We start from the raw sequence: 413,827 nt of genomic DNA, 5'->3' as shown, positions 1-413,827 counted from the left end.
TATGTAAAATGTATTATAATGCATAATTTTGCTTATGATGAGAATTCAAATACCCATCAGAAGCCAGAGGAGAATGATCAAATTTTGTAATTTTTTTATACATATATATATATATATAATATGTAATAATAAATATATAGTCCATAGTCAATCCATAGTCAAAATAGTCCATAGTCCAATCCATAGTCAAAATTAAACTTAAATTTCTAACTGTATGTTCTTTTTCATTTTTAATGGGGATTGTCTCTTATTTGAAAGTACGTGGAATTAAATCCACAGCCCCGTAGTCAAGTTGTTTTTCCCGCCTTTTCTACACGTACAGTTATAGAATGTTCTGGAAATATTTAAAGTGAACTGGATTGGCTGATGAGGCTGACGTCATTTCTTGGAAGCTCCGCCTTTCCAGATGCTATAAAAGGACTCGCAAAGGAATATCGGAGGCTTTTTCTTAAATGTCACGATGCAGTAAACTTCATACAAAAAGTTATTAATAATTCTTTTTTTATTTACTATATCTGATTTTGTAACTGCTATTTCTCCTGACCAATAATAAATGGATCCTGTTTTTTAAATTTATCGTCTGATAATTTAAGCTACAACTACATCTATGATTCTTCACCGATCTATTTATTCTGGACAAAAGCTGGTACATCACATATATATATCCCCGCCCCCACTGATTTTCAAAACTAATGCTTGAACTTCTTGATTTTTATTCACAATTTTTGTACAGCCTAAATGTATACAAATAATCATCATTTAAACATGTCAAGTGTGTGTATATATATATATATATATATACACATACATACACATACATACACACACACATAGCTTAGCCACATAATGACATAAAGAGTCTTAATAGATATTGTTCTTGCCGAAGATAGCTCGAACTTATTTAATGATACTTAACTTCAGTAAGTGGACTGTGATATTAACAATAACAATTTTATTTTAACAAAAACAACATTATTGAATACTAGCACACGCATGTGCTTATAGTTACCTATGTAACTTAGCTAAGAGCGAGCAACCATATGCTCTTACATCAAGTCAGAAATTATTCATACTAATAAAGCAAAAACGAAATAACTTTAGGGTTACACTAAAGCCAAACTCTGCTTGGCGTGAAACAATGCTGCCAAGCAATACTCTTTCAGACACCAAACATCCCGCCCGGCGTTGAAATATTAATTTCAATACAATAAATAAAATTCAAAAAAGTGTTCATACAATACAAAATGAAACAATGTAAATTAATGCACATATTATAATACAAGTAATTACAATGTGAAAAGAACAAATATGATGAATTACAATTCAAACCTTCAAATAAACATAAAAAATTCTTACATTATTTCTCAATTGGCAGTACAGCAATTTTAATAACTGCTCGTTTATAAATACCATTTTTGGTTTTGACAGAGACAACTCGCACAAGGTTGTCCTTCCCATAAAACACATCTACAAGTCTCCCTAACAACCATTTGCAGGTAGGAAGATTTTCTTCCTTAATCACTACCATATCCCCTATTTTAATATTTTGTTTAGCAATCATCCATTTATTTCTTTGAATCAAAGTGCTCAAGTAATTATTAGTTCAGTTCTTCCATATATTTTGTACCATTTTTGTAGTTTTTTGCCATAAACTAAGTCTGTTATTATCTACTTCTGTTAAATTAGGTTCAATTATTGAATTGATCAGTCGACCTATAAGGAAATGACCAGGGGTCAAAACATTTAAATCATCAATATTAGAAGTTAACGGTGTAAGAGGGCGAGAATTTAAGATTCCCTCTACTTGAACTGTTACTGTCAAAAATTCTTCTTAGGTTAATACTGAATTTCCTACTGTTCGTTTAAAATGAAATTTAAAGGATTTTACTCCTGCTTCAGATAGACCATTAAAATTTGGTGCTCTTGGGGGTATAAACTTCCATTGTATACTTCCTCAGCTAGAAAAGTAGCTAAAGTTCCATTTTGCTTTAGAAAAATACTCATTAATTTTTTTATTTCTGAATTTGCACTAACAAAGTTTTTTGCATTGTCACTAAATATTTTTTTTGGTTTACCTCGTCGGGCAAAGAACCTCTTCAGACAAGCAATGAATGCTTCTGAGGTTAAGTCATTGACAATCTCTAGATGAATTGCTTTTGTCACCATACAAACAAAAATACAAACATATATCTTATGATAGTTACCCTTGCGTTGCCCTTTGTACTTTATCAAAAATGGGCCGCAGTAATCAATAGCACAACAATTAAATGTAAAGTTAATATTAATTCTCTCTTTAGGTAATTCTCCCATTAGTTGTTGAGAAATTATTGGTTTTGCCTTATAAAGCAAATTATGCAGCTTTGGACTATCTTTCTAGCTATATTCCTGCCATTAATGGGCCAATAAATTTGTCTAATAGAATTTAATAGTGATTGTGGACCATTATGAAAATCCTTTTCATGAAAATAAGTAAATATAAGTTCAGTTAACTTATTCTTGGCAGGCAAAATAATGGGATGTCTTTGACTATAACTTAAATTAGAATTCTTTATCCTACCACCTACCCTTAACAGACCTTTTTCATCTAAGAAGGGATCAAAATATTTTAACTTACTCCTTGATGTTATCTGTAGACCTTTCTGCAACAAAGAAATTTCTTCTGCAAAATACCTACCTTGGATATATTTAAGGAGTGTATTCCTTGACAGCTCCATTTCATCTATATTAATACTACCTGTTCGTTTCTCACTTGTGTTCCTAAAGTTGTAGATAAATCTGAAAAGTAAACTAAGAATTCGTATTAGTTTCAAGAAATCATTAGTTATTTTTAGGAAGTCATCAAAGAATGAATGAGTTTTTAAAGTCAACAAGGAAGTCGTAACTGGTTTCAGTTCTAAAGAATAAAGCTCATCACTAAGTCCATTTTTATCTTGAAAATTGTCCTTGTTTAAAAAATCAGGACCTTTCCACCACAGCTTGTTAGATCCAAGAGTTGTAGCATCTTATCCTCTGGAAATGATGTCGGCTGGGTTCATTTCTGAAGACACATGTCCCCACTGATAGTTAGAAGTAAGTTGTTGAATTTGTGAGACTCTATTACTCACAAAGGTTTTCAAAAGATGCGGTGATGTATTGATCCAGGCTAAAGCAATGCTTGAATTTGACCAGAGCTTAACGTCATCAATTTTGAGTTTCAAAGCTTCTAAAACCTTTTGCATAAGTTTGGACAGGAGTAGACATGCTGATAGTTCTAATCTAGGAATAGTCATAGTCTTGATTGGTGCTACACGAGATTTGCTACAAAGAAGTTTACTACAATATTCACCAGGGCTTGTAATGCTTTGAAGATATATCACTGCCCCAAATGCCTTCTCGGAGGCATCTGCAAATCCCTGTAAAATGAGCATTGAAAAGGTCTCCTTTAAAATGCAACGAGGTACTTGTATATTTTCTATACTCTGAAGAGTTTTAATAAGCACATTCCATTCATTGGCAAGAGGTGGTGGTAACTGTTCCGCCCAGTCTAGCTTAAGCAACCAAAGTGCTTGCATGAATATTTTTGCCTTGCTAATAATAGGACCGAGTAGGCCTAAAGGATCATATAATCTCGCTATTTGAGATAAAACATCTCTCTTCGTAACATCAGGCTTTTCATTAACAGTAACTTTATATTGCAATGTATCCTTATTATTATTCCACAACATACCTAACGTCTTCACAGTTGTATTACTATTACGATCAAATGAAAAATTCTGTAAATCAGAGTTCTGAGAATCAAAACTAGTACACCACTTGTGTAGCTTCATTCCTCCTCTTTGGACTTAACTTAGCTAAGAGCGAGCAACCATATGCTCTTACATCAAGTCAGAAATCATTCATACTAATAAAGCAAAAATGAAATAACTTTAGGGTTACACTAAAGCCAAACTCTGCTTGGCGTGAAACAATGCTGCCAAGCAATACTCTTTCAGACACCGAACAGATATTACTTTCACAGCATGTTTCAAAACATATTTTAGAGTTATACAAATTTTTACTGTAAATTTTGGATCAGCCTGTAAATTCTTGAGTCTGGTGATGCAGTTGTTTTGATATGGTTGTTGGTATGAAATCTTTTCAAAAATATCACCTAGACCTGAAATTTTATTTTATTGCATAGTTATAAATGAAAATTTTATAAAAATGAGTGGAAGTGAAAGCAGATTATGTTGTATAAAATGAATGGATTTTATTTGTTTGTTTCTATTATAAATTTATTTATCTTCATGAGAATATTGTTTATTAAATATCTATCTCTGTTGAGGTATAGTATGCTTATTTTAAATTTACATCTAACTTTTTTAGTAAACTTTGAAAATATTCTTCTCCTCCTCAAATAATTTTTATGTCTTTCATGTTTTAAAACAACAGCATTTTGTAATGTCTTCTGCCATTGTTAAAATTGCATTAAGATTATTTTGAGATTATCAGGTTTAAAAACATCTAATATAAATAATCTAATATAAACATGTTTATATTGCTGTCATTGGAATTAAGTGCATAATTTGTGGCAGAGCTCAGTGATACTACATGCAGTTAATTTTAATGATATGTGAATAAAGAAAATTAATATTTTTTTCATAAATTAATGATGTTACTATTACTGCATGTTAAAAAAAAACTTGACTGCAATTGTATATTTGCTCAAACTAATTAATTCCCATTTTGTTCAAGGGAAGAAAAAAGTCAGTATGTTTCAGTCCCTTATAAATACCAGAAGTAAAAACATGCTTTCAGGTGTAGACATTTGATGTCCAAAAAAGTAGACAAAACTTACTTGGTAAATTCACTTATCATTCTGAATTATAATTTGCTTATTTATATTTTAATTAATGATATGTACTATAAATAATTAATTAAAAGAAGTATTCTAACAATTTTTAGAATCATGAACTGCACAAATCCATTTAAATTATATTATTAAAGGACATAATATGAAAATTTTGATACCATTACTCAGTTACCAAAGGCAGTAAATTTCATTACTAAATGAAATCCTTCTATATATTATATAGGAAGTCAGTAGAGAATCTGAAAAACTGTATTACCTTTCTACAGAACTAGCATATTTTCTAAAGATATCTATTAGGTATAAAAGTAAAAAATCAAATTCTTAATGTGGTAAGTAATATGATGCATATAAAAAAAAATCTTGAACATAAGGATTTTATTCTTGCAACGCTAAGCAATGAAAACGCTTTGTATAAACATAACATTTAACATTTACAATTTAAGCAAATTAATCTTTTTTAGTATTGCTGTATACAAGTTTCAAAAAATCTTTTTCTGTGGTCTCTGAATTAATATATGAGATTTCCAAAAATCATTTAATACAAGCAATGAACTGTGTATGTGTACCATTCTGTAGGCGCATGGAAAACGTGATTAACATTTAAGATAATAAACATGCTTATGGCATTGAGGAAATCAGGTATCACAGAAATTTTCATTGCCGGTTTTACTATGGAATGTATGGTACAGCTAAACCAAGACTAAGAGAGAGAACAATGAAATGGAGAAAGAAGCGTGCATTATACTATAAATATATGTGGGACTACTAAAATATTTAAGTGCTTAGGGGCTCTAAAGGTCTTGATCTGGACCTGAATCCATAAAGTGAGGCAGTGTGTGAGTCTGCAACACATTCTTAATTAGGGTATTCAGCAACAAAAGGATTAAAAGTTCTTTGATGAACTTTGACAAATTTGTGCATAAAATAATCCAGTTTTAATTATATGAAAATAAACATTTTCAATCCAACCTAAACTGCACTAATGCAAAATTTGTCTATATTCGTATGATCAAAATATGCTAAAAGATAATTTTAGTGCATAACAAGCATTCTTTTAAGAATATTTCATACAAAAATGTAAGTATTTCAGCATCTGCTGATTTTTTAGAGTATTTGTTGTTCATCATTCGATGATTTCTAAGAGTATTTTTCATACTAATAGTTAAAAAAGGATTTTGAATAGTAATAATATATGTAAATTTTAATACAAAATCTAAATGTATGTATATGTAAATTTGCCAGCAATTGTAAATTCCATGTTTATAAGTGTTATTCACTAAATTATGCTTTCATAAACTTAAGTTACCAGCATAAGTACATTTTGTTACATCTTTGAAAGCTATGTAACATATAAATGACAAAGTTCAAGGAAAGGTTAATAATGACTTCAAAAATTGTGAATTAAAATGGAATTTGTTCTATTTATACAGTTTAAGAATACAGCCTGAGTATGAATAAAATAATTGTTAAAAAATAGTAAGAAGATTGCTACATTTACTGAGTAATTAAAAAAAGAGAAATAGATGACTGAAAAAAGTTTTGAGGCATGACCCCTGTGCAGGAGAAGATGGCTGTTCTTGGTTTATTTGACTATAGCAAAGCGCACTCGAAGACTATCTGCCCTTGTGGAAAGCTTTCAGGAAACTGGCTCATATTCACATTACACTTTGGGAAGACTATGGAAATGTCCATGCAGCCAGCCTGTTCACCTGGAATCGAACTGCTAGTGTTCGACTTTACCACTCGCTGGTAGGCCTTATCAGAGTGATGAAGAATGCTGCTATTTTTTGTTGTGATAGCATTATAACGGATTACAGTTTGAGAAGGAGATATGTTTTAATGATCAAATGTGGAATAAATCAGGCATCTCACTCACAGATCTGATAAACAAATCCATGGTTAAATATAGATGACACTAGTCAATATTGGCTTTCATTTTATTTCCCAATATTTCAATGGTCTAGTTATATGTAATTTTTATGTTTTCTGTTAAAATGTGAATAAAGTTAAATTTCCATAGAATTCCTAAGGCAATTTAAGTTTAGACAGCAGGGAAAAAAAAATATGGAGAAAATTAGCATCATTAAAGAGAATACCTGAATGGAATAATGATACGAATTCATAATAAATATTTTATTATTTAATAAGTTTTTTGGAAATATTGTATATAAATTGATTATAAGATTTTAAGTTAGGTTTCTTAGAAATTTAGCATACTTTTACAATCGGTTCAAATGTGTGACCTTTTTGGTATAGACCTTTTTGGTCTATATTTCCCATTTAGACCAAAATCTTTGACAGAGAGCTATGGATTGCCTCTCCTATGTGGCTTCATTTTTCAAATAAAAGTTTTCTGATTTGTTTATTACACGTTTTGGCGTATCTCTGATAGAAATGGAATTTTGAGTAAAAATAGGGTTTATCACATTTTTTCTCAGAAAAATCACCTTAATTTATTGCTTAAATTTTATCGGTATGAAAGGAATTGTAAAAGAGTTTTATAGGACAGAGATTAATTTTGTTAGTAATTTGAATCAATAGTAAAAATTCAGCAGTTTCAATTGTGAAAACAGGTAACATTTTAGTTTGTTAAGAAAGAAATTTAAATTTTTAATGTGATTAAAAATGAAGATGTAAAATGATAGAGAAAAGAAAGACCCCTTTGGCCCTTGACCACTAAGACAAAAGGTATGTAGGACAATTATGTAAGTATTTCTTCAGCATCTCAATTTTCCATCATTCCTTCTGAGAAAGGACAGTTCAATATGCAGTTCTTAAAAGTTTTTTTAGGACTGTTTAGAATGCAATGATGTATTATTGGAACTTTGAAACTTTTATAATATTTTGGTCGAAATATTTTCAATTATTTACCTGATAATCCCTTAATTAAAATGTCTAATTTTCATAGTTTCAAAAGTTAATATTTTTTCTTGGCTTTGTTTAACCATAACGGCATCTCATTATGTAATTTAAATATAGTGAGCATTTTACTGGGCAAAATGTTTTTTGAAATAAATAAAAAAAGTGGGATTTAAACATAAGAAAGAGGATTTAGAATTTATGCCAAAAGGAGTTTTATACAAAGAAAGGGCTCAATATTAATTATTGTAATTTAGTGATGAACTGGTACATGTTTGAATTACAAATGGACTTTTTGAATAACGAATATAATAGTAAATTTGTAAGTACCCTTTATTCGTATTATACATGAAGAAAATATGAAAACCCAATGCAGCCAATCCTTTTGCTAGGTACAGAATCTAGGTCGAACTATGAATATTTAGCAGCCTTATCGACTAAAAGTATTTGTAGTACCACAGATAAAGTGTTGCATTAATTACAAATTATTAACAGTAGTTAAGAGCAAACAAAAAAATTATATTAAAAGTTCATTTAAGAATATAAAAACTAATTTTGTAATGGATATGGCTTAATAAAAAATATATAAATCACGTACCTTAAGGCATCTGCTTCAGAATTCACAGTAGCATTACATTCATATTTGACAGTTTAGTAAAACAGTGAAAATGTATTCATTCCAGTTATCTATGAATAATTCCTTGCATAATACGAGGGTTGGGGTGAAAGTCATGGCAACTGTTTTTTTCCTTGTAGATATGTGAATGGATCACTAAATGTATATGTGTCGTGTGGAAGTTTTGCAAGCATAGTGTGTATGAAGAACAACAGATGGCTCTGTGGTAGCAAGGGCTCTGAAATCGGTCAGTTGGTGATTGTCGTGCGAGATGGAAGTAACCTGTGTTGAGCAGCGAGCCTGTAGGACACTTATTAACTTTCAATACTGAATGCTGTTTTTAGCCCAGATAAAGGTCTAGACACACATAACTTTTTCTACATCTTCCATAATTATTTTGCACATGTGTGAAATATCTGTCGCCAAAAAGCTCAAAGCTGATGTCGAAGTTCGAACAGGTTTGACGGTCACATTATGTCTATGGAGCCTTTCCTTCTTTACATAGACTTTCTTTGACTCAGCTGACACGTGTCGGTATTGGTGCTACTCTGTATAAACGTGTCGGTATCAATGCTTCAAACTGTTTTTTAAAAAAAAAAATACCCTGGAAAATATGACTACAGGAAACAAGAGATTAAGCTATACAATTCAGTATAAACTAGGAGTGTTAAACTATGCCAAAGTGCATGGAAACAGAGCAGCAGCAAGGCATTTTGGGTCGACTGTGATTTCGGTCCACCATCAACCGAAAAAAATTATACGTACTTGGCGACTGCAGAAAGATCAACTAAAGACTGCTAAAAAACAAAAATATAACCTTCGATGGCCAGCTCCATCTTGAACTTGAAAATGCCGTAAAAATGTGGGTGATAGATAAGAGGAATCTGGGATAAGTGTTTCAACCAAGTTGTTGCATTTAATGATTGTTTGTTTGGCTTTTACGAAACATGAGAACTAAAAGAAACCACATTTTAAGTTATTATGGTACCGCGCTTTCGCGCTGATTTTTCAAACTTTTTTCCTTGTTAGTGGCCTTCTAAATAAGGGTGCGTCTTATATGCCGTCAGATACAGTACTCTACTGACCTTTTGCCCTGTAACTTTGATCTCATTTCCATGATTAAGGAACCAATACGAGGTAGGCAGTTTGCAACACGAGAGGACATTGCTAATGCTATGCGCCAACAGATGACCCGATTCACACATGGTGCGGTAAATACCGAGGCTGATGGTATTCAGCACCTCCCACATTGTTGGTAGCATGTGGTGACAATAGCAGGGGACTACATTGAGGGTCTTTAGGCCCAGGTTTGTCATGTCAACTTTATGTGTATTGTGTTGTTATTCTTTTGCACGGTGAAGGCCATATCGCCCTGTATACTACTGTAATAAATTCGTGTGTTACGATATTTCAGTGCTGTTCATTGTCCACGTATGTAGTTAAGACCTTGTCCTTTCGTCTGTATATGTCACACTTTCCAACTGGACTGGTATCTTCAAGAAAAAAAATAGTTGCCATGACTTTTGCCCCAACCTACGCAAGGAGAAGTGAAAGTTAGAAAACAAATTTAAAATTTGCTTTGAATGTTTTGTGTCAGGTTTCTAATATACTATAAAACTCATCAAATTTTGATAAATTATTTGCTGTAAACTTAGTGTATGGATAGACACCGAAATCATTTTGTAAGTAAAACTTCATTTATGGAAATAGAGATTTCTGCCTTATTTAAATTTTAGAGACATTAGGTATTTTTTGGAAGCAGGAAAGATGAAAAATTAGCAACGCTTTCGCCAAGAATCGAATTGCGAATCTCTCAATTACGCAGTCAGTATGCAGACCACTACACCATGAAGGCATGCCAAGAAGATGGGAGAAATACCTTATATATACTCTCCCTCTTAAAGGGCGACTGGGGGTTTTTAGAGGACCCAATCGCCAAATCCCAGGTGAGGAGAATCATCTTCCAACATCCTTTTAGTTCGGGCGGCACTGTAGAGACATTAGGTATTTTTGGAAGCAGGCATGAGAGATTGAAAATTAGCAACACCTTCGCCGGGAATCGAACCGCGGACCTCTGGAATACGCGCCCAGCATACAGACCACCACACCTTGAAGGCACGTCAAGAGGGCGGGGAATAACTTATATACTCCCCCTTTTAAAGGGCAACTGGGGTTTTTAGGGGACCCAATCATTAAATCCTGGGTTAGGAGAATCATCATCCAACACCCTTTTAGTTCGGGCACCACTGTAGAGATATTAGGTTATTTCGAAGCAAGCAAGATGAAAAATATGCAACGCCTTCGCCGGAAATCGAACCACGGACCACTCAATTATGAGCTGAGCATGCAGACCACTACACCACGAAGTCTCATTAAGAAGGCAGGAGAAATACCTTATAAAAATAAAACATAAGATGAAAAAAAAATTCCTTTGCAAAAAGAATTTTGTTAGTTATAACTTTCTAATGATTAATTGCAATTTTAGATAAAGTTGTTAAACTGTCAGCTCAGTCGGATAATCGATGCGAAATACAAGAATTTACATAATCCATGCATGTTTTCTGATGTAAACAAGAAAAACAAAAAGTTAATTTGATTGCAAATGTATCAGCAACTTTGAAGTATATGCAAATAAATATTTCAATAATAATACACTACATTAACATATTGATTGAAGAAACAAATTTTATTATTAAAGTTATATTTAGCTTTTTCTTCATGTACAGTAGTACTTTTTATTATTATTGCTATCATTACACATGAATTGGATCATGAATCTTTGAAAGTATTTCATTCTAGATAAATCTCTACTTCTGGGTATATATCCTGCTTTCTTTTAAAATTAATTTTGAATATATATGGTTAGTATATAAAGAATTTATCCCTTCTTTTCCGATTCTAGGTTCAAACTTTAAATACATTATTTCTAAGGATTATTACTGTGCAAAGCAAATTAGAATAGGTGCTTAAGAACAACATTTGCTGAGATTTTCCTGGTGTGCAAAATGAAGAATCACCACAAAAAAAGTCGTTGAAGGACAGAAAAGTTTTTTAAAAAATTTTAAATTTCAATTTTCTCTTTTATGATTGCCATGTCATATATATAACAGGGTAGTGAATCAGTTTTTGAGAAAACCTTTGTATGGTGATGTAGCTGAAAACAGTAACCCTATAAAAGGCCACTGGGCAAAGTGCACAGGAAAAAGGCCCACAAAAATAATCCCACTGTGATAATTGCCCACAAGACAGACACACATGCTGATGGAAGCATACATAGATAAAAGCTCGTTATTAGCCCACACTGATAAAAGCCAACATAAAATAAGGGTACATGGCTTTTATCAGTATTTATGATTGTAATTATAATAAATGGAGTATTGGGTCTGATTTTTGATGTCTCAAAAATGTCTGTTTATATATTTATCACTATTTTATTTGTATATTTATTATGTTTAAAATGCACTTTCTGGTTAAGTGGTTAACTATTATGTTTCGATGATAAATCTGAAAATTGTATTAATATATAATTTTTTATTTATTTTGTGTTGTGTGCGAGAGAGCATATATTCCTTTCTATCGTTACGAAACATTAGGAGGCTTGTCTGAAGCTTTGTGTCTGCATCTTATTGCAAACTAAACTCGCACCAGTTCATTGCAAGTATCGTTCCTCAGTTCACATCCAGGCATGTATAAGTGTTACCTGTTTTGGGGAACTTTTGATAGTCTGTGAAGTGAAAGTGTCACAATGTCTGAAGTCACGATGGAAATGAAACTAGATGTAAAGTGCATGTATGAATAGTTAAAAGAAAGAAAAAATATGAAAGGTGGTAAATGCAAATAAGTGAGTGAGGTGCTTTATATGTAGTTCAGGCAACAAAGGGAACATGGAAGAGAAAGTCCTAAAATTTTTATGATGAATTTCAAGGAGAGACTGAATTTACTGGTTGGCTCAACAGATGGAAAAAGCGGTACGCCATCAGGTAGTTAAGTGTTTGTGCGAAAAAAACTATCTGCTAACTTGGAAAATGCTGCAGTATTCAAGGATAGTTTCTACAAACTAATTGAAAAGGAGGGTATATCTGGAAATCAAATTTATAATTGTGATGAGACCAGTCTGAATTTTCAAATGCTACTTGCGAAAATGTTGGTATCCAGGGAAGAAAATTTGGGACCTGGCTACAAAAAAAGCAAGGAGAGAGTCACAAACTTGGTAGCCATAAGTTCAACCTAGCGCTTATAGCCAAATAAAAAAAAAAAATCCCAGGACATTTAAAAATGTAAAAAGGTACACTAATGGGACCGAAAGCAACATCAGCAGTTTGTTCCATCGGTGGAAATTTTTTAAAATAAAAAAATCTGCCAAGGAAGGCGATTGTCGTTATAGACATTGCCTCATCCCATCCTGATGCAGAACAGTTATGAAACGAAGGTATAAGAGCAGTGTTTCTCCCTCGTAACTTTAGTGTGTCAGCCGATGGACCAGGCGTTTTGGAAGCATTGAAGAAAAAAAAACAAACGCAAACTTCTTTCATCTCTTGTCCTAGCAATGAAGGAAGGGTGTGATATGATTGAGAAACTGGAGAAAATAGATATGTTGAATGTTGTTGGATGGATAGAACTCACTCTTGGAGTGAAATCGAACAGATAACCCTCATTCATTCCTGGAGAAAGCAGAGAAAAGACAGAAAATTATGTTCTTGTCTTGTCCATATTATATGGAATAATGGTTGCTGGAGCCTACTCCAGAGATGTTAGACTTCTTTTTTCCACCCCTAATTTTGATTGAGAGCACCGCGGGGGAGGGGGATCCAGGGGTCTCTTCCTCAAAACCTTCCTCTTCCACCAATCCAGACGACAGAACACATATTTAGAGTGCCACACCGATGCTATACATTTACAAACATCCATATCTTCTCCGGGATTCAAACCTGGGCCCTTCGGTACCGTAGAAGCTCCTCTAACCACTATAGTGTCTGGACGATGATAGAAAATTAAGAAATAGTTGACTGACAAGAAAATTCCAGGCTGCGAAGAAGGAAAGGTTGAAAAATGGATGAGACGAGATGGAAATTGTGAAATTTTAGGACATGCATAAATAGCTACACTGGTGAAAGACATGTGTTTAAAAATGAAGATGAATCAGAAAACGAAGAGACTGAAGACAAAGAAAAGCTCCTTTGCATGGAAGAGCAAAGTGCATCTGGCATGGATGTTTTGTTTCTCCTTCATCTACGGAATGAAGCTGCATGACAACGAAATGAGTGTGAGAGACAATCTACAATCACACGATATTTTTCTACCGAGAACTACTAATAATTGTTCTTCATTTTTTCATCTAAGTTTTTTTTAACTCAATTATCTTAGGGTATTTATTCTTTTTATGACTGCTATTGTGCTACAAATGTGTATTCTGTAAAACTCGACAGTCTCTCAGTCTACATTATGTCAAATTTGTGGCACTCAACTGTATTTGGATTGAACTCATGGGTCTGTTATGGTAACTGTAATTTCAGATTGCATATAACATTGAATTATAAGCAGTTCTAACACTTCTTAAAGTTTAAAGCACACTGTTATTCATATATTTATTACAAAAGTACTGGAAATTTTAAATTAATGATTTTTAATGCTTCAAACATTAATATACTTATTACTGCTTGAGTACTCATTATAAATATGGAATTTGTACTTGACTAGTAATTAAAAAATTATTTGTGTTATGTAATACTAATTAAATCTCAGGAAGTTTTGCTTCTTTTTTAGAATTATTACAATATTGTAATGCTTCAAAGTTTCTTAAGTAAATTATTTTCAGTTATAACTAATCTCGGAATCATTTACTAAATCAAAGCTGAAAAACTGTTTAGATGAGATATATTTTGCACTTTGAGGATAATTTTATTCTAAAAACATTGCCCCGTTTTTTAAATTGCTTTACTTAAAAAACAGCTATTTCAATAAAGGTTTACCTTTATTGCTTACCTTAAATGCATACATGTATTTGCAAAAATGCATTAGTGACTTACCTCAAATTATAGAAATCCTAGAAAGAAATCCAGTGCTGGCTATAAAAGCTAATATTTTCAACTAATTTCCTAACACTGGTCATATATGAAATGTGGGAACAAAAATGGTAAACATTATTAGTTGTGAGTTTCCAATGAAACCGGAATGATCATTAACACTGAAGTGTAAGCTGGTAAACATTAGTTGTACTATAAACAAATTTAGCCCCAGGAAATGAGAAAATAATTTTGTGCAACCTTAGTTTCTTGGAAACTATCTCTTTCGGCATAATAATTCAAAGACCAAGTGCTGTGTGCTGGATGTACAATAGTAAATGATACTTTCACATAAGCTTATAATCCATCTTTATTTCTCTTTAAAGTAAAAGAATTTTTGCGAATAAAGCTTAATTACTTTCATACATTTTTATACAGGCTTCCAACTTGACTTTAAATTAATAAAAATAAAGGGAATGCTTCTTTTAGTTAATGTAACAAAATTCTTGTTTTATATTGTTATTCAAGAACTAAGAGACTTAAAAAAACTCCATTAAAACTATAAAAATAATTTATTATGTTCTTTGATTAAATAACATCCCTCCCATTTTTTTTTCATATTGAACTAATGCATAATTAGTCTTATCCATATGACATTAAAAATAGCTTTTAAGAAACTTCACAATATTTTTCATTTTCACACAAAAATAAATAGATGAAGATAATAAAATAAAATTTTTGAATTTATCATCAAAATATATAGCTAACCACTTAAGCAGAAAGGAAAAAAGCTCATTTTCAACTTAATAAAATATTAAAAAGAGACATATTTTTGAGACATCAAAAATCAGATTCAAATACTTCATTTATTCCAATTGCAATCATAAACTTAAATAAAAGCCATCTGTCATTTTATTCATGTAAGCTTTTATCAGTGGGGGTACTTTTATCTATGTGCGTATTTGTTGCGTGGGCAATTTTCACAGTGGAGTTATTTTTGTGGGCTTTCGTCCACTGGCCTTTTATCGGGGAACCTTTGGAAAACAGTATATTTAATTAATTTTTAGTTTAATTTAAAAGTTATTTTGAAAGTAATTCAATAGTATATAATTTTGGGTACATTTCTGTTATCGGAACTGGATTCAGAAATAGGTGTATGTATGCATGCGTAGGCACCTAACTTTGTTTAGAATAAATGTTTTGATGTATTTATTTAATAAAAATACATCAAAACATTTATTTAATAAAAATTTATTAAATATTGAATTTATTAAATAAATTCAAATATTATTTATTTAATAAAAATACATCAAAACATTTCATCTAAACAAAGTTAGGTGCCTACGCATGCCTTCTTTTATTCTTCAAAAAATTTTCTGATCATTTCTCCCTTTCTTTCTACTGTGTTTTTTCCTTGTAGTACTTATATTACTTGGTATACTTCTGTTATTGGGACTGGATTCCAACAGTTAACTACCTAAAATCCACCTAACTGAAATCCACGTTGCCTCTTAAAATATAAACATTCAATTTATAGGTTCCGGAAACCACAGCATGGCAAACGAAATATCGAAGAAAAAATACCTACCGAATAATAATGACTCATAATGGAAATACCAAATTATTGACATACTGGTAAAAGTTCCCCCCTCCAATCTGTATCGAGGTAAAAAATAAATCAGAGTTTCTGAAAAAAATTCTTTCAGGTGACCATTCTATTTCACTTTGTGATTAAAAAAAAGAATTCACCATCAAAGACTGCATTTATTTGTTAGTAAAATTATGGAATTCCGTTTCCCATCTTCTCTGTTTATTGAAACTGAGAGTGATGACAGTAAATTTTCTGGTTTTAGGGTCAGTGCAGCAAGGGTTAAAGCATGAGAATTGCTTTAATATTCAAAAGAAAGAATAAATGAGGAGGCTTTGCAAGAAGAAGATATCGTTGAGCGTCTGATGAGTTCAAAAGAGCCAATCAGATGACTGATGATGAAATCATTGGCTCTGTTTTAAACTCATCACAAAAAGAAAATGATTCCGACACCAACACAGATTGTAAATTTGATAGGAGTGAGAAAATATCTTTTAATGAGTGTTTGAAGCATGGTGAAAAATACCTGTAATTTTTAAAACCTAAGTCACAGAGCAAGAGATTATGACTCTATAAAATTTACAAAAAACTTACTCTGGAGCACCCTAAAGTTTTAAAACAAACCTCTACATACTACAAAAACCATGTTTCTTTGGAAAAGTCATAAACAAGTTTGTAAATGCTCTTCAAAGCCACCAACAAGTTAGTGGCTTTTTAGTGGGGATGCAAATAATCAGAAAGGATACAATAAAGAGTGTGAATGCCCACAAAGATGTGATCATTTATGAACCATTTTATCAAGAACCTCACAAATAAAATAATTCATTTTAGAAGTATGAAACAGAGAGTGAATAAATAAATCAGAGCATGCATTCACATGTACATCACTATTGCATGAAGCTGTGATGCAATTCAAATCCAAAAGGAGAGTAATAAGTACTCTTCTGTTATTAGGACCGTATTCAGAAATGTATGGATGGATGCATATATATAAAGTAGAAGTCCAGAAATTCACGATACTTGGGACTAAAAGTTGTGTGGATTTCAGGACAGGAAAGATAAATCATAATATCATTTTCATTTACCAGAAAAATGTTTGAAACATGTAAAACAAAATTATATATTTTATGCTTTATTAATGTCCCTTATTTTTATGTTCTTAATGCTATTAAATATACCTGTAATCACTAATGTAAATGAATACTATAATATATATATATTAATGCATATAATAATTTAATTAAATATATCTAATATGCCTTATTTGTTTTGCACTTTTAGTCTGAATATTATGATTTATCTTTCCTTCCCGAAATCTGCAAAACCCTGAAATCCACAATCTCTAGTCGCAAGCATTGTGGATTTCTGGACTTCTACTTTATATATATATATATACACATGCATCCATACATACATTTCTGAATATGGTCTTAATAACAGAAGAGTACCTATTACTCTCCTTTTGGGTTTGAATTGCATCACAGCTCCATGCATTAGTGATGTACATGTGAATGCATGCTTTGCTTTATTTATTCACTCTCTGTTTCATGCTTCTAAAATTGAATTATTTTATTTGTGAGGTTCTTGATAAAATGATTTGTAAACGATCACATCTTTGTGGGCATTCACACTCTTTATTGTATCCTTTCTGATTATTTGCATCCCCACTAAAAAGCCACTAACTTGTAGGTTGCTTTGGAGAGCATTTACAAACTTGTTGATGACTTTTCCAAAGAAACATGGTTCTTGTAGTATGTAGTTATTATCAAATGTATGCTTTATACATTGAAATGGCATATAAATTATGTAATTATTATACATAATTAATATTTGATAAAATATTAAATATATATATTTAATTCCCCATTCCTCTTAATTTGCACCTTAAGTAAAATTACATATAGAATAAAAGAGAAACACACCAATGTTACAATCAAAATCGCAATAACAACCTTGTATTTCACATACATTTATTAAAACAATCGATTTTGAGGGCAGCTACAGGTCGCACCTCATCAGGAGAATGAAACTACTAGAAAGGACCTGTAGCTGCCCTCGAAATCGATTGAGTGTTTTGATAAATGTACGCGAAATACAAGGTTGTTATTGCAATTTTGACAATTACATATTTTAATTTTAGATACAAGTATCACTTTCTAACTTTAAATAGTGAAATAATAATATTTGTTCTTTTCTGTACATACATTGCAGTATTATATATCTGATCATACAATTATCATTATTTACAAACGTTTTCATTATATAATACTTTCTCAAACTATTTTGTGTTCAGAAGAGAAAATAAAGTTATGAGAAAATTACAATTTGTGAAACATGGAATGACACATGTATGAATTTTTCCTTTATCTTCTTGCTAGGCAACACACACAAAAAAAGTGTTTCAATTAGTAAATGATCACAGCTGTAACTTCATTCACTTGCAATTTTAGTGGAATTATATACATAATTTTACTTAACAAAAAATGACATACTTATTTGTCATATCTTTTCACACGTAAAAATTTTTTATTTAAAATTGTCTGCTGGTTAGAATACCCAATACTTTATTTCACTATATTTTTTTTATTTAATTTTTATTTTAAAATATAAAATGTAATTAATACTTATACAGATCTAGTTACTACTACATGTAATTAATAATTCACAGATAAATTTTGTCTTATATATAATACAAAATATGCAAATAAAAGTTTGCATATTTCTTAAAGTAGCATTCATCTATAATTTCTTTGCTAAATTACTTCTGGTAATTGCTCTATATAAACACGTAGTGCAATGACAACAATTCAGATCTTCAAAAGATCATTACAAAATGTAAAAGTTCAAAATTATTTCATTTCACAGTCACAAATGAATTATATTAGCAGTGTTACTTATACTGTTAACTGTATCAATTACAGATTCAGTTTTTCTTGTCATATGAAGAGTATAATGTTTCTGTAAATCAGTAAGAGATGGAAATAGATCTTTACACATCATACACTGATGTGTTTTATCACTGCGATGAGAGAGAATATGTTGCCTTAGATTACTTATATGAGTAAATCTTTTACTACAAAAGTCACATACATGTGGTCTTTGTCCAGAGTGAGTAAGACTGTGTTGTCGTAAGTTGCTTAAATGAGTAAAACTTTTCCCACACTCATGACAAGCATGAGGACGTTCGCCAGTATGTGTAAGTATATGCTGTCGTAAATTACTCACATGTGTAAATCCTTTGCCACAATCACTGCATACATGAGGTTTCTCTCCACTGTGAATTAAAACATGCTGCCTAAGATTACTTATGTGCGTGAAAGCTTTTTTACAAATTGGACAGATATGAGGCTTTTCTCCAGTATGAGTCAACCTGTGCTGCCGTAGATTTCCAACGTGAGCAAATGTTTTATTACATACTGTACAAATATGAGGTTTCATTTTAAGTTATCAAAAAGCAATCATGCTGTGTAGAGAATTTTATTTGTAAATATCCAGTCTTGAATAATCAGTACCTGAAAAGAGATGAAATTATGAAGTCAGGTGGGAAAAAAATTAAAACTACAGTACAAAGTCTGTAATCCGGGCATCCATTATCCAGAATGATCTATAATCTGGACCTCAAAGCCACAATTTTTTTTTTTTTGGTATGCTTTACGCATGTGCGTTTAGCACAAAAAAAAAAAAAAAAAAAAAAAAAGCAGCTTAAACTACTTGCATTGAAAGAAATGTTTAATAAAATAAACAAATATTAAGCTTTTTTTTTTCTAAATTTTGATACCCTTTAGATCATAATTGCTCTTTATTTCATAAATTAAGGTTTCATATTTTTAACTGTATAATTTCTGCATGCCATCTCACCAGATTTAAATTGAGGATCTATAATCCGAAAAAACTCTTAATCCGGAATCACCGAAGTCCCGACGAGTCCGGATAACGGACTTTGTACTGTATTTTGTAAGAGAAAAATTAATTAAATAATGTTAAAAATTATCATAAGAAATGAAATATTTATAAATCACATAATGTGTGGTAGAGAAAATAGTAAGCCTTCCTCTGTTGTAGCTTTTCTTGCAACTTTCTTCCCTTCTCTTGGTAAAATACATGACAGTCCGGGAATCTCAGTGAGGAGAAAAATCACTCTTAATGGCACACTTGCTGTCTTTCATTGAGTATTATATTCTCTATTCTTAGATTATGAAAGTGAAGAAGGGATTTTTCTTTTTTTGGTTACTTTAATTTTATTTTTATATTTACTTACTGACTGAACTGATGGTCCAGATATTAGGTCATTCTGGATACTGGACCTCCAGATTTCAGACTTTATGCTGTACTTTCATTTGAGTTGGTTTGATTACTGGACTTCATTTGGATAACTTTCTATGTGAGCACAGATCAAGCTAAATTTTAAAAATATAAAAAATAAATTTATTGATTTTAATACTGGGAAAGGAACAGCAATATTTACAGATTAGCAAACAATTAATATAAGAATAATTAAAAACATATATTTGTCTGAAATGTAGAATTCCAAAACAAGGTGACATTACTATGTGCCTTGAGAAAATATTTACTTTATTTTAAGAGATGCAAGAAAAGCTACATAATTCAGAAATCATATAACTGATGAATTTTTTATTAAGTATTAATGAGATAATACTTCATATAAATGTGAACAGTAAAATTTTGCATTATTATTCCTTGAAGAATAATATCTCATAAGATATAATGAAAATTTTAGCATAAATAAGACTTGGGGTGAGAGGAAGATTTTTTTTATATATATCAATAGTAAACATAGTGTGAAAATAAATGCAAATAGAAATTGGAGAATTCTACAAATGTAGAGTTAAGCTATTGATATTATCTGTTGAACTTCTATAGTAATGAGCCCTTTTACTAAGTATGAATAACCAATAAGAAGAAAGATTATTACATCAACATAATTGTTTGATTTTATAACTTGAAATAAATAAGGATATTTCTGAATATTTCTGAAACATTATGCAGCTGGTACACAATTTAAAACCTCTTCTGAAGATGCATTCAGCAATAAAAAGCTAAACTATATTCAGATATATTCTTTTTTTTTTTTTTTTTTTTTAAGGTAAAGGATAAAGAAAGATAATAACACCAAAAAAGAAAAACTATTTAAAAATGTGTAACACACAAAGACTACATTTTTCTTGATTTAGTAAACTAATCTGCTGTAAGAAAGAACTAATATGTGTAATATGAAAGTGCCAAAAGGTATGAATTAAAAATTCTATATAAATACTGAATAATTCCTTATTAAAGTGACCGGCTAATCTTTGGAATATGGTAACAGGTAGTTTGGCGACATTTTGGTAAGGCGATAAAGGTTACTAGCTAGGACTTTAGAAGTGTACATGGATAAAGTCAAGAGTGTGCACAATGCCATTTTTTTGCAATTCTGGGATGTTTTTTTAAGTAAAAATAGGTCGACGTGTACATGGATTCCGTGTATGTGTAATTCTTAAAAATGCGGTAAGCAGTTTGCGATTCTGCACTTTCTCCCAATTTCTACCTAATTTTGGTCATGATTAAGCACTTTTGTTCCATAAAAGTTCTAGCATAAGCGTAATTCGGCTAGCAGATTGTTGGGGAAAAAAATGTTGAGTAAAAAAAAAATTTTTTTAAATTGCCTTTACTTCGTAAAAACAAAATGGCGTCCAAACAAAAACTAGCAGGTTGCTGTAGCAGGGTTGGTCGCCAAATTTTCGCCAAAAAATCGCCAAGTTACCATAATCCAAAGATTAACCAAGTGACCATTGTACTTCATAAACTAAAGTACAGATTTCAAATATTATTTATATAGTGGCTGCTTTAACAAAGAAAATACTGTTTTGGGCAATGAATTGAAGCTTGGCTTGGAATATTAAAACATACTGCAGATATTTAATCATCTCTACTTTTTCATTTGCTTTTATTTATTTTTTAAGTCTGCTAAATTCCATAACACTATTGCGGCTGTAATGTTTAAAAAAAAAAATGAAACTGCAACTATTCAAATTAGGGGGAAAAAAATGAAACTGCAACTATTCAAATTAGCAAAAAAAATGAAACTGCAACTATTCAAATTAGGGAAAAAAATGAAACTGCAACTATTCAAATTAGAATGATAAAAAAGTGCTTTTACACCGTATTTTTTAAATGACAGACAATTTCAATTTAAAGCTTTAGAAATAATGTATTACTACTCTCCAAATAAATAAATAATTGGATATCTTTGAATTATCTGAATATTTAAAATTTCATTGAATCCATCCTTTCAAAATTTGTTATATATGTATCTTCTATCATTTTTGAGAATATGTAATTGAAATTCTTGTTTAGTGCTATAACACCTAGAAGAAACAAAACGATCTGATTTACAAACTAAATTACTGAGCATGTATTGATGAACAACTGTTTATGTATATATTTCATTAGTCGCAGGCAGTCTCATTCTGATAAAAATTATATCCTTATATTAAGCTTACCACCGAATATAAAAGAAAAAAATTAGAATTTCATTTGACTGTGATGACTGTTTACTACTTAATTATGAAGTAATAAGATTAAGATTTATGTAATAAAAAAGTTATAAGAAAACAACGCAGCACTGGTATACAAAGATAGTGTACAAAATTTACTAATCAGAATTGAATAATGATTTAAGTGGTTCTATATCGTAAACAAACATTGAAATTTTAAGGAATTCACAGTTAAAAATGTTAAAAATACACAAAGAATTTGTCAAAAAAGCGTATGTGTATTTCTACTGATATTTATCCTGCTTCTATTTTCAGGAAATGCCATATAACTTAAATTTTAATCACATCTGAAATATATTTTACTAAGAATGTTCACTTACAAAGTATATGAAACCTTTAAAATGCGCAGCTTTAATTGAAATATTATACAGCAATCAACAATAACAAGCCACCAACTTTCTATTCAATACTGTATGGATTTCAAATCCCATTTAATTAATTACATGCTACCATGGGCACATCAATGTGCAGTAACTTGCTGTTCGTAGATTAAGACACAACAGTTGTAGGGAGAAATGTAAAATAAATAGGGAATTCTCGTGTCTGTGTACGTAGACAGGACTTAGAAGAGAAGGGCTAGCTCATAGAGCTTTTCCCCCAGAAAGTGAGAAGTGATGAAGAAGAAGCAGAAAGTGAGAAGTGATGACGTAGTCATGATGACACTGAGCGCGCAGATGCAATTCACAGCTTGAAAATCAGCGATTTTGAACCAGCGTTTGAAATAAGCTGTGTGTGAAAGATAGCTATAATTTGGAAGAGACAATGTTACTGCTTTATGCATTTTAGACTGAAACATTAAAAAATTTAATAATACTTACTCAATTTTAAAATAATAGATAAAATGTGCTACTCTTTTAACATAAAAAAAGTTCCGTGGTTTTTTTTTTTTTTTTTTTTTCAATTTTTATTTGCAGGTTTTTCATTTAATGAACGTTTATTTCTAATCATTTCTTTATCTGCATGTGAGCTTAGAGAATTTTTATACTGCTTCTAAGATAATTATAATAGCAGTTATTTAAATTTACACAAAAAACAATTTTACATTGACATAGTTTTAAACATATATGACATATATGTAGAGTTTGACTTAATTCACAGCATGAGAGCACGAAGTAATATTTAAATGGTTTATTTAATAGGAAGAAATAAAAGTAATTAAGAAAAGTATATAAAGATGAAGTTAACGGTATGCATGATTAACATAATGATGTAGTCCTTTTACACCTAAAGGCATAACATCAAAAGCACAATCTAAGTTCATAAACTCTTGAAGATGTGTGAGCCGTCTGCTCACGTCTGCCCTCCGCTCTCGACCAGGTCTCAGCGCTGTCTGGGATGATTCTTACTGAGCTGGGTGATACTATACTGATGACGTCATAATCCTGGTATTCTAATTCAGCATTGGACGTTGATGACTCCCACAGCTTCGGCCAGCCCGAAGAGGCATCGTCCTCGATGTCTGTTGAATGGACATTACTATCATGTACCTGCAAAGATAATAAAAAAACAAAAAAGAAAAAAAAAGAGTATCAGGTATAGGTATAGAGTATAGGCTTTGAGCTGATACAAACATCAAATCAATTTGACCATGGCTTCATATGGTCAGCCGCAGTAGATGTCAAATTTGGTCCTTCATGGCATCCTACTTTCTCGACTTCATATCTGTCATTTGGTCTTACAGCTATGATTTTATACGGTCCATGAAACTTAGGTCGTAGTTTCAAACCAGTCCCATATTGAGTTCTCTGAATGGCTACCAAGTCGCCAATCTTGTATAGTTTCGGTTTCTTACGTTTCTTGTTGAATTGTTTACGATTCTCTTCTTGAATCCTCAAAATGTTGTTTTTCGCATCTTCTCTCATTTCATCACGTTCTTGCATCAATTGTTTTAGATATTCTTCATTCAATATCTCACTAATTCTCAAATCTTTGCTCTTCATTTTCGTGCCTATGAGAAGCTCAAACGGTGAATATTTCGTACTTCTCGTAGTTGTACTGTTGATTATTCTCTGAACATCTGGAACATACTTAAACCATTTCGTTGAATCTTCATGTGATAATTTTGACAAAACAGGAATCAAAATTCTATGAATTCGCTCAATTTGTCCGTTACCTCTTGGAATACCGGTAGTAATTTTGACATGTTTTATTCCTTCTTCAGTACAATAAGCTGAAAATTCTTTCGATGTAAAGGCACTACCTCGATCTGAAATGATTCTGGCTGGATTTCCAAATACAGTCTGTTGTTGCTTCAATTTTGAAATAACTTCTTGCGTAGTCGGTGATTTCACTGGATAGAACCAAGTAAATTTCGTAAAAGTGTCGACAACAGTGAGAATGTGTTGGTATCTCTTGTTCGTCGATGGAAGAGGTCCAATAAAGTCGATATGATACGTACTCAAGGGAACGTTTTCTTTCGGTACAGGATGAAGAAATCCTTCTGCTTTTCCATGCTTCTTGTTGTACAGTATACATTCTATACAGTTAGCAATTACTTTCTCAAATTTACATTTCAGTCTGGGAATATAGAATTCTTGCTCTACGGCATTCACAGTTTTATCTACAGCAAAGTGACCTTTTTTATGTACCTTCTGCATGATTTCATTCTGTAAGGATTCTGGCACTACTAGAAGATATTTACCATTTTCAAATTTGTACAAAATATCATTTCTCACGAAGAATCCATTTTCTTCTCCCTTCTCAACTAAATTCTTGATCAGTTTCACATGTTCATCTTCATTCTGTTGTTGTGCTAACCGAATCTTCTCAGTTACATCGGATGTGTATGATGTTAAAATTAAATCATTTCTACTTGGAGCATCAGCATGTTTCATTTGGCTTCCTGAACGATGTACAATTTCGTAATCGAATTCTTCAATAAACATTGCCCATCTTGCAATTTTAGGAGTTAAATCTTTCTTATCTAAAGTTTTCTGAAAAGCGCTACAGTCAGTTACAATTTTGAATTTAGTCCCTAACAAATAGTTTCGAAATTTCTTCAGAGCTTCTATTACTGCAAGGGCTTCTAATTCGTAACTACAGAGTTTCTCTTGCTGCGGTGAAGTCTTCTTACTCATACACTTGATTGGGTGATAATTACCATCATCAGACAATTGGAGTAATACCGCACCAAAGCCTTGACTACTAGCATCAGTATGAAGTTCTAATGGATATCCTTGCCTAAATATGTGTAGAACAGGTGCTTGAGAGAGAATTTCTTTTAATCTGCAAAAAGCTTCCTGTTGTTCGGAATCGAACTTAAAACCAATACCTTTTCTAAGCAAGTCGCTAAGAGGTTTAGCTATTTTAGCATACTGAGGAATGAATTTACGAAAATATCCCGTTAGTCCTAAAAAACTTTGTAGTTGTTTACAGTTACGCGGTTGTGGAAAGTTTCGAACAGCAACAGTTTTGGAAGGTGATGGTCGAATAGTTCCGTTTTCAATTACATGTCCCAAAAATTCAGTTTTACGTTTTAAGAATTGGCACTTTTTGAAATTTATTTGTAATCCATACTCCGAAGCAGTTTTGAGTACTCTTTCTAATTTGTCTAAACATTCAACTTCATCATTAGCCGGTATGACTATATCATCCATATAAATAATTAGTACACCTTCATTTAACAAGTCACGAAATACTGAATAAATATACCTTTGAAAGACATTTGGACTAATACATAAACCAAAAGGAGCTTTAAGAAATTCGTAGATACCATTATGTGTTACAAATGCGGTATATTTGGTGCAATTTTTGTCTATGTCTACATGTAAAAAGCCATTTTTCAAATCTAGTGTCGTGAAAACTTTTGACTGTTCCAAGCGATCAAGTACTTCCGGAATTAAAGGCAGTGGAAATTTGTCTTTAATAATCTTCTTATTTAATTTCCGATAGTCAACGCATAAACGTTTCGAATTATCACGCTTGTTACACAAAACAATAGGCGCCGAATAATTAGAATTGCTAGGCTTTATTATGCCCTCTTTTAACCATTCCTTAATTTGATCGTCAACAACTTTTTGTTCTGCAAAAGACATGTATCTTCTATTTTGACAGAGAGGAATATCATCACATAAATTTATTTGCATCTTGAAGTAAGATTGTCTATTTTTCCGAGGCTGGTACGAATTAATTAAATTACACATTCTTTCTTTATGTTCTGCATTCGAAATATGCGATAAATCAATCTCGTTGACAGAAATAGCATTCACCAGATGTGAAAGGTAATTAAACGTCGCGCTACTTCCGCTTTCGGGACTTTTGTTTACATTAACTTTTGACTTTTTTAAGACGCCAGACGATTGCGAAGGATCATAAACATTCTTCAATGACATAGCAATATTCAAATTTCCCATAACGCAACGAACGTTAGAATTTCGATATGACTCAGCAGTTATCAAGTTTACATTACTTTTATTCCGATGAGAAATTATTTGAAGGCCATTCTCGGTAAAAGAGAAGTTAAACTGACTCAATACATCCAAACCTAATACAATTTGATTACATAATGACTTAACAACATAAATTTTCGTACGAAGTAAAAAACTATCAATTGAAATATCAGAAATGAAAAAGCCGATGGGGTACGTTTGCTTTGATTCAATTCCGTTTAATGTGATATCGCTACAATTCAAATTAGGAGAACCAATCTGCTTGTGTAACTCTACGCTGCATATCGTTACATCTGAACCAGTGTCAACTAAACTATCAACTAAATGATTATTTATTTCTACAGTCTTCATAATTCTATCCTTGTCGGAAATTCGTTGTAATAAAGCTGCTTGTTGTGTCTCGGGGGTCTGCTCTGGACAGTTCGTTAAATAATGCCCGAACTTCTTACATTTTATACATTTTACACCCTTTGATTTGTTTACACAATGCTTAGAATAATGCCCAAATTCCTGGCAATTAATACATTTGACCTTATTAACGTTAGATTGATTTCGGTAAGATGACGAAAGCTTACTTCTATCTTTAACTTGAGTGTCTACTTTCGGTTTCGGATTTTTAAACTTATCATTGTCCGATCTCATTTTATCATAAATTTTAAGCCTTTGTTTAAATTCAGATATTGTTTCGCAAGCATATAGTATAGTTTTCCTAACCACCGAATCGGGAATACCATCAATAACATATTTAATTAATGAAGCATCTTCAATGTTACCTCGCGAAAAATACTCATCTAAAGATTCATTAGGCATTAATTTACGCTTACATAACATTTCATGCAATTCAGCAGAAAAGCTTTACCATATTCAGATTTCAAAAGATTTTTTAACTTACCAATCATTAACTTTAGGTTCACTCTGAATAAATAGTTTCGCTTTACCTTTTAATGATCTTTTAGCAAAAACAAATTTATGCAAATCACTCAATTTCAAAGAATTTATAACGTCTTCAAATTCATCAATCCATTTATCAACATTTTCATATGCATTACCAGAAAAAGGATTAACAATACTTTCAATATCAGAAAAACTAAGATGAGGTTTAAAATGATCTTGAATTGGAAGCTGCATACTGTTGTTTACTTGAGACTCATTAAAACCAGGATTGTCTCTTTGGTTATCATCAAGCATTACTTCAGAAATTTTATTAATAGTTTCATCTTCAATATTACTATTTTGTTCATGCAAAATATTTTCAAATAATACAGATAAATCACATAGGAAAGAGACAATTCGGGTTACTACTTCCGATTTCAAACCCTCTGAATTTATGCACAATACATTGCAAACTTTAATTAACTCATTCAAAGTAAAACTATTCTGCACTGCATCTATTTTCTTATTATATTCTTCAGAATCTGGTTTAAATATAAAGCCAGAAAATTCACGTAATCGTTTCCGGTTATTTCGATCTCCATCAGTATTAAAAATAAGCTTATGCAAACTTTTGATTTCAGAACTTTTACGGTTCTTTAAAGCTGCTTCCAATTCTGGAATTTCTACTAACTTCATATTGGAAAGAATGTTTTGTACTCACCCGACAGATGATCGTCGTCAATTGGGTAATCCACACTTTATACGAGTAATCCAATAAATCGGTAGTTCACTCAGTAGTTCAATGCACAGTTCAGAACACAGTTCATAATGTCACTCACACATTTTCCAAGTTCGAGCCGCACGGTTGGTCGCCATATTTTTTTTTTTTTTGTAAAGTTTGACTTAATTCACAGCATGAGAGCACGAAGTAATATTTAAATGGTTTATTTAATAGGAAGAAATAAAAGTAATTAAGAAAAGTATATAAAGATGAAGTTAACGGTATGCATGATTAACATAATGATGTAGTCCTTTTACACCTAAAGGCATAACATCAAAAGCACAATCTAAGTTCATAAACTCTTGAAGACGTGTGAGCCGTCTGCTCACGTCTGCCCTCCGCTCTCGACCAGGTCTCAGCGCTGTCTGGGATGATTCTTACTGCCCTGGGTGATACTATACTGATGACGTCATAATCCTGGTATTCTAATTCAGCATTGGACGTTGATGACTCCCACATATATGGCAACATTTCTGCTAACCTACGTTTGATTTTTTGCCTAATTGTAAATTTTACATTGTTATAATTCTCTTCCGATTCAATACACTAATTTTTTTTAATAATTTTGTAATTTATACTTATATCTATATTACAATTAAATAAATGTATGTAAGATTGTTACCTTAATTTTGACAAAATAGCTTTACTCAGAGTACCTAATACAGTTATTTAATTTTTCAAAAGTGTGAGTAAAGGAAGCAAGACTTTTTATGCCAATTACTTTAATGTTTTATACTATTATATTTTATCTAGAATGCTAATTTAGAACAAAATTTAATCAATAATTAGTTACAAAGGATACAATAAGAATAACTTTAACAAGCACTTAACGAAATTAGTTTGTTAAATACTTGTTATTCTTGTTGGTACTATTCATAATACCGAAGATATTATCGATTAACTCATAGAAGTCAGATGCTTTTTGATTTCCTGTGGGGTGGAGTATACCTTTTGCGGTACTTTTTGAAAATAATGTTTTCTCTGGAGCGACTTTTTGTCTCTCGTTTCCCTTGACTATTAACTAATTCGTTTTTAGTTTGTGACATAATTTGATTTCTTCTCAATCTCTATTTAAAACCTCTTTAATAATAACAAAATTTAAAACAGTTCCATCTTCTAAAACAAATCCTTTACCTAAAACGTGGTTTCTCAGTAATTTGAGGCAGAGCGCGAAATGAGACCTCTGATTAAAACAAACTGCACATTTTGAAAAGAACCGAGAACTTGGTCCAGTTTAGAGTCATAGCAGAGTTTTCAATCTATATGCACTTCGTCGAAACTGAGAGCGCATATTTTTTCTACAGAATACAAATATTCGCCTCTTTCCTTCTTTAGAGTAAGAACATCACTTTGAATTCTTGAACTACACTAAAATTTAACGCACCATTTCTTTAATTTGCTAATACTAGGTAAAGATATTCCAGTTTTTCCTTAATTTTTTTCTTTCCAAAAATCATAGCTTTAAGATGACAGAGCTCTTATGACAATGCAACGTGAAATATCTTCACTAGTCCACCTGATTTTTTCCTTCTTTTTCAGTAATACATTAATCTGCGTCTTTATAAAAATAGGCTTTAGACATTTTTTTCAAATTCTCCGATTTGTGCTTCCCCCCCCAAAAAAAATTTCGCTATTTGAGATTTTAATTTCTGATACCAATTTCTGTCTAGATGTCGTCCACCTTCTTTGCCGCTGAACAAACATTCTAAAATTTTTCTTTTCTCTATTTTTCAATACTTTAATACAATTTTCTAAGGATATTATTTTGTTCTTCAAATTATCAATGCATTCTTGTTTATCCTTAAACTTAGGGAATTCAGGAATATCTACATTTTCATTTGTGAGTTTTATTTCAAAATCATTAAAATTTGATTTACTATTGTCATCATCAATTTCGATTTATTATTGTCATCATAATTTACTTTCGGCACAGCATTCCATTTCAACAGTTTCTTTTTGTGGCTATCCAAACAAGCGAATTTTCATATCATATTCATAAACACTGCATAGAAAATGTTCGCTGCAGATTTTTCCGCTCTTCGCATTAATAGAATCTTGTCTTTGACATTTGTGTATCCATTCTTTCGTCAAAAGCAAAACCTCATTTGGATCCTTTGGTCCCATGAAACAAAATATCTCATCCTTTCGTACTTCTGTAAGTGCTACGGCAAGTTACTACAGTGCAAAAAGCCATATTACGTAAATGGTACTTTACAATATAGAATTTAAAATAAAAACTGACTAAAATTACATATATATAAATTATTTTAAATATATACATTATTAGAAAACAGATATATATATGATTAAAATTAATTTGGGATATGTAACCTCTAGAAAATCGTCTCGCAGCTGAATGAAACTACAGTTTTAAACGCGGGAAATCAGAACAGGTGGCATCACAGTGACGTCAGATTACTGCCTGTTAATTTTCCCCATTAGGCTCGCGTCGGCGAGGAGTCGAACAAAGAAATGAGCTAGCCCTTTCTATTTATCCCTGGTACGTAGATGGATCTAAGGCTCCACAGATTAATCTTAAGGCCCGTCCACACGACTACGCTCGAAACGTAGCCAAAGAATATCTAAGGAGATCCTTAGAGACTCTTTGACGTAGCACACACACACACAAATCGTATTTTATTCTCGAGTGTCAAGATGTTGAAACATCTTTTTACTCGACTTCTGATAAGGATCGGGTGGGGAAGAATGAGTAGGGTGAAAGGAGTGTGGGAGACGGAAAAAAGAGAGTGAGGTCCGCACTAGCGGCGGCGAAAAAAGGGGGGTGGTAAGTTCAGTGTCGTTATAAGATGTGGCCGCGTGTGGTAAACCGCAGAGTCAGTTTACACACACACAGATCGTATTTTATTCTCGAGTGTCAAGATGTAGGAACATCTTTTTACTCGACTTCTGATAAGGAACGGGTGGGGGAGAAAGAGTAGGGTGAAAGGAGTGTGGGAGGCGAAAAAAGAGAGTGAGGTGGTCCGCACTGGCAAGTTCAGTGTCGTTATAAGATGTAGCCGCGGGTGGTAAACCGCAGAGTCAGTTTAGCGTGAATGAGTCAATTAAGGTCGTAATTCTTATGTGGGTAGGATGTCACTTGGGTACCGATGTTTTTCTCTGGGACGCGGGGAGTGTCTGAGAGTGCTAATAAGGATATTACTGTGGGTTTGTATTGAATAAAAGAAGTTGACCGCTAATCGTTTAATATACTCTTGAATAAGTTCGATTCGAAGGTCTCTGTGAATATAGATGTTTGGAATATACCAAGGAGCATTGATAATTTCTCGTAGAATTTTATTTTGTAGAATTTGTAATTGTTTAATATTGGTTTTAGCTGCATGTTCCCAGATCGGTGCTGCATAAAGGAGGGCTGGGCGCAGTATGGAGCGATATAGAATTAATTTGTTTGTAGTAGATAAATTGCTTTTTCTACCAAGAAGAGGTCGCATAGTAGCTGTGGTGATTTTAAATTTTTGTACTACGGACCGGAAGTGGGTTCTGAAGGTAAGATTTTGGTCAAGGGTGACTCCAAGGTATTTGGTTTCCTTAATCCAGTCTATTTCTTCGTCAAATATTTCAGGGGGTGGAGGATAGTATTTCATGTTTCCTTTACGGAAAATTATTGTCTTAGTTTTATCAGTGTTAATTTTAATCCTCCAAAGGGTAAGCCATTTTTCCTGTTTTATGAGATAGTTTTGGAGTTGGTTTCTTACGGCGATAACTGTGCAGGCTTTAGTAAGTATGGCGGTGTCATCGGTGAATTTTTATGTTCTATTACGATTTCTATTGTGTTACTTTTGAAAGTGGTGCTGGGATTAGGAATTTGAGAGTATTTTATGCTCCTTTTAGCAAATGTGATGATGCCACCGACTCTTTCTGTCTCACGATGCGTACGGTAGGTGTTATAATTAGCAAAAAGTACTTTGAGTGCTGGTTTAAGATGAGTCTCTTGTATGAGTATTACGTCAAGTTCAATTTCAATAATGAGTTTGGATAATTCATCTTTTTTATGGTAAAGACCGTTTGCGTTCCAAGAGAGGATTTTTATGTTGCACCTATTCTTGAATTGATTATAATTAAAGATGATTTCCTATTTTTTCAATGATTTCGACTACTGCGATTATTTTATCAAGAGGTGATTTCTTGGTTTTAATGTTTTTGAGTCTTGTATCACTATTGTCCAGATTGTTTTTAGCGAAGAGAAGTCAAAGAGGTCTGACAGGGAGGATTCTGCGGTGCTGGTAATTTCTTCTGTTGGATTTTCGTTTTGATTTGAGGTTTGAGCGAGATTTTCGTTACTGTTTGATGTCAGCGGAGGAAAGTCTTGTCTTCTGTTAGTCCAGGGATTGATTGCTGATGGAGGGCTGGGTTGGAACTGAACTTGTTTGTTTTTTGGTCTGGCCGGCCAATTTGAGAAATTGGCTGGGTGAGGACCTTTGCAGTGATAACATATGGCTGGCTGGTCACGACTATAGGTGCATTCTATAGGTTTATGATTGCCACCGCAACGGACGCATACCCATTCTCTGGTGCAGAGCAGGGAACTGTGAAAAAATCCCTGGCATTTATAGCTTTGTGGAGGGCCAGGTTCCTTGCGTAATGATTCTATTGATACGTTCGTATAACCTATGCGTTTGATTTTGAATACTTCCTTATTTTCTTCTGATTTTGGTATATGTACTAAGAAAAGCGGCATTGGTTTATTTTCTTTTCTGTTTCTTAGTAGTGTAATAAAGTTAACCTTGAATCCTTTGTCAAGAAAATCTTGAGTGATGGTTTGGTGAGGGGTAAGCCTCTTATTATGACTTTTAAAACTTTATCTTCGGGCAATAAGTAGGTGTGGGCTTTAAGCTTTGTTTCTTCAACTATTTTGCGAATGAATCGATGTGAGTCAGAGTCTGCAGGCTGTATTTCAAAGCGGCTTCCTTTTAAGGTGCCAGTTGTCTCTTTTCCGGTTTGCTTGTTTTTTCAGAATTCATTCGCTTTTGGTACGTCATCTACGACAAAAATGGGCACTTTATCAATTCTGCTTGATTTTGGACTGGAGTTTAGTTTTCTATTTGCAGGAATGGTGTCACTTTTGTTTGGTTGGTCTTTTCGGGTGGTAGTGAGCTGAGTGGCTGATTCATCTTCGTTGTCCAAATGCATGCCGTCTATTTGGTTCTCTAATTGTTTATATCGATTGCTGGTTTTGAGGGAAGGCTCTTCATCGGAGTCAGAATCTGTTTGTCTATGGCGCAATTTTCTTTTTCTTTGTTCTTTGAAACCACTAGTGGATTGAAGTATGTCGCAGATGTTTTTAATCTCTTCAAATTGTTTAGCGAGCTTTTCGTTAGAGGTTTGTAATTCATTTATTTTTGCATTTGCCATCTCGTTTTCCTGCATACGCAGTTTATTAATGCCTTTTACAAGGATAAAGTTTAGTTCTTTTTGATCACTAGCGGACATAATCACATTTGGGTCGTTACGGATATCTTGGATATATTCCACCAAGGATCTGGTAGTTTTGACGTCATTGGATAAAGTAATTTTGTGACTTAATATTTGGAGAACGTTGCGTTCATCATTGAGATGTTTCATGTGAGGATTTTCTGAGTTTGGAGGGGAATTTTCCATGTTTGTGTTATTATTAGTTACAGTTATGTTTGTTGTGTCATATTGATTAATCATGTGAGGCAAATGGGTTGGAAAAAAGGCCTAACTAGAGGCCGTACCCGAAGGTACCCTTATGAGCACGGTGAATAAAGAAAATCAGAAGAAATAATTAAATACGACCTGTTTTATCCAACGAAGGGTGCAGCAGTGGATTTAAGGCGACGCTTCTGCGAGCCGAAAGCCAAAGAAAAAACAACCCAGAGCCCGTGAGGCGAGGTCGATGAACTCGGTACAGTAGCGGGGTGGTAGCAACGCAAGGAAACGGAGAGCGAAGCGATAAGACGTCTATTTCGAACGCTGTCCCACGTCGGAATGGCGCTTCGACGTAGCTGACTAACGCGATTTTATGTTACCATTTCTTAGCGCTGATTCCCGTTGCGTGAATGAAGTTCAGGTTTTTGTGAGCGCCTGGGTAAGAAACCCTTATCCCAGTCGAATAAATGGATCTGTTTCCGAATGTTATCGATCGTGAAGTGAAAGTAGAAGTGATAAGCATAAGGTGGAGGAATTGAAGAATGGTATAAGTTTCTTTTTCATTTTTTTTTTGTAGAAGAGTCCTGAGGTGCAAATCAATTCTGGAAATTATAATAAGGAATAATGGCAATGGGAACGGCAATTTAGGTTGAATGCTTCCGGAGAGTGACGATTGGAGAAACGAGCAGGTAGCAGTGGTGGCGGAGGGAGGCTCCATTCCATTCCATTTACCGCTGTTATACTGGACCTAGCCGGCGTGAATTTGCAGGCTTTTTGCCAGCCACTGTAGAATTTTACATCGTGGGGAAGAAATTTTTCTTCTTCGAACAATAATAAATACTAATTCAAATACTAGATGAGTTAACAAACATTAATAAGATACAAAGATAATTTCAAGTAGCTAAAAAACACCATAATTCCAGATGAGAGTACCGATAATTGAGTCTTGATAAAATATGAAAAAATATTTACAATATTTACATGGAGAATAAAACTCCAGTAGTTGACCATGTCATGTGATGGCCGAGCGACCTTGCCATTTGCTAGGGCAGAAAACGTATAAGAACATTTTTTTAAATGGAGGCTGAATGAGTTGAAGTCAGGAAAGCATGGAATTTGGCCACGAGAAGAGCGTTGATTGGGGTGCGATAGTCACGTGTGCTAGGGGGAGGGAGGGGCTAAGGCTCTTTTCAGTCCATACGAAATTTTGAGGGAAGGCCAAATGGTAGTGGGGGGAGGGGTTAAGAACTGAGGAAAGACTGCTGGACTTAGAAAAATAATTTGAGTTTTTAGGTAATTTCTAACTTTCATTTTGTTTGAAGAAGAAAAATTTCCTAAGCATTAGTTTGAAACCACATAAGGACAAAAATCTAAATGAATATGCATATGTAGTTCAGTTAAATGACAGTGCATTTATAATTATTCTTAAACTTTTTTTTTATTTCTTTTTATTTTTATTTATTTTTTTTTACTTTTTAATTATTAATTAGTGATAGTTTCTTAGTAAGGCACCTGGCCTCCTTCTGTTGCAGTGGTCATTAACATTACTGTAATGAGGGAATGGTAGGATTGTTAACTTTAATAATGTTTGCATGAAATCGCTTTGCGATTTTAATCATAGTCTCAACTAATTGAGGTGTGTTTATTTCACTATGCAAGGCTTCGTTTCTTATGTAATACGTGCTGTTGGTGATTTGTCTTAATCTGATGTTTTGAAGTCGTTGAAGTCTTATCAATGTAGTATTACAGACATAGCTCCAGACTGGGCAGGCATAAGTAATTATTGGAACCAGCATGGCTTTATAAATGAGTATTTTTTTATCTAGTGCTAAAATGCTGTTTCGAGCGATTAGGGGTGAAGTGTTATTTTACTAACTCGAAACTTAATTATGTGTTTAGTGTGGGGCTTATATGTGAGTCTCTGATCAAGTACTACGCCTAGATATTTAACTTCCTTGGCCCAGGGGATGGGAGTATTATAAAACACAAGATTTCCTTCAATTTTTCTTTTCTTAGAAAACTTGATAGCAACAGTTTTATTGACGTTGACTTTAATTTTCCACTGGGAGATCCAGGGACGTTACCAGCGAAAAAGCGTCCAAACGAGTACGCTTGCGAAGAGTGCGTTTAACCAATAGAATTATTTTGCGCAAAAATCACGTGGCGCTTTAATATAGCGTCAATGGAGCTGTATTTCGTTACTTCGCTGTGCTTCTATTTGTTTGCGGCAAGTTGTCCGAATCAGGTGATTTTTTGATAGCTGAAACTTTACTTCATTAAGCAGAGGCAAAACCGCAAAAAAATGACGAGAATGGTTCCGAAAGATTTAGTTAGAGCGACCTGTTCAAAGAGATTTTTTTTTCTTTACCGCCTCGAAATGAATATCCGGAATTATTAAATTCCTACTATTAGCTCACACTCTCCGTATACCTTATTCAAATTTTCAGTCGTTAATAAAATACTTTTTTTTCATCCACTCAAGTTCAAATACAAATTTTTAAACTTGTAGTGGATGACACTTGATGTTAATACAGCTTTTTCACATATTAAAATTTTTATAATTTTAAATTTAAAAAAACTCTTTGTATTTTTATTTATTTACTTTTTTTGTATTTTTTAAATTTTTCTTTGCGGACCTAAGTAGAAATTGACTTTTTTTTGTATATTACTTGTTTTTTAATTACGTCAGGATAAGTATCGACCAGTTTGGCAGACTTGCAGATTCTATATTTTATGAAAATTAGGATTTATAAAATTGGTTTGGAATACAGTATATAAAGAGAATTAAATTACTTAATTCTCTTTATATACACCATCCACCATATAATAAAACCAACTTCATATTTTTTTAACTCCCCCTCCCTTGGTCTTTTGTTTTTCTTTTTATTTATTTTTGAATTTAGAATGAGGTTCAAACTTTGGACAGTTTATGGGAAATTATGTGCATGATAAAATATGCAATAAAGTAAAAATAAAGAGAGAATTTATATATATGATAAAGAGATGCAGATATATTATTACTTAAGGGTTTCTATTTGCAATGCACATTTTTAAACTAAATTAAAAACAATGATAATAATTCATAAAATGAGAAATGAAAACAATTATAATAATAAATAATAATAAGAATATAATGATTCATGATTAATTATAAGAACCTCGTTTCAGAATGTGGAAAGCTAACTGTCTACGGATAAGGTTTGAACTCCCCACCTTTCCAATTGCAAAGCAGCGCGCTGACCACTCAGCTATCTGTGACAGCAATGTTTGTGTAAAATAATGTAACAAGTAGAAGTCACTGCAAAGGTAATTTAATTAAACTTCAATAAATGATTGCTGTATGACACAAGTTGTAACTTTCCTCCAAAATTTCGTAATTGTATTTTATTGAATATTCTTTCACAGTCAACTGCTTTATTTTAGAAGTTGTTATATTGCTGAAGTTAGTTTTTGGTGTATTTAATATTGGGATATTTATGGAGCTTTTTATTACACATGATATAGCCAATATTTATAATAATTAAGGAGAATTTTGTAAGGCAGAAACTTTGATTTCGTAGAAACTGTAATTTATTTAGGTTCCTATTAATTACGGTGTTATAAACAGGTGAAGCATGTGGATATACTGGTCGGATCATTGCTTTATAAATATACAGTTTTCCCCAATGAGAATTTTAAATTTATACCAATATATACGGTTTGAGAAATCTGAAGATGGCTTCAACAATGCTGATTATTTTATTGCTGTATACATTTATGATATTTCTAAGCAAAAACTCATCTCTATGTAGATCTGACGCCATATTGAAACGGGTAAGCAAGAAGGTTTTCTGGTTATGACACGTGATAAGAACTCGGTCGGCTATTGGCTATTCGCGCGCGTCGCAGGCGAAAAAGCTGAACAGGAGCGAACTCAGTTTTATGTCTTCTGCGTCACGCGAATTTACGCCAGCATCTCGATTCTACCTTCAGATTCATTTCATTCAACACGAATCTCGATTTTGAGGAGAATTTTATTCTCTGATTTAGTTGCGAGCACATAAAAGGTTGCTCACCGGTCTTAAGTGACCAAAGAGTTGTAAAAAGGCCTTAGTGCGTTTTACTGAGTATCAACTGCATGGCAAGAAATTTCTTGATTCGGGATGTCGACACCTTACTTAGGTTAGGGCTAGCTCTTCGAAGTTAAGGAGTTATGGATAAAGTAGCAACGTTTTTAGATTTGAAATCAGCTGAGAGCACTATTTGTCAGTTAGGAAATGATAAAGATTCTGCACGCGCACTTAAGCAACTGCTAGAGAAAGAGCACGCAAAGCTTTTTGCTATAACTGATAAAGATGAGGATACGATTGCTAGAATAAACCTTTTAGAAATTTCACTGCTTAAAATAAATACGCTGATAGCAAATGAAAAAATGGAAAATTTAACTGTAAATTCTGATAAACCGAAAAAGCAAGTCACCAGAGCTGCAAGCACTAAATCGCGGAAAAAGGAAAATGAAACTGATGAGGAAGGTTATATTCCGCCGAGAATAACGCATAAGCGCACTCGGTCGAACACTGATTATGAAGCCCCAGCGCAAAAGAATAAGTTTGAAAATCTTAACCCAGATGACCAAATGGACCAAGACAATATAAGCACAAGTGATTTTGTTCAACCAAAAATGACTGCAGGACATATTCCCCTATAGTCTTTGATGATTTTAATGAAAACTGGGAAAAGCTCAAAGAGGAAATTGAGGCGAAAGGAATTAAAAACGTTAAGGGTAATATGACCGGAGATACCCTCAAAATTAAAGTGTTCGATTCGGACGACTACAGAGTCGTCACGAAAATGCTAAAAGAATGTGGAATTCCTTTCCACACTTTTCAGATAAACTCCGAAAAGCCCATAAAGGTTCTTATCAGGAAGCTCCCCAGAAATACTAACACTGAATTAGTCCTAAATGAGATAAAGGATCAAGGGATCCCTATTGAGAAAATTCGACAGCTCAAAAGCTATAAAGACGGAAATGTGACTCCGCTTCCACTATTTGTGGCTGAATGCAAGAGAAACTCTCTAGGTAAGCAGATTTACCAAATTAAAACTTTGAGAGGCGTTTGTACGTATTGAGACTTACAAACCTAGACCGGGGCCCGTGCAATGCCATAAGTGTCAACGCTATGGTCTCACACGGCCCCTGTGTAATTATAAAGCGCGCTGCTTGAAATGCGGTGAATTTCACGAAACGCATACATGTAAATTAACTAAAGAACAAAAGCCTGCGATTTGTACCCTTTGCGGTGGACCGCACGTTTCTTCTTATAAGGGGTGTTCTCAGCATCCAGAAAATATACAAAAAAGCATTGAAAATCGTAAAAAACTGAAGGAAGCTAAAGCGAAACGTTTCGAGCTCAAAAATGAATTTCCTGCGCTACCCAGCGTTAACCCTAATGCCAAAGTGTCGGCTTGGATCAAACAGTTTGAAGACCCTCCCACTTTCTTTGGATTAAAACGCAAATCCAAAAAGCGAAGGAACCGTTTAATGAATTTAAAAAGGCTAAATTATATTAGCTAAATTGGAAGTAGGCATGAAAGCCTTCGAATATTTTACTAGTCTAGACTATGAATTTTAATGCGTCACAAAATATAAATACAGTGATCGCAGACGCAGAACTTTAACGCAAGCTTTATGAAAATTGCTTACTTCAATGCTAATGGCATAAAACGTAAACTCCGAGTTAATGACAAGATCAAACTTCCAACATATGCTATCGCCAGAAATGAAAGAAGGCACAATAGTGGTGGCGGTACCGCAATTTTAATCAGGAATCACATCAAGCATTCAGTTTTCCACCTCCCTGCTACTAGCTTTATTTATTATTATGTTCAATAAAGAACATACAGCTGTTTTAGTGTATAGCACCACAAATGAGGCCTATCTCTTCATAGCAGTTTACAACCCTCCCAATAGACTTCTTCAAGTACAGCATCTCAATATTTTGACATCCCCGAATTACCCCACGATCATTGCGGGTGATCTGAATGCTAAATTTCATATATGGCACACTAGGAAGGATAACCGGAATGGAAGAATTCTAAATAATTATCTGCTTAGGAACGATGTGAGACTAGTTGCCCCTTACTTACCTACTCACATCCATAATAATGGAGTGGGAGATATCTTGGACATTGTCTTACTCAAGAACATTAGTACAACTCCACTACTTGAAGTACACGAAGAATTGTCATCGGACCACTTCCCGCTCACATTTGATTTTTATGGAATTTATCCGCCTTTAAAAAACATCTCTTATAAAGTAAATTGGAACTCCTTCCCAGAGAAGCTCAGAGATTACCCCTGTAATTGCAGCTTTAACCATTGTGGTGACATCGAAAATCAAATCTACCTTTTTACTCACAAAATGCAGAATGCCATTAAAAAGGCTTCCTCGCCGAGGAATTTTGAAAGTCATCTCGCCCTTCCGACAAGAATTAATGACATTATTAAGCGGAGAAACCGCATTAGAAAGCAGTGTCAATTATCCCGTAATCGCAGAGATAAGAGACTTGTTAATTATCTTAACAGGGAAATCAAACACGAAATTCAGGATTTCCGCTCTGAAAATGGAATTCTTTGCTGGAAAATATTGACTTGCAGCTAGGGACGGTCTGGAGAATCGCACGGTCTCTTCGAACCACAAGGACCAATAGCATTATTCCAATTCATCACATGGGTAACATACACCATTCTGAGACTGAAATTGAGAACTTAATGGGCAGAAGATTTAAATAAAGTTTTCCAGCCCCACCCAGAAGATGATACCGAGCATGAAAGAGAAATTCAATACTCAGTTACCTCGCTTAAATGCAGCACTCCATCTAACTGCTTCGATCTCACCACCCCCTGAGAAGTTCGACAGATTATCAAAAATTCAGGATTTCCTCTCTGAAAAATGGAATTCTTTGCTGGAAAATATTGACTTGCAGCCAGGGACGGTCTGACGAAGTTCGCAAGGCCAGAGGTTTTGATGAAATCAATAATGACGCCCTCAAGGCCCTGCGAAGAAAGTGTATTGTGCTTCTCGTGAAAATCTTTAATGCCTGCATACGACAGAGATATTTTCCCCAGCAATGGAAGCACAGCATCATCATTACAATTCTGAAGCCGGGTAAAGACCCGAAATTAATAACTAGTTACAGGCGGATTAGTCTGCTTCCTGCTTTGGGAAAGGTTTTTGAAAGAGTTCTAAAAATCAGACTTACCAATCACCTTGAGAGACTTGACCTCATCGACAGCTCGCAATTTGGATTTCGAAGCGGTCATTCCACTACGCATCAAATTTTAAATCTGGTTGAATATATTGCAGGCAACTTTCAAAAAACGAAGGCAGTCGCTGCGTGCTTCCTCGATTTCGAAAAGGCATTCGATCGAGTGTGGCACGCAGGACTTATTCATAAGCTCAGCAATTTCCTGCTCCTGGTCAGCTTTATTCAACTTATGATCTCGTATCTTTACGTAGAACATTCCAAGTAAAGTGTGGAAGTTCAATTTCCATGAAAAAGATAATTTACAGTGGTGTCCCGCAAGGAGCAGCCCTCTCTCCTTGTCTTTTCAATATATTTATAAATGACCTCCCAAATCCCTTGGATTCCAAGATTCTAAAATACGCCGATGACACGGTCGTACTTACAGATTCTGTCAGCCCACCTCTTGCAATGGAAAAACTGCAATTCAAAGTAAATATCGTTACGAAATGGTGCGAGGATTGGAAAATCAATTTAAATTCTAGTAAATGCTGTGTTGTGCTTTACAGACGGTACAGGCAGAATGTAATTGTTAACACGGATATCAAAATTAAAAACGATACAGTTCCGATGGATGACTCCTATAAGTATTTAGGAGTTATTATAGATAGCAAGCTCACCTTTAAATACCATGTTACAGCCGTAGCGGAAAAAGCGAATGCTGCGTTCTGTGATGTTATACGCATGGGCGACAGCCAACAAGACTGAGCGTGCTAAACTAGACATAATACAAAATAAAATACTGAGAGTGATTGTGAACTCACCGTGGTTTCTGAATGTGAAGGCCTTGCATGAACAAACTTTGATCACTTCACATAATTTCTTTGAAAGCCTTAGAACCTCTTCCTACGCTTCTATTAGAAGCCTGTGCGATTATGACCCTACTGTTGAATATGTGGTCAAAACGCCCCGCACCATACATCACAACCCGTCTTGGTAGTTGTATTTATATAAATAGTTTTCAGCTTTTTTCTGTGTTTTATAATTACGACTTTTGTTATTTTTGAATGCAACATTAGCCACCACGACCAGGAATGCCAGTCCCAAGTTCTGAAAGTTTTTACGGATCCGGGTGACAGATGTACCTAAAGTACATCTCTTTTATTTTACTACAGTGATTGGCCTTTGGCAACTCAACTTTTGGTAATAACTCTGTGTAGTTGAAACCAAGTGCGAGCGAAAGCAATTGGAATTGGAATTGGCGAGCTATCTCAGATATTGTCGGCCAGCTAAGTCGGCCGAGAAAATCGCTATGTGTAGACGGGCCTTAAGGCTTAGATGGATCCAAACAGAGGGAAAGATCCCCTGTCTAACGAAGCCAGATATAACAACATTGCTGTGGAGGCATGGCAGTTTTCTTATTTGCTATGTTGTTGGCAAGGGGAAGGTTCACGGACTACTTTATACTCCGTGACTCTGTGATTCAATTCAAACCGTGAATCTTCGCTGCCGTGTTACTCCAACTGCTGTAACTCGGGCAATTAGAGAAAATCGACTCAGTAGCGAACATATCCTTGAGACTTGTAATTTTAGCACCCGCACGTACACTGACAGGATCAGCATTTCTTCGTTTTTCTATGGTTCGCGTTAGGCCATGCTCCACTAGAATATGATGTAAAAGATCGCTTTTTCTTTTAAAAGCTCGTGAACATGGGGTGCAATTTATAACATGAGAAGCTTCATGGTGTCTCAAAGCATCATCACTGGTGAACCTCTTTGAGCAACTACTGCATTTAAAAACAACTTCGTGTGTTTTCATATGTCTTCTTAAATCTCTTTGGCGTGTAAAAACTTCTAAACAATCAGTACATCTTTTAAGATGGAAAGCTTCATGACGTTCCAAATGATCACGTTCACTAAATTTCTTAGGATATTTACCACATTTGTAGTTTCTTTCATGAGATTTCAGGTATCTATTCAAGTCACCTGTTTTCGGGAAAACTTGTAAACATATCGCACAAGTAAAATTTCGAAGATGAATCGTTTCTTAAGTTATCAATGCGAGTGAATCGCTTGGAACACATACTGCATTGGAAAGGTGTTTTTTCATCATGAATTTTCATATGCATATTTAAATCGCTTTGTCGAACGAATGATATTTCACATTCTACACAATGAAAGGATTTCTCTCCCGAATGGATCTTTAGGTGACGAGTCAAATTATGCTTTAGACCAGTGATTCCCAACCGGTGGTTCGCGAACCCCTGGAGGTTCGCAGTGTTTGCAGAGGGGGATCGCGAAAATAATATTTTAATGGCGGATTTTTTAAAACGCCATTAAAATCGAAAGAAAAAAAACACAAAAATTAGAGAATACACCCACTGTAAAACAGATTGTTCGCTGCCTGTTTGTTAAGAAATCTATAATAAATTTTAATGTTTTCATTTCTTTTTTCCTTATTTGTTTTTCAAAATTACTTCATCAATATCAATTTATATCAACAATTTTATACATTATAATTTATTCCTCTTATTCAAGTAATCAAATACTATTCTCTTTTTATTACAAACATTTATTTATATTTAAAGCATTTTTTCAATGTGATTAGTATCATGTTCTGCTTTATATTTAAAATCATTGCAGCAGTTTTCCCTTGTAGGGTTTACATTTATTTTAACTAACATTTATTTTAAGTTTAAACTATCTTTCCTGTCAAGCCTTACTTTCCCCTGGAACTGCCAATGCCAGAATATGTAAATTTGAGTAGAACGCGGAAGCATTCAAATTATCAGCGGAAGTAGTATGATTTAAATAGAAGGAAACAAGTTCGGAGAGAGAGTTATTCTTACTTCGCGAGCGCGGAGGTAGAAATCGAGAATTAAAGAACCCCGCGTTGCTGCCTATGTGCTTGGCGGGAAGTAGTTGCAATTGTTCCAGTGAGCTTCAAGTCTGCTGAATTAGCGGCGGTATTTGTAAAACGCGGTGAGTTAGTTATTTTAGAGAGCCTCGTAGTTAGAATCTTGTCTTTATTTTCTTTTCAGGTTATTATTTTATTTTGACTGCCTAGTTGGCAAAGTTTGTAAGCGTCAAGAGGACGCAATTGTAAATTAGTACGTTGAATAAAAAGGGACTTAAACCCTTTATAAGACTCTGTGGTTTATACAAGCTTTCACAGTCACCCTTGGTTGCGTGCAAGTTGTAGGCGCGCAACGTTATATTGGCGCCCGAACACTTATAGAACTGAAATGGCCGAAAACTGGATGGAAGCCGCTGGACAACACCAAGAAATGACAACTCAGTTAGAAGGATTTGGATACCTGGTCCAGACTTTGAGAGCATCAATCAAGTCAAACGTCTATTTCGACGGAAAAAATTCGGTGTCCGTATTTCTCGAAGGTATAGAAAACCACTTTCAGCTCTACCCTGTGCCTGAAAGACAAAAAGTTGCCATCGCCACATCAGCACTAAGAGGACAGGCCGCGCTATGGTGGAAAATATAGGCAAATTTCTTCTAGGTGAATTTGGAAGCCCGACGTATACTTTTGAAAATTTCAAAAAATCGTTAGTAAAGGCCTTCCCCATAGTGAAAGATCGCGCACGGCTGGAAGCCGAACTATATAGTTTCTATCAACGGGATAAAGCAGAATTGACGGGCTTTATTTTACGAAAAATCAAGCTAACGGATATGCTGTATGGCAAGAAACCCGATGAGGAGATCATTGAAATAATATTACCAAGATTGTTACCCGCTGTCCAAGACTACTTTGAAATTAGAAACCCAAGAACATTGCAGGAACTCTTCGAATTGGCGGTGAAGTTTCAAAATCGCAGAATCGCGGAAAGAGCGAGAGGGGAAACATATTCTCAACATACCCGAAGGAAGGAGGAAACCAGAAATGGAAATCGCTCATATGGGGGAAAGAAATATCAAGCTAACGCATCGAAACTCGAAGGTCAAGGCCCAAAAAGAAAATTTGAAAATAAGCATCCGCGTACCCAGAAGACACAGATTGAAAGGAAAGCTTTAAACGACTAGAGGGGCCTGTGAAAGGGAGGGTCCAGACCACGGAAGTTTTAGAAAAACCCTCAAATAGACATCTAAATACAGTCATCGTAAAAAACTCACAGCTACCAATTATACAAGTCCTGGTTGGCGATGTACCAGTAGAAGCCCTCATCGATACAGGGGCAGAAGGAAATTTCATGAGTGAAAAGTTCTTCAAAAAGAATTTTTATAGGATACGACTCTTTAAAACCAGAAATACGGAAATTATAGCGGCGCAAGGAAAAACATGTCACTGCATCGGGAAAGTATCGTTAAACATACAGGTAAAAGAGGAAAATCTCAAAGTATTAATTTTTGTGGTGAAACACCTCCAACACTCTCTTATTTTAGGTATGGACTTTTTAAGGGCCGCAAGGGCCAAATTAAATTTTCAAGATAGTTCCGTGGTGCTGGAGATGGACCAGAGGGTGGTGGAACCGGTGGAGACACCTGAATTGGACCTTAGCCATTTGAATGACCAGGAAAGTAAAGCAATACAGCAAGTGGTGAGTAATTTTTCTCATTTGTTTTCAGAAAAACCGGGAAACTGTCAGATCGTGACTCACAAGATTCAATTAAATGCCGAAAAACCTTGTAGGACTAAACCTTACCGCTATGACAAACAAAAAGACGTAATCATCGAAGAACATATTCAGGAGATGTTAAAGAATAAAATAATAACGCCCATAAATAGTGAATACGCGAGTCCAGTCGTACTATGTAGGAAAAAGAACGAGTTTCCTCCTTCGGATAAAAGGGCTTGGAGGTTTGCTATCGATTATAGAAAACTAAATAGCATAACTAAATTCCCAGTTTACCCTTTGCCGGTTATAGACGAGATCATTAGACAGATCAAATCGACGAGATATATGTCTACTTTGGACTTAACGTCTGGCTACTATCAAATAGCTATGAGACCCGAAGATATACATAAAACCGCGTTTATAAAAAAATCGGGCACTTATGCATTTTTACGCATGCCTTTTGGGTTGTGTGGGGCCCCATCAACATTCCAGAGAGCTATGGACATTGTTCTAAAGCCTGTCCTAGGAAAATCAACTTTAATTTATCTAGATGATATAATTATAACGAGTAGTACGTTGGAACAACACATTAGTGACCTCGAACAAGTTTTTAAATTATTAAAAGAGGCCGGTCTTACAATTAACGCCTCAAAATGCAAGTTCGCAACTAAAGAACTTAAATATCTCGGTTATAAAATTTCGCAAAAGGGTATAGAAACGCAAGATTCAAAAATAAAAGCTATTAAGAATTTCCCACCGCCCAACACCGCCAAGAAACTTTCGTCTTTCCTTGGACTATGTTCTTACTATCGATCTTTCATAAAAGATTTCGCTAATATTGTTGAACCACTCTTAGTAATCAAAAGAAAAAAGAGTAAATTTACGTGGACAGCTGAAGCTAACACAGCTTTTGAAAGATTAAAAGAAGCGCTTATTAATGCCCCTGTTTTAAAATTCCCTGAGGGGGACGAAAACCTGGAAATTGCGGCAGATGCATCAGACTATGCGGTGGGTGCGGTTTTTATGCAAAATAACCATCCGCTGGCATTTTTTAGTAAAACATTGAATCAAACACAAAGGAATTATACTGCTACAGAAAGAGAAACATTAGCCGTATTAATGGCTGTACACAAATTTCGAGTTTATTTCGGCAAATCGCCAGTAACAGTCTTTTCGGATCATGCGGCTGTTGGTAGACTTTACTCGGGAAAAAACCTAACGCCCAGGTTAATAAGATGGGCTTTAAAACTCCAAGAATATAATATCACAATAAAATATAAACCGGGTAAGGAAAACAATGTAGCTGACGCACTTTCTCGTATAAAACTGGACGATGAAGGTAATGAAATTAAATGCGCTGTGTTGACTTCAAAAATTTTAGATTCTAGAGATACGGTTATTACTGAACTGAAAGCTGATCCTGAATTTGGAAATATCTATGCTTATTTGAAAGACCCCGAAAGCTTTGAGCACACAGATATCGATGCGATAAGAAATAGAGCAAAAAACTATGAAATAATAGATAATTTATTATTCTATACGAAAACAACAAACGAAAATCTTGAGTATAAGCCAGTCATCCCAGCCTCGCTTCGATTAAGCATTTTGAGGGAGTTGCACGAAAAAAAAACAGCGGGCCACATCGGGGTCAGAAAGACTTTAAAAAGGGTACGCGAGGCGGTATATTTCCCGCAATTATACAAAATAGTAACGGCGTATGTCAGGTCCTGCAATCAATGTCAGTTAATTAATGATATTAATTACAGCCCGGCCGGGTACTTAAATAGCATTCGCGCTACATTTCCGAATGAAATTTTAGGCATAGATCTCTTTGGTCCCTTCCCCCAGAGCGAGTTAAATAAAAATCGTTTTCTTTTAGTAATAGTAGATCATTTTTCAAAATGGATAGAAATTGTTCCACTTAAACGCGCGTCAGCCAAAACAGTCGCAGATGCATTCTTACACAGATACATTTTAAAATACGGTGCACCGATAAAAGTCATTAGCGATAACGGAAAACAATTCATTAGTCAAATATTTGAAAACATATGCAATGGACTTGATATACGCCATATCAAAATGGTTCCGTATAGACCACAGGCTAACATAGCAGAAAGAGTTAATAAAAACATTGTAAAAATAATTCGCAGTTACGTTAGCACACATCACAAGCGCTGGGATGGCTACATAAATGAATTAGCTTATGCTTTAAGAACGGCACATCATGATACTACGGGAAAAACTCCAGCAGAATTATTTTTAGGCAGAAAGTTAATTACGCCTTTAGATAAATTATTCTTTGTGCAACAAAGAGAGCAGGAATTTAGACAAAAGGACGTGCAAAAGCTAATTGATCAGGCGCTTAAAACCTCGGATACGGCAAGAAATAGGCAGAAACTTTATTATGATAGAAAACGCCGTGAAGCAGATTTTAAAGTTGGGGATAAAGTATTGAAACGGAAATTTTCTTTATCAAGTGCCCCAGACAATTTTATGGCAAAGCTAGCTCCAAAGTTTGAAGGCCCCTATGTAATTCAGGAAATCAAAGGAGTAGTCTTATATCTTAAAAACGAGAGAGGGGAAATCTGTAAAGCAAGTCCCGACCAGGTGAAAAAATACTATAATCCAAATGATTTTGAAATCCTTAAAAGTTTCTTGCAGGACTCAAGTCTAAACGAAATAGAAGGGCCAGAGACTGCAACAACTATTCCACCACCCAAGAAACGGAGAACTGAAGAGAGACCTAGCACTTCTACAACCCGGACGTCGGTATCAAAAAGAAAAAATGAGTTTCAAACTCCGGCGTTTAAGAAAAACAAAAATACAGATGAACCGGGTAAAGAAACCGTGGTAAAGACGAAAACACCACCTACAAAAGATGGCAGGAGAAATTACACATCAAGGAGAACGCGCACACGGCCACAGAGTCAGGTGCCAGCAAGGCCGCCGTTCCGGAAACTGAAACGCCAACAGGAGGCACAGAAGTACGAGGAACAGAAGAAATTCAAGGACTCCAGACCGGAGGACGTCAAGACCAGCCGTCCCAGGCAGAAACGCAAAGGACAACAACCAGACGATTACTCCGTCAAGAGGCCAGCATGTAGAGGACGCAAAAGAAAGAACAACGGGGACGACACTCGGCGATCAATAAGGAGAAGATTGACATCCATGACACCTCTAACTTGGGATCAATTTTGTCAAAAACGGATGACGGAGTTTCAAGCATCGAAAACTCAAAGATAAGTTAAAACCTTCTATAATTTTTTTTTTCTCTTTTGTTCCGAAATGTTATGCATAAGTACGAAGTTCTATGTTTTGACGAAAGTCAATATGTCTCGGTTGAGACTTAGTTTTGTTTTACTTTATTTAGCTAAGGCAAAAGTATTATTTTCTTTAAGTGTAAAAGCTAAAAACAAGCATTTTCTGTTGGTCGAAAGACTAATTCTGTTATGTTAAAGCCAAAATTTGGCCGGAGATAAAAATAACTTCGTATTCTTGTACTAATAAGAATTTTAGTTCCAGTGCCGCCAGCTTGGCGAAGAATGAGTAAAGTAAAAATTTATTTTCTCTTATTCATTTTATGGTAAATTGTAAAAAGCATATGTATTAAACTTTTGTAAATGTATGTAAATATTTGCATGTTATGTAAAAGTAGAATTTAGTCTAGAAGCATAAAATTGTAGATGCTACAAGTCAATGCTTAAAAGCAATGAAGTCAAAATTTAAGTATTAAACTGTAAAGTCATGCTTTAGAGCGAAAGCCTGCATGTTTAAAGATGAATGAGGGGGAAGTTAGAATGAATGTGTTTTGTAGGGTTCTCCACCTACATTTGAATTTTTAAGAATATTAAAGTAGCTCATTGAGTTGTAGAATGTCGAGTAAGGTGTGTCTATTTGGTTGTTGAATTCTAACAAATCATGGTGGTTAGGGGAAGTGTTGTAAGACTAAAACACGAATATTCCCGTTTGACACCACACATGGTGGAGAGCCAGGGTAAAGTTAAATTAATGCTTGAAAAATTGAATGAATGTGAAGTAAGAAATAACTAAGAAAAACGAAACGTTAAAAACAAAAATTTATTGTGTCAAGAAAGTGTAAATTAGAATGTATGTAGAAAGATACTGATACTTATTCTTTCCAGATTCTGGAAGGAAAGACCAAGATTGATTGATGAAGTCCAGGAAAAGTTGCTGTAAGAAGAAAACTTTGTAACGACTAACAGAATTTTAATTGTTACATAAGATTTTTTTTCTGTAAACGAGGCTTTCGCCAGTTAGTTCAGAATTAGATAAACTTACAACAGGTCGTTTGTAGGACCTGCTTCCAAGTTTTCCAAATTCTGGCAGCGGCAAATGTAGGGTTTATATTTATTTTAACTAACATTTATTTTAAGTTTAAACTATCTTTCCTGTCAAGCCTTACTTTCCCCTGGAACTGCCAATGCCAGAATATGTAAATTTGAGTAGAACGCGCAAGCATTCAAATTATCAGCGGAAGTAGTATGATTTAAATAGAAGGAAACAAGTTCGGAGAGAGAGTTATTCTTACTTCGCGAGCGCGGAGGTAGAAATCGAGAATTAAAGAACCCCGCGTTGCTGCCTATGTGCTTGGCGGGAAGTAGTTGCAATTGTTCCAGTGAGCTTCAAGTCTGCTGAATTAGCGGCGGTATTTGTAAAACGCGGTGAGTTAGTTATTTTAGAGAGCCTCGTAGTTAGAATCTTGTCTTTATTTTCTTTTCAGGTTATTATTTTATTTTGACTGCCTAGTTGGCAAAGTTTGTAAGCGTCAAGAGGACGCAATTGTAAATTAGTACGTTGAATAAAAAGGGACTTAAACCCTTTATAAGACTCTGTGGTTTATACAAGCTTTCACAGTCACCCTTGGTTGTTTGCAAGTTGTAGGCGCGCAACGTTATACCCTTCTATGTAATATTTTTTTACAATACAATTGGAAATAAATATCAAATTAAGGCAGTTTACTACAGATTTTAGAATTAGATACTTGTTCACAACCGGGAACTGGGAGAGTATTAACTGTCTATTTAGTCTGTCTGTCTGTCTGTCGATGTTCATACATAGGCTTAGCATGTGTAAAGCTTGAGTGATAGTGATATGTGACTGTCAAGTTCTCTTGTAAATGATTTAATAATTATTAATTTAATTATTATTATAGCTTATTTTTATTATGGATCGATGGTTGAAAACGGGTCGTTTACAAACGAGACAGGATAATCGAGATGATAGTACTGAAAGCTGTAATGAGGTACCGTTTCACCAGACGAAAAACAAAGGAAACGAGGAAAGAAAGCGAAAATATGGCAGCGACTATCTACAATTGGATTTTCATTTTACTGGGGATGAGTCGGAACCTAAACCGCTTTGTGTTATATGTAACGAAATTCTTGCCAAAAGCAGTTTAAACCATCACTTCTTCGTAGACATATTTAAGCAAAACATCCGACACACAAAGATAAACTTCTTGAATACTTCAAAAGAAAATTAGCAGATATAAAAAAGTGTAGCCTTTCTTCTTTCTTGACTTCAAACGAAGATAGTAAAATGGCTCTTGAAGCATCATTTCGAGTAAGTTATAGAATTGCAAGATCTGGACAAGCGCATACAATAGCAGAAAATTTAATTTGACCATGTGCGAAAGATATCGCCAAATGTATGCTTGGGGAAAAGGCAGCAAAGAAAATTGAGCTAGTTCCCTTATCAAACAACACGGTGTCGCGTAGAATTAATGACTTGGCTAATTATGTGGAGAACGAACTTCTAAAAAGAATGGAATTGAATTATTTTGCAATTCAACTTGACGAATCGACGGATGTAACAAATGCCGCAGTCTTGCTTGTCTTCGTTAGATACTTTTTTACGAATATTCTTCAAGAAGATGTACTATTTGCAAAACCTTTGAAAACCTACACAACCGGAGAAGCGATTTTCGATATGATCAATGGGTATTTTGAAAAGAATGGAATAAGGTGGTCTTATTGTGTGGGTGTGTGTACAGATGGTGCAAAATCAATGACAGGAAAATTTTCTGGTTTTGTGGCACGGGTGAAGAAGATCAACGAGAAAATTCAATGGACTCATTGTTGTATTCATAGACAAGCTTTAGTATGTAAGCGTATTCCTGCAGAGTTATCTACTACTTTAAGTGATGCTGTGAAAATTGTGAACTTTATAAAATCGCGTGCTACAAATTGCCGTCTATTCCGTACGCTTTGTGAGGATTTTGGAAGTTTCCACGTTTCTTTACTACTTCACACAGAAGTTAGATGGCTTTCCAGTGGTAAAGTTTTGACGCGTTTGTTTGAATTGAAGTCTGAAGTTCAAGCATTTTTTATTGATCATCCGTTTTATTTGTCTTCTTGTATATCCGATGATCTTTGGCTGCAAAAGCTTGCGTATTTAGCTAACATTTTTTTTTCTTTTTTTTTTTGTAAACTGAATGAATTAAATATGTCTTTACAAGGCGAGGGTGTTACCATTTTCAGTGTACATGACAGAATTGAGGCTATGTTGAAAAAGAACAATTTTTGGATTAAATGCCTGCAGATGAATGAGTATGGATGTTTCGATGCTGTCAGCACTTTTTTATCAGAAAATTCAATTAAACTTGACGAAAACATTAAAAGGAGTATATGTGAACATCTGAACTATCTTCGATTAACTTTTGATGACTATTTTCCCAACAGATGCAGTATATCCATCTCAGACAACTGGATACGTAATCCATTTTAAGGAAATGTAAGTTCAGAAACCTCTCTAAATATACTGGAAAAAGAAAAACTCATAGAGTTATCTTATGGCAGTTCTCTAGAAGCAATTTTTAAAGATCAATCTTTAATTGACTTTTGGCTCATTATACAAAATTAATATCCTGTTCTGTCAAAAAAAAAAGGCATTGAAGTTCTATTACCATTTTGCACAATATATCTACGCGAGAAAGGATTTTCAACATATACTTATCTGAAAGATAAATACATAAACAGGTTAAATGCAGAACCTGATCTAAGACTGAAATTGTCAGATATTGAGCATAACTTTTAATTGCTTTGTTCTATCAAACAGCCACAAATACCCCATTAAGAGTTTTTCCAAATGTAAAACATAAGAACCAGTTTGTTAAATTTATCTTGTTTTCAACTTTTATAGCCATCATTTTAGTCTTATTAATGTTTTATTTAAATGTTTCGCGATTAATATAATCAATTATTCTGCAATATGAAAAATATATATTCTATCGAATTTTATTGCTTTTTTTTTTTTTTTTTTTTTTTTTTTTTTTTTTTTTTTTTGCCTGTCATTAACGACTACATATTAGGTTCGTCAAATTTTGCTTCGCGAGGAAAAAAAGGTTGGGAAACACTGCTTTAGACCAAAAACTTTATCACAAATAGGACATACCTGAGAGAAAAAGAGCAAAGACTCATAATTAGTAGAATAACTTAGTACATATGTACATACACTTATCTGATACACAAACACTCGCATAACAAAAATGAAATTCATCCGAATATTGCTTATATGTATGCACTTCTTAGGCTGTAATGGCTGAATTCACCATAAATCTTAAACATTAACACCATAAAATTTTCGTTTTAAGTCATTTTTCACAAATTTAGTTTCACTAAGTACATCATGTCCCAATAACATAAACATTATATTGTAAGGATCTTAAGTTTTACTAACGTTTATTTTATTTTAAATCTTTACTATCACTTCTTATTTTCTACTTCCGGCCAGAATTATAAGCGTTAAGGTTTTTATGCAAAGTTTGTCTGGCGAATGCCAAGTATTTAAGTTGTGGCATTTTGCCAAGCGAGAGAGAGGAAGCAGTGAGTCGAAGCAGGCCGCTTACCTTAGAAGTTACGTAGTTGCTGGTTGCCTTCCAGGCCAGAGGTTTTAATCCTCTTGATAAATTGTAAACGTATTGTAGTGTTCACAGTTCTCTGTTCTACATACGGCTTCCTGTTATTATAAGGCCAATCTTCCACGTGTATTATTTTAAAGTTAAATTAGAGTTTAGTTCTATTTTTTTATATTTTTACGTTAGACCCCAAGTAGCGGGTCTGTGTATTCCGAAGTACGGAAGTTATTGTAAATAGAGAAAAATAAAGGGTTTTATATACCCTTCATGTGTATCCTGTCTACTTCCAACAATTAGTGAACATAGCTTTAGTAAGCTCTCTGTTCCGAGTCAGGTCCTTGCATGTTCCCGAAGAAGGTAAGAAGGAACATTGATCCTGATAGTGGCGCCCAACGAAGAAGAATAACCATGGCCGAGTTTCAAGAAGAACCTGTGCTGCCTGCAGAAGCGGCTCAGAATCCAGAAATGCCAGCTGCCGCCCTGGAAGGATTTGGTTACGTCGTCCAGACCATGCGCGCTTCGATGAAACCAGAAGCAACATTTAATGGAAACTCACCGGTAACCAGTTTTTTGGAAAAATTGGATGACCACTTCATGCTCTACCCCGTGCACGAGTTTCAAAAAGTTACCTTAGCTACCAGCGCTTTGAGGGGCCAAGCGCTTAACTGGTTCAAATGTATAGGCAGAAGTCTCTTGGGTCAAGCAGGAAGTCCCACCTATACTTACGAGAATTTCAAGACTGCCCTACTAAAAGCCTTCCCTGTTGTAAGGGATCGTGCGAAATTAGAAACGGAACTTTTCAGTATATATCAGCAAAGACTCGAAAATCTCTTAAGCTTTATTTTAAGAAAAATTCACGTCTTCAAACTCTTGTATGGAAACCGTCCGGATCCTGAAATAATTCAAGTGATTTTGCCCAGGTTACTGCCCTAAGTGCAAGACTTTATTGAATTAAGAAATCCGACTACACTGTAAAAGTTATTTGAGCTAGCAATCCAGTTTGAAAGTAGAAGAACGGCGGACGTCGAAAGAAGACGCCAATATCAACAGCGAAACCAATTTGGTGCGCCAAGACTACAGCAAACTCAAGCACACGGCTACGGAAGCAAAGCGAATCGGTGGGCAAGGAAACCCGAGCATTCAAAAACAGCCGGCGAACGTCGACAGTTCAATAGCAACCCAGGAAAAAAGTCTCAAGGCCAGTGGAAAAAGAAGGAAAGCACGGAAATGAAAAATAATTTAAACTAAAACGGATTTCTGCTGACGAGAGGGTGCGGAAATCCGAAGGTCACGAAAAGCCCTCTTCCTACAAGTTAAATACAGTAATGGTGAAAAATTTGACTCTTCCGAAGATTGAAGTGTTGGTGAATAATATCCCAGCCACCGCACTCCTGGATACAGGCGCGCAGTGTTCCTGTGTGGCAGAAGATTTTTTTAGGAAGTATATTCGCAAATACCGCATATATAATTCGGATAATACGACAGTGTTAGCGGCGCAAGGAGAAAGATGTAAGTGCATAGGTAAATTACCACTATACATCCGTATCAAGGACGAACAAGTAAAGGTGATGTTTTTTATAGTAAAGAATCTGAAAGCACATATAATCTTAGGAATAGATTTTCTTTCAGACGCACAAGCAACACTGGATTTTAATGAAGCGTCCCTTAAGCTGACAATGAAACCAGTTCGTGCAGAAAAGGCTGAACCGCCGATGTTAAAACTTGACCACCTCCCTAATGACGAGCAAGGAAGAATCCGACAAGTGGTAAGTGAATTTGCTTCGTTATTTAGTGATATTCCAGGATTTACTCAGGTTACTAACCATAGTATTGACACCGGAGATTCAATGCCAGTTCGTCAAAAACCATACCGGTATGATAAGAATAAGGAAAAAATTATAGAATGGCATATTACCGATATGCTACGTAAAAAGATAATAACGCCCATCTCAAGTAAATATGCTAGCCCGGTGGTTTTATGTAAGAAAAATAATGACTATCCTTTGGCGCATCCAAAAAGGTGGAGATTCGCTATTGATTACCGTAAATTAAACTCCATAACTAAATATCCGGTATATCCGTTACCGATCATTGAAGAAATTTTAAGGAACATAAAATCAACCAAATTTATGACGACTTTAGACTTAACGACTGGTTATTTTCAATTAGGGGTTAGGCCTGAGGACGTGCCTAAGACTGCTTTTATAACCAAGTCTGGCACTTATGCATTTTTGCGTATGCCGTTTGGCCTTTCAGGGGCCCCGGCAACATTTCAGCGATGCATGGTTAAGACCTGTTCTTGGAAAGTCCACATTTATCTATTAGACGATATCATTATTACTAGTGATAATCTTGATCAACATGTACAGGATTTAAGACAGGTGTTTTCTTTATTAAATGAGGCCGGTCTAAAAGTTAATGTCGAAAAGTGCAAATTTGCAGCCCCTGAATTAAAATATTTAGGTTACAAGATATCTCAGAAAGGAATAGAGACAGACGAATCAAAAATAATCGCTGTACAAAAGTATCCGACTCCAAACACGGCAAAGAAGCTCTCTTCTTTTCTAGGACTTTGTTCATATTATAGGTCCTTTATAAAAGATTTTGCAGCTATCGCTGAGCCATTGTTAAAATTAAAAAGGAAAAAGGCAAGATTCTCGTGGACGGCCGAAGCCAATAGTGCTTTCGAAAAATTAAAACAAGCATTAACGCAAGCCCCTGTGTTGAAATTTCCTGAAAAGGATGAGAATTTAGAAATTTCAGCGAATGCTTCGGATTATGCGGTAGGAGCGGTACTTTTGCAAAATCAGCAGCCCGTGGCATTTTTTAGCCGAACTTTAAATCAAACACAAAGAAACTATTCCGCGACCGAGAGAGAGGCACTTGCAGTTCTGTTAGCAGTGCAAAAGTTCCGAGTCTATTTTGGAAAGGCGCCAATAACAGTGTACTCTGATCATGCGGCGGTAACTAGATTGTACTCAGGAAAAAATTTATCCCCAAGGTTAATAAGATGGGCACTCAAGCTGCAAGAATATAATCTGGTAATCAAGCATACCCCCGGAAAGGAAAATATCGTAGCAGATGCCCTATCAAGAATTAAAATAGATGAACAAGGTAATACCGTAAAGGTGGCAATGCTCACAGCATGTACAATAAATTCCCGAGAAACTGTAATAACCGAACTGGGTAAGGATCCTGAGTTTGGAAGCATTTATGAGTATTTAAAGGATCCTGAAAATTTTAGCCACCAAGATATTGTGGCGATAAGAAATAAGGCGGCCCATTACGAACTAATAGATGGTCTATTATTCTATACAAAAACTACGAATTCCAACAACGAATTTCGACCTGTTATCCCAGCTAGTCTTAGATTAAATATCCTGCAGGAGCTCCATGACAGCTCTTTAGCTTCTCATGCTGGTATTCGAAAAGCTATCCAACGCGTACGCGAGGCAGTCTACTTTCCTGAACTGCAAAAGTTAACAAGGGCGTATGTCCAGTCCTGCCCAACATGTCAAGCAGTTAATTATATTAATTTCCGCCCGGCCGGCTTTCTAAATAGTATTAAATCCGAATTTCCAAATGAAATAATTGGCATCGATTTATTGGGCCCTTTCCCAAAAAGACAGTTAAATAAAAGTCACTATCTCCTTGTTATGGTTGATCATTTTAGTAAATGGACCGAAATTGTTCCCTTAAAACGAGCCTCCGCGAAATTAGTTACTGATTCTATTTTAAATAAATATATTTTAAAATACGGGGCGCCCCTAAAAGTTATATCGGATAATAGTCCTCAATTTGTAAGTAATATATTTGAAGACATGTGCCAAAAACTGGGCATACGTCATTTAAAAATGGTCCCGTATCGGCCGCCATCAAATATAGCGGAACGGGTCAATAGAAATATAGTGAAAATTATCCGTAGTTATGTTAAAAATTTTCATAAAAGCTGGGATAACTATGTCAATGAATTTGCTTTCGCCCTTAGGACCGCAAAACATGATACAACGGGCAAAACTCCTGCTGAGTTATTTCTAGGCAGAAAGATTATAACGCCGTTAGATAAATTATTTTATGTGCAACAAAGAGCCCCAGAATTTAAAATGGGTGATATAGAAAAACTAATTAAGGAAGCAAAGAAGAATACTGAAGTAGCACAGAGAAAACTAAAATTATATTACGACTTGAAACGACGGGGAGTAAATTAAAAAGTAGGGGATGAAGTTTTAAAAATTAAGCATTCACTTTCTTCAGCACCAGAAGATAAGACTGCCAAATTTTTTCCACGATTTGAAGGACCATATGTTATAGAAAAAATAACTCACGCTGTAGTAGTGTTAAAAGCCAGAAATGGTGAAACCTGCTCCGCAAACATTGATCAAATCAAACCCTACTTTGATCGTAATAAAATGCAAATATTTTCAGATCTTTTGCAGGATCCGGCACGGCAGACACCGCAGGCACAAGCTCCAGAGGTGGAAAAACGACAAGTACAAGGGCAAGCCATTAAGAGGCAGGAGCAAGTGAAAAGAAAATTTCCCCGCGGAAAAATTGAAGGTAGGAAGAAAAAGAAGCCGTTCCACCGTCCAGAAAAGAGAGTTCACGAACACCCCCAGAATGAAGAAGGGAGAAGGACGACGGATGTGAAGAGAACCAGGAGAAATGACGGCAACTATAACCCGGCTCTAAAACGGAAGATCTACTCATCCGACAGGACTCTCCGCAGCAAATGTCGCCGAATTGCGGAAGGGCCATCAATGGCGGAGGAAAAGTTACAAGGAAAATTTGAACGGCCAGCAACGAGGTCCAAGCAGGAACACGAAAGAAGTTTCCCGGTTCCGCCAAGACCAGCTGCCATCAAACGGCCAAGACCACAAGCAGAGGAGAAAAAGAAGGTATTCAAAGGTGACCGAACTGGTGAAAAAAGGAAGCTTCCAGAGGAAGGCACTGAAGGGCGAGCCCGTACAAGAAGGAGGATAAATCAAACAACTGTCTGCAATACCTTTAAGGAATGGGCCCAGAAAAGGATGTCCGAATATCACAAAGATAAGTAAAATTTTATGTTACTTTGCAAACTTAAGTTAATCTTTCATTCTTACTGCAAGTGGCAGATTTCAAGAAGTTTTACCTCATGCGAGGTCTACCTTTATCGCCAAAAGGGCGAGAAATGAGTTGTTACCGATTTTGGTATAATGTTTTTCAATTACTCGCGCGTAAAACTAAAGTTGATGTATAATAGCGTTGTGTAAAGACTTAAATATTGTAAAAAGTTATTGTATAAATTTTATTTAAAACATTCTAGCAAGAAAGAAGTTTTAGTCTGAAAGACTTTTTGAAATGTAGTATTTCAATGTAGAAAGAATTGGCACTTGCTTTGAAAAGAATAGAAGTTAACAATGTACTACTAATGTATGTTTTCAAATGTGTAAAATTAACGACATGTTGATATGTTCTTATATACAATGTGAACTGTTATTTTAAATGTTAAGAAATACCGTGATATGGTAAAAGTGAATGTTAATTTTTTTTTATTCGTGTGACTGTAAAAAGACTAAATCATGGTGAATATGTGTTAAAGGTTGAATGATGTAGTTAGGCTCTCTGACGCTACACTTCAGAGTTAGACACTTTCAGAATAGTACCTCAGGGTTTAGAGTTGAAATTAGGGTGTGTTACGAGGTCTTGTTATGTTGAATTTTAACACGTTAGTGTTTTGATTGTAGGAGGAAGTGTGGAACACGTAGACAGAAACACATTCGTGTTTGGTGTTCTTTTACAACACATGTCGGAGAGCACGGGGAGAGATAATTAAAATAGTCATGAATGAAATAAGAATGTTAAGAGAAATATAATTATACATGTTACTTGCCATTTCATTGTGTAACATTTCATTAACCCATTAACGGTTTGGCCCGGATTTTCTCGTTCTTTTATGCAGGTCTCTTAACGGTTCGTTACGGATTATTGTTAGTTTAAATGTTTCCTCGAAAACGGACAGTCCCGTGTTTTTGTATTATCGAAAAAACACGCTAAAAAGGACTAACCCGTATTTTTGTATGTCTTCCAACCCCCAATGCCTAAGGGGACAAGGGTCCATGCAGTTCTGACGACAATGGGTAATGGCTGTCATTAGCGTGAGGAGAAATCTTCTTGATGTTTTGGGATAAAGGCCTTACACTGACTCTAAAGAAACAAATTTATTACCAGTTACAAAGTGATGCATATATTAAGGGATTTAAGAATTTCCGTTTTAAAGCAGTTATTGAATAAAAAATAGAATTTTTTACAAAATGAACGTTTACCTATAAGAGCATTAATGAATTAAAACGAGAAAAATAAAAGTAATAAATGCAAACATAAAAATCTGAAAATGCAAATCTTTCAGATTTTACATTAGGCCCAAAGGGCGTTTTTTTAACGGTTTGTGGGTTACCTTTATTTTTAAATATCATGTTCTTCGCACTTAAACCATAAAACTTCAGTTAAACAGCAATACCGCAAAATAAATTTTAAATGAGCATATCTTTAGAATTTCCGATACACAGTCTCGCCCGTTGAAGATAATTTATTATATTATTATTTTCATATAGTGTTGCCTTTGCTCGCTTTAAAATCGTTGAGTTTTCTTAATTAAAAATTCATTGAAGTTTTACGAAATACGAAACATATAATAAAACAAATTCCAAATCTCGGCTTCGAGATGCCCATATTCGGGTGGAAATGTACGTTATTCAAAATTGGATGGGTCTAGGTACCGTTGTTTTATCACAATGCGAGAAACATACATATATTTATGCAGATTATTCATTATTTAATTTCAAGGCAGATAGCCTCGAGTGCTTTGCCGTAATCTAATAAACCAAAACCATTATTTAATTTCTTTAAGTATAATACAGGGCTGTAATATGTGGTAGCAACAGTTTGAAAAGTGAACTGACATAGTTTTCAACGGAAAATGAAAAAATGAAGTTAATAGACTTTCTCGGCTAACGCCCTTTGTTTTAAAAATAATGTATCGTGTAATTTAATGGGAATACGAGATTAAATAATTCTCTTTAAGAAATTTATCTACAAATTTATATCACGAATAACAAAAACGTGAGGCTGTCTTGATAAATTTATAAATATTATGCATCTGACAATGCGATTCAATTATTTGATTTCGTAATTTAAGAACCTATGATTCTTCTTATAAAACTGTACAGGAATTTAGCAAAGAAGCTATTAAGTAATCTCTTATTACCATTAATCTATGCGATAAATTATTATTATTATTATTACTATTGGTTCAGTCTTTTACTTCCAAATATCCTTTTAACTCAAATAATCAAAAAGATATATAAATTTTAAACAAAATTCGCCCCAGAATCAGAAATTAGGTTACGAATTTCATGCAAATTTTATTTCAAAAGCTATTTTACGCTCTGTAAAATGATGCAAACTTAAAAATTTTTATTATTAGTTTATTCTTAAATGGAAATATGCGCAAAAAATTTCTTCGACATTAAAATTTAAAAACTCTAAATCGAATTATTATCATCCGTAAACGGTGTGTGTACAAAATTTGAATTCAATAGCTTATCGATAAGTAGTTCGAAAATCGACGACGAGCTTTTGATTAAACACCGTGAATGAACTGAATACAATTTTTGGAACAGCTCTATTTTTAAGCACTTTGGAAAGATCGGTAAGTTGTTGATATAGCATAACCGTTATTTTTATAACATTCTTGGCATTATGAAACGTGTAAGTGACATTCATAAGCGATTCCCGACAGTTCTGTTCATTTGTCAAAGTGGCTGCTTTTGAAAATACTGTGAAGCTCACTCGATGTGCTCCACTATCTATGATATTCATTAAAGATATTTAATTATGTTTTATTTCTATACAGAAATACTGGTAAAATTAAGAGTAAAATTAATAAGAATACTGGTAATATTTACTTATTTGAGTTATATAACTACTTATACTGTCTCAAGAAATTTTGAGTTATTTTGTAAAAATAATCTTTTCTTTAAAATTCCTTTTTCCCCTACCCCCTATGCTTCATAACTTTATTACTATTCTGATGAATGGAAGGTTTGTAGAGACATTAATTTTTTTTAACAGCAAGAGACATGAGAAATGAGCAATGCCTTATCCGGGACGCGAACCACGGACTTCTCGAATGCGCGCCGAGCGTACTGAGACCACGAAGGCATGCTAAAAGGGCGGGAGAAAATACCTTATATACTCCCCCTTTTAAAGGGCGACTGGGGATTAGGAGACCGAATTGCCAAATCCTTGTGGCGGAGAATCATCATCCACCACCTTTTTGGGTTTGGGTGCCACTATAGAAACATTAGGTTATTTCGAAGCAGAACATGTGAAATAGGAGCAATGCCTTCGCCGGGACTCGAACCACCAACCTCTCGAATACACGCCGTGCGTGCTGACCATTACACCACGAAGGTATGCTAAGAAGGCGGGATCATCATTCATATAACATTAGCAAAATAATTTACTAAATAATTCTTAGATGTAATAGTATTCTTGTTTATCTTTTGTTATATGACTAAAAATAAATAAAAAAGCGGCTGGTATTCAATATTTATTTTTATTTAATTACAAATACTTGGCTATTGGTACTTAAGACATAGTCTTTCCATATTATCACTTTTCTATTCGGCCTTGAAATTATGTTAACGACCTAATAGAATTCGGAAAATCCTATGATTGCATAAAACTGCGGGAGGTGCTAATAATGACAAATTTTAAATGAAAATAGAAATTTATTTAAATAAATTTATTTAAATTCTGTTTGTGCGTGTCTGCTTTATGCATTTAATCTATCAAATGCAGAAAAGTGAGAAAAATCCATCCAACACAGAGAAATAATTCTTCTAGTCTGTGCTAAGACTGTATCAAATTCATTTAAACTTCCGTTTAAATTCGAAATGCGATCTCTCAAATCAACGAAGGAATACATTTTTGGCTTTAAATTCCACATTAGCAGCAACTGTATAATAGCTAAACGTACCCAAAATATTTGTAGAAAACCGCCAAAATTCTAGAAATTGCTATAAAATCCCGAAAAATATTAGGAAGATTATTGCTTGCCATTTCCATGCGTTTACGAGGATAAGCTCGACTGTTAACGAACAACTTGTGGAAAAAATTCAACGCTAAAATATAAATACGTATGCCAAATTTTCCAAAAATTCCTGATAAAAATTGTACTCTCATCGTAAATATATATGGACTTATAATGTGATGAAAACAGTCGGTAAAAGAATGGATTAAAATTTAATTTCCAAAAATAAATTGGCCTACTAAAACTAAATAAAATAGATTAGTAAATAGTAAAAAATTGTGTAACAAAATAAATAATGATCTTTCTTAAAATACTTCCCAATTAAACATGTCGAATAATTGAAAATTTACAAGCTTGGAAGCTAAAATTCTAAAAAGATTTCGGAAAATTCGGCCGTCACATGTTAAAAGGAACAAGTCTACAGGCTACTAGTACAAAGAAAGAGGAGGGAGACGAAACAAAACGCAAGCCATTCAATACCGGGGAGGCAATTTTATGGCTTATCCATCACACTAAGGGGAAGCAAACATACTGCCTTAGGCTGGGCCATCTTAGAGAGATTTCAGAAAACGAAAGAGATTTTTTTGGAGGGGTTTGTTGTCTGACAACGCGGCCGTTTTCATAGCATTTCGTTCCGAGAGGCGGGCTCGTTGATGGGTTAAACTAGTTTTCCTTCTAGATCTCTGGAAGGAACCAGATTTGAATAAGAGCTCCTGTTTGGATGCAGTACAGATGAAAAAAAATTGTGTATCCTGGGAGCTGCTATTGTAAAAACAAATTTCTTTCTTTTAAATTTCTAGTTTCTAGCGAAAAATATTTGTAAAAGATTGGCCTCGCGTTAGATTCTAGAGCTAAAAGTTTTCAACAAGGTCGTTTTAGACCTCAGTTTCAAACTAATTAACTCTGGCGGGAAGTATGTAAGGATCTTAAGTTTTACTAACGTTTATTTTATTTTAAATCTTTACTATCACTTCTTATTTTCTACTTCCGGCCAGAATTATAAGCGTTAAGGTTTTTATGCAAAGTTTGTCTGGCGAATGCCAAGTATTTAAGTTGTGGCATTTTGCCAAGCGAGAGAGAGGAAGCAGTGAGTCGAAGCAGGCCGCTTACCTTAGAAGTTATGCAGTTGCTGGTTGCCTTCCAGGCCAGAGGTTTTAATCCTCTTGATAAATTGTAAACGTATTGTAGTGTTCACAGTTCTCTGTTCTACATACGGCTTCCTGTTATTATAAGGCCAATCTTCCACGTGTATTATTTTAAAGTTAAATTAGAGTTTAGTTCTATTTTTTTATATTTTTACGTTAGACCCCAAGTAGCGGGTCTGTGTATTCCGAAGTACGGAAGTTATTGTAAATAGAGAAAAATAAAGGGTTTTATATACCCTTCTTGTGTATCCTGTCTACTTCCCACAATTAGTGAACATAGCTTTAGTAAGCTCTCTGTTCCGAGTCAGGTCCTTGCATGTTCCCGAAGAAGGTAAGAAGGAACATTGATCCTGATAATATGTGTAATAAACCTTAAACATATTAAAATATATATTTCATAAAGCATAGTAAAACTGAAGTATTGGCCATTTTAAACATAAAAATGGACTAAGAACATATAGTGAATTTGAAAGCAAGAAAACAACGCGCAATCTTAAAACTAGTTTACAAGTTACTCTAATATTGATTTTGGAAGATATGAATTTACATGTGCTATACTACGGATCTATAAATCTCTTAAATGACCAATCATATAATATGGATCAAAAGTCAGTATTGTTTAATCAATCAAATGTCAAGAATCAAGGTAGTTAATTTACGGAGTGCGCTAGGCTAGGCCTTTAACTCCACATCATCAGAGATAAAGTAATTGCATCAAAAGAGGGGTTCATCTAATAAGGGAAAATTTTGAAGCCTAATTATAAGAAAAAGCTTTTCAGATATTGCCTTCCGTATGAGAAAAAGGTAAAACTCATAGAAAGTCAAAGTCTTTAAATTAAATTTCGTGTTTAAAAAGGGCCAGGATTAAATTTTGAGAGAGGAGTCAACATTCAAAAAATTTTGAAAAGAAGAAAAAGTGCAATACATTTCCTTGATTCTCGATATCAATAGTAAAATAAAACCCTCAGGACAAGCAATCCGGAGAGTTGGGCAAAAAGGGCTGGGGGGAAACCCTTTGGGCGGGTTCTAGCAGCAGTTCAGAGTGATAAAGCTGATGGAGAAGAAGAACATTTTGGTCTCTATTTAGTACGACGTTTAAAGGCCTGGTAAGAGCGCCCCTTAGAGGGATCGAAAGCAACCCGTTTAGCAGATGGAAAAGAAGCTTTTAAGAAGCTATTGAGAAATTAAATGCAGTCGCGTGCGGCTGCAGAGACAAGTTGTCCCTTGTTAAAGAGACGTTAGAAGACTTCTTAAAGAGTTAAAGAACAGGGTTTCGCCGGTCAATGCCCTTACGCATTGTTAACGCGGGGGCGGTTGGGATTTAGGAACGAGAGGTAAGCATCCACTTGGGCGTCTGTATTCCAATACCGGCGCCGTTTAAAAGGTAATTCAGCATAATCAGGTTGTAAGATTGCTCTGGGTCGCTTTTTAGAAGAGGCAACCACAGGATCATATACCGGCAGGGTATGTAATACTGGATTTCCAACAAGATGGATGTTTTTGAAAAAATTTTCCGAAAGTCGCTGTATAAAGCGATTAATGGGCATAATTTTGAGGTCGTTATGAATGTCATCGTTCCTTATGAACCATGGAGCGTTTAATATCTACCGTAAAAGTTTTGATTGAAAAATTTGGACGTGTTTACGGTTAGTCAGAGCAGCTGATCCCCAGATGCGACTCGCCTAAGTGAGAATAGGCCTTATGATAGATTTATAAAGCAAGATCTTGTTGTCAAGTGACAGATTGCTATTTTTAGCAAAAACGGGGCGCAGGTTGGCTTTGACAGCTTTCGCATTTGCAATAATTTTTTAAATGTGAAGTTGCCAAGTTAATTTTGAACACCAAGGTATTTGTAAGCAGTAACCCAGGGAATAGGTTCACCGAAGAAAATTAAATTATCTAAACGGGGGATGTTTCTTCGGATGAATAAAGCGGCAGCACATTTAGCGACACTAATTTTGATTTTATACAATCCGAGCCAGAGTTCTAAGGCTGAAAGGTAACTCTGTAATGTAGAGATTACCGTGAGGTGCCTTAGGCACGTCGTTAATATAGATATTGAAGAGCAGAGGTGAAACAAGACTGCCCTGAGGACACCCAGCAAAGATCGGGCGGGGAGAGGAGAGTTCGTGGTTAACTCGTACGCGGAAGTTTCGTCCGGCTAAGTACGATCTAATAATTTTAATAATATTATAAGGTATTTCTCCTACTTCCTAGCGAGCCTTCGTGGTGTAGTGGTTCTGCACACTGAGCCGGTATTTCAGAGGTCCGTGGTTCGATTCCCGGCGAAGGCGGTTGCATATTTTTCATCTTTTCTGCTTCCAATTAACCTAATGACTCTACAATATGAGCCGGAAACCCAAGTCGCATGAGCTTGTAAATAAGTCCGTCATGTCAGACCCTGTCAAAGGTTTCAGCTATGTCAAGATAGACAATTCCAGTATTCTCTCGCTTACGAAAGCCTTCATGAATGAATTCCACTACACGAAGTAACTGGTGTATCGTGGAGTGTTTAGGTCGGAAGCCGAATTGTTCCGGGATGATTAAGTTTTGATCTCGACAGAATTCATTCAGGCGATTAAGTAAGACATATTCATATACTTTTGAGAGTGAGGAAATCAGACTAATTGGTCTGTAGTTGACGGGTAAGTTTAGATATTGCCCCGGTTTTGGAATGGGGACGGCCGTTGCAATTTTAAAATGGTCGGGGAAGTAACTTCTCCTTAGCATAAAATTAATAAGGACCGTAATCCAGACAATAAACATTACAGGGAAATTTTTAATCATGCGATTAGAGATAGAATCTATGCCTGGAGCCTTGTTGGGTTTCAGTCTATTGATGTATTCCATCACCTCTTTAGGATCAGTGGGCCTAAGTTCAGGCATGAAAGGTTGTGTTATAAAACTCTTCAACACGTGAGTGTATTCGCCCTTGAGTAACCGGGCGGTTACAATAGGCGTCGGTATAAGAAGTGAATTGAGTAGCAAGGCTGTCGGCTAAGACTTCTGCTTTTTCAGTGTCTGTGTAAGCCATCTGTGCGTCATCGGCCGTTTGAAGGGGCGGAATGTGTCTGGATTGTTTGCGCATTCGAGCTGCAGCACGCCAAATCGAATTGTCTTCAGTCGTTAAGGACTCAATGTAGTGTTTCCACTCCTTCTGTTTGAAGAGACGTGTTTCAGTCCTTATCTCGTTCTGTATTTTGCGAAATTGGGCGCGGATATTGGGATCACGCGACCTTTGCCAAAGGTTTCGCAAAACGTTCCGCTGCTTAATTTTGGATTTAGTCTCAAGTGGGAGTCTGACACCCGGATAGAAAATTGGTTTTGAAGCCGCAGCTCTCGCTTCTTTGAGAATGGACTCCAAATTTAGTAAACACCTGTCAAAATCCGAATTGCTGGTAATTTTGATAGGGGGTAGCAGTACGTTCCAAGATAAATCTAAAGTCGTCCCTATTTGTAGAGACTTGCTCCTGTAATTTTGAGTAACGATTTTGGATATCTAGGGTGATCAAAACTGGATAGTGATCAGTCAAGGTCTTGAATCACTTTTATTTCGTGCCTAAAATTGAGATTATAAAAGGCAGCTAGATCAAGAACTGCAGGGGACCCTCTAACAGGGTAGTAAGTTGGGAGGGTAGGAGCTATGATCTGTATATGGTTTCTCTGGCACTATGAATTTAGACTAATGCCATACCTGTTCCTGTTAGGGCAAAACCATGCGGTATGACGTCAATTTAGGTTACCAACAATAATTAGGTGATTTGATAATGATAAAAGTTTATCAAAATCACTGATAGGAAAAGTACCTCTTTCACGTGCAGTTGATAGTGGAGGCAGGTACGCCGAGATGACTGTTAGTGGGGGAGAATTTAGGAGGAAAATTTTTATAATTGTCGCTTCCAAAATACTTAAATCAGGAGGGGTATCATGTGATGCTTAATCGAATGCTTCCCGTAGATACAGGTGCCACCACCTGCACGCCTGGCTAATGACACCCTGTCAGTCGAGTACATGTCATAATTCCTAATTTTGGGAGTTCTCCGTGGGGTAAGATGGGTCTCTTGGACTAATAACACGTCAAGATCGTGCTCTACAATAAAATCTTTGACCTCATCGATCTTATTGATGAGGCCGCTTGCATTCCATGTGCACATGGTAAGTTCTCTGTTGGTAATAGAACTTTGTCTTAAACAGTTGAATTTAAGGCCGTTGTAAAAGGTTACAGCTCTGAAAAAACTTAAGAGACGGGTCTAAAACAGCCGAGAAATCCTAATTTGAAAGCAAAATATAGCTTTCATAAATTAGAAAGGCCCTCGTAAGAGCGTCTGCCTGCCTAAGCTTTGGCAGGGCCCTTTGGAAGGCTTGTAGTAGAATATGCCTATCTACCGCAGGATCGCGGGAGATTTCAATTAAGCATTTTAAAGTAGAGGATAAAACATCCTCGGAGTCTCCACTTTCTACTTGAGTAACTGGGGAAGATATTTGAGGCACATTCGCCATAGCCGCCGGATTTGGACCCTGATTTTTGGGTCGGGGCTCTGTAGGTCCTTTACATAAGGTCGTTGCATAAGACAGCGAGCTTGTGCTTTTAGGGGCAGTCACAGTGGCTGGTTGTACAGCTTTTGCTGGGGTGTTTGTAGTTCCCTGAGGGGGATGCAGGAGCAACTGCCCTAGGAACATTCTTTTTTGAGCTCGTTTTGTTATTACCTGGGTAACGCGGACAAGATTTAAAGGACGCTTGGGGACTACCTCCACAGTTGCAGCAGCAAGCAGGTTGATCGTTACTTAATGTGCAATCTTTTGCCCAGTGCAGGTCAGCGCATCTCACACAACGGATGTTAAGGGTGCAAGTTTCAGAGGAATGAAAAAATCCTTGGCACCTAAAGCATTGAGTAGGGCCTTTACGGCCTCTGTAAGCCTCAAATTTGACCTCAGACCCCACATATCGGTGACGCTGTACAGTTGGTCTATGAAGGGATGAGGTCGGACTTGTATGTAAACAAGTGGCATAGGATGTCTAGTGCGCTGTTTAGTCAACCGGGCGCACCAGTGCACTTGGAAACCCCATGATTCCACTTCATTTTTGACGTCCTCGATTTCAGTTTCTTTAGGGAGGCCTCATAACAATTTTGATAGGCCTGTCCTGCTTTAGATTAAAAGTCTTGAATTGGATGCCGGCCTGCCGCCTCCATTGTGTAACTTCCCTAAATTCTAGTTCTGTTTGAACAAATAATTTAAGAAAAGGTCTAGTGAGAATGCACTTGATATTAGGGGCAATTTCTAACAGGAAAGTCATCTTCGTTCTCCACTGTTTGCTGCTCTTAACGTGAATAGCCGAAATGGAGGTTTGCTGTGGAGGGAGGGGGGAGCGCTCTGTGACTGCGCCGAACTAGTTTCTCCTCCGGAAGTTCCCTCGTTAGCAAGGGGGGTGATCGTAGAGCTTCCCTTGGTGGGACTGTGACCGCTGTCTAAGAGGGTTTCTTTAATTCTCTCATATTTGTTTTTAGAGGCAATATTTTTTTATTCTGTAGTTACATGAGTAGGGTTACTATCATCAATTGTAATGATTTCTGGAGTTTTCCCCTGTTTGCGTGATGCGAGGGTAATAAGGCCCTCCAAATCTACGCTCGCAGTCTTTCTTTTTCTGCTGGAGGCAGTAATGGTATCTTGAGCCGAAGGAGTCGAAACTGGTCTATCCGCTTGCATCTTTACGCTATGCGTGCGAGAAACAGGTTTCAAGCAACGAGATAGTATACTGGTAGAGAGCGTTCCGGTTCCAACATTAGTGTCACGTGACTGCTGCGCAAATTCCGAAAGTCCGGAATTACTTTACATTGCTTTCTATGGGACGAAAGACTGCTGCTCTGCTTGGTCATATAAAATTTAAGTAAAAATGGTTATTCGCTGCAGCGCCTACGGATGTAAAGAAAGTTTCGTGAAAGGAGGACTTGTAACCTTTCATAGGTAAGTTAAAACTGCATGATTTATTATTTTATTTTCAGTATTTTTGTCATTTTACTATCTCTGTTGAATTGGTTGGAAAGTTTCAGCCATATTGTATAAGAAAATTGCCGCCGTATATGACATTTTCAGCATGTATTATTAGCATCAAAATGTATTAAATACTGTGACACTATTTACTGGAATCACCCTTTACAAATAATTGAATTTTATATGTTTTTTCCGTGTATTCCGTTGAAATAGAAAGCTGCGCCAATTGGCGTTAACCTTTTTCCGCCAAGTCGTACGCGTTTTGATTTCATAAACAATTACTGCCTGCGATAAAAAAGAAAAATGCTATTATTAGCATTAAATTATTGAGAAAAGATTGTGCGATATATTTACTTTGTTAAAAAAAAAAAAAAAGCTGAAGATCTTGATTCATGCAACATTGAACATAAACAGTTAAACAGCATTATTTTAAAAATCAGATTACTTTTATAAAGCTCTATGCTTTATCATTATTTTCTATAAAATCAATTAAAATAAAAATAATCTGGATTATAATTCTGTCTCATCTACGATGCTGTTAGAAATTTATTATAATTGAAAAAATGTGATGTGAAAAACTTACCATATTTTAAATAGTATTTAAAAAAAAAAAAAAAAAGGAGAGTGAGAGAATTTTTAACTGTAATATCGTTTTGATCCTAATAATATAATCTCAAGTAATATAGAATAATAAACTAGTAATATAATCTCAAGAAAAGAGAGGCAATCAATGGCATAAATACATATAATACAATGTGATTTTCTTTTTCTCTTTAGGATGCAATGCATTAAAATTAAACGAGATTTTTTTACCTTCTCAAATATTATAATAGTAGTGCAATTAATTTTTTAACGTTATTCAAAATTAAAGTTTCCATCTCAATTTTTTTATTATTTATTTTAGATTTTCTTCCTAAAATTATTTAACCTAAACATCTTAAACAATGGTGCAAATAATTTAAAGCGATTATTAAAAATATAGATAAAATATTCAGGAAAAAAGGGGTTAAGTTATATCTAAATATAATTGTAAAAAATCGAACAACCTAATTCGAGGCCGTTGTCTGCTGACTGCTATCAGACGGAAATAAAAAGCACTACCTGCCATAACAAAAGCGGGCCAAACTGGCGATGAACAGCCTAAGCTATCACTCCCCAAGAGCACCAAGAGCATTAGTCACGTGGTATATGTTGGAGACACCCTAGCAGACGTCTACCTGTTATATGAAGTCGTTGGTTTCAAGTTGTCTTTGAGTTTCTCCTTACAGAGAAGAGCTTCTTTATCGGTGGCCATTTTGGCAATTTTCTCGCTATCTAATTATTGCTGGAATTCTTGTAAGGTGGCAGGGAGTTGAAATATCTGTACATTAAGTCGGTTTGCGATGTCGTTGATCTTATTAAAGTGTCTTACCCGGTAGGTTTAGTTGTTGGTATCCAGAAGCACCCAGGGGAGGTCCAGTCCGTTTTAGAATCATTTTCTGCTGTTGATTGGCTTCAAACTGAGTTTTGAATCCATAAAATTCAATAATAAGATGAGTTCGTTCGTCTTGGGTATTATCATCAGATAGATTGCTCTCTGTACACGATTGCATATTTGGAGTATCCAAAGGTAAAGCATTTGTTTGCGAAGAATCACAAAATTCCATGGATGAAGGCTGTGTCGGCGGGATCTCGCAAAGCGAGCGACCGTCCTCATCCGCGTCCATACTTGGAATCCCAATCAAATGTTTTTTATTTACTAATACATATGAAACATTCTAGAACATTCATTATCATGTGATTTCTTCCTTCTGTAATTATCTTATCAGATCTATTTCGATAACATTATGTTTTCTGGATGACGTCAATTACCTTAGCAAAATTACTCAGTTAAGGTTAAACAAGCAGACTACTTACTAAGATAATAAACACATAATTAGGCAAAGAATGGTCTATCATTTAGAATTATACATATACATGTTATTAATCGCTAAGAACTCAAATGAAAGTTTAACATGTTTAACACGTTTTATAGCTTTTAACACTGTTTAAAAATAGAAAAGCACTCCCAAATGTTTATACAAAATCACATTACCCGATATAGTTTTCAAAACTTTAACCCAATTCCTGTTAGTAGGTTTATCAACAACAGATTGTTTTAACCAATGAGGAAAGGTATTTTAATGTTTTCCTAAATTTACCACATTTATCCAGTTCCCATATTCATAAAAATAAGCAATATTGAAAACAATAAGAGTAGAAACATCACTATTTCAGAATTTAGGAAGAGATATTCAATAATAAGAGCGAAAATGTACTGAACTTCATGCAAGATTTTTTCATTTCATACCAAACATTTCACTCTTTCGTAGATTATTAAAATATATCCCACTCTTTTTCAAAGAATATATACCATTTCGCATTAATTAGAGAGTGCCATGCGTGGTTAATTGCAGGTTTTTACTGAATGATACTAACACTTTCAAGAAAAAATCAAATATTTTCCATCCTTTATGAAAATTTCTGAATTATAACGACATGTCATAAAAGTTTGAAGACTTCATGTGCTACGAAGCAGCTTAAAAAATATAAAAATATTTTCAAAATATCAGTTCCCATAGAAAATTTTAAGATATTCTCATATAAAATTATATTACTTTAGTCGAACTTGAAAACAAGTTAACCAACCAGATTTATCACAATTTGATACATTTCAACCACTTTTCTGAAACTGGGATATATGCATTACGTAACATCAGAGGCGTAGCTAAGGTTTAGACAACTGAAGATTTTGCGCCCCTTTCTGTGTGGCACGAATGGAAAACACTTCATTCTAAAATTTCGTACCATCAATTTGGCGCCCCCTGGATGTTGCGCCCAGGGACAGATGTTACCCTCTTCCCCAAATTCAGAATGTTAATTTTGAGGTCGTCAAATATTTTTTTTAAAGCAGCCAAAGTATGTAATTATATCTTATATTATATCTTATATATATATATTTTATATGTTACTAGGCGTGAATATTGATCGGCCTTAACGCCAAAAAGGGGAGAAACAGCTTGTTATGGTAAACCACGTTATGGTTGTCATCCAATGACGTACTTCCTCTAGGAGGACAGCGTGATACTTTTCCCCTGCTAAGGGATTATCCGTAGCAGCAGATGAGGTTACGTATTCGGAAAATATTAGTACGCTTGCTGTTTGCTTATCAAGCAAAGAGTATTAAATTAGAAATAGCACGTAATTGAATAAAATATAAAATATTGATAATATAGGTAAAAATAAGTGTCTTGTACCTGTAAATATTTATTTAAAAGCAAACGTTTTTTGGCAACACTTTGCTTTGTGCAGTTACGTTTTAACGAGGATGTCAACAAATTGGCGATATTAAAGAGCATTTCATGTGAATTATTACCTGTTTATCTCAAAAATTAGAATGCCACCTTCAAGTGGTTCCGAAGAAAGTTCAAGCCCTCGTAAATTGAGCCCATTTGTATTTTGGGCTCAAACGCAAAACAAGATTTCACTTCGTATCAGTCTGCATGATGTTTCGGTAAACTATTAATATAATTGTTATATTATGTGAGAAATGCACGTAGTACCAGGTTTTAACCTGAATATTTGATAGGTAATAATCTGAGGTGAGAGGTGGGTTTCATCTGAGAAAAATTTTATTAAAATTTGTTCTCTTACCATCGTAAGTCGTGATTTTCACGTAAACAAACGATATGGGTATTGATGTTATTTGCATGCTTTTAATGCGTAAAAATTTCAGTTCGGTCGTTTCTTAATGATCGATGTTATACAGTAAATTTATATTTTGTACTGTTTCTGTTGACTCTCAAATCGCTATTTTTCATATCCCGAGGAAAATATTAATGCGTACAAATAAATCCTTCTGAAAAGTGATTTTTATAAGAAATGAAACAGTACTGCTGCTTAAAAATAGTTCAGAAAATTTAGCAGAAGAAATTTGTTTTCCGATCCGGCACAGCTTTAGTATTAGTCCTTTTTGGCAAGAAATTTGTTTGGCAACATTTTGGAGCGATAAATGAAAAATTATGATAACCTTGGTAACCCTAAATACTGAGCTTCAAACGTGCCGCCATTTCTGTCCACGTAACGAATTTGATAGGTATCAGAGCTTTGATGGCAGGAAAGATAAATTGTGTGTTTTTCTTAAAGTTACTTTTGTGTTAGGAAAGCACAACATTTAAATTTTTTTTAAAAAAGCCAAATTTTTGATAATTAAAACTGGTGCTTTTAATATTACATCACATGAGTCTTAACATTTTTTCATATGTCAACTCTGCATATTCTTATAAACTCCACCCCCCCAAGGAAAAAAAAAACACATTTTCAGTAGCATGAGGTAAACTCTTGGTGTTTTCTTTCCTAAGGAGATCAAAATTACCATGGTCTAAAAATACTTATTTACCTCATATTAGAACTAAAGGGATGTGTAATTGCATGAATTCATAGGTTCAAATCAAGACCAAAATCAGGTTTCATTATTGCTTTTATAACATTTTCATAATTTGTCTGACTATAAAAAATATAATGTTGCTTAGATTATGGAATATATTGCTTATAATTTAGAGTTCTCAAATTTTGTAAATCTTACAACCTAACAGCTGTATGTGAATAACCTTCACTGAGTATTATTACTTTTATTAATAGTATGTTGACATAACAGTTGACTTTTTATTTTAAATTTTATGCAAATTTTCTACATTACTTAAACATTTTATCTAACATAAATCTGAATTTTTTGTAATAAAAACTCTATAATAAAAGTAAGAGTACAATTTATATATAAAAATTTGACTACATGGGAAGCACTTAGATACTGATTTCAGTGTCTTTAAATGTTATTATCATAAAGTTTAGATATATTCTTATTAAGTTAAGATATACTTTTATTCTATAATAAAGTTTAGATGTACAGAACAGAAGGCACACTTTGTGCTTATGACTCAGTCAACCACTTGTGACATGATAACAATTAAGTTCAAATATAAAATTTAAATTCAAATAAATTTGTAGCCCAAAGGCTGCACAAATCAATTTAATGCAAAGTTGGTTAAAAACTTAACTGGCATGGAATTCAACTATCAGCAATTATAATGCAAGGCTGAAGATTACAAATCTTTTCTTATCTACCAACCTATTAATGTGGCCTCAAAATGCAAAACACGGTTTGTTTTACAAAATAAAAACTTCATTTGGATTCTGGTGAGAAAACGGATGGAGGATTTGACAGTAAAGATCCCAAGCATAAAATAACTCTGGTTACAAAATAAAGGAACGTTACAATATACTTTGTTCCCTGATTAATTATTCAGTACATGAAATAGTGTAATGCATTTTTGTATTTAGTTTATTTAAATGCTTTCCAAAACTGACAGGATTTTGCAAATATATTGACCATATTTTTTGACCTATAGATGCAACACTTCTTCTCTTCAGAAGTAAGATTTAGAATAAAGAAATAAGAAAATAAGAGAGAATTATGAATAGAAAATAAATACATATGCTGGCTAGCAGAAGAAGGATGCCTTCATAAAGTACTTTTTAAGAGAAACTGGCTCAGATTCACATTACATCTATGGAAAACTACTAAAACTCCCATATAGCCAGCCTGAACTACCACTGTTCAGTGGCTATCACTCCACCACTAGTGGATTCCAATGACTGTTCGAATTTTTCACAGAAATTATCATTTACGATGATTGTTGTATTATTACCATTGGTACAAAATTTACTCATTATGATAATTTAATTTTAGCTTTTAAATTGTAATCATAAATTACTTGTAATAAATTGAGGGATTAAAAAATAAGCACTTCTTAATATTTTTACCATTTACAAAATTTAATCATAAAAAATATTTCTAACACTGGTACAAAACTTGCCCATTATAATTGAATTTGTTTTCCTTCAGTTTGAAATATTTTTTTATTTTCTTTTAATAACAGCATCTAAGAAACTAAAGTAACATATACTAGTTTGAAATGCATTTTTTAACCTTTTGTAAATTTCATTATTCATAAACATAAAAATTAACCTTTTGTAAATTTCATTATTCATAAACATAAAAATTAACCTTTTGTAAATTTCATTATTCATAAACATAAAAATTAACCTTTTGTAAATGTAAAATATTAGCTAAGTACTAATATAAAAAAATATAAATATGAACTAACTACTTAAAATATTAATGTTTAATACATTATATTTTGTAATTAAAAATATTAACATTTTGTAAATTTCATTACTCATAACATAATAATTGTCATAAATTCATTTACAGTAGTGTTTCAAGAATTTATCATAGCAGTACTTGAAATATTGAAAATTAGAGAAAGACTGTTTATTCTGATTAAGAGCTTATTTTTTAGGATTGTTATTTAGTCTAGATCGGGTTTTGTTGACAATCCGCCATTTTTTTCCGATCTTCAAAACCGGGTCTACCTTGGCGACCGAAGTTTGTCGCCAAATAAAAAAATCGCCAAAAGGACCAATACTAAAGCTGTTCCAAAGATCCAAAATATATATTGAGTATATTAATTTAGCTTAAAGTATTAAATTAATTAAAATTTAGGAAAACTTTTTTAAGAATTTGCACTGAATACTAGGTCCATCTTCTAATAATAATATTTTAATTTACTGAACTTCATTGTACTTATTATTGTCAATAGTCGGAATCCTATAATGATAACAAAATGCGCCATCAGTATCGTAAATTAGACCTTAAATTTAAAAAAAATATGCTGGTCCTCTCAATGCTATTCTGTAGAATCGGACATGTTAAAAAAACTGCAGTATTATATGTAAATAATATAAATATTGAAATTTAAATTTATAATAAGTGAAGGAAAAAATAAAGTAGAAAACCAGGCATAACATCAGAAATTGAGAAAAAATAATTTTTACCATTCTGTCTATTTAATGAAATTACAGGTTGTGTTTATTATAGCTGTTTCCTTTGTATTTATTAAGGATGAAATTTAGTGTTCATTTTTTTAGAACACAGAGTTTTAAGCTCAAGTTGTTTGTTGATTATAAATAAATAAATAAAAAGTTTATTTATTTGTAACTTGAATATTTCTGTTTGGAGCTAAAATTTTGCTATTTATGATTGTTTATATATCTACTTTTAGATTGCATAAGGTTTTTGTATCAGGATGGAAAAAAATCGCCAGAAAAAGCAACTTCTTCCAATATGGAAAGAATTTTTTTTTTATTAAATTTTACGTTTTATTCATATACTTGATTATTTAATTTGCAAGTAATATTATAAAATTTTAAATTTTAACAATTTGACTTAATTTCTGTAATTTGTTTAATTAAAATTGAAATTTATTTAAATTTATAAAATTTTGTTTAATTTTTCATTCTCTGAGAAAAAATTAGACTTGTAGTTTGAAATATTTATTTATTGTATATCTATATGTATATATAAAATAAACAAACATTTTATGTATGCAGAAAGATTAAATGTTTATTTGTTTAAATTAATATGGAAAGGTATTGTATATTAGGTTAAATGAGATAAAACAAATTAAATTATATTTGAAACTACTCTCCTATATGCCCTTGGCTGGCAACTCGCCAAACATTTTTGGGGAGAAACTCTATGCCGCCATATTACTACCTAAAATTTTTACATTTCAAACTTCAAGCCTAAAATGTCTGCAAAAATGCGATTTTCGCGCATGCAAAAACCACATTTTGAACACACAATTTAAGCTAAAAATCCGAAACAAAAATTTTAGTTAACAAAAACATAAATTTTCTAACCAAAAATATTTGACAAGTGTCCATGTACACAGCGATATGTTTTAACTTAAAAAAACATTACAGAATAGCACAATCTATGTAGGGAAGGAATCAACGAACTATGCACACCTAGCTCAAATAAATTAACAACAATAAATTTCAAAGAATACCATGTACATTTGTTTAAACTTAAAAAAACATATATTTAAATATTGTGCTTTACATTTATGATATATAATTGAAAAATGTTTTGTGTTTAGGCTTATATATTACTTTAGAGATGCAGTGTCAAGAAGAAACTTTTATTTGAATTATAAGAAAAATTTGTCACAATAGTAATAAAAAGTTCAAAGCTACTGAAAAGCTTAAAATTAAATGCTATGAATCCCTTCTCAATATTTAGTTTACAGAAATACAGAAGCATGGTTCAGAGTACATCAAGCCTTAAGTCTGGAGAACTTATTAAAAACAATATTTAAGGTAAACCTTAGAAGAAAAGTAAGCTGAGTTAGAGAAAGAGGATGTAGTATCCTTAATTAGTAAAGCATTTAAAATAGTGATAAATCTCTACTCTCGTCCTTCCATTTCCTCACCCCGTAAAAAAATCTATTCAAGTTTATTATTCTGATTAAACATTAGGTTATTTGAACATGTCAAGGTACACAAAGGCTCTCTGCTTAAGAGAAAAGATGACTCCCTAGAGGATTCTGTAGATGTTTTGATTAAAATTTGTAGCTAATTTTGCAGTTGTATAATTTAGGATTTGTTATTTTTAAATTTTTATTTATTATTTTTTGCTTGTTTGTTTCATTGTGATATGATCTGCTATAATTAAATTTAAGGGACTTTATGAAAGTTCCATGTATTTACTGAAAACATCTTTGCTATTGCTTCTCATTCTAAAATAATACTTGATGTATAGTATGTTGAATAAAATAATGTTCATGTTTATTATCATTTCATTAGGGAAGTACATTACCTGGGATGAAAACCTATTTCCTGCTTTGAGTTATATCTAGAAACATTCCAGTTTTATATGTATATTATCTGTTTAGTTTGATTTTAAAATCAGATTAAAAACTATTTTTTTCTCTTTTTTAAGACTCCTGTAATTAATACAACTAAGGATGGTATGGAATTTTTTGCCCATGGTGTTGGAGCAAATGAAGGACGAAATGAATATTACTTCAAATTCGTGTTTTTTAAGCATGTCAATCCTGTAAGTATAACTGAAATTTTTATTAGCATTTTTAATTTATATTCTTGGGTGGAAAATCAATTGTTATGAAACAATCTAGCTGAATTTGCCATTAATAAATTGATAAATTCAAAAACGTTGCTTTTCATGTTAATTTGTCCTGTAGTGCTGTGTCGATAATTCCAACTAACTTGTCAATCAACATTTTTTCAATTTCAATAACCTCTCTGTCACTTTCTTCGCTATCGGGAGCGGTATTTTTTGGATTTAGAACTATATTACAGATTTCAATGTCCGTTAATTGATTGATGATTGGCGCGCTGTCATCGCATTTCAAAACTTCTGTTATATCATCTTCATCACTGCTTCTCCACATTTCTTTATAAAATCCATTAATTGTAAAATTTCACTTGTTGTGTGCGACATCCGAAAGCCTTCAAATTGGCAGCTATTATCTTCATCATCCTCATCATGAAGTTCAGATTTTAGTTTTCATAAAATTGTAATTATAACAGCCTACCAAAAAATAATAAGCTGGATCAAATCAGAAAGTTAAGGAACCGTGCAATGTGCTATAATAACTGAAATTTTTGGAATCAGTGAGGTGTAATTTTAGCCTAGCTTAACAGCATTCTCTATACATTATTGGATTTATAGCATGAGACTGGCGACAAAAGACAAAATGTTCCGTTAAATTTTGTCTTGCTTCTATCTCACCCTGAGACAGTTAAGCCTGAATTGTATTAATTTAGTTGTTTATTATATTTAAGTCTAATTCTTGCAAATGCTTAAGGCTTATCTGAGTCCTGAGTAAATAAATTCCCACATATACTTAAGCTTACTAAGGGACAGCGCTAGATATTTTGCCGACTGATACAGTCTCTGCAGGTCTTAAATTCTTCTACCAGGCTCCTCCCTAAGTTCTAAATTTTCCCCGCCCTTTAGTTTTGGGTCCCAATGCTTTCCCTAAATTCTAAAAATTTTATCATCCCTTAATTTTGTTACTCAGTGCTTCTCTTAATTCCAAAAATTTTGTCTTCCCTAAATTCTGCCACCTTGTGCAGTCATGCGAGCTCTGGCTCTGGTTCTGGGTTTATGTGAATAAAAAATCAGTTAACAGCATTAAATGTAATCTTTTGGTATATAAGCATTATTAACCCGCGAGCACATGCGGTGGGTATGTCATACCCATGTGCATTTTTCTTTTTGTATATTTCTCGCCCATTATTTCATAAAAGGTCGAAACTTGGTGTAGCTGAGTTCAAGGTCACATACTTAAATGGGGGAAATTCCTGAGGTGGCAAGTGCAACGGTTTTTTAGGAACAGCATTGTTCGGGCATGTCATACCCGTGCGTGTGCTCGAGTTTCTCAGTGAGTCACTTCGCACTTCTCGTTTTCAAGCTTTTAGTATAGGTTTTTCTTGAGTTGTAAGCATGGCGCCGTATATTCCTTACGATGAAGAGATGAAAAGATTGAGAAATCTCCTTGAAACAGTTTCTTCTGATGAGGATTCATTTAGTGAAGAAGAGGAAGATGTTGATGATGAAGAATATAATAGTAATCACACTCATAGAGAGTAGTGATTCAGATACAGAAACAGAAAATGAAACTCTAGAATGTAGCAATGAGTTTTTATGTTGGAAAAAATGGAACAAAAATAAATTCCGGACTAATGTTAGAATTGGCGCCAAAAATATTATAACTAAACTCCCTGGAAATACAAAGTATTCTAAAGACTTCTCAACACCTTTAGATTCCTTGTCATTGCTTATCGATGAAGATATGTTAAAACATGTAGTTGACGATACAAATATTTATATTGATTCCATACGAGAAAATTTTACTCGTAAACGGGAAGAGTACTTTTCTCAAAGCCTTAGGGATGCAGCTAATAGAAAATGTTCAAAATGAACGACGGCGAGCATCTGTGGTTCCTGATTCTGGACAAACACTGACCACCGATGAACATGTTAACAATAAACTGTCCCCCAAAAAACCGAAAATGACTTACAAGAGGTGTACAGAGTGCTCCAAGAAAAAAGATAGAAAGACTAGATTCATTTGTGAAAATTGTAGCAAAAGTATATGTATAGAACATATGACCTCATTTTGTAAACAATATTCAAGAAGTAAGTAAATAATTTTTCCTCTCCTTATTGTTTCCTATTTTGTCTTAAATGAAGTATTAACTTGGTTTTACATTTAATTTCTTTTAAAAAACGATTAATTTTTTTTACAAATTTTTAATTACAATTTTTTTATTCGGGTATGACATACCCGGCTCGTGTTCGTCGGATCGGTGCATGTGCTCGCAGGTTAACAAAATTTATTTTTAGCCTATGAAAAGAAATTTTTAGTTCAAAGGAGCTTTGTCCCTGAAGAACTATTGTTTTCGTTATGCAGTTTTGCTTTTCAAACTGTTGCCCCAAATGTTAGAGTCCTGCGTTATATTTAAAGAAATTGGCTCTACTCTCATATGCACCCTGAGATCGCCAAATGTGGCAATATGTGTTTTGCGCTGGTTTTTGGTGCAATTGCGTGTTGTATGGCAACCCTTTTCACATTGAAAATTCTTTTGCTGGAGTGGTTTAATTGCTTGTTGGTTCGTGTTGTGCATGTTTTGAAATGGCTTTTGTTGCAATGATAGACATGGTGGCAAGATTTCAGTCGCATATTTTAGATTCTGTGGAAATTAAATTTAGTATTAAAAGGTATGATGCTGGAGTTGTTAACGAGTCTTTTGTTCATGGGTGTGTTTATGAGGATCGAAGTGTATTTTTTGAATTTCTGTGGGAGTCCGAAATGTGGAGCTGCTGTGAGAACTCGGACGAAGAAGGGCGTTTTTGATAGTTCTTTTGTGGATTTGCAGTTAAATGCTTGCTAGTAAAGTATGTGGCTGTCAGCGGAGTTTAAGATTTGGATTGTGGTTTTCGTGTAGTAAGTTAACTTTGGAGGAATTTTTTATTGTTGCTTTCGAAATTTTGAATCACAGAAAGACATGTCATATAGCAAAATTGTGGCACTTTTGTTCACAGACGTTGTGTGACTGGCGAAATTTTATTAACAAATGCATTATGGTAAGTGCATTTGATTTTACTGTTTTTATTTTGTAAAATGTTATGTTCATTGTTTTTTTTACTGTGAATTTATGTTGTTATTGTTGTTTTTTTGAATTGTTTGTAATTTTAGTTATTTTAGTTTATTTTGTTGATTTTTGCACAATGCCTAGATTGTGCAATTCATAGATGTTCTTTTAAGTTTAAACAGGATGCTGTGTACGTGGTATTCTTTGAAATTTATTGTTGTTATGTTAACCCTTTGCGGCACAGTGTGTCCGGTCTGGACACACCTAAAAACTTCCTTCTGTGCACACAGAAAAATTGAATGAAAAGGATGGAAGCACTTCCGCAGAGAACCCGGTAAATGTAAACATCGCCAACTTTGGTGATAATAGTTCAAACCTGGTAACCCAGAGTATTTATCCTATTCGCTTGTTCGAAGTTTGCAACTATTCCTCTTGCGTTCAAATTTTGTTGAAGTATCACTGTCATTGTTTGCATTTGCAGATTTATATTATTCTTCTCTTATTTATTATTATTTTTTCTGAATATTTTAACAACGAATAGATAGAAATATTTTCATAGACAGATGCCGGTTCTTGGTTTCGGGATGAAAGGAAGAAAATACGGTGGGAGGGGTGAATGCTAATTTGTAACATGGCTGTTCACGTTGTGTTCTTAATTATTAATAGCTGTAAGAATCATGAGGTTTCCAACCTCTAAAATAATTTGTTTTCGTAGGCCGCAAAAATGTGCATGTGCATTTTAAATAATTAAGTAATGCTTTTATTTTTATTATTGGTTATTGTCATCTAAAATTATGAGAATAAAACAATTTTTACGGCATAAAATTTTAACGAGATAATATATTGTTAACGCTTTTCTAACAATAACCTTTCAGAGGATGGCAGGTGTGACATAAATAGATGATTAAATTGAAAGAAAAAATTTTACTGATTATATAAGATGACAGAATAGTTTGATGTATCGCCATAGTCATCAAAATTAGCAAACCACTGCTATTAGCAAACCACTGCTGGTGTAAGGAATATATTATTTTCTGAGTTAACTGTAATTTAAGACAATTTTTTTTTGTATATCACGTTTAACCAGTTAATTTCAGTATATTAATACTAATTTATGTTTTTTAAATGAATTTTTATTTCCGTTATAAATGCTTCTGTGCTAACTTGAATTTAATACAAATTTATTTTCGTATATCATGTTTAACCGGTTAGATTTACATCTACATGCTTATTATCTGTGAATTTTTACTACCATATGCTTAATATATTGTTTTGTCTGCTAACTTGAATTTACATGCACTAAAAGTCAGGTTTACAGCTCGGCTCATCGTCGATGAACCGCGAGCTTGGCGAGTGAAAATGCAACGGCGCCAACGGGTTCTCTGCGAATGAAAACCCAAAAGGATTTATAGGTTACTCTGAACCTTCTTTATTTATAGTAAATGGCAGCTCAACACAAACCGGTCCGTATATTTTAGCCATGTTTAGTTTTTTAAGACCCTCATTTTTCAAAGAAATCTTCCAGATTTTTTTAGGGTATAAAAGGAATTGTTTAAAAAAAAATTTCTATGTTATTTTTTTTTTTTTTTTTTGGCTGTATGCTAATCTCTTTATTCTATATTAGTTTTAAATTTTTCCCGTGAAATCTTGCTTAAAATCAAACGGCGAACCCTGGGTGGTGTGCCCAGACCGGGCTCATGGATAATCTAGGACAACTGAGAGTCTGTATTCTTTGTTTCTCCGCATCTTATCAGTCAGTTCCTTGACAACAGTGCTCGTTTATGCACTCTTTTCGAAGCTATTTAACCAGTGTGCCACTTTGGGTACTCCCTCAATTAAAACGATAAGTGCTATCTTCACAAAATTTTACTTGTGTACTCCTCTAGACTTAATTAGACTGCCTACCTTTTTTTTTTTTTTTTTTTAATCAAAACTCCGACTTTAAAAGGTAGCGTGCCGGAAAGGGTTAATTTATTAAAGCAATCTGTGCGTAGTTCGTAGATTTGTTCATTACCTACATAGTGCAATTCACAGATGTTTCTTTAAGTTAAAACATATCGCTGTGTACATGGATTCTTGTCAAATATTTTTGGTTAGAAACTTTACGTTTTTGCTACCTAAATTTTTTGTTTTTGTTTCGGATTTTTAGCTTAAATTGTGTGTTTAGAACGTGGTTTTTGCATGAGCGAAAACCACGTTTTTGGAGACATTTTAGGCTTAAAGTTCGAAATGTAAAGAAAAAATTTAGATGGTAATATGGCAGTGTGGAGTTTCTCGCCAAAAAAATTGTGTGTTCAAAACGTGGTTTTTGCATGTGCGAAAACCACGTTTTTGGAGACATTTTAGGCTTAAAGTTCGAAATATAGACAAAAAATTTAGGTAGTAATATGGCAGCATGGTTGGCGAGAAATTTGGCGACCTGAAGACGTATATGAGAGTAGTTCCAAGAAATTAAATAATGAAAAATCTGCATAAATGTATGTATATTTCTCGCATTGTGATAAAACAATGGTACACAGAACCATTGAATTTTGAATGATGTAATCTTCCTATGAATATAGTCATATGGAAGACCAAATTTGAAACTTGGAATTTGTTTTATTATCGATCTCATATTTTGTAAAATTTTAACAAATTTTTGATCAATAAACTCAAGGATTTCAAAGCGAGCAATGGCAACCTTGTACAGAGAAAACATTTTTATCTCCAGTGCACGAGACTGTGTATGGGAAATTCTAAGATATCTTAATTTTAAAATTATTTTGTGATATTGCTTTTGAACTGAATTTGATGGTTTAAGTAAGAAGAACATGATATTTAATAAATAAAGGTAACACACAAAACTTTAAAAAAATGCCCCTTTGGACATAATTTAAATCTGAAACCTTTCAGATTTTTTGTTAATTTTTTTCTCGCCAACATTAAGCCTGCTATATATATATATATATAGATAGATAGATAGATAAGTTGCCATGTGTTGAGAAACATATGCTGAGGACAGCAAAATATAATAAATAATGATTTGCCAGGTTGGTGTCAGGGATATAAAATATTAGTAGTTGTAAAATCAACTATGCTTCCATATAGAATGTTTTGGTTTGAGATTTGTGCCAAGCAGATACACAGCTATGGAGCAAATTATTGATTTGACATATTTATGCTAAAATGATTGTTTCTTCAATAACGAGGTATTTTATTTAGTGCCGAAGTACAATTAAGAATCGGATTCTCCACATCTTTTATTAAGCGTGCAGGATGGGGAATTAAATGTGCATGTGTAAAGCATACCCCCCCCAAAAAAAAAGAATTGTTGGTGGCTGTAAGGTCTGAATTTTTAGAGCATTTCAAATATCGGACTTCCAGATTTCAGACTTTGTACTGTCATTGCATATTATTGCAGCCATTATAATAAAAGTTTCCAAATTTTTAAATTGAGCTAGAATCTGACAACCTTGCTGATAACAATCCTTCAGTTAAGCAACAGCACCATTTTCATATATGTTCTTCTAGTATTTGAAGTTCCTTTGCTTATAAACAAATCATGATATTTTTTGCCTTAATCTCAATTTAAAAATATTCCTGGAATTAGCTAGCAGAAAATCAAAGTAAAATATTTGGAGGAATACAGTGTTTTGCTGCAAAATCTTTAAAGGAAACAGTTGTTTTGAATGTTATTAACACTGTTGTTAATTGCAGTAACCACTTTAACTCTACCCAAACAAAGAAGAAATAACAACCAGCTTATAAGCAGATTTATTTATTAATTTTCAAATAAATGCCTGATTCTTATGTAAAATATGCATGCAATAATATTTGTGCATGTAATAAGTAAATTTTTGCAATTTGATTGAATGTTGACTTGTACCATCATTCTTTTTCATCTGTAAAAATCACCAAATTTCACCAAGCTGGTTGTAAGACTAAATTTTATATAGATGTTATATAATATTTTTTTAAATATTACCAAATTGCACTTTTATGTATTGATTTTTGTTAAAATGTGAGAAAGCTCATGAACTAGATAATGGAGCTTAGGGAAACCTTGAAACAACTAATTTGCTTTCTTATGCATACTGTATATATTGTATAAAATTTCTCTTCATTGCTAGTGCTTTTTTCTAAAAGAGCTATTCTATTGCCAAGCCTTTTTCCCGTTGAATGGAATAACATGTAAGATATGAAAGAAAATGGTTGATTTAATTTGGCAATAGCTCTTTTTAATGCTAGTTTATTTGACTGTGCCCTCTTCAAAGTATCTGTGCAGTGATCGACAGTGCTGTAGTGTTCTTGCCCAGTTGCCATTCAAAACTGAAACAAAGGAGCAGAGCTTATAAATACCTCCGCTGCTTAATATGCCTTTTTTTCTTCCCTGGTGTTGTTTCACAAGCGTGTAATTAATTGCTTCTCTGCTTTCATCTGTTGTTTAAAGATGTGATATGCATATACAGTCAAAAGTCGTTAATCCGGACTCGTCGGGACTTCGGCGATTCCGGATTATAGATTTTTCCGGATTATAGATCATCAGTTTAAATCTGGTAAGATGGCATGCAAAAATTATAAAATTAAAAATATGAAACCGTAATTTATGAAATAAAGAACAATTATGATCTAAAGGGTATCAAAATTTACAAAAAAAAAAAAAAAAAAAAAAAAAAAAAAAGCTTAATATTTATTTGTTTACTTTATTAAACATTTCTTTCAATGTAAGTTGTTTAAGTTGCTTAGTCTTTTATGTGATAATACATTCTCTTTAATTCTATAAACAGACATAATTTCTTGTTTAGTTACAAAGTTCCGCTGTTCAAGTCCTATAATTGCTGTGTCAAGAATACCGACTAATTTGTCAGTCGAAATTTTTTTGTTTTCAATAATCTCTGTCACTTTCTTCGCTATCGGAAGTGAATTATAATGATGAGGAATTTGATTTAAATCATATGAAATACGGAGTACATCGAGATGAAATACTACATTTAGTAAGGAATTATAAGCCAAATAAAATAAAAACATCTGCCCTGAAGATAAGGATAGTGCTGACAGATCGACTTCCAATTCATTGCGCACCACGGCGTTAATGATAAACAAAGTTTAGATAAACAAACGTTAAAGTTTAGATAAACAAAGGATATGCCTTTATCTATTTTTTGCAGCAATTCCACTTTTTGTTTAATGGACTTCGAAACATAATTTCGCTTAGTAGATCCTTTACATATTAGTAAATATATATCAGAAATTCTATTTGACATAATCAAAAGTTCAAGCTTACTTTTATAAAATTGCTCTAATAGTCTGCAAAAAATAATAAGCCGAATCCAATTCGAAGATTAAGGAACAACGCAATCTGCAACATTAACTGAATTAGATAATTTTAGCTTAGCTTATACCGTCCATTATATATTAAACGCGCATTCGTAAATGTATTTTGCGCACACGCATATTCGCCGCCATAAAGCGCAGAAAGTTTGTAGCTTTGAGGTCCGGATTATAGATCATTCCAGATTATGGGTGTCCGAATTAACGACTTTTGACTGTATAAAATTGTAGGCATTTGTAGCACCCATTGTGTAAGCCCAAAAGAGATGTCTTAAAGCAGTGGTTTCCAAACTGTGTGCAGCAGCCCCCCAGGGAGCCATTGCCTCTTTTTTCACAGGGGTGCTGGAAAATATTGTAAAAGCTTCATAATTAATTGAACCGAAAAATTTGGTGTAACTAAATAAAACCAAAGTGAGAAGCTAAAATTATCTAGATTTTTTATGTGGTTTGTTTTACTTGACCTTGTATAAAATTAAAGTTGCCAGCAAAAAATAGTCTTGTGAACACGAGACAGCAATGCTGCACCTTCTTGATCGTGCCATATGGTCATGCTATACTTCACAGCAATCTGTCCTGAGAATACGTACAAGGCTAGAATGATATTTTGATGGCTCATTCCATAAAAAGAAACCATGAACTTTTCTTTGTATTGTTGCTAAAGTTAAGTTCATCATGTTGTTTCATTTAGGTTTACATGTACTGACTTTCAAAGGTTGTTCTTTCCCTCTATTTTCTTTCCAGGTGAATTTCATGAGACTTATGATGTCACAGAAACGTCAGTCAAATCAGTAGCAAAAGTAACAATTTCATTACTGGATGTGTTAGAAAAATACTCCCATAATTTGACAAAAACGTTCATAATGATAATTGTGGAACTGCATAGTGGTTTTAACTTTATGAGATTTTAAAATTATACATAAATGTCAAAGATGAAGCAGATGCCATAGAAGTTGCTTTCTTCCCAATCATGAATGAATGAATGCTTTAATTACTTTTCTCATCGAGAGTGGGTTGAGGTCATGGTTGCATTTTTCCAATGTTGCCAGATGTCTTCCTATTGATCATTGAATAACTGACATGTTATTAGCAAATTTTTAAATAAAAAGCCCATGTAATCTCTTGTTTTACACATTTTCACATTTTATTTTTCATTCTGCTCTCGTTGCTCAACAATACTCATATTTCATAGCATAAATTTTACAATATGACATCTTGAATAGAACTATATTCTGCAGCCGATGTATAACACTTTCTACTATATCCAGGGTTCTCAGCATTGCTGGCTTGATTCAGTTAACCCTTTGAGTACTGAATTATTTGAAGATTTTTGCCCATGGGATGGATTTAATTTGTCGCTGTATGTATTACTTTTACAAAGTACTTTTACAAAGTAATACATTTTATTTGGAAAATATTTATATTGGTGATGTAAATATATTTTTGAAACAGCATTTTAGTTACAACACTGATTGCAGTGGACGAGTGAGACTTGTCCACTGTAACTTCACCCAAGTAAGCATATGACGAGTCTTGCTCTTCAAATCGCTCATCATTTATAATCTAAATCTGATGAAATTAAACTCAGCTCTTCATATAAATGAACAGTGATATAAATTAGTTCTTGTTTGTTGTCTTTGATACATAGTTTTGTGATTTTTAGCTTTTGTGTTTTTTATAATGTCCTGATTTTTGAACAGTAGTAAACAAATAGTGCAGATAAAGAAAGTATATCTTCCACAAGTGGCATGACTGTGAAGAAACGAAAATATCGTAAATATGATGACAGTTATTTAGAGTTTGATTTTATGTCAACAGAAATGAATGGCGAAGAGAGACCGCTATGTGTATTGTGTGTGAAAGTTTTGGCAGTCGAGTGTAGGCTTCAAAATAAATTGAAGTGCCATTTAAAAGCTAATCACCAGAGCATGGTTGGCAAACATCGTGATTTTTTTGCCAGAAAGTTAAAACAACTGGAAAAAAAAAAAAATGCATTTTTAAGACTGCACCAATACCAAACAATGTGTTGCTAGCAGCTTACAAGGTGGCTTACAGAATCATTAAATGTAAGAAGCCTCATACCACTGAGGACTTTTTCTACCAGATGCTGGTAGAAAAAGTCCTCAGTGAACATCATGGTTAGTGAGTCTTCTGGGAAGCTGCTTTTAAGTGCCTTTGCCCAATAACACAATTCGTGATGGAGGATATCAAGGATCAGTTTATTAAAAAATTAATTTGGATTGCAGCTTCATGATGCTATGGATAATAATAAGAATTCTCATTTGATATGCTAAATGTGGTTTATAGATGGTAATATTATTAAAGAAGAACTTCTGTATTTTAAAAGTATCACTGCAGGAGCGAAGGCTCAGGATCTGTTTGAGATTCTTGATGCATTTATATATGAAAATAATTTGAATTGGCCTAAGTGCTTTGGTGTCTGTATTGATGGAACTCACTCCATATCTGGTTGTGAGGTAGGATTACAGGCACTTATTCGAGGCAAATCTCTCAAATGCACTGTGGACCCATTGCACTCTTTAATAGTGAAAGCACTGAGTCCTGCACTGAATCAGGTGTTAGAATGTATAGTGAATGTGGGAAATTTTATAAAATCTCATCTATTGAAATTAATGTTTTTTAAAAAACTGTGAGGATATGGAAGCTTAACACTCTTCATTATACTATAACACTGCATAGTGGCTGTCTCGTGTTAATGCTTTATCACATAATTTTAAATTGCTTCAAGAAATTTTTATTTTTCTTAAAGAGAAAGGATATAAAAGATATAGAAGATTTTGCTGATGCCAATTTTTTAATAAAACTTGCATATTTACATGACATTTTTGAAAAGCTGAATTCTCTCAATCTCTCTCTGCAGGGAAAAAACATTCATCTTTTGAAGTCAATGGAAAAAATATCAGCTTTTATTAAAAAAACTCGATATGTGGAGCAGAAAATTGAATGAAGATACATGCAAAGATTATTTTTTAATATAGCAGCAATTTTTGACGTCAAATGAACGTGATCTTTCACAAGGTATAAAAACCATGTTTTAAGGCTACTTATCACAGCTAATTAACCAGTTTAAAAAATATTTTCAAAATGAAAACTTCGATAATTTTGCATGGATTTAAGATCCATTTATCATTAGTGCTCCATTGGAATTTACTTCTGTGGAAAAAGGTATAATCTTATCGAGTTATGTTGTGACAGCAGTTTGAAAGCAAAATTTGGGAGTATGGAATAGACAGAATTTTGGATTTTAATAAAAGATGAGTAGCCCCTTCTAAGTGATAAGGCTCAGCAGATTTTAATTCCATTTTTGACATTGTATTTGTGTAAAGCTTGGTTTTGGGCCGTTACTGTAATAAAGAGTAATTATAGACCAAAAGGTCAATGTGGGGAAAGGAAATGAGAATGGCTGTGTCCAGTTAATACAATGTAAATAAACTGGGAAAATGTGCAGTGATCTGTAGGACAATCCATCATATTAATTATTAATTTAATGTTAATAACGTAAAAAATGTTAAATAATGAATACATGAATACATGAAGATACATGAATTTTATTTATTTTTATCTCTTATTTACGATTAGTCATACTTAAGTTAGGGTGCCATGAAAAAACTTTAATTGTAAAAGGTGCCATGACTCAAAAACGTTTGGGAAGCACTGTCTTAAGTTATGTCCAAGATATTATTCATTAAACAAATAAAGTGATATTCTGACTATAAAACTAGTTGTGCCTTCCGAAGTTCCAGTAATCTAATACGTAACCAACATGTCTGCCACATTTATCATTATTGCGACCATGACTAAAATGTTAATAGGTATCTTCTCTCATCCACAACTGAATCATATATGGTATATATATATATATAAATCAGATTTATAATTTAATTTATTAATAGCTTCTTAATTTCTCATTTTTAATTTGGGTATTTAGTTTTTCTCTTCTAAAAATAACAACATTTCTGGACTGCGCCATTTCTAGATTAATCTGTGCCACAAAGGCTTGCATAATGCTTATGGCATGATTAATTGGGAACCTAAATTCTGAGAATTGAAGCTGTTCTAACATAAATCAAATCTTTCTCTTAACAGAGTGCCATATTGGATAAATGCATACTCTTAGCTTCACTGTCTGTGCTGCTTGGATGCCACTGTGCTCTCTTTTATCACAATAATATTAAAAAATGTAAATGTTTTGAAAATAGGCATGATTAGAGTGCCAAGTAAACTGGCTGTAAATATGAATTTAAATAAAAATGAAATTGAAATCACCTCGCCTGCCAAGTTTCTTAGTTATTATGAATTCTACGTTCTAAGTATCAAGTATCTACACTATCGGTATTTCTGCATTACTACTATCTGTTGAAGAAAAAATATCATCTATAATAAGCAACTGCAAATTTTTTTTTTTAAAACTGTATTTAAAAATAAACCTCTTCAAACATATAAAGATCTTAATTATGGTTAACTTTAGCAAAAGTCTTTGAGAAAAGTGCTTGAGGAAATAAGGAAACATTTTTGAATAAAATGTGTACAAAATTTGAAAAGATTGAATAATATAATATAATTGAGACCAAGAACATGAAAGTAAGCTTTACCTAGTATTTTAGCTGAGTCTTAAGTGAATGTGGTAGAATTTGAGAATCTTTATCTCATGTTAGCAACCTATGAGCAGAAATTTTTTATCATGAAATTTTAAATGGCAGCATTCTGCTGAAATATTCTAGTAACAGGTGTCCATGCCTTATCTGGGATTTAATTTGTATATATAAGAATACAGCAGTACTTAAAAATTTAACTTTCGACACTAAAGGAACTATTATGCAACAAAACTCGTACAATATAATCAAGGTGATCACATTTCAGTAAAGGAATTCAAATTTAACAGAACATGTAAATAATCTGGATGATCAACAATAACAAATTATGTCAAGGTGCCAGATTTGTTAACTTTTTCTTTAATTCCAAATTTAACTACAAATCATCAAAGTTTACTTATCTTGTACATATCCATGGATTGGCCATTATCATCACTTGGTTTCAAAGATCCATATGCATTTCAAACAGATGTTCTTCCACGTAGTTCAGGTTTTCTGGCCCATCGATTTTTATAACATGTTCCTTGTTATAACTTAAGAAAAGAAGACATCTCGAGGCCAATAGTTAAGATAATAAGGTATGATAGACATCTTTTATTAGCAAAACTGCTCACAAATATAAAAAAAAGAGATTTTTTGCTACATTGCTTATGAATTGTCCATTTCTAACAGAATGTTTATTTGGTCACACAGGGCATAGCAATAAAGAAAGTTTTTTGGGTGAATCACACATCACATAACCAAGGGTAGAGATGATCTGTTTGAATAATGAGTCACGGCATGTGTTACACATTAAAATATTTTTAAAAATTACACTACACAAGAAAAAAAGGGACACTTTTATATTTCCCGTTCTACTGGGCCGATTAACGAAATTCTACTTGTGTTTTCATGTCTCGAAAGCGCGACTTAGAATATCTATTAGATTTTTATATAGCATCATTTTAACATGGATATTTTGACACAAAATAGGACTTTTTCTGAAATTACATGCCAATTTTTTTTTCCATATTTCGATTCTACGACTTAAATTTTACCTAAATATTAAATTTTGTAAAATTTGGTGCGAAATTTACAGAGAAATCTAAACATTTATCTTGGCAATTTTTTTTCAGTTTGCACCAAGAATAATTCACTTGGCAAACTTCATAATTCACAGCAACCTATTTTCATCTCAATTTATTTCATAGTACACGAGTGAAAAAAAAGGTCATGTTCATTACTTTCAAATAATTTTAACGAAGTGCATAAACCACATTGGGTGTTGTTATCACTTATATACCAAATTTCAAAACATGCCAATATGTAAATTCACGTATATCTTAGGAAATTTTGGATAAAGAACTCTAATTTTTTGCAGGTGTGCCTAGAAATGCATCTACTTTAAGATGATGTTCAAAATTTTATAGGTACAAAAATTTCAGAGTATAAAAATAATACAAAATATTTTTTAAAAAATTTTCAAAATACAAATTTTCAAAATAAGTCAAAAAATGTGCGAATTATATTTGGATTAAGCCTAAATTTCGAATTCTTAAAAAGGAATCAAGTAAGTTTAATAAAAAAAGAGATATTAATAAATATATATCAGATTCAATTAACATTGAGGAGCTAAAATTTTGAGAGCTAATTTTTTTGAAAACTACTCATGCGACTTTTACAATCAGTTTGGCATCTGTGGTATAATATTTAATATTGTTGGCAGCACTAAAATTATATTACATTCAATGGCAACAGTCATTGTTAGTTTAAATATTGTTCTTACAATGTAACAATTGTTTTATGTGCAATTTTAGTTGATTAAAGTTTCATTTGAGCTTCTCTAGGAAAGTTATTTATTCTATTTATAACAATTTAATCATTTGGAACATTTGGCAACAGCGCTTTGCTCGTTGATTCTTCTCAGAGTTGGCGAATAATCAGGTACTCATAATAATAATTGTTTAATTGACATAAAATACCCTACTAATTAAAAGAAAGACGGACTGTGAGAATGAAGGAGCTTTTTTGCAGTTTGAGGCAAGCTCATCTTTACTGGGGGGGGGATTGGCTAAAAGAGGGAAGAGTAAAATAAATTATGTGTTGCAATTAAAACTTTTTTGGCATCACATTATGTCAAAATTCATCTCAATTATTGTGTCAATTATTTATGAGTACTTTTCTTCTGTTATCGGGACCGGATTCAGAAAGGTATGTATATATATAATGTATGTATATGTACGTGTGTACACGCATACATACATATGTACGTATACACATGCATACATGAACAAAATAATCCACGCATAAATGCGTATGGAACAGCTTCAGTATAGCCAGTGATCTAGGAGGCAATGGTATAGCCCACCTTCAAAGTTTGGCGAATTTTTTTTTTTTTTTTTTGGCGCCAGAGCACATGAAATACGTTGTTTTGAAAAATGGTTGCCATCCAGATTTTCGACGAAACTCCGTGTTTCAAAAAATGGTGGCCATCTTGATTTCACCAGAAATCTTGGATAATAGAAATAAATTTACGACTATTATACACGATTTTAAGAGAAAGAAATATTAAGAAATGATTAATAAAAATGATTAAGGTTAAAAGGAGGTAATTTTAAAAAAATACCGGAAACCTTTAGCTATTTCACCTTTAATAAATAATTTGGTAAAAGCGTAGAAGCTGCATCAACAAAGTTGAGAAGGCGGAGCTGTGTGATGTCCATAAACGGGCGGGAATAAGCTTTGACGTCACAATGTATTCTCCATGCTACGCAAAACTTCTATTTTCTCTTGGAAAAAAAAAAAAAAAAAAGTGAATTGTTTATTATTGTAAATTAACATCAAATTCTTTACTTTACATTTCTGACATTTAAGCTTAGGCGTAACTGAAAATAAGTATAATAAATTGTTTATATTTAAAATTACTATGATACAGTAAGCTAATTCTACCAATTTCTAAAACGATAAAGAACGTGGCATTCTCTCATAATTGTATTTCATACAGCTTCAGTATTTTTCAAAGATTTTTAAGCTTCAGCATTTATACAAATTTAAAAAGATTTTTTTAAAAATTTAAATTAATACTCTGGAACATATCAATTGTATCATATTTACAAATTAACGTTTTGCTGCATAACGACATAAACCCTTATATACCAGTAACTAGTCAATTTTCATTATTTTTTACAAATTTTAAACTTCACATTAATGAAAAACAGGTTCTTAAATTCCTAAATCACATCATATTCTCTGTAGGCAGGCATACTAGAATTCTACACATTAATAAATAAAAAAATCTAATTTCTCATAATGAAAGAAAATATTATAAGAAAATACTACAAATTTGGAACACTAAGCAATGCTTCACAAACACACACACATATTATCAAAGAACTCATATTATCAAATGCAATTATGATAGCAAACACTACGTATAATAATAATGAGGTAAAAGTTACTTTTAGGGTCAAAGTTTACAGGTTTGCTACTGTTGAGTAGATCGTCGGCCTATCGATATATGTCGTAAGTCGGAAAGTATTATAAACATATCAAAACCAAAAAATTAAAAATACAATTTAAATGAAAAATGTTGTCTTAAATATAATTCACAATTAAAACAATGATACAAATTTAAAATACACAAACAATATGTTAAACATTGCATATAAAATACATTACGTTACAGCTCGGCATCACACATTATCTCGTTTTCCCTTGTACACAATGATCCGTATTCGCTCGAAAAACATCAAAGAATTGCACAAACTCGGTGTTCATCTACACATCCATCTATTTTCACCTTAAAAATATCAGAGAATTGCACAGCCTCGGCATTGCGCACTACATTGGCTTTGCTCATGTACACATCGATCTATTTTCACTTAAAAAAAAATCCGAGAATAGCACAAACTAGGCACCTCGCATCGCGCTGTACACTGGCTCTGCCCATGTACACATCGATCTATTTTCACTTAAAAAAACATCCGAGAATTGCACAAACTAGGCACCACACACAACCTCGGCATTGCGCACTACATTGGCTTTGCCCATGCACACATCGATCTATTTTCACTTGAAAAAAATCCGAGAATTGCACAAACTAGGCACCGCGCACAACCTCGGCATTGTGCACTACATTGGCTTTGCCCATGTACACATAGATCTATTTTCACTTAAAAAAACATCCGAGAATTGCACAAACTAGGCACCGCGCACAGCCTCGGCATTGCGCACTACATTGGCTCTCACCATGTACACATCGATCTATTTTCACTTAAAAAAATCTGAGAATTGCAAAACTAGGCACCTCGGCATTGCGCTTTACATTGGCTTTGCCCATGTATATAGCGATCTCTTTTCACTTAAAAATCAGACATTGAATAAACTCTGCATTGCTCATATAATAAAAAATCTGCTTTAACTTAAAAGAAATCGAAGAATTGCAAAAACTCGCGCATAAGCAACTCCATTGATTCGCGTTGTAAAGAAAAAAATGTTTCTAGAAAAATTGAGCTTACTACAGGCAAACCAAGATCCTAGCCTAATTGATTTCTCAGCCCTACACTTCTTGCATCTTCAAGTGCTACCATTCGATGACTTTTCTGACTAACTAACCAGCATGGTATCTTACATTTTTCACAACAAACGTTATCCTTCAATAATCGACAATCCATCAAAAAGCCTCTAAAAAGTTTATACTCTCTTGTTAATTCTTACATAAAATATCTGTTCCCAAAATTTACGCTTGTCTGAAAACTCCCACCTTAAATTTTCCTTTATAATCTCCTGATACTTAATTACAAGATAGAAACAAGACTATGTGTTTAGTTATAGGATCTGTGCAAATAAATATTAATGCCATGCTCTTATTTCAATTGAAATGGAAATTAGTTCTATATTTATGTGAATAAAAAGTAGTTTTATTTCTTAATTTTATGAAGAGAAAGCCTCCCCCCAAAAAAATCAGTAAATGGAGATTTGGCCTACGGAAACATGACCAGTTATCTATGTAAGGCATGGTCCCATTTGGTCTAGGTATATGATGTATGATGTTCTATGTATATTGTGCTCGAATTCTCAAATTACTTAGCTGCAAACTTTTATGATTGATTTAATTTTCATCATTTTCTTTATAGCATATTGTATGTTTGTTAGTTCATATATGTGGTAGAGGGAGGTTAAAAAAGTCTATAATTTCACAGATTTTTCTAGGTATGCGTTTAATTTCACATCCTTTGAAGCCTTAATTAATCAATGCCTTTCATCACAGTTGCTGTCAATCTCAATGTTTTATTCAGGAGATTAGTTAGATTCTGTCACAGAAAAATATATACATTACAAAGTCCGTAATCCGGACATCCATTATCCGGAATGATTTGTAATCCGGACCTCAAAACAACAGTTTTAGAGCAAGCAATAACTAAATGCAAAAATATCACCTCCAAAGTAGCCAAAAAAATATATACAAAATAGTATTCACGGTATCTGAGCATCAAACAATTGCCAATAACAGTGTTACGAATTGTGTATTTAGATATTAATTTTAGTAGAATTCTAATTTAAAATGTTCTATTTCCCCCATCAACGCAGCGTGAGACAAATATTAAGAGAAATCTATACCGGAAAAGTAAGAATACAGGACACGTGTATTAAACTTTGAGTAAACGGATATCTCGGTAATTTGTATTGAAATTGAATAAATGTAACTGACTACTATATTAGCTGTAACCGTAATTCCATCCTCTTGCTTACATTGCGTTTGGCGAATAGTATGGGTTACCAGATCATATCATTTATGGCCGCTCTTGGCGATATTTTTTTGTTTAAAATTCCGGATGGGCTATACTGAAGATGTGCCATGCATATTTACCATGGACCTTGTAAGAGATACCATGGAGGTAGGAAGTAAGATGGAGTCGCCCTAAGCAAGTTTCTCTGTACCCTGCTCTGAAGCACCGGCGATCCCTACGTGGTGACCAAAACATTGTGTCATTTACCATTGAGTTCTATGGGATTTGACGCGTTCGGGTGTAAATATTTTGTAATTACGTCGCAAATACACGTATAAATGTATATATTTTCTTTTTCTACAACACTTCAGAGTCCTAAGTACGTGAAAACAACATTTCATTCTGAACGGAATTAAATGCTATACTTTTCACAGGACAGTTTTCTCAGAATGGTTTAATTTGAATGAAATATTTTCACAAGTTTTCGTTAATTACATTAGAAAAAAAAATTAAGGTAATTCGATTTTATTCGGTTAAGGTACAAAAATTAAGATCAAAGTTTATTGTATTATTAATATTAAAATTATGCATTATTTCTTTTCTATTTATAGAGCATCTTCCTAAAATACTTTCTTAAATATGACATGATTTTTTCGCTTCTTTTAATTCGAAAAATGTAAGTCAATTTATAATTAATGCTCTATTCGGTTCATTTTAAATTAGAGAATTATTAGGAATTAGCGAAATACTTTAAATAAGTATTTCGCTAATTCCTAATAATTAAATAGGTATTAAATAGTACTTGACTTTCTCTGAACATTTCTGAAAGGGAATAAAATAAGTTTTTTTTTTTTTTTTTTAAGTATTCTTTAAAACTTGTAACTGAGTTATTATAAAATGTAAGGGGAATAATTCTTTTAATTATACTTATCAGATTTTTTTTTTACCCTTCATTTCAATAATACATATTCCAAAACTCTTTATTACGTTCTTAAGTGCGCATCTCATAGCATTTGCTTTACAATACCTTTTAACAGATTGCTTTCCAATACGAACAATTCTTGCTTAAATAGTTTTATAACGTATTTGTCAACAGGATTTCAATTTATGTTTAATATTAAGGTTATTATATATTTAGATAATATTTATAATCATTATAAATTAGATACGTTTAATCATTAGATTTCTTCACAGTTGTTTATAAGTGAATAAATTCATTTCAAATACATTTATAAATAATTTAATGAATATTTAAGTATTTTGTCAAAGGCAGATACATGCTTTTTGCAAGCGCATGCATAAATACCCATACATATTTCCTATTTATCATTTTCGGCATGTGCAAATCTTTAATTTCTGTGCATTCACTATATTTTTCGTGTAAAGTAATTTACACTAATTTAGCATACACCCGAAAGTTTTACATAAAAAATATATATGAATATAATTTGAATGAAAATTATAAGTATTATTTTTAATACCCACTCAAAGGTCAGTTTTTCTTCAAAATTCCTCCACGATGGCATCTCTCTCTTTAGGCAGATAGCCCTTGCATGCGTTACTCTATTTAATAAAAACTTAATCTGACCTATGTGCCTAATTACAAATATTTTAACATACATAATTTTATATTTACATTTAGCCATCAAGTTTCAAACTTTTCAAATCTTCTAGAAAATAAATTTTGGCAGATCTCTTTTAGCAATTTTCTTAAAATCTATATTTTTGTAGTGCAACAGCTTAGAATTTTATAAAACAAATTCATAATCAAAATCGCTGTTGTTAGTTATCGAAAAATAACCAAGATGTGATTTTTGCGTAAATGTCAGTAAACTATACAAATTGCTATTATCCATTACACTATGAATGTTTCTTTCATGCGAGAGTGTCCCTTTTTCGATTTCTATGGAACTATCGTGTGTCGAAATACTATCAGAATCTTGTCAAGCGAGCTTCTGAATGTAAACAAAGAACACCCCGTCTGGTGACCCAAGCTTCAAAGCAGTGCTTCACTTCTAGCGCGGAATGGCCCCTCCTCCCTTTCCTACCTCCATGAGAGATACACTAATCCAGTGGGCGGGGTGCATGTCACCCACATGTCCGCAAGAAAGAGTAGGGACTATTTGGTTTACTTTAACATTGAAACCTACGGCATTTTTATCGTATAATTGTTTTTAATTATTAAATGGGATGCGTTGTATAAGTGATGAGGTTATGAAAGTCACAGTTTTTTCAAATAAGATTTAATATATCTCTTTAACGCACTTTTTATTGTATTTTACACATTCTTTTCACGCTTAATTCTTGTATAAACATCTTTACTTTGGAAAAACAGTAAAAACTCTAAACACAAAATTTATGAACTTACTTTTGAGTACAAATAAAGTAAAATTAAATAAGAATGATAGTACATGAAGCTTTGAAACAAATAAAGCAAAATTAAACAAGATTAAAAATTTTACAAGAATTTTTAGGCACTGGTTTTTAAAATTATTATAACATTAAAAGACAATCATTTATTTGATCATATCGTCATAAATTATTAACATCATAAGATGATTATTTATTTAATAAATCATAAAATTCACAGCATAAACTTTTCTCAGTGTAATGAAAATAAATAAATAAATAAATAAAATCTGGAAGCACTCAGATTTTATGTTACGCTCAAAGGGACGTTTTTCAACGCTTTGTGTGTTTCCTCTATTTATTGAATATCATATTCTTCGGAGTAAACCACACAAAATTCAATTCAACAGCAGTATGATAAAATATTTGAAAACAGCATATCTTTAGAATTTCCATGCTAGAGATAAAAATGTTATTTTCCATATAGTGTTGCCATTGCTTGCTTTGAGCTCATTAAGTTTCTTAATCAAAAATTCGTTAAAGTTTTACAAAATATGAAATAGATTAAAACAAATTCGAAATTTGGCTGTATCGGGTAGGGGATTACGTTATTCAAAATTTGATAGCTCTAGATACCGTCATTTTTTCACAGTGCAAGAAACATACATTCAGATTATTCATTATTAAATTTCTTTAAATATAATACAAGGTGATAATATTTGGCGGCAACAATTTGCAAAGTGAAACGGACGTTTGTAATAAAACAGCGCAAAATGCCGTTTCAAAACTAATAGCCTTTCTGGGCTACCACCCCTTTGGACTAATAAATGAAATTCACAGTAAATAAAAAAATCTTATGCAGAACTAGAATTAAATTTAAAAAAATAATCACTATAAAATGTTAGCACAATCAATTATTACAGTTTACAATTTTGACATTAGTATTAAATGTATAAAAATTATTAAGGTGTTAAAAGTGTTTATCACTACGATGTATTGTGAAATATAATTGAAATAAAACTCCTTTATAAAAAATATGCTATAGTACAGTGGCGTAGCAAGCATAACTGGCACCCGGGGCAAAATACCTTTGTGGCGCCCCCCACAAAAAACTTTCAGTAATATAATATATTATATAGTATATGTTCATAATAAGAAAATAATGCAAATAATAATAAAATGCGGAATCTGCCATAAAATACTCAAAAAATATATTAAGAATAGTCACTACCTAACTACACTAGGCTTGGATTCGGATATGCATCTGTGTCAGCGGAAAAATCAGACATACGATGATCTAGAATTAGTTAAAAAGGTGTTATTTATTTTAGATATTTATAGAAGTGTTTTTAAAAAGTACAGTTTTTAAACAATTAAAAGTTTAATATACATTATAGATAAAGAGATATGCGGGAACTTGCCTACTACAACTCAACTCTGCCAGTGTGGTAACCCATAGCAACCAAAAACAAAATAATATTTATTCTATTCAATTGTTATAATTATTTAACGATCTGTCTCAAAAAATTATACTTCCATAATTGGTGACCTGTATTTATTACGAATAGCAACCTTCAATGTTGCACGAATATGGAGTTTATATGTCAAAATTCTGAGCAGCAGTGAGTTATCCAGTGTGATGAGATGCAAGTAAGACATTTCACCTGTAATTTCAAGCGTTGTGCCACATTCCGGTAAGTCAACATATACATCTGTCATAATTTCTATGTATCGTCTGCTGCGTTTGAGCCTCCAGTGTCTCTGATTTCAAGTACCAAGAAACTGTGTTACTATATACGTATTGATTATTTTTCTATACATATTATTATTGTGCATATTCTATACATATTATTATTGTGCATATTTGATTGATCTAAAGTGGTTGACAACGATGCTGCTTCACAATTGGCGCGAGTGGCAGTTAAGCCATCGTCCTTTTGTTGCCGAGACCCATCGTTATGGTTCATTCAATTTGATGCACATTGAGTCACATTACTGCCGATGAAATGAATTTTATACAGCGATCGCCGCATTAAGAGGTTATCACATATGGCTACAGTCTCTGCTAGACGGGACTTTTCTGAGAAACGAGATTCTGGTAGCACTGGTTTAAATGGGAGGATTCCTAGAAAAAAGATCCCCGCTGGAAGCGAAGTCCCGCCTAGCTACAGAAAACTGTTGCAGCTACGCGGGATTTTTTTCAAACCTCACCGAAAATGTCTCGGCTGGACCTCAGTCCCGGGTACAGATAACCAATCAGACGAAAGTTCTGCTTCTGAAGGATCACATGATCCCAATTTGAGCGATAATCGATTACTGTTTGGCGTTCAATGTCTTTGTAGTATGCGAGAATGGTAATCTAGCTACGTGTATTTCCTGGAATTATGCGGGTTCTGAGAATTGTCCTTTCGACGTCAAGTCCCACGTTGCCGAAACATAATGGGATCAGGCCCTTAGAATCAGAGGTACTGCAATCAGCTCGTGAAATAATTTTGAAGCCACCGGCGACAAACAAATACAAATCTTAAAAAAAAAAAAAAAAAAAAAAAAAAAAAAAAAAAAAAAAATTCTGTTTATGAAGAATCCGACACAGAATTAAAATCAAGCAGTTGTTGCACGATTTGCAGTGGGGTGATATGAGACCTTCTCAATTGGTGTCTAAAATGTCAGACTCAGCCGCCGGTAACCTAACGGATAACATTCTTAAAACATTATAGATGAATAGACTCCCATCTAACATGCAAACCATTTTAGCGACCAGTAGCGAGCCACTTAAAAATCTTCCTGAAATAGCTGATGAAATTCACGAGCTGGCCATTCCAGCGCAAATACACGCAGTGCAGGCTCCTGGTCCAGGTATTGTGGCATTACTGCTCAAATTAGTGATTTGTCCAAACAGGTTGTTCAGTTAGTAGCCATCCAAGCTGAACCTTTTCAGCGCAACCGCTCCACATCACGTGGTCGAAATACACATCGTAGCCCACTGAGGAAACATTATAAAAGCCCTCCTCCGGGTATTTGTTTTTACCACCACAAATTTGGAAACAAGGTAAACAAATGCCGCTCACTGCGTCATTATAACGACCAGGGAAATGAGAAGGGCCGTTGCTCGAAGTTGTGAACGGCTGGAATTTTGCACGCGTTTTCGTCATCGAAAAGAATTCGGGCTTAAGTATTCTTGTAGACACCGGCGCTGATGTCTCTGTCGTTACACCACATTTTCACGAACAAAAGTGCCTTACCAAGTTACAACTTTATGTAGCAAATGGAACTCCTATTCAAACTTTTGGTGAATGCCTGATATCTGTTCATTTAGGATTGCGCCACAACTTCCAATGGCCGTTCATTATTGCTACTGTTTTAAGTCCTATTATTTTTTAAAAAATTTTCTTTGCTTGTCGATCTTAAGAATCGCTGTTTGATAGATTTCACAACCAGCTTAACTTATCCGGGAGTGATTTGCAATAGTTAAGATTTGAGCATTAAACTGATTTTGGGTAACTCCCCATGGCATCAACTTCTCAGAGAATTCCCTACAAACACGCGCCCAGTTATGCGTATTTCCGAACCCAAGCACGATGTACTACATTATATTGAAACTACCGGACCTCCAATTGCCGCTAAACCAAGACGCTTACCTCCGGACAAGCTTAAAGCCGCCAAAGAGGAATTTCAATACATGATGGAACAAAGAATTTGCCGTCCTTCAAAAAGTTCATGAGCCAGTCCACTACATCTAGTTCGGAAAAGAAATGGTAAGTGATTATCGCTGGTTACATGCAATTATCGTTGGTTACATGCAGCTACAATTCCTGATCGTTACCCAGTCCCGCACATTCAAGACTGTATGCAAGTTTTAGAGGGAAAAGCTATTTTTACAACCCTTGATCTTGAGCGGGCGTATCTCCAAGTGCCTGTTAACCCAGCTGATATTCCAAAAACTGCAGTTATTACGCCTTTCGGACTATTTGAGTTTTTGGTCATGACTTTTGGCTTATGCAATGCTGCTCAAACGTTCCAACGATTTATGAATCAGGTGTGAAACGGCCTCGACTTTTGTGTACCTTATTTTGATGACATCTTAATCACCTCCTCTTTAGAGCAGGAAGACCTATCTCATTTGAGAACAGTTTTTGAACGTTTTCAAAGGTACGGTGTCAGTCTTAATTCTTCCAAATGGGGTTTTGCCCAACCAAGAGTATCCTTTCTTGGTCATGAAATTTCAGCTGATGGCATTCGACCCCTTCCAGAGAGTCACCGCTATCCGCGATATGCCCGAACCATCTACAGTGAAGGACAAGAAGATTTCTTGCTATGCTCAATTTTTATCGACGTTTCTTACCTCATGCAGCAACCATACAAGCACCTCTAAATTCTTTTTTGGTTGGAAGCAAGAAAAACGATAAACGTGTTATAACCTGGACCACAGAATCTCGCGAAGCGTTTCAAAAATGCAAAAATGATTTAATTTCGGCAACAAATTTGCAGTATCCTTCCGCATCAAAACCATTATCACTCTACGTTTATAAGGTATTTCTTCTGCTTTCTTAGCATGCCTTCGGGGTGTAGTGGTTCTGCGCGCTGGGCTGGTACTCCAGAGGTTCACGGTTCGATTCCCGGCGAAGGCGGTTGCAAATTTTTCAATCTCTCTTTCTTCCAAATATCCTAATGTGTCTACAGTTGCACTCGAACTAAAAGGGGTGTTGGATGAGGATTCTCCACACCCAGGATTTGCCGATTGGGTCCCCTAAAAACCCCAGTCCCCTTTAAAAAGGAGAGTATATAAGGCATTTCTCCCACTTTCCTAGCGTGCCTTCGTGGTGTAGTGGTTCTGCATGCTGGGCCGGTATTCCAGAGGTCCGCTGTTCGATTCCCTGCGAAGGTGTTGCATTTTTTTCGTCTCTTCTGCTTCCAAAAAAATAACCTAATGTCTCTACACGTTGACGCATCAACAACAGGTATAGGAGCAGTTTTACAACAGAAAGATCAAGAATTATGAAGACCACTTACATATTTTTCTAAAAAACTCTCATCAGCGCAAATAAGATACAGCACTTACAATCGCAAATTATTAGGAATTTATGAACCTGTTAAATATTTTTGACATATGCTATAGGGACACGTTTTCATGATCTTCACAGATCACAAACCCTTAACTTATGCTTTTCAACAGTGTTCGGATAAAGCTTCTCGTCAAATGAGACACCTAGACTTCATAGAGCAATTTTCAACAGATATCCGTTATATTGAGGGTTCGCAGAATATTGTAGCAGACACCTTGTCTCGTATTGAAGAACTAGCCGTTCCTTCGCCAATAAACTTTGCTGCCATTGCGGACGAACAACACCGGAATTCAGAACTACAAACCCTCTTGAAAAGCAATTCTTCCACCGATCTCAACTTGCAGCCTATGCAGCTGTCATCTGGAAAATCATTTTATTGTGATGTTCAGGATTTAAGATTTTGACCTTATGTTCCCTCCGGGTTTCGCCATGCTATTTTTAGTCAGTTACATCGTCTGTCACATCTTGGCATCAAGGCTTCGAGGAAACTGATACAGCAATGTTTCGTATGGCCTAGCATGCAAAAGAACATAGCCAAGTGGACACTTTCGTGCCAAAGATAAAAAATTGTCAAAGTTCGAAAAGTGCCAAAGATGGAAAATTGTCAGACACATCACCAGCCAACTTAATTTTTTTTTAAATTTGCCCTCATCTCGCTTCAATCATGTGCACGTTGACTGGGTCGGGCACTTATATTTATTAATAATAATATAATACATGAAATACAATTAATTACTATCTATACATTTTTCTTACCTTGGATGAAGCAAATTTATCATTTACTTCACCAAAGTCGATCCTTTCAAATTTTTCTCTTTCCACACTTTAAAGTGCTAGATGACTTAAGGGATCGTGTCCCATCGTTGATTGTGAATATGTGAAAATTTATTTTAATTTGCTGAACGAACGTTCGTAGTTACCATTTGATAATGAAATAGTAAGTAGTATTTGAAGTGCGACTCTTAGGTTTGGAAAAACATTTTCTCTGTAGATCTGTAGTGCAATTTTAGGTTCCGTTTCCTTTCTACTGCGGAGTAACGTCATGCAGTCACATTCCCTGCTCAAAACAATTAGGGGATATTGTGAATTCGATATGAAATAACCATATAATCGATAACCTTTTTGAACAAAAGGGAATAGAAGAGCTTATAAAGGTAAATTATAACGTTTACAAAGTTGGGAATATGCAAATTTAGTCTGACGTCGAAAACTATGCGTTTTAGATAAGGAGTAAGGAGTGACCTGCAGTATTCCTGTTGTAATAAGAGATTAAAAACAATTGACATGCGTTGAATGCTTCGTAGCAGTGAATATACGATGTCTCAGCAAGATGACTTAGTTGAATCCGTAGCCAGGAAGGCCATCAGTCATTTACAGGAGAGTCAAACGCAATTCATTGTAGCGGAAGCATTAGAATTTTCCCAAAATGTCACTTCCAGATTACGGAATCGGATTTTGGAAACTGGATATGTTTGAGAAATTCGGGAGAAGGTCGTGTTATTGTTTTAAAATAAAAAGCGGGAGGTATACATGCATTTCGTTTAAAAAAATACAAATATATCTCTAATTTGGAGAAATATAGTGATCAGAAAGAACGTTTTGGTTGATGTACTGCAAACATTTTATTACACATTTTATCAGGCAAATCAAGAAAATAATTAATTATATTACAATAGTTATTAATTTTAAATATATTTTCCGGAAATTGATCAAAATAAAAACTGAAATTTTCCGGAAAATCTTCTTTGGAGACCATTTGGCACTCCACTACAAGCGGCGCCCGGGGCATCATGCCCCCCTCGCTACGTCACTACTATAATATTCACCTATAATCTTTAAAAAAGCAGCAGAATTTTACGCAAAAACTTTCAAAAATTCATTTTTAGGTATTTTAGTATTTTTTACTTATTTACACCAATAAAAATTATAAGAGAAAATCTTTGTTTGAATTTTTCTATTAGTTCAGATTTAAAATATAATTTTCTAAAAGAAGTAGTTACAAATTTCCTTACTGCATAGGAAAAGCTAAACAAAGCCTGAAAGCATGCAACAGCTTTATAATTATTTGGAACATTATTTATGCTTGATACATATGCTAAATTTTTAAAAATCAACCTCAGTTTAAAAAATAAAAATATCTAAAAATTTTAATTTGTGAAATGAGGTGCTACAACCAACTTTTTCTTGACAATTATACACACTGCAATAACCAACCATTGTAAGTTTCTGCAAGTCGTCCCTACTCCTCCGGATGTGGTCAAGGTGACAGCCGGGAATGCACCAGAAATGGGAGAAAAGCCATTTGGATTGGTCTATTTCTTTAAAAGTCCATGGTATTTACAAACATTTCTGAATCCGGTCATGATAACAGAAGAGTACCTTTTTGTTTTTGTGTTAGATGTGTACATCTTTTATTGTCTAAACAGATATGTAGAATTCAAAACGGCTCATAAATAATCTGTATAGCCTGGATTTCTAGAATAAAATATTTAGAATAATAAGAGAGACTAGATTATAAGAGAGTAAAATGCATTAATTTATTTTAGATATTTTTAATTCTATTTTGTTACAGAATGTTCACGTATCTACAAAACAAATGGGAATTGAAATTATGATTGATAAAGAAGAGTCAGAATGGTGGCCAAGATTAACAATAGATACCTTCAAACCTGCTTGGCTAAAGTTAGATTTTGATAAATTAAAAACTGATGAGGATGAGGATGAGGATGCAGATTTTGATGTGAGTAACAAATATATGTGATTTAGTAATGAATTTCACTAAAATTTTTTAAAATTTATGATAGTTTTATTGCATTTAATTAAAACCTTTTAAAGTTCTGATTTTTTTTGACCAAATGAATTTTATTATTAAGACACTAACAACTTAATTTCACTTTTAAACGGAAAAAAAAAGATTACTTCCTTTATGCAGTTTTCTAATATAAATTGATGTTGTTTTCAGTTGAAAAATTATAAAAAATTAATGTTATATTAAGAAATGTTTAAACTGAGAAACTGTATCAAAAACGTAATTCAGTTTAGTATTAAAACAGGAATAAAGTAGTGTTCCTTCCCTTCCTCCAAAAAAAGTGTGGTCTATTTGTTTCACAATTTCAGTAAAATTTTTTATCACTATTTCAGCTAATAGCCATTTTGAAATATTTTAGCATGCATTTTTTTTTTTTTGTCTGTTCCAAAGTCAAGTTATTTGGTACTTTGTTGTAATGCCTCCTACCATATTTGGCTATTTTCGATTTACGCTAAGATCTTGGCTATAATTTTGCTAAGCTTGTGAAGCACGAATATAAAAATAAAATAAACACAATATATAATGATAAAAATACTGACATGTCATTTCCTAAAAATATTTTTAAGAATGCTTATTACAGTCAATAGTCTTTAATCCGGACATCCATAATCCGGAATGATCCGTACCTCAAAGCTACAAACTTTATGCGCATAATCTTGGCAGTGGAGATAAAGGGCAAAGCATGTTTTGCTTCCCTTAAATAAAGCTAAGACACGCATGCGCATAATCTTGGCAGTGGAGATAAAGTCAAAGCATGTTTTGCTTCCCTTAAATAAAGCTAAGACAAATCTAAATAAAATTCATGCTTTATTCCGTAAATTAAAATATTACATTTAAAATCATTTGAGTGAAAGAAAACTAGCATTATGCTAACTCATAACAAGCGAACAAAACATTCGCCGATACCGGCGTACATATATATAATACTCGGCCAACCTGCCGATCTTGACGTCATCGGCCAATCAGTGGCAAACATGTTAGCTTACCTCCGATTGACCTCATCAAAATTTGCATGTGGAAAACTAAAGCCAACACATAATACCTTTACGCATAATACGTTTACGCATGTGCGTTTAATGTATAACTGACGGTATAAGCTAAAATTATCTAATTATCTATTTCAATTAATGTTGCAGATTGCGTTGTTCCTTAATCTTCGAATTGGATCTTTTATTATTTTTTGCAGACTGTTAGAGTAATTTTATAAAAGTAAGCTTGAACTTTTGATTATGTCAAAAAGAATTTCCAATTCTGGAGCTGCCAAAGGATCTGCAAAGCGAAAGCATCTTTCGATGTCCATCAAACAAAAAGTGGAATTGCTGCAAAAAGTGGATAAAGGCATGTCCCGTGTTTCTCTGACCATTCCGAAATCTGTTTATCAATTTCACGCTGCTTGGCGGGGTGGGGAGGACGTTGTGGCGCGCAATGAACTGGAAGTTGATCTGTCAGCACTATCCTTATGTTCAGGGCAGATGTTTTTATTTTATTCGACTTATAATTCCTTACTAAATGTAGTGTTTAATCTCGATGTACTCCGTCTTTGACATGATTTAAATCAAATTCCTCGTTATTATAAATATCACGAATACACATCAATTAGTTTTCTGATTCCAATTTTCTAATTTCGACTATGCATAATGTATGCTTTACGTATGCGCACGTTGAAAGAAATGTTTAATAAAGTAAACAAATAAATATTAAGCTTTTTTTTTTTGTAAATTTTGATATCCTTTAGATCATAATTGCTCTTTATTTCATAAATTACGGTGTCATATTTTTAATTTTATAATTTCTGCATGCCATCTTACCAGATTTAAATTGATGACCTATAATCTGTAAAAACCGATAATCCGGAATCGCCGAAGTCCCGACGAGTTCGGATTAAAGACTTTTGACTGTATTATTATTTCATCAGATGTAATTGTTCCAGTCAACTGCAGCACTTTCACATATATTAAGCCGTTTGCTCATCATTGAATGGGTGTCAACTCCTCTGCCCAAGAATACATAAATCTAATAGTAGTGACGAATGATATTCTTGAACCGCTGAACCAATTTCAAACATGGAGGCCCTTCTTCTTCTTGCAATTTTTAAAATAGTACCTCCAAACGGTTTTGTCGTTTAACATAATGTTTCATGTTTTGGGTCATTTTCGCATGTCCATTCATGAGGTAAAAGACCTCTTTCTTGAAAAAATGATATGGCTTCCACCTAATTACTTGGTAAATTAAAGATTGTTAACATCATATTCACAGAAAAAAAAAAAAAAAAAAAAAGAGAGAGAGAGAGAGAGCAATGAATATGTACTGCTGGCCACCGTAAATGCAATACCCTGAAGGAAGCATGCAAATAACATGAAATTTACAACATGCATTAGCGGAGGTGAGATATGCAAATGATTAGAATTTCAGCGCAGACGCCTGTGGTGCCACTTCAAAGCGCTATTTAAGGCTTGGAGTTTTCGACGATTTCAAGTTCGGCAATTGTGTTTTTCTTGTGGCTTTTTCAAAAAAAAAAAAAAAGATCAATTATGCCTCATAGTAAACAGCGATCATCGTTTGATCAAGTATCCGAGTTCGACAAAGAAAGGATAGTGGCCTACTGAGAGTGGGGATTATCTTTCAGGGAAATCGGTAGTTGTGTTGGATGAAACCAAACAACTGTAATGCGGATATGCGGCTGTTGGATGCAGGAGGGTACGATGAACCGATGTGTTTGATCGCATCCACCTCAGTGCACCACTTCACGTGATGACAGGAACATTGTGCGCATGGCAGTGACGGATTGCTCAGTCACATTACGAACCGTAGCACAGCACATTCAGTCTGTAACGCATCATCCAGTGTCTGCTCATACCATTCGACGCCGTTTACAGCAGAGTGGTCTGTCCGCAAGACGTCCATTGCTTCGTCTACCCTTGACGCAGAACCACGGACGTCTCCGCCGCCAATGGTGCGATGAAAGAAGAATGTGGATGGCAGAATGGAATGAAATTGTCTTTACTGACGAGTCACGCTTCTGTCTGCAACACCACGGTCGGATTCGAGTCTGAATACACCGTGGAGAGAGGATGCTCAACAGCTGCATTATGCACCGCCACACTGGTCCTTCACCGGGTATTATGGTTTGGGGCGGTATTGGATATCACTCTCGCACTCCTCTAATATGCATTGCCGGTACTTTAAACAACCAGCGCTACATCTCTGAGGTGTTGGAGCTAGTTGTCCTTCCTTATCTTCAGGGCATGCCCACAGCTATATTTCAACAGGATAATGTGCGACCACACGTGGCACACATTGTCCAAGGGTTCTTCGTCAATCGGCAGATTGAATTGCTTCCCTTGCCGGCGCGCTCTCCGGATCTTTCGCCGATAGAAAACATGTGGTCCATGGTTGCTGAACGATTGACCCAGATTTCATCCCAAGCTGGCACACCAGATCAACTTTGGTAACGTGTGGAAGCTGCTTGGTCTGCTGTACCTCAAGAACACATCCAAAGTCTCTTTGAATCAATGCCGAGGCGTGTGGCAGTGGAGATCTCCAACAATAGTGGCTACTTTGGCTACTGATTCTGGAAAGAACCACACTTCATAGAAGTCTATAAATTTAATCATTTGATACTTGGTCAACATGTTATCTACTAAATAAATTTTGTTGTCATATCTCTTGTCTTTCTTGATGTTGCAATTTGGGTGGCCAGCAGTGTATTTTTAAATAAAGAATACAAATTTGAGAATCTCATAAAAATGTACACGTGCAGAGAGAATTAAACAGTATTTAATAAATATTATATAACTTTTACTAGCTAAAATATATGTTCATTAATACACATTGAAAGAAAGAAATTTCTTAGTAATTAGCTGTAATAATTATAGAATAATAAATTATTATTAGTTATTTTATTAATTATAATAATAATAAATTTGTAGAGTCCAGTGAATGCAGTTCTGTCTGTATACTGGAGTAGCAAGAAACTACACGGGGGAAGGGTTCAAGTACCCTTTATTAACTCTTTAAAATTTACAATGCGTCAACTCGACGCTAAAAAACTGCGTCTCTGCTTGGGCGGTGACTGAAAGTCAGATAATTGAAACTAAAAGTTGAAATATTAACAAGTGATGAAACTAGCCTACGAGGTTCAGGGATATCCCGAACGTAAACCCCCTTTGAAGCTAGTGGCAGCAGATAAATGTAATTAAGCCACTTGAAACAGCTATAATCAAACATACCTACGGCAGAGACGGCAGTTAAAGCCTAACTCTCTCCTAGCAAAACTCGGCTTTTAACTATTTCCTTCAAAATAGAAAATTTGCATTTGTTCATGCGCTACAACATTTAACTATTCTGGCGCTGACAATTAGGGGAATGAAGGCTTATAGGAAAGTTTCAAATAAAACTTTAAATTATTAGTTAAAATAAATATAAATCCCTACAAATTAAATAATTATTATATTTCCTTTTGATTTTGTGCTAAAATTTTATTCATTATTCTATATCCTTATTTTAGGAAAAAAAAAAAAAAAAGAATGACAAACTCTTCTATAAAAATCAGGGTATTGACAAAGGCCATTTTAAATCAGGATAGGATCTGGGGATATCCCACTGAAATGGGCTGGAAACCTGTTGTCCCTTTTTTTTAATTACAAAAAGAACTCTTCCAGTAAAGAATATAATTCTATTATTTTTAAACAATGAACTATGCGTTGTTCACATAAAATTCATATATTATAAAATGTTCAACATTTTTGGTTTCCAAGGTTGCATACTAGTGCGAATCTTCACATTTATTTCTGCAAATATGAAGCAAAACATCATGAGAAGATCACCCGATGACACAGGGACTTTTCGGTAGTAAATTCCTTTTTTCGATGAAGAGCAAATTCTCATGTGACCCCTGTCACCCTACACAGCCCATAATTTACATCCCTTCTGAATGATTGCCAGGCAAACTTGCATTTGCTATGGTTCAACTATATTATGAATTTCTCAGTTCTGTACATGCTTTGATTATGAAACAAGACAGTGAGTATGAAATACAATTTTACCTTTGATTTAGATGCAGTAGAATTATCTACACCTCAATTTTAATACTATAGAATTACCAAGTTTTTGGCATATTTTGTACCATTAGTGCAAGAATGTACTTTGCATTAATGACAGGATATGAATATAATGTTAGGTGGCCAGTCTTTACCTTAAAAAATGAGAATGGGAATTTCTAATATCTGACTTTTCGCATGGAAGCAATATTTATCATTGGGGTAATCCATGTCCATGCTGTCTATGTTTTCAAATTTTGTTCACATAGTTGTCTTAATTACATATGCTGATACCTCAATGCCTAATCATGTTTTTTTTTTCCTTATTGCTAGCTAACTTTATCCAAGAAGAATATTATTGTGCCAATTCCATAGACAATATTAATCAATGCATAAAGCATTCCATATTCAACAAGTTCTCGCACTCTTGAACCCTTTAATGTAGCTTGTAAGAAATACTGATATTTATCGTCCGTCGCGATTTCATTATCGTTGTGTATCTTCTCAAATTGTGCCCAAAATGACAACCATTCTTTGAAATCACGGCCGAATAACTTAAATTCTATTTTAGGAAGCTTAAACTTCCGTTTCAATGAATCATTAACTATTTGAGAATTAGATGGATTTGTATCAATAACAGTAGAGTTTTGGTTTGACAAGTGAATCCGTTTTTTCGCTCTCAATTTCCACAACAGAATTCTTTCGCAATATTCTTCTGTAGTTTGAATCTCTTCATCGAATTCTTCTGGTTTCAAAGTACTTTCGATTTCAGAATCAGCTGAACTTATCGTTCAAGAATTCTAAGTCTTCTTCTAACAAATTTATATCAACAGAAGACTTATCTAGTTTAAATTCTATTTTCTTAAGAATTCTGGTAATGGACGTTCTCAAACCACCTCTCTTTTTCTTTAGTAATATCTTCTACTGACATGTTTACTGAATCAAACATATAAAATCTTAAACAGGGTTCGTAGCGGTCCTTACAAGTGCTTATAAGTCCTTATATTTGAAAATAAAATATAAAGGCCCTTATAAGTGCTTACTTTTTCTTTAAAGCCCTTATTTTTTGTTTTTAGCGCTTTTTTAATGAACGCGCATCCCCCCCCGTACCAAAGCCCAAACTAAATAAACAACTTTTCTTCCGTATATGGAACGTCAAATGGTGAATCATACTCCCGGAAATAGCTTTTCCCCCTTTCTCTGCATTAACGTAACCTATTGTGCTTGCGAGAGTACAGACAGGTGCATGTCGTTCTATTGGTCAAAGAATTGCGAAAACCGTAGAAAATTCCGGTACATTCGGTATTTTTTTCCTCCCACCCAAATACTACACACGTTTGAATTTCTATCAAGATTTTAATAATTTGCATTCTCGTTCCGCGTGGTCAGTTCATATTCGTATTTATTATGATCGTTATGTTTATATTATGAGCCTATGTATGAATATTTATAATAATACATTGTAGTTGCAGCAGCTGCTGAAGTGTACATAAACTTCCAAAAATGGGTGTATTTTTACACAGATTAGCTTTCTAAGGAATAGTATTCAGAATGGCTTAAATAAAAGGAAAGTAATCGAATAGTCAGAATAATTTCTTTTCTTTTTCTTTCTTTCTTCTTTTTTTTTTTTTTTTTTTTTTTCGCCATTACCAATACATTATACAGTACGGAGGTTGGGAGGTTCTCCCCTTTCTCCGCAAAATATCTAATATTGAAGCAGCGGACCTTTTTTCCAATCTGGATTGAATAGAACTGGGCGGAGAAATTCTCCTTTTTTCATTTTTATTTTTACTAAGCGAACTTGTCCATCTTTAGAAGGATAGAGTTCAACCACCTTAGCCAGACGCCATTCAATTTTCTTGACATTATCACTAGAAACCAGAACAATATCACCAATTTGGATGTGTTTCTGATTTTTATGAGATTTCGATGATTGGCGTAAATTCCTAAATATTCAGTACGAAACCGTTTTCTTAAATCTTGTTTCACACGTTGAGGGTAAACGTCTTTTATTTAACAACGACGAATCCAGAACATCAAGATCTGGGATTCCTGTTTCTTTAACATCATGCAAGAGCATAGAAGGGGTAAGTGGAGTTAAATCATCAACTTCTCCCGAAATATAGGTTAATTGTCTCTGATTAATCACACCTTCAATGTCACAAATAATGGTGTTCATTTCTTCTAAATTAAGTGAGCTTCTACCTAGAACCTTTCGTAGAATTCCTTTGATTATACCTATCAGACATTCTCACCACCCACCCCACCATGGGGCAGACAGGGGATTAAATTTCCAAATGATCTTTTGAGATCCGCTGTATTGGGAAATGACGTCCGAATCAATTTTCTTCAGCAAATTCTCAGCTCCTGAAAAATTAGAACCATTGTCATAGTAAAAGATGGAAGGTTGACACTATCGAGCTATGAAACATCTAAGCGTTTGCAAGAAATGGTCTGTCGATAAAGATGTAGTCAACTCCAGATGTATAACTTGGTAAATGGCACAGGTAAATATAACAATCCAAGCTTTCTGGCCATTTCTTAGGATTAATGGGCCTGTCTTCCTGCATTTAAGAACCCAAAAATCTTCTCTTAAGTTGCTCATTAGGGTTTGAACACCTGCATGGTTGAGCAGCATGTGTCTGATGATTTTTTCTGTAATTGGATGATTACAGGGTAGTATTATTGGATATCGGAAATTTCTTGTATCTTTTCTCATTAAGATTCGAGTCTTAACTTTCAAAATACCATTAGAATTAGCGTAACACTGTATCGTTTTCAAGTGTTTATCATTCAGTCCTGTAAATGATTCCTTCTGTACAACTTTTAACAAGGTGATCTCTGCCTTATTTATTTCTTCTAGTGTCAAGATTCCAGAAATTCGATTAGACTTTTCAACCTTACACTTGGTAAAAAATTGATATACCCATACAGTGACTCTTAAGTAGTTGGTTGTACGAAGAGAATCTATCATAATATTTTTCTTGTTGTGACATTTTGTGATTAACTGTGCTAACAATAGTCTTTCTTTTTTCTAAATTTATTATATTAAAATCAGGAACTACGTTAGAATTTGGCCATTCTTCCATTGGTTTTCTCAGTCACGATGGTCCTTCCCACCATCGAGATTTTCGTAATGTTTCTGCATCGCATCCCGGGATGGAAGATCTGCTGGATTCATTGGACCTGGGACACGATGCCAGTCTTCAGAACTTGTCATAGAACGAATCTTTTGTACTCGATTAAAAACGAAGGGAGCCCAATTTTCTTTTGCCTTAATCCAATACAAAGTGTTTGCCAAGTCAGCCCAGAAAAACTTCCCCACATTTTCCATTTTTAGGTCATTAGTCACACTTTGAGCTAATCTAGCTCCAATGTTGCAGGAGAGAAGTTCCATTCTTGGAATAGAAATAGATTTCATCGGTGCTACTCTACACCGTGCCTGAACAAGTTGACAGGTCGTTGAAGTTTCGGTCTCACTTCGTAAGAAAACACAGGTAGCATAAGCTGTCTTATTTGCGTCACAGAATACTTGCAATGTTAGGCTTTTTGGTACTTCAGAATTGGGAATAAGACATCGAGGAATTTCTATTTCTTTCAGCTTAGAAAGTTCCCGTCTTCACTTCTCAAACTTCTTTGCAGTGGTGGTAGGAAGTTCAGTATTCCATGATACTTTAAATTTCCAGCATTCTTGTAGGAGAGCTTTTGGTCCCAAAGTAACAGGACAGGTGAAGCCAAAGGGATCAAAGATTTTATGTATGATTGACAGGATTTTTCTCTTTGTCACAGCTATATCGTCTTCGACATTTTCTCATAAATCTACCATCAAAAAGTTCTTTAAGTTCCACTCAAGCCCTAGAACTGGAATATTCTTTTCATTTTTTGGCAAAGGGTCTTCAGAGTCTTGATTATTATAACTGTGCTCCCACCCTCGAAGTTCGAATTTGGCGGTGCTAAGAACCAGGTTGGATTCCTCAATAAATTTCTCAAGTTCTTCGGGATTTTCCACACTGGTAACACATTTATCCATGTAAAAGGATTCCAACAGCTTGGTGGCTGTTTTTTCAAAATGGTGAGGAGCATTCTGTAAATGAAATCGAATGGTTGCTCCCAAAAGATACGGGGAACATGAAAGTCCGAACACAACCTGTCTATGCTGGAAAACTTTAGGTTTGGCAGGATCACCAACCTCCCACCATAAAAACTTTAGATATGGTTGATCACTCTCACTCAGTTCAATTTGCAGGAAGGCTCTACAAATGTCCGCAACAACGCCTATTTTCTTTAATCTAAATCAATTCCTGATGGCAGGAATGGACGGTGTTGGGGCCCTTTTCCAGGCAGTCGTTAATAGAAGGTGAGTTCTTTTCTCTGGCCAATCCATCAAAAACCGGTCTCACCCTTGTAGTGGAATTTTCTTTCACTACAGCCCTGTGAGGTAAGAAGTGTTCACTTTCTTCATTACAGGAATTCTTAACTTCTTCAGTAATGCCTTCTTGAAGCCACTCTCTAAACACTTCTTTGTATGCTTCTAAGTTTCCATTCCTCTTCAGTGATTCAACGCAGCCCTTTAGCCTTCGTTCTGCAACATTTTTGCAAGTGGGCAAAGGAGAATGGCCTCGTAGCCACAGGAGACTTACAACGCACCTTCCATCAACATCTAATTTTACACTTCTGTTAAAATGTTCTTCAGCTACCATCTCAAGCTCTTACCGATTAGTGTCCATCCAAGCCGCGTTTCCATCAAGACTAGACTTGAGTCTAACTGTTTTATGTTTCTGGTATACGGTTTACCTGCGATATCAGCACCTGCAAGTCTATGAATCTCGTCGGGAAAGAATTGATACAACATAGCTACTTTATCATTCAAATCAGACAGGAAAATTTTATATTTCTTAATTTCAATCATAAATTTACCACGTGGTATTTTTGGGACTTCAGAACAAATTTTTTCTTGATTCAACACCTTGAAATTACATTGATAATTATCTGAAAAGTCACTAATGCGAATCAAATATCTCTTATGTGTTTCCGTAGTTTCTATACCGCCGAACAAACTATGCGTTAAAATTTCTTCACCAATACATTCCTATCTTATTTCCATTATTGCAAAATTTGACAAGTAAGATTTACTGCTGCCCGAGTCAATTAGTACCCGTATGTATTTCGTTTTATTCTTATTCCTAAGACGAACAATAAGTGTTTGCAAAAGAATTTTAAGAGTAGCTGTTTTGTTAGATAGAGCGAAGCCCTTACTTTTGATTTGTTTCTCCTCAACCTGGAGCGATTAGTATGAATTTTCGGGATTACATTTTTCAGTACACATTAATTTAAAATGACTCTTATTGCAAATCTCGCATGGTGGTACTTTCCTTTTACAAAATCGAGAAATATGCTTTCTTACTGCTAAACATCTGAAATAAGCGCCCCTTATCAACAACATTTGCTTTTTCTCTTCATAAGGCAAATTATCAGCACACCTACACTGGCTACTCATATGTGCTTTGTTATAAAGTACACAACTTTCCTTTTTAATATCCGAAGAGTTACATAACTCTGCAGCTGGAGTAAATCTTTCTCATCATGCTGACGCGGGTGAAATAGTTATTCTTTCGATTTCACAGTTAAATCTGGTCCGTGCTAGATGCACTTTCTCTTCGCTTTCACTCTCATGACATAACAATTTCATCAAGTTATCTAACTTATCAACAGTTTCTTCTTTAGATGCTAGGGATATGGAATTCAAATGTCTTTCCTAAACTCTCAATATGCTGACAGGCAAACAAGATTCAATCAACAAATACAATATTGAAGAATAATTTGTGCTGGAAACACCTAAAATATTTAAACACCTTAAATAAGTTTCAATCTTATTGTAAAGTTTAAAAAGAGGCATTTTAGGGCCTTTACCGATTGCATTATTCATCATCAATGAAAGAACTTCTCTAATATACATTTCGATTAACATGTAAGTTCGGCCAGATCTTGCCTTTAAACATCATATTACGTCTTCATGACTATCAGCTGCGGCCGGAAATGATTCAACAAGTTCTCGCACACTTGAACCTTTTAATGTAGCACGCATAGGCGGAAGCTTGTAAGAAATACTGATATTTATCGTCCTTCGCGATTTCATTATCGTTGTGTATCTTCTCAAATTGTGCCCAAAATGGCAACCATTCTTTGAAATCACCGCCGAATAACTTAAATTCTATTTTAGGAAGCTTAAACTTCCGTTTCAATGAATCATTAACTATTTGAGAATTAGATAGATTTGTATCAATAACAGTAAAGTTTTGGTTTGACAAGTGAATCCATTTTTTCGCTCTCAATTCAGCAACAGAACAGAACAGAATTCTTTCGCAATATTCTTCTGTAGTTTGAATCTCTTCATCGAATTCTTCTGGTTTCAAAGTACTTTCGATTTCAGAATCAGCTGAACTTATCGTTCAAGAATTTTAAGTCTTCTTCTAACAAATTTATATTAACAGAAGACTTATCTAGTTAAAATTCTATTTTCTTAAGAATTCTGGTAATGGACATTCTCAAACCACCTCTCTTTTTCTTTAGTAATATCTTCTACTGACATGTTTACTGAATCAAACATATAAAATCTTAAAGAATTCAGTAAGTGCTTTTTAAATTCAAAATACATAAATTCATTAATCACAATCTTCAATTAATTCGCTTTCGTCTCGGCACGGGATGCCAAATTAATGTTACGTCAATTCAATAGATAATATTAATTCATAAAGCATTCCAACAGTAGATAAGCAAAATAGCACTTACCTGAATCATCAGGTTCTTCATTCAGGTATATCCAAAAAATACGCACAGGTTCAGGTTTTTAAATCTCTACACAAGTTATAAAAGAGAGGTTATCTTTACATTAGTTATAAAAGAGAAGTTATTACAAGATATCAAAAACTACACATCCATTTCCTAAGGCATTCATAAACAAACTAAACTAAAAATAGAACACTGATTGCATCATAAATTGTTGAGCGCGCGCGCGGTAAAAAAACTTACGTAATCATTCCAATCGTTATGCGCACGCATAGGCGGAAGTATCATGTATCCCAACAAATGTACTTTCAGTTTTGCTTTTCTAGTCTTTTTAAAAAATAATCTTATATTTTTTTAATAATAAATGGAAATAATATATTTTCTTTTTTCTCTATTCTGTATTTCAAAAGTTTTTGAGTATTTATTGTGTGGAACTCAATTGACTAAATATTACTGCTTATTAAATAATACTGGTATTTACCTATTATCCTATCGATCATAAAAGTATTGCCAAGCAGCACAATTTAGCACCAGCATGGATATGTGATTTTTTTCCCTTATTGCTAGCTAACTTTATCTAAGAAGAATATACTTTCAGTTTTGCTTTTTTAGTCTTTTTAAAAAATAATCTTAAATATTTTTTTAATAATAAATGGAAATAATATATTTTCTTTTCCTCTATTCCATATTTCAAAAGTTTTTGAGTATTTATTGTGTGGAACTCAATTGACTAAATATTACTGCTTATTAAATAATATTGGTATTTACCTATTATCCTATCGATCATGAAATTATTGCCAAACAGCACAATTTAGCACCTGCATGGAATATGCATGATGTAGCAACAAACTAGTAATAGCTGTGCTTCTGTTTGATGTAATTCTGATTGATTCTTGATAAGGTATGCTTTTTTTTTATGAACAAGGATCTAAATTAACTGTTATAGATGCATTCCCCACTTGCAGTTTTTGGGGAAAAAAAGATTTGAGATATGCCTGTTACAGAATAGCAAGCAGTGAATTATTTTCAAAGTTACAGGATACTATCATTAAAAAAAGTGGGTATTAATGGACATGATATGGTCGGCTTAATATGGACAACAAAACAATGATAGATTCAAAACAATTAATTACCTGCAGGAAGTTTGTATTCTAGTGTTCTAAACAGAGTTTTCAATAAAATTGGAGGGTCTAACAAAATAGTAGAAATCGTTGAAAGCCTCTACATAGCATAAAAATGAAGCTGATTAAGTACTTATTGTGTATAGCCAGCTTTCTCAATCAACAGCCTGATATATAAGTACTATATCATTTGATCAAGCGTTTTGAACAGTCAGTTTTTCTTTGGTATAAAGGGAAGTAAGAAGTATGTTTACTTTCCAAGAAATAAAGTATTTAATTAGTGTGAAAAAATTATGGGTGGAAGGAATAGAAACTATGAAAATTACCTTTGGTGAATTAATACAAATGGTTTATTTATAGTAATACTTGTCTCTAGTTTTATTGGGTCACTTAAAAATTCTGCGTGCTTTTTTAGTACACATTTGAACAAAAATTTTCTTTACTGAAAATCAGTTTTAATCAAGTACTTATTGACCATTATTATCTGACCTTTTGCCATTTTTTGGGTAGTTTCATGATTCCATCGGTATAGAACTTCTGTGGTTTATCGTCAAAAAACTTGGTCAAGTGATTTTCAGCAGTGCTTCGGTCGGCCAGTTTTTCACCATCAAGAGAGTTTTGCAGAGACTGAAACAAATGGTAGTCAAACAGAGCAAGGTCCGGGCTATACGGCGGATGCATTAAAACTTAACAACCAAGCTCCGTCAATTTGTTCCGAGTCATCAAAGATGTGTGTGGTCGTGCATTGTCATGATGGAGCACAACATCCTTTCTGTTGGCCAATTCTGGTCGCTCTTTCTGGTTTGCTTCGTTCAAACAGTCACGTTGTGCACAGTACAGGGCCAAATTGATGGTTTCGCCAAGTTGCAGCAGCTTATAATGGACAATTCCTTTCCAATACCACCAAACACTCAAGATAACCTTATTTAATGACAATCCAGGCTTTAAAGTCGTTTGTGGAAGGTCACTGGCCTTTGACCATGATCGCTTGCGTTTGATATTCTCGTATTTCTTCCATTTTTCATTGCCTATAATAATTCGCTCCAAAAATGGTTCGATTTTGTTGCCTTTCAGCACCATTTCACTGATGGCAATTCGGTCAATCAAATTTCTTTGCGTTGTAGCACCCTAACATCTAGCTGACAGCTTGTGTGCCAGTCTTGCTCTACCAGTTGCAAAATTTTATCGACTTTTTGTATGACTGGCTGACCAGAGCAAGGTGCATCTTTGACATCGAAATTTCCGCAACAGAATCGAGCAAACCACTCCTGGGTCCGTCATTTACTCACAACATTCTCACCATACACTTCACAAATTTTTCTGCATGTTTTTGTAGCGTTTTTACCTTTTTTATAGTAAAAAACCATCACACAGCATATTTCTTCAGATATTTCACTCAGTTTCAAATTCATATAACTTTTTACACGAGCAATGAATTAAAAAACTATCTTCACAAACAATGGAAGCTGAATATCACCTTTTAAGCATATGTTCGTTTGAGACAATTGGGTGAGTGTTGCCGGATATATAGGCATCAACACCATGTAGTGGCAAAAAAGCACAGAAACTTTTTATATGACCCAATAATTAGATGTCTTATAGCTTTTAACATCAAAATATTATATTGAAAACCTTTTTAAGTGGTTAGTGCTTATTTCCTGCCTGCTATGCTAAGCTTAAGTTTGATGAATATCTAATTTAATTTGAAGAGATTTTATTTTGTATATAAATAAATCATTTTAGGCCCATTATAGTCCTGAACAAACATTATCAAGAATTAATCATCGAAGGAAAAGGTATCAAAAAAGGGGTAAGATTATTTCTTTTCATTATAAGATTAACTTTTAACATATAGCAGTTTATTTTAATATGTATGTTACATACAATCCATTATTTTTATTCCCTTTTAAATTTTATTATTTTTAGTTCAGGACTTCAGGAAGATATATTTATTTCTGTACAATCTGTTCCAGTTTATTGGCTACTTGTATGTTTTAATTGTGCTGAACATTCATTATGCAAAAGAGGGTCCAGGTAATCGTATAATTCTTTCTTTTTCATGTGTTTAATATTTTAACATTTCAGTGTAAGGGAAAATTTGTAAAAAATTCTTTAAAGCATTTTGAAGCATTTTCTGTTTCTTTTAATGCATTTTTATGAATGCTTAGTGTCTACACTTGGCATTATTAAACATTTTATTCTTTATTTAGCATTCATGGAGAAAGCGTACTCAGTTGTCCATTCTGCATTTAGCTTCTGTCAGTTTTTCCAGATATTAGAAGTGATTCATCCATTATTGGGTTATACATCTGGCAGTACACTGCCACCATTTTTACAAGTGAGTATCACTGAAATAGAATATTTAGAGTCAATATTTTTGAAATAAAAATTGCATGACTCTGTCTGATATGAATACGATAGTCAGCACTGGGACTTCATGCATTATTTAAATTTCTTTTTTAGGTTGGTTTGTCATAAAAATTTGATTTGTGCAATAGAATATATCATAATGAAGAGGATAACAAATTCTATTAGTGATTTGATTTATATTTATTCATTTCCTCTCTATTGTTATTAAAATTAATAAATTTAAGATCAAATGCAAATTAGTGACTGATTCATACTGTATGATGTACTGACTTACAGGTACATTTTAATGCCAAAATAAGTAATGTCAAGTGCGTAAATAATTTATTGAACTGGTATTTAAACTTTTGGTTAGTCTAAGCCAAATAATAAAAGTAATATTTGGTTTTTAACGAATGGAACTATCATGCTAGCAGATTACAACCATCATTTACTTCCAATTCTGTTGCAAAATGTCAGCTACAGATAGTCACCAAATCATGTGTACAGGATTAGGTACTAATGTTGTATCATATGACACTGTGAAGGTTTGGTCCCAAAAGTTCAAAAACAAGGACTATGACATTCAACAAACAGAGCACTCTGGCCGACCTACTGATGTTGATGAAGCCTGCCTGCGAGAACGTGTGAAAGAAGTTCAGTATGCAGCCACTCGAGAGCCTGCTAAAGGGTTAGACGTTAGTGCTATGTCCATTAATCATGCTATTCATCGCATAAACTTGACATATAAGTTCAATCACCAAGTGCCACATGAGCTGACTCAAGCAGATAAGTACAGATGTAATGCGCTAATCTGCTCGAATATGAACACAAGGACAAAATTCTGGACCGGGTCATCACTTGTGATGAAAAGTGGATTTACATCAAACACAGGCTGAAAAGGGGTTGGTCTGCACCTTGTGAGGCTGTCAACAGCATCACAAAGTGCAATTTGACTAGCAAAATATGATTTGTGCTGGTGGGATTATTGCTGTAGTATTATCAACAGAGAGTGTCCAGAAAAAGGTAAAACCCTTCACAGTAAGGTCTACAGCGAGATGCTAGTCCCTCTTAATGCTGCTATCAAGGAAAAAATGTTGAACCGAGTTCTGACACTAAAAGGTAACGTTCCATCAAGATAATGCAAGACCACATGTGTCTGCATTCACCAGTTGACTCTGTATGGACTTGAAGAGGATCTTTTGCCACACCCACCATATAGCCCGAACATAGCTTCTTTCGACTTCTACCTTTTGTCACTTTTGCAGCTACATCTTGCTGGTGCTATCTTTCATTCCGCACAGTACACCTGAAATGAAGTCGATCTGTTTTTGAATTTGCGGCCACCTAGTTTCTGGGCCGAGGGGTTTGGAAAACTTTTAAAACATTGCCAGAAATTCATAGATTTGGGTGGTGATTACTACCTGCACTAAAAGTACTACTTTCGTGTTTTTTTTTTTTTCCTAATTTTATTAAGAAAATTTTCATTTCAACCAGATGTGATTCCTTTTTCACAGTATTGCGGGAAGAGAAAAAGTTTGTTCAGGTTTATAATTACTTTAATAAAATCTGAAAGATTTCATATTTTACATTACGCCTAAAAGGGCATTTTTTTAAATGTTTTGTGTGCACCTTTGTTTATTAAATATCATGTTCTTCACACTTAAACCGTAAAATTTTGTTCAACTGCAATATCGTAAAATAATTATAAAATGACCATATCTTAGAATTTCCAATACATAGTCTCGCGCATTAGAGATAAAAATGTTTTCCCCCGTACAGTGTTGCCATTGCTCGCTTTGAAATCGGTGTATTTGTTAATCAAAAATTCGTTAAACTTTTACAAAATATAAAATGGATAATAAAACAAATTCCAAATTTGGGCTTCCAGATGCCCATATTCGGGTGAAAACGTACATTTTTCAAAATTTGATGGCTCTAGCTACCATTGTTTTATCACAGTGCAAGAAACACATACGTATACATTTATGCAGATTCTTCATTATTTAATTTCTTTAAATATATTACAAGGTTCTAGTATTTGGTGGCAACAATTTGGAAAGTGAATCAACGTTTATAGTGAATCAATGCAAAGAGCCAAAACAAAATTAATACTCCTGGGCAAATTGCCCACTTAGACTATAAAAATGAATAATGCTACACAAGATTTGTTAGACACATGTATTTATGTATTATATGCACATATTTAAATTAGAGAAAAAGTTTTTAAATAAAGAACAGATTTTCAAATGTAGTAAAAGTAAATAACCTTAGATAATCAAAACTGTCATTAGTGTGCTGAATTACTGCACATTCAAAGGTTATATGTGAAATGGTGTGTATTTGTGATAATTTTAAGTAAGAGACTGGATGAATTATTCTGGTATGCAAAACTTAAGCAACAGGTGTTCTTTTTGCTGTAACTCCACAAGAAATCATCTGAGAGATATGAAATTCAGAAATGAGAGACATCATTTTGTATTTAAACAATGATGAAAGCATAGTTGTGCAAAAATAAATACAAAGCATACATTATGGAATCAAACAAATTTACTTTAGACTTTATTGAACTCATAATATTGTTACACATGATTTCCTGTACAAGAGGAAGAACAACAAGCAGATTTTCCTTCGTATGGGATTTGCCCTCCCCTTACTGCAGTGGTTGCTTCGCACCGTCTCTTCATACTCAGCACCAGATTGTCCAACAGATCTTGAGGTAAGAGTGCCCATTCCGTAATCAGCATCTGTTTCAGTTGTTGGGTGTTTCTCGGAGAATGTAATCGTGCCGCAAGGTGTCTTCCACACATGTTCTATGGGATTTAAATCAGGGGAGTATGCTGGCCATTCCATTCAAGTGATATCTTCACCTTCTAGTATCTTCTGAACAGCAGCAGTTCAATGTGGCCGTGCATTGTCATCCATAAAAACAAAGTCTGCTCCAATGGCACTTCGGAACAGACGAACATGGGGAAGGATCACCTCCTGACAATAGCGATCTCTGGTTACAGAACCTCTGTCAAACATGTGAAGCTCTGTCTGCTTGTTCAGCATAATGCATCCCCAGACAGGAACTCCAGGACCACCGTAATGGTCATTTTCTGTGATGTTACTGGGACGAAACCGTGTCACGACCTCTCTCCATATCAACTGGCATTGAGAAACGTTTGTGGCACTAAAACAACGTCTCATCCGTAAAGAGGATACAACTCCATTGATGAGATGTCCAGTTTTTGTGCTCCTTGCACCACTCTAAATGGTGTTGCTGATGGCCAAATTTTAAGGGAATGGGCAGCGTTCAAGATGGCGGGTGAATAGGCCACCTTTTGCGAAGACATCTGAACACAGTAAACCGCAACACTTATCGCCCCGTTACTGTACACAGTTGTGAGCTATGGTGCTTGCTGACTGGTTTTGGGCTCTTTTCGTCTGCAGGACTATGTATCGATCACCCTCAGAAATGTTTTCCTGGGACCACCACCACCAACCTTTCTAACACCTGTACTTATGGTTTGGAAGGATTTCCAAGCGCACAAAACGACACTTTTGGTGATTTTAAACTCTTTAGCTACACTGGCCACACCATGGCCCTCCTCCAGCTTTCTGATCATTAGGTGATTTCTTCCAGCCATATTTCGTGAAAGAACTCACTTGCAGCGAATGTCTTTATTTGCGTCTCTGTTCTTCCTTTTATTGTAGTCTTGAGCTGAGTGCACCGACCGCACGTGTTTTGTGTACCTTCATGTCGCTTGTGACGCTATGTTCCTGCGATTTACACACACATGACTTTTCTACTGAATTGTGTGTTTATTGCACTGATCACAAGCACCTCTTTGCAATTTCATGGCTATCTGATTAAAATTTATATTGTTGCTCAAGTTTTGCACACCAGTGTAGAAGATCCAGGTTTCGTACGGTCCTTAAGAGTCCTTAAGTATTTTGGAATCGATTTTTGGTCCTTAAAAGTCCTTGATTTCGGCCAAAATCGGCAGAAGGTCCTTAATTTTAATTATCGGAAATAGCTGTCTGTTTTTTACGACTGCCATTTTGGAGGAATATTTTTGGTAATTCAACTGACAGATATGGTTATCTTTTGAATGGGTTATAATTCGTTTCTATTTCTAACATAAATCGTGGGATTTTCGAATTTTATAGTAAAAGAAGTGCAGCATAAGCATTTTGAAATGATTTCATTTTTTCTAATGAAGAGCTCTCAAACAACTTTTGGGTTTTCGGGATGTGAATTCTTTTATTAAACGGCTCTGAATTCGGCGACTTATCAGCTATTTGGCGATTTTAAGATCAGTTTCTGTAGAAAATTTTTAATTTCGAGATCTGGGAATTTTTCAACATTTTTTTAAAACATTGTAACATGGATAATTTTCATTAAAATAGTGGTAAAATATTGAAATTATGTTTAAAAAATAACATTAAAATAAAGCGTTTTTAATTTTTGCTGTCATATTATAAAGTTCCATTTTGGCCACTTATTATACAATATTTTGAATCTGCAAACTAAGCAAGGTATACGAAACAATTAACGAAACAGTTTTAGCAAAAGCAAAATAGCTATGTAAATAATTTAAAATATCTTTTTAAATTTTTTCATGGTAAGAATTTTTCCAATGTAATTGTCTCAGAGTATTCAGTTTTCTCTATAAAATTAATTTTACACCTTTTCCCTCTGATATTTTTTCTCAAAATATTTCTGGCTTTTTACTGTTACAGAATTTTTCTTTAGGATTTTAGACATTGCAGCTTAGAAAGTTTAGAAGGATTTGAAGGCAAAATTTATAGACCCAAGATTCTAGAAAATTACAGAAAAATGTCTCCATGCTATTAACACGTAACAAATGTATTTTGCAGAAAGTTTACGATGTATTTCTTACTTTTTGGAGAAGGTCTGGAAGAACAAAGAAAACATAATATTTAAATGCTTTAGTTCTGATACTAGAATCTTTTTCTTAACACGTTTATCTTCCCTTTATTTTCTTTAATTTTCGCTAGACACAGACATGGAAAATATCAAAAATGCTTTTATTCTTATCAGAAGGATAGGCATTATAGAAAGAAATTTTTTTCTTAGTAAGGAAATTGAAAACTGACAATTTAAATGATTCATATTATATGTCTGAATGCATCATACACAGGGCTGGCGCTAGGCATTTTCCCACCTGTTGAAATCTCTGCAGATCCTAAATTCTGCTTCCAATGCCTGCTCTAAATTCTAAAAGTTTTGCCATTTCTAGATTTTGTTGCTTGGTGTGTCACTAAATTCTAAAAATTCTGCCACACCTTCTCTGTAACCAGCCCTTACCATATATATTTCATATTGCTTCTGAATGTTCATATTACTAAAGATATAAAATTAGCAGGTTTTTCTATGCTTTCTAAATTTAGTGTTTTTAGAATAATAGAAATCTTTAATTTAAATTCTAAAAGGAAAAGGAAACATGCTGAAGAAAGATTCTTCAAAGATATGTACTGCTATTAGTATGTACAGTTATTATTATGTAAATTGCCCAGTTGTTTATAATTTCAGCCATTACTATGATTTCCCGTTTCTGTTTTCTCACCAGGTTGCAGTTCGCTTAGATAGTTTTTAAACTGAGGTATATGGAGTGTAAGACAGAGTGTGTTTCTGTTCTCCACATACTTGCTGCATTAGTTCCTGTCCAAAATGAGACATAAAAAAGTCAACATAGAACTAACTATTAATTTAGAAGTAAAACAACAGTCTTAATAAATCTAACCGTTAGTAAAACGTAAATAAAATGTCACTTATCTTCTTTCTAATATGTTCAACTATTATAAGTGTAAAATATTTAATGCTACTTGATAAATTTCATAAAGTTTTATTTTATTCTATAACTTATTAATAATTATGCTAATTAAGTTATGTTTAATAGTAATGCATCCTACTTTTATGTTTAGGACGGCATTACAAAAGTGAAATTCAGGCACAGGTAGTATTTTTAATTGAATTTGTTCAGTTCTCATTTGCTCATTCCGTGTGCAGAAAAGCGTACGAACCCTGAAGATTGCAACATATATCTAGAAAAAGAATGATATGCTTATTTGCATCATAACTCCTTAGAGAGACTCTAGTGCGTAGATTTACAAAATGAAATAAGGAGAACAACTTTGACGAAAAGAACACGTTAATTTATTCGTGAACATTCGTGCAGTACACATCCTTGGGTGCATGATGCACTCCACAATTTTTGTATACAGCAGTTTACATCTTAACAGTGAACAAAGTGGAGTGCTGTGAAGCGCATTTTGCAAGCAACAAGCAAAGTGGGGAAAAAAGATGCGCAGTTAGTTGCAGTGATATTTTAAACGTTTTCTTTAGTCTGATTGGCTTAGATTTCATCACATTGCAGGCATGATTACTTAAATGGATTAATTTTGAAAGATGTACCTTAGAAAAAGTTATTACTATTTTTAGTGAGGGGAAGTATCCAAATTAAAAAGGGGCTCTTGCTAATTTATAATGCATAGATACATATTTTTTATATGTAAGATATAACACATGAAGGAAAACTGCTAACAAAACTGCTAGCTTTATTGACAATAATTCCTAATTTAAATTAAAATACAGTACCCTTCAAAGGCTCTGTACTGTGTTCTTTGCACCATTAGTTCTCCAGTAATCCACAATGCGGTTGTTGGTGCTTGAACTTATATAGAAACTTTAAATACTGATTAATATTGTTTTATTTGTTATCTATTGACTTGAAATAGAATGGCAACAAAAAGATTATTTTTGATTTAAAATGTGGATTGACGTTATTTGATGAAACGGAGTTGTAAAAATAAAGATTAATTTGGAGTCAGAGCCAATAATTGGTGACTTGGACTTTCGATTTTAAAGTAAATGTGTCTGAAAACTGGGTTTAATCCAAGTATCCAGTGCACAAGGAATTTGGTTACTTTTGGCGACTTTATGATGAGCAGTAAACGCGACATATACGGTGAGTAGTTAAACAGGTCATTTTGGTGTTGGCGATAATTTTCAAAATCGCGCCAAGGCTGCACAGTATACAGTCAAAAGTCGTTAATTAGGACACCCATAATCCGGAATGATCTATAATCCGGACCTCAAAGCTACAAACTTTCTGTGCATGCGTCGCGTTGACGCATGCGCGTAAGACCTTTACCGCTGCGAATTTGCGTGTGCGCGTGCGCAAAATACGTTTACGAATGCGCGTTTAATGTATAACGGACGGGATAAGCTAAGCTAAAATTATCTAATTATCTATTTCAGTTAATGTTGCAGATTGCGTTGTTCCTTAATCTTCGAGTTGGATCCGGATTATTATTTTTTGCAGACTGTTAGAGCAATTTTATAAAAGTAAGCTTGAACTTTCGATGATGTCAAATAGAATTTCCGATATATATTTACTAATATGTAAAGGATATACAAAGCGAAAGTATCTTTCGGAGTCCATTAAACAAAAAGTGGAATTGCTGCAAAAAATGGATAAAGGCATATCCTTTGCTTATTTAAACTTTAACGTTTGTTTATCTAAACTTTAACGTTTGTTTATCTAAACTTTGTTTATCATTAACGCCGCGGCGGCCTGCAATGAATTGGAAGTTGATCTGTCAGCACTATCCTTATCTTAAGGGCAGATGTTTTATTTTATTTGGCTTATAATTGCTTACTCAATGTAGTATTTCATCTCGATGTACTCCGTCTTTGATATGATTTAAATCAAATGCCTCGTCATTGTAATTCGCTTCCGATAGCGAAGAAAGTGACAAAGGTTATTGAAAACGAAAAAATTTCGATTGACAAATTAGTCGGTATTCTCGACACAGCAATTATAGGACTTGAACAGCGGAATATTTTAACTGAACAAGAAATTATGTCTGTTTATAGAATTAAAGAGAATGTATTATTACATAAAAAACGAAGCAACTTAAACAACTTACATTGAAAGAAATGTTTAATAAAGTAAACAAATAAATATTAAGCTTTTTTTTTTTTTGTAAATTTTGATACTCTTTAGATCATAATTGTTCTTTATTTCGTAAATTACGGTTTCATATTTTTAATTTTATAATTTCTGCATGCCATTTTACCAGATTTAAACTGATGATCTATAATCCGGAAAAATCGATAATCCGGAATCGCCGAAGTCCCGACGAGTCCGGATTAACGACTTTTGACTGTACTAGGATTTTACCTAAAACGGTTACGGATCCTGCACATGAACTGAGCAAGGTAAGTGTCAAAATTCCTCCATTTTGGATGAATCGCCCAGAAATTCGTAAATTGAGGCTCAGTTTAAGATAAATGGAATTATTTCGGAGGTAACGAAATTTGGTTGAAATGCGGTTTAGCTCACTGCTTGGCAATTGTTTTTCAATGGGCAATAAACGCGCCAACATGGCTAACCCGATGTTTTGAACTGTGTTGTTATTCTGTTGCCACTAAATGTTATCGCCCTGTGTTACATTTAAAGAAATTAAATATTGAAAAATCTGCATAAATGTTTCTCGCTTTGTGATAAAACAACGGTACCTGGAGTCATTAAATTTTGAATAGCGTACGTTTCCAACCTAATATAGGCATCTAGAAGCCTAAACTTGGAATTTTTTTTATTATCTGATTCATATTTTGTAAAACTTGAACGAATTTTTGATTAACAAACTGAAAGATTTCAAAGCGAGCAACGGCAGCACAGTATGGAAGGGGGAAAACATTTTTTTGTGCAGAGTGCAAAACTGTGTATCGGAAATTTAAAGCTATGCTCATTTTAAAATTATTTTGCGATATTGCTGTTGAACTGAATTTTATGGTTTAAGTGTAAAGAACATGGTATTTGATAAAGAAAGGTAACACACAAAACGTTAAAAAAACGCCCTAGTAAATGTATTTAAAATAATTAGTAAATGTATTTAAAGTAAATTAGTAAATGTATTTAAGGGATGATTAAGATGGGGGGGGGCAAAAGGGTTTTCCCTTGAGATAAATTCAATATACATATATAAAACCCCTAAAAAAGACTACATTTTTCCTGAAAAGGGTAAGTGAAAAACATTTTCTTGTATGTTTCGTTTTAAACTTGCTTATTTTTAATATTTTGTATTTCTTTTTGGCTCAATCCTAGAAGATTGGAAAAGCTGAGGTTGTGCAATTCTCTGATGTTTTTTAAGTAAAAATAGATCGATGTGTACATGGGTAAAGCCAATGCACTGCGCAATGCCGAGGTAGTGCAATTCTCTGATGTTTTTTTATGTGAAAATAGATCGATGTGTACATGGGCAAAACCATTCCAGTGCGCAATGCCGAGGTTGTGCTGGATGCCGACTGTGTGCAATTCTCTGATGTTTTTTAAGTGAAAATAGATCGATGTGTACATGGGCAAAGCCAATGTAGTGCACAATGCCGAGGTTGTGCGCGGTGCCTAGTTTGTGCAATTCTCGGATTTTTTTTAAGTGAAAATAGATCGATGTGTACATGGGCAAAGCCAATGCAGAACGCAATGCCGATGTTGTGCGCGATGCCGAGTTTGTGTAATTCTCTGATGTTTTTTAAGCGAAAATAGACCGATGTGCACATGGGAAAAGCCAATGTAGCGCGCAATGCCGAGTTTGTGCATTTCTGTAATGTTTTCTAAGTAAAAATAGATCGATTTGCTCATGGACAAAGCCAAGGCAGTGCGCAATGCCAAGTTTGTGCAATTCTCTGATTTTTTTTAGTGAGAATAGATGGATGTGTGCATCGACACGAAGTTTTTACAACTCTTTGAAGTTTTTTGAGCGAATACAGGTCGTTGGGCACATGGACACAGCGAGGCTGTATGTTATGCCGAGCTGTAATGTAACATATTTTATATGAAATGTTTAACGTGTCATTTGTGTATTTTAAATTTGCATTGTTGTTTTAATTGCAAGTTATACTTTAGAAATCTTTTTATTGTATTTTTAATTGTTTGCTTTTGATATGTTGATAATGCTTTCCGAAAAATATTGATAATCCGACGATCAACTTAATAGTAGCAAAATTGTTAACTTTATAAATAACTTATACTTTTTTTTATTTTAATATGTAGTATTTGCTATCGCAATTGCACTTGATAATATGAGTTCATTGATAATATGTGTATGTGTGTGTGTAAAGCATTGCTTAGTGTTCCAAATTTGTAGTGTTTATTTTCTTTCATGCAATCCCGAGGTTGTGTGCGATGCCGATTTCACTGTGAGAAATTAGATTTTTTTTTTTTATTTGTAATAGAATGTATAGAATTCTAGTATGACTAGAGAATATGACATGATTTAAGAATTTAAGAAACAGTGATATGAAAGCTGTGTAGGATGTTGATCTGCAATAAAAATATTTATTATTTTTATATTAATGTAAAGTTTAAAATTTTTGGAAAATAATGAAGATTGTTTACTTACTAGTACCTAAGGGATCGTGTCGTTACATAGCAACAAGGTAATTTGTAAAAATGATAAAATTAAAATGTTCGATAATGTGAATTTAAATTTGTTGGCAACTACTCAGATAAAAGAAAAAAAAAAGAGAGAAATAGTTATTGATTCGAGCATATTGGCAACCGAGAGAAACCAGACAAAAACCGTAGAACTAGCATTTTTTTTAGAACTTTTTGAATCGGCTGTAATCGGATATTGTTCTTTAAATGATTATCTTATCCTTTTAAACTAAAAATGTACTAAATAATATACTGACTATCAATAAGTATTTGGGGACACCTATGCAAATGACGATATCTGCGGTCCAAAGGTATGTCACTGACTACGCCGGTATATATCGTGTAGGAAACAGCATTGGCTTTAGTTGCATGCAAGATGCCTCGCAGTTCGGAGCTCTCTGATTTCGAAAAAGGTATAATTATCGGGTATCACAAATGTGGCCGATTCTTAAGGGACATATCTAGCGATCTGAAGTACCCCAAATCGACAGTGACCCATGTGATTAAGAAGTGGAAGGTGAGCGGTGATTGTCGGAATGTGCCCCGAGTCGGCAGACCAACGAAACTGGGAGATAGAAACCGACGAGTGCTGTCCAGAGAAATTCGGAAGAACCACACCCAACCGATGGTCCTCATCCGCGAGGAGTTTCAACAGGCATCCAGGAGTATTGTTTCAATGAATACCATCCGTAAGGAAGCACATCTGCTTTGTTTTCATGGTCGTGCTGCTGCCCATAAGCCTTTGATCACAAAGTCCAACCGTGCTGCTTGGTTAATGTGGTGCAAAGCACATCGAAATTGGACCGTAGATCAGTGGAAACAGGTTCTTCGGAGTAATGAATTAAGGTTCACCCTTTACCGTTCGGATGGCAGGGTCTGGGTCTGGCATCTTCTAGGTATCTCTGGCGAATTCCTTCTAGGTATGACACAATCAGTATATTTGTCACTTCTGTTACCTCTCCGGTCAAGATGTCAGAGTCAATTGTTCTTCTCTCATGATACCACCGAAATTATTACATATATACAGCAAAGATCCATTACATTATGACCACCCTCCATCTATAACAATGGCATCTCACCGGAACAAACACACTGCACGTGCACGGCTGAGGGAGTATATAAAGCAGCTATGCATTGTCTTTCCAAACATTATGCAATTAGCAACATAATGGGAAAAGCAGCTGATTTATCAGACTTTGATAAAGGTCAGATCGTTATGGCTTGGCAACTGGAAACATCAGTATTAGAAATGGCACGTTTAGTGAGCTGTTCACGTGCAGTTGTTGTAAGCACATATCGAAAGTGATGTATGGATGGTGAAATGACAAGTTGCTAGCCAGCAGTGCGTTGTTGACAATGCATTGATTCCAGTGGTGACTGTTTCTAAACACACTGTGCAGCGTACATTGCTGTGTATGAGCCTATGCAGCCGAAGGCCGAAGTATGTCCCTGCACTGGTGGCATGTCATTGCCAGCTGTGTGTACAGTGGGCCAAGAAACATCAGAATTGGATATTAGAAGAATGGAAGAAAGTTGCATGGTCTAATGAATCGTGTTTTCTGGTCCATCACATCGACGGGTGTGTGCTAATAAACTGATTTCCAGATGAACCATGGCTCCCAGATGCACAGTTGGATGGATACAAGCCAGTAGCGGGTGTATTACGTTGTGTGTAATGTTTTCATGGAGGACATTAGGACCCATAATTCTCATAGAACAATCTCTGACGTCTGTCGTTACATGAACATTGTTGCAGACCAGGTTCACCCATTCATGACAAAAGTATTTCCGATGGGGGATGGTATTTACCAACAGATTATGCACCATGTCATAAAAGTCAAACATTCAGGGAGTGATTCGAGGAACATTCCAGCGACTTTCAAGCCATGTATTGGCTTCCAAATTCACCTGACATTAATTAAATAGAGTTGTGGTCCAACCTGGAAAACCAAATTCGTGCTGTCATGCTACCTTCTCACAATATGCTTGAATTGCAGGACCAGTTGATGAGTGCTTGGTACCAGATACCTCAGACCACCTATCAGCACCTTATCTAATCCATGCTATGCCAGGTGCTGGCAGTTTTGAGGGCTAAAGGTAGTCCTACATGTTATTAACAGAGTGATCATAATGTAATCGCCCTTCAGTATATGTATAGTATATATATATATATAGTATATTCTGTTATATTATTATTTTGGATATGAATGTAGTATTTTATTGCTAATCTGTTTCACAAAGCAGAATTTTGCTAACTCAGATGAAATTTAAGGCCTTTGGTACTTGACGGTGATTACCTCTTGAAAGTACATTGCATAGAAACAGAAGTTTGACAGTGTATGAGGAGCTAGGTATTGTAAGTTTCCAGGTTTGTTTGACAGGCTATTTCAGTTCTTAATTTTATGTACGGTATGGATATATGCTTCCTAAATTATTTATATTTTTTATTTTGTTAAGATTTAGGTCAGTTTCCTCATTTGATTTCATAAATATGCAGTCATCATTTTTGCTTTCAAATAATTTTTTGCCATACTATATATGCAGAAGCAAGAAAGGTGTCTTTTGTAAAACATTTTAAATATGTTAAAATGCCTTAAAATAAATGGTGAGAGTTCTGAGTCTTTTATTATGAACTACATTCTCTCTCTCTCTCTTTTTTTTTTTTTTAAGAAATATTTGTATTCATTACATATGGTGTTCTTTTCCTGTATTGAAGTAAAAAAAAAAAAAAAAAAAATTATTTAGATGTTAGTTCAAAAATTTCATTTTCATTTGCCAACTAAATATGTCATTGTTCTTTTATTTGCCTAATGAATTCTTGGCTATTTTTATATGAAAAATTTTCAACTTTCCTAAAAATAGTCTAATAAAAAATTAGCTATGTTTTCAAACTTGTAAAATATTAAATTATGTTATGCATAGAATTAATAAAAATTGTTCATTTGTTCAGTATTGGCTGATGTACCTATTTTAAACATCTCTTTGTTTAAAATCAAATTAGAACATTTAACTGTTTGTCTTTTTGAATTTATTTCAGGTTTTTGGACGTATGTTCATGCTGGTTGGGATGATACATTCTGAACCTCGAATACAATCAAAACCAGTTATTTTTTATCTACTGTCTATCTATGCACTCAGTGAAGTTATTCGGTAAATCTAAGAACATAGAATTTGTCAAGTATTACATATTCAAGTTAGAAAATACTTTTAGAAAATTTTTAAACAAAATATTTTTTGTACCAAATTAGATTACACTCATCTATGGAATCTTTTATAACAATAATGTCTTAATATCAAACCTTGTTTTGATCAAAGTGCTTACACATTTTATTGCTTTTTACACAGTACTTTTAGAAAATTTTTAACAATATTTTTTTTTTACATTATCAGACTACATTCATCTTTGGAATCTTATAACAATAGTGTCTTAACCTTTTTCCGGGAGCTGGGACATATATGTCCCGCACATTCACTACTTTAAATGTGTCTCAAGAAATTTCAGTAAACTATGAAGATTTAAAATTTACTCCTTAATATGGATTAGGAAGTGCAATACCCTGTTGATTTGTTTTTCTGTTCCTTTCAGTTAAAATAAGTGACTAAACGGCCAAAATACATTCGAAATTGGACCCTATAGCCCACGGAAAAAGGTTAATGTCAAGCCTTGTTTGTGCATGCAAATGTTATTGCTTTTTTCACATATTTGAAGGTTTATTCATAAACCTTTTAGTTGATGAAAAACAACTGAATGTTATCTTAGTTATTAAGATATTTTTAAAATTTAGATACAGATTTCTTTTAAAAATTCAGATTTCAAAAGTCTGTGTTGATGTAATATATTTTCTTTTTCTCAGTTTTTGTAATCATTGTGAATACTTTATATTTTTGAAGCCAAGTCTTATGCAAAATCTTTTAGAAATTCTGTGAAATGTATAGATACGGTGGAATATACCAGATATATTTAATGCAGTTAATAATTTAGGCATATAATACATAAAATATTAAAATCCAGTTCAGTTCAGTTGAAATTGGCATGGGCAGCATATAGTGACAACTGTTACTTTTACTGCATGTCTTGAAAATTGCCCTAAGGCATTGGTAAATATTTAGTAATAAAGGTAATAACCACCACACGAACAGGCAAAGCTAGATCATGTACTTAAAGTACATATGTGGGAATTTTGAAGGAGCATCTGGTAGTGAAGTAAATTACTTCTGAGCAGAGCCGTTCGAGCGAGTATCATCACAGAGTTGGAGAAAGGTGATTCGCCGAGGAATGATTGGAAGATTACTCTCCAAAGAACTGACCACGCAAGCTGCTGCTGGAAAACAGGATAGCCTGTAAAATGGAAAGTTAGTTACATTAAAGTTCAAAACAGATAAATCAGCAGATCCTTCTGTAATAGCAATTTACTCTTCATCTTCCATGAACTTCATTAACACCATTGCTGCACTGAAACCTGCTGTAGTTTTTGCTGCTCATCTCTTTTCTATATGTGATATGATACTGCTCAGGAAATTATTAATCTTCGGTTCTTGTAGCCAGTTAACAGCTTCTTTGAACTCTTTCGGAGGAGGTTTTTCTTGATTTTCTTGCTGTACAGGAGATTTGGATGAGTATTATTTTCTTCAGTTTCTATCAGTTTAGGAAGGTCTGCAGTGGTTGGAACTGGAACGGCAGGTTTTTGCAGAATTTTCTTCTTGCTTTCTAGTCTTTTCTCAATTGCTGAGCATCCTCGATAGGAACAGACATGTTGCTCAGAGCAGAACAGGCACTCTGGCTTTTCATGTGGTTTGAGGGGGCAAAGTTGGTTTTTGCCATACTTGCAGCGTTGCTCTGGGTTTACAAAGATGCTGTGAATGTACAAATTCCTGGATCATCCTTTTCCTCAGGATAAAACTTTCAATTCTCACATTAGTGTTAAACATATTCTTTAGCTGATGAATTGCTTGCCCTTCCTTCGTTTTCTCTAGTTCCAGTAGAAAAATGGGTAACTTCTCAAAGTTATTTTTCCGTCTCCTGGTGAACTGCTTTACTTTAATGATGGGGTAGTTTCTTCTTTGTAGATCCAATTTAATAGAGTCTTCCAACATTGTTTCCAGCAGTTTCTTTAATACTACTTTTACTGGCTTTTCACTCTGGAGTTGAAACGAATGATATGGAATTTTCCTGTCTTGCAGCAGTTTCATGGCCTTTCTATAATCATCAATGGTTTTTTACATTTACATACAATGATTTAGATTTCATATCAGCTTCAAATTCATGACTACAAGCATTGATTAAAATTTTGTGCACTTGGATCCAATCAATGGCATTCTGTTGAAATACAATTGGTGGTGGCGTTTCTTCTTTGTTAGCTCTGCCTGCTTCAGCATTTTCATCAGATTTCAAAGTTTCAAATATATTATTTTCCTGTGGAATTTTCATCTTCTCTTGATTTTCCATAACTTTTTTTTTTTTTTTTTTTTTGGTATGATTCTTATTTCCTTATCATCTGCCGGATGATTATTCGTCTCCATAGTCAATTTTTTCTGTTCGTGCCGTTCATACATACTAGACATTATCAGTTGTTCCTTAAAGTCTTGAACTTGCTTTGCTATTTCTGCTCTAGATGAAATCTCTTGCTGAAAATATCTTCATTCATATTGGGAGCAATTATATGCTCCCAATATAAATTCTATTCTATTCTCCCAATATATATTCTTATATGCAAGCATATAATTGAGTATATTAAAATTTGTTAAATTTTCAGATTTTAAGGTATTTACTCTTCCCAGACATGCTTCATATTCAGATGGAAGAGAAACACACTAGTGTAAGAATTAAATTAAGTTCTTCATATTGTTTGCTTGGAATTTATGTTATTCCATGCAAATATATTTTTATTTGCTCAGTTACATTCGCTTTTTTATAGCATTTCAGTATTTCCTGTTTAATTTTCTTCCATAATTATTCACTTTCATTTCTGATATTTTTTATATTGTTATTGAAATTTTTATGTGAAATGAATCAATGAAATAAAAATATATCAAATTTTAGTAAATTTAAGAAAACACTGAACTGTTTTACTCTTATCTTCAAGAAATAGTTTTTTTTTCTTTTCCGCTAAGTGTATAATAAACTAAATTAATTGTTGTTTCACAATGTATAGTATTACTAAAGAATCCTCTTGAGTTATTTAGTTGTTGAATTATATGGAACTGATTATCATAAGTAGGATTAACTGCCTTATTAAATTTTATGTATTTTTTAAAAATATTGACTGTTTTTAATGTATATTTAATTTTGAAACTTCATTAAATTTTAGGTATCCATATTATATGTTACGAGTGTATAATGTAAATGTTAGTTTCATAACCTGGCTGCGCTACACTATCTGGATACCTCTATATCCCCTTGGATTCCTTTGCGAAGGTATAGGTACTTTTCGTTGCCTACTTTGAGTATTTGTATTATTAATAATCTTTTTAAAAATTAAAATTGTGTATCTTTTTTGAAGATTAATTTTTTTTTTGTTCTTTTTACAAATTTTCATTCTTTGTTTAAGATGCTGCTCAGGCATTGAGAATCATAAATAGGTAAAAAGAATAGCATAAGTTGCAGTATTATGAGAGCTGCTCATTTTAAGTATAAACAACAAAGTTTATTAATTTCAGAGATAATTAAAGTAATCAGTTAGGTTAATGTTTAAAAAGACTTAACATATCACAGCATAACATTGTTCCGTTAGACATAATAATAATTCATCCTTTTAAGGCTTTGGTGCATGCTGATGGAAAAGTTTGAAATGGTACACAAGTTCATCTGAGCTTGCCAGTTTTATGCTCCTTTGCTGAATGCTGCATTGAGTTTCATTACTCAACATTCTGAATTCCATTGCTCCTGCTTTTCATAAAATTTAAACTAACTGTAACTGATTTTTGCAAAACTGAAATTTTACTTTCGGAATTAGTTTAGTTATGATACTCTCAGTTATTTGTTCTCTTGAAAGATAAGATAATTTTATAATAATTTTGTCATACAGGTCATATGTATAATTTAATTTTTAGTGCGTTTCGTTTCCGAACTGTATTTTTCAGATTCAACAATTTTACAGATGCAATAAGTTTTATTGTTGAATGATTACCTTCAAAGACATTTATGGGTAAAGTTTGAGGTAGATCAATCTTCCAGTAAGTTTTAATAACCACAGTAATGCTTTGTGTAGCCTGTGATAGTGCAACATATTCAGCTTCTGCTGAGAATAATGGAACACTCATTTCTTTTCTTGAAGACTATGATATACTTTGATGTGACTACCCAATAAAATAACATTTCCTGATGTAGATATTCTGTCATGCACCTATTGACATATTATCGACATCTGCGTAGACTACAAGATTTGGTTTTACACTTGAAGAAATGCATAGAGAAAGTTTTCTTTCCCACTTGTGCTTAACTGTCTAATAACTTGTTTCATTGTATCTCAGTCTTTTTGATGTGGATCGTTATATCTTCTGTTAAGTATGTGAGTTAAAGCTGTAGTAGCTGGGCATGTATAGACAATGTATATAAAAGACATCCAACAGGTTAGAAATATTTATCATTTAAAAGGGAAAAAAATTCTTGTTTTCCTAGGCTATAATAATTTTTCTTTAATGGGCTTTATTTCCTCAAGTTGGCTTATTTTATTTTTCTGAGATAAAAGATTCCACCTTCTTTTTTTATTTATTTTTAATCCTAAGAATTGTTAGCTTTATCCAAATGCATTATTTGATAGTGTTTCTTTAAAATATTGATTACTTCAAGAACTAATGTTGTTTCTTTAGCACTCATTATAATATTATCAACATACCCAATTATATTAATTCTTCTATCACAATCCCGTTTGTTTGTTTGAGGCCACAAATTGATTTCTTTAACTTGCAAGCTTTATTTCTTTTTTCTGGTTTTAAAAATGCATCTGGTTGTTCCATGTATATTAGTTCATTTAATTTTTTATGCAAAAACTTTGTTTTAATATCTAGTTGGTGGATATTTGCACTGTTATATGCGAGCCATGCTAAGAAAACAAATTGTGGTGTATTTCACTACTTAAGAAAAATTTTCATCATAATCATTTCTATCTTTTTAGATAAATCCTGTGGTAACTAATCTTGATTGTATTTTATCTTCTTGCCCCTTTCATTATATTTGATTTTCAGCTCTCATTTGCTTCCTGCTATATGTTTTCGTGGTGATAAATCTGGAAGGTGATAAGTATTAATCTCTTTTGAAGAGTTTATTTCTTCCTCCATCATCTTGATCCAAACCAACCTTCTTATTTTGGCAAGTTTAAAATTTCTTCAAAGCCTATGGATCTCATATTTTGAAATATTGTTGATGCTTTGGTTTCACATATGTAGAAAATCTATTTAGTGGATCACCTTTAATTGTTCTACTAAAAACTCATCTGTGTACATTTTTTTAAAGATCATTTACCCAGTTCTTCAGTTGTTTCTAAAGCTGCTGTCAGATCATCACCAAGCAATGTTTCTTCATTACCTTCTTCACCATTCTGGAGGTATTGGATGAAATAATTTTGAATCTTTAGTATTGTTTCATGCATATCTATGAGATGTGGACGTGTTTTTTGAAAATTTAATTGCTTGCTATTATTTTTCACCTCTATACATTTAACTGCTGCATTTCTTCTGGTTTTGCTTTGTTTACATAAAAAATGTGCTTTATAGCCAAATACTTGTGTAAGTGATTTAATTTCGCTTTCCTAGTGTTCCGCAATGTATATGTTGTTTTTTCTATAATTTTACTTGATAACTCATTTTGAAGATATATAGCTGTAACTGCTGCACCAGCCTATAAGCTTTTCAGTATGTTTGAACTTGTTAGCATAACCTTTGTCATATCTATTAATGAATTATTAAAGTTTGATGAGAATAGCCAAGTTTCTTTAGGTACTTTTCATTGAATTCATTACAGTACTCCATACTGTTTTCAGATCTTAGAACTTTTATTTTCTTTCTAAATTTGTTTTTGATGCAGCATATACTTCTACTTTATCCAATACTAGAGTTGTTATAAAAGCTATAAATAACAAAGCAACCTTTATTTATATGTGATTGAACTGAAAGTAAATTAATCTCTAGCTGTGGTATATACAGTACTTTTTCTGATTTTATTTGATCATTTAAAGTTCAAAATAGCCTTCAACCAATACCATGAGAAATTTATTTAGTGACAGTTACTGTGTGCTTATTTAACTTGGAGGGGGGGGGAGTTATCATCACTTATCATATGAGTTGAAGATACAGAATCATTAATCCATTCTTGTGTGTTTGATTTATATATTTTTAGAATTTACTTTAACTGAACTTGCAAATTTTCAGTTGCTAGCTGTTCTTACCATGATTATATTTGATGTTTTCTACTGTTTGTGTATTTGTTACTTGGAATATACTTTTATGATTTTGAACATAATTTCCCATGTCTCTTTTATTTGCATCTGTTTTTAAAGAAATCCCAGTGTTTCATTTTTAGCAATCACTTGTAAAATGGATATTTGTATTATAAATAGAGGAATATCTTTTAACATTAAATTGTGATTTGATTTCACTTTTTATCCCTTCAAGGATTATGGATGTAAATTTCGGCATAGAAGGATGGTTTTACATTTTGTTATACACAAAAATTTGTGTCCAACCCAAGTTCTGCTATGCTGCCTCAACGTGGGGGGGGGCGTCACTGGGCGGAACGGGCAAAGTACATTGGGAGCATAGCTCTTGGTAGGACCACCCTAGGCGTGAAGGCCATTCCAACATGCCCAGCTAAAGCATAGCAGGCGAAGATCCTTTAGGGGATTACCGTCTTGGTGATTGAATGTCATCCTGGAGCCCCAGTGATCTCTCCTCCTTTCCTCTTCACTGCAACTTTTCTTGTTTTCCTTCTTCCCATGTGGTTTCCTCTTCTGAGGTTCAGGTTCATCATAAGAAACTGGAACAGCCTTGTCCCTATTTTTTTGAGTGGAGAGAAAACTGCCCACATGTTTTCCGTGCGTGGAGATCCGTGTCATTGGAAAGGAGAGTCCTGGTAGTTGAGGTACAAGGGACTGTCCCCAACACACTGCTTTGGCCTCTGATTCAGTTAAATGGGAGGCACCTTGTCGTCCTCAAAGGTGTCAACCAGCTGGTCACTAGTCCTTGTGTCAGTGGTTTGGGGACAAGCTTTGGGACTTCAGTTTGCATATAGGTCAGGCTAGCCCTGGCATAGGAATCTGGGTCCCCTTGTTGGGCTCCATGGTGGGTGGGGCGGTTGGACCTGAATCATTTTTCATTTAAATATGAATGCTATGATACCTTCCTGCTCCAACAGTGTACCCGATACTCCTATTGTGACCAAAAGACTAAGAAGTGACACTGTCTCAGATGTTTTTTGTCCACGTTTCTTAATTATAACCAGCTCTGAAGAATTGAAAAAAATGTCATCCTTTCTAATAAACAAACATCTTTTGTCTTCTGTAGTAGAACTGAAAAATATTAAGAGACTTCGGTCTGGAGATCTTTTGATAGAAACTGTGTCTGGAAAGCAGTCTAATCATCTTTTGAAACTAACTAAATTAGGACAAGTAAACATTGAAGTTAAGCCACATAACACTCTGAACTCGTCCTGAGGAGTAATCTCTGAAATAAGCTTACTATCAGTAACTGAAAAGAAATTTGTTAAAGAGCTGGCAGATCAAATTGTGTGTGGTGCTCGTAGGATCAAAATATGGGAAGACGGTCAACTCATTTCCACTAAACATGTCATACTTACTTTTAAGTCTCCTAACCTGCCTAAAAACATCAAAGTTGGATACCTAAACTGTTCAGTTAGGCTGTCTATACCGAATCCAATGCATAGCTTCAAATGTCAGCGCTGTGGACATGGAAAGACAACTTGTTGTGGTAGCCTCATGTGCGCTCAATATTCCATCGTAGGCCATGCCAGTGAAGGCTGCTCTGCTGCTCCCTCATGTATAAATTGTAAAGGCGAGCACCCAGCTTTTTCAAGATCATGTCTGAAATGGCAGACAGAAAAAAAAAAAAAAAAAAAAAAATTCAAAACATTTAAGTTACACAAAAGATATCATTTGCAGAAGCCAAAAGACTTGTTCTCTCTAATCAGCCAAGATCTAATAAATCTTATGCATCCGGAACAAAATCATTCAGATCAATATCACCGCAAACCACAATAACAGCACAGAAAAAAGAACTAGCAATGACAGAAGATCCTAGAAACCCAAAATCAGGGAATCTATGTTGAAAGTAATATGCCAGTAACTGCATCCAAAGGAAAACAGGATGCCCAACAGAACAAACATAGAGATGTTATCAAAGAGAAAAATATCAAACCTCCAGTCAAAGTTCTATTGCAAGCAAGTGCAGGACGCCTAGACGACTTGGACCAAATGGATGTTGAAAAAGGATTATCCCCTCAAAAGCCTTTTGCCTTGAAAGTAAAAAAAAACAGCACCGCCAAAACAAGCATCCATAATGGGTACATTTATTTTGTGGAATTGCCGGGGTTTCCGTCAAAACCTTTATAATATCAAGGATTTAATACACATTTATCAGCCTGTCTGCTTTGCACTTCAGGAGACCTTGTTATAACCAAGCAGACATGCTCAGATACAGATATATACCACAGTAAGAAAGGACAACTCATGTGGGGATCGTGCCGTGGTGGTGTGGGCCTTATTGTCTCCCACAATCACCCATACACTGCTCTCCCTTTGAGGACCTTCCTTCAAGCTGTGGCAGTTCAGATTAATCTACGCTTTTCAATCTCAGTATGCACTATTTATGTACCACCACATGAGCATGTTGATCAGCGAGAGTTAGACAGAACAATTGAGCAACTCTCAGAACCTTTTTTGCTTTTAGGTGACTTCAATGCACATAGTACATTATGGGGAAGTAGGGACACTAATTCAAGGGGCTGGCAGATTGAACAATTAATGGAAGATCATTCTATTTGTCTCCTTAATAATGGAGAATACACATACTTTCATCAGCTGACTAGAACATTTCATACAATTGATTTGTTTTTTTGTTCTCCATCTCTACTACCTTTTTGCTCTTTCAGTGTAGGAGAGAATCTCTATGATAGTGACCATTTCTCAGTCATTATAATTATTACAGGAAAGTCAGTGATCTCAAAGACAACCACACTTATTTTACGATAAAGCTGATTGGGATCATTTTGCATCTTGTGCTGAGCTGACTGAAGAAATGGTTAACGATCTGGACATTAATACAGCAGTAAAAGTGATCTCTGATACTATAGTACAAGCAGCTGAACTCTGTATTCTGAAGTTCTTGACAAAGTTCCCTAAACCCTGGTGGAACAGTGATTGTCATAAAACTTTGAGAGAGCAAAAGAAAGCGTGGCATATCTTCCGCCAATATCCAACACTGGCAAATTTTCTGGCCTTTAAAAAAGCTAAGGCAAATGCAAGAAAAGTGAGGTGGCCAAAGAAAGTCAAAGAAAGTCATGAGCAGCCCACATGTCCACTATTACCTCCTCAATGTCTAGCAAACAGGTTTGGGAAAGAGTCCGCAAAGCCTCTGGACTATATAATGATTATTCATTTTATGTTCTAGAAAAAGAGGGAAAGTTGATAAGCACTAGAGAAGAAATAGCTGATGCTTTAGGTGATACATTTGCTGCTGCATCTGGCAGTAGCAATTACTCAGAAGAGTTTATGTCCACAAAAGATGTGCTTGGAAAGGATTCAGATCGACTTTTTCCATCCTAATGCAGAATCTTCTAATAAAGATCTCACCATATTTGAATTAAGAAGTGTAATATCTCACACTGATAGGACCTGCCCTGGTTCTGATGGCATAACTTAATTGATGATAAATCATCTGCCCTATGAATCTCTAGTAGTCCTCCTACCTCTTTATAATAAAATATAGAAGGAACATATTCTTCCAACTGCCTGGTGCAGGGCCTTTGTAATCCCTATAGCAAAACCTGGCAAGTACCCGAAACATCCTTTAAATTACCGCTCCATCGCGCTCACTAGCTGCCTTTGCAAGGTTATGGAAAAAATGGTAAATCACCGTCTCACCTACTATTTGAAAATTAATCATTTCCTATCGCCTTACCAAAGTGGTTTCTGTAAGGGAAGATCTTCACTTGACAATGCCAGTTTTGAATGAAGATGGTAATTTACCCATCTTCATTCAAAACTTTCTGAAGAACCGCACTTTCCAAGTTAAGATTGGTTAGTTGCTTTCTCAAGTATTTGTACCACAAGAAGGTGTACCTCAAGGTTCAGTGTCACTCTTTTCAGCCTAAAAAACTAATTCCATTTTAAGAGAACTTCACCCCACAGTGCATGATTCCCTGTATGTTGATGATTTGATGATCTATTGTCATGGTCAAGATATGAGATACATTGAGAGACAACTACAAATTGCTTTAAACAGAATCATAAAGTGGTCCAACAACAATGGTTTTAAATTTTCTAGCCAGAAGACTGTCTGCATGCATTTCTGTCGCAAAAGAAATCTACATCCTGGTCCAGAGCTGTATCTTGATGGCTCTTTGATCTGCATTGAGCCAGAAGTAAAATTCTTAGGGGTTATATTTGACAGAAAGTTCACTTTCCTTCTGCATATCTTAAATCTAAAGAAAAATTGTGCTAAAGCTCTCAACATACTGAAAGTCCGGGCCAATACTTCATGGGGAGAAGAACGTTGTTCTGTGCTCTGCATTTATAGCGCTTTAATCTGTTCCAAACTTGAATATGGCTGTGTTATCTATGCATTAGCAAGACCTAATGTGCTACTGAAATTGGATCCAGTCCACCATCAAGCGCTACGGATTTGCTGTAGGGGTTTCAGAACATCTCCAGTCCAAAGTTTATATGTCATCTCTTTTGAACCATCTCTGGAATTTACATGCAAGCAGTTGTCCATTAATCTTCATTATACAGTCAAAAGTCGTTAATTTGGACACTCATAATCCGGACCTCAAAGCTACAAACTTTCTGCGCATGCGTCGCGTTGACGCATGCGCGTAAGACCTTTACCGCTGCTAATTTGCGTGTGCGCAAAATACGTTTACGAATGCGCGTTTAATGTATAACGGACGGGATAAGCTAAGCTAAAATTATTTCAGTTAATGTTGCAGATTGCGTTGTTCCTTAATCTTCGAATTGGATTCGGATTATTATTTTTTGCAGACTGTTAGAGCAATTTTATAAAAGTAAGCTTGAACTTTCGATTATGTCAAATAGAATTTCCGATATATATTTACTAATATGTAAAGGATATACAAAGCGAAAGTAAGCTTGAACTTTCGATTATGTCAAATAGAATTTCCGATATATATTTACTAATATGTAAAGGATATACAAAGCGAAAGTATCTTTCGGAGTCCATTAAACAAAAAGTGGAATTGCTGCAAAAAATGGATAAAGTTTATCTAAACTTTAACGTTTGTTTAATCTAAACTTTGTTTATCTTTAACGCGGCGGCGGCGTGCATTGAATTGGAAGTTTATCTGTCAGCACTATCCTTATCTTAAGGGCAGATGTTTTTATTTTATTTGGCTTATAATTGCTTACTCAATGTAGTATTTCATCTCGTCTTTGATATGATTTAAATCAAATGCCTCGTCATTATAATTCGCTTCCGATAGCGAAGAAAGTGACAGAGGTTATTGAAAACGAAAAAATTTCGATTGACAAATTAGTCGGTATTCTCGACACAGCAATTATATCACTTGAACAGCGGAACTTTGTAACTGAACAAGAAATTATGTCTGTTTATGGAATTAAAGAGAATGTATTATAACATAAAAAACGAAGCAACTTAAACAACTTACATTGAAAGAAATGTTTAATAAAGTAAACAAATAAATATTAAGCTTTTTTTTTTGTAAATTTTGATACCCTTTAAATCATAATTGTTCTTTATTTCGTAAATTACGGTTTCATATTTTTAATTTTATAATTTCTGCATGCCATTTTACCAGTTTTAAACTGATGATCTATAATCCGGAATCGCCGAAGTCCCGACGAGTCCGAATTAACGACTTTTGAATGTAGTAATGTTACAAGCCGAACATCCTGTCCGACTCATGACATTTGATCAGTACTGGGGTATCTACCAAGCACGTTGTTCATGTATCCCACCTTTTGATCTTCACATTCACTCACTGATTGAAGAATTCAAGCTAAAAGATCTGCATTCCCAAAACTTTATTTTTTTCGGTGTTGTTCTCTGGCAAGAAGTGAATATTCACCTACTGAACATTTTTAGAGAACATAAGAAGAGTAGTACCAATGATGTCTAATATCAACAAATTTTCCTAAAGCATAGAAGCAGTCATTCTAACTAACTATAAAGCAATTTTTCTGATGGCTCAAAGAATTATAATCATGTCGGGGCAGCTTTTGTTTGTGATAAAGAAATCAAGAGTAGTAAACTTCATAAGGCTGCATCTGTCTTTACTGCAGAAACTTTGCCATTTTGAATTCCTTAATCTTTATCTCTAAGCAGAATAGCAGAAAGTTCATCATCTACTTTGACTCTCTGAGTGCTCTTGAATCAATAACTACAAATACTAGCCACCCTTTGGTCTTAGAAATTTTAAAGGCACACCTCCATTTGTGAAACACAGGTTATTCTATTGCGCACTGCTGGGTCGCAGCAAAATCTGATATTACCTCTGAAAATGATGTCCCTTTTACAGACATACGGAATTACATTAGAACAAAGATCTTGTCCAAGTGGCAAGAACTCTGGGAATGCCCGACACTGAACAAATTAAGTCAGGTAAAACCCAATTTGGAGTAATGTGAGTCAAGAGGGAATCGAAAGGAGGATGTACTGCTGACTCGCCTACGAATTGGTCACTGCAGACTGACACATCAGTATCTCTTGAAAAGAGATAATGAGTGTATTTATGGCCCTTGCAACGTTCCCGTTTCAGTCAATCACATTTTAACCTGCTGTCCTACTCTTAGTCAGAAACGTGAATGTCATTTTCACTCAACGAATGTTAACAGATCTCATTGGAAAAAACCCTCACATCAACCTCATAAGATTTTTAAAAGACATCTTTTTTTTACTATAAGATTTGAAGTTTTTTCTTTTTATCCTTAAGATTTGAAGTTTTTTCTTTTTATCCTGCTCTACATGTTGCTAGAGCATTTCTCAAAGTCGTTTCTCCATGCCTTTATCAGCATTGCAGGTTCATTTCAACAATTCATCTGATACAGTGTGCTTGTGCATTTTGAATTTTATTCACCATTCGTTTGGTGCATAATAACCTTCAAGGTTTTGTGCCATTAAAAGTCAACCAACCAAAAATTTCTGCCCTCTACTGGTGGATCCAATTTCAGATTGATTGTATATTGAAAGACAAAGAGTCAAGGTACTAAGTGAAAGGGTCATTTTGGAATTATTAAGAAAATACCACTTTACTGATATTTCGGAGATTTTTAGGCTTTCAGGGCCAAGCCTATAATGCTCAGATGTTTGAAGCAGTTGAATCACACTTATGAATTTCCACAGTTTCAGCATGTCTACAATAGTCATCCACTAATTTGTTAATTGCTGTTAACGTATTGTAATAATTTGGGAAAAAATAGTAAAATTGCTTTCTAGTTACTATAAAAGCCTGACTATCTATGAATGCTCAAGTAAACCGAATATTTTAGAAAAATTTTTGCCCCAAAGAATTTAGTAAGTGAAAGATTTGTAATGCCACATTGTCACCAAACAGTGTGACTTAGTGCCAATAATGGATAAGATTAATGTCATAACACAATCATAAAATGTTTATTTTGGTTTAATGCAAATTCGATTAATTCCTAATAAGCCAATTTACTTTTTGTGAAGATGGACATAAGTTCTGTTTTCTACTCACATTTTGAAAAAATGATTAATATTTTAGACTGCATGAAGTATTTTCAAAGTTACAGGGTTTGGGCTTCAATGAAAGCCACCATATACGAATTTGAAAACAGTTAAACGATGCCTATGTAATGTGAAAATTTATAAGTGATTAAAATTTTTTATGTACTATTTCCATAATTTGTGTCTCTTTATTATCTAACTAAATAAAGGATCATCTGCTCATTTAACTTCTGCCGGAATGATTGCCGACATCTCCCCTAGCTTTCATATTTGGTGGGAATTCATAATTAAAGTGTTTTACTTTCATGTTTAAGGACTATGAAATATGCCGTCCTTGATGTCTGAAATGCATTTTTTTTTTCAAAATCGTATATAATTTTAAATTTAGTCTTAATATTCAAGTTGATAGCAAATGAGATGCTTCTTTTTAAAACTTTGGAGCAGACAATTTCCCTAGTGATTTCGCTTTTCTAATGTAAATTTCTTATATATATGCAGAATTTGGCATTTCTTGAGCATTCTGGATAGTCAAGATTTTACTGTCTTTTCCTTAATTTTTTCACCTATACTATGCAGTTTTTCAGCCAGCACTAATATTGCATTAATGTGTTTTTGAATTTTTAAACTTTCAATTTAACAGAATATACTTTTCTAAGGGGAAACAATTTATCTGTTAAATTTACATGTTCATTAACTGATCTTAATTTTTTCAACACTTCTTTTTTTCAGCAAATTTACTATGCAAAACATATATGATTTATGACTGAAATATTTAAGGATATTAAAATTCTTGCTTTGTGATCTTTACTGAACTAAGTATCACTAACTGTTTTGCCTCCTCCCAAATACCATAGTATCTAATCTTTTTTTTAAATTAAGTTTAAAGTTTTAAACATTTTAAACATTTATTTAAGTTTTAAACGTCCATGTGAAATAGTTTTCATCTGTTAATTTTTTATGTAAATTGATCCTTTTAAAATAGACATAATCACTTATTAGTATACTTTTAGACTTTGTAACTAGTAACTTCAGTAAGAGAAAAAAGATATTTTATACTTTATGCACTTGGAATTCTTTTAGAATAGATTATAAAATTTATAATTTTTATGAGAAGATTTTTTAAACTTCATTCTCATAATACTAGATATGCATGCATTTACTACATTAGTAAATCATCGAGATTTGTAATCCCGAGTGTTGATTTGGGGGGGGGGGGAAAGATGATGACAACAAAGAACAGAACTGGTTGCAAGGAACAATTCTGTATTTATTATTAAGAAATATTGCTCCGAATGAGTATAAGATAGTTGATAATTTCAAAAACAGTAAAAGTAATCAACAAGGTAATTATTTATACACTTACATATAGTAACTAACAGTTAGATTATTATTCTCTTTTATTTTGTGGCTAAATTTATGTAATTTTATTAGATTTTCAGTAGTAAGATATGTAATTATATAATACATATTATAATTGAATAAATATCTTAAAATAATGATTTACAGCACACTCCCGATTATCCACGGAATTGGGTGGCGCGGCCACCACTGATAACAAAAGTCACAGATAATCCGAAAAAAGCTAAAAATGGGTATAGCAAAAGAGAAAACAGTCATTCCAACTTTGAAAAATCGTTTTATGTACAATAAAACGTAAAATAAACAGCAGGAAATGTTTAACTAACGCTTAATATTTTGGTATATCACTCAAAACTAACGTAAAATGCATTTTGTTAATGATAATAGAAAAGTGCTTTGTATACTTACGAGAGGCGTCAAGGATACACAGAAAAATTAATACGTATGTACTGTTTTAATACTGTAATGCATTACGTAATTACAAAAGCATAACTGTAAAACTACACCTTTTTGAAGAAATCAGTCATTTGTGTTTGCTTCTTTTGGAAGCATTTTCTCTTGATCCGAGATTGCATTTTTCGTAGCATAAGTTTCTCAGCCAACTTCGCGTCGTCTTGTTCTACCAAATAGCTCAGCAGTCCGTCGACTTGCTGCAAAGCCCCTTCGTGAGTCTTCCGCATCTGCACAGTGGGCTCTTCTTCGCCTTCACTTTGCTGTCCTTCATTCTCGGTCTCTGCCTTGCTTTTTTCCCAATTTCGTCATCTGTCAAGCGTTCGAAGCCAGGTTCATTGACGTCACACTCCAACCACTTGTTAATGTTTTCAGCATCGACGTTCTCACCACCCGGAACTGTTTTCACCATATCGGCAAGAGTTGCGTGGCCATGTGTACATCTTCATCCTCTTCTTCACAACTCAAAGGGGTTAGGTTGTTGCTGTCTTCAACATTAGGCATGAGTTTTCTCCATGATTTTATGAGGGTTGACGGTTTCACTGAGTCCCATGCAGATGGAATGTCGTAGATGCTGCCAAGATTGTGTAGTGTTTCCAAATTCTTTCAGATCATAACCTTCTTCAATTTTGGTCATTAGCAGCTTGGTTGGGTATGTTCTCTTCATTGTCGCAATGACTCCTTGGTCCATGGGTTGGATTAGCGCAGTAATGTTTGGAGGGAGAAACTTTGCAAAAATTTGTCCATCAGAAAACTTTAGCACGCTTGTTGCTGGGTGAGAAGATGCGTTTTTGATCAATAGCACAGCTTTTTCAAGCAGGTTTTTCGATTTAAGATGTGTACACACTTGAAGAACAAAGATTTTTTGAACATTCTTGAAAAATGTTTCGGTTCATCCATCCTTTTTTTTTTGGTTGAAATAATCAACTGGCAAATTTTCGATCCTTGTGCCTTTGAAAGATTTTTTTTTTTTTTTTACTTGCCAATGACAACACGTCTAAGTTTATGTCCACCGGTAGCGTTACTGCAAGACATGATAGTGATCCTTTCCTTGCTGCTTTTATGACCCACCGCTTTACTTTCACTTACAAATGCTAAAGGACAAGTGGGAAGACATTTCCACAAAAGTCCCGATTCGTCGGCATTGTAAATTTGTTCAAAAGATAGCTCCTCTTTTAAAACAAATTCTTCAAATTCATGGTGGAAATCGTCGGCTGCTTGTTGGTCACCACTAAGTTTCTCCCCATGAAGTTCAAATTCTCGAATTCCATGTCGCTTCTTAAAACGAGTCAACCAGCCAGAAGACGCATCAAAATTTCCTTTCAGGCCTAACAACTCAAAAAAGGTTTTTGCCTTCGCCGCAATGATAGGACCATTTAGACGAGTACCCTCTTTTCGAACTTGAGCTGACCACTCTGTCAATGCCGTGTCTAGCTCATCAAAGGCCCTTCACAGTTTTTCGCATTTTCATTGCGGAAGCACTGTCCGACATTGATGCAAAGTTCACCAATTTGTCTTTTTGCTTTAGAATGTCACGCACTGTTGTTTCCGATATTCCGTAATCCAATTCCATCTGCTGCCTTGTAGCGCCGTTTGCTACTTTGGAAATTAATTCTAGTTTTTGCCTGATCGTCAGCACAACCTTCTTTCGTTTTCTTGACATTTTAAATCAGTAACGAAAAACACAAAACCAAAAAGCACAAACACTGAACACAATAAAAGATAAGAAATAAACTCCGACCGGTTCACAAACACTTTCAGGCTTAAACTAACAATGGCGAGTGGGAGGAAGTGGATGTGTCAGTAAGACGAGAGAGGGCGGTGGAGCGGGCACTGCAAGGGTGAGTAAGAAATTACTTACTCATTAGAGGGGAAGTTTCCGAGAAGGCCTGGGATATTTTTGCCATAAATAACCACGAGGTTAGCAAATTGAACGTTTCGCTCAGTTTTGTGAACATTTTTATTTTCTTTGCTTTACGCTTGAAAAAAAAAAAAAAAAAAAACTTTGTGCGGCAGGCACGGATAAACCACCCGCAGATAATCGGGAGTCTACTGTACATTCTAGATAGCTGTTTGTAAAAAAATAATTTAAAATTTCTTTTTTAATTTGTAGGTATTATAATTCTTCGGAACATTCCTTATTTTGAAGAATCAAAAAGATTTAGCGTTTTTCTTCCAAATAAATGGAACATTTCATTTTACTTTCCAACTGTTATGAGGCTATACTTATTATTTGGCTTATTTCCACGTAAGTATTATATTTTTAAAATATGTAATGGTAATAATTTAAAATTACTCAATCTTCCAGTGATCAGGTAGATTCGTGAAACTATACCAGGGTGCTAGTGTATTTTTTAAATATTTCATTTGCTAGTATAGATTTTATTTAATATTATTAAACATGTCTAAAATTAACACTGGATTTTTATTTTGTATTATGAGCTCTTTTTTGCAAAAGGGGTCATTTAGAGACTCCATGTACTTGTTCATGTTTTACTTGATCATTAAAAAGTTAATGTATTAGTTTCATTGAATGATGCTTTTTCTGTGAAGAGGTGAGTGGCTACATGAGATGGTGCACTAATGTGTACCTATAATATTTTGCTACCAGTATTAAAACTTCAATGCCTATTTTTATACATGCTGAAATTTAATTAACATCTTATTAATTACCTTATAAACTTTACCTTTTTTGGGGGGCTAGACTGATATTAATTATTGTTCATACTGCTTTGTTTAACATATCTTAGCTCCCCCCCCCCCACAATATGCTTTAACAACCTTGTGCAAAGATAGTTTTAACCTTTTTCGGCACGCTACCTTTTAAATTTGGAATTTCAACAAACACAACCAAAAAAAAAAAAAAAAAAAAAAAAGAGGGTAGGGAGTCTGATCAGGCCTAGAAGAGTACACAGGTAAAATTTTTAGGAAAGGAAAATTTAGGTGTGCCCAGAACAAATGGTTACCCTAAATACTATATGCTACCCTAAATACTACATTAATACTATGGTTACATTGTTCATACAGAACAGTGGGCGCAAACTTTAGAAGCTTCTGAGCTAATGTACTGTTTTTAAATCCTACTATGAGCTACCAACCAAAAGAACTACAAACTTACAAACAAACCTTACATTTTTAGTAAATACGAAGTCAATTTTAATTAAACTGTATATAACAAAAAGGAACTGAAACTGAATTGTACATAAGAAAACTGATGTATAATTAGTAAATAACAAATGTAATAACATATTTTTTTATCAGACTTATTAACTTTAGTGAGAATGATAGAATACTTTTTTGTCAACAACAAGTTTTTAATGTTGGGAGAGTAGGTAGTGGCTGCCATTCGAATACAGTTCTCCAGTGTTCATTGGTGATGTCTGCGAGAAAAGCAAAATCCTGCTGCCAAACCAGATATTATTGTTCATGGAAGGATTTGCCTCATTCAAAAATTCTAAAGCAGGAAGCAACTCTTTAAAATGTTTAAAACTCTGCCTCTGCTCAATCAACGAACCTCTGTATGAAGCACTAGATCACCATACTGACAGTCCAGTTCATCTATCAGTGCTCTGAACAAACTTCTCTGAATTGTTTGTACTCTAACTTTGTTCACTATTTTTATGACTATTTTCATTACATTGTTCATACCTAAAAACTTTCCTGCGACTCCTGGTATATTGCACAATGGTAAGACAGAACTTTCAGAAAGCTGTTGTCTTTATGACACTTGGTTATCCCTTCTCTCTGCCTACAGTTGCAAGAGATCCATCAGTTGCAAAGTCTACAAACTTATTTATAGAAATATTTTCAGAGTTTATAAGATCTTTAACTGCTAAAAATATGGCCTGTCTTCTAATGCATTCTGTTAATGGTATATTCTTCATCAGCTTCTTTCTTAATTTCTTTTTCCAAAATATTTCTGCCTTTTTGCCATTACAGAATTGGTAGGGACAATGTTTCTTTAGGATTTTAGACACTGCAGCTTGAAAAGTTTAGAAGGATTTGAAGGCAAGATTTATAGACCCATGATTCTAGAAGATTTCAGAAATATGTGACAAAATGAAAAATGTCTCCATGGTATTAACATGTAATGGATGTATTTTACAAAATGTTTGCAATTAATTTCTTACTTTTTGGAAAACATCTGGAAGAACAATGGAAACATAATATTTGAATGTTTTACTTCTGATACAAGAATCTTTTATCTTAACACGTTTATCTTCCCTTTGTTTGCTCTACTTTTCACTAGACACAAGCATGGAAAACATCAAAAATGCTTCTAATCTTATCACATGGACAGGCATTATAGAAAGGAATTTTTTTATTAATAAAGGGTTTGAAAACTTATGCCTTAACCACTTGCGATATGACTAAACTTCACGGTTGCGGTGCCGTGCGCTACGATATAACAAGCGGTAAAGTGTCTCAATTACGCTGCTCCGCATCTGCGAGTGCAATCCAAAGCTGTAACTCGAGAAATAAACAATCTCGTTGTTAGGTGATGTGTGCACCACGTTATTTTCATTTTTTTGATAAATGCCTGTCGACAAGGGTGTTCACGTTGCTCGCGGTTTGAGACAAAATTTTAGCGCAAGTGGTTAATGCATCATACACAGAGCTGGCGCTAGGCATTTTCCTACCTGATGCAATCTCAGGGGATCCTAAATTCTGCTTTTTAGTGCCTTTCTAAATTCTAAAAGTTTTGCCATTTCTAGATTTTGTTGCTCGGTGTGTCACTAAATTCTAAAATTTCTGCCACACCAGCTCTGTAACCAGCCCTTACCATATATATTTCATATTTCTTCTGAATGTTCATATTTCAAACAAACAAACAAAAAATAGCAGCTTTCTCTATACATTCTAAATGCTTTTATTTATTTTCCTTTTTTAGACTAACAGAAATCTTTAATTAAATCCAAAACTTATAAAACTAAAAGGAAGCGTGAAGAAGAAAGAAACTGAATATACCGTGACAAATTCAAAAGGGAAGAGGTAGCGTAAATAAATTTATTTGGGTTCTTTCTAGGCTATATGCAAAAAAAATAAAAATAAATAAACTTATAAAGTATTGTTCTCACAGTAGGGTGAGGGGAAAAGAAATATAACCAGTTCCAGAAGGTGTGAATAAAGTTCCTGTTTAGAACTCAACCAAGATGAAAGTTCTTGTTTGAAAATAGTTCAAGCTGAGGGTTGGTTCAAGATAAAACTATTTAGAGTTAATCTCTAAGCCGGTGGTTGTAGGACTGAACTGTGTACAAGCAGGATGCTCTTCGTAAGGTAGCGGCGAACTCGGCTACCTCGCTGTAAATCTCTGGGCAGAGATATTAATATCGCTCTATGTAGAGTGAAGCAAAAATTTGCTCGTGGCGCAGCTGGAAAAACCGAGAGACAATTTCTCTCTCTATTTACTGCAACTAACTCTCACTCGCTCTCCTCTCTGGAACTCAGTTCCATGATTTTGTTCACGTTGTCCTGGGTGTGTCGGAAAAACTTCCAGGATCCTTGTTTGTCCATAATTAAGAAGCACCTCTTGATTGGCAAGAGCACTTTGATTAACAACTGGATATGAACTTTCTGGTTCCAACTGGGGACTCAAACCGGGTGGCCTGAGACACTGAACCTATAAACTGATGAAAGGGAACGGGACAATGTTTCCCTTCGAAAAACTATAAGAGGAACAAAAACCTAGATTGTTTTGTGACTGCTAGTCACTTCCTCTTTCCGAGAATTCGTTTAAGAAATACTTTGTCCGTGGAAACTTTCGAGGTGGTCATTCTTTTTCTCAGAACTTCGTGGTGGTCGATAAAATAGCTTAAGATATTACAGCTATATTCCTTCCCCTTTGGAAAGAACTTTTCTCGAGTTTAAACGAGAGAAAAGTTCACCTCACTTCTGCACTAGTTCATAAAAACAACACACAGGAGTAAATATTTCTGTCCTCTAAATAATATCCTCAAGCACGTTTATACAAGAACATTGTTGTATTCAATAATAATAATGTCACTAATAGATAGTTCACATATATGTCAATTGGGCATTACCCTTAGAGGCGAGAACTTAATAAATTCAATACATATATGTATACACACATTACAATTTGCTTAACAGGAAACAAAAACAACCTGTATATTAGTCTGGTATAATATTTACACATTATAAAAAATACATATCAATAAACGAATGAGAAACAATCATACCCTAGCATAGAGTGTTTCCTCTAGACGACTCAGCCCTTCGACATTTATTTATTTAGCCTCCCTGAGCGATAAACAACCTCAAAGTTACAAGGCTGCAACTGTACTATAAAGCTAAGTAACACAATAAATCTTACATAATTCTAAAAGGATCAACACACAATTAACAAATACAAAGTACTACAATAAACAAAACAAACAAAAAATGATTGTACTCAAAACAAGTTCTCGGCTCCTATTGGGACCTCATTCAGATAAAATCTCAATTTATTTGGTGCGTTTTCGCACTTCTGAGCCTTTATTATGTCTGTGAGTTTTCCACTTATGTTTCAATATTTTGTTCCTATCTTCCAAACTACTTTGCCAGTTGTCTGTTTGATTTTGATGTTCAGCTTTCGATTTCAGAACAGCACATTGTGAATGAAAACGCTCTGGGGGTCTTCCTGCACTCCTTTCCTTCCAAGTTCTTTCTTCCGGAATTCCAGACAAAAATTCGTCCTGGTGGACCATCGTCTAAAAGTTTAGCTTTCTTTGTAATCTAACCCATGCACTTCGTGGGTTAATGGCCGCTTTTGTTATCTTGATTTGTCCACTTCTTGACTGTTGTCTGAACGGTGAGGACACTTTACCCTTTCTTTGCTTCGGGTCTTAGCTGACTCAACGGGGAAACTTCCCTTTTTCATCTGCACGGACTCCCTGACTTTCATCTCCCTTCTTTTGTTTGGGTTAACAGCTGCATCTTGTCTGGGCGTCTTCGCTTGTACTGTATTATCTTTACCAAAGATCTTTATACTACGGTCAATCAACTGAGCTGTTCGATTACCCAATAAACAGTATTCCTGATTGAGGTCTTGGCTAATTACTGCTGCTTTGGTAATTACTTTCCCAAAATTCTCTCCTTCGAGTTCTACTTGTGCAAGAGGCAACCGGACTGGTTGCTGGTCCAAAGGTTGCTTGATCAAGACAGTTTCCTTTAACAACATTTCCGATGTTACATGATCTCTTCCTATTAAGTCAATAAAGGATCCAGTATCTCTAAACATCTTAATCTTTCGAGCGTTGACTTTCACAGCACTAATATATGGGTGCTTAAGGTACCCAAAATATCCCAAATTATTTATGACTTCGATGGATTCCGTCGTAGCTTTTAATCGTGGGCACTCACATCGGAGGTGATTCTCCAAGTTGCATTCATAGCATCTAGGTGCTCTCTGTTTTTTGAAGACATTTGACTTCCATCTCTCGGCAGTCTTCTCTTCTACACCCTCCTCACCGCGACATATTCGATATGTAGGTTCACCCTTCTTCCTTTCCTTAGTGTCTATTTCAGTGCTTTTAACAAAACCTGTTGGTTTTTTATGGACCTACGTACTTCTTTATATTCATCTAATTTTCTGACTAATTCAGAGGAAGATATTATATTCGGCCAGTCATCCACGAAATGTTCACAAATTTCGCGGTTTACACGATGCTTTATTTGGTCTGTCAACATTAAGTCTTTTAGTGAATCAAAATCTCGCACTTCCGCTTATCCAGATAATTCCTCAGCTCGAAGGCAAAATCTTTATATCGAGTACCTGCACGCCGCTGGTGCTGAACAAATTTAACCCAAAAAGCCTCTGGGCTCAACTTGAAACATTGTAAAAGAATTTTTTAAAGTTTTCTCAGAACTTCGTGGTGGTAGATAAAATTGCTTAAGACTTTACAACACAAAGAAAATTATTTTCAAAGATATGTAGAGTTATTATTATGTAAATTGCGCAGTGGTTTATGATTTCAGCCTTTATTATAATTTCCCATTTCTTTAATTTCAAGTCTTCCCAGACGTATTATAGTTACTGAGCGAGCTTAAATTAAAATTAAATTGTATAGTCTTTGACCACTAGTCCACATTTTTGGTTTGAATTTGACTGTTTTTGTTTAATTACATCACCATGAGCTGTAATTGATTTTGTTAGCATCAGAACATGCCTTTATGTTCTACGTTCTTTTTAAATAGGAGGCTTATTTAAACCTTTGTCTGATATTGTAGTTACTTTCACACATAGAAATAATTTGCTTCACATCTGTCAGGGGATTTTGGACTATTTAACGTTTACCAGATCAAGTAAACCCTCATATGTACATTGTGGAGAGTTTGACAAATTAGTAGATAAGGCATGCAAAAACTAGTGAGAACATTGGTGTGTATTAAGACAAATTTTTGATTGTTAGAAAAGATGCTTAAATAGAAGGAAATCAATATAAATTAGCCAAAATAACTGGGAAGACTTGAAATTAAAACGCATAAATATTTTGTTGAGTGCTGTTGTTACAAAACATACATGTTTTGTAAAAACAACACTCAACAAATAAGTGAGGTACAAATGTTTTGTAGCTTTTAATGTGTAATTATCCTAATATCGTTTAAGAATCAGTGTCATAAATTACATGTATTTTAAACCGTGATATTTTATTAGATTGCGATTTTAATTGGGCTTTTTTAACAAATATTGTTAAAGTAAAATTTAATAGTGGTCATGTAAATCTACAATGACTAAGGTTATCTAACTACCTAATTTAATTATAACCAACTGCATAGCCTTAAAAATTATCTCTGCATATTAAAGCGAGTTATTGAATTTCATTAATCTTTACTGTGGTCACAAGATAAAACACAAAAATGTAAAAATTTATGTAAAACTTATTCTTTCTATTTAGTGATACTTAAAATAATACAAAACAACCTATCACCTCTGGTGCTGTAGTGGCTTATTGGAACCTTAAAGTATATTAACTGGGTTACAACCTCTGGAACTCTACACGAAGTTAGGACACTAACTGCATCAGAGAGCCTGACTAACTTTCAAATGTTATCTAGGCAAGCAGTAGTGATGGCAACATCTGGTCTTTTGTTATGAATCATGCCGATTATGATCTTCTCATTTTAACCTGTGCTGCTTGACATAAAATCTACCTGCTCTTTACTAAACCTCTGGACTGTGCAAGTATGTGGCAAAATGAGACATTAAAAAAAACGGTACTTTTCCGTTTCATTGGTGCAAATCTCGCGAAGCAGACTTTACTGGCACATAAAAAATGTTAACAAACGTTAGTTCTAAGAGTTTTTTATTTTGAAGGCATAGACATTTTAATATAGTTAAAAATTTTGTGAAAAGCCAATAAAGATAATAAATTTGTAAAAAGACTAAGTATTTATTATGCTTTCATGGTTCAACAAGCTGATTCGCCGGTTCCTATTGTGACCCCAAGTGATCTCATCTCACGTAAACTACAAAAATCTAATTCTCTCAGTAATTATCTATGTTAATTTCAAGTTAAATCTTAATTTGGAATACAAGTTTTAATGCAAGAATTATTTCAATTCGTACGAATAGCCTACTCAGAAATTATGTAAAACCGCACTGCTTTACTTCCCTAGTGTATTCTCATTAGAATTAATAAATTTAACATTTGACTTTGCCTTTTCTATATTTTCGTCTTCGAAAGAGCGGTGTGATAGCATTCTAACTGACTTAATTACCGCGAATGACCTTAGGGCATAAAATTCTATGTAATCGTATGCCAGTATTGAAAGAACCAATCAATCTGATAAGAAATGGATGCGACTTGTTTTGAAAATGAGGCATAAAAGGTTACCAGCGAGGATATTCCGTTTGGCATCACTTATACCATTATTGGCGACTTTAATCGCCTATGCCGGCAAAACAGAAAAGTGCCCATAAAACTAACTGTTTGTAAAACATAAATAAAATGTCACTTGTCTTCTTTCAAAATATGTCCAACTAATATGAGTGTAAACTATTTAATGCTACTTGATAAATTTCATAAAGTTTATTTTATTCTCAAACTTATTAATAATTATGTTAATTCATGTTTATTAATAATGCATCTTACGGATCTATTTTATTTTTAGGATGGTATTACAAAAGTGAAGTTTAGGCATAAATATTAATTTTAATTGAATTTATTCAGTTCCCATTTGCTCATAGATCCTTAATTTTTTTCATTAATGGTCCTTAAAAGCACTTAATTTCCATGTGTAGGAACCCTGTCTTCATATGGTTCCTTAGTCTGTGCAATAATATTTGAAAATCTTAATCGGCTTCTTTATTCTTGTTTAAGTTTTTTAAAAAGTTGATTGTTGAACATTAAGCTTCAATTTTAGCTGCCTTCCCTTCCTTCCCATCTGATATACTTGCACAGTAAACACACACATTTGTCCTTTACCTGTGTAAAGAAATAATCGGTATCCTATCCTGAATGGAAGTGATACTTTTTTAAAATTTTTGTTTGAACACGTCATTATTAGAGCAGACCTAGCTTAGCACTAATACGTAAATCAAATTATGCAAGTTAGCGAATGTCTAATATACACATGAAAAACATAACATGCATAACCTTACACATATACAGTCAACTATGAGATAAGGCTGTAAATGACATATGCATGGGACAAAAAGCAGTTATTCTCAAAAGTGTCAGAATCAAGGTTAGCCAACTGGAGCATTAACACGATCTACGGAAAATGTCTCCGCTAGCTACTAGCAGCTCGCAGTCAAGAATTTGGCGATAACTGCTATAGAACATTCCTTTAAATGACAAACATGAAGCTGCAGTTTCTATCCAATAATAAATTAGGATTTCAAAACTTTTAACCAATGAGTAAAAATTAAAGCAGAATCATAACATTATTATCCTTAATTTAGCATCAACATTAGTCTATGCATTCTTTTTATGTCTGCCTGTCCTGCTAGCATGTACTCTGTTCAGCTGATCATCTATGGAAGATTCAAAATTTTCATTGTATGTTTGTGTAAGATAAAATCCTAATTATAATTTGTAACAACTGGCAAAGTTTTAGTTTTGTTAATTCCCCTTTCTATCCTAAAAGGAAAGAATTGTTCTTCAGTGCATCATTCTGATATTAATTATTATAATCTATTGTATGATTCTTATATAATGCTAATGATGCATTCATTTTCACCTTACGTAACAGCAAAAGTGAAATTCTTCTAGCCAATAATGTTAAATTTCAAAACCAAAATCTTAATGAATCGATAAAGTAGAAACATTATTTCACTATACAGAATCTTGCATCCATATTGTATTTCTGTCGCTTGCATGCTGCCAACATCATGCCTTCCACTCCTTCTCTGTTGCCACTTTTATAAATAGAGTGGAACCTCAAGATACGAGCACCTCTATACATGAGAAATTCGAGATACGAGGAAAGTATAAGTGAAAAATTTGTCTCTACATACAAGCAGTGAGGCAAGCTGTTGGTATGCGTGGAGCCATTTCCCAATCCAGCTCAACTTGAGAAAGCCCCTCGTCAGATCACTCAGTGTTCTTTGATCTACGTGTTTGGGAGTTAATTGTTTATTACATTTAATGTGAAAATAATTATTTCACGATGCCTCCCAAGAAGATTGTTGTCTCAGATAGTGCTGCAAAGAAAAATAAGGAAGCCATGGTCATTGAAATTAAGAAAGAAATCATAGATAAACATAAGCGTGGTGTAAGAGTGATGGAATTGGCAAAGACTTACGGCCTTTCGACATTAAAGGAAGACATTACAAAACTTGATGTAGGTAAAGAAGTTACGGTTGATCTTTGGATTATGGTAACTTGGCGATTTTTTGGCGAAAATTTGGCGACCAACTCTGCTACAGCAACCCCCTATTTTTTTTCGCCACCATTTTGTCTTCACGAAGTAAAGAAATGTTTCTTTTCTTTTTATTTAACACTTTTTCCAACAATCTGCTAGCCCAATTACACTTATGCTAGAAATTTTATGGAACAAAACTGCTTAATCATGACAAATATTAACTGCAAAATTGGGAAAAAGTGCAGAATCGCAAACTCCTTGCCGCGTTTTTCAAAATCGCACATACACAGTAACCATGTACACGTCGACTTATTTTTACTTAAAAAAACATCCCAGAATTGCACAAAAATGGCATTGCGCACACTCTTGACTTTATCCATCTACACTGCTATTTTCTCATAAATTACAAAAATTTGCACGAAAATGCAGGAAAATTTTGTGAATCTTTAAACTCGGTAAAAAGCACATATATGAAATTACCTGATCGCGAAAAAGTATATACCCTATCCAAGGATGAACATTTCCATGTATAATATAAATAAAATATCCAAAAACTTTTACCTCTAAATTATCTATTATAAACGTCACCAACGAATTTATAACAAAACATTAAAAATGATTACAAATACTTAGTGTCAAATACTTAAATTCTTTCCATGCACATTTACACTCAAACGTATTCCAAAATATTACAAACATACAACTCTCAAAATCACGATCATTAAATTAAAATATAATTAAATTAAAAAACACTACTTAAAATATAAATAAGCACATACATTAAATTAATAAAAATTAGCTTACAATCCTAATTACTTTAAACTAAATCATTGCTAATAACAATTTTCCAATAATACCTTATTAATTTATTTACTCCTTACATTTAGAACAATGCATAAAAATAATATCCTCAAATAATTAAAAATACTAACTTAACTAATCTTCTACAGAATCTTGAGTGCATGGCGGATCACAAAATGTCCATTTTCACCAGGTTTCTTGCACCGCCATTCAAACTATCTGTAATATCCTTCCTTTCACACAATCTCATTTCATTCCCACATATTGGACATTCATACTTATCCGCAATTAAGCAATTCTTTTCAATTACACATAAACGTAATAAAAATTTCGGATTTACTTTATATACGGCCATGGGATCCAAATATTAAACAACACTGTTTCACAGAACATAGAATGAAACTACTGCTATAAAATACAGCAGATATTTTTACAAATATACCTCCTTTTCCGATTAAAGAACAGTGATCCGTCCATTAATGTCACATGACATATCTCATGATCTCTCATTTCCCTCACACAAAATAATGCGTAATCGGAACTGAGTACTTCTTACATTATTTCCAAAGTCCTAGGTAGTAACCTTTATCGCCTCCAAAATGTCGCCAAACTACCTGTTACCATATTTCAAAAATCAGCCGAAGTTACTGTTACTTCCAAGCACCGTACAAAACTCCTAGAAGATCTGTTAGTGTGGATTAACGAGAAGCAGTTAAGGTCCGTGTTGGAAGCTATCATAAAGGTAAACTTCGGTTATATTATTTACCAGTGTTATTTATCAGAAGAATTGATTTTTTACGTTGATATTTTTGGGAATGCGGAATGGATTAACTGGATTTCCGTTATTTTTAACAGGGAAGTTTGTTTTTAGATACTAGAAATTCGCTATACGAGCTCAGTGCTGGAACGAATTGAACTCGTATATCGAGGTGGTGTTATTCAGTAAAACATTCAATAAAAATTATGCGTTGAAAGCATTACATGTAGCATTTACACCATCATCTCTAAAAATTATATTTTGTTATTTATATATAAGCATGAAACCTACCAAATGACCATTTTGGGAACTGATTAAGTTGATCACTATCCTTTGATAGCTTGTAAAAATAATATTTTAATAGAAGTAACTGATTGTTAACAGAAAGCAGCTGACTGGCATTTGTTGCAAGACAAAATTGTTTGCATGGTGAAGAGTTGCTATAATGTCCCCAGATTCATTTAGTTTGTTTTTATGAAATATTTCTTATAATTAAGCTGTAGTTGATGGAATAAATGAGTAACAGTAGGCCTACATATGATTCAAAATGTTCCTGCCATTAATGTTTATAAGCTGCATAGTTGTTGAAAATTGCAGTAGTATCTTGATCTTTTTTGAAAGGTATATGCTGGCAGACTGCATGTGGTTCCCAACTTTATGTAGCTTGCAAAGCCATGTCAGTTATGAATTTGTTGCAAATACAATGTTAAAACATTTAAAGATTTTAATTATTAGAAATCTGAATTTTCATTATTATTATTATTAAAAACAAGTGTGAATAAAGCATCAGAAAATCCATAAATGGAGCTAACTAATTTGCAGTGTAATATAAATCTTATTCAAAGATTTGCAAGTACAGATTTTATTAACTTTTATTCGTACTTGTCAAAAATAATCCGTTACGAATTTTTGCATTAGGAAAAAATCTCTTGTTTGGGAATGCATTCATACATGAACAGCTTCTTTTCACAGTTGAAAATTAAAGGGGGGGGGGGAGAAGAATTTTTTTTTTTTTTTTTTTTTTTTTTTTTTTTTTTTTTTTTTTCCCCTAAAAAGTTAAAGGTTTTCATAATTCCTTTTAGGTTAACTTAAAGTAAGTTATTTTTTTTATCAATTAAACGTGTTAGAATGATTTTAATTTCTTAAACATCACTCTAAAAATGTAATACTTAGCTGTCAGTATATTTGAGTTACAAAGTGTAGCCAACAAAAATGTCTTGCAGGTACCAGATTTTAGATTTCAGTGAATTTTTTACCCTTTGTGATATTATTGTTTTTGAATGTTTTGAAAAATACTTGGTAAGTGAAATTTAAAATTTATTTAACATACTTTTTTATTTTGTTGATACATTTTTTTTTTTTTTTTTTTTTAATTCTGCCCTGTCAGGTGTTTTTAGATTGTGCATGTGAGCAATTTGAGTTTCGAGACCACTGCTCTTTTGTATTATACTTTAATGTTATATAAATTAATGGAAATCTTAAACCATGTAAGTGAATGAAAAACAGAATTCATTTTACATAGCTGGAGTTTTGAATGATTGAGTTTTACTGCATTAACAAAACATCAAAGAAGATGTCTAATAGTATGACAACTGTATTCATTATGTCATAATAATTTTGTATCCTGTTTATAAAATGAACTGTACATGCATCAAATGCATAAATGTACAAATTTATGAACACTAGAATTAAAAATCAAAAACCATTTTCTATACAAAATACACACATTGGTAATGCAGTGGCAGTATGATTGCTTTATAGCAATATGATAAATGCAAAGAATACACTGCTTTTCAGCGCAGTTCCTCCAGTTGTGGAACCGATGATAATAAAAAACCTAATTTTCTAGAATAAAGCATTGATCATGCTGAAACCTAATAAGAACAATATCATCCACTTTATAAAGCTCTTGATAAATCTAACTTAGACTTTTTAGGTCATTGCAATTATGCAATGAGTAGCAGCATCCCCAAGCAAAGACTTAGGAAGTTCTTTTCACGAATCTATCTGTGATTCGAGATTTCTCAAAATATTCTGCTGTGGTGAAACTCTCCTTTCGATTAGCCTACAGGTTTATTTGCATTAGTTTGACTAGCTGATTCCTTTGCGTGCATTTTATGCTCTTCTTTACAACCAATGATGGCTACTCATTTGGACATGTGTTCTGCTATAATTCATTTCAATTACATCGTCCAAAAACATTGGAAAGCCTGATAACCAAATGGTCAACTGACTGGTATTTGGAAAAAAAAGCTAAAGTCATAAAAATATGATTTTATGAAGTATAAAGACACTGAAATTGTATTTTTTTATAAGTTAAGATTGATAGGCGGCTATAATATGTATTTCTTACACATGCATAAAAGGAACAATGTAAAAAAAATGGGCAGTTCTATATCTCCCATTCTACTGGGCCGACTGACGAAATTCAAGCCGCTTTTTTTATGCCTCAAAATATAGAAAAAATTGGTATGCTATTTCAGAAAAAGTCCGATTTTGTGTCAAAATACCTATATTAGAACAATGCTATATATAAATCTAGTATATATCCCAAGTCGTACTTTTGAGACATAGAAAATGCAAATTGGATTTTGTCAGTCGGCCCAGTAGAACGTGAGATATAGAATTGTCATCTTCCCCCCCGGCACTGTACATATAGTTTGGATGGAACAGTAATGAAAAGTTGACTAATATGAGTTGACTTCCCAAGCAATAATTCTAGCAAAGATGAATGATTGTAATGTTTATAAAATCAAGTAAATGTTTTGACTATTTGTTTAAAAAGTGTTCAAGCATGTCCTTATCATTGCTGACCAAAAATGCCTCTTTGATCTCGTCAGTGCCTCCCAATGAATTACAGCACCTATATTGAAGAACCAAGATATTTATAAGTATCAATTCTATTGAGCTCTCAACGTCCAAGCCATAGGTTTGTGAAGTTATAATGCTTGAAATTTAGATGCTAATGATCATAAGCAATAGAAAAGAGAATCGGTTTTTGAATTTTCAGAAAAGCTGAGTGAACATTTTTGGTTTGTGTGATAGTAAATTGAAGTTCATATGCATTCTGCTAGCATATTAAATATAACTAGGGAAGGGGGGAACAGACAACTTGCTAACATTTTCTGTCTTAAATTTTAATATTCATGAGTTAATTTGTAAAATAATATGAACTGAACTAGAGTTGTAAGATTCGGTTTAAGGAGAGAAATGTTTTCATGAATAAATTGGTGAAGAAAATAGGCTTGTATTCACATAACACACAGGGAAAAACCACGAAAATTCCCATCTAGTCAGCCTGGGAATTTTATTTTGGGCTAATTACCAGTATTCAATGCAATTATTTGCTTGGTTACAGATGAGCTGTAAAATAATGCAATTATATGTGCATTTTACATGTGGTATGTAAAAAAATGTGACTATAATTTAAAGTTATTATTAATATTTGTTATATAATGTTAGTTAATATTTCTTTAGAAAGCTAAGAATGTATGCATTCTTAATTCTAAAGAATCATGCATATTAATTTATTGATTAAGGTTAATTTTTTTTATTTTCAAAGAATACAATACATATTCCATTAGTCAGTAATTAATAACATACAATTATTTCATTTTTAGTTTTGTATTTCATGATGACATACATGTATCGGCAGAGAGTGAAAATATTGGGGAAAGAAAGGACTGAGAAGATCGACTAGTGATACATCATATAATTATTGACAAGTGGACATCTTCTTACAGTTCATTTTAAAATAACTATTTACAATTTTTATATATTTATGAAGTAATTAGTTATTGTTTTTTATATATTTTTCCCATGATTACAAATAAACTAGTCATGTACGTACCTTAATTTTCTTATAAAATTTCTTTTTATACTGATCGTCAGTACTTCCTTAATGTATCTTTTGTGTTCATATGAAGTTTTTACATTTTATTATTTTCAAATATACATTATTTAAAACATATAAATAAAAATGTTGGAAAACAAACTTATTTACCATGAAAATGCACAATGAAATATTAAATACATGATACATATACAAATCAGCATGGAGTTAGACTAGCCATTAAATGCTCCAACTTATTCATAAAATTTCTGCCTTCCATTTTTTCCCATAATACTTCCCTAAAACTTCCAGCTAAGTTTTGCCACTTTCTGTCACGAACCAAGGTACTGGGATAGAAGTCTGGCTGTTGAGGAGAATATGAAACACTTACATGCACACCTGTTTTCGGCCCACATCTTACAGCTATTACCCTGTAAAGGAATATAAATCTTAGGATTTTTAAAAACATAATATCAAAATGTTTTATGGAAATAGGTTTAAAGTAATATTATAGTCAGAGATTTAATGGACTAGAAATAAAATACTGAAACATTCATGATAATAATCAGAGCATTAATTTTTATCTAAACGTCCATATTTCATTAATGGTGAAATAGTTAGTTGAAGGGTTGATTGAAAAGTAAAAACTGAAATCATATAGAACCTAAATGAAACATTTTTGTGTTTGATATTGGTTTTAAATTGTTTATTTCATTTCCTCTGGTATTTAAGGTAGTTGTTGCTTTTTTCTATTATAAAATTTCTTGTAATCAAATGCTCTTTCTTTAAATACTTACCTTTTTATTACTTCTGTATTTGTTGATAAAAGAGAGCTTTAAGTGTCCAAAAGTTTGAGATCTTTCTTGCTTTGACTAACGTTACAGTTATTTTAATATCATTAGCAGTACCCCTTCGAGCATTACAGTTTTAGACTTGAAATTTCAAAGTTCCTAAATTGTTATCAGTAAGTGGTTTGGTTTATTTGATCATGACAAAGCACTGAAAGGTTATCTGTCGCAGATATGCATTCGGAGGACTTTCTAAACGAAACTGGCTAGTATACATGTTATACATGGAGAGAAAATGCGAAAACGTCCATGCAGCCAACCCTTTCGCCAATATTCAAACTAACAGTATTTAACAAATTTACCACTCGCTGCTGGTAGGCCCATGAATTAAAAGTATTTTCTTGAGGATATTTATAAAATAGCCCTCTCAATTTGTACTTTTTGACTCCTTTCCTTCCAATATATATCCAACTTATCAGCAAACGATCAATTTTCTATTTTCCATGCTGTCAAAATTTGCAGTTTACTCTTAAAAAACATATTTTCGTTTACATAAATTCTTTTATTCTAAGTACAATGACATAACTTCTAAAACCTCAGCTTTAGGGGCTTCATTTTAGTGCTGTCTTTTTTTACTATACCTTTTCAACTGATAAATATTTTAAAATGTTACTGTTTTTTTTTTGTCAAAAAATTAAACAAAATTTATTATATTAAATATATAAATTTTGTTTAATTTTTTGACATAAATATTTAAATATATATATATTTAATGGATATGCAAATTTTAGTCATTTGCAAATGAATATATAATTAGAAAAATGCAGAAGTATTTCTTTGATTAGACATAAATTAAAATTTCTACAAAACTGAAATAAGTAATGAAATATCTCATATAAATTCAATTAACATTATAAAAATAAAATCTGACCTCACTAAAAAAGTGCTAATGTGACTAAATTGAAACAGGTAATGAAATATGTGATATAAATTCAATTAACATTATAAAAATAAAACCTGAGCCCACTAAAAAAGTGCTAATGTGATTTTTACAAAACTTATGGCATCATCTGTGGGAAATAATCTATATATTATTTCAGAAAAATCTTCAATTTTAAGAATATGGAGTTTCTCCAAAAAGAACTTTCCTGTGTTTCTTATACATAATATTGAAGCAACATATAACTTAAAGGGTATTGTATCAAAATTTTTAATTTGAAATATGCTGCATATGATTAAAAATATGAATAAGATCATTTTAAAATACCTGTCACCAGTTGGAGATGCCATTAATACAGATGATGCATTTCCTATGGGTTCTACAACTCCTACACCTAAGTTATTGCATGTTGACAATACCTTCCATCCCATTAACTTGGCAAGTGCCTGTGCTGCATTTACTTGATGTTGTGACACCTAATTACATAAAAATTCAAAACTTCTATTAACTAAACTATCTTAATTATACAGTATTGTACAAAATTATATAATGAAAAACATTCATATTGAATTAAATATATATGCACAATATATGAAAAATCATAGCTATAAGCCTACTAAACACGACTTTAGTCATAAAAAGTGTTGATGTCGAAGTGTAAAACACATTTAACTGCCAGCATTTAATAGGTATAAGAATAAGTCTGGCCTTTTTTTAAAAAACATTCAAAAACTGGGCATTTATTGTGAAAGAATGTTACTTTATGTTTTATTCAAAATATTTTCTACAACTTTTCCTATTTTTCTGGCAGCATATAGATATTGCATTGGAAGAGTGGTTCATCTTTTGAAACTATACACAAATCAACCCAACTTTTGGCATCTTCATGTGATGTGAAGCAATGTTTAGAAAGGTCATACATCATTAATTGGAACAAGTAGCAATCAGAAGGAGCAATGTCTGGTGAATATAGTGGGTGGGGTAAAACTTCCCATTTGAATGTTTTTAAGTAGGTTTTGACGAGCACCACGACGTGTGGACGAACATTATCACACAGGAGAATAATTTTGTCATACCTGGAGTAGTAATGGGTGCGTTTTCCTTGAGCACTCGTCTCAATCTAATCAGTTGTGTTTGGGAAAGAGCCTTAGTAATGGTTTCATTTCGTTTGAGCAAGTCATAATACATGACACTAAGCTCATCCTACCATATACACAACACAATTTTTTTCCATGATTTCTTTGCTGTCGATGTTGAAGCATGACCAGGTGGTCCTCATGATTTTACTTCTTTGGGGCATCATAGTGGATCTATTTTCCATCACCAGTGACTATGCAAAAAAACCCTTTTGTTTATGCCTGGCAAGCTTCACATGTAAAATGTACCGTTCAATGTTTTTCGGCTTCAGTTCATATGGAACCCAATTTCTTGCTTTGGAATCATTCCTTCTGATTTTAACCAATGTGAAGTTGTTTGTTCAATCATTCTTAATGTAAGTGCATGTTTTACTTTCGTTTGGATCCAATAATGCTTCCAATTTCACATCTTCGTACACGTTTGGCCTTCTGCTATGTTCTTTGTCTTTGACATCAAATTCACCATTCAAACTTTTGAAACCACTCACAACTACTCTGGCTTAAGGCAGTCGTACTATATGCTTCTATAAGTAATCGATGCACCTTAGCTGCAGATTTCTTCAAATTAAAGAAGTAAATTAAAAGTTCTCACAAATGAAGCTTATTCGGCTCAAAACTCAACATTTTCAAATGGAAAAATATATGATGCTGATATAAAATTGCTAATATTTCAAGGTTATGTTTGCAGATGTCAAATCTTATGATATGACATTTTACATCAGACAATTTTAACCATAACTTACTGCTGGTGCCATCTTTTGTCAAACAGCAGAGACTTATTTGTACTCCCTTTATTTCTTATATTATGTATCTTCCAAAATGTATGTTGGTGCTGTATGCTAATTTTCAAGCTAATAAATAAAAAATAAGTTCTGTGTACTGCAGTGATCTATTTTTAGAAGAGATAGTGGCTACTAGGCAGTAGGGAAAACAAATATATTAGTGATTAATAATATACCTTGAAGCTTACCGAATAACACTGCAAAAATGTGTAGCTGTAACTCATATATTGGGAAAAACAAATAAATACTATGTTCTTTGTCGACTTTGTCTTTGTTGCAATTTGTATTTAATGAAGCAATTAAATGATTTCGTGTTAGTAATGTGGGGAAAAATTGCTTATTCCTTTTTATGCAGAAATAATAGTAAATTAACAGTTTTTTAAAATATTTTTTATCACTTTTATTGTAATTTTTCAACAGTGTGCATGTTCTATCATACTTTTTTTTAATACTTCAAAGGAAATACCTTTATATAACAGTGTAAAAACTACTATGACTTATTTCAACTTCAGTTTATTTGTGTTAAGAAATGGTTGACAATTACAATAATCATGGAAGGAGACAAATTTGGAAATTAAGAGTATAATGTTTGAAGAAAATATTCACATACAGAAATTCATATTAGAAGTCCTGAAAAAAATGTCTAACTAAGAAATTCTAGTGGCCACCTTTAGAATATACAAACAGAAGTAATAAGCTCTGTTATTACAAATTTTATATAAAATTTTATGATATACCTGGCACATCAGAAGATATCTAAGTTCTTGAGCTTCGTATGATAATGCCATTGTGCGTCCATCTCTACAAATTGCTTTTAGGCTTTTCTCTTCAACATGTATCACAAGTGGAGTCCTAACACAATGAGAATTATATTAAAAATATATTATATACACATTAGTAATATTACACATATTGAAAATTAATTGAATGGTAACATACTTTGCAAGAAATTTTTGCCATATAATCTCTGTCTAACTTTATTATGTTCATAATATTAAATAAAGTTTAATATTATAAACTTCTAGTTATATTATATACTTCTAGTTTTCATAAAAGCATTTTTATAGAAATTCCAATTTTCCATTTTATTATAATTTTCATACATTAATAATTTGGCCAAATCTCATTTTTATTTATTAAATTTTACAGATTAAGATTTTACTTTATAATACAGATTTTTCAAACTCAAACTTGTCAGTTGTAAATGTCTTATATAAAATGATAAAAATTTCCTGCATTGAAAATTTCACTTTATTTAAATTTTATATGTTTTATATTCAGAATTCTTATACAGAGTCATTTATTTTTTCACATTAAGGTATTAGCATCAGTTTGTAAAATGTTAAAGAATCTTAATGAATATGTATGTAAAGGTAGAACACTTCAGAAATGAGGAAGAAATTCAAAATTGAAACATTAAGTGACATATACATTATCTACATTCCACTATTTATATGAAGCATTGCTAATAGAATGGCTAATGTATGAGAACTGAAGGCAAAAATCATCATTTGCAATGACAACCACTTTTTTAAATATTATTTATTCTTCATAGTTTTCTTAAAAAATAATAAATAAAAGTAACTTATTCATTTGTTAATCCTAACATTTCATGCTTATATATAATATGTTAAAAAAGTTTAAAATGATGAAATCTTCTCACAAGAAAATGCAATCAAAATTATTCTTGTATGCATCATCATCTGAGTATCCTGCCTTTTGAGCAATGCTGATCTACTTGGTTAACATCAAAATTTGCAAAAAATAACTTTTTTATGAATGCTGATAAAGAGCATTTTTTGAAACTTGACAGAAATTATTTTTTAAATCTAAACTAAGTGAAATTATTATTTATTCAATATACATGATGCTGAAATAATTTGTGTTTTGAAAATCTTAATGCCAAATACCATCCTATTAGTTGAAAATAAATTTAAGTATAGCAAAAATAAAGCAGAACAGAATACATGACTTTTTGTTTATTTTTATTTTATTTTATTTTATTTATTTATTTATTTATTTATTTTTTTGTTTCAAAGAAAACAGGAAGGAAAGGAAAAGAAAAAACAGCTGCGCCTATAACAGAACTCAAACTAAAGATTCTTCACATACTTCGATGCGATTTGTAACAAGCAATGAAGTAGTAATAACATGTTTATTACTGAGTTAAAAAGCAAGTGAATCAAAGCTCAAATAATTTTTATTATCTTAAAAACTGATTGCTTCACTTTTTCATTTTAAGATCATTTATAATTGAAACTTTCATCTAAATTGATTAGTCAATTTATTAATTTTTTAGAATATTTCATAGATTTGTTACAAATTTTGAAAGTAGGTTTTGTGGAAATGATTCACAAGATGCAGAGTCATTATTTTAGATTCCCTCTTTAAACAAGCAAGTTCAGTAACTGGTTTTATGAAGTAATGTGATTTTGCTGCAGTACTAGACGCATATATTAGAAACTTATCCGATTATCTTATTTTAACAAGTGAAATATTGTCATAGATTATTATCACCAATAAACATATACACTTATTGTCATAAAAATTTGTGCACCAAGAATAATTGTTTGATCACAAAATTTGGCATGATGGTATGTGTCAAGCAGGTATGCATATGGTTAGAAATACAGCATGGCACTGCATTGCATAATGTCACCAAAGGACAATCAACTTCGTTCACTCTGACACCTAAAAAAGGTATGCAGATGCATTCTGTGTGTATTTAATCTATTGCAGAAAAACGTTTTTCCATTAGAAATGCCGTTTATACAACTATCAAAGACAATATGATTAGCTGCCAGAGTTTGAGAAGTGAAAAATCATTGGGATGATGGAAGGCATGTGGTCAACTTGGTGAACAAGCCCATTCTGACTTTATTATTAAGGAAATGTTAGGACCAATGGATGAACACAGCAGCCAGGTCACAACACCCTTAGCACACTAGCAGCCAAGTGGATCATCATATCATCCAATTTACAACACTAGATCATTGCTTGCCACTTAGACACAGGCGGCACTTATATGGACTTAGTATGGGCGCCACTGTTTGACAGTACTATCGTGAGTCTCCTGACTGAAGAACATTTGGTATCACAGTGATTATTACCTGTGCTGCCAATGACATCTGCCCACCATTGCCTCCATTTGAAGTGGTTTTGTGCTCAATAGGATTGAATTGCAACTGAACAGAACCATGTCATTCTTAGTAGTGAATAGAGATTCAATTTAGGCAGTGATGGCAATCATGTGTATGGAGAGTTGCAGATGCTCCAACAGATGGTGAGCTACTGTTGTAAACAACACATATTTACCTCTAATATTGATCCATGGCACCACAATAGCCCAATGGTACATTTGTGACATCCTTCAGCTACATGTGTTGCCGGTTATGGTTGAGGTCCTAGGAGCATATTTTTAATAGAACATTGCTTGCCCAGTAACGGTGTCACACGAATGCCTGTGTAACATTATATTTTTCCCTGCCCTGTCTGATCCTTAAGGAAAGGACCCGTCCCTGTCCTATCTGATTTATCATTGATGAAACATGGCTTAGATCAGTTGACATGACACGTTGGACAGCCTATGAATTTGGTCTAACTAGAGGTATGCAGTAATTATGAAATGAGGTGACACTAAAATCATATGAGATCTGTATGCCTCATGCCCATCTGTATTGCATCATAGATTCATGTTAGAGGTTGCCCAAGAAGGTACTAAAATTTCCACTGATTTGTAGTTTTTTCCTGCAATAAGTGATACTTTTGCTTTGATTTTGCGATCATTTATATGAACACTGCATTCACACAGACAAAATTTTGTTTCATTCTGACAACTCTTTCTTGGTGTGCAAATTTTTATAGCAATAAGTATACATCTTCATTTTATGCTATGAAACCAGTAAAATTTCTGAGCACTCCTAAAAAATTTTCAACTTAATATTATATGGATAATCTAATAAGAATCTTTAACACTTTACAACATCTCAAATGATTCATGCTTCCCTCCCCCTCCCTAAAAAAACCTTTAATGGACACAGCAAAAATCTCAGATGATTAGAGTTCATATTCATAATTAAAAGATCTCCCCCTTAAAATGAAATTATGTTAAAAAAATTATCAGCTTATTATGGTGAAATAATCTAGTATTTTACTTTGCAAAAATTCTCAGCACAAAAAATAGCTTGCATGAAATGTCACCCATGGACTAAACATCAAACACTTTTTTGATTGGCTACAGTTATTAAAACAACCTATCATATTTAGCTTTTTTCCCAAGCATAGCATGAAAGAAATTGTTTGTATTTGGTTTAATTATCTATAATCTTTAGTAGCAGATATTATCATCCACTAAAAAGTTATGAAATAATGATAATTTGCCCTCTATGGTAAATAAGAATTTGATTCCCCCCAATAAACAAAATTTCCTTCTTTTAAGATTATTTTTTGTGTAAACAATATCAAATATATGACCTTTTAATTTTGCAAGTTTTTTTTTTTTTTTTTAATGGTAACAAATTTATGGGATATTATTTTTACATATGAAGAAAACTTAAACAATTTCCTGGGAGCTCACCTATCCTGCCATGAATCTAATTGCAGAAAAAACTTAATTACATAAAATTCTACTTAAAATTAGAATTACATAAAATTCTACTTAAAATTAGCATTAATATTTGCAGTGTGCTTTATCAACTACAAGAAAATAGAATACAGCTCTTTAAGGTAGAATTCTGCCTAATTTTAAAGTGCAGTTTGGAATGCTTATATCTATTATATGCCTAACAAATGGTGCTTCATGGTTTCTTTTATCTCCTGAATAGAGATTTTAAATCTAATTATATAGAAATATTTTGCACTCTCTTGAAAGGGGGGAAGAAAAAGAAGATTTCAAACATTATAAGGTATTTCTCCCGCCTTTGTGGTGTAATGGTCAGCATGCTTGATGTGTATTCGAGAGGTTCGAGTCTCGGCAAGGACATTACTCATTTTTCATCTCTCCTGCTTTCAAAAAATAACTAATGTCTCTACAGTGGCGCCCGAACTAGAAAAAGGTTATGGATGACGATTCTCCAACACCAGGATTTAGCGACTGGGTCCCCTAATCCCCAGTCACTCTTAAAAAGTGGAAGTATATAAGGTATTTCTCCCGCCTTTTTAGCATGCCTTCATGGTGTAATGGTTAGCACTTTCAGCACGTATTCGAGAGGGCTGAGATAAAAGTCCCGGCTAGGGCATTGCTCCTTTTCATCTCTCCTGCTTTCAAAAAATACCTAATGTCTCTACAATGGTGCCTGAACTAAAAAAGGTGATGGATGATAATTCTCCACCACCAGGATTTGGCAAGTGAGTCCCCTAATCCCCAGTCACCCTTTAAATGGGGCATTCTATAATGTATTTCTCCCGCCTTCTTAGCATGCCTTCGTGGTATAATGGTCAGCATTTTCGGCAATTATTCGAGAGGTCGGATGTTCGAGCCCGGCGAGGGCATTGCTCATTTTTCAAGCCTCCTGCTTCAAAATAATCATAATGACTCTACAACATTTTCTGTTACATATACTAATTTTATTCTAGTCTTTTTTTCATACCACTATATTTGTGCATAAAGTTTTACAGTGGATGGACAAAAATATGGAAACACCTTGTGAAATGCATGTTTGAAAAGAAAGATTGATTTTAGTGAAATATGTAGGTGGCGCTGGCGTTTTTGACTACTGACGCCACCTATACAACTTCGTAAATATGCTAAACAGTTCAGTTGTTGTCAGAGTACTGTTATGTGAGGTTGTCATTGCATTATGTCAGAGACTTCGAACGTGGGCAAATTGTTGGAGCACGTATGGTAGGTGCTTCCGTAGGCAAGGTAGCCGAGGTGTTTAGTGTTTCAAGAGGTACTGTATCGAAGATTTATTCCGCATATTTGAAAAGCGGAAAAACATCATCTGCTAAATCACAGCGTGGACGAAAGTGTGTCCTGAGTGATCGTGACAGACGATCATTAAGGGCAATTGTGACGAAAAATAAGAAGACCACAGCTGCAAAAGTTACTGCTGAAATGAATGTTGTGTTACCGAACCCTGTGAGTACCAAAACAATTAGAAGGGAGCTTCATAAACAGGGAATTGCTGGCCGTGCTGCAATTGAGAAGCCACTCATCAGGGATGCTAATGCCCGTAACAGGAAAAGGTGGTGTTTAAGTCATAAAGCCTGGACTATAGAGAAGTGGAAGCGAGTAATATGGTCTGACGAGTCTTCTTTCACATAGTTTCCCACTTCTGGCCGAGTTTACGTCTGGAGAACGCCATCTCAAGCCTATAATACAGACTGCTTGTTGCCAAGAGTGAAACATGGCGGGGGTTCTGTTATGGTTTGGGCAGCCATATCGTGGTTCTCTGCTAGCCCCATGATAACTGTGTCAGGTCACATGACTGCCAAGACTTATGCGAACATTTTGGCCGATCAAGTTCATTCCATGGTACAAACTTTGTTCCCCGATGGTGATGGTGTCTTCCAAGACGACAAAGCCCTGTTCACACAGCTCACATTGTCCAGGACTGGTTTTCTGAGCACGAGGATGAGTTGTCCCACCTCCCCTGGCCACCACAGTCACCAGACCTGAATATTATCGAACCTTTGTGGTCTACATTGGAACGGAAAGTGCGTTCTCGTTATCCACCGCCAACATCGTTATCTGAACTTGCCACCGTTGTGCAGGAAGAATGGTATAATATTCCCTTGGCAAACATACAGGAACTGTATTAATCCATTCCGAGAAGACTGCAAGCTGTTTTGGATGCCAACGGGTTTCCTACAGCATATTAAGCAAAGAAACATGTTTTTTTAAAGGTGTTTCCATATTTTTGTCCAACCCCTGTATTTAACCCTCTGAGTGGCACAGAATTCTAGATTTGTTATGAAGACCAATATTTAAACAATATTTATTAATTGAATTCGTATAATTACTTATTTTAGCCTGTATTTTCATCAATTTACATTAAGATGATATTTACATTATTAAAAAAAGCAAAATATCTTAAATTATATATGCAAAATAGCAAAACTTCTGATGACCGGATAAAGCCGGTCATAACGCTCAGAGGGTTAATGTAATACCATGAAAAAAATTTATATTATTGGACAAATGCAATTATTACAAGCATTGTATATAAAAAAAAGTATAAATTTTACCTGCAGATTGTTTCATATCCATGTGTCATTATGTTTATTTTAACACTACTTAATGTAGGACTATTCAAACATGCCCAATGTGCAACTATTAATGGATCTTTTATTTCACAAGCAAAGGTGTCAATCATATACATAGTTCTGTAAAGAAAGTTAAAGAATTGACTTTAAAAAACAATGTGCACTTCAAATCTATGCAAATGCGTTATAAAGTTTTTAATAATACAAGAAAAAATTTTACTTCTTATAGCAAAACTCAGCATTAAAGAAACATATAAATACAGCTATAAGCTGTAAATTATGAAATTTTTTATTATGTATAAGAATGAATTAATTGAATTTTTGAGCAATGTATGAAAAGTAAAGCTTTTTTCATTTGTATGGAGCTAGTCTAAACCACACATTTCATTGATAAAATAAAATTCTTTACTATTATAGAATTAAAGTCCATTATAACAAACTTCAGAAACTGAAAATCTGAGTTAATTAAAAAAAATGGGTTATCTCACAAAAAGATGTAAAAATTGGCTGAAAGCTTTAATTTAGAAAAATTATATTAATTTTAATTATGACTTGTTACATCAAATTACTGAATTTGTTTCATGTTCTTTTTCAGTTTTTTACCATTATTTTACACAATAAATTACTGAGCACAGAAGTTGTTCCTTATCAAATTACACAACTACTTCTAAAATAAAAATTATTCCATTTATAAAAACATGAAAACACTAAAAAATTGATGACAAAACTATTGAAAACTTTTACCTTTAACTTATTGTAAGTTCTGAGTAAAAAAAATAATCTTTAACGTTTTGCGATATGATAAAGACTATGGAAAACCTTTATTTGTATTTTTATCCCAAAACTGAAAAAATGCATCACTTTTGGTTTTACAGTGAATAAAAACTTATGACACACATCAAAGCTCTGACATCCACTGTGTAAGAGATTATTTTTGTTTAAAAATTGAAAAAGATGCATCACTTTTGGTTCGGCAGTGAAGAAAATTGCACACATCATAGTTGGCATCCACTGTGTTAGGAAGTTCATCTTTTGCATGCTGTTTTTCTTCAACACTTTTATCATTAGAAAAAGAGTCTTGAACATCAGCATTTTTCACTTTAACTCCTATACTTGATATATATACTGCACTGATATTGATATCTTCAGTACTTGAAAGTTCATGTGCTTGCCAAAGCATATTTGGAAAAGTTGTCTGTATCACATAAAACTGGAATGCCATTTTTTCTAACCACTTAGCAATAGGGAAATCCACGCTTTCACTATCTTCCCTTTAACAGCCTTTATTAGACAAACAAACATATCAAAACCAAGTTTGAATGCTTAATTTTGTAACAAGTGGTCAAGACTTTTCTAGCACAAGCATTGCATCAAAAAATGAAATATTATAATCTACTTAATTGCCATACTTCTTCAAAACAAGCTGCTTCACTAAGCCCACTCCACACTCCTGGCCAAGCCCTGGTCCATAAGCTGCAGCATCAAAATTGCATATTTTGGGGGGAAAAAATCTTAATTCATTCTAAGTTTTCAACACTAGTGTAAGCAATACAGTTTGTCAATCAAGAGCAAAAGTTTCCATTTTTTGGCTGAATGTTCATCTCACTTTTGTAATTCTTCAAATAGTTCTGATCTCACACATGCTGTACAATTAAGCTTTATGGTTTAGTTTATTAGATTACGGCAAAGCACTTGAGGGCTATTTGCCTTAAAGAAGGGATGCCTTCGTGGAGGACTTTTTAAGAGAAACTGGCTCGTATACGCGTTACACATGGGGAAAACCACGAAAACACCCATGCAGCCAGCCTGTTCGTGGGATTCGAACCTCGGAACGAACTACCAGTCAGTGCCGGATTTAGCATTTTTCCTAGGCGGGGCGAAAACTTAAAATTGCCGCCCTTACCCATCTTTCTTTAAGTTTCTGTAACAAATTTTAGTTTTTTAAATAAACATTGAAATAGGTAGTTTTCGAGATAAAATGTAAAATCCATTTTATAGTAAGAAATTCTTTATGTGCCATTTTTGTTCTAAAAGAAATATACATAAAAAATGGTTTTACTTATGGCAAAGCATAAGAGAGCTAAGAGGGAAGATATCTTTGCTGAGGTCTTTTTAAGAGTAATTGGCTCACATGCAAGTTACGCATGAGGGAAACGGTGGAAGCACCCAAGCAGCCAACTAATTCGCTTGATTATATCCCCATATCAGACTTTACATCTCAGCCACTAGTGGCCAAACAAACATACCAAAAGTTACATAATTAAAAACCCGTGCGAACCCTCTTAATGCAGTTACTTCTCCAGTGCACTGAAATAATCAAATTTACATTTTCTCTGAAATGGGAATTTTTTCAATATTTGCAACAATACCTACTCACACTAATAAATGATGTTAATAGAAAACGATTCAGCACTAAATGCTAAAATAGTTCAGCACAGTACAAAAATGGAAGTCAGACATTACTAAATAATAAAAAAATTCATTTAAACAAATATAAGCAAATTACAAATCACTAATAGAATGGATTGAATAATTTTTAACTAATTTCTCGATGCTAACAGTAATTTTAACCTAGCACGTTAAATATTCATTTCACAATAATGTCTTCATGTAGCCTACTCAAGAACTCTACTATCGTCCTCACAAAGCCCGATAACCAGGGGTGTTTGTGGAACCCCAAAAAATCCCCTGAAACTTTTACGGACTTACTACCGACATTTTGGAGTTTCGAGAAGGGGGGGGGAGAGAAATGAAAAATTACAATTATGAAGTATTGAATGACCTAATTATAAAAGTTCAATAAATTACTTTTTTTTGCAAAATTAATAACCATAAATTTTCAAACATATAACTACTACATTTTATGTAAATATTTTAAATTACCTGAATTAATTCTTTAAAAAAAATTATCTAATTTCTGCTGCTTTTTTTTTTTATTTTCTGATGTTTGTGGGCTTGTCTGTCTTTTGTGGTGAACTTCATAATTGCAGGAAGGTTGACTTTTATTTTCCTCATTTACAGTTGAAGAAATTTCCTTAAGAACTGCACATGCAGAGGTTGAAGCAGTTTGCTTTTCTGCTAATGTAGAAGGTTTTTCAGAGACTTTTATAGGTGACTCATCTGAAATACATGTTTTTAAGTCCTCTTGATATGTTTTCCAACTTCTGTTCATATTCAGTAAGAGATCTTTGTGAATTGGATCAGTCATTGGATTTTTTGAGCCATATTTTTCACATGAGGTTTCTTTAGAAGCCATTAAATCATATTTAATAGTCTGCACTGCATCTAGGGAATTAATCTTAAGAGAGGTTCTATAGTCAGTGACAAGTGTATCCATTAAGTTGAATGCACTTTCCACTAATGAGCCATGGAAGCAGCTAAGGCAGGCTTTGACCAATTTAGCCAATGTAGGATACTTATAATCATTTGTGAAATCATCTTTTAAATTAAAAACTTTAGACCAATATTTATCAATTGTACACTTGACTTGATTTCCACTTTCATTAGATGTGTAGAGCATTTCTTTGGTGATATCAATATCACTCTGGTATAACCTTATTTCAGCTTCTACTTTTGACTTTTCATTATCACTAAAAATATGGGACATAAAAGATGATAATTTTTCAAAAGCTAATATTGTACTGGTTTTATCTCTTAGCTCTGGATCTAATGCTGCAAAACTAATTAGATATGAATTTTTAAGCGGTAATTTCTGTTTCATATGCTGTGCTGTATTAGTATAAGCTTTCATCAGAGAAATTTGGAATTCTTTTTCTATTGGATGATTTTTTGATAATTTCTTCAGGAGAGTGGAAGCTTCTGCACCAGTAAATATTACTTTGCTAGGTAGATGGAATTCTGGATTTGTGACATCAACCTTTAATAAATCATTATAAGATGTGCACTCTATATTTTCTGGCTTCATAAAAAAAAAGAGAAAAATTTTGCCATCAATTTATAAATACTGGAATGTATTAAATGAAGCATTGGTTTTTATTGTTTCAAATAATTTAATATATGTGTTGAACTCTGGTAATACTGCTGAAAATAATGCCATATGCAATAAAGTTTTGTTTTGCATAACAAATAACCCATTTAGTATTCTTTTTTTCCGAGCTAAAGCATCCTTTGTGAGTTGTTGGGAATGCAAGCAAGAATACACCCTTTCAACAATTTTTTCCTAAGCTGCAGAAATATTTCTTTTATTGTATACAGTTTCAACATAAGAAAAATAATTCCCTTTATCAGTTTTATCCAAGTAGTGAAAATAAAATGCAATAAGAGCATCCCACAGATCTTTGATTCTTTCTAAAACACATAAAATGTACACCCACCTATGGTCTGGTCTCTTCAAGGGCTTAAGTTTTTTAATAGCAAGGGATTCACGGATTTTGAAAAAGTTTTCTCTTTTACTGCAGCTTTTCATATCAAAATAGATGTCATCAAACAAATCTTCTAAGTATCTATCAAAACATGAAGCAATTTTTTTTGGCACAGTTATTAGCTGTGTGACATGTGTCACCATCAATATCTAATAAGTGGGGTGCTTTGTTTGATCGTAGTCTGGTTTCAACACCCTTTTTTTTTCCACGCATGGTGTTACATGAGTCCATTAATACATTAATTAAGTTTGCCCATGGAATATTATTATCTTCAATAGTATTAACAACTGCTTTAAAAACAGCTTCTGAATTGCAAGATTCCATCTTTAGAGATGCAAAATGAACTTCATTTTGATTGTTGTCAGAAAACTGCACCAATATTGCCAGTATACTTTCTTGAACATTGCTAGTACTTTCATCCAAATTTAGAGAAAATGGAGTCGCCTTTAAAGTTTTAATGATATTTTCCTTAATAGTTTTTGCGAGCCCATATATCATCTTATAACATGCAGTAGTCCTGACATTTCCAACGAGTTTAGTGCCGTCTGATCGCGGCTCAACTGTTTGCAGAGTTCAATTAAATTGGGAGCTACATTGAAAGAAAGAGAATTCTCGGCGATAAACGAAGTTATTAATACCTCTTTGGCGTGCTTTTCTTGTCACTATATCCAATGGCCGAGCATCAGTCTCCAGTAAGTCATCAGTATTTTTTGAATTAGCATAATTACTTAAAGTCATTGAATGTCTAATGCACTTTGAATATTTTATGTGCGTCACAGTTTTAGAATGATTTGTGAAAGCCTTGAATCCTTCTCCACCATACTTCAGCAGTGAGTTACAAAAAACACAATATGCTTGTCCAGCAACATTTATTTTCTAGCACCATGTGCCGATGGTATCCCCATTACCATCTCTCCGTTCAATCCAATTCCACCTAAATGCATTCCAGACACCTTCTTCTAATTGTATAATATCACTATTTATATCGAGAAATTTCATAACGAAAAATTTACACGTGCATCAATAAATGAAATGAAAATTTTACACAGCGGAGAAAAAAAAGTTGAGAAGCGATCAATGACAAATAGCTAATACAGCGAAAAATCTCCCTTCTCTACTTATTGGCGCCACGCCAGGAGAGATAAGACCTTGAACCCAGAGTCACGTGATCGCACATCTGGTCGAATGAAGTCTCTCCCTTTTTTTTCTGCCGCGCCTACTTGCCGAAAAGAATCCAGAAGAGAATGTCCCAGAACCGGGGGAATGAGTCATAACTCGCAATAAGGAAAGAACAAAAAAGAAGTTTTTTCGCCCCCTTTCACGCATTATCACTGCCTTTGGAGAAAGAAAGGAAAAGTTTTCACCACACACACTGACCTTGCATTTTCTGCTTTCAAAGCAAACAAAATTACCCAGATCAAAATGAATAATTCATTATTATTCCTACTTCCTTTTGAACGACGATCCCCGGAATTTCAGAGTATCGAAGTTCAAAATCCCCGGAATTCCAGGGTTTCCCCAGAGCACAAACACCCCTGGATAACATAATAAATATTTACATATTCACGCAAAAGACTATTTTTGTACTGTAATAATCATTTTCTCTGAAATATGCAATTCTGCAATATTTGCAACAATAACTAGCCAGACCATGGAGGTAAGAAAGAAAGGAGGGACTAACCCTGCACTGTGAGTGAAGCATTGCTCCAAAGGCTTCAGTCTCCAGATGGAGTGATTTTTGTTTACATTTAGAACTCCCTTGACAGTGCACTGATAGTATTTTGACACACAATACTTCCATACAAATCGAAAAACGGGACACTTCCGCATAAAAGAAACATTCATTGTGCGATGGATAATAGCAATTTGTATAGTTATGCTTATACAAAATGTTATGTTTAAAGAAGATTTTAGCAAAAATGTTACGTTTAAAGAATGAAAATTACCTTGCGGTACCTTTAAAATTATATACGTCTTTCGATACCCTTGATTATGCACTTGTAATAATAATAATAATAATAATAATAATAATCTTTAGTTACAAACAATAGATTCCATAACTTAGGACAATAGATAAGCTGATTAATTACGAAACTAACTTTCATTAGCTATACATAACAACAATATGGGCTACTGCTGAAAGGAAAAGGTTAGTATTTGTACTTCTTTTCATAATTCTTATTTCAAATAATAATTTTAAGTTCTTACCTAATGCTCTTAAAATAGTATGGAATTAAAATTTTACTCTGCAAGCCTTTTGTTCTGAAAATAAATCTATAGCATCGTCATAATTTACTTGATGTGCTGTTTGATTTTCTTTTGCGAGACTTGATAAACGCTCCTGGCTCATCAATGATCTCAGATAGTTTTTAATAAGTTTTAATTTGCTAAAACTTCGCTTACAGCTTGTGGATGTAGTTGGAAGCATAGAGTAAATCCACAGGGCAATACAAATATTGTGAAAGTCATCCTGAAAATCATAGGTGTAGATCTGTTGCAAGAGATAAAAAGCTCTAGCCTTTTTTATGTCGTCGAATAAGACTGGGGCTTGTTCTTTAAAAACGGAAAGTTCCTGACAAAACTCAAATGCGTTTAGAGATCTCGCTCATATTTTCGTGCAAGATCTGCTTCATTCTTTTGCAGTTCTTCAGTTGACATACTCAATATTTCATGACCACTGAGAAATGGAAATTTGAATTTAGTGTAATAGCCCTATTTACCCTATTAGTTAATAGCCCTATTAGTTATTTTTTAATTTCTGATAAGATTCGATGAAATACAATTTTCATTGCATTAGAAAGTAGCTGAACACGATGAAGTGTTCGTGAATCGTCCTCGCACAATTCATCAAATTCCTTTTTGCGTTTTAGAATTTGTTTATTTGTCAGAATAGGTTAAACCTCAATTTTTTCCAGCTGCTGCTTTAAATTCTTCTATCCAATATTCCGTAGGAATTTCTCTCATTTTTTGAAAAGTTTCGGTCAGACCTTCCATTGATGCGACGGAACATACAAGAATAATATCTTCCATTTGAATTTCAGTATTTATTTGATTGATTTCTCGAAGAATATTAGCTCAAATTGTCAGGCTGATAATAAATTCAAAATTTAAATAAATTTACAACATGTAGCAGATGTCCTGCTTCGTACTTTGATAGATAATTAATTTTGAAATAGTAATATAGTACTTTGAAGGATAATTAATTTCTTTCAAGAATTTTACTACTTCTGGTAAATTCGTTAGAAGGGCTTTGACAGCCACATAGTTTGACAACCATCTCGTCTGGCTGCTTCCTTTTGAGTTGGTTTTTGGACATCTTTTCATAATATCCCATCGAATAGTGAATCCAACAAAAAAGCTAAATATCTTCTGGATAATTCCAAAGAAGTTAACTGCTTTGTAATTCTGCCTTGTCGGCAAGACAAGGCAGAATGCACACAGACAAGATTCAGAGTGAGCCAAACATCGCACATAGTCGGCCTGCTTATTCATTTCTGTAATCCTGGCTTGTACTCCAGGATCTAATATGGCCGTTAGATCCATTATCCTCAGATTGACCACGACATTGTCGATATCCAAACCATCAAGTGTCAGTTTTTCCACAATCTGTTGAGAAATACATTCTCCTGTCTTTCCTCCAATTTCTATGAAATCAATAAAGCTCTCCTTTATTCAACACACATTTTTTATGTATTGAATCACCTGGCTCATTTGTTCTGTATGCGACACATCTGGAATGCAACTGAACATTACTGTATAATATTTGGCTTCTTTAATATCATTTAAATTGCTATTGGGAACTGTTTTTGTCATTCTTGTCAGTAATTTCATTTTCAATTATCTTTGTTAAATATGATACTTGTCCCTTCTTTAGGTATTCTAACTGGCACTTAAGAGTTATGTTTGGCTAGCAGAGTCATTAAATTCAAAAAAATTGCCTTGACTAGGCCGAGGACACTTTGTGAGCTGACTGCCAGGGGTTTCATCAGACCCACGTAAAAAAAGACAGTTTGTTGAAAGATACAATACAGCATCCATACTCACTTGTAGGATCTTTTTTCCATTTTTCTTTCTCTGTGTGAATTAGTCTCTTAATGTCATGATGCCTTGACACTATTTCATTTCTTGTAGTGGAATTTTCCACTTAATCATGGACTCTCTGTGGGATTTCAGATATTTTGTGCTCAGTTTATCTTTCTGCAGCTTTTTTTCAATTAGTGAATCATGTAGTACACAATGCTGATGTAACGGCAGTGGCATGTTTCTGATAAATCTCACAAGGGTGTACAAAAATTGTATTTTTAGTTTTAGAATATATAATCCAAGATCTTTTAAGCCTTTCATTGTATGCTAACATTCTGTGCCACAATGAAGATGTCAAATGTCTTCCATCACGTTCAGTGTACCTAAGGTCTACGTTGTCCGGATATTTTTCACCTAATAATACAGCTTGACTGTAAAAAAGATCATTGCTGATCGTTCATTTTTTCTGTGATTGGCCATTACCTGGGTCTAACAAATCAAAAGATTTTAAGTCTTCGTTCTGCTGCCCACACTCACCTAAATGAGAAAATACTTTATATCCTAATTTCATGTGCTCCTGATGTTAGTTTGGGTTCTATGAAAAAAGTTGTTCTCTCAGTTGCTGAAATGAAGTCTGTTTGAGGATGACAGATGAAGATTCTTCATCTTAGTCATGCAAATTGCAAGAAATATCAATATCGTTTAGAATCTCGGCACCATCGGAAGTTGCGGTAGGGTCTGACGGTTCGTCTTTTCCGTGAAGCCATTTTTTATTTTAGCTGCAATTTGTTTTCTCTGTTCAGTCCTATCTTTTGCTCTGGTTCTATATTCTGCCCCTGAGAGTTTTTTCCTAGACCATCTCATGATTTCTTGCACCCTAAATAATATACAGTATAACTTGCTTTAATATGAATAGCTAAAAATTGACTTAATTTCATTCAACAGTATTAGGGCCGCGTCGCGGACGCGCGCGCTAACTAAGCGGTTGCGTCTCGCTAAATATAGTGAGGAATACTAGAACAAGGCATATTTAAAAAAAAAAAAAAAAAAAAAAAAATCAAATTAAAAAAAACTTTAAAAACTATAAAAAATAAATAAATCCATTTTTAAAACCTAAGTTGCTGAACTGGCTGCAAAAAATCAAATCAATCAATCATTTATGTTGTAAATTCTCGACATACATTAATTTTAATTATTTCATTGGTCCAAGGTTAATTTGTATTAAGAAAGAGTTACAATTTACAATGCTTCTCCATTTATTTCGCAAGAGGCATTGGTATAAAAGCAAGGTGTCTCTATGCTATCGTTCTATTTTTCATTTGAATATTCCTGCCAGAAGAGAGGACAACAGAAGAACTCTAGGCAAAGAAGTTGAAGAGAAAGATATTAATCACGTTAATAATCACGTTATACACCCTTGTGAGATTCTTTGCTTTAGGCGTCACTTACAGGGACCAAAGACCAAGGCGTTTACGTGTTCGGCTGTACTTAGCTTACTTTTAAAACTGTTTGCTCCATTAAAAGGTTTTGAATAATTAATTATAAATATTCTTAAAAGAGGTTTTAAACCTGGCTTTAAAACTACTAATGTTGCATCAAAATTTGACATTCCAAATACAATTCAGCGCCACTCTTCAATTTGCCGCCCGGGGCACAGACCCCGGCTTGCCCCCCCTCTAGATCCGGGACTGCTACCCATAGAGCTGTAATGTACTAGAGAGAGAAACGGCAACCCTGAAGGGGAACAGGAATGCGAACCAAGTGACGTTTGGAACATTTCCCACATCTTATTTCCCGCGAATCTTCCTTACCATTACAGTTCTATGGAGAATTTGTGAGAAGCAAGTGTTTTGCGTGTAAGCGCATTGTTTCGGACTTCAAAAATGATACTTTCGTGCTCCGCATATGGATGTAATTCCAGATATGTGAAAGATGGAGGAGTAACATTTCACAACTGAGCTTTTTCTAATGTTTTAAAACCTAATTTTATAAAATATAGAGGTTTTTTTATCCACTCTACTTGCCTTTTTCTAATAAAAAATAGATTTTCTAATTTTATATAATATATGCATACTTGAAATAACATTTAAATAAAAGTATCTTAATATATATGTATGTTTCTAATAACTGTTTTCTGAAAAAAATGTTAAAATTTTAGTAATACAATATAATTTTAATTAGTCTAGTATTCTGCTTTGGCGACATTTTTTATACGCCAACAGACTGCTTTGAATACGTTTGTTTATATATTCTTTGTATGCGTTTGCTCATGCGGACATGTGCGAAGTAGTAATGTATGTATTTAATACTTGGTAATGTTGATGTAACACTGTGTAAGAACTGCATAAAATTATGTTTTTTTGGGGGGATATGAATGACTTTATTTTATCCCCTTTTCTTGCATCCAAATATAACAAATTTGTTTACCTTCAATCACGTATTTTCTTCCTTATATCATGTTTCTGGCATTTATTCAAATATTAAGAATTTGTTAAGTATTAAGAAAATAGCAATTATATAGCAGTTAAATTTCAAAACTTTAATAGTTTTAAGTTTCTTTTTAAAAATAATGAACATTATTTAAATTTTACCTTCTAAAATTATTTAAAATAAGTATGACTACATTGTGCAACGTGCATAATATATATATATATATATATATATATGCTAGTAAAAGGAAGTCTTAATTTACCACCTTTTTGTTTCATAATTTAATTATTTACCACTCTCTCTCTTCCTTTTAACTTATATCTGCTATATTGACATTCATTTTTAGTTCACTTTATTTAATATCTTTCTCACTTTGATTTGCCTACTCTGTAGTTCTCTGTAATACACCGTATTAAATTTCCTTTTCGTATTAATATTAAATTTCCTTTTTGTACTATTTTCTGTTTTCACTCATTCTTTTTATGTTATCTATTTTTTTTATTTTTTATTCTGTCCTAAGTACTAAAAACCTTCTTTTTTATTTATTTATTTTACTTATTTATTTTTTAGTTTGCTGTTAGTATATTATTTATTATTTAGTTTGTTCTCTCCAGTTTTTTTTTTATTTTATTTAAAATTTTGTAGACGCCGATGGACATATTGCAAAATATTATTCTACAGCATGAAAATTATTTAAATTTAAAAAATTAAAATTTAAAATAAAGTTAAATTTTAAAATAGAGTGTCCAATTTTAGGGAAATTATTAATTTTGGCTGGTGTTTATCGATCTAACCTCTTCTGCAAATTCAACGGCAGCCTCTGCGAAATGACGTCTTTCCAAGTTCGCATTTCGAACTGAGAGAAAAGAGAGGAAAAAATCGCCAGCCATGGCGATAGTACGCCAAAGTCTGGATTCAGTTCCATTTCATGCCCAAACTCCTGCAGCTCATTCCTGTGCCACTTTTTCACCCGGTTTTGAATGGCGATGCTCCGTCTAGTATATAACAGGTCTATGCTGCTACCAGTGTTCAGCAAAATTACTGCTCGGCCGCTGGTGGGCTCCATTAAGCTTTATGGGAAACAGGAAAAAGTTTTTTTATTTATTTTTTAAAAGCATTTTAGCTTTTGAGATTTTTTAATCACCAAATGCTCTAATCCATATATGCCGCACATGCAAGAACTGCATTTTGCATTTATACCAATTTTCTGCTACTACACCTTTGGCAATTGAATTTTAAACATTTGGTTAGGCATCATCTTACAAAATAGATCAGCTTCATCAGCACTAAATATTTTCCCCCTTTGTACTAGTGAGAGATATCATCCCAAGCATTTTTTTCCCTATTTTTTGACATCTAATTTTGAAATAATCCCAGATTATCTGGGAATTTTTTTTTTTCCTTGAACCTATCCAACCAGCCATTATAACACAAAAGGCAGTTACCAAATTAACTGGTCTTTATCTGAAGTTGCAGCTCTTTGAATAGTGAACCATTTCAGCAATGCTTATTCAACATCCTTAAGCTTAGCCTTTCTCAACTTTTCTCTCATATCCAAATTTTTCCATGAGCAAAAATTATTGAGTCTTCATTTTTTCTCATGGTACTAACAAATTAATGGGTAAAAATTTTTCCACATGCTATTAATTGTAGATTTAGATACAACCTGCAAATATCAATTTGACTACATCCATTCTGTACTCTTTTTAAACAACATTCATATTATGTTCAATCCAGAATGCTTTACATTTAACCCTTTGCGGTCGTATGTCCACTCTCAGCCACCAAAGCCTTTTTATCGTTCCGGTCGTATGTCTGCTCTCAGCCACCACAGCAAGGAACTATGTGAATCGTATACGGTATGCATTCATGCATCAGTTTACACTTTTCCTATATGAACCTCAATGCCTAAAGAACCTATTCACAAACCAATACGGTGCTCCATCGATTGAAGATAACGTAATCTAATCTAAACAAAAGTTGTGACCCAGAGCTTGCCATGCAAGACGAAGTGGCGAGTCAGTTGTCTTGTAATGAAATCGACAACGTTTGACGATACCTTGTAGAATTCCAAAGAATCTTTCATAAATCGTATTTAACAGTAATTAGACATTCTCTCTTCTTAAAATATTCCAAAATAATTCCCCAAAATTCAGCTAGAAGAGAGAACAGGACACCCATGCCACATTTTATAATTGTCTGAAAATTGGTGGCACTGATAGGTGATTTTCGTGACAGAGCAGATTCAAAACCAGGAAAACCATCAACCTCCGATAAGGAAGAAAGACTTAATGGAAAACTGCATATATTGCGGCATTGTGAAAATGTAAAAAGTAAAGATTGTAGTGTATGTTCAAACAGAAAGATTGAGTGTGGAAAGCACCAAACCAATTATTTTTGCGATACATGCACTCGAAAACCTGGCCTGCATGTTGGAGAGTGTTTTGAAAAATATCACAAGAAGAAGAATTATAAAACATAATTTTTATACAAAAACATATCACTAGATTAGTGTATTGAATAAAGATATATCTAAAGTTCACAAAAGAATTACTAAATCTTGTTTATCCATCATAAACTTGCGTGTTATGTATCCCTGTTCTATCGACAGAAATTAATTCTGACCAGTATGATACCCATCTCCAAATTTAATCCGATAACAAAGGGTTAAAACACATCATACAGATTACTTTTTGACACAGATATTTTTCATTAATACAGAGTAGTTTCACTCTTAGGAAAAAGGAGGGAAAGGAACACAACACAATCTTTAATCTATCTGATTCATTTGCCCCAGTATGGTTGCAAAAAAAAAAAAAGGTGAAGTAGTCTTTAAAAAGAATAACCTAAATCTTGCAAAAAAACCTAAAGAATGCAAAACTGTCCATTGAGAAGAATGATTTTGAAGAGAATTTTAAATACTCAAAACAAATGATAAGGATAACAAATTTTCATTACCTGAAAGATGAAGTTAAACTAACAACAATGTAAAGGTTTTTCTGCTATCCTCATATCAAAGGATCTCAATCTTAATATCCTAAACATATATGATTTTAAGAATTAGTTATTTTTCTGTAGGAATATTAAACAAACTGGGGCAGGAGAGGCATATTACACATTCAAAATTTTCAGCTGAAGATATCCATAAAGTTGTTATGTTCAAATTTCATAAATTTGGAGTTTTGCTATAGCCCTCTAAAATAACATTATGTATGCAGGAAACTGGAAGGGATCAAAATGCATATTCATTATATGCAACGATTCTTTATAAACTACATTCACTATAGCAGGGTTTGAATGTAAAAAGGGAAAAAAGTATGATATATAAAAGAAATAAAATTTATAACAAAAATAGAGAAGAGGTTATAAAACATTTTTAATATTCATTTATAAAATATAACACATCAGTTCAATAAAAAATATTTATGTATTAATACAACAGTAAGGAAATATGATTTCATGTTAACAAAAATACAGATATTCAAGTTATTAACCTTATATTTAAACTTATGTATTTATGCTTCTGTAAAAAAACTGATATATTTTATTTATATAAACTATCTGTATACAGACATACACTGGATCATCCAGAAAGTTCTGCAGTTTTTTAATGATAAATACAAATAAAGCCATCCCAAAACATCATTCATTGAATCACATAAATTCTATCTCGTTCTATAATTCTGCAATCTTCTAACATCTGGAAATTTGTTTTAGAATGAAATTTTCCATATTAAAAGAAATTTATAATAAATCTAATGACTTTTTTCATTAAGTTTATTTTAAAAAGGTTATTGTTCTGTTTGACAGTCTTCAAATTCTGAAGTGACCTAAAGAATGAAAATTCAAGGAGCAAGGTCTGGTGAATATGGACATAATACAAAACATCCAACCATACACAATAATTTGTCTGACATTCACTGAAATGTGGGGTGACCACTGTCACAGTGGAAGACACTACCTTCATATTTGCTTTTCTGGGCACTTTGCTTCAATTTCTGCTTTTACAACTGCTATTTTGGAAATGCATTTTTCTGAATTTATTGCCTGATTTAGCAGCAATAATACATAATATACAATTTCTTTATACTCCTAGCGTACACAAAGCATTATTTTTTGGGGATGATGATCCCCTCTGAATGTTACTTAATAAAGCTCATTTGGCTTACCCCATGACTTTTTTTCTTGTAACATTATTGTATGGTAACCATTTCTCATCTTCAGTCATGAAACATTTTAAAAGAGGAGCTTCTTTATTTTGTTTTAGCAAACAATTACATAATTAAGACACAATATCACGCCAAACAAATACTAATTCAGAAGTCAAACAACAAAAATCAGCGTTATATTTTCAAATTTTCACAGGACTAGTTTCGATGGTTTTACCGAACCACCATCGTCAGCTGCAAAAGCGCAAATGAACAAGATAGGATATAATGATCAGATAAGATAAGAAAGCCTGGACAGAAAATAAGCTAGTGGCACCATCTGTTGATGAAACCAAAACTAAAACATAATTTCTTTAAGGGCCGAAGGCAAAGATGGATTGGATTTAGGGTCGTTAACTAGAAGTTAGGGTCGTTAATCAGAAAGATTTTTTTGAATGTGAAATGCCTTTAGAAAATCTAGTTCTCCAATGGAAGATGTTTTTTGAATAATTTTGGCAGCAGAAAAATTGAAAGTGTGATTTTTGGACCAACAATGTTGGCCAACAGAAGACTTCTGTGTTTTGCTTTTTTCTAACATATGCCTCATGTTCCATGATGTGAAATTTTAAGGCTCTCTTAGTTTGACCAATGCAAACTAAACTACACTGGCAGAAAAAAGGAAACACAGAAGTCTGCTGTTGCCCAACATTGTTGTTCCGAAAATCACGTTTTTTCAATTTTTCTGCTGCCAAAATTATTCAAAAAACATCTTCCATTGGAGAATTGGATTTTCTAGAGGCATTTCACATTCAAAAAAATCTTTCTGTTCTAGTTATCGATCCTAATTCTAATCCATCTTTGTCTTCGGCCATTAAAGAAATTATGTTTTAGTTCTAGTTTCATCAACAGACGGCGCCACTAGCTTATTTTCTGTCCAGGCTTTCTTATCTTATCTGATCATTATATCCTATCTCATTCATTTGCGCTTTTGCAGCTAACGATGGTAGTTCGATAAAACCATCGAAACTAGTCCTTTGAAAATATAACACTGATTTTTGTTGTTTAACTTCTGAATTAGTAAACAATTCCATGTTGAAATCTAATCAAGCATATTCTGCTGTATTAAAGTATGGGATATTCATATATTATAGCAATTTACATATCCATTCTTCTTCAAATGATGATGTAATGTACTTTTCAGAACATTTAGTTCTGTCAGATAGCTCTTGAAGTGTTAACATGGATTTTCAGAGATTCTATCTTTTAAGAAGTCCTTGCTTACAGGTTGCATAGAATGGGCATCATCTTTGAGGGTGAAATTTCCATGCTTTAAAAGCACCTTTGAACTGTGTCATCAGGGAAAGCATTTTGCCCATATACAGGACAAATTTAACAAGCAATTTGACTAAAAAGTTTTCTTTTAAAATAAAAGAGCGTAATAAGCCAAAAATGAACTTTTGGTTTCTCCATTCTTAACCCTGCACTGAAGAAAAATTATGCCACAACACATACTAGAATTTATGTAATGTGAGCAGAAAAGACCATATTTAAACATCTGTTTCAGTTTCAATCAAGATCATTCTTTATCAGCAGTAACAAAATAATTAGAAAAAAACATGTTTTGATTTGAAAAACCACAGACATTCCAGATAACCCAATACATAAACATATAAATAACTTAGGTATGTGAATGAGAAATACACCTATGTAAAATTTAAAACTAGGCAAAAAAAAGCAACCTTAGATTAACATAGGTTTTAAACAAAGCTCATTGGCAAGAACCTTTTTGCTTTAAAAAAGATGGAATCTATGTCTCTTGAAATCAATGAGTTTTGTTCAAAATCTATACTAACCTATAATAGATTCTCTTTGCCTAATTTTATATATTTTTATACATATGAATTTAAAAACAATAAAAGATAAAGATTAAAATATGATAATGTTACAAATTGATGAAATGACTGAAAATAAGAACACAAAACAAGTACATTAATATAAAACCCAAAGATATGCCTGCAAAATAGACTTTTGAAAAATTTTGGATTCCTATTTCAAAACATAAAACACTTGATAAAAAACATATTAAGAAATAAAGTCTTTTTTAATGTATTTTATTTATATTTTTTAAATTTTCAGAAAGCAATTAAATGTGTAACTATAAAGCATACAAAATAAAATAATAAATAAAGCAGATATTTTGAGCAAAAATACTACTATTCATGTAATAAATATAAAAGTTCCAAACCTCAGTCTTAAAACCACATGTCGTGTCTGCTTTATAATTTGCTCAAGAAGACTTTCACTGGTGGAGGGGAAAAAAAGCCTTTATTCATACATTTTTTATAACAAATCAAAACAACAAAATTAAATATAGCATAGATATTTAAGAAGATCTTTATGAATATGTAGCTACAGGTTTCTAGAGTACATAATGATGTACAATGTTATACAATTTCATATGGTGTATAACATATAACACTGAATAATATGGCGTCACCCAATAATATTAAGTGCTATATGTTTGTAGAGAATTCCTTATAACTGGGCCAGATTAATAGGACCATTTTCTCAATGATTTCAAGTAAATTCTTCATAATTATACAGGACCTTAAGTAAATGCACATGACAAAACACACCTCTCAAAAATAAGCAAGAAAATCAAGGCATAAGTTCTATGCAGCCTTCATTTTATTTAAATTCTACAAGGGTTTGTACACAGTTCTGCACATGAAAATTCAGTATTTTTAAGGACAATCATGAAAAAAATTCAGGACTTATTAAGCAAACAGGAACTGAACAAACTAAAGTAATTATCTACAGCTGAACTTCACTTTTGATTTTTTTACCAATAAAATAAATCTGTAATTAAATAGGATGCAATATTATTCAACATATACTAATATTTACCTTAATTATTAAACAAATTCAAGAATAAAATTAACTTCATAATTTTTTCAAATAATTACAATTAAATTATAAAATTTCTTTAAATATTTATATTTTACACTTATAATAGTCTCACACACTTTAAAGAAAATTAGTGGCTGTCTATTTAAATTTTACTAACCGTTACCTTCATATTGATTCTTTTTTATATGCCTTATTTCGTCATGTATACTCATTAGTTCAGAGCTACACTGCAAGGGGGGAGGGTTCAGTTCTATATTTCCCGTTCTACTGGGCTGACTGATGAAATTCAACTTGTGTTTTAGTATAACTATATATTAAAAGCTACAAAAAAATTATGTTTTGTAGTTATATTAATATACAACAAAAACAAACAACAAAATGTTTATGCATCTTTTTAACTTGAAAATTTCCCAGACATTTCAGCTAATTTACATAAATTTTCTTCTCTTTTACATCTTTTCTAAGTTTATTTGCTTCAATAAACACATCAATGTTCCCTCTAGTCTTTGCTTCATCTCCTAATTTGCTAGTATTTTAACTGTGTACACCTTTTACACACACAAAAAAAAAAAGGGGGCAGTTCATTATCCCCTGTTTACTGGACCGATTGTTGAAATTTAGCCTGTGTTTTCCATGTCTCGAAAGCGCGACTTAAGACATATATTAGATCTATATATAACATCATTCTAGCATGGATTCTATGATTCAAATTAGGCCTAAATATTAAATTTTGTAAAATTTGGTGCAAAATTTACAGAGAAATTCAAAAATTTATCTTGGTGTAATTTTTTCAGTTTGCGCCTATTTACTTGGCGAACTTCTTAATTTATAGCAACCTATTTTCTTTTCTTTTTTCATTGTAGATTAACGGAAAAAAAGTTCTTTTAAATAATTTTAACAAAGTGCGTAAAACACATTCGACGTCATTATCGCTAGAAAAAAAAAAAAAAAAAAAAAGATGAAAAATTTCAAAACGCTGCAGTATGTAAATTCATGTATATCTTAGAGAATTTTGAATAAAAAAACTCTAATTTTTTACAAGTATGCCTAGATATACATCTGCTTTAAGATGATGTTAAAAATTTTATAGGTTTAGAATACAAGAATTTTTCAAAAAATTTATAAAATATATTTAAAAATAGAAATTTTAAAAATAAATCATAAAAAATGTGCAAATTATATTTGGATTAAGCTTAAATTTTGAGAAAGAAATAGAAGAAAAAATCAAGTAAGTTTATAGAGACATTAGGTTATTTCAAAGCATGAGACATGAAAAATGAATATTGCCCTCGCCGAGACTTGAACCATGGACCTCTCGAATTTGTGTCAAGCATGCTGACCACTACACTATAAAGGGATGCTAAGAAGGCGGGAGAAATACCTTATGTACACAGGCGTAAATAAGGGTATGCAAGGAATGCCGACGCATAGGGGCCCGAAGGCTTAGGGGACCCTTAAATGTCCTTCCAAACTACATTTACATGTTTAAACTTAAAAGATGGACTCCATTACACATATATAGAAGCTTTAATTTATTTTCCCTTGATGAGTTCGGAATTAGAATTTCAATAAAAGAAGATTAATTATTATTTTTATATTTTTTCCCCTTTGCTTTTCATTTTTATTTTTAGAATTTGTACTACTATAAATTCTTATTTTAATATTGATATGTTTTGATTTTGTGTTAAACCCCTGTTACACAATTGTTAATATTAATATAGTTGAGGAATAGCCTTGATTTGACTCCAATTTACCTTTACCTTTAGAATCTTTAAGTATATGTAGATAAAAGAATTCATTTTCTTTTAAGTTTTTAAGGGCCTCCTACCTATATGGTGCAATAACGCAATTTTTTGTATGACGCAGATAGTAGACCCCTGGAAGCACCTGAAACAGCTAAATTCAAGTGTTTGCAAAAGTTAAAATTTCAGTATTTGACTATGAAATAATAACTTCATGACCTACTCCAGTTTAGGGATAGCAGTGAGCGGAAAATAGGAAAAGTTTCTTTGTATTCCTTAGTCTCAAACCTGAAAATTATTGAAGGCGACCCCCTAAAGGAAAGGTTTCTCCTTTTTTGCAATCCCAAATCAAAAAGCGGTGGAAGTGGAAATTAATTGTAACTATTTATTATAAAGTACTTATTTTATATATTAATTTGTTTCTGTATAATTCACATTATGATCGAATAATCAGTAGACATATTTTCTAAGTATATATCAAAGAAGTAACTAGGCAGGATTCTGGTACTTTGGAATGAACTTTGCAAGTTAAGAGAAATCGTGGTTTATTATTTGTAGTTCTTAATTTTCATAATATGTCATTCTGGTAGCATTTATATTGAATCTCTTACTAGCTTTTCCATTAAACGCAAGTCCAAAAATTAGTCCTACTATTCAATTTGAAATTGAATTTATTAATGTGAATGATTCTTAGAATTTAATATAACATGTATTTCGTTGGTTCACTATAAACGGCGTATAACTTTTCAGATTGTTGCCACCAAATAACCTCACCCTGTATTATTTTTAAAGAAATTAAACAAGGAAGAATCTGCATGTTTTAATGTATAGTTCTCACAATGTAAAAAAACGATGGTACTTGCAACCTGTGCAGTCACAATAAGGGGCAAGGTAAGGGACAGAAACATTTTGGATTTAGAAGCACGATTAACATTACAAAATGGCAAAGTTAAAGGCAGATCGATTTTTTTTCCCTCTCTATTTTACACAAATAAACTGGAGGGGGGAATCATTCGTAAGTATTAATTGCTAACTCCAGAATACATGCTTTTCTTTTTTAAGGACACAAAATCATTGATGTAAGTTGAGCAGTTGTGGCATGAAAGGATTTTGCCCACCCACATGTCGAAATGCTGTTCTAGTCCAGGAAACACAAAGAAATTACGGCACTACATTTGGAAAGGAGAGATTTCCTGTTCGGCTTAGAGATCTTTGAATGAATTCAAGGTCCAAAAAAAAGGGGGTAAGTTTTACGACAGGCTATGAACACACAGATGCTAAAACATTAAGTGACCAACTATTTCAGTTAATTTCCGGCGTAAATTTCATGAAATTTTTTTCATTAAATTTATCGAAATTCGTTACTTTTTCACTCATGGGAGTAGGAAATGGAATGAATGAATATTTTTGCTTGAAATAATGAGTAAATAAATATTTATTCAATTTTTCATATCAAAATTTTCAAAATATTCTCACATTTGCAGATAAAATGCAGGTTAGGAATTCTTTAAAATCCCTAATCGAGAATAAAATCTGAAAGCACAGAACTTGTTTGAGGATTTGCTTGATTTGGTTTAGAAAAGAGAAGAGAGTTGTAGTGTTTCTTAACCTGTAAATTACACATCTATCAAAAATTCACACTTATCTGTAAAAGATAACTCTGAAGACATTAAATTTGTTTTGAAAGTAATAGTATATTAATCTCTCTTCGTTTGAAAAAAATATAACAAATTACAATTTTTTTTTAAGAATGAGAAACATTTCGGCGTATAATTGAGTAATGTGCAATAATTTGTATTTAAACAGAATTGAATTGAATTATTATATAATAATAAAGCACTCGAGGACTATTTGCCTAAGGGGGAAAACACCTTAATGGAGTACTTTCTAATCGTTATTTGAAATGAAATTTTACAATTTATTTTACTTTTGCTTTTAATTTACTTTCCACAGCATTCAGTACGTGAAATCATCAATAATAGTATAATAATGAAAATAAAAAATGGCATCGCACAACTAAAAGTATATACTACCTTATAAATTTCGATAAATTAATTACTGAAAATATTAAACGTATCAATGGCAGTGTTGCCTTAATAGTTTTAAGTTGCATTTTAACATCTGAAAGAATGCGAATTACATTGCTATTTTCACTACATAAACGAATGGAATATTTCAGAAAAGAATGCTCCCCCTTTATTGCAGTATTTCAATAATTTTTGCAAATTAAAAAATTTCATTAACATGTTTTAATAGTAAATGATGTGATTTTCACTCATAAAATCCCTTTGTACATTATTCTCCTTCATTTCGGCATCACTGCTTAACTTTTCTAAGACATAAATAGCTTCCGTTAATATATGTTCCCATACATTATATTTATTTTTTATATTTTTGTCATTAATAAATTAATGATTATGATAAAAAAATTGATACTGTTTAATTTATAAGCAATGTAAGGACTGGAAATCTGAGGTCATTAATTTCTGAGACATAAATAGCTTTCTACGACGCAAATAAAACATAACAATAATCATAAATATTAATGCTCCTAAAATATATTTGATTTTCCTAACTGATTTTTGTTTTCTGATCCACCTGGGGTACAACAAACTTTTTTTCATAAATGAAGTTTTGCGCATTTCTCTACGAAGTACGCAAAACTTGTTTCATACAATTTTATTTTTACTACTTATGAAGAAACTTTATACTTGTTTCCTAAACAAGTATTTATGTGTACTACTTTTAGAATCCATGTGACAGAGTGTGAGTACTCATCTTCAAATATACATTAGTATCAATAAGCTTAACTTTAAATTATTAAACATTTCTGGGACCTTGAAACTTGGAAGGGAATCGTCATATTTTGCTACAGTGGGTATTTAAATTTAGATAAATTCTCATACCATAAGTATTTTGTGTTTAATTTTAAAATTTCCATTTCGTATAACACAATCATTTTCAAAGTTCTTTGGATACATATCAATAAAATTTGTTTCTACCTGTTTATGATTTCATCGTAAACTTGCGAAGAATTTCCTAAAAATATTCAAATATCCATAATTTTTACGGTTAAATATTTAATAACTATACATTAACTGAAATGCATTTATAGTACAGAGGAAATGTAGAAAGATATTGCAGGTGATGTATTATGTATCATTGGAATATGACAATAATAATAGTACAATTTGACTGAAGGGGAAAAAAGAAAAAACCCAGATGTTTCAGCGTTTTAATTGAAAAATGGACGATGGACATCTTTACAGTAAAGTCTTGGATGAAAGTTTTACTGTGACTCGACTTGGGGAGACACTGGAAATTTATAGTGGAGGCTGGGTCCCTTTCTTCATTAAACAGCTGCATTGAAGTGTGAAACGCTACCCCTCAAGTATACTTGTAAATTGGCTGATGACTCAGAACAGTTAACTGAACTTAAACTTGCTCTTATTCTAATGCCATTTCTCTAGTCTATGGCGAGAACTTTAAAATTAAATTTCAAAGTGATCTCAAATATAATTCATTATAAAGGTAAAACTAAATTCTTATAATTTAAAACTTTCTAAAAATTTAATTCAGCTAAACTTTTAATCCATTTATCTGAAAAATCCAAAATTATCACAATGCAAATGTCTACTAATATTAATAGCGTATTGTTATATTAACATGGAATATTTTTATGATAAATATGAAATATAAATATAATCTATGCTTCCATACATTAAGAAAAATAAAAATTCAAGAAAATAAAAATCAGAAAATTAAAAACAAAATTTTTTAAACACTTCCTGCGCTATAGTGCAAGATCGATCAACCAATCAATTGGCTCGACAATCGAAAATCAATCGACTTGAATGGAGCTCATCAACATCTAAAAAGCGTTTCTATTAATATGCAAGATATGAGAAACAAGTTTGAAGACATTATGAAAGAAGCTGCGTTTATTGCAAATAAATGGGACAGAGAAACTAAATTTGAAACATAAAAGAGAAATAAAGAACCTAAAACATTGTCATTGTTAACAAATACGGAAATTATTAATAATGTTTCAAAAATACAGAAAACATATAAAGAAGACTTGCACTGAAAGTACAACTTTTATTATTTATAAATACTTTCAGAACAGAAATCCAAAATTTGAAATCCTTTAAGGATTTAGCTAAATTAGCAATGGAAAAATATTTTGACATGACAAGCAGTTATTCGGGAGTGTGCAATTCAGTTACATTGTATTTATCATTACCTGTAACCACAGCCACGAGTGAGAGGTCATTTTTACTACTGAAACTAATAAAAACATATTTAAGAAACAGTATGACACAAGATCGGTTGTCAAACCTTTCATTATTGAGCATTGAAGCTGAGAAAATGGACGTCCAAGTATTGATAAATAATTTTGCGGAAATGAAGGTTAGGAGATGCAAATTTTAAAAGAAGGATTTTTTTCTTTACAATGAATTTTGGCCACCAATATTTTCATTACACTTATTGAGGGAGGAAAAAATTAGAGAAGAAGAGCAGTACGGATGGAGGAAAATTAAAAGGAAACAGTAAAACACTTTAGCATTCATATATTTTATAAAAATCATGTATTCGAGTAGTTTAGTGTATCAAAAGGTTTTTTAAAAAGACAGAAAAAACTTTACCATACATATTTTCTACAAAAATTGTATGTTCAAATAGTTTTCTTTATTTATGATAAATATGTTTTATATTTAACAAATGTATCACTTACATTATAAAAGTTCTTATTTATTACTTGTATATTATTGCATAAATCATGTTCGTAAGCTGAGTAAATCACAGAGTACTTACTATACATTAATGTAATAGCTTTTCTGTACGTTTATCAATTATCTTGTCTGTCATTTTATAATACTTGTATAACTGCACTGGTTATCATGAATTAAGAAAAAATCACAAAAATAGCGATAACTCCCTCAAAAATAAGCCAAACTGTGTAAAATTTGAATATGTTGCCAAGTAAGTGTAGCTGAGTAAAACTGCGATATGCAAATTAGAGGCGCAGCTTTCGGAATACGTCATCTGCAAGACACATAAAAGTCCATGTTTGAGAGCAAGCCCACATATTTCACTGTGACAGTGACATCAGAAATCTGAGATAGCCAATTCGTAACAATGACCTCCAGACATCATTTGCCTGCAGAACTGCGATGGAGAGCCACTGGGAGACTAGAGGCAGGATAAAGTCAAACAGAAGTGGCCAAATGGATAAATGTGAGTCCTTCTGTGGTTCATAGACTTTGGAGGCAATTTCAAACCACAGATTCGACATCTAGGAGGTTCAGCCAAGGATGGCCAACTGCTACGATGAGAGCCAATGACCGATATTTGACATTATGTGCACGCAGGAATAGAACCACTAATCCGACTGTTCTTAGATCCTCCTTTGCTGCAGCCACCGGAAGGTTTGTGTCAACGTCAACTGTACGTAGAAGGCTTCACGAAGGTGGTTTGTATGCGAGGAGACCAGGCATTTGTGTGCCGCTCACGTCACGCCATAGGAGAGACCGTTTTCAGTGGGCACAACAGCATGTCCACTGGATGCCTGATCAATTGAGGGCGGCTCTCTTTACGTACGAGTCCAGGTTTAGTCTAGAAAGCGATAGTAGACGTTATTTGATATGGAGAAAACCTAGAACCCGTTATCATCCGTCAAACATCTGTGAAAGAGATGCATACGGACGGAGCAGTGTCTGTGTTTGGGGGTGGCATCTATTGGTATGGACGCACAGACCTCCATGTCTTTCCAAGGGGAACCGTGAATGCTCAGATTTATAGAGATGACATCCTTGATGTTTATGTGCGCCCATATGCCGGGACAATAGGTGATGCTTTCCTGTTACAGAACGAGAATGTGAGACCACACAGGGCTCGCATCGTAGATGATTATCTTCAACAGGAAACAGTTATGCGCATGGAGTGGCCAGCTCGATCCCCGGACTTGAATCCTATTGAGCACATTTGGGATGCTTTAGGGAGACGTCTAGCTGCTCTCAATGCGCCCCCTCAGACCCTTGTCACGCTTGTAACTGCTTTGCAAGAACAATAGCTCTCGCTTCCTAAGGAACTGATAGACCGCATAATTGAAAGCATCACACATCGCTGTATGTGATGCTTCTAGAGGCAATCATATTCCATACTGAAGGTACTTTTCCTATAGCAAACCGACACCTTCGATTTGTTCATTTTATACATCTGATAATTTCTATACTACCATATTTGTCTGGTAATTTCTTTTCATGTTATTTAAATATTATTATGTTTTATGTTTATTTGATACCTTACTTTGTATTGTATATTGTGGGTAAGTTTCATTAAATTCTACATGTAACTTTTTTCAGTAATCGTGATTTTTTCTTAATTTATGATAACCAGTGTAATTACTTATAAGTTTGCTAACTTAAGCAAAAAAAAAAAAAAAAAAAAAAAAAACTTAGATAGGCGCAGATTTTATATAAAAATTTAAAACATTAGTATGTAAAAGTTCTTGGATTTTATATGAAAATCTCCGCAAATCTAGGCTTTATTCCTTTTCTTAATGCTATACATCAACATGTTCCCTTTTTTATATAGACTTATTCATTAATTATCAGTATGCATTTCAGTGAAAGGAGAAAAAAATCTGTCTCTCGCACTCACACAAAAAATCTTAAGTAACTGAATTAAAATCATCTGACATTAAATACCCAGACTAAAGCAAATTTTCATTTCACGAGTTGGTCAAGGAAAATTATTTTCCTTTTTATTCTTTCTTCATGTTATGTACCTTTCAACTGGTTCCCTAAGAATGTGCTTTTATTTTTTAATAATTAATCCAGATGTGATAAAAATCATCATGAATGCATTGGCTCCTAGAATCCTTTATTTTTTTTAAACTTTTCGGATTATCCCCCCCCTCTCTCTAAATTTTTTATTTTTAAGCACATTAAATTTATTGGGAAGGGCCCAGGAAAATTTGTTGCATAGGGGCCCAAGAGTTCTAGTTATGCCACTGCTTATGTACTCCCTCTTTTAAAGGGCGACTGGAGGTTAGGGGACCCATCACCAAATCCTGTTGGTGCAGAATCATCATCCACCACCGTTTTTTAGTTCGGGCGAAACTGTAGGGACATTAGGTTATTTTGAAGGAGGAGACAAGAAAAATGAGCAATGCCCTCGCCGGAACTCGAATTACGGACCTCTCAAATTCACCTCGAGCCTGCTGACCATTACACCACGAAAGCATGCTAAGAATGCAGAAGAAATACCTTATTAGCTTAATAAAAAAAGAGATATTGATAAATATATATCAAATTCAATTAACATTAAGGAGCTAAAATTTTGAGAGCTAATTTTTTAAAAACTACTCGTGCAATTTTTACAAAACTTGGCAGTTTGGCACAATTTGAGTCATAGAATCGAAATATAGAAATATAAAAAAAAAGAGGTATGTTATATCAGAAAAAGTATGGTTTTGTATCAAAATACTGACGTTATAACAATGATATATATAAGCCTAAGATATATCCTAAATCGCGCTTTCAAGACATGAAAAACTCAAGTTAAATTTCGACAATTGGTCCAGTAGAATTTACAACTGTCCCTCCCTTTTTTTTTTTTTTTTTTTTTTTTTTTTTTTGTGCAAGGTGTATCTTTGAAGAATAATAATTTTCTGTTTCTTTCTAAAATCAATTTCTTTTCAATTAATTTCCTCTTGATTTCAGAATTAATTAAAGATTTCTGTTACTCAAAAGAACTGCTAGTACTTAAAATGTATAGAACAAACTGCTAATTTTATTTCTTAAATAATGTGAGTACTGGGAATAAGTATGAAATGATATAAGGTCAAGGACGACACCAGAGTGGCAGAATTTTTAGAATTTAGTGAAGCACCAGATAACAACATTTTGGGCAAAGACCGTAAAGATGCAGTTGCCAGAATAGAATCATTTGTAACTTTAATGTGCGAAATTACTTCACTATTAAATGTAAGTTTACATAATATGTAATCACATATTCAACAGAAGTAATTTCTAACATGTAAATTAAATTTTTTATCTGGAAATTCCTGCACTACTATGTTAACTGCAGCCCCAACTAACAAATCTTCATCATAGCTTTTCCTACCCATCATAGCCATCTTTAGAATTCTATTTCACTATAATTCACATGATATACAGAATCAGAACACAAATAAAGGTTGGTTTTATAAACTTTTATGAAATGTCTTTAAACAAATCACTACTAACTAACTGAACACAAAACATAAAGTAATGGAATTTTTTGTTGCAGAAGAGTTAAAAACTTCTTATTATAGCAAAATGAAGCATATGAAAAAAGGAAAAAATTCTGTTAAAATCCGAAAACAAAACTGTAAATAATCATTCTTCATAAGATAAACTTACTAAAGCTTGCAAATAGTTCCATTGCTAGCACTTTTTTTTTTTTTTTAATAATTTTGGGGGTTGCTTTTTTATTATTATTATTACTCAGAAAATTGCCAGTTAAGTTGTTCACTGCTGAAGAAGTTACATTATACTAACACTCATTTTGAATGGTTCAAGTAGTAGCCACATCTCCATTTATTTTTGGTATTTTTATAGCTTTACAAAGCCTTGATTGACTTCTTTTAAAAATATAAGAAGAAGGTTTTATTTGTTGAGGGTTCTATTCCCCTAAAGATAAATAGCGTGTGCAATAAATGTTTTAAAATTTTTTCTTGTTTCAGTATTATGCAGCTATTGAAAATTGCTTGTTTTTCTTTCTTTTTAGAACTCAAGATAGTAATAAACATCAATATTAATTTCATCTGCTGTTGCTGGTAAAAAGCTGCACCTTTTTCAGATACCAAAGAAAAGTTGACAGGTACATATAATCTGCAAACCTGAGTTTTCTTTTTTCAGATGTCTGCACCAAATTATCCAGAGGAATTCCCCTTTCATTTAGAGTTTTAGTTTTGCTTTATGCTCATTGGCTGATGTGTGTCAAATGATCTGCAGCTGTGTTTGATGCCCACCAGAGAATTAGATCATGATGTGTTCAGACACATCTTACTCCTACACACACAATGGTAGCAGTCATCTATTTTTCTTTTTCTTTAATGGTAATCAAAAAAAAAAAAAAAAGCAAATGATTTCTGATCCCAGAAATTGGTGTTTGGGATAAACTATAACAAAATATTAAGCCAAATTAATAAAAATTGTCAAAAATTTTAGGCGTAAGAGAAAGAAGGAAGAAATATGTTGTAAATCAGGTTGGTGAGAGTGCAGTCAAGAGTCTCGAGCCAAACTGGGAAAGATGGCAAATCTGCCAAAGTAAGCAACAGAAACATTTTTGAGAATTTGCAGGCTCAGTATAATCTATTCCAATAATAAATATGATTATGGCAATAAAACTAGTTACATGGAACTTTTGGTTTCCCAAAAATTTTTAGATGAGTACGTATATTTTATAAAATAATACAGCTCATTTGCCTCTTTGTCACTCTGTATTTGCTGAATTAGCATATTTAATTTCTTTTAAGAGCTTTTCTTTTACATTCTGAATTCAGTTAACTATTAGGTTCAATAACCCTAGATTTGACACTGTCTTGGCAGTGGAAATATCTTTCTCTCTGTGATTAAGTTTGTGGTTCTTCTTTTCATGGGACATTTACATACTTGCCAACATATGTCATGGAAAAATCAGGAGAATTTTTTCAATGACAAAAAGTTTTTTTAAATAATAAAAATATGTGGAAAGAAAATATATTTTTTAAAAAATAAATTAACTTTAAATAGAAACTAATTTATATCTGAAAGTTCAGTTATTATTTCTTAAATGCAAATAAAAGAAAAGTACTTACATGTGAAAAAAAAAAAAAAGAAAAAAAAGAAAAAAAGAAAGAAAGAAAGAAAAGGGTTTTATTATTTGTACCTCCGAACAATAGAAAAATACTCTAATCAATGCAATTCTGCACTGTAGAACTGCGTTAAGAAACGATGGCAAAATGAAGCGTGTAGAAAAGGAAAAAGCTTTGTTAAGGCCAGAAGACAAACATTCGTTCTTCGCAAGATAAACTTTAATAATGGGAAATATGTTCTTTGCCAAGTGTTTTTTTTTTTTATTTTGGTAAGGGCTGTACACTTATATTTTGGAGTATTATTTTGAGAATCGCCTAAATTGTTCACAGGTGCAAAAATTATTTAATTTTTCTCACACCAATTTTTAACAGTTAAAGTAATAACTACATCTTCATTTACTTAGGGTATTTCATAACTATCCCGAGAGCATTTTATCTTAACTCTAGAAGCATTTTTTTTTTTCCTCAAATAATGTAACAAGTGGGTTCCATTAGTCAAAGATTCTAGATAAACATTTCTCTAAAGGCAAACAGTGTGCACACTGCACAAAAAAAGGGGGGTACAGTTCTATATCTCTTGTTCTACTGGGCTGATTGAAGAAATTCAAATTGCGCTTTTCATGTCTCGAAAGTACAACTTGGGATATATATTACAAAAATTAATACAATATATAAACTATTATATAAACAAATAATTATTACAAAAATACTGTTATACTGTAGGGAGGGAGACCGACACCTCACAAGATAAACTAGTTCGACTACAGTAAAATTAAACAACAATCACATGAACTATTAAATACAGTACCAGTCCCAGAATACTTAGGCCATTCACAGACACTTATTCAATCTAAATTCAATGCAATAATAAAGCAGTTTGAAATAATGTTCAAATTATCAGAATATAACAGAGATATGTAATGAGAAAATATAGCTGGCAAAAGGTTGCCAATCAATCTCTCTGACATATGACTGCAACCTACGACAAAATAAGAAATACCTGTTAAGTTTTCCAATTAAAATAGAATTTTCCATTATGATTCATAAGCTAATTTATTTATTATAAAATAAAAATAAAATATTACTAATCAACAGATCTCCGTATGGTTTCCAAGTCTGAAGCCTGAGGTCCAGCTAATCTTCGTCGTTTGCTGATTCCTAATGCCGAAGTGACAGGGTGTGGCATTGGATGATGAATTGCATTATAATGCAGTTCTCGTAATAACTGGTGCAATGAATGTTCAAGAACAGGTTTATGCTCATTGCTATGTGCACCTGGAGAATTCTGAAAAACAAATAAACTAAATATCATAGAAAACTTACAGCAAATTGCTTGAAATATTTACTTTGTGAGAATTTATACAAATAAATATTGGAATGGATTAAAAAAATTTGCAAGTTCGTATATTTATGTGTTAAGTTAATAATTTAATGTTGGCATTATTGTAAAATTGCTAGGCAAAATATATTTTACTGAAAGTCATATTGAATTATAAATTTTAGTCATACACAACAATCTTTTGCAATTATTAAGGTGATCCTTCTTTCTAGGATATACAGAAAAGAAAAGTTTAAAGTGGAGGAAAAGTCTAACAAAAAAAGTCATATTAAGGCAAATTTCTTTCACAAGTCACAACAAAATAACAATTATTAACTTGAAAATAATTAATGATTAAATTTAACTTCTTGTACTGTCATTTAATCAACCGAATTTGAGGGATAGTCACCTATTTTATATTCACTGGTACAAGAAATTACTATAAAATGCTTATGATAAATTTATGCTTTTTTAAGCTGGTTTTCCCCTCACAATGGCATAGACAAATAAAAAATACCATCTTTCTACAATTTCTAAATTAGTAAACAAATTAATCACATAAATATATTTCTCATGATTATTTGTTTACTTAATAGATTTCATACTTATAATTACCAATTACATTTAGAAACAAGACATGCTAAATAAGATATGAAGGCATACTTTAATTCTATCCTGAATTGTACTATGGCACAAACCAATGCTTAGTTGAACACCAGGAAAAAGCTATAAAGAAGCAAATTATATTAATCATGATGCAAGTTATTGATTTAAATCCATATACAATAAATTAATTTATTTATTTAGAATTAATGTAGGGAAATACCATACATTTATCAAGCTATAGATAGTTCAACAAAATGTACACTTAGCCATCAAAACTATTATGTAATACAATAATTTATCTTGTTCAAGGTCAAAGAAAAAAATTATAATTAAAATGATTTAGTTATTAACACCTCAAATATATCTTAAAGGTAAACAAATGTTTCTTGTAGGTAAAAAGTTTTTATGTCACAAGACGTACAAATTAAAACTTACTGAAGTTGTTATCTGGTTTCCTACTACAAGATTAGGAATACTAGACTGCATCTGTACAGCTTCACTGGCTAACTAAAAACAAACAATGTAATTAATCATGAAATTCTCTAAAAATAGACAATGCAATCAATCATGAAATTTTCATAACTTTAAATCAATCATGAAATTTTCATAACAAATATTAATATTATCAAATCAGAAGGGATTAAAATTATGACTTTCAGTCTTTTATTTTTTAAATCTTCTCCTTTAGTAAACTTTGGTTCTAATTTATTTTGCAACTTATTCATTAAGAATAGAAAAATTAGAATTATTAATTAGAATACACTTACGCACTTAAATATTTCTTCAATTTCTTCAACTCTATGTAATGCATATTCAAAAAAATTTCGCATAAAAAAAAGCTTTCCCCCCCCACTCTAAAATTATAAAACACATTATTAGTTATGTTTTAATATCCTATTATCAAGTCAAATAAGAAATTCTATAGTAATCGACATTCGTGCATTAATGTACAACAATTATTATTTAATTTTGGTATTAAAGTATTATTTTCTCAATACAATTTATGAATAAGATTTATATCAAACACGTAATAAATATAAGAATTAGAAAATAAATCATTTGTCATCATCCAAAACTACTAATGATGAGTAATAAAAAGTTCGAAAATGTGCTTTTGTCATAATTTGCATAGTCCCCATTTTAAAAAACATTATACTTTGAAACAAGATAAATAAAAAAATAACAGAAGCTCAGAGTTCTATGTTATATCCCCCCCCAAAAAAATTCACTATGCATGTTCGATAAACGCATTTTGAAAATGAAATTTGGTCTTAAAATTTTAAATTTTATACATCAAAATCCCATCCACTTTTTGCAAGCAACACTAAAACTTTAAATTTATTTATAAAGCTTTGATTTTAATTTTGCAGTACTGTTAGTCTTTTAATATTAGTAATCTTTAGTATCTGTTTCTAAAATTATTATGAAGAATAATATATTCTATAAAGAGAAACAAATAAACATTTCAAAAATAGTTTAAATTCTTTTATCTAATAAAGAACTATTTGCATTAAGAAACAGGCATTTATAAGACTACAGAATTCAAATTATTTACTTATTTATTTATTAGATACAAGTCGACCGACTTTTGATTTGTGTGTGTGTTATTTTTAGAAATATTATTGAATCTCTTCCTCTTCTTTTTCAACTGCCACAAACCAATTTATACATTTTTGAAAATCTTTAGTTTACACTCTTCACTTTTAAACAAACAAACAAAACAAAACAAAACTAGTTTAAGGCTGGAACCATTTATTTTCGAAATTTCAAATCAAATCGCAAAATTTTAGGTTTCTCACAACGAAGTAACATAGCAAATACTTTTTCTTAGTATAGCTTTGAGTAGAATACTCCATTACTGCTTTGTTTGGTTTATTTGATTATGGCTCGAGGGCTATCTGCCTAGTATACTCCATTACTAGCCCCAAGCTACTAGTGCATTCATTATTTTTGATATTTGAAGATTTGCTCCATAGCAAAACTTCGAATACTTCTACATGAACTTTAAGCAACATAATCAGAAAGTATTCAATATAGCAAAATATGAAAACAGCAGAACAGGGATATCTTTGTGGAGGGTCTTCTAATAGGAAACTGGCTCCCATTACATACAAGAAAAGACACAGCCACACACACTGACAATTACCTTTTGTCTCTTTTCATTAATGTCTGAATTCAGTTCTCTTAGCATTGTTTGTCTCTCACAAATACTTTTTAACATTTCATTAGATTTATTTTAAAGATTAAAGTCGTAACTTTAGCCTTTTCAGCAAGTTCACCTGCTTTATTTTCAAGCAATTTAACTTCTCTTTTTAAGAGAGTTTTCTTTCCTTTAAGAGAAATTCCATTCTGTTGAATTCTGCTCTTCTAGTTTTTATTTCGAATAATTCCTTTTTTTTTTCCTCCCTGCTCTTCCAAATATACTGTGACGATGAAGCTACCACTCTCATCTCTTTCATAATTGATACATTGTGTATCCCACCAGCATTTTTCACATGATCACAACCTATGCACTGGACAATGTATGAATTTTCCTCCAGATTTTCTGTTTCTATATTTTATTGATACTAAATCCTTGTTCAAAAGAGGCTTGCCCATGGGAAAGAATAACGATCATTTTAAGTGTTCTCCATAATTTAAAGTATTTTTCATTAATGAATATGTACAAAAGTGTATCTAATCTCAATTTTTTTTTCACTTTGTAGATTTTAAATTCTGTAAAATAAGGCTGGACAATATTTTTGATGAAACTGGAATATTCCAAAAGAATGTTGTCACATTCTTCTTCTGCAATGTGACCATTTTAGAGAAAATGCATCAATAAACTTTAAATTTTCTTGTATGGTTTTGTGCTATATACTTTGGATTCACAGAAACAGCATTTCTAATTAGTAAATAATTAACTTGACATTTCTCCATCACCTTTTCAAGTAGCTCTAAAATAAAAGTTTGTGTGTCACATTTAAGAGAAAGGCAATCTTTATCCATGATTTCTTTTTAGTGTATAGTTCTTGCAAGAGCTTATCAGCCCTAAATCATAAACTAATTTTGCTTATTTCATTAACGATACCTTTCTCAGAAAAATCAAGGTTACACAAATATTTCAGTGACGAACAGATTTTTAACATATACTTTTATAATTCTGAAATGCTGCAAAAGTTGCTTTACTAATTTGAGTAAATCAAAAGCAAAAAAGGAACAAGTGGTTCATCACTTTAGTACAAGGTTTGAGCAATTCAGACACACAAATGAAAAAAAGAATTTTATGAACATTAATTTGTCTTTAATTGCATCTCTTATTATTGTAGCAGCATTTTTATATCTAGTTTTTTAATTGACATTTGAAGACTTTCAAAAACATTAGCAGCTATTGCATGTCCCATGAAAATAGAAGTAAAAAATCAAGTTACAACTTTATTTTGGTCAAACTGCCAATATCTGATATGCAAATCTAACTGCTTTTTTGATTTGTTTTGTTCAAAGTCTTGTCAAATAACAAGTGGGATAGCTTCTTAAACTCGTCATACATGAGACTCTGAAACAACGTGTTAATCCAAAATGGCAGAGATAAGCAAGGTTTCTCTCACTACAAAAAAGCGTCTTGCTATAATACAGTCAGGGAACATACTTGAAGACAGTTTGCCCATGCCGCTGCTAGATCTATAAGAGTAATGACTTGTCACCACTTTCAAACATCACGAAATTTCAGCAACCAAAACATCTTTTGAAGCTTTTACAGCATCATCTAAAGTATCCGAATTTTGCAAAACAGATAACACTTGGGGAACTGAAAGGTACAACACTAACAGGATTTGATTTGCAAAAAAAGCTTGTTATTCCACCAATAGCAGTGTTTCCCATTTTCAGAATTTCTTTATGCTTGGCACCTAGAAATAAATAGAATTTGTATTACATTTATTTATTTTCCACTCACATTAATATTTAAATAATTTAACTTAAATCAAAATTCTGAACATTTTCTAAATTTTCATTGCATGATTGTTTTCCCTTAACAGATATATAAGTAATTTAAGTAAAAATAAGTTTAAAAAAAGAGGAATATTTCTAAAATCAGAAGAGGGAAATTGTAACTAGTTTGTAAAGTAATTTCATGCAGTCATCCTTTAAACAGTAAAAGCTTAACTAACCGGCATGCTCAGAAATTGCCGATTGCAGGATATCTGAAAATTCTGGACAGTCGAGCGTAACTGTCAAAAGAGGGCAGCCTTTTTTTTAGATTTTTCAGCAAAATAATGCTTATGACATTTCAATATGTGCATTAAATATAATTTTTAAGAATATTTCCGTATCTTTCGTAACATCACAATATTTAGAGTACTAAATATTATGAAGATCTTAATTTAGCATTCAGTAGATATTAAATTTTGCTCTTGATTAAAAAAAAACTATGATCTGTAGCCCAATTATCACTGTAAATATATAGATTGTAAAAATATGAACATAAAAACAGGTCAATGAAACTGAAAAATACTCTGCTCAGCAAGCACAGTAAAACTCTTTTAAGTGCTCATAAACAAATCCCAGATTGAATATCAGAACTAATTATTTTTGCCAAACATACCAAATGGTATTGTGCAATATGCCCGTCTTAATTCTGCATAAAATTTCCAGAATAAAATCACTCTTTGCTTGGGTTGGTAGACCACAGAACTTTTAGTCTTATTCAGTCCATATTGGAAAGTGCCTCCCTTCCCCAAAAAATAGTCTGTTGCTTGTTTTGCTGCAAACTGTAACAATTTGAACATCTGAGATTTTTTGGAAAAAGGGGAGGATCCGGAATCTTAGGACCCCTTGCTTTTGTACTGTATAATTAACTGGCAAAAAAATTTTAAATGCAAGCCCAAAATTCCCAACTTTAAAGATGAATGAGAAATACAAAAATAATAACAAGGGGAAATATAGTATATAAATAGTATGAAAAAAGCTTTTTGAAAGCAGAAGATGAAAATTTAAAAAATAAATAAATCAGCAGGCCATGGGAGTTTTTGATTTTTTAATTTCACATGTTAGAAGTAATAATGATTAAACAGAAAAAAGTTTACTTACGATCCATGTGACACTTTAAAGTAGACTGTCCCATGCTTGTTATGTTGATTACACTATTACACCAGGAACACATGGCATTGCAATTATTTTCGCTTTGTTTAAACCATTTGAAATATTCTTCCTTAGAAAGCCAATCTGTGTGTTAAAAACACACTTACCCATTTCTGAAGTTTATCTATACTCCAGAATTTACTGCAAATATATTATTATAAATATTCATACGTATGCTTATTATAAGCATAATGATCATAATAAATGCAAAAGTGAACTAACAATGCAGAATGAGAATGCAAATTATTAAAATCTTGATAGAAATTCAAGTGTCTATAGTCTGTGGGTGGGAGGAAAAGAATGTGGAATGTACTGGAATTTTCTACCCCTTTCACAATTCTCTGACAAATAGAACAATGTGCAAATGTTTCTACTCGCACGAATCAAAGATCATGCTAACGCGGAGAATATTTCCGAGAATTTGATTCACCATCTAATGTTTTAGATAAGAAAGAAAAGTTGTTTATTTAGTTTCGGCTTCTGTAAGCACTATAAACAAAAAATAAGTACTTTAGAGAAAAAGTAAGCACCTGTAAGGACTGCTATGCATCCTGTTACATTCACAATCTTCAGCTATTTTTTAATACATATTATGCACATATTTCTAGAGTTTCTCAATAATGGCTAATGGGGAGGAAAGGTCTTGTAGAGGAACATATACACAGTAAAATACACATAGAATATGGGGGGTGGGGAGGTTTCAGCCCTCAAAAGTCATTAAAAATAACTTCTTTCAATTAATTCATTATTTCGTTATAAACTTTTGAGCACACTTTTTACTTCCTTATACGAAGTAAAGGAAGAATTCCAATCTTCAAAATTTTTGTGTATCATATTTAACTGAAAATATCCACTTTAACTGCTTTCGAATGCATTTGGATTATGTTTTTGTGTGACACATGTACGTATAAGAAGAAAGGACTCCTTTTCCCCAAACAAATTATAAAATGGATTCAGAAGAGACTTTTTTTCCTGTACGTACATACCTATTGTAGCATTTCTACGGGTTCCTGGATTTGAAGAATCGGGAACACTTGATGAAGAATCAAACACAATTTATTTTGCCAAGTATTAGTATTATTCAGGACAGCTCCAAAAACATGTTTACAGTTGAAGAAAAACTATGACAAAAACGGTGGAACAATCAGCAACACAGCTTTCAGGCTATCCCGCTGAAGACAGCTTCACGGCAAAGCACTAGAGTACAGATCCCGATTCTGTTCAGTCCTTCTCGGAACTCGACATACTCTTGAGACTCTACACTACAAATCGAAATGCACTTGATGATGCACCAACTCGCGATACACTCGACGACCAATTCAACACTAGACTGCTAATCCGCGTACAAGCAGGGTTTATATACTTCCAAAAGGCATCCATGGCCTGCCTTTGAGAACATTCTGGGTCAAGGCAGTAAGAATATCCATCCATGGCACATTGCTAATTTTGTTGGCAAATGGGTGATTTTATGCCAAAAATGGCAATCCTGCCCTCCCTTGCTATTTTCAAGTAACCTTAAAACACACCTTGCAGGAAGCTATCTTACAACAGCTGGGCGTTTCATAACACTATGTATCTATCTCACGTAACAAGAAAACGAGTATCTTCAGAATGTTGAAATTTTATATATGGAACTGCTTATATGCTGAATTTTACATATGAACATGCAGTTGTGCACATCTATTTTTGGTTGCAATTGGGCATAAGTCTGTCTCCTGCCTGCTCAACAGTCATTCACTTATGCAATTTTAAAAATGTTTTAGATTACTTTTAATTTGCTAAATTGGTGAATTTATTAATTAATTTTCATGGTTTGGTTTTGCACTTGATTTACTTATGCTATCTGAAATTTAAATGATATTGTAGATTAGTTCGAAAATTAAATCTTTTATATGTTTGTACATTATTTTAACTTTAAATTTGCTTTTTTACGTATCTACATGTTTGTTAAAATTTATATATATTATATATATATATATATCTACTGTGTAACCTGGCTCAGTAAGCTTAGTTTTTTTATTCTTATATGTTGGCAAATTGTGCATTTTCTGCTTTAAAAATGATTGAATTATGTTGTTCTTATGTTCTGGTTAAGATTTTTCTGCCTTTAGATAATCTGCATGCAATAGTTGTAGAACTATCAAGAATTTAAAAGTCGTTTAAGTTCTATTAAGCTAACGAGGCAGCAATCTGCTTACATTTGAAACACTTAATAGAATAGTGAATTTGGTTTCTGCAAAAGCTTTAGTGTGTTTTTGCCAAATGGGACCAAAAGTAAACTTTCGGGTTTGTGTACCCCCCCCCCCAAAAAAAAAAACTGCCCTCCTCTCTATTGGCCAAGTTGCTTGTTTTTGCATAAAAACTCTAATTGTAATTGTAAAAATTGTTTTCTTTTTTAATTGTATTTGGTGCTTTATAATTTTCTGTACTTTACAATTTTAATGAAGATGTTTTGAGTTTTTATGTATTTTTGCCTTGCAGCGAACTGACAACTGAATTAGAATTGACTAAATGAGAAATACATCTCTACCAAAATTTGAGGAAATAAGTTTAACTGAAATGTAGCAGAAAATGTGCATAACTTAATAAGCAATACAAGGAAGTCATGTGGTGTCCACATCAGACTTTTCTATTTGTACAGATCTGTTAACAAACGTATATACACCGTGTCCACAAAGGTCCTTACTGGCTTTTATTTTTACTATCATTATTTGTATATATATGTTTCTAGTTACAATTTAATTCCCATATTACAACAATTGCACAAGATATTTAATTTCAAAATTCACAATTTATAACATCATTTAGAATTTGCATTGAGGTAGCCGTTAATAAATAAATTAGAATATTTTGGGGTTTGTTTTTTCCATCTTAAATAATAGTCTTTTATTATTTATTGAAGCCTTTAATTTATAATTCTGCTACATTTGTTATGCTGAAAGAATTTTTATAGAAGTAATTTATCAGTTTCCAAAGTCTAAAAAAAAGTTACAAATATTTTCATGAAGTTTTTTTACTTTAAAATCATAATCTGACAATCATACAAAAAATTCATAAAGAACAAATATTTTCAGTTTTAGTTGATATAAATAACGTAACGGGTTGGCTATGTGCCAATAATGAAGAATGCCAGTGTTTTTTAGAAAATGATTTCTATAAGATTTTGTGAGTAACATATTTCTTTAATTTTTTTTCTTATTGACCAATACTTTTTCATAAAAGTCTGCATAAAAATGCTCATTTCTTGATATCTTAAGATCAGAAGCCTTTTTCTAAACTGGAATTTTATTTTTAGTTGTGTACAAATGCAAGCATTTCAATCTTTATTTTGTGTATAGACCTTGGATATGATCTTCACTTTTAATATTGAATACCTGAGTCTTACTTTTGTCACATGGGAGTCAAACTTTTGCGTTATATTTTTTTACAGTGAGTAAAAAAATTTCAGAAATATACGGAGGAACATACAATAGTTAAATTTTGTATATTTTATAAAAATGGTTACTTTAAATTTAAAAATACCATGATATAAATACTTGCATTACTTAAAACACTTTTGTAACTGGAAGTATATGCACACCACCAACAGCTGAAAAAAATAAGGGCCTTTTGTGGACACAATGTGAGTAGATACAGATATAAAGAAAATAGTATGTCACTAATTCAAGATTACAAAATTTGTGAAAAATACCTCTTACATACACTTATCAATCAGGGTTCATAGCCACATTTTAGTTAAAAAAATAAGCACCTATAAGCACTTTTCAAGCACATTTTAAGAAAAAAAATAAGCACCTGTCTAATTACATCATACACAACTGCATAACCTTAAAAATTAGACTTGTAATTTAAAATATGAGAAATGAAGTACTTATTAAGAAAGAATAAGCATTACCTCAACCATGGAAAATAATTACTTTTTTTTTTGTTTTGTTTTTGTTTTTAATTTTAAATAATAGTTCAATTTACAGAACTAGTTTACAATGAGAGGAAAAAAAACTATGAAGAACTAAACTATATTACAAGATTTAATGATGAAATTTCAGTTCAAAATAGAGAAAATAAATCATAATAAGGCATATTTATTGTATTCGCTTGGAACCTAATAATAAATACAATTTATTTTTCCACTCATATTTAAATAATTTAAATCTAAATTCTGAACATTTTCTAAATTTTCATTGTATATCAATTTTCTCTTAACAGATATTGCAAGCAAAGTAATTTAAGTAAAAAAGAGGAACATTTCTGAAATCAGAAGACAGAAATTTGCTTCATGCAGTCATCTTTAACAGTAAAAGCTTAATTAACCCGCTTGCTTGGAAATTGGCGAATATTCGGACAGTCAAGCGTAACTTGAAGGAGCGGAGTAACCGCTCTTTAGATTTTTCCGCTAAATAAATGCTTTTTATACTTCAATATGTGCATCATATAAAAATAAACAAACGGAAGTAAAAAATATTCTTCTTAACAAGCACAGTAAAACTCTTTTAAGTGTTCATAAACAAATCTCGGACTGAACATCAAAATTAATTATCTCTGCAAAATATTGCAAACGTTATTGCGCAATACGTGCACCGTAATTCTTCCCTATGTGATATTACGCAATCGGAATCAACAACTGCCGGTATTGGGAGAATAAAGAACTAAATAACTGGAGTGTTTTTCATTCTAATTTTCAACAGACGGCATTAAATTTCCGGAATAGAATCATTCTTCGCTTGGGTTGGTAGACCGCAGAACTTTTAGTCCTATTCAATCCACATTGGAAAGTGAACAAACAAAAAAAAAAAAAAAAAAAAAGTCCGTTGCTTGTTTTGCAGCGAACTGTAACAGTTTCAATATTCAAGATTTTGTGGAGAAAGGGGAGACCTCCCAACCTTCGTACTGTATAATGTATTGGCCAAAAAAATTAAATTATTTTGACTATTCGATTACTTTCCCTTTATTTAAGCCATTCCGAATATTATTCCTTAGAAAGCTAATCTGTGTTAAAACACAATCATTTTGCGAAGTTTACTATACTTCAGCAGTTACTGCAACTATGTTATTATAAACATTCATACATATGCTCATAATATACGCATAATGACCATAATAAACACGAACTGACCAAGCAGAACAAAAATGCAAATTTTTAAGATCTTGATAGAAATTCAAATGTGTGTAGTATTTGGGTGGGAGGAAAAGAATGCTGAATGCACCGAAATTTTCTACTGCTTTCGCAATTCTTTGACCAATAGAACGACGGGCACCTGTCTGCACTCTTCGTGCACACCAAAGGTTATGTTAATGCAGAGAAAGGGGAAAAGCTATTTCCGGGAGTATGATTCACCATCTGACATTCCATATTAGGAAGAAAAGTTGTTTATTTAGTTCACCATCTGACATTCCGTATTAGGAAGAAAAGTTTATTTAGTTTCGGCTTTGGTACGGGGAAAAATAGCGTGTTCATTAAAAAAAAAAAAAAAAACACTAAAAGCAAAAAAATAAACACTAAAAACAAAATAATAAGGGCTTTAAAGAAAAAGTAAGCACCTAAAAGGGCTTTTATATTTTATTTTTAAATATAAGGACTTATAAGCACTTATAAGGACCGCTACGAACCCTGTCAATTGATTTTATTCAATGACACCTTCTGGACATTGTACTCTACATGAAGAAAGTATTGCACAGTTTTCCCATAAATACATTTTCATATTATCTAAATTATTTTTTATCACATTTGGCCATCTGTTAGTTCTTTTAATCAATTTTTCTGAATGCTTTAAAAGTACCAGATAAAATCATGTTTTGATAAAAAATTGTGTTAATTTTGTAAAATAAAACAGAGAAAATATAAACTACAAAGTTTTATTAATATATATATATTTAAACAAATTTAAATTTTAACAAACATGTATATATGTAAAAAAGCAAATTTAAAGTGATAATTAAAAAATGTGTAAACATATAAAAGATTTCATTTCTGAACTAATCTACAATATCATTTAAATTCAGATAGCATAAGTAAATCAAGTGCAAAACCAAACCATGAAAATAAATTCACCAATTTAGCAAATTAAAATTAATCTAAATTTTTTTTTTTTTTTTTTTTAATGCATAAGTGAATGACTGTTGAGCAGGCAGGAGACAGACTTATCAAGGGGAAGTTGCCTCCAAACCTAACTCTCCAATCATTCAATTCGTGTTTTGTCATTCATGCAGGCAAGGGTAAAAGTCAAAACCAAAAGTAAAGAGTGAAGAATGTCCAAAAAGAAATACCAATAAAGTGGTACCTTTAGAAATTAGCAATTAAAAAATAAAGTTCTAAAAGGAAAATACCAATGAATTTTTTGAGAAATAAGCAATGTAAAGTCAAGTATTACATTAAACTTTTTTAAAAAATTAAATTTTTTTAAAATTAATTTTTCAGAAAAATTAATTTAGAAACCAATGCATTTTAGAAACCCTTGTGTACAGAAACCTCCCCGACACGAATATGCATATCAATAAAAAGAAACTAAAAAGGAACTAGACATAATTTATCTAAACCAATAAGAAACAAAAAGAACTAATTCATAATTTTTTAAAAAACAAATATATACTTAAAAATATAATTTCATATCTAGAAAATTCTTAAATACTACATAAAAGATATTTAAATACTTAAAGCAAGTAAATAGTAAGTTTTAATTCTAACTTACCTACTATATTAGCGTTGGGGTCTGCAAAAGTATTTCCAAAGTAATGTAAGTGTGCTTTTCAAATTATATATATGGCTCTTATGTAAGTAAAATTGAGTGCCAAGCTGCTATCTTTGTTTTATTAAAAATTTTTTGCAAACTTTAATATTAAAATATTTAAATATAAATCTAGGAAAAAAATAAATATCCTAAAAGTACGTAATTCAAGTTTTAATTTTAACTGATCAACTATTTATGGTAGGGAGTTAAGTAGCTCAGCCAATTAAGAGATGTAAGTTAGCTTTGCAAATATCATAAAAAGAGTACTAATTGAAGTAAAGTAGAGTTAAGTGGTTATTGTGAATTAATAAATGTAAACTGTTTGTAATGTGAAATGTGTGTTCTGTTGCAAAATTGTGTAAATATTGCAAATAATAATGTTAAGTGAATTTTTTTTTGTGAAAATTGCAAATAATTAAAAAGTAATTAAGTAAAACTGAAATGTTTAAAAATTTTTTTTAAAGATTTAAAGTAAAATTTAAAATTTTAAAGTCTTAAAATATCTTTAAAAAATTTTCCAAAATTTATTTGTAGTAAAAATTTTTTGAAATGATTCCTTAAAAAACCTCTAAAAAAATTCCCAGAAATCTCCCAAAAATTCCTTAAAAAAGTTAATTAAAAGTTATATTTAATGAAAGAAAATATTGAAAGTTTAATGAACTTGATTTCAACTGGTATATCAAAACTTAACTACATACTGGCTAAAGTATGGAAAATTAGAAGAAGAAGATTAAAATCTTCACTAAATTCGGGCTATAATTGAGACTTTTGAAAAGAGTTGGCCCTTTATTATATATATTATATGTGTATTTTTTTTTTTTTTTTTTTTTTTTTTTGAATTTTAGCAATTTAAAAAAAAATTAAATTCTGGAACAGACTTTTAAAAATGCACCATTTAAATAATTTCATACCAAAATAAACTGCATTAAAAAAAAAAAAAAAAAGCTAAACTGCTAAATTCATGGAAACCAAATACATACAAAAACATAATGAAGTGAAATCACAGGATATTTTATTCAAAAAATTTAAGGATTTAAGGATAAGTAATACATCAGATATAAAAATTTCCTTTTAAACCAAAGAATCTTACATAATTGTGTATTTATTTGATTTAAGGATAAATAATAATAATAACATAATTATTTACTTGAGAAAACAACTCTTTGCAAAATAAAACATTCTGTGCAGCTTCAAGTTTCTGTTGCCAGTGGGTTTCAGCTTGTGCAAGAGCACCATGTGGCAGTGGAATGGACAGTTCTCCACTTGCTATGGTTTCAGTATCTGAATACAGATGAAATATGCAATTATGTTACACTAATGTTAGAATAACAACTGGCTGAATAAATAGCATCATCAATAGAACATGACTTCATTAAACTATAATATTTACATTTTACAGAAAAATAAAATCACAGATTATGGAAAAGACATGCAATATTGTGAAAATTAAGCATTTTTTATTACATGCCATACATCACTTAACTACTAGTTTCATTATTACACCACATCATTTTAGATAAATTTTTTCCATAACAACTTGAATACTTTTACTCATATATATCTGTTTATAAACCAAATTCAATCTTTCTAATCAACAATTCCCCAACAAGAAGCTGTCCTCTTCATATGACATTCCGCAAGCTTTCTACAAATGAGCAAACATTAAGCTCTGCTCTTATATTTATTTTTTTAAACTGCTGTTTCAAATGCATGATTTTACTTTTTTCAAAACAAAATTTGCATTTTGAAGCAATAGAAACTTCTACAGGTTACCGCATATTCACTTTTATGAACTTGTAGTCATGACTTAGCACGCAATAGAAGTGACACTCAAAGAATCTATTACCACAAATACCAATATAATAATGATTTTACACTTTTGAAATCCACAAAAACATTCACAAAGAGAAAATCATTGGTTCTCATATGTTAGTATAGGCAGTCTTATTGCATCACTAGGCAGTCATTCAACAGTGGATGAGTGATTAACACCATTGAATACTGGTAGTTCAATCTCTGGTGAATGAGCTGGCTACATTAGTAGTTTTCCCCATGTGAAACATGAATGAGCTAATTTTTCTTAGAAAGTACTCCACAAAGGCATCCCTTCTGTTAGGCAGAGAGTCCTTGTGGCTCATCATATTCAAATAACCTATTCTAGAACTAGGCAATCTATCGCAGGATAAAATGGGCTCATAGTAAGCATCTATAAAATGAACAAAAGTTTAATTTTTCTTTAAAAACATAGCTTGATTGAACTGCAATTATTTAAAGTTACATAAAACACTGACAGTGTACCTTCCATATAGGTACATTTTCTACTTACACTACATGCTAGATTTTTTTTTTTTTTTTAAAGGATACGAATTTAAGACTTAAAAGATAATTACCATTTTGAATAGATACTTGAATATAACTGACACCTTCCAATTCATTAGGTAATGTCACTTTTATGGCATTATTTCGAACTGGCATGTTGTTAGGTGAAGGAGCTGGAGTCTCTGGAACTTCATTTTTACTGACTTCAAATATACCAGACTGCCAGTATCTTGAACCAGCTGCATTAATAGTACACAGACGTAAGTATTTTAAAGTACAATAATTAATAAACACTACATTGAAAAATGTGCCCATAATCTAAGAAAAAGTTCAAAATATGGCATGGATGTATGTACCACAGAGGTGACTCCATTTCAAAAATCCTGAAAATTACTATTGAGTAAAAATCTGATATAATTTCAAATAATTTAGAACATTAAATGTGATATACATACATACAGACATACACACATACTGTTTTAAAATCATTTCATCAGTGAAGCAAAAAATCTATTTTTTTTAATTAATAAATGTTTGATTATATCATTTCATGAAGTCACTCCTCTTCTGATTTCTCAAAATTATATAAAATAATTACAAAATTTAGCTTGCTCTTTTTTATTGAGGGGAGGGGGCAAGGTAAATTATTGGAATTGCTGCATTTATAGTTTTCTTTGCTAATAATTGAAAGTTCAGTATGATCAGCAAGTTATTTTTGATATAGACAATGACTTTTCACTTAACGCTTGAAGTATTAGATAAGAAACTGAAGTATGCATATTAACATGTGTTGAATTGGAGGTTCAGCTGGCAGGGAGAGATTGGTTCTTGGAATGTAAATAGTTTTGATAAATAGTCCACCTATTTAATAAATTATGTGTAAAATTTTACAGAACAGAGTTCTGAGAGGGTTTTGTGATTCAAAAGCCTCACATTTATATTTGATTAAAGAGAATAAACGATAAGATGCACTTCTAAGAGAAATTAATTAAAATAAATGCTGCCAAAAAGGTGTCAATAAAGATATGTCAGCAATTTCAAAAAGATATTTTCCACAAGTACCAATCATTCCACCTAGCAACCATGCCCTTAATTGCTGTCAAAACGATGACAATAAAGATATATCAGCATTTCAAAAAAACATTTTCTTCAAGTAATCATTCTAACTAGTGACCATGCACTTAATTCCTTAATCTTTGCTCAGTTTTGTTTATACTCCATTTTACTGTTGACTAACTTTTTTATTTTGGATACAGTTTTTATTTTAATTTGCAGTAATAAATTGGTGGAAATTATTTTATTTGCACAAGCTGTCAAAGATGGCTTATTTAAAGAAGCTCTCAGAGCTTTAAGAATTTGAAGCAGCCAAAAGCACATCACGTTATGAATGAATAGTACATTCACATAGCAGATATTGCATGTAACAAATTATAAAACACTACAGTATCCAGGCCAACATATTGAACTGACAGCCTCTAAATCAAGGATGTCAAACTCGCGGCCCACAACAAATATTTTTGTGGCCTGGCCAATATATCGGCAAATAATAATATATAATAATAAAATAACATATCGACGAAGAAAAAAATGAAATCTTTACTGCTAAGTAATTAATGATAATTTATTCAGTGTCGTTAGATTACTCACAGCGAGCTCACACACACACTACTTAAATTACAAATGCGTGTGAGTAGCTTGCGTTCAGCTACCTTCGGCTTTTGGGGGACACGTGCACTCAGAACTTGTACGCATCCCCCGATAGTCGAATGTGGCCGAACTCATAGTCTCAGTTTTCCAATCATAGTTTTGTATGATATATTGGTGCATGCATGTGCATGCACTTTGCTTTATTATTACTTAATTATTACTTAATTCATATTGTTACGGATTTCATAGTTATTTATTTATTTAATTTTTTTTTTTATTTAGAATTTTAATTAGATTTGCTTCATGTTGCCTTAGCAACGCAGACGATTTTTGAAAAGACAGCTGCGTTGGAAGGTTAAAAATAGAACAGCGCGTGCATTTAATACCTAATAAATAAATATCTCATAATTGCTGTTGCCATCCACAAAAATCCAGATATTTATAGATGTTTCCAGTATATTCGAGAAATTAATTATAAAGCTTATAAAAGCCGAGAACAAACAACTCATCTCAGTAGTAGCTGTAGTTCTAGTGAACTGTTTGTTTACTTAATGCTGAACTGTTTGTTTACTTAATACTTCTTGATTTGTAGCGATTTCGCTGTGAGATAGAATTAGTTTCTCTGTTTTGAATTGATTTTTGCTAAACGTTTGACATTTTGTGATATTGTTAGAATATTTTTGAAGAAATATTTCAGCATTTTGATTTATCTCTTGTGGAAAGAATAAATTTTTGTTAACTTTTTAACGTTAACCATGTTTATTCCAGCCCTTTGTATTCAGTATGTCTATATCAAAACCAAGTGGTAGTAAAATTTAACGAAAAATCGCTGACGAACATAGAATATTCCAAGTAAAATGGGAATTAGAATATTTTTGCTGTGAAATAAAAGATAAAATAATCTGCTTGATATGTAATAATACTATTAATGTACCAAAGTTATATAATATTAAACGTCATTACAAACAATACAAATCGAAATATAACAATTACGAAGGATTAATGAGAGAAGAAAAGTTGAAAAAGCTAAAGTTAGGAGTGAAAAAGCAACAGTCCATGTTTAGTAAAGTATTGCAAGAAAGTGAAGCTGCGGTACATGCAAGCTACGTCTTGTCCGAGTTGATAGCTAAACATTCGAAGCCTTTTACTGACGGTGATTTCATCAAGGAATGCCTAATGAAAGCTGAAGAAATTGTTTGTCCTGGAAATGTGAAGGCTTTTCAATCAATTTCATTGTCTCGAAATACAGTTGCGGAAAGAGTTACTGATTTAGCCGCGAATTTAAGTGATCAGATCAAAGCAAAATCATCTAGTTTCGAAAGTTTCTCCATTGCCTGTGACGAGAGCACGGACATTAGTGGCAAAGCTCAATTAGCAGTATTTCTTCATTCTTGTGACAAGAATTTTAATATTTTTGAGGAATTACTGGAACTAATACCGATGCCTGGTACTACCACAGGAGAAGATATATTTACTTGTGTTTTTGGACTTCTGCAGAAATACAATCTACCTTTGGCAAAATTAAATTCTGTAACTACAGATGGCGCTCCATCAATGACCGGGAAAAACAAGGGCTTTGTAGCATTACTAAGAAAAAAACTTAGTGAAATTCATGGTTCAAACATTCATCATATGCATTGTATTATACATCAAGAAGTTCTATGCACGAAAGTAATAAATATAGAGAATGTTTTGTCATATATAAAAAAAGTTGTAAATTTTATAAGATCTCGAGGTTTAAATCAGCGTCAATTCACTGCTTTCTTAAGTGAGTTAGATAGTGAATATTCGGGTTTGTCCTACTATACCGAGGTACGTTGGTTATCTTGCTCCAAGATTCTCAAACAATTCTGGGATCTGAAAGAAGAAATATGTCAGTTTTTAAAAACGAAAAATCAAGACGTAAGTTTGTTTTACGATCCAATAATGGATACAAGATTTATCTTTCTTGGTTGATATAACCAAACACTTAACTGATTTAAATTTATCGTTACAAGGAAAAGATCATATCCTTACGAACATGTTTGACATAATTAAAGCATTCAAATGTCAACTAGTTCTTTGGGAAAAACAACTTAAAAATGAAGGTTTGACACACTTCCTAACGTGCAGCATGAACAAATCAAGTTTAGATGATACTTGTTCGTATCAAAAATATGCAGAAAAAATTGCAAATTTAACATTTGAATTTGAAACGAGGTTTAATGATTTTAGTTCCCTCGAAGACAATTTTTTTTTTTTTTTTTTTTTTTTTTGTTTGTTTTGTTTTCTTCGATTTTCTCAATAAGTATTGACTCAGTACCCAGCCATATGCAAATGGAGGTGATCAAGATTCAATGCAACTCAAATTTGAAAGCAAAATTCATTGAAGTGGGCATGCCTGAATTTTACAAATATTTACCAGCCAGCTTTGAAAATACTCGAAAATTTGCATATGAAATTATTTCCAAGTTTGGTAGCACTTATCGGTGCAAGCAGTTATTTTCAGTCATGAAAGGTAATAAGTTTCCTATTAGAAACCGTATTAATGATGCTCACCTTGGGTCAGCGTTGAAAGTTATCACTGCAAACAAAATTTCTCCCGAAATAGGAAAGATAACAGCAGAGAAGAGATGTCAAGTATCAGAACGTAAACATTAAATTTTTCTTGTTCTTTTCTATATAAATATATATATATGTTTATTATTGTATTATTCAAAATAAATCTACATTTCTATGAATAGTGATTTTTTTTTTTTTTTTTTTTTTTTTTTTTGCGGCCCACCTAAAGTTAAACCTTGTTTGTTTGGCCCAAGTGTACCTATGAGTTTGACATCCCTGCTCTAAATCATAAGCAGTTTCAACGTTAGAAAAAGAAAACATTTTAACTAATAACTTATTCTAAAATTTATTTAGACAACAAATAAAACATAGTAGCTACACTATCTGGCCAAATGTATCAGGATATCCGTTTAAAGAAGTGGATCTGACAGCTACTTTGATGCATAACTGAAAGCTATAAAAGTGTTGGTATTGGTTTGTCAGGTCACATTTATGCATTTGTGAAACAATGAGTAAGCCAAAGAAGCTTAGTGACTTGGATCATGGCAGTATAGTAGGCCATCTTTGTAGGAAAGCAGATCATAAAATTTCAGACATTCTGTAGAAACCAAAATCCACTGTGAGTGATGAAATTGTGAAGTGGAAACATCAAGGCAGTGACACTGCAGAAAAACGAAGTGGCAAGCCAAAAATAAATTAGTGAAAGCAGCCATAGATCTCTGAAAAGGGTAGTGAAACAAAATCTTAAGTCCTCGTTAGTTGAAATAACTCAGGAATTCCGTAGTTCATTAGGCATTATTGCTGGCAGCACGACTCTTTGTTGAGAGTTAAAAAATCTGAGATCATGGTCATGCAGCTGCTCACATGCTGAATATCACTACTCAGAATGCGAAGCATAGATTGCAATGGTGCAAACCTCAGTGCATCATTGGACTTTGAGCATGTGGAAAAATCTTCTTTCGAGTGATGAATCTTGCTTTACAATCTGGCAATCTGATGGATGTGTTTGGTTTTAGTGAATGCCTGGCGAATGTTTCTTAACCCCTTCGAGCCAGGTAGTGCAAACGCACGCTTATCGCGGAGGCCGGCAGCGTCTTATGCGAGCGTCTGTCCAGGGCCAGGGGTTTTTTTGGTACTAAGCCTAAATCCATGAAATTTCTGAAGTATCAACGCATTGTTTAATAATGCTCTATAGAGTATTTAAACGGCTTATGCTTTATAGATATTTTTATACTATATACTTTAATTACCTTATTTCTTGTTTAAATGCATATTTTACACATTTTATTTTCATTACTCACCATTTTATGACTTTTAACATTATACATCTGAAAACTAAATATATTACTTAAAATTCTCTTTTCGTATGAAAAATTTGAAAACAGGGATCTACACACAGTCCTACGTTACATTCCTTGCACTCGTAATAACTCATTTGCCGTTTTGAAGGATTTTTCCGGGAATGTGAACAAACGAAGCATCATCGTCTCATTTTCTTATCAGTCTCTTCTGAACAAAGTTTTGGAAAATGTCTTTCAGTTAATCTTTCAGAATCAATATCAGAATACCTGAATTTCAGAATCAATATCTGAAATATTTTGCATCATTTCTGCTATTTCATGCTCTGTTAAACATTTTCGACGCTTCGACATTGCAAAGATAAAAACAGAAAGAATTCACGTCTAACAAGATCTAATTATTTTCTAGAAACTGAACTGCAAACCGAAATACCCAATGCTTTAGTGCAAATAAAACTTCTCTACTTAAATAAACAACTACCACGTGCGAATAAAGTGCGATTTAAAGAGACGTCATAAATCACGCCATTCGGAAACATTTATTTCTCCTTTTGTTTATATAATCAAAAACACGTGTATGTGAGTCATGCTTCTCTCATTTCGAGTAGAAGGTCTAATGTACATGTATCTGAAACCATATGGACATACAGTGCCATCTTGTGACAGAAATTATAGTTTTACAACGTTCCAGGACACTGGCACAAATACATGACAGTCGGTAGTGAACGGGAAAATGCTCTGGCACGCCTGCGTGTCGGCCGGGAGGTGAGTGTGTTCGTTGCTGGCACATAGACGTGACAGTCGGCGCGAAGAGGTTAAGTGACTGCACTGTGTCGACTGTAAAGTTTGGTGGCGGCAGCATCATACTGTGGGGATGTTTTTCATGGTACGGCTTGGGTTCCTTAGTTCGTGTGGTTTTAAATGTGAACTCTGAGATGTATGTAGACATTCTGGATAATGCTGCTTTCTCATCTCTATATCAATATTTCGGGGTACCCTGCTGGAAGTTAATCCTGATTTTGATAACTTTGCAGCTCTATCCTGCTCCATTCACACATCAGGATTTGAACAGCCATTGTTTGATGAAATGGGTGTTCAAAAATTGAAATGGCCTTCTCAACGCCACAAGCTAAGTTTCATAAAACACCCTGGGAACAAATAAGAATGCAGATTATGTAGCCAACCAAATCGACCATCCTCACTGCCAGCAATCAGCTGTGACAGATGCCTAAAAGTCAATTATTATTTGCGCAGTGTGCATTCATACAGCTAAATTCTACTTGTTTTCAACGGCAATTTTCATTTTTCATTATATAGTTCCGTCTCTGAATCATATAATAATTTTTTTTTTAAAAAATGCTTCCCTCGCGGTAAAATAAAATGCTGAAAAGAAATTATGCATAGCAATTTCTTGGTAAAAATAATTATACTTTAAATAAAAAGATTACAGCTTTAAGGGAGGAGATTATAGCAAAAACTGAAATGTCTAGCAAGTCTTCTGTGGAAACCCAAGTAATATTTCACAGTCATCATAACATCTAGGCTATATTGTTCTATTATTCTGTCATCATATCATCCACACAATCAAATGCACTTTTATATGGTGGATCTATGGAAGTCACAACTGCTAGGCAAGATTTAAAAATATTTCATTCAATATGGCATATTTTAGTGAGGTGCTTCTTGAAGGAACATTTTCAGAAATAGACAATAAATGGTGACACTTTAATGGAAACAACAGAGTTTTAACTTACTTAAATTTTGTTATGCATCTTTTACCATTGCCATATATAGTTGGATGATGCATGACAAGAATGACAAACTCATAAAAATTCACTCAAACATTTTTCAAAATAATATCTTGTTATCCTTATATATTAATTTAAAATAATAACATTAATAATAATAAAGGGGATTTTGGACTGCCAGTTTTCATATCTTTCCTCATGGAGATCCCATGATGCATATTGTGATTTACTGCAGAAAACAAAGCAATAACTGATGATTTTGACAACTGATTTCAAGCTTCATTACCAATAAAACTTCCTCAATGGGTTTTAGGCTCATTTTAAACTTTAATTCACAAATAAAAAATTAAAACTAAAATTCTTAATGTATTTTATGACATTTAGCTGTAAAAAGACAAAAAAAAAATTATTTATCATTATAAGCTGCTGTAATATATCATTGCAATGAAGTAGACTTAGAAGCAATTATGCTGTAGAAATATTGAGAGCACAGGACATAGGATGCTGATCCATAGTAAAGAGAATCTTCATTTTTACTTGAAACATGCTGTGGCCACAAACAATTTGGCACACTACTTGTGCCTACTTCAATATGTTTAAATTTTTGATAACTTTGCAGTAAGATGAGAACAGCAAGCAGCGGTCCAGCAAGGCAAAAGTGTAGAAAGTAAGTACAATTGCATTCAGGACTAAATCTTAATTCAGACTGAATTAGTTTTGGCTCTCAATGCATATTGATTGGATAATTAAAATTGCCGTAAAATTATTATTGACTGTTTTAGTTCCATTTACACTATCTGTGTTATGGAGTCACAATACATGGATTAGTATGGAAATGACCTAGTGCAGAAAGAGATTATACTATTTTTAGAAAAAAGTTGAAATTAATTTATGCATTAAGAGGCTATCGCTAATTTGAATTATAATTTATTTTTTACATATTTTCTATCTTAGATATAATGTATATATAATGAGCAAAGAAAAAAAAAAAAAAAGAAACAAACTACTAATAACTGAAAACAGAGATTTTAATACATTACTAAGAAAAATGCAGCCAAATTCAGAAAAACAGCATTACACCTGCATGAGAATTCTCATTTAGCACACACATTTTAATACCTTTGATTTTGTATAATTTAATTTTTGTTTACTAATATGTAGCTTTAAAATTTCAATTTTAGTTAAAACTTTTTTCAAACTAACTTTCAAGATTCAAAAATTACACTCACAAATATACTTGCAATTTTGATAATTGAGCTAATTTACAAGAATGGGGCATTAAGCTAAAAAAATGTTGGAAAACTGACCATCATACTAAGTGTGATGGCTAAAACTCGAAAAAATAAAGTAGGATTTATCAGTACAGAAAACTTCAAAGATGAGTGAACTCGGCATAAATCCAGACTCTGTCTATGTTAAGAGTAAGTTGTGACATCCATTAGTCTCCTGACTGGATGCTGAATTCTAATCCCTACTCTTACTAATTGTTTTCAAATACTTGATATAATGGGATGCATGATGGATTGAAATGCCTTTGTATGACAGCAATAAAAAAAAGTAGTCCCCCCCTCCTTATTTGAATATTTTTTAAGCGTTGTTCACAAGAACAGATTCGACCGGAAGCAAAAGATGATTCTAAGAACGTGTCCCATTCACACTTTGAACAAGCATTAACTGCTTCTCCGAATTGGAGGTAGAATTTGGCAGAACGTTGTTACCTCTCGGGAGCAGGGCAAATGAGAAGATTTCCCACACTGCACTGTGCGACTGCATGGTTCACTTAATTTTAACAAACAACATGGTTGATGCGCAGCTGATGGCTTGCTGGATTGTCAGCGAAACAATCACATTGGTGGTTGCGACATCATAAAAAAAATAGATAGAACCATACGTAATATGGAAATTTGTAAACAAATACAGACAAGGTTATCTGATACCATTCAAATTAAATTTGAAAACGTGCATATCGGCTTCAATGCGACAAGGGGACTCAGTACCTTTTGAATTATTTCTTTATTTAAGAACTTGTGTCTGCCAGTTATGAATATTACTAAATGGTTTTGTAAGACAAAATGATTTTAAGCTGAGAAAAAATTGCCAGTGATTTTTTTTTTAATTTAAATTTTTAGATGAAAAGTTTAACAATTAAATATTTTTCTTCTCTTACAATTTTTAATGTTTCCCCCCAAATTTTCTGATTGTGTTTATTAGTGTTTTTTTTTTTTAATTTTAATAACTTTAAGAAGCGATTTTACAATTAATGAATTAGTTTCTGAGAAAAAAATAAAAACACATTCTTATGTAAAAACTTTGAGACAAATACAATCTCAATCACATTTTCACTTCAAATAATTTTTCTTTTCAGCATTTTGCAAAACCTATCCTTATTTCTATAAAGTATATAATTTTAAATAAGCAATAAAAATATTAAATAATTTGGTCCATATAAGTTTTAGGACTTGAAGTAAATGGATTTATTGAAAAAATGTAAACTGACAAAATGCACTTTAAAGAATGTAAACTATCTAAATGGCCATTAAATCATTTCAAATTTCTCAAAACTGTTATTGCTGAATTTCAATACTTATATACATAAAAAAGCTAGTGCTATTCAATTAATATAAACATAAATTACAAGCTTTTTATTAGAAGTCTTTGTAAAACACATTCAAAACAATTTTAATACCTGAATTAATTATAATATATTTTCTAAAACATTTATGATTAATATTAACAATATTAATTTTTTGTTGTATTCATTTTTTCAAAAAGCAAAGTTTGAAATTTTAACATCCACAAAGCATTGTGTTTAAAACCATTCAGCAGCATACGTGATTTCTCATCTTCTTTTAACCATTTGGTCTCAAATATAAATTGCATTTAAAATTAATTTAGGTGTATTTTAATTAATTAAAGAGTTACACTCTGATGGCGTTCTATAGCAATAGCAAGCAATATGAAAGGAAATGTTAGAAATCTGCCAATCTGATTCGTGTTTGTGATATCTTTTATTGCTCGCAGTGGCTTATGGATTAAGGGACAAAAGACGATGAGCATCTGAACCGGTCCTACAGGCGAAACTGCTTCATATCCCGTTTTCTCCCCAATACAAATGGTGGCTGTGAGAAAGAGCATTGCATGTGAACGGGGCTTTAGTGTTTATATAGAGGGAGTATCTTGAACTTCTACATTAGTTGCATATGCCTTCTCTGATCCACTGTTACAAAACACCAAGTAATTACCGTATCACTCCACCCAAGAAGGGAGCTGATTTCTCTTCTTTTCTATGATTATTGGACCAAATACTTCACTTAGGTCTATAAATGGCCTCCCTAAAAACTTTTAAATGATTGCATTATGTATCCTTCTCTTCCATACTGAATATGCCTGTAATATTACTGATGCTTAAATTTTAATGAGTTGTACAAATTAAACAAAACAAAAAAATTGCACACTGATTTTCTCAGCTGTAACACAATTATGACAAACATATTTAAGTTCAGATACATAATAACTAAAGAATTACAATGAATTCATATAAGTTCCTTTGTAAATTGAGTTAAAACAATCATTTGTCCCACTGAAAAAGAAAAAAAATGTTTATTACTATTTTCTTTTAGTTATCATCAATATATTTGCTTATTCATTTCATGCTACATGTGATTTTATGTGACAATTTTAAATATATTACCACATACAGCAAATCAAGACAAAAATATTTGGGAAATAACATCAATAAAAGCTGGGTCCTTACCACTGCGATAGCTAAGGTCTCCTAATATACTATTGCCAACTTTTTTTAATCTCCATGACTGTCTCATGTGCAGCAATTCCAGATGGAAATCAGGCGCTGTCCTATTTCTAGCACTTTCACACTGTGAATCTCTCAGTCTTTCAGCACCACGCAATATTATTGCAGCAGCATTTGCAAGAGCCTGTAAATTAATAATTATGAATATTTTATAACTATACATTTGATTACTGCAATAGATTTTAAAATTTTTACAAAAATTAAATTCTTTAACAAAAAAAAGTTTTTGAAAGATACCTCAAATTACATGCATCACAAAATTCAGCTAATCTGTTACTGGTGGGGGAGATGCTTAATCATTATGCAAAAATTGTAAATAATTAATTTTATATGGTAGGTTACTTGAATATAGCAAAGCACATGAGGGTTATCTGCCTACGGGAAGATATGATTTTACAAATGGCTTTCTAAGGAAAACTAATTCATGTTACACATGGGGAAAACATGAAAAACACTCCAGCCCACTCATATGGGTTCTAATTCAAGTTGAACTATCAGTATCCAGTGGTCTTAACTACCTGGTGATTGGTGGGACATTAATTTTATATGAATGTGATACAAACAGAAAAACTTGCAAAATAAGTTAAAACAACTTATAAAAGTGACAGATGCTTTGCAAGATGTCATAAACAAGAAATATTCTACAGAACAATTAAAATGTATTCAAAATATATCTATTAAGAATATTTATTTTAATTTTAAATGCTTTCTTTAATACACTTTCACTGAATATAAATGTATAGTTTAAATTCAGTAGATTATTTCTCATTTGGTTTTCTTTAAGCAATCATATTTTCACCATGACTTTTCTCAGAACCAGATATACATCGGAAAAAAAGTGCAGTGTAACTGTAGTTAAAAGACAGGTGTTTCTTCACCGAGAAACTCAAGTAAATTTATATAAAGCATTATTGACCCTAATTTTTAAAATGACTTTGCTTTGAAATTTTTTTACAGCATAAATACAAACTTTTAAAATCTGATCTACAACACATTACATAAATGCTAATTTATATTGTTTTCCTATTAATAGACTATGTATACTGCCTACCATTTGGTCAGTTGAGAACCCTACTGTACAATATTTACATTTAAAAAAAATTACAAAAATAAATATAAATAATAAATTACGTATATAATATATTTTAAGTTACTCATGCTCATATAAATCAATCTTACAAATTATTCATAAGTAAAAGAAAGTAAATAACATTATTACTTAAAGAAATTAATAAACACCTGAAATAACTTGTTTCTAATGTAGGACAATAAATTATCACAACATCCAAACAAGCGAAAAGTTTAGCAAAACATTTCGATGACTTTTTGCTTTTGATAATTTTATGCAACTAAATTACATAGGTCTTATGATCCTTTTTTCTCTTCTTCTTCACCCCCTTTTTTAATTTGCTGACTATGGACAAAACAGCATCATTCGCAATTTTTTCCCTATTGATATGAAACATTTGGGATGAAAAGCAGCTGTTTAGCTCTTTCCGGACAAGTGTGTCGTATATGCTACAGTAATATCTATAACAGGTGTGATGTCTGCGTCACAGAGGATTAGTGCCTAGCTAGATGGCTTAATGCATGTATGGCAATTACATGGAACGAAATGTGAATACTTTTCATTCTAACAGATGGTGCCTTATGTCCATGGTATCAAAATAAATGGGAATATGATGCCTAAATTTTGACCTTGGACTGTTTCATTTAATTCTGAAGGGTAGATAGCAGAATTCAGCAATTAAAACAAGTATGTTGGGGCTCTGCACATGCCTTTTTATTTAAGTTTCTTTCGAGTAGCTTTCTAAGGAAGCAATATCTCACACAATGCAGTTTTCAGTTATTTTCTTCTTATCAGGTGTAGAGAAGGTGTTTTTTCTTTTGTGTGAATGTAAATTTTTTGGTTTCTTTCTTTGGGGGGGGGGAATTAAGATGTCAAAATGAAAGTAATATTTATTGAAAGCTTATACAGCTTTATTACAAGAAGACCTAAGTAACAGGAATGTCAGCAGCTTTAGCAGTAAACAAAATTACAAAACAGGAGTAAAAATTGAAAAACAAAACTGCATACAGTCAAAAGTCTTTAATCCGGACTCGTCGGGACTTCGGCGATTCCGGATTATCGATTTTTCCGGATTATAGATCATCAGTTTAAATCTGGCAAGATGGCATGCAGAAATTATAAAATTAAAAATATGAAACCGTAATTTATAAAATAATGAGCAATTATGATCTAAAGGGTATCAAAATTTACAAAAAAAAAAAAAAAAAAAAAAAAAAAAAGCTTAATATTTATTTGTTTACTTTATTAAACATTTCTTTCAACACGCGCATGCTTACCTTACACATAGCCAAAATTAGAAAATTGCAACCAGAAAACTATTTGATTTGTATTCGTGATATTTATAATGACGAGGAATTTGATTTAAATCATATCAAAGACGGAGTACATCGAGATTAAATACTACATTTAATAAGGAATTATAAGCCGAATAAAATAAAAACATCTGCTCTGAAGATAACGATAGTGGTGACAGATCAACTTCCAGTTCATTGCGCGTCGCGACGTCCCCCCCCCCCACGCAGAGCAGCGTGAAATTGATAAACAGATTTCGGAACGGTTAGATAAACAAAGGACATACCTTTATCCATTTTTTGTAGCAATTCGTTTTTTGTTTGATGGACATTGAATCATACTTCCGTTTTCTAGATCCTTTGGGAGCTCCAGCATCGGAAATTCTATTTGACATAATCGAAAGTTCAAGCTTACTTTTATAAAATTGCTCTTACAGTCTGCAAAAAATAATAAGCCGGATCCAATTCGAAGATTAAGGAACAACGCAATCATCAACATTAACTGAAATAGATAATTAGATAATTTTAGCTTATGCCGTCCGGCGCGAAAACGTATTCTGCACTTGCGCAGACGCATGTGCGCAGTTGTAAATGTCTTACGCGGACGCGTAAAACGCCTATGAGCATGCGTCAACGCGGCGCATGCGCAGAAAGATTTTAGCTTTGAGGTCCGGATTATAGATCATTCCGGATTATGGGTGTCCGAATTAACGACTTTTGACTGTATTGCAGTACAACAAAAATATGGGATGTGTGGATACTACTTTTTCTTTCTTCTTCGTTAGATTGAGTTTGTCAGGTATGAGGCATCTCTGTTAAATAGCATTTTGTGCCAAACGCACCAAACCCAATGCCTCCTAGCTCCATTTGTTTGGGTTGCCCACTTTGTTTATAAAGTCTGACAGACCCTTAATAAAGCTCAGGTATTTTTCTGCATACAGAGTCTTGTTGAAAAAGTCCTGCAGTATGAAGGTGTTTTCTGAAATAGTAGTGCTCTGTGATGAAGCCCACAACTATTTGTATCTTCAGTCTTGGGCATCTAAGAATTTCAGAACCAATAACTTGAGTAGAGGTCATTTCTACCTCACTCGATGAAGGTTTTATTTATGCTCCTTCAACTGATTTTGTCTAAGTTTCCTTGCTTAAGAAAGGGCCACCTCAGAGATTTTGCCTGCAAAAAATAGAATTAAAGTACAGGATAAAGGAATAAATTGTTCGCTCTCAAACTATGCAGAAGAAGCGAACTTTGGGAAAAACATTGTACTTTGAGTGTAAAGATTGTAATGTAGGATTCTGTGTGGACCCATGCTTCAGAATATATGACTTAGACAACCAATTTTTAAATTTCATTGCAAATGCATATATGTAAGTGTGGATGTGCCAAGGTAGATCTATTGCTTTATTTTAAATATTTTAATCACAGTTTAACATATGCTGAATGTTTGTTTTGAAATTCCTCTTTCATAATCTCTATATATGATTACAACTGTAAACATTATACATATTTAATTCTATAATTCATTAAGCATACAGGTAAATGCATTTTCTTTAATATTTGAAAAAATTGAGTTAACTTAAATAAAAATGTATTTTTGCCAATTTTTAGCAAGCGAGAACATGATGTCCTGTAGAGACATCATGAAAGCTCAGCACTCCGTCTCATAGCAACAGGGAAGTAGACTGGGGTGACACCAAGAAAGGGCTTTTCACTCATTCATTTTGAGAGAATATCTTTAGGATAAATTCCCTTTTGGGCTTCATGTTTGCTTCTTTGATATCAGCATAATTCCATGTCCAAGGTACATATGGTCTCATAAATAATCTCGGATATGAAATAGGATGATACTTGTCATTAATTAATGATCTTGAGTATCAGTAAGCTTCTAAACCACCAGAGGCCACTGAAGCTTGGCTCCGATATTTCTGTTTTTGAGATAAATCATAATTATAATCATAAAGCACCACAGACCTAAATAAGATAATCATAAAGCACCTCAGACCTAAATAAGATGAGCTCCCCATTTCTTTCTGGCCAAATGGGCGTTAGCCCAGAAGAGCTATTAATTCCATTTTACATTTTGTATTGCTTCACTTTTCAAACTGTTGCCACCAATTTTTAAAGCCCTATGTCATATGTAAAGAAATTAAATAATGAAGAATTTACATGAATGCATGTATGTTTCCTGCATTGTGAAACAATGGTTTCTAGAACCATGAAATTTAGAATAACATAATCCTCCGGCAAATATGGGCATCTGGAAGCCCTAATTTGGAATTTGTTTTATTATCGATTTCATATTTTGTCAGACATTAAAGAATTTTTTATTAAGAAACTCAACAATTTCATAGCGAGGAATGGCAATACTGTACGGGGGGGGGGGGGCATTTTTGTATACAACGCGCGAGATGCTCATTTTATAATTATTAAAATTAAATAAAACATTTAAGTCAACATAATTTATTATTTTAATTACTTTATTTATACTAATTTTTTATTCATCGTTCCCAATGGCACAACACAGGGTTCCAGCACTTCTAATTTTAGAAATTAAGCCCTGGTACCTAATTTCAACTGAGAATACTTATTAGGATTAGAGGCCCTCTACCACTATCATCATCTTTTGAGAGGCATTTTCAGTTGACTAATTTTATAAATGACAAACACTGCCTTTTAAGAATATCCACACTTTCTTGAATTTAATCCCAATGACATATTTTCCATTCTTTGCTAACACCATACTATCTAGGGTGGCTTAAATTATACTTTGGATACATACCTACATATTTTAGTATCTGGGATACCTTAAAATACCACAAATTCTTATAAATGGAATTCACATACTACAGTAAAGCACTGTCAATATATATTTCAAGAGGCAAATGAAAAAAGACGCTACAGAGTAGGTTGTTTGATGCAGGAAACAAAAAATTAGCTATGCCTTCCTCAGAATTTGAATATGGATCTTCTGTTTACTAACCACATGCAGCACCAATAATACCAGGAAAAAACAAGATGGGAAAGGAGAGAATCTTTATATTCTCTGACAACTAAAAGGCAACAGGAGAGAAACGGATCCAATGCAATAAACTATTATCCATTACAATTTAATCATTGTTGAACTTTCTGAATTTTTTTGCAAATAGGAAATATGAAAAATTTGCCATGCCCTCATCAAGATTTGAACTCTGAATCTTCCAAATGCCAGCCAGAGATATTATTAATTACACCATGACAGCAAAAGGTAGGGAAGGAGAAAGTTCTTTATGATTTGTAATAAAATTTTTAGCGTGAGATGTACTATGTATATTTTATTACTATTTATTACTATGTAGATTTTTAATGCAACTACTATATTATTACTATTACAAGAATTAACCATTGTTATTCTACTTTCAATTCACTTAATGTATTATCTATACATTAAGTATAAAAATGTTTCCTTTTAAAAACTAATAAAAATTCAGATATATTACTCTGTACAATATTTAATATAAGAATAAGAGGGATGATACCTTTATTTAAGAAGTAACACTGTTTCCCAAGGAAAATTTTAACATAAACATAGATTTTACTGCACTGGCAATTTGTGCAAAGCACATTGCGATGTTTTGCTTCACAGTCACCAATGATATGCTGCATAACTTTCAAAGCACTTTTTGATGAATTTTTCCCATTTACTGATCATATTCTTGGAAAGACAGCTCTTTGAAACCAGGAGCTCTGATGCAGCATTATGACCGATATGCTGTACATACTAAGCCCAATATCATTTCAAAATATAATGATGGCATTGGTGTGGTAGATCTACAAGATAATAACTTATCTTCTTTATCTCTGATGAGAAAATATGTAAAAAGTTTATAAAATTTTTTTTTTTTTTTTTTTTTTTTTTTTTTTTTTTTTTTTTTTTTTTAGTAGCTATGTGCACTTTTTAGTACTTATGTTTTATTTTGTAACAGAATAGTTAATAGAAAAAAGTAAAAAATACTAGTTTTCAAGATTGCGATTAGATGTGGCAGTTAATTCTGAAAGAGGAAAATTGGTTTGGGTGGGAAAACAGTAATAATAATAATAATGGAAAAATTAAAAGTAAATAAACTAAAAACAAATAAATAAACATTTAAAAACACCATATTGGTGTCATTTTTGCAAATTACTTACTTTCTTTTTCTGAAGAAGAACTACCATAGGTTTAGGATCTGGTGCTTCTTGATGAACTGGATCAATGACCATATAACGTTTCTCTTTTGCAATATTTAATACATCAACCAAAACACAGACTTCAGTTAACATGGACCTTCATTAAAAAGATAACAATAAAATGAAATAACAATATACAGAAATATGCAGATTGTTTTAAAAAAATTCAAGAACAATTTCAAATCATATTGTGTAAATAATTTTTTTTTTAATTTTTATTTACATGATATAATCCCACCTCAATAGCAAATATTCATAATTTTAAATGCTTATTTTATGGCAAGTATGTTACAGCATGCAATAAAAGATTTACGGAAAAGTACTTTTTCCAATGCCTGGCTAATTTGCTAATTAAGTATTTGTAGGATATAACTGAACTCTTTGGTCATTTACCTGTTTCATCAATGAGAATCTTCCTACGGGCAAATGAATTACACCTGTGAGAAAAATATCCAATAATTTTGCAGCATATTGCACAAACGTTTTTGACCAAATTGGTCTTTTTAGTATTGTACTTACAACATAGCTTATTAATATATAATAAATTATATATTGGAAAATTATTTAGGAAATATCCCAATTTTGAAAAGAGACAGATCAAGGACAGATCCAAAGATCTCAGGGATAGATTCAAGGGACTTCCACTCTTCTTTCTTTTGCCTTAACCACTTGATAGGACTTTCAGCTTAGTAATATTTTAGGTGACAGCATGATGTTAAAAGGACATTATACCCTTACAAATATTCATGTTTTCTCTTGGATTTAAACTCGGGCAAAAGACTATGACAGTTAGCTTTCCTATCATTGCAGCAAACTGTATGAAATGTAGTACATGGTTTAACGAAATCCCATTGATCTAGACCAGGCATCGGCAAACTACAGCCTGCCACTTGTTTTTAATCTGGCCACCCATGGACTAATATTTTTTTTACATGTAAAAATAAAAATCAAATAGCACGCTATTATGCAACGGCTAAATAAGTTGAAAAGTTGTGAATAATTACTGTGATTAGCACTACTGTCATATTCTTTCATTTGTCATTGCTTTTAAAAGCACTTCCATCAAGCGATGTTTAGGCATCATGCGCCAAGCAAGCACATTGACAATTTTGCTATAGCGTTGCCCATGGTATGATTTGTCAAATTACTTTACAATATTTTGTTATTTATATTTTATTTTATTCATTACCTACCGTAACCATGTCACTAAAAATCAAAAAAGATGGGAAAAGCAGACTTCAAATGTCATGCTTTTAAAGCAGACTGGAGTGTCAATTATTTATCAAAAATTAAATGACAGTTTTATGTTTAATATGTAATGACATAATAGTTATACATCATCATTACTAAACTAAGCATGCGATACAACATTTAAGCCTCACAAAAATGAGCAATCATTAAAACTACAATGTTTAAAACAGAATGCATCATCACTACACAATATATTGGTAAAAATAAAAAATTGCAATGAAACAGTAACTAAAAGTCAGCCTATGAGTAACTTATTTATTAGTCACAAAAGGAAAATCATTTATCAGTGGCTAATTATATAAATCATGTTTCTTTGTGGCAACCAAAGAAATGTGCCCAGAAAAAATAGACATGTTTCCATCTGTCTGTCTTTAGGCGAGAACAAATGAAGACTTGGGGTTATCAGGCACCATATCAATTAAAAGACAAAAAAAAAAAAAAAAAAAAAAAAAAAAAAAAAAAAATTCATATGGTTTCTTGATGCATCAACCGATATTACTAATACTGCTCGACTGCTGGTGTTTATTTGAAGAGTCAGTGCTGAATTTGACATGTATGAAGAATTAGTGATACTGTTCTGTTATCAGGGAGGGGGAAAGGATTCAGAAATGTATATATGTATGCATGCATGTATGTGTTCATATATGCATGTACATATGCATGTATGTGTGTTTATGCATACATATATACACACACATGCATGCATGCATAAATACATTTCTGAAGCCGGTCCTGATAACAGAGGAGTACTGAATGAGCTTCCATGAATAGACTGCATGGAACAACTACAGGTTAAAAATTACATTGCAGATATGAACTTAAGAAGAATTTGGTTCTTTCTGATTTTCTACACTACTCCTCTGAAAAGTATTTTAGAAGCAACACACTATATTGCCAAAATAGTTAGGTGGCAACAGAAAATGTCGTCAAAACATATTTAGGCGGAAACCCTAATGCATGTGTGCAAAGCCTTTGAAATTTAACAATAATTTTTCTGTTTTTTTCCCCTTTTTTTGCGGTGAGCACATTTTTCTTTCTTGCAATAAATTGTACTGGGAATGTGGAGTTTGCCAGCCAATGAAAGAGAAAGCATTGCATTTCTTCAAAAAACACTGTGTTTTGTACAACAGTAGAGAATGAAAAAATTTGCATTCCATGAAGTTGCATTTATTAAATGATCAAATTTTATGGAAATGCAATATCAAAAACTGCAAGCAGTGTTAGAATGCAGTATTTCTGAAATTCTTTTTAAGTGATACCTGATCGCTGAGTAAAAGATGAGTGTTTTATTATGGATTTTTCTCGCTTTTTTAATTCCACTGACTGACTGCTCTTCTATGGAAGTCTTAGAGTAGTGCATGGTCTTCATGTCTACATTGCCAACAAGTAACGTCTTGAGTGTCATCAACTGCGGGATAATATTTACTATGCTATTCATCACGTGTATTAAAAGACCTTTGAGATTTTGGGCACTGATTCTGCTTATTCTTTTGTCTTGCAGTCTGAATTGCATCAAGTGTCATTGCCTTGTCAATTAATTCTTTGACAGTGATAGAATTCTGGTTATCTGCCATTTTCCCTCTGTAATAGTACTAATAATTTTTATTAGAGCCTTTGATCATGAAATTACTAAAAAAAAAAAAAAAAAAAAAAAAAAAATTGCATGATAACCTAGTATGCATTTAGATGCTTAAATTAAATAAAAATGAATTTTTAGAAAGTTTTAAAATAAAATTACACATAAAGCTCTATCTTATACAATCATGTTTAAATATTAGCAGAATTATAGTGATCTATTCTGCAGATAAATTCATACTTAAAAACATAAAATATATTACAATGGTGATTGTTCCTATCTGCCCTTAAGATAGTGCTCATATTAAATTCTCATGATTATAGTTAAGCCTGTTTAAATGCTTGTGATGACTGGATAATCACATGAATGAAAATGAGAATATAACCCATCAGCACAACCACAAAATTAGTCCAAGAAGGAAAACAACAAACATATAAACAGCAACGGATATTTGCAGGATCTAAGAATAGACTCGATAATTGTTCCAGTTTAAATGGCACAGAACTCTGTAAGCTGGAACAATTTAGCCAAAAATCTTCGTGTAATAAGAGTCGCTAAAAATAGCACTGGCAAATTTGCTCTTTTCAAGATGGCATATTGTAGCAAAAAAATCTTGGCACATTAAGACATTTATTGATATAGACATGCACAACTCAATGAGAAACATTTCTGAGTATCCCGTTACTACCAGATAGTATGCAGACATACAACCTTCTCTGGCTGGTTGCTCTCCTATGGAAAACAAACTTGCCAGTGCAATTTTTTCATAGCATCATAAAATATTGAAATTACGTACATGCAATAGATTGTTGCTAAATGCAACTAGACAGCTCTTGTTCAAATTAGAGCTAAGAAAACACTAGAAAAGTTTCTCATTCCACTACATGTCACTAGATGCGATAAGGCTACACAGATTTTTTAGACCATTGAACAAACATTAGAATAGAGATTTTTAAACTGTGGTCCACAGATCTTGGAACTGACAGCCAGGGATCTATTAGTGATTTTCGAACTAAAATTTTCCTTATTTAATTTTATAATAAAATATAAAAATAACATGCAATCTCAATCAATTTTTTAATACTGTTAATATTTTTTATTCAGGAACAGCACAACAGTTTAATGAAATCTTTGCTATTGTTAGAGGCTCATGAGTGTCACGTACATGGAAGAAGTAGATAATTACTTAAAATGGCAGCATATGTATCTTAGTCATTTTTAAGGTATTGATGCTGATACAAACATTTTCATGACTTAACACTTTTGATATTATTTTATAATCAGGTGTTGGTGAATGGTTAATGTGCAATATTTTAAAAGGTAAAAAGGCAAACAAGTGTATGGTGTAAGCATAAAATACCGAGATGGAGAAAAATCTTCATAACCAAACATAATTTCATTTTTGCTGTAATGTGATTTCTGAATATTTTGCCATATTTAAAAAAGTGAAGTGAAATATGTTTAGTCTACAAAAACAAAATGGAGTTTATATGTGTGGGTAATTAAATAATATAGAGAAGGCATAGTCCCAGAGAATTGGCACACATGTTGACCAGATGGTGAAGGAATGCATCTTGAAGCATTTTTTTTTTTTTTTTTTAATTTTATTTTTTCAAAATTTGATTTAAATTTTTTTATATGTCAGGTTGAAAAAAAAAATTCTGGATTTTTTACATGTACCTTTGTTTAACAACTGAATTATTCCAGAATTTCACATTTTATACATTCAGATGAAACAAAGGGAAAAAATCAATACATTTCTATTAAAGCCACACCCCCCTGGACCACTTTTTGTTTGGCACATTCCAATATTTTCTGATCATTCAAACTACCATCAAGTAGTCATGAACTCATTACTGACTTTGGAGAGGAACACTTGTTTGGTATATAATTATATTCAATGACAGGTGTGTTTGGGGAAAATTCCATTTCCTTTCACAGAATTTGACATATTCTTTTGTCCAACAATAAATAAAGCAAATTGCTGTTGTAAATGAGATATGGCTATCTGAAATCAGTTTCTGATCTACATTCTAACACACTGCTTGCAGAACAGAAGCAATACTAATTAAAAAATAAACATATAAGAATGATTACATTCAATTTGACAATTTTCTTTTAAAATCTGGCATTGTTAGCAATGGCATATTTATATTTTATTTTTAATCACACCTGATTAAGAATACAGTGATTTTATTTTATATTTTTTAGTATAGTTATTTAAAAACTACTAGAAGTTCAAGAAGAATTATACATATAATTTATTCCTTTTTCAGTATCATTTTTTTTTCCCTCCTCCTTTAGTACTTTGGTGAACTTATCTAATATTTATGCTTTGTATGGAAATACTTTTCTTTCTCCCCATGTGAAGAATAAGTATACTGCTAGTTCAGTGATACCAAAATGTCAAAACAAATGAATATTTTACATCTTAAGGTAATTAATATTATACTTTAGCAAAGCATACTAAGATTATCTGTGAACTGGAATTGATCTCTTCATAGAGGATTTTATACTGCAAAAAGGTCTGAACTTAACACATCAGGAAAACTATAAAAACTTAACACAGCCAACTTAATCAGCCATCAAAATTAGAACCTGTGGTGAAATACTGATACTTTGTAGTTTTAGTTATTCAGCTCAATGTGACAGAAGAACATTTAAGCATATTTTTAAGAGGCAGTTTAAATGCAAGAAAAGAATATTGAGATTTTTAAGAGACAGTTTTAAAGATATATCAAAAATCATATTTATATACACATTATATACAGAGAAATGAATATACCTAAGCTTGTTTCTCACAGAGTCCCAAGGCCAGAGAGATGCTTGAAATGTTGCTAGTTCTTTGCTATCTTCTTCAGTAGCATCAGATGTGGACTGGAAATCACTATCTGTTTTCCCAAAGTCTATTTTGTGAGCTAAACGAGTCAGATTTTCTGACATAGACAGTGGTCTTGAAAATTGAGAAAATGTGATACAATTAAAATAGACATATTTAAAAATACTACTATGAAGTAAAATTTTTAAAAAAAATTATAAATTTGTAAACTTTTCTATTTAAAAACACACAAATTAACAAAATATGTATACTAACTGCATTATGTAACTCTTCTGGAAAAAAATATATCACACAAAATTCATTTATATTCCCAAAATAAATATCTCATAGCATGACTGACTTCAATGCATATGAAAACAACACCAACAAGATACAGAAAGAAATCTAGTTATTCATATCATAAAATGTTTCTCCCCCCTTCAACAGAATTTTTAATCACTAGGCTGCACGATGCCTAGTGATTTTTTTTAAAAAAGCACCTTTTGAGATTATTATTATTATTATTATTATTTGTTTTTATTTTCTATCAATGATACAAAAGAATTTAGAAAGAGAAATAAGACAACTAAATCATGTTTTAAACAATTAAATTCTATTTTAATCAAGACATGCGTTTTAAAAATTAATGAAACATTTATGCTTCATTTTTCAACCTTTCATATAAATGAGAGTAAAAATTATTTCCTATATGTCTGATTCAGCACATACATATTTTTCAACTGCTATTAATGCAAGTTTCTTGTGACAACACTCGTATGTACATAAGTCTTGGTTAATTTTAGCTTGGAAAATGATCTTTCGCCACTTGTAATACGCTCAGGAAAGATTAATCAGAAGATGTAGTTAACAGCAGAATGTCAAAAGGATTTTGATTTTTAAATTTTTCTTCATAAATATCTTTAAATGGACATATCTTTAGATTTCTTTCCAAACTGTTATAGTTTTCTGTAGATCTTCTTTATCAGTTACTTATCGATAAATTAAATAAGAAACTAAAATTATCATTGTGAATTTTACTAATTCAGATGCTGATTTAAGGATGTCAATGCAATACCTAAAAACACATAAAATACATAGTTCTAAATTTGTCTTCAGGCTTTTTCAGTGACTTGTCTTGATGTTCATATTGAAACTGATGTCTTTTCCCTTCGTCAGATTTTATTTGCTGATTAAAATTCAAATTCTTCATCTACATCTTCACTAAGTTTTTTTGGCATTTTGAAGCAGATTGCTGTGATTAGAATCTGATTTGTATTATAATAAAAATGTCTGTTTCCTTTCAATGTATTCCAAAGCAAATGTAATATTCATAGTCTTATCTTAAAGCTGTTTACTGATAGGGTTTATTCTGTTAAGAATATTGTGTGTAGTTATCGTAGATGGGAAAAACATTAAAAGTCTTTAATTCTAACACATCCGCTTTTTCCTTCATGCTATGCTGCTTTATCAAATGCTGTTCTTCATTATAGCATAACATGTACATTTGTCACAGTTGATATCTTATAGGTTGAACTGCTCTGAATTTGCTTTACCACAGGATATCTGATGGTTGCTTTAAGGTTAAACTGCATAATCAAAAATGGATTAAAAGGATTGCTTAACTTTCTAGTGAAAAAGCGAAAAATTAATATTTGGTTAAAGATGAGAATGAAAAGATCTTAAACTGGAATAAGCAGAGCTAAATAAAAAAATAGTTTAATGAAATTTGGGAAGTCCCCCCCCCCAAAAAAAAAGAAACAACATAGGTAGATGTTGGCGAAATGAGAGACCTTTTAATGAATGGGGAAAATATCAGTTGATTTAATAGTGGTTTAAATTTTAGAGGTCAAAAGCTGAAGGATCTTTGAAGCTAAAGTTGCATGGGCCTTCTGTTGCATATTGTAACTCCATCTCTGCAAAGCATTTTTATTCATAACAGCTTAATCACTCAGGACAAAGGTGAGATAAGGGAGCCACTAGTTTCAGGTGAAAAAACAGAAAGGGTGTAAAATTAGTTACAGAATTTTTTTAATTAATTTAAAAAAGAAATTATGATTTTGACTTTAAAAGTTGAAATAAGCCTATGAAAATGAAAAGAATTTTGTGTTATAAACAATCCAGCTGAATTAAAAAAAAATAATAAATAAATAAATAAATAAATAAAAAGAATTAGTAACATCAATTTATTTTCAAAAGGATGAGGTTTTAAAGTAGTGCATGCATTATTTTCTAACATTGAAATTTATTACTGGAAATACCATACTGAAGTTAATTTATGCTTCTAATCCAACTGCAGAGACTAAACTTTGATAGAAAATATACTGCCAATATCAGTCTGCTTCCCATTAATTTGCCATAACTTCCTACTTTGCCATTACAAATATTCCAAAGTTCACTAACTCAGCATAAACGGCAAAGTAAGTGCCCACAGTTTCTTGCAGTGTAACACACAAAGGAATACCATTGGGAGACTGGAGAGAGCATATGAAAATTATATGTACCTTATTTGATATATTTTTGATACATATATATATTAATATTCATAAAATTTACAAACTAATAAGTATATGGTTTGAAGTTTGTCTTCTTATATCCATATTTATTTGGTGCAGAACTGAACAAATGGTTTTATTCATGGTGTTTTTTCTGAAGCAGATGCATATTGCTAGATGAATTAAACAAACCAGTACATAAGTCTGTCTCATCCTTTATCGAATGCAACGTAATATGTATAAAATAATATGTAACTTTTTTTGAGGTATTCTGCTATTTATAATGAACCAAAATGAATTTTTTAGTTTCAAAGAAATAATAAATAAAAAAGGAGGGGAGGAAGTGTAATATTCTGAATATTTTGTGGAAGATTTAAAGGATACTATTCTGACTAGTTTTAAGATAACTGATTTTGACTCAAAAGAAAACATTTAAAAAAGTCTAGTTTTGTTCCTTGCTTCTAAGGTTATCGATATAAAAATATATTTACCAAATATGTTTTTTTTACCATTTTAAAAGTAAAGTTTGGAAAAGACAGAAACATGAAGAAAGAGGCACAAATGAACATAAGAACATATGCCAAAATTTATGCATTATTATATTTACGAAATTAAACACATTGGAGCCTACTGAGTTAACCGATGATGCAAGGTAAAAATAAAGATAAAATATGAAGCCATCATTAAACCATTCTTTTCTTATGTGGGTTATTTAAAATTTTTTTAATTAAACTTATCTTACTGTAAAGATATCATTGCTTTTAAAATGTAACTGAAAATATTTTTTAAAAGAATTCCAAAGCGGCAAATTAAAGTTGGTATTTTGATTTACATATTTTTACACATACATTTTTTAAGACAGGCAAATAGAGATGTGTGCAATAATACATGTTTTAACAGATTATTTAGTATTTATTATACACACAGATACACACACACACAAATTTCTTTCTCTCCCCTCACCCCCAACATACAAGACGCAGGGGTGCACATTTACCTCTTTGCCTCGCGTGAAAAATATGGGTACTCTTCTGTTATTGGGACCAGATTCAGAAATGTATGTATATATATATACTAGGCATGTTTATATTTGGTTTTCAAAAGAACTGTTTTGTAATTAATGTATAAATTGATATATGTGTTCATGTAAGTGTTTGTGTATATATATATATATATATACGTGTGCACACACATATATGCATATATACACATGCATACATATATACATTTCTGAATTCAGTCCCGATAACAGAAGAGTACCAAAATATGTAGTTAATAACTATTATCTTTAGGAATAATAGAATACAGTCAAAAGTCTTTAATCCAGACCGTCGGGACTGCAGCGATTCCGGATTATCGGTTTTTAGATCATAGGTTGAAATCTGGTAAGATGGCATGCAGAAATTATAAAATTAAAAATATGAAACCATAATTTATGAAATAAAGAGCAATTATGATCTAAAGGGTATCAAAATTTACAAAAAAAACTTAATATTTATTTGTTTACTTTAATAAACATTTCTTTCAATGCGTACATGTGTAAAGCATACATTACGCATAGTCGAAATTAGAAAATTGCAACCAGAAAACTATTTGATGTGTATTCGTGATATTTATAATGACGAGGAATTTAATTTAAATCATATCAAAGACGGAGTACATTGAGATGAAATACTATGTTTAGAAAGGAATTATAAGCCGAATAAAATAAAAACTTCTGCTCTGAAGATAAGGATAGTGCTGACAAATCAACTTCCAGTTCATAGCGCGCCGCGACGTCCCCCCCCCACAACAGCATGAAATTGATAAACAGATTTCGGAATGGTTAGAGAAACAAAGGACATGCCTTTATCCATTTTTTGAAGCAATTCCACTTTTTGTTTGATGGACACTGAAACATGCTTTCGCTTTGTAGATCCTTTGGCAGCTCCAGAAGGGGAAATTCTTTTTGACATAATCGAAAGTTCAAGCTTACTTTTATAAAATTGCTCTAACAGTCTGCAAAAAATAATAAGCCAGATCCAATTCGAAGATTAAGGAACAACGCAATCTGCAACATTAACTGAAATAGATAATTTTAGCTTAGCTTATACCATCTGTTATACGTTAAATGCGCATGCATAAAGGTATTATGCGCATGCGTAGACGCATTATGTGTTTACGCACGCGCAGAAAGTTTGTAGCTTTAAGGTCTGGATTATGGATGTCTGGATTAAAGACTTGACTATATATTGTTTTAGATGGTTTGTGATTCAACAATACAGCCACCTCGGCACAATTTGGCAAAATTTGCAGGGAGGAGGGAATTCCAAAGTTAGTTACAACTCGCTTTGAGAAGGAATTTGAAGCATTGTTACTTTATCAATCATGTGGCTTGTATTCCTGCAGAAATTTCACACCCTTTTCCTTCTATCATATGAAAATCCTACATGTACACCGTACAAAAAAGAAAAAAAAAAGGGGGGGAACAGCTCTATATCTCCTGTTTTACTGTGCTGATTGACAAAATTCAAATTGTGTCTTCCATGTCTCGAAAGCGTGACTTGGGATATATATTAGATTTATATATAGTTGTTCTAACATAGGTTTTTTGACACAAAATCGTCTTTTCTGAAATTACATACCAATTTTTCCGATATTTCGATTCTACCATGTAAATTATACCTAGATATTACATTTTGTAGAATTCGGTGCGAAATAAGTTAGAGTAGACTTTAAGGTAACCCTTGTATTATGGCGAAGTTGTTGTTTCATTTATGGTAGCCTGAGTAGTTGAATGTTATGGAAACCCTACTGTGAGGTAATCGGGTGCAAGATTCTGGGAAATTTTGAATCATGAGATGTTTTGTAAGCACTTTTGTGGTGTGTTAGTTTTATTGTTTAGACAATAGAATATTGAATGTAGTAAGATTAATTTGAAGTTTCTGTATGACCTGAAACGAAAGAGGAAAAGAGCGTTAATTGACTGATGTGTAAATGAAGGTTTACTTAGTAGGCATTATAAGTGTGCTGTATGTAGGAAGGATATGTGTCTAGTCGAACATAAAAACTGTTTAGATGTATTTGAATGGGTTTGTAGGAAGAAAGGTTCAGATGTGATGCCGCCGATAAACGAATTCGAGTTCAGATAATTTTAGGAAGTTTTTGGATGCTGTTAAGGAATTTTGCATGCCACAGAGTAAAGATGAAGAAACTTCGAAATAGGGTAAGTGGATATTTGCTTTTTGTAGTGCTGAAATGTATAATATGTTTTTCCTTTTTTATGTTATTTTATTGAGATTATGCATTTTTTGTTTGCCTGTATTGTAGAATTGGTGCTTCTTTGCCTTTTTAAGTGACAATATATTGATGCATACATGGACAAAGTGAAGGGTGTGCACAGTGCAAGTTTGTGCAATTCTTGGATTTTTTTAAAGTAAAAATAGGTCGACATGTACATGGATAAAATCAAGGGAGTCCGCAATGCATTTTTGTGAAATTCGAGGATTTTTTTTAAAGTGAAAATAGGTCGATGTGTACATGAATACCGAGTTTGCGTAATTTTTTGTGTTGTTATTTTGGCTTTGAGTACCGGCAATTTTTGGCGCAAAAATTGCCATTATGCAAGCCAAGATAATAAGTCAAAGAATTGCACAAACTCAGTATCCATGTACCACCAAAAATCGCCGCGTTTCGCCAAGGGATACCCTAAAATATACTTTTACCTGCAAAATTTATTGAAAAATTAAAAAATTTATCTTGGTGCAATTTTTTCAGGTTAAGCCAAGAATAATTCACTTGGCGAACTTCTTAATATATGGCAACTTATTTTCTTTACCTTTCCATTATGCCAGAGCGGGAAAAAAGGCACCTCGTTCCTATCTTTTTACATTGTGGACGAGCGGAAAAAGGCACATCGTTCCTACTTTCAGATAATTTTAACAAAAGTGCGTAAAACACATTTTCGTTATTATCGCTTTCAACAAATATGCCAAATTTCAAAATGCACCAATATGTAAATTCACGTATATCTTTGGAAATTCTGAATAAAAAGCTCTAAGTTTTTGCAGGTATGCTTAGAAATACATCTACTTTAAGATGATTGTAAAAATTCTATAATTCAAAATTTTTTAAAAAAAAATTTAGAAACATTATTTAAAAATACAAATTTTATTTGAAATTAACCTAAATTTCGAACTGTGTAAGAAGGAATTAAATAAGTTTAATAAAAAAAATATTAATAAATACATACCAAATTGAATTAACATGGAGGAGCTAAAATTTTGAGAGCTAATTTTCTAAAAACTACTTGTTCAAATTTTACAAAACTTGGTAGTTTGGTGCAATTCGAATCACAGAATCGAAATATAGGAAAAAATTGGCATGTCGTTTCAAAACACTCTGATTTTGTGTCAAAATACCTACTTTAGAACAGTGCTATATATATAATACATATCTTAAGTCACAGTTTCGAGACATGAAATACGCAAGTTGAATTTTATCAATTGGCCCAGTAGAACGGGAGTTGTAGAACTGCACCCCTTTTTTTTGCACAGTGTACAAATTTTAAAATCACGTTTAAGACAAAAAATAATCATAATTTTTCTTTAAAAGCCATTGGAACTTAAAATACAACAGAAAGGACACATATGAAAATGGCAACATTGGAAATCGAATATTTGTCATATATATGCATGGTTGCATGAATAATTTTTATATGCCTGAGTTTGGTGTATTCTGAAGCTTTGGTGATTTCCACTAAGGTAGTTGCAATAACACACAAGTACCAAATATTTATAAATTCAACAGCAATCATTAAAAATCTCATTAGTTTCCAAATACCTATAACCTAGTTTTCAGCATATAATAGAAATGCTAAACACTGATACTGGAAATCTGAAAGCACATCAATGAAGGAAGCTGGAAGGGATATAACAATCAGGAACTAAGAGAAGCTGGTTATGAGTACTGGAAAGTGAATCGCAAATATAATTTCATTGAACACAATATACCTAACACGTTAAGAATTAATGGGTAGAGTTGACTTTAAGATACCCCTTGCATTATCGCGAAGTTGTTTCATTTATTGCCAAGTTGTTATTTTGTTTTTCACCCAGTTTTTGTATTATTTATGGTAACCTGAGTAGTTGAACATTATGGAAACCCTATTATGACGTAATCGTTTGCATTATTCACGGAAATTTTGAATCATGGGATGTTTTACAAAGGCGGCTAATCTTTGGAATATGGTAACAGGCAGTTTGGCGACATTTTGGTAGGCGATAAAGATTACTACCTAGGACTTTGGCAATAACGTGAGAAGTTCCATGTTCCAAATACGCATTATTTTGTATGAGAGAAATGAGAGATCATGAGATATGTCATGTGACATTTATGGACGAATCACGGTTCTTTAATCGGAAAAGGGGGGAAATTTGTAAAAATATCAACAGTACTTGTATTTAGCTTCATTGTGTGTTTTGTGAAAAAGTGTTTCTTAATTTTTGGATCCCATGGCCCTATGTAAAGTGAATTCGAAATTTTTATTGCGTTTAGCATTTTGTATTTAGCTTCATTGTGTGTTGTGCGGGGATGAAATGAGATTGTATGAAAGGATACTACAGATAAGTTTGAATGACGATGCAAGAAATCTGGTGAAAATGGACATTTTGTGATCCGCCATGCACTCAAGATTCTGTAAAAGATTAGATAAGTTAGTATTTTTAATCATTTGAGGATATTATTTTAATGCATTGTTCTAAATATAAGGAATAAATAAATTAATATGCTCTTATTGGAAAATTTTTATTAGCAATGAATTAGTTTAAAGTAATTAAGATTTTAAGTTAATTTTTATTAATTTAATGTATGTGCTTATTTATATTTTAAGTAGTGTTTTTTAATTTAATTATATTTTAATTTAATGATCGTGATTTTGAGAGTTGTATGTTTGTAATATTTTGGAATACGTTTCAGTAGAAGTAAACGTGCATGGAAATAATTTAAATATTTGACACTAAGTATTTGCAACCATTTTTAATGTTTGCGTTTTAAATTCGCAGGTGACGTTTATAATAGATAATTTAGAGGAAAAAGTTTTTGGATATTTTATTTATTTTATACATGCAGATGTCCATCCTTGGAAAAGGTATATACTTTTCGCGATCAGGTAATTTCATATATGTTATTTTTACACACTTTAAAGATTCACAAAATTTTCCTGCATTTTCGTGCAAATTTTTCTAATTTATGAGAAAAAAGCAGTGTACATGGATAAAGTCAAGAGTGTGAGCAATGCCATTTTTGTGCAATTCTGGGATGTTCTTTTAAGTAAAAATAGGTCGACGTGTACATGGTTTAATTATATTTTAATTAAATTATAGTTATTTTATGAATTATATGTTTGTAGCATTTTGGAATACGTTTCAGTAGAAGTAAACGTGCATTGAAATAATTTAAATACTTGACACTAAGTATTTGCAACCATTTTTAATGTTTGCGTTATAAATTCGCAGGTGAAGTTTACAATAGATAATTTAGAGGGAAAAGTTTTTGAATATTTTATTCATCTTTAGAAAGGGTATATACTTTTTTGTAATCAGGTAATTTCATATATGTCATTTTTACCGACTTTAAAGATTCACAAAATTTTCCTGCATTTTCGTGCAAATTTTTCTAATTTATGAGTACATGGATAAAGTGACATATCTCATGATCTCTCATTTCTCTCATACAAAATAATGCGTATTTGGAACTTGGAACTTCTCACATTATTGCCAAAGTCCTAGGTAGTAATCTTTATCGCCTACCAAAATGTCGCCAAACTGCCTGTTACCATATTCCAAAGATTAGCCGCCTTTGTAAAACATCCCATGATTCAAAATTTCCGTGAATAATGCAAACGATTACGTCATAATAGGGTTTCCATAATGTTCAACTACTCAGGTTACCATAAATAATACAAAAACTGGGTGAAAAACGAAATAACAACTTGGCAATAAATGAAACAACTTCGCGATAATGCAAGGGGTATCTTAAAGTCAACTCTACCCATTAATTCTTAACGTGTTAGGTATATTGTGTTCAATGAAATTATATTTGCGATTCACTTTCCAGTACTCATAACCAGCTTCTCTTAGTTCCTGATTGTTATATCCCTTCCAGCTTCCTTCATTGATGTGCTTTCAGATTTCCAGTATCAGCGTTTAGCATTTCTATTATATGCTGAAAACTAGGTTATAGGTATTTGGAAACTAATGAGATTTTTAATGATTGCTGTTGAATTTATAAATATTTGGTACTTGTGTGTTATTGCAACCACCTTAGTGGAAATCACCAAAGCTTCAGAATACACCAAACTCAGGCATATAAAAATTATTCATGCAACCATGCATATATATGACAAATATTCGATTTCCAATGTTGCCATTTTCATATGTGTCCTTTCTGTTGTATTTTAAGTTCCAATGGCTTTTAAAGAAAAATTATGATTATTTTTTGTCTTAAACGTGATTTTAAAATTTGTACACTGTGCAAAAAAAAGGGGTGCAGTTCTACAACTCCCGTTCTACTGGGCCAATTGATAAAATTCAACTTGCGTATTTCATGTCTCGAAACTGCGACTTAAGATATGTATTATATATATAGCACTGTTCTAAAGTAGGTATTTTGACACAAAATCAGAGTGTTTTGAAACGACATGCCAATTTTTTCCTATATTTCGATTCTGTGATTCAAATTGCGCCAAACTACCAAGTTTTGTAAAATTTGCACAAGAACTTTTTAGAAAATTAGCTCTCAAAATTTTAGCTCCTCCATGTTAATTCAATTTGGTATGTATTTATTAATATTTTTTTTATTAAACTTATTTAATTCCTTCTTACACAGTTCGAAATTTAGGTTAATTTCAAATAAAATTTGTATTTTTAATAATGTTTCTAAATTTTTTTTAAAAAAATTTTGAATTATAGAATTTTTACAATCATCTTAAAGTAGATGTATTTCTAAGCATACCTGCAAAAACTTAGAGCTTTTTATTCAGAATTTCCAAAGATATACGTGAATTTACATATTGGTGCTTTTGAAATTTGGCATATTTGTTGAAAGCGATAATAACGAAAATGTGTTTTACGCACTTTTGTTAAAATTATCTGAAAGTAGGAACGATGTGACTTTTTCCGCTCGTCCACAATGTAAAAAGATAGGAACGAGGTGCCTTTTTTCCCGCTCTGGCATAATGGAAAGGTAAAGAAAATAAGTTGCCATATATTAAGAAGTTCGCCAAGTGAATTATTCTTGGCTTAACCTGAAAAAATTGCACCAAGATAAATTTTTTAATTTTTCAATAAATTTTGCAGGTAAAAGTATATTTTAGGGTATCCCTTGGCGAAACGCGGCGATTTTTGGTGGTACATGGATACTGAGTTTGTGCAATTCTTTGACTTATTATCTTGGCTTGCATAATGGTAATTTTCGCGCCAAAAATCGCTGGTACACAAAGCCAAAATAACAACAACATAAATAATTTATGTTTTGTGACAAAATCGCGTTATTTTGAGACATAATGGGCTATAGGAAAATGAGATTTAACTCTACACACTCCATTTTCACATCATCATGAAACGTAGACACTTAGCTATTTTACAAACTTAAAATAAATTTCATATTTCAATAAAGCGATTAAATACGAATTTATTTAACAAAGTGAGCTTAACACCTTTTCAACGGGATTTTTTCTAAAAAAGTTTATGGTTGATCTTTACAATATGGTAACTGGTTGTTTGGCGACATTTTGGAGGCGATAAAGGTTACTACCTGGGACTTTGGTAATAATGTGAGCAGTACTCAGTTCCGATTACGCATTATTTTGTGTGGGGGAAATGAGAGATCATGGGATATGTCATGTGATATTAATGGATGAATTACGGTTCTTTAATCGGAAAAGAGGGGGAATTTGGACAAGTATCTGTGGATGTATATTATTTTGTATTAAGCTTCATTGTGTGTTGTGTGAAGTAGGGTTGAATAATTTTGGGATTGTATGGCGCTGTCTAAAGTGAATTGTAGATGTGATAAAGAGAATTTTTCAGTAATTTTATTGAATCCATAATAAAAGTGTATCCACCATGTAAGGAAGATTCAGAAGAAGATTAGGTTAGTTAGACTTTGTTAAGAATGTGAGTAGTATTCAGTTCTGATTACGCATTATTTTGTGTGAGGGAAATGAGAGATCATGGGATATGTTATGTGATATTAATGGACGAATTACTGTTCTTTAATTGGGAAAAAATCTGGCAATTTTGTATTTGGCTTTATTCTGTGTTGTGTGAAATAGTGTTTGTGAATTTTTGGATCCCATGGCCGTAACTAAAGTGAATTCGAAATGGGTATTTAGTGGTATTGAAAAGGATAGTAATAAATGTTTTTTAAGGTTGTGCGAGAGAGAAATAAAGATGTATTATTATGTTATTTATTTTACCTGGTATCTTGCTTTGAAAGATAAGTATGATTTTAAAGATTCTGAAACAGAAGTAAGAAAAGTGTATCCGCGACGTAATCAAGATTCTGAAGAAGATTAGGTAAGTTAGTATTTTTAATTATTTGAGGATATTATTTTTATGCATTGTTGTAAATGTAAGGTGAAAAGGAATTTGGTATTATTGGGAAAATTGTTATTAGCAATGATTTAGTTTAAAGTAATTAGGATTGTAAGGTAATTTTTATTAATTTAATGTATGTGCTCATTTATATTTTAAGTAGTGTTTTTGAATTTAATTATATTTTAATGAAATGATAGTTATTTTGTGAATTTTATGTTTGTAGGAATTTGGTATACGTTTAAGTTGAAATAAACGTGCATGGAAATAATTTAAATATTTGATATTAAGTATTTGTAATGCTTGAGGTATGACTTCGTTGGTGACGTGTATAATGTAATAGATGATTTAGAGGTAAAAGTTTTTGGATATTCTATTTATTTTATATGTGGAAATGTTGATATTTGTAAAGGGTAAATACTTTTTCGCGATCATGTAATTTCATATATGTTCTTTTTACCGGGTTTAAAGATTGAGAAAATTGTCATGTATTTTCGTGAAATTTTTTTAATTTATGAGAAAAAAGCAGTGTACATGGATATAGTGAAGAGTGTGCGCAATGCCATTTTTGTGCAATTCTAGGATGTTTTTTTAAGTAAAAATAAGTCGACGTGTACATGGTTTAGTGATATTTTAATGAAATGATAGTTATTTTGTGAATTTTATGCTTGTAGGAATTTGCTATACGTTTAAGTTGAAATAAACGTGCATGGAAATAATTTAAATATTTGATACTAAGTATTTGTAATGCTTGCGGTATGAATTCGTTGGTGACTTGTATAATGTAATAGATGATTTAGAGGTAAAAGTTTTTGGATATTTTATTTATTTTATATGTGGAAATGTTCATATTTGTAAAGGGTAAATACTTTTTCGCGATCAGGTAATTTCATATATGTTCTTTTTACCAGGTTTAAAGATTGAGAAAATTGTCACGTATTTTCGTGAAATTTTTGTAATTTATGAGAAAAAAGCAGTGTACATGGATATAGTGAAGAGTGTGCGCAATGCCATTTTTGTGCAATTCTGGGATGTTTTTTTAAGTAAAAATAAGTCGGTGTGTACATGGTTTATGTGTATGTGTTATTTTGAAAAATGCGTAAGGAGAATGGTATTGTGCAGTTTTTCCTAATTTTGCAGTGAATATTTGTCATGATTAAGCAGTTTTGTTTGATAAAATTTCTAGCATAAGTGTAATTCGGCTAGTAGATTGTTGGAAGAAGTGTTCAGGAGATAAAAAGAAAAGAAACATGTCTTTACTTCGTGAAGACAAAATGGCGGCGGGGAAAAAAATAGAGGGTTGCTGTAGGAGAGTTGGTCACCAAATTTTCGCCAAAAAATCGCCAAGTTACCATAATGTAAAGATCAACCAAGTTTATTTTTAAAAATGTACAGCTTATTTTTCTTTGATTTTTGGACACGTTAAACTTTTATCCTTGCGACTGCTTTTACAAAAAGAATTTTGGAAAAATGATAATATTTTGTATTTTTAAATGAAGCTTCCGACTACACTTCTCACATCTTTAAAAATGTGATTTTGGCAACAATTTCCTTTCTTGTTTTTGTTGATAGATTTTTGATGCAATCGCATCATTTTGAATAGTTTCATTCTTTTAGAAATATGGGTTTGGCAACAATTTTTCATCGTATTTCTTATATCACTGCTTTTAAGAGATTGGCATTATTGAGTTTCTTTCATGTTCTGTTCGTAAGATATTGAAAAGTTTTGCATGATTTTTTTCCTTCAATGGAAAGTAGGTTAATTTTTTTTATTAGGATAATTCATATTTGTATTAAGGGATATAGCTTATTTCATTGTAATTTTTTTCTCTTGAAAATATAAGATGAAATATCATTAATTATACTTTGCTTTTCAGAATTTTTTTTTTCTGTATTCTTTTATGTTATTTATTGCTCATTTCACTGTTTTTAAGATATTGAAAAGTTCTGAGTGATTTTTTTTTAGGAAACAAAAGTTCTTAATCTCCTTTATACCATTTGAGGTCTTAAGATTTTGCAAAGGGAAGTTGGTTAATTTATTTATTAGGATAATTAATATTTGTACTAAGGGATATTGCTTATTTCATTGTAATTTTGTTATATGTAATAACTTTTTTTCATGAAGTTGTTGTGCAGAGTAAAATTCTATGCAGTTTTTAAGTTTAACGTTTGGTGTTTTTTTCAGCCATTTTTCCGGTACACTTAAAAGCCAGACGAAGGCTGGCAGCGAAGCTGATAGTAGTTCATATAATTTTCGGAAGTTTTTGGATGCTGTTAAGGAATTTTGTGTGCCACAGACTGAAGACGAACGAATTTCTAAATAAGGTAAGGGGATTTTTGCTTTTGTGTAGTGCTAAAATACATAACAGGTTTTTCCCCTTTTTATGTTATTTTATTGTTTGGTTTAAAATGCAGCTTATTGAAATTATATATATATATATATATATATATATTTGGCCTCTACTGTAGAATTGGATGCTCCTTTGACTTTTTAAGTGAAAATATATCGATATGTACATGGAGAAACTCAAGGGAGTGCGTAAAGCATAGTTGTGCAATTCGGGGATTTTTTTTTTAAATGAAAATAGGTCGATGTGTACGTGCATAAAGTCAAGAGAGTGCACAACGTCATTTTTGTGCCATTTGGGGATTTTTCTTAAAGTGAAAATAGGTGGATGTGTACATGGATACTGAGTATGTGCAATTCTTAAATTATTCACCCACTTCTTGGTGCGTTTTTAAGAATTGCACAAACTCAGTATTTATGTACATATTGACCTATTTCCATTTTTAAAAAAGTTAGAGAATTGCATAAATTCGACATTGCACACTCTCTTGACATTGTCCACGTCCACATCGATGTATTTTCACTTAAAAAGTTAAAGGAAATTGACAAAAATACAATTCTTCTTATTCTTGTGAAAAGTGCCAAACATAACGTGCCAAATAAGTGGGGGATTCTGCACTTCACCTAAAGGAACTACATGACATTAAATCCTGGTTTATCTTGTTAAATTTGCTTCCTAGAAAACACAGTAATCACTTCATTTTATTTAAATAGAAAAATACTTTTTGCGAAAAATTTTGAAGTTAGCTGAATAATATCCACTAGCTGTAAAAATCACAGTTTTTTGTTTTCTCTTCAAAAATTTCTTGTTTCTAATAAAATGTTTGTTTATAATAAACATAACGATATCTGTGATGCTTAAAAATAGCCAAACAAAAATTTTTCGCCAATTCTCAAAACCCACAAGCTTAGAGACTTTTCACAGAGATGTGATTAATTAGCAATTTCCAAAATCGCTGCAGGTATTTTACTAATGTCCCTACTATTTCTCCGCCTATGAGTTTAATCAAAAGCGAGTTAAATAAAAATTGGCAATGTTCATTGTTGTTTACAATAATAGCATTATCATAAAATGCTTGTCATTTCCTATGTCAGTAGAATTAGTTATGACAGTATCACTGACATAGGCACGGCATATGATATATTGCATAAAAATTCATTACAATAAAAAAAAACCTTCATTTTAATTTACAGCTCGAAAGTTCATAGTCAAAAATTATTACATAAAATGTTTTTTAGTGAATTTTCTTCATTTCGCACGCTTGCAAGTTATGAAATTCAGTAGCAATAGCCTCAGATTTATTCTCTTCTCATTGCAGTAGACTAAGATTTAATAATTTACGCTACGGCCACAGGCTACTCTGTGCTCATTACGACAGATTTATTGGCCAATTAAATTTATTTAGGGAAGCACTTCCACAGAGAACACGGTAAATGTAAACATCGCTAACTTTGGCGATAATAGTTCAAACCTGGTAACTTAGCTAATTAATCCTATTCGCTTGTGCGAAGGTTGTCGTTGTTCGCATTTGGAGATTTATATTATTCTTCTCTTATTTATTGTTATTTTTTCTGAATTTTTTAACAACGAATAGATAGAAATATTTTCTCATAATTAAATAAGTTTTTGTCGAAAGATGCCGGTTCTCGGCTCGTCAGTTCGGGATCAAAGGAAGAAAATATGGCGGGAGGGGTGAATGCTAATTTGTAACATGCTCTTCACGTTATGTTCTTAATTATTAACAGCTGTAAGCACGCAGAACCATAAGGTTTCCAAATCCTAAAATAATTTAAAATGTATAAAGTTCTAGTCTTATTAACAATGCTACTGAAGAAAATTTGATTACTGTTGAAGGTTATTTGTATTGTGAAATATATTACAAAAAAGAACAGGTATTTGTTTCAACGTAAAATGCTTTAAGCTGTATGCAAGTAACTTGAAAAAAAAAAAAAAAAGGTTGATCTTTACAATATGGTAACTGGTAGTTTGGCGACATTTTGGAGGCGATAAAGGTTACTACCTGGGACTTTGGTAATAATGTGAGCAGTACTCAGTTCCGATTACGCATTATTTTGTGTGAGGGAAATGAGAGATCATGGGATATGTCATGTGATATTAATGGACGAATTACGGTTTTTGAATCGGAAAAGGAGGGAAATCGGGAAAAAATCTGGAAATTTTGTATTTGGTTTATTCTGTGTTGTGTGAAACAGTGTTCGTGAATTTTTGGATCCCATGGCCGTAACTAAAGAAAAGTTTATTGGACACATAATCAAGATTCTGAAGAAGATTAGGTAAGTTAGTATTTTTAATTACTTGAGGATATTATTTTTATGCATTGTGTTCTAAATGTAAGGTGGAAGTAAAGGAATTTGGTATTATTGGGAAAATTGTTATTAGCAATGATTTAGTTTAAAGTAATTAGCATTGTAAGGTAATTTTTATTAATTTAATGTATGTGCTCATTTATATTTTAAGTAGTGTTTTTGAATTTAATTATATTTTAATTAAATGATAGTTATTTTGTGAATTTTATGTTTGTAGGAATTTGGTATACGTTATCAGGTAATTTCATATATGTTCTTTTTACCGGGTTTAAAGATTGAGAAAATTGTCATGTATTTTCGTGAAATTTTTCTAATTTATGAGAAAAAAGCAGTGTACATGGATGTAGTGAAGAGTGTGCGCAATGCCATTTTTGTGCAATTCTGGGATGTTTTTTTAAGTAAAAATAAGTCGACGTGTACATGGTTTAGTGATATTTTAATTAAATGATAGTTATTTTGTGAATTTTATGCTTGTAGGAATTTGGTATACGTTTAAGTTGAAGTAAACGTGCATGGAAATAATTTAAATATTTGATATTAAGTACTTGTAATGCTTGCGGTATGAATTCGTTGGTGACGTGTATAATGTAATAGATGATTTGGAGGTAAAAGTTTTTGGATATTTTATTAATTTTATATGTGGAAATGTTCATATTTGGAAAGGGTAAATACTTTTTCGCGATCAGGTAATTTCACATATGTTCTTTTTACCGGGTTTAAAGATGCAATGCCATTTTTATGCAATTCTGGGATTTTTTTTTAAGTAAAAATAAGTCGACGTGTACATGGTTTAGTGATATTTTAATTAAATGATAGTTATTTTGTGAATGTTATGTTTGTAGGAATTTGGTATACGTTTAAGTTGAAGTAAACGTGCATGGAAATAATTTAAATATTTGATACTAAGTATTTGTAATGCTTGCGGTATGAATTCGTTGGTGACTTGTATAATGTAATAGATGATTTAGAGGTAAAAGTTTTTGGATATTTTATTTATTTTATATGTGGAAATGTTCATATTTGGAAAGGGTAAATACTTTTTCGCGATCAGGTAATTTCTTATATGTTCTTTTTACCGGGTTTAAAGATTGAGAAAATTGTCATGTATTTTCGTGAAATTTTTCTAATTTATGAGAAAAAAGCAGTGTACATGGATATAGTGAAGAGTGTGCGCAATGCCATTTTTGTGCAATTCTGGGATGTTTTTTTAAGTAAAAATAAGTCGGCGTGTACATGGTTTATGTGTATGTGTTATTTTGAAAAACGCGTAAGGAGTATGGTATCGTGGACTTTTTCCCAATTTTGCAGTGAATATTTGTCACGATTAAGTAGTTTTGTTAGATAAAATTTCTAGCATAAGTGTAATTCGGCTAGTAGATTGTTGGAAGAAGTGTTCAGTAGATAAAAAGAAAAGAAACATGTCTTTACTTCGTGAAGACAAAATGGCGGCGGGAAAAAAAAAATAGAGGGTTGCTGTAGGAGAGTTGGTCGCCAAATTTTCGCCAAAAAAACGCCAAGTTACCATAATGTAAAGATCAACCAAAAAAAAAAAGAAAGAAATACTGAAAACTATGTAAAATGGATGTATTAAAGGTCATGCATTCATTAATTTATTACATGGGCATGGCTCTTACCGAAATACATAAATCAACAGGCAAAGTACTTAATAATGAAAAAGGACACTTGTAATAGAAATATTAGTATTCTATATGAATTAGAGAAAATCCATATAAGTATAATGTAAATGTAAGGGTTTAATCCTAGTATCCGGTGCACACGGGATTTGGCTACTTTTGGCGACTTTATGATGAGCAGTAAAAACCGGACATTGCGATGAGTAGTTAACGGGTCATTCAAAGAAAATATATAGTTAAACATAGTATATACTATGTATATAGTATATATGCTATGTATATACACACATAGTATATAGTGTATAGTATATATATATATAGACGTTCTTTGGATCATTTTTGGTGTTGCCGATAATTTTCAAAGTCGTGAAAAGGCTACACCGTATACTAGGATTTTACCAATGTAAGTATTAGAATACTAATATTTATTTTTTAAATGAATTTCTACTTCCCGTTATGCTTAATACATTGTTTTCTGTGCTAACTTGAATTTAATACAAATTTATTTTCGTATATCACGTTTAACCTGTTAGTTTTTCATCTATATACTTATTATCCGTGAATTTTTACTACCATTGTCTGCTAACTTGAATTTACATACACTAAAAACCACGTTTACGGCTCGGCTAGGATGAGCCGCGAGCTTGGCGAATAAAAATGCAACGGCGCCAACGGGTTCTTTCCCGAAGCGCCAAGGGTTCTCTGCGATCTATTAGCAAATCTAGCAATAACGTGGATAATTAACTATCTAATGATTTGAATATCAAAACATAACAATCCAAGTGATCTCTCATATGATTTTTTTATGGTTGGGATTAAAGAACTAAGAAGAACAATTAAAAGTTTTCCCCGTTTCTTATAAAACAGTTAATGCTCCCGTAATAAAACTTACTACAGTATTATGTTTTATACGTACTGGGTATATATTTCTTGGCCATCGTATGTTATTTCCTGAACTTGATACTCTTGATGAGCTTCAACACACACGTTTACGGACATAATTTATGATATGATAGCTACGAAAAACGCATTAAGAAATTACAACACTTTCATTGAAAAAAAAACAACCAACAACCCAATCCAAAATACTACTACACTCCAATTATACTACAACAAAATATTTACACTGGGCATTGCTTCACTTCAATTCGAAAACTTCTTCAAGTATTTAATATCTATAAAAAATTAATTTTAAATTCATTGTTTCATTAAACATTATAGAATAAATATATAGAATTAATCATCTATATAAGCTGTAAAAACCTGTTGAGCTTAGTTTTAAAACGAAGGTTTTGTTACTATGCTTAAACCAGTAATGTTTTACTTAATCTCTGAATATTAAGACACTGAGTAGTGGCACTAAGTTAACGCATTTTTGTCAACAAAACATTGTTGTAATTTAGACGTGATTTGTTCTTTGCTAATTTTTGTTTTATAATTTTAAAGGGAAATAGGTAGTAACCAGTTATCGTTTTCCAGAAGAGTTAAAATACTGAAGGTGCTGCATAAACACGCACGCACATAGCAACTCAGAATTCATATTTAAGTAGTTTGTAGCTCAAACATGTCGGAAAGAAAAGTTTTGAATGCAAGTTTTTAAATTATTATATCACTTATTATCATTTTCTTAAAGTTAAATTATAAAAACGTAGCTAATGCAATTTATTATCTCCCAATTTTAGAAATACTACCCTCCAGATTTCGATCCATCGAAAATACCTCGTCTTCGCCTTCCTCGCGATCGACAATATACAGTCAGGTTGATGGCTCCATGCAACATGAGGTTTGTATTAGAGCCTAATTCTTTGTTAAATTATTCGATTTAATATTTTATCTTCTCAATCATTCATATTTTATAACTGACAGAATGCGTGAGAGTTTACTGAGAAGAGCATTTGCAGCTAATAAATTTTGTGTATGAGAATTTTCTTTTAATATACTGTGTTAATTAAATATAATTATTCGGCAAAAGTATATTTTAGGGTACCCCTTGGCGATTTTTGGCAGTACATGGATACCGAGATTGTGCAATTCTTTGACTTATTATTTTGGCTTGCATAACGGCGATCGGTACACAAAGCCAAAATAACATGACAAAGAATTGCACAATCTCGGTATCGATGTACACATCAACCTATTTTCACTTTAAAAAAAATTCCCCGTATTGCACAAAAATGGCATTGCGCACTTCCTTGATTTTATCCATGTACATGTCGACCTATTTTCAGTTAAAAACAAATTCAAGAATTTCACAAACTTGCATTGTGCACTCCCTTCACTTAGTCCATGTACACATCGATATATTTTTACTTAAAAAGTCAAAGGAGCACCCAATTCAGTTAATCTTTGGATTATGGTAACTTGGCGAAAATTTGGCGACCAACCCTGCTACAGCAACCTGCTAATTTTTTTTGGACGCCATTTTGTTTTCACGAAGTAAAGGCGTGTTTTTTTTTTTTTTCTCAAAATTTTTTCCCAACAATCTGCTAGCTGAATTACGCTTATGCTAGAACTTTTATGGAACAAAAGTGCTTAATCATGACGTAGATTAGGTTCGAAATTGGGAGAAAGTGCAGAATTGCCCACTGCTTGCCGTGTTTTTAAGAATTGCACATACACGGTATCCATGTACACATCGACCTATTTTCACTTAAAAAAACATCCCAGCATTGCACAAAAATGGCATTGCGCACACTCTTGACTTTATCCATGTACACTGCTAAAGTCCTAGCTAGTGACCTTTATCGCCTTACCAAAATGTCGCCAAACTACCTGTTACCGTATTCCAAAGATTAGACCCCAATTCTACAATACAGGCAAACAAAAAATACATAATCTCAATAAACTACATTTTAAACCAAATGATAAAATAACATAAAAAAGGAAAAACATGTTATACATTTAAGCACTACAAAAAGCAAATATCCACTTACCTTATTTAGAAGTTCCTTCGTCTTTAGTTTGTGGCACACAAAATTATTTAACAGCATCCAAAAACTTCCTAAAATTATCTGAACTCAAATCCTTGTATCTGCATCGCCACATCTGAACCTTTCTTCCTACAAATCCATCTAAACGGTTTTTACGTTCGATTAGACACATATCCTATATACAGGACACTTATAATGGCTAACCTTCATTTACACACCAGTCAATTAATGCTCTTTTCCCCTTTCATTCCAAATCGTACAGAAACTCAAATTAATCTTACTACATTCAGCCATTCTACCGTCTGAACAATAAAACCAACACACACCACAAAAGCTCTTATAAAACATCCCATGATTCAAAATTTCCCAGAATCATGCACCCGATTAGGTCACAATAGGGTTTCCATAATATTCAACTACTCTGGCTACCATAAATGAAACAACAGCTTCGCCATAATACAAGTGTTACCCTAACCCTCTAATTGGCAAAGCCATATATATATATATAAATATTCTAGGCCGTATGTATATACATATATACATACGGCCTAGAATATTTATTGTGATATCTGTAAGAATGTATATATACGTGCCTATTAAATCATGTCAACAAAATTAAGGCAATATATCAAAAGAAAACAAATCCAGGTATGAAACACGAGGAGAGATTTTACATTGAAACCATAAAAATAATTTATTCTCATAGTTTTGGGAAATTTGTCCTTTTTTAGAGAAAACCCTGGCCGCCGAGAGGGTTAAAGTCCACTCTAACCAATTATTCTTTAACGGAAGGTATGTTTCTAATGCTTCGTTAACAATCTGTGTTGGTTACACGAGTGTATTTTTTTTTAAATTATATGTTAAGATCATATCTAATTCTGAGGGAATTTATATCTTAAAATATCTTTGCAGATAACTTAGGATTCAAAATGGTAGGTTCAGGTTGTTGATTATTTAGCCATCTTATCATCAAGAGCATTGTTAAGGAGACAGCCTAGGTACAGATAGAAGTGTGTAAGACATCAGAATTTTGCCATTGGTGATGCATACTGCTACTGCACTAACTCAATATCACCACAACACGATCTCAATTTTGATAGAGAACACTTCTGGGAATGGTTCAAAGGATTTTCTATCCTTCTTCCTGTTTAGGCAGAGCTGGTAAGCCTGTGATGATATATTCTAAAAGCATAATTGTTAGGCAGAGCTTGTGCAGTCGTGCTGGGTGGCAGAATTTAAAGGCAGTGAAATTTTTAGAAGTCAGAGCCGCAAATATTGCAGTGGGCAGTGAAAGCATACTGCTGGCTCCACTCTTAAGACTCTTGATTCACCAGTATTTTAAGTGCCCCTATGCTACAAAGACACTGTACATGTACACACATCCAAGCCTTATCTGGAATTTGAATGTTGGCCCAACAATACTGTAGCCAGCATTGCCAACCTGAGGCTAGAGGGCAGCATTGAGAGGTAGATTGCTATTGCATCTGCAAAAATAAAATTATTTATACACACAAGTAACCAAATCTTATGTGGTATTTTGGAGTATGTCTTGCTTTCTGATGTATAATTAAGCCGTATGTGGATAAGATTGGATATGTTTAAATAACAAAGCCTTATACAAGATTTGAACCTACACCCTGAAGTTTAGACTAGCAGTCAGCCTAAGCTGAAGATTTTACTGTCCAGGGTGTCTCAGAAGCAAAATAAAAAATATGATTTATGGACCAGCAGTTTAATTCAATGAATGATTTGTTTATATCCTTTTCCAGAAGCTAAGATTCATGTTTTCGATGTGAAATCTGAAGGCATGTGTAATTTCATTATTAAATACTTTTATTATAATATAGATTGGCTAGACTATATTTAAGGATGCCCCTTGGATTATCCCTAAGTTGTTGTTTCATTTATGGTAACATGAGTAGTTGAATGTTATGTAAACCCTATTATGACATAATTGGTTGCGTGATTGCTGTCAATTGGAATTGTGGGAAAAGATTTGGAAGGTGAATGTTGGATTTTGGATAAGAAGTACGTTGTTATTTTGTGATTTACACGATAACATGGCTGAATGTGGTAAGATTAATTTAAAGTTTTTGTATGATTTGGAATGAAAGGGAAAAAAGCATTAATTGACTGGTGTATAAATGAAGTAGCCATTATTATGTGTCCTGCTTGTAGAAAGGAAATACATATGGTCAGACGATATTGGCACTATGGAGGAATTTTGTTTGACAGAAGACATGTAAATGAGGTAAGTGGGTATTTCCTTTGTGTAGTTAAGATGAATTTCCTTTTTTATGTTATTATTGTTTGATTTAAAATGTAGTTTATTGAGATTATATATTTTTTTGTTGGCTGTTACTTTGACTTTTTAAGTGAATATGTACATGTGTGTATGATGTGTACATGGACAAAGTCAAGGGAGTGTGCAGTGCCTAGTTTGTGCAATTCTCTGATGTTCTGATGCATTTTTAAGTGTAAATAGGTTGATGTGTACATGGATACCACGTTTGTGCAATTCTTTGACTTGTTACTTTAGATTTATATAGCGGCAATTTTTGGGGCAAAATAACCCACACAAAACAGAAATAACAAGTCAAAGAATTGCACAAACTTATTGTCCATGTACTGCCAATTATCACGAAAAGGACACCCATAAATATATTTTTACCCATAGATAATAATGTCTTGATAACTCTTATTATAACATAGAAATTTAATAATAAATTATTGCTTCTCAGCCTAAATGTAAATTTTATAATCATTGTAATGTATTTGAATATTTTGTAAAGATTAATTAAAGCCATAACTGTGTATTCTTAAGAGTAAACATATTTGGTGTTGGCATAGCGTGCGGCTCTGAGGTCTGTTTTTAGTATACTATTATTTTAGTTAGTCGACTAGTATTGTGAAAAGTTAGATGCCTAAAAAAATATTAACATAATTAGAAGAAACCATTAACAAAATAACTATTTATAAGTATTGAAACATTAAAACACTTAGGTGAACTGCATGTTATACTGGCACCAAATATTTTGTTTTAGAAAACAGTTACTATAAATAAACATAGCCAGCCTATAGCATTTATGGTGATTTCTTTATTTTACAAAATTATTAAAATCATTATTTTAAAAGCTTTTGGCTCTACTCTTATATGCGCCCTAAAATCACCAAATGTGGCGATATGTGTTCTGCACTGGTTTTTGGTGCGATTGCGTGTTGTATGGCAACTCTTTTGATGTTGAAAACTCTTTTGCTGGTGTTGTTTAATTGCTCGATGGTTCATGTCGTGCGTGTTTTGAAATGGCCTACGTTGCAATGAGAGACGTGGTTGCAAGAAGGTCTGAGAGATTATTTTTAGTGGCTGTGCTTGATAGAAGTAAGGAAACGCTGATGCGGTGTATTAAAAAGTGGCTACAACTATTTTTTCGGATGGCTGGAAATCTTACAAGGATTTAGGAAAAGAAAGTTTTGAATATTTATTTGTGAACTATAGTATGAGTTTTGTGGATAGCAAGTCTGACTGTCGTATAAATACCATAGAGAGTATGTGGCGACATGTTAAAGCTACGTTCTGCTCTTCGAAGAAGCATCCGTTATGGTAAGTGCATTTTATTTTATTGTTTTTATTTTGTAGAATGTTATGTTCGTTGTTTTTTTACTGTAAGTTACTGTTGTTATTGTTGTTTTTTGAATTATTTGTAATTTAGTTTATTTTGTTGATTTGTGCTCAGTGCCTAGATTGTGCACTTCGTACATGTTTTTTTAAGTTTAAACAGAATGCAGTGTACATGGTATTCTTTGAAATTTATTGTTGTTATGTTAATTTATTACAGCGAGGTGTGCATAGTTCGTAGATTCCTTCGCTGGCTAGATTGTGCAATTCGTAGATATTTTTTTTTTAAGTTAAAACATGTCACTGTGTAAATGGATTCTTGTCAAATATTTTTGGTTAGAAACTTTACGTTTTATTTATCTAATTTTTTTTTTTTTTTTTTTTTTTTTTTTTTTTTAAGTTTAAATTGTGTGTGTCCAAACATGGTTTTTGGAGACATTTTAGGCTTAAAGTTCGAAATGTAGACAACAAATTTAGATAGTAATATGGCACCATGGAGTTTCTTGACACATTTGGTGACCTGAGGATGCGTATAAGAGTAGTTCCAAGTTTTTAAACTTGCATCTATCTGGCAGGAAAAAAATTACTAATTTAACACATATGTATTAAATTTATGGTTTGATTTTTGATGTGACCCTTTAATAGGTTAAAACCAGCACACAAGGTAAAAGAGGGTCTATCTGCATGAATAAGGAAAATTATGTTGTTTTTAATAATAAGGATAGATTTTAGACAAACTTTGGTACTTTCTGATTATCCGCATCCCACTGAAAAGCCAATAACGTGTTGGCGACTTTGGTGAGAAACGTTTATTTGGGTTTCTTTACATATCTTTCAATGATATACCCATTGCCTGTTTTTTACATTTATTAAAAACTAAAATGCCTACCTTTTTCGAGACATCCTTCAATAACTTTTTTGCATTCTTTTCCCCATGTGCATGTATTTTACCAACTGTACTACATCAAAGCTGAAACTATATCAAACTGTATACATTTTATAGTATTTATATGTAACTGTATTTATGTACCAAATACATAAGAGGTATTAGAATAAAGTACTATATTATTATAAACTATGTCTAAACTGTTGTACCAAGATTGTTAATATGGTATAATAATGTGTTGCACCAAAATTGTGTGATACCATTAGTATTGCCCCAAAATTGAAGACCAGCTGTAAGTATTTCATTAAATATTTATTAGACTGTAACCAGTATGTTTAACAATATTATATACTAGGCATGACCAAACTGCGGCTCGTAACTACTTGTGTTGGGAATGGCATCACTACACCAGCGAATAAAAAGCCAGATAGAGACTGACGTCATGGGACGGCAGAGGAAAACGAACAGTTACGATTTAGATAGCTAAGGACGATGCTTGCATGATGTGGTTAGATAGATATTGTAGCTAGATAAATATTTTTATTCTTTTAACTTGTATTTATGTTTAAATAAACCTTTTTGCTTAAGTTTAAATGAAGTGCTCCATTTATGACAAGATAGCTGTTAATTTATCGAGTAGATGACTTACGAATCCCTTCTGAGCTAGCCATTGTTCGAACGTAACGCCTTACATAACATAACAACTTGAGATTCTTGGACCCCTTAAGTGCAACAGCCCTACAACAAACATTCATTCATTTTTGAAATACATTCAAAACAGGAATCATGTAATGATGTCAAAATTTTGAGGTTGTTGGGATGATGCACTTCCTCATTCAACTGACTGCAGTTTAATCTCTGGTCAAAAGTCACTAAACTGCAACATTTCATTAGATTATTTGAGAGAGAAATCATTTACCTTTATTATCAAATTATTTTTTTAATAAAGTCATGTCAATGAGTTTAATGAAGTCAAGTGGTAAGTAAGTTGTTTCAATAAATCAAGTAAATTGTTTTAATATAGTGGTAAGGAACCTGTGGGCACAGGCTTTTTTGTTACAGAGCTTTTCTTAAATGCAATATACTGATGCTAGTTACATTTTGTATTTTGAGATTTTTTTTTTTTCCTTTTATTCAATGATCTTCCTTTCTACTCCATTACATGTATCGCATTCCAAGGATTAAGTATTTCAGAGTACCTAGGATATAGTACCCTCTACCTCCACATCATAAAAATTAAACAGTAAGCAGAATTGAGGAAGGATACATACACAGTACAAGGTCTGTAATCTGGACGTCCATAATCCAGAATGATATATAATACGTACCTCAAAGCTACAAACTTTATGCGCATGCACATATATGTTTATGCATGTGCGTTTAATGTATAACGAACGGTATAAGCTAGGCTAAAATTATCTAAGGCATTTCAGTTAATGTTGCAGATTGCACTGATCCTTAATCTTCTAATTGAATTCAGCTTATTATTTTTAATAAGCAATATTAACAATTTTATAAAAATTAAGCTTGAACTTTCGATTATGTCAAAAAGAGTTTCCAATTCTGGAGCTGCCGTAGGATCTACAAAGCAAAAGCATGTTTGATGTCCATTAAACAAAAAGTGGAATTGCTGCAAAAAATGGATAAAGGCCTCTCCATCTCAAAATTATGCAAGAAGTATGGCATTGGAAAGTCCACTATATATGACACAAGAAAAAGCAACTTTTTGAATTTTTTCTGGAAACATCTTAACTTGCATTGAAAGAAATATTTAATAAGGTAAACAAATAAATATTAAGCTTTTTTTTTGTAAATTTTGATACCCTTAAGATCATAATTGTTCTATATTTCATAAATTACGATTTCATCTTTTTAATTGTATAATTTCTGCATGCCATCTTACCACATTTAAATTGATGATCTGTAATCCGGAATTGTCGAAGTCCCGATGAGTCCGGATTACGGACTTTGTACTGTAGTCATTAAGAATAATTAAAGAGGAAGTTATGAAGGACTAAAAGAGGAAAAATAATTAAAGAGGAAGAGAGGTGGGGCAATAGTAGTGGCATGAGTTGAGAAAGTTTAAGGAGAAGGAAAAAAGCATTTTGAAAAATTATCTGTGATTAGTGGAATGAGATATCTTGATAACTACTGGACTAGTGGAGAACAGAATTTTTTTTTTATATATCTATAACTTTTTTTGGTATTTTATAATTTTTTTAAACATGTAAACCATGGGTGTCTAAACTATGACCGTTTGAGGGCCGCATGACAAAGAACAAAAATTTGCGGGACCACACATATAATATTTTTCACAAATTAAATTAATTATTAGCGCTCTTAGTTGTTTTATTAAAGTAAATTAGCTTCTTTTTATTATTAATGGTTAGAGTAGAGAGAAGGGTACCCCTTGTATTATCGCAAAGTCACTGTTTCATTTATCGCCAAGTTGTTTCATTTATGGTAGCCTGAGTAGTTTAATGTTATGGAAACCTTATTATGACGTAATCTGTTGTATGATTGTGGTAAATTCGTAAGAGCTTGTGTCTGTGTTAGTTAGGATGTATATTGCTTGTTTTATGGTTTAGATGGTAAAATGGCTGAATATGGTAGGATTGATTTGAAGCTTCTGTACGATTTGGAAAGAAAGAGGAAAAGAACATTACTTGACTGGGGTGTAAATGAAGGTTTACTTAGTAGCCATTATTAAGTGTCCTTTTTGTAGGAAGGAAATGCATATCGTCGAACGTCGGATGATAAACAGCGCTATGGATATGGAGGATATATTTTACTCTTATTTTGTGAATTTATGTGGTGACGCCAGATTCTAGTTCTGATAATTTGAGGAAGTTTTTGGATGCTGTTAAGGAATTTTGTTTAACTGAAGACATGTTAATTCGTAAATAAGGTAAGTAGACATTTCCTTTGTTTAGTGCAAAGATGAATTTCCTTTTAATTTTATTTCAATCTTTGATTTAAAATGGTTTACTGAGATTATATAATTTTTTGTTGGCTGCTCCTTTGAATTTTCAAGGGAATATAGTTCAATGTGTACATGGACAAACGGAGTGCGCAGTACCTAGTTTGTGCAATTCTCTGGTGTTTTTTTAAGTGATAATAGGTCATTGTGTACATGGATACTGAGTTTGTACAATACTTTGTCTTTTTGTTTTGGCTCTGTGTAGTGGCGATGGCAAAAATCAACGTTACACAAGCCAAACTAACAAGTCAAACAATTGCGCAAATTCGGTATCTGTGTACTGCCAATTTTTGCCAAGGGGTACCCGTAAATATATTTTTGCCTTATTAATTTTTTTAATTTGAATTAGATATGCATAGGTACATATGTATTATTAATTTGTAAGAGTTTCATTTAATTTAGTTTGAATTTCATAAAGATGGAAAAAATTCAAATTAATGAGATGGATGAATTTGCTTTTGTTGAACAACCAAATTGTTACCGGGTTCAATAGATGTGGTTGCAATTCTTAATGCATTTTCAAGATGTTTGTCAGTGATCTTTGTCCTATTTATTTTTATTTTTTTAATTAATTAATTTATTTATTTTATTTTATTTCATTTTATTTTATTTTTATTTTATTTATTTATTTATTTATTTATTTATTTATTTTTTTTTTTTTTTGTATGCTTCATTCTTGAAAATAATTGTTCACAAATATAGGTACTGCTAAAAGCTGAATACCTTAATAAAGCATGATTGTGAAAATTAGGATATTTATTGTGGGGTAGGTAATCTTTATAAAAATCCAGTAAAAAAAAAAAAAAAAAAAAAAAAAATTCTAATTTTACTTTCAGTTGAATGTCACTTTGCAGTTCAATGCATTCCATTTGAAGGTAATTTACTTATTTCCAAAGAAAATGGGGTAGAAAATATGTTAAAATGTTTTTTTTTTTTTTTTTTTTTTTTTTTTTTGAAAATCTTGAAATCTACTTTGAAACTGTTGAATTAAGTCAAAAATTAATGCAGCATGTTTTTGTCCAAATCGTAGGTTTATGTGCAGCCAAAGTACTGAAATGTGTCACATCTTTTATTTGATTGTGCCAAAATTTTAAATTTCTATCAAATGCTGTTATTGTTTGGAACATATTATTAATAATTTGATTTTTTCTTTGAAGTCTCAAATTTAAATCATTCAAAGGTTCTGTTGAGTTTACTAAAAAAGCTAAATCTAAAACAGAATCTTTGTCTTTATATTCAGTCACAGGTTTCCCTTTTGTTTCCATAAATATTTTTATTTCAGTTCCTAAATCGTAAATTCTTTTAACATTTTCACCTTACTGAGCGATCTCACTGCTGTATAATAAATATCATCTGCAAATTCAGTGCCCATCACTTTAAGAAAATCTTGAAATTGTCTATGATTATGTCCTTTTCCTATTATAAAGTTAATGGTTTTTATAACAACGCTTAATACATTTTTCATTAAAAAAATTTTTCCCACATAAATTGCCCTGATGTGCAATACAATGATATGCCATTAAGATCATATTGCTGGCAGCGACGGTTTCATTATGAACCATTTTAACGAGTCCCCCATTTTTACCAACCATGGCAAGGGCTCCATCAGTTATGAAATTTGATAAATTTTTCATGGATAAGGAAAACCTTTCAATCGTTGTTTTTAATGCATCAAATAAATCTACAGACTTGGCTGCGTCCTTTAATGATACTAAATGACCATTTCTTCGGTGGTATTGTAATGTGCCATATCGGAAGCATCAGTGCTTTCATCCATGGCTAATGAATAAAATTTAAAATTGATGCATTTGCTTTGTAAAGACTTTTCAAATGAATTCCCCAACTCTTCAATTCTTGTATAGTTTGGTTTGATAAACTGATTTTAGAAAAAACCAACTTTTTTTCGGGGCAATGAATATTATAATATTTTTAGCCTACACAGAGAAAAAGGGGGATTCGTATTGAAAATAAGATAAATAAACTTACGCACGCTATTTTCACATGGCTCGTATTACAAGAAGGATTTCGCATTCCTTGGAAATCGTGGAAGCCATACGCAGAGGATTTTAATACATCATGACATACTGAGATGCTTTTATTTAAATTTTTATTTTAAAATAAATGCCAATGAATTGATTATATATCAATCAAATTCAAACATTTATATTTTTAAATAAAAATGTGTAAATTTAAGTACTTTCATAATTTGCGTTTGGGCCGCACTTTAGACACCCATAATATAGACAAAACAAAAAATAAAAGCGCATAAGAAAGCAATTGAGATTAATAGACTTTTTGATCACATGGTTCTTAAATCATAATTTAGCAATGCAAAATGATAATGCGTAAAAAAAATTCTGGCCAGAAATTAATTTATTGGAAACGATGTTATAACAGTGCCAAACAGATTGATAATAATGCATAAAAATTATAGTTGAGACTTGATGGCAAAATGGATGTGGAAACTATACAGGAAGGTGGTTGAAACAGCATTTCTTTAAGTAGTTGAGTCAAGAGTTCTGGTTGCAGCAACCATCACAGATGATGTCAAAGCTGGAACTGAGGCTGGAGTCAAATTGAATCGAACCAGAATATTTTGCGAATATCGAGCAAAACGTGAAATGTTCAAATCAATGACAATTAATGTCGTAAAGGTGCATAACATATTACTATCATAAACTTAGGACCCAAAGGGAGAAATAGTGTGTTGAGTGAGACCTTTTGAGTGGAGGGAAGATACCATACTTCCAGCCAATCACAGAGCAGGTCTTTTGGAGGTATCTTTTTTTTTTTTTTTTTTTTTAACTCTTCTCTTCAGTTACCCTGGCCTTCCTGGATATCTTTGGTCTAGCCTTGGATCAAATTTCATGCAATGCACTGTAAAATTCTCTTGTTATTTTATTGCATAAATTTTCAATTCAAAATACAATATTTGATTTTCTACAATTGTAGTATATCAGATACCTGTATAATACATTTCAAACCTTCATTACTTCAAAATACCGTACTATAGAGATTCAAGTGGAAACTTGCTTTTGTTTCAGATTTTCAGCTGTAATTTAAAAATATATACAACTTTTCCCTTCACAAAGGTAACCAGGAATTAATGTAAAATTTTTTGTATAATTTGTTGAAATATATCTACCAAATCTGATTGGAAGATTTGTGGCAGTGACTTCAAATCTGAAACCTAGTTGATCCAAAGCCAAACAGACTTATATAGAAAGGTATGACATAATGTATAAAAGCTACGTAAGAGGAAAAAATGGAAATGCAGAAAAAAGTTATATTCATTATTTACAAACAGCAGAATTGTTTATTCTTCAACTAAATGCATATCATTAATGATATTTAATTATACTTGACAATCACAATCTTCTTTCTGTTTAGTTCATGGTGTAAATTTTTATAGTATCATTAGTTATAGTTCTTTCATGTGCTTTGAAACTGAGCAGATTTTAGAATTATATTAGTAACATCAGCATTGGATCTGTGACAAGTGCATGTATAATTTTATATGAAATCTGTCATAATATATCAGAAAATGTCCAATTGTCTGTTATGTTTATTAAAAGTTTGATGAAGATCAAATATGCATTCTGTAAGAAATTTTGACAGGAATATTTGTGTAAATCTTCCTTTGCATAGCTGATCATCTTATCCACATTGCTGTTAGTTATGATTAGCTCATGAAACTTTTTTTTTTGTTTTAATTGAAATTTTTATTTTTTTAATTGGAATTTTTATAGTATTTTTTATGAATGAACCTATATTCAATTTGAGATGTGTGGAAATTATTTTGATTAATTGACAGATGGCACTAGCATTGCATTTTAACACAACGCGACGTGCCTTCTGAATTTCCATAGACTCTCCACCGGCAGCTCGAGAGATGGATGTTTGATGCTTCACACACTAGTTGATTAGGAACACTTCGGTTCCTATTTGAAAGATTTCGATTGTGAAAGCACATAGATTTGTTTAACAACTGAACCAACATGTAATTGATGATCTGTAAATATTGTACATATTAAAGGTTACATTTTTAAAGTGATCGATTTATAGCAATCTTAGAGTATTTTGAAACAAGATGCATTATTATAACACACCTCAAATTTTGCCAAGAAATGTTACAATTGTGCATAGTTTTTATTTGCCCCTGAAAAAACTAAATGTAAATTGAATCCTAAATTTCTTCAAATCTCTGAATATGAATATCTAAAGCCTGAAAATTTCAAATTTTGCAAATATCAGATTTCTCAATTTTTTAAATAAAAATAAGAAGGGGGGAACTTAGTGTAAAAAGTTTTTAAATATAGTGGAGTTTTAAATCTGAATTTAATGAAAAAATAAGAATGCATTTTTTAAAAAGTACTGTTATGTTTATTAAAAAGATGGGAATAAAATTTAGTAAAGGAAATAACTGTTAATAATTTAATAAATGAAATTCTTTGATAATTAATTGAAACGATTAAACTCTTGAATCTTGAGGTCCATTTTTTCAATATAATTTAAAAAACATGTTTGAGTAGCAATTCAAATTCCAATTAAAAGTTCAAAATTCAGCAACCCAGGGGCATAGCTAGAGGGGGGCAATGGGGGGCATCTGTCCCCGGGTGCAGAATCCAAGGGGCGCCAAACTGATGTTACAACATTTTATAATAAAATGTTTTCCATCCTTGGTAAGCAGTAGGGGCACGAAATCTTCAGTTGTCCCTGGGCACTGAAAACCCTAGCTAAGACTCTGCAGCAACCATAGTTTAATAGTTCAACAGGTAAATGACAAGAGTCAGGTTAGTGTCTACATATTGCTATACCAAGCCATAAGTTCTTAAAAACATGCAGGAGATATTTGTAGTGGTTGTCTACATCCAGAATTATATACATGATAGGACAATTGATTTTAAAAATTTTCGAGAAAGTGCAGTACACCGATTACTTGAGCGAGGATTTTAGATTTTGATTTTTCGGATGCCATATTGAAACTTAGTAACACTCAGAACCGTCACAGGGTAAATTTAGTGAATCAGCTGCTAAAATTTCAAGAATAATGTTCATTTTTTTTGTGAGTTAGTAAAACTGATGTTTTCAAAATTTTCAGTTAAGATGTTTGGTGATTTTGTTTCTTAGGCTTTGAATAAAAAAAAGCACTGAGATTCAAATTTTGCAAATTTAAATGTTTTTAAAGATTTGTGAGATCTGAAAATTTGAATGTTTCATCCTTATAAAAAATGTAACTGATAATTCAATTTGCATAAATTATTTAGGGCTAAGTGTGTCAGTCCTCATGTTAATTGTATGGAAAATACGAAGTTATTATTTTTGTATAGAATCCAGAAAATATTTACAGATTATTTTCATACAATATTCTTATTTCGAAGAGCATATGTATGAGCCAATTACACATAAAAGGTCTTTATTAGATAGTATCCCTCCCCTTTGGGATATAGCTCTTGTTTTCCTTACCAAATTGAAGCAAAATTTTCTCAAATAAACGTTCTTTGCTAAAAAACGTTACATCAGAGAATTGTGTAAACTCAACATTGCATACTGGCTGCAGTCATAATTGACCAAGAATATTTGAAACTTCAATGTGCAGACCAACAAAATGGAAATAAAAGAGGGCAAACTTCGCAGTTACATTACAATTTTGTTTCAATAAAAATGAATGTACTCAAGAAGAAATGTTAATGAGAAGGATGACTGTTTAATTTCAAAAGTGCAAATCCGCATGTATTGAAACACATTTTTGTATGTACGTACCTCGGTTGCCATATAAATACTTTTTGGCAACATGATGCACTGCCAAATCAATACTTTTTTTGCAGCTTTTCCAGGGGGAATACAGTTAATCAGAAAGTATCCAAGAATAAACAGAATTATGGTATTTATGTAATAATTCATGAAGAGTATTTTAAAAATGGCATAATAATTAAAAGACAAATTTAAAAAAATCATTGAATTTAAAATTTTTGTTTAATTCTTAAAGATCAACATAAGAAAATCTGGAACTTGCATATTATCCTATGGATCGTGAAACTGTCACCAAGCAGTTAATGCCAGTTATGAATAAGCATGACATCATAACACACTCATAATGTCTGCACTATCATTTGATGTAATCACAGCTAAACAATGCTGATACAATGTGAAAATCTATAACAAGAGAATATCCATTAATAAAGAAAAGTGGTTTGAGTGCTGTAGAATTGCATTCATGAAAGTACTCGTATTCATATGCAGATGATTAACAGAATTAACATGTTAATTCAGAAGTCAAACAACAAAAATCAGCGTTATATTTACCAAATTTTCACAGGACTAGTTTCGATGGTTTTACCGAACCACCATCTTCAGCTGCAAAACCGCAAATGAACCAGATAGGAAATAATGATTAGATAAGATAAGAAAGCCTGGACAAGAATAGGCAAGTGGCGCCATCTGTTGGTGAAACCAGAACTAAAACATAATTTCTTTAAAGGCCGAAGGCAAATTTGGATTGTAATTTGGATCGTTAACTAGAACAGAAAGATTTTTATGAATGTGAAATGCCTCTAGAAAATCCAGTTCTCCAATGGAAGATGTTTTTTGAATAATTTTGGCAGCAGAAAAACTGAAAGTGTGGTTTTCGGACCAACAATGTTGAGCAACAGAAGACTTCTGTGTTTCCTTTTTTCTAACATATGCCTCATGTTCCTTGACGCGAAATTTTAAGGCTCTCTTAGTTTGGCCAATGTAAATTAATTCATTTGCGTAAATTAATTACAATGAATTAATTTACATAAATTTGATTCATTTGCGTAAATTAATTCATTCAATGTAAATTAATTCATTTTCTTATCTTATCTAATCATTATTTCCTATCTGGTTCATTTGCGGTTTTGCAGCTGAAGATGGTGGTTCGGTAAAACCATCGAAACTAGTCCTGTGAAAATTTGGTAAATATAACGCTGATTTTTGTTGTTTGACTTCTGAATTAGTATTTATTCGGCGTGTTATTGTGTCAGAATTAACATGTGTTGAATGGGGAAAAGAACAGCTGGATATGAGTAACAGAACAATAATAGATTAGAAAAATTACTTGCAAGGAGTTCATATTCATAGTGTTCTAAATAAAACTTGATGTAAACTTGGAGGGCATAACAAAATGGTCAAAGTCGACAAAAGCTTTTTCATGGCATATGAAGACGAAGCGAGTTGAGTACTTCCTCAGTAGTGGCTATTTGGTGGACTGTGCAGAGAGGCTAGTAGATGTTTTATTGTAAGAGCTGCAGACAGAAGTGCAGCTCAGAATTTCTCATTTTTGGTGGGGTCTCTGCCAACTTTCACGATCAACGGAATAATATGCGAGTACCAAAATTCATTTAATTTGGTGTAAAATATCAGTTCTTATGTGAATTCGTGAATTCTTATGTGAATTCTTATGTGAATTTCTTATGTGAATGAATTTAATTTTTTAAAAATATTTTGTATGTATGTTTATAATTGTAGGTGTAAAACATGTGGCGAATATATTTATAAAGGGAAAAAATTCAATGCCCGTAAAGAAACAGTACAAAATGAGGAATATCTAGGAATAAAAATATTCCGATTCTACATCAAATGTCCAAGATGCCTTGCTGAAATAACATTTAAGGTAACATTTTTCTATTATTTATTTGAAATATGTAGAGACATTAGAACATTTAATGCTGAGAGATGTGAAAAAAGAGCAATGCCCTCGCTGGAACTCAAATCTGGACCTGTAAATACTCGCCAAGTGTGCTCACCGTAAAGGTATGCTAAGAAAGTGGGAGAAATACCATATACAGTGTCTCACAAAAGTGATGGGACACTTGTGCTTTACGAAAGGAAACTGTAATAAAATAAATTAAAAAACATGTAAACATTTTTTGTGGGTGTGTTTCATACTTAAATTTAGTAACAATTATTACATAACATACATTTTCTCAAAATATTAAAATATTAATTTAATAAAAATACAATTGTTTAGAACGGAGCAAAAAATGGCTCACATAAGTGATGGGACACCATTACATACTACTACGTACTACAATAAAAATATTTTTTGTGGTTTTTTATTTTTACTCAAAAGCAATTGGCAATAATTTATAAAATCGTCTGCAGTATTTCTCTCCAGTTTGTTTTGGAATTTTTGTGTTTTTTAGCTCTGTGCAGCCATGAATGCTAAACGAAAAGAAACTTTGCCTGAAGTTCGAAAATTAGTTATTAATTTGCATATTGAACGTGGAAAATCTATTAGAAAAATTGCTGAAACAGTTAACTTGAGTCATTCAAAGGTTTTCGATATCTTTAAACGATATAAAAAGAATCATATGATTCAAGATAAAAGAAGACCTGGCCGACCATCAAAGCTATCCAATGGAATAAAGCGAATTATCGTTCAAAATATTAAAAAAATATCCAAGAATGAGTGCTCCTAAAGTTGCTGCTTATTTACAAGCATTATATGGAGTAATTGTTAATACTGAGACTATTAGAAGAGTAATTCGATCTGCTGGATATCATGGTAGAGCAGCCGGGAAAAAATTCTTCGTCAGTGAAAAGAATAGAAAACTCAGACTGGCTTTCGCAAAATCCACATAAATAAGAATTCTGATTACTGGAATGAAGTTATATTTGCTGATGACAGTAAATTTAATATATTTGGTTCTGACGGTAGAATCTTGGTGTGGAGAAAACCCAGGGAAGAATTTCGTAAACAGAACTTGGTGCCAACAGTAAAACATGGTGGAGGAGGAGTTATGGTATGGGGGTGTATGTTGTTGGCTGGAATTGGTAATCTTGTTTTCATTGACAGTATAATGGATCGGTACAAGTATATTGACATTTTAAATCAAAATTTGAAATCTTCAGCACGAAAATTGAACCTTCAGAACGATTTAAATTCTACCAGGACAATGACCCCAAGCACATTGCTTTGAACGTTAGACTCTGGCTGTTGTATAACTATCCTGAAATAATAAAAACACCACCATATTCTATAGACTTAAATCCCATAGAGAATATTTGGCAAGAATTCACAAACACACCATTTCTTCAAAACAACAATTAAAATCGGTGCTTCAAGAAGAATAGGGTAAAATCACTCCAGAAATCAAAAAAAAAAAAAAAAAAAAAAAAAAAAAAAAAAAAGTCGAATCCATTCCAAGAAGATTAAATCATGTTTTAAAAGTAAAAGGAAATCCAACAAAATATTAAAACCTTTTAAAAAGTAAAATTTTTGGATAAATATTTGATAGAAAAGTAAGTGTCCCATCACTTATGTGAGCCATTTTTTGCTCCGTTCTAAACAATTGTATTTTTATTAAATTAATATTTTGAGAAAATGTTTGTTATGTAATAATTGTTACTAAATTTAAGTATGAAACACATCCACAAAAATTTTTTACATGTTTTCTTAATTTATTTTACTACAGTTTTCTTTTGTAAAGTGCAAGTGTCCCATCACTTTTGTGAGACACTGTAAATGTATTAAAATTTTTTGAAGTAAATTATAATCTAGATTACCTGGTCTTCAATGAACTATCTTACAAAAATCCTACTCTTCCACAAAGATGTCTTAACTGAAAAATATAAGTCAGTAAATTATCATTTAAAAAACTGAAGAGATGAAAGCAATAAATTGCTCATATTTTAACATCAGAGAAGTCTATCAGTAAATATATTTCATTTTACTATGTGATGGCTAACTTCTTACCACTAACTTATAATTTTTAATTTATTTATTGTAGTTATTGTTATACCTTTTATGAATTAGAAATTTGATTGGAACTTTATATTGATAAACATATTACTTTCTGTTATATAGATCTATTAACAGTCATCTCTATAGCTTTTTAATCCCTTTAAAACATGTGTGGACCAACAAACTGAGTTGACTTGTACAACATGTTATTTCAGTGGCAGTGTGATCTTACTGCAACCAGCATTGGTTTCAGTAATTTTGGGGTGCCTGCAAGTTGTAACATAAGAGCCCCAAACATGATCCTGTTTAAAACTGCATTTTCTAAACCATGTTTATTCTATTACATAGTTATTATCGTTAATTGTTTTATTTATTTAGTTTATAAATGGTGGGCGCTTGCCTATAACGGCATTGGCCACTTTATTTCAAAATTAAAAATTATAACTCCCTTTGTAATATATTTTGTATATTAACAATTTTCAAATTTTTGTAGTTTTCCATACCCAGATAGAATACAAACATAGTAAAAAATCTGATGTGGACACTGCATGAATTCCTTATATGGCCTATTAAGTTATACACAATTTTTGTTGCATTTCATTTAAACTTATTTCCTTGAATTTCATTAGAGATATGTTTCTTATGCAATTAATTCAGTTCTCACTTTGTGACAAAGCCAAAATACATAAAAACTCAAAAAATTATCATTAAAAATTGTAAAATACAGACAAACATAAAACAGTTAAAAAGAAACAATTTTTGCAATTAAAATTGGAGTTTCTATGCAAAAACAAGCAATTCGGCCATAATTGTGAAGAAGAATGTGAATAAATGTGAATTGAATAAGTTCAAAGAAGGGATATTTAATAAATAAAATTGACACACAAAACATTAATAATAAAAAGAGAAAAATTTGTAAGGCAGCTTATGAACACTGATGTGATGAACTGAAAAATGATTGGAAAAAAAATTAGAAAAAATATGTGTCAACATTTAACACTGCATCAAGAATTCTAAACATATACTGCTGTGCTGCTGTTAAATTTTTTGTGAATTTGCTGTTGATTTGTATAAGTGGGAAGAAAACAGTGTTTAATAATAAAACTAAAAAGGAAAAAGAAAAGGATAGCGGGATGCAAACTCAGCAAGAGTATAAAAAACCTTAATAAAAAAACTTTGGGGCAACTATAAAACCTGAAATATTTCAGATTTTTTTTTTTTTAAAACCTTTTTGAAATCTATTTACAGACTTTTCATTAACACTTAGCATTGCATTTATACATTTCATTGTAGTGTCTAATGGCCTTCATTCCTGATGAATTACTTTATTGTGGAAATCCTCATTGCAGTGAGTGGCAGCATTCATCTTTGCTGCATAATATGCATATGTGCATGCCACAGCACCCGAATAAAAACTTGAACTTTATTTTTGGAGTGGAACTATTTCTTGATTATTTCCTGATTAATTGTAATTATTATTGTGTAATTAAATTACCTTAATACTTTAGTATTTTCTTCAGTTTAAATTCATCCAGTGACAGTTTCAGAAAAATGGCAGAATTAATATTAGATGCTGTCATCCTCTGAAGAAAGTATTATATAGCTTAATAAATTTTACTTATATAAACTTCTTTGCTATTGTTGTTTACTTTGCATATTTTGAATGGTATTATTCATATTCTTGAACATTATTATCATTTTTACATTTTTGAGTCGTGTATTTTCTAAGATAATACTTTTTTGCATATGGTTTTGATTCTGAGGTGCTTAAAAAGGATTTTTTGACCTGATTTAATTTTATCTGAATGGGCTTTCTTTTTTTTTTTTTTCCCTTCTTCTTTATATTTTATTTATTTATTTATTTATTTGAAAAAAAAAAACAATGTACTAATGTCAGTTTTGAAAAGTAATACTGATAGAGGCATGATCATGAATGCCTCAATAAAGTAGTAATGAGTAATATATTACAGTAAAATAATATATTGACTATTTAAAAGTAGGATTATTAATTTCAAAATTAAATCATTTTCTCAAGCAAGTTCAATTATTTGCCAAACTGCATTTGCATTAAAACACTAGGAACGCTTAAAGGAAGAATCTCATTATCCAATTCTTAAAATTTTTCTATTTTAATTATTAAATATTGCATTTATTGAAAAAAAAAAGATTTTTTTGAAAGATATTTATTTGCTTAAACCTGAAATTTATTTATTTTTTTAGACAGATCCTGAAAATGCTGATTATATTGTAGAACATGGTGCTTCTAGAAACTTCCAAGCCCTTAAACTTGCTGAAGAAGCTGCTGCTAAAGAAGCTAAAGAATTGGAAGAAGAAGAAAAAAATAATCCCATGAAGGTTAATGGCTACTGAGTATTGAGTATATATATTAAATCTGTGTTAAATGCATTTGTTAAGTCATGTTTCATAATTTGCAAATTATCTTAAATGTTATTCACTTTCTTGAATAAACTGAATGGTATTGTCATAGTACTTAGCAACATTATAAAGTACACTATATAACGGGACACTCATATAGTATGGTTTTGCTGTATCAGTAAATCTTTAGTGTATTAAAATACTACATAATTTAAGAGAAATCATTATCTAGAAAAATTGAAAAGATAAGAAAAAGAAGAAATTGTTGATTCAGTCCCATTTATCTGAACCATTGGAGTATTACTTTTTAAACAAAAAATTCTTTATTTGAAAAGAAGGCAAAATTTAAAACAGAACATTACAAGTGCTTATCTTTATGTAATGCAATTTGTAAAGATTTCTTAGCTAAATCAAACATTTGAAAATGACCTTTTAAAGAAAGGAAGAAAATGTAGAACATAGTTATGATGTTGCTGATAAAACTCAGAATATAAGACTATTTCAACAAGGGAAGGGGAAACCTCAATTAATGGCAGTTAGTAGTGAAAAGAAAACATTATGTGGAATTAACATCCAATACTTTTTATCAGTTTTTGCTTTAAACATTTTTCTTAATCACAAAGTGGAAATAATTTTATTATTCTAAATTTTAGAATTTAACCCTGTTTTATATGTTAATTCTTTGTTCATGCATCATGAATTTATATAAACAGGCTTTTTTAAGTAACTAATTGACATGTTATGGAAAGAATACTTACATATTGAATTGTAGAATACAAGAATAAATTAACTGTAACTACATAATATTAAAACCATCAGTACTGTCAGCTTCTTGGCCGATTATTCTTTCTAATACACATAAAACAGTACTCTAGCTAGAAATTCAGAGATAATTTTTTCTTGACTGTTATCTCTATTTTCTAATATAGCTTCTTGAGGTGTTGAATGTTTGTAATAAAATCAAAGCAGTTCATGACAGAGCACAGAAAAATACATTGCAGAAGAAAAAAAAAAAAAAATAGGAAGCAAGTGTTTGTCTTAAACCTGCGAGCAACATGACCTCTTTTATTCATTCATAAGATTTATTTCTATCTTGTTATTTAAAATAGTTTGTTTTCTTATTTCCATTAACAATATAAATATCATCCTGGTGAATGGAGAGGTATGAAAACAAAGAGTAAAGTAAATAATGACATAAATATAGTTTCAAATGCATTATAGATATAGCTTTTCATGATTGGATTAAAAGGCTATGTAGGTCATATTGCTAAGAAAACTTACAGTGTGGAATATATGTATGTTTTTTAAGCAGTTGGAGAAGTGATGTTTAAATAAGTTTCAAATAAGAAAGAATTAACATATTTACTGCCAGAGTAGATATGTACTTCTTCAGAAGCTGAGAAATGTGGAAACATTTACTTCACCACATACTGGTGCATGATTGTCTATTATATGATATCATCACTTTGCACCAGAGTGTGATTGGCAGTCAATGTGTTGATGGAATAAATTTAAAATGGCAACTTTATTTCTTGAATGTGAGGCAAAGTATTGCTTCATTGTTACTTATTTGTCAAAATGTTGGTATCAGTACCATTGACTAAAGAATTTCAAGTTTACTTATTGCTTTCATGTAAATTTGTACACTACTAGTATTATGTTAAGTACTACATAATAACCATTAATTTAGGAATGAATGTTCAGAAGGATTATTTATGTTTATGTTGCTATTTTAAGACAGGAAGGGGAAATTACCAGATTGAAAGAATTTAAAGAACTATGACAAATTTTGTCTTTTATACTTTTATTTAAGTATTTTTAGTCTAAGCAAAAAATAATCTTTCATTATCATTATTTTTTAGTCTCCATAGAAAAAGAGTTATCTTAAAATACTACCAAATTTTAGTGTACTTTTCCTTGAGCTACTGTCTTTTCATGCAAGAAATATTTGAAACAAATTGTGGTATTTGTAAAAAAAAAAAAGTCCCATATAACTTATTTATATTGGAGAGAATATTAAAAATATATTTTTTGACCTTAAAAAGAGGAGCTGACTATTCCAAAGAAAAGATCATGTTCATATTTTGGCTATTTCTGCTTTCCATCAGTACTGTAGTCCCGAAATCTTATTAATGAAGTTGGGAATGTTTTTAGTTATTTTTCAAGCTAGGTTTCAAATAAGAAAGCATTGCTTACAAATGTAGCTCGTTAAGAAATAAGAAGAAATGTTTGATCAATAATGCTTTGATGTTATTGTGGATCTAAGGAAATTTGTATAATAAAAAATATCAGAATTATACTTTATAACTTTGTTACATTATTTTCAACTTTCATTTATTTGTAAAAAAATTAAAAAGAATGTAATTAAATTTGTATATAATATATTTTAACAATAAGTTACATATTTCTGACACTAAGTTCATTTAACAATAAGTTAGTCATAATTTCATGTCTTGGTTAGCAAAAACAAATATTCGTACAATTTATGATTAAAATTACTACTAAACTCTGTAGCACAACAGCTCTAGTTGGCCACAGCCTGCAGTGCCCCGAAATCTGCTTTCTTGACTTTGGGCCCTGGAGTGCATCAGCATATGCCCTGAGCAAGTGGTCACCTTGTCGCAGGACCCACAGTGTTTAGTCCCAAAGCAAACTTGGTACTCATTTTATCGACTCACTCGAGGGATGAAAGGCTGAGTCAACCAGCCAGCCCTGTGGTGCAGCTGGATGATGCGCTAGCTACACTGCCATCAGGCAGTTATGATTAAAATTACTTTCCTATTTAAAGTATGGTTAATAATATGTTGTATTTATAAACTTAAGCAATACAAAAATTATCATAAGTTTTTCAAAAAATATTGAAAATCATGAGTCATAAAAAGCTGTATAATGCATATGTGGATGCATAGTGTATCCTAACTGTAGACTTATCAAGAGAACTTATCAGCATTGTGTAAACTTCTCTAGTGTGTTTTTTCAGAGTATCGATCTTTTTCATTTACTTAAAAAAATTTTATTTAGCTTTTAGAGAACAGGACCAAGGCATCAAAACAGGAAATGGAATTGATGGAAACACTTGAAGAATTGAAGGATCTTAATCAAAGACATGCCAAAGTAGATTTGGAGCGATTGTTAGAAGAAAAACAGCAGATGTTGGTAAATGAAATAAAACGACAAGAAGAAGAAGATGAAGCCCTCATTAGGTAATGAAGATAAAATGGAGTATTAGAAATTTATTATATATCTGAAATTTTGCATGATTCAGGGCCATAAGAATGAAAATAAATGGCATGAATATTATAAAGCAAAAAAAATTTTGAAATAATAATATATTAAAATTTTAATACAAGTGAATATCTCAATAATAAATACAAATTTTTGACAGTAATATCTCCCCTAACTCATGCACTTGTATCGCAATGTGACTTATTGATGATGCAGTTTCGTATTTAGGCGGTTATGAGATTTTTGGGGATGGCTATTACTACTACTGCCTCTTTACCACTATAATCTTTAAGAGATTGAGTTTTGCAAAAGGAAGCTTTCATTATGCAATAGTTCTGCTGGGGATGTTCTTCTGTATTGAACTGATTTGAATTCACCAATTCATTTGTCGATGTTGTTAGCTGCAGGAAGTTTGCCAACTGAATTTGTGTGTCCTCTAGGCATGAATTCTCATCCATGAAAATGAAGTCAAGATCATGTGCATATCTAAAAAGGCTTCTGTAGTGCTGTTTTTGTAGAGAAATTAGGATTTTTTGGAAGCAGGAGATGGGAAACATGAGCAATGCCCTCGCTCGAGACTCGAACCATGGACCTCTTGAATACACGACAAGCATGCTGACCACTACACCACAAAGGCATGCTAAGAAGGCAGAAATACCTTATATAATCTCCCTTTTAAAGGGTGACTGAGGATTAGGGGACCCAATGGTCAAATCCTGGTGGTAAAGAATCTCATCCACCACCTTTTTTAGTTTGGGCGCCACTTTAGAGACATTAGGTATTTTGTAGCAGGAGAGATGAAAAATGAGTAATGCCCTCACCAGAACTCAAACCACGGAACTCTTGAATATGTGCCGAGGGTGCTGACCACTACACAACAAAGGCATGCTAAGAAGGCAGGAGAAAAACTTTACATACTGCCCCTTTTAATGGACAAGTGAGGATTAACCCTCTGGCTAATCATCTCGTGATTTCCACGGGCAACTCAAATGTAGCAAAATTTGCTCATCCTGCGATTTCTGTGGTATGCTAAGAAGGCAGGAGAAATACTTTATATCTTAATATTTGTAAGCAGTTTTAAGTTGAATGCATATAAAGAAATATGTCAACTGATCATTTTCTTCTTCATAGCATTATGTCTACTCTGCATTCCCATAAGTTGGTTTTCCTCTTGTTGATGGGAATATTTCGTGTTCCTGTTTCCTCCAAATGTAACAAACACATTTAAAATCATAACTGAGCCTTGGCTTATCGCTGAAGAAAACATAGACCTATTATTGTTGTCTTCAGTTCTTCTTCAACTGAGGTGGGGCTCCTGTTTTTGTAAGTTTATGAAATTCAAACTATTGGCTTCAGGCATTAAATTCTTTTTGTATTAAATTTTCTATATGCAGTTTGCTTGATACAGAAACTTATGATACCTGTGAGCTCAACAAGTACTTGCAGCAGCTTACCTTTTTGTTATGTACATATAATCTTAATACAATGGACAGAAACTAGTTTTAAATATTTTTCCTTCTGACATTCTGCTATTGTTTTCTAACAACAGTTTCAGTTGTTTCTAGAAGACAGAGACACATCTTAAAACATTCATTCGCCTTGCCTCTTGCATAGTTAATTTTTATGTTTCTAATCTGCTGATAACTTTATATCTGAAAGATTTTTTTAATTATATTTTTTGCCATAAAAAACTATTTTGATTCAATGATTATAGCTATCAGATCCTTAATTGTAAAAACTCATGGGGAAATATAGTTTGTGCAAAATATTTGCCTTAGCTTTGTGTCATATTATCATGCCATTATTTACATTTAAAAAACTTATTAATCTATTTGTATTGGGTAATGATAAAATATTTTTTTATTTGCTTATTTCATGAAAAAGATAAGTAAAAAAAGTCAATTCATTGGCTACTACATGAAATATCACTGTTTTTATATATGGAATAATAATTTTGAACATTTAAATCTAATGTAAGCATTTCCCCATAAATATATGTTTTTTATATGTGATGATAGTTCAAAATAACATGAAATTTTAAGAATCCATTGTGTCCTTGCTAATCGTAGATCAATTTGGAAAATGTGACAGTTGATTCCTCAGATTCATTCTTATGATAAAATAACATCTATACTTCAGACTCAGATTCTTGTTTTTAAATTCAATTTGGATCAGCATATTTTAAAAAGCTTAAGAATGTTAGTTAGAATTTCATCATTTTACTAAAGGGGGTAATTTTGATGATATTCACTATAATTATTATATTTAGAATAAATAATACTAGTTTAGGAGTATATTATAGTTTAAAGGGTAAGTTATTTGGTCATTCAAAATCTCCTATCCTCATATATAGCTACCAAATTGATGTCAATTATCCTTTCAACCCAGACGTGTTCACATAAAACCTCTATATCGTCTTCCCAATCTTTCATCTAACAGGAAATTCAATTTACATGCTGCACATGGTTTGGAAATTAGCTTAAATCACAAGGCAAGGAACTAATTAAAAATTTATTAAATTTAAAATTATTTGCTGATTCCTAAAATTATTACTTTATTAAATTTAAAATTATTGCTATTATTAATAGATTTTTAGTTATTAAAATTAAATATTAATAGCAAGCATAATATTATTAATTAATTTAAAATTATTGTTTAATTAAATTAAAAATTATTTGCTTATGTAACTTCCAGATGCAAAGAGATTTCATTATCAACTACCAGGACTACTATACAATCTAAATATTAGAGGTGCCTATATCTGTCTAACACTCTTGAAAACAGTGTACTACATGTACTTACTTGTGTATTCTTAACCCTTAGCCTGTCGAGCGATTTTCTGCGAATCCCTTTAAAACTGTCGCTAGTTTTGGACCGAACTTCCTGTAAAATGTCTCGGAAATTGTCAGGCAGTTCTTTTGTTATTTCCCATCCCTCCCAGAATTTTACTTCAATGATTCCGCTAAGTGAGATTGATTACTAGATATTGTCTCATAGATGTCAGCTGTCAAGAGAATTGCAAAAGACTAGAATCTCCGTGATGGCCGTCTCAATGCCGCAGGGTACAGCTGTGAAACTTAAAAGTTTACTTCCCTAAAACAATCTTATTTTCAAATAAATTAGTTTTAAAATTTACCCGGTTAAATTTTTAATTATTACGCATTTTTAACCTAAGTAACCTAAATCTGTATGTCACTGTTATCATCTGAATTTCAGTGCAGACTGATTAAACTGCTATCACTAAATTTTATTCTGACAAATATCTCTTTCATACCTTCTGAGATATTGCTGAAACATTTTGTATTATTTCCGATTTTCTGTCTGTATTTTTCTCGTTAATTAAAAATATTTAAAACTGTCAACATTTTCCTATATTCTTCAACTGCATGCAAATAATAATTATTTTAAATGATTTCTTTTTGCCCTAATTATTACGTAGTTTTAAGAGTAATAAACGGAACATTTGGATGTTCTGTTTATTACAATTAAATTTGGATTTTACTTTTTTATATACATTCAAGATATTCAGAAAGGGAATTATAACCTGAAACTGTTTTCAGTTTATCATAAATTTATTGACTCAATTTAAAAATTCTTTCCTGTCCAAGATACACTAGTAAACTTTGTCTGAAATAGGAAAGATGAGACATATTAATAACAAACAAAGCAATTAATTTGGAAGTCAAACAACAAAAATCAGCGTTATATTTTCAAATTTCCACAGGACTAGTTTCAATGGTTTTACTGAACCATCATCCTCAGCTGCAAAAGCGCAAATGAACGAGATAAGATATAATGAAAATTAGATTGTGAAAATTTGAAAATATAATGCGAATTTTTTTTGTTTGACTTCCAAATTAATATTTGTTCGGCGTGTTATTGTATCTTAATTAAAGAAAGCAATGTTGTTACTCATTAGCTTACAATATAATTTATTCAGTATGGTATTTTTGTAAAGAAAGAGTGTTGCTGTACATTTTGTAAAGTATAAGTAAGCATTGCATTTAATAATTTTAACAGTTATTAGTTATTTAATAATTAATCATAAGAATATGAATAATTAAATATTTTTTCGGAGATATATTTTCCGGCGATATTTTTTTCCTAGGAATCCCAGCATACATTTTTGAAGCATAATGCTCTAAATAAATGTCTTGTTTGAACATAGCATTAATTATTGACACCAAATCTCCAACCAAAGAAAATAAATTACTAGGGAGGATATTTAAACAAAAAATTTTATTAGAATAAATATTTTCGTTATTTTAATACTACTAATAATATACAAACAGTAATTTAAATTCACTATAGTTGAGTGAATATAATTGCTGGATGTTGGTAGTTTGTTGTTGGCAACCGAACAGTTTAGCTGCTTGGTGTCTTTATGATTTTCCCCACGTGTAACGTGAATTCAAGCCAATTTTATTTAGAAAATTACCCACGAAGGTGGTCTCTTAAAACAGATAACTCGTGACTCCTTAAAAACTGTAAAATATAATCTGTGCATATTTTCCGTTATACAATAAAATGAACAAAAGGATTTCCTATACAAAAACATATGATCAGCGCTATTATTGGCCGCCGTTTAATTAAATGCATCCATCTTATTCCTTACAATTAATTTTCCTTCTTCAAAAAAAGTTTGTTTTCAGTAAAATATACTATTTACAATGTGCCAATTTATTTTGCTTGTTTTTTATGCAAATATCCAAATTGAGATAGATATTGTGTAAGTTCAGAAAGCCAACTAATCTCCAATCGGTAAGATAGTGAGCAACGGTCAATTCTAGCGGCTACATGGGAGGTTTAGGAGTTTTTCAGAAGTGCAATTGTGAATTAACAGTTTGTTTCCCTCAAAAAAATCTACCACGAAGACTTCCTTTCCCTTAGACAAATAGGTCCTGTGAGCTTTATCATAATCCAAAATCTTAAGCATAAAAACTTTTTATCATAGCCGATGATGACGATAAAATATTTTCTATCTGATGTCTTAAATTAGCATTATTGTATATTTCTAACGAAAACTGTTTGGCTCATGTTACCCTATACAGTACACTCTCGATTATCTATCGCGGCATTGGGTGGCGCGGCCGCCGCGGATAACAAAAATCGTGGATAATCCGAAAAAAGCTAGAACCGGGTATAGCAAAAGAGAAAACAGTTATTCCAACTTTGAAAAATCGTTTTATGTACAATAAAATGTTAAATAAACAGCAGGAAATGTTTTATTAACGCTTAATATTTTAGTATATCACACAAAACTGACCTAAAATGCATTTTGTTAATGAAAACAGAAAAGTGCTTTGTATACTTACCAGAGGCATCAAGGATACACAGAAAAATTAATACATATGTACTGTTTTAATGCTGTAATGTATTATGTAATTACAAAAGAATGAAGAACTACACCTTTTTGAAGAAATCAGTCATTTGTGTTTGGTTCTTGCTTTGGAAGCATTTTCTCTTGTTTCGAGATTGCATTTTTCGTAGCATAAGTTTCTCAGCAAACTCCACGTCATCTTGTTCTTCCAAATAGCTCAGCAGTCCGTCGACTTCTTGCAAAGCTGCTTCGTGAGTCTTCCGCATCTGCACCAGTGGGCTCTTCTTCCTTCACTTCACTTTCCTACATTCTCGGTCTCCCCCCTTGCTTTCTTTACAATTTCGTCATCTGTCAAGCGTTTGAAGCCAGGTTCGTTGATGTCACACTCCAACCACTCGTTAATGTTTTCAGCATCAACGTTCTCACCTGCCGGAACTGTTTTCACCATATCGGCAAGAGTTGCCGTGGGCGTGTCTACATCTTCATTCTCTTCTTCACAATTCAGAGGAGTTTAGGCTGTTGTTGGCGTCAACATTAGGTATGAGGTTTCTCCATGATTTTATGAGGGTCGACGATTTCACTGAGTCCCATGCAGATGCAATATCATAGATACTGTCCAAGATTGTGCAGTGTTTCCAAAACTCTTTCAGATCATAACATTCTTCAATTTTGGTCATTAGCAGCTTGGTTCGGTATGTTCTCTTCATTGTTGCAATGACTCCTTGGTCCATGGGTTGGATGAGCACAGTTACGTTTGGTGGGAGAAACTTTGCAAACATTTGTCCTTCAGAAGACTTTAGCACGCTTGTTGCTGGGTGAGAAGGTGCATTGTCGATCAATAGCACAGCTTTTTCAGGCAGGTTTCTTGATTTAAGATGTTTACGCAGTTGAGGAACAAAGATTTTTAGAACCATTCTTGAAAAATGTTTCGGTTCATCCATTCTTTTTTTTTTTTTTTTTTTTTTTTTTTTTTTTTTTTTTTGTTAAAGTAATCAAGTAATCAAGTTTTCTATCCTTGTGCCTTTGAAAGATCTCGGCTTTTTTGACTTTCAAATGACAACAAGTCTAAATTTATGTCCACCGGTAGCGTTACTGCAAGACATGATAGTGATCCTTTCCTTGCTGCTTTTATGACCCGCCGCTTTACTTTCACTTTCAAATGCTAAAGTGCGAGTGGGAAGACATTTCCACATAAATCCCGATTTGTCGGCATTGTAAATTTGTTCAAAAGATAGCTCTTCTTTTAAAACAAATTCTTCAAATTCGTGGTGGAAATCGTCGGCTGCTTGTTGGTCACCACTAAGTTTCTCCCCATGAAGTCCAATTTCTCGAATTCCATGTTGCTGCTTAAAACGAGTTAACCAGCCAGAAGACGCATCAAAATTTACTTCCATGCCTAACAACTCAAAAAAGTTTTTTGCCTTCACCGGAATGATAGGACCATTTACAGGAGTACCCTCTTTTCGAACTTGAGCTAACCACTCTGTCATTGCCGTGTCTAGCCTTCATAGTTTTTTTTTGCGTTTTCATTGCGGAAGCTCTGTCCGACATTGATGCAAAGTTCACCAGTTTGTCTTTTTGCTTTAGAATGTCATGCAGTGTTGTTTCCGCAATTCCTTAACCCAATTCCATTTGTTTCCTTGTAGCGCCGTTTGCTACTTTGGAAATTAATTCTAGTTTTTGCGCAATCATCAACACAACCTTCTTTCGTTTTCCTGACATTTTAAATCGGTAACAAAAAACACAAAACCAAAAAGCACAAGCACTGAACACAATAAAAAATGAGAAATTAACTCCGACCAGTTCGGAAACACTATCAGGCTTAAACTAACAATGGTGAGCGGGAGGAAGTGAACATGTCAGTAAGATTAAGAAGAGAGAGGGCAGTGCAAGGGTGAGTAAGAAATCACTAACTCATCAGAGGGGAAGGTTCCAAGAAGATCTGGGATATTTTTGCCATAAATAAGCACGGTGTTAGCATATTTAACGTTTCGCTCAGTTTTGTGAACATTTTTATCTTCTTTGCTTTACACTTGTGTGAAAAAAAAAAAAAAAAAAACCCTTTGTGCGGCATTTGCGGTTAATCCGCTCCATGGATAATCAGAAGTCTACTGTAATGAAAAAAAGAATCAAATTGGTTTTTAGCTTAAACAGTATTTTCATTATTAATTTTATCAATAGTATTCTTAGTATTAATTGCAGGCATGTATTCATAAATATAATATACACAAAGCAAAATCGAAAAATTTACCATGAAGTAATATAAAAATGTAATGCAACACAAAAGAGTACAGTACTATTTCAAGTTGTTTTGTGGATATACAGAAGACAGAAATATGTTTTGAGCTGTATTCGTTCATCAGAGGAAAACTTTTCATATGAAGCTAATTTTTTCATATCTTTCACTATACAAGCAATACAAAAGCAGTATAAGAATTTCTTTTCTTAATATCCAACCGAAGAGTTGAGGTGTGTACAATGATTAACATACAATGGGTGCCTGGAATTATTTTGCTTTACCTGCAGTTTTCTTATATATGTAAAACAAAATAAACTTTCACCCATTCCAGGATTTCAAGAACACAGAGAGAGAGAGGGAGAGAAATATCTATAACAAATTTTGTTGCTGTCTGACTGATTGCTTCGGGAACAATAAGTCTTCCAACTCAAGCTTCTAGCTATTCAAATACGAACGCTTCTCAGAAGCCATTTGGACCGCATCTGCATTATTAAAAAAGAATTTTTGGGGGTGAAATCATCATTGGGTATTTCAAACAAAGCATTCAGTGCTCCTGTTACTACCTGCTGACCTAGAGAAATTTCCCAGAAACTTTTGTTCGAAAAAAATGAGTTTTATATTTTTAAGAATTTCTAGTCTGACAGCAAGATTTTGGTGTATTTCATATGTAGATGAAAAAGAAACTAATTTGATTTTAATAAAGAAGAAAAAAACAGCACCGAGTAAGGAGACAAAATTTAATTTTCTTTATAAATATTTTTCTCAGACAGTACCTTTATGTGTAGTGTTTTTCAAGTTATGAGAATAGCGTGTTAGTGCATGCATTTTGAAATCAGATTAATTTAATTAATATATATGGATATGCTGAACAAGCACACTTTCGCACATATAAACTGTATATTAGTACATACATAGAAATGAAATAAAATTTGAAAACAAAGCAATTTAAAAACTACTGTATAAAAAATGATTAAAAATTTGTTTTTAACTCATTTTTTTTCGTTATATACATTTACTCCTGTTTTGTTATATTCATTTACTTAATTTTATTGTGTTATATGCATCTGTTAGTCTTTTTAAAAAATTTTTAGATTATTTGAGTATGGCGTAGGAAATGAGATCTATCAGCTGAAAGTAAATGGATGTCTCCATGGACGACTTTCTAAGTAAAATGTACTCGTGTTCATGTTACACATAGGGGAAATCACAAAACCCAACCATGCAACCAGTTCATTTGTTTGGGTTCGAATATGAATCGAATTAGCGGTAGTCAGAAATCTTAGCCAGGAGGCCATTGATTGGGTTTGTCAGATTTGGAAACCTAATAAATAGTATTTTATAAATATAATATTATTAACCCCTTGAGGACCAGCGTGCCGGAAATAAAACTCAGTCACGGGAACGAACGCTCTGAAACGGAGCGTCAGTACCGGCCCGCGCATTTTAAGCAGTTAAGCCTAAGTTTACAAAAAAATTCGTATAAAATCAGCATTTTAATAAAAAGACTCCAAATTTATAAATTATATATATACTATACTTCGATTTAATATGTATTAAAATAAAAAATATAACGTTAATACAAATGAATGAAATATGCAAAAAACTAAAATTATTACTATGCACATGAAAACAAATACTATACACAATAAAACAAAGCTGCAAATATTACAAACACAAAATAAAAAAAGAGGAAATTAAGAATAATAATATATTCTGAATAAAATCGAAATTTAAAAATTCTGCTGTGTGTGATATAGTTCAAAACAAGGATCCACACAGAGTCCAACATTGCATATTTTGCACTCATAATATGATGTTTGTTTTAGATTTTTTTTAGCACATACGACACATCTTCTTCTACTTTTATTTCCTTTCCCATCAATATAAATTTTTGGAAAATGTCTACCAGTTAGACGAAATGGTTGAATGCCCGGTAATTTTGAACAAGTTTTTGAGCTCCTTGGTTTAGCGAATTTTCCTATTATTTGATGAATAACTCTGGATCTGAATTCCAAAGCAGATATTTTCTCGCCTTTTACCTTCGAATATATTACATTTGCATTTAGAAATACCATATCTAACAAACCAAAAAACAGCTTTTTATACCATTTTACGGTTTTTCTAAATGCTGGATAGTGATGAATAATAGAACCGCCAATGTCAACACCCCCCATATTGTGATTATACTCCACAACGCAGAGTGGCTTCAAAATGTCCTTTCCAGTCTTTCGGTCTTTTTTACCAATTGGCACAATAACGCCGTCATGTATAGTTGATAACATCAGCACTTTTTTCTTTTTGTCATTAAATGCAAATAAATTCACTGAATTTTCCGATCACATATCCCTAAACTTCTACGAAACACACACATAAAAAAAAAAAGGCGCCAAAACCGAACATAAATATTTTACTCTTACCCGTTGCTAATCCGTTGAATGTACTCCCCCATATTCTCCTTGAAAAAAACAAAGCAATAAACAAGTCACTTGAACTCATACGTGCCCTTTCAAACACCCGTGTTTCCCAGTTTGTTTATATTAACTAGAAGAAATTCTTTCTTCCATTTCACTATTTGATTGATTCATCTATTTCGAAATCTCGCTCTGTCAAACGTCAAAAGACAAACGCAATTCTACTCCAACATTTCAACTAATAAACGTTCCATAAATTTCCACAATCTGTCAAAATATAAACACAGCGAGCAATAAATCCCAGCCCTTTAAAGAGCCGTGATTCTCACTTTGTTTACATCAATAAATATATCAAATACAGAAGCATAGAACAGAAACCAATGCCCGTTCATGAAGGTCAAATACCATATGAGTCGACCGTTGTGAAAACCGTTGCCGTTTAACGCCATCTAGTAGCATTTAAAAATTCAAATAAAACGTTCCGATTACGCATACGCGACGCTGGTCTCTCCATATCAATCGGAGCTCTTCGCGTGGAAGCGACGCTGGGCTGATAAGAGTGGAATCGCTGCGTCGCGTCCACGCAACCTTGGTCATGAACGGGTTAAACGAATTGGATTTATATAAACAAAATAAAATTCTTATATCGAACACAACTAAATCTCGATATAACTTACACTGATAAACTGATGTGTAATAACATTGGTAAATTCAAATACTAAGCGGAATATACATTAATTCTACATAGATAATTTTTTTTAATATATTTCGCTGAGAATGTCTGGCCACAAAATCCTGATTATATATACCCTTATTTTAAGGTTATCACATATCTGATGGTTTGACTTTTACCTCAAAACACAAAGAATCCACAAACTTCAATAAAATTAATAACTTTATTTCCCTGTTGAAAATTCTCTGGATCTTTTCAAATATAAAAGCACACGCGCCAAGCAGTTTTCTTTAAATAAATATATGCAGCAACGAGAAGATGCGCTTTTGACAGCAATTCGTTTCGAAAATCGAAAATTTTTCTAAACTTAAGAAATTTGTCACTTAAATTAATTTTTCAGTAAACAAAAAACAAAATAGAATCGCATATTATTAAAAGTATTTTATTGATAATTCAGATTCTGAAAACAAGAACATTGTTGTTATAAAAAACAAAGGAAAAAATAAACAACATATTTCATTCAACGGCGGCCAACTTTGGCACATGCACTTTTCAACCGAAAAATATTTACATGTTATGGATAATGTTTTATTTGATTGTGGCAAAGTACTCGATGGTTATTTGCCTAAGGTGAAGAATGCCGTTGGAGGACTGCCTAACGGAAATTGGCTTGAATACATGTTACACAAATGGAAAACTAAGAATATCATCCTGGCAGCCAGCCCGTTTGCCGGGATTCGAACCCTGGACAGAACCACTAGTTGTTCTGTTAGACTCCGCTCAGTCGCTGGTGGGCTGTCCGATAACGGAAAAGCTCAAAATTTCATATTAGAGGAAAAGTGGTAGCATAGTATAATTCGAAGTTATTGCCATTTCAGTAATGTGAAGCGGTTTCAAGAATGTTTAATTATTTTATTTAGCTTATGGCAAACTAAATAAAATAATTAAACATTCTTGAAATTGCTTCTCTTAACATATTGGTAGTTTGACCTGTATTCAAACCTCCGTGAACAGGCTGATTGCATGGGCGTTTTTATGGTTTCAACATTTTGTAGTGCAAGATTGTTTCCCTTAGAAAATCTGTCACGAAAGCATACCTCCCCTTAGGCAGATCACCTTCACGTGCTTAATAATCTAACAAGCCAAATTAAATACAGCCCGAGCAAGGACTCATAGTCACCGCATCATGAAAAGCCAATTGAAATTGGCTCATATTCACATTAAACATGGGCAGCAAAAATTCGCGAAAACTGGTATGCAGGCAATCCATTCGTCAGGATTTGAACCCACTTCAAACTATCAGTATTTAACGATTTTACTGCTACGTCGTTGGCAGCCTTTTGTAGTATCTATAAAAAAAGTAATCGCAAAGACACAATCATTGCATACCTACGGATGAATTAAGTTCGGAATTTAAAGAATAACTTTCATTCATGCTATTGCTGTTAGCATTGACATTTGGACAGATGTTAATTTATTTTAAATCCTTTTAATGTAATTAATTTAATTCTGTAGGTAATTGTTTTTCTGACTGTAATTTTTTGTGCGAAGTATATCTAACCCTTCCGTACAATAACTGTTTTTGATCAAAGTCTTATCAAAGTATACTGAACTTCAGTAGCTTGCTGTTTTCATTGGAACATTCTTTATAATCATAAATTAAGGCAGTCGGTTATAAAAAAAAAAAAAAAAAAAAAAAAAAAAAAAATTGTTACATTTCAGAACTTGAACCAAAAAGAAATAAGATGTGAAAAACCTGCAAGTATTGAAATTTCTTTTTAAATTTAAAATTAAAAGAATTTTAATGTAATGTTGCAAAATTTATTTGCAAGCAAAAAGTAATGTCATGAGTATATTTGATAATTGTTATCTTTAATGTAAGTATATTGAATTTGTAACCTTTTTGCTATGTATAGTTCTTTGAATTGTATATTCATATTTTATGTAATTAGATCCTGTTTTGGAAAATCTGGAGGGCAAACCATAAAAAGGATAGTTGAAGAAAATGAAACTGCTTCATGTATGGTAAGTTACTTTTCAGTGCATAAGAAATCAAGTGTATAGTAATTATTAATGTTGATAAAATAATATATGATATTTTTAATAATTATTAGAAAAATGATAAATACCTGGATGCTGTGCAATATAATCCATTCACTTTTGGTTCCAATTTTAACATATTGTAAAAAAGCCAGTATCTAGAATTTAAATTGTAGGTGGATTAGCTAAAGCATATGGATTGTAATGATTACATGACATGACATGTCAAAAGTGATCTCCATTGGTGTGCACACACATTTACAAGGGTACTAGTGATTGCTAGATAGCTAAAAAACTGATTTCATTCTGGTTGCTTTCTTCCTGTGTTGTGATACTGCATGGTTTGTTATCGTGTGCTTAACCTTTCAGCAGTTTCAACACTGGAAAAAATTGGGATGGCAAATCAAAAAATCTAGACCAAAGTTCTTTTGAAGTGGCATCATCAGGATATCAGCCATGCTTCATCTGTAAGGCATGCTTTTGCCATGATATTTAGATTTTTAGCAATGAAGTTCTCAAATTGCCAATAATCCGTGATTCTGTTTGTGTCATAATTTTCTTGACCATCTTGCAGTGATCTTTGCCATGCACATTCATCAACATACCTGCTGTTTTCTTTTTTTTTGTGGGGGGGGGTAATAAATGTTTTCTTTTTTCTCTTCTCCTTTCCTTCCCCCCCCCCAGACTCCAAATTTTCCTAGTAATCCACTTTAGCATGCCTTAATAAGCTCATGTTATCCTTTAGATCAGTGATTCTCAAATTTTTGACTAACACATACCATCTAAACAAAAATTGAAAACCTTTAGTACGACCACTACAAAGTACTACTACCACCACCACTCTTGAACAAAGCTCAGATCGCATAAATTTATGAGTGTTAGAGAAAAAACTCAATCAGGTTGGTTGGGGGTTTTAATTTTTGAATTTAATAGTTAAAAATACTTTGTTAAAAAGTTGCATACCACCTATTTTTCTTCTCTTGTGTACCACTGGTTAAGAATGCCTGCTTTAGATAAAGACCAGAAAAAATTTATTGTGGGCTAATACAAATTGTTCAGTTATGCTGTAGAATACAAAAAACATGACACAGTGCTTGCACTAGTCACTAAGTTTGCATGGCTATTTAACCCTTTGGCTGTTGCAAGATTAAGTTATTCTTTCCTCCCAAATACATCTGATATCTCTCAGTTAAAGATTTGCAATACAAGCTTTTTTCGTTCGTGCCCACTGTTGTCCATAACTCGAATGCGAGTTGAGCTCATTGATTACCATCAAAAGGTTAAAACCAAACTAACCAACACATGTCTGCACACAAATAACATATATTGTGTACTACACTCTCACTTATGTCCACTGTATAGCCACAATAGTCTTGCTGCTTACTTGCTTTTCACACACTCCTGTCTCCATAGTTTTTAATTTTTTGGCTGTACTCATTTCCATTATGAAACTGGAAAACTGTGGGGCTGATAGCTAGTGGGGAACACTGCATTTTATACTTTATTTGGGTATTTATTTGTACATATATCTAAAAATACACAAATCAAGGAATTTGATACCATTATGTGGATACCTTCAACTTATTTTAATAGAATCAGTTTGTGATAAAATATAGTACAAAAAATAATTTTGGTGATTTTAATGAAAAAATATTCTGTCAATCTGATTAGCATCTTTTATTAATTTTTTTTTTTTTTTTTCCCATGGTTTGTTGCTTTGATGACACCAGAGAAAATCTTAAATGCAATGTGCAGTTTGGTTCAGTGCTTGTACTAATGATGCTGAATTCATGATTCTTCACTTTAAAAGTTCTCAGCTTTATGCTTAAAGTTGATAAAAAGTGACTTTTTGGAAAGAATTTCTGGTACTCTAATTATCTGCCCAATCTTTCTGTAAAGTTACCAGTGGTTGGTGACCAATGTTTCACCAATCTAACATACAAAAAACAGTAGCCATATTTAAAAATTGGGGTTCCTTAAAAATTACATAAGACACCAATAAATTAATAAAATTAAAAATGCCAGAAATGTTCATAATGAAACACTAAAAATTATATTAAAAAAATCTGTAACAAAACAGTGGAAATCAATAAACTAGCAACAAATTATTAAAAGTGCATCAATTAAAAATCCATAACAAAATACATAACTTTAATTTTTTCTCCCACAATCTGTTTCAACTTAGAAAACATCAGGGAATTTTAGAATTCTCAGTATCACAGAGCAATTTGAAACGCATTAACATGTTTTAACTTTAAAAAAATGAGAGAATTTCACAGATTAACTTCTTTGAATGCGTGTTCCTACTTAACTTCTTTAAATGAATGTTCCTACTTTCTCTACAACTAGGGAATTTTTTTTTTTTTTTTTTTTTTTTTTTTTTGCAACATAATTATTTTGATTAGCATGTAAATTCAACAGTGGTATTACAATTCATTATAAGAAAAAAAATCTCTGTACACTAATCACAGCAAGCAAAAACCACAAACATGATCCTCAAATTTCAAAACTGTATGCATTATGTCATAATATGCACACAACCATTTGTGGGTTGGCTGCTTTGGCACCATATTGCTTTACCTGGTTATTCTTGTCAGAGTTGGGCAGATAATCAGAGAATATCAAATTCACAGTAATTTGCTGCAATGATTCTTATTGCTAGAAAATAAAATTGAGCATAACTCCAATTCACAGCAAGAAGCTTAATATATAGGAAAGCTCTCTTTTTGGCAAGATGGTAGCACCTAATTTTGTTGATTTTTTGATAAATTCTTGGCAATAAATTTGAAAAGATAAATGAAAGAAAGACAAGAGTATTGTTAAAGGAGGATAACTGTGGCAAAGACTAAATAAGATTTCATCGAACCAAACTTGATCCAGTATATCAAGAAAATTAGTAAGATGAATGCAAAGTGTTCTGAAGTTGAAGGTGAAATTTAGAGGGTGATATGGGAGAGGCTGGGGAATTTGTTAATGGAAAGTATGGATAGACAATCTGAATTTGAGTGTAATGATTTCATAACTTTGCACAGGATTGCTTTATTTTCTGAAAGAATGTCAACAGCATTGTTAAAATAAATGTGACTTTTTCCAGAAGAAAAATTAGAAATTCTCTGTAGATTCCCCCCCCTTCACTTAAATCTGATTTTAAATAGTACAGTTATGTTCCCCATGTAAAATTCCAGAGTTCATCTTTTACAATATTCATTTGTTAATTACTGGTTCCAAGGCCATATTTAGATATTTTATATTTACCATTCATCAGTTGGATAGATTATTGGTTCAATGTAGAAATCTAGAAGCTGTGAAGCATCCCTATTGGCATATTGGAGATTTTATTGATTAGATTTTTTTCCTATGTGAGAATTACATAAAGAGTAATATTTTGTGCTTATTCACATAAAAGTAGTATTTTATGCTAAAACTGCTTTCATAACATTTTCTGTTTTATTTCGAGAAACTTTGTAATTGGACATATAGTAGAATTTCTATTAATTGAATCTCTGTCAACCAAGCCAACAATCAATTTTAAAGAAATCTTTGGGGAAATGTAATAATAACAGAATGAGTGTAGGAAAAATCTGCAATGGTAATTTTTTTATAATCGATTGAGATCTTGTGCCCTTTCTTATCATTGGTGTGTCCTTTAACATCTTCCTGCTGTTCATGGTTGGAAAATCTGTCATTTAAATGTGTTTAAAATAAAAGCAACATTAACTGACAATGAATTCATGGGTATGCAAAAGGATGCAAAAACTTTTTCAAGATGGATAAATGCAGAAAATAGTGAACCAGTTTTCAGAGATTTTAGTTTGTTTAATTTATGGCAAAGCATGTGAGAGCTAATCTGCCTTAGCGTGGGATGCCTTTGTAGACTTTTTAAGGAAAACTGGCCCATATTTATGTTACAAATGGATAAACCACATTACACATGGTCCTGTACATGAAAAATGTCGTGTATCCAGCCCATTTGTTGTGATTTGAAATCATGTTGAGCTACCAGTGTTTAGCCATTTTATAGCTCAACCTGTGAGGAGCAGTGAAGCTTAGAGCAGAGCTCTTCAATGTTTACAGCAACGGTCTGATCCTTTTCTTATTTAAATACTAATCACAAACTGACATGCTCATGTGGCTTCCGACAGAATAACAGTACTATCACAAAAAAGGAGTAACAAACTTTTTTTAAATATTATTTCTAATGCCAACACTAAAAATTCATGCAAAAAATCTGATAAGATTTTCATCAAGTGTTTACAATTTTTCTATATGTAGTGCTCTAATGAGTATTTCTGTCATTAAAAAAAAATCTTTTATGGACTATTTATTAAATTGAAGGGAAGCATTTTATCTTATAACAGAGGAGTGTGTTAAAATGTAAATAGTACTGGTACTCTGTTTTAAGAATTTCTCATAAACAGTTTCAGAAATTTAGCCCCTGTTAATTGAGCTTTTGATTATCTAAAGTGGTTACGGTTCTAATTACCTTGGATAATCAAGGTTCTACTATATTACAAAGTCCGAGATCTGGACACATCAGGATTTCGGCGATTTTGGATTTTTCCGAATATTAGATCATCAGTTTAAATCTAGTAAGATGGCATGTAGAAATTACAAAATTAAAAATATGAAATCATGATTTATGAAATAATGAAGCATTTATGATTTAAAAGGTATCAATGTTTCCAAGAAAAAGCTTAATATTTATTTGTTTATTTTATTAAACATTTCTTTCAATGTAAGTTGTTAAAGTTGCTTTGTTTTTTGTGCTAATACTTTCTGCAGGCAGACATAATTTCTTGTTCAGTTTAAATCCTAATTTCTTGTTCCATTTTTCGAGTTCCATTTTTCCAGTCCTGTAATTGCTGTGTCAAGAATTCCAACTAACTTGTGAATTGAAATTTTTTTCATTTTCAATAACCTGTCTGTCACTTTCTTCACTGTCGATAGCAGTATTTTGTGAATGTAGAACCATACTACAGATTTTGCCATTCATTAATTGATTGATGATTGGGGCATTGTCATCGCAATGAAAAACTTTTGTTATATCATCTTCATTTATTACCCCTTCTCCACATTTCTTCACAAAATCCAATAACTGGAAAATTTCACCTTTAGTTTGCAAGGTTTGAAAACCTTCAAATTCGTGGCTATCATCTTCATCGTCCTCACCATGAAATATGGTAGATGGCCATAAATTATGCTAAGCATTTTTTAAAGTATCTGGAGACACATCTTCCCACAATCTTGCCATGCTCCATACAGCAGATTTTATTCTAAAATATTTGAGAAATTCTTGAATAGTCTTGTCACTATTCAAGAAATTTACCATGGATTTTAAAAATTCTACTTTATATTTGCATTTCAGCATGCACTCTATACCAGGGTTCATATGGTCCTTAAGAGTCCTTAAAAGTCCTTAATTTTAATCATCTGAAATTTCTGCCTGTTTTTACGACTGCCATTTTGAGTGTGAATTAACATTTTGGAGGAATATTTTTAGCTATTCACTGACATATATGGTTATCTTTTGAATGGCTGAATAGGTTCATGGGCTATAATTTCTTCCTATTTGTAACATAAATGGTGCGATACTCGAGTTTCTAACAAGAAGTAAAACAGGCATTTTGAAATTCATTTTTTTCTGATGAATAGCCCTTAAACAACTTTTCGCTTTTGATGATGTGAATTCTGTTATTTAACAGTTGTAAATTTGGCAACTTATCAACATTTTGGAGATTTTAAGATCAGTTTCAATAGAAAATTTTTAATTCCGAGATCTGGAATTTTTTAATGATTTTTTTAAATATTGTAATATTAATAAACTTCATTAAAATAGTGGTAATATATTGAAATTATATTTAAAAAATAGCATTAAAATAAAATTTTTGTATTTTTTGCTGTTGTATTATAAAGTTCAATTTTGGCAATACAATATATTGAATCTGAAAAATAAGCAATGTATAATGCTATAAAGCACAATTTATGAAACAGTTCATAAGCAAAAGCAAAATTAGCTATGTAATTAATTAAAAATGTCTTCTTTATAATTTTTTATAGTAAGAATTTTTCCAAAGTAATTGTGTCAGGATATTCAGAATATTCAGAATGCATCAGTTTTCTGTATAAAATTAATTTTACACGTTTTCCTTTCCCCCCCCAAAAAAAATATTTCTGCCTTTTTGCTATTACAGAATTGTTAGGGATAATGTTTCTTTAGGATTTTAGACATTGCAGCTTGAAAAGTTTAGAAGGATTTGAAGGCAAGATTTATAGGCCCATGATTCTAGAAGATTTCAGAAATATGTGACAAAATGAAAAATGTCTACATAGTGTTAACACATAATGGATGTATTTTACAAAAAGTTTGCGATGAATTTCTTACTTTTTGGAGAACGTCTGGAAGAGCAATGGAAACATAATATTTGATTGTTTTACTTCTGATACTAGAATCTTTTTCTTAACATGTTTATTTTCCCTTTATTTTCTATTCTTTTCACTAGACACAAGCATGGAAAATATCAAAAATGCTTCTAATCTTATCACAAAGACAGGCATTATAGAAAGGAATTTTTTGTTAATAAAGAAATTGAAAACTGACAATTTCAAAGATTCATCTACTATGCCTTAATGCATCATACACAAAGCTGGCACTAGGCATTTTCTCACCTGATGTAATCTCTGTGGATCCTAACGCTTTTCTAAATTCTAAAAGTTTTGACATTTCTAGATTTTGTTGTTCGGTATGCAACTAAATTCTAAAAATTCTACCACACCAGCCCTTACCATATATATTTCATATTTCTTTTGAATGTTCATATTACTAAAGAAATAAAATTAGTGCCTTTTTCTATACAATCTAAATGCTTTTTTTTTTTTTTTTTTTTTCCTTCTTTCTAAATAACAGAAATCCTTAATTAAGTCCCAAAATTCTAAAATGGAAAAGAAATGTGTTGAAGGAAGAAACTGAATACAGAAAGAAAATTATTCTTCAAAGATATGTAGAGTTATTATTATGTAAATTACACAATCGTTTATAATTTCAGCCTTTACTATAATTTAACATTTCCATTTCCTCATGTGATAGAGTTGCTGAGCCAGCTTAAATTAAAATTAATTTGCATAGTCTTTGACCGCTAGTCCACTTTTTAGTTTGAATTTGACTGTTCTTGTTTAATTACATCATCGTAAGCTGTAATTGATTTTGTTCAGCATCAGAACGTGCCTTTATGTTCTAAGTTCTTTTTAAATAAGAGGCTTATATAAACCTTTGTCTGACATTGTAGTTACTTTCAGATATAACGATAACATGCTTCACGTTTGTCGGGAGGTTTTGGGCTATTTAACAGATCAAGTAAACCCTCATAGCTATATTAGGAGATAAAGCACACAGAAACTAGTGAAAACATTGGTTTGTGTATTGAGACAAATTTCTGATTGTTAAAAAAGATGCTTAAAGAGAAGGAAATTGATATAAATTAGCCAAAATGTCTAATGAGGCTTCAAATTAAAAAGATGCATAACTATTTTGTTGAGCATTATTACAAAACATAAATGTTGTGTAGCTTTTAATGTGTAATATCCTAATATCATTTAAGAATCAATGTCATAAATTACATGTATTTTAAATTGAAATTTTATTAGATTGTTATTTTAATAGGGCTCTATTAACAAATATTGTTAAAGTAAAATTTAATAGTGGCCATGTAAATTCATAATGACTAAGGTTATCTAACTACCTAATTGAATTATTTATAGCTAACTGCTTAGCCTTAAAATTATCTTTGCATATTAAGCCGAGGTATTGCTTTTCATTAATCCTTACCGTGGTCACAAGATAAAACACAAAAATGTAAAAATTCATGTAAAACTTATTCTTTGCATCTAGTGAGACTTAAAATAATACTAAACAACTTATCACCTTTGGTGCTTTAGTGGATTATTGAAACTTTAAAGTTTATTAACTGGGTTACAATCCCTAGAACTCTACACGAAGCTATGACACTAACTGAATCAGACAGAGCCCAACTAAACTTCAAAACTTGCCAATTGTGCCTACATCAGGCCTTTCAGGTTTGTTCTAATCAGCAGGTCTCTCTCTAGACAAGCAGCAGCAGTGACCTTTTCTTATGAATCATGCTGATTATGATCTTACTTCTCATTTTAATCTATGCTGCTTGACATAAAATCTACCTTCTATTTACTAAACCTCTAGACTAAGCAAGTATGTGACAAAATGGATTAAAAAAAAAAAAAAAAAAAAATCAACATAAAGCTAACTGTTAGTAAAACATAAATAAAATGTCACTTAAATATGTCCAACTATTATGAGCGTAAAATATTTAATGCTACTTGATAAATTTCATAAAGTTTATTTTATTCTCAAACTTATTAATAATTTTGTTAATTCATGTTTAATAATAATGCATCCTACGGATCTATTTTATTTTTAGGATGGTATTACAAAAGTGAAGTTCAGGCATAAATAATAATTTTAATTGAATTTATTCAGTTCCCATTTGCTCATAGATCCTTAATTTTTTTCATTAATGGTCCTTAAAAGCACTTAATTTCCATGTGTAGGAACCCTGTCTTCATATGGTTCCTTAGTCTCTGCAATAATATTTGAAAATCTGAATCGGCTTCTTTATGTATATATATAATCATTAAATCATTAAAAACGTAAAGTAAGCAATTTAGAACTAATATTTCACAAAGACCAGAAATTGAAATTCATATTTAATAAATTTTAAATAATCATATAAATGCAACAAAGAATTTTAAAATGTTAAAACCAAAACATTTCAAACAAGCAAATTGAAATGTTTTGGTTGTAACATTTTAAAATTCTTTGTGGCATTTATATAATTATTTGAAATTTATTAATTATAAATTTCAACTTCTGGTCTTTGTGAAATATTAGTTCTAAATTTCTTACTTTATGTCTTTAATGATAATTTTTCTGCAGCTTAATGCACGAAAATACTAGACATGTTTGTGTTTTTTTTTCTTTGAAAGAATTGTTTTGTAATTAAACCTCAAATAAAATAAGTTTATAATATAATTTATAAGGTTATAATATATACACATATGTATGTAGTAGATATTTAAATTTATATTAATTAGTATATGTACCTAGAATCAAAATTTATGAAGATAGTCCATAACTATGTTTTACAAGCAGTTGGTTGAAATAACTGATAATTGTATTTCTAAGTTAGTTCAACTTTGCTTAGATATTTGCATACTATTTCACTGATTGTTGGTGTGGTATTTTGTTCCTTTTTTGTGTGTATGTGTCTAAGATTGTGCAATTCATTTTGGATATTCTTTGTAATAGATATATTTTTAATATTTTGCCATGACAAAATAGCTAATGAATCCTTTGTTGTTTTACTGATGCCTTTGAGTACCATCATGAGCCTGCTGCTGATGTACAGCTAAAATGTACTGCTAATGTACAGCTAAAATGATAATGCTTAGTATTCAAATCATTTGTTTTAAAATTGAGTTTTTAAAAATTCCTTGTTAAATTGCTAAAGAAAAACTTTCTTGTTTCAACTTTACAAGTTAACTTAGTGAAATAACCCCATTTTACCAATCAGTTTTCCCTATTATGCAATTCATGTCATTGTTATTAATATTATTTATGAAGTAAAAAAGCATTTGAAATCTAGGATGACTTTATTAGCTAATGCAGATTTTTAAAATTATATATATTGTTGCATTCTATGGGTCCATGGATTTGGAGTGGCCGATGGCAACACTTGATGAAGAACCAAATCACAATTTATTCTCCAGTTTTAAACAGGGGAGTTCCAAAGGCAGGTTTACAGTCGTTTAAAAAAAAACCACAATAAATACGCTGAAACAATCTGCAACTCAGCCTTCAGGCTACAATGGTGAAGACAGCTTTGTGGCAAAGCACTAAAGTACAGCTCTCAAGCTAATCTCTGAGCTCAAAACATTAATATTGAACTAAACAAACTCTACTACTACTCAAGATGCACTAGATACTCTTTGTACAGGCAGGGTGTATATAGCCTTTGAGAACATTCCCGGGAAAACCAGTAAGAATTCATTCTAGAATGTTCTCGCTCCGTCTATGGCATATTACCGATTTTGTGCCAGATCTGGCAATCCTATCCCCACTTAGCGGGGAAGCTATCTTAACCCTAAATGTACATTTCCTAATAATTAGTCAAGAGAGAGATGGGGTTTTTGATGCCTGTGTTGCAGTCATGAATTTTAGATGTTGATTTCTGAAGGGAGACATTGGCTTTAGCCATTGTTATGAACATAACATAATTATCTATATTTTCTAAATTGTACTTGTAAAAATTTCTAGCAATATAAACTAATACTAAATATGTCAATAACTGATTTTGTTGATTTCTAATTAAATTACAAAATGAAAGTCTTTAATGTTGAAAACATAAGTAAGAGGAATGAGAAGTATTCTGTTTTAAATTTTAATGTAAAATAATTATGCAATATAAGTTACTCTAAAATAATTATCAAGGTACAAGCAACAAACCCAAGTAACAGATCTGTCAATAGTGAGAATTTAGTATGAATATTATATATTTAAGATAGAAAAATATGTAAATCAGCTTTATAATTTAATTAATTTATAGCTTCTTAATTTATTTTTAATTTGGGTATTTTATTTCTCTTTTCTCAAAATAAAATTTCTGGACTGTGCCATTTCTAGATTAATCTACACCACAAAACTTGCATAGCGCTGATGACATGGTTGATTGAGAACCTGAACTGAAACGTTTCTAACATAAACTAAAACCTTTTCCTTAACAGACCGCCATATTGGATAAATGTGTACTTTTAGCTTCACCCTTTGTGCTGTTTGGACGCCACTGTGCTCTCTTTCTATCGCAATAGTATTAAAAAATGTAAATATTCTTGAACAGACTTGAGCGCTAAATGAATTGTGGTCACAAATGTGAATTTAAATAAAAATGAAATTTATTCCAGTTTGACTTCTCCCTCTTCAATATGGCTTGATGCTCTAACCATCAAGTATCTATGGCAAAGAACATTTCTATATCTCAGTGTTCCTACATCAGTACTTCTAAAATTTGCTTTCATTACATATGTATTTATGCAGAGTTCTCATTGCATTCTAAATAGATGTACTAAAACTTAGATATTTTTAGTTTATTTATTCAAGTATTTTTTTTTTTTTTTTACATACTTTATTTCATGTTATTTTCTTTTTTATAGCTCAAAGGAGAACAAGAACCTCCCAAGAAGAAACAAAAATTAAATGCAAGCATTGGAATATTGCTTAAAAAATCAAATACAGCCCTTGTCAAAGTTAAAGACAAATCTGCCTTATCAAGTACTGTAAACTGTGGGACTTCTGAAAAGGTTTCTTTTAGTAATACGTCATCTACTGAACCTAAACAAAATGCTTTAAGCTTATTGGGTTCGTACTCTGGTAGTGACAGTGATTAAATGTACCAGTGATATCTGGTAGTGATAGTGATTAAATCTTTCAATGGAAATACAAAATGGAATTTGTGGATAAATTATACATGTTATCAAGAAAGTGAGAAATTTGGCATTGTATACAATATGTAAGTTTTAATATAATGCTGATAACACATGCATAAACTTTCCAGTATCACCAGAAGATTATTGTGAAGTATGTATGTAAAATATTAGTTTTGTACATAAATACTTATATAAGAATATATAAAGTTTTATCTTTTTCAATACTCATTTTTATCTGTTCTAAATTTTAATGTTTTGTTTTCAAAATCTAATTTAGAAAACTTAATCCAGTGTTTTAAAAAGGTTTGGACACCATGGCTTGTCATAAAGGTAGCCGGATGAAATGGTTAATTTTTCCTGTGTTGTAATTTTTTTGCATACAACATTTAATTTTTATTCATATTTTCACATATATTTCATAAAATAATAGAGTATATCTTATATATATATATATATAATATTTAGGGATAACTTGAGAGGAAGCTCCAGTTATTTTGCAGTCATGACCGAGATGTTGCTGGCATACAAGCAGGTTGTGTAATAGATGGATGGAATTTCAAAAACTACCAAATAGCTGGATATTCACCACATAATTGTATTTCTTGCTGAATAATTTCTCAGAACTCGTATATTTTTGGTTTACACATCACTATGGGTGCGACAGCACCCTTGTTTTATATACAGCTTATTACATTTTGAAACAGTAGATAGTACAGCAAAGCAATAAGATACTCTAGAAATAGGGATATATCCAAAATTCTTTTTTGCACACCGCTATGTTGTTGACAACGATATAGCATAGGGTTTCAACTGGCGATGCTACATTTCCTCCAAAAGATTGTAAAAACTGCAGTTCATGCATAAGATCTATACTGTTTATATCACTTTGATTTTTATCAGTTAATGCTTTTTGCAGTTTTTGACAAAAGTTGAACTGACCTTGTAAATTTATGTGAACGAAAATACGTGATGCCAATGCGTATGTAAGGGTACAGGGGGACTCCATATATGCATTCGACAAATTGCTTAGTTCTTATTTTGTGTCTACTGTTGCAATTGTAGATTTTTGCAATATTTATCTTTTTTGATTTTTATTTGGTGATTGCTTGTTGTTATTGTTATTCTATATAAAAAAAGGTAATACATAGTTACATATTATGTTAAACTTAGGTTAGCTTTTTAATTCAGAATACCGACAATTTGAGCATGATTACTTGGAATTTCCCCCCCCCCCATGAAGCATTTGTTTATTAAACTAAAAATTATTATTTTTGAGAAGGAAGGATTGATATATTTACAGAGTACCAGTGAGGTTAAAATATACCTATTTGAGATTTGAAGTGAAGTAAAAACATACAAGGTATTCTGAAATAAAAAATTGGCCATTTTCCGATTTTTAGCTATACGGAAAACCGAAGGAAATGTTTCGTTATTTCATTACGTCTTAAATAAATATTTTAAATTTAATTTATTTACTTTAATAAACAGAAGAGTACCACCACCTCCTTGAGTTATTTTGAATTGATCTAATAGTTCATATATTGTCCAAGCAATGGTTTAAGATAAAGGGTCTTCAACCTTTCACACCCAAGGGCCACATCAATGAATTCACAAAAATCCGTGGCCCACATGTCTGTCAAAAAAATAGTATAGTCAGAAAATTTATATAAAAAATGACTACAATTTAATGTGACTTATGCAAGATTACAATTGATTCTAATTGAAGAGATAGTGTTACAGATTTGTACACTGGTTATCATAAATTAAAGAAAAATCACAAAAATCATGATTACTGAAAAAGTTACATGTAGAATCTAATGAAACTTACCTGCAATATACAACACATAATAAGGTATCAAATAACATAAAAAGAAATTACCAGACAAATATGGTAGGTTAGAAATTATCACATGTATAAAATGAACAAATCGAAGGTGTCAGTTTGCTATAGGAAAAGTACCTTCCATATGGAATATGGTCACCTCTAGAAGCAATACAGCACATACAGTGATGTGTGATGCTTTCAATTATGTGGTCTATCAGTTCCATAGGAAACGAAAGCCATTGCTCTTGCAAAGCAGTTGCAAACGCGACAAAAGTTTGAGGGGGCAGATTGAGAGCAGCTAGACGTCTCCCTAAAGCATCCCAAACGTGCTCGATAGCATTCAAGTCCGGGGATTGAGCTGGCCACTCCATGCGCATAACTGTTTTCTGTTGAAGATAATCATCTATGATGCGAGCCCTGTGTGGTCTCACATTGTCGTTCTGTAACAGGAAAGCATCACCTATTGCCCTGGCATATGGGCACACATAAACATCAAGGATGTCATCTCTATAAATCTGAGCATTCACGGTTCCCCTTGGAAAGACATGGAGGTCTGTGCGTCCACACAAAGAGAGATGCCACCCCAAACACAGACACTGCTCCGTCCATATGCATCTCTTTCACGGATGATAACGTGTTCTAAGTTCTCTCCATATCAAATAATGCTTACTATCGCTTTCTAGACTAAACCTGGACTTGTCCGTAAAGAGAGCCACCCTCCATTGATCAGGCATCCAGTGGACATGTTGTTGTGCCCACTGAAAACGGTCTCTCCTATGGCGTGACGTGAGCGGCACACAAATGCCTGGTCTCCTCGCATACAGACCACCTTCGTGAAGCCTTCTATGCTCAGTTGACATTGACACAAACCTTCCGGTGGCTGCAGCAAGGGAGGATCTAAGGAGAGTCGGAGTAGCGGTTCTATTCCTGCATGCACATAATGTCAAATATCGGTCATCGGCGCTCATCGTAGCAGTTGGCCGTCCTTGGCTGAACCTCCTAGATGCCGAATCTGTGGTTTGAAATTGCCTCCAAAGTCTATGAACCTCAGAAGGACTCACATTTAGCCATCTGGCCACTTCTGTTTGACTTTGTCCTGCCTCTAGTCTCCTAGTGGCTCTCCATCACAGTTCTACAGGCGAATGATGCCTGGATGTCATTGTTACGAATTGGCTATCTCAGATTTCTGATGTCTCTATCACAATGAAATATGTGGGCTTGCTCTCAAACATGGACTTCTATGCTCCTCGCAGATGACGTATTCGAAAGCAGCACCACTAATTTGCATATCGCAGTTTTACTCAGCTACTCTTACTTGGCAACATATTCAAATTTTACACGGTTTGGCTTATTTTTGAGGGAGTTATCGCTACTTTTGTGATTTTTCCTTAATTTATGATAACCAGTGTATATATATATACACTGATTCCAAAAAGGAAATCGAATTAAAATGTTTTAAATCTTTTTTAACTATGAAAAGAGTATAAAGGTGATTGTACAGAATGATGTTACAAAATGCATTTGAATTAAAAAAAAAGAGAAGAAAAACTTACATTACTGACAGGAGATGGTAGTTACTCTAGTTTTAATGTGAAATTTGACATTGTTTTACTTTATTAAAGCTTCAACATCCGGTTAAATCTGTGTTGTTGTAATTCGTAAAGTTTCCTTCAAATGTTTGTCTGTCAGCTGTGTTCTTGATTTTGATTTTAGGATTTTCATTTTACAAAAAAGCTGTTACTTTACTATCTTTGGTACTGCCAAAGATAGAAGGCATGAAGTGTGCACGTTTACGAATTCCTGGATACTTGTCACATACTTCGAATAAAAATCAATTAATGTAGAATTTTCAAGAAACTTGCATTTTACTGCAGAATCACACTGTAAATCTATAAATTCTAATTGAAGTTGAGTTGGAACTTGGTTTCGAGTTACATAAGAAAAAGTTAATTTTTTGAAAAATTTGTCATTTTCAGAAAATGTTATCTCAAATATCAGGCATGTCAATAAAATGTTTTAAATATCATGAATAAGAGGAAAAAAAAAAAAAAAAAGTCCCCCCCCCCCGACAAAAACCTGACAAGGCAATTATTCTTAAAATTCTTCAAATTCAAATGTGGCGCAACCAATATACCTTCAGCATGCCACGGGTTAAGACCTCTAGTTTACGATATACTCACTTTTTCAGAAGTAAGGTAAAATATTTCAAACAGTGACTTTTAAGTGTTTTTAAGAAGTATTTTATGCAATAGTTCTTCAAATAGATATTTTCTACTTTTATTTTTACTTCCACTTTTTTCTGTTTTCACTTTTCCCCGTATATCGGAAGAAAAACAGAAAAAAATGGCTAAATATCAGAATGTAATGAAGAAAAAGAAAGTGAGAGGAAGGCTTAATAAACCAAAACTGTAAAATTACTCAGTTTTCCCAAAACCCAAATAATACCCAAGCTGATGCTACTAGCACTAGTTATTCATCAACGTCTTAGCTACCATTGAAATTAGCGAAAGAACCTAATAATCACAAAGAGCTAGAAAGTGTTTTCACCTGGGAATTACCTTTAACTTCAATGCACCCAGTCGAAAAATACAGAAGAAATACTACTCAAATCTACAATTTCTGCAGTAGATACGCATTTGGCCTGTACCTGATGATTCCAGATTGTGCCCAAATCCATTATTGCCATCTTAAGTCTTAATAGAAAATGGCCCTGGATTATTACCAAAACCTGGTTTCGAGTTTCAGTTTCTCAAAAGACAAAAATGGACGTAATTTTTTTTAAATGTTCTTTTGTCGAATCTTGCCAAGCAACAAAAGAGTTAACCTCAATTTATGATTTTTTTAGAACAATTACAAAAATATAAACCTGTTAATTCGGAATTTCAAATTTTTTTAAAAAAAGAAACAAAGCATTAGCGCGATTTTATTGAAAGAATTATCTATGCCATTCAGTATTTAGCCAAACAAAACTTAGCCTTCCATGGTTCCAGTAACAAATTATTCGAAAGAAATAATAACTTTTTAAAGTGTATAGAAATTATCACGAAATTTGACCGTATCATGTCTGTATATATTAATAAAATTCAAACAAAAAAATTCTGCTCCATTACCTTATTGTCAAAATAAAGCAATTAGCTTAATAGGGAATAATATAAAGCAAATTATTTTAAAAAAGGTCAAACGTGCAAAACATTTTGCGATTTTACTTGATTGTACGCCTGATGCCAGGCATTAAGAGCGGATATCAATTTGTATCAAGTATCTTAATTTAGGAAATACGGACATGAGTATTGAAGAAAAGTTTTTAGTGTTTTGTATTACAACAGATACGAACAACATTCTTGATAAAGATTTTAGAGAAGAAAATGGTTTACATAGTAGTAATTTACGCAGCCAAGAATGCGACAATGGTTCAAACAGAGGTAAACAGTTTTTGAGTAATTATGCTCAAGTCGTTGCTTTTCCGAATTAAAAATTTAACCTAATTTTAACATAATATGTAACTGAAATTACCTTTTCTTATGTAGAAAAAAAATAAGTAATCACAAAAAAGTTAAATGTTGCAACAAATTGCTACGATTGCAGCAGTAGACACAAAATAAGGATTAAGCAATTTGTCGAATGTGTCTACCCTTACATACGCATCAGCATCAAGTATTTTCACATTCAAATAAGACAGAAGAGAACACCAGAGACAAATTATTGTCCTGGTTATAACTTTCGGTCAAATAAGACAGTGTGCTAGGAGGAAGGGCTACACAGACCTGGCAAGCTCCAGGCTTCCTTAACCTTCTAAAACCGGGCCGAAATTCTCATAATATAGACTTCAGACCGGCGTGATCCGAAACAGTTTTTAACCCCCTCTTTGACATTTTCCCAATGAGAATAGTCGTTAGTCCCCCTCCATGGATGCAGTAAAATTTACAAGTTTGTCGGATGCTGTCCCATAGTAGATGGGTTGCTAGATTTGCGATTTTTTCGATGATTATTTTGCTTTCATTTAAATGAAGTTCTAAATAAATAGTGCATAAATAAATATGCAGTACTGGATGCATATCCAGTGCACTATTTATTTAGAACAAAATGTATGCAATGTTTATAGTATTTCACTCACTATTTCTAATCAATCTCGTAAGTAATTTGTGAATTTTTTAACTTTGTTTTCACTCTTCATTTATATTTGCATATTTTTGTGTTACAAATTAGAAAACAAGAACAAAATTTTGCAAAATATAATAAATAGCTACTAGCTTTGTAAGTTTGCAGGATGGAATGCGATTTTAATATTATATTTTCATTAACAAAATAATGGTAATGACTAATTTAATGTAATAATAATATTATTATTATTACCATTAAATGATTAGAATGAGATTCAATACAATTATATTTTGAGATGAACTTACAGCAATAATAAAGCTTTACATAACAATAGCAGAGCTTTAAATCTGCTTTTTTTGATAATTTTGTTATTATAATATAAACAAGAAAATCCAAGATGTATTACTTGTGTTTCATCATTTAACTTAAATAAATATTACATTGGACTATCAGGCAAAGGAGGTATATCTTTAACGAGAATTTTTCTTTGTAGAATTGGCTTTTGTTTATATTAGCAGAGGAAAAAAAATCTGTGACCTATACATGCAATCATCAAAAGTATTTTTCAGAACGGTTTTAAATGTTCATGAAGAATTAACGTGAATTAGTTAATTATATGTGAATTTCTTTTCATAGGTAGAAATTTCATCTAAAACCATCGTTATATCCAAAGGTTGAAGTCTATTTCATTTTCAACGAATATTCTATTTGCACATAATATATTTTCTAATTTATTTTAGAAAGATGTTTCAAAAGAATAAGGACATAGAGGGTGTTAACACTTACAATGTAGTAAATATGTTTTTCATAATTCTTCTAGTAATGAAAGCAATTACCCTGGAATATTTTCAAAGCAAAATTAAGAAAACCGCTTACCCTAAATTTTGCATAAAGTATCTTCTCGTGTATTTCTTTTATTTAAAGTGTAAAATTTTCTCTTTGAAAACATAAAAAATCATGAATGAAGCAAAATTAATTCATGAGAAATAACTTTGAAATGCAATAATTCCATCGTAATATGAGAGAGTGGAGAAAAGTGCAATACAGTTTATTTTATTCACAAATAATCCCCTCATATGTGTAATTTATGTACTGTCAATTGAGAAATATAGGTTAATAAATTAAACCGGTTAATTCAATACTTTTTCTTTGTCAATTTTTTTACGGGCCCTTCAGTAGAGCAGTAAAGGTGGCTGAACACTTGTAGCTCGCTCGGGTTTGAATCCCGGCTAAAGGGTTGGATTCATGGTTTTTGTGTAACATAAATGCAAGCCAGCTTCCCTTAGAAAGTCCTCCGCGAAGGCATCCCTTCCCTTATACAGGTAATTGTTGTGTGCTTTGATGTAATTCAGTAAGCGAACAAAATTAATCCAATCAAACCCGAAGAACGGATTGATTACATGTGGAGTTTTCCACCAGGAACGTAAATGGGAGCAATTTTCTCTTAAAAAGGTTTACACAAAAGCATCCATCCCCTTAAGCAGATAGCGTTCGCGTGCTTTTCCGTAATCCAATCCTAATTCTCATACGTTGTAAGGATCTTAAGTTTTACTAACGTTTATTTTATTTTAAATCTTTACTATCACTTCTTATTTTCTACTTCCGGCCAGAATTATAAGCGTTAAGGATTTTATGCAAAGTTTGTCTGGCGAACGCCAAGTATTTAAGTGTGGCCTTTTTGCCAAGCAGAAGAGAGGAAGCAGTGAGTTCGAAGCAGGCCGCTTACCTTAGAAGTTACGCAGTTGCTATTTGCCTTCCAGGCCAGAGGTTTTAATCCTCTTGATAAATTAAACGTATTGTAGTGTTCACAGTCTCTGTGCTACATACGCTTCCTGTTATTATAAGGCCAATCTTACACGTGTATTATTCTAAAGTTAAATTAGAGTTTAGTTTCATTTTGATATCTTTTACGTTAGACCCCGAGTGGAGGGTCATTGTATTCCGAAGTACGGAAGTCATTGTATATAAAGAAGAATAAAGCGTTTTGTATACCCTTCGTCTGTATCCTGTCTACTTACTACAATTAGTGAACATAGCTTTAGTAAGCTCTCTGTTCTAGTCAGGTCATTGTATGTTTCCGAAGAAGGTTAGAAAAAACATTGAACCTGATAACGTTTAATAGTAAGTTGACATATACCTTATCACAGACAAAATAACAACCTTTTTTAAAGATACTTTTTTTATTAACTTGTCTGAATTTCCTTTATCTCTCGAGGAGTATAAGAATTTCAGCAAATAAAACTGGCCGAAATTTTATACAATGTAACTGATGTTTTGATTCAATTTAGAAGTAACGTGAGCTTTACTCATATTTAAATACTTTTTGGCAGATCTCATTCTAAAAGAGGGTCTAAAGATAAATTGATTTTATTTAATTTACAATCAATGAAAATCATTGAATGAAATCATTGAACGAATGAAAATCACAAAAACTATTATGAATACAATTTTCTCTTATTTATCTCCTGATAAATCAGACAACATTGCCTGCATAATAGAAGCACTTTGAAAGAGTTAACAGTTCTTAAGGGTTTTATACACTCCAAAAAAGAAATTGTCAAAGTAAAATCTTATTATTCATAAGTATAAAAAGGAAGTAAACTATAAAAGCAGTTTTAGCTATTTTCTAGAAGGGCATTGAATTTAAAAAATTAATATATTCTTATTTGCTGTGATTAAAAAGCATTAAATCTGGTAAGCTTAAGCAACGTGCAAAATCGCTGACGTTTTAATCGTAGCAAAAGTCAGTACTAAAAAAATTAGAGATGGCCTCTATTTGATTTTCAAGTACATTAGTGCGAGACAAAACCTGCGGTTTTTGCCAAAATGTAGCCAAACTGATAAGAAGAGGGAAATAATGTGTAGCCAGCGGCTATTCTGAGCAGCGACAATGGACCACCCAGAGATCTACAGATAGGCGATTCTTTAAAGTAGGGAGCGAATGGCTGATACGACAGTTGTATCACAGCCGGCGTTAAAGAAAGTCAGTTTTCTGTTACAACTGCTGTACCAGCCGGCTTCAGAAAGTTAACACAGTTAAATGCCCCAACCCCTAGAGACGATCCAAGAAGCCACTAACCTATCGGTCGAGCCGACGAGATTAGACTGAGTCGGCAGGAACACTCAGCAACTCGTATTCTATGTACCCGTTCTGGAGGGATGGTAAAAACATCGTCCACGAACAGCGCCCCAACCCCGGACAGCAGAACGAAATCACTTAAACACTGTCAGACAGACTGGGCCACCAATACGGCTTGCTAACACTACTTCATGGTATACAGATGTCGGCTTTGGGCGCCCCCAGGGAAAAGCCAAGGAAAGATATGAATATGCAGTGTTGAGACTCCAGGGCCCACTGAAACCTCAAGCAGTTTAAAGAATCGCCAACTCCATCAAGGAAAGTGTTTCGCCCCGGGCAACTATGAATATCTGACTATATAGCTTCACCCCAACCAATGGAACGGACAACACAGTACCATATGGTCCCTGCCGAGCCTGAAACAGCCATCGCCAGCGATTACTTCTGTGGAGACTGTTTTTAAACACCCATACCCGAAACTGCCTAGGTACTGATCCTAATCAGTAGTTTCTCAGGTTTTACCTGAGTCAACTCCAGGAGAGACATTGACATAGGAATTTTCTTGTTCAGACAGGCAGAGAGACGAACTGCTTGTTTGAATGATTGCCCGGCGCCTTTTTGACTCAGCGTGGTCGTGCCTTGTACCTGTTGTCAGTGTGGGCCTGCCGATAATGGACTAGAATATTTAGGGGAAGACTTTAATAAATTTCTTAATGATGCAGGAATAAAACATGAAAAAAGCACTTCTTACAAGCCAGCCCAAAATGGCTTTGTCGAAAGATTAAATCACACTTTAGTTTCAATGGCATGATGTTTGTTATCGCAGTCCAATTTGCCTCAGAAATTCTGGGCCGAAGCTGTCAATACAGCTGCTTGCATTTGAAATCGCTGCCCAGCGCGAGGTTTAAAAGGCGAAACAAAAATACCTTATGAAGTGATGTTTGGTAGAGTATCAGCTGTCTCTCATTTCAGAACCTTTCTCCAAAAAGCATTTCCAGTAAATAAATCCAGGAATAGGCAAATTTGATATTCGATCTAAAGAATGTATTTTTATTGGCTATTCTGATGAATCAAAAAATTATAGACTTCGGAATCCTGAGGCTCGTAAAGTTATAATAAGCAGAGACATATTAGTGAGTTGAAAACTGTTGTAGTTTTGACTTAGAAATATATCTGCCTTTCGCTCCGGAGAAAAAAAATTATAAATAAAGTATGTTGTGATAAATCATCACCTCTGAACAGCTCGGAGTCGCCACTTGACTCTGAAAAGTGTAATATTTTATAATTTGTAAATGGCAACATTTAATATTTAGTAACTTGTAATTGGCAACACTTTGGATATAGATATGAAAATAGAACTATGCTGGTATTGCAGTTCTCTGTAATATTATACATTCTGTGATTATAAATAAATAGTTTCTAAAAATAAAAGTGCACCCTTATTATTCTATATGGTGTCAAGAATATTTTGCTTTCAAAATGGAAAGTTTAAAACCCCCAGAGCCGATGAAATTTGATGGAAATCTTGCTTCAAATTGGCAAAGATGGCTGCAATCATTCAAAATATAAGAAGTTGCTAGTGGATTACATAATAAAGAAGAAAAGGTAAGTTAATACTTTTCTTTATGTAATAGAAATTCATGGTCTTGAAATATATAATACATTTCCTATAGAAGAAGGTAAAGATATTAAATTAAATGAAATTAAGACAAAATTTACGGAATATTGTATTCCTAAGAAAAACATTGCATATGAAAGGCATTTATTCTTTACTAGAAATCAAACCTCGTCAGAAACCATAGATGAATATGTAACTGACCTTTAAAATAAAACTCGAACATGTGAGTTTGCACAATTAACAGATAGTTTAATAAAGGATAAAATCGTTTGCGGTATTAAAGATGATGGAGAGCAAGATTGTCACATGAAACAGAATTAACATTAGAAAAAGCTCTTGATATATGCAGATCTGCTGAAATAAGTGCACATCAAATGAAAATCATAAAAGATGAGGAAACTATTGTAAACTTAGTGAAAAAGAAACTAAGTAAACATAATACGAATACCTACAAAAGAGGTAAATACTGAGAAATAAAAGACAAAAGTTTGTTCTAAATGTGGGAACATCTCATGAGTATCGAAAGTGTCCAGCATATGGGAAAATCTGTCATAAGTGTAAAAAGGAAAATCATTTTGCGAGTCTGTGTAAAAGCTACATAATAAAAAATGAAGCAGTCAAGGTAAACAAAAAAGATAGACAAATTAAATTAATAAATCATGACTCTGAGGAAGAGTTAGAATTTTATGTCGGCACATTTAACCATAATTCAGATAACAAGGAAGAAATACGGACTGTTGACGTTAATATAAATAAAAGTAAACTAAATTTGCAGTTAGATACTGGAGCAATGTGCAATGTTATTTCCAAGTTATTGACAAAGAAGTACCTTCTATATTAGAATTAAAATCGTGTTTGCAACTAGGTTTGATTCAAAAAGTAATGTCTGTTTACGCTGAAGACTTAATGGAGAAATACAAAGATGTATTTGAAGGCTTATATTGTTTAAATGGAGAATATAAAATCCAGTTAAAACAAGATGCAACATCAGCAATTCATCCTCCAAGAAAAATACCCATAGCTATGCGAGATAAAGTGAAGAAAGAATTACAAAGAATGAAAAATTTAAATGTTATTGAAAAAGTGAGAGAACCAACTGAATGGGTAAATTCAATGGTCACAGTTGTCAAACCTAACAAAATAATAATATGTTTAGATCCTATAGATTTAAATAAAGCTATATAACGAGAACATTATCCTATGTTAACCATTGCTGAAATTGTCACTAGAATACCAAACGCAAAAATATTTTCTGTTTTAGGTGCTAATAGTGCTTTTTGGCAAATCCTGCTTGATGAAGAAAGTAGTAATTTGTGTACATTCAATACACCTTTTGGCAGATACAAATTTAAGAGATTATCTTTTGGCATATGTTCAGCTCCAGAAATTTGCCAAAGGAAATTAAACCAAATAATAGAAGGTCTAGAAGGCGTTGAATGTATTATACGAGGGTTGGAACTTTAATAGTGGCAGCACAGCTGAAAAAACGCTACGCAACAAAACCAAAGAATATCGCGTATACCACACGTAAACTACATACCTACCTTACCTCTCAGCAAAAAGACTCGTCCTGCCTACGTCACGCGCATGCGGAGTGACGCGAAGAACGAATCCTTGTATTAGCTCGCGGTCTAAAGTAAGTGTTGTCAGGATGTTTTCAAAACAAGAACAACGATGTTGGATAAAAATTGAATGTGCCAGAGTTCGTACAGCACGACAGTGTCATCAAGGGCTTCAAGAGGCTTGCGGGGAATCTGTATTGCCTTACAGAACCGTAGCAAGATGGGTGAAAGCATTCAATTAAGGACGCCGAAACGTGGCAGACATGCTGCAGCCAGGTCGTCCGAGTGTCAGGGATGCAGACGTGCAAGCTGTTGCCGCACTAATGGACAGTGATCGCCGCCAAACGATTCGTCAGCTGGCCGGACAAACAGGATTAGCGCATACGACTGTGCTGCACATTCTGAAGGAACGCCTGTCCATGAGAAAAAAATTGCTTCACGATGGGTTCCACATCAAATGACGGAAATGCAGAAATGGCTACGATACGATGCTGCCCGAACCCACCAGGAGCGCTATGAGCGCGAAGAAGATGCTTTTTTACGCCGTATCATTACGCTGGATGAGACTTGGGCCCGATCGTACCAGCCAGAACTGAAACGCCAATCAAACGAATGGCGTCATTACGGGTCACCACGACGTTCGAAATTTCGTCAGAACCCCAACAATGTGAAAGTTATGGTGATTCTCGTGTACGACTGTGATGGTGTCATCCTAACGCATACCGTTTCCCCACAGCAGACCGTCACTGCGGAGTATTACTGCTCATTTTTGGAGCACAATCTCCGACCAGCTTTGAGAAAAAAACGGCGACACTTTCTGCAGAACGCTCCTCTCATTTTGCATGACAATGCTCGGCCGCATGCAGCGCAAGCTGTGACTTATTTGTTCAAGCGATGGGACTGGGAAGTGCTTTACCATCCACCATACTCCCCAGATCTAAGCCCTTGTAACTATGACTTGATTCCTAAGATGAAGGAACCACTTCGTGGCACTCACTTCTAAACTGTTCCTGAGATTCTTGCGGCAGTAGACCGGTCCTTTAAAACTATCAACAAAACAGACGCTGCTACAGGTATTCTGCGACATCCACATCGTTGGAAACGGGTTGTACACAATGCTGGCGACTATATTGAAGGATTGTGAAACATGGTGACATGAATCACTTTTGTATTCCTTGTAAATAAATAGTTGCCACTATTAAAGTTCCAACCCTCGTAGATGATATTTTAATATGGAGATCTAATGAAAAGAAACATGAGCTACAACTATCAGGTTCAATGTTCCGCCCTACTTTCTTTGGGAACATGCACAGACCTGACTCGGAACAGGGAGCTTACTAAAGCTATGGTCAATAACTGTGGGAAGTAGACAAGATACACAGGAAGGGTATACGAAACCCTTTATTTTTCACTCTTTACAATAATTTCCGTACTTCGGAATACAGAGAACAACTACTTGTGGTCTGAACGTAAGAATATAAAAATATAACTAAACTCTAACTTAAATTTGGAATAATCAACAAGGGCCTACGTGTAAGATTGGCCGGATATTAACAGGAAGCCGTATGTAGTACAGAGAACTGTTAACACTACAATACGTTTAAAATTATCACGAGGATTAAACCTCTGGCCTGGAAGGCAAACAGCAACCGAGTAAAACTTCTAAGGCAAGCGGCCTGCTTCGACTAACTCCTTCCTCTCCCTCGTTTGGCAAAAAGCCACAACTTAAGTACTTGGCGTTCGCCAGACAACTTTTGCATAAATAAGTTAACGCTTTTAATTCTGGCCGGAAGTAGAAAATAAGAAGTGATAGTAAAGATTTAAAATAAAATAAACGTTAGTAAAACTTAAGATCCTTACATACTACCCGCCAGAGTTAATTAGTTTGAAACTGAGGTCTAAAACGACCTTGTTGAAAACTTTTAGCTCTAGAATCTAACGCGAGGCCAATCTTTTACAAACATTTCTCACTAGAAACTAGAAATTTAAAAAAAAAATTGTTTTTACAATAGCAGCTCCATGGACACCCAATTTTTCATCTGTACCGCATCTAAACAGGAGCTTTTATTCAAATCTGGTTCCTTCCAGAGATCTGGAAGGAAAACTAGTTTAATGAAATGTTACACAATGAAATGGCAAGTAACATGCATATGTATATTTCTCTTAACATTCTTATTTCATTCATGACTATTTTAATTATCTCTTCCCGTGCTTTCTGATATGTGTTGTAAAAGAACACAAAACACGAATGTGTTTATGTATACGTGTTCAACACTGCCTCCTACAATCAAAACACTAACGTTTTAATATTCAACATGACAAGACCTCGTAACACACCCTATCTTCAACTCTAAACCCTGAGGTACTATTCTGAAAGTGGCTAACTCTGAAGTGTAGCGTCAGAGAACCTAACTACATTCATTCAACCTTTAACACATATTCAACATAATTTGGTCTTTTTACAATCACACGAATAAAAAAATGTTTCTGGCATTACTTTCACTTTTACCATATCACAGTATTTCTTGACATTTAAAATAACAGTTCACATTGTATATAAGAACATATTAACATGCCGTTAATTTTACGCATTTTAAAACATACATTAGTAGTACATTGTTAACTTCTATTCTTTTCCAAGCAAGTGCCAATTCTTCTACATTGAAATACTACATTTCAAAACGTCTTTCAGACTAAAACTTCTTTCTTGCCAGAATGTTTTAAATAAAATTTATACAATAACGTTTACAATATTTAAGTATTTACACATTCCTATTATACATCAACTTTAGTTTTACGCGCGAGTAATTGAAAAACATAATACCAAAATCGGTAACAACTCATTTCTCGCCTTTTTGGCGATAAAGGTAGACCTCACATGAGGTAAAACTTCTTGAAATCTGCCACTTGCAGTAAGAATGAAAGATTAACTTAAGTTTGCAAAGTAACATAAAATTTTACTTATCTTTGTGATATTCGGACATTCTTTTCTGAGTCCAGTCCTGGAAGGTAGCGAAGATTCTCGTTTGATTTATCCTCCTTCTTGTGCAGGCTCGCCCCTCAGTTTCTTCCTCTAGAAGCTTTCTTTTTCCTCCAGTTCGGTCACCCTTGAATACCTTCTTTTTCGCCTCTGCCTGTGGTCTTGGCCGTTTGATGGCAGCTGGTCTTGGCGGAACCGGGACACTTCTTTCTCGTTCCTGCTTGGACCTCGTTGCTGGCCGTTCAAATTTTCCTTGTATCTTTTCCTCGGCCGCTAGTGGACCTTCCGCAGTTCGGCGACATTTGCTGCGGAGAGTCCTGTCCGATGAGTCGATCTTCCGTTTGGGAGCCGGGTTATAGTTGCCGTTATTTCTCCTGGCTTTCTTTGCATTCGTCGTACTTCTCCCTTCTTCATTCTCGGGGTGTTCGTGAGCTCTCTTTTCTGGACGGTGGAACGGCTTCTTTTTCTTGTTACCTTCAATTTTCCAACGGGGAAACTTTCTTTTCAATTGCTCCTGCCTCCTAATGGCTTGTCCTTGTGCTTGACGTTGTTCCACCTCTGGAGCTTGTGCCTGCCGTGTCTGCCGTGCCGGATCCTGCAAAAGATCTTTGAAAATTTGCATTTTATTACGATCATAGTAGGGTTTTATTTGATCAATGTTTGCGGAGCATGTTTCACCATTTCTGGCTTTTAACACCACTACAGCGTGAGTTATTTTTTCTATGACATATGGTCCTTCAAATCGTGGAAAAAATTTGGCAGTTTTATCTTCTGGTGCTGAAGAAAGTGAATGCTTAATTTTTAACACTTCATCCCCTACTTTATAAGTTACTCCCCGTCGTTTCATATCATAATAAAGCTTCTGTTTTCTCTGTGCTACTTCAGTATTCTTTTTTGCTCCTTTAATTAATTTTTCTTATAATTAATAATTCTTCTTATAATTAATAATTAAATTCTGGGGCTCTTTGTTGCACATAAAATAATTTATCTAACGGCGTTATAATCTTTCTGCCTAAAAATAACTCAGCAGGAGTTTTGCCCGTTGTATCATGTTTTGCGGTCCTAAGGGCGAAAGCAAATTCATTGACATAGTTATCCCAGCTTTTATGAAACTTTTTAACATAACTACGGATAATTTTCACTATATTTCTATTGACCCGTTCCGCTATATTTGATTGCGGCCGATACGGAACCATTTTTAAATGACGTATGCCCAGTTTTTGGCACATGTCTTCAAATACATTACTTACAAATTGAGGACCATTATCCGATATAACTTTTAGGGGCGCCCCGTATTTTAAAATATATTTATTTAAAATAGAATCAGTAACTAATTTCGCGGAGGCTCGTTTTAAGGGAACAGTTTCGGTCCACTTACTAAAATGATCAACCATAACAAGGAGATAGCGACTTTTATTTAACTGACTTTTTGAGAAAGGGCCGAATAAATCGATGCCAATTATTTCATTTGGAAATTCGGATTTAATACTATTTAGAAACCCGGCCGGGCGGAAATTAATATAATTAACTGCTTGACAGGTTGGGCAGGACTGGACATACGCCCTTGTTAACTTTTGCAGTTCAGGAAAATAGACTGCCTCGCGTACGCGTTGTATAGTTTTTCGAATACCAGCATGAGAAGCTAAAGGGCTGTCATGCACCTTCTGCAGGATATTTAATCTAAGACGAGCTGGGATAACAGGTCGAAATTCGTTGTTGGAATTCGTAGTTTTGGTATAAAATAATAGACCATCTATTAGTTCGTAATGGGCCGCCCTATTTCTTATCCCCACAATATCTTGGTGGCTAAAATTTTCAGGATCCTTTAAATACTCAAATGCTTCCAAACTCAGGATCCTTACCTAGTTCGGTTATTACAGTTTCTAGGGAATTTATTGTACATGCTGTGAGCGTTGCCACCTTTACAGTATTACCTTCTTCATCTATTTTAATTCTGGATAGGGCATCTGCTACGATATTTTCCTTTCCGTGGGTATGCTTGATTACCAGATTATATTCTTGTAGCTTGAGTGCCCATCTTATTAACCTTGGGGATAAGTTTTTCCCTGAGTACAATCTAGTTACCGCCGCATGATCAGAGTACACTGTTATTGGCGCCTTTCCAAAATAGGCTCGGAACTTTTGCACTGCTAACAGAACTGCAAGTGCCTCTCTCTCGGTCGCGGAATAATTTCTTTGTGTTTGATTTAATGTTCGGCTAAAAAATGCCACGGGCTGCTGATTTTGTGAAAGTACCGCTCCTACCGCATAATCCGAAGCATCCGCTGAAATTTCTAAATTCTCATCCTTTTCAGGAAATTTCAACACAGGGGCTTGCGTTAATGCTTGCTTTAATTTTTCGAACGCACTATTGGCTTCGGCCGTCCACGAGAATCTTGCCTTTTTCCTTTTTAATTTTAACAATGGTTCAGCAATAGCTGCAAAATCTTTTATAAAGGACCTATAATATGAACAAAGTCCTAGAAAAGAAGAGAGCTTCTTCGCCGTGTTTGGAGTCGGATACTTTTGTACAGCAATTATTTTTGATTCGTCTGTCTCGATTCCTTTCTGAGATATTTTGTAACCTAAATATTTTAATTCAGGGGCTGCAAATTTGCACTTTTCGACATTAACTTTTAGACCGGCCTCATTTAATAAAGAAAACACCTGTCTTAAATCCTGTACATGTTGGTCGAGATTATCACTAGTAATAATGATATCGTCTAAATAGATAAATGTGGACTTTCCAAGAACAGGCCTTAACACAATGTCCATACATCGCTGAAATGTTGCCGGTGCCCCTGAAAGGCCAAACGGCATACGCAGAAATGCATAAGTGCCAGACTTGGTTATAAAAGCAGTCTTAGGCACGTCCTCAGGCCTAACCCCTATTTGAAAATAACCAGTCGTTAAGTCTAAAGTCGTCATATATTTGGTCGATGTTATGTTCCTTAGAATTTCTTCAATAATAGGTAACGGATATACCGGATATTTAGTTATGGAGTTTAATTTACGGTAGTCAATCGCGAATCGCCACCTTTTTGGATGTGTCAATGGATAGTCATTATTTTTCTTACATAAAACCACCGGGCTAGCATAACTACTTGAGATGGGCGTTATGATCTTTTTACGTAGCATATCGGTGATATGCCATTCTATAATTTTTTTCTTATTCTTATCATACCGGTATGCTTTGTGGCGAACTGGCATTGAATCTCCGGTGTCAATACTATGGTTAGTAACCTGAGTAAATCCTGGAATATCACTAAATAACGAAGCAAATTCACTTAACACTTGTCGGATTCTTCGTTGCTCTTCATTAGGCAGGTGGTCAAGGTTTAACATCGGCGGTTCAGCCTTTTGTTCTCGAACTGGTTTCATCGTCAGCTTAAGGGACGCTTCATTAAAATCCAGCGTTGCTTGTGCCTCTGAAAGAAAATCTATTCCTAAGATAATATGTGCTTGCAGATTCTTTACTATGAAAAACATAACCTTTACTTGTTCGTCCTTGATACGGATGTATAGCGGTAATTTACCTATGCACTTACATCTTTCTCCTTGCGCAGCTAACACTGTCGTATTATCCGAATTATATATGCGATATTTACGAAAATACTTCCTAAAAAAATCTTCTGCCACACAGGAACACTGCGCGCCTGTATCCAGGAGTGCGGTGGCTGGTATATTATTCACCAACACTTCAATCTTCGGAAGAGTCAAATTTTTCACCATTACTGTATTTAACTTGAAGGAAGAGGGGTTTTCTTGGCCTTCGGATTTCCGCACCCTCCCGTCAGCAGAAATCCGTTTTAGTTTAAATCATTTTTCATTTCCATGCTTTCCTTCTTTTTCCACTGGCCTTGAGACTTTTCCTGGATTGCTATTGAACTGTCGACGTTCGCCGGCTGTTTTTGAATTCTCAGGTTTCCTTGCCCAGTGATTCGCTTTGCTTCCGTAGCTGTGTGCTTGACTTTGCTGTGGTCTTGGCGCACCAAATTGGTTTCGTTGTTGATATTGGCGTCTTCTTTCAATGTCCGTCGTTCTTCTACTTTCAAACTGGATTGCTAGCTCAAATAACTTTTCAGTGTAGTCGGATTCCTTAATTCAATAAAGTCTTGCACTTGGGGAAGTAACCTCGGCAAAATCACTTGAATTATCTCAGGATCCGGACGGTTTCCATACAAGAGTTTGAAGACGTGAATTTTTCTTAAAATAAAGCTTGAGAGATTTTCGATTCTTTGCTGATATATGCTGAAGAGTTCCGTTTCTAATTTCGCACGATCCCTTACGACAGGGAAGGCTTTTACTAGGGCAGTCTTGAAATTTTCGTAAGTATAGGTGGGACTTCCTGCTTGACCCAAGAGACTTCTGCCTATACATTTGAACCAGTTAAGCTCTTGGCCCCTCAAAGCGCTGGTAGCTAAGGTAACTTTTTGAAACTCTTGCACGGGGTAGAGCATGAAGTGGTCATCCAATTTTTCCAAAAACCTGGTTACCGGTGAGTTTCCATTAAATGTTGCTTCTGGTTTCATCGAAGCGCGCATGGTCTGGACGATGTAACCAAATCCTTCCAGGGCGGCAGCTGGCATTTCTGGATTCTGAGCCGCTTCTGCAGGCAGCACAGGTTCTTCTTGAAACTCGGCCATGGTTATTCTTCTTCGTTGGGCGCCACTATCAGGTTCAGTTTTCCGCCTTACTTTCTTTGGGAACATGCACAGACCTGACTCGGAACAGGGAGCTTACTAAAGCTATGTTCAATAACTGTGGGAAGTAGACAAGATACACAGGAAGGGTATACGAAACACCTTTATTTTTCACTCTTTACAATAATTTCCGTACTTCGAAATACAGAGACCAACTACTTGTGGTCTGAACGTAAGAATATAAAAATATAACTAAACTCTAACTTAAATTTGGAATAATCAACAAGGGCCTACGTGTAAGATTGGCCGGATATTAACAGGAAGCCGTATGTAGTACAGAGAACTGTTAACACTACAATACGTTTAAAATTATCACGAGGATTAAACCTCTGGCCTGGAAGGCAAACAGCAACCGAGTAAAACTTCTAAGGCAAGCGGCCTGCTTCGACTAACACCTTCCTCTCCCTCGCTTGGCAAAAAGCCACAACTTAAGTACTTGGCGTTCGCCAGACAAATTTTGCATAAATAAGTTAACGCTTTTAATTCTGGCCGGAAGTAGAAAATAAGAAGTGATAGTAAAGATTTAAAATAAAATAAACGTTAGTAAAACTTAAGATCCTTACATACTACCCGCCAGAGTTAATTAGTTTGAAACTGAGGTCTAAAACGACCTTGTTGAAAACTTTTAGCTCTAGAATCTAACGCGAGGCCAATCTTTTACAAACATTTCTCACTAGAAACTAGAAATTTAAAAAAAACTTTGTTTTTACAATAGCAGCTCCATGGTGTGCTAGCAAGCCGGCATCTATCATCAGACTATCGCTTCAAGTATCGTCATCGTTTCGTCCAAGCCCTTGGTGGCAGTTGTTGGACCGGTTTTTTTCCTCTTCGCTACTGGGAGTTCAAGGGTGAAGGACGGGCTTCGGCCTGTCTCTTCACGGACTGTCTCTTCACCTACAACCACGTGTGATCATGTACGTTTAACTTTCCTGAAAAGTCCGATAACTGTAGTTTTTTTTATTGAATATCTTCATTCTATATGCAGTTGCTGAAATTTCATCCTGGGTGGAATGATGATTTAGAACAAATATCATATACGATCTCGTTGAGCAATTTAAGACTCATCCATTGTCTATCGCCACGTGGTGACTGCTTAAAATTAATTCACTGGTAGAAGCTTCAAAATCAAAAGAAATTTCAAGATAAGTATATTCCGGGTCTACATATTTCTTCGATTCCAGATATTTCGTGATCTATAGAAAGTGATGCAAATGGATAGTGCTTTGCAGTATATCGATAAACGAATGAACGCTCTGTATTTATAGTAGGACTATAGTTATGATCTGATATTTAATTTTCTTGTTTATTTGTGTGAGTTCAGCAATACAAATTTTTGATAGGAAAGATAAAAAGAGTGAATTATAGTTGTATAACTTGTATTTTCTTCTTCAACTATCACAACGTCTGGGGTAAGTACTTTATTTTGCTATCCTCTGTGGGTCACATAGTTTATCCCTATCATTCGGGTTATTGCGGAAGCAACGTGATGTACTCTTAATCATTGTTATAATTTCATCGCTGATAAAATTGATATTCAAAATTTTGGTTATCACTTATACACCTGAATAATTATAATAAATATTTCTCATAGCCTACAGAAATTAACACATTTTTCATTACATAAGAAATTAAAAAATATAAGTATTTTTACTACTACAAATGTTTTCACTACATATAGCTGTTCTTAATAATTATTTTCACCACACATGGACACCCAATTTTTCATCTGTACTGCATCTAAACAGGAGCTTTTATTCAAATCTGGTTCCTTCCAGAGATCTGGAAGGAAAACTAGTTTAATGAAATGTTACACAATGAAATGGCAAGTAACATGCATATGTATATTTCTCTTAACATTCTTATTTCATTCATGACTATTTTAATTATCTCTCCCCGTGCTCTCTGACATGTGTTGTAAAAGAACACCAAACACGAATGTGTTTATGTATACGTGTTCAACACTGCCTCCTACAATCAAAACACTAACGTGTTAAAATTCAACATGACAAGACCTCGTAACACACCCTATCTTCAACTCTAAACCCTGAGGTACTATTCTGAAAGTGGCTAACTCTGAAGTGTAGCGTCAGAGAACCTAACTACATTCATTCAACCTTTAACACATATTCAACATAATTTGGTCTTTTTACAATCACACGAATAAAAAAATGTTTCTGGCATTACTTTCACTTTTACCATATCACAGTATTTCTTGACATTTAAAATAACAGTTCACATTGTATATAAGAACATATTAACATGCCGTTAATTTTACGCATTTTAAAACATACATTAGTAGTACATTGTTAACTTCTATTCTTTTCCAAGCAAGTGCCAATTCTTCTACATTGAAATACTACATTTCAAAACGTCTTTCAGACTAAAACTTCTTTCTTGCCAGAATGTTTTAAATAAAATTTATACAATAACGTTTACAATATTTAAGTATTTACACATTCCTATTATACATCAACTTTAGTTTTACGCGCGAGTAATTGAAAAACATAATACCAAAATCGGTAACAACTCATTTCTCGCCTTTTTGGCGATAAAGGTAGACCTCACATGAGGTAAAACTTCTTGAAATCTGCCACTTGCAGTAAGAATGAAAGATTAACTTAAGTTTGCAAAGTAACATAAAATTTTACTTATCTTTGTGATATTCGGACATTCTTTTCTGAGTCCAGTCCTGGAAGGTAGCGAAGATTCTCGTTTGATTTATCCTCCTTCTTGTGCAGGCTCGCCCCTCAGTTTCTTCCTCTAGAAGCTTTCTTTTTCCTCCAGTTCGGTCACCCTTGAATACCTTCTTTTTCGCCTCTGCCTGTGGTCTTGGCCGTTTGATGGCAGCTGGTCTTGGCGGAACCGGGACACTTCTTTCTCGTTCCTGCTTGGACCTCGTTGCTGGCCGTTCAAATTTTCCTTGTATCTTTTCCTCGGCCGCTAGTGGACCTTCCGCAGTTCGGCGACATTTGCTGCGGAGAGTCCTGTCCGATGAGTCGATCTTCCGTTTGGGAGCCGGGTTATAGTTGCCGTTATTTCTCCTGGCTTTCTTTGCATTCGTCGTACTTCTCCCTTCTTCATTCTCGGGGTGTTCGTGAGCTCTCTTTTCTGGACGGTGGAACGGCTTCTTTTTCTTGTTACCTTCAATTTTCCAACGGGGAAACTTTCTTTTCAATTGCTCCTGCCTCCTAATGGCTTGTCCTTGTGCTTGACGTTGTTCCACCTCTGGAGCTTGTGCCTGCCGTGTCTGCCGTGCCGGATCCTGCAAAAGATCTTTGAAAATTTGCATTTTATTACGATCATAGTAGGGTTTTATTTGATCAATGTTTGCGGAGCATGTTTCACCATTTCTGGCTTTTAACACCACTACAGCGTGAGTTATTTTTTCTATGACATATGGTCCTTCAAATCGTGGAAAAAATTTGGCAGTTTTATCTTCTGGTGCTGAAGAAAGTGAATGCTTAATTTTTAACACTTCATCCCCTACTTTATAAGTTACTCCCCGTCGTTTCATATCATAATAAAGCTTCTGTTTTCTCTGTGCTACTTCAGTATTCTTTTTTGCTCCTTTAATTAATTTTTCTTATAATTAATAATTCTTCTTATAATTAATAATTAAATTCTGGGGCTCTTTGTTGCACATAAAATAATTTATCTAACGGCGTTATAATCTTTCTGCCTAAAAATAACTCAGCAGGAGTTTTGCCCGTTGTATCATGTTTTGCGGTCCTAAGGGCGAAAGCAAATTCATTGACATAGTTATCCCAGCTTTTATGAAACTTTTTAACATAACTACGGATAATTTTCACTATATTTCTATTGACCCGTTCCGCTATATTTGATTGCGGCCGATACGGAACCATTTTTAAATGACGTATGCCCAGTTTTTGGCACATGTCTTCAAATACATTACTTACAAATTGAGGACCATTATCCGATATAACTTTTAGGGGCGCCCCGTATTTTAAAATATATTTATTTAAAATAGAATCAGTAACTAATTTCGCGGAGGCTCGTTTTAAGGGAACAGTTTCGGTCCACTTACTAAAATGATCAACCATAACAAGGAGATAGCGACTTTTATTTAACTGACTTTTTGAGAAAGGGCCGAATAAATCGATGCCAATTATTTCATTTGGAAATTCGGATTTAATACTATTTAGAAACCCGGCCGGGCGGAAATTAATATAATTAACTGCTTGACAGGTTGGGCAGGACTGGACATACGCCCTTGTTAACTTTTGCAGTTCAGGAAAATAGACTGCCTCGCGTACGCGTTGTATAGTTTTTCGAATACCAGCATGAGAAGCTAAAGGGCTGTCATGCACCTTCTGCAGGATATTTAATCTAAGACGAGCTGGGATAACAGGTCGAAATTCGTTGTTGGAATTCGTAGTTTTGGTATAAAATAATAGACCATCTATTAGTTCGTAATGGGCCGCCCTATTTCTTATCCCCACAATATCTTGGTGGCTAAAATTTTCAGGATCCTTTAAATACTCAAATGCTTCCAAACTCAGGATCCTTACCTAGTTCGGTTATTACAGTTTCTAGGGAATTTATTGTACATGCTGTGAGCGTTGCCACCTTTACAGTATTACCTTCTTCATCTATTTTAATTCTGGATAGGGCATCTGCTACGATATTTTCCTTTCCGTGGGTATGCTTGATTACCAGATTATATTCTTGTAGCTTGAGTGCCCATCTTATTAACCTTGGGGATAAGTTTTTCCCTGAGTACAATCTAGTTACCGCCGCATGATCAGAGTACACTGTTATTGGCGCCTTTCCAAAATAGGCTCGGAACTTTTGCACTGCTAACAGAACTGCAAGTGCCTCTCTCTCGGTCGCGGAATAATTTCTTTGTGTTTGATTTAATGTTCGGCTAAAAAATGCCACGGGCTGCTGATTTTGTGAAAGTACCGCTCCTACCGCATAATCCGAAGCATCCGCTGAAATTTCTAAATTCTCATCCTTTTCAGGAAATTTCAACACAGGGGCTTGCGTTAATGCTTGCTTTAATTTTTCGAACGCACTATTGGCTTCGGCCGTCCACGAGAATCTTGCCTTTTTCCTTTTTAATTTTAACAATGGTTCAGCAATAGCTGCAAAATCTTTTATAAAGGACCTATAATATGAACAAAGTCCTAGAAAAGAAGAGAGCTTCTTCGCCGTATTTGGAGTCGGATACTTTTGTACAGCAATTATTTTTGATTCGTCTGTCTCGATTCCTTTCTGAGATATTTTGTAACCTAAATATTTTAATTCAGGGGCTGCAAATTTGCACTTTTCGACATTAACTTTTAGACCGGCCTCATTTAATAAAGAAAACACCTGTCTTAAATCCTGTACATGTTGGTCGAGATTATCACTAGTAATAATGATATCGTCTAAATAGATAAATGTGGACTTTCCAAGAACAGGCCTTAACACAATGTCCATACATCGCTGAAATGTTGCCGGTGCCCCTGAAAGGCCAAACGGCATACGCAGAAATGCATAAGTGCCAGACTTGGTTATAAAAGCAGTCTTAGGCACGTCCTCAGGCCTAACCCCTATTTGAAAATAACCAGTCGTTAAGTCTAAAGTCGTCATATATTTGGTCGATGTTATGTTCCTTAGAATTTCTTCAATAATAGGTAACGGATATACCGGATATTTAGTTATGGAGTTTAATTTACGGTAGTCAATCGCGAATCGCCACCTTTTTGGATGTGTCAATGGATAGTCATTATTTTTCTTACATAAAACCACCGGGCTAGCATAACTACTTGAGATGGGCGTTATGATCTTTTTACGTAGCATATCGGTGATATGCCATTCTATAATTTTTTTCTTATTCTTATCATACCGGTATGCTTTGTGGCGAACTGGCATTGAATCTCCGGTGTCAATACTATGGTTAGTAACCTGAGTAAATCCTGGAATATCACTAAATAACGAAGCAAATTCACTTAACACTTGTCGGATTCTTCGTTGCTCTTCATTAGGCAGGTGGTCAAGGTTTAACATCGGCGGTTCAGCCTTTTGTTCTCGAACTGGTTTCATCGTCAGCTTAAGGGACGCTTCATTAAAATCCAGCGTTGCTTGTGCCTCTGAAAGAAAATCTATTCCTAAGATAATATGTGCTTGCAGATTCTTTACTATGAAAAACATAACCTTTACTTGTTCGTCCTTGATACGGATGTATAGCGGTAATTTACCTATGCACTTACATCTTTCTCCTTGCGCAGCTAACACTGTCGTATTATCCGAATTATATATGCGATATTTACGAAAATACTTCCTAAAAAAATCTTCTGCCACACAGGAACACTGCGCGCCTGTATCCAGGAGTGCGGTGGCTGGTATATTATTCACCAACACTTCAATCTTCGGAAGAGTCAAATTTTTCACCATTACTGTATTTAACTTGAAGGAAGAGGGGTTTTCTTGGCCTTCGGATTTCCGCACCCTCCCGTCAGCAGAAATCCGTTTTAGTTTAAATCATTTTTCATTTCCATGCTTTCCTTCTTTTTCCACTGGCCTTGAGACTTTTTTCCTGGATTGCTATTGAACTGTCGACGTTCGCCGGCTGTTTTTGAATTCTCAGGTTTCCTTGCCCAGTGATTGGCTTTGCTTCCGTAGCTGTGTGCTTGACTTTGCTGTGGTCTTGGCGCACCAAATTGGTTTCGTTGTTGATATTGGCGTCTTCTTTCAATGTCCGTCGTTCTTCTACTTTCAAACTGGATTGCTAGCTCAAATAACTTTTCCAGTGTAGTCGGATTCCTTAATTCAATAAAGTCTTGCACTTGGGGAAGTAACCTCGGCAAAATCACTTGAATTATCTCAGGATCCGGACGGTTTCCATACAAGAGTTTGAAGACGTGAATTTTTCTTAAAATAAAGCTTGAGAGATTTTCGATTCTTTGCTGATATATGCTGAAGAGTTCCGTTTCTAATTTCGCACGATCCCTTACGACAGGGAAGGCTTTTACTAGGGCAGTCTTGAAATTTTCGTAAGTATAGGTGGGACTTCCTGCTTGACCCAAGAGACTTCTGCCTATACATTTGAACCAGTTAAGCTCTTGGCCCCTCAAAGCGCTGGTAGCTAAGGTAACTTTTTGAAACTCTTGCACGGGGTAGAGCATGAAGTGGTCATCCAATTTTTCCCAAAACCTGGTTACCGGTGAGTTTCCATTAAATGTTGCTTCTGGTTTCATCGAAGCGCGCATGGTTTGGACGATGTAACCAAATCCTTCCAGGGCGGCAGCTGGCATTTCTGGATTCTGAGCCGCTTCTGCAGGCAGCACAGGTTCTTCTTGAAACTCGGCCATGGTTATTCTTCTTCGTTGGGCGCCACTATCAGGTTCAGTTTTCCGCCTTACTTTCTTTGGGAACATGCACAGACCTGACTCGGAACAGGGAGCTTACTAAAGCTATGTTCAATAACTGTGGGAAGTAGACAAGATACACAGGAAGGGTATACGAAACACCTTTATTTTTCACTCTTTACAATAATTTCCGTACTTCGAAATACAGAGACCAACTACTTGTGGTCTGAACGTAAGAATATAAAAATATAACTAAACTCTAACTTATATTTGGAATAATCAACAAGGGCCTACGTGTAAGATTGGCCGGATATTAACAGGAAGCCGTATGTAGTACAGAGAACTGTTAACACTACAATACGTTTAAAATTATCACGAGGATTAAACCTCTGGCCTGGAAGGCAAACAGCAACCGAGTAAAACTTCTAAGGCAAGCGGCCTGCTTCGACTAACACCTTCCTCTCCCTCGCTTGGCAAAAAGCCACAACTTAAGTACTTGGCGTTCGCCAGACAAATTTTGCATAAATAAGTTAACGCTTTTAATTCTGGCCGGAAGTAGAAAATAAGAAGTGATAGTAAAGATTTAAAATAAAATAAACGTTAGTAAAACTTAAGATCCTTACATACTACCCGCCAGAGTTAATTAATTTGAAACTGAGGTCTAAAACGACCTTGTTGAAAACTTTTAGCTCTAGAATCTAACGCGAGGCCAATCTTTTACAAACATTTCTCACTAGAAACTAGAAATTTAAAAAAAACTTTGTTTTTACAATAGCAGCTCCATGGTGTGCTAGCAAGCCGGCATCTATCATCAGACTATCGCTTCAAGTATCGTCATCGTTTCGTCCAAGCCCTTGGTGGCAGTTGTTGGACCGGTTTTTTTCCTCTTCGCTACTGGGAGTTCAAGGGTGAAGGACGGGCTTCGGCCTGTCTCTTCACGGACTGTCTCTTCACCTACAACCACGTGTGATCATGTACGTTTAACTTTCCTGAAAAGTCCGATAACTGTAGTTTTTTTTATTGAATATCTTCATTCTATATGCAGTTGCTGAAATTTCATCCTGGGTGGAATGATGATTTAGAACAAATATCATAAACGATCTCGTTGAGCAATTTAAGACTCATCCATTGTCTATCGCCACGTGGTGACTGCTTAAAATTAATTCACTGGTAGAAGCTTCAAAATCAAAAGAAATTTCAAGATAAGTATATTCCGGGTCTACATATTTCTTCGATTCCAGATATTTCGTGATCTATAGAAAGTGATGCAAATGGATAGTGCTTTGCAGTATATCGATAAACGAATGAACGCTCTGTATTTATAGTAGGACTATAGTTATGATCTGATATTTAATTTTCTTGTTTATTTGTGTGAGTTCAGCAATACAAATTTTTGATAGGAAAGATAAAAAGAGTGAATTATAGTTGTATAACTTGTATTTTCTTCTTCAACTATCACAACGTCTGGGGTAAGTACTTTATTTTGCTATCCTCTGTGGGTCACATAGTTTATCCCTATCATTCGGGTTATTGCGGAAGCAACGTGATGTACTCTTAATCATTGTTATAATTTCATCGCTGATAAAATTGATATTCAAAATTTTGGTTATCACTTATACACCTGAATAATTATAATAAATATTTCTCATAGCCTACAGAAATTAACACATTTTTCATTACATAAGAAATTAAAAAATATAAGTATTTTTACTACTACAAATGTTTTCACTACATATAGCTGTTCTTAATAATTATTTTCACCACATCGGTCGAGCCGACGAGATTAGACTGAGTCGGCAGGAACACTCAGCAACTCGTATTCTATGTACCCGTTCTGGAGGGATGGTAAAAACATCGTCCACGAACAGCGCCCCAACCCCGGACAGCAGAACGAAATCACTTAAACACTGTCAGACAGACTGGGCCACCAATACGGCTTGCTAACACTACTTCATGGTATACAGATGTCGGCTTTGGGCGCCCCCAGGGAAAAGCCAAGGAAAGATATGAATATGCAGTGTTGAGACTCCAGGGCCCACTGAAACCTCAAGCAGTTTAAAGAATCGCCAACTCCATCAAGGAAAGTGTTTCGCCCCGGGCAACTATGAATATCTGACTATATAGCTTCACCCCAACCAATGGAACGGACAACACAGTACCATATGGTCCCTGCCGAGCCTGAAACAGCCATCGCCAGCGATTACTTCTGTGGAGACTGTTTTTAAACACCCATACCCGAAACTGCCTAGGTACTGATCCTAATCAGTAGTTTCTCAGGTTTTACCTGAGTCAACTCCAGGAGAGACATTGACATAGGAATTTTCTTGTTCAGACAGGCAGAGAGACGAACTGCTTGTTTGAATGATTGCCCGGCGCCTTTTTGACTCAGCGTGGTCGTGCCTTGTACCTGTTGTCAGTGTGGGCCTGCCGATAATGGACTAGAATATTTAGGGGAAGACTTTAATAAATTTCTTAATGATGCAGGAATAAAACATGAAAAAAGCACTTCTTACAAGCCAGCCCAAAATGGCTTTGTCGAAAGATTAAATCACACTTTAGTTTCAATGGCATGATGTTTGTTATCGCAGTCCAATTTGCCTCAGAAATTCTGGGCCGAAGCTGTCAATACAGCTGCTTGCATTTGAAATCGCTGCCCAGCGCGAGGTTTAAAAGGCGAAACAAAAATACCTTATGAAGTGATGTTTGGTAGAGTATCAGCTGTCTCTCATTTCAGAACCTTTCTCCAAAAAGCATTTCCAGTAAATAAATCCAGGAATAGGCAAATTTGATATTCGATCTAAAGAATGTATTTTTATTGGCTATTCTGATGAATCAAAAAATTATAGACTTCGGAATCCTGAGGCTCGTAAAGTTATAATAAGCAGAGACATATTAGTGAGTTGAAAACTGTTGTAGTTTTGACTTAGAAATATATCTGCCTTTCGCTCCGGAGAAAAAAAATTATAAATAAAGTATGTTGTGATAAATCATCACCTCTGAACAGCTCGGAGTCGCCACTTGACTCTGAAAAGTGTAATATTTTATAATTTGTAAATGGCAACATTTAATATTTAGTAACTTGTAATTGGCAACACTTTGGATATAGATATGAAAATAGAACTATGCTGGTATTGCAGTTCTCTGTAATATTATACATTCTGTGATTATAAATAAATAGTTTCTAAAAATAAAAGTGCACCCTTATTATTCTATATGGTGTCAAGAATATTTTGCTTTCAAAATGGAAAGTTTAAAACCCCCAGAGCCGATGAAATTTGATGGAAATCTTGCTTCAAATTGGCAAAGATGGCTGCAATCATTCAAAATATAAGAAGTTGCTAGTGGATTACATAATAAAGAAGAAAAGGTAAGTTAATACTTTTCTTTATGTAATAGAAATTCATGGTCTTGAAATATATAATACATTTCCTATAGAAGAAGGTAAAGATATTAAATTAAATGAAATTAAGACAAAATTTACGGAATATTGTATTCCTAAGAAAAACATTGCATATGAAAGGCATTTATTCTTTACTAGAAATCAAACCTCGTCAGAAACCATAGATGAATATGTAACTGACCTTTAAAATAAAACTCGAACATGTGAGTTTGCACAATTAACAGATAGTTTAATAAAGGATAAAATCGTTTGCGGTATTAAAGATGATGGAGAGCAAGATTGTCACATGAAACAGAATTAACATTAGAAAAAGCTCTTGATATATGCAGATCTGCTGAAATAAGTGCACATCAAATGAAAATCATAAAAGATGAGGAAACTATTGTAAACTTAGTGAAAAAGAAACTAAGTAAACATAATACGAATACCTACAAAAGAGGTAAATACTGAGAAATAAAAGACAAAAGTTTGTTCTAAATGTGGGAACATCTCATGAGTATCGAAAGTGTCCAGCATATGGGAAAATCTGTCATAAGTGTAAAAAGGAAAATCATTTTGCGAGTCTGTGTAAAAGCTACATAATAAAAAATGAAGCAGTCAAGGTAAACAAAAAAGATAGACAAATTAAATTAATAAATCATGACTCTGAGGAAGAGTTAGAATTTTATGTCGGCACATTTAACCATAATTCAGATAACAAGGAAGAAATACGGACTGTTGACGTTAATATAAATAAAAGTAAACTAAATTTGCAGTTAGATACTGGAGCAATGTGCAATGTTATTTCCAAGTTATTGACAAAGAAGTACCTTCTATATTAGAATTAAAATCGTGTTTGCAACTAGGTTTGATTCAAAAAGTAATGTCTGTTTACGCTGAAGACTTAATGGAGAAATACAAAGATGTATTTGAAGGCTTATATTGTTTAAATGGAGAATATAAAATCCAGTTAAAACAAGATGCAACATCAGCAATTCATCCTCCAAGAAAAATACCCATAGCTATGCGAGATAAAGTGAAGAAAGAATTACAAAGAATGAAAAATTTAAATGTTATTGAAAAAGTGAGAGAACCAACTGAATGGGTAAATTCAATGGTCACAGTTGTCAAACCTAACAAAATAATAATATGTTTAGATCCTATAGATTTAAATAAAGCTATATAACGAGAACATTATCCTATGTTAACCATTGCTGAAATTGTCACTAGAATACCAAACGCAAAAATATTTTCTGTTTTAGGTGCTAATAGTGCTTTTTGGCAAATCCTGCTTGATGAAGAAAGTAGTAATTTGTGTACATTCAATACACCTTTTGGCAGATACAAATTTAAGAGATTATCTTTTGGCATATGTTCAGCTCCAGAAATTTGCCAAAGGAAATTAAACCAAATAATAGAAGGTCTAGAAGGCGTTGAATGTATTATACGAGGGTTGGAACTTTAATAGTGGCAGCACAGCTGAAAAAACGCTACGCAACAAAACCAAAGAATATCGCGTATACCACACGTAAACTACATACCTACCTTACCTCTCAGCAAAAAGACTCGTCCTGCCTACGTCACGCGCATGCGGAGTGACGCGAAGAACGAATCCTTGTATTAGCTCGCGGTCTAAAGTAAGTGTTGTCAGGATGTTTTCAAAACAAGAACAACGATGTTGGATAAAAATTGAATGTGCCAGAGTTCGTACAGCACGACAGTGTCATCAAGGGCTTCAAGAGGCTTGCGGGGAATCTGTATTGCCTTACAGAACCGTAGCAAGATGGGTGAAAGCATTCAATTAAGGACGCCGAAACGTGGCAGACATGCTGCAGCCAGGTCGTCCGAGTGTCAGGGATGCAGACGTGCAAGCTGTTGCCGCACTAATGGACAGTGATCGCCGCCAAACGATTCGTCAGCTGGCCGGACAAACAGGATTAGCGCATACGACTGTGCTGCACATTCTGAAGGAACGCCTGTCCATGAGAAAAAAATTGCTTCACGATGGGTTCCACATCAAATGACGGAAATGCAGAAATGGCTACGATACGATGCTGCCCGAACCCACCAGGAGCGCTATGAGCGCGAAGAAGATGCTTTTTTTACGCCGTATCATTACGCTGGATGAGACTTGGGCCCGATCGTACCAGCCAGAACTGAAACGCCAATCAAACGAATGGCGTCATTACGGGTCACCACGACGTTCGAAATTTCGTCAGAACCCCAACAATGTGAAAGTTATGGTGATTCTCGTGTACGACTGTGATGGTGTCATCCTAACGCATACCGTTTCCCCACAGCAGACCGTCACTGCGGAGTATTACTGCTCATTTTTGGAGCACAATCTCCGACCAGCTTTGAGAAAAAAACGGCGACACTTTCTGCAGAACGCTCCTCTCATTTTGCATGACAATGCTCGGCCGCATGCAGCGCAAGCTGTGACTTATTTGTTCAAGCGATGGGACTGGGAAGTGCTTTACCATCCACCATACTCCCCAGATCTAAGCCCTTGTAACTATGACTTGATTCCTAAGATGAAGGAACCACTTCGTGGCACTCACTTCTAAACTGTTCCTGAGATTCTTGCGGCAGTAGACCGGTCCTTTAAAACTATCAACAAAACAGACGCTGCTACAGGTATTCTGCGACATCCACATCGTTGGAAACGGGTTGTACACAATGCTGGCGACTATATTGAAGGATTGTGAAACATGGTGACATGAATCACTTTTGTATTCCTTGTAAATAAATAGTTGCCACTATTAAAGTTCCAACCCTCGTAGATGATATTTTAATATGGAGATCTAATGAAAAGAAACATGAGCTACAACTATCAGGTTCAATGTTCCGCCCTACTTTCTTTGGGAACATGCACAGACCTGACTCGGAACAGGGAGCTTACTAAAGCTATGGTCAATAACTGTGGGAAGTAGACAAGATACACAGGAAGGGTATACGAAACCCTTTATTTTTCACTCTTTACAATAATTTCCGTACTTCGGAATACAGAGAACAACTACTTGTGGTCTGAACGTAAGAATATAAAAATATAACTAAACTCTAACTTAAATTTGGAATAATCAACAAGGGCCTACGTGTAAGATTGGCCGGATATTAACAGGAAGCCGTATGTAGTACAGAGAACTGTTAACACTACAATACGTTTAAAATTATCACGAGGATTAAACCTCTGGCCTGGAAGGCAAACAGCAACCGAGTAAAACTTCTAAGGCAAGCGGCCTGCTTCGACTAACTCCTTCCTCTCCCTCGTTTGGCAAAAAGCCACAACTTAAGTACTTGGCGTTCGCCAGACAACTTTTGCATAAGTTAACGCTTTTAATTCTGGCCGGAAGTAGAAAATAAGAAGTGATAGTAAAGATTTAAAATAAAATAAACGTTAGTAAAACTTAAGATCCTTACATACTACCCGCCAGAGTTAATTAGTTTGAAACTGAGGTCTAAAACGACCTTGTTGAAAACTTTTAGCTCTAGAATCTAACGCGAGGCCAATCTTTTACAAACATTTCTCACTAGAAACTAGAAATTTAAAAAAAAAATTGTTTTTACAATAGCAGCTCCATGGACACCCAATTTTTCATCTGTACCGCATCTAAACAGGAGCTTTTATTCAAATCTGGTTCCTTCCAGAGATCTGGAAGGAAAACTAGTTTAATGAAATGTTACACAATGAAATGGCAAGTAACATGCATATGTATATTTCTCTTAACATTCTTATTTCATTCATGACTATTTTAATTATCTCTTCCCGTGCTTTCTGATATGTGTTGTAAAAGAACACAAAACACGAATGTGTTTATGTATACGTGTTCAACACTGCCTCCTACAATCAAAACACTAACGTTTTAAAATTCAACATGACAAGACCTCGTAACACACCCTATCTTCAACTCTAAACCCTGAGGTACTATTCTGAAAGTGGCTAACTCTGAAGTGTAGCGTCAGAGAGCCTAACTACATTCATTCAACCTTTAACACATATTCAACATAATTTGGTCTTTTTACAATCACACGAATAAAAAAATGTTTCTGGCATTACTTTCACTTTTACCATATCACAGTATTTCTTAACATTTAAAATAACAGTTCACATTGTATATAAGAACATATTAACATGCCGTTAATTTTACGCATTTTAAAACATACATTAGTAGTACATTGTTAACTTCTATTCTTTTCCAAGCAAGTGCCAATTCTTCTACATTGAAATACTACATTTCAAAACGTCTTTCAGACTAAAACTTCTTTCTTGCCAGAATGTTTTAAATAAAATTTATACAATAACGTTTACAATATTTAAGTATTTACACATTCCTATTATACATCAACTTTAGTTTTACGCGCGAGTAATTGAAAAACATAATACCAAAATCGGTAACAACTCATTTCTCGCCTTTTTGGCGATAAAGGTAGACCTCACATGAGGTAAAACTTCTTGAAATCTGCCACTTGCAGTAAGAATGAAAGATTAACTTAAGTTTGCAAAGTAACATAAAATTTTACTTATCTTTGTGATATTCGGACATTCTTTTCTGAGTCCAGTCCTGGAAGGTAGCGAAGATTCTCGTTTGATTTATCCTCCTTCTTGTGCAGGCTCGCCCCTCAGTTTCTTCCTCTAGAAGCTTTCTTTTTCCTCCAGTTCGGTCACCCTTGAATACCTTCTTTTTCGCCTCTGCCTGTGGTCTTGGCCGTTTGATGGCAGCTGGTCTTGGCGGAACCGGGACACTTCTTTCTCGTTCCTGCTTGGACCTCGTTGCTGGCCGTTCAAATTTTCCTTGTATCTTTTCCTCGGCCGCTAGTGGACCTTCCGCAGTTCGGCGACATTTGCTGCGGAGAGTCCTGTCCGATGAGTCGATCTTCCGTTTGGGAGCCGGGTTATAGTTGCCGTTATTTCTCCTGGCTTTCTTTGCATTCGTCGTACTTCTCCCTTCTTCATTCTCGGGGTGTTCGTGAGCTCTCTTTTCTGGACGGTGGAACGGCTTCTTTTTCTTGTTACCTTCAATTTTCCAACGGGGAAACTTTCTTTTCAATTGCTCCTGCCTCCTAATGGCTTGTCCTTGTGCTTGACGTTGTTCCACCTCTGGAGCTTGTGCCTGCCGTGTCTGCCGTGCCGGATCCTGCAAAAGATCTTTGAAAATTTGCATTTTATTACGATCATAGTAGGGTTTTATTTGATCAATGTTTGCGGAGCATGTTTCACCATTTCTGGCTTTTAACACCACTACAGCGTGAGTTATTTTTTCTATGACATATGGTCCTTCAAATCGTGGAAAAAATTTGGCAGTTTTATCTTCTGGTGCTGAAGAAAGTGAATGCTTAATTTTTAACACTTCATCCCCTACTTTATAAGTTACTCCCCGTCGTTTCATATCATAATAAAGCTTCTGTTTTCTCTGTGCTACTTCAGTATTCTTTTTTGCTCCTTTAATTAATTTTTCTTATAATTAATAATTCTTCTTATAATTAATAATTAAATTCTGGGGCTCTTTGTTGCACATAAAATAATTTATCTAACGGCGTTATAATCTTTCTGCCTAAAAATAACTCAGCAGGAGTTTTGCCCGTTGTATCATGTTTTGCGGTCCTAAGGGCGAAAGCAAATTCATTGACATAGTTATCCCAGCTTTTATGAAACTTTTTAACATAACTACGGATAATTTTCACTATATTTCTATTGACCCGTTCCGCTATATTTGATTGCGGCCGATACGGAACCATTTTTAAATGACGTATGCCCAGTTTTTGGCACATGTCTTCAAATACATTACTTACAAATTGAGGACCATTATCCGATATAACTTTTAGGGGCGCCCCGTATTTTAAAATATATTTATTTAAAATAGAATCAGTAACTAATTTCGCGGAGGCTCGTTTTAAGGGAACAGTTTCGGTCCACTTACTAAAATGATCAACCATAACAAGGAGATAGCGACTTTTATTTAACTGACTTTTTGAGAAAGGGCCGAATAAATCGATGCCAATTATTTCATTTGGAAATTCGGATTTAATACTATTTAGAAACCCGGCCGGGCGGAAATTAATATAATTAACTGCTTGACAGGTTGGGCAGGACTGGACATACGCCCTTGTTAACTTTTGCAGTTCAGGAAAATAGACTGCCTCGCGTACGCGTTGTATAGTTTTTCGAATACCAGCATGAGAAGCTAAAGGGCTGTCATGCACCTTCTGCAGGATATTTAATCTAAGACGAGCTGGGATAACAGGTCGAAATTCGTTGTTGGAATTCGTAGTTTTGGTATAAAATAATAGACCATCTATTAGTTCGTAATGGGCCGCCCTATTTCTTATCCCCACAATATCTTGGTGGCTAAAATTTTCAGGATCCTTTAAATACTCAAATGCTTCCAAACTCAGGATCCTTACCTAGTTCGGTTATTACAGTTTCTAGGGAATTTATTGTACATGCTGTGAGCGTTGCCACCTTTACAGTATTACCTTCTTCATCTATTTTAATTCTGGATAGGGCATCTGCTACGATATTTTCCTTTCCGTGGGTATGCTTGATTACCAGATTATATTCTTGTAGCTTGAGTGCCCATCTTATTAACCTTGGGGATAAGTTTTCCCCTGAGTACAATCTAGTTACCGCCGCATGATCAGAGTACACTGTTATTGGCGCCTTTCCAAAATAGGCTCGGAACTTTTGCACTGCTAACAGAACTGCAAGTGCCTCTCTCTCGGTCGCGGAATAATTTCTTTGTGTTTGATTTAATGTTCGGCTAAAAAATGCCACGGGCTGCTGATTTTGTGAAAGTACCGCTCCTACCGCATAATCCGAAGCATCCGCTGAAATTTCTAAATTCTCATCCTTTTCAGGAAATTTCAACACAGGGGCTTGCGTTAATGCTTGCTTTAATTTTTCGAACGCACTATTGGCTTCGGCCGTCCACGAGAATCTTGCCTTTTTCCTTTTTAATTTTAACAATGGTTCAGCAATAGCTGCAAAATCTTTTATAAAGGACCTATAATATGAACAAAGTCCTAGAAAAGAAGAGAGCTTCTTCGCCGTATTTGGAGTCGGATACTTTTGTACAGCAATTATTTTTGATTCGTCTGTCTCGATTCCTTTCTGAGATATTTTGTAACCTAAATATTTTAATTCAGGGGCTGCAAATTTGCACTTTTCGACATTAACTTTTAGACCGGCCTCATTTAATAAAGAAAACACCTGTCTTAAATCCTGTACATGTTGGTCGAGATTATCACTAGTAATAATGATATCGTCTAAATAGATAAATGTGGACTTTCCAAGAACAGGCCTTAACACAATGTCCATACATCGCTGAAATGTTGCCGGTGCCCCTGAAAGGCCAAACGGCATACGCAGAAATGCATAAGTGCCAGACTTGGTTATAAAAGCAGTCTTAGGCACGTCCTCAGGCCTAACCCCTATTTGAAAATAACCAGTCGTTAAGTCTAAAGTCGTCATATATTTGGTCGATGTTATGTTCCTTAGAATTTCTTCAATAATAGGTAACGGATATACCGGATATTTAGTTATGGAGTTTAATTTACGGTAGTCAATCGCGAATCGCCACCTTTTTGGATGTGTCAATGGATAGTCATTATTTTTCTTACATAAAACCACCGGGCTAGCATAACTACTTGAGATGGGCGTTATGATCTTTTTACGTAGCATATCGGTGATATGCCATTCTATAATTTTTTTCTTATTCTTATCATACCGGTATGCTTTGTGGCGAACTGGCATTGAATCTCCGGTGTCAATACTATGGTTAGTAACCTGAGTAAATCCTGGAATATCACTAAATAACGAAGCAAATTCACTTAACACTTGTCGGATTCTTCGTTGCTCTTCATTAGGCAGGTGGTCAAGGTTTAACATCGGCGGTTCAGCCTTTTGTTCTCGAACTGGTTTCATCGTCAGCTTAAGGGACGCTTCATTAAAATCCAGCGTTGCTTGTGCCTCTGAAAGAAAATCTATTCCTAAGATAATATGTGCTTGCAGATTCTTTACTATGAAAAACATAACCTTTACTTGTTCGTCCTTGATACGGATGTATAGCGGTAATTTACCTATGCACTTACATCTTTCTCCTTGCGCAGCTAACACTGTCGTATTATCCGAATTATATATGCGATATTTACGAAAATACTTCCTAAAAAAATCTTCTGCCACACAGGAACACTGCGCGCCTGTATCCAGGAGTGCGGTGGCTGGTATATTATTCACCAACACTTCAATCTTCGGAAGAGTCAAATTTTTCACCATTACTGTATTTAACTTGAAGGAAGAGGGGTTTTCTTGGCCTTCGGATTTCCGCACCCTCCCGTCAGCAGAAATCCGTTTTAGTTTAAATCATTTTTCATTTCCATGCTTTCCTTCTTTTTCCACTGGCCTTGAGACTTTTTTCCTGGATTGCTATTGAACTGTCGACGTTCGCCGGCTGTTTTTGAATTCTCAGGTTTCCTTGCCCAGTGATTCGCTTTGCTTCCGTAGCTGTGTGCTTGACTTTGCTGTGGTCTTGGCGCACCAAATTGGTTTCGTTGTTGATATTGGCGTCTTCTTTCAATGTCCGTCGTTCTTCTACTTTCAAACTGGATTGCTAGCTCAAATAACTTTTCCAGTGTAGTCGGATTCCTTAATTCAATAAAGTCTTGCACTTGGGGAAGTAACCTCGGCAAAATCACTTGAATTATCTCAGGATCCGGACGGTTTCCATACAAGAGTTTGAAGACGTGAATTTTTCTTAAAATAAAGCTTGAGAGATTTTCGATTCTTTGCTGATATATGCTGAAGAGTTCCGTTTCTAATTTCGCACGATCCCTTACGACAGGGAAGGCTTTTACTAGGGCAGTCTTGAAATTTTCGTAAGTATAGGTGGGACTTCCTGCTTGACCCAAGAGACTTCTGCCTATACATTTGAACCAGTTAAGCTCTTGGCCCCTCAAAGCGCTGGTAGCTAAGGTAACTTTTTGAAACTCTTGCACGGGGTAGAGCATGAAGTGGTCATCCAATTTTTCCAAAAACCTGGTTACCGGTGAGTTTCCATTAAATGTTGCTTCTGGTTTCATCGAAGCGCGCATGGTCTGGACGATGTAACCAAATCCTTCCAGGGCGGCAGCTGGCATTTCTGGATTCTGAGCCGCTTCTGCAGGCAGCACAGGTTCTTCTTGAAACTCGGCCATGGTTATTCTTCTTCGTTGGGCGCCACTATCAGGTTCAGTTTTCCGCCTTACTTTCTTTGGGAACATGCACAGACCTGACTCGGAACAGGGAGCTTACTAAAGCTATGTTCAATAACTGTGGGAAGTAGACAAGATACACAGGAAGGGTATACGAAACACCTTTATTTTTCACTCTTTACAATAATTTCCGTACTTCGAAATACAGAGACCAACTACTTGTGGTCTGAACGTAAGAATATAAAAATATAACTAAACTCTAACTTAAATTTGGAATAATCAACAAGGGCCTACGTGTAAGATTGGCCGGATATTAACAGGAAGCCGTATGTAGTACAGAGAACTGTTAACACTACAATACGTTTAAAATTATCACGAGGATTAAACCTCTGGCCTGGAAGGCAAACAGCAACCGAGTAAAACTTCTAAGGCAAGCGGCCTGCTTCGACTAACACCTTCCTCTCCCTCGCTTGGCAAAAAGCCACAACTTAAGTACTTGGCGTTCGCCAGACAAATTTTGCATAAATAAGTTAACGCTTTTAATTCTGGCCGGAAGTAGAAAATAAGAAGTGATAGTAAAGATTTAAAATAAAATAAACGTTAGTAAAACTTAAGATCCTTACATACTACCCGCCAGATTTAATTAATTTGAAACTGAGGTCTAAAACGACCTTGTTGAAAACTTTTAGCTCTAGAATCTAACGCGAGGCCAATCTTTTACAAACATTTCTCACTAGAAACTAGAAATTTAAAAAAAACTTTGTTTTTACAATAGCAGCTCCATGGTGTGCTAGCAAGCCGGCATCTATCATCAGACTATCGCTTCAAGTATCGTCATCGTTTCGTCCAAGCCCTTGGTGGCAGTTGTTGGACCGGTTTTTTTCCTCTTCGCTACTGGGAGTTCAAGGGTGAAGGACGGGCTTCGGCCTGTCTCTTCACGGACTGTCTCTTCACCTACAACCACGTGTGATCATGTACGTTTAACTTTCCTGAAAAGTCCGATAACTGTAGTTTTTTTTATTGAATATCTTCATTCTATATGCAGTTGCTGAAATTTCATCCTGGGTGGAATGATGATTTAGAACAAATATCATATACGATCTCGTTGAGCAATTTAAGACTCATCCATTGTCTATCGCCACGTGGTGACTGCTTAAAATTAATTCACTGGTAGAAGCTTCAAAATCAAAAGAAATTTCAAGATAAGTATATTCCGGGTCTACATATTTCTTCGATTCCAGATATTTCGTGATCTATAGAAAGTGATGCAAATGGATAGTGCTTTGCAGTATATCGATAAACGAATGAACGCTCTGTATTTATAGTAGGACTATAGTTATGATCTGATATTTAATTTTCTTGTTTATTTGTGTGAGTTCAGCAATACAAATTTTTGATAGGAAAGATAAAAAGAGTGAATTATAGTTGTATAACTTGTATTTTCTTCTTCAACTATCACAACGTCTGGGGTAAGTACTTTATTTTGCTATCCTCTGTGGGTCACATAGTTTATCCCTATCATTCGGGTTATTGCGGAAGCAACGTGATGTACTCTTAATCATTGTTATAATTTCATCGCTGATAAAATTGATATTCAAAATTTTGGTTATCACTTATACACCTGAATAATTATAATAAATATTTCTCATAGCCTACAGAAATTAACACATTTTTCATTACATAAGAAATTAAAAAATATAAGTATTTTTACTACTACAAATGTTTTCACTACATATAGCTGTTCTTAATAATTATTTTCACCACACATGGACACCCAATTTTTCATCTGTACTGCATCTAAACAGGAGCTTTTATTCAAATCTGGTTCCTTCCAGAGATCTGGAAGGAAAACTAGTTTAATGAAATGTTACACAATGAAATGGCAAGTAACATGCATATGTATATTTCTCTTAACATTCTTATTTCATTCATGACTATTTTAATTATCTCTCCCCGTGCTCTCTGACATGTGTTGTAAAAGAACACCAAACACGAATGTGTTTATGTATACGTGTTCAACACTGCCTCCTACAATCAAAACACTAACGTGTTAAAATTCAACATGACAAGACCTCGTAACACACCCTATCTTCAACTCTAAACCCTGAGGTACTATTCTGAAAGTGGCTAACTCTGAAGTGTAGCGTCAGAGAGCCTAACTACATTCATTCAACCTTTAACACATATTCAACATAATTTGGTCTTTTTACAATCACACGAATAAAAAAATGTTTTTGGCATTACTTTCACTTTTACCATATCACAGTATTTCTTAACATTTAAAATAACAGTTCACATTGTATATAAAAACATATTAACATGCCGTTAATTTTACGCATTTTAAAACATACATTAGTAGTACATTGTTAACTTCTATTCTTTTCCAAGCAAGTGCCAATTCTTCTACATTGAAATACTACATTTCAAAACGTCTTTCAGACTAAAACTTCTTTCTTGCCAGAATGTTTTAAATAAAATTTATACAATAACGTTTACAATATTTAAGTATTTACACATTCCTATTATACATCAACTTTAGTTTTACGCGCGAGTAATTGAAAAACATAATACCAAAATCGGTAACAACTCATTTCTCGCCTTTTTGGCGATAAAGGTAGACCTCACATGAGGTAAAACTTCTTGAAATCTGCCACTTGCAGTAAGAATGAAAGATTAACTTAAGTTTGCAAAGTAACATAAAATTTTACTTATCTTTGTGATATTCGGACATTCTTTTCTGAGCCCAGTCCTGGAAGGTAGCGAAGATTCTCGTTTGATTTATCCTCCTTCTTGTGCAGGCTCGCCCCTCAGTTTCTTCCTCTAGAAGCTTTCTTTTTCCTCCAGTTCGGTCACCCTTGAATACCTTCTTTTTCGCCTCTGCCTGTGGTCTTGGCCGTTTGATGGCAGCTGGTCTTGGCGGAACCGGGACACTTCTTTCTCGTTCCTGCTTGGACCTCGTTGCTGGCCGTTCAAATTTTCCTTGTATCTTTTCCTCGGCCGCTAGTGGACCTTCCGCAGTTCGGCGACATTTGCTGCGGAGAGTCCTGTCCGATGAGTCGATCTTCCGTTTGGGAGCCGGGTTATAGTTGCCGATATTTCTCCTGGCTTTCTTTGCATTCGTCGTACTTCTCCCTTCTTCATTCTCGGGGTGTTCGTGAGCTCTCTTTTCTGGACGGTGGAACGGCTTCTTTTTCTTGTTACCTTCAATTTTCCAACGGGGAAACTTTCTTTTCAATTGCTCCTGCCTCCTAATGGCTTGTCCTTGTGCTTGACGTTGTTCCACCTCTGGAGCTTGTGCCTGCCGTGTCTGCCGTGCCGGATCCTGCAAAAGACCTTTGAAAATTTGCATTTTATTACGATCATAGTAGGGTTTTATTTGATCAATGTTTGCGGAGCATGTTTCACCATTTCTGGCTTTTAACACCACTACAGCGTGAGTTATTTTTTCTATGACATATGGTCCTTCAAATCGTGGAAAAAATTTGGCAGTTTTATCTTCTGGTGCTGAAGAAAGTGAATGCTTAATTTTTAACACTTCATCCCCTACTTTATAAGTTACTCCCCGTCGTTTCATATCATAATAAAGCTTCTGTTTTCTCTGTGCTACTTCAGTATTCTTTTTTGCTTCTTTAATTAATTTTTCTTATAATTAATAATTCTTCTTATAATTAATAATTAAATTCTGGGGCTCTTTGTTGCACATAAAATAATTTATCTAACGGCGTTATAATCTTTCTGCCTAAAAATAACTCAGCAGGAGTTTTGCCCGTTGTATCATGTTTTGCGGTCCTAAGGGCGAAAGCAAATTCATTGACATAGTTATCCCAGCTTTTATGAAAATTTTTAACATAACTACGGATAATTTTCACTATATTTCTATTGACCCGTTCCGCTATATTTGATTGCGGCCGATACGGAACCATTTTTAAATGACGTATGCCCAGTTTTTGGCACATGTCTTCAAATACATTACTTACAAATTGAGGACCATTATCCGATATAACTTTTAGGGGCGCCCCGTATTTTAAAATATATTTATTTAAAATAGAATCAGTAACTAATTTCGCGGAGGCTCGTTTGAAGGGAACAGTTTCGGTCCACTTACTAAAATGATCAACCATAACAAGGAGATAGCGACTTTTATTTAACTGACTTTTTGAGAAAGGGCCGAATAAATCGATGCCAATTATTTCATTTGGAAATTCGGATTTAATACTATTTAGAAACCCGGCCGGGCGGAAATTAATATAATTAACTGCTTGACATGTTGGGCAGGACTGGACATACGCCCTTGTTAACTTTTGCAGTTCAGGAAAATAGACTGCCTCGCGTACGCGTTGTATAGTTTTTCGAATACCAGCATGAGAAGCTAAAGGGCTGTCATGCACCTTCTGCAGGATATTTAATCTAAGACGAGCTGGGATAACAGGTCGAAATTCGTTGTTGGAATTCGTAGTTTTGGTATAAAATAATAGACCATCTATTAGTTCGTAATGGGCCGCCCTATTTCTTATCCCCACAATATCTTGGTGGCTAAAATTTTCAGGATCCTTTAAATACTCAAATGCTTCCAAACTCAGGATCCTTACCTAGTTCGGTTATTACAGTTTCTAGGGAATTTATTGTACATGCTGTGAGCGTTGCCACCTTTACAGTATTACCTTCTTCATCTATTTTATTTCTGGATAGGGCATCTGCTACGATATTTTCCTTTCCGTGGGTATGCTTGATTACCAGATTATATTCTTGTAGCTTGAGTGCCCATCTTATTAACCTTGGGGATAAGTTTTTCCCTGAGTACAATCTAGTTACCGCCGCATGATCAGAGTACACTGTTATTGGCGCCTTTCCAAAATAGGCTCGGAACTTTTGCACTGCTAACAGAACTGCAAGTGCCTCTCTCTCGGTCGCGGAATAATTTCTTTGTGTTTGATTTAATGTTCGGCTAAAAAATGCCACGGGCTGCTGATTTTGTGAAAGTACCGCTCCTACCGCATAATCCGAAGCATCCGCTGAAATTTCTAAATTCTCATCCTTTTCAGGAAATTTCAACACAGGGGCTTGCGTTAATGCTTGCTTTAATTTTTCGAACGCACTATTGGCTTCGGCCGTCCACGAGAATCTTGCCTTTTTCCTTTTTAATTTTAACAATGGTTCAGCAATAGCTGCAAAATCTTTTATAAAGGACCTATAATATGAACAAAGTCCTAGAAAAGAAGAGAGCTTCTTCGCCGTGTTTGGAGTCGGATACTTTTGTACAGCAATTATTTTTGATTCGTCTGTCTCGATTCCTTTCTGAGATATTTTGTAACCTAAATATTTTAATTCAGGGGCTGCAAATTTGCACTTTTCGACATTAACTTTTAGACCGGCCTCATTTAATAAAGAAAACACCTGTCTTAAATCCTGTACATGTTGGTCGAGATTATCACTAGTAATAATGATATCGTCTAAATAGATAAATGTGGACTTTCCAAGAACAGGCCTTAACACAATGTCCATACATCGCTGAAATGTTGCCGGTGCCCCTGAAAGGCCAAACGGCATACGCAGAAATGCATAAGTGCCAGACTTGGTTATAAAAGCAGTCTTAGGCACGTCCTCAGGCCTAACCCCTATTTGAAAATAACCAGTCGTTAAGTCTAAAGTCGTCATATATTTGGTCGATGTTATGTTCCTTAGAATTTCTTCAATAATAGGTAACGGATATACCGGATATTTAGTTATGGAGTTTAATTTACGGTAGTCAATCGCGAATCGCCACCTTTTTGGATGTGTCAATGGATAGTCATTATTTTTCTTACATAAAACCACCGGGCTAGCATAACTACTTGAGATGGGCGTTATGATCTTTTTACGTAGCATATCGGTGATATGCCATTCTATAATTTTTTTCTTATTCTTATCATACCGGTATGCTTTGTGGCGAACTGGCATTGAATCTCCGGTGTCAATACTATGGTTAGTAACCTGAGTAAATCCTGGAATATCACTAAATAACGAAGCAAATTCACTTAACACTTGTCGGATTCTTCGTTGCTCTTCATTAGGCAGGTGGTCAAGGTTTAACATCGGCGGTTCAGCCTTTTGTTCTCGAACTGGTTTCATCGTCAGCTTAAGGGACGCTTCATTAAAATCCAGCGTTGCTTGTGCCTCTGAAAGAAAATCTATTCCTAAGATAATATGTGCTTGCAGATTCTTTACTATGAAAAACATAACCTTTACTTGTTCGTCCTTGATACGGATGTATAGCGGTAATTTACCTATGCACTTACATCTTTCTCCTTGCGCAGCTAACACTGTCGTATTATCCGAATTATATATGCGATATTTACGAAAATACTTCCTAAAAAAATCTTCTGCCACACAGGAACACTGCGCGCCTGTATCCAGGAGTGCGGTGGCTGGTATATTATTCACCAACACTTCAATCTTCGGAAGAGTCAAATTTTTCACCATTACTGTATTTAACTTGAAGGAAGAGGGGTTTTCTTGGCCTTCGGATTTCCGCACCCTCCCGTCAGCAGAAATCCGTTTTAGTTTAAATCATTTTTCATTTCCATGCTTTCCTTCTTTTTCCACTGGCCTTGAGACTTTTCCTGGATTGCTATTGAACTGTCGACGTTCGCCGGCTGTTTTTGAATTCTCAGGTTTCCTTGCCCAGTGATTCGCTTTGCTTCCGTAGCTGTGTGCTTGACTTTGCTGTGGTCTTGGCGCACCAAATTGGTTTCGTTGTTGATATTGGCGTCTTCTTTCAATGTCCGTCGTTCTTCTACTTTCAAACTGGATTGCTAGCTCAAATAACTTTTCAGTGTAGTCGGATTCCTTAATTCAATAAAGTCTTGCACTTGGGGAAGTAACCTCGGCAAAATCACTTGAATTATCTCAGGATCCGGACGGTTTCCATACAAGAGTTTGAAGACGTGAATTTTTCTTAAAATAAAGCTTGAGAGATTTTCGATTCTTTGCTGATATATGCTGAAGAGTTCCGTTTCTAATTTCGCACGATCCCTTACGACAGGGAAGGCTTTTACTAGGGCAGTCTTGAAATTTTCGTAAGTATAGGTGGGACTTCCTGCTTGACCCAAGAGACTTCTGCCTATACATTTGAACCAGTTAAGCTCTTGGCCCCTCAAAGCGCTGGTAGCTAAGGTAACTTTTTGAAACTCTTGCACGGGGTAGAGCATGAAGTGGTCATCCAATTTTTCCAAAAACCTGGTTACCGGTGAGTTTCCATTAAATGTTGCTTCTGGTTTCATCGAAGCGCGCATGGTCTGGACGATGTAACCAAATCCTTCCAGGGCGGCAGCTGGCATTTCTGGATTCTGAGCCGCTTCTGCAGGCAGCACAGGTTCTTCTTGAAACTCGGCCATGGTTATTCTTCTTCGTTGGGCGCCACTATCAGGTTCAGTTTTCCGCCTTACTTTCTTTGGGAACATGCACAGACCTGACTCGGAACAGGGAGCTTACTAAAGCTATGTTCAATAACTGTGGGAAGTAGACAAGATACACAGGAAGGGTATACGAAACACCTTTATTTTTCACTCTTTACAATAATTTCCGTACTTCGAAATACAGAGACCAACTACTTGTGGTCTGAACGTAAGAATATAAAAATATAACTAAACTCTAACTTAAATTTGGAATAATCAACAAGGGCCTACGTGTAAGATTGGCCGGATATTAACAGGAAGCCGTATGTAGTACAGAGAACTGTTAACACTACAATACGTTTAAAATTATCACGAGGATTAAACCTCTGGCCTGGAAGGCAAACAGCAACCGAGTAAAACTTCTAAGGCAAGCGGCCTGCTTCGACTAACACCTTCCTCTCCCTCGCTTGGCAAAAAGCCACAACTTAAGTACTTGGCGTTCGCCAGACAAATTTTGCATAAATAAGTTAACGCTTTTAATTCTGGCCGGAAGTAGAAAATAAGAAGTGATAGTAAAGATTTAAAATAAAATAAACGTTAGTAAAACTTAAGATCCTTACATACTACCCGCCAGAGTTAATTAGTTTGAAACTGAGGTCTAAAACGACCTTGTTGAAAACTTTTAGCTCTAGAATCTAACGCGAGGCCAATCTTTTACAAACATTTCTCACTAGAAACTAGAAATTTAAAAAAAACTTTGTTTTTACAATAGCAGCTCCATGGTGTGCTAGCAAGCCGGCATCTATCATCAGACTATCGCTTCAAGTATCGTCATCGTTTCGTCCAAGCCCTTGGTGGCAGTTGTTGGACCGGTTTTTTTCCTCTTCGCTACTGGGAGTTCAAGGGTGAAGGACGGGCTTCGGCCTGTCTCTTCACGGACTGTCTCTTCACCTACAACCACGTGTGATCATGTACGTTTAACTTTCCTGAAAAGTCCGATAACTGTAGTTTTTTTTATTGAATATCTTCATTCTATATGCAGTTGCTGAAATTTCATCCTGGGTGGAATGATGATTTAGAACAAATATCATATACGATCTCGTTGAGCAATTTAAGACTCATCCATTGTCTATCGCCACGTGGTGACTGCTTAAAATTAATTCACTGGTAGAAGCTTCAAAATCAAAAGAAATTTCAAGATAAGTATATTCCGGGTCTACATATTTCTTCGATTCCAGATATTTCGTGATCTATAGAAAGTGATGCAAATGGATAGTGCTTTGCAGTATATCGATAAACGAATGAACGCTCTGTATTTATAGTAGGACTATAGTTATGATCTGATATTTAATTTTCTTGTTTATTTGTGTGAGTTCAGCAATACAAATTTTTGATAGGAAAGATAAAAAGAGTGAATTATAGTTGTATAACTTGTATTTTCTTCTTCAACTATCACAACGTCTGGGGTAAGTACTTTATTTTGCTATCCTCTGTGGGTCACATAGTTTATCCCTATCATTCGGGTTATTGCGGAAGCAACGTGATGTACTCTTAATCATTGTTATAATTTCATCGCTGATAAAATTGATATTCAAAATTTTGGTTATCACTTATACACCTGAATAATTATAATAAATATTTCTCATAGCCTACAGAAATTAACACATTTTTCATTACATAAGAAATTAAAAAATATAAGTATTTTTACTACTACAAATGTTTTCACTACATATAGCTGTTCTTAATAATTATTTTCACCACACATGGACACCCAATTTTTCATCTGTACTGCATCTAAACAGGAGCTTTTATTCAAATCTGGTTCCTTCCAGAGATCTGGAAGGAAAACTAGTTTAATGAAATGTTACACAATGAAATGGCAAGTAACATGCATATGTATATTTCTCTTAACATTCTTATTTCATTCATGACTATTTTAATTATCTCTCCCCGTGCTCTCTGACATGTGGTGTAAAAGAACACCAAACACGAATGTGTTTATGTATACGTGTTCAACACTGCCTCCTACAATCAAAACACTAACGTGTTAAAATTCAACATGACAAGACCTCGTAACACACCCTATCTTCAACTCTAAACCCTGAGGTACTATTCTGAAAGTGGCTAACTCTGAAGTGTAGCGTCAGAGAACCTAACTACATTCATTCAACCTTTAACACATATTCAACATAATTTGGTCTTTTTACAATCACACGAATAAAAAAATGTTTCTGGCATTACTTTCACTTTTACCATATCACAGTATTTCTTGACATTTAAAATAACAGTTCACATTGTATATAAGAACATATTAACATGCCGTTAATTTTACGCATTTTAAAACATACATTAGTAGTACATTGTTAACTTCTATTCTTTTCCAAGCAAGTGCCAATTCTTCTACATTGAAATACTACATTTCAAAACGTCTTTCAGACTAAAACTTCTTTCTTGCCAGAATGTTTTAAATAAAATTTATACAATAACGTTTACAATATTTAAGTATTTACACATTCCTATTATACATCAACTTTAGTTTTACGCGCGAGTAATTGAAAAACATAATACCAAAATCGGTAACAACTCATTTCTCGCCTTTTTGGCGATAAAGGTAGACCTCACATGAGGTAAAACTTCTTGAAATCTGCCACTTGCAGTAAGAATGAAAGATTAACTTAAGTTTGCAAAGTAACATAAAATTTTACTTATCTTTGTGATATTCGGACATTCTTTTCTGAGTCCAGTCCTGGAAGGTAGCGAAGATTCTCGTTTGATTTATCCTCCTTCTTGTGCAGGCTCGCCCCTCAGTTTCTTCCTCTAGAAGCTTTCTTTTTCCTCCAGTTCGGTCACCCTTGAATACCTTCTTTTTCGCCTCTGCCTGTGGTCTTGGCCGTTTGATGGCAGCTGGTCTTGGCGGAACCGGGACACTTCTTTCTCGTTCCTGCTTGGACCTCGTTGCTGGCCGTTCAAATTTTCCTTGTATCTTTTCCTCGGCCGCTAGTGGACCTTCCGCAGTTCGGCGACATTTGCTGCGGAGAGTCCTGTCCGATGAGTCGATCTTCCGTTTGGGAGCCGGGTTATAGTTGCCGTTATTTCTCCTGGCTTTCTTTGCATTCGTCGTACTTCTCCCTTCTTCATTCTCGGGGTGTTCGTGAGCTCTCTTTTCTGGACGGTGGAACGGCTTCTTTTTCTTGTTACCTTCAATTTTCCAACGGGGAAACTTTCTTTTCAATTGCTCCTGCCTCCTAATGGCTTGTCCTTGTGCTTGACGTTGTTCCACCTCTGGAGCTTGTGCCTGCCGTGTCTGCCGTGCCGGATCCTGCAAAAGATCTTTGAAAATTTGCATTTTATTACGATCATAGTAGGGTTTTATTTGATCAATGTTTGCGGAGCATGTTTCACCATTTCTGGCTTTTAACACCACTACAGCGTGAGTTATTTTTTCTATGACATATGGTCCTTCAAATCGTGGAAAAAATTTGGCAGTTTTATCTTCTGGTGCTGAAGAAAGTGAATGCTTAATTTTTAACACTTCATCCCCTACTTTATAAGTTACTCCCCGTCGTTTCATATCATAATAAAGCTTCTGTTTTCTCTGTGCTACTTCAGTATTCTTTTTTGCTCCTTTAATTAATTTTTCTTATAATTAATAATTCTTCTTATAATTAATAATTAAATTCTGGGGCTCTTTGTTGCACATAAAATAATTTATCTAACGGCGTTATAATCTTTCTGCCTAAAAATAACTCAGCAGGAGTTTTGCCCGTTGTATCATGTTTTGCGGTCCTAAGGGCGAAAGCAAATTCATTGACATAGTTATCCCAGCTTTTATGAAACTTTTTAACATAACTACGGATAATTTTCACTATATTTCTATTGACCCGTTCCGCTATATTTGATTGCGGCCGATACGGAACCATTTTTAAATGACGTATGCCCAGTTTTTGGCACATGTCTTCAAATACATTACTTACAAATTGAGGACCATTATCCGATATAACTTTTAGGGGCGCCCCGTATTTTAAAATATATTTATTTAAAATAGAATCAGTAACTAATTTCGCGGAGGCTCGTTTTAAGGGAACAGTTTCGGTCCACTTACTAAAATGATCAACCATAACAAGGAGATAGCGACTTTTATTTAACTGACTTTTTGAGAAAGGGCCGAATAAATCGATGCCAATTATTTCATTTGGAAATTCGGATTTAATACTATTTAGAAACCCGGCCGGGCGGAAATTAATATAATTAACTGCTTGACAGGTTGGGCAGGACTGGACATACGCCCTTGTTAACTTTTGCAGTTCAGGAAAATAGACTGCCTCGCGTACGCGTTGTATAGTTTTTCGAATACCAGCATGAGAAGCTAAAGGGCTGTCATGCACCTTCTGCAGGATATTTAATCTAAGACGAGCTGGGATAACAGGTCGAAATTCGTTGTTGGAATTCGTAGTTTTGGTATAAAATAATAGACCATCTATTAGTTCGTAATGGGCCGCCCTATTTCTTATCCCCACAATATCTTGGTGGCTAAAATTTTCAGGATCCTTTAAATACTCAAATGCTTCCAAACTCAGGATCCTTACCTAGTTCGGTTATTACAGTTTCTAGGGAATTTATTGTACATGCTGTGAGCGTTGCCACCTTTACAGTATTACCTTCTTCATCTATTTTAATTCTGGATAGGGCATCTGCTACGATATTTTCCTTTCCGTGGGTATGCTTGATTACCAGATTATATTCTTGTAGCTTGAGTGCCCATCTTATTAACCTTGGGGATAAGTTTTTCCCTGAGTACAATCTAGTTACCGCCGCATGATCAGAGTACACTGTTATTGGCGCCTTTCCAAAATAGGCTCGGAACTTTTGCACTGCTAACAGAACTGCAAGTGCCTCTCTCTCGGTCGCGGAATAATTTCTTTGTGTTTGATTTAATGTTCGGCTAAAAAATGCCACGGGCTGCTGATTTTGTGAAAGTACCGCTCCTACCGCATAATCCGAAGCATCCGCTGAAATTTCTAAATTCTCATCCTTTTCAGGAAATTTCAACACAGGGGCTTGCGTTAATGCTTGCTTTAATTTTTCGAACGCACTATTGGCTTCGGCCGTCCACGAGAATCTTGCCTTTTTCCTTTTTAATTTTAACAATGGTTCAGCAATAGCTGCAAAATCTTTTATAAAGGACCTATAATATGAACAAAGTCCTAGAAAAGAAGAGAGCTTCTTCGCCGTATTTGGAGTCGGATACTTTTGTACAGCAATTATTTTTGATTCGTCTGTCTCGATTCCTTTCTGAGATATTTTGTAACCTAAATATTTTAATTCAGGGGCTGCAAATTTGCACTTTTCGACATTAACTTTTAGACCGGCCTCATTTAATAAAGAAAACACCTGTCTTAAATCCTGTACATGTTGGTCGAGATTATCACTAGTAATAATGATATCGTCTAAATAGATAAATGTGGACTTTCCAAGAACAGGCCTTAACACAATGTCCATACATCGCTGAAATGTTGCCGGTGCCCCTGAAAGGCCAAACGGCATACGCAGAAATGCATAAGTGCCAGACTTGGTTATAAAAGCAGTCTTAGGCACGTCCTCAGGCCTAACCCCTATTTGAAAATAACCAGTCGTTAAGTCTAAAGTCGTCATATATTTGGTCGATGTTATGTTCCTTAGAATTTCTTCAATAATAGGTAACGGATATACCGGATATTTAGTTATGGAGTTTAATTTACGGTAGTCAATCGCGAATCGCCACCTTTTTGGATGTGTCAATGGATAGTCATTATTTTTCTTACATAAAACCACCGGGCTAGCATAACTACTTGAGATGGGCGTTATGATCTTTTTACGTAGCATATCGGTGATATGCCATTCTATAATTTTTTTCTTATTCTTATCATACCGGTATGCTTTGTGGCGAACTGGCATTGAATCTCCGGTGTCAATACTATGGTTAGTAACCTGAGTAAATCCTGGAATATCACTAAATAACGAAGCAAATTCACTTAACACTTGTCGGATTCTTCGTTGCTCTTCATTAGGCAGGTGGTCAAGGTTTAACATCGGCGGTTCAGCCTTTTGTTCTCGAACTGGTTTCATCGTCAGCTTAAGGGACGCTTCATTAAAATCCAGCGTTGCTTGTGCCTCTGAAAGAAAATCTATTCCTAAGATAATATGTGCTTGCAGATTCTTTACTATGAAAAACATAACCTTTACTTGTTCGTCCTTGATACGGATGTATAGCGGTAATTTACCTATGCACTTACATCTTTCTCCTTGCGCAGCTAACACTGTCGTATTATCCGAATTATATATGCGATATTTACGAAAATACTTCCTAAAAAAATCTTCTGCCACACAGGAACACTGCGCGCCTGTATCCAGGAGTGCGGTGGCTGGTATATTATTCACCAACACTTCAATCTTCGGAAGAGTCAAATTTTTCACCATTACTGTATTTAACTTGAAGGAAGAGGGGTTTTCTTGGCCTTCGGATTTCCGCACCCTCCCGTCAGCAGAAATCCGTTTTAGTTTAAATCATTTTTCATTTCCATGCTTTCCTTCTTTTTCCACTGGCCTTGAGACTTTTTTCCTGGATTGCTATTGAACTGTCGACGTTCGCCGGCTGTTTTTGAATTCTCAGGTTTCCTTGCCCAGTGATTGGCTTTGCTTCCGTAGCTGTGTGCTTGACTTTGCTGTGGTCTTGGCGCACCAAATTGGTTTCGTTGTTGATATTGGCGTCTTCTTTCAATGTCCGTCGTTCTTCTACTTTCAAACTGGATTGCTAGCTCAAATAACTTTTCCAGTGTAGTCGGATTCCTTAATTCAATAAAGTCTTGCACTTGGGGAAGTAACCTCGGCAAAATCACTTGAATTATCTCAGGATCCGGACGGTTTCCATACAAGAGTTTGAAGACGTGAATTTTTCTTAAAATAAAGCTTGAGAGATTTTCGATTCTTTGCTGATATATGCTGAAGAGTTCCGTTTCTAATTTCGCACGATCCCTTACGACAGGGAAGGCTTTTACTAGGGCAGTCTTGAAATTTTCGTAAGTATAGGTGGGACTTCCTGCTTGACCCAAGAGACTTCTGCCTATACATTTGAACCAGTTAAGCTCTTGGCCCCTCAAAGCGCTGGTAGCTAAGGTAACTTTTTGAAACTCTTGCACGGGGTAGAGCATGAAGTGGTCATCCAATTTTTCCCAAAACCTGGTTACCGGTGAGTTTCCATTAAATGTTGCTTCTGGTTTCATCGAAGCGCGCATGGTTTGGACGATGTAACCAAATCCTTCCAGGGCGGCAGCTGGCATTTCTGGATTCTGAGCCGCTTCTGCAGGCAGCACAGGTTCTTCTTGAAACTCGGCCATGGTTATTCTTCTTCGTTGGGCGCCACTATCAGGTTCAGTTTTCCGCCTTACTTTCTTTGGGAACATGCACAGACCTGACTCGGAACAGGGAGCTTACTAAAGCTATGTTCAATAACTGTGGGAAGTAGACAAGATACACAGGAAGGGTATACGAAACACCTTTATTTTTCACTCTTTACAATAATTTCCGTACTTCGAAATACAGAGACCAACTACTTGTGGTCTGAACGTAAGAATATAAAAATATAACTAAACTCTAACTTATATTTGGAATAATCAACAAGGGCCTACGTGTAAGATTGGCCGGATATTAACAGGAAGCCGTATGTAGTACAGAGAACTGTTAACACTACAATACGTTTAAAATTATCACGAGGATTAAACCTCTGGCCTGGAAGGCAAACAGCAACCGAGTAAAACTTCTAAGGCAAGCGGCCTGCTTCGACTAACACCTTCCTCTCCCTCGCTTGGCAAAAAGCCACAACTTAAGTACTTGGCGTTCGCCAGACAAATTTTGCATAAATAAGTTAACGCTTTTAATTCTGGCCGGAAGTAGAAAATAAGAAGTGATAGTAAAGATTTAAAATAAAATAAACGTTAGTAAAACTTAAGATCCTTACATACTACCCGCCAGAGTTAATTAATTTGAAACTGAGGTCTAAAACGACCTTGTTGAAAACTTTTAGCTCTAGAATCTAACGCGAGGCCAATCTTTTACAAACATTTCTCACTAGAAACTAGAAATTTAAAAAAAACTTTGTTTTTACAATAGCAGCTCCATGGTGTGCTAGCAAGCCGGCATCTATCATCAGACTATCGCTTCAAGTATCGTCATCGTTTCGTCCAAGCCCTTGGTGGCAGTTGTTGGACCGGTTTTTTTCCTCTTCGCTACTGGGAGTTCAAGGGTGAAGGACGGGCTTCGGCCTGTCTCTTCACGGACTGTCTCTTCACCTACAACCACGTGTGATCATGTACGTTTAACTTTCCTGAAAAGTCCGATAACTGTAGTTTTTTTTATTGAATATCTTCATTCTATATGCAGTTGCTGAAATTTCATCCTGGGTGGAATGATGATTTAGAACAAATATCATAAACGATCTCGTTGAGCAATTAAAGACTCATCCATTGTCTATCGCCACGTGGTGACTGCTTAAAATTAATTCACTGGTAGAAGCTTCAAAATCAAAAGAAATTTCAAGATAAGTATATTCCGGGTCTACATATTTCTTCGATTCCAGATATTTCGTGATCTATAGAAAGTGATGCAAATGGATAGTGCTTTGCAGTATATCGATAAACGAATGAACGCTCTGTATTTATAGTAGGACTATAGTTATGATCTGATATTTAATTTTCTTGTTTATTTGTGTGAGTTCAGCAATACAAATTTTTGATAGGAAAGATAAAAAGAGTGAATTATAGTTGTATAACTTGTATTTTCTTCTTCAACTATCACAACGTCTGGGGTAAGTACTTTATTTTGCTATCCTCTGTGGGTCACATAGTTTATCCCTATCATTCGGGTTATTGCGGAAGCAACGTGATGTACTCTTAATCATTGTTATAATTTCATCGCTGATAAAATTGATATTCAAAATTTTGGTTATCACTTATACACCTGAATAATTATAATAAATATTTCTCATAGCCTACAGAAATTAACACATTTTTCATTACATAAGAAATTAAAAAATATAAGTATTTTTACTACTACAAATGTTTTCACTACATATAGCTGTTCTTAATAATTATTTTCACCACATCGGTCGAGCCGACGAGATTAGACTGAGTCGGCAGGAACACTCAGCAACTCGTATTCTATGTACCCGTTCTGGAGGGATGGTAAAAACATCGTCCACGAACAGCGCCCCAACCCCGGACAGCAGAACGAAATCACTTAAACACTGTCAGACAGACTGGGCCACCAATACGGCTTGCTAACACTACTTCATGGTATACAGATGTCGGCTTTGGGCGCCCCCAGGGAAAAGCCAAGGAAAGATATGAATATGCAGTGTTGAGACTCCAGGGCCCACTGAAACCTCAAGCAGTTTAAAGAATCGCCAACTCCATCAAGGAAAGTGTTTCGCCCCGGGCAACTATGAATATCTGACTATATAGCTTCACCCCAACCAATGGAACGGACAACACAGTACCATATGGTCCCTGCCGAGCCTGAAACAGCCATCGCCAGCGATTACTTCTGTGGAGACTGTTTTTAAACACCCATACCCGAAACTGCCTAGGTACTGATCCTAATCAGTAGTTTCTCAGGTTTTACCTGAGTCAACTCCAGGAGAGACATTGACATAGGAATTTTCTTGTTCAGACAGGCAGAGAGACGAACTGCTTGTTTGAATGATTGCCCGGCGCCTTTTTGACTCAGCGTGGTCGTGCCTTGTACCTGTTGTCAGTGTGGGCCTGCCGATAATGGACTAGAATATTTAGGGGAAGACTTTAATAAATTTCTTAATGATGCAGGAATAAAACATGAAAAAAGCACTTCTTACAAGCCAGCCCAAAATGGCTTTGTCGAAAGATTAAATCACACTTTAGTTTCAATGGCATGATGTTTGTTATCGCAGTCCAATTTGCCTCAGAAATTCTGGGCCGAAGCTGTCAATACAGCTGCTTGCATTTGAAATCGCTGCCCAGCGCGAGGTTTAAAAGGCGAAACAAAAATACCTTATGAAGTGATGTTTGGTAGAGTATCAGCTGTCTCTCATTTCAGAACCTTTCTCCAAAAAGCATTTCCAGTAAATAAATCCAGGAATAGGCAAATTTGATATTCGATCTAAAGAATGTATTTTTATTGGCTATTCTGATGAATCAAAAAATTATAGACTTCGGAATCCTGAGGCTCGTAAAGTTATAATAAGCAGAGACATATTAGTGAGTTGAAAACTGTTGTAGTTTTGACTTAGAAATATATCTGCCTTTCGCTCCGGAGAAAAAAAATTATAAATAAAGTATGTTGTGATAAATCATCACCTCTGAACAGCTCGGAGTCGCCACTTGACTCTGAAAAGTGTAATATTTTATAATTTGTAAATGGCAACATTTAATATTTAGTAACTTGTAATTGGCAACACTTTGGATATAGATATGAAAATAGAACTATGCTGGTATTGCAGTTCTCTGTAATATTATACATTCTGTGATTATAAATAAATAGTTTCTAAAAATAAAAGTGCACCCTTATTATTCTATATGGTGTCAAGAATATTTTGCTTTCAAAATGGAAAGTTTAAAACCCCCAGAGCCGATGAAATTTGATGGAAATCTTGCTTCAAATTGGCAAAGATGGCTGCAATCATTCAAAATATAAGAAGTTGCTAGTGGATTACATAATAAAGAAGAAAAGGTAAGTTAATACTTTTCTTTATGTAATAGAAATTCATGGTCTTGAAATATATAATACATTTCCTATAGAAGAAGGTAAAGATATTAAATTAAATGAAATTAAGACAAAATTTACGGAATATTGTATTCCTAAGAAAAACATTGCATATGAAAGGCATTTATTCTTTACTAGAAATCAAACCTCGTCAGAAACCATAGATGAATATGTAACTGACCTTTAAAATAAAACTCGAACATGTGAGTTTGCACAATTAACAGATAGTTTAATAAAGGATAAAATCGTTTGCGGTATTAAAGATGATGGAGAGCAAGATTGTCACATGAAACAGAATTAACATTAGAAAAAGCTCTTGATATATGCAGATCTGCTGAAATAAGTGCACATCAAATGAAAATCATAAAAGATGAGGAAACTATTGTAAACTTAGTGAAAAAGAAACTAAGTAAACATAATACGAATACCTACAAAAGAGGTAAATACTGAGAAATAAAAGACAAAAGTTTGTTCTAAATGTGGGAACATCTCATGAGTATCGAAAGTGTCCAGCATATGGGAAAATCTGTCATAAGTGTAAAAAGGAAAATCATTTTGCGAGTCTGTGTAAAAGCTACATAATAAAAAATGAAGCAGTCAAGGTAAACAAAAAAGATAGACAAATTAAATTAATAAATCATGACTCTGAGGAAGAGTTAGAATTTTATGTCGGCACATTTAACCATAATTCAGATAACAAGGAAGAAATACGGACTGTTGACGTTAATATAAATAAAAGTAAACTAAATTTGCAGTTAGATACTGGAGCAATGTGCAATGTTATTTCCAAGTTATTGACAAAGAAGTACCTTCTATATTAGAATTAAAATCGTGTTTGCAACTAGGTTTGATTCAAAAAGTAATGTCTGTTTACGCTGAAGACTTAATGGAGAAATACAAAGATGTATTTGAAGGCTTATATTGTTTAAATGGAGAATATAAAATCCAGTTAAAACAAGATGCAACATCAGCAATTCATCCTCCAAGAAAAATACCCATAGCTATGCGAGATAAAGTGAAGAAAGAATTACAAAGAATGAAAAATTTAAATGTTATTGAAAAAGTGAGAGAACCAACTGAATGGGTAAATTCAATGGTCACAGTTGTCAAACCTAACAAAATAATAATATGTTTAGATCCTATAGATTTAAATAAAGCTATATAACGAGAACATTATCCTATGTTAACCATTGCTGAAATTGTCACTAGAATACCAAACGCAAAAATATTTTCTGTTTTAGGTGCTAATAGTGCTTTTTGGCAAATCCTGCTTGATGAAGAAAGTAGTAATTTGTGTACATTCAATACACCTTTTGGCAGATACAAATTTAAGAGATTATCTTTTGGCATATGTTCAGCTCCAGAAATTTGCCAAAGGAAATTAAACCAAATAATAGAAGGTCTAGAAGGCGTTGAATGTATTATACGAGGGTTGGAACTTTAATAGTGGCAGCACAGCTGAAAAAACGCTACGCAACAAAACCAAAGAATATCGCGTATACCACACGTAAACTACATACCTACCTTACCTCTCAGCAAAAAGACTCGTCCTGCCTACGTCACGCGCATGCGGAGTGACGCGAAGAACGAATCCTTGTATTAGCTCGCGGTCTAAAGTAAGTGTTGTCAGGATGTTTTCAAAACAAGAACAACGATGTTGGATAAAAATTGAATGTGCCAGAGTTCGTACAGCACGACAGTGTCATCAAGGGCTTCAAGAGGCTTGCGGGGAATCTGTATTGCCTTACAGAACCGTAGCAAGATGGGTGAAAGCATTCAATTAAGGACGCCGAAACGTGGCAGACATGCTGCAGCCAGGTCGTCCGAGTGTCAGGGATGCAGACGTGCAAGCTGTTGCCGCACTAATGGACAGTGATCGCCGCCAAACGATTCGTCAGCTGGCCGGACAAACAGGATTAGCGCATACGACTGTGCTGCACATTCTGAAGGAACGCCTGTCCATGAGAAAAAAATTGCTTCACGATGGGTTCCACATCAAATGACGGAAATGCAGAAATGGCTACGATACGATGCTGCCCGAACCCACCAGGAGCGCTATGAGCGCGAAGAAGATGCTTTTTTTACGCCGTATCATTACGCTGGATGAGACTTGGGCCCGATCGTACCAGCCAGAACTGAAACGCCAATCAAACGAATGGCGTCATTACGGGTCACCACGACGTTCGAAATTTCGTCAGAACCCCAACAATGTGAAAGTTATGGTGATTCTCGTGTACGACTGTGATGGTGTCATCCTAACGCATACCGTTTCCCCACAGCAGACCGTCACTGCGGAGTATTACTGCTCATTTTTGGAGCACAATCTCCGACCAGCTTTGAGAAAAAAACGGCGACACTTTCTGCAGAACGCTCCTCTCATTTTGCATGACAATGCTCGGCCGCATGCAGCGCAAGCTGTGACTTATTTGTTCAAGCGATGGGACTGGGAAGTGCTTTACCATCCACCATACTCCCCAGATCTAAGCCCTTGTAACTATGACTTGATTCCTAAGATGAAGGAACCACTTCGTGGCACTCACTTCTAAACTGTTCCTGAGATTCTTGCGGCAGTAGACCGGTCCTTTAAAACTATCAACAAAACAGACGCTGCTACAGGTATTCTGCGACATCCACATCGTTGGAAACGGGTTGTACACAATGCTGGCGACTATATTGAAGGATTGTGAAACATGGTGACATGAATCACTTTTGTATTCCTTGTAAATAAATAGTTGCCACTATTAAAGTTCCAACCCTCGTAGATGATATTTTAATATGGAGATCTAATGAAAAGAAACATGAGCTACAACTATCAGGTTCAATGTTCCGCCCTACTTTCTTTGGGAACATGCACAGACCTGACTCGGAACAGGGAGCTTACTAAAGCTATGGTCAATAACTGTGGGAAGTAGACAAGATACACAGGAAGGGTATACGAAACCCTTTATTTTTCACTCTTTACAATAATTTCCGTACTTCGGAATACAGAGAACAACTACTTGTGGTCTGAACGTAAGAATATAAAAATATAACTAAACTCTAACTTAAATTTGGAATAATCAACAAGGGCCTACGTGTAAGATTGGCCGGATATTAACAGGAAGCCGTATGTAGTACAGAGAACTGTTAACACTACAATACGTTTAAAATTATCACGAGGATTAAACCTCTGGCCTGGAAGGCAAACAGCAACCGAGTAAAACTTCTAAGGCAAGCGGCCTGCTTCGACTAACTCCTTCCTCTCCCTCGTTTGGCAAAAAGCCACAACTTAAGTACTTGGCGTTCGCCAGACAACTTTTGCATAAGTTAACGCTTTTAATTCTGGCCGGAAGTAGAAAATAAGAAGTGATAGTAAAGATTTAAAATAAAATAAACGTTAGTAAAACTTAAGATCCTTACATACTACCCGCCAGAGTTAATTAGTTTGAAACTGAGGTCTAAAACGACCTTGTTGAAAACTTTTAGCTCTAGAATCTAACGCGGGCCAATCTTTTACAAACATTTCTCACTAGAAACTAGAAATTTAAAAAAAAAATTGTTTTTACAATAGCAGCTCCATGGACACCCAATTTTTCATCTGTACCGCATCTAAACAGGAGCTTTTATTCAAATCTGGTTCCTTCCAGAGATCTGGAAGGAAAACTAGTTTAATGAAATGTTACACAATGAAATGGCAAGTAACATGCATATGTATATTTCTCTTAACATTCTTATTTCATTCATGACTATTTTAATTATCTCTTCCCGTGCTTTCTGATATGTGTTGTAAAAGAACACAAAACACGAATGTGTTTATGTATACGTGTTCAACACTGCCTCCTACAATCAAAACACTAACGTTTTAAAATTCAACATGACAAGACCTCGTAACACACCCTATCTTCAACTCTAAACCCTGAGGTACTATTCTGAAAGTGGCTAACTCTGAAGTGTAGCGTCAGAGAGCCTAACTACATTCATTCAACCTTTAACACATATTCAACATAATTTGGTCTTTTTACAATCACACGAATAAAAAAATGTTTCTGGCATTACTTTCACTTTTACCATATCACAGTATTTCTTAACATTTAAAATAACAGTTCACATTGTATATAAGAACATATTAACATGCCGTTAATTTTACGCATTTTAAAACATACATTAGTAGTACATTGTTAACTTCTATTCTTTTCCAAGCAAGTGCCAATTCTTCTACATTGAAATACTACATTTCAAAACGTCTTTCAGACTAAAACTTCTTTCTTGCCAGAATGTTTTAAATAAAATTTATACAATAACGTTTACAATATTTAAGTATTTACACATTCCTATTATACATCAACTTTAGTTTTACGCGCGAGTAATTGAAAAACATAATACCAAAATCGGTAACAACTCATTTCTCGCCTTTTTGGCGATAAAGGTAGACCTCACATGAGGTAAAACTTCTTGAAATCTGCCACTTGCAGTAAGAATGAAAGATTAACTTAAGTTTGCAAAGTAACATAAAATTTTACTTATCTTTGTGATATTCGGACATTCTTTTCTGAGTCCAGTCCTGGAAGGTAGCGAAGATTCTCGTTTGATTTATCCTCCTTCTTGTGCAGGCTCGCCCCTCAGTTTCTTCCTCTAGAAGCTTTCTTTTTCCTCCAGTTCGGTCACCCTTGAATACCTTCTTTTTCGCCTCTGCCTGTGGTCTTGGCCGTTTGATGGCAGCTGGTCTTGGCGGAACCGGGACACTTCTTTCTCGTTCCTGCTTGGACCTCGTTGCTGGCCGTTCAAATTTTCCTTGTATCTTTTCCTCGGCCGCTAGTGGACCTTCCGCAGTTCGGCGACATTTGCTGCGGAGAGTCCTGTCCGATGAGTCGATCTTCCGTTTGGGAGCCGGGTTATAGTTGCCGTTATTTCTCCTGGCTTTCTTTGCATTCGTCGTACTTCTCCCTTCTTCATTCTCGGGGTGTTCGTGAGCTCTCTTTTCTGGACGGTGGAACGGCTTCTTTTTCTTGTTACCTTCAATTTTCCAACGGGGAAACTTTCTTTTCAATTGCTCCTGCCTCCTAATGGCTTGTCCTTGTGCTTGACGTTGTTCCACCTCTGGAGCTTGTGCCTGCCGTGTCTGCCGTGCCGGATCCTGCAAAAGATCTTTGAAAATTTGCATTTTATTACGATCATAGTAGGGTTTTATTTGATCAATGTTTGCGGAGCATGTTTCACCATTTCTGGCTTTTAACACCACTACAGCGTGAGTTATTTTTTCTATGACATATGGTCCTTCAAATCGTGGAAAAAATTTGGCAGTTTTATCTTCTGGTGCTGAAGAAAGTGAATGCTTAATTTTTAACACTTCATCCCCTACTTTATAAGTTACTCCCCGTCGTTTCATATCATAATAAAGCTTCTGTTTTCTCTGTGCTACTTCAGTATTCTTTTTTGCTCCTTTAATTAATTTTTCTTATAATTAATAATTCTTCTTATAATTAATAATTAAATTCTGGGGCTCTTTGTTGCACATAAAATAATTTATCTAACGGCGTTATAATCTTTCTGCCTAAAAATAACTCAGCAGGAGTTTTGCCCGTTGTATCATGTTTTGCGGTCCTAAGGGCGAAAGCAAATTCATTGACATAGTTATCCCAGCTTTTATGAAACTTTTTAACATAACTACGGATAATTTTCACTATATTTCTATTGACCCGTTCCGCTATATTTGATTGCGGCCGATACGGAACCATTTTTAAATGACGTATGCCCAGTTTTTGGCACATGTCTTCAAATACATTACTTACAAATTGAGGACCATTATCCGATATAACTTTTAGGGGCGCCCCGTATTTTAAAATATATTTATTTAAAATAGAATCAGTAACTAATTTCGCGGAGGCTCGTTTTAAGGGAACAGTTTCGGTCCACTTACTAAAATGATCAACCATAACAAGGAGATAGCGACTTTTATTTAACTGACTTTTTGAGAAAGGGCCGAATAAATCGATGCCAATTATTTCATTTGGAAATTCGGATTTAATACTATTTAGAAACCCGGCCGGGCGGAAATTAATATAATTAACTGCTTGACAGGTTGGGCAGGACTGGACATACGCCCTTGTTAACTTTTGCAGTTCAGGAAAATAGACTGCCTCGCGTACGCGTTGTATAGTTTTTCGAATACCAGCATGAGAAGCTAAAGGGCTGTCATGCACCTTCTGCAGGATATTTAATCTAAGACGAGCTGGGATAACAGGTCGAAATTCGTTGTTGGAATTCGTAGTTTTGGTATAAAATAATAGACCATCTATTAGTTCGTAATGGGCCGCCCTATTTCTTATCCCCACAATATCTTGGTGGCTAAAATTTTCAGGATCCTTTAAATACTCAAATGCTTCCAAACTCAGGATCCTTACCTAGTTCGGTTATTACAGTTTCTAGGGAATTTATTGTACATGCTGTGAGCGTTGCCACCTTTACAGTATTACCTTCTTCATCTATTTTAATTCTGGATAGGGCATCTGCTACGATATTTTCCTTTCCGTGGGTATGCTTGATTACCAGATTATATTCTTGTAGCTTGAGTGCCCATCTTATTAACCTTGGGGATAAGTTTTTCCCTGAGTACAATCTAGTTACCGCCGCATGATCAGAGTACACTGTTATTGGCGCCTTTCCAAAATAGGCTCGGAACTTTTGCACTGCTAACAGAACTGCAAGTGCCTCTCTCTCGGTCGCGGAATAATTTCTTTGTGTTTGATTTAATGTTCGGCTAAAAAATGCCACGGGCTGCTGATTTTGTGAAAGTACCGCTCCTACCGCATAATCCGAAGCATCCGCTGAAATTTCTAAATTCTCATCCTTTTCAGGAAATTTCAACACAGGGGCTTGCGTTAATGCTTGCTTTAATTTTTCGAACGCACTATTGGCTTCGGCCGTCCACGAGAATCTTGCCTTTTTCCTTTTTAATTTTAACAATGGTTCAGCAATAGCTGCAAAATCTTTTATAAAGGACCTATAATATGAACAAAGTCCTAGAAAAGAAGAGAGCTTCTTCGCCGTATTTGGAGTCGGATACTTTTGTACAGCAATTATTTTTGATTCGTCTGTCTCGATTCCTTTCTGAGATATTTTGTAACCTAAATATTTTAATTCAGGGGCTGCAAATTTGCACTTTTCGACATTAACTTTTAGACCGGCCTCATTTAATAAAGAAAACACCTGTCTTAAATCCTGTACATGTTGGTCGAGATTATCACTAGTAATAATGATATCGTCTAAATAGATAAATGTGGACTTTCCAAGAACAGGCCTTAACACAATGTCCATACATCGCTGAAATGTTGCCGGTGCCCCTGAAAGGCCAAACGGCATACGCAGAAATGCATAAGTGCCAGACTTGGTTATAAAAGCAGTCTTAGGCACGTCCTCAGGCCTAACCCCTATTTGAAAATAACCAGTCGTTAAGTCTAAAGTCGTCATATATTTGGTCGATGTTATGTTCCTTAGAATTTCTTCAATAATAGGTAACGGATATACCGGATATTTAGTTATGGAGTTTAATTTACGGTAGTCAATCGCGAATCGCCACCTTTTTGGATGTGTCAATGGATAGTCATTATTTTTCTTACATAAAACCACCGGGCTAGCATAACTACTTGAGATGGGCGTTATGATCTTTTTACGTAGCATATCGGTGATATGCCATTCTATAATTTTTTTCTTATTCTTATCATACCGGTATGCTTTGTGGCGAACTGGCATTGAATCTCCGGTGTCAATACTATGGTTAGTAACCTGAGTAAATCCTGGAATATCACTAAATAACGAAGCAAATTCACTTAACACTTGTCGGATTCTTCGTTGCTCTTCATTAGGCAGGTGGTCAAGGTTTAACATCGGCGGTTCAGCCTTTTGTTCTCGAACTGGTTTCATCGTCAGCTTAAGGGACGCTTCATTAAAATCCAGCGTTGCTTGTGCCTCTGAAAGAAAATCTATTCCTAAGATAATATGTGCTTGCAGATTCTTTACTATGAAAAACATAACCTTTACTTGTTCGTCCTTGATACGGATGTATAGCGGTAATTTACCTATGCACTTACATCTTTCTCCTTGCGCAGCTAACACTGTCGTATTATCCGAATTATATATGCGATATTTACGAAAATACTTCCTAAAAAAATCTTCTGCCACACAGGAACACTGCGCGCCTGTATCCAGGAGTGCGGTGGCTGGTATATTATTCACCAACACTTCAATCTTCGGAAGAGTCAAATTTTTCACCATTACTGTATTTAACTTGAAGGAAGAGGGGTTTTCTTGGCCTTCGGATTTCCGCACCCTCCCGTCAGCAGAAATCCGTTTTAGTTTAAATCATTTTTCATTTCCATGCTTTCCTTCTTTTTCCACTGGCCTTGAGACTTTTTTCCTGGATTGCTATTGAACTGTCGACGTTCGCCGGCTGTTTTTGAATTCTCAGGTTTCCTTGCCCAGTGATTCGCTTTGCTTCCGTAGCTGTGTGCTTGACTTTGCTGTGGTCTTGGCGCACCAAATTGGTTTCGTTGTTGATATTGGCGTCTTCTTTCAATGTCCGTCGTTCTTCTACTTTCAAACTGGATTGCTAGCTCAAATAACTTTTCCAGTGTAGTCGGATTCCTTAATTCAATAAAGTCTTGCACTTGGGGAAGTAACCTCGGCAAAATCACTTGAATTATCTCAGGATCCGGACGGTTTCCATACAAGAGTTTGAAGACGTGAATTTTTCTTAAAATAAAGCTTGAGAGATTTTCGATTCTTTGCTGATATATGCTGAAGAGTTCCGTTTCTAATTTCGCACGATCCCTTACGACAGGGAAGGCTTTTACTAGGGCAGTCTTGAAATTTTCGTAAGTATAGGTGGGACTTCCTGCTTGACCCAAGAGACTTCTGCCTATACATTTGAACCAGTTAAGCTCTTGGCCCCTCAAAGCGCTGGTAGCTAAGGTAACTTTTTGAAACTCTTGCACGGGGTAGAGCATGAAGTGGTCATCCAATTTTTCCAAAAACCTGGTTACCGGTGAGTTTCCATTAAATGTTGCTTCTGGTTTCATCGAAGCGCGCATGGTCTGGACGATGTAACCAAATCCTTCCAGGGCGGCAGCTGGCATTTCTGGATTCTGAGCCGCTTCTGCAGGCAGCACAGGTTCTTCTTGAAACTCGGCCATGGTTATTCTTCTTCGTTGGGCGCCACTATCAGGTTCAGTTTTCCGCCTTACTTTCTTTGGGAACATGCACAGACCTGACTCGGAACAGGGAGCTTACTAAAGCTATGTTCAATAACTGTGGGAAGTAGACAAGATACACAGGAAGGGTATACGAAACACCTTTATTTTTCACTCTTTACAATAATTTCCGTACTTCGAAATACAGAGACCAACTACTTGTGGTCTGAACGTAAGAATATAAAAATATAACTAAACTCTAACTTAAATTTGGAATAATCAACAAGGGCCTACGTGTAAGATTGGCCGGATATTAACAGGAAGCCGTATGTAGTACAGAGAACTGTTAACACTACAATACGTTTAAAATTATCACGAGGATTAAACCTCTGGCCTGGAAGGCAAACAGCAACCGAGTAAAACTTCTAAGGCAAGCGGCCTGCTTCGACTAACACCTTCCTCTCCCTCGCTTGGCAAAAAGCCACAACTTAAGTACTTGGCGTTCGCCAGACAAATTTTGCATAAATAAGTTAACGCTTTTAATTCTGGCCGGAAGTAGAAAATAAGAAGTGATAGTAAAGATTTAAAATAAAATAAACGTTAGTAAAACTTAAGATCCTTACATACTACCCGCCAGATTTAATTAATTTGAAACTGAGGTCTAAAACGACCTTGTTGAAAACTTTTAGCTCTAGAATCTAACGCGAGGCCAATCTTTTACAAACATTTCTCACTAGAAACTAGAAATTTAAAAAAAACTTTGTTTTTACAATAGCAGCTCCATGGTGTGCTAGCAAGCCGGCATCTATCATCAGACTATCGCTTCAAGTATCGTCATCGTTTCGTCCAAGCCCTTGGTGGCAGTTGTTGGACCGGTTTTTTTCCTCTTCGCTACTGGGAGTTCAAGGGTGAAGGACGGGCTTCGGCCTGTCTCTTCACGGACTGTCTCTTCACCTACAACCACGTGTGATCATGTACGTTTAACTTTCCTGAAAAGTCCGATAACTGTAGTTTTTTTTATTGAATATCTTCATTCTATATGCAGTTGCTGAAATTTCATCCTGGGTGGAATGATGATTTAGAACAAATATCATATACGATCTCGTTGAGCAATTTAAGACTCATCCATTGTCTATCGCCACGTGGTGACTGCTTAAAATTAATTCACTGGTAGAAGCTTCAAAATCAAAAGAAATTTCAAGATAAGTATATTCCGGGTCTACATATTTCTTCGATTCCAGATATTTCGTGATCTATAGAAAGTGATGCAAATGGATAGTGCTTTGCAGTATATCGATAAACGAATGAACGCTCTGTATTTATAGTAGGACTATAGTTATGATCTGATATTTAATTTTCTTGTTTATTTGTGTGAGTTCAGCAATACAAATTTTTGATAGGAAAGATAAAAAGAGTGAATTATAGTTGTATAACTTGTATTTTCTTCTTCAACTATCACAACGTCTGGGGTAAGTACTTTATTTTGCTATCCTCTGTGGGTCACATAGTTTATCCCTATCATTCGGGTTATTGCGGAAGCAACGTGATGTACTCTTAATCATTGTTATAATTTCATCGCTGATAAAATTGATATTCAAAATTTTGGTTATCACTTATACACCTGAATAATTATAATAAATATTTCTCATAGCCTACAGAAATTAACACATTTTTCATTACATAAGAAATTAAAAAATATAAGTATTTTTACTACTACAAATGTTTTCACTACATATAGCTGTTCTTAATAATTATTTTCACCACACATGGACACCCAATTTTTCATCTGTACTGCATCTAAACAGGAGCTTTTATTCAAATCTGGTTCCTTCCAGAGATCTGGAAGGAAAACTAGTTTAATGAAATGTTACACAATGAAATGGCAAGTAACATGCATATGTATATTTCTCTTAACATTCTTATTTCATTCATGACTATTTTAATTATCTCTCCCCGTGCTCTCTGACATGTGTTGTAAAAGAACACCAAACACGAATGTGTTTATGTATACGTGTTCAACACTGCCTCCTACAATCAAAACACTAACGTGTTAAAATTCAACATGACAAGACCTCGTAACACACCCTATCTTCAACTCTAAACCCTGAGGTACTATTCTGAAAGTGGCTAACTCTGAAGTGTAGCGTCAGAGAGCCTAACTACATTCATTCAACCTTTAACACATATTCAACATAATTTGGTCTTTTTACAATCACACGAATAAAAAAATGTTTTTGGCATTACTTTCACTTTTACCATATCACAGTATTTCTTAACATTTAAAATAACAGTTCACATTGTATATAAAAACATATTAACATGCCGTTAATTTTACGCATTTTAAAACATACATTAGTAGTACATTGTTAACTTCTATTCTTTTCCAAGCAAGTGCCAATTCTTCTACATTGAAATACTACATTTCAAAACGTCTTTCAGACTAAAACTTCTTTCTTGCCAGAATGTTTTAAATAAAATTTATACAATAACGTTTACAATATTTAAGTATTTACACATTCCTATTATACATCAACTTTAGTTTTACGCGCGAGTAATTGAAAAACATAATACCAAAATCGGTAACAACTCATTTCTCGCCTTTTTGGCGATAAAGGTAGACCTCACATGAGGTAAAACTTCTTGAAATCTGCCACTTGCAGTAAGAATGAAAGATTAACTTAAGTTTGCAAAGTAACATAAAATTTTACTTATCTTTGTGATATTCGGACATTCTTTTCTGAGCCCAGTCCTGGAAGGTAGCGAAGATTCTCGTTTGATTTATCCTCCTTCTTGTGCAGGCTCGCCCCTCAGTTTCTTCCTCTAGAAGCTTTCTTTTTCCTCCAGTTCGGTCACCCTTGAATACCTTCTTTTTCGCCTCTGCCTGTGGTCTTGGCCGTTTGATGGCAGCTGGTCTTGGCGGAACCGGGACACTTCTTTCTCGTTCCTGCTTGGACCTCGTTGCTGGCCGTTCAAATTTTCCTTGTATCTTTTCCTCGGCCGCTAGTGGACCTTCCGCAGTTCGGCGACATTTGCTGCGGAGAGTCCTGTCCGATGAGTCGATCTTCCGTTTGGGAGCCGGGTTATAGTTGCCGATATTTCTCCTGGCTTTCTTTGCATTCGTCGTACTTCTCCCTTCTTCATTCTCGGGGTGTTCGTGAGCTCTCTTTTCTGGACGGTGGAACGGCTTCTTTTTCTTGTTACCTTCAATTTTCCAACGGGGAAACTTTCTTTTCAATTGCTCCTGCCTCCTAATGGCTTGTCCTTGTGCTTGACGTTGTTCCACCTCTGGAGCTTGTGCCTGCCGTGTCTGCCGTGCCGGATCCTGCAAAAGATCTTTGAAAATTTGCATTTTATTACGATCATAGTAGGGTTTTATTTGATCAATGTTTGCGGAGCATGTTTCACCATTTCTGGCTTTTAACACCACTACAGCGTGAGTTATTTTTTCTATGACATATGGTCCTTCAAATCGTGGAAAAAATTTGGCAGTTTTATCTTCTGGTGCTGAAGAAAGTGAATGCTTAATTTTTAACACTTCATCCCCTACTTTATAAGTTACTCCCCGTCGTTTCATATCATAATAAAGCTTCTGTTTTCTCTGTGCTACTTCAGTATTCTTTTTTGCTTCTTTAATTAATTTTTCTTATAATTAATAATTCTTCTTATAATTAATAATTAAATTCTGGGGCTCTTTGTTGCACATAAAATAATTTATCTAACGGCGTTATAATCTTTCTGCCTAAAAATAACTCAGCAGGAGTTTTGCCCGTTGTATCATGTTTTGCGGTCCTAAGGGCGAAAGCAAATTCATTGACATAGTTATCCCAGCTTTTATGAAAATTTTTAACATAACTACGGATAATTTTCACTATATTTCTATTGACCCGTTCCGCTATATTTGATTGCGGCCGATACGGAACCATTTTTAAATGACGTATGCCCAGTTTTTGGCACATGTCTTCAAATACATTACTTACAAATTGAGGACCATTATCCGATATAACTTTTAGGGGCGCCCCGTATTTTAAAATATATTTATTTAAAATAGAATCAGTAACTAATTTCGCGGAGGCTCGTTTTAAGGGAACAGTTTCGGTCCACTTACTAAAATGATCAACCATAACAAGGAGATAGCGACTTTTATTTAACTGACTTTTTGAGAAAGGGCCGAATAAATCGATGCCAATTATTTCATTTGGAAATTCGGATTTAATACTATTTAGAAACCCGGCCGGGCGGAAATTAATATAATTAACTGCTTGACATGTTGGGCAGGACTGGACATACGCCCTTGTTAACTTTTGCAGTTCAGGAAAATAGACTGCCTCGCGTACGCGTTGTATAGTTTTTCGAATACCAGCATGAGAAGCTAAAGGGCTGTCATGCACCTTCTGCAGGATATTTAATCTAAGACGAGCTGGGATAACAGGTCGAAATTCGTTGTTGGAATTCGTAGTTTTGGTATAAAATAATAGACCATCTATTAGTTCGTAATGGGCCGCCCTATTTCTTATCCCCACAATATCTTGGTGGCTAAAATTTTCAGGATCCTTTAAATACTCAAATGCTTCCAAACTCAGGATCCTTACCTAGTTCGGTTATTACAGTTTCTAGGGAATTTATTGTACATGCTGTGAGCGTTGCCACCTTTACAGTATTACCTTCTTCATCTATTTTATTTCTGGATAGGGCATCTGCTACGATATTTTCCTTTCCGTGGGTATGCTTGATTACCAGATTATATTCTTGTAGCTTGAGTGCCCATCTTATTAACCTTGGGGATAAGTTTTTCCCTGAGTACAATCTAGTTACCGCCGCATGATCAGAGTACACTGTTATTGGCGCCTTTCCAAAATAGGCTCGGAACTTTTGCACTGCTAACAGAACTGCAAGTGCCTCTCTCTCGGTCGCGGAATAATTTCTTTGTGTTTGATTTAATGTTCGGCTAAAAAATGCCACGGGCTGCTGATTTTGTGAAAGTACCGCTCCTACCGCATAATCCGAAGCATCCGCTGAAATTTCTAAATTCTCATCCTTTTCAGGAAATTTCAACACAGGGGCTTGCGTTAATGCTTGCTTTAATTTTTCGAACGCACTATTGGCTTCGGCCGTCCACGAGAATCTTGCCTTTTTCCTTTTTAATTTTAACAATGGTTCAGCAATAGCTGCAAAATCTTTTATAAAGGACCTATAATATGAACAAAGTCCTAGAAAAGAAGAGAGCTTCTTCGCCGTGTTTGGAGTCGGATACTTTTGTACAGCAATTATTTTTGATTCGTCTGTCTCGATTCCTTTCTGAGATATTTTGTAACCTAAATATTTTAATTCAGGGGCTGCAAATTTGCACTTTTCGACATTAACTTTTAGACCGGCCTCATTTAATAAAGAAAACACCTGTCTTAAATCCTGTACATGTTGGTCGAGATTATCACTAGTAATAATGATATCGTCTAAATAGATAAATGTGGACTTTCCAAGAACAGGCCTTAACACAATGTCCATACATCGCTGAAATGTTGCCGGTGCCCCTGAAAGGCCAAACGGCATACGCAGAAATGCATAAGTGCCAGACTTGGTTATAAAAGCAGTCTTAGGCACGTCCTCAGGCCTAACCCCTATTTGAAAATAACCAGTCGTTAAGTCTAAAGTCGTCATATATTTGGTCGATGTTATGTTCCTTAGAATTTCTTCAATAATAGGTAACGGATATACCGGATATTTAGTTATGGAGTTTAATTTACGGTAGTCAATCGCGAATCGCCACCTTTTTGGATGTGTCAATGGATAGTCATTATTTTTCTTACATAAAACCACCGGGCTAGCATAACTACTTGAGATGGGCGTTATGATCTTTTTACGTAGCATATCGGTGATATGCCATTCTATAATTTTTTTCTTATTCTTATCATACCGGTATGCTTTGTGGCGAACTGGCATTGAATCTCCGGTGTCAATACTATGGTTAGTAACCTGAGTAAATCCTGGAATATCACTAAATAACGAAGCAAATTCACTTAACACTTGTCGGATTCTTCGTTGCTCTTCATTAGGCAGGTGGTCAAGGTTTAACATCGGCGGTTCAGCCTTTTGTTCTCGAACTGGTTTCATCGTCAGCTTAAGGGACGCTTCATTAAAATCCAGCGTTGCTTGTGCCTCTGAAAGAAAATCTATTCCTAAGATAATATGTGCTTGCAGATTCTTTACTATGAAAAACATAACCTTTACTTGTTCGTCCTTGATACGGATGTATAGCGGTAATTTACCTATGCACTTACATCTTTCTCCTTGCGCAGCTAACACTGTCGTATTATCCGAATTATATATGCGATATTTACGAAAATACTTCCTAAAAAAATCTTCTGCCACACAGGAACACTGCGCGCCTGTATCCAGGAGTGCGGTGGCTGGTATATTATTCACCAACACTTCAATCTTCGGAAGAGTCAAATTTTTCACCATTACTGTATTTAACTTGAAGGAAGAGGGGTTTTCTTGGCCTTCGGATTTCCGCACCCTCCCGTCAGCAGAAATCCGTTTTAGTTTAAATCATTTTTCATTTCCATGCTTTCCTTCTTTTTCCACTGGCCTTGAGACTTTTTTCCTGGATTGCTATTGAACTGTCGACGTTCGCCGGCTGTTTTTGAATTCTCAGGTTTCCTTGCCCAGTGATTCGCTTTGCTTCCGTAGCTGTGTGCTTGACTTTGCTGTGGTCTTGGCGCACCAAATTGGTTTCGTTGTTGATATTGGCGTCTTCTTTCAATGTCCGTCGTTCTTCTACTTTCAAACTGGATTGCTAGCTCAAATAACTTTTCCAGTGTAGTCGGATTCCTTAATTCAATAAAGTCTTGCACTTGGGGAAGTAACCTCGGCAAAATCACTTGAATTATCTCAGGATCCGGACGGTTTCCATACAAGAGTTTGAAGACGTGAATTTTTCTTAAAATAAAGCTTGAGAGATTTTCGATTCTTTGCTGATATATGCTGAAGAGTTCCGTTTCTAATTTCGCACGATCCCTTACGACAGGGAAGGCTTTTACTAGGGCAGTCTTGAAATTTTCGTAAGTATAGGTGGGACTTCCTGCTTGACCCAAGAGACTTCTGCCTATACATTTGAACCAGTTAAGCTCTTGGCCCCTCAAAGCGCTGGTAGCTAAGGTAACTTTTTGAAACTCTTGCACGGGGTAGAGCATGAAGTGGTCATCCAATTTTTCCAAAAACCTGGTTACCGGTGAGTTTCCATTAAATGTTGCTTCTGGTTTCATCGAAGCGCGCATGGTCTGGACGATGTAACCAAATCCTTCCAGGGCGGCAGCTGGCATTTCTGGATTCTGAGCCGCTTCTGCAGGCAGCACAGGTTCTTCTTGAAACTCGGCCATGGTTATTCTTCTTCGTTGGGCGCCACTATCAGGTTCAGTTTTCCGCCTTACTTTCTTTGGGAACATGCACAGACCTGACTCGGAACAGGGAGCTTACTAAAGCTATGTTCAATAACTGTGGGAAGTAGACAAGATACACAGGAAGGGTATACGAAACACCTTTATTTTTCACTCTTTACAATAATTTCCGTACTTCGAAATACAGAGACCAACTACTTGTGGTCTGAACGTAAGAATATAAAAATATAACTAAACTCTAACTTAAATTTGGAATAATCAACAAGGGCCTACGTGTAAGATTGGCCGGATATTAACAGGAAGCCGTATGTAGTACAGAGAACTGTTAACACTACAATACGTTTAAAATTATCACGAGGATTAAACCTCTGGCCTGGAAGGCAAACAGCAACCGAGTAAAACTTCTAAGGCAAGCGGCCTGCTTCGACTAACACCTTCCTCTCCCTCGCTTGGCAAAAAGCCACAACTTAAGTACTTGGCGTTCGCCAGACAAATTTTGCATAAATAAGTTAACGCTTTTAATTCTGGCCGGAAGTAGAAAATAAGAAGTGATAGTAAAGATTTAAAATAAAATAAACGTTAGTAAAACTTAAGATCCTTACATACTACCCGCCAGAGTTAATTAGTTTGAAACTGAGGTCTAAAACGACCTTGTTGAAAACTTTTAGCTCTAGAATCTAACGCGAGGCCAATCTTTTACAAACATTTCTCACTAGAAACTAGAAATTTAAAAAAAACTTTGTTTTTACAATAGCAGCTCCATGGTGTGCTAGCAAGCCGGCATCTATCATCAGACTATCGCTTCAAGTATCGTCATCGTTTCGTCCAAGCCCTTGGTGGCAGTTGTTGGACCGGTTTTTTTCCTCTTCGCTACTGGGAGTTCAAGGGTGAAGGACGGGCTTCGGCCTGTCTCTTCACGGACTGTCTCTTCACCTACAACCACGTGTGATCATGTACGTTTAACTTTCCTGAAAAGTCCGATAACTGTAGTTTTTTTTATTGAATATCTTCATTCTATATGCAGTTGCTGAAATTTCATCCTGGGTGGAATGATGATTTAGAACAAATATCATATACGATCTCGTTGAGCAATTTAAGACTCATCCATTGTCTATCGCCACGTGGTGACTGCTTAAAATTAATTCACTGGTAGAAGCTTCAAAATCAAAAGAAATTTCAAGATAAGTATATTCCGGGTCTACATATTTCTTCGATTCCAGATATTTCGTGATCTATAGAAAGTGATGCAAATGGATAGTGCTTTGCAGTATATCGATAAACGAATGAACGCTCTGTATTTATAGTAGGACTATAGTTATGATCTGATATTTAATTTTCTTGTTTATTTGTGTGAGTTCAGCAATACAAATTTTTGATAGGAAAGATAAAAAGAGTGAATTATAGTTGTATAACTTGTATTTTCTTCTTCAACTATCACAACGTCTGGGGTAAGTACTTTATTTTGCTATCCTCTGTGGGTCACATAGTTTATCCCTATCATTCGGGTTATTGCGGAAGCAACGTGATGTACTCTTAATCATTGTTATAATTTCATCGCTGATAAAATTGATATTCAAAATTTTGGTTATCACTTATACACCTGAATAATTATAATAAATATTTCTCATAGCCTACAGAAATTAACACATTTTTCATTACATAAGAAATTAAAAAATATAAGTATTTTTACTACTACAAATGTTTTCACTACATATAGCTGTTCTTAATAATTATTTTCACCACACATGGACACCCAATTTTTCATCTGTACTGCATCTAAACAGGAGCTTTTATTCAAATCTGGTTCCTTCCAGAGATCTGGAAGGAAAACTAGTTTAATGAAATGTTACACAATGAAATGGCAAGTAACATGCATATGTATATTTCTCTTAACATTCTTATTTCATTCATGACTATTTTAATTATCTCTCCCCGTGCTCTCTGACATGTGTTGTAAAAGAACACCAAACACGAATGTGTTTATGTATACGTGTTCAACACTGCCTCCTACAATCAAAACACTAACGTGTTAAAATTCAACATGACAAGACCTCGTAACACACCCTATCTTCAACTCTAAACCCTGAGGTACTATTCTGAAAGTGGCTAACTCTGAAGTGTAGCGTCAGAGAGCCTAACTACATTCATTCAACCTTTAACACATATTCAACATAATTTGGTCTTTTTACAATCACACGAATAAAAAAATGTTTTTGGCATTACTTTCACTTTTACCATATCACAGTATTTCTTAACATTTAAAATAACAGTTCACATTGTATATAAAAACATATTAACATGCCGTTAATTTTACGCATTTTAAAACATACATTAGTAGTACATTGTTAACTTCTATTCTTTTCCAAGCAAGTGCCAATTCTTCTACATTGAAATACTACATTTCAAAACGTCTTTCAGACTAAAACTTCTTTCTTGCCAGAATGTTTTAAATAAAATTTATACAATAACGTTTACAATATTTAAGTATTTACACATTCCTATTATACATCAACTTTAGTTTTACGCGCGAGTAATTGAAAAACATAATACCAAAATCGGTAACAACTCATTTCTCGCCTTTTTGGCGATAAAGGTAGACCTCACATGAGGTAAAACTTCTTGAAATCTGCCACTTGCAGTAAGAATGAAAGATTAACTTAAGTTTGCAAAGTAACATAAAATTTTACTTATCTTTGTGATATTCGGACATTCTTTTCTGAGCCCAGTCCTGGAAGGTAGCGAAGATTCTCGTTTGATTTATCCTCCTTCTTGTGCAGGCTCGCCCCTCAGTTTCTTCCTCTAGAAGCTTTCTTTTTCCTCCAGTTCGGTCACCCTTGAATACCTTCTTTTTCGCCTCTGCCTGTGGTCTTGGCCGTTTGATGGCAGCTGGTCTTGGCGGAACCGGGACACTTCTTTCTCGTTCCTGCTTGGACCTCGTTGCTGGCCGTTCAAATTTTCCTTGTATCTTTTCCTCGGCCGCTAGTGGACCTTCCGCAGTTCGGCGACATTTGCGGCGGAGAGTCCTGTCCGATGAGTCGATCTTCCGTTTGGGAGCCGGGTTATAGTTGCCGATATTTCTCCTGGCTTTCTTTGCATTCGTCGTACTTCTCCCTTCTTCATTCTCGGGGTGTTCGTGAGCTCTCTTTTCTGGACGGTGGAACGGCTTCTTTTTCTTGTTACCTTCAATTTTCCAACGGGGAAACTTTCTTTTCAATTGCTCCTGCCTCCTAATGGCTTGTCCTTGTGCTTGACGTTGTTCCACCTCTGGAGCTTGTGCCTGCCGTGTCTGCCGTGCCGGATCCTGCAAAAGATCTTTGAAAATTTGCATTTTATTACGATCATAGTAGGGTTTTATTTGATCAATGTTTGCGGAGCATGTTTCACCATTTCTGGCTTTTAACACCACTACAGCGTGAGTTATTTTTTCTATGACATATGGTCCTTCAAATCGTGGAAAAAATTTGGCAGTTTTATCTTCTGGTGCTGAAGAAAGTGAATGCTTAATTTTTAACACTTCATCCCCTACTTTATAAGTTACTCCCCGTCGTTTCATATCATAATAAAGCTTCTGTTTTCTCTGTGCTACTTCAGTATTCTTTTTTGCTTCTTTAATTAATTTTTCTTATAATTAATAATTCTTCTTATAATTAATAATTAAATTCTGGGGCTCTTTGTTGCACATAAAATAATTTATCTAACGGCGTTATAATCTTTCTGCCTAAAAATAACTCAGCAGGAGTTTTGCCCGTTGTATCATGTTTTGCGGTCCTAAGGGCGAAAGCAAATTCATTGACATAGTTATCCCAGCTTTTATGAAAATTTTTAACATAACTACGGATAATTTTCACTATATTTCTATTGACCCGTTCCGCTATATTTGATTGCGGCCGATACGGAACCATTTTTAAATGACGTATGCCCAGTTTTTGGCACATGTCTTCAAATACATTACTTACAAATTGAGGACCATTATCCGATATAACTTTTAGGGGCGCCCCGTATTTTAAAATATATTTATTTAAAATAGAATCAGTAACTAATTTCGCGGAGGCTCGTTTTAAGGGAACAGTTTCGGTCCACTTACTAAAATGATCAACCATAACAAGGAGATAGCGACTTTTATTTAACTGACTTTTTGAGAAAGGGCCGAATAAATCGATGCCAATTATTTCATTTGGAAATTCGGATTTAATACTATTTAGAAACCCGGCCGGGCGGAAATTAATATAATTAACTGCTTGACATGTTGGGCAGGACTGGACATACGCCCTTGTTAACTTTTGCAGTTCAGGAAAATAGACTGCCTCGCGTACGCGTTGTATAGTTTTTCGAATACCAGCATGAGAAGCTAAAGGGCTGTCATGCACCTTCTGCAGGATATTTAATCTAAGACGAGCTGGGATAACAGGTCGAAATTCGTTGTTGGAATTCGTAGTTTTGGTATAAAATAATAGACCATCTATTAGTTCGTAATGGGCCGCCCTATTTCTTATCCCCACAATATCTTGGTGGCTAAAATTTTCAGGATCCTTTAAATACTCAAATGCTTCCAAACTCAGGATCCTTACCTAGTTCGGTTATTACAGTTTCTAGGGAATTTATTGTACATGCTGTGAGCGTTGCCACCTTTACAGTATTACCTTCTTCATCTATTTTATTTCTGGATAGGGCATCTGCTACGATATTTTCCTTTCCGTGGGTATGCTTGATTACCAGATTATATTCTTGTAGCTTGAGTGCCCATCTTATTAACCTTGGGGATAAGTTTTTCCCTGAGTACAATCTAGTTACCGCCGCATGATCAGAGTACACTGTTATTGGCGCCTTTCCAAAATAGGCTCGGAACTTTTGCACTGCTAACAGAACTGCAAGTGCCTCTCTCTCGGTCGCGGAATAATTTCTTTGTGTTTGATTTAATGTTCGGCTAAAAAATGCCACGGGCTGCTGATTTTGTGAAAGTACCGCTCCTACCGCATAATCCGAAGCATCCGCTGAAATTTCTAAATTCTCATCCTTTTCAGGAAATTTCAACACAGGGGCTTGCGTTAATGCTTGCTTTAATTTTTCGAACGCACTATTGGCTTCGGCCGTCCACGAGAATCTTGCCTTTTTCCTTTTTAATTTTAACAATGGTTCAGCAATAGCTACAAAATCTTTTATAAAGGACCTATAATATGAACAAAGTCCTAGAAAAGAAGAGAGCTTCTTCGCCGTGTTTGGAGTCGGATACTTTTGTACAGCAATTATTTTTGATTCGTCTGTCTCGATTCCTTTCTGAGATATTTTGTAACCTAAATATTTTAATTCAGGGGCTGCAAATTTGCACTTTTCGACATTAACTTTTAGACCGGCCTCATTTAATAAAGAAAACACCTGTCTTAAATCCTGTACATGTTGGTCGAGATTATCACTAGTAATAATGATATCGTCTAAATAGATAAATGTGGACTTTCCAAGAACAGGCCTTAACACAATGTCCATACATCGCTGAAATGTTGCCGGTGCCCCTGAAAGGCCAAACGGCATACGCAGAAATGCATAAGTGCCAGACTTGGTTATAAAAGCAGTCTTAGGCACGTCCTCAGGCCTAACCCCTATTTGAAAATAACCAGTCGTTAAGTCTAAAGTCGTCATATATTTGGTCGATGTTATGTTCCTTAGAATTTCTTCAATAATAGGTAACGGATATACCGGATATTTAGTTATGGAGTTTAATTTACGGTAGTCAATCGCGAATCGTCACCTTTTTGGATGTGTCAATGGATAGTCATTATTTTTCTTACATAAAACCACCGGGCTAGCATAACTACTTGAGATGGGCGTTATGATCTTTTTACGTAGCATATCGGTGATATGCCATTCTATAATTTTTTTCTTATTCTTATCATACCGGTATGCTTTGTGGCGAGCTGGCATTGAATCTCCGGTGTCAATACTATGGTTAGTAACCTGAGTAAATCCTGGAATATCACTAAATAACGAAGCAAATTCACTTAACACTTGTCGGATTCTTCGTTGCTCTTCATTAGGCAGGTGGTCAAGGTTTAACATCGGCGGTTCAGCCTTTTGTTCTCGAACTGGTTTCATCGTCAGCTTAAGGGACGCTTTATTAAAATCCAGCGTTGCTTGTGCCTCTGAAAGAAAATCTATTCCTAAGATAATATGTGCTTGCAGATTCTTTACTATGAAAAACATAACCTTTACTTGTTCGTCCTTGATACGGATGTATAGCGGTAATTTACCTATGCACTTACATCTTTCTCCTTGCGCAGCTAACACTGTCGTATTATCCGAATTATATATGCGATATTTACGAAAATACTTCCTAAAAAAATCTTCTGCCACACAGGAACACTGCGCGCCTGTATCCAGGAGTGCGGTGGCTGGTATATTATTCACCAACACTTCAATCTTCGGAAGAGTCAAATTTTTCACCATTACTGTATTTAACTTGAAGGAAGAGGGGTTTTCTTGGCCTTCGGATTTCCGCACCCTCCCGTCAGCAGAAATCCGTTTTAGTTTAAATCATTTTTCATTTCCATGCTTTCCTTCTTTTTCCACTGGCCTTGAGACTTTTTTCCTGGATTGCTATTGAACTGTCGACGTTCGCCGGCTGTTTTTGAATTCTCAGGTTTCCTTGCCCAGTGATTCGCTTTGCTTCCGTAGCTGTGTGCTTGACTTTGCTGTGGTCTTGGCGCACCAAATTGGTTTCGTTGTTGATATTGGCGTCTTCTTTCAATGTCCGTCGTTCTTCTACTTTCAAACTGGATTGCTAGCTCAAATAACTTTTCCAGTGTAGTCGGATTCCTTAATTCAATAAAGTCTTGCACTTGGGGAAGTAACCTCGGCAAAATCACTTGAATTATCTCAGGATCCGGACGGTTTCCATACAAGAGTTTGAAGACGTGAATTTTTCTTAAAATAAAGCTTGAGAGATTTTCGATTCTTTGCTGATATATGCTGAAGAGTTCCGTTTCTAATTTCGCACGATCCCTTACGACAGGGAAGGCTTTTACTAGGGCAGTCTTGAAATTTTCGTAAGTATAGGTGGGACTTCCTGCTTGACCCAAGAGACTTCTGCCTATACATTTGAACCAGTTAAGCTCTTGGCCCCTCAAAGCGCTGGTAGCTAAGGTAACTTTTTGAAACTCTTGCACGGGGTAGAGCATGAAGTGGTCATCCAATTTTTCCAAAAACCTGGTTACCGGTGAGTTTCCATTAAATGTTGCTTCTGGTTTCATCGAAGCGCGCATGGTCTGGACGATGTAACCAAATCCTTCCAGGGCGGCAGCTGGCATTTCTGGATTCTGAGCCGCTTCTGCAGGCAGCACAGGTTCTTCTTGAAACTCGGCCATGGTTATTCTTCTTCGTTGGGCGCCACTATCAGGTTCAGTTTTCCGCCTTACTTTCTTTGGGAACATGCACAGACCTGACTCGGAACAGGGAGCTTACTAAAGCTATGTTCAATAACTGTGGGAAGTAGACAAGATACACAGGAAGGGTATACGAAACACCTTTATTTTTCACTCTTTACAATAATTTCCGTACTTCGAAATACAGAGACCAACTACTTGTGGTCTGAACGTAAGAATATAAAAATATAACTAAACTCTAACTTAAATTTGGAATAATCAACAAGGGCCTACGTGTAAGATTGGCCGGATATTAACAGGAAGCCGTATGTAGTACAGAGAACTGTTAACACTACAATACGTTTAAAATTATCACGAGGATTAAACCTCTGGCCTGGAAGGCAAACAGCAACCGAGTAAAACTTCTAAGGCAAGCGGCCTGCTTCGACTAACACCTTCCTCTCCCTCGCTTGGCAAAAAGCCACAACTTAAGTACTTGGCGTTCGCCAGACAAATTTTGCATAAATAAGTTAACGCTTTTAATTCTGGCCGGAAGTAGAAAATAAGAAGTGATAGTAAAGATTTAAAATAAAATAAACGTTAGTAAAACTTAAGATCCTTACATACTACCCGCCAGAGTTAATTAATTTGAAACTGAGGTCTAAAACGACCTTGTTGAAAACTTTTAGCTCTAGAATCTAACGCGAGGCCAATCTTTTACAAACATTTCTCACTAGAAACTAGAAATTTAAAAAAAACTTTGTTTTTACAATAGCAGCTCCATGGTGTGCTAGCAAGCCGGCATCTATCATCAGACTATCGCTTCAAGTATCGTCATCGTTTCGTCCAAGCCCTTGGTGGCAGTTGTTGGACCGGTTTTTTTCCTCTTCGCTACTGGGAGTTCAAGGGTGAAGGACGGGCTTCGGCCTGTCTCTTCACGGACTGTCTCTTCACCTACAACCACGTGTGATCATGTACGTTTAACTTTCCTGAAAAGTCCGATAACTGTAGTTTTTTTTATTGAATATCTTCATTCTATATGCAGTTGCTGAAATTTCATCCTGGGTGGAATGATGATTTAGAACAAATATCATATACGATCTCGTTGAGCAATTTAAGACTCATCCATTGTCTATCGCCACGTGGTGACTGCTTAAAATTAATTCACTGGTAGAAGCTTCAAAATCAAAAGAAATTTCAAGATAAGTATATTCCGGGTCTACATATTTCTTCGATTCCAGATATTTCGTGATCTATAGAAAGTGATGCAAATGGATAGTGCTTTGCAGTATATCGATAAACGAATGAACGCTCTGTATTTATAGTAGGACTATAGTTATGATCTGATATTTAATTTTCTTGTTTATTTGTGTGAGTTCAGCAATACAAATTTTTGATAGGAAAGATAAAAAGAGTGAATTATAGTTGTATAACTTGTATTTTCTTCTTCAACTATCACAACGTCTGGGGTAAGTACTTTATTTTGCTATCCTCTGTGGGTCACATAGTTTATCCCTATCATTCGGGTTATTGCGGAAGCAACGTGATGTACTCTTAATCATTGTTATAATTTCATCGCTGATAAAATTGATATTCAAAATTTTGGTTATCACTTATACACCTGAATAATTATAATAAATATTTCTCATAGCCTACAGAAATTAACACATTTTTCATTACATAAGAAATTAAAAAATATAAGTATTTTTACTACTACAAATGTTTTCACTACATATAGCTGTTCTTAATAATTATTTTCACCACACATGGACACCCAATTTTTCATCTGTACTGCATCTAAACAGGAGCTTTTATTCAAATCTGGTTCCTTCCAGAGATCTGGAAGGAAAACTAGTTTAATGAAATGTTACACAATGAAATGGCAAGTAACATGCATATGTATATTTCTCTTAACATTCTTATTTCATTCATGACTATTTTAATTATGTCTCCCCGTGCTCTCTGACATGTGTTGTAAAAGAACACCAAACACGAATGTGTTTATGTATACGTGTTCAACACTGCCTCCTACAATCAAAACACTAACGTGTTAAAATTCAACATGACAAGACCTCGTAACACACCCTATCTTCAACTCTAAACCCTGAGGTACTATTCTGAAAGTGGCTAACTCTGAAGTGTAGCGTCAGAGAGCCTAACTACATTCATTCAACCTTTAACACATATTCAACATAATTTGGTCTTTTTACAATCACACGAATAAAAAAATGTTTTTGGCATTACTTTCACTTTTACCATATCACAGTATTTCTTAACATTTAAAATAACAGTTCACATTATATATAAAAACATATTAACATGCCGTTAATTTTACGCATTTTAAAACATACATTAGTAGTACATTGTTAACTTCTATTCTTTTCCAAGCAAGTGCCAATTCTTCTACATTGAAATACTACATTTCAAAACGTCTTTCAGACTAAAACTTCTTTCTTGCCAGAATGTTTTAAATAAAATTTATACAATAACGTTTACAATATTTAAGTATTTACACATTCCTATTATACATCAACTTTAGTTTTACGCGCGAGTAATTGAAAAACATAATACCAAAATCGGTAACAACTCATTTCTCGCCTTTTTGGCGATAAAGGTAGACCTCACATGAGGTAAAACTTCTTGAAATCTGCCACTTGCAGTAAGAATGAAAGATTAACTTAAGTTTGCAAAGTAACATAAAATTTTACTTATCTTTGTGATATTCGGACATTCTTTTCTGAGTCCAGTCCTGGAAGGTAGCGAAGATTCTCGTTTGATTTATCCTCCTTCTTGTGCAGGCTCGCCCCTCAGTTTCTTCCTCTAGAAGCTTTCTTTTTCCTCCAGTTCGGTCACCCTTGAATACCTTCTTTTTCGCCTCTGCCTGTGGTCTTGGCCGTTTGATGGCAGCTGGTCTTGGCGGAACCGGGACACTTCTTTCTCGTTCCTGCTTGGACCTCGTTGCTGGCCGTTCAAATTTTCCTTGTATCTTTTCCTCGGCCGCTAGTGGACCTTCCGCAGTTCGGCGACATTTGCTGCGGAGAGTCCTGTCCGATGAGTCGATCTTCCGTTTGGGAGCCGGGTTATAGTTGCCGTTATTTCTCCTGGCTTTCTTTGCATTCGTCGTACTTCTCCCTTCTTCATTCTCGGGGTGTTCGTGAGCTCTCTTTTCTGGACGGTGGAACGGCTTCTTTTTCTTGTTACCTTCAATTTTCCAACGGGGAAACTTTCTTTTCAATTGCTCCTGCCTCCTAATGGCTTGTCCTTGTGCTTGACGTTGTTCCACCTCTGGAGCTTGTGCCTGCCGTGTCTGCCGTGCCGGATCCTGCAAAAGATCTTTGAAAATTTGCATTTTATTACGATCATAGTAGGGTTTTATTTGATCAATGTTTGCGGAGCATGTTTCACCATTTCTGGCTTTTAACACCACTACAGCGTGAGTTATTTTTTCTATGACATATGGTCCTTCAAATCGTGGAAAAAATTTGGCAGTTTTATCTTCTGGTGCTGAAGAAAGTGAATGCTTAATTTTTAACACTTCATCCCCTACTTTATAAGTTACTCCCCGTCGTTTCATATCATAATAAAGCTTCTGTTTTCTCTGTGCTACTTCAGTATTCTTTTTTGCTTCTTTAATTAATTTTTCTTATAATTAATAATTCTTCTTATAATTAATAATTAAATTCTGGGGCTCTTTGTTGCACATAAAATAATTTATCTAACGGCGTTATAATCTTTCTGCCTAAAAATAACTCAGCAGGAGTTTTGCCCGTTGTATCATGTTTTGCGGTCCTAAGGGCGAAAGCAAATTCATTGACATAGTTATCCCAGCTTTTATGAAAATTTTTAACATAACTACGGATAATTTTCACTATATTTCTATTGACCCGTTCCGCTATATTTGATTGCGGCCGATACGGAACCATTTTTAAATGACGTATGCCCAGTTTTTGGCACATGTCTTCAAATACATTACTTACAAATTGAGGACCATTATCCGATATAACTTTTAGGGGCGCCCCGTATTTTAAAATATATTTATTTAAAATAGAATCAGTAACTAATTTCGCGGAGGCTCGTTTTAAGGGAACAGTTTCGGTCCACTTACTAAAATGATCAACCATAACAAGGAGATAGCGACTTTTATTTAACTGACTTTTTGAGAAAGGGCCGAATAAATCGATGCCAATTATTTCATTTGGAAATTCGGATTTAATACTATTTAGAAACCCGGCCGGGCGGAAATTAATATAATTAACTGCTTGACATGTTGGGCAGGACTGGACATACGCCCTTGTTAACTTTTGCAGTTCAGGAAAATAGACTGCCTCGCGTACGCGTTGTATAGTTTTTCGAATACCAGCATGAGAAGCTAAAGGGCTGTCATGCACCTTCTGCAGGATATTTAATCTAAGACGAGCTGGGATAACAGGTCGAAATTCGTTGTTGGAATTCGTAGTTTTGGTATAAAATAATAGACCATCTATTAGTTCGTAATGGGCCGCCCTATTTCTTATCCCCACAATATCTTGGTGGCTAAAATTTTCAGGATCCTTTAAATACTCAAATGCTTCCAAACTCAGGATCCTTACCTAGTTCGGTTATTACAGTTTCTAGGGAATTTATTGTACATGCTGTGAGCGTTGCCACCTTTACAGTATTACCTTCTTCATCTATTTTATTTCTGGATAGGGCATCTGCTACGATATTTTCCTTTCCGTGGGTATGCTTGATTACCAGATTATATTCTTGTAGCTTGAGTGCCCATCTTATTAACCTTGGGGATAAGTTTTTCCCTGAGTACAATCTAGTTACCGCCGCATGATCAGAGTACACTGTTATTGGCGCCTTTCCAAAATAGGCTCGGAACTTTTGCACTGCTAACAGAACTGCAAGTGCCTCTCTCTCGGTCGCGGAATAATTTCTTTGTGTTTGATTTAATGTTCGGCTAAAAAATGCCACGGGCTGCTGATTTTGTGAAAGTACCGCTCCTACCGCATAATCCGAAGCATCCGCTGAAATTTCTAAATTCTCATCCTTTTCAGGAAATTTCAACACAGGGGCTTGCGTTAATGCTTGCTTTAATTTTTCGAACGCACTATTGGCTTCGGCCGTCCACGAGAATCTTGCCTTTTTCCTTTTTAATTTTAACAATGGTTCAGCAATAGCTGCAAAATCTTTTATAAAGGACCTATAATATGAACAAAGTCCTAGAAAAGAAGAGAGCTTCTTCGCCGTGTTTGGAGTCGGATACTTTTGTACAGCAATTATTTTTGATTCGTCTGTCTCGATTCCTTTCTGAGATATTTTGTAACCTAAATATTTTAATTCAGGGGCTGCAAATTTGCACTTTTCGACATTAACTTTTAGACCGGCCTCATTTAATAAAGAAAACACCTGTCTTAAATCCTGTACATGTTGGTCGAGATTATCACTAGTAATAATGATATCGTCTAAATAGATAAATGTGGACTTTCCAAGAACAGGCCTTAACACAATGTCCATACATCGCTGAAATGTTGCCGGTGCCCCTGAAAGGCCAAACGGCATACGCAGAAATGCATAAGTGCCAGACTTGGTTATAAAAGCAGTCTTAGGCACGTCCTCAGGCCTAACCCCTATTTGAAAATAACCAGTCGTTAAGTCTAAAGTCGTCATATATTTGGTCGATGTTATGTTCCTTAGAATTTCTTCAATAATAGGTAACGGATATACCGGATATTTAGTTATGGAGTTTAATTTAAGGTAGTCAATCGCGAATCGTCACCTTTTTGGATGTGTCAATGGATAGTCATTATTTTTCTTACATAAAACCACCGGGCTAGCATAACTACTTGAGATGGGCGTTATGATCTTTTTACGTAGCATATCGGTGATATGCCATTCTATAATTTTTTTCTTATTCTTATCATACCGGTATGCTTTGTGGCGAACTGGCATTGAATCTCCGGTGTCAATACTATGGTTAGTAACCTGAGTAAATCCTGGAATATCACTAAATAACGAAGCAAATTCACTTAACACTTGTCGGATTCTTCGTTGCTCTTCATTAGGCAGGTGGTCAAGGTTTAACATCGGCGGTTCAGCCTTTTGTTCTCGAACTGGTTTCATCGTCAGCTTAAGGGACGCTTCATTAAAATCCAGCGTTGCTTGTGCCTCTGAAAGAAAATCTATTCCTAAGATAATATGTGCTTGCAGATTCTTTACTATGAAAAACATAACCTTTACTTGTTCGTCCTTGATACGGATGTATAGCGGTAATTTACCTATGCACTTACATCTTTCTCCTTGCGCAGCTAACACTGTCGTATTATCCGAATTATATATGCGATATTTACGAAAATACTTCCTAAAAAAATCTTCTGCCACACAGGAACACTGCGCGCCTGTATCCAGGAGTGCGGTGGCTGGTATATTATTCACCAACACTTCAATCTTCGGAAGAGTCAAATTTTTCACCATTACTGTATTTAACTTGAAGGAAGAGGGGTTTTCTTGGCCTTCGGATTTCCGCACCCTCCCGTCAGCAGAAATCCGTTTTAGTTTAAATCATTTTTCATTTCCATGCTTTCCTTCTTTTTCCACTGGCCTTGAGACTTTTTTCCTGGATTGCTATTGAACTGTCGACGTTCGCCGGCTGTTTTTGAATTCTCAGGTTTCCTTGCCCAGTGATTCGCTTTGCTTCCGTAGCTGTGTGCTTGACTTTGCTGTGGTCTTGGCGCACCAAATTGGTTTCGTTGTTGATATTGGCGTCTTCTTTCAATGTCCGTCGTTCTTCTACTTTCAAACTGGATTGCTAGCTCAAATAACTTTTCCAGTGTAGTCGGATTCCTTAATTCAATAAAGTCTTGCACTTGGGGAAGTAACCTCGGCAAAATCACTTGAATTATCTCAGGATCCGGACGGTTTCCATACAAGAGTTTGAAGACGTGAATTTTTCTTAAAATAAAGCTTGAGAGATTTTCGATTCTTTGCTGATATATGCTGAAGAGTTCCGTTTCTAATTTCGCACGATCCCTTACGACAGGGAAGGCTTTTACTAGGGCAGTCTTGAAATTTTCGTAAGTATAGGTGGGACTTCCTGCTTGACCCAAGAGACTTCTGCCTATACATTTGAACCAGTTAAGCTCTTGGCCCCTCAAAGCGCTGGTAGCTAAGGTAACTTTTTGAAACTCTTGCACGGGGTAGAGCATGAAGTGGTCATCCAATTTTTCCAAAAACCTGGTTACCGGTGAGTTTCCATTAAATGTTGCTTCTGGTTTCATCGAAGCGCGCATGGTCTGGACGATGTAACCAAATCCTTCCAGGGCGGCAGCTGGCATTTCTGGATTCTGAGCCGCTTCTGCAGGCAGCACAGGTTCTTCTTGAAACTCGGCCATGGTTATTCTTCTTCGTTGGGCGCCACTATCAGGTTCAGTTTTCCGCCTTACTTTCTTTGGGAACATGCACAGACCTGACTCGGAACAGGGAGCTTACTAAAGCTATGTTCAATAACTGTGGGAAGTAGACAAGATACACAGGAAGGGTATACGAAACACCTTTATTTTTCACTCTTTACAATAATTTCCGTACTTCGAAATACAGAGACCAACTACTTGTGGTCTGAACGTAAGAATATAAAAATATAACTAAACTCTAACTTAAATTTGGAATAATCAACAAGGGCCTACGTGTAAGATTGGCCGGATATTAACAGGAAGCCGTATGTAGTACAGAGAACTGTTAACACTAAAATACGTTTAAAATTATCACGAGGATTAAACCTCTGGCCTGGAAGGCAAACAGCAACCGAGTAAAACTTCTAAGGCAAGCGGCCTGCTTCGACTAACACCTTCCTCTCCCTCGCTTGGCAAAAAGCCACAACTTAAGTACTTGGCGTTCGCCAGACAAATTTTGCATAAATAAGTTAACGCTTTTAATTCTGGCCGGAAGTAGAAAATAAGAAGTGATAGTAAAGATTTAAAATAAAATAAACGTTAGTAAAACTTAAGATCCTTACATACTACCCGCCAGAGTTAATTAATTTGAAACTGAGGTCTAAAACGACCTTGTTGAAAACTTTTAGCTCTAGAATCTAACGCGAGGCCAATCTTTTACAAACATTTCTCACTAGAAACTAGAAATTTAAAAAAAACTTTGTTTTTACAATAGCAGCTCCATGGTGTGCTAGCAAGCCGGCATCTATCATCAGACTATCGCTTCAAGTATCGTCATCGTTTCGTCCAAGCCCTTGGTGGCAGTTGTTGGACCGGTTTTTTTCCTCTTCGCTACTGGGAGTTCAAGGGTGAAGGACGGGCTTCGGCCTGTCTCTTCACGGACTGTCTCTTCACCTACAACCACGTGTGATCATGTACGTTTAACTTTCCTGAAAAGTCCGATAACTGTAGTTTTTTTTATTGAATATCTTCATTCTATATGCAGTTGCTGAAATTTCATCCTGGGTGGAATGATGATTTAGAACAAATATCATATACGATCTCGTTGAGCAATTTAAGACTCATCCATTGTCTATCGCCACGTGGTGACTGCTTAAAATTAATTCACTGGTAGAAGCTTCAAAATCAAAAGAAATTTCAAGATAAGTATATTCCGGGTCTACATATTTCTTCGATTCCAGATATTTCGTGATCTATAGAAAGTGATGCAAATGGATAGTGCTTTGCAGTATATCGATAAACGAATGAACGCTCTGTATTTATAGTAGGACTATAGTTATGATCTGATATTTAATTTTCTTGTTTATTTGTGTGAGTTCAGCAATACAAATTTTTGATAGGAAAGATAAAAAGAGTGAATTATAGTTGTATAACTTGTATTTTCTTCTTCAACTATCACAACGTCTGGGGTAAGTACTTTATTTTGCTATCCTCTGTGGGTCACATAGTTTATCCCTATCATTCGGGTTATTGCGGAAGCAACGTGATGTACTCTTAATCATTGTTATAATTTCATCGCTGATAAAATTGATATTCAAAATTTTGGTTATCACTTATACACCTGAATAATTATAATAAATATTTCTCATAGCCTACAGAAATTAACACATTTTTCATTACATAAGAAATTAAAAAATATAAGTATTTTTACTACTACAAATGTTTTCACTACATATAGCTGTTCTTAATAATTATTTTCACCACACATGGACACCCAATTTTTCATCTGTACTGCATCTAAACAGGAGCTTTTATTCAAATCTGGTTCCTTCCAGAGATCTGGAAGGAAAACTAGTTTAATGAAATGTTACACAATGAAATGGCAAGTAACATGCATATGTATATTTCTCTTAACATTCTTATTTCATTCATGACTATTTTAATTATGTCTCCCCGTGCTCTCTGACATGTGTTGTAAAAGAACACCAAACACGAATGTGTTTATGTATACGTGTTCAACACTGCCTCCTACAATCAAAACACTAACGTGTTAAAATTCAACATGACAAGACCTCGTAACACACCCTATCTTCAACTCTAAACCCTGAGGTACTATTCTGAAAGTGGCTAACTCTGAAGTGTAGCGTCAGAGAGCCTAACTACATTCATTCAACCTTTAACACATATTCAACATAATTTGGTCTTTTTACAATCACACGAATAAAAAAATGTTTTTGGCATTACTTTCACTTTTACCATATCACAGTATTTCTTAACATTTAAAATAACAGTTCACATTATATATAAAAACATATTAACATGCCGTTAATTTTACGCATTTTAAAACATACATTAGTAGTACATTGTTAACTTCTATTCTTTTCCAAGCAAGTGCCAATTCTTCTACATTGAAATACTACATTTCAAAACGTCTTTCAGACTAAAACTTCTTTCTTGCCAGAATGTTTTAAATAAAATTTATACAATAACGTTTACAATATTTAAGTATTTACACATTCCTATTATACATCAACTTTAGTTTTACGCGCGAGTAATTGAAAAACATAATACCAAAATCGGTAACAACTCATTTCTCGCCTTTTTGGCGATAAAGGTAGACCTCACATGAGGTAAAACTTCTTGAAATCTGCCACTTGCAGTAAGAATGAAAGATTAACTTAAGTTTGCAAAGTAACATAAAATTTTACTTATCTTTGTGATATTCGGACATTCTTTTCTGAGTCCAGTCCTGGAAGGTAGCGAAGATTCTCGTTTGATTTATCCTCCTTCTTGTGCAGGCTCGCCCCTCAGTTTCTTCCTCTAGAAGCTTTCTTTTTCCTCCAGTTCGGTCACCCTTGAATACCTTCTTTTTCGCCTCTGCCTGTGGTCTTGGCCGTTTGATGGCAGCTGGTCTTGGCGGAACCGGGACACTTCTTTCTCGTTCCTGCTTGGACCTCGTTGCTGGCCGTTCAAATTTTCCTTGTATCTTTTCCTCGGCCGCTAGTGGACCTTCCGCAGTTCGGCGACATTTGCTGCGGAGAGTCCTGTCCGATGAGTCGATCTTCCGTTTGGGAGCCGGGTTATAGTTGCCGTTATTTCTCCTGGCTTTCTTTGCATTCGTCGTACTTCTCCCTTCTTCATTCTCGGGGTGTTCGTGAGCTCTCTTTTCTGGACGGTGGAACGGCTTCTTTTTCTTGTTACCTTCAATTTTCCAACGGGGAAACTTTCTTTTCAATTGCTCCTGCCTCCTAATGGCTTGTCCTTGTGCTTGACGTTGTTCCACCTCTGGAGCTTGTGCCTGCCGTGTCTGCCGTGCCGGATCCTGCAAAAGATCTTTGAAAATTTGCATTTTATTACGATCATAGTAGGGTTTTATTTGATCAATGTTTGCAGAGCATGTTTCACCATTTCTGGCTTTTAACACCACTACAGCGTGAGTTATTTTTTCTATGACATATGGTCCTTCAAATCGTGGAAAAAATTTGGCAGTTTTATCTTCTGGTGCTGAAGAAAGTGAATGCTTAATTTTTAACACTTCATCCCCTACTTTATAAGTTACTCCCCGTCGTTTCATATCATAATAAAGCTTCTGTTTTCTCTGTGCTACTTCAGTATTCTTTTTTGCTCCTTTAATTAATTTTTCTTATAATTAATAATTCTTCTTATAATTAATAATTAAATTCTGGGGCTCTTTGTTGCACATAAAATAATTTATCTAACGGCGTTATAATCTTTCTGCCTAAAAATAACTCAGCAGGAGTTTTGCCCGTTGTATCATGTTTTGCGGTCCTAAGGGCGAAAGCAAATTCATTGACATAGTTATCCCAGCTTTTATGAAACTTTTTAACATAACTACGGATAATTTTCACTATATTTCTATTGACCCGTTCCGCTATATTTGATTGCGGCCGATACGGAACCATTTTTAAATGACGTATGCCCAGTTTTTGGCACATGTCTTCAAATACATTACTTACAAATTGAGGACCATTATCCGATATAACTTTTAGGGGCGCCCCGTATTTTAAAATATATTTATTTAAAATAGAATCAGTAACTAATTTCGCGGAGGCTCGTTTTAAGGGAACAGTTTCGGTCCACTTACTAAAATGATCAACCATAACAAGGAGATAGCGACTTTTATTTAACTGACTTTTTGAGAAAGGGCCGAATAAATCGATGCCAATTATTTCATTTGGAAATTCGGATTTAATACTATTTAGAAACCCGGCCGGGCGGAAATTAATATAATTAACTGCTTGACATGTTGGGCAGGACTGGACATACGCCCTTGTTAACTTTTGCAGTTCAGGAAAATAGACTGCCTCGCGTACGCGTTGTATAGTTTTTCGAATACCAGCATGAGAAGCTAAAGGGCTGTCATGCACCTTCTGCAGGATATTTAATCTAAGACGAGCTGGGATAACAGGTCGAAATTCGTTGTTGGAATTCGTAGTTTTGGTATAAAATAATAGACCATCTATTAGTTCGTAATGGGCCGCCCTATTTCTTATCCCCACAATATCTTGGTGGCTAAAATTTTCAGGATCCTTTAAATACTCAAATGCTTCCAAACTCAGGATCCTTACCTAGTTCGGTTATTACAGTTTCTAGGGAATTTATTGTACATGCTGTGAGCGTTGCCACCTTTACAGTATTACCTTCTTCATCTATTTTATTTCTGGATAGGGCATCTGCTACGATATTTTCCTTTCCGTGGGTATGCTTGATTACCAGATTATATTCTTGTAGCTTGAGTGCCCATCTTATTAACCTTGGGGATAAGTTTTTCCCTGAGTACAATCTAGTTACCGCCGCATGATCAGAGTACACTGTTATTGGCGCCTTTCCAAAATAGGCTCGGAACTTTTGCACTGCTAACAGAACTGCAAGTGCCTCTCTCTCGGTCGCGGAATAATTTCTTTGTGTTTGATTTAATGTTCGGCTAAAAAATGCCACGGGTTGCTGATTTTGTGAAAGTACCGCTCCTACCGCATAATCCGAAGCATCCGCTGAAATTTCTAAATTCTCATCCTTTTCAGGAAATTTCAACACAGGGGCTTGCGTTAATGCTTGCTTTAATTTTTCGAACGCACTATTGGCTTCGGCCGTCCACGAGAATCTTGCCTTTTTCCTTTTTAATTTTAACAATGGTTCAGCAATAGCTGCAAAATCTTTTATAAAGGACCTATAATATGAACAAAGTCCTAGAAAAGAAGAGAGCTTCTTCGCCGTGTTTGGAGTCGGATACTTTTGTACAGCAATTATTTTTGATTCGTCTGTCTCGATTCCTTTCTGAGATATTTTGTAACCTAAATATTTTAATTCAGGGGCTGCAAATTTGCACTTTTCGACATTAACTTTTAGACCGGCCTCATTTAATAAAGAAAACACCTGTCTTAAATCCTGTACATGTTGGTCGAGATTATCACTAGTAATAATGATATCGTCTAAATAGATAAATGTGGACTTTCCAAGAACAGGCCTTAACACAATGTCCATACATCGCTGAAATGTTGCCGGTGCCCCTGAAAGGCCAAACGGCATACGCAGAAATGCATAAGTGCCAGACTTGGTTATAAAAGCAGTCTTAGGCACGTCCTCAGGCCTAACCCCTATTTGAAAATAACCAGTCGTTAAGTCTAAAGTCGTCATATATTTGGTCGATGTTATGTTCCTTAGAATTTCTTCAATAATAGGTAACGGATATACCGGATATTTAGTTATGGAGTTTAATTTACGGTAGTCAATCGCGAATCGCCACCTTTTTGGATGTGTCAATGGATAGTCATTATTTTTCTTACATAAAACCACCGGGCTAGCATAACTACTTGAGATGGGCGTTATGATCTTTTTACGTAGCATATCGGTGATATGCCATTCTATAATTTTTTTCTTATTCTTATCATACCGGTATGCTTTGTGGCGAACTGGCATTGAATCTCCGGTGTCAATACTATGGTTAGTAACCTGAGTAAATCCTGGAATATCACTAAATAACGAAGCAAATTCACTTAACACTTGTCGGATTCTTCGTTGCTCTTCATTAGGCAGGTGGTCAAGGTTTAACATCGGCGGTTCAGCCTTTTGTTCTCGAACTGGTTTCATCGTCAGCTTAAGGGACGCTTCATTAAAATCCAGCGTTGCTTGTGCCTCTGAAAGAAAATCTATTCCTAAGATAATATGTGCTTGCAAATTCTTTACTATGAAAAACATAACCTTTACTTGTTCGTCCTTGATACGGATGTATAGCGGTAATTTACCTATGCACTTACATCTTTCTCCTTGCGCAGCTAACACTGTCGTATTATCCGAATTATATATGCGATATTTACGAAAATACTTCCTAAAAAAATCTTCTGCCACACAGGAACACTGCGCGCCTGTATCCAGGAGTGCGGTGGCTGGTATATTATTCACCAACACTTCAATCTTCGGAAGAGTCAAATTTTTCACCATTACTGTATTTAACTTGAAGGAAGAGGGGTTTTCTTGGCCTTCGGATTTCCGCACCCTCCCGTCAGCAGAAATCCGTTTTAGTTTAAATCATTTTTCATTTCCATGCTTTCCTTCTTTTTCCACTGGCCTTGAGACTTTTTTCCTGGATTGCTATTGAACTGTCGACGTTCGCCGGCTGTTTTTGAATTCTCAGGTTTCCTTGCCCAGTGATTCGCTTTGCTTCCGTAGCTGTGTGCTTGACTTTGCTGTGGTCTTGGCGCACCAAATTGGTTTCGTTGTTGATATTGGCGTCTTCTTTCAATGTCCGTCGTTCTTCTACTTTCAAACTGGATTGCTAGCTCAAATAACTTTTCAGTGTAGTCGGATTCCTTAATTCAATAAAGTCTTGCACTTGGGGAAGTAACCTCGGCAAAATCACTTGAATTATCTCAGGATCCGGACGGTTTCCATACAAGAGTTTGAAGACGTGAATTTTTCTTAAAATAAAGCTTGAGAGATTTTCGATTCTTTGCTGATATATGCTGAAGAGTTCCGTTTCTAATTTCGCACGATCCCTTACGACAGGGAAGGCTTTTACTAGGGCAGTCTTGAAATTTTCGTAAGTATAGGTGGGACTTCCTGCTTGACCCAAGAGACTTCTGCCTATACATTTGAACCAGTTAAGCTCTTGGCCCCTCAAAGCGCTGGTAGCTAAGGTAACTTT

At 33.8% G+C, this 413,827-nt stretch overlaps 4 protein-coding genes across 6 annotated transcripts; 2 read left to right on the top strand and 2 right to left on the bottom strand.

The window, feature by feature from the left end:
* Positions 1-14,661: 14,661 nt before the first annotated feature.
* On the bottom strand, positions 14,662-22,959 carry LOC118186326 (uncharacterized). Of its 2 annotated transcripts, XM_085814820.1 has the most exons (3): positions 22,771-22,959; positions 20,155-20,293; positions 14,662-19,408 (listed from the first exon to the last, which is right to left on the bottom strand). In XM_085814820.1, exon 3 carries the CDS (start codon positions 19,332-19,334, stop codon positions 18,762-18,764), a length of 573 nt encoding a protein of 190 aa, XP_085670946.1. In that variant the 5' UTR covers positions 19,335-19,408; positions 20,155-20,293; positions 22,771-22,959; the 3' UTR covers positions 14,662-18,761. The 2 variants fall into 2 exon arrangements, with proteins under 2 accessions (XP_085670946.1, XP_085670948.1); XM_085814822.1 differs by lacking the exon at positions 20,155-20,293.
* A 50,342-nt stretch (positions 22,960-73,301) lies between these two features.
* Positions 73,302-169,585, top strand: Hacd2 (3-hydroxyacyl-CoA dehydratase 2). Of its 2 annotated transcripts, XM_085814818.1 has the most exons (10): positions 73,302-73,530; positions 78,862-78,978; positions 107,656-107,823; positions 122,582-122,648; positions 122,765-122,872; positions 123,049-123,176; positions 136,673-136,785; positions 139,944-140,050; positions 154,451-154,585; positions 169,321-169,585. In XM_085814818.1, exons 1-10 carry the CDS (start codon positions 73,414-73,416, stop codon positions 169,398-169,400), a joined length of 1,140 nt encoding a protein of 379 aa, XP_085670944.1. In that variant the 5' UTR covers positions 73,302-73,413; the 3' UTR covers positions 169,401-169,585. The 2 variants fall into 2 exon arrangements, with proteins under 2 accessions (XP_085670944.1, XP_085670945.1); XM_085814819.1 differs by lacking the exon at positions 107,656-107,823.
* Positions 169,586-169,621: 36 nt separating this feature from the next.
* Positions 169,622-268,704, bottom strand: MED17 (mediator complex subunit 17). The gene is made up of 14 exons (XM_085814817.1): positions 268,494-268,704; positions 249,169-249,336; positions 243,518-243,653; positions 236,938-237,118; positions 226,021-226,188; positions 224,778-224,911; positions 212,223-212,294; positions 211,845-211,907; positions 210,949-211,148; positions 197,613-197,669; positions 180,367-180,504; positions 173,916-174,030; positions 171,588-171,736; positions 169,622-169,963 (listed from the first exon to the last, which is right to left on the bottom strand). The coding sequence occupies exons 1-14, from the start codon at positions 268,574-268,576 to the stop codon at positions 169,750-169,752; spliced, it is 1,878 nt and encodes a 625-aa protein (XP_085670943.1). The 5' UTR covers positions 268,577-268,704; the 3' UTR covers positions 169,622-169,749.
* A 230-nt stretch (positions 268,705-268,934) lies between these two features.
* On the top strand, positions 268,935-317,721 carry LOC118204180 (splicing factor YJU2). The gene is made up of 7 exons (XM_035376508.2): positions 268,935-269,165; positions 269,260-269,360; positions 285,481-285,625; positions 289,919-290,053; positions 293,096-293,277; positions 305,895-305,967; positions 317,221-317,721. Exons 1-7 carry the CDS (start codon positions 269,142-269,144, stop codon positions 317,452-317,454), a joined length of 894 nt encoding a protein of 297 aa, XP_035232399.1. The 5' UTR covers positions 268,935-269,141; the 3' UTR covers positions 317,455-317,721.
* The last annotated feature ends 96,106 nt before the right edge of the window (positions 317,722-413,827 follow it).

The sequence above is a fragment of the Stegodyphus dumicola genome, chromosome 4, assembly GCF_044657685.1.
Source record: "Stegodyphus dumicola isolate Sdum_Otavi_A_Nest chromosome 4, ASM4465768v1".
In the NCBI taxonomy this organism is placed as follows: Eukaryota; Metazoa; Arthropoda; class Arachnida; order Araneae; family Eresidae; genus Stegodyphus; species Stegodyphus dumicola.
The sequence above is the reverse complement of the archived record's forward strand: the minus strand, read 5'-3'. Positions and strand labels throughout refer to the sequence as shown.

Bases quoted from the DNA above. Each gene is read 5' to 3' on its own strand.
- LOC118186326 (XM_085814820.1), bottom strand. From the start codon at position 19,334: ATGAAACCTCATATTTGTACAGTATGTAATAAAACATTTGCTCACGTT.
- Hacd2 (XM_085814818.1), top strand. From the start codon at position 73,414: ATGCCACCTTCAAGTGGTTCCGAAGAAAGTTCAAGCCCTCGTAAATTG. The intron at 123,177-136,672 runs GTGAGTATCACT...AATTTATTTCAG, and splicing joins CACTGCCACCATTTTTACAA to GTTTTTGGACGTATGTTCAT. The intron at 136,786-139,943 runs GTAAATCTAAGA...ATTAAATTTTAG, and splicing joins GCACTCAGTGAAGTTATTCG to GTATCCATATTATATGTTAC.
- MED17 (XM_085814817.1), bottom strand. From the start codon at position 268,576: ATGTCCGTAAACGTGTGTGTTGAAGCTCATCAAGAGTATCAAGTTCAG. The intron at 211,908-212,222 runs GTAAGTTTTAAT...GCTTCTTTATAG, and splicing joins GAAACCAGATAACAACTTCA to CTTTTTCCTGGTGTTCAACT. The intron at 197,670-210,948 runs GTAATATTTTAT...CCCCTCCACCAG, and splicing joins ATACGGAGATCTGTTGATTA to TGAAAGTCTTCTTGAGCAAA.
- LOC118204180 (XM_035376508.2), top strand. From the start codon at position 269,142: ATGTCGGAAAGAAAAGTTTTGAAT. The intron at 269,166-269,259 runs GCAAGTTTTTAA...TCCCAATTTTAG, and splicing joins CGGAAAGAAAAGTTTTGAAT to AAATACTACCCTCCAGATTT. The intron at 290,054-293,095 runs GTTAATGGCTAC...AATTTTATTTAG, and splicing joins AAAAAAATAATCCCATGAAG to CTTTTAGAGAACAGGACCAA.